This window comes from Mesoplodon densirostris, chromosome 10 (genome assembly GCF_025265405.1).
Source record: "Mesoplodon densirostris isolate mMesDen1 chromosome 10, mMesDen1 primary haplotype, whole genome shotgun sequence".
NCBI lineage: Eukaryota > Metazoa > Chordata > Mammalia > Artiodactyla > Ziphiidae > Mesoplodon > Mesoplodon densirostris.
In genome coordinates this window covers 29,292,393-29,752,741 of record NC_082670.1, presented here as the reverse complement: position 1 = coordinate 29,752,741, position 460,349 = coordinate 29,292,393, and the positions used below count along the sequence as shown (strand labels likewise).

Genomic DNA, 460,349 nt, shown 5'->3' with positions numbered 1-460,349 from the left:
TTTTCTAGACGGGCAGTTGTGCCTGTAGTCAGTGATGCAGAGAGATCATAGTGCGCTATCCCATTTTTTTGTTTGTTTGTTTTCTTACCACAAATGGGTGGCACCATACCCTGGACTTTACTCCGAGGAACACCTGAGCACCCCAGGATGTCGATAGGACGATTCAAAATCTAATTTTAAAGGATTTAATTTAGTGAGCTCTGCAGCCCCGATGTTTATTGTCCAGGTTTTGGCAATGGCAGGTCTTTAAGGGATCTGCAATAGTGTGGCACCTAAGAATGCACATATTACACCAAGCCGGGTTCTGAATCGGGTTAATTTACACAGGGTGAGAGACTGAACAGCATGGGTGCATCCAGGGCCAGACTCTGCTCCTAGCTTTGTTTCCAAATATGCAATAAAGCTATGAACTTCGGGTCTGATGCCTCTTTCAGGAAGTCTTCTTTGGCCTTGTTTCTTCTGCTCCCTTACCATAGTGGATTAATTTTTCAGGTTTTTTTGTAATCAGTGGTATTTTTAGGTCAGAGGGAGTGCAGGCATGTGAACAGTTTACCAGTTTGATCCCAACTATATTTATCATAAATTGTAGCAGTGACTTTGAGTTCCTCTGAATTTGTCCATCTACAGAATTCCCAGGCCTAATTCTGACCACCATGCAATGGGCAATAGTATCTGCTTGGCTGTCACAACTTAAGCTTCAACAACTTAATCCGTTAAAATGGAGAGCAAAGCCAGTAGGTCTGGGTCCCCTCCAGGGCTCACATTCCCTGTCTGGTATATCGGGACTGTAAAATGAATAGACAGTCCTGCTGATATTTAATTAAATGAGGCAAACATTTTGGTCCTTGTTTTTTCTCTTTCTCTCAACTTCTCACAGAGGGACAGTCCCTACCCCAATGGCTTCCTTCCAAATGCATCATACCATCCCCAGGGGTGTCTGGGCACTCTTCCATGGCCTTTTATTTGTAGTGACTTGAGTTTATGGTTTTCCACGTGTGGGATGGGGGTTAAGAGGGAAGCTGGTGTCTGTGTTTACCCAGACCCAGTGACAATGAAGTTGTACAGGTTGTTCCAAGTCCCCAGAGCCCTGTCCTTTGATATTGCCTCAACTTGGAATGGGGTGGCCAGGATTATGTCTTTGTCCCCCTAGAATAGGCCCCCCTATGTTCTCCCCAAACAGTCAGAGAACAGCATATGCTGATTAGAGAGCAGAGTAGTGAAAACAGGCCTGTCTCTTACATGGATCGCTGAGCATTGTTGGACTCTGTTCAGATGACACTGCCTGGCTCTGCAAACTTTTTATGGAAGACACGATTGTATTCACGACCCACCCCTGTGAAACAGGCATGGTGCAGCTGTTAACCACAGTGCACAGCACGGAAAACGATGCATGAGGGGGCCAGCGAGTGCCAGAGACACTGCCCAGATCCCCATATAATGACATCTAGTGTCAGCTGGCAGGCTTGTTATATAACTTATGTCTCTAATGGTAAAAACAATCTGGCTTACATAGTACAGCTACAGGAATGATTGTAAAAACATGGAATTCCTGCCTCCACATCTGTACCAGCCCTTCTGTCCTCCCTGTTACCTTGATTTCTGTCCAAATGCAATCACTACTTAGCCAGTTACGGTCGCCTAAGCCACAACCTGTTGACTGTAGCTATTCCTTTGTTTTATATTATTTAATTAATATATGTAATCATTGAGCTAGTAATATTTTTCTGAATAATGGTGTAACAGAAGAATCAACTTCTTTCATGGGTTTTGGGCTGGAGATGGGGGTCCCTCTGCCTGTCTAATAGGGGTTGGAGAGCTGAATTATTTTCTTCCTCAGGAGCTGGAAGAGGTTTGTGGTAAAACTGGAATAAGATCTTTTTTTTTTTAATGAAATAGCCAAGACTGGCTCTGCCACAGATGTTTTGTTTTCAAAACTAGTCTATACCATGTGGTAGGGAAAATGAGCAAATTATTTCACAGTTTTAAAAATCTTTAAGGTTGTAGTATATTCCACCACAACAACTAAAATAAACAAAGTCTATCTCTTAATCCTTTATAGAACATTCTGCAAAATGGGGTCTCACGTATTGAACATCCATAGATTAAGAACCATCAGGATTCTCGTTCTGGACAGATCTTAATTCTTTTTTTTTTTTTTTTTTGATTGACGTATAGTTGATTAACAATGTTTCAGGTGTACAGCAAAGTGATTCAGTCATATATATATATGTATATATAAATATACCTTTTCAGATTCTTGTCTATTATAGGTCATTACAAGATATTGAATGTAGTTCCTTGTGCTATACAGTAGGTCCTTGTTGTTTACCTATTTTATACATAATAATGTGTATCTGTTAATCCCAAATTCCTAATTTATCCCTTCCCCTCCCCCCAGGACTGACCTTAATTCTTGATAAATAGTAGGTCTCCACTAATTTGGACTCATTAGCAGAAGTTCAACTCAATGAGTGAAAAGTTAAATTACAGATTATTCAAAGATTTAGTCCAAGTAATTTTATGCCTATTAGTAATTTAGGCTGCTAATGATATATTTGTACTAATTAGAACTATATTTTCACACAAACCATTAGTATGTTTTATTCTCAGAAAGCTTTATGTCAGTCAAATAGAACTGTGTAAACTTCTTTGCATTACTGGATTTTGCAAATTGTATTCATAGTATAGTATTTTCCTAGGGCTACTGGGACAAAGCACCACAAACTGGGTGGCTGAGGTCAACAGAAATTTATTCTCTTACAGCTTTGGAGGCTTGAAGTCTGAAATCAAGATGTCGGCAGGGCCACCCTCCCTCCAGAGGCTCTAAGGAAGAATCCTGCCTTGTCTCTTCCAGCTTCTGGTCGTTCTGGCGTTCCTGGGCCTGTTGCAGCTCCAATCACTGCCCCCATTGTCACATGGTGTTCTCCTCTGTGTGTCTCTGTGTCTCCACATGGCCTTGTATGAGGACACCAGCCATTGGAATAAGGCCCTCTTTAATCTAGTAGGACTTCGTCTAAATTTAACTAGTTACAGCTGCAAAGATCCTATTTGCAAATAAGGTCATATTCTGAGGTTCCAGGAGAATGTGAATTTGGAGGGTTGAACGCTATTCAACCCAGTATATGTAGCTAGCAGGATGTTTAATTTTATGGCTCATCCTAGATCCAAAGTCCATGAATTATGATTAAAATGGCTCAAATCAAGGAAACTGACAACATCTATTGCTGATGCAGAGCAACTGCAACTATGATACATTGCTGGTGGGAATGGTACAGCCATTCTGGAAAAGTTTCATATAAAGTTAAATGTGCACTTATATAACCAAGGAATCCCACTCCAAGAGAAATGAAGATATCCACTCAAAAAGTTATAAGCAAAATTTATTAGCTTTATTCATTATTAAAAGCTAGAAACAACCCAAAGGTCCTCAACAGTGCATAGATACACAAAATTCTGGTATATCCATAAATGAAAGACTATTCATCAGTAAGAAGGAGTGAAGTACTGATACATGCAACAACCTGGATGAGTCTCAAAAGCATTTTGCTAAATGAAAGAATCCAGATACAAATGGCTATGTACTGTATGATTCCATTTATATGACCTTCTAGAGAAGGCAAAACAATAGGGACAGAAATTAGATTGGTGTTTTCCAAGGGCCGGTCATGAAGGGAGGGGATTGGCTACAAAGGGCCACAAGGGAACTTTCTGATGTGAGGGACTCTTGACTGTGATGGTGGTTACATGACTGTCTAAGTTTGTCAAAATCCAGAGAACTATATACCTGAAAATATTGAATTTTATTATATGTAAATTATACCTCAATAAACAACAGCAACAAAAAATAAGCCCTGCTTTGTGATCTTCCCCCACAAAGTTCATGAATTAGGCCTAGTGGAGATTGACTTTTTTTTTTTTTTTTTTTTTTTTGCGGTATATGGGCCTCTCACTGTTGTGGCCTCTCCCGTTGCGGAGCACAGGCTCCGGACGCACAGGCCCAATGGCCATGGCTCACGGGCCCAGCCACTCCGCGGCATGTGGGATTTTCCCAGACCGGGGCACGAACCCGTGTCCCCTGCATTGGCAGGCGGACTCTCAACCACTGCGCCACCAGGGAAGCCCCTGGAGATTGACTTTTAGTGGTCACATTTCTGCGTGTAGCAGTGAACTGATCAGCTCAGTCTGCAGCATATAAGAACTTGAACTTGCAAGTCTAGGGACTCCTTGGGGCCTCTGCTCTGCTGCTTTTCACGTTCTTTCACTTTATGAAGCGAAGTCTGGAAACCATACAGCAAAGAAAGGATTATTTTCTAGGCTAGAACTGAATGTCATTTGTTGAATAATCAAATCAGTTTAGGATGTGCTAATGCAGGCAGGAGGGACAGTTGTCTTCTGGTATCTGGTTTGAGGTCTATCTTGAAACAAAAAGTTCTCAGAAGAAGCCAAATACAAAACTGCACCTGTGTTGGTGGTGTATGCGGTGAAAACATTTAGTCAAAACCACATTCTCGACTCTTCGTGGAGAATACAACCCTCAGAAGCCTCTAAGTAGTACTTGGTTTAACCTCACCATTTATTTTGAAAAGCATTGGCTTATCATGGGAATTGTAATTCTGCAAATGTACTCAGTGTGGGAGGACCTAAACATATTGTCCTCCTTCCAGACCAAAAAGACACTCTAGGTATTTATATTTAAAATGTACATAAAAACATTTCAACATGAGTGTGCCCTGGGTTCTTTTGTCAGTATTACAGTTTATGAATAGACAAAGCAGGTAGCAATTGCTTTTATGGCTTCATGCCTTGGTGTGGAAGAGTAGGGAAAACCATGGGAGGGTTTTCCCTGCCCCATTCCCCAATGGCTACAATTTTATAATTGGAAAGTCATCTCTTTGTGTTAAGGCTTTTCTTGCAGGCGTGATGCCGACCCACCTCTGATAGCCATTGGCTTACACATATGTGTGACTAAGTCTGACTCTCTCAGAGGAGCACAGTTTGTAGGAGGGAAAGGCCCTTAGAGGAATGGGTCAGTAGGATGGGCATTTTCTTTGGAAAGCCGAGTAAATAGACTGGTCACCCTTGTGTGCATGAATTAAAATTAGTATCTTTTACTCCTGTTAATTTGTCTTATGTCAATTTTATTATTAGTCTGGCCGCACGACTCAAGAAGCGTAGAGGGGATAAGCTCCCCTCCACATGGCACCACGCCTTTTGTGGGCCCTTTTCTCTCTGTGACGTGACTCTCCTGCGATGCTCTTTATGTTGCCCTGTACTCTTTGAAGAACAATTTTGCCAACTCTCCTGATTAAGGGCGTCTCATGACATTTAATTTCCTCTGTGGGATCTTAGCATTATTGGGTAGAATAGCCAGGGATGTGTTTCGCATCCCACAGCTGGCCAGAGAAATTCCTATTTTTTTCATAAATGATGTTACATGAGCCCTCTGGCCTTCTAGATCATGGCTGCGTGACTATATTGGGAGCACCGTTTATACTCAGATAATGAATTATCTTCCTCGATATAAGAATGGGCAGAAAAAATAAGCAGGACCAACTTTATGTCAGGAGTCTCACATCTTCTATCCATCTGTTTGTAATTTAACTGAGGAATTCGAGGGGCCATACGTTAGACTTATTATCTGATGTTCATTGCATCAGAGTTAGAATGGGAAGGGATCTGTCCCCGGAGAAAGATAGGGATGAAGTCAGGAGGTAAGTAATGCTCACCCATAAAAAGGGCTGAGTTAGCCAGTGCACTCGCTGGCTCAATAAAGTATAGGAAACCCCATGGGTATCATCTGGCAGAAGCGAATCAAGAGACTGGCAAGGATGACTGTGGGTATTTGAATTGAACATGACGTGGGGAAAGTGGACTGCTACTATATCTCCCCTACTATATCTTGGACAGCTGTGAGCACGCATGGTCTAAAAAAAAAGTACAACTGCAGCATAAACTCACCAAGGGGCCCTGGATAACCCCCCAGAGTGACCTGATTGTGCTCCACTCACTGCATTCCATCTCTATTCCTCCACATGGGGAATATTTTAGGATCTGGAAACGCAATTTGCCGTGGAATTTGATAAAATCCTGCTGCAGAAACCTGTTCATTGATTTAGTCATGATAGAAAGTCAGTATCAAACACTTATTTATTTTTTATTTTTTTTTTGGCGGTATGCAGGCCTCTCACTGTTGTGGACTCTCCCCTTGCGGAACACAGGCTCCGGATGCGCAGGCTCAGCGGCCATGGCTCACGGGCCCAGCTGCTCAGCGGCATGTGGGATCTTCCCGGACCGGGGCACAAACCCATGTCCCCTGCATCGGCAGGCGTACTCTCAACCACTGCGCCACCAGGGAAGCCCTCAAACACTTATTTAAGCCGTTTCCCTCTATTTATTTCTTTAGTTCTCACAATGGCCCAGTGAGGTGGGTACTATTATTATTCCTCATTTTATATATGAGGACCCTGGCCCAGAGAGATTAAACAATTTACCTAGTTCACACAGCTAGGTGTTGTCACAGCTGAGAGTTGACCCTAAGAAGTTTGGCTCTAAAGTATACACTCCTAATTCTATACTGTCTCCAATAGATCCTAAGATCCTAATAGCACAAGGATAATTAATTTTTTGCACAAAGATAATTTGCAAAGTAGTTCACTGGCTTGCCTTTTTAAGTCACTACTTTGGCATTTCCTTTCCGTCTATTTATAGATAATTTTTTTTCTTTCTTTCTTGAAATGATCAGTTCTCAACTTAGCAACACCACAGGGATGAATGTAGGAATCTCATAGTCCCACTGGTACATATTTAACTTGGACTTATCACTTATGGCAAAAGATTAAATATACCAAAGATCAAGATACATTTTCTGTTGTCAAGCCATGCAATCTAGTAAAAGGAAAATCAAGAAAAAAAGAACCAACCCCTTCTACAACATTTCCTCTCCATTCTTGGACAAGCATAGTACTTCCAAAAAGCAAGAATATTCACAGCTATAGATGAAACAGCTGAGGTGAGAAATCTAATCTGGACACTTCTCTGTCTACTCTTTGCCTGGCTACCTCCCCTAAATTTTTAAAGACCAAAGTCATAAGTACCTTCCTCCAGGACACCCACCCTTTCTCAGCCCTGCCTGGTTATGTGCCCCCACGTACCCCAGAGGGCCCTGCGTTCCTCAGCCATTGCACCTGTAATTGTTGGTTAATGTTCCAAGTGGCTGAGACGGGGCCTGATGACTTGTGTGTGCCTGATCACTGCAATAAAAGTTTACTGAATGAATGGATGAGTGAATGAGGAGGAAAGGAGTGTTGAGAGATCCAGAGGTAAGTTTGGGTTCTAAACTTTGATGTCTTCTGAGAACAAGGACTGTGCTTCAGCCACAGCACCAGGCCGGGCACATTAGTCTCATTCAATGCTCTGAATTCACTGTCCTTTAATATTTGAGGATGAAATCATGTTAAACAAGACTTGTTTAAGAATAGTTTGCCACTTTTAGCCACCATGTATTCATAACAGCTGTTCTATCAACTCATTTTATTTTTAGTGGAAATATCTGGAGTGTTTTTCTAAGATACGAGATTAGCGTGTTCAACAGAATGAATAGAGCAAAGAACAACTTATGAATAGCCCAGCTGATCCTGTGTAGGGTCCCTGTGGGGAACTAGTGGGAGGGGAGATTAGAAAGACAGTGGTGGGGGCTTTGGTAGAGAGTCCGCCTGCCGATGCTATGCGACACGGGTTCGTGCCCCGGTCCGGGAAGATCCCACATGCCGCGGAGCGGCTGGGCCCGTAAGCCATGGCCACTGAGCCTGCGCATCCAGAGCCTGTGCTCCACAACGGGAGGGGCCACAACAGTGAGAGGCCCGCGTACCGGGGAAAAAAAAAAGTAAGACAATTGTGGGAAGCCCTAAAGCCAGCCAGGCTAAGTAGTTTGCACTCTGTCCTGTAGGGAAAGAGAAACCATAGAAGACTTTTAAGTTATGAAATAACAAAGATGCATATTTACTATCAGAGCGATTTTTAAAAGGAAGCTTAAATGAGTCTAATATTTGTTTGAAATATATCTTTAAGCCACTGGACTTGGGGCTTTATTGGTAATCACAGATTAGTTTACCCCAAGTAGTATCTCAGTGGCTGGAATGTTTTAGTAACTCAGTAAATATGAATGCATGACTGACATCAGAAAATGAGTCACCACAAAAAATAAATCCAAGGAATAATGTTACAAGTGTTTTTAGATGAAAAAGATAGACCAAATAGAAAATGTAAGCTCAGCTGAACAATCTGAAGATGACTAGATTAGTGATCTATCAGGCCAGGAGAAAAAGGACGCAGTGGAGCAGGGCTCAGCAAGCATTTTCTGTAAAAAACCAAAGAGCAAATAGTAAAGCTTTGCAAGCCATGTAAGATGTCTGTTGCATTTTTTCGCTGTTTGGTTTTTTTGGGGGGTTTTTTGCAATGTTTTCAAAATGTAAAGATATTCTAAGACTGTAGAAAAACAGACTGCATGCTGGATTTGATTGCGACCTCTGTTCTAGGGATTTGGGCCACTAATAAAATTATTCCTAACCTCCTTTTTTTTTTTTTTTTTTTTTTGTGGTATGCAAGCCTCTCACTGACCGGGGCACGAACCCGTGTCCCCTGCATCGGCAGGCGGACTCTCAACCACTGCGCCACCAGGGAAGCCCCCTCCCTTTTTTTAAACATAATTATCCATGTTCTTTTATTTTAACGGGTCACAGAAAATTCAAATTTTGATATTAACCACGTGGTTTTACTGAAACCTAACACTAGTAACCTTAAGAAAACCCAATAACCTCTTGGGGACAGAATCTCAAATAGGAAACAAGGAAGCAAGAGAAATGTCAGTCTTTTTAAGGTCTTTGTAAAGAAGGGGAGAAGGAGAAAGAGAAGGCAGGAAAAAGAAAAAGCAGCAGCAGAAACAAAAAACAAATGAGCCCAGGACTACTTACTAAGAGCCCCTGAGTGTTTATTTATAAAAGAAAACAAGGAATTATTCTCTCAGGTTGAATTTTGCCCTGGAAACATATATCCTTGTTCTTCTGATCCTGCCAGAGCAGTCCCATTTTTAGAATCATGGAACATATTTGCACAGGAAGCTGTTTTATGATGAGACATTTTAAACTCTATTTTGTAAAATCAGCTCTGATTGAAGGTGAATCACAGAAGTCTATAAATCTGCCCCAATAACCAATTCCAATTCCACAACTTGTTTCATAAGAATAGTAGATAGAAAAGGCAACCTAGTCCCTGTGAGAGCCTTTTTTATAAGGAACTGGGTTCATCGATGTCAAATTTTTGGAAGATGCTATAGGCGAGAGAGCAAGTATTTTTGCTAATGACCTTGATGGCCCGTCTTGGATTGGCTGTCTAAGGAAAGTAAACAAGCAACTTGATGTGCTGCATTTCAAATGTACTGTGGAGCTGGTCTCTTCTCCTCATCCTATTTTGAGTACCCTAAATACAATTTCTGGATTTGGTTGACCTTTCAGGTGGTGTTGATGCTTTGAAAAATGTTTCTCTGGTCTAAGGACTGAAACAAACAAGAAATGATACAGGGCTTCCCTGGTGGCGCAGTGGTTGAGAGTCCACCTGCCGATGCAGAGGACATGGGTTCATGCACCAGTCCGGGAAGATCCCACATGCCGCGGAGCAGCTGGGCCCATGAGCCATGGCCGCTGAGCCTGTGCGTCTGGAGCCTGTGCTCTGCAACGGGAGAGGCCATGACAGTGAGAGGTCTGGGTACCGCAAAAGAAAAAAAAAAAAAAAAAAAGAAAAGAAATGATACAGTGAAATGATCCGGAAGGAGGCTGAAAACCATCTTTGAGGAAGAGGGGTGACAGTGCCCCTGAGTGAATTCAAATTTCACGGCCATCACTGGATTCTTACCTAGGTTCAGAAAGTTTTTAGAAGACTCAGATGAAATCTCTGAAAGCATACAGCCTGAAGGACAGACTTTGATAGTCACAAGGAATATGGAAGAAAAAAGTGGAGGAGAAATATTCAGAGAAAAAAAGAATCATCCTGTTTCAAATATGCTCCATTCTGAACTCGCTTGCCATAGATGCTGGTGATTCTAATCCTTTTCTTTTATGAATGGCTCACGTGCAGGTGCTTGTATAAATACACCATTGGTCCAGCTGGCCTTTTGCTCTGCTAAGAGAGAAATCATAAAGAAATCCAAGAATCTGACTGCTCTTCTATCCTTCAACTATCCAAGCACAGACTATTATTCTAAAATGCCCTTGAACAGTAAGAAGCTATAAAGCCTTATCATGATAGTTCTTAAGAAAAATCGCAGAGGAATGTTTTAGAGATGTTGGGCATATGAGTCCTGAACAGAAAGGGAAAATGGAGAGTAAACATAAAATAATAAAAGCAGAAGTTGCAAAAGAGATGCTAGTAATTGTCCCCCAGCTCTGCATCCTTCCTGCCCCCTTTGCCCTTTCTCCAGCGGCATCCCAGGATACTCCATGTTTGTATATTTCACATCTTATATGTGAGTTTTAAATCATGCTCGACTAACAGAGCCAAGTAAACCAGGCTGAGACTTGGCTAAAGATATAGAGGCCAAAGGAAAGACTCACTAGAACTCCACGGGACTGAGGGTGATCTGTCTGGAAGCTATATAAGGTATAGAAAGAGGTCGTTACTCCTGATTTTGGGGAAAATATCCGTTAGGATTTGGACATTGGAATTTATGTAAGTATAAATGTCATACTTAGTATGTTCCAGATATTTACCCATAACTCAATAAGTGGACTTCCCTGGTGGCGCAGTGGTTAAGAATCTGCCTGCCAATGCAGGGGACACGGGTTCAATCCCTGGTCCAGGAAGGTCCAACATGCTGTGGAGCAACTAAGCCCATGCTCCACAACTACTGAGCCTGCACTCTAGAGCCCGCGAGCCACAACTACTGAGCCCACGTGCCGCAACTACTGTGTACCTAGAGCCCGTGCTCCGCAATAAGAGAAGCCACTGCAATGAGAAGCCCGCGCACCACAACGAAGAGTAGCCCCTGCTCACCTCAACTAGAGAAAGCCAGCACTCAGCAATGAAGACCCAGCACAGCCAAAAAATCAATCAATTAATTAATTAATTAAAAAAAAACAATAATTTTTCTCAATTTCTCCATTTACAAATGAGTTAAGTGAAGCACAGAAAGGTTCAGTAACTTGCCCTAAGTCACACAGCTAGTAAGTGACAGAGCCAGAATTTAAAGTGTCATGTCCCACCTGGAACCTCAGAGTTGGGATAAAGATTACTTTAAGCTGAAGATATTTGAAATTCAATAGATGCAGAAACAAGTCTTCTCAGAGCTTCCCTTATCTGACCAAAAGCAGAGACTTCTGAGAAATTAGGGCTGCCATGAATCCCCTCTAAGGGGCAACTTCTACTCCCAAAAGTAAACCTACCATAGATCCCTCTTTGGGGTAGATCTGTGGTCCTGAAGAAGACAAAAGACCACTGATACCTGTGCAGACAAACATTATCACAAACTTTATCTCCTATTTTTCTAGAAACCCAGTTGTCTTCCTAAAGATGCCTATTTGTTCTTTCCCTAGAAGCCTTTCTCCCCCTCCCTTTCCTCTGCTAAGTTAGGTGTACATATAAGCCTTTAACTGTAACCATTTAACGCAGCAGCTACTTCTTTTCTAGACCCCTGTGTGCAATATGAATCACCCTTTTCCTCCTGTTGACCTTTTGTCAGCTTAATTGGCAGCCTCCTGTTATTAAAACTAAGAGAGAAGAGAAACAAGACTTCCCTCCCCTACAAAACCCAGGCATTTTGGCTATAGAATCCATGCTCTAAATCAGGGTTTCTCAACCCCAGCACAATTGACATTTGGGCTGGACAGTTCTTTGCTGGGGGCCATCCTGTGCATTGTAGGTTAGCAGCATCCCTGGCCTCTACCCACTGGAGGCCAGTAGCATTCACTGCTCCCCCCACCCCGCCACTGCCCCAGTTGTGACAACCAACGATGTCTCCAGACATTGCTAAATGTGCCCCCAGTTGAGAAGCTCTGCTAATTATTCTGCCTCTCCTTGCTCTGGTGTCGCATTTTCTGGGAAGCCTTTCCTTTTTTTTTGCCATGCTGCATGGCTTGCAGGATCTCAATTCCCCAATAACCGGACCACGGATTGAACCCGGGCCATGACAGTGAAAGCCCGGGATCCTAACATTAGACCATCAGGGAACTGGGAAGCCTTTCCTGATTCTCCCCTGTCAAGGCTGATATTTATTGAGATATTACTATGTGCTAGGTGATGCCTAGCTTTTCACACGTACTTGCTTGTTTCTTCCTCACAAGGAAACTGTGTGGTAGGTCTTATTATTACTTGCTTCTATAAACGAGAAAATGAACTCAGCCCAGTTAAGACCCTGCCCAAAGTCATAGGAGCCCTGAAGCTGGGATCCACCCAGGGTCCGTCGCTTTCCAGCACATGTGCTCTGAACCACCCACTGCCTTACATTGTCAGGCCCTGTTTATAGCTTGGTCCTCCTCCACTTGTCTGATTGCTTGAGAGCAGAGACCAGTGTGTCCCCAACACCCAGGCACCACACAGCGCTCAGCTCAATGTTTCTAAAGTGAGTAAAGAAGAAACAGTAGATTAAAATCTTCCCAGCTCCAAAGGGGGACATTGTGTAAACCACACACAAGTTCCCTACCCAAGAGAGGCTGCCAGGCCAACTGCACAAAACAGGGTATCCAGGAGCTCACTGGACTCAGAACTCAGAACATTCTTCATTAGAAAAACTTCAGAAATGATACAGGTTGTACATCTGAATGTTTCTCTGTTTTAAGGCATCTCTTTAAAATTAAGTCAAATGACCTGAGAGAGAGAACCCAAATAGATGGCACATTCTTTCTCAGAATAAACATGACAGGCCTTTAGGATTAAATCACTTCATCCCCAAATTGTTGAATACATGACTTCATTCCAAATGAAGTTTTATAGGTAAATGTTGTTTCATAAAATGCAACAGAGGGTTAATATAATTTCCCCTCTCCCAGAAGTGAAATATTTTCTCTCATATCAGCATCTCAGCCCTGGATGGAATGCTGAGATTGTAACTAGGACTCGAAGGCAGGCCTATCACCCAGTGCTTTGTTACACACTTTATGTCATTGCTCTTCTCCAAGGCTCTACCTGCCCCTCTGCCCCTGACAAGCCCAAGGAAAGAACATTAACCTTGGTGTTAGAACTGGCTTGAGTCTTGGTTCTGCCACTTACTAGATGAGGAACATTAAGTAAATCTCCACTTCTCTGATTAGTTTCTTTATCCGTATGATGAGAAACGTTCCATGATATTTTTCTCCTAGTGCTGTCCTAAGATTAAGTAATAAAGGAACCTATTAGTTATGTTTTCAAAAATGATTTCCTGGGCTTCCCTGGTGGCGCAGTGATTGAGAGTCTGCCTGCCGACGCAGGGGACACGGGTTCGTGCCCCAGTCCGGGAAGATCCCACATGCCGCGGAGCGGCTGGGCCCGTGAGCCATGGCCGCTGAGCCTGTGCGTCCGGAGCCTGTGCTCCGCAACGGGAGAGGCCACAACAGTGAGAGGCCCGTGTACTGCCAAAAAAAAAAAAAAAAAAAAAGATTTCCCTGCCCCAGGAGAGTTTCACTCTGTTGGGGTTCTTGAAGCGACTACTGAGTAGTTTTTTTCAGGCAGCTGTCTGAGGGCCTTTGTGAGGTTCTATGTCCCTTTTTTGGGCCGTTCTACCTTTGCATTCATCACTCCCCTTCCCAGACACTATCAGCACTGCTGGGGGAGGCACAGAACCACTCTTGGAGGTATTCATCCAGGCAAAGTCACACTGGGTCCTCTCCTGTCCCCAGCACTCAGCAGTCCCCAAGCTAAGGGAAATGTGGTTGGTGGCCTTGAGGGAATAAAGGAAACAACCCTGAAGTGTGTGACAAAGGGTCAGTGGGGAAGCGGGGAGGGGTGGTCCAGTGGCTTTGCCTGGAAGGTTTGGACCACAAGGTGGTTTCTGAACCAACTGTGTGCACATGTGCCTTCAGGGTTTTTTTTTTTTTTTTTTTTTTTTTCTCTTTTCAGCCCATGATGTCTGGGTAACTTCATCATTAACTTGATTTCAGAACTAAATGTTCTTGCTTGGGCAAAGTCATTTTTGCTATACGTAGGAACATTTCTCTTATCCTGTCCCTACTTTCTGGCTTACGTCATTCATCATGGACTCAGAATCTATTTGACTTTTTAAAAATGAGATTCAGGCTTCCCTGGTGTTGCAGTGGTTGAGGGTCCGCCTGCCGATGCGGGGGACACGGGTTCGTGCCCCGGTCCGCGAGGATCCCACATGCCGCAGAGCGGCTGGGCCCGTGAGCCATGGCCGCTGAGCCTGTGCGTCCGCAGCCTGTGCTCTGCGGCGGGAGAGGCCACGACAGTGAGAGGCCCACGTACCACACACAAAAAATAATAATAAATAAATAAATAAATAAATAAATAATGAGATTCAACAACCCCTGTGAATGTCTGACTCTAAATGTGACATTCTATTTGAATGGGAGAAGTTAGAACAGGTTAGGAAATGGGCCAGTGGGGTCTTTGTTTCTGAAGAGATAGGAAAAGAGCTTTGTATACAGCTGGAATTATGAAAATTACTTTTCCTGATTTTACATATATTGCTGTTTGTCTCAGTGGAAGGTGAAGGACATATTTACAATATCGCTCCTCTCTCATGGTTAGGACTTTTCAAATTGTGAAAAAACTTCCTACATTGTGGTTTCTCAGGAAATATGGGAAATAAGGGGAAAGGTCTTTCTTCTCTGGAAGATAATGGTAAAAAGTGTTTGCGTCGACACACAGGCCTATCCCAGGCAAAGCCTGTCACACAGTATCCAGCCATGCTGTGGGATGGACACACTTCTCCCCAAGCAGAGACCCTTTCAATGGATAAAGAAGTTGTGGTACATAGATATAATGGAATAGTACTCAGTCATAGAAAAGAATGAAATAATGCCATTTGCAGCAACATGGATGAACCTAGAGATTATCATACTAAGTGAAGTAAGTCAGACAAAGACAAATATGATATCACTTATATGGGGAGTAAAAAATGCTACAAATAATTTATTTACAAAACAGAAATAGACCCACAGACATAGAAAGCAAATTTATGGTTACCAAAGGGTAAGGGGGGAGGGATAAATTAGGAGTTTGGGATTAACAGATACACACTACTATATATAAAATAAACAGCAAGGACCTACTAGTTAGCACAGGGAACTATATTCAATATCTTGTAATAACCTATAAGGTAAAAGAATCTGAAAAATATATATACATATATGTGTATATATGTGTTATATATATATATATATATATATAAGTTATATAACTGAATCACTTTTCTGTACACCAGAAACGAACACAACGTTGTAAATCAACTATACTTCAATTAAAAAAAAAAAGACTCTTTCTTTCCAGTAGAACATTCACTATTACTGTCCTCAACTGGGAATCCAGAGAACCATTTCTCCTCCAATTACCAGGAGCATTGGAACACATTTTCTTTTTATTTGTACACCCTGGATTCTAGAATCACCATCTATGGGAGAAAGGAAAGAGGGGAACATTGTACAAAACTGTGTCACAAGGATTAAGTGGCCATGTCAGGGAGAGGTTTACTGGCTCTTATTTCTCCCAACCCTATCTGGCAATCGGCAACCCCGATGAAGTCTAGGAATGAAGCTGGGTTTGTTATTGCTTTTCATTCTGTGGATTGTGACTCATTAGCGAGCCCTGAAATCAATTCAGCCTGACTCACTTTGCCCCCATGACTCCTCTGGACTGAATTTTCGGAGTTAAAGCTGAGATCCCCATCACCTAGCCTGGACTAAGAAGCTGGCTGCTGTTTCATTAGATTCTCTGATTTCTAAAGGTGTATCTCTGTGAGCGTTTCCTAACCTGGGGTTTGTGGTCCATTGGTTGTCAAATTCATTTAGGGGTTGGTAACTACATTTTAAAAATAATGAAGGGGACTTCCCTGGTGGTCCAGTGGTTAAGACTCTGCACTTCCACTGCAGGGGGCACGGGTTAGATCCCTGGTCAGGGAACTAAGATCCCGCATGCCAGGCAGCCAAAAAAAAAAAAAAAGAATACAATGAATTGGAATAGAAATATCAGAGTATCAGAGTACACTACATGTAACAAGGGTAGCCATTAGTTTATGAAAATTTTCAGTTTATACACACACACACACACACACGTATTCGTGTACTGAGACTCAATGTAAAAAGTATTTTCAATTGTGGGTCCCAATATAAACAGATTTTAAAAATCAGGTGGAGGGTTTCCCTGGTGGCACAGTGGTTGAGAGTCTGCCTGCCGGTGCAGGGGACATGGGTTCATGCCCCGGTCCGGGAAGATCCCACATGCCGTGGAGCAGCTGGGCCCGTGAGCCATGGCCGCTGAGCCTGCGCGTCCGGAGCCTGTGCTGCTCAACGGGAGAGGCCACAACAGTGAGAGGCCCGCATACCGAAAAAAAAAAAAAATCAGGTGGAACAGGGCAGAAAATGTAATAGCTGTCATTACAAGGTCAGCAACCCTCTACCCAGCGGGGCTCCCCAAGCCTACTCTCAGACATGCAGTCTTCTCTTTTGTAGGCTGGGGGTGGGTGCCAGTGTAGAGGTTACAAGCCTAGTTTTGCTATTTTGTAACTCTGTAAGTAATGTGCCTAGTACCCTGCTTTAGAATGTAGGGCTGCTACATTCTCAAGAGTTATTCTCAGAATTGGGGCTTTAGATGCATTTGGGGAGACAAATGGAAAATAAACACTATGCCAGGCACCGGGAGTACAAAATACACAAGGCTCCCAATTCTCTACCTTCCGAATAACTGCTTTCTGCATAGTGGGAGTGGGAACCCCCAGAGTGGCCTCAAGGGAAACCGAAAGGGAAAATGTCATTAAGAGAAGCCAGTCACAAACCCTCACCTACAGTTGTCCCCTCATGGTCCAGACCAGAATTTGGAACGTAATACTATTTAAGGAAACAAATTTAACTTGCAAACTGGTAGAGGTTTGCCATCAACTCCCCAAACGACCACTGGAAAAATCTACTCACCAGCAAAGCCAAGTTTATTGGACCCACTGCAGCGAAGGGGAACTCCAATTTGGCAGAGTCTTATGTCCCAGAGGAGAGGCCCCCAGAGGTCATTTGCAGGATTTTGTTTCTGGGGGGGCGGGTACCAAGGGGTTTAAGGCAGGTCTTTCAAGGCAGAGGACTGATGGTGAACTGGACAAAATGTATGACATCTTATATTTTGGGTTGCTAGGTGCAACAAGCATGCGTCTTGAAGTGAATTTAGAAAGCGAACTGCTGTGCGATCAGTGAGGGGGTTGCCCAGGTGCGCCCTCTGTGGTCTCGATAGGGGAACTGCTTCTCCATTTCAGCAAACTGGACAGATGTATTTGCAGGAATTTCCTTAATTTTCCAATTATTATTAAAGAGTCTCATTTTCCTGGGAAATAATTTTCTGGAATAAATAGTTAAGTCACACTGACTCATGAATGAAAGGGTTTACTTATCTTGGTTATTGAGAAGCTGCTGAAACAGGATTTCTAGACATAAATAATTTATGAATTTTTAACAGTTAACTTCCATCCTGTCTAGTGTTTTGGGAAGGAATTAGAGCCAATGATATACTATCAGGTACCGCTACTGTGTTTAAAAACCGGGTGGGGGAACATGTGAAAGGAAAAAAAATGCTTGGAATTGGGATTAGGTTGTTGAATTTTTTTTTGAATTTGTAAGTTTTGAAAATTTCCAAGGGAGAATAAGGAAAGTGAACACAGAGGCAGAAATTGGAGTAATGTGGCCACAAACCAAGGAATGCCAACAGCCTCCAAAGCTGAAAGAGGCAAGAAACAGATGGTCCCCTAGCAACTCTGGAGGGAGGTGGCTATGTCAACACCTTGCTTTTGACCCAGTGATGTGAGTTTGAACTTCTAGCCCCCAAAGTTATGAGAGAATAAATTTCTCTTGTTTTAAGCCCCCAAGTTTGTGGTCATTTGTTATCGCAGCCATTGGAAACTAATACAGGAAATGAAAGGGGCATTTCTTCTTTCACAGGGAGAAGAAACCTTCCTCTGAAAACCCACTCTACACTCCCCCTAAGTCCTGTGAAATAAATTCTGGCTTCAAGGATTCTGGAAAAGAAGCTTCTGGCATTGTTGGCCTTTATAAACCTCTGCCAGCGAGGAAAAACTACCGTGTAACAGTTTGCGGAAGAACAAGCAATAGCACCTGCCACATGATGCAGTGACCACGTCATATGCAGCAGGAGGGAGATGCAACTGTACTGGCCAAATCCCAGAGCCCAGCACTGGTGTCTGAATTCAAGAGTTGACTGCACTCTTCAAATGAGTGGCTTCACCAGCATCGGGGTACGACTGTCTTTCTTACCAAGGGAGTCAATGGATCCCCACGTTCTTCCTTGGCAGTGTCTGGCCCCTTTCTCCAGGGTGAGTTCTTACCCCGCCAAGGCTTGGCCGACCTTTCCAAGTAGCTCCCAGCCAGGGAAATCCTTCTTGAGGTAGGTGAGTTTCCTTAGCAACACTCAGCCACAGCATTCCATGTTCTGACTCTTGGTTCTATCTTCCTGGAGGCTGTCCACAGACAAAGGAGTTGTGCTCTTAGCTTTCCGCACCTCTATGGATGGCTTCCCGGCAATTCCAGATTTCTAATTCACATACAGGAGTCATCTACGTGACCTTCCTGGTGGCTGTTCACCAACTGACTTTTCATTGAGGTGGAAGGAATCTTTCTTCTTGCATTCAGGGTTTCGTGTTTGTGTGACTATTTGCCTCTCCTTCACGCTAGCTGAGCTGGCTGAAGACTTGAAGGTCTTGGAATAGCTTGGCTTCTCCTCCAAAGAAAGGGAGAAGCCCTTGCCAGGAGACCTCTATACTTAAGGCATCCACTGGAGTTAAACATCCTTCAAATCTGACTAGTAGCTCCAACCCCAAGTACATATATTTTTCTTTTTGCTACATTAATTTTTAAAATGTGGAAGGTTTTGGGTTTGGCTCACAGAGCATTATAAAACACAAAGTCCTGTCATCCAGAAAATGCCTTTTTTGATACTCTCAAATAGGACTAAATGTAAAAGGAACCCACACAGAGACCACCAGGTAGTGTAATGGCTCTTTGCCCAAAAAACATTTGGAGGCAAATTCTTCTGCTGACCCACAACTTGGGACTTAGTGGGGTTTTAAATCTATTACTTGTGGGATTTTCACTCTCTCACTGGGCTGTTAATCTGATTGTTTATTGAAGCTCTGCTGACTTGTTCATTTAATAGGTTTCTCCAGAACAGCCAAGGTCCTTCAGAGAGTAAGTGCTATGGGACTCCAGGCTTTTAGTGGAAACTGACAATATATCACAGGGGATGGAGACCTGGAAGGCTTCAAACAGAAGATGGATGAGAGTCTCTTAGCAGCTCATTTCAAGGCTAGCTCAGGAGTTCCATGTTTGAGCTAACTGATTAGGTCTCTGTGGTGCAGAAAAACATTTGTCATTTTGGTTCCACTAACCCACCTTGCAACTAGAATTCTATAGTAGTGGCCCCAGGGCATTAAAATCCTTCATCACCCTGGGAGACCTGGAAGGGACTCCAAGAAAAATAGCTTGTGGAGACCAAGTGTCCCTGAGAAGGTGACTGCGGTGGACAAACAGTACAAGAAGCAGAGGCAGATGGAATGGGCCCCAGGTGAGACTGCACCATGGCCTAAACACGATTTTGGAGCCACTGTCTTCCTTAAGGATTTTCCCTTTTCTTCCATCCCCCCAGCCTCTCATGAACCTCCATAAGCATGCTTTTCATTTGTCAGAATCACGCCCACTTTCTGCTTAGACCCATCCTTTTCAAGCTTTCTGTCCTCCACGTGGAAATGTCCACATCCTATCATTAATCTGTTTATACTCATTTCTTTTAGTAAAGAAAACCAGATCTTAGGGAGGTAAATTAATTTACCCAAATCACATGGGAATTTTTTTGTTGCCCTACCTTCATCATCTCCAAATAACTACCCTTATAGACATATAGGTCCCCTTCTACATAACTTACCATAACTTATTGAACTACTTACTAATATTTTATTCAGTGAAGGCAGAGTAAAGAGGGGAAGGAGTCAGGGGTCACTTCTTAGTTTCTGGCTTGAGAACTTGGGATGGGATGGTCCATTTCCCGAGACAGGAAGAGTGGTGTTTGGCAGACATAATGTAAGTTCCATCTTGGATGCATTTAACAGGTGGTAACTGTCAGTCGTTCAAGTGGCTGAGGGTAATAGGTATAAGGAATATGGAGATATTTCATAGACAGAATTGACATGGCTTCTATAAAGTAGATCACAATCAAATCAGTATCACCTTCCTAGATTTCCTTTCCTTAAGAAATAAGAAAGTAAGTAGTTCTTCCAGGGGTGTGGAAGAAACATAGAGATGACCATTGGCTCAGAGTGGCTCCTTTTCTGCTCACCAGCACTGCGGTAGGTAACTTCTAAGAAGGCCACCTCCACATAGCCACATCCTCTTGTAATCAGCTTACACCACCCTTGAGTAGTCTGGACCTGGTGACTTGTTCCTGACCAATAGAACAATGGCAAAGATGATGGGATGTCATTCCAATGATTAGGTTCCAAGAGATTGTCATCTCTGTCTTGCGAGCAGACTCTATTTGCCCACTTGGCTTTCATGGTTGGCTGAAGTAAATGCACATGTTGGAGAGGCCCATTTGGCAAGGAACCAAGGGTGACCTCTGGTCAACCACCATCAGGGCACAGAGGCCCTCAGTCCAGCAGGCATTAAGGAACAGCATTCTGACAGGAACCCGAGTGAGCCTGAACGTTTATCCTTCCCCAGTCAAGCTTTCAGATGAGACAAGCTGATGCAACCATGTGAGAGGCCCTGAAGTAGAAGAGCCAGCTAAGCTTGGATCCCTGGTCCACAGAAATGAAGATAATATATCTGTGTTGCTTCAACAACTAACTCTGTGGTAATTTATTAAACGGCAATAGATAATAAATGCAAACACCCCAAGTTTAGCCATGTGAACAGGGACCAGGCCCATGTAGCAGCTGACTAGGGTATATGTGTACCTAATTCCAAGACGCAAGGGAAGGCAGACTGTCTTGGTGATTCAAAAAGACTGCAGAGAGATTGCTCATCTATGGAAATAAATTACCCAGGTGTCCAATTAAAACCAGAACTGGGAATCAAAGCATTTTGTTCACAGGAGAAATGAGAAGACCCTGAGAGGGATGCAGCTATATTTAGGCCAGACTCTGAGCAACAGCAGCTGGCATATGGACTAGGCTGAGACTTGCCATATGGGAGGAGGCTCTGAGTCTCAGGAGGTAGATAAACAATGAACAGAACCTTGCGGCGAAAGGCTTTCGACAGGGCTGAGAAAGCCAGGTAATCATCAAGAGGAGTCTCAAGAGAAGTAGATATTCCTTTACTGGAATCCCTAAAAGAATAGGAGTGATCTTAACTTGTTAGATAAATAATAAGAATTCGAATTGATGATCAAAATCTCTCAGTATTCCTGTCCTGTGAGCAATTTTCTTTCTTTCCTTTCTCCTCTCCTATCTTTCACAGTAACCACTGATGCTTTGTGCATTAGTCACCCTGGGCTGCCATAATGAATCTCCATAAACTGGGTGGCTTAAACAACAGAAATTTATTTTGTCATAGTTATGGAGGCTGGAAGTCCAAGGTCAAGGTACCAACAGTGTTCAGTTCTGGTGGGGCTTCTCCTTCTGCCTTATAAATGGCCACCTTCTTGCCGTGTCCTCACATGGCTTTTCCCCTGTGTGTGGGGAGAGACAGAGACCTCTGGTGTGTCTTCCTCTTCTTCTTTTTTTAAAAAAATATTTATTTATTTATTTGGTTGTGCCAGGTCTTAGTTGCGGAAGGTGGGCTCCCTAGTTGCTGCTCGCCGGCTCCTTAGTTGTGGTCATGCATGTGGGATCTAGTTCCCTGACCGGGGATTGAACCTCAGGCTCCCTGCATTAGGAGTGCGGAGTCTTATCCACTGCGCCACCAGGGAAGTCCCTCTTCCTCTTCTTATAAGGACACTGGTCCTGTCAGATTAGGGCCCCATTCTCTTGAACTTATCATATACTAATCATCTCTGTAAAGCCCCTGCTGCTAAGTACAACCACATTGGGTGCTAGGGCTTCAACATATGGATTTTGAGTGGGGGGACACAGTTCAGTCTGTAACATTTTCCAACCCCTAAATACCTATAAAAAGTAAGCTCAGTTAGGGAAGGAACTTGGATTGTATTTTTCACCAAGATGTCTCATTTTTCCAAGGCCTATTACAGTGCCTGGAGCATAGTAGGTTCTCAAAAAATGTTTGTTGAGTGAATGAATGATGGAGTCTTTTTTTTCCCATCTGATTAAGATCACAATCGAGGAGTCTGTGAGAATAAGCCAAGTAGCCAGGTATTTATTTTTTTCATTAAAGGTGGACAGTTTTCACATTGTCTTGTATAAAGTCCTTTTCAGTTTTATTATATGATTTGTGTATATCATTAGGATATCGAATCATCAGGTTTATTCATCCATTTCATTCATCTAAGATTTATTGAGCACCTAATAGATGCTCAGCACAGGATCAGAGTGCTGTGGGTCAAGCTAAGGAGGGTAAGACACCTTCCTTACTCTTAAAACATTTGCCACGTGCTTATTGAGGGATGTGGAGAGCTCGGGGAGCAGTTATGTAACCACAGAACTATAATATACACAAAAGAACCATTGAAAGAGCCCACTTTGCTTCCTTGAAGATTAGTAAGAGAATCTAGTCCTGAGTAAAACAGAACGGATACCTGCTAGAAGGTGGAGCTTTCTTGATGGCAGGACTGCGTAAGAACTGGTAGAAGTAGTTCAGGTAAGATTTGGAAGCACTTTAAAACTTATTTGCATAAAACTCCATTACAAGGCACCTGAGAGAATAAGAAATGAGTGTTTTGTGATTGCCTCTCACCTTCTGCCACGCTCCCATACACAAATAGGAGCACGCTCCAGTATTTTTCTTCAAAGGTGCAAGGAGGGGGCTTCCCTGGTGGTGCAGTGGTTGAGAGTCCACCTGCCGATGCAGGGGACACGGGTTCGTGCCCTGGTCCGGGAAGATCCCACATAACGCGGAGCGGCTGGGCCTGTGAGCCATGGCCGCTGAGCCTGCGCATCCGGAGCCTGTGCTCTGCAATGGGAGAGGCCACAACAGTGAGAGGCCCACAAAAAAATGGCTCTGGAAGCAGGCAAGGGGCAGACGGGTCCCTATCTTTTTAAGACCCTCCTGACTGATCTTCCCAGAATGTGCCAACATCTATAAGGAAATTCTTCAAATCTTTGCTGCCTTTCCTGGGAATCCCAGGCAGCCACAGGACCCAGAGTTGTCCCCAGCGGTATTTAAGCTGAAAAAGATAACCACCACGAGGTGGCATCAAATTACAGCCAGACCTGCTGAGTCGGAAGCTGGCCAGCAGCCTGGGCTTTGCCCAGTCACTCCTTAATCCCCAAATAACTCCACCCATGTTTTACGCATTTGCATGTTTGGATCCCACTTATTTTGTTATGATTTTCCCCAGTATTTTCCAGTATTTATGAATTGGTTAGTTCCCTGTGGGGCCTTGCGTAGATCAGCTACGGACCTGTCTGAGTGTAGGAGACTGAACCTGTCTTGCTCATGCTTCTCTCTCCTCAGGGATCTATGAATCCAGGGACTCAGGGCCAACTTCCACTGTCCAATTCCAGAAAGAAAGAACGACAAGAGACCAAAGATCGGAACTGTCACTACCTGAGCGCATCACCCCTGGAAAGGTCTGCCTACCCTTCTGGGACCAGAAACAACGTTAGACACAAACCAAGACTGTGCACTTTGCAGGAAATCACTGAGCTGGTGACAGACCCAGAGTGGGGCTGAGAAAGTCCTAGGACAGGAATGAATAGTAATGCAGAAGGAGTCCTGCCTCCCTGGAGAAGTTCACACTTTGTGTTATTGTCCCTGCCGTCTGTTCGGTGTTGGGTATTTCACCTGTGGCATCAGTAGTGTCCCGTGGGCATTAAATGAGGTCAAATAATATAGCATGTGTGCCAGCACTTTATCAACCCTCAGGCCCAGCGGTGAGGTATGAGTTAGCCCTAGCTGCCGCCACTGTGCCATCATTACTACTACTACCCCAACAGGGGTGGGGTGCAGTGTCCTGTCGTCTCTAGACACAGACTGCCTGAGCTCGAAGCTCAGCACTTTGGGCTATTCATTTAACTTTTGATCATCTAGGCCTCCTCCCTGGAGAGTCGGAACTAGAAAACCTCGGGCATCAGGGGTACCGGGTACCACTGGGGCACGTGGAGGTGGGAGTGAGCCTCTGCACGAAGGCAGCTTGCAGACTGAATGGCTGCCTTTTCTGTGGGCTCCTAGAATGCAGGCAGCCAGACTTCAACCCTCTAGGCAGGAGATCGGCTCTTCGTTGTGAATTTTAGTTAATGATAATGCATTAGTATGGGTTCATTAATTGCAACAAATGCACCTTAACTAATGTAAATGTTTCGTGGTAGGGGAAGCTGAGAACAGTGTTTATAGAAACCATCTGTACTCATTTCACAACTTTTCTGTAAATCTAAACTGTTCTTAAAAATAAAGTCTAGGGCTTCCCTGGTAGCGCAGTGGTTGACAGTCCACCTGCCAGTGCAGGGGACACAGGTTCGTGCCCCGGTCCAGGAGGATCCTGCATGCCGCGGAGCGGCTGTGCCTGTGAGCCATGGACGCTGGGCCTGTGCGTCCGGAGCCTGTGCTCCGCAGCGGGAGAGGCCACAGCGGTGAGAGACCCGTGTACCGCAAAAAAAAAAAAAAAAAAAAAAAAGTCTAATAGGAAAAATAGCTATTAAGTGTTGTATCGAACTCCATAATTGTGTAATTAAATTATTCCTAAACCCCAAAAAAGGGGCAATACACATATACACACTACTGCATTTAAAATAGGTAACCGACAAGGACCTACTGTATAGCACAGGGAATTCTGCTCAATATTCTGTAATAACCTAAAAGGGAAAAGAATTTGAAAAAGGATAGATACATGTATATGTATAACTGAATCACTTTGCTATACACCTGAAACTAACACAACATTGTAAACCAACTATAGTCCCATGTAAAGTAAAAATTTAAAAAAAGTTATATTGTCTATAAAAAGAAGGGAGGGATACAGAGAGTTCAAAGCCCTACAGTGAAACTGACATCCAGATTAACCTGCAGTGAAGTTCATAGTTAATGAGATCCACTTATAACCACACAAGGAATCCAATCACATGTTCATTGTTTCACCCAAAATATGAGCAAAACACCAAGGATCACAAGACCTTGGAGAGAACTTCTAACACAGAGTTTCTCAACCCCAGCACTCTTGATATTTGGGGCCAGATAATTTCTTCTTGTGGGGGCTTACTGTGCATTGTAAAATCCTCAGCAGCATCCCTGGTCTCTACCTATCGGCTATTAGTAGCACAAGTCCCCAGCTGTGACAACAAAAGTGTCCTCTGTGAGCAAAATATTTCTCTGTAGAGAACTTCTGCTCAAGTGTAAGATAGAGAGAGAGAGAGACAGAGACAGAGAGAGAGAGAGAGAGAGAGAATTATCCAAATAAATAAATAAATAGATAAATAAACAGGAAAAAAGGAAATAGGAAGAAAAGAGAATGTGCAGGAAATAGTAAAAATAAGCAAAAAAAAAAGTATCTCTGGAGTGAGAAGATAATGTATTCATAAAACAAGAACAGGAGGCAATAAGAAAGAAAAATTCTGAGAGTGAAAAATAAATAGAATACATGTTAACAGAAAGAAAAAATTAAATAGAAGGTTAAAGAGAAAGTTGAAGAAATTCCCTAGAAAATAGAATTAAAAAGGCAAAGAGACAGAAGATTGTAGAGAGAAAAGAAAAAAATTAGAGGATAATTTCAGATGATATAAGATCCAAGTAATGGCTCTTCCAAAAGAGAGTGCATAAAAGATACAGAGGAGGGAAGTTTCAAGTAATTAGTTCAAGAAAAATGTCCATAATTGAAGAATATGAGTTTCTATATTGAAAGGACCTATGAGGAATCCAGTACCTGAACTTTCTGAACAGTTGGGACAAAGCAGTCCTAAAAGCATCCAGGGAGGAAATACAAGTTACATAAAAGATTCAGAAATTAGAATGACATGAGGCTTCTAGAAGCTAGAAAAGCAATGCAGTGATGTCTTCACCATTCAGAAGAAATTCCAACAAACCAAACTATCATCAAGTGTGAAGGTATAATAATGCCATTTTCAGACCTGTGAGGTCTTGTACAATGTACTTTTCATGCTTCCTTTGTTAGGGAAGCTACAGAAAAATATCCTGTGTCAAAACTAGACACGTTTCTCCTCATCTATGAGGTCACTGGAGGTCAAACGTGGTTTTGAGCCTCTGATGGACCCACCAGGAATCTCTTTCACTTGGTCAGGAAACAAGTCTTGGGGACTTGGCCTTGAGGCCAATCTGCAGCTGTGGCCAGGGCTGGTGGTGCAGAGAGGCTCCACTGGCCTCAGCTGCTCCCAATGCCCTCCTTCCTCTCCCCACCCACTCCTCTCTATTTGCTGGCTCTGAACTCTGGATTTCTCTTAGGCTCAACTGGAAAAAATGGTTCCCACCTCCACGGTCGCCTTCACCTGTCGGTTTTCTATTGTGGCTTCATCAGGTCTGGTTTCTTTGTGGATCCACTTTCTGCATTCCACAAGTGAATCATTTTCTGGACAACTGATGATACCCTTTAATTGAGTTTCAGAGCTATTATGTATATTTTCTTTTGGTAACTTTTGCTGTAATTTCCAAGAAATGTCAGAGGATCAGTTGGGCAGTAAACATACGTGTTCCATCTACCATTTTAAACAAAAAGACTCATAAATAGAAGATTTTGCCCCTCCTCCCACATTGACACATATTGAGTCCCTGCTCAACTAAGGCCCTCAAATGTTTATTATATTTTCCTTCTTAGTGTTGATCTTTTTCTCCCTATACTTGTGTATTTTTTTACACAATTAAATATAGGACTTTACATTTATACCTATTACATTTTCTTTGGTATTTAGCTGGTCAGTTGAAAGTGAAGAAATGTTGCTTATACTGGATTAAATAAAAGGGAAGTTGTTTGTATCTGAAAAGGGTGGAGGATTTTAGCATCAGGTATAGTTCGATCCAGCTGCTCAAATAATGACATTAAAATCTCTTCCCAATCCCCCTCCACACTTTTCTTGCAGTCTTTCGGCTCTCCTTTCCTTTGGATTGTCTTCATTCTCAGGGAAAGACGATCCACGTGGTAGATTTTGGCCCTTCAAGTTTACATTGCCCAGTTTAGTAACCTAAGTAGAAAATATTCACCTTTGCATCAGTACCAGCAAAAATCTTGGTATTGGTTCTGATTTACCTAGCTTGGATCATGTGACCATTCCAGAACTATTCATTATGGCTGGAGTACTGGCCAGACCTGGGAATGTACTGAAACCTGGTGCTATATGATGTCAACTGAACTGCCAGGACTTAGAGTAGGAGGGGTGTGGCTCCCCACAGGAAGTCCAGATGCCACTAACCAGAGGAGGAAATGGGTTCAAAAACAACCTAAGGGGCTTCCCTGGTGGCACAGTGGTTGAGAGTCCGCCTGCTGATGCAGGGGACATGGGTTCGTGCCCCGGTCCGGAAAGATCCCACATGCTGCAGAGCGGCTGGGCCCGTGAGCCATGGCCAATGAGCCTGAGCGTCTGGAGCCTGTGCTCCGCAACGGGAGAGGCCACAACAGTGAGAGGCCCGCATACCGCAAAAAAAAAAAAAAAAAAACCTAAGTAGGGAAGACACAATGTGGGTGCAAATGGTATACCAGGCATGATACGTGTTAACACTTTACATAAACACAACCTTACTCCCAACTTACAGATAAGGAAGCTAAAGTTCAGAAAGTTCGAATAACTTGCCAGGCTCTTGTAACATAGTTTGACAAAGCCAGATTTAAGACCTATATAAAATATAGATACACGAGATTTGCCCAAAAGTGTGTAGGGGTTCAGGATGATCTTGAAAAGAAAGCTCGGCCTTCCTAGCATGGGAGAAACCAGGATGGGAGAGGGTTTGGTTTGCCCAGAAGTAGAAATGCTTTATCCAGAAGCAAAGGAGATTATTCATCACCAAGAAAGTTCAGCATCAAGTTCTAATTTCAGAAAATGTCCAACATCTATGCTTTCTCATACACTGGCAGTGTAGGTGATGTAGTTGTTGGCTCTGACAGGTGGATTGTCCTCCAGGTGGGGTGAGCTGGGGGTGGCCAGGTCCCATGCTTGAACCAGCACAATTGTATGTTGAAGCCAAGACACTCTTCTAACTTCTAAACAGTGGTAAGATTAACATTTATTTGTGTGTTATCCTCATTGGAAGGTTCTCCTCTTCAATTTTGTAAAGTGAATGTGAGATTTAGTTAATCCTAATAATAGGGACCACCCGTCTGCTGAGTTATGGCAACAAGTCATTGAAATGGGGTGAAGCGTATTTAAATAAGATCCATCTGTTGAGGGTAAAGGGAAGAATTGGTTATTATTTGTAGTGCATCATCTGCCCTTTGTTTCAAGCCTTCTGAACCTTCTGGAAGTGGGTTTCTGCTGCCACCACCCAAAGGACAGTCATCAAGGGTTCAATTAGGTTCTGGGTTTTGGAAGCATTATGTTTTCCTGTGTTGGAAAAGGTCATGGAGAGGGCGGGACAGGGACCCAGGCAATCGGAGGCGCCTTACCCCCTCCCCGTCCTTGGATGGAATGTACGTTCTGCCCACGTTTCCCACAGTGGGAGCCATTTTCAAGGATGCAGCCTTGAGAGAGCAAAGTGTTGAGACCGTCTGGACTGTAGAGGTAAGGCCTCTACATAGACTTTTATCATTCTGGCAGGTGGATGTGGAGATAAATCATCTTGCAGCTGCCCAGGAACTAGCCTCCTACATGAGCTCTCTGGCTTATTAAACCTGCCACCTGCCACTCGGGATGCTCTGCTTCTTTCCTCTGTCTCTTCTTGTCCTCTGTGTACAGGGACCAATTTCAGATTTCGTCCTGGGAACTTGAAGGTTGCAAACCAACACCCTACAGCCAGGCTCATCGGCACAGGAACAGTATCCTAACATGGCTTCCCACATTTCTAGCATGATGTCTCAGAATAAGAATGAAGGCAGTGGGGGACTTCCCTGGTGGTGCAGTGGATAAGACTGTGCACTCCCAATGCAGGGGGCCCGGGTTCCATCCCTGGTCAGGAAACTAGATCCCACACACATGCCGCAACTAAGAGTTTGCATGCCGCAATGAAGGAGCCCACATGCTGCAACTAAGGAGCCTGCCTGCCACAACTAAGACCCGGCACAACCAAATAAATAAATAAATATTTAAAAAAACCCAAAAAAACCAATGAAGGCAGTGGTTTTCCTGGTGGTTTGCTTCTGCCCCAAGTGGAGATGTCCTTATTTGTGTGCTTAGCCCAGTGTACTCCGGCAGGCCTGCCTGAGACCTTATTCCCAGGAGTACGGGCTTGGCTGGTTCTCAGAACTGTGCTGTGTTCCTGGGGCGAGTGTCTTTCTGGAAATCACACTGTAGCTTATGCAGGAGCACTTTTACTGGAGATCCTTGGAATGGCCACTGGCAGAGCTTGATTTGAGGGAAGCCTGGCAGCCAGAGCTGGGATTTCAATCAGAACAGCAAAGGCAACAGAACGGAAAGGATGAACTGTGGGTGGGAACAGAGAAGGCACTTGGTCTAACTGATCATTACTGGGGGAAGGGGAATTATGTCCTGTGAGCATGTTCTCTGGTGGGCACTAGATCCCTAGAGGCAGTTAAAAGTATCTGCTCTGCAGTTACAGCTCTGCTAAGGCTATGATTTGGCCCTTGACCTCGAGTGTTTTTTACACTGTAAATGGCATAGGAATCCTGGGCATGAGGATCTTGTTGAAAGGCAGATCTGACTCAGTTGTTCAGGGGAGGGACTGAGACTCTGCATCTCTGCCCAGCTCCTGGAAGGATGCTGATGCTGATGTGGGCAGCGTGTGGAACACCCTTTGCATATCATGGATGTAACACTTCTGGGCTTTGGTTGCCTCACATGTAAAATGGGGACATCAGTACCTTCCTCATAGGATCATTGAGAGAATTCAATGAAAATGTCAAGAACTTAGGAGACCAGCTGCCATACAGTGAGCACTCAACACAAGACGCCTATTATTTATGAGAAAGGAGAGGAATGAAAGCTCCGCCATGAAGATGAAATGAGAGTATAAATGTCAGTCAAGTGCTCCCCGTGGGGCCCGATGCATAGAAAGCACTGGCTGTGGACGTCCTATGTGCCCAGCTCTTGAGTTACTTTCTCTTTGAGTCCCTCCTAACTCCAGGAGATGGGGGCTAAGGTCCTGTCCTCTTGGCAGATGTGCAAGCCAGGACTTAGGTTAAGAAACTGTTCAAAGAGTACAAGTGTGCTAAGCAGCAGAGCAGGGGGTAGGGCTTGTTTAAACCCGGGTCACTTGGTACCAAAATTTGTGAATTCAGTCACTAGTAATAATTGCTACTGTTATTAGTATTATCTTATTAAGTCCTCATGACAAAGTGGGTTTTTATACCCATTTTACAGGAGAGAAAACTGAGTTTCAACAACTCAAGTAACTTGTCTAAAGTCATAGACACGATCTCTATCCCTTTCTCAAATACAAGGGTGGCACACAGGCCAGAATTAGGGTGGGTCCTGCCCTCTTTACCACAGGCCCGTCTGTGTTTTTCATAAGGACCCCTGACAACTGTCAACTACAAACTGGCACTTGCCATCTACTCTACAAGGATTAAATCAGGTGCCGCTGCAGCTGCTGACCTTCAACACCCCCTGAAAGGAATTCAGGGTGGAAATCAGGAATGAGGCACTCGGTGCTCTGAGAAAAACTGGCAGAACAGGTCTTCAGCTAGCTAGTTAGATGCTTTCAGGAGCTGATTTTTTGTTGTTGTTGTTGTATATGGGCCTCTCACTGTTGTGGCCTCTCCCGTTGCGGGACACGTAGGCTCAGCGGCCATGGCTTACAGGCCTAGCTGCTCCGCGGCATGTGGGATCCTCCCGGACCGGGGCACGAACCCGTGTCCCCTGCATCAGCAGGCAGACTCTCAACCACTGCGCCACCAGGGAAGCCCCAGGAGCCGATTTTATGAGCCCAGTTCTTGCATCTCCTCATATCTAGAAACGCACTAAATTCCTTCATGGTGCTGTCTGCTCCTCGTGACTAGCAGAAACCCTTGTGAGAACCTCTGCAAAAATATGTGCTTGATTGTATGTACTCCCCCTTCACCAAGATCACATATATATTGACCTCCGCCCCCCCGGCCCCATCTTTGGAGCAGTTTCTCAGAGCTATCGGAAATGCTGTCTCCCGAGATGCACTCCTCATTTTGCTCCATATAAAACTTAATTTGCAGCTCTCATGTTGTGCATTTTTTTTAAGTCGACACAACAGACAAAAACAGATGTTCATTGTCCTTCTGCCCCCGCAGGGGTGATGGGGAGAAGCTCTCCTTTCTCCACCGTGGGAGTTTGGGCTGAGTTTCCAGCACGTCTACTCCCCCAACCCTGAACTCAGCCGGACGGCACAGAGAAAGCACGGAATGGAGCTTCGCTGGGCTGCTTTTAGAGAAGCTACTAACCCCTGGTATAACTGATCCACACCAGGAATGCAAAGGTAGCGGGACATATGGAGAAGACTTGTACAGTTCCCAGAACTCCAAGGATGGAGAACAGGCGGTCCAGGATGTGTGAGGGTTCATTTCTCTGGGACACAGACTCAGGGGGAGATGAGCCTAGAGGAAGTTTACCAGGGAGCCTTTAAGGTCCACACGATGGGGGAGTGAAGGCAATACAATCAGGCAAAGTAAAGGAGTTGAACTGAGATGCAGAGGCCTTAGCTGACCCCACAGGGAGCTCTGGAACTGCGGTGGCCTTTCAGAGCTGCAGGATGAGGTTTTCCCGCTGCCACATAGCTAGTCACTGCATGCAGGCTGTCCCTGGGGTGCGGGCGTGACCTTGGGCGGAGGAATCTTTCCAGCTGAGTGCAGTGCCTGGCCACTCAGTGGAGGGCCACCAACACCACGGCATCTGGGGACAGCAGTGTTTCCACCCAAAAAGGGGTTGGGGCTTGGGAAACAGGCTATCAGGGACTGAGGTTGGCCACATTAGAGAAACAGCTATAAATCTTGCTTTAAGGATAACATGACCCCATAGGCAAATCCAAAGTCCGTTTGGGGAACAATAATTTCACTAATGATTACAGCTAGTCAAAGATGCCCCACAATTCTGCCCAGCCCTAAAGTTTTCAAACCCAATTATTGGGTGAGAATGGAAAATAAGGCAAGAGAGTCAAGGAGGGATACTTTTTTGTGCAAAGTATTTCAATCATTTCAGCTTATTCTGGGCTTCCTATTTCCAACTTATACCAAACGCACTTGGGTTCACACACACACACACACACACACACACACACAATTAACCTTGGATACAGTTTCATTTGGCATAAAAAGGCATAAAAAGCTCCTGAATCAACTCCAGTAACGCTTCCCCAGACCCTCTTGGAAAGGAGCAGATGAATGAGTTTGACAGAAAACTTTCTGCTTGAGATTTTCGGTTTCTCAGATTGCAGATTTAAGGGGCGAGCGTGTCAAGTGTTCCGTGACACTCTGCATGGTGGCTTCTGGCAGGGACACTCTGTACCAGCCGATAAAGGAAGGTTTCCCTGCATCACCGACTTATTCTTCATCACCTGCTTTGTCTCCCCTTTCCTGCACCAGGGCCTTGTCAACGACTTGTGAAGGAATAAGAACAAAAAGAAACTTTTCTAGAACCATGAAAAGACACTGCGTACTGACATTGGTGCTGAGTTCGGTAGATAAGACTACAGTGATGAATACAGCTCTTCAAAGCTATCTTTTTCAAGGATGAAGTGGGCAGTAGAGGCTCAGGTCCCTCACACTGGAGTATCTGGACACGTAGGCCTGTGGCTTTGTGTTAGGATGTGTCTATTAAAGCGGCATCCGTCAGAAGATGAAGTGGGTCATACATTTCCTCTGCTGAAAACCCTTCTCATTGTGCTTAAAATGAATTCCAAGCCCCCTAGGTGGGCCTCCCAAGCTCTATGGAGCCTAAGCCCTGCCCCCTTTCCCAGACTCATCTGGGACCACACTTGCCCTCATCTCCTGTACCTCTGCCACACTGATGACACTCTCCAGTTCCCTCCAAAGTGAAGAGGCATCTCCACGTCCCCCGCCTTCCCCCTGCTGCCTGGACTCTTCCAGCGCCTCGATTGATGGCTAGTTTCTTCTCTGTTCAGCGTCAATGTTTCCTTTGCAGAGCGGCCTTCCCTGACCCTGAGCCTCTACTTTTATTCTCTGCCCTCATGTAACCGAGCAGGACCCTGTGGGGCCTTCCCGGGACAGGCCTTCCCCCGTATCCTGTGCTTTAGCTCCACTCTGAAGTACCTAGATAACAGTACTGATGCACATTTCCTGAGTTGTTCTACAGATGTAAAAAGCCCCACCACATGGAAGATGTTAACTGCTTGATGACGTGAGCACACAGCCCCGAGCCCTCCTGGAGCCTAAGGACTGATAATGTTGACCCCTGTGACACCACACTGTGACCTCACCATCAGCCAATCAGGGAACTGTGCACGAGCTGATCACATACCCTGGGACACCCCCTCCCTCACCTGGCTTTTTTATTTTTTTGTTTTGCGGTAAGCAGGCCTCTCACTGTTGTGGCCTCTCCCGTTGGGGAGCACAAGCTGCAGACGCGCAGGCTCAGCGGCCGTGGCTCACGGGCCCAGCCGCTCCGCGGCACGTGGGATCTTCCCGGACCGGGGCACGAACCCATGTTCCCTGAATTGGCAGGCGGACTCTCAACCACTGCGCCACCAGGGAAGCCCTCACCTGGCTTTTAAAACTGCTTTGCCGAAATCCTTTGAGGAGCTCGGGCTTTTTAGGGCACGAGCCACCCGTCTCCTTGCAGGGCCCCGCAAGAAACTTTTCCCCGCTCCTAACTCCAGCGCTCAGTTTGTTTGGCCTCCCTGTGCGTCGGGCACACCGACTTCCGCTAACACTACTACTGTGTTCTGGCTTTTCCTCACTGTGCCCACCTACCAGAATTTCTAATTATTGGTTTGCTTACTTCTTTGTTTATTGTCTCTTTTCCACACTAGACTCTACCCCCTGAACCGGCAGGGACAATATCCACCTTTTCCACCACTGGAACCCAGGGTCAGGCACATAGTAGGTCCTTGGTACATATTTGCCACCTGAATGAACAGTGCCTCACCCAGGGCTTAAGTCCTATGCTTTCTAGTTTATAAAATACTTATTTATAGATTGTAAAGGAAGGCTTTGTGCATATGGAAGTATCTCACCAACCTAAGATCCATGAGATGTGCTGTTAGGGTGAGAACATTCCAATCCTTTTTTACAACTAATGGTTCCTTCCCATTTTCATGGTGGTTTTGTTTCAGCTGAGGTGTAATTTACATATATACTGCATGCATTTTGAGTGAATTTTGCATATGCACATGTGCACAGAGGTCTAGATAGAGATGTAGAATGTTTATAGCCCCCAGAAGACTCCTGTGTGCCCCTTCTCAGCCGATATCCTCCAAAAGGTAGACACTATTATAATTTCTATCCATATAAGTCAGTTCTGTTTCTTAACATCATAAATGGAGTCTTACATCATGGACACTTTCATGTAATTTTTTGCTCAAAAGTATGATTTTGAGACCCAACCATGTTGTGGTATATGTCTGTAATTTGTGTTTTTAAATCACTTTGTAATATACCACAGTTTATTTATCCACTCAACAATTGAAGGTCATTTGGGTTGTACCCAGTTAATGGCTATTATAAGCCCTGCTACTGGGAACACTATTGTACAAGTACTTTGGTGGATGTGAGAACTCACATCTGCTGGGTGTCTGTCCTGGAGTGGAATCCCTCCCAGATCAGTCTACATTTAGCCTTGGTAGATATTACCAAACAGTATTCCAACGTGGTAGTACCAGTTTATACTCTGCCTTGACCGATACCATTAACACTTTGTATTTCCCCATACTTAATTTTGGCCATTTTGAATTGTGTATAGTGTGCTTATTTGAGGCTTTGATTTGCCTTTCTCTGATGAGAATTGATGTTGAACACATTTTAACATTTATGGGCCATAGGGATATTTCAAGTGTGCATGTGTAAGTGTTAATTGCCTGTATATTTGAAGTACCTGCTTAAGTATTTTGACCGTTCTTACAAAATGAATTGTCTGTCTTTTTCCTATTAATTTGCAGAAGTTCTTTTTACATTTTGGATGTGAGTTATTTAACAACTCTATGTAATTAAGATATTTATCTTCTCCCACTCTGAGGCTTTCCTTTTCACTCTCCTAATGGTGTAATTTGATGAACAGATACTCTTAATTTTAATGAAGGACAATGTACCCATCTTTTATGATAGTGCTTTCTGTGTTCCATGTAGTAAAATTTTGCCTACTTCAGGTCTATTACAGTGTTTTAAACTAAAGAATAAAGTGGGGGGCTTCCCTGGCGGCGCAGTGGTTGGGAGTCCGCCTGCCGATGCAGGGGACGCGGGTTCGTGCCCCGGTCCGGGAAGATCCCACGTGCTGCGGAGCGGCTGGGCCCGTGAGCCATGGCCGCTGAGCCTGCGCGTCTGGAGCCTGTGCTCTGCAACGGGAGAGGCCACAACAGTGAGAGGCCCGCCTACCGCAAAAAAAAAAAAAAGAAAGAAAAGAAAAGAAAAAAAGAATAAAGTGGGGGTTATATTAAAAGTGTCTGTGTACACTTGGAATGGCTTTTAGGACCAAGCTGGCTGAAGTGTGACAATAAACAGGGGGCTCCCCCAGACCCCTTATCAGAGCCCCTCCCACCCCTCCAAGCCGTGAATTCCTCTTGCTTCATGAGATGCTGCGAACGAGCTCCCCCCCACCCCATTTCAGGAAGAGCTCAGATGAGTTAATTTCATCTCTTGGTAACATCTTAGAAAGACTATAGGCGGAATCGCCCTCCTCCACAATCATCACTCAGAAATATCCAACTCAGGCAGAAAACACAGAAATTACACTACGTGGACAGAGTCATTCACCAGGTATATTTGAAATCTAAGCTCTTTGAGCTATACACGTGCACAAATGATTCAGTTGGTGGCAATCTCCCCCTCCTCCTCCATATTTAAACTTTTCAAACTTAAAATAGTGCTGAAGAGGTTTGCATCCTGTGGCTCACGGAGATGCTGAGGCAACTGTGACTTTCATGGTGCTCGGAGGGGCCACCGAAACCCTTCAAGGAGTCCCCCGTTTCTTCTCCCTCTCCTGGGACACGTGTTTCTCCCCACCTCCCCAAACCCAACCTCAGGAGAGAACTACTTGATCTGAGACAGATTAACATTGACACTTTGCAATAAATGTCACCAAGACTAACCACTTGGGTCATATATTCCACTGAGGGTTTTTTTTGATGACATACAATGGTCATTTCAACTTTTACTAAATTTTGTTGGAAATGTCTGATGGATCTGTTTTAAAACATTGAAAAGTCATTTCCAAATAGTTTCTCTCACCCAGATTTCTCTGGAGCCTGCCTTCTAAAAATTCTGACGCTTAAGAAGAGAATCAGCACAAAATGGACTGTAGTTCTCAACCTCTTCCACTAGAGGGCAGAATTCTCCACTATTAAATCTAATCTTTTCATTTGTCCATGAAAAACCAAAAACCTTCACAGCCAAGGAAAGTCAGAGCATTTGCTTGTTATATACTCCTCAGATTTTATTTTTCAAAGGAGCCTGCATTTTTCTATGGAAACTCAGGATTTTACAAGCAACGCTGTCTGTCCTTAGTTTCACCTGTACTGTATCCAGTACTATATTGCTATATTCACAGTAGAACGGACTTTTGTTTCTGAGTAATCAGTCTAATGTTTTAAGTTTCTGATGAAACTTACACCTTAATCAAAAACCACAACAATCCTTCCATCAGGTGGTTGTGTTATTGTTCTTGTGTGTTTTTCTGAGGCTTGGGTAATGAAAGTATTTCCCCACTCCATCGTAATTGGCATTTGCATCTAAAGTAATTCATGAATGTACAGGAGTAGACGAGGCCTGGCACATAGAGCAGAAGGTAATGGTTCTAGAGGTGTATCTTCTATAATGCACTTTGGGCTAGAGAAATAGAAAAATCACAGGTAACAAAACCAAATACGTTTCTGAGCAATATGGCGTTGCACGAGTAGGAATTGCATACATTGATCTCTCAGTCTTTCCCTTTGAATATGCTCAGTGGCTGCTACATTGATTTAGCTGCATTCCAATTGCCTGCAACCGACACTTGCTTCTTCGCTTTATTTAAAAACAACTGGTCTTGATAGCAAAGGTGTTGGCTAATCATTTATATATTGGCATGAGACGTTTTGTGCCCTTTCAAAATTCAGCATTATCCATAATAGAGTGTAATATTATCAGATTACCTGTATTAGCATATGAATGCATTCATAAGCAATGCACATATGTTTTAAAGCAGCTAATGGCTGAACAATCCCTAAATAAAAAACATCCAGATTTTTAAAAGCACAGCTGAAACATTTGTACAAATATACAAAGAGAAAAAAACAATCATTCAGACACCATGAAACTTTTGTGATAAATAGATTTGTCTGAAATCGGTCTCTATCATCCTGGACAAGCCTCCCCAGTGAGGCAGGGAAACTTCTACAATGGAATCGTGTTCAAAATCTACTGAGGGATGTCTTTGGGGCCAAGCTCAGTTTTTCCTCCAGGAATTTTAACAGATCTATGAAGTCTTTGACTCGAAAGAGTGACTACACCCAGACTTGTTAAGCTGGAGGATGCTGATAATTTTGCTAATCTAGATAGGACATGACTGGATGCTGACAATCTGTGACTTATAGTATATCGTCAAATCATGAAAATAAATGCTGGTGATCATGCATGTCCTGGGAATGTCGGGATGCAGAGGACTGAGGAGACCAGATAGGGATATCTCATGCAGTCAAAGTCAAGTTTACTTATGGTCCTACTTAAGTGGCCAGGAAAAAACAACGCACACACGTCAGGACTGGGACTGGAACGGCTCACAAGCAACACAGGTGCTATTTGTCACTGATGTCTCCGGCTTGGGTCAACATGAGAGCATGAAGGTTAGGCTGTGCTGATTGTTTAATAAGAAAATACTACTTTTTTTTCTACAATCTTCTAAATAATGTATTATACTTGATGGGTATGATATGATCAGGAAACATATCACCTTTTCCTAGCCCTTTTGTCCGAGAGGCTTGATTACAAGGAAGGAATCTCAAACAACCAAACACCCAGGGATTTAAAGGCAATTATTTTTTTTTGACAAACAAACAACAGGGGGGCAAAAAGCATGATAAAGAGGAGACGGGTATTCTCTTCGAGGTGGAGCAGTGAGCTCAGTTGGACACGGAGGGCGGCGGGCCGGGACGCCGGGTCTGGATGATTTTTGGCTTTGGGGACGTCTTTGGATCCTCTTCTTCCTCGATGTCACTGTCACACACGTGCACGACGACACTTGGGGTGGACTCAGTCCCTGCGTGGAGCTCATACTTCTCTCCTGAAAAGCAAAAGAAATGGGGGTAAGAAAGCGGGAGGGATTTCTACACAAATGATTTGGTGCAGTTTGTTTAGGAAGTGAGGGCGCATTTTACGTGTCTCAGGAGATGCTGAGTCTTCTCCAGGGGTGGTGTTGGAAAGTGAAATGAGATTGATCCGTCTCTGTATCTCAGCTCTACTGCCTGTCACCTGTACAGCCCTGAACAGGCCCCTTCACCTCTTTTAGCCTCAGCATCCGCAGTTGTAAACTTCAAAATGGTAATAACTACAGTCCAAAGGATGGGGGTGATGACTCAGTGGGCCTGTCAGTAAGTTACCAGTTTCTTTTCCAATTCCCAGCATTGCTGTTAACGGCTGAGTAATCCTGAGCCCATCACCTCACTCCTTCATCTTTTGGAGAAGTTCTCCAAGTTCTCCTCTTGCTGTACATTTCTTATGGCAAGAGCTGCCCCAGGATGGAATAAGGTCGAATCGCCGCTCGTCTGGGATTTGCAGTGGTTACATGGTAACAGGATTTGATGACGGTCAAGTTCCCTCCAGTTCCAAGAGTCTAGTAGTCTATTCTTTTTTTTTTTCTTTTTTTTTTCTTTTTTGTGGTACGCGGGACTCTCACTGCTGTGGCCTCTCCCGTTGCGGAGCACAGGCTCTGGACGCGCAGGCTCAGCGGCCATGGCTCATGGGCCCAGCCACTCTGCAGCATGTGGGATCTTCCCGGACCAGGGCACAAACCCGCGTCCCCTGCATTGGCAGGCAGACTCAACCACTGCGCCACCAGGGAAGCCCTAGTAGTCTATTCTTGACTGGCTCTTCTTGTAGTCAATTCACTATTAGCCAGCAGGCTTCCCGTCTGTCTCTGTTTCACTTCCGGGTGTATCTACTGAGCATCTCCCATGCTCTGGCCCATTGCTAATCATAAAGGATACAAGGCACATTCAGAAATATGTGTGTCTTCCCCAAGAGCACAGCCCAGTGATGGCACATGGAAACAGAAAGTACCACAAAATACTATGGTAAGCGCTGGGGTGGCAATATGTGTCAAGGACAGTGGTACCAAATTGTAAGGAGCAAGTAACTCTGAAAGGCTTCCCAATGGAGGCGACAGCTGACCTGGGTCTAAAAGACAAGTAGAAGGCGTCCAGGAGGTGGGAGGGTGCAAAGAGCATTCTCAATCTGCATGCTTGTAACTTCTCAGGTTAACTGCTGACATGCTTAATCTTCTTCCGACATCCTATCTTTCCTTTCCCATCCTTCATGAATGGGAAACACCTAAAAGCAATGTCTCCCAGACACCCTCCTGGTCAGTGGCTCTCCAGGTCTCACTAGATCAAGTCCTCATTTCTTAGACTAGGACAAAAGACTCTGCACAGTCTCTCACCAATCGTGACAGCCACATTGGTATACTCACCAAACCAGCTACTTTTATTTGCTATAGTCTCACCTAGTCCCCGAAGTCTTGCCCTCCCTCCAGGATCAAAGCCAGACACCACTCAGTCCTGGCATCTTGCCTGTCATCCTCAGTCTGCAGTGGACAGTGACCTTCTGGAGGGCCAGGGCCAGGACTGTCAGCGCCAGAGCTGGGGTAGCATTTATGTGCTCCTGTGTGCACCTTGGTAAGTGTCCGTGGTGAAAACAGCAAACGCTTGCAAGGCACGGTTTTAAATTTAGTGCTGACATTAGGGGCTGAGAAGCACTGACAATGCAATAAGCATCTAATCTTTTCTAAGTGATGCTGAGGAGGATGTAAATGTACAGAGTCATTTGTTGCTATGGGTTGAATTGTGTTCCCCACCCCCGTCCCTGTCCCCACCAAAGATGGTGAAGTCCTAACCCCCAGTACCTATGACCATGACCTTATCTGGAAATAGGCTCTTCACAGATGACTAAGTTAAAATGAGGCCATCAGGGTGGGCCCTATTTCAAAGTGACTGGTTTCCTTATAAAAAGGGGGAAACTAGGACATGGGCACTCATCCAGGGAGAACTGCATGTGAAGACTGAACTTACGTTGCCACAATCCAAGGAACGACCAGAAGCTACAAGGGAAGCCTGGGTCAGATCCTCCCCCAGCACCTTCAGAAGGAGCATGGCCCTGTATTGATCCAACATCTTGATCTCGGACTTCTAACCTCCAGAAAGTGAAGCAATACACTGCTGTTGTGTAAGCCACTCAGTTTGTGGTCCTCTGTTATGGTAGCCCTAGCAAACGGATACAGCCGTATCTTGCTAAGAGAGTTCTCTCTCTGTTAAGAGTCAGAGAAGTCTTTATTGGACCTCCACCCCGCCCCGAACCAACATCCTGGATGAGGGCACCAGATATTTCACAAAAATGGAGCATTACACCTCCAGCACTTCCCTGGATCTTGGCAGCAACAAAGAGGGCGAGAACTAGCTAGAGCCACAGAAATAACGGCCATAAAGACTCTATAACTTAGAGTCGAGATTGAGTGAAATTGTAGGTAGAGAGAGTTATGTGAATAAGGTTGACTTTTTTGATACAGAGAGCTGACGGGGCCGGTGTGGATTCAGGAGAGGAGAGTGACAAAAACAGGGGACACAGAGCAGAACTCATGCTAGGCTTTGCTTCCCTGCCGGCTAGCTGGGATGGATAGTCTGTCCGAACCTAACTTCCCTGTAATCAACACTGAACTTATTATCCTACATGCCCTTGTAGTTGGGATGTACACATTGACACCACCCACAGCTCACTGAATTGTGTTTGTTCCGTTCTCCTTAAAGCAATTTGTCATTTTTATCAAAAGCCCAAGGGCGAAGAACCACTGCAGACGTTGCTAAGGAGAGGAAGCTGTGTGCAGCTGGCTGCACCTGAGAGTTCCATGAGAGGCTCTGGGCAACAGGTGGGCAGACCTTGGTGGCTTCTTTGAGCAGCGGTTTTCAAACACCTGACAGCTTCCTGGGGGTGCTTGCTGCAAAGAGAGTTTACCAGCACGAGGATGCAAGTCTGCAACTTCAGATGTAGTGGCCTCTAGTTTGGTACCCAGCACCCCTAGGTGCTTCTCCGTGTTTCAGTGTCTGGGTGGACACTGTTACATGGTTTGGTGTGACAGGCCGGGGGCAGTGGTCCTGTGAGGATGCTGGTGTGCAAATAACTTGCCCCCTCCCTTCCTCCAGTCCACATCATAATTTTTCATTGGAAAATGATAATAGTGCGGGGAGAGGGTAGCAGAGGGAGGGATGCTGAAGATGCATATGGGAGAAGAAGCAAGACATCCCAGATCAGCTCTGCAGCCCCTCCCGGCCACCAGCACTCTTCGTCTTTGGCCTTCTCATCTTTGTTTCTGGGAGAACAGCAAATCCTGTGGACAATGATGGAGTTCATCGTACCCAGGGTTTCTAGAATTTTCTCTTTCCTCCCAGAACGCTTTGCAAGTCTGAATGAGAGACACCTTCAGACAAGAAACAGAGAAAGAAATAATTTCTGAGTAATCAGATGGGGTAGTTCTTGTTTTTCTGCACAGGATTCCTTCGACGTCCTCCCGTTTGGAGAAGCAGTGCCTTTTGCAGAGACACTAGTGGCTGCCGTGGTCCCCTCCGTTGCCCTGTTGGGTGTGATGCAGGCATGAGGCGAGCAACAGCCTCTCATCTTCTGATGGGGGGATGACAGAAGAGAATCTGCCATGGAAGATGGAGACCAAGGGACCTGGGGGTGCGGTGGTGACAGCAGGGACGCCAGCCAGGGGACTGACCAGATGTTGCCCTTTCTTCATCTGTTGGAAAGAAGCTAGCTTTAAAAAAAAAAACAGTAGTAAAATATGCATAATGAAGCTAGCTGTTTGATGAAACCCTTTCTCTGCCCTGGCTTGGATAAAGAACATTCTCTTAAAGACACCTCTAGTTGCAGTGGGTTTATCTATTTGAAAGGAGACGCTTTCCTCTTGGACTAGGTGTGCTGGGGGCACGCTTGGGATGCGGGCCACCCTGTGCAGGGCAACTTTCACACTGAGTTAACAAAGTCAGAGTACTTGGTAGTAGAGCTGTTTTACTGCTGTGACCCCATTAATGCTGACATGCCACTGTTCTGATTTTGGAAACTTTCTTACTATGAAAATCCGGCAGGGCTTCCCTGGTGGTGCAATAGTTGGGAGTCCGCCTGCCGATGCAGGGAACGTGGGTTCGTGCCCCAGTCCGGGAGGATCCCACATGCCGCGGAGCGGCTGGGCCCATGAGCCATGGCCGCTGGGCCTGCGCATCCGGAGCCTGTGCTCTGCAACGGGAGAGGCCACAGCAGTGAGAGGTCCGCGTACCGAAAAAAAAAAAAAAAAAAATCCGGCAAAGCCCAACAGCTGCTGAGAGCCCACAGAATCAAAAGACATAGCTTTGGTCTTGCTTGATTGAACTTTTCTGTTTCTGGCCTCACTTTCCCTTTGGGCTTCAGCTAATTCCTCTACCATGAAGGCTGACGTCAGTGCCGTCACCCCCTGGGGACCCACTGGGCTCAGGAGGCAACAAGGAGGGACGGCCAAGCAGACCAGTGTGTCTTTTCAAGGCCAAGCCAAGGCTCACCCTTCACACTCACAACTCTTCGAGTTCGTATTCAAACTGTCCTCTCCCCAGGCCTCAGAAAAGAGGCCAGGACCAGAAGCCCTCAGAAGAGGCATTGGTTAGGGTTTTCTACCTCCTTCCATGAAACAAATGCCCAGCCAAGAAAGTGTAAACTCCTCTGGCACGTGGTCACACGTTAAATTCTCATCCAGGCCTTTGGAACTGTCATGGGCTTGGGCACAGTTCAAAAGACGTGTGTACGTTTTAGCTTTCCCACTAAGCTACAAACCATTGAAGGGCACGTGTTTGTCCTATTTTCTGTGAACTCTCAGTGCCAGGACATAGGAGGTGTCACAGACACTTGCCATCTATCTGAAACACAACAGCAGCTATTTACTGAGCCCTTAGTAAATGCCAGACACAGCTCTAAGTACTTCACATAAATTGGATATTCAAATTACGGCGACAGCTCTGTAATGTGGGTTTCATAATGTCTCGATGATACAGGAGGACATTGAGATCACACAGGTTGTGAATGGCAGAGCCACGATTCAAAGTCAGGTCCACCTGACCTCAAAGAATGCGCTCATAATCCCTCTCCAGCCCTGCCTCTCACGATTCTACTGCCTTCAGATTCTACAAGAGAGTCTGTTGAAAGTCTGCTGAAAGGCCTGGTTTTAACTTTGAATATTCTCTCATGGCAACTCATGTTTTTGTGAACAGTCTGTAGCTAAAGTTGGGCATTTATTCCTTCTGCATCTTGCCCCTTTTGGTTTTGGCCCATTGCACATTATTCTACGTAAGATCTCCTTGACAATGAACCTTTTTAGAAGACAACACTTAGTCAATTATAAAAAATAAAGGGACTATAAATTATGGACTGAGATAATTTGCATCTCTTATGGTAACTTTGGACTCTGGAAATAGGTCCTCCATGATTTCTTGTTGCTTTACCTTTACTACCTCTCATATTCAAGGTGAATTCTCAACAGGAAAGTTACGTGTTGTAGTAGATCGACTGTGCTTTGCAAAGATGGTCATAATATTTCCTGCCCGACATTACTCTTCTAGAACCTTGCCACTCCTGCGCTGAGGACTGCTCCCTCTTTGCTCCTTCCCCTAAAATCTGGGCAGGCCTCTAGGATGCCTTGACTAATACAGTACGGCAGAAGCAACCAGTGCGACTTCTGAGTTAGGTCACAAAAATGCCAGGCACTACCACCTGGCTCTGCCAGGGTGCTCATGCTTGGAACCCCGCCTCCATATTATAAGGAAGCCCAAGCAGGACACAAAGAGGCTCCCACGGAGAGAAACCACAGCCTATCTGGGCTGCCAGCCAACAGCCATGCCAACTTGCCAGCCAAGTGAGTGAACCATCTTGAAAGCTGATTCGCCCATCCCCAGGTGAGTGGCCCCAGCAACGCTGCACGAAGCAGAGATGAACGACCCCCCTGGGCCCTGCTCCAAGAGCAAATTTGTGGGCAAAATAAATGATTGTTTTTGCTCAAGCCCTACATTTTGGTGTAGTTTGTTATGTAGCAATTGATAAGTGGGGCACAGGTCATGTAAGTTCTTTGTTCAAAAGCAAGCTAACCCCCTACAATTGAGTTGAAATTCATTGTCTCTGGTGATTTTTCCTCTTTTCTTCCCTGCTCATGTGCTATGTTAGAATGGATACTTCACCAGTTCCAGTGATTCCTTCAAGGGGAGGGAGTTCCATTAGCCCATCACTGGGACCCCTCTCTCTGGCGCCTCTTTTATTCCTCACCAGTGGAAGAGGAGTGACATCTAACGGGTACCTTTGGGGAAAGGAACTGGCAATGCCAGCTCACCCTGTGCCACCTCTCTCTTGATCCAGCCCTGCCTGCAAAGGGCTTGTGCTCTGCCGTGCTCTCGGCCACGTGCTAAGCCCAGCAGAAAAAGCCCTGCACTGTGGGGCAGTCTGACTGTTTCCGTCTCTGGGACAGGCTGGGTAAAACCGCATGGCTCTGGGTTTCACTATTTTTTTTTTTAAATAGGATTCCTTTGGCTAGTTTTTTTGGTTTTGTTTTGTTTTTTGTATACACCGTGAGGCTTGTGGGATCTTAGCTCCCTGACCAGGGATTGAACCTGGGCCCATAGCAATGAAAGCGCAGAGTCCTAACCACTGGACAGCCAGGGAGTTCCCTGGATTTGGCTATTAGGGAGCCCTGGCTGTCACTCATCTTGGCCACCTTCTCAGCGTTAGCCTTTCATCTGAAACAAAGCTGGCATTATTAATCTTATCTACCTTACTTCTTATCTAACCCTCAGCAAGTTCTGAACCAAACAGGAAAAAAGCAGGTGTCAGTTATTAATCTACACTGAATTTTAAGAATGGATGATGGCTTATCGAGGCAAGTACCAAGAGCCTCTCTAACTCGACCCTTGAACGCAGGGCCATGCTGTGTTTTGTGCTGAGTGCTACACTTCAGTTTGGATTAACAGCCCTTTACATTTGATTAAGAAGAAAACTGAAAATGCCAGTAGTAAAATCATTTCAGGCTTGGTCATGTTGAGTGGACACTGCAAACCCCTACCCCCAATGTTTTTAATTGTAAATGTGATTTTTTTTTTTTTCAAGAGGAAGTAGCGGGCATCAGTCCTGAGTTACGGAATAAGTAAAACGGAATTTCCATGTGGGTTATTTTTACTGAACATGCTGCCTGTTGGGAGATTGAACGCAGAGCCTGAGGGAAGGGTTCAGAATGATTTGAAATGTGTTTGGAAGGGTTCACATTTGGATTGCCTTTTTTTTTCAAGTGTTAGGGTTAGGACTTGGTAGCATTTGTCATGGAGGGGAGGGCCCACAAGCCCTGGATTTACCATTCTCTGGTCAACTGTGTAGACAGAGGCACCTGGTCCTGGTCTGGCTCTTAGATAGGGGAGAATTGGGGAGCCAGGAAGGGGTGAGGGGTGACTTGTACCACCTTTCCTCCACCCCAGGCACCAGCCAGTATTTGAGCTTCCTGTCTTTTAACCGTCTCTCAATCCTGGCAGGGCAGATGCTGGTTTGGTTTGAGGCCCGACGCGTTCCTCAGTCGAAGGACTGAGTTATAGTGAAAAACACCATAAAGTTGCTCAAAGCTGCACCCCTCCCTCCCACAGATATGTCATTTAACGATATTTTTAAGTTATTTACTGGCAATCTTGTCTTCCCCTATTTTTCCAAAGGGAAGGAAAGAAAATGTGTGTCTGTGTCTGGGAAGTGGGCGGGGAGCGTGGCTCTGTACTGTCCCCCCTCTCGCCCCTCTTGTTTCTGCTCCCACACTGGTACCTGACACCTTACTAGGCACTCCTGGCCTCTGTGTCTCTGATGACTCTTTGCCATATTTGAGAAACACCTGATAAATACCACCATAGTGTAATTAGTGTGCTTCTCAATCAGAGGTGCTACATTCCCAATGGTGTCTGGAAATGTGATGTGGATTTTTTTTTTTTTTGGTTGTCATAGGGACTGGGTAGGGTGTGGATACTGGCATTTAGTAGGTGAGGCCCAAAGATGCTAAATGTACTGCATTGTCAGTTCCAAAATGTCAGGTTGAGAAACACTGAGTTAAGAGCTTAACATGGGCACTTACATTTCAGCAGGAGACTAAGGTATGGTTTGAAAATCAGGTGACAATAAGTAGGTAACACACACTAAGCATTTTCTATTATCTCATTTGATGTTTGCAACAATCCGATTTTACGGTTGAGGATGCTGAGACACAGAGAGGTTAAGAAAGTTGCTCAAAGAAAGTTGCTGATAAAAGGTGGAAGCTGGATTCAAACTCACACCCTGAGTTTTAATCATCATCCTAAAGCAAGAGAAATACCTCTTTTCAAGTTGGAGCTTGATTGACAGCTACAAAATAAAAGAGGAGATGACCCAGGGCAGAGGGACTTACTGAAACTTTAAAAATCACAGCTGGGAGTTTCCTGGTGGTCTAGTGGTGAGGATTTGGCGCTTTCACTGCCGTGGTCTGGGTTCATTCCTGGGTCGGGGAACTGAGATCCCGCGACCATGCAGTGTGGCCAAATATATAAATAAATAAATAAGTAGATAAATAAATAAAATCACAGCTATTTGTTAGCCACCTATTCATCAGATCAGTCTGAGAGTGGAGAAAGAACGGATTTTCTAAGCAGAAGTAGAAAGAGGGATTTAGGATTTTTTATTTTAAATCCAGGGAGGAAGAAGTATTTGCAGAGAGGGAAGTCTTCTGCAAATTTTTTCTCTCTGATTCCGTAGTGATTCCACAAGCTCATATTTAATTTTGGGAAACCTCGGAGAAAAATGCAGTAGGTAGACGTGAGGGCAGGATGAGTCACTGAAGAGCAACTCTGTCCCTTTCCTTTGCACTGCAGCTGTTTCTGTCAAAAAACGCCCTCTAAGCTTGGGTGGCAGAAGGTATAAAGCAAAGTCTAGACCAACCCAAATATTTCACCGGCAGTTCCGAGAACACGCCCATGTAAATAATAACCAACACCTCAAAGGACACACACCTTGTTCTTACTGCCTGGTAGACTCTGTAATTCATGTACTGGCAGAGGAAACAAGAAATCTCTCTGAGGATGCCTTGCTAAACAATACTGCTCAGAGCAGAATGATCATAGAACCCACTATGGATTTGATAGTTCTTATGTGCCAGGCACTGGGCTAAGTGCTTTATGTATATTACTCATTGTATCTTCATAATGAGCTTGCAAGTTGTCAAATAATCATCATTAAATAAAAAGAGGTGCAGAGGGGGAAGTAACTTGCTCCAGGTCACCACAAACAAGTGGTGGAGACAGGACTCCAGTGGAGGTCCACCGAGTATGAAAGCATGACCGCCATATTGCCTGTGGTGTTCAGGAGTGAGGTTGGGAGGGCACAGAAAAGACATCAGGGCTACACATGGACCTCCCTGCCTCAGTAGGTCTGGAATATGTGCATGTTAGGAAAAGATTATCCATGTGAGTGATCGGGGGTCTTCTTCCTCATCCACCCCTATCCTCAGTCCCGATCCTCATCAAAGTAGGAAAACAGAAGTAGTCTTTGGTAAGAAGGAGGAGGGATAAGGGGAGGGAGAGGAAGAGGGAGGTGGGGAGAGGCAGAATACTTCCATAGTTTTGTTTTAAGAGGTGCCCTATTTCAATAAAAGAAAGTTTGCCTCACACCTGTCAGAATGGCTATCATCAAAAAGTCTTACAAATAACAAATATTGGTGAGGATGTGGAGAAAAGGGAACCTTTGTAGACTATTGGTGGGAATGTAAATTGGTGCAGCCACTATGGAAAACACTATAGTGAGTGGTTCCTCAAAAAATTAAAAATAGGACTACCATATGCTCCAGCAATTCCACTCTTGGGTATTTATCTGGAAAAAATAAGACCACTAATTTGAAAAGATACATGCACCCCAATGTTCATAGCAGTGTTATTTACAGTAGCCAAGATATGGAAGCAACCCAAGTGCCCATCAACAGATGAATGGATAAAGAAGATGTCACACACACACACACCACACACACACACACACACACACAAGCACAATGGAATATTACTCCGCCATAAAAAAGAATGATTCTGCCACTTGCAGCAGTGTGGATGGACCTAGGGAATATTATGCTTAGTGAAATAAGTCAGGCAGAGAAAGACAAATACTATTTGATATCACTTATATGTGGAATCTAAAAGATAAAATAAATTCATATAGCAAAACAGAAACCAACTCAGATACAGAGAACAAACTAGTGGTTTTCAGTGAGGAGAGGGAAGGCAGAGGGGCAAGAGGGGTCAGAGGATTAAGAGATACAAACTACCATGTATAAAATAGATAAGTAACAAGCATATGTTGAAGAGCACAGGGAGTTATAGCCATTATTTTGTAATAACTTTTAATGGAGTATAATCTATAAAAACATTGAATCATTATGCTGTACTCCTGAAACTAACATAATATTGTAAATCAACTATCCTTCATTAAAAAAAAAAAAAAAAAAGTATGCTTATCTTCTGGGGCGTTTCCTCTAAGACTGGATTAGGTGGCCATTTATCTTCATTCCCTCCTGAGTCATTTAGGACCTGAAGAGACTTCATGAGGACAAAGGATTGAGGCCCCTGCATTAGTGGTTGAGACAAAGGAGTGAAACCCTAGGTGGAGGTAAAGGACCAAGGGAACCAGAGAGGGAGAAGGTGAAAAGATAAAGAGAAACCAGGGAGACAGGGTCCCCGGAGCCTGTGAGGTGGGGCTTGTGTTGCCGGGATGACAGGAAAATGCAGACGTGAGGAAGGGAAGAGCATGTGGACGCACTCTCTCTTTGTATTTGGCCATAGAATCAGGAGGTTCTCCAGTCTGGGAATGATCACCCTGTTCCTCCTTTCCCAAAAGTAGCGACCTGGCTATGGGACTATGGGTATGCACAGGGCGCATGCGCACACACGCCCACACGCCCACGTTTTGGTCCTGTGTCTTTTCCGTTTTCCTACAACGTGCATATTTTACCTGTGAAATAAGAAGAGGAAATAGTTCATCTTGCTACTCAATAGTGATTGAGGATAATTGTGGAATATATGCTAAGAAGAAAAGCCCCTTTAACATCACCCCCACCCCGGGAAAATTCTTTGAAAGTAGGTGTAAAATAAGGAGCTTGTGTCCTGGGCTCACAAATCTGTGTCCCTCGGGTCGGGGGTGACGTGCAGAGACTGTGCTACATGGAACCCTGGGACTGGCTGTTTTATTTGCTTTTTGTGTCTGTGATCAGAGTATAGCAGTTGTCGAACAAGAACTGGGGCTTAGATAGCGGTCATGCTACAGGTACCCCAAATATAGGTGTTCATCTATATTTAAAAAATGGAATTTTCCCTACCTTGGAATCAATGAGACTGGAATAGAAAATGTTTCCTCCTTATAAGTGACACGTATTAATGAAATCTATTTTCCGTTTGGGGAGAAACGATGTATACTGAGAAGCAAACCAGCAAAATTCCTTTACTATGACATGTTTTGATGGAGAATAATTTGGAAAAAAATCTAAATATAGCTGATGTACGCAACTTGAATCTCGAGCACCATTTTAAGCCCTCCTCTGCAGTTAACTAAAATTGATCTCTCTAACAAGAGCTAAAAATAGCAGGAGGAAAAAAAGGACCAGACAGTGACTTTCCATATTTCTCCTTGCAGGCATTTCCAGTGACAATGAACTTGACCTTCCAGAGCCATCCTAGAGAGCAGAATAAGCTGACATTTCACATCCCACCTCTGACTGACCACCCATCTAGTGCCACGGACATCTCTATTTTGCCATTTTGCTAATGAGTACAGATAAGCTGTTTTGCTGGGCTGGGTTTTGTGTTTCCTATTTTGTTTTACATCCAAAAAGAACATAGGATTATACTCTTTCTGGAGTCAGGAATAATAGGCATTATAAAATAAACAAAAGAAAATATCCGATTCATTCTCCACCAGGACAAAGCTCATCTTATTTTGTCCAGGTCATTGTTAAATGATGGGTGTCTGTAAATTCACTAGGGGAATTAATAAAAATGTAGAAAGCTTCTGTTTTTTTTTGTTTTTGTTTTTTTAACTGAAGTATAGTTTATTTACAAAGTTGTGTTAGTTTCTAGCATTATATATATATAATGTTTTTCAGGTTCTTTCCCATTATAGTTTATTACAAGATATTGAATATAGTTCCCTGTGTATAAGTAGGTCCTTGTTGTTTATTTTATATATAGTAGTGTGTACCTGTTAACCCCAAACTCCTAATTTAACCCTCCCCCCACCTTGCCCTTTTGCTAACCATAAGTTTGTTTTCTGTGTCTGTGAGTCTGTTTCTCTCCTATAAATAAGTTCATTTGCATCATTTTTTTTAGATCCCGCATATAAGTGACATCATATGATATTTGTCTTTCTCTGTCTGACTTACTACACTTAGCATGATAATCTCTAGGTCCATCCATGCTGCTGCAAATGGCATTATTTCATTCTTTTTTATGGCTGAGTAATATTCCATTTCATATCTATACCTCATCTTCTTTATCCATTCATCTGTCGATGGACACTTAGGTTGTGTCCATGTCTTGGCTGTTGTAAATAGTGCTGCTATGAACACTGGGGTGCATTTATCTTTTTGAATTAGTTTTTGTCTTTTCCAGATATATGCCCAGGAGTGGGATTGCTGCATCACATGGTAACTCTGTTTTTAGTTTTTGAGGGAACCTCCATACTGTTCTCCATAGTGGCTACACCAATTTACATTCCTACCAACAGTGTAGGAGGGTTCCTTTTTCTCCACACCCTCTTCAGCATTTATTATCTGTAGACTTTTTGATGATGGCCATTCTGACCGGTGTGAGGTGATACCTCATTGTAGTTTTGATTTGCATAGAAAGCTTCTGTTTTATATAGACCTGTCCTTTAAAAAGAGCAGAGGATGGTGAATTCTGATCCACATGTCCTGCTTGACATTAGAGGAAAGCATCAAACTTGCCTTAAAGAACCGATGCTGTGGATACATTTTAGGAGGTGTCAATAAACAGAGAAATGAAATTTGGAGGAACAAATGTATAAGTTCTTTTGTATTTTTAAAATGTGCTTTTGCAACAGTCTGGAATTTCTTTTGGAGAAATTAATTTTACTCTTCAAGAGATCTCCCTGGTTTTGCAAACTTTGCACTCTTCAAGGTAAGGGTGCTGACTTCATTAATCCTTTCTGTTTCTCACCAGGGGCAGAGGGACGTATTTTAAGTTACCAGCTGTGTAGCCTTGGGCAAATTACTTAACCACTCTGTGCCTCACATTCCCCAGCTGTATAAATGAGGAGAATAACACCACCTTCTCGTAGAGTCACAGTGAACATTAAATGAGATAATCTATATAGTAAGGTGTTTAGAACAATGCCTGACACACAGTAAGCCCCATATGTAAGTTTTAACCATTGTTTCTATTTACAGCTTTCCCCTTATTTACCTATTTTACTTACTTTCTGGATGAAAAACAGAACATATAGTCATGGAGACAGTGGTTAAAAATGTTTGAAATTGTGCCTCTCATATATTTTCCAGACTATGAATTTGTTCTCACTATAATAAATAGTACAGAGAGATGCTTCTCCAGTGTTGGGTGGCCCTGGTCTCATGTCGTAACATCCCATTAAGGATTTCAAAGGATCTCAAAGGAAACCCGCAAGCTTGGGTTTGATCATGGTCCCTTTGTAATTGCACTGTTCCCTCCATGCTTGTTTCAAGAGCTTCTTCAGAAGTTCCGGGGAGCACAAGTTGCCCCTCTCTGGAAGAGGGTCACCAGTGTTCCTTGCTTAAAGAACGAGGTGCTGTTTTGCCCCTTCCTGTCTGAGCTAAGGTCTGGGTCCTCACTCTCCCATTTATCCCCCATGAAAGGGTCTAAATAGAGCACATGATTGCCTTCCATGGGCAGCTAGATGTGCCAAAGCTCCCAAAAGTCAGCTGGTTTGCCAACGTGATCCCGGGCCCGAGGACCATCTCAGCCCGGATCCCTGCTCAGAGATGCTCTTTCGTTAGAGTTACTTTTCTTCAGCATCCTTAAATTTCTGCATCACTTCTCAGTCACTCAGTTCAACCAGGTGAGCACTAATAGTCACTCCTCCGAAGGAAGAAGAACACTATTCCTTTGATCATTTGAGTTGCTTTGCTCTCATTCTAATTTATTTCTCTACTCCTGGAGCTGAGGTAGTCATACTTAACATGGAATGACTTATAATTTGTTACTGAAATGATACTGCCTAGGGAATAAAAAATGAATTTTAGGGCTTCCCTGGTGGCGCAGTGGTTGAGAGTCCACCTGCCGATGCAGGGGACACGGCTTCGTGCCCCGGTCCGGGAAGATCCCACATGCCGTGGAGCGGCTGGGCCCGTGAGCCATGGCCGCTGGGCCTGCGCGTCCGGAGCCTGTGTTCTGCAGCAGGAGAGGCCACAACAGTGAGAGCCCCGCGTACAGCAAAAAAAAAAAAAATTTTACTAAATTCTTATTGTAATTTTTTCAAATGGAAATGCTAGAAGTCCTCTTGGTGGAGAAAACATTAATTCAGTGCTCCCTGACTCAGTCTTGCTAAAGCCATAAAACAGCAGCAATTTTCCAATGAAGAATTATCTCTAGGGGGGCTCATTCATTCATTCGATATTTATTGAGCATCTACTACGTGCAAACTGCTATCAGGCCCTGGGAATACCAAAATGAATGAAACCTGCATTCTCCCCTCAAACAGCAGAGAAGACAGAAAGATGAACAATAGAAAGTTACCACAAGGGGAAGTGAGCATTTGTGGAAAGTTCCAGGAGGAGACTGAAGGAGTAATTCCTTGCCTTGGCACCTGGTTGGGGAGGGGTCAGAGGTGTGGGTGGGGGGATGCAGGCTGTGGCCCTGCCCTCTCATCCGTGCAGCTGAAACAGCTGCCAGAGGCCCAGGCCTCTACTAGAACCTCTGTGATATTTTCGACTCAATTGTTGGGTATAAATCATTCATTGGTGCGGGGTGTAGAAGCTTCAAGGACACTGGAACAGGACACGTGGATAACTAAATAAAAAGAAACAGCCTCAAACTGCTGGCAAGGAATGGAGAGAAAGATAAATGGAGAGAAGACACCCAAACTGCAGCTGTTCTATGGGACACTGCTATCAGTCATCTATAAAGAGCAGGAGTGTCTCCACATTCGCTGTTGCCCACATAGCGCACAGATCTTCATCTGCACACTTATGAGACCCTGGATTAGACTTTCTGGAAGTTATGATGGCGTTAGAGGTGACTGTCAAGGGAGGGTTGAGATAAATGTTCTGCGCTGTCAGAGCAGAGGTGGCCTGAACTCCACCCAGGCAGCTAGGATCCTTAATAGAGACCACTGGATCTGGCCCAGGGATGGTCAGAAGAGCCAGGGTTGACATTTGTCTATGCCCCCAAATAGCTGTGTCACCCCAAGCAAGTGTGTTCACCTCTCTACAGCTCGGTGGTCAGATCTGGAAAATGGGAATATTAATAATGCCTACTTCTGCATTGACTGCACCACAGGGCACTTCAAAACTGGTAGATTGGGGCTTCCCTGGTGGCGCAGTGGTCGGGAGTCCACCTGCCGATGCAGGGGACACGGGTTCATGCCCCGGTCTGGGAAGATCCCACATGCCGCGGAGCGGCTGGGCCCGTGAGTCATGGCCGCTGAGCCTGCGCGTCCGGCGCCTGTGCTCCACAACGGGAGAGGCCACAGCGGTGAGAGGCCTGCGTATCGCAAAACAAAAACAAAAACAAAAACAAAAAACTGGTAGATTTACTTGGTAAGGGAAGGTGAGGCTCATAGGTTAGCGGCACAATTAAGGCAAAAGGCATGAATTTTTAACACTGTCGATAAATTATTCACAACTCTAAAAAGAACCCCCTTTTTTCTGCTTCCTTAAGACCATTTCCTTCCTACTTTCTCACTCCTCCGAACCAGGTTCTGTGAGCTCCCCTTCTGAGACCTGGTTCCCATTGCCTCTACTCCTGCCTCTGTCAGTCCCAGGTCACACTGGTGCCTGGCAGTGCCCTCCAGACCTGGGACTCAGTTCAGTGAGCCAGTGCAGGTGTCTGAGACTTGTCCTTATCTTGCCTTTGCATCAAGCTTTGAGAACATTGACTATAAATGAATTTTCTTTTAGGCTCTGGATAAAAAATGATTTTAATTTACTGGATTACAGTGAGTAGACCAGAGGCCACCTGGGATCCGAAAGTCTGATTTAGCCTGGACTTCCTTTATAAAGAGTGAAGCAGGAAGAGTACTGCCTCAGGGCCCTGGCCCTGTCACTGGCAAGTCATTCTGTCCCCCTCTCTGGGCCTCAGTTTCCCCTCCTGTAAAATGCAAGTTGGCCAGTGACTCCTGGGCCCTCTAGCCAAGACCTTAGTGATTCTGTGTAGAGCTCTGTTTGCTGACATTCAAACCAGCTGTACCAGATGTTCAACTGTGTTCTTGTTAATATCTTGTCAATATCTGCTTGGGAGTCAAATGAGCAGCTCCAAGGATGGCAGCTTTCATTGGTCCTGCTTCTGAAGTGTCCTGAATTGCTAGGAGAAATGGGTCATAGCCTTGACTTGAGCAGACTTGATTTATCTTATACACTCTACAACATTTGCACATACGATGCACATGGGAGTGCATATGTCCAGGATTCCTGTATGTGGACTAGGCTTTCAAGGAAATCACATTCCATAAACATCTCCTTTATTATTATATTGCTTTTTTCCTCAGCCCATCTTAGTAGTTAGACACCTACTGCTTCTCAGTAGTTGAAAACAATGGCTATTTTAAAGGCTCCGGGAAGCTGAGTGACTGGTTGGTGATTACAAAGAAACCCCCAAAGAGCCTCCCCTTGAAAGTGCTGTAATCTGACTTTAATGCTACACATGGGACAGCCAGTAATTCTCTTGCAGGGAGTAATTATTAATCAAATCAGACTCATCCCAATCTGAAGACCCAGTAGGATGATCAGCTTTCCCTGAATTGCCTGGGAATTTCTCGGTTTTAGCATCACAAGTTCCCAGGACCCCTGAGTCTGTGTGAACCAGGATAGCGGGTCACCCTCATACCCAGGATTCTTAAATTTCAGTGTATGCAAGAATCAACATGTATGCTCATTAAAACTGCAGATTTCTGGGGTGGGAGATTCTGATGCCAAATATTTTCCTGACCACACTAAGAAATACTGATATGAACTTATTATAAATTTAACAGCCCCAGCATTTGGCTACCAATGGTTCTTGAACTCATCTGCACATCAGAATGACCTGGGGAGATTTTTAAAAATACCAGTGCCTGAGTTGACCCAAGTCAATTAAATTAGAATCTCTCGGGGTGCGGTCAGCCCCCTCTCACAGCGGGAGAACCACTGGAAGAGAAAGAAGACACAATGGCCATTATTTACCTTTGGATCTTTGGTGCCTAAAACCTCAGCTGCCACCTGGTTTCAGACCACCCACCCTCCACCACTTCCTCTTGTGCTATAATATAGGAAAACTACTTTGGTGTACAAGGTGGCACCATCTGCTGAAATCGAGGACAGTATCATGTCTAGGTATAAAACATAAGCTTTTGGATACGTGTGTCAGAGATATGTACAAGAATGTTAACTGCAGCTCTGATCTTAATGGCAAGAAACTGGAAACCATCTAAATGTCTGTCAATGGGAGAGTGGATGAATACAGAATGGTGGTGGAATTGCCCAGTGGAATACTACACTGCAGTGAAAATGAGAGTATCCAAGCTACAGGAACCAACATTGGAACAAAATGACCATAGATTTTTCTAAAGTTAGAGGCTGTTGTGACTGGTTTCTTGGGGACTTAGAGGGTTCACTTTGGCAGGTGGCTTGTCTTGTAGCAGAAGATTCCTGGGCACACCCGTGGCAGCAGGAAAACAAGGCTGCACAGCATAGAAGCCTTGTCGTGCCAGCTGGTGGAGTTCATTTTGCCTGTTGGGCAAACTGAAAATATCTTCATTGCAATCCAGAAGTTGCACAGACTGACATTTTCGTGCCAGTTTCTGAATTGTTTTTGAACAGGTACAAAGTCTGACGCTGCATTTTCATTCATCATTCCTCTCATTGGTCACATACAGCGATAAACCCATTAGAAATGCAGATGTTACCGGGAACCCAGGATTTCAGGATTGTTACCTTGTTTGGCTTTTCTAAGTTGCTGACAAATATTTATTTTCAGGAAGGCCCACAGAGCTTACCTGGTCCTAGTTTGGCCACGGCATAGAGGAGGTCATAGTTAAGGACTGGTGTGGCATCACTGATGGGCTGCCAGCCGACAGGAGGAGAGGCAGGGGGTGAGATGAGAAACTGTTTGGCAGGTTGTGGTGGAGCCAAATGCAGTTTGTCTCCGTCTGTCTCTGGAGTCTGGACCTTTCAAACACAGTAGAAATGAAGACACATGATTCACTGTGGCCTCGGATGTGCCATGTTGTTCCACTAAGATGCAGAGCCTGGCTTTCAGCCTGTGACAAGTGAACCAATGAGCCAGGCTATAATAATAGTGACTACTGACCACTCACCATGTGCTCAGTTAGCTTATTTGATCTGCAAATAAGTGGATCTCAACATTTAGCTGCCTAAGAATGACCTGGGAAGCTTACTGAGTCAGACTGCTGAGCCCCGCTCCTGGAGTTTCTGAGATCGGGAGCAGGGCCTGAGAATCTGCATTGCTGACAAGTTCCCAGGTGATGATGATGGTGTTGGTCCTAGGACCCCTCCTCTCCTTCCTTTCTTTCTCTCCCTTCCGTGCCCCTCTCCTCCCCCTCCCCTCCCCATCCTTTCTTCTTCCTTCCTTCCCTCCTTCCTGCCTTCCTATCTTTCTCCCTTCCTCTCTCTCTCTCTCTCTTTTAATTGAGGTGATAGTCACATAATTTGAGATTAAACCATTTTAAACGGAACAATTTCAGTGGCATTTAGTATATGTCCAATATTGTGCAATCACCACTACTATCGAGATTCAAAGTATTTTTATTACCCCAGAGGAAACCCTGTACCCATTAAACAGTTACTACCATTTCTGCCTCTGGTCAGACTGTGGCAACCATCCATTTGCTTTCTGTTTCTATGGATTTGCCTATCCTGGACATTTGTTATAATCAACTCATAGAACACGTGATATTTTGCACCTAGCTTCTTTCACTTAGCATGTTTTCAAGATGCATCCATGATGTAGCATGTATTAGTACTTCATTCCCTTTTATGGTTGGATAATATTCTACGGAATGGATAGACTACAATGTGTATATCTGTTCACCCATTTCTGAACATTTGGGTTGTTTCTACCTTTTGGCTCAACCAAACCTAATAACCTGATTAAAAAAGTGGGCTAAGGACTTGAACAGACATGTCTATAAAGAAGACATACAAATGGCCAATAGGTAAAAGAAAAAAGGATCAACATCACTAATCATCAGGGAACTGCAAATCAAAACCATAATGAGATATCACCTCACACCTGTCAGAATGGCTATGATCAAAAGAACAAAAGACAACAAGCGTTTGTGTGAATGTGGAGAAATTGGAATGCTTGCACACTGTTGGTGGGAATGCAAATCGAGCAGCTGCCTTGGAAAACAATATGGGGAGATTCCTCAAAAAAAATTAAAATAGAACTACCATATGATCTAGCAATTCTACTCCTGGGTATTTATCCAAAAGAACTGAAATCAGGACATTGAACATTAGCACTCCTGTATTCATTGTAGCACTATTTGAAATCGTCAAGACGTGGAAACAACCTAAATGTTCATGGACAGACGAATGGATAAAGAAACTATGATATATACATACAATGGAATACTATTCTGCTTTAAAAGAAGTAAAGTCTATGTTCATTTCATTGTGTCATCTCCTCAGAGTCCAAAGGTGGAAATGATCCTTACAGACCAATAACAGATGGATTGAGGTAACTAATAATGAAATGAAGACACTAATGAAACATTATGGACATTGATTTTCTACTGCTGTGGACTTCACAAATATTGCCAAGAATTACCCGTGCCTTTTTATAATAGGCAAAATTTATTTTTGGATAAAATAAAACACAAAATTGATTTCCATATGTTTGTAACTTTTTCTCATGGATATGAATCACTGAAAAGGTATACAGTCCATTAAAACTGTCATATAATTTAATTATAACCCTGCTAGCTAAGTTGTGATCAGAGCATTCTTATTACAAGTACTAGCTGGCATTCACTGTGCATTTACTGAATGCTAAGTACTTTAACACACAGTAATTCATTTAATCCTCATAATGACAGTGTAGGGAGTATGTTATCATCCCCATTTTACAGATAGGGAAACTGAGACCTAGTGAGGTTATGTAACCTGCCTAGATTAGAACCAAGACTGTTGGCCCTCAGAACCTGCTTTCTAAACCACTATGCTGTCCCTGCCTGGGAATCATGATATGTTTGTTTCTCAGTGAACGAATTATAGACTACAAGCCAATGTGAAAGTAGAAAGGGCTCCATTTACATTTTGAAAAGGTAAAAAAAAAATAATGCAGGGCAAAAGGACTAACTTTAGTAAAGAATGATCTTACCTGTGCAAAGTAGAGTTTTAATTTTTTCCCTCTGAACTGGGTTTCATGAAGCTCTATCCTGGCTCGGGCTGCAGATTTGGGATTGCTGAAGTTTATTCGGACACGTCTGAAACTCTTAAATAGCTGGAACGTCACACAGTCATCATAAGTCCGGAACAGACCCTCAAATTTTTCCTGATAAAAACAAACACAGAGGAAAGTCCATTGGCCATATATCTTGTACTATGCCAGATCTGACAAAAACAAATAACTAGGTAAATAAATAGGCTCTTCCTAACATAAAATTAAAACAGAACACTGTAATGTATTTTTTTCACCTGTTGGTCTGTTACCAGTTACTAAACATGCCTGTGGATTCTGTCAAAGGACTCATAACCTGTGTCTAGGGATGTGTAGGGGGACCACTGAATGGGGTTAGAAATGCATGAAAAACCTGACAATTATGCAAAGTGTTGAGTGTTTCAACATATATGTGTTTGTTTCTGGGAGAGGGATCGTAATGGTCATAAGATTCTCAAAGGAGTCCATTATCTCCAAAATATTATAGCTATTGGGCCTCCCTGGTGGCGCAAGTGGTTGAGAGTCCTCCTGCCGATGCAGGGGATGCGGGTTCGTGCCCCGGTCTGGGAGGATCCCATATGCCGCGGAGCGGCTGGGCCCGTGAGCCATGGCCGCTGAGCCTGCGCGTCCGGAGCCTGCGCGTCCGGAGTCTGTGCTCCGCAACGGGGGAGGCCACAACAGTGAGAGGCCCGCATACCGCAAAAAAAAAAAAAAAAAAAAAAAAAAATATTATAGCTATTAAGTAAAGCATGTGGTGGACATTGCTAGTGATTATCAAGCTTGGGGGCACTGTTCTTGCCTACATATACGGGAGCCCACACGACCCAAAATCCTTCTAGTCGGGCAGTGCCATGTGATTAGTTCTGGTCAATGAAATGGGTACAGAAAGCAGGAAAAAAGCCCTCGAGAAAATTTTCAGTCTTTTTCCCTGAAGATGCCATGTGCTCCAGATGGTAGCATAGTCAGAAGTAGGATTCTCCTCAGCCTGGGTCTCTGAGTGACTCTGTGGAACAGAAACATCTTTTTCCCAACTCCCACCCCATCCTATAGCTGACTTTGCCTTGGCAAAGGAAAAGAACTCTCTATTGCATTAAACCACTGAGATTTGTGGATTATTTTATTTCTGCAGCACAACCAAGCCTATCACAATACAAAGCAATAATTTAAAAATTTTGATTTGATACAAATTTCAATTCAACTGAAGAAATATCTATTCAATGCTCACTTTGTACAAAGGATGGTCTTTAGGTTTTAGAAGGCTACAGAGATGAGGATCGGTTTGTTCTGATCACTCAATGATCTAAGAATCTAAGGTGAGAGGCAGACACAGGCACAAATAAGAGAACAATTGCAAGAATGGGGAAAGACATAAAGGAAAACTAGAGAATTAAAAAAAATACATATTATATTAACACCACCTATCTAGTTCCTCTTAGCTTAAAAAGTAAAAAAAGATCCTATTATGAGTAACAAAACCAGTGCATGTTAAGTTACTCTGTGTTCTTAAAGGAGAAATTGCCACTAAGGAAATAACATCTATTAAAAAAATAAAACAAAAAAAACACTGATTCTTTTATTTCTGCAATAAAAGGTATTTTGTCATAAGAGTGAGTTCAAGTGGGAATGAAGATGCATGAAAGATTAATACTGCAAGATTCACTGCATTTGGATTTGTAAGAGACATAAGGGATAATTAACTCAGCCTTTCCCTCCTCACCTCCATCATTTTACAAATCAGGGCTCTGAGGTCTGAAGAGATGAGGACCTGCCCACAGCCACATGGGCAGTTATTGGCAGAGCCAGGACCAGAATACAGAGATGTTTTCGATTACATTCATAATTACCCTGCTAGACTGAGAGGGAGAGATCGTTGCATTGATAAGAGCAAGAGATGGAGAGCAATAAGCTTCCCCACGGCTCCTGTGTGACCACATCTAATAGAATCAACACGGTGATGTCAGGTTAGAGAATCACTGCCCTCTGAGGCTGCATGGGAAGAGGAACTCAGATGTCCGGGAAGGTCTTCCTGCCTCTTGGACAACCAAGTGAACTTGTCTCAGACCCTCAGGTCCAAGGCTTGTGATCCTTCCAAAGGCTGCTGCCCATTTCTGAGATTCCCCAGTGCGTGGCCCACCCTAGTTTTTCCCATTTTTGACTCATGTCTACACACACTTGTTGTCTTTTTTTTCTGTATGTTTTTTGTTTGTTTTGTTTTTATTTTTGTTTACATATAAGGATGTTTATTGAAACCTTGGTGGCCATGGCAATTTTTTTTAAAGAATTTGAATGTCATTAATAGGGAACCTCTTTTTTTTTTCTTTATTTTTTTCCACATTTTTTTAATTGAGTGAAAGATTCTTTACATTCTATAGAACTTTTATAATTTTCAAAAGATTCAGACACACGATTTCATAATAATCCCATAATAACCCTTTTCAAAACAGATTTTTGTTTCAGTTTCATGACATTTATGGAGAGATTTGAGGGGTTCTTTCTCCTTTTCAGTCTCTGTTCTTATTCCTCTTTCCCTAGCAAGAACAAAACAGGGGTCTTTCCTTGTTTGTTCCTTGGGTAGTTTTCATTCTCAACTCTCAAACCTTGGGATCAGCCAACTCCCAGGCCTGGGGCTTCAGCCTGGGGCTTCCTAAGAATTTCTTAGGAATTCTTTCCCAACACTACTGTGTTTTCCTGAACAAGAATCCTGGTGAATAAAATGCTTTCTGGTTCCTCACAATGGGAATAGTCTCGGCTGGTAAAATCAAAGCTGGTGGTTTGATTAATCTGAGAATTTTCAGGAATGGGAGGAATTAAGAAATTAAAAGATCTTATTTCTATGTGGAATATCATATCTTTTAGGACAAAATCCGTGGGTTTCTTTGTGGCTCTAGGTTTTTCCATTTCTAGTGCAGGAGTTTCCTTCCTGCCCCCTCCCCAGGACCTCAGCATAGCCTTGGGGGAGGAGGTGTTCTTTTCCTTGAAGTCTAATTCCTTGCTTTTTTTTTATGTCTCTTTATGCTTCCCATCTCAGCTGTTTGGCCTCAAGAGCCTGGATTAGGAGAAAGGAATCCAGGAGGCCAGGCTTTAGGCTTAGGGCAGGGGTTATATGAATGTCAGATGTCAGTGATGACTGCAATTATTTTCTCCGCTACTGTACTCTTCAAAAGAGGGTCCCAGGCAGCTAATACAGGCAGCAAGCTGGAGGTGGCCAGTGACAGAAGCCTCTTTGATATCACTTGTTTTGGGCTTAGACCAAAAGCAAAAAGAGGTCTTCCACCAGAGCGGGGGTTCAGCCCAGGGCTCAGAGACCAGGGTTTTCACTGGCCCATCTGGGACCCATCTTATAATAATAATAATAAACTAATTTTTACTTGGCTTGTCCTCTCTGCACAGGTCTTTTGAGAACTTGTAATGGTGGAGGTGACAGCTGGCCAAGCACTGGGAATTTGCTGGCTATCTCTATTTTTTTTCCACTAGTGACATGACAAACATTTCGTTTGCTGAGGCAGAGGGATACCAGAGCAAACTGGTGAGAGGCAGATCCAGCGCAGTGAACGTGCTGGGTGTACCCTTAGGCAAAGCAGTGACTTGATCAGAGCCAGCCCCAGGGGTCTTCCACCTGCCTTTACAGCAAATTTTCTATGGTTTTGATGCCCAGGCTCCCACCAGGCACACAGTATTTTCCTGACATTTGGTTGACAGTTTCCTCCAGTCTGGTACCCCACAAACACAATAATTTAATTTCCTCAATAGTTAATCTCTTTTTAGCCACTGGTTTGGATAAAGCTGTACAACAGTGATCTCAAACTCTGGTCTCTGGACCTTGCTACCCACAAAAATGATGGAAGATCCTAAAGAACTTTTTTTTAAAATTTATTTTATTGACATATACTTGATTTACAATGTTGTGTTAACTTCTGCTGTGTAGCAAAATGATTCAGTTATAAATATATATACATTCTTTTTCATATTCTTTTCTGTTATGGTTTATCACAGGATATTGAATATAGCTCCTTGTGCTATACAGTAGGACCTTGTTGTTTATCCATTCTAGATATAAGAGTTTGCATCTGCTAACCCCAACTTCCCAATCCATCCCTCCCCTCCCCCCACCCTCCCCTTGGTAACTACAAGTCTGTTCTCTAAGTCTGTGAGTCTGTTTCTGTTTTGGAGATAAGTTCATTTGTGTCATATTTTAGATTCCACATATAAGTGATATCATATATTTGTATTTCTCTGCCTGACTTACTTTGCTTAGTATGAGAATCTCTAAGTCCATGCTAAAGAACTTTGTTAATGTGAATTTTATCTATTCATGTTTATTGTACTAGAAATTAAAACTGAGAAATTGAAAAATATTTATTTATAAATTCATCTCCTAGTAACAATCATAAATCCATCATATGACAAAATAATCTTTTTATGAAAAATAATTGTTTTCCCCAAAAAGAAAACATTTAATGAGAAGACTGGCCTGGTTTTAGATTTTTGCAAATCTCTTTCATTTCTGACTTCATAGAAGAGACCTGGAATCTCATATCTGCTTCTGTTACATTATGCTGTTTTGTCTGAAGGGTTTGAAGAAAAGCTGGCCTCACCCAAATGTGTGGTTGGAAAAGGGAAGAGTATTGCAATAGCCTTTCAAATAATTGTGAATATTCTTCCTTGATACTTCATCAAAACTCAACTAGTGGCAGTTTCTAAAAGTCTACTGCAATGTTGAATCTGAAGCCATAATCAAATGACATTTTTATTTGATTATATTAAAACCTGTTTATCTACTTTGCACCTTTAGTGAATTTTTTACTCATGCAGGATTCTGTCATAGTGTACATTGGTCATTTGGAAAATATTGGTTCCTTGAGTTATACAGCTTTTCCAAATGTTGACACATTTCATTACACAATATCAAAAATCACATTCATTAATATTACCACCTATCTTGTCAAAAAGTCTTTCCATATTGGAAAGCTGTCATATCCTTGTTGGTGGATACAAGTTTTCCAAAATTCTAATTTTTGCTTGAAAGTATGTTCTTTATCATTGGCAACAGACACTGTCAGTTATTTTCCTTCAAGTGACACACTCATTCATTCATTTTTGATATAATGTCCGCCAAATATCTATGTCTGCATAACTATGGTTTGTCTGTTAGTTGTTCTTTCTGTGTTCCAGGAGAAAAATAAGTATCTAGTGCAGCTTAGAACATCTTAGAACATTTCCTCAAGTCACACATTGTATTTTGGTATGCCACAGAATTGCTTTATGTGTACTTCTCATATTGTTATTCAGATGATTAAAAAGGCATGTGCTCAAGAATAAAGAGTTAATAAAGCTAATAACTTTAACTGCTTCATCAAGGACATTCTGAAGTTAAATAGGTATTTTTCTTTATTGCACTTTTTTTTTTTAACTGTGAGTGTGTGGCTGTGAAGAATACAAATACTAGTAAGTACAGCTAGGTTCCACTGCACTGATTCATACCAAAGTGCCAGGAGTTTTAACTACTATTGCTTTTGCACCATGGGTGTAAATGTCAACATGGTTGAAAAAGCAAATAATGTCTTAGTATTATTATGGAAATAGTTTTGACCTCATGGGAACTTCCGGGAGTCTGTAGACTACTCTTTGAGAACTGCTGCATGATAGGACTTCAGAAAAAGTAAGGATTTAGTTGGCATGGGGTGAAGACAAGGGGTCTAGTGAGAATCTTAAGGGTACAGCATGATGGAGGTCAAGGAATGGTCTGCCTCCACTTGAGTGATGCCCAGGGGATAAATGTCATCAAGAGTAATCTAGGATTGGTATGGGGAGGATGTGGAGGAATTATTTTAGAACACAAATTGTACTCTTAGAAAAATTAACAGGGGGCTCTAGAGAAGAAAGTGAGAGAGGCTAGGAGAGGATGTTGGTAGGAGAAGAAGGACCAGGGGTGAAGAGTGGGGCTGGATGAGGATGTAAACACAGGGGAGGATGCTGTGTCAATGGAGGGTATCCTGAGAAACTGACACCCTTAGCAGGGTAGACAAGATAACCAGAAAAGGAGAGTGAGGTAGGTGGTAAGACCATGCAGGTCTGGGGGGCTTGGGGTCCAAAACAGAATTTGATATTTTTACCCTCATCAATTTTTATCAGCTTCACCCTTTATATAGCAAGGATTACAAGGTACACATAAAGACATTTCAGGTAGTATGCCTGAAAATTGTGAAAGTGGCTGCTTACCAGAGAATGCAGATCCAGGCCTAACTCAGGCCACATTTGAAATCAAATAATTCTATGGTTTCAAATAGGAACACTTTGGAATTTAACATTTTCTACCTTTAAATGTATTTGCTTTTCTTGAGTAGTCTGGACAGTGTGGAGGCAGGTATAGACGAATTGCTACCGATGGAAGCATTTATTGCTTTCCCTGGAGAAGTTCACTGCAGTTTTCCTTAAACCTTCTTACTTTATCTCTGTTATAATTAGTCCTTTATTTATTATTTGTGCCCCACATTTAAAAAAAGATTCTAACATGCCTTATAAAGACATATAAGAACAAAATAAAATAAAAACCTCCAAGAAGGAGGACTCTTCAGAAAAGGTGAAAACCTTCTCATAGAGTCTTGACCATTTGCCATGGGTGGGCCAACATTTTGCCTCTAATTTTTCTCAAAGCTGACATGATATGATAATCCTCATCAGTTATGTAATTCTCAGGGCCAATAGGGTAAAGATGAGCCTGGTCTTAAAACCAGGAAGAAGGATCTGCCCAGGGTCATCATGTACTAAAATGTTCATTGAAGCTCTATTTACAATAGCCCGGAGATGGAAACCACCTAAGTGTTCATCATCGGATGAATGGATAAAGAAGATGTGGCACATATATACAATGGAATATTATTCAGCCATAAGAAGAAATGAAATTGAGCTATTTGTAATGAGGTGGATGGATCTAGAGTCTGTCATACAGAGTGAAGTAAGTCAGAAAGAGAAAGACAAATACCATATGCTAACACATATATATGGAATTTAAGGAAAAAAAAAAGTCATGAAGAACCTAGGGGTAAGACAGGAATAAAGACACAGACCTACTAGAGAATGGACTTGAGGATATGGGGAGGGGGAAGGGTAAGCTGGGACAAAGTGAGAGAGTGGCATGGACATATATACACTACCAAATGTAAAATAGATAGCTAGTGGGAAGCAGCCTCATAGCACAGGGAGATCAGCTCGGTGGTTTGTGACGACCTAGAGGGGTGGGATAGGGAGGGTGGGAGGGAGGGAGACGCAAGAGGGAAGAGATATGGGAACATATGTAGATGTATAACTGATTCACTTTGTTATAAAGCAGAAACTAACACACCATTGTAAAGCAATTATACTCCAATAAAGATATAAAAAACAAAAACAAAAAAACTTGCATTTGAGAAAGAAAATAATAGAAAAAAAAAAAGAAGCTCCGGTGATGTGGAGAATGCTGGCCTCAGTGGCTACAGAACACATACCAAGTAGCAGGTGATTCATTATAGTTTCCAATCAAAATGGAAGCAACAATTACTTTTTAAGTCAATAGCCTTTAACAGCATCCTCAGGACTTAGGAAGTACTCAATGGATTCTACTTGATTGGTTGATACAAAAGCCCCAAGGTATATTATAGACTATTAGAACGTTGAAATATTACCTTCAGTTTAATTCTAAACCAGACAGGTTGCAGATAAAAAATATTGTCTAACATATTATCTCATTAAATCTTCACTAAAGCCCTTTGAAGGAGAGTTGGAATTACTATTATCCTTGAGTAACACATGAAAGCCAAAGAAGTGAATGACCTCCGCAAAGTCACCCGACTAACTAGTTAGCAAAACCAGAACTAGTAAGGTCAAGTTGTTTATACTACCAATATACCATGGATGACATGCAAACAAGTGAGAAGTCTGAAAAACCAAAATGAGAAAAACCAGCTTTCCTTGTGCATCCAGAAGAAGAGTCCTGTCCTGGAAAACGTGGCTGCCAGAGAAATCCAAAGGTGCCTTTACTGCATTCCAAACGATGCTTTACGCCTTCATATATTTTTCAATTTTCTCACTTATGATCCCTTTGGGTATAAATTATCTTAATAAGACATTTAGCTCCCCTCAAAATCACAAGGCTCTCATCTGTCAGATAACACCTCCCAGAAACTGCCGATGAATGAAACAATTCATTTAGGTTTATCACTTCTCAGTGGATGAGCCCTGTGCAAATCCCATGTTTAAGGATCATACTGGATTTTATAGGCTGCTCAGGAGGGCCTCCTGTCAAAAGGACTGTTATTGTAAATCTTCCATAATGCAGGCTTCTTACGTGACAGGCATAACCAGCCCTGCATGTAGGGATTTTTTTTCATCTGGATTTTAACCTGTCAGGATTTCTTAGGCCAGGCAGACTTGTGTTAAATCATGCTTTGTTCCCTTTGTGGTCCTGATATTACTTAAATAAAAAAAAAATCATTGTGAAAGGAGGCTCTCAACTCTTCCTTGCTGATAAAAGAAGAGGACAGACCTCATGTCGCATAACGGCTCAAAATAAAGATAATTCACTGGTAAAGGCACAAAAGACTTTATCCCTTCTCAGTGGAGTCCTTGTGAGAGACAAAGATCTAAAACACAGATCCAAACTCCAAAAGGAGCTGCTTTGTCCTAAAACCTCATGAATTCATCACACGCCTTTCTCGGCAGAATGCTTTCCGTGGTCAGTGACCCTAAAGTTCACAGAGGCTGGATAACATTGCCATGCGAGCATCCATTTTTACTTCTCTTTAGTTAAGGAAATCTCTGGTTCTCGACTTCCACTAAGCTGCCATCTATGCATTTAGAACTGGAAAAACAAAACTTCCCAAACTCCTCCAAAACTAAGAAACTGTACAAGGGCTAGGAACTGGAATGACCTTGGAATAGGGGTGAATCTAAGTATTGTGGAGCCTGAAGCTTTTACAACTTGGGAAGCCCTCCTGAAGCAAAATAATACAAAATTAGGCACGAAGTTGGAATTTTTTTTTGAATGAGAACCAAAAAATTCATAAAGAATAACTTTTGCAAAATTTACAGACTATATATGACCATGGGAACAAGTCGCAGGGCCCTACCAGGGCCTTGGTAGAGACCCACACAAATGAGGGGCCCTTAAGCTGCAACTTCATTCACTTCCCAGGAAGTATGACCAAGAGAATCATGAGTCACCTGGGCCATCACCAAGTAGTCAGCAGTCTGGGTTTTCAGAATAGCTAAAACAAGTACAAGGCTTATGTAACTCTCAGCTGATGACGTTCATTTCCCTAAATGTTTGAATCACCAGGATGAGAACCAAGAAAATAAAATCTGCAAAGTTTCAGCCCAGGTCTCATATTATAGATGACTGAGTCCCTGCCACACATGAACCCATTTTGTAAATACCCAAGATGGAGGCCTGAGGAGGAGGAACAAGTAAGGGGGTTGCTTGGACCCTGTCCTGCAGCTGCTCAGTAAGGGGTGGTAAGTGCCAGATGGGGGGACCAAGAGAGGAGCTTACAGGTGGCACTGTCTGTGGGCCTACAACCCTTGTACAGCAACTGCCCACGCTTTGGGTGAGGAAGACCCTCCCAGCACCTGATGCAGGACTGGTTCTGGTGGGTCTCACTGCCCCCACCAGTGAGACCAGGGGACTGTGGAGCCTGGCTATGCCAAGCAAGATATCATCTGTGGATGCCTACATGCTTCCTTCCTGCCCCAGGACACTTGTAAGCCTCCCAAGGGGTCTCTGAACACCTAGGGAGTAGCGTGGAGGAGCACCCCTACCTGTAAGGGGGATGGGCCAGGAAAACTAGACCTCTGAGAAAGTGGTTATGAGCACAGTTGTCTGTTACGTGCCATAAAGTTGGACGTCTCTGCATGGTTATAAATATAAAGGGAGCATCCGACAGTCCTTTTATAGCTGCTACATTTCAGTTTACAGTATCAATGGCTGCCTGGGTTCAAGGCATTTGCTGAGTGCTAATGACTGCTACATCCTTCTCTGGGCCAGCAACTCCTCTTCTCTGATGGTTAATCTGCAAGAATGCCTGTGGCTAACATCAGCCCTGATTAGACACAGGCTCTAATTACGCATGCGTCTTTGATGAACTGCACGGCTCCCTTTACAGCTTACCCAATCATGTAAGAGGACAGGAACTGCATTCTAAATGTATTTAAATATTGATTTACCCATTAGAGATTGATAAAGAGAGGCAATATAAAGCCATGTTACTAGCACAGACTCTAGACCCACACTGCCTAGTTCAAATCCCAGACCCAGGATTTGTGCAACCTTAAGCAATTTACTTTACCCAACACCTCAGTTTTCTTATCTGCAAAATGGAATAATAACAGAATCTACCTCACAGGGCTGTTCTAAGCATTAAGTAAATTAATATATTTAAATCGCCGAGCACAATAAGTTTATTCGAGCTGTTATTATTATGATTCCCACATTTGAAGATAAACAATGTTTTGTTTATATGTTTGTATTTGGTCCGCTGGCTCTAGCTGTACAAATCTCCCTATATCTAAATCCAAGTATATAAATATATCTATGCCTACATCCATCTATATTTATATCTATACTTGTACCTGTATCTAATCCTTAAAATATTAAGAGAAATTATAGGAATGCTCAGAATGATATCTCATATAAAATTAAGTCTAATTATACTAAGGTGATTTTATTGATGTTATCTACTTAAAATATAAAACCCCAATTAACCATCAAGATTTCTTTCTTGGCTGCTAAGCTTTAAAAGTTTCCTTTAAAACAACAATGTGGTAAATTAAATAATTCTAAGGAGGAAATCAACTGGGTAATTGCCTTCAATCTTTGCATTTGGAAATCCTGCACCATCAGCAGGGGCTGAGGCTCAGAGAGACAGTGAGTAAATCGCAAAGACAACAGCCCCTACTGGAAATATCTGAAGCTCAGACGAATAGGAGGTTTGTTAAGCCTTTCCCACCTGTCTCCTTTCACCTGTCCGAATGCACCTCAACTATCTTTTAGACAAACCCATCTCCAGAACTCTAGTCCCCATATTCCACTGTTGCCTGGACATTTCCTTTGGGATATTCAATAGGCGCCTTAAGCTTCATGCCTCTAAAGCCACATTCTTTGTGGGGGAAAACCTATAAATCTGTTTCTCTTCTTTCTCAACAAATGGACCCCATCTACTCAGTTACTCAAGCCAGGAAGCTGAATGACATCCTGGAATGTCACCCTACATCCCAGCAGTCAGCCTGTGTTCTCTCAATCTTCCAACATCTACTCTTCATCCTCACCAACTCCCTGGCTCCCCACAGCTCTCCCGATGGCCGCACTAGGTCCCCCTAGCTTCAGTGTGGCCACCCTCGAATCATCCTTGAAAGTCTACTGCAAGACAGGTCTTTCTGAAAAAGAAAATTCTGATGATATAGTTCTTCCATAAAATCCTTCGGTGGCTTCACATAGCTTCTAAGAACATGGCGTGGCTTAGCATGAAAGGCCCGTTATATAAGGGCCACCACTCACCCACAAATCTCACATTCTACCCTTTGCCTAATCCGTACTCCAGCAAATTTCCACTTACAGGTTCCGAAAGGCAGCCTATTCTGTATCTCCAAGCCGCCTCTCACGTGTTCTCTCTTCTGCCTGTGACACCCTTTTCCTTCAGATAACTTCTTTTCTTTCCCTTTACTTTTTCCAGTTTTATTGAGATATAATTGACATATTGCATACGTTTAAGGTATACAACATAATGATTTGATAAACATATATATTGGAAGTGATCGCCACAATATGTTTAGTTATCATCCATTACCTCACATAGTTACACATTTTTTTCTTGCGAAGAGAACTTTTAAAATCTATTCTCTTAGCAACTTTCAAATACACAGTACAGTGATGATGACTACAGTTATCACGTTGTATATTCCATCCCCATCAGATAACTTCTAATTGTCTCTCAAGTCCCAGCTTGGGTCTCATCTGAGAAATCCTTCCTGAATCCTACTGAGGTTTACACAGCCTCCCACGGTGCTCCCTTAACAGAGGTATCTAGTTAGTGAGGGTAACTGCTCCCTTATTAACTAGACTGTAAGAACTTCAAGGGTAGGAACAGCTCACGTTTTTGTCCTGTGTCCTTTGCTCATGGATTCATTATTGAGTGCCAACTGTGTACCATGCATGATAGCTGCTCTATGGGATGGGCTCATTTGGTAATGAAATGAATAAAACAACGTGGATAGAACTGTCCTCCTCACCTTCCCCTGCTACCTTTTGGTGAATTTTTTCTTCTCTTCAAAGTGACATTCAATAAAATCAGCAAATATGTACCGAACACATGGATCAAGATCCTCCACGTTATAATGTAACAGGGAAGCCTAAATCAAATTCTACACATTTCTTTCCTGAAACCTTTCTTTTCTTTTTTTTTTTTTTGGCGGTACGCGGGCCTCTCAGTGTGGCCTCTCCCGTTGCGGAGCACAGGCTCCGGACGCACAGGCTCAGCGGCCATGGCTCACAGGCCCAGCCGCCCCGCGGCATGTGGGATCTTCCCGGACAGGGGCACGAACCCATGTCCCCTGCATCGGCAGGCAGACTCTCAACCATTGCACCACCAGGGAAGCCCCTGAAACCTTTTTTGACCCCTTCCCCTGACATACCCTTCCTCCATCTAGGTTTAATCTCCACTTCCTTTGGTTATTTAAGACACTCTGAATCTCTTTTCAGAATAATGGATCGATCATCAAAGAGTGTGTGTGTGCACGGAGAAAGGGAAGAGGTCAAGTAACACTTCAGGTAAAAAATGGTAAATGAAAGATGGATAGAATTTTGATGTGTGGAAATGAGGTGGCGGGAGACTTTAGACAAAGCTTTTTGTTCCAGACAAGGACAACATTATCAAAGGATTTATAGATTCCTATTAATCTGAGGCCACCTCTAAGAAAAGGGACTTCGGGGGACTGAGGACAAATGTAATAGTCCTAAGCCACATTTCCATGGGCGTGGCCTTGCTGCCCATTCACAACTGTTATTAATTAGTCGTAGAAAACGTAAAACAAATAAGCTTTTTTTTTTTTCTTGGCACGAACCCGTGTCCCCTGCATCGGCAGGCGGACTCTCAACCACTGCGCCACCAGGGAAGCCCAACAAATAAGCTTTGAGATTTCAGTATTTTAAGGGTCAGCTCTTACATGTTTCTTATGACATTTTCCTAGCAGTCTGCTCCACTGAATACATTTCATTTGAACCCTAAACTACAGGTCGTGGGCCTACTGAGGCAGACAGGGCAAACTGCTCACCAGCTCCCACACCAATTTAGGAAATGACCCCCCTTGAGAACATCATGGAGTGTTGTACCCGAAAGAGGGAGGAAATGTATTTCTAGAAACAAGCAGTGTTCTCTCCTCTCAAGATTGAAATGAAGCCTCTGTTTTAATATTCGGCTGTCAATAATTGATGAGGACATTTTTAGTGTGTTTAATCTTAAATGACAGGGCTAAATCCTAAACATGTTCCATATCACATCCTTCTGAAGACAGGCAATTTCAAATTAAATCCAGTCATTTTGCCATTTGGCATACGATCAAAGCAAACTTTTCAAAGCCAGCGTGGTATCCTTAACTAATTCTTTCCCTGAAATTGAGATGGCATTTGCATTCTTTTGAGATGCAGATACGAGCAAATTCTAATGACTCAATCTTTAAATCTAGAAAGAAAACACAGTTTGTTATGTTCCCAATCGTCTTCCTCTCTCTTCCTTTTCCTCCTCTCAGTTACACCTTTTCTATCTTATTTGGGTTCTATTCTCTCTGCGCCTTAGGTAAAGACGTAAGAAGGATACATGTTATAATAAAAACCTTATATAAAACGAAATCTCTCATGTTCAGATTCCTTGAGATTTCAAACTAAAATGATTGTTTCAACCTGTCACAAATTTGGGACACAAGACACCTAAAAGAAAGCCTTTTGGAACTAAAACATGGCAGTCAACACTGCAGCTAACACTGAGCTTAGTTTTGAATGGCAGTTTTGCACAGTGGCTAAATCTTCCCTTGGACATTTAGGAGACAGCAGATAGGTACTGCAGGTATGGCTAAGGATGGGTAAAGTCTGAATTCTTTTGGTGGGCCAAGCCCTCCCTACGCCCCTTCCGTAGGATAACACATTTCAATCTCACAATAAACTTAGGAGACAGATGAAGAAATGGGCTGAAAGATATTCAACAATTTGCCTAATGTGGCCAGCTGGTCGGTCAGTGACAGAATGCAGATTTCATCCTGGTACCTGGAGCCACAGGCTTAACCTCCAGGCTGCCCCACCTACGGCAGAGAGAAGCTGGGTTGATATGGCTTCATCCCTTTCTCGCATTTCACCCAAGGAGATGGACCCATCTTTTGTCTTCAGTCAGTTTTGCTCCTGTGTATCTCACAGGCCAGCAGCAGTGTGAAGAATTACTGTGTAATCCTAGGTAAAATGGAACCTGAGAAGAAGCTCCTCCCATCAAAAAGATGAGAGCTTCACATGGGCAGTTCAGACTAGAAGCGTCTGTAAATTGTATCATAGTGATAAATGATGAAACTACCATGTCTCTTCCACAACAGACACATTTGTGTATATGTGCTACATACAGAAGTGCAGGATTGTTGAACATAAGCCTGATTTACGGCCAAAGCTGTTGCTAGCCAAGAAGGGTGATTCGACTGAGAATTCCCTTCTCTCCATGTGGTAGAAAGTTTGGGGAGAAATAGGCAAGCTGGATGAAGCCAGTAACGTGTCATCATTGTCCACTATAATTAGGATCGCTATACCACGTGTTTCTGAAGCTGGTACAATTTGAAGGGGGCAGTGTTACAGGTTATGCTGTGACCTGAGGACTGTCTTGGGCACCCTGGATATTTGGTCACCAACTGGATGGTCCCCCGAATCACTGATTCCAAAACTGTGGTCCTCAGCCCACTAGAAGGAAATGACAGTCCTTCTGATGGACGGATCCTGTCCAAATGTGTAAGCGTCCTCTGCAGTTTTTAGCAATAACTCATGCATATTCCATAGACTTTCTTTTCACTACGGGCTACTTATTTGTAATCTCAGAGAGAGTTCCAGAATAAATTTTTAAGGGTTACTAAAATCCATAAATGAGTTTATAAAAGGATTCTAGTTCATACAGTTGGCCCTCAGTATCCATAGTTCTGCATGTACAGATTCAACCAACTACAGATTAGAAATAATCGTAAAAAAAAACCAAATTCCAGAAAGTTCCCAAAAGCAAAACTTGAATTTGCTGTGCTCTGGTAACTATTTATATAGGCATTTACATCATATTTACAACTAGTTACATAGCATTTACATTGTATTAGATATTATAAGTAATCTAGAGATGATTTAAAGTATGCAGGGAGATGTGTGCAGGTTATATGCAAACACTATGCCATTTTACACAAAGGACTTGAGCATCCATGGAATTTGATATCCATGGGGGTCATGGAACCAAATCCCCATGGATACCGAGGGATGACTGTATTGTATTCATCAAAGAACGTGGTGGCTGCACAACTCTTAATACTACTGCACTTGAACACAGGAAGAGTTGGAATTCTCAAACTTCCCAACAGTAATAATAATCACTATCACTTAGTAGGACTCCCTAAGTGCAGACACTATTCTAAGCGCTGTATGTCATTGTGATAGTCTAACACGTGGACCACAGGCCAAGAGCAGCAGCAGCCTTGGGGGCTGATTGTCAGGTGACCTACTGATTCATAATCTGCATTTCAACCAGATCCCCAGATGATCAGTATCCCTTTTAAGTTTGATAAGTACCAGGTTAGAAGATATGGGTTGGACCATTTGAGATTTAAGAGCTTCCTGACTTAGTGCATAAACTGATGTATGTAATTGCACTACTGGGAGTTATCAGCGCTGCCCTCGGGTATTAGTGTTTTTCGATTCTTTGCATTAATGAATACATTTATAGAATTACACTTAGCAATTACTCCTATTGATGGTTTTGTTCTTATAATCACCACATTGTGTTTGCTCTGGTTATTATCTTGTTCTTTGTTTTCACAGGGTTCTTTTCTCTCTACAAAGAGGAGACCCATCGGGTAGATGGGGCACTGTGTTGGAGGGTCCCATGAACAAGGGAATTACAGCAACATTTAGAATCAAGAATCTCCTCTGATATATTTTGACCTTGTGAATGATGCCAGCTTTGAATAACCCAAAGATATTTAGAGGTGTAGTGTTGGAAATGAGATATTCCCTAAGAAAAACAGGTCTGCAATGAAAATTATTTTTTAGAAAGCCTCAAATATAAACCAAGGCCAAAAGAAGTTAAGTGACTTGTTAAAGGTTATGAGCAAGTGATGTTGATAAGAGGCCTCTAATTCACAACTGTTTGCCAAGTTCTATCTCTGATCCGTGTTGTAACTGGAAAGGATTACTGTTATTCTCTTTAGAAAATACCATGGTCATGGTAGACCAGTTGGAAAAAGATACACAAATTTAAGGGACAAAATGACCCCCTGCATCAAAGATAGTCACTGTTAACTTTTTTATTAAATAAAAGCATTATATTTATCAATTTTACTTAAATCTATCAGAATAAAAGATTTAAAGAAAACTTAAAAATGGTTGACTTTCAGAAAAAGGTTTTCTCCAAAACAAGAATTATTAATCTCCTAAAGGAGTCTTCTAAAGTTTTAAAGAAAAAGTCTTAAGAAAAGTAAGTTCATGTTTCCAGGTATAAAATCTAAGTGATCTGTCTTATGAAAATCAGAAGATAATGCTGATATCTAAACAAAAATTTTAAACCTCTAGTGTTTAATTTAAAAAAGAACCCAAGCCTACTTAAGGGAAAAAAATGAGAAAACAGCAAATTTGTAAAATATCATGTAAAAGTAACAAAAGCAAGCCTGGGTGGGGAAAAATATAGCAGCATAGGGAAGTAACTGCAACCAGTATGTACAATAGGCATAAAATAAATTGACTAGAACTATTCATGACACTCTTAATTCTCCTTACTGTTCAATTTCTTGACTGGTGTGGGTTTGGATTTGTTGTTTTAGAAAGCACTATTTCTTTCACTTCATCAATGGCACAGATTTTTTTGCTTGTTTCATTATAGAATCATGTCTGTCTCAGTTTTTTCCTTCCTAGAATTTATAAATGCCTTTCTATTTTTATTGAAAAGAGAGAAGCCTTTATTTCATTAGCAACACCACAAAATTGTACTTCCAGGTTCCTAATTATATAAGTTGTGTTATCATATAAAATGTCTTCTTTAAGTCATTCATCATAGAACCCTCTGAATTGCTGGCCCACTTTCAATTGACTAAGTTTTAGGCCTGTTGTACAATGGTCATAATAGAATTTCTTCTCATTTCAATCTTGGGCTATTTCTGCTGTTTATGGATCTCCCTCTTTCTTGGAGTACTATTTTCTGTTATATGGGAAAACATCTTTGAGTAGACCCCCTTCCTCCACAAAGATGGCAAATGGTAAACATTCTGAGCCATTGCATTGTCAAATATGTGTATATTTTGCCATCATACTAGGCTGATAGTCACAAAAAAGGCTTCAGCAGATCCCACAGCAGCAATGGGGGAGAGGTGGCCCTTCAGAGGTGTCCCCAGTTCAGGACTTTGCATCTTTTGGAGCAGTCATTGCATGAGAGCCATCCCTAGTGAAGGGGCGTGGCCCTGGCGAGGTGACCCCCGTTCCCCTTGGCTGAAGGCTATTCTTACAGGGGGACTCTGCTGAGCTCCTTCAGCTGCCATGACCCCAGCGACTGGGAAAGCATGTCTCAGGCATGCTGGGAGGACCCAGAGGACTCTGAGGGCTCCTGGGTGGGATGTCTTAACCGGCTTCAGGACACAGAAGCTAGGAGGAGTCAAGTGAGTGCAGGACCCTAGGATGGGCCACTGGGGTGACCTCACTCAAGTTCCCTCAGGCTCAGCTCTGCTTTTCCCTGCAGTCCCAATGACCCTCAAGAAGCCACATACGGCTGATTCTACACTTTACTGAAGGATTATTTTCTCACAGGTTTCGCCTGGGAGCAAATGCTGAGGCTGAGCGTGTAAGGAGGGGCCCATCCCAACCCAGGTGGCTGCCCTGTGGAGCCCGCACTGTTTCACCTGGTCAGCTAGTATGATACTCAGAGACCTGGGTGCTCCCTGGGGGTCCAAGACCACACAGCCAACCCTGCACCCACCTTTCCTGCCCATAAGATCCCATCTGCCTGCTGTCTCCCAGAAGGGTTTCTGATCTGCTCCTGACACTTTCCACTATTTCCAGTGCCACGGACTGCTGCTTCTCATTATATTTCTCTCCTGCCATTTCAGATACATTTCGGCAGACAGAGGACTTAAACGTTTTCTCAGTCTGCTATTTTGAGCCAAAAATGCACCTGGGACTTCTTGTTGAGGTTATATTAGGTTGAAGCACATGGAATTGTGTTTTTGGAGGTTAAAAACCATCGAATATTGGTACTTTCTGGTGATTCAATCCAATAGTCCACGAGGCATTGACTAAAGCAGATAAACCAAGGACTATCTCCATCACTCCCTTAAACGAAATAACACGAACCATCAACTTTTTAAAAAGGTATCTTTTTTTTGTTTTATTCATTCCTTCTTCAATGCCAAGGAATTCATAATGTAGTTCCAATGCAATGTCAGATGCTGTGTTAGACATTTTCTCCTTGGTCATTTCATTCTATAACACTGCTGGAATGAAGGCATTCTGACTGGTTAACGGGGGCAAGGCTGGTGTCCGTGAGGGTATCTCAGCACTGGGAATGGCTCAGGCTCACAGGGGCTCTGGGCACACCCCGGGGGAAATGGCTGTGTGTGAGCGTGGGGTCCAAGAGAGAGATACAGGAAGCTGGGAAAGCTGTCTCGCTGTGCTCCCAGGTGTGTGGTGGCGCCCGATTACAGTGAGCAAACACCAGCCTCATTCCCTCCTGCCTCCGGAAGGGCCACTGCCCGCCAGCGAGTGTAACATGTGTTCTCTCCATGCAAAACAATGCCCTCTTACTTTCAACAATAGTGCTGCCAGGAATAGAATTCCAGCGCCAGCCGCCTTTTCCACCCTTCCCTTCCCTTGAGGTGAGACTCACTAGAATGGATCCCATGGACAATTGAGTCTTGGATGCACTGGAGGAGGAGGGGGACTCCAAGAAGAAAGTAAGCTATTCTCATGGTAGGAAGCACAAAGGTCCAGAGTCTTGAATTTGAAGGAATGTGGTTACATTTTGTGCCAAGCGGATGAATCCAAATACACTGATTACATCCCTCTATATCAAGAAGGAACGTGTTTCCAGAAAATACAAGATAGAGTTAAGGTTGACAGGGCAGGTTTCTGCCGTGTTTACCAGGGTGTTTCGGAGGACAGGGACACCGACTCTGAGAGCTGTGAGGATGCTGGCTGGGACTTTGCTGAGGGGCAATGGGCCTCACCATGATCTGGAGGATTCCTTTTGCTCTGGTCACCAAGCGATCCTCGGGTTGCCCATTCCTGCTGAGGAATTCCCCCTGGCTCTCCAAGGGCGGGCTCTGGACTCAAACTGAGCTTTGTCTCATCTGTGATGTGTATTGACCAGCTATGTCTGGAGGGCTGCCTTCTATGGTGGCTCCCATGATCCTCACATCCTGGTGTTCATGCCCTGTGTGATCCCCTCCCCCGAGTCCAGGCTGGATGCAGGCATTTGCTTTAGGAATAGAAATGGCAAAAGTGACGGGACATCACTTCTGAGATTACTTTATGAAAAGCTGTGTTTTCCGTCATATTCTCTCTCTGTCTCTCTCTCTGGCTCTCTTCACTGGCTTGCTCTGATGAAGCAAGCTACCATGTTAGGAGCTGCTCTCTGGAGAGCCCCACATAGCAAGGAGCTGAGGGTGCCCTCCAGCCTCCAGAGAGGACTGAGGCTCTCAGTCCAATAGCTTGTGAAGAACTGGGTCCTGGCAACAACAACTAAGTGGGCTTAGAAGAGCTTCCTTCCCCGGTCAAACCTTCAGAGGAGACTAGCCCCAGCCAACACTGTGACTGCAGCCCCGAGAGAGTCCCTGAAGTGGAGGACTCAGCTAAGCCTTGCCTGAATTCCTGACTCTGACACATGATGAGATAAGTTTTGGGGTAATTTGTTACTATATTTGTCAGAATTCTTCAGAGAAACAGAACCAACTGGATGTGTGTGTATGTGTGCGTGTGTATATGTATGTATGCACAGATTATATATATCAACAGATGTAAATGGGATCATAAATGTCTTGTAAAAATTAAGGTGTTTTCTCCTTATACAGTGCAGAGATGACATTAATCAACACAGACAGCTGAATGGCTGGGTCCATCAAGGACATGAGCATTAGTTCTAAATGGTACTGTGGCTATTGTGCTAATCATGATCATCTCCTCTTTAGAGAGCAGAAAGAAAGTGGCAAAAGAAAAAAATCATGAGTTGTGTGTTTCTTTTGTGACCAAGCCTAACCACTGCATTTGGTTCTTTGGGCAAAGTTGGCCTGTCGTCAGCTCTGTGAAAGGCTGGATGCATAAAATGATGATAAAGATGATGACGACAGTTTTGGCTGAATGGGACACAGCATGGAGGCTTCCTGTGGATCCTGCAGCAAGCAGAATGTGGGCCGTGATGATTTTGTCACTTATTTCCCAGCAGCATTGTAGCTGCCTTCCTGTTCGTGATTCCAAGATTAACACAGAGTTTAGTTCAGACAAGAAGCTGGTCTACCTGCAGACCTTTGATTACACAAACAAAGCTGTTTGGAACGTTAGTTGTATTTACTGAGGGATGGATTAACTGATGGCTTCTTCCTTTGAATCTCGTTACTCTACTCAGGAAGCCAGATGTGGGCCGTCTACTCCCTCAGCTGTGGAAGCAGAAACCAAAGAGGTCAGATTGTCAGCTTTTGAGTTCAAAAGCTAAGGTCCAGATGCTAATGTGAAATATTTAGAAGAATATTTGCAGAGTCAGTTGTTTCTGTCAAAGGAGATAAAAATTCTCCTCTCCTTTGGAGAGGAGAACCATGAGCTACAGGCTGGTGTGGGTCTCCAAGTAGGGGTCCGATATCCTACTCTAATCTGGGTCCAAAGCTCCAACAGGTGGGTAGAATTCTGGGATCCCCAAGTGTGTTTAGAGATCTGGAATAGACAGCATCTGGCCCTCATTTCCTGGGGGGAGGGGTGTCTAGGAGAGCAGCAAGGCCCTAGAATCCCCCCACTCACCCTATTTTGTACAGAAGCAATAGAGTGGCTGTCCAGGCAGAGAGGGCCCAAGACAGCCCCAGTGGATTTCCCATTCCTCTAGAGTCGTGGAAGAGCTTCCAATACTTTCTGGGTTTCTCCAAGAAGAGTGCAGATATAGGCAGGGAGGGCAGGAGACCCAAGGCCCCACTCTGTGGCTGGGACAAGAAGAATAGAGGGTAACCTCATAGACGTTACCAGGGCAGCAGATGGAAATCTGGGTACTTCATTCCAGGACAGATGGATGCAGATGACTGGGGGTCAGCAGCCTGAGGGTACAGCAGTCACTTGGCTAAATTTAAGCGAGGCCACCCTCGCTCCCAACAACCATGTTTCAACACTCTGACAATGTGTAGGCTTTTTAATTCAACACCAGTTTACATGTGATCTAAATTGACTGAGAAAACCTTGCAGTTGACTACAAGAAAAGCCAGAAATGGCTAAGATGATTATTATTATTATTTTTAATCTCTACCTTCCTCAGATGGCTTTTTTGTTAAAGGCCACAATGCACAGCTTGTGGGATCTTGGTTCCCTGACCAGGGATCGAACCCGGACCCTCAACAGTGAAAGCACAGTGTCCTAATGACTGGACCGTCGGGAATTCCCAGATTATATTTTGACAATCAGCACGCTAAGGTTTTACAGTAGATATCATTTTGGCTACCAAAAATAAAGGACATTGTTGCTTGTATCTTTGAGTCTATGGTCCATGAAGTCTAGACCTTCTCTGCCCCTCTGGAGCTCACAATGAGAATGTAATCACAATGAAAAACAGTTGGTGAGTTTGCCAAAACTGGACTTGGCTCCGCCATCTTCCCCCAAACACAGACCTCCTCTAAGCCATCAGATGGCACAGAGAATCGCTGTTGTTTTTTTAACAGCTGGTCACTAAAAGTCATGAGTGTTTTAGCTTAGTGTAAGCATCACCTACTTTGTAATTCTTAAGAAAAGTTATCTGGTTGTCAGAGACCAGGGATGACACAGCCTTATGGAATGACCTCAGGACGAAGACCTTCACTTTGCTACACAGCTATGGAGACACAGGATGTTCCCCCCATTTGCTCTGATAGCCTGGTTCCTTTCTCATGCTCTATCCATGCAAGTGACACATATAAAATGGTAAAATCAGATTAGAGTTTCCTAAAATATAAAAGATGTTCCACAAATGTAACAACAGTGGGGGAACATTCACTATGAGTTCATCACCATTTCTATGAGCTGCTTTCTCTTCCCAGATAAAAAGTTTTCAAGTGAAAAAAATATGGGGTCAAGGTTTGATGTGTAGAATTCTACTGGATATCTTAATATACCATAAAATATTTCCTAAAAGGTCAGACCAGAGCTGGTAATATCTGCCCTCAGTTATGGATGTCCAGCAGTGTCCATTGTAGGACATATTTTGCCACAATACAATCTTTGAGGAGAGATAAGCCAGCTGGAGTGGCCACTGTGTCCACGAGCATATGAGGGGTGGCCACAGCTATGGGCTCTGTGGACCCAGAATTTAAATGTTCCTCCATCAAGAGAGGCATCCATGAGACCTGTCCTTCGACTTCAGCCAAAGGTAGAATGGAGTTAAACTCAAGTCACAATCAAACTGTTCCTCTCTTAGATCTCATGAGCTATACACAGTCTTTCTACCAAATGCTGCTTTGGGGAACACTTGAAACATGAAAGCCCGTTTGTGTTTGAAAGAAGCCATCCCACACACTCATAAATAATTTAAACAGCAGTCACACTTTTTCAAAGATGAAGCATGGGAGCTGAAATTGCACTGAAAACTCTCTGGACTCTCTGCATTAAATCATCCCTTTGCACGTGCATCAGCTACAATTTATTTCACCTTGATGGAGCCTTTGCTTCCCAGATGAATTGACTAGAGCAGCCAGTGGGAACGTCATTGTGTGAGCTGGACAGGAACAGAAGTGGGTCGAAAGCTAAAGATGTGGCGAATGGCAGCCTCCCACAGGTACCTGGGCTGACTTTCCCTGAGACCAGATGTGAGTTTCATGAAGTTCTTCAGCTGATACCATCAGTACTATCAGGCCCTTTTGTGAAAACGGAACATAAATGAAATGTGCTGAGATTGAAAGGCTCTGCCTGGGGGAGGGGCAAGGAGGTAACACAGCTTTGTTCTATCAAAAAATAAAAAAAGAAATTTAGAATGGTGGTTGGAGAAAAAAGAAAGGTCAGCAAAACTCTGGTTCAGCTGACTTTTCTGTTCTCAGGTCTTTTACTGTTTCCTTTGTAGAAAGTATTTTCTATTTGCATGTCCATCTCTGTTCTGTCTCATATGGGCTCAGATTTCCACATGGTAATTTACCCAGATCTGGTGACATTTTCTATGATGAAGTCCAGTGATCCTAGTCAAATACCACTCTCAGTGTAAATTATTCTTGCATAGGAGGGGAAATGATTTTTTCTACAAGTAGATGACTATAGAATTTAATATCTAAACTGGGACATTGTTCAGTAGGATAGGAAGTGCTGATAATTATGCTAAAAGGACTGGGCAAATTGAGATGTGTGGTCACCTACCTAGGGATCACAAAGAACAGTTTAAAAAAATCACTTTCTCCAAAATAGACAATGACCTTGTGCCCAGAAATGCTCACCCACTTCACTTTTTTTCTCTTTCTTTCTAGAAAGTAGCTTTTAATTGTATTTCATATTTTATTGTCTATAAAGAAAGAACAGCCCCCCCCCTCCTTCTTCTCCACCTAACTTTTAATTTATGCCAGAGGAAGGCATAGGCAGGGCAGTGTGATGGACTGGATGTGTCCCTCCAAAACTGACAGGTTGAAATCCTATTCGCCAGTGTGATGGTGTTAGGAGGTGGGGCCTTTGTTGGAAGGTGCTTAGATCATGAGAGTAGACCGCTCTTGAATGAAATTACTGCCCTTATAAAGGAGACCCCAGCGAGCTCTCCCGCCCCTTTTACCGTGTGAGGACACAGCAAAAAGATGGCTATCTATGAACCTGGAAGCTCTCACCAGACACTAAATCTGTTTGTGTCTTGACCTTGGACTTCCCAGCCTCCAAACTGTGAGAAATAAATGTTTTTTAAGTCACTCAGCCTGTGATATTTTTGTTTCAGCAGCCCAAAGGAACTAAGACGGGCGGGGTGTGATGGGTGTGAGGGAGGGAAGTGCCGTGGAGGATTATACTTAATTGACTATTTAATCTATTTCTTTCTTCCTGAGCAGCCCCCCTCCCATCTCCCCACCCCACCTCATGAAGAGGGGTTTAAAAAGAGGAAGATTGCATTCTCTAAGACAAAGTGCTAAAAGCAGTGCAGCACTTGGGTGGCTAGGTCACCACAGCACTGACTTCGATGAAGTTGACTCAACATTAGATGTTCCAAGAAAGAGGCTCTCTGAGAAGATGGCGTTATCAGGAGACCCACTTAGGGGGATCTCCTAGCTTAGAAGTCACAGGGGAATTTCCCTGGTTGTAAAAAAATCACCTCACAACTTTCAGACCACCTCATGTCCATTTCCACTTATTCCCTCTTCTTTGCACAAAAGATGTCACCTAAGACATCATGAAATACAGGCATGTATCTTAATCGCAAAAGATTTCAGAGACAGGAATCCTTCCAACACCTTTTGGAGTATTTTAACTTTGTATTTTGGCATAATTTCTAGATTTACAAAACAGCTGCAAGAATAGAATAGTGCAAAGAATACCCATAAAGCCTTCATCCAGATTCCCCAGATGTTAACATTTTTTCACATTTGCTTTATTCTTATCCCTCCCATCCTACACACACACACACACACACATGCACACATGCACACGTGCACACACACACAGACACACATTCTTTTCTGAATCATTTCATTTACTGTTAAAAGTTTTAGGTATATTACTGAAAACAAGGTCATTCTTTTACATAACCACCATATGGTTATCAAACTCAGGAAATTAACATTGATACAATACTCTGGTCTACAAACCATTTTCAGTTTTCACCCATTGTTCTATTAGTGTCCTCCATAGCAAAAGAAAACCTCACATCATGTTTTGGACTCAGTTATCATTTCTCTTTAGTCTCCTTTAGTCTAGAACAAGCCTCAGTTTTTGACATTGACATTTTTGAAGTGTACATGCCTGATGTTTTATAGCATGTCAGTCTATATGGGTTTGTCTGTTGTGTCCTCCTGATTTGATTCAGGTTATGCATCTCTGGAATGCTGAGTATTCTAAAGTTCCCTTGTACTGGATGCTTATTTTTTAATGATCAATTCATCTCTATAGTTGCTGTTTTATCCAAGTTCTACTCATCAACTGCCCACCTTGATAACAATATAGCCAGTGACTCAAACCCAGGCTGTGCATGGGACCATCTAGGCCACGCCAGACCATATTAATCAGAATTTCTTGGGTTGAGACCTGAGTACTGGTATTTTGAAAAGGTTCCTAGATTATTCTAACATACAGCCAGGGATTTTTTGTTTGTTTTCCCTTTGCATAGGTGCTAAATTTTCTTAGCACCTTAGGACTCACATGGTTGGAAGACTTTTCCATTCAACCCATCTTGCATTACCCTTGATTAATAAAAGCCAGAGTCTTGCCTGCTGGCAAGATCCGTTGATTCTCACTGTATGCCACGTCCTGGTAGTTTGAATTCTACATGACCTAATGGAAAAATGTGGGTACTTTAGCAACCAGGCAACACCCACAGCGTGCCCAGTTGTCTTCTTTGGAGATGACAAAGCAGAACAGTCCTGCTTTAGAGCTAGCAGTTTCCCAACCTATGGACATTTGCATCCAGATAATTCTTTGTTGTGTCGGGCTGTCCTGTGCATTGTAGGATGTTCAGTGCCACCGCTGGCCTCTTCTACTAAATGCAAGTAGCCTTCCCTAATCATGACAATAAAACATGTCTCCAGACATTGCTGACTGTCCCCTGGGGAGGGGGGAATTGCCCCTGGTAGAGGACCACTGCTCCAGATCTTCCTGCCCCTAGATTATTATTATTTTTTTTGCGTTACGCGGGCCTCTCACTGTTGTGGTCTCTCCCATTGCGGAGCACAGGCTCCAGACGTGCAGGCTCAGCGGCCATGGCTCACGGGCCCAGCCACTCCGCGGCATGTGGGATCTTCCCGCACCGGGGCACGAAACCGTGTCCCCTGGATCGGCAGGAGTTCTCTCAACCACTGCACCACCAGGGAAGCCCGCCCCCAGATCTTTGGTCAAACTAATATTCACACCCATCTCCTCTTATCTAAACCCTACGTGTCCTCTAAGACCAGCCAGATCGGGGCAGTATGGTATATATGTGGTTATAAACATTGGCTTGGTCATCAGACTGGACTGGGTTCAAATTTGTGCTCTGCCACTTACTGTAGGAGAGCCTTGCTCAAGGAACATGGCCTTTGTAACTCTGTCTTCTCTTCTGCAAAATGCGAATCATAAGAATAGCTTCTTCACAGAGCTGTTGTGAGAATTCAGTGAGATAGTGTATAAACTGCATCTGATGAATAGTAACTGCTAAAAAAAAAGACTGTTGAGTGAAATAGTTCATGTAAAGTGGTGAGCATAGTGCCTGGCACATGATAAGAACTCAGTAGATACTCATGGTTGCTTTCATCATCCTCACTGATGAAGAAATTCCGGCACCGAGTGATTAAATCTTAGTCAAGGTCACAAAGCTGGTCAGTGGTAGAACTAGAAGCAGAGCCCATGCTTTAGGTTTTCCAGTGAAATGCTCTTTACCCCACACAGAACTTTGAAAGCTCAAGGACAATTCCAGGGAAGATGAAACTCTTGGCTGGACCACTCTGGGCAGTGCTGTAATAAGCAGGACTTGGCAGTATAGGTGAGGTGATTAATTATTCTAAATTGGGTAAGCCAGAACTAAGGCTGTTCAATAGAGCATTTAAAGGCATATAGTCCCTTAAGTACCATCCCCTGAAAATAATTTTTTTTTAAAGGGAACAGAAAATATTAGAAATACTTTTAATCTCTTCAAGCAAAGAACTGCCATACCAGAACATGGAACCTGTATAAGATATCAACCCTCAATTGTTTTTTAAAAATTTTTTAATTGTGGGCTTCCCTGGTGGCGCAGTGGTTGAGAGTCTGCCTGCTGATGCAGGGGACATGGGTTCGTGCCCTGGTCAGGGAAGATCCCACATGCCACAGAGCAGCTGGGCCCATGAGCCATGGCTGCTGAGCCTGCACGTATGGAGCCTGTGCTCCACAATGGGAGAGGCCACAACAGTGAGAGGCCCACATACTGCCAAAAAAAAAAAAATTTTTTTAATTGAAGTATAGTTGATGTACAATATAAGTTACATGTGTACAATATAGTGATTCACAATTTTTAAAGGTTAGACTCCATTTATAGTTATTATAAAATACTGGCTATATTCCCTGTGCTGTTACGATATAGCCTTGTAGCTTACTTTATACATAATAGTTTGCATCTTCTAATCCCCTACCCTTACATTGCCCTTTCCCTCCTCCCCCTCCCCACTGGTAACTACTAATTTGTTCTCTATATCTGTGAGTCTGCTTCCTTTTCGTTATATTCACTGGTTTGCAGCCCTTAATTATTAAAAGGACCCTTGTCTATGAGGACAGAGACAGATGAACATAGTGAAGATGACTGATTACTCCAGGGTAGAAGACTACAAAAACGAGCAGGCATCCCCAGGCACCTACTAAACATGTTATAAAGTAGAGAACAAAGGGGTTTCCTCTCCCTCCAGAGCTGTATTTTAACAGGGATTCTAATTCTGTTGGTTCCAATGGAGCCTTGGAGAATTACTTCTACTGCCAAGAGGCTGTAGCGCCTTATGAAATAATAGCCAGAAAAGTTAATTCATCATAACCAGTGGGTTGGCAGCCTTTGTCACCCTGTTCTTTCACACCTTCAGTAAAGAAGCTGGGTATTTATTACACTGAAGGACTCTTAGTAAAGTGGTGAGCAAGTGATAAATGCCTCTGGGAGGTATGTGGGCACATGAGTGTACATATGTGTGGTGGGTATATGTGTGTATGAGTGTATGTGTGTGTTTCATCCAGAAATAGAGCTGCCATCTTTTCCCTACAATCGGTCATTTTCGAGGGCAATGTTCAAACCATTCATTAATCAGTCCCGTTCTAGAGCAGACATCAGCTAGCTCCCTAGAGCAGAGGCCCATGCTGTGCTAGGCTCTTGAGTTGCTGGTGGGTTGGAAGGCTCCTGGGGGAAGGTCAGACAGCTGGGGCTTGGGCTGGGAGGGGGTGCGGAGGAGCTGAAGGGCACTCAAGGACTCCGGGCAGAAGCTAGTTAGGAATGGCAGTAGGGAATTAGCTTGATATTTTAACGGGTGTGTGCTGGCTAATACCAGCCCTGGATGCACGTCCAGCTTACAGCATCTGCCATTACTTAATAGGCAGAGGTTTGCAAGGCGTGTATCCATAGTTGGTTTATGCATAAGAATCCCTTGGTTTGTTTGCCACGAACAAAGATTCCTGGAATTGCTGTCCGGGAGTGTGTGTTTTCATAAACAAGCTTCCCAAGTGATGCTTGAGCAGCTATCAGTTTTGATCTATTCCTCAGAAAATGTATTCAAAGGATAAGAAGATGCTGGTGGTTCAGAAAAATGTCATGATCCTAGAACAAGTGAAAAGGGAGATCTCAGTTACTTAATCAGACAGAGGCAAGGCCCGGGTGTGATGTAACAGCTTTCAGTTTCAACTGGCACGTGTTCGAAAAGGAGCTTGAGGGAGAGAACTAAGGTAAATCGTTTTTTTTTTTTTTCTCTTGGTTTATTATTTTCCTGTTTATTCTTATCAGTGCTTCTACTTTATTAACAACCAGAAAAAAGAATGAAATAATACCATTTGCAGCAACATGGATGGACCTAGAGATTATCATACTAAGTGAAGTTAAGACAGGCAGAGAAAGATAAATATCATATATCACTTATAGGTAGAATCTAAAAAAAATGATACAAATGAACTTATTTACAAAACAGAAATAGACTCATGGGATAGAGAACAAACTTATGGTTACCAAAGGGGAAAGGGGAGGAGGGATAAATTGGGAATTTGGAATTAATAGATATGCGCTACTCTGTATAAAATAGATAAACAACTAGGACCTACTGTATAGACAGGGAACCACATTCAATATCTTGTAATAACCTATAATGGAAAAGAATCTGAAAAAGAATAGATACATATGTATAACAGAATCACTTTGCTGTAAACGTGAATCATTGTAAATCATTGTAAATCAACTATACTTCAATAAAAAATAACAGAGATATCATGTATTAGTACTCTATGTCAGGCATTATTCCAAAGACATTATAAGGCATTGTATTTTTTTCTTTGATTAACAGACTTGTAAGGTAAATATTCTTGCCCCCACTTTACAGATGAGGAGACTAAGGCTTAGAGAGGTTAAGTAACTAACCTGACCAAGGTTACAGAGTTAATAAGCAGCAGTCTTTCCCCTGAGCCTGCAATATTAACCACTATACTAATCTGCCTCCCATTATCATCTTTAATAACATCTTCCTTTCACTGAGTTACAAATATACTGGAAGCACCCTGAGGCCAGGGGCCATTTCAGTCTTGTTTACTTCCATTTTTCCAGGGTCTGGCAGAATCCTGAGCTGCCCAATCAAAAATTTTTAATTGCATAAAGGAGAAAATTTCAAGATGCATGTATTTTGGAAAAATAATCACATTTCCCTAATGATTTGAAAATGCTTATCAAAAAGAAACCACTCAAATAGCCAACATGAAACTTAGTTTTCTGCTCTATTCTTGTGGTTACGGATAACTCAGATCACATGATGTATTAAGAGAAAATGACTCAGTCTTAATCCTTAGGTTCCTCTGCAGAGAAGTTCTCTGTCTTCATCTATTGAAAATGTTTGTGTTCACTTTCTAAATTACACCACGAAATCAACGTCTGCTTTGTGGGCCACTGAGCTAGAGCCCAGGAGGAGCCATCTATATTCAGATGCATTGATGGCACCATAAGTAATCTTACACTGGGAGCTATTGATGGGTCAAAGCCTACAGTTCCATTTGGCTGCAAACTGCTTTGAGGTTCTTCATAGCCTTCAGTGCAAATAGAGCATCACACCCTTTCCCAAAAGCCAATTTCAGAGGCAAAGGCAGAGTTCTGGCTCCAAGTGAAGCATATCTTTTCCTCTCAATATTAATCATGTAAAATAAAACATCAGGATTTTAGACGGAAGCTTACGGGTTGTTTAATCTAAATCTTCATATCAAAGACAAGAAATATTAAGCCTGGAGCAGGGGTGATGCTCAAAATACTCAGAAACTTTTCTGTATAGGCACTGCTCACACAGGAGGGCCGGAAATAAGCTTTTAGTGACTGGATCACAGGGAAATCCAGGGAGTTCCAGGAAAGTAGTCAAGGAGGCCTTGCAGTGGGCTTGGGCAAAGGCCGCCCACCAACTGATGTAAAAGTATTTAAATAATTTAAACAAGAGATACAGGGAGAGGGTGTGGAGAAAAGGGAACTCTCTTACACTGTTGGTGGGAATATAAATTGGTGTAGCCACTAAGGAGAACAGTATGGAGGTTTCTTTAAAAACTAAAAATAGAGTTACCATATGATCCTGCAATTCCACTCCTGGGCATACACCCAGAAAAGACAAAAACTCTAATTTGAAAGCATACATGCACCTCCATGTTCATAGCAGCACTCTTTATAGTAGCCAAGACATGGAAGTGACCTAAATGTCCATCGAGAGATGAATGGATAAATAGTGGAATATTACTCAGCCATACAAAAGAATGAAATAATGCCATTTGCAGCAACATGGCTGAACCTAGAGATTATCATACCAAGTGAGCTAAGTCAGACAGAGAAAGACAAATATCATATGATACCACTTATATGTGGAATCTAAAAAAGTGATACAAATGAACTTAATTATAAAACAGAAAGAGACTCACAGACATAGAAAACAAATTTATGGTTACCAAAGGGGAAAGCAGGGGAGGGACGAATTAGGAATCTGGGCTTAACAGATACACACCACTATATATAAAATAGGTGAACAACAAGGGCCTACTGTATAGCACAGGGAACTCTACTCAATATGGGAAAAAACCAATAACCTATATGGGAAAAGAATCTGAAAAAGAATGGATATATGTACATGTATAACTGAATCACTTTGCTGTACACCTGAAACTAACACAACACTGTAAATCAACTATACTTCAATTAAAAAAAAAAAGAGGTACAGATATATAAGTGTGTACTGACTAATACCAGCTGCAGCTCACAGGAAATGTGACTTAACCACAGGAAGTCAGAGGCAGGGTCATGAACTCTGGTTTTCTGACTCCCATATGGAGATGCATGTGTGGTCTTAATTAAGACCACTTTGTGTCTTTGTCCTCAGTATTTCCCTACCTCGATGGTGGGTTGCCATCAACATGACACTTGGGCTATAGGCTGAACACTTTGGTTCCTGAGAGATTTTAATCCTTTTTCCAGTTGATTATGATGTTTTAAAAGAATTCTTTACTATTGTAATTCAATATAATTATGACTATTACAAAACCATCACGGAATTTCTAGTGAATAGGAAAAAAGCAGACCTTCTTAATTGCATAAGTAACATAATGATAAGTACGGACCCCAAACCTACTGTGTGCCTGGTTTCTTTCACTCTCTACAAACCTTTCTAGAGACCTAGACACTGAATCCAGGGGATGGCTGGTCACATTGCAGGTGCCAGGTGATTTAGAAAAAAGGGGAAATGAGACTTGTATGTATTTTTAAAATTATTTAATTAAATAACAATATTTAATTATTAATTATTTAATAATCAAATAATAACCTTTGAATTTAATAATTAAATTTAAAGTTCTGGTAAACTTAGTTATAATATCAAACTCCTTCAGAGTATACTTTTTTTTTAAATGATTGAGGAATAGCTTGAACTATATGTAACTTTAAAGGATAAAGGGATAGAATTAATATGAACAGGAGCTGTGAATTTGTCCCTTCTCACTGCAAACATGGTGGTGAAGGGTTAAGAACTCTAAATACCAAAAAGAAGGGAGCACCTCTTAATCTCCTCCTGAGTTTCTGCCAAATAATTGGAAACAAAAAGGAGAATCCAGGAGACTACCATTAAGATATTAGTGTGGGGATGGGGGAGGGGATGGGGGTGGGAGTGAGGAGAGTTTAGCTGAGGTCTATGCAGGAAAGGTCTGGAATCTGAAGTAACCACAGCTGCATTTGGAAGGAGCTGATTATAAGCCTTTTTTTTTTTTTTTTTTTTTGCGGTACGCGGGCCTCTCACTGTTGTGGCCTCTACCGTTGCAGAGCACAGGCTCCAGACGCGTAGGCTCAGCGGCCATGGCTCACGGGCCCAGCCGCTCCGCGGCATGTGGGATCTTCCCAGACCGGGGCACGAACCCATGTCCCCTGCATCGGCAGGCGGACTCTCAACCACTGCGCCACCAGGGAAGCCCTATAAGCCTTTTGATTATAAGTAGCCTCATGCAAAAGTTACCCCCACACCCCAGAGGATTTTTGACTCCAAGTTGGAATTCTCTAGTGAGAGTTAAAACAGGTGTTTGATCAAAGCTTATGGGTAGGAAGAAGGAGGGTTGGATTAACCAGAGTTGCCACTTTATAAACTGTCAAGTGTGAAAGAAATGTGTGTTATTTATTTATAACAAATGTCAGAATATTTAGTTGAAAGGCTTAAGAACCCAAAAGTGGGCATTAGGCCAGGGTAAGGCTATTGAGTCCTGGCAATGTGGGCATCACTACCAAGATGCCAAGGACTAGGGGGAGAGGAGAACAAGGGCCATAGTGGTGAACAATCCAGCCCAGTGAGGACACTCCAGTTGTTCCTCCCAGCCCAGAAGGGACAGAGAATGTCACAACTGTCTAGAAGGGAGTAATTTGCAAACAGGGACTTCAAAATTGGTAAAGGGAAGGAAAAGAACTAATTTTAATAACATTCAATAGACCAGAGTCCATAGGTAAGGCTGCATCAGACACTTGGTAAAGGAGAAGCTGACATTTGAGTTTTGACTATTGCTGAATGACCTGAGGCTCTAGGACATGGAGCAACTGAAATTTTGCTGAGGGAGGAGCCTTGAGTCATGAGTGATGCAAGGCTGGTGCACGGATGAGGCTGAATGAGTCATCCAGGTAGGGAGATGGTGGTCACATGGTATCCACAACCTACATCATTTCAGTGTTGGCCACTCCTGGTTTACTGTATTCTTGGAACTCGGACTTGGAAGAGCTGACAGAAAGATTCTTTACTGCAGTTTATTTGGGAAAAACAGTATGCTGTTGCAATCTTTATGAATTAGGGGATCTGCGAAAGTATTAAATACCTACCCTTTAAGATGCATCTTGAGACACCCAGCCTCCATAAAAACAACATATATTCTTCCAACCCTTATTAATTTTTCAGTTATCTGCTTCTATTAGAATCAGATTCTATACCACACAGTATTTGGTATACACTGTCTTATAGTGTGTATTTGTTGATCAATATGCATTTGCCTTCCTTTCTCAAATATTTATCTGTTCTCTAATGGAGACCAGGTCTTAATTTCTTTACCTTCACCTGCACATACATACACACACACACACAACCTGGACCCTACTGAACCCCTTGTTCCGTGTGTGTGTAATTGTGTTCACCCACCTTCTATGCCTCTGTAACCTTAGATAATTAGAGGTTGATTGGAGGATTCTAACACTGGAAGATCTGGAGTCTAATGCTGAGGATCTGGGAATGTGGTTACTCATCTAGAGACTACATATCCCAGCCTCCTTTGCAGCTAAATATGGTCATGAGACTACGTTTAGGCCAACAGAATGCAAGAGGAAGTGATGCATACAAGGTCTCAGTCTCATTTTTAGAAGGAGAAAGAAAGAAACCTCCTTGTCCTCTGCTTAACATTTTTCCCTCTGCTAGCCTGGAAAATGGAGAAAACTGGAGCTAACAGCCACCTTGGACTTCAAGGAGGATCCAAGTATGGGATATAGCAGGGCTTGTTGCCAGGATCCCTGCATGACCCTGTGGAGCAAAGCTACTGACCCACCATGGACGATCAGCTACCTCCAAGCTGTTATGCTAAAAAATTAGCCTTTTAGCTGTTTAGCTAAAAGGCTAAAAAAATACCCTTCCATCTTATGTAAGGCATGTATCTTTAGTTCCCTTTCTACAGTGCCTTAGCCTGTACCCTAATACAAGATTTTATTCATTCAGTACTCTTGGGATATGCAGGAACAACATAAAAAATTGTGAAGTAATGCAAATTAGGAAAGAAATTCCAACATTGTAAACAGAATTAACCATCATGACATCTTGCGCAGGAAACATGATAAGTCAGTGCTGAGATGGTAAATGATGAGAAAGAGAAAAATACTGAAAGCCTAATTTGGACGAAGCTTCCAGAAGGCCACTTTGTCTATTCTTGGTTGATTGTTCCATTCAGTGACAAACGCAACATTTGAACTATATTTGAACTCTTTCTCCCCATCTCATAATAGTCATGTCACCCTTACATTTTCTATGGCTGATGGTTCCAGAACAATTTTAAATATCAGTAAATCGTTGTGCCTAAAATATTTTTTTAAGGAAAATAATGTCTATCTTGCAAATCCAAGAAAAGCATAGAAAGACATAAATCATTAGAGCAGTATTAATATGGTGCTGTTAATAGGCACTAGTCAAAGAGATAGGACTTAAAACATGAAGATGGAAACCTGAAAGAAAGAATATCTCATCCAGTCCACATAAGTATGAGGAAGTATGGTAGCAAGATCATGACAATAGGATTTAAGTAAAATTACTTTGAGGGAATGATGAAATTTCTGGGTGGAATTTGGAATCCTGATTAAAACTCATAGAGGATAGTAAAAGCATATTCTACTACTTCCTCATAATCTCCGCCCCAAAAACAAAAGTTTCAGCATGACCAGGGCTGGCCCACAAAGCAATGTCCAGTAACTGTGGCCCAATGACACCCTGTACTCAATGGACAAGATGAAATTTCATGAGTTGGAGGAGTCAAAGGTTCAGGGGTATGAAATGCATCTTGCTGGGGTCCAGAAAAGGGGAGAAGAGAACAAAATGGGGCTTTGATGATGTAATAAGGTGAAGAGTTTAATCAGTGTGTCTCTAAGGCGGCTTTTATTTGTATCTTAGAAACTCAACAATAGAATGAAGAGTGCTGAATCCAGCTGAACTCAAAGACACTGAATATAATTAACCAGTTTTTCACTGTTATAATTTTTGCTTTTTAAAGGAAAGTAAGAAGGGTGGGAGGAAGGGAAGGGGGTGAGAGAAAATGAGGAGAAGAAATGAATGTGTCTTCATCATGCTGAGTTACAAACTGATGTGAGGTATGGAGTGACACAGGGCCAAGGATGGAAGGACAGAGCCAGTGGAACCTGGTGCCACTAGCTTCAGGGATCTTCCCCTCCAGGTACCACAGAGCTTTGATTTAAAAGCTCAGAGTTGTGGGTGCTTCAGGAGGGAAACTAAATAATAGCTTGTGTCTTTTTCTTGATCACTAGAAAAAATTCACACAAATATGCACCTTAAATTCTGTTTCCCCCATAGGCAAGGTCACCTCTACTTAGAATGAAACATTCCATTCCACAACCACAAATGTTCTGAGATTCTGCAGCCTTACTTTGCTAGAACTCCTGTCCTCAATGTCTTCCAAGGACACTCCTGTCCCTGGGCTTTGCTGTGCTCTATGCATGCCTAAGAAGGAAGCCGTCTTATAGGGTGGCATATACACTTGTTTTATCCACTAGGAATCACTAGTGAATAGGGAGTGAATTTCAAGTGATGAAGGGTTGTTTTAGGCAGACAGGCCAGTACTTCCAAAAGCTCAGAGGCATGAATGAGCAGAAAAGTATTCAACACAAATAGCTCAGATATTTCCGATGCTTACTGATGCCTAAAATTTCTTACACTCCAAAATTGGAATTAAAAGGCTTAAAATGGAGATACCTCCTGGAACTGCCCCCGTCAGCAACCTTATTACACTAAATTGTGATTAGTCTGTCAGGTAACTGGTATAATGCCGACCTCAGTTCTTTCCTGTTCTGTTGGGAGAAGAAGATAAAAGGGTAGTGCTTGAAAGCTATGAAGAAGTGAGGCTATAGACATTGACAAACTTGGCCGACTCTATACTTGAAAGATTGGTCGGTCTCCAAATCATTAAGCAAACTGATCAAGTAAATTATAGGCATGCAATTATTATTTCAATTTTCTCCAAGACAAATGCATTTAAAAAGTGAATTTTGGCTTCCCAATATAATTAATTGATTTAGGAATGTTCTCATTATGCTATCTTTTTGACAGTTTCTTGGGAAAGACTGTTTTTTTTTTTTTTTTTTTTGGTTTTGTCCTAATTGCACAGCAAAATTTTGTCAGTTTCCCTTTTAGACCTTTAGTTATTATTTTTTATTTTAGCATATAATTAATTGAACCTCAAATAGTCTGAAATGATACAAAAGGATTCATAGATAACAGAAAGCTGTGGTCTGAATATTTGTGCCTCCCCCCACCCACCCCTGCCTCGGCAACTCCCAAATTCATATGTTTAAACCTAATGCCCAATGTGATGGTATTAGGAGATGGAGGCTTTGGGAGGTGATTAGGTCATGAGGGTGGAGCCCTTGTGAATGAGATTAGTGTCCTCATAAAGGAGACAGAGCTCTCTAGTCTATGAAGAAGGAGGCTCTCTCCAGATACCCAATCTGCCAACACCACCATTTTGGACTTTCCAGCCTCTAAAACTGTAAGAAATAAATATTTGTCATTTATAAGCCACGCATTTTATGTTATTTTGTTATATCAGCCTGAATGGACTAAGGAAATAGATACTGTATCTTTATAAATGAACATGTTTTCTACTCAACACGTAAAATATTAGATCTATTTTCCATCCGTCCATTCATCCATCTATCCATCCATCCATCCATCCATCCTCCTGCCATTCTCTATGTTTTTAGCATCTCACTATGTTCTCCTTAGAACTGAGCTGTGACATCAAATGCTATGATAACTGACCTCATGAAGTTATAATTTCTAATTCTTTGTGTTTAATAGCAAATGAATTTTGGAGATAATCAAATCTGTGTCAAATAATTCTTTTCATACAACTTCATGAGAAAGTATAGACACTAGATGTGTGGTAACCATACATACTATATATAGGAACTTTAATAAATTAGCAAAATACTAGAACTCTATCTGCTTGAACAAATGAAGGGCCAGAATATATTATTATATTATTCAAATAAGAAATTCAAGTTGAGTTTGGGATTGACATGCACCTACTGCTATATTTAAAATAGATAAACAACAAGGACCTACTGTATAGCACAAGGAACTCTGCTCAATACTCTGTAATAACCTAAATGGGAAAAGAATTTGAAAAAGAAAAGATACACGTATACATGTAATGGAATCTGTATACCTGAAACGAACATACATTGTTAATCAACTATACTCCAATATAAAATAAAAATTTAAAAAAAAAAAGAAATTTAAAATGAGATAAACTTCCCATGGCAAATATAGCCCTTTTTAAGATGGAGAATAATAGCTTCATTCATTCTCCCCTCTATTTCTTCCATCTTTCTTGTGTATCTACAATCTTCTAGATATTGTTAGGTCCTAGAGAAGCAGAAACAAAAGACTTGTTCTCTTTGAGAATAGGAAAGGTAATGCAGTGTGGTGAGGGCTAAGAAAAAGGCCTTCCCAGATGCTATAAGAGCACAGAAGAGAGACACATAATTCAGACCAAGTGGTCAAGAGCGGTTCCCACCCAAGAGAAAGAACTCCTGAGTGAGTTTGAGGATGAGTGGTAGTTCACTCGGCAAAACAGGGGGCAGGTAGAGACTAGTGATTGGGACAGAAAAAAGAGTATGTTGCACGGACATGAGGCATAAAGAACAAACACATTATTTTGAGAACTGGAAATAGTTCAGAATAGCCTATGGTGTATCTGTGCGCATCTTGGTGCAGAAGGGCAGACAGTCAAGGTTAGGATAATAGGGGCATTGTGTGCCAAGCTTGGGGATTTCAACTTCACCCTGAGAGTTAGAGGGAACAACAAAGGATTTTTACACAGGGCGTGAATTTGAGAATGACTGCTCACTCATACAAAGAATGATATTAATGATGATAATCGAATAACTAAAACCTTAATATAAAAACTGAAAACATGAAGAGGCACTTCACAGAATAACAACTAGCTATAGCTAATAAACATATGAAAACATGTTCAACGTCATCTGGAAAATACCAAGTTTTCATTTTTCAATTACTGAATCAGAAAATATACTACTTAAATGCGAACATTCAATTCTGGCAAGTGGGAGTGAGGCATGCAGTCTGCAGCATTACAGAAGGAATCATTTGTTACCTCTTTTCTGGGAAGCAATTGGGTAAACTACGTCAAAAACTTCAAGAATATTCATATTCTTTAACCCAATAATTGCACTTCTAGCAATTGATCCAAAGGAAATAATGAGAAATAAGAGTTACAGATTAAAACCCAAAGCAGTTTACTTAGTCTTAATTTAAAAACTTTTTTTTTTAAAAAAAGGACACAATCCAAATGCTCCACCATAGAGGAATAGTTAAATTATGGTTCATTTGTTTTAGTTTGTAATGTACAAGTTGGTCATCAAAATAATATTTTAAAATAATTTTTATGTCATGGGGAAAAATAGTGGAGGGCAGTATACTAGATTAATAGAGACTAAATGCATGAACCTCAAATATAACCTGGTTGAAGAACAAAAGAATAAAATCATTAATAAGGAAAAAAAAATAATTTTTAATGATATGGGGTAACATATTGTGCATTGTGTGAAGAAATCAAGCAATAAAGTGATACAGGGAGCACGATCCCAATGATGATTAGAAAAAAAAAAACTGTACATGCATTTTTTTTTAGACTGCAAGGAAATGCATCTATATGTTTAAAATGGTTTTATCTGAGTTTTAAGATAATGAAAAACTTTTACTTTCTTCACTGTGTCTCCAAGGCAATTTCCAAGATTTAACAAAAAAAGGTATGAGCATGTATCACTTTTAGGTTCTAAAGTTATTTTTTTAAGGGAAATATTAATTTATCTGCAACATGGAGGCTGAACTGGAAGGTGAGAGGAAAAGACAAGAGGAAGAGCACATTCAGGGGTGGCTGTAGTGATGCAGAGATAAAGGTGTGGGCCTGGACCAAGTTAGCAGCAGGCAGAGCATAGAGAAGAAAAGAAGGCTTCAAAGGATGTTAAGGAGGAGAGAGTCTCAGCCAAACCCATATTGCTTGGAATAGAGGCACAGGAGGACAGAGGAGTTGGGAGGCTCCCAGGTTCTCAGTAAATCAGGGGGAGCAGCTGATTTGCAGGAATAATGATATGAAGCCCTCCACTTGGGACATGTTTTGTCTTTGATGCTTTTGGAATATCCTCGTGGAGATGTGCAATAGACAGTTCCTCTTGGAGAGCTGGGCCTGAGAAACAGATACAGAAGTTATCAGGATCCATGTAACACCTGGAGTCAGAATTGGGATGAGGAAGACAGAGATGAGCTGATGGCTCAAGGCAGAACCTGGGAAGACTGACATTGAAGGGAAGAAGGAAAGGAGAGAAGATTAGAATGAAGATGAAGAGGAGCTGGAGGAAAGAAGAAAACCAGAGAACAGGAGCCTGACAGGAGCCCATGAAGAAATGCATTTCAAGGAGTGGAGAGGGGTTGCCTGTGTGAAAGGCTGAGGAAGGGGTCAAGGTCAAGGCTGAGAAGTGTCCATTGGAGTTGTCAGGAAGCAAAGGCAGTTTCCATAGTGAAAGGATAAAGGTGGGACTGCAGTGAATTGAAGAGAGGAGAGATAGCAGAGGAAAACAATCTACTTTGTAAAGACCCTTAATAATGCAGAGAAAAAAAAAGGAATGGGAAGCTGCTGTGGTGAGACTGGCATCAAGACTGCATCCATTGTCAGGACAGGAAAAACCTGTTTGCAGGTTGAGAGGAAGAAGTCAGGAGTGAGGGAGGGTTTGAAGATTCAGAGGTAAGAGGATGGTGATGGATCCAGGAAGGCAGCAGGGGATAGGATCCTGTCTTAAGTGTTAGCTTAGGTCAAAGAAGAAATACTTCTTCCAATGGAACAGGAGGGAAGGAAGGAAGGAAGTAGGATAAGGAAAAGAAATGGGGCAAACTTTTATCAACAGCAATAGTCATTGACGATAAGGCAACCTCTTGCACAAGGGTTAAGAAAGATCTGCCTCGGTTGTATTCCAGTTTCTCCATTTGGGGTGGGGTGAGGTATCAGAAGAGGAGGGGGTTGTTTTTGCTAACACTTTTTCTTTTTCGGATATATGTTTTCATTTCTCTTGAGTAAATACCTAGAAGTGGAATTGCTGGGTCACATGGTACATGTGATTTTGTAAGAAATCCCAAGTTATTTTGCACAATGGTTGTACCATTTTACATTCCCACCAGCACTGTATGAGAGTTCTGCTTCCTCCACATCCTTGTCAACACTTGGTATTGTCAGTTTTTAAAAATTGTTTTGCTGGGCTTCCCTGGTGGCGCAGTGGTTGAGAGTCCGCCTGCTGATGCAGGGGACACGGGTTCGTGCCCCTATCCCGGAAGATCCCACATGCCGTGGAGCGGCTGGGCCCGCGAGCCATGGCCGCGGAGCCTGTGTGTCCGGAGCCTGTGCTCTGCAACGGGAGAGGCCACAGCAGTGAGAGGCCCGTGTACAGCAAAAAAAAAAAAAAAAAATTGTTTTGCTAACACTTATTGAGCACTTACTATATGGTAGCGTTCTAAGATGAGAACAATCTCACAAGGTAGGTCCTGTTATTTATTTCCACTTTTACATACTGGCGTAAGTGAAGGACTTGCCAAGATGGCACAGCTAAGAAGCAGGGAGATATTACTAAGTGCTCAAGCTAAACAACTTGGGTGCAAATCATGATTCTATCTCACTGAGCCTCTCTGGATCTGTTTCTTCCTCTGTCAAAAATGAGTATGAGATTGAACTGGCGTCTTATCTTGTCATGAGGACTACAAAGGAGTTAATACTTGTAGAATACTTAAGAACAGTACCTGGAACAGAGTAAATACCCCATAAATGTTGGCCATTATTATTGAAATATGGCTTATAATAGTGAGACACTGAATAGAATCATAAATAGACATTTACTAGAATAGGACTGTTTAAATAAATTATGCAAGGATAATAGCAAAAACCTGCTCAAAAGTTAAAAATGAGGAGAGCTTTCGAGGGTGAAATTGTGGAAAGTCACTATTAGCCAAGCAATTAAGCAGGTAACTGAAAACTGCCCCCAAGCTGGAGCCCTAAGCATAACCTTGAACATATCTGAAGCTGCTGCTTTCAAAATGAGGTTGGACACCATATGCTACAGGAACTGTATGTTAGTGAGAGGCAAGGTTTTGCTAGCCCTCTCAGCACTGGTTAGAGCTGGGTCTCCTGCAGGTTCATCTCAAATACAGAAGTGGATACACAGCAGCTATGGGTTGAATTCTGTCTCCTCCCAAAATATATGTTGGAGTCCTACTCCCCAGTACCTCAGGGTGTGACCTTATTTGGAAGATAGGATTTTTAAAGAGGTAATCAAGTCAAAATGAGGTCCTTAGGGTAGACCCTAATTCAGTATGACTGGTGTCCTTATAAAAAAGGGGAAATTTGAAGACAGACACACACAGACACACTTCACACCATTTGAAGATGAGGGCAGAGATTCAGATGCTGTTTCTTCAAGCACAGGAATGCCAGAGATTGCCAGCAAACCACTAGATGCTAGACGAGAGGTATGGGACAGATTCTCAGAGGCCTGGAAAGAAAGCAACCCTGCCAACACCTTGATCTCAGACTTCTAGCCTCTAGAACTGTGAGCCAATACATTTCTGTTTTATAAGCCACCCAGTTTATGGTATCTTGTTATGGCAGCCCTAGCAAACTGATACAGTAGGTATAATGCTAAGCCATTAAACAGAGAGCCATTGCTGTGGTGTATGATCACCGGGGAATCTTGGGATTATCTTTAGCCTGCCATATTGACCTCCCAGCAAGGAGGGCTGTCAGAGTATCGGGATACCAGTTGCTTTGGTGGTTCTATTTCTTACTGCATGTTAGTGAAATGGCCTTCTGATTTACACATCCATCTCCTATGAGTTTGCTTAATACATATGTGGTCCAAACAGATTGAGCCACTCTTGGTATATTGCCAATACCAACTTTCTGAGTCAAAAAAATTGGAGGGCCATTTGTTGGAATGTAACAAAGACTTCACCAACAAAATGTAACCTGGGGACACCTCTTGTTGCTTTCTCTGATAGCACATTTTGGGATCACACATTCCCTTCTCACCGAAAAATAATTACACTAGGTAGAGGATTTAATTAATCCTTAGTGGATCCCATCTGACTTTGAAGATATCTAATAAACAAATAGATGCTTATGTTTCTTTTTCCTTCCTTAAGATTGCATTTACTCAATACATAATTCTTTGTATCTAATTGAAATTCATATTTTATTATAATTGTAATTATATAAATTATAATGTTATATAAATTATATGATACATATTGTAGTATAAAATAAGATATAATTTATATATAATAGTATATAATTATTATATATCTAATTATATAAATTATAATATTATGGCATAAGAAAAATTACCAACCACCTATGACAAGATTCATTCCAACACTGAACCATCTTCTTATGCAATAAGTTAAAAAAATGCATCTCCTGTAAATCTTCCCCACTACCAGTTTCTGCTTTTATTGGAGTGGCCACATAGGTAACCAGCCACAGAGAAGATGCAAAGCCAGGACCTGAAGAGGTCAAATCCTGTCTATTTCCTTTATACTCTGATGTATTCACCAAAAAATATTGTAAATTTCTTCTTCATCTTCTTTCCCTACAGTGAAAACTCTCCTAAGTTTTTTTTTTTTCCCTTTCTCATTTTTGACTCTTCAAGAGAACTTTGTGATAAAGCCTGGATACTACTTGTACTGTCCCTTTATTATGTTTTAAGGGCCTGATTCTGAACTTGCATGACCCTGCAGAGCTGGCACCCTCTTACTGCAGCAGGCACCCCAGTGGGGCATCCAATTTTGCAAAAAAGGATTTCAGTGCAAAGTTTCTGCAGACACTGATTGGCTCAGCACGGGCTCTGCCAGGCCTTGGAGATGAGAAGATGCAGCCTCCTGTCACTTGAGAGAGAATGAAGAAGAATGAGGCTACTCTCAGAAAGGGAATAATCAGAGTACACCTCCCTCGCCTTGGAATGGTGAAGGGGGGTAGAGAACCAGCCCCTCTCCTTTACCTCCCATAGAACCTAGGCGCACTAACCAACCCAAAGTCTGAATTCTTACTGAACAGTCCAGACAGGAAGAATCAACCAAAACCAAAATCATGTAGAGGACAGATGCTAAGAAGTGCTAGGATTTCCTGCTGACAGAGGCATAGAGCACATACAATGCTCTCACATTCATGAGGCCAGTGCATCTTTGAACCAAAGGGTCCATAGACGTGTATACAAGGAAGAATTCTCAAGGCTCTCTAATATTGATTTCAATCATTTTTATTTTAATGTTATTTAAATATTCATGAATGTAGAACGGAGTATAAACACCTTATTCTTAAAGCTCTTCTAAAACTAAAAAAACCCACAAATGTTCAAATTAGACACAAATTACAAAAGCAGTATAGTTCAAATTAGCAGCAGCTCACAGCCCTAATGGGGGGCTGCAATAAGAGAGAGACTGCAATAACAGTCTCTCTACAGGACTGTGCCAGTGTGGCACATCACTGCCATTCTGTCCTGAGAATACAGCTTTTCCTCCTTTCTTGCATGAAAACTTGAGCAACTAAGAAGCCTTCCTTTCCCTCCCCCCTCTTATGGATTAAATACTATGTTACTCTTTTCTCCTAAAATAAAAGTAGTATTGCCACTTACTGCCTTGTAATCTGGGGCCAGTTATTTGTCTTCTCTCTGCCTCATTTTTCACATCTGTAAAATGGTGATAAAGAGGACCTATCCACATTGGGTAATTATGAGGATCAAATAAGTCATAAATACAAAAGTGCTCACAGTAGTGTCTGGTACACAGTAAATGCTCAATAATTGTTAGTTTTATTATTATAGATATAATTAAGAAAAATGTAAATGGGAACTGACAGCTTCGATATTGAATTGGGTATAAAGTGATCATACTAATGATCAAGAATCTAATGAAATTTTTATCATATACGGGAAGATAAACTAATTAAAAATTTATATTGTACATATAGTATAAGCTCTAGGGCAACCAGTAAAAATTTTAAAAAGAGGTATTAAAAGCAGCCAATAGTTGAGATAAAGTGAAATAATTAAAAATGCTAAACTAATTCAAAAGCAGGCAGGAAAAGAGGAAAATGGGAATAAAAAGAGAAGGAACAAACAGAAAATAATTAGAAATATAGTAGACTTTAATCCAACCATACCTATAATTGCATTAAATGTAAATGATCTAAACAAATAAATTAAAAGACAAAGATTACTAGATTGATTAAAAAAGCAACACCCAAGTACATGCCATTGACAAGAAGTCCACTTTACATACAAAGTCATATATAGGCTTAAAGTCAAAGAATGGAAATAGATATAACATATAAACACTAATCCAAAAAACAAAAAAACAACAAGAAAACTGGAGTGGCTATATTAAAGTTTTATTATCATAGAAATGAATACATAAAAATTTTAAATATATAATAACTATAACCATATCTAGATTTCCTATCTCTCTCTAGTTCTTTATCACCCTATTAAAGAAATCACAGATAAGTTCTGTGAAAAAAGACTAAGAAATAAAGCAGAATTAATCTTACTTAATACTTTGCTTGATATGCTCTATAGATGCTATATCAAATTTATTAATGCCTTTTAATTTTACTCTTTGAAAGCATATGTTATGGCACTTATTTCTTTGGATGGAGCTCAAATAGAATAATTAGTGAATAGGAATGTTAGACTGAAAGTTGTAGATGAATCCTAACTAGCTGGAAAACATTTGGATTCTTGTCACTGATTAGGCACATATTTCACTATTAAATGACCACATTCTAAAGATTTCATTTAGCTAGAAGAAGAAACTAAAATGGGATCCTATTTTCAGAATCTCAGCTATTGCTAGGCCTTAATTAAAACAAGACAAGACAAAATAGATAGCTATGTAAACTAAGATTTTAGCAACTAAACGGACAGCAAGACTATTGTCATTAAAAAGAAATTAGAAGTGCCAATTAAAGAAAAAACAAAACAAAAAACCTGGCATGGGAAAGCTGAAACATCTAGTCCCACAAAGAAAATCTGGGCCATGTTTCTTTCTTGTAGGAGGAAACGAGAATTCCAACACTGGTGTTAAAACAGAGTAGGTGTAGATGAAGGAAAATATTTATCAACATGTAGTTAACACCACTGGTTTTAAAAGACAGAGATATAGAGATGTCTCAGCTAGAACAGATTAAGCACATTCTGCTAACATAGAAAATGACAGGATTCGATAACTGAGAAAGTCTCTTATTCACTATGGGCCTCACTGTCTGCATCTGTAAAATGAGGCCTAAGCCCTGTTAGAATGGCTGTAGGACTGCAAGGATACACAGGGATGGGCTTCCAGGTGGCCATACCTGTGATCTGGGAACTTGGCCAGACATGAGTGGTCCAGCAATAAACACTGTATCCCCCAAGCTGGGACAATTAGATTCTCTCTAGCATTTGACACTTCACAACCCATTTAATGCATTCATTCATTCATTCACTCATTCATTCATTCAACAAGTATCTACTGAGTGCCTACTAAGGGCACTGTCTTAGTCTTTGTTGAGCAAGACTTACAAAGATATTATTGTCTTAGAGCTTAGATTCTATTGGGAGGCACAGAAAACAAACAGACAAATAAGGAAATATCAGATCCTATGCAATGGCAAAAATATAACAATGGTGCAGTGACAAGGAGTGACAGAGTAAAGAAGCAGCTACTGCATGTTGGGTGGTGAGAAAAGCCTCTCTGGGGAGGTGATAAAAAGGAGTCAATTACATAGAAAATCTAGGGAAGATCATTCTTGGCAGAAACAGAAAGGAGGCCAGTGTGACCTGAAGCATGAGTAAGGGGGTGAGCAAGTAGAGATAAGTGTAGCAAACAGATCACATCATGCAGGGCCCTGCAGCCACTGGTAATGCATTTAGAGTTTATTCCAAGTGCAACAGGGAGCCACTGGAAGGGACTGTGCATAGAGTCACATGACCCAGTTTGTGATTTGGAAAGACCACTCAGGCTGAGGGATCTAGAGATGGGCGTAGAGACTGGATTACAGGAGAGCAAGTGTGGAAGCAAGAGACCTGTTAGGAAATGACTCCATTGTCCAGAGGAAGGTGATGGGACTAAGGTTATAGCAGTGGGGGTAGGAAGTGGAGTTGGAAGTACAACCACTAGGATTTGCTGAGATGGAGAGTATGGGAAAGGAAAGAGTCAAGGAAGACTGCTATGCTTGTGGCCAAAGTGACTGGATGGCTGCTAGTACAATTTCCTGAAATGGGAAGATTGTGAGAGGGGCAGGTTTGGGTGGGGGGGGTGTGGGCAAAAGCCTAGAGTCCTGTTCTGGCCCAGTGAAGTATGAATGCTATATCAGACAGTGTATGATGTGTTGGGTCCTGGCATTGGGCGACGTCAGAGCTGAGGAACACTAACGGTGGATGGGGTCCAGAAGAGGCTCTGCAGACCCTGCCGTCCACAGGGTGGTCCCGATCCCTGCCATCCTGCAGTCTTGTTGTTCAGCTTTTCCTGTGATTGCATAAGATGCTCCAGCATCCTTTCAATCAGTTGCCCTTTTGCTTAAGCTATCTTTTCAGCATCTATTGTTTGCTACCCTAAAGGACCTTAGCCAATCCTTGGTGTACAAGATCATTTCTAAGGTTCTTTTATGTTTCACTACTTTATGAAATTAAGAAGCTAGTTTATAATGAAATGTGGTGTCAACTGAAACTCAGGCATTGATTGTGGGCCCGGAGAGCACTGGCTACACTGAGAACAGTGGCTGCACTTTACTGAACACTGGCTATGAGAGAGGCATTGTAGGAGTTTTGACATACTTTATCACATTGAATCCTTATAATGACAACAACAACTCTGAACTGGTAGCGACTACCCTGTTTTACAGATGAGAAAATTGAGTCTTGGGGGCTTATGTGACCTGTCTAAGGTCACAGAGACAGTAAGTGTTAGAGCTGGGTTCAAACTCAGGGGAGGTTGACTGCCAAAGTGTCTCAGTGACCACTGCTCTGCACTGTTGGAAGGAGATTTTTTTTTTTTTTTTTTTTGTGGTACGTGGGCCTCTCACTGTTGTGGCCTCTCCCGTTGCGGAGCACAGACTCCGGACGCGCAGGCTCAGAGGCCATGGCTCACGGGCCCAGCCGCTCCGTGGCATGTGGGATCTTCCCGGACCGGGGCACAAACCTGTGTCCCCTGCATCGGCAGGTGGACTCTCAACCACTGTGCCACCAGGGAAGCCCGGAAGGAGATTTTTACTGCCATGACTGGAGATGATTCAGTGAGGGCCGGAGAGAAAATTCATGATCTTATGATAGTGATACCGGAACTGGAGCAACCTACTTGCTGGGTTCCCTGCAAGGCTGGTCACTACACAATCTGTCTGCCTCTTCAGCTGGAGGACCTGTGGTCCTCAGTGTCATTCAGCAGAGCAGAACCAACACAAGACATATATCTTCATACTGGCCTTGGGTGAGAAGGCAGTCACTGGGATCTTGTAACTTGGGAGGGCACAAGATACCCTCGTAAGTCAGCCATTTTACAGATTGGGAAATTGAGGCCTAAAGAGGTTACTTTTGAGGATTACATGGCTAATTAGTAAAGAGTTAAAATTTGAGGATCAGGTTTCTTGAGTCTATACCTGATAGAATAATTTCTAATTCGTTATGGTGCTATCTCCTCTCCCAGTGGACAATGAGATCTTGGAGCACTTCCTGGTGGGTTGAATCATCAACTTTCCATTCTCAACCTTGCCCCTTCTTAATTTATTTTATTGAGGTGTAATATACATATATAAAATGCACAACCTTACGTGTCCAGTTCAGTGAATTTTTACAACTTAATCACCATCAATATAACTACCATCCAGCTCCAGATATAAAATGTTTCCAACAGCTTAGAAGGCTCCATTCTGCATCTTTCCTGACAATAACAACCTTCCCGACTCCCTGGGGATAACTACTACTCTAACATCTATCACTATAGATTAGTTTTGCCTCTTCCTAAAGTTTATGCAAATGTCATAATAAATGTGTACTTTAAAGATCTGCCTTCTTTTACTCTACAATTGTGAAATTCATCCATAGGTAATAATATGCTGTGTAGCGTTCCATTGCTACATAACAATAAAAAAAAGTAAGTTACTATACGCAACATGGGTGAATCTCACAATTATAAATATGTGCTTTAAAATCTGTCTTTTTACTCTGTATTATAATTGTGATAATCATCCATGTTGCATATAGTGACTTACTCTGTTATGTTGTTTTGTAGCATTCCATTGTGTGACTATATCTAAACTTATTCGGTCATTCTCCTGGATGGACATTTGGGTATTTTCCCCTTTGGGACCTTTATGAATAAGGCTGATAGAAACATTCTTGTGTGCATTTCCTGGTGAACATAGGCACTCATTTCTCTTTAGAATTACTAGATCATCAGGCAGACATATACTTAGTTCTAGAAGACACTGAAGTTTCCCAGAGCACTGTAATAATCTGTCTTCCCATCAGCAACGTATGAGAGTCCCAGGTGATCCACATTCTTGCCAAACCTTGGCATTGACTGTGATTTTGCTTTTAGCCACCCTGTTGGCTGTTTAATGGTATCTCGTGGTTTTAATTTGCACTTCCCTAATGAATCATGGTTTTGGGTATCTTCTTTTTTGTAATGTCTATTCAAATATTTTGCAGATTTTTACTTTTATTTATTTATTTATTTAATTTTCGGCTGTGTTGGGTCTTCACTGCTGCATGTGGGCTTTCTCTAGTTGCAGCAAGCGGGGGCTACTCTTTGTTGCAGTGCATGGGACTCTCATTGCGGTGGCTTCTCTTGTTGTGGAGCACAGGCTCTAGGTGCACGGGCTTCAGTAGTTGTGGCATGTGGGCTCAGCAGTCGTGGCTCCTGGGCTCTAGAGAGCAGGCTCAGTAGTTGTGGTGCACACGGGCTTAGTTGCTCCGCGACATGTGGGATCTTCCCAGACCAGGGCTTAAACCCATGTCCCCTGCGTTGGCAGGCAGATTCTTAACCACTGCGCCATCAGGGAAGCCCTATTTTGCATATTTTTAATTGGGTTTGTTTGTCTTTCTCTTACTGGTGTTTAGGATTTCTTGATATATGTTGGAATTGGGCCCTTTGTCAGATGTATGTATGGCGAATATCTTCTCCCAATCTGTGTCTTGCCTTTTTATTCTCTGAGTGGTGTCTTTTGATGAATACGAGTTCTTAATTTTTAGTAAAGTTCAATGTATCCATCTTTTCATTACTGTTAGTGCTTTTTGTGCCTTGTTTAAGCAATCTATTCCTACTTCAAATCTTGCCTCTTTAAACTCAGGAAGCTCAGAGACATTAAAAGTTGTGTATTTGAGGGCTTCCCTGGTGGCGCAGTGGTTGAGAGTCCGCCTGCTGATGCAAGGGACGCGGGTTCGTGCCCCGGTCCAGGAGGATCCCACATGCCGTGGAGATGGAAGGGAATGTGGTGAGAAGTGTGTCAATAGCAGTGTGATGTCTGAGGGGGCTGTGTGGCTCCAAGATTTGCTTGTTTCCATGTGCAAACAGCCAAACGATGAGAGGTGTCAACAGACGGTTCAACAGAAATCACCTTCTCCCTGGCCCGCTCGGGGCCTCTCTCTTCCAAGAATGCCAGCTCAACAGCGGCAGTGTGTGTTACCGTTAGCATAGCAGCCACACCGATGCTTCTAGACCAACGGTTATCCCCGACACCCTCAAGCATCCTATCACCCCAGAGAACTACACTTTATAACTCTTCTGAATGAATGGACATGTTTCAGAGTTACCGTCCTAGCACCATAAGCAATTTTAAAGGCTGTGAAGCAGTGTAGAAAAGGGCAGGGGAGAGTTAAGGAGAGATGAGGATGATGATGGCCAGGGTGATATTTACACAGCATTCTGAAAGCCAGTTTGGTTTATTCACAGAGCCTGCTGGCATCCCATTTTATTTCTGGATGCTCACGTTTATCACACTCTGATTGATAGGATGGTCTTCTCACCAGGGTCTGAGCTCCATTTTGGAATTCTCAGGCTTCCACACAGTGCCTTGCTCATTGCAGGAATGCAGTTAAGTGTTTCTGGAAGGCTTCTGTGGTCTTCTTTTCAGTAAGAAGACTATTGAACATTGACATTTTCCTGGCCGCCCTATTGAAGATTCCACCTCCTTCCCCCACTCATAATCCCCCTTGTCCTGGCCTGCTGTTTCTTTTCCTCTCTAGCACATATCACTCCTAACATACTCTGCAACTCATTTACTTATCATATTCCTTATCTTCTCTCGCCTCCCACTAGAATGTTCCATGGTGGGCATTTCTGACTGTTTTGTTCCCTGACGTCTCCTCTCTAGACCAGGACCTGGAATATAACGGACACTCAGTAAATACGAATTGAATAAAGAACTTCTATCCCCCAGTGGCAAGTTCTGGTTCTTAACCACACTCAAAGCTAGTTTGTGCCTCTCCTTGTGGCTCCAAAGCTCCATTATGAAAAATAGTATTTTTAATTCACGAATTAACTATTTATTGAGCAACAACTGTATGCCAGGCACTGGGCTGGGTGCTGGGAGACAAACATGAAAAAGAAGACCCCTGCCTTCAAAGAGCTTAGGAGATGTCTGTCTGCAAGTGTAGGCTACAGGAATACAAAGCAGGAAGGACAGTGACAGACAAACACAGGGTGACAAGGAAGCACAGAGGAGGGGCATGTGGGCCTCAGGGAACAGCTAAGGTTCTGGTAGAAATCCAAGCCCAGGTGAGCTGAGGCTTCAAGGCTGAGTGGACATTAGCTAGAGAGTGTGTGTGAGGATAAGGGTGATGGAGGCAAGGGGGTCAAGGTGATTGTCGAGAACAACAAACCTCGAAGGTCAAAGGTCCATGTTCAAAAGGAGGTGGAATGCTTTCTTGCTGTATCGTTCCTTCAGCATATATTTATTGTGCTATTATCCTGTGCCAAGCTGCGGATGCAGCAGTAAACAAAATACAATATTTTTGCCCTCATGGAGCTTACATTCTAGTGAGAGGAGACAGGTACTAAACAAAAATAAATAAGTGAATTATATCATACATTATAAAATAAGTGCTATGGACAAAAACAGAGCACAAAAGGGGAATGAGGAGAGGTGGGGAAATGCATTGCAATGCTTAGGGTTTGAATATATCCACCTGCCTTTGGACCATCCCGTAACTTCCTCTTAGAAATCTTCCTGAAGATGGTGGTGGCCAGGCTATGGCTTTAGAGGCTTTTATTGAAACAAGAAGGAGGAAGGAAAGAAGCCTTCATGCATGACAGTAATGATTACAGTGATTACACTTTCTATTAAATCTTGTGAAAGCCCTAAAGTAATTATGCAACAAATAAACAAATGAAAGGATACTCAGGAATAGCCCTCAGACAAAGATGCTGAGAGGAGGCCCAGGGCAGTGATGAGAAGCACAGGCTCCGAGCCAGGCAGCCTGGGTTTGATCCCAGCACTGCCACTTGAGCGGTTCCTTCATCTGCAAAGCCTCCCTCTCTGCAACTGTGAAAGAGGGACGGTGATAACAGTACTGACTTATGTGGGAGTGTGAAGATTCAATGAGATGATATGGGACGCACGCTTAAGTACAGGGGTAAACATTCAATAATGTTCAACATTATGAGTATGCCAAATACGGCTCCATTAATGACTCTGGAGATGATGAACTATTATCTCAGACAAATGGCCCAAGTTAAAGTGCGGAATGTGAGAAGTTTGAATGAAGGGAGAGGTAAGGCAAATGTGGGGGGCGGGGGTGGGCTAAGGGTGCTTTCTTGGCATAGTCCAGGGTGGGATGAGACCAAGGGTCTAAGTGCAGAATGGCTGGATAAGGAGGGGAGGAAAGTGAAGAGCAGCTGGTGATGGAAAGACGGTGTAAGTTGGGCAGAACTTCAGGATGGGAGTGGGGACTTGCGACCATGTCATATAAAGGATAAGCCGGGGCTTCCCTGCTGGCGCGGTGGTTGAGAGTCTGCCTGCCGATGCAGGGGACACGGGTTCGTGCCCCTGTCCGGGAAGATCCCACATGCCGCGGAGCGGCTGGGCCCGTGAGCCATGGCCGCTGAGCCTGCGCGTCCGGAGCCTGTGCTCCGCAACGGGAGAGGCCACAACAGTGAGAGGCCTGCGTACCTCAAAAAAAAAAAAAAAAGGATAAGCCGGAGAAACTGCAAATTTAATCTGAAGAGGAATATCCAGCAGTGGGGAGCGTGAGCTGATAACTGTCTTCAAAGAACAAGAGCATTTTTCTGGCAAAGAAACAGCAGACTTGCTCCGTTTGCTCACAGAGCACAGGACTACTAGGACAAATGGGTTGAAATTACAGGGTTTCAGTAAAAATAAAAGAATAATCATGAAAACAGTCACAGTAAGGAGTAAGGGCTCCGTTCCTGGAGGGGTTCAAGGAGAGGCTGGGATACTGGAGGGGAGACGGCTACAGCAAGTAGGGGGCCCTTGGTTGTCCCCCGAGTCCTTTCCACCCTGAAACCCTGACTTTAAGCCTCAACTAAGAAGGCAAAAATAAGAAGCAGCTCAGGAGGAATCCAAGCTGGGAAATAATTGGAATAAAGTCAAAGCTGATCAATAGGAAAGAGATGGGGGTAAACCTGCTGATATGGAGAAGTTTGCAGAAATGAAGTCAGGAGGGGGTGGTAATAGAGTCCATGAAGATGGTCCAAAATGCTGTGTTGCTTAATCCCCACCATAATCCTGGGAGGTCAATGTTACCCTCATGGCTCCCTTCATCACGAGCAAAGGGAGGACAAGAAAGCCCAAATCTTGCCCATGCACTGTGCTAGCTAGCAAGGACAGACCTGTAACTGGAGCCCAGTTTTCTGACTTACAGTCCAGCATTCTTTCTAGTTCAGTCTACAGAATTTCCATGTAGGATTAAGAAAGAGGGATAAAAAATGGAGGCATGGGTTTTAAAGAATGATAACAACCTCCTTACTGATTTCCCTGTCCTCTCCCTTCCCTTGTTTTCTCCTTTCTCCTCTCTAGGCTGGATGCCTGAGGCACTGTGATCTTCCTAATTGATGGCTCTTAACACTCTGATGATCCCTATGGTTCATGGAATTAATTGCAATGCTTTGGTTGGTGCTCAAGGGCATCCACAGCAGGACTATTCTCACTCCTCACTTTACAGCATTGTCCTCCACTACTCCCCGCCTAGACGTGGAGTAGGCAAGTATAGGGCAATAGAGAGTGGTGGGGATTGAAGAATGCTTGTTCTGTTGAAAAGGGCAACCTCTTGAGCCACTTGTAGCTGGTGGGAAGGGTGACTCAGTGATGCCAGCTCTATCAATCTTTTAAGAGAAGCAGGGGTATAGATTTTAAATATAAAACCTCCCCAAATTTTAAAGGCCAGCAAAGAATTCAATTTAACAAAACAATGTTGTACAGGCCAAATAAAATCCATCTGTGGATCTGGCTCACAGGTGGTCATTTTGCAACTTCTGATCTAAAAAAGTTACTTTTAGATGAAGCTAGTCCTGAGGTGCCCAGTGTAAAGGGAATCATTCTTCCTGGAAGCCCCATGCTACTAAATTTGCACCTTTCTCCTGGCACTTATACTAGTCAGTCCTGCTAGACTGTAGGACTTTGAGTTTTCTACTCTTTGGAGATTACACGGTGCTCCATTCAGATTAGGTACTTGAAATAGCCTTGAACTTGGATTGAATAGAAAGACTTGAAAAGATTTGCTTCTGCTTATGTAGAAAGTCAATAAAAGGGGCTGATGAGTAAAGATTGTTCCAGATTCCAAGCCCCGGTAATGATGATAATTGCCTGGAATAACTGTGTAGGTGGATCAAGCAGAAGGTTCAAGGGAAAGTTGAGGCATTCAGGGTTGATTATATTGTGCTCATTCAGAATTCAAGAGCTTAAAGTACTTTTTGAGTTTATTTCTCATTCATGCACAAGAAAGAATCTGGAGCCGGAACGTCATCAGGAAGTCATTATAAAATTTTTGTGCTCAGGGCTTCTATTCTATAACACAAATGAGAAGGAGGATTGAATGGGGGCACATACTGTCCTGGTCCAACACACTTTGTTTTCCAATATTTGTAAAAAAGAATAAAGACTGATTCACGGTTCCTCCAAAGAAATCTCTTAGTTGACCTAACACATGATCTCTGCCTGCTTCTCTCTCCTCAGTACTGGCAAATAAATAGCTGTTCTGAACATTTTTTTGATTTTTGCGACAGTGTTGAACCAAAGGAAGCAATCGATATCATTAATATTAGTGACATGGGAGAATTTGACCCGAGTTATTATATATATTTTTTGCAGCCTTGAAAGACTTGATGGATTTTAATTTTATTTTTTTACTACAATGGATGATGCCCTATGCAGGAATGTTACTCAGAAAATTATGTGGATTTCAGAAAAATGACATATAATTCTGTGCATGGAGCTAATAACGTTATCTTCAATATTGCAGAACCACTGTGCTTTTAACAGAGCTAAATCTCACTATTGGACTCGGTTGAATTTAAGGTATTTTCATCATCAATGTTTGGAGATGAAAGAGACAAGAAAAATAATAGCCGCTTATTGAGTGCCTTCATTCTTTACATTCTTACTCTACTCTGTAGAGCAGCATTTTTATACCCACTTTACAGATCAGAAAACCATGACTCAGAGATAAAGAAAATTTCCTACAGCTGCAAAACCAGTAACTGTCAGGGTTAGGGCTCCAGCCCAGACTGGTTTGAATCCAAAACCCATTCCCTCTGCATGGCGCCCACTGCTCATCTAGGCATTTTTCATTCCAATGGTCTATGAGAGAAGTTAAATTTCTTGAGTGGCCTGAAGACCTGCACCTTGGGCTTCTGACTCTTGGTTCAGCCCTCCTTCAGTCTCCCCGAAGCCATGGCTGCATCATGGGCTCTGTTGCATCTATGAAGGGCAGAGGAAGGCTGAAGACGTCTTAGTACCTAGCAGGGTAGAAACTTGCTAGCCTATTCAGCATAATACCAGCCCTAGCCCCTGACTGCAAAGGATCTGAATGATACTCTGGATCTGATTAGAGATGGCCTTGCCATCTGTCAATACAGACCTATCTTTAAACAGACAGAACTACCCAAGAGGACAGCAGCCGTACCTATAGCAGGGAAGTGTGTGGGATGCTCAGTCAGCATGGAAGAATGGCAAGTGCCAAGTCATGGAGACGGGATGGGAGAGGCAGCCTTCTGGGGCTCTAATCTCACCAGCTGACCTGGAAGGGAGTAGCCAGGTTGGAGAGAGAGAGTCTACTAGTACCTGCCATGTCTTTCAAACCCCAGATCAAAGATTACCTGTCTCATGAAATTCGACAAACTTCCTCTAGACTGTGTATTTTGAGGATTCATGAACTCCTTCTGCGTTGTCATTTAACATAGGTGAATTCTGCAACTTGAGTTCTCAAGGCATTTCTTTAAAGGGTCCATGTGTCACTAGCACTAGACATTGTGGGTCCCTCCATAGCCACCTTTCTCCCCTTCTTTTTATAATAGAATCCTGATTTTACCTGGGCACGGGGCCACCAGGAACAAGGTGCTATCCTCAGCCTCTCTTGTATCCAGATGTATCCGTGCACCCAGGTTTGGTCTGGCTGAATCTGAGAGGAAGGGATAGGTGCAGCTTTTGGAGTCTGTCCTGACAGGCAGAGAAGGCTCCCCGTTCCTCTTCCTTCCTCCATCCTGTCGCCTAAAACAAGGCTGGCAAAAAACGCAGACCCCAGTAATGCATCCCTTCATCTAACTTTTATTCAGCATCTATTATATATAGACTACAGTACTGGGACAAGACCACTGGCATGATGGCAACAGTTAACTAACAAGAGATGGCATCAAACTTTTCTTTCCCTCTCTCTCTCTCTTTTTTTTTTTTTTTTTTGGCTGGGCCACGAGGCTTGTGAGACCTTAGTTCCCTAACCAGGGATGGAACCCGGGCCCTCGGCAGTGAAAGCGCTGAGTCCTGACCACCGGACCGCCAGGGAATTCCTAAACTTTTCTTGCTGTTTCATTTGTGTATGCTACACTGGGGGAATCTTAGCCGCTAGGAACATATTTTAGCAAAATATTGCAGGTTTGTTTCTTTTTTCCCCCTGTATGTGTATTTGCTCTCAGGAGGAACCCAGAATATTCTAGGTCTAGCATTCAACATCACTGAATTTCTATTTCCCAGTTATTAGAAATTTGAAGAAGCAATATAGGGTAGACTTATTGGATAAAAGACATTTGCCTGTTATTCTAAGTCAGCCTCCCTTGCCCACAGACCAAGTGATTCCCCAGGGCAGGGACCAGGGTTTGGATTCCTGGACTTTTGACTCCTGGCCCTAGAAAACAATCAGTATACGCCTGCTGGATTGAATGCATCCCTGAATATCCTGGGTGTAGCACTAACGTATATGCCCTTCCCCTTCAAACTCGTTGAATGGCAACCTAATGACTTCCTCAAGCAGTTGCTTTCTTGTTTTGACCTCCTTCCTCTTTAAAAATGCAAGACAGGGAATAACAAAAGAGTATGAGCGTAATTCACGGATGCTCGGACTCTGCAGATTCCCATTCTGCCTGGTGGCAGCTCTTCCCCCCATGCCAGCCTCTTTGCAGCATCAGCCTTGGTGCAGCCACAGTCCTACTACCACCAGAGAGGACCCTGTGTCACACCAGGTGGACAGTCACTCCCCTGTTTAAGATGTTTCCCATGGCCCATCTGATTGGACTTGAGCATAACATCCAAATTCCTTCACAAAGTGGGCCCAGCCTCCGTACAATCCAGCACCCACCCAGGGCTCTACTTCCTAGGAGTCACCACTCTCCTGGCATTTCTGCTGTGGTGCAGGTTCCTCTCTTTCCCAGGGAGCCCGTCTCTGATTTCCATCTTTCGTTCACCTGTCGAACACCCACTTAACCTTTAAAGCAGTAACTCAAGAGTTACTTCCTTGGGGAAACCTTTCCTCTTCATTCCAGACCTCCCTCCCAGAGGTTTCCACAGTGTACTGGGCTTATTCAAACCATGGCCTTTTCTAAACTCTATGTATCTATTTATCACCTTCACTCCTCCATCAGCTATGAGCTCCTCGAGGGCAGGAGGCATGCTTCCATCCCAAGTACTGAAGCAGCGCCTACGACCTACCAAGTGCTCTGCCATGTTTGTTAAATGCAGAATGAATGGATGAGATGCCCCACTCATGCTAAATGCAGGAATCAGCAATGCTTTATGGATCATTGACATCTCAATAGCCCTTAACGTAAATCTGTATCTTTTTTTAACATATGAGGAAAGCCATAAATAAGACATAGCATGAATTCAGGTCTTTCTGCCTCCAAAGAACAAGACACTATACTATTGTCCCAAGTTGTACCAAGTTGTTTCTTGGTTTCGCCTCCAAGAATTATGGAATAAGAATGTGAAGTAACTATATGTGGAATCTAAAATAGGACATGAATGAACATATCTACGAAACAGAAACAGACTCATAGACATACAGAATAGACCTTTGTTTGCCAAGGAGGAGGGGGTTTGGAGGAGGTTACGATTGGGAGTTTGGGATTAGTAGATACAAACTATTATATATATTAAATATAGAATGGATAACAAGGTCCTACTGTATAGCAACTATATTCAGTGTCCTGTGATAAGCCATAATGGAAAAGAATATGAAAAAGAATGTATATATATGTATAACTGAATCACTTTCCTGTACAGCAGAAATTAACACAACATTATAAATCAGCTACACTGCAATAAAATAAATTTTTAAAAAAGAATGTGAAGTAACAAGGAGCAAACTTGAATCTCTCTACTGATTGGGTTTGGAGAACACTTCTAACCTGAATTTCTCATTGAGAAAATAATACTTCCCACCTATAACAGAGGGGTGGCATGAGGACGCACTCACTGAAAGAGGGTTCAAGTCTTCTGAGACCTTCATAAACATCAATTGTGGCTAATCATATGCTAAGTGTTATTTAAATATAGAATATTATTTTGCTGAGCACTATGATGTATGGAACAATTCTCTACAGAGAAAGAATATAAAATAGATCATCTACTATCCCTCTCATTAATAATTCAGGTCTACTGCTTATTCATCCAGGCAATGAATAGTAGGGCTTTAGCTTAGTTTTTATTTTGTTTTGTTTTAAGTATCACAGAATGATTTGCTAGTTATGATACGAGTTAATAAGCAGTCATAGGTAGGTGTGCATGGCAGAAAACAGAGTTTCTAGGGCAAAAGGCCTACTAAGCAAAAGAGAAACTGAGCTTAGCCTGGATAATTAATCTAATTTCCACCTATCACCCCAGTTTTAAAGTAGATATGGGAAGTGAAGATCAATATTGAAAGTATTGCAATTATGGTTTAGCATAACTGTGGTGAAACTAGTCAACAACTCCATTTAAAATTCCTGCTCAGAGAGAGGTGTTTAAATATGTCTTGAGGAAATGGGTTCTGAGTTCAACTTCTCTTTTCCTTAATGGGCATCGTGCCTTAAAGCCCCTGTATTCTGCCATATAACCTGTTCTCTGAATGCTTATTAAAACTGGCCTTGGGGGCTTCCCTGGTGGCGCAGTGGTTGGGAGTCTGCCTGCCGATGCAGGGGACACGGGTTCGTGCCCCGGTCTGGGAAGATCCCACATGCCGCGGAGCGGCTGGGCCCGTGAGCCATGGCCACTGAGCCTACGCGTCTGGAGCCTGTGCTCTGCAGTGGGAGAGGCCACAACAGTGAGAGGCCCACGTACCGCAAAAAAAAAAAAAAAAAAAAAAAAAAACTGGCCTTGGGTCTGGACGTCAAGACCAACTGTCTGGGTCTGTGGTTCCTCACTCACCTGCTGAACCAGTTGCTTCCCTCTCTGGTTCTGTGACCTCAGAGTGTCGCTGAGGTAGGGCACTGCTTCCTCTGTGCAAAGATGAGTTGAAAACCACAGGCAAGTGTCTGATAAAATAGGGGCAGTGCCCCTATTATAGGTGAAGTGCCTTGAGAAGAAAACTCAAAACTCTATATGAGAAGTTTACTAATACTGATGATAATGATGATGATGATGGATGATGATAAAGGTTAACATGACCGGTGTGTGTTCTGCCTGCCAAGCGATCAGGTAAGCACTATTATTTTCTTCCTTTTGTAATTGAGGAAACTGAGGCACAGAGAGGGAAGGCTCCTTGCTCAAGGTCACACAGTAAGTGGCCAAGTGGCCAAATAGAGAATTCTAACCAGGATGTCTGACTTGGAGGCTGGACTTGCTTCCTTCTCACGTGCCCTAAGTCAGCAAAGGAGGCCTCTTTGGAGGTCGAAACGGCATTGCCTTTTTTGGGAAACCTGGAACTGAGTGGAATAAAGGCCACCACTGCATAATGACAGAGCACAGAGTTTTGCGTCCAACAGGACTGTTACCCTCTGTATCTCTGGAACCTAGTGTGAGGCCTTGAGTATGGAAGGCACTCAATATATATTTGATGAATGAATGAATGAATAAAAGCACTTTGTCCAGTGCCTGACAAATAGTAAGTGCTCAATACACTGTTGCTATTATTAAGTTTGCTCATTGCTTACATATCCTGTTCCAGGAAAGGTGGCCTGAGAGGTTTTCTTAGTCAATACCTAAAGGTACAGTGAAGTCACAGAAGATGAAATCAATTCTCTCAGAGGTACTATTGATACAGGCTATAGTAATAAACCAAGACATCTTGTGCAGTGTTGTGAACAAATCCCAGTCCAAGCTTCCCCTGAGGAACTGTGTGGTCTTGTTCAACGTTGGAGATCTCCAGAGAGAAAGCTGAGTTTTGTATAATTTGGAAAGCCCTGTCCAAAAGTAAAATATTATTATTGCAATTAAAACTTTCAACACTGCTGTTCTACAATTCTTCAGAGATCACCCTTCACCCAGTCCTGGAAAATGTTCTCCAACATGCAGAAAGAGGTGGCGGAACTGCCATACCAGTTATTATCCGCCTCTTGGTGAGCTCCTGGGTTTTCCAGCACTTTTTTTTCTCCCCAACTAGATGGCATTATTAGGTGTTGAAACAAATTTTCAGATGAAATCCAAAACAGATGCTATGCCTAGAACTGCCATCATGTTAGATTTACTGAGAAAAGTAAAATGATCTCCACTACTGATTTATGTAAAAGTAGTACTCCCTAATCTGAGAAGTAATATAAGACAAAAACAGTGTTTTGAACACTAGAGGAAATACTACATATGAGTTCAATGTCTTATCCTTTGAGATATATATCTTTTCTTTCCCCCCCAATAATCGATTAATGGCTTGTTAATCCTTAGGGATATTTCGGTAGGGGGAAGAGTGAAGCAGACCACAGTTGGAGTCCCAGTTCTGCCAATTAATAGCTGTGTGATCTTGTGCAAAAATGTAATGTCTCTGATCAGGAACCTGTTTAAAACAGGGCAGAAAAATAGACGCCCCGGGCTATTATGGGGATGACAAGGAGTACCCTGGTGTGTGTCATGTACTCAGAAGTATTTAGTGAAGAAGAAGGGTTGTTACAATTTTTAAAATTGTCCATCTTGATAACATAAAATATTGATCCATGAAAATGACTATCTCTGGGGGGTTACATTTGCCATCATGTGAGATGGTTTAATGCTCAACTTAGTAAATGCGCCCCCCCAATCAAATCTTTGGGGCACAGCATAAACACTGCTTGCATATTCCTTTAGACCCATCAGAGATGCAGGAAATAAATCTTACAACTAAGTAGCAAACAATCTGATTGTTGGGACAAGTAGAATATTAGTGAAGATGTTATTTGGGTGAAGGTGGGCGGGGAATGAAAGCTGGTGTGAAGTCCAGTATAACAAAGAAGGATACATTTGTTAAAGTTATCTTTCTGGAAGCTGAAGGGTCAAGATCATTTTGAAAACCTTTTAAAAAAATTTCATAGTTCAGAACCGGTATATTAAATTCTGGAGAGTAATTGTGCTACTGGACTGTAAGGATGTAAACATTTCCTTGGCATATAACAATAAAAAGAAAAGACCATGAATTTCTTCGTGTCCCCCTGCCACCTCCACCCCAACCTGGAGAAACTGTTTAGCAATTGTTTAGACCTCTCTTCAACTTTTTGCCAGGAGCCTTCTCTGGGCTCTTCATCTCTTGACATGGTTAAGAGCCCACAGTTTCCAATAGCTGGTTAGATAGGGCCGGAGCAGAACAGAAAGAAACCTTCCAGGGTTATGGAAGAAAAAATATATTTATATATAGTATATACATACAATACATTTTCACATGTGTGTGTGTGTCACTGTGTATATTTTTCCCCCTGGATACCTTTATCCCAAAGAGGAATACAAAGGCACATCCAGTGAGTATTTTCTACGGAAGGTCTAAGTTGGTGGATATTTTATTCTCAAACAGTTTTAAGATAAATGATCCATTGTAGATAGAGTGAAGAGTTCACAACTCCTTTTTACCTGCTTGAAGACCTCATTAAATAATCTCTCAATGTTCTTTTGACTAATCTTTTGGAATCAGCTTAGATTTAGAGCTTGGAAGAGATACATTCCCCTTATGTAAAGATACTGTCGCCTTACTTTAAGAAATTCTAGGCCAGGAATGGGCTGGAAGGTTGATGACCTCCCTGGAAAGCCGGGTTCTTCACCACAAAGCTGTGATGCCATTTAAGCTTACAACCTAAATATACCCAGTGATAATAAATGTTTCAGGTATGATTTTCTTTTCTATTTGTCAATTTTAAGCTTCATCAGAAAGTACTAAAACAGGCTATTATAAATTACTGATAGTTGTACTCAGAATCACTAAGGATGCAAATGGTACTCTCTGAGTTTTACATTAAAATCGGTTTCTTTAGGAGAACGATGTTAACGAAGATACTGTTTTGTTGTTACTGTTTTGAATAAATCTGACATTCAGGTAAGAGGTAGCAACTTTCAATGTTTGAATTACTTTCCAACAGTTAAAAGACACTAAACAGAGAAGCAACTTTTCAGTGGGCTTTCCTGCTTTACAATGTCATTAGTTGAATACTGTACCTTGTCTTTCCCTAATGTGACAGGTGGCTGAGAAATCTGCCTGTTAACCTTCTCAGGGAGCATCTGTCACTTGCATAAAATCCCTTCTTCCCAATCTGTGAAAGGTGTTTGCTACTTTCTTCAGAGGCAAGATAATATTCAACAGTGCACTTTAAGAATGTTAAGTTTCTTAAAGTATTTTTTAGGGTTAATGTCTAACATTCAGTTTTGTATTAATTCATTTGTTTCCAAAATGGCCTCAATTCTAGTCCATTTCATTAGCAGAGGAAGAACACGCTTTTGTTGTGCTGGAGGATTAGAATCTGGTATGGGCAGGCCACCCCATTCCCCTCCCCCATCTTCCCCACACACTCCCCCTCCCCCACCCTCCCCACACACTCCCTTTTGGTTTTCAGAAACTAAAAGTGGTCTGGAGACATGTAACAAATATTATTTAAAATTCCAGTCATTGAACAGAGAATAAGAGTTTCTGTTAACTTAACATTTTGGTTCCTAAAAGTTGCCGCGAATAGTTCCAGAGGGTTTCAGTGTTTGAGAATTAAATCATACACAACTCAAATTCTTGTAAGTTACTGAGTGAACACAAGGGTTTCTGAAGATTCTGAAAGACCTTTCAAGTTCTACAGAACCAAAAAGTCACGATTGCAGCCAGATCCTCTGCCCAGCACTGCATTTGCAAAAAGCATAAGAAATAGGCATGAAGCTTGACAAGCTCTCCTAACAAATACCCACAAGTTTCTCTTCCAAATCAATCCCGATACCCAATACCCACATCTTCATTTGTGTCATCTGTCTCTCCCCAAAGCAGAAGGCAAAGCGTGTCACACCAACTCTCCTCCATCCTTCTCCTCCTTCGAATCCAGCCGAACAAAACAAGTCGTGAAATTTCCAGTGGTTCAAATGCCAAAGAGATTTCTTTGTACTAAATGGCCAAGATGTCCTAGGTTTTTTTTTTTTTCAGAACTCACGCAACAGCATGACACAGACTATGAGTCAGTCACATCACACTTTTGTGTGAAAAAGGAAAACAAAATACACAAAGCATTGGCATTTTTCTCAGCATAATCACCACGCGTCCAGAAAGGTTAAGAGACTTGCCCAAGATTGCATGGATTAGGAGGATACTGGGAAATTCTCAAAAGCAGAGGAGAGAAAGTAGGACTTATGAGTCACCTTGAAAAGGCCCTAGACTTTTAGAAGGGAAAGAAAAGTCCTACAGTGATCCTAAGATTTCAAGTGTATGAAAAATTATCATGCTGAGAACAAATTTCTGCTTATATTTCCCTTTCCTCCAAGAGAACCACCAGGCTTAAAACATAACATGAGGGAATTAGATTAAGCACAATTTCTAAAAAGGAGCAGCGTTAAAAAAATAAAAATTATGGCATAAGATCTTGACAGCCTCAGTAGGTCTCTGAATGAACGAATGATGGAAATAGGTTAAATCAGGGGTCCCCAACCCCCAGGCCATGGACCAGTACCGGTCCGTGGCTTGTTAGGAACCAGGCTGTACAGCAAGGGGTGAGCGGTGGGTGAGCAAGCGAAGCCTCATCTGTATTTACAGCCCCTCCCCATCTCTCGTGTTACCGCCTGAGCTCCACCTCCTCTCAGATCAGCAGTGGCATTAGAGTCTCATAGGGGCACAAACCCTACTGTGAAATGCGCATGTGAGGGATCTAGGTTGCGCACTCCTTATGAGAATCTAATGCCTGATGATCTGATGTGGAGCTGAGGCCATGATGCCAGTGCTGGGGAGTGGCTGCAAATACAGATTATCATTAGCAGAGAGGTTTGACTGCACAGAGACCACAATAAATCAATTGCTTGCAGACTCATATCAAAACCCTATCAGTGAGTGGCACGTGAAAACAAGCTCAGGGCTCCCACTGATTCTGCATTATGGTGAGCTGGATAATTATTTCATTATATATGACAATGTAATAATAATAGAAATAAAGTGCACAATAAATGTAATGCGCTTGAATCATCTGAAACCATCCCCCAGCCCCCATCTGTGGAAAAACTGTCTTCCATGAAACCTGCCCCTGGTGCCAAAAAGGTTGGGGACCACTGGGTTAAATGGTGGGGTGGAGAAAGAACACATCAGATAAGATGGCCTCTCTTTGCCTCTACTGTTCCCTCTACTGGAACGCTTTTCCCTCAGATCCATATGCGGTCCTTTCACTCACTTCAGATCCCTGAATGACACTGGAACAGTGACGTTTCAAAAACTGTCACCTCGCCAGAAATGCTTCTACTGGCCATCCATTCCAAAGTGGCCAACGGAATTTCTGGAGAGAGACAAATACAGAGGAACGCCATTTGCCTGATTTCCTCCTCTTTCAGGGACTATTGATCTGGCAGTCTTGGCAACATTTAGGAAACAGGAGCCTAAAGGGCCCCCAATGCAACCTCTCCTCCAGCAATTCACCCCCTCCCTCTGTTTCATCTTTCTTCAAAACCCTTATCGCTGCCTGAAATTACAGTATACGTTTATTTGTTTACTAGTTCATTGTCCGCCTCCTGTGTTAAAACATGCACTCCGTGAGGGCAGGGATGTCTGTCTTCTCTCTCTCCCAGTGCTTAGAGCATCATCTGGTTAGGAGTTAAAAGCACCACACAAATGTTCTTATTTTTGTTTTTTTAATGAAGTATAGCTTATTTACAGTGTTGTGTCAATCTCTGCTGTACAGCAAAGTGACTCAGTTATACATATATATGAATGTAATAGTTTGCATCTAAATCTCCAGCTCCCAGGGTCTTTGACATTTCTGATCTTCTTATAAGACTTGCCATGTTTCCTGCCTGTCCTGAGGAGTAGAAAGAAGCTTTATGAGCTTCCTGTCTCCTGTCTGGATGACCATGGAGACAGGACTGGATCCTTGGGATGTGAATCTGGAGCTCTCCAGCCCAGAGAGGAGGCATCCACCCTTTTTCTGTGTGGGGAGCTCCCACTGCAGAGAAGCGGCAGCCCCAGGCTCAGATGTGCTCGGGAGAAGGGGCGACATTCTGCTATAGGCTGCAGCCAGCAGTGGACGAGGGTGTTTACCACCAGCTCAGAACTAGGTGGAGGGATGGCAGGGGTGGTGAACTGGGCCAAGAGTGTTGGGTGAGCCTCGACATTTCTGATAGCTTAGAGACATTGCTTCTGAAACTGCATCCATCAAGGCTTCATTCAGGGGAATGGATCAAAGTGTTTCAAAAGAGGGTATTCTAGATAATTCTGGACTGACTTCACCTGTACCTACCTGTGTCTAGAAGAGATAAGACGCTGACTTTATATAATCATCTTGCCCAGCTGCACTCAGACCAGCCAAGTTAGAAGTTCTGGACATGCGGCCTGAGCATCGTCAATATTTTAAAAGCTCTCCAGGGGATACCAATGTGTTATCAGGTTTAAGAACAACTGGACTAAAGTAAAATAAAATTTTATTACCCATCTTTGGATCCCTTTCATTTCCTCAAGCATCTGGCTCTTGTTGAGGGGTGGGGGAGACTATTTTCAGAACAGGAGAAGAACACTGGAGAAAATCAACTCTGCCCCTGTTCACATACACACACGCACACGTGCGCACGTACACAAACTCTACAGTTCACCATGTCATTTTCCTTCTATTAAGGGCTTCGAATTTGAAGGGCCCCCAAGGCAACCAGCTGAGATCCCCCATGGAGGATAAGGTTTTCTAAATTGCTATAAGTCACTAGATTTGCATTTTCTCCATCCCCTTCAAATTAACCACTGTATCTGCTAAGAAAGTCTGCTGGTTGCATAACCCTGGTGTGGTTGCTTCCCAGTGGGGCTCCAGGTAGAAAGGGAGAGTCTGTAAAAAGCAAAAAAGAGCCTGAGATCAAGCAAGCTGGATGCAGGCATGTGAAACAGACCCCCAACCGGTGCCTTCCTTTTCTCTGACAGGAAATATTGGACTTGGAAGAAAGGAACTCCTGGCTCCACTATGGATCTGAAATAGGTAATTAATGATGTTTACCTTTGGAGAAACTTTGGTGCCAGAATCTGACATCTGAACGTCCCTTCATGACACTAAGCCATGCTCACTTTTGAACGAGGAACATATAGGTTTTCTCAACAGGCCTCTTCGGCCTGCCTTAATTTTGCTTGTTAATAATGTCACTGATTTATGTTAAATGGTTAAATGTCTGAACGGAAGGGCAGTGTTTTCTAAGTTGCTGGGCTCTGTGTGTGTTGGGGAGTGGGGGGGATGGGAATGGAAACACTTTCTATGTCCTGGACCGTCATTGTAAAGTCAGCTGGAGATAGGACATTCCAGTAAACTGGGGAAAGTAACCTACCACCTTTAGAGAACGTCTAAAAAGATGACCATGACGATAATGGTGACAGCTAACATTTATTGAACACGAAATATGTCAGGCACTGTATTAATTTTTTTACATGTATAATTTTCTTTAATCCTCCTACCAAGCCAACAAGGTAGGAACTACTATTATCCCCATGTTACAGATGAGAAAACTAAGGCACAGAATGATTAAGTAACATGTTTCAAAGAAACAAATCAACTGTAATTCGAAGCTATTTAGCAGGAAGGACATGTAATGCATCTTTCTGGTGGGAGTCTTCCCAGAAAACCCCATACATTTCTGATGAACAGGGTGAGAGGCTTTATAATCTGGCCCTGACTCCCCTCTGTCCCCCACTCCAGTCTCTCACAGAGATCCTACTGCAGTCAAATGCACTGACTCACCTGACTGCAAGATGGAATGCCTTCCTGTCCCCGTGCCCTCCCTCTTCCTGTATCAAAATCTACCCATCTTCAAGTTCAAGTACCACCTGCTCCATGACACCATCCCAACCACTCAAGTACAACCAGCTGTAAGAATTTTGTGTCCCCTGAATTCCACAAAATAGTCTGTCTTTAAGAAATGTTGGGCATGTTTGCAACAACATGGATGGGCCTAAAGATTACCATACTAAGTGAGGTAAGTCAGACAGAGAAAGACAAATACCATATGATATCACATATATGTAGAATCTTAAAAAATGATCCAAATGAACTTATTTACAAAGCAGAAATAGATTCACAGACATAGAAAACAAACTTTTGGTTACCAAAGGGGAAAGGGGGAGGGAGGGATAAGTTAGGGATTTGGGATGAACAGATATGCACTCCTATATATAAAATATAAATAGCAAGGAACTACTGTATAGCACAGTGAATTATATACAGTATCTTGTAATAAACTATAATGAAAAAGAATCTGAAAAAAGAATATATATACACATATAACTGAATCACTTTGACGTACACCTGAAACATTGTAAATCAACTATACTTCAATAAAAAATAAGTAAAAAAAGAGCAATGATTAAAAGAAGAGAAATATTGGGTAAGTGGTTCTTTGTATGTCTATATGACAAATACATACGTCATCTAAGCATATTTTAAACTCTTTCCTGTAAGAGCACAATGCCTGGCAGACTGCAGATCCCTAATCAATATTTTCTCACCATCATTTCTTGGACCAAAAAAGTCTAGATTATTTATTTTATGATGTTCACAGGCCCAGCACGTAATTAAAAGGGAACGGTTCAGAAGAGAAGGGAATCGTAAAGTGTTACTTTATGTACGAATCATTCTGTTCCAGCAGGTGCTGGGAGATGGCTCTCTACTCAGTTACCCACATCGGAATTTAAATTGGTTTTGAACTGGAGGGGCTTTGAGGGCTGCTCCCTTCTGCAGTGTACACAGCGTGTACGGCCAGCGGGGCTGTGAGTCGCTACACGCATGTTTCCATTCGTGGACACGACCACAAGCAGCACCAAACCATTACCTTCTAATTTTCGGAACCTCAGCATGACAGGTGTTCGACACTTCACAGCACTGGCCTAAGACTTGGTAAACGCAGGCCACACATTTAAAATATGCAGAAACAACAAAACAGATTCTTGAATTCATTTCAAAAGGGTGTTCAAAACTGCAATCTTGAATGACAGAGCCGTGTGTTATGCTAGTGGACACATAAATTCCCACCTGGGAAGCCCCAGGGTGTCATCCTCACACCCCAAAATAAAGAATTCTGGGTCTTCCTTTAAGTAAAGACTAAGGGGACGGTGACAAATGATTACGCAGTGCAATTCCCCTTTCCTTCCTCCCATCACACAAGGAGCAACTATCCTTTCTGTCGTGTGTGTGAACTGTTTAAATAAGAAGCTTCTGCTAGTTCTTATTTTCAATATGAGAGAAGAAATCAAAATGCCCATTTCACAAGCATGGCATCTTTTTCAGAACATAAAACCAAAGGGGAAAAGCAAAGAGAATGTATGTCATCAGGAGACAATTACCCATGACAACCAAACAATTGCTGCAGTCAGTGAGGACCAGCGCCCTAGAATACTACGCAAAATTTATTTATGCCTGAACTTTCTTTATGGACAACTGTTCAGGGGAAATGACTTGCTTCTTTTGCCTGACAAAGGAAATTTAGACAGCTGTTCTCCAACTCTGACTTCCAGAGAGCTGGGGATTGAAACTGCCATCTGTAGAATAGCTTTTGTTCAATTTGCAGACCACATCACGGTCTATGTAAGTGACGTCCCATCAAGGGGTTAATGTCCCACGATCAGGGTGTCCTGGGTACGATGTTTATCATATGTGCTTTCTTCATTTAATCATTGATCTAAAACCCCTCTCAGCATTAAGGACTGGCAAATTCTTATTGACACAGAGACTATGAAAACATGTCTACTGTGAAAAGGATGACTGGGGATCCCCTAATAGAAAAGACAAGAACAAACAGACAGTGGTTTTTCAAACCTTACCGCATTGAAAATGAATGTGCCCGTCCCTCGTCTAACTTATTCTAATTAATAGAGTCAGGCACTCACCACATGCATTTCTAGCGCAGATCGTGAGCTGAAAACTATGAACCAAAGTCTTGTTCCCTTAAGCTAACAAGGCTCCAAGCAGCTTCAGCAACAGCAACAATGAAACAGAAGATTGCAGGTGCATACCTTAACCTCCTGATTGGTAAAGACCTCCACATCCACCACGCAGGCAACCAGAGTGGAAACATCACAGTCCATGCTAGGGGCTGGCATTCCCCCTCCGGAATTGACAATAAAGAGCTAGGCAGCCTCTGAGTCGTGCGGGCTGGCAAGAGCCTTCCAGGTGGATGTTTCCGGGCCGGCCGGGCGCTGCCCTGCCCCGGGGATGGCCGAGCTGGGCACCTGAGCCCGCTCCGCTGCACGCACACAGCCCGCCGCGGCTCAGGCAGCAGGGCAGAGTAAGAGCGGCTGGCTCTCTGATGGCAATGACATCACCGCAAAGACTGACACAAGCTGGAGCTATTTTTTCCCCCCAGCCTTTTATCTCTAGGCAGTGCAGTGGAGCAAATTGAACATGATTATGTGCTAAATCTGAACTCAGACTAAATCAATTCAGGCAGCGTTCGCTAGGAACTGAGTCATAGCTGTTGTTTCAGCCGTGTGCTTATGTTTGCAAAAAGCCAGGGTGGGGAGGGGGGAGAAGCTGATACCAGAGGCTCTCTTTGGGGTGGGGGTAGGAATTATTCTGCTGATGAGCCTCCTGAGGTTAAGGTGTGACCCTTTTCTGCCTCAGAAATGAGCAGGAAGTTGAGGCATTTTGCAAATTGCCTGGCTTCTGTTAACTGCCCTGTGCCGCTCAGAGCGGCCACACATGTTCTGGGCATCCTAATGCATCCCGGGCGGGCACGGGCTACATAGAAATCCATTCTTGGAGTGACTCAAGAGCTGGTCGTCAGTCATGTAGGCAGCCGGCTAAGAGGAGATAATTAGAGGTTTGTGAATTTCTGTTTGAAGCACATATGTGCAGACCAGGAACTCTAAAAGCTCCGGATTTCAGGCTGTCTCCAAGGTCATTCAAACCAAAAGCAGGCAGTGGAAAGGAGTTACAGCAAACATCTCATGCGGGGACAGATGGCAGAATCTAGCGGGCAAACGCACTGATGTGGGTCATTATCAGAGCCTTGGGGCTTGATTTCGCCTGAGACTTTGAACATGTCTGATGGCTTTTTCAGTCTCTTTTCCTAAATGTGAACCCCAGAAGGGCAGGGCTGTGGATAATTCATCTTTATATCTTGAGACTTTAGCCGAGTGTCTGGCATGAGAAGGCAATAATTGTTTAATGAATGAACAAACCAAACAGGGGCAGCCTTCTTTTACAGTAGAAGTGAGCAAAGGAAAAAAATCTGAATCGTTTTCATTTTATCATTGGTTACAAAAATACCAGTAGAACTTACATTCTGGCAGGATCTATGCCCAGTAGGAATGCAGGTGCATCTTCAGTGGCTATCAGAGGTCATGATTTGTAACAGATTGGCACCTTTCTAACCCATGATTAGACAAGGTGGTCCAATTTTGAGTGCAGATGAGAAAGGTGACATTTTTGACTGAAGGTAGAAGTTTTGTGGTTGATCCTCATTTGGGGCTACATGTGAGTCTAATGTTCCCCTTCAACAAGGCATTTCCAGGTTAAATGAAATCAGTCCACAAATAGAAATATTTAGACTGATGAAACTGTGTGTGTGTGTGTGTGTGTACAGCACTTACTGTGCTGTCCAGGGCACTGTGGGGAATATGAAATCATGTCTGCAGATAATTCAACTAACACCTACTGCTATGTACAAAGCTCTATACCAGCTGCTCTAAAGGATAAAATGATGAATAAGTAAAATTCACTATCCTCAAGGAGCTTAAAATCCAGGGGGGAGATAAGACATGGAGACAAACACCTATAAAACAAGGCAATGGTGATGGTGGCAAAGGAGGAACAGATGGCCCTTGGTGGGAGCACTGGAGAAAGAGCAATGGATGCTGAAGGGAGCTGGGGCAGATGAGCCTCAAGGAGCAGGACATGACTTCTGCTCTGACCTTGAAACATGGGTAAGACTTTGTCAGACAGAGAAGTGGGTGAAGAGAGCCCCCAAGGCAGGGGCCGCAGACTAGAAATATCCAGAGCAAAGAAAGAATAGGGTTTTTTGGGGGGCGGTGAGGCACATTTAAGGTTAAATTTGTCCAGAACCAGGGATAAACAAGGCAGAAAGAGCCAGGTGACACAAAGCCTCGAGGGGCCCTTTGTGTCTATCTGGTCAACCATGGAATGCCCAGCAAAGGTTTTTGGGAAAGTGAATGGGTCTATCTATATATAAATATAGCTGAAATGTAAAGTATACAAGAAGATGAATACAAATTTAAATATCACTAATGTCGGTTCAAGAGGCAAAACCAAAACAAGGCTATTTTTTCATATGCCATGGTATATCCCCAAATTTATTTTTTTAAGGGTCACAGCAGCAGTGTGCTGGTAAATATTTAATAATCAGCTCTGAAAAGAAAAGCCTGATGTGTAGCATTTGATGATGCCTTTGGTGTAAATATCTTCATCATGGCTGACTTTAAGCAACCAATATAAAGTCCCCGAATGCAAAGTTGGGAGTGACTGACCTGCTCACCCCAGCCATGTGAGCCGCCTCGGGGATAGAACGGTCTCATCCTTGTGAAAAGGCTACCCTGTATTAATGACAGATCCTATGGTTCACAGAGTTTAAGGTTAACCATTGCTCTGTTCACTTAAAGCACTCTGTGAATTACTGCACACTTTCTGTTTAGGAAATAGCTATTAGAGGGTATACATGAGTTATTTCAAGAGAAAGAGCTTTGCTCTGACACATCTTGGCAGGAGGACATTAGTCTATCCAGGAAGTAGAGCCTCACTCCAAACTGTAAAATAGGTAGTTTTTTCCTGGTGCATCTTCAGTTTCTCCTTGTTGATTTGTTTCTTCCCTGGAGATCCCTTCTCATACTCTTGAGTCCACTAATTTTATGCTTTCCTTTTTAAAAATATCTTTTCAAGGACACAGCTTTGAATTCATTTCTATTAGCATGAAATGACTGATAACTTATAGTACTACCTGGCATAGAGGAATCTGTACGATGGGTAATACTATAGGGGCAAATCTTAAATTGAGTAAATAGTGTACTTAGGGTAAAATTATAGGCATCGAGAGCATGTAGTGATTTTGAAATAAAATTATTGGATTTTTAATATGTTGGTTCAACAAACTGGCTCTATTATACTATTCAGTTGCTTATACAAAACACTTTCCTATAGATTAGAGTCCCTAGGGGCCCTCCCTGTTAAAATTGTGCCCTATTTCTCTAGATAGAATGTACTTTTGATAGCTGGGGGATGACTGGCAGCCTGGGAGGTACCTGGGGTCTGTATATAAGCACCCGGGATATGCTTATAAGGTCCTATGAACCCTAGCTCTTGTCTGTTCTCCCTCCCACCTGAGCTCACCATTTCTCCCTTTCCTCTCCACATCCCAGATTCACTGGTCTTCTTGGGATTCCAAAAAAAAAAAAAAAGTGCCAAGCTCCTTCTCATCTCAGGGCCTTCCCACTTGCTACTGCCTTTGTCAAAAAATATCCAGATTTCCACATGGCCGACTCCTTCTTACCATCCAGCTCTCAGCTCACATGTCGTATCCTTGGAGAAGTCTTCCCTGATCACCTAAATAAAATGCGTGTACCCATGTGTGCACATGCACACACACATGGACTCAATCACTATCCGGCATCTTCTCTCCAATTTTATTCATAGCACTATCTGAAACTGTTCACTTATTTCTTGACTTGTTCTTTGTTGTATCCCCAACTAGAATGTAATCTCCACGAAACAGAGGTTTTTGCCTATTCTGTTCCCTGCTGTATTCTCAGGGGCTAGAAAAGTACCTGTCACTTAGGAGGTATTCTAAGGAATATCTGAAGTGTGAATGGATAAATAAATAAATGAATCTAAAAAGGCAAGTAGAAGGACTCAAACCCACAGAGATGCCTCCTGATCTGGAGTTTGAGAAAGGTCCTTGCAGGACACATGGGCATCTGAGTTCAGTAATCACCCCCACCACTGACAGCTGAACCCTGGCACAGCTCTGCTCAGAAGCACCCTTTCCAGGTGAAGTAGCCAGAAAAATCTTAGGATTCATTCAAACCATGGTTCTTCCAATGATTGACCACATTAAGGAAATGGATGCAGCACGATGCAGATCCTGAGACAAAGACCACTTCCCTACCCCTCAGGCCAGGTAGTTCTCCAAGAGGATTGACAGCTGAGCTGAGGCACTAACCCTCAGTGGGCAGGAAGAGATGGGGACCTTCCAATCCCAGAGGCAGCAGCCAAGTCCGGTTTGCTAATGAGTATAGATGTTTCCATTACAACTATGGGTCATCAAAGGCTTTCCTCCCTCTATGTGTCCTTCTGGATCATTTTTATTTTTTTAATGTTTACTGTTGAAAATCTCAGACATATTCAGAAGTCAAAAGAATACTGTAATGAGCTTTCATGTACCCACCACCCAAGTACAACAATAGCTTGGGATCAACCTTCCTTCCTCTCTGCCAGTGGGTCTCAGAGTGTGGTCCCCAGACCAACAGTATCAACACCACCGGAAAGGCAAATTCTTGGGCCACACCCAAGACTGGGTAGGTAGGACCAGTATTTGTATTTTAACAAGCCCCCCCAACAAGTGATTCTGATGCAAGTTCAAGTCTGAGCACCAGTGTTCCATGTCCCCAACCACTCACACTCACTCCCGGTTATTTTGAAGCCGATGTCTGACATCATATCATTTCATCCGTAAATATTTCGGTGTCTATCTTGAAAAGACAACAGCTTGTCTTTTGAAATCATAATACCTATCATCACACACACTCAAAAGCAAGAATAGTTCCTCAGTATCATCAAATGTCCTGCCAGTGTTCACATTCCTCCAGCCGTGCTACCAATGTTCTCTTCCCTCCCCGCCCCCTCTCCATCCCCTCCCTGGTCCCATCCTTCCATCCTTCCTTTATTTAACATTTTGTTTACTTACACTGGGATCTAAACTACTATGTCTCTCATGTCTCTTTTAGTCTATAGAGTCCTCCTCCATGTCTTCTTTTTTCTTCCTTGCAGTTTGTTGTTGGTGATGATAAAACCATGTTATTTGTCCTTTAGAATTCTCCTCAGTCTGGATTTTCTTGATGAATTCCACATAGTGTCATTTAATTGGTTTCTCTCTTACCTGTAGGTCCTGTTCATTAGATCCAGAGGCTTGATAGATTTTGGGTTTGGCAAGACTCCTTCATGAATGGTGTTATATACTTCCATCGGGGGTATGTAATGCCTGGCCATCTCTTTTTGTGGTATTAGCAGCCCTTCATGCTCAATGCGTAGATTTACTCTTTCTTTATAAATTGCAAAATGATGGTATTCCCTCTTTATTTATTCATAGAGTACTTCCATTACAAGGAACTACCTCTCATCTACTATGGAGTTACCCTGAGCTACATTTTTGTAAGACAGGCAAAATACACACTTGATTCTTTTCCTTTATTAATTAGCTTTTTTTTTTTGCAGTACGTGGGCCTCTCACTGTTGTGGTCTCTCTCGTTGCGGAGCACAGGCTCTGGATGCGCAGGCTCAGTGGCCATGGCTCACGGGCCCAGCTGCTGTGCGGCATGTGGGATCCTCCCGGACTGGGGCACGAACCCGTGTCCCCTGCATCAGCAGGCGGACTCTCAACCACTGCGCCACCAGGGAAGCCCGCTTTTCTTTTTTTTTAATGACTTGCTTCACATTATCCTTCAAAGAAGATCACTGAGGTTTTTTACTTTATTAAGCATCTTTATGAACTCGCGGACTAAACATATTTGATGGGTTTAAATCCACTGTTGTTTTATCTTTTTTTTTTTGGAATTTTAGAATTTTGTTTATATTTTTATACAGCAGGTTCTTATTAGTTATCCATTTTATACATATTAGTGTATATATATCGATCCCGATCTCCCAATTCATCACTGTCATTTTATCTTATTGATGCTTAAATTGCTGGTGAGAATCTCATCAGGTTGGCTCCTGTGTCCTTTTGACACAATCTCAGTAGTCTTTGAGGGCTGCCTCACCTTCTGGCAGGACAAAATGTTCCAGACTCATCCTGTCCATTTCCTGCCCCAGATAAGGAATCAGTCATTTCTATCTCAGTTTCATTTAGTATTTCAACATATTTCAAGATAATAATCTATAGACTTAGAGGTGTTCTTTGCACTTGTAAACTTTGCACAGCTATTGTTTACAAGACTTTTTAGTGGACTGAACTAGAAAATATATAAATGTATTTTTTAAACTTTTTTTAAATAATAAGGCCTTACTTTTACATTTTTATTTTTTTACTTTATTTTGTAATTGAAGTATAGTTGAATAAATGTGTTTTAAAGATAACATGCATCATGAGTTCAGACTGATAATTCCAAATCAAATCCAGAATTTTTCAGTCATACATCTGTATCCTCCTTCTTCCACACCAAATATCTTGGTTCTTACCAGTAACATAATTACTCATTTGCCTTATTTAATACTACAATACACAGCAGCTTCAGAATCACAATATTCAGTAGGAACAATTTAAGATTTTATCCCCCAGTTCTTTTTGTCCTAAGGGTATATCCCATAAGGATGGTAGAGATTCCTGTGCTTTAGCCATTTGGAATAGTTCCTCTCCTCCACCAACTGGAAATCAAGTTAGGTTCATTTGTTTCCTTCAAATTTGATTCCTAAGGATTGCTTTCTCAGTAAATTTAATTTTGTTTTATAAGTATAAAGCATATTACATGGTTCAAAACTCAAACTACAAATCTATAAAGAAATCTAGCTTCTCTCCCTGTCTCCTCCAGCAAATTCCCTCCCTCCCTCCCATACAGGTTACTGTTATTTCATCTTTATTGTTTATCTGTTCTCTCATTTAAAAAAATATAAATATATATGTGTATTATTTTCGCTCCCTTTCTTTGACAAATGATAGCATACTTTGCACATTTTTCTCTGTCTTGCTTTTATTACTAGAAAACATGATCCTAGAGATCATTACATAGTCATATGTAAAAGTATTCTCATTCCTTTTTACAGCTGTGTGGTATTCCACGATGTGCACTATGTGGATTTACCACGTTGGTGCAACTAAGCCCCTACTGATGAGTATCTGGGTTGTTTCTAGTCTTTTGCTATTAAATAGTGCAGCAATGGATAGGCTTGGCTTATATCTACTCACATTTTTCTACTGTAACTTTGGGACAAATTCTAGAAGTGAAATTGCTGGGTTAAAAGGCAAATGTATGGCTAATATTGCTAGATTTAGACAAATTCTCCTCCATTGGGGTTGGACCATTTTGCTTCCCCACCAGCAATTTATGAGAAAGGGGGTTTCCCCACAGCATGTGTTGTAGAATGCCTTGGACGTTTGCCTATCTGGTGAGTGAGATGTGGTTATCTCGGTGCATTTCTCCTACTATGGGGACATCTAAGGACCTTTCTATATGTAAACTAGTATAGCATTGTCCCAGTCAATACCTCCCTGGCTTTCCTCCAACTAATTCAGATACTGTTTCTGACCTGAGCAAGCAAAAAGTCTAAATAACCACAGTTTGGGTTTTGGTTTGCATTCTTCTTATTATGAGCCTGGTGGGGCATTTGTTCATCTGGTCAAGAGCTATTTGCATTTCTTCTTCTCTGATACCTCACTTAGGTCTGGTCATCACAAGCCAAACACATTCTCACCTCTAGCCCCCTGGCTTCCCTCGCCTGGAAGTCCATTTCCCCCATCTCAGCAGGGCTCACTCCTCCACAGCATTCAGGCCTCAGCTCAAAGGCCCCCACCTCAGAGAAGCCCACCCTGATTAGCCTATCTAAGTAGGACCCTTCTCACTACCTCCCTGCCTTGTTTTATTTTTCTTCAAAGCACTTACCACTAACTGATATCACATATTTATTTGTGTCGTTTCTGTTGATCTCTCCATTGGAATGCAAGCTCCATGAGGGCAGGGCCCCTCTACCTTGCTCACTGTGTTTTCCCCCAGTGCCTACAATGGGGGCTGCCACACAGTGACAGCTCAGGGAAATGTGTGGGTGACTGGATAATGGAATGAGTGGCATCCTTTAGCTGTGGGAGCCAGCTGAGAAGAGGGGCTGCTGGGGGTCCCTTTAAAGGAACGTGAACCTGGCAAGGGAGAGTGAGGCAAATGAAGGGGCCTTGGGTCACAGGGCGATGGGAATGGTGCAGTGGGAGCCGGAGGGTCCATAAGAAGTGAGAGGGACACTGACAGGGGAGAAGGAGGGACACAAAAGGCCAGCTCCCCATCCTGCACAAGTCCCAGCTACGTGGCAACTGTAATGCCCTCGGTCACACTCGGGGACCGTCCTCATTCCTCCACTGCCTGGTGGGCACCTCCAGAGGCCCCACGAATATCCTATAGCTCATCCCCGAGTATAGCACTCTGAAGAAGCTGTCTCCCTTTTTTTTTTTTTTTTTTTTTTTTTTGCTGTACGCGGGCCTCTCACCACTGTGGCCTCTCCCGTTGCAAAGCACAGGCTCTGGACGCGCAGGCCCAGCGGCCATGGCTCACGGGCCCAGCCGCTCCACGGCATGTGGGATCTTCCCAGACCGGGGCACAAACCCGTGTCCCCTGCATCGGCAGGCGGACTCTCAACCACTGCGCCACCAGGGAAGCCCTCACTTCTTTTTTGCCTTACCCTCTTCCCCAGTTCTCAGGGTTTCATCCCAGCCTCGATCCACCTTTAGCAAGACCTATCCCCCTTCCATCCTCCCCATCTGAATTGGCTTGCGGTGGGGATTACACTGGGCCGTGCTATGTATAAGAAGCCGACACACTTGAAAAGTTACAGGGATGAAAATTAATAGGGTGTTTGCTTAGCACCCCTGTCTCTCTGGGAACTGTTCTTCCTCCCCGCCCTGGGTTCATCTGAAGGAGGCCCTGACCAGTCCAAGCCAGTCAGAGTTCCCGCGAGGATTTCCCAGACCCAAAGTGGGTCAGGAGTGCCAGTCCCCTGTGGTGCCAGATGCCTGGGACTGTGGCTGGCCATGTTTTTTTTCACCATAAAGCCACCTTCAGACAGAAACTGAAATAAAAAGTGGAGGAAGGAAGTCCTAGAAGCATTGGAGTCCTCGTTTCCGGTTGCTCCTGAGGCCTGGGGGCACCTTGTCCTTCCATGGGTCTCCTCAGTCAACTCTTCCCTTGGTGATGTTACATATTCTAGTATTATCCCAACCAAGGCCTCCCTTTTTTCCCCAAGCTAATTCAGATATTGTTTCTGTCACTAACAACCAAAAAAGTCCACACACACAACCCTAGAGTAACGGGACACTAAAGTGGGAGTCATTCATCAGGGACCACAGATTCAGGTCTCCAAACTATCCCATGGAAATGCCTCCTGCCCCCAGTTAGACTTGAGGTGATGGAGTTGCCACCATCTAACCCTCCCACCTGAGGTAACAGCAGGAGTCCCAGGATGGATTTCTGCAAAGAAAACCTGCTCACAGAATCATCTTTCCATTTCCACCTGCTTCTCCCTCCTTCAGGTTTCAGAGCAATCTAACTAGTTTTGGGCCACCTGCTTTGAAAATCTGCATATTGCTCTGACACCTATATGCAGAACAGACCTACTGGTCTGTTCGAAATGTCGTATTTACTATGTTATCACTGTCTCAGTTGAAACTTGGAATTTATCATCCCATCACACTATCATTGACTTAGGGCAAAACTTGTGAAGTCACTCTGCAAAAATTCACAAGCATTGTGTTATTTAAACTTCACAATAGGCCCCATTTTGAAATGAGGAAGTCATTTGCCCAAGGTCAAATAGCTAGAAAGTGGTAGAGCCAGGTTGAATCTTGAAGGGCTTATCTCCAAAGTGTGAACATCTCACTTCAACGTTCTAGAAGTGAGAACATGAACACATCTGCACTTTTGCAAGGAGTCTAGTGCTGATGTGAAGACTGGATTGGAATGTAACAAAGGCAGAAGGGAAGAAAATTGACATCTCAAAGGAAATTTAAGAGAGTAGATACTTGGCTGTATTTGACTGGATTATCTAAGCCAGTGGCAATGAGGGACCAAATTCATCAATGAGACATTGTAGAAATATATGAAAGAACTCGGTGACTAGAAGCGGGGTAGGTGGTGGGAGAGTTAGTTGGGGGGGGGGTCAGGAAAAGCAATGGAGGTGTTGCACAGTTAAGGTTTCAAAGTCTTATCTGTAAGAAGATGGTGCCAGTGACAAGGGTGGGTCTCTTAAAAAGATGAAAGATCCCATCTACCAGCAAAATCAAGAAAGCCTTCAATGAAAGAGGAGGGCATATGATGTGGACACTGAGTAGAACTAATATAGATCAAGGTCTTGTGAGCAAGGTTGGGGTTTGTTTAAAGACCAGCAAATGACTCATTTAGTTTGAATGGCAAGTCCGAGCAGGGCCATGGTGAGTTGTAAGATGGGAAGAGACGTTTGTAGCAACAAAGGTGAGGAATTTGAGTGCCAGGGTGAAGAGTGAGTATATTTCTTTCAGAAAGATATGGGATCTATCAAAAGTTTATGAAAAGATCTAGGTTGAATCAGAGTGAAGAGGGATTGGAAATTTTTGTTTCCAAACTTTAGCCAGAAGGTGATGAGGGGCTGGATCTTGGAGATGTAATAGTAATATAAGGAAAGAAATGGATATGAGGAACACCATGGAGATAAAATGTTCAAGATTTAACAACTAATTGGCTGTCAAGGTAATGGTCTGGGGCTGGAGAGTCAAGTGAGGAGGCATCGAGGTTGGAGGTACGAGAAAAAGGAGAAGAGGAGGCAGGGAGGGAAGGAGATTCTAAAATTCCAAGCCTATGTAGACAGTGGTAACTTTACCTGAAATAACTTCATGATGCAGGTGACAAGAGTAAATTGTGATCAGATTTATACACCCACAACAGTGAGAAACACATCCACATTTGTTCATTTCAATAGTCAGCTAGTAACATTAATCTTTACATTAGCAGAAAAGGGTAAGGGTAAAAACTGAGATTACAACTTACAGTAATAGATACTAGTCTTTATTGGTATTGATTAAGAATGGATATTATTGCAAAACTGTTATGGTTCTGACTAATCAAAACTCTAGAAACAGATTCCCTTTCAGCCTAGCCCCACTCTCCCTCTCATGCTAAGACCATAGCATGGAACCAAATCTATGAGTAGTGGTCTTTCCATGCAACTATATCTACTCTCTTTTAAAAAGGCCTAGACTTTAGTTGAGGTGTAAATACATGAAAGTATTTGATGAATCTTACTCTTTATTTGAAATTAAAGAATTATGAAGAAAAATACACCATAAAACCGTCTAAAAAAGCAAATGTAGCATATTTGGACCTGAACTTCTAATCTTCCCACTAAGCCTGATACTCTTCCTGTGCTCCCTGTTTCAACTGTGACACCACCCTCCATCCAATAACTTATATGATAAGCTCAGTCATCTTTGATCCCTTCCATTGGCTTGACTAGTGCACAGCTTGACTAAGGTTCAGGGCTGGTTGACCCCAAGGCTCAACCCCGAGGTTGTCAAAGGGCCTTGTTTCTCTGACTCTGTCTTCTGAAGCTCAGTGTCATTCTAAAGCTGATTTCCAAAGTGGCTGCCAGTAGCAATCACAGCTTGTATTTCATTCTACAACTAGACCATTTAGGTCACCTGTTCACTTCTGAACACGCTGCGGTTGGGGTAAGGAATGTGCTGATTGGCTTAGGTCAACTTGAACCTACTCCTCCAGCAAGGAATGGTGTTAAAAAGCTAAAGTATGTGGCTTGCCTGAGAAGGCAAGTCTCCTCCACTAAAATAATGCATATTACTTCCACATACATAATGCACATGAATCCTTTATAGCTCTTATCCCACTGTAGGGATAAATGTTTTATTGTGTCCTCAGCACTTAGCATGTTGCCAGGCATAAATCAAGTAATCAAGATAATGTCTGATCAGTGACTGGAAGAATGCATGAGTAAAAGACAAGACAAGCTGAGGTCATCCTCGCTTCTTTTCATGAATGGGCTATTTCTGAGCCTTCTATTCCAGTAGCAGTTCCATCTGCTTTAGTTTTTGGTGCTTAGCATGAATTCTCCTACCCCACTGCCCTATTCCTCAAGCTTTGAGAGTCTTAGAGATGTATACTGAAGAATTAATAAGAAGCGTAGCCATGCAGCCTCAGATATACTAATGTGTATAAGGAGAGATGGCTGAAAGTTTACTGAAGCTTGTGCTCCGTCCATGGTGCAGAGCTGTTTCTGGAAAGTGGTTCCCCAATCAGGGCTACAGTACCCAGTCTGAGTTCTGTCCATTGGAGTGGGGACAGAACAAATGCCACGTTCCCTGGCCCATAAGAACCTCCAGCAGCCCTCATTTCTTTTCTTCAACCTGATCTTTGGAGCTAAGTATTGACGATGACAGAGTCTTTATCAGCCTAGGTCTCTGAATGACTGCATGAACCACACTCTTATTTTCTTCCTCCTCTTCCCCATCACACTGCCAATGGGGTTTTACACGAGTGGGAAACAAACCTCTCTTCCGGTAAGCCCCTGAGATTTTAGGGCATATCAGGTACAGAAGGCAGCATTACCTTAATTAATACAGCATGAGTGTACATGTCTGTGTTGAAGTACGTATGCTGTGAATGCAAAATCCAATTTTATACAGAATCAAAAACCAAATGGGGACAGGACCAGAAGTAAGAGGATTTAATCCTTAAATGTGGAAAATCTTTCATTTTAAACTGAATTTGAATGTCTTAAATTAGCAAATGAGCAGGTAATCATATTGTTATTTGACATATCATGGTTAGTCTGTGTCAAGACAGAGACCAGGGAGTAAATGGAGCTTGAGAAAAGAGCTGAACAGCAAAAAAGATCAAATGAATAAGATCAGAAAAGATTTTCTGGTAAAATTCATAATTTTTAAAAATAGCTGAATTAGTAATACATGCTGGTTATGATTGGTGAGATTTCAAATAAATAAATAAATCATCAGGATTATATGTAAGAAATATAAATTAGAGGGCTTCCCTGGTGGTGCAGTGGTTAAGAATCCACCTGCCAATGCAGGGGACACGGGTTCAAGCCCTGGTCCAGGAAAATCCCACATGCCACAGAGCAACTAAGCCCGTTTGCCACAACTACTAAGCCTGCGCTCTACAGCCTGTGAACCACAACTACTGAGCCCACGTGCCACAGCTACTGAAGCCCGCTTACCCTAGAGCCTGTGCTCCACAACAAGAGGAGACACCGCAATGAGAAGCCCAAGCACTGCAATAAAGAGTAGCCCCCGCTCACCACAATGAGAAGCCCGTGAGCAGCCACGAAGACCCAACACAGCCAAAACTAAAATGAATAAATAAATAAATTTTAAAAAAGAAACATGTTTAAATAAAAAGAGAAACATAAATTAGAAATAATTAGAAGTACATTATGATTATGTCAATGGATCTTGTCAAGCTGCAGACTACTAATGTGCTGTACTTGAAGAAGATTCCATCTGCCTAAAAACGGCAGGTAAGGACACCAAATGACTTGCTCTGTATTCCTAACATTTCTAAGGCCAGCCTGAGAAGGAAGACATCTAAAAAAGTAAATCTTCCTTCATAACCCCTATCTTCTTTTATTTCCTCTCCCTTTTCAAGGAGGGGTTTTGGTAAATCAGAAATCTAGGATGGAGGAAGGTATATAGAGAGGTAAGAAGCCAGGTGGAGGGCTTCCCTGGTGGTGCAGTGGTTGAGGGTCCGCCTGCCGATGCAGGGGACATGGGTTCGTGCCCCGGTCTGGGAAGATCCCACGTGCCATGGAGTGGCTGGGCCCGTGAGCCATGGCGGCCGAGCCTGCCTGTCTGGAGCCTGTGCTCTGCAACGGGAGAGGCCACAACAGTGAGAGGCCTGCGTACCACACAAAAAAAAAAGAAGCCAGGTGGAAATGCACAAAATGGCAGTTTCTGGTATAACATGGCAGGCTGGTTATACGCATTCATACCACCTAGATTGGGGTTTGGGTTGTGTGTGTCTGTTGGGCAAGGCCATACCTTTGGAAATTTCCAAAGCGTTGAGAAATCAAACTCTTTCTTTGATGGAGATATGTTCGTTTGAGTGTTTTCATAGAGCTGGAGAGTCAGGAGTAGAGAAAGTAAGAAGCTGGCTATGGAGGACTGTCTCTAGGCTCAAGGCAAGAGCCTCTGTTGGTGAACGCATAACTTGAAACAATCTTTCTGGAATGAAGGCACCTTTAAAGAAATAAATGGAGCACACAGAAATTTCCAATTCCAGTTAAATGTAAAAGTTGCAGGAAACCATCGTGCTACTCTCTCAAAAAGGATAAGCCACATGAACTACACAATCACAGATTTTTAAAACCCCCTAAGAGAGCTGATGAAAAAGAATCCTAAGGGAACTAAATTCCATACAGCGATAAGCTCTTCTCATGAGACAAGAGATACATGTCTGCTTTCCTCTTTTGTGTAATAGTGAGAGAAAGAAGAATTCACTAGGGACAGGTGTAAAGAGGAACCAGATGAATTCCTAACAAACTTTTATGCTTTTATGTGAGCTGGAATAATGCATTAGAATTCCGAAGAGCCCCAGACAAAGAGCCAGTTTGTAAAGGCACTGCTTTATCCAGACCAAAACTAAAATAAAGAAAAAGAGATCTGTGGGATAATATATTTTAACAGATGCATAATTGGAGTCCCAAGAGTAGAAGAGAGGATGATGCAGAATAAACATGTAAATAGATAATGGCTAAATTTTTCTCCAAATTGATTAAAATATCAATACATAAATTCAACAAGTTCATTAAACCCCAAGATGACCAGAGCTAGACATATCATAGGTAAACTCCTAAAACTCAAAATTAAAGAGAAGGTATTGAAAGCAGGAAGAGGAAAAAGACATATTACAACAATAGGAATTAAGACTCTTCTGTGAAACAGTAGTGCATGATACAATGGAACAACATATTTAAAGTGAAGAAGGAAAAACAATAAATTGTCAACCTAGATTTCTATATCCAGCAAAAATGGCTTTCAAATATGAAGGCAAATCCTTATCAGTTGCTCGTGAGAAAGTAAAATAGTGCAGGCCCTTTGGAAAACAATTTGATAGTTTCTTAGGAGGTTAAACATACAATTAAAATACGACCCAGAAATTCCACTACTTGGTATCTACCCAGGAAAAATGAAGACCTATGTTGACACAAAGACTTGTATAAAAATGTTCATAGTAGCTTTATTATAATAGTCCCCAACTGAAAACAATACAAATGTCCATTAACTGGTGAGTGGATAATTGAAATGTATATTCATACATTAAAACACTATTCATCAATAAAAAGGAATGAACTACTGACATATTGTAAAATGGATAAACCTCATGAGCATTACGCTAAATGAAAAGAAGCAAAAGATCATATAATGTATGATTCCATTTATATGAAACATCCAAAGAAGTAGATTGACGTTTGCCTGCAGGTGTAGGTGAAAAAGAGGGTTGCCTGCAAATGGACATGAAGGACTTTTCTGGAGGATGGAAATATGTTAAACTTGATTGTGGGGATGGTTGTACAACTCTGTTGGTTTACTAATAATCATTGAATTGTATGCTGAAAATGGATAAACTTTATGGTACATAATTTATGCCTCAGTAAGGTTGTTAAACAACACGAAGACAAAATAAAAACCATATTCAACAGAAAAAGTACATGAGAATCCATTTACTGCATATCTGAAACACTAGAAATGCTAAAAAACATTCTTTCTACTGAAGGGAAATAACCCCCAGTGGAAACTCAGAATGGCAGAAATGAACCAAGAACACCAGAAAGGATAAATTCATAGGTAAATATACAAGACATTCTTATTATATTTATTCAAAAATTATTTGAAAGAGTATTAATTATTTAAAGTAAAATAACAATAATGGATTGTAGGGTTTACAGCATAGGTAGAAGTTAAGTAGGTGACAATAAGAGCACAAAGATAGGGTAGATGAGAAAGGAATCAGATTGTCGAGATGTTCTTACTTTGTGAAGTAATAGAGTATTGGTTGAAGGTAGACTGTCATATGTTAAAGATGCATATTGTAGTCTTTAGGCTAAAGCAACCATTAAAAATAACACAAAGAGGACTAGCTAAAAAGTCCACAGAAGGGAATCAAATGGAATACTAAGAAAATAATGGATTTACCCAAGAGAGAGCAGAAAAAGAGTAACTGAGGAACATAATCCAGATGGAACAAATAGAAAACAAATGCCAAGATGGTAGCCTTAAACCCAACCATATTGATAATTACTTCAAATGTAAATGGATTGTAAACTCTTTAATTAAAAGCAGAAATTATCAGACTAGATAAAAAGCAAGAAAGCAATACTCTTTCTCTTTTTTATATATCACATTTTAAATCCGAAGAGGCAGACTTCTTAAAAGTAAAAGATTAGAAAAATATAAACCATGCAAAGAGTAAGCATAAGAAACTCGGTGCATCTATATTAATATCACACAGAGTAGGCTTTAAGACATAGAGAATTACCAGAGATAAGATTATACATATATAATTTTAAAATCAATACAACAGTCTTAGATGTGAATGCATTTAATACCAAAATTCAAAATGCATGAAGCAGAATTTGACAGAACAAAAGAGAAAAATGCAGATCTACAATCACAGCTGGATACTTTTAACATCTCCCACTCAGAAACTGATAAGGAAAATAAAAAAATCAGTAACAATAAAGAACATTGGAACAACTATACAAACCAGTTTGACCTAACTGACATTTATAGAACACTGTACCCAGCAGCTGCAGAATACATTCTTTTCAGATGAACATAGAACATTCACCATGACAAGACCATGTACTAGACTGTAAAACAAATCTCAGTAAATTCAAAAGGATCAAATTCATGTAGATCAGAGGTTCTCAAAACCTCCAGGCCCATGGGGTCCCTGAGACCCTTTTAGGAGGTCCATAAAGTCAAAGTTATTTTCCAAATATTGGGACTTTATTTGCCTTTTTCATTCCCATTCTCTCATGAGTGTACAGTGGAATTTTCCATAGGCTGAATGATTTCTGATATCACAACAGATTGAATGAGGAAGCAAGTGTGAAAATCCAGTTGTTTTCAGACATTAAATAGGTTTGCAAAAGTATAAACCAATCTTGGTCTGTTCACTACTTTTGTTTGCTTTGGAAAATACAGTTGTTTTTCATTAAAAAATGTTGTTTACATTAAAATACTATTTTTAAGAATGTATATATATTTATAACTGAATCACCTTGCCGTACAGCAGAAATTAATACAACAATGTAAATCAATTATACTTCAATAAAATAAAATGTTTAAAATATTATTTTTAAATGATTTAAGAAATTAAAAGAAACTTCTCAGTTTTAATTTCTAATATGGTAAATATAAGTGGATGTAACCCACATAAACACAAGCTCTTTGGGTCTTCAATAAGCTAACAGTGTAAAGGTGGTGAGATCAAAAATTTTGATAACCACTGATAAAGAATGTTCTTTGACTGCAATGAAATTAAATTAGAGATCAATAAAAATAAGACACCTAGAAACTCCCAACTATTTAGAAATAAAACAACACTCTTCCGAATAATCTGAATAATCCTTTGGTCAAACAGTAACGCAAAGGAAAATTTTAAAAATATTTAAGCCAAATAATAATGAAACAATATATCAACATTTGTGGGATATAGATAGAGCAGTGAAGAGAGGGAAATATAAAGGGTTAAATGCCAATGTCAAAAAGATGAGTAAGATTAATAAAATAAGCACCAATTTTAAACAAAATCTTTCAGAAAATAGAGAAGGAAGAAATAATTGCCAAGTCGCTTTATAAGGGCAACATGGTCCTAACGCCAAAATTTGTTAAAGATATTAATAAATATGCATAATTTTTACTGGTAATATATCTAGAAATCTCTTCAAAGAAATCATCAGAGGTATGGATAAATATTTATGTGCAAGAGTTATAATAGTGAAAAACATATGTCCAACCATTAGGGACTAGTTAAATGAATTATGATAAATCTATAGGATGAGATATTATGTAACTATTAAAAGTATGTTCTCAAAGGAATTAATGCCATGGGAAAGACATTAGTAAAAAAAATGTAGTCTGATCTCATTATTACATGTAACATGCATACATGTAAAAAGCCTGAAAAGAAATGCACCGAAATATTAGCAGCGCCTAACTCTGGATTGGAGGGACCGCCAATAATTTTTGTTTTCCTTTTTTCGTTTGTTGTATTTTCCAAATCATCTGCAATGTAAACATGTCACTTTAATAATAGAATAGAATGATAATATGATAAAATAATACTTAATAGAATAATAATTTAATAATAGAAAAAATCTAATCTGTTGTACAAAGAAAAATTTGGATAACACAACACTATAATTCACAGAATGATAATTCTCTGAAGAACCTTTGAAATGAATCAGTCCTATGCCTGCATTTTACAGATGGGGAAATTGAGTTCCCTTCCTGGGTGGATGCATATACTGTACATCAGGTCATGCATCAAGTTAGTGATAGAATCAAATCTAGAATCTTCATCTCCCTCCTCCCAATACCACACCTTTCACTTTGGGTCACAATGTGAGCAAAATGACATTGTTATTAGCTGTACGAAAATTCTTCAGATTTAATCACTGTTCTCCAGACTGTAACCCCAAGAAATGAATCTGATTTACACCTTAAGTTCAAATGTAAAGTATCTAAACTTATGCTTAAAAGCACACTATTAACAATCTCAACAAAAATGTAAGGGCTAAGTAACTTCTGTGTATTTTATAAGGAGATGGGTTTTTCTGGCTATCTAAATTTTAATAATATTTTCCGTATTGTCAAAAATATACAAATTCACTAAAATCTCAAATTAAGACAATCATTAACATTAGAATTATCAACTGCATAAAAAGGCTTAATAGTCTATTAAAAATTCTGGCCCCCCAAAATGAAAACCAGTCAGGTTTCAGTCAGTGGAAGGTTCAGCTTAAAGATCATTCTCACGTCCAAAATTTGGGTTGTCTCATTAAGAAATATCTGTTTAATAGAAACGTTTCCAAAGAACAACAGGCCTATTTCTTTCTTGGCATGTTAATAAGCCTGTGTGAGAATAAATAAGCAAGACACTTTATTGTTCCAAATCTGGAGAAGACAGCTTGGCTACAAGGAAGACCTGAGCAGAATACTACATTGTGATTTAAATCAAAGCATCCATCACTTTCAATCATAATGGCTAGATTTCCAGTGACAGCACATCTAGAAACACAACTGAAATAATGTGTGTCACTTTATGTGTTGAGGAAATTAAACAGCCATTTTGTGGTCGATCTAAGGTGACTGAACCCAGATTCAGCAGGCAATGAGAGAGTGCTTTTTAATTCTGCAAATATTTAATAAAAGGAGCAAGAGAAAATCCATGTTCAATGCCAGGATTAGTATGCCAGATCACATCCTCCATGATTTGATTGGATAAAAGAGGCTAATGGATCCGTCCTTTGTCTTTAAGTAGACAGATGTTGAAACAAGAACCCTGGATGACAGCAAGCTTTTCCTCTGTCAGGACAATGGGCTCTGGGACCCCCTTCTACTCCAAGCCTGTTTTGAGGGGCTTCCCTGCCTCCCCGTCCACTTTGGAGCCCCACACCCTGCCCTGCACACGCCCATAAGCTTCCTCCTGTCCTACTTGACCTTCCCCACATAAACCCTCCTATCATTCTCTCACTATCTGCTGGAAAGCTCATTGGACTGGGAATCAGAGTTCAGGTTCAGGCTCTGGTTTTGTCCCCACCTGCGAGGGTGGACTAAGACAAGTCATTTACTATTGCTGGGCTTTAATTTCCTCAACTGTTAGATGAGCAGACTGGATTAGATCAGGCAGAAACGGCAACTTGAAGGGCTGCATTAAGAAACATTCTGAGGCTTTTGCCAGATATTCCAGGAAAGAACACTTAATTAATTAACACTGTTTGCCAGTAACATAGTGGGGTGTGGTGACAATCAACCCTCCAAGTCTGAAATGCAAATATGAAATGATACCTCAGTAAGACATTCTCCCCAAATTATTTTCACTGTTTTTTCTCCCTTACTACAGAGACCTGAGGACTCTCTATCCCATACTGTTTACCCACTATTAGGTATATTGACACTGCATTTGCATGACAAAGGCAAATATGATGAATCCTACTTCACAATAGGAAAATTCAGTTAGAAAGTGAGCTCTTTCCCCCAAACAATACAGCAAATCCAGAACAAACAGTAAAAATGAGGGCCATGGACTCAACAGTAAACATCTTAGGCATTACAGTTACCCATTTCATAGCTTTTATTGTGCATGTACTATGTGCAAAGTACTAGGAGAGTCACTCCCAAGAGGAGAGAAAGACAGAATAAGGATTCCTGGTCCCAAGGAATTTTAAATCTAGTAGGCAAGAATGATATTCACAGATAACACAAGTAAATAAACAAATGTCCATCTCAGAGGACAGCACTGTTCACTCTGGAGTGAGTCCTCCTCGACCCCCCTCCTTCTCTCTCATTCACATCCAACCCACGTGCAGGTCCTGCTAACTGAGCCTTTGGAGTCTCTCTCAAGTCTGTCCCTTCTTGCCTCTTCCGCTTGTATCACCCTGATTCTAACCGCTATCTTCTCTCATCTGGTTGAAGTCCAGAGCCTCCTGACTCTTCTCCTGGCTTCCCCGCTGGTCCTGAGACGATCTATTCCCACCCAGAAGCCAGAATGATCCACCTTTTGGAAAGCCAATTAGTTCCTGCCATTCCCTGCTCTCAACTCTCAATGACGCTCTATCACACTTGAGAATGAGATCCAAAATCTTCATCATAGGTTATAAGAACCTATCGCATCTGGTCCTGGCTCCACGTGACCTGGTTTTCCATTGCTCTCCTTCATCTTTTTTTTTTTTTTTTTTTTTTTTTTGCTCTCCTCCATCTTTATTGCGTTTGAACCCTTAAGCTGTTCTTGTTGTCACTTTAACCCACCAAACATAATACTGCCCCAGGGCCTTTGCTTGGGATGCTCTTCTCCTAGAACCTCACACGACTTCCTCCCACTTTACTCAGGCCTCTCTTCAAATGTCAGGGTGGCCTTTCCTTACCATCTTATCTAAAATAGTACCTCCCATTCCCTAATACATGCCCCTGCTTTATTTTTCTCAATAGCCCTTATTACCACCGACTACATCATATACTTATTTTTTTACTTTTTTATTGGTTTCTCCATTAGAATGCAAGATCTGTGAGGGCAGGAACACCAATGGTCACATTCACTGCTGTATCCCCAGCATCACAATAGTGTGTGGCAGGCACATAGCAGCTCCTCAATAAATATTTGTTGAGTGAATGATGAAAGCAGGATAAAGTTAGCAACTGGAGAAAAACCTGCTATTGAACAACACTAAGGAATACTGACTATAATGTGTGTCCCCACTTCTAGAGCAATGATTGATGTTAAAAGATTTTTCTTGGTTTGTGAGCAAGTAAGCAGGCTGGACAGAGGTGTTTGGAGAGTAGTTGAGATGCAGGAGTTTGTTTCATGATAAGGGCAGGTCCTCCTGGGTCTGGGGCACACAAACCCAACAGCTCCAGAGTAGGAGGAGAACAAGTGATCCCAGAGATACAGTGTTTGAGGACAGCCATTTGGTATAAATAACATTATTTCTGGGCATTTGGGTCTATCTTCCAAGAATAGGAATGGTAAAACTCATCTAATTCTTCACTTGCTGAGGCTAGCTAAAGGCTGAACAAAACCACCGAAAAAGGATATACCAGAGTCACTACTGCTTTAGGAATTCAGTTGAACAGCTCTCGTTTCTGGAATTAGAAATTACTGAAATCAGCAGACACTGTAGGTGTCAATGACAACAGGAAAGATTTCGCTTCCCTCGGGGTAAAATACTACACAGGAGTTTTCATGTAGCAGGCAATATTCTGGCCCTTTGCGTAGCTGGTTAACAGCAGAGCTGGGAGTCAAACCTAAGAAGTTTGGCCCTGGAGTCCATCCACGTAACCACGGGCCAGGCTGCCTCTCATGAGAGTGCTAACTCACCCTTGGGCAGGTTGTCCTCCCTGTGCCTTGGTGCCCTGTGGACAGCAACAGTATTGTCTCTTAGAGTTGTCATGGGGCTTCAATGAGTTAACATACAAACATCTTACCTAGTATCATTGTATCTGTACCATCGGTTCTTAGTGGTGAAATTACTGGATCAGATACAGATGTTCAAGAACTTTCCCAAAGTCACCTAGCTGGTCAGTGGGGTCAGGATTTTAACCCAGCTATGTTTGGCCCCAAAGTTCTTGTTGGCACACCCTTGCTAGCTATCATCAGCTGTTTCCAGTGCTAGAATCCTTCTGGAACATGACAATTCTCAGTCAAAGCTTTCCCTTTCAGGCATTCTCTTGATGATATCTGAGCTTTAATTCTGCGTGTAGAATCTGCTAATGATCTAGCTTTCTAGTCAAAACGTCTCAAGACTGGAGCATGTCTTGTTATGGCAGAGGGCTGAAACCCATCAGGGAGGCTAGGGTGGCCTTTGATTTTGATTCTAATCTGAGATTCCTGAGCAGGGATTTGAAGGAAGCCATGCTCCTGAAAATCTCTCGTGTACCAATGCTCCACACGCCAAGAGGCTTTATCTCCTAGCTGCAGCTCTCACAAGACACACAGGTGAGAAATTTAATAGCTCCTGTAAGTAAACAGCACACACTGCCAAGCTGGTGAAATAGGCCAGCTCAGGGGCAGGAAAATCAGTGATTCAGCGGGACCCAGGTAATAACTACCTTGGCGATGATGGATGAACAACACAAAACGCATCTGCATGCAGTCTTAGATGGTCCGGGGAACTGATGGTGCAGATTGGTTTTGTTTATTTTGATAATTAGAGCGGGGCAGGTGGGAAGCCAGGAAGTTGAGACAGGTGACACGTTTCTGTGGCAACCAGCCCTCCAGACTCCCCTTCCTGTGTCCTCAGGAACTCAGTGTACTTGGAGTGTTTTTTGTTCTTTATCTCCTCCCCACCCCCCACCCCCATCTAATGCTGCCTTCTAGAAAGGGTCAGATGCTTCCTGTTACACTGTGAATTCATGGTTCTTAGCTTTAAAATAGTGCAACCCATCTCAGATGACAGGGTCCCTCCAAGCATAAGCCATGGATGTCAAGGTGAACATTAGGGTGTACCATTAAGGCATTCCACAGTGGGGGAAGGGAATTCTGGAGTACGCCCCTACTGGGATCTCTGAAACCACAGTAACTGGCCAATCACTCTCTCTGCTCATAGGAAGGGCTTGAAGTGGTGCACATCTAAAATCCTGATGTCTTGATTCAGCTGACCTACGATAATCAGTATGTTCCAAACAATTCACCTGGTTGCTACAAGTTCACAGCTTTAAGTAAAAACTGATGGATCAATAGATAGAATAAAGAGGAGGGAAGGATTATGTGTATCAAAAGCTTTGACAGTGGCCCCTTTCCCTCCATCCGTCCCATCCTGCTTTTCCTCCCAGGACTGAGCTCGGGGACCTGGGCCCAGGGCAGGAGAGTTACAGAATCCAGATCTAAAGCCCCCATCAGGCTCTCCCCTTGGCTGAAGCATACAAGGCTTCATCACGGTTTTTCCAAGGTCTTCTGCAGGCTTCCCCGAGCTCCTGTAAATGCCACTCCAAACTAAACCTCTCTCCCGAAATATTAGGTAGAGAGAATATTCTCAGAACTCTGACTCAAATATTCATGGTGCTCTAACTTCATGGAACTCATCCAAGTAAAATTCCTCTAGGACAGCCAGGCTCAGGGCCAGGAACAGGAAGTCGTTAGGGTAACCTGGGGACACAGAGGGATCAGGGGGAGAGAGGGGCCCTGAAAGAGGAAGACATGCAGAAAGTTCGTCTAGGGAGGCTTCTGAAGACAAGAGTCAGCCATTCCACATCTGGAACATTTGGCCATATTCTGCTTCTCGGAGGGGGACATTCTGAAAAACCCCAAGACACCAGAAAATACAGACAGTGCAGCTGGAGGTGGGAGCAGGTAGAATCTGACCGGTCATGCACAGACAAGCCTCAGCAAATATATCCCAGACCCCATGGCAAGGTTCTTCCTTACCCTGATGAAGTTGCATCCCAAATAAAGGGAAACCTCCTTTTTGTATAACATGAGCGTGAGTTTTATCCTCTGACCCAGGTTTGGCTTAGAGCTTGTTATGGTTATAAACGTCCCTATTTAACCTTACAGTTCATACCTGAGAGAAGACACTAGGGTGTGATGTGAGGTTTATTCATTCCTCCCACTGCTTAACTGATGAAGACCTATTTCAACTCTTGTTAAAGAGAAAAAGGATGGAAACTTGCCCAGGACAGTATTTAAGTTCCCAGGCGGCAGAGGAAGAAATGCTCATTTATTTACAGAGAATAACAGTTTTTTCCATGCATTGACAACATGATAAATGGGAATTTTTATACATAATTATGTACATCAGAAGTCTCTTACCATGTTACCAGACTTTAAAACTTAAATTGTGTCTATAAATAACATTTTCCAAACCCATGGGATTTTCTTCTCATTCCTCATGTGGACTTTAATTCTGAGAGTCATAAACCCTAGTTTACTTTCTCAGGTATGGTAGACATCTTCTGTTTGACATAGGATCTAAACCAGGATATATTTTGTACGATTGTGAAGTGCAGTTTTCCTGCAGTTAAGTTTGCTTCTAAATGTCAGTCCCTTTTACCCTGCAATTTGTTATTAAAAGTTTTAAATATTTAGAATATGTATGGTGAGTGTGGTCTACACTTACACACATGCAAATACGTATATTATGTGTGTGTGTGTGAATCACAGACTTATGGTTGGAATTGATCTTAAAAGGCACTCAGGGCAGAGGTGTGCAGCACTAGCTATTTAGGAGAATCACCTGGGAAGCTTTTAAAAATCCTGATCTTCAAACTGGTGAAATCTAAATAAGGCTCCTGGTCTTCTGTTAACGTTATGACTCCAATGTCAATTTCTCGGCATTGATGTTGGACCACTGTTATGTGAGATGTTGCCACTGGGGAAATCTGGGTGAAAGGTGCAAGGGACCTCTCTACATTACCTTTGCAACTTCCTGTGAGCCTATAATTATTTCAAAATAATAAGTTAAAAAATGCTGATGCACAGGCCATACGCTAGCACAATTAATCCAGAAGCTCTGGGGGTGGGATCCTGGAATCAGTCTTTTTTAAAGCTCCCCAGGTGATGGCAAAGTAAGGTCCATGTAGATAGTCACTGATCTTTTCCAACAGTTTACTCGATGTTTAAATGTTTTAGACTCTCCTAATACATTGCTTATTATTTTAACAGTAATAAAGCACATTTCAATTACTGAACAAAATATTTATTATGAGCTTTCTAATATTCTAGGAAACCCACAGAGATTTCTCAGGGGAAAGATTAAATATATGTTGCAGGTAGAATGTTAGCTTTGTAAATAATTCCTAAAGTGTTTTGAATGAACATTGGCTAACCCTATGAATTTCCTAGCAATTGTTCATAGTGACAGGAATACAACATGTTACTATGGCATAAAGACTTAATTACCTTTGTAAATGAAAATACAAAAACTTCTTCCACAATTAAATAAATAAAAGAGTATCCTTTTGTTGTTTAACGCTTATGCTTGAACTTCAAAATTTTTGCAATGCATAACCAGAGTTGTCTTCCCAGACACCCTCATAATAAAGGCAAAAGACCTTACTTAGATATCAGCCTGAAATGAAGACAAATTGTAATAAATTTATTTCTTAATATAAAATTCAATGGCTCTGGTCTTGAATGCTGTGTATCAGCCCTATGTGATGTTAGTTATTAAAATATTAAAAATAGAAAATCCCCTCCATACATCCATATGTGTGCAGACTGAAAAGAAATATTGACAGAAAGAGAAAAATCTTAAAATGTACACATGAGAATATACAACTTTATAGGAAGTAAGACTGCTCCAGAGGAATAAAGTGAAAATGGAAAAAGGAAAAAGAAACAGAAATTCTTTTTCCACAATAATAACTGCCACCTGTGTGTCCACATATATGATTTGATAGGTACACAATGTAAAAGAAAGAAAACTTGGTATCTACTAACTTATACTTTACCATAACCTACAGCCTACATTGACATTGGTCATCAAACAAGCCTGAGGACAGTGACTGGCCATTAGACCACCATGGGAGCAGCCCTGCTATTTTTTTCTAATTTATTTTATTGAAGTATAGTTGATTTGCAATGTTATGTTAGTTTCTGCTGTACAGCAAAGTGATTCAGACATTATATATATATATATATATATATATATATATATATATATATATATATATATATATATGTGTGTGTGTGTGTGTTCTTTTTCATATTCTTTTCCATTATGGTTTATCACAAGATATTGAATATAGTTCCCTGTGCTATACAGTAAGACCTTGTTGTTTATCCATCCTGTATATAATAGTTTGAATCTCTAATCCCCAACTCACAATCCATCCCTCCCCCATGCCCTCCCCCTTGGCAACCACAGGTCTATTCTCTATGTTTGTGAATCTATTTCTGTCTTGTGGATAAGTTCACTTATGGCCTATTTTAGATTCCACATATAAGTGATATCATATGGTATTTGTCTTTCTCTGTCTCACTTACATCACTTAGTAAGATATCTCTAGGTCCATCATGTTGCTGCAAACGGCATTATTTCTTTTTTTTATTTTTTGGCCAAGTAGTATTCCATTGTATATATGTACCACATCTTCTTTATCCATTCATCTGTCGATGGACTTTTAGGTTGCTTCCATGTCTTGGCTATTGTGACTAGTGCTGCTATGAATATAGGGGTACATGTATCTTTTCGAATTATAGCTCTGTCCAGATATATGCCCAGGAGTGGGATGGCTGAATCACGTGGAAACTCTATTTTTCATTTTTTGAGGAACCTCCATACTGTTCTCCATAGTGGCTTCACCAATTTCCATTCCCACCAACAGTGTAGGAGGGTTCCCTCTTCTCCACACTCTTTCTGGCAGTTGTTATTTGTAGACTTCTGTTTTTTTTGTTTTGTTTTGTTTTTTGTTTTTTGCGGTATGCGGGCTTCTTACTGTTGTGGCCTCCTCCGTTGCGGGGCACAGGCTCTGGATGCGCAGGCTCAGTGGCCATGGCTCACGGACCTAGCCACTCCGTGGCATGTGGAATCTTCCCGGACCGGGCCACGAACCCCCGTCCCCTGCATCGGCAGGTGGACTTTCAACCACTGTGCCACCAGGGAAGCCCCTGTAGGCTTCTTAATGATTGGTCCCTATTTTTTAACTCGGGTCTTCCACCATATATACAGATGTGCTTCTCAGGTTTCATTGTGCCAAGATTCACCTGAGATTCTGATTCAGGAGCTCTGGAGTAGACCTGAAATTCCACATTTCTAATAAACTCCCAGGAGACGCCACTGCTGCTGCTCCAGGACCACACACTGTGGCACCCCTGACCCACAAATCTGGCCAACCACTTGGCTGAGTGGTGCCATTATGCTACTAGAGTGACCAGGCAAAAGCTGCAGTTGCTCTAAAGATCTCATCACAAGCACCCTCACACGGAGTGTGTCTTGTAACACTGGCATCAGTAGAGTTCTATCACCAGAAACAGGCAGCATGGTGGAAGGGAAAATGATAAAGCTATACCCCAGTGTCTTTTTGTCTTTAAATAACTTTAAATATGTTTTGTTTCCTCTTATGAACAAATGAATGGTCTCCTTTTAAAAAGTAAAAAATCTGAAATAACGGGTTTTAAAAATCTTCTTAACATTTTCATTGAATTCTGTGCTTTGCTTTCTTAGGTGTTCTAGTACTTTGGGATGAGATAGCCCACTCCTGGCCCCCAAATAAAAATAAGGGATGTTTTATGACTTGTAGAATTGGCCTATAATGTAATTCTTATCTCTTTAATATGCCACAAATATGTCTACTAACTGCTATGAATGAAATTTTAAACTTCTTATATTGCAAAGGGCTAGACCACTGGTTATTTATGTTTTGGAACAAAGACTGCTTTGAGAATATGATGAAAGCTAGGGAGTCTCTCCTCCCATAGGAAGATGCAGAAACAAGTGGTTCACTGATCCTCAGTAAGTTCCACAAGCCTTGGAGTAGAGGCTGCAGGATTCTGGACTCTGGGAATGAGGCTCTGGCTCCCGAGTCAACCAAGCCTGAAACCCAAGCTGATGGCTTCCCTACACCAGCCCTTGACTTCCTCTTCTATAAGTTAAGATGTAACAATGTCCATGGCCCTTTTCCCTCTAGGAAGTCACGACTAAATCCAAGCTCATTCAGTTCAGATGCTTCAGCTTAAAATGCTTTAAAAAACCAATGATGCTCCCCAACTAGTTAATACATGATGCAAAGCTCAGTGTCACAGAGCAGCCAGGCATTAACTCAGCTTTGGGAAACACTTGATATTACCATTTCCATTGTTCACTGGGTAACCTGAGAGAGTAATCAGGTACTTTCAAGAGGGCCAAGGAGGCAGAGAAATAAAAAGATGCTGAGCAGAGACTCACAGCTCAGTAAAGTTTGGCGTGATCTCCAGAGGCAGATCCAAGGAATCTAAGAAAGCCCTCTGTTAAATTGCTCCAAAATCAAAGTGAGGAAGTAACACTCATATTTCCAGGCTTGGCCTGAGTCACCAAGAGGCCAGGGTGCTGCTCCATTTGGGCTGGTAGAGCACTTCCTTACTGACTCAGCTGGCCCAATCACCACATCCTGCCACCTCCAAAGAGCTTCCTTCGAAAGGGGAGGGTGCAGAGTAGTTTTAGAACATCTGTCATAATGACACAGAAATGAGCTATCCTGAGGGCCAGGAAAGCCTCAGGTGGTGACCCTACTTCACGACGCATCCTGGGAAGCTGACGCAGTGAGTCAGAGACTAAGTGAAGAAGTGGGATGCATGGCAAGAAGGATCAGAATTATCCTCCTATTCACATACCTGCCCAGCTCAGTAAACTGAATTGACAGATAGAAAAGGCCAGGTTTGGTTCATATTTCTTCTCTGATCTCCTTGTGGGACCCATGAAATAGCTGTCCTCTCTTGTTCCTGCTCTTTGGGTCCTCCCTCTAGCCCAGTAGAAACTTAAAGTGATCCCAGGGCTACGCGCCCCCATCCCCCGAGATTTTGATTTCACTAGGCTGGCGTACAAAGCCTGGATGGTGGTGTTTTTGTTTGTTTCCTCAAATGATTCTGATGTGCGTCCATGTTAGGACCCTCTTTTCCAGCCCCCCCAGAAATCTCCTCTCGGATACAGATGTACTCCACATGGTCAGGGAAGACGCACAGTGGATGTGAGCCCCTGTGCAGGTCTGGGCCTCCACTGGCTGGCAAGGCTTTGCAAGGGAGATGCTGGGATTCCCAACATCATTCATGAGAAAAGCGAGGCTCCGAGAGGGAAGGGACCTTGCCAAGGGTCAACGAAAGAGCAAATGGGAGAAATGGGATTCTAACCCAGGGCTTGGTTTTAATACCTACCACCTGCCCCCCTGCAGTGAACACTTACCCAGGAATAGATCCCCCACTTCCCCACACACTGTGCAGACCAGTCTTTTCAACTGCCCTGCAAGACACACATTATATTACAGCCCTTTTACCAAATAAGAAAACTGAAACTCAGAGGGGTTAATAGACCTATCCAAGCTCAACAGCTAGATAAATAGAACATCCTAGTCTCCTCAGGATCTACTTTCCGAGGCCATTCTTTACCCATTCAGTTCTTCTTGTAATTCTGCTGTGATGAACTTGATCTTTTCTCACTATACAGGCTGGTTTTGCCAGAGATTTGGGTACCTCACAGTAAGGAATGAGCAGAGAGGGCTATCACACCCAGCCGATACTGCCAGGCCATGCATGCCCAGTTGGCCATAGCCTGAAGAGAGTGAAAACTCATCCTGGTGCACTTGGGTCTGTCTTAGTATTAACACTGAAAGCCCCTCATTCTGAAACCCCCTCTGTCTTGGGGAAAACCTAGATGATTGGTCATCCTAGCTAAAGACAAACTGCTGGCAACTAAACAGAGTTCAGAAGGCTACATCTGAGGCTTCCCAGCAGAAGACACATTAATCAGACTCTCTCTGGTTATGCCTTTAAAATTCATGTGGAAATTTGGAGATGGTTCATAAAAGAGTCACCAAGATACAATTTACAGAATGGAAGAAACTAGGCCTTAGTTAAGGAGTTACTTACTGGTGAGTGATATTTCTGTTAGTGATTGTAAATATATAATGGGACTAAAACATAAAACACTCATGAATATTGCTTATTGCGTGCCAGGCACTGAATGCTTTAAAACCCATATTAACTATTTAATCCTCTCAGGAACCCTATGATGGCAGTGCTCATGTTCTCCCTGGTGTAGAGATATGGTTGCAGAAGCCCAGAGAGGTTGACACGTTCAAGGTCACACAGCTAAGTACGTGTTGAGGCTAAGATGTTTTTAATTGTTCACAAGGACTTCTTAACTAGGGTACCAAACTTCAGGCAGGTGTTAGCAACAGGAATTGCAGATCGCTCGGGAAACACAGGCAACCTAAAGAAGAGGCTAGGACAGGACAAGTGTTTAAAGTAGTTTAGTCTTCACCTTGTTGAGGGCAGGAAGAGACTCAGGGGAGGTCTTGGAGTCACTTCCGACTCCCGGCCAAGATATTATCTTTCCTTTCCCTCACCAGAGAAGGCATCAGCTTAATATGAACTGGAAAAATCTATCCTGTCACCCCAGAACTAATTTTTGGATAAAATCTTTAGTTTATTTTTACAACATGCAAATCAGAGGGACAGACGGAAAATTCAATAACGTTGTAATCCTGGTGATGCCCTAGGACTAGGATGACATTTATCTAGGCAAAAGCACTCTTGTGGTCCTAGGAATGATGGTTGTGGCATTTGAAAGCCATATTAGACCCTGCTGCAGAAATCCCTTCCCCTACTTTTGTAAATCCTATGGGGTAAAACAGAATTTATCAAGTCAAAGAAAAATAGGCTTCCATAATGATCATACTGTGTGTTTTGGGTTGCAGCCTACTCACTGCCATGAGCAAACTTCAGAAGGGCTCTCTGTGGCAGCTTGTTTGAAGCAAGGCTAATGGGGGAGGAAAGGAAGACACCCCCCATTAGATGGGGGGAAGCCCCAGGCCCCCAGGATCTCTAAGGGCAGATCAAAAGACCTGGGATTGTCCCATCACTGGCCTTCCTCTCTAGCCTCAACCGAGAGCCCCTCAGCTAGAATGGGAGTACCCAGAGCAGCGGCACATTAGAAGACACTGACCCCTGAGCATGGAATTTGGGGGAGGAGTTTTTCACATTTCCTCATCTATAAATCAATGCATTAAACTTGATGAGTGATTCTCAACCTCCTCTGTGTATCAGGGAAGAGGCTGTTTTACAACCAGCAAATGTACAGGCCCCACGACATTTGGTTTCAATTGCTCTAGGGTAGGGCCCAGGTATAATAGGTGTGTTAGACACACACCCCCCCAACCCCAGGTGATTTGAACCCACTGTCAGCAGCGGTCTCCACCAATGGTTCCCAGCCCAGGCTGTACAGGAGAATCACCTAGGAGATTAAACAGAATCCCAGCATCCCGGCTACACTCCAGGCCAATTAAATCAGAATCATCGGGGTGAATCCAAGCAGTTAGTATTGTTTAAAGCTGCTAGATGATTCCAACACGCAGCCAGAGTGGAGAATCACTCAGCTAGGTGCTGACTAGGGGACCATTATAGCTGGGAAATCCTGCTCTGTTTACAGTTCTACAGTTCCTTCCCCTTCTAGAATTCTATAGCTCTTTCTAATGCAGCTGGTTCCCCAAACTGAGCACGTTAGAATCACATGGAGAACCTGGAAAAACACAGATTTCTGGGTTCCACCCCCAGAGGTTCTGATTCATTAGTTCTAGGATAGGACGCAAGAATTTGCATTTCTAACAAGTTCTCAAGTGATGCTACTGCTGGTCCAGGGGTCACATTTTGGAAACCACTCCTCTAAAATAGAATGGACACCCAGCTTCAACAGCACAGAGAACAGAACCCAGGACAAGTAACTTTTGTTGGAGAAAAAATTGCACAGGGCTGCGAGGATCAGCCGTACAGGCAGCTTCTGAATGGTTAAGGTTGATGTGATACAGAGACACTAATTGGGCACTAAAATGCAAAGAAGATGATAGGCTGAGAAGTGAGAAGATAGTGAAGACATACTTCATCTTCACCAACATTTGTCCCAGAGCCTAGAGATGTTTGTCAGTCTAATCACAGGAAGGTAGAATGTAGGAGCATGTGCTGATTTAATCAATAATTTCATTCTGTCAGAATTCTTCAGTGTATTTGCTTACAATCTTCCAACTATTCATATTTGATGAATTGGGTTATTTATGATCTTATATTCTGGATACATATATTGAGATATATTCAAGCTGGGCCCAACACATAAAAAGTGCATAATCATTGCTCTGAATAATTGGAGATGCTCAAAAGATAAAACTATCAAGAATGGGGAAAAGGCACATGACAGGGGATGGAAGATGAGACCAACATATATTCAGCATCAGCTGAGGGTGAGTGTATCCTGTTTGCGTGAATGCATCTTATTTCATTCTTATCAAAAAATAGTTTGATAATAGAAGTTACAAAATACAGATGCTAGAGCCAAGGCTCAGAGATCACAAATCATTTGTCTGAGTTCCCAGATCTCCCAGGAACAAGAGCCAAGATTTTTAAAAAATTTTTTATTGGAGTCTCATTGATTTATAGTGTTGTGTTAGATTCAGATGTACAGCAAAGTGAATCAGTTATACGTATACCTATATCCACTCTTTTTTTTTTTTTAAGATTCTTTTCCCATATAGGTCATTACAGAGTATTGAGTAGAGTTCCCTGTGCCACTTGGAACAGGGATGGTCCAACATGGATGGACCTAGAGGTTGTCATACTGAGTGAACTAAGTCAGACACAAAAAGACAAATCTCATATGATATCACTTATATGCAGAATCTAAAAAAGGAGGGTACAAATGAACAAGAGCCGAGATTTGAATCTGGGCATGTCTGACTCAAAAGCCCAAGCCCTTTCCGCTGTATCTCTTGGCCTCCACTCCACATATATCCTATCTCTTTGTTTCACCCACCAGAGGCTCTGGAAAATTGCTGGCCAGTCCTCATCTAGTGCTTCTCAAACCTCAATGTGATAAGAATCCTGGGGGTGGGGTGTGGAATCTTGGTAAAAATGCAGATTCTAGGGTGGGGTCTATGATTCTGTATTTTCAAACCAGCCTCCAGGTGATGCAGTGCTGCTGGTCCATGAACCACGCTTTTCATATCAAGGTCTTAGGAGACGTGGGTTTAAAGAGAGCTTTACATAAACAAAAGAGGGGGACAAAAATCTTCCCAAAGAACTACTTTGAGGAAGACATCATTGGTCTAAGAAATGGAGGATAAACAAAAGCAGAGGCTGGGCTTCCAAGATACAAAACCGATTGGTTAATATTTTGCTTTTAAATCATCAATCAACTGTCTGTTTGGTACCAAATAGGCAGATGCATGAAAATCTGTATTGGTTCAACCTAAAGAACTCTCACTTTGCTACACTGGGGAAGGATCCAGAAAAGTGGCTTACCCATTGATAATAGAGGGAGAAGCACATTCTTATATATGGTTCTGATGTATGTTTTAAATTTGTCATTAATTTTGTACAAGGGTGTTTGAAGAGTGAAGACATAATAACAGGCCTTGCCCCTGCCCCCATGTATGTGTAAAACTTGACTTGGATTTTCAGAAAAATGATCGATCTATATACAGCAGTAGGGTTTGATGTCAAAGCCTCTGGATGTTCCTTAAATCACAAAGTGGTTTTAGGCTCGATCTTGCTCCAAACCAATGCCGGTATTTTCCAGAATTTCCATATGGACTGCAGCCCTGACAGGGTAAAGTGGAAATCTATTTGGTGCACAGCAGGTCCAGCATATAAGAAATGACACAGAGAGCTATCCTGGGGGAAGGGCAAGAGAAAATAGAGCTGCTTGTAATGAGACTGGAAATCAAAGCGAAATAAGCTGAAATCTCTGTGGGCAAGAAGCCAAGGGTGTATAGCCAGACATGGGCAGAGTCTGTAGGAATATAAAAGAATAGGGAGCTATTTGACAAGCTGGATTTTTAATTAAGAAATAGAGGGCTATCCAGCTTTCATCTAGGCTACCCTGACTTGAAATTCACATTTGAGTTTCTATTATGTCACAAGTCCAGAAGAAAGGTAAAAAAAATCGAATCAAACTTTTTTTTTAAGTAAAAACTAGTTTAAGTACTGTTTGAGTTTGAGTATTGTTATGATCTGAAATAACGATTGGACAAGCCATTTAGAAGTTACATTGATGTTGCCTTGGGCTTTTGAATTTACCAAGGAGCCTGAACATAAGTCTAGATTATAGTTAAACAAAATCACATGTCTGCCTAAAGAAAGAGGAGGATCTTTTTTTAAGTTTGGTAAATTAAGACTTTTTATAGCATGCTTTCTTCAAGAACAAGGTGCTGATTTTCCCTGAGGTGAACTGACACCTAGATTTGTTGACATTTGGATTAGTTTGAATTTTCTTGGCAGACATGATGTCAGGAGATTGTTTGTCATTATGGACTCCCTGCTGCTAAAGGTTTTATTTCAGAGATTAGAAAGACTGGTGATATTGTTGGTGCCCAAAGAGGGGTTATGGTAATCCCATGGTCATTTTTCTTCAGCTGGATTAGATAGTGAGAACTTACATATTTTTATCTGAACTTTTCCAACATCTATCATTATGGTTTGGGGATTTCAGCAGAGATAAAGTTTTAAGAGACAGAGAAAAGTATCAATTAAAAAAGGGATGTGAAATTTACATATTTATTCAAGTCTTAGAATTTGAAAAATGTTTGATCTCACAAACCGACTCTGATGAATTCATATGGACTGGTGTGTTGAGAAAGATTCTGAGGTCTGATATCAAACAGCACCATGATTGAGAAGTGATGTTTACCATAAATCTAACTTAGGGTAATGACAATAGAGAGGCCATGAATGCATCACACCATTTTAGGAACCTAAGTGATGAAAGGTTTTATACTTAAATGGGAAAAAGTTATTAATAATTTTTTTTCCTGCTCAAAAGGAGTGACTCCCAGCAACGCAGATTTATTTTAGAGAAAATGTATCAACTAACAGTTTCTGCAGATCATAAAGGCTGTAGGAGCTCCCCTTCCTTATAAGGTAAATTGAACATTCACCATAAAGAAATGTTAATCAATGGGATGATGAACCACATAAATCCTTAAAGATGCGGTAACCTTACATCACCACAAACTCATCTGCAGGAGGCTGTTTCCTTTATTAGAGCCTGCACTACACTAGCAATTTGATTATGTCACAATTCTGTATTTTCATTTTGTATTTGTTCCCTATCTAACTGTAACTTGGATTCCAGAGGGAAAGTCCAAATAACCTAAGGAAAGGCATGATGATGAGACACATAGACCCAGTTGATATTTTCTTACTGATCACAGAGAGAAGACGAGTTACTTTGCAGGAATTCTTTCCTTTGTACGCATTTTCATTGTTAATGAAAAAAATACAGTTCTTTATGCCAAAATGTACCCACAGCATCCTGCTCTCATGCAGACCCATGGATAAACCAGTGGGGCCTGCTTTAGCCTATTGTTCCTCCGTCAGGGCAGGAGGCCCTGATGAGATGCAGATTTTGAACAATCATTTATTATATCTGGTTTTTGTATTGTGTGATGCAGAAATTATTAAGCTAATTTTAAAAATAGACACTTTAAGGAGTTGGCCTCCTATTCAATGGGGTGCAATGATAATTATGCCTTTTGAAAGAACATAATAATTGATTCTCTAAGAAAAAGAAATCCAGTAGCATAAAATGGGAATTAGTAGGAAACTCAAATTACTATGAAGACCATCACCTCTTCCTAAGCAGAAGTGGAGAATTCATCATTTACTTTTATGATGAAGAATACTACCAGTGTCTGAATGTACTGTTTCATTTGGTTTTCTTTTCCTGTGTGTATCATAAGTGTATTTCAAGGTTCTGCCACGTGTGCATCATATAACTTAGCTGAGCACAGGCTGCAGTATCACGTATGGTACTTTAGGACTTTGAAGAGAAACACATCATTTCTAACCTTACAATTTTCCAATTAAATGAATTTCAGTTTAGAAACACATTTTTCTTTAAAACCAAAGAAAGCTAAATTATACTCAATAAGAAACTAAGATAGTAAGTAAAAAACAGTGAGAAGTAAAAAGAAAATTCTAAAGACATAAACAGGAAAGAAGAAACTAAGCTGAAATTCATAGACAAAAAAAAAGAAAGGAGGAGAGGAGAACAAGGGTGTGACCTGAAAAAGCAGATCACATTTCCACAATGTAAATTTCCTCTTGGATTTTATTGTGCAGTTAGATACAAACCCACAACTGGCCTGGCCCTTCAACATCACTTCCAAGAGTGCACAGGTAAAGAAAGAGGAAAAGCCTGGAAATGTGCACTGATCTTTAAGTGAATATGGAGGGTTAGCAGTGAATTGCAGAATCCGATATAACTCCAGGTTCTCCAACACTCACTAGCCTTTCGGTAACAGGTAAGTAACCAGGTAACCGAGTAACAGAAATGCCACCAACTCTTGTTTCCATGGCTTACCTGGGACTTGAGCTGCCTGCTTGGCCTCACCTGAAACTGAGCAGGACCCCGTGGGGCCCTCCCGAGTACAAAAGCCCCTGCATTTCCCTGTTTCCTTGTTTGCAGGAAAAAGGCTTTAGTCTCCTAGGCCTTCCCTGAGTTCCAAAGAGCAGATACAAGTAGTTCCTAATTAGGGAAGTGACAGAATGCAGAAACAAAGGAAAAGCAGTTAAGCAAGAAAAGTACAGTAATGACAATAGTTCAGAGATAAAACAGAGGCCTACCTCCTCCTCAAGGGATACACATAACAATCTGACACGTATCTTTGAGTTGTTCTGCAGAAACTAAGACCCGCCCCCGACTCCTACCCAGCCAGATGGATAATGGCGACTACATGATGAGCACAAGCACATACACCCCAAACTGGTTGGAATCAGAAGGTTGATGATTAAGATTTCTAGAAAATCACCTTGTTAGCTCACCACCAACCAATCAGAAGAAAGTCATATACTCTGCAGCCTGCACCCCAAAGGTTGCCTTTAAAAACTCTTCCCTGAAAGCCATTGGAGAAGAGAATTCAGGTCTTTTGAGCACAAGCTGCCCATTCTCCTTGCTTGGGGCCCTGCAAATACACACTGTACTTTCCTTCACCACAACCTGGCGTCAGTAGATTGGCTTTGCTGCACAGGGTGCAGGCAAGCAGACCCCAAGTTTGGTTCCATAACACACCCAATCTGGCTTGAGACCTTAAGGGTTGTCTCCCCAAACTGCCCCTTTGGCTCTGCACCATGCTGCATGCTTTCTCTTTTCCTCGGGCTCAGCTGGAGGGCACCTGCTGTCTGATATGTGCTTTGAGACCTTCTCACTGCAGCCCCTGTGGCTGATACACAGCTTGGGGTTCTGATGCTCCTGCCAGGGGTGCTATCACCAACAGCCCCCCAAACGACTAATCTTCAGGGGCCAGGGAGGCCCGATGTCCTCTGGAGTCCTTGGTGGTCCTAGGTTCTAGGAAGAAATGGCCTCATCTCATATCATTCTTCATCTTGCTTACTCTGCTACAGGCACACCAGCCTCTTTCTGTTCTTTGAACCTGGCAGGCACATGCGAGCTTGTTCCCTCTGCATGGACCACTCTTTCTCCAGGTACTCACATGCACTGTTCCCTCATCTCCTTCAGGTTTTGCTCAAGTGTCACCTTCTCAGTGAAGCTTTCCCTGGCCATCCTTCCTAAAATTGCAACCCTTATCCCAAATTGTCACTTCCTATCACTCCGTCCTGCTTTTTTTTTTTCCATTTATCAGTCTAACACAGTACATATTTTAATTATCTTATTTCTTGTCTGATGAGCAGAATATACCACCCCAAAATATGTCTCTCTGGTGTAAGGATTACTTTTGAGCTGACTGTGTTTTGAGAAATAGCAGACATGGGAGAATCTCTGCAAACAGAGTAGAGGTTATCCTTTTGTAAAGGAAATTTACATTAATAAAGGAAATCTCCATTTATAAGTGTCTCCCTCTCTGGACCAGGATGACTCTAAATGACAAGAAAATCTAATCAATGGAGAAGGCACTGACTTAAATCTGCATCACAACCTCAGCCTTTTTTACTGTGCTTTTCCTGGTAACCTCCATAATCAGTCAGCCCAGTCCTACCTCTGTCTTTAGCCTAAGATGCTGTTTAAGGTGGTGGCTTGGGTGGTCTCAGAGAGTTTATCATTTCTCCTGTATACATGAGGTATACATGTTAAGGAACTTCTGTTTGTCTTTCTCAATTTAAAAGTGATTTTCTCTTGTTAATCTGTCTTTTATTACAGGGGTCTCAGCCAAGAACTCAGAAAAGTAGAGGAATATTTTTTTCCTCCCCTACACTGACTTCCTCCATTAGCAAATAATCTACTTGAAGGCAGGAGTTTTTGTTTTGTTCTGGGCTACTACATGCCCAGCTAAGCACATAATAGATGCCCAGTTAGTACTGGTTGAATGTTGAATAAAATGAGAAGATCCCTCTCCTTAAGCACTGCCTCTGTGTGTGTGTGTGTGTGTTTAGTGGAACACTCTTCATAAAAACAGCTTCTTCAGTGTCTGTAGTTGAGTGGCCAGTGCTGAGCTGGTGACAGTCACCATAGCAGGGAGGCCACCCTTCCTATCTTTTCCCAGAAGGCACCTTCCTCCCATCCAGATGGACTCATGCAAATGTTTGCTTACAGGTTGCCTGCCCTACCAGCAAATCCACCAGACCAGTCTTAATGGTTTATCTCAATATGAATAAGAATCTTGGGCATTTCTTTCATTTTTACTATAAGGCATATGAAAAAATACTGGGACCCTCAATAGGAAACTGTCAATTTCATCTAATGGTCTCCCTTCTACTTCCTTCTCTAAGAACTTAAGATATTTTACAGGTTTAAATTCTCTACTTTCAGCTCCATATATTTCTTTGTTCTTCCTTTCCCTTCCGTAATCATGAATCATCAGATAAAGCTCACTTAGCCAGTTGCTGGATGAGAAAATAACCAGTTGACAACAGTTAAAGGAATTCGAGAGTGTAGGTTATTATAGGCATGTTTTAAATAATACCAGCTCCCACCATTGGTGACTTTCTCAGAGTCAGGCATTACGTTAGGTGTTCTTCTTGCATTCTTACTTAACTTTCAGAACAACTCTCTTAGGTGGGTACTTTATTGTCCCCAGTTTAAGGATGAGGAAATGAGGTACAGAAAAGCTTAGGGAATTTACTCAAGATTATACAGCTGGAATGATCAGGCTAGGAGTTGGACATGGGTCCTTAGACTCTACAGCCTACGACTGTAATGACTATTTCCCAGGGCCACAGAATCAACAGTGTGGTTCCTGCTCAGCTGCTTTGGTTGCTGCCTCAAGAAGCCTGGTTTCCTTTCCTGCTACCTTGACTTTCATTCTGCTTGAAATAAGTCTCACTTTCACATCTTCTGAACTCTGAGAAGGTCAAAACCTTTCCAAATGGTTGCCCAGGCAAAAATCCTAAAACCCAGGATCCTAAAGTATCCAGATCTCTTCCTGACAGGCTGGGAAGAGGTCATTTCTTTCAGGTCCCTCCAGGCGGAAATCCCAAAGACAATTGGCCAGCCTCTACCTCCCCCATTTCTATTCAATTCCTTCTTTGTAGCCCACCTCCTCACCTCCTACAAGAGTTTCTCTTTTATTTTTAATTACCTTGGACATATCTATCCTGGCTGATTGTCCAGCCTTTATAGAATTACTTGCAAATTTAAATGCAACATGCAAGGGGACTTGTGTTTATAACACAAGGGAGGCTCAGCTGGAAAGAAGTCACCATCTCAACATGTAAATTATTACTGATACAGTTTAAGGAATGGCTTAAGAATGGAAAAGTCTTACTGATATACTATCCTGTGTGCATTTTATTTGGTTATTTTTCTTCACAAGGCATTGATACTCTAGACTTGTCAAAGCACACCATTGGATGGAATTATTGTGGTTATTTTTTTAAAGGAGAAAGTTCAAAAGAACACCTGCTCTTCCCAACAAATATCCTAAATATCTAGTGACAGCCTGAAGATTACATGAGATGCTGACCTATTTAGAAAGCTCTTGAAAGCCCCAGTGTTAAAATGCTGTCACTGTGGAACTTCAAAGGCTTGGCGGGTTATGATGAATTTGAAATGTCAGTTCAAGATCAGGTTAAATCATTTCATTATTCTGACCCATTATTTTCAGTCAAGATAGAGAGTCATTCTTTCATTTTTTTTTTCATACTGATGAATCTCTTATCAACAGTAACAGATGATCTAGTTGACATATCTTTTAAACTAAGTATGGGGATTTCTCTTGCTGATTTAATTTTTCTTACTCTTGAAATACACATAATCTCAGATTATAAGATGATAAAAATAAACTACATGTAGGCTGATAATGTTTTTCTTCTACTATTTTCTGTGTATGTTCTAATTTCTAATGTTTGCTTGCATAGCTGTCAATTAATCCTAGCATTTTGAAATGAACGTATGAGGCAAATGATAATTAAAAATAAATGTATCTTGGCTTTTGTATTCTCCTCAATTTCTCTTCAGACTCAACTAGCTCCAGGAAACTTTCCTCTATTCTCTGCTCTGAACTGCATATAGTATCCAGATTGATAATTTGAGTTGTTTATCTTCAGTCTAGAGCAGAGGTGGGTAAATTTTTTTCTGTAAAGGGCCTCTTGGGGGTTTGTTCTTCTACACTCAGATGACCTTCCTCCTGGACATGGTCCTCAGCACAATCCTAGTCTACATACAGTGACCAAGGCCCGGTCAGTGCCTCCCCAGCACCCATGTGCATTACTCAGACTCCTAACCTTGCCGGTCTCTTTAGTTTTGGCTGTTGCTCTACCTTGGTTATTCTCTCTTTGCCTCCTGTATTCCTTCTCTACTCTTCTTGGCCTTGCTTTGTGCCCAGGAAGCTGCCCCCATGGAATGCATCCCCCCAGCTCCCTTATCTCCTGGCTTCCAGTTGAGGTTGGCCAATGGGAGAGGCCCCAGCAGGAGATCAGGGGTCAGCGAGAGAAAGAGTTGGGGGCCATGTTTGCATTCTTGTGTGACACCACTTCCCCCTGGCAAACTATTTGAGCTCTTGCTAGGCCTAGTAATAATATTTCTTCTCCTTGTTCCTATGACCCTGAAGGTGGCAACACCTCCCCACCATTGCCAGCCTCTGAGTACCTCAACCCCCCAGTTAGTTATCCTAATACTCTTCAATGGGGAAACTTTTCATTAAAGTCTCTTTGTTTAAACCTTCTAGGTGTTTCTGTCACTCAGTCAGTATCCAGCTCCAACACATAGTTCACTCTCTACATTGGATGTGCTTTCCCAGGTACCACTACAAGTCACCTGCAGTGTCACACTCATTTTTTTTCCCCAGGCTTCTTTCTTTTTCAATTTAAACCCACTGCTCAGTGAGCTATCTTCTGAGGACTTAACTCAGGAGTCTTAACCTGAGATGCATGGACACACAAGGGTCCCAGGGTAGATTTGGGGGGGATACATGCATACCCCGACATTGTATAAAAATTGTATTTGTGCCTTTTTCTGGGGAGAGGGTCTGTAACTTTAAGCATCAGCTTCTCAAATGGCTAAGAACTCATTTTAACTAAAGGTGAAAAAGGAAATAAGCAAGCTGGATCCAGCTCTACCATTTTAATTAATGAGGCATGATTCTTCCAGTGTTTTTACCCTAGGCAGTGATTTCTGACCAGTCTCTATTCATCATGAGAATCAACTCTGTTGCGTGTCCAAAAAAAAATAACCTTGGTTCTAAACAATTTGGGGAACAAAATAAGCAAGTAAAGATGGTGGCCAAAATACCACTCTTATTAATCACCGAGGCTGGCTGAGTGTAAGCTAAGTAACTTAGTAAGAGTAACATGGGGCTGGCCAGACTTCCTCATCAATCACAAGCAAAGCTGTGCCAGGGCAGACTTTTCCACAATGAGTGTGTGTGTCCAGGTAAGGCTCACAACACGGAGGATAGAAGAGAATTCCTGCTTCCTCTGGGCATGCCCAATCCCAAGAGAGAGAAGAAAAGACGAGCTAAGCTAAGCATTTCCCATTTTTCCCCCCAGATCTACCAATCAGGTATGTCATCCTACCTCCTCAGGGGTAATTAAGGAGAAAGGTATGGAGGAGCAGAAGAATTCCCTATCAACAAATTATACAATTTTTTTCTACTCCTTATCTTAAATTATATAAGATTGTATGTTATATCAGTTAATAACTATCATGTGACACTTCTGAAATATAAGCACCAGTCTCTTGGCCTTGCCTGTGACTTTGTAATGGGCTTTAGTCAGTCTATCCCATGCCATCTCTAGGCCAGTTCTACAGGTCAGCAAATCACCACTCAGCATTGAGGGCAACTTGCAAAAGGAATAAAAAAGCTAAGTCAGGGAATTTCCTGGCAATCCAGTGGTTAGGACTCCATGCTTTCACTGCAGGGGGCACGGGTTCGATCCCTGGTCGGGGAGCTAAGATCCTGCATGCCACGCAGCACAGCCAAAAAAATAAATAAAATAACAATAAAAAAGCTAAGTCAGAGACTCTAATATCTCCAAACAGAATTGATTCATACTAAGTGGATGGGTCAGAATACTTTTGACTCCAAACCACAGAAAACCCAACTCAAATTGGTTTAAACAACATGTAGATTGTTTTGTTGACATATCTTGAGCCCTGGATGTCTGTTAGTGAACCAATCACTGCCAATCGGGATGGGCTTGCTCTTAAACTCATCAGACTTTGGATGGAGGTCAAGATGGAGTCAGCTTCTCCTTAGCCACCTAGGTTGACTGTGGGAACAGTGGCTATGCCTGAGAAAATGCGGTTTTCTTAGGAGGAAAAGGAGAGTGGGTGGTGGATAACTAACACCCAACAGAGTTGTCACGTGCAAAGCTCCGCATTTTAGGACTGCATGTCCCTGTGTAAGTAACATTTTCATCTATCATCGAGATCTAGTTTTGATCGGTTGAATTTCATAAATAGAGAACAGAGCATAGAGGTTCAATGAACATGTGTTGAATAGAAACCAAATGTACTGAACCATCATATGCGTGGCCCGGAACCAGGTGGACTAGGTAACCACAGAGACCTCTTCCAACTCTAGCTGAAAATTAACTTACAGGAACTATATGGAATATAACCAAAGGCAGAATTCTCTCCCAGACAGCATGCCCAAGGGTGTTTCTTATTATTCATGCAAAAGATAGTGCTGAAGAGTAGTGCATGATTACAGTAATCATATTTCTTAGCAGTCAACTGGGACCGAAGATGCAAAACAGATGGGATGGAACCAAGGGGTCATCACCACAACAGCAGCAACTAGTATTTATTGAGCACATCATTTGTACCAGGCTCTGTGCTGTACATTCAAATACATTTCATTATATAATTTCAACATTACAACAATTCTGAGCGAGGTAGTATTTCACCAATTTGCAGACTAGGACATTGAAGCCTGGAGATGAAGCACATTGCCCAATGTTAAACAAGCATGTCACTCTGCAGCTCTCATACTAAAGTGGATATAAACCAAGACCACATCAGACTCTTCTTATTTTCCTGCCAATTGTCCTGTAAAGTCAGAAATCCTAAAGGATTCCTTTTCCTAGGCAGGCTTTCTAGGCGTCATCATTCTATACGTTGCAAAGTGCTCGGAATCATTTGAGATACGATCAATTCAGAAAGCGCCCTTGTCAATTGTTCTTGGATATTGGCATTTGGAAAATGAGGAAAAGGATTTGGTCTGGTCACACTTACAGGTGGAGCCCTTCCAGTTTGGGAGCAAAGCCTACCCAAGACTTTCCTTGGTCGTTGGCCAACCATGAAGACAACTCCTCAAAAGCCAGGCCAACCACCAGCTGTCAGAGGAAGAGCTACTTGTAGCTTTAATATCCTACTGGGTCCTGTAACTATTGGAAGTCTAGGTGTTCCATTTGTAAAATAAGGAAAATAACATTTGCCCCAAGGGTACTGCAAGATAAGTGTCCTGAGCTTACAAGAAAAATAAAAACAAAGTGGTATTTCAGATCTGGAAGACACGTTAGAGTCACTGAGGTCATTAAAAAAATGAGTCCCAGAGAGAGGGCTCATTGTCTCCCATCACGTGCCTGGAGAATCGAGGAGCTGGCGTCAGCATCCAGGTCTCCCACTGTTAGGCCATTGTTCACTCTGGACGTCATCAGTCACGGACACAACCCTAGTGGTGAGCTGCAGGGAGGTCAGCAGACAATTCAGTGTTATTTCATGAAAACTGCTTTCTTTGAGTTCCTAAGAAATCACTGCGAATTTAGTTCTGTCGTGTGACAGGCAGTTGGGTTGTTGGCAGGTAACTAAACTGAAGCTATAGGGTCAAGGGACATAACACCTGAAAATCTCCTGATTTTGTTAGGTTGGTATTTTGTTTTTCATACAGTGAGAACTAGTCCTTAAGCAAGGGAAAATGTATCACTGCATTTGTCCCCATATTTTTCCTTATCTTAATGACTAATCAAAGATGGTAATACTGTACTTCACATTTCTAGTAAAACACAAACAATGGAGACAGGGGTACCTAAAAACAGCAGCAAACATAACAGAGTCTCAAGGTAGAAGCTGTTGACCTAGACTTGATGTATGAGAAGATAGAAGACGAGTCAGTCTCTGTCTGTTTCCCTCCCTCCCCACCCCACCCCAACCCAACCCCTCCTCTTCCCCTGTCTCCTCTCTTTCCTCCCCTTAGAACCAACCCCACACCTGTCTTGGATACTTCAGGTGAAGTCTATCCCCTGATGTTCCAGCCAACAGATGCTGTCACAGCAACATCCCTAAAACTCTATTTCCACCACGCCAACCCAGCCCATTGACGCTGCCTGCATCACAGAACTCAAGATATGTTGTAGTCATTTCATTGTTTGTCCCCCCAGGAGACTGTGAGCTCCTTGAAGGCAGGGGTGATGTCTTATGCATCCTGATTTCTCCATGGTGTAACAAAGTGCTTAGTACATAGAACACATTTACTAAATTACTGGCTATGTGACCACCCTAAAACCTGCCAAAGCTCCTCCAGTGCCTGTTACATCAAAACCCCTTTTATTTTTCATCTGCTCTGCCCTCTCCCACAGCATTTTCCCCTGGCTTTTCATGCTAAACATCGTCCTGGAATCTATCTCAGCCCTCCCCAGTTGCCCCCTCCTTTTAATTCCTATGGTGCCTGATCATATTTTATCTTATACAATTATTTTAACATTTTGTAGGTATCACTCAACTCTTAAATAGAATTTTTTTAAAATATTTTTTAGTATTCCAAAGAGCCTACTATAAATAAACAAACAAATATATATAGTGATGCTTGATACTTGTACAAATGAATGGGTAAAATACGAGGCTGATAGACTATAACACTCACCACCATCTTCAGTCCTATGAATCTAGAATTAGATACTTTTAAGTGATTTCTAGATTCCACAGGTTTAACGCTTTTAAGAAAGCCTACATTTTGACAATGAAACTAAATAAAACAGTGAGAAAATGTCACTCTTCCTATTTTAAACCTAAATGCATCAATTCATCATGTCTCCGTTTGCCTGACACAGTCCAGCACTTTTCCTTACCAAACCATATTTGTAAGAGTGCAATTTGGAAGCCATAGAAATGCAATGCATGTTTTTCAAGTGGCTCAGTCACAGAAAGATGAAAGAAAACCCCTTTGCTAGCAAGGAAAAAATAATTCTACTTCTGTTACGCACAGTTTAAAGTTCAACTCATGAGATTCCATGAATATCACCACGTGGTTATTTGGAAAATACAAATGGCCCTAATACTCTTCCCACACGTATCACTTAAACTTGACCACCTCCTTCAATCCTGCCCGCTCTCGGCCTGTAGGGGTTTCTTCCCAAACTCAGATATTATATCGTTCCCCAGGTTCGTATCTTTCCCCAATTTGGAATCCTTCAATAGAGACCCATGACTTATGAACTAAAGTTCTGAAGACACACCTTTCAAAACCTTCACCTTGGCCTCTGTTTACCTTTCTGGCATAGTCTCTGCCCCAGGCACCAACTTCATTAGCCAATTTGCCATTCTAAGAAAACAACACCCGCTATTTACACTCCTTCATCAGGGATCACAAACTTTTTCCATCAAAGACCAGAGTAAATATTTTAGGCTTTGCAGGCCATTCAGTCACTGTCAAAACCACTCACCCCTGCGGCCGTACTAGTGCAAAAGTCAGCAGACAATATGTAAAATAATGGGTGTGCCTGTGCTGCTAAAACTTCATTGATGGAAATGGAAATTTAAGTTTCATACAATTTTCACGTTATGAAAATACACTTCTTCTTTTTATTTTTTCAATCGCTTAAAAATGTAAATTAGCACCAGGACCCTACATAAACAGGTCGTAGGGCAGATTTGTCTGATGGGCTGCGGTTTGCCAACCTCTGTTCTAGGACCTCCTACATGTTCCGTCTGCCATGTCTTTCTTTCTTCTCATCTATAAATTCCTTTTCATTCTCAGTGTGTCCAGCTCAAATACCATGCTCCCCGGAATATGTGTCAATTCCACTTAGAGGTGATTTCATGCTTCTTCCTTCCTGCTCCCTGGAACCTTCTGGTTACATCCCCAAAGAAGAACTTGATGCAGTTGGCGTTGGCTGCCATTATTTTTGAGCTCATGAGATAATGATTCTCTGTGATCCTTTGTCAAATTCAACCCCCCTTGAAGATCACACCCTCATCCCCCTAATACACAATGCTTCGTGCAGAGCTGACACTCAGCAAATATTTAATTATAAAAATCTATTCCTCTCCTCTTTCTAAAACCTACGTAGAGTATTGATAATGAAATCAAACTAGAGCACTGAGACCATAAAAGTTGAAGGGAGCAGATCATGAGGATCGATGCCATCCCTGAGAATGGGCTCTGTGCCTCTGTGCTAAAAGGCAAAGATGATAGTTACAAGGTCCTATCAGAAAGGAGGAAGCAGACCACATCTTCAACAGAAGCAAAGTTTTGTTTCTTTGTTTCTTCTCCTTGGCATTAAGTTACGAAAGTAGCTGCTTGTGTGGAAATTTGTGCAGGGCATTTGGTGGCAAGCTGGATACTGTCTTCCACGGCAATTAATACTGTGAAACAAAGACGTGGTTTTCATATGGCTGCGTCTCAGAACAACTTGGGAAATGCAAAGGCAATTCCATGAGGAGAAATGGTCCCAGAATATTGCTTTCTGGAACTCTAACTTGAAACAAAGACCGAACTTAGAATATAACCAAGGCGGGGGTTGGGGGGGGGCCCACACCCTCCAGCCTATCTTCCCTAATGCTTTTTCTTCAAGGTCATAGCGCCATGTTTCATAGGCTGGAGGCCCCAGACTAAGTGTCTGGCAAGGGCTGGCATCTAAATGAGAAGAAGGTAGAACCACATTCTCTCCGCTGGATGCTCAGGGGAATGTGCCGACGAAGTCACCAGCCTGCTCAAATGCAAGACTGGCTACTCCCCAAGCACTGGTTCAAGGGCTTAATTAAGACCCTGGAGATCTCTTCCAAAGAACCTAGTGGAAATGACTTTAGCTTGGAAAACATTCAGATGTGAGCAGTGCCCTATCCTGGCAGTAGGAAAACTCTCATAATGCTTTCTTACATGACCAAACAGAGGAGCATAATTCCCAGTGGAACCAGCAGGGTGAGTCAGCTGTGAAGTGTAGCCCCAAGTCAAAGAACGAGGGGCTCAGTGTACAGAGTTATTTATTGTTAACTGACTGAAGAAGACCATTAAAGCCCAGGGCCCAGCTGTCTTCTTCTGGCAGAAGTTAGCTAATGGGGCAGAGAGCCTCTTGAGGTCATCCCCAATTTGCGCCATCAATACTATGTAGCTGGCCTAAATAAGGATCTTACTTCCTGCTTGTTATAAAGCATTTGCAGTCACTTTATCTAAAATCATATTAGTCTGTTATGGTATGAGTTATAAAGATGGGGCTATATCCTGACCAGCCTGGGAGGTCAGGGAGGGGAAAACAGTAGAGGATACTGGTTCAGACCACAAAATTTGGAGTCAGAAAGCCTTGGGTTCAAACCCCCATGGGGCCACTTATTAATTATATGACCTTGGGTTACACTATCTGCTCTATGCCTCACTTTCCTCGTCTACAAAATAGAGATATTAAGAGTGACCTCACAGGGCTTCCCTGGTGGCTCAGTGGTTGAGAGTCCGCCTGCCGATGCAGGGGACATGGGTTCGTGCCCCAGTCCGGGAAGATCCCACATGCTGCGGAGCGGCTAGGCCTGAGCCTAGCGGCATGGCCCCTGAGCCTGCATGTCCAGAGCCTGTGCTCCGCAATGGGAGAGGCCACAACAGTAAGAGGCCCACGTACCGCAAAAAAAAAAAAAGAGTGACCTCATAAACTTATAAGATTAAAAGGACACCCGCACGGGTAATGCATGAGAACTCAGAAAACGTCAGCTGCCCCTCTGATTATCTGCATCCCCACAGCATCAATCACAGCATCCGTCACACAGTAGGCACTAACTAAACACATGCTGATTGATTTCTTGCAATTAAGCTGACCGCCATTCATTTGTTAATATCCACAGTGCCAGTTCAGAGAGGCTGAGGTGTGCCCCCCAGATGCCCTGGGTTTCCTGACTTGTTTATAAGCAGTCAAGACTGGTCATTTATAAATGGCTTCTTTGGAGTGAGTAAACACAGAGAGGGAATGGAATGGGATGAAAGACAACTTAACAAACATCACTCAGCTTTGACAGCTGCAGCAAAGCTGATGAATATCTGGCCCAGGGCCTAAGCCGTGCAAAACAACAACGGCAGGTGTTCTGATTATCATGGTCTACCGCCGGAGCCTGAAATCTGGTCTTCTGCTAGTGATCCTGTCCAGACAGAAATGCAGGCTTTACAGGAGTATTCAAAACCTGGGATTTAGGTAAATCCCATACATCTTGGGACGTATGGACCCAATGATGCTCCAGTGAGTCCTGTCTCCTTGGAATTTTTATTCGTAAGGTGTGAAACACTAAAAAGAACTGCCACGTTTGGTTGTGCAGGTTGTACACTGCACAAGCCTCAGGGCACCAGTCACTCACATGGTCCAGGATACCCTGGGGTTCTGGAGTGTACAAATCAAGGCTGCAGCAGCCCTGCTAAACAGTGCTCAACTCAGGTATCTGAAACCTTGTTCCTGAACCCAGAATACAAGTTTCTTAAGAACAAAACTGGTATATATATTTTGGGAGAAATTCAGCCAACTAATTGCTTTGTAGTGTTGATAGAGTGGAGAGTTATTCTTTTTGGAAAATTGGAGAGATTACACTTTGGGTCTATCTAGAAGGTTCTGCAACTAAAGTGCTCATAGAATCAAATCGTTTGAATAGGTGGCCTAACGTACAAAATAGACCTCCTAGAGTACAGTTGCCAAATGGGGACAAATAAGCTTTATAAGTTTGATAGGTTTAATCAATCAAATTAGTTCTGGCCCTAGTAGAGGAGTGTACATGGATCTAGAAAATAGAAGGCAGGTGAATGAGAATTATAACCCCGGGAGAAATAAGTGTCCAAGATGGCAGAGGAAGTTTGCTTATCATATGGGGACCTGAACCCTGCTGGGCCAGAAACATAGGCAGCAAAGAGCCTCTTTGCCCCTGGGAGGCAGAGGCTGACTGCTTCCAAGCACAGTGCTCTCTGGAAGATTTCTGATTGACAATATCAATCGCTGAAAATGATGAACTCTTCTGAGTCTGTCCAGCACCGTCCAGGAGAGAGGGACACTTCTGGAAAGCACAGCTAGGGGACCACACCTACCTCAGTTCAGTGGCAGCAAACCTCAACAATTCTGGGAACAGAACACAAAATTCCAAGCTCCAGGTAAACGAATTGTGAGGGTTTAAAATATTTTTTGCTCTGTAACTCATTTTAGTTCGGGCAATTTCATGTAATCCAGTTACAATCCGTGTTAGCGTTTCCTGATGAATATGCTTTTTATGATTTTATAAGAGCTCTAAGAAGCATTCTCATTTAAATGAAATGAGGTTTCGGGGATTTGAATAATTGTCTCATGACCTCAGCCTGACTCATTATTAAATAAAATGACTGAGCTCTCTTCTTCTTCCTCCTCACCCAAATCTGCAGCCTTAACGGCATCTCATTCCCAGGCAGAAAATAAAAGCTTCAGAGGGAGTCTGATCCAAAGCATGAATGTTCTTATTGATGGCGTATTTAAATGTAATTAAGCTTTAGGAAATATCCATTTCAGATCACCGTGACCTTGGGATTTGCCCAGGTAACTGGGGGAAGGACTACCCAACCCTTTTTCTTACAGATCAGCAGGCTGCAGTTTTCTGCAGCTGAAGGACAGAAGCTTTTGAAACATCTTTCCAAAAAGATGTCTCAAAGGGTACATATTGAGTTCAAGTGTGAGGGCTTTTGGGGCTATCTAAAAATGGCATTTTTGCAACATCAAAAGCAAAGAGTACAATCCATTTTGTCAGGTGAATACAAATGTACAGTCGCTTATCTGAAGTCTTAGGCACTACATGTGTTTTGGATTTCAGGGTATTTCAGATTCTAAAAGGAATTACCATGTGTCTGCCGTGGAACACCCCCGAGAAAGGTCTGGGGCACCCCCTGTAATCCAACATATTAATGTTTCTGCAGCAAACTGTATGAACTGTCCCGCCAGGGGATAAAGAGAGACTATAAATAGCCTCACTTCAGTTCAGGTAGAGCTTTGCTGCCCAGTGAGACTGCACCAACCTTCAGGGAAAAACGTTTAGTGTTTGGAGCCTTTTGGCTGTCAGTGTTGCAGAGGAGGGACTGATTATCTGCCAAATGCTCAAAGATGTTCTGACAAAGCTCTGGAGCTGCGGTTCTCAACGTGTGGTCCCCAGACCAGCAGCATCAGCATGCCCGGGGACCTGTCAGCAATGAGGATTCTTGGACCCCACCCCAGACTTACTGAATCACCATCTCTGAAGGTGGAACCCAGCCACTGGTGCTTAACAAGCCTTCCAGAGGATTCTGAAACTCACTGCAGGAGAGAACCAGAGCTGGAGAGGCTGAGCCTAAACACTGGTCTAGGAGTAAAGTGAACCAGTCTTGTTAATCAGCTGTGACACATAATCCTTTTGTAATTTGATTTTCAATTTGCAAAATGGAGATTGAGTCTTCCTGTCCATTTTTTTTTTTTTTTTTTTTTGGCGGTACGCGGGCCTCTCACTGTTGTGGCCTCTCCCGTTGCAGAGAACAGGCTCCGGACGTGCAGGCTCAGCGGCCATGGCTCACGGGCCCAGCCGCTCCGTGGCACGTGGGATCTTCCCGGACCCGGGCACGAACCCGCGTCCCCTGCATCGGCAGGCGCACTCTCAACCACTGCGCCACCGGGGAAGCCCTTCCTGTCCTTTGTGTTTAGTAGGATTGTTATGAAGATGTAAAGAGATAATGCATGGAGAAAGGCTTTGTAAACTATCAGGTACTAAAATATCAGTTGCTTTTGGGCTTCCCTGGTGGCGCAGTGGTTGAGAGTCCGCCTGCCGATGCAGGGGACACGGGTTCGTGCCCCGGTCTGGGAAGATCCCACATGCCACGGAGCGGCTGGGCCAGTGAGCCATGGCCGCTGAGCCTGCGCGTCCGGAGCCTGTGCTCCGCAACGGGAGAGGCCACAACAGTGAGAGGCCCGCATAACGCAAAAAAAAAAAAAAAAAAAAAAAAAAAAAAAAAAATCAGTTGCTTTAAATAAGAATAAAATAGCATTATTATTAAGTGGAACACAAGTTAATTAGCAGATCAATGATATATAATAAGAGAAAGTAAATAAATTAAACATGTAAAAGGTACTTCCATGCCTGGAAAAGTGACATAAGAAAAATATACTCACAATGATATCTACCCTCAGATTTCCTGTCTCTGGGAGACCTGGAGTCATGATCTCAACTAGTTCACATTAAAACATGGCAATATTTGGGACTTCCCTGGTAGCACAGTGGTTGAGAATCTGCCAGCCAATGCAGGGGACATGGGTTCGAGCACTGGTCTGGGAAGATCCGACATGCCGCTTGAGCCACAACTACTGAGCCTGCGCGTCTGGAGCCTGTGCTCTGCAACAAGAGAGGCTGCGATAGTGAGAGGCCCACGCACTGCGATGAGGAATGGCCCCCGCTTGCCACAACTAGAGAAAGCCCTCGCACAGAAACGAAGACCCTACACAGCCATAAATAAAGTAAATAAGTAAAAAAAAAAACATGGCAATATTTAAAAGATTGAAATATTCAATGAAGTGTGTGTGAATGAATGCATTTTCTTATGTCCTGCTCCATCCCATTCCAGAATGGATTTCAGAAAATGTTGAAAGACAGATGACGTGTTCTGCCGTTGGGATTTCTGTGCTATGAACAGCAAAGAGAACAATCCAGAAAGGTAAATAATACGAGATAATACAGTTCTCTTGAATAGAGAATCAGGAAACCTGAATTCTCACCCCAGCTCTGCCATTAATGGACTGCATGACCTTGAGCAAGTCCCTTAGCCTCTCTGGGCATCCATTTCCAGCTCTTAGGACTGCTCTTTTAGTTCAGTTCTCTTTTCTGCTGCTTTTTTTTTTTCCAGTCCCTGGAATTAGATTCTATAAACTGAGGGTAAGGTTTATTACACATGAATCCAGTGAGAATGAATATGAAATGAACTTGTCTCCCCATCTACGAACACAGGTGGGGAATAAAAATACAAGCCGAATTGGGTTGCAGCATATCAAGGCTTTATGTAGTAACCCTATGGGATATTCCAGTTCTGCCTTACAGGCAAAGAGTTTTATTTGCAGTGGGTTTCCTATATTGGCTATTATGACCATTAAACAAAAAGTCTCACTGAAGTCCATACAGAAATTCCCTTCTTTGCTGTGGCCACATTCCAGTGATTAAACTCAACCAAGGTCACGGCACCCTGTTCCTTCCTGCTCACCTTGGATCAGAGGTGACAGCATACTGCTGTCCTATCCAAGCTCTTTTTGGCACCTTTTATCTTATCTGTCAAGGCCATTCTTCGAGGGCTACTTGGCTGGAGTAACTACCCAGAGAGGTAAACAGTCCTCCAGAGGCATCGGCTTATATTTTCCAACACATGGTTTCCAATTTGCATGCACTCATGTAAGAGGCAGTGGAGTGAGGTGATTAAGGACAGGGACTGCTGGGCATCAGATCACCTTCCAATAGCTATCCACATCTTGGATAATTCATTTAACTTCTCCATGCTCTGATTGACACGCCTGTAAACTGGGAATACTAATCACTCCTTTCTCAAAAGGTGACTGGGTGTATTAAATGTTATCCTTTTTTTATTAGAAGTAGAGTTGATTTACAATGTTGTGTTAGTTTCAGGTGTACAGCAAAGTGATCCAATTATATATATATGCATATATGTATATGGAATATATATATGGAATATACATAGATTCTTATACATATATATATATTCTTGTATATATTCTTTGTTTATAAGAATATATATTCCTATATATATATATTCTTTTACAGATTCTCTTCCACTATATGTTATTACAAACTATTGAGTATAGTTTCCTGTGCTATACAGTAGGACCTTGTTGGTTATCTGTTTTATATTTAGTAGTGTGCATCTGTTAATCCCCAAATGATATTTGTTAAACACCTAGACCACTACCTAGAATAGTACCTCCCAAGTAGCAAGAGATTCCAATCAAAATAGCATCCCCATTCTCCAGCTCCTCTCTAGTGTAAGTAATGGAAACCACAGTCTCCTAAGCCCTGGAACACTCAGGAAGCCGTGGTGGGACAGAAATATTCTCCCTTCAGCAGAAGAACACAATTCCCAAAAGAACAAAGACAATTCAATTTGTGCTCCACTGAGCTCAACCAAATGCAACAGCACGTGTGCAAACAGTGCCAACCCAGCAAAACAAACTCCAGGTGAGTTTAGAAAAATCGCATTGCCTATCTACAGTGGTTCTATTAATAAAAGTGCTTTGGGGCATGATTTAGTTTAAAATACTGCTATAGTCACCCTGTGTTTTTATAAGATTCCTGGGTTTTTTAAGTAAAGTGAGACCACATAGAAAGTAGTCTAGAATATTATACCGAAATAAATTGTAGTTGTACATGAACAGAATACTCTGTATGTGGAAATGGAAATGGAAAGCAGATATTGCATTACAATTGCCTCCTGGAAAAATGTCACAAAAAACAGCACGACCAAAAAAAACCCCTTTCTCCTTGAGGCCCAGCATGAAGTTACTTGCTATGGCCACTAGATGGCGGACTTGGGTTTATAGGGTAATTTGCTCACCCATCCCTCACTACAGGGGCAGAAACTGACCAGTCCCTGACCAGCACAGTGTTCAAACAGTACAAAGAATCTACTACAGTTGACCCTTGAACAACATGGGTTTGAACTATGAGGATCCATTTGTAAGTGGATTTTTTCAATAAATACACACCACAATGTATGTAATTTTACTTTGCAAGTAGAGCACTGAAAAAATCATCTCGTAGAGCATGAAGAGGGGGCGGAGTCATGGATGGACTAAGGATGGCAGGATACTGATGACTGCTGAAGCTGGGTGAAGGCTACAAGAGGTTCATCATACCTATTCTGTTTACTTTGTACATGTATGAAATTTTCCATGGTAAAACATTTTAAAAAATCATAAACAAAATCCCTCTAGTGTTTTCTACCACTTGGCTTGGAAACTTTTTAATGTATATTCAAACACAGGAGGACAATTCCAACCCAAGGAAAATACAAAAGAGAGGCCCAAATCCCCAAAAGGAGAACTGGGCAGTCAATCTGAGAAAAAGCAGCATCCTACAAGATGCCAAGGAACTGCATCTGATAAAAGAGGCACCATCACCCTCCTCCTGATTTGCATCTTTTCTGTCACTATAAAAAATATCCAGGCAGGACAGGGCAGAGCTCAGTTGGGACAGGGAAGTAGAACTGCAAAGCCTATGAAGACATGCAAATGAATCAGATTTCTAGAGGCAGGAAATTCTTTGATCAACTTTGGAGGAAGTGGGGGGAAAAGAAGAGCCAGAAGACGGTCAGGCAGATATTGTCCTAATTATTTAAAAGAAAAAAGAGTCTGAAAAGCTCCCTGTGACTACAAGGTAGAGTCTGGATTCCACGGGAGGAAGGCAAGCAATGTTCTCTCTGAACTGCCCCAGCTTCACCTCCCTCTCACCTGGCTCCTCCTCTGCACTCAGATGATAGGGAAGTTTTGTAGCTACCTGCGCTCAACAGGATGTTTCAGGCCTCTGCAGTTTTCTTCATGCTGTTCCCTTGCACTAGACTGTCCTTCTCCTCCTACTTATTCTTTCAGACTTAACTCAGGAATTACCTCCTTCAGGAAGGAACCCCAGAACCTCGGGCCCCTCCTTGACACTCTCACAGCACCTGGCCCATTTGCCTCCCATGGTACACTGATGCTGCTGAAATTATCTGCTTAGGTACCAGCCTCCCTGCTGGTCTGCCATCAGCTCCTTCAGGGCTGGATCACACGCTCTTCATCTCTGTATTTCAGTACCTAGCCCAGGACTCTGCAGGTGCACAGTCAGTGTTGGTTGCCCTGCTATAAAGCTGTTCCGGAGCTAGGGATTCTATGTGGCTTGTGAATACACGGAAAATAAAGTGGTGGTGTTTTTCCAGTCTTCCTGAGCCTGTTCAGGAGTCCCCCACCCAGTGTCTCCACTGAGACCAAGGCTCATGCCTTCTTGTGCCTTTGAGAGAATGATCTCCTCGAAGTGGAAAAATCCAGATGTGAACCCAGGGTGGAGAGTAAAGGTAAACTCTGTGCCACAGATTCTGTAACGTTGTGAAATTGTTCTAAGTCTCACTTGACAAATTTATTCAAAATTGTCAACAGTCAGTAAATCATTGACAAATGGAGCATGAGACACAGTGAATAAGGATAACGTTCCCACTGCACTCGTGGTCCTTTAAGGATACAGGTTCAAAACCCAGGGCTGAACTATTTACAGTAACCAAGACATGGAAACAACCTAAATGTCCATTGACAGATGAATGGATAATGAAGATGTGGTATACCTACACAATAGAATATAACTCAGCCATAAAAAGAATGAAATAATGCCATTTGTGGCAACATGGATGGATCTAGAAATGATCATACTAAGTGAAGTAAGTCAGAAAGAGAAAGACAAATACCATGTGATACCACTCATATATGGAATCCAAAATAGGATGCAAATGAACATATCTATGAAACAGAAACAGACTCACAGACATAGGGAACAGATCTGTGGTTGCCAAGGGGGGTGGGTGTGGGTGAGGGATGGATTGGGAGTTTGGGATTAGCAGATGCAAACTATTACATATAGGATGGATAAACAACAAGGTCCTACTGTACAGCACAGGGAACTATAGTCAATATACTGTGATAAGCCATAATGGAAAAGAATCTGAAAAAGAATATATATATGTATAACTGAATGACTTTGCTGTACAGCAGAAGTTAACACAACATTGTAAATCAACTATACTTCAATAAAATAAAATAAAGTAAAAACCTAGGGCTGAGCCTCCTCAAGTAGAAAACCAAGTCTTTTTACTTTGCTTTGTCTAAAACACAACTATAGGTCGGCTCTCTGTGGGATGTGACATTTGGAACTTTCCTATCTTCTTTGTATTTTTTTTTCATAATCCATTTCCATCAGTTACTGACCTGCTATAATTAAAAGTCAAACATGGCTTCCCTGGTGGCTCAGTGGTTAAGAATCTGCCTGCCAATGCAGGGGACACAGGTTCGAGCCCTGGTCCGGGAAGATCCCACATGCCATGGAGCAGCTAAGCCCGTGTGCCACAACTACCGAACCTGCGCTCTAGAGCCTGTGAGCCACAACTACTGAGCCCATGTGCCACAACTACTGAAGCCTGTACACCTAGAGCCTGTGCTCCGCAAGAGAAGCCACCACAATGAGAAGCCCACACACCGCAATGAAGAGTAGCCCCCGCTCACCGCAACTAGAGAAAGCCCGTACACAGCAACGAAGACCCAACGCAGCCAAAAATAAATAAATAAAATATCATTAAAAAAAAAAAGTCAAACCAACCCACCAGTATGATACCACAAACTTCCACTGCTTTACAAAAGTCCAGCTGAGTCACGTTCACTTCATTTCTATTAGGATTACTAGAACAGGGAATGCCATAAACAGAGTGTTGGGAGTTATTTGTAATAGAGAACTAAGGCATAGAAAGATGAAAAGAGTAAAATCGGTTCCTGGAGCCATGAGAGTGAAGGCATACTGATCTTGGGAAAATGACTTAACCTCTCCATTTCCTGATACGTAAAACAGTGATAACAAGAGCTCCCTTGTAGGAGGTTGAGTGGGGAAATGTATGTAAAGGAGCCAGTAGAGCATTTGGATGTCCTGGCAGCCAAAAGCATGGCGGGAGGGATAAGAGTGTTTCAGGGCAGCCCTGGGTGAAGGAAGTTGAGGCAAAGGCCAGCCAGGACTTGACCCCACAGCTCCCGTGTCAGACGGGAAGGTATGTTCTGTGGAGTCCAGCAGCCTGGTGTATATCCAGCTCCATCTCTCCCACGATCGTCTTTGGGCGAGTGACACAGCTACTCCAAGCCTCTGCTTCTTCATTTGTGAAATGGTGGTAATAACAGTACCTATACTTCATGGAGCTGTTGTGAGGATGGATTGAGGTCCTGAACGTGCCTGGCACAGAACAAGTTCTCAAAAAGTACGGCAGCTTCACTGCAGCCGAGAGGCAGGAAAGACAGGGCTAGGCCTAAGGCAAGACCAGTGATGCCCTCAGCACAGAGTGTCTGGGAAGGGTGACAGTGCCTGACTCTGCTTTTTTTTTTTTTCAATTTTTTAAATTGAAGTCTAGTTGATTTACAATGTTGTGTTAGCTTCAGGTGTACAGCAAATTGATTCAGTTATACATGTACATATATCCATCCTTTTTCAGATTCTATTCCCATATAGCTTATTACAGAGTACCCAGTAGAGTTCCCTGTGCTATACAGTAGGTCCTTCTTCATTATCTATTATTTATATGGTAACATGTATATGTGAATCCCAACCTGCTAATTTATCCCTCCCTCCCCTCCACCTTTCCCCTTTGATAACCATTAGTTTATTTTCTAAGTCTGTGAGTCTGTTTCTGTTTCGTAAATAAGTTCATTTGTATCATTTTTTAGATTCCACATAAAAGTGATTATCATGATATTTGCCTTTCTCTGTCTGACTTACTGCATTTAGTATGATAATCTCTAGGTCCATCCATGTTGCTGCAAATGGCATGATTTCATTCCTTTTTTATGGCTAACATTCCATTATATTTATATTTATATATATATAAATATAGATATATTCTTTTTCAGATTCTTTTCCCATATAAGTTAATACAAATATTGAGCAGAGTTCCCTGTGCTATACAGTAGGTCGTTGTCTACCTATTTTATATATAGTAATGTGTATATGTCAATCCCGAACTCCTAATTTATCCCTCCCCTCTCTCCCCCTTTGGGAAGCATAAGTTTGTTTTCTGTCCCTGACTCTGCTTTAAGCATGTATGTATAAGGCGAGCTTCTTTGCTTAGGAGGCTGACATGGGAAGTAGAGTATGTTGTCATCTGCCTCCTCTTTTTGTGGACAATTTGTTCTGTTCCCAAGGCCACAGATCAAATCTTCAGAGCAAAAGCTAACAAAACCATCTCTTATTCTATCCTAAGGTCCAGGGAGGGCCATATGACAGTGGAAGTTGGGGGATTTATAGCTGATTGAACTACCAATCACAAGAGTATGGATTATTAGAAGACGTCAGCTCAGAGGATTGTGGCAGGTCAGGGTGATGACAAATCAGAAAGTGTGTTTATTGCGATCACTGGCCACACAAAGGCAGAGAGGAGTCAGGCTTTGAAGATGGGGCCTGACATGTAATAGATTCTTAGTAATTATTGGTTGCATGAATGAATGAAAGAAAAATCAAGATGTAAAGCTCTCAATAGGCTAAATGGTAGGTCAAAACTCAAGATGAATTGTATAGGGCATAAATGTTACCTTTTACCAAATGGTGAAGATTTTGCCTAACAAGAATAGATGCGACAAAGACTTAGGGAAACGGAGAGAGAAAGTCACTTTCCCAAGATGTAGTGGGTGCCATCAATTACAAGCTTAATAGATAACCATACGATGTGACTTTAAAAATGTAGACTTAAGCCACATTATGAGATTCAGAGAGGAAACAGACCCCCTGGAGCCAGCCTCAGCCAAGTCCCATGGTGTCTTGTCTTCAGTTTTAGGGCAATGCTTTAGGAACTTCATTTATGCTCTGGAGTGGGTGCACAGATAGATCACCAGCAAGAGTCTGAAAACCCTATCACAGGGAAAGCAACTCAAGGGACTGATAATTCTTAATGTGGGAAAAGGAAGAAGATTTATTGGGAACATGAGAGCTGACTTCAAACATTCAAATATTTGAAGTAATATCAAGTAAAAGATGAATTGGCCTTTCTAAGCTGAGCATATATTTATTGAATGTCTGTATTGACAAAGTACTCACTTTACAAATATTCATTGGCCACTTATTCTGTGCCAGGCACTGTCCTAGATGCTGGGGAAAGGTCTCTGCCCTCACAAAGCTGACACTTAATAAAGGGTGAGGAAGACAAGCAAACAGAATAATTTTTTTTTTTTTTTTTGGCTGCACTGTGTGCATCTTAGTTCCTTGAGCAGGGATGGAACACTCGCCTCCTGCAGTGGTAGCACGGTGTCCTAACCACTGGACCCCCAGGGAAGTTCCCAGAATAATTTTCTGACAGAGGAAGGATGGAACTGTATGTGGTGTCTGCCCTCACACATGGCCTTCAGATCTAGTGGAATATTCTTATTCTTTATTGTTGCATTAATTAGATAAAGATAGACTGTAATTCAATAAAAGGAAAAACTTTCTTCCAACAGAGCAAGGACTCCGTAAAAAAGTAGTGGACCATCACTGGAAATCTTTTTTTTTTTTTAAAGGAATCATTTTTTTAAAATAAATTTATTTTTTAGTTTACTTTTTGGCTGCGTTGGGTCTTCATTGCTGCATGCAGGCTTTCTCTAGTTGTGGTGAGCAGGGACTACTCTTCGTGGCAGTGCACGGGCTTCTCATTGCAGTGGCTCGTCTTGTTGCAGAGCACGGGCTTTAGGTGCACGGGCTTCAGTAGTTGTGGCACGTGGACTCAGTAGCTGTGGCTCGTGGGCTCTAGAGCACAGGCTCAGTAGTTGTGGCGCACGGGCTTAGTTGCTCCGTGGCATGCGGGATCTTCCCGGACCAGGGATCTAACCCGTGTCCCCTGCATTGGCAGGTGGATTCTTAACCACTGCACCACCAGGGAGTCCATCATTGGAAATCTTAAAAACAAAACCTATTTGGCTATCTTTTAGGGCTGTTATGGAGAACTGCTGAGTAGGGGGAAAAGCTGGATCACCGGTCCCATGAACTTTGGATTTCTCAGACCAATATAATTGAACAAACATAGTAGGTGGCAACATAGGGTTGCCCAGTTTTTATGTTTCTAAGTACATTAACAAAAACCCTACTATTATTAAAATTTTTTCATTAAAGACAGGTCAATGTTTAGGGACCTACAAGGAAAGAATGATAGAACATCAGAATAAAAAGGTTCTCTAAGTTAAGCAAATTTGGTTCTATTAAAATTTCATAACATTGGCCTTTCTTTTCCAATTTTGCAACAGACCATCAAAAATTTCCTTGTCAGCCTGAAATAATCCAGAGACCAGAATCTGAAAACAGAACTAGATGACCTTTACGTTCTTCCCAATCTGTTCACATGTTGTCAAAATTTAGTATATTGTTTGAGTGTGGGGTTTGGGGGTTGACGTTTATGAATATAAAGTCAAGACTCAAACTAGCAACAGGAAAGGTAACTTCCCTGAACCTCAGTTTTCACTCCTGTGATTTGGGGATAATATTCCCCACTCCTGGCGCTGAAAGAATTCACTGAGGTAATGCAAATGAAGTGCTCAGTGCAGACAGTGGCATGTGGTATGTGTTCAATAAAAATGATAGCTTGGTCCCACTTTTTGACAGCTCTCCTGCCCCCAAAGAAATGGTGAGGTGAGGGGCCTTTCTTAAGGATGATGGTGTCAGCACACACTATTTTCTAAACACTCTAATTTCCCACAAAGGAATCAATTTCCTTATTTAGCATAAATCCTTGAACCCTGGCCCCTACTACCAGGGGAATAAACAAGTGTCACAGCTCATTACGCAAAGGATGTTTTTTCTCTTCCCCTCCTGTAGTTTTAATTTTCCTAAGCTCCGACTTCTGACTTCCACTGCCCACCTTCTCTGGCACTTACGGGCTTCTCCACGGGATGCCAGACCACTTACTACTTCTCCTCCTGCCTCTTGGAGCCTCTTCCATTTTCTCTCCCATCTGCTTGCTTTCTGTGTCTACCGATGGTACCTCCTCTCGACCCTGCCTGTCACCTCCAGTGGGGTCGACACTCCCATCAAACTTTTAGAGTAAATGAGAACCTTTGACATCAATACCAAGAAATGTTGCTCCATTTCTTTAGCAGGCAATAGGATGTGTCCAGATGCTATGGAAACGTATGTCCTTAGGCCTGTGACTTCAAGTCTGAAGGCTCAAGTGACATGAAAGATGACTGATGTTTGAAAGCTGAACTGCCCATCAATCTTCCAGGGCTCATGCTTTGTGACAATGCCCAGCAGTGTCTGTTCAAAAGAACATGTTGTTCTAACAATAGCTAATGCTTCTCTTGCTTGGTAAGGAAGCAATATTGGGATGTCATGAACAGCGATCAGATTTAAGTCCTTGGCAGATGCTGAGCACCCTAGAATTCAAGAACTCTATTCTTCAGCAGCAGTAAATCTAGACAAAAAGATGCTGAAATAAGGTCTTTATAAACAGGTCTTAACAGAGGGATGTCAGTGGAGCTCCTATGATTTTGCATTTGCATAAATTCAAATGTGCTGAGTAAGTCCTGAGTTACTTTTCATTACCGCCTATGCCAGTTCCATGTCTGTGACTTATTTATTTAAAATGTGGCCAGGCACGCTAGAGGAATAAAAGCACAGGGTGGTATAATTATGGAACAGAATCCAGAGGATAAAATTCTGGTCCAGAAGTCAGGACATTCGGACTCACGTTGGAGATTTCTAATTATAGACATGGGTTACGTCTAAGCGATTCTTCAGGGTCTGAATAGATAAATGGAAGTTCTTCCCTGATTGAGATATTGTTATACTTTTATTCATGCCCTCCATTTTTCTTTTTTTTTTTTTAATTTTCTCGATCAAAAGGTCACCTGAGGCCTTGCAGGCTACTGTAAGGCTTTTGCTTTTATCCTTAGTGAGTTGGGAGCCATTGGAGGGTTCTCATGGCTGTGTGGGGATCGGGACAAAGAAGGAAGACCAGTTACTGGGCAATTGCAGTGATCCATCCAGGTGAGAGGTGATGGTGGCTTGGTCTGACCAGGGTGGAGGACAGTGGAGATGGTGAGAGTGATAGGAATTATTTACTTGGAAGCAGCACTAAATGAATTTATTGAGAGATTGGATGTGCCGTGCAAGAAAAAGGGAAGAATCCTGGATAAAGACAAGACTTATGGCGTGAGCCACTAGAAGGAAGAGTTGCTAGTTCCTGAGATGGGGAAGCCTTCAGAGAAATAAGTCGCCAGGGTGGTGATGGGGTGGTGGTGGCGATAAATCATGAGTTTGGCTTTAGATAGCTAAAGTTTGAGAGGCTTTCATGTCAGGTAGGGATGTCCAGGTGAGGATGAAGATTCGAGTTGAGAGTTCAGGGCAGAGATCCAGGCCAGATACGTGCATTCTGGAGCCATCAGTGCATTGATGGTGTTTAAAACCATGGGGTCAGGGAGAGAGGCAAGATAGGTCCAAGGCTGAGTCCTGGGCACTTCAACTTGAGCTTGGGGAAAGAAAGAGGAATCAGCAAAGGAGCAAGAAGAGGCCATAAGTGAGGTAGAATCCCAAGAATTAGGTGAAGAAAATGTTTTGACAAAGTAGGAATGATCTATAATTATTTCAAAAAAATTTTAAAGAAAAAAGCATGTATTAATTCATTTAACATAATAATAGACCCTTTACATGTAAATAAACTAATGTCCAGTAATGTTAAAAACTTTTCCTTTTAAGTCAAAATAAATGACTCTCCCTATCCCAAAGTAGCCAATAATGAACAAGCAGGGTTTGATGATTACTTAAGCTGTGCATCCTCATCCAGCTATGAGTTATCTTTATCTATTTTAACATGTTTGATTCAGAAAATTAGCATATGCAAAAATCTTTTAAATTTTGCATCCTCTTTGAGACAGAAGTTCTAATACTAGGAAAATATCCTACGAGTATATAGGTTCATTTATGTGCACCAAAATTCAGGAATAAGTACGTTTATCACAGCATAGTTTATGATGGCAGAAAACTGGAAAGAATCTAAATATTAAGAACAGGTAACTTTTTAAGTACATTTCGGCAGACACCCAGAATTGACAAATTGAAGACAATCAAAATGTTATTGTTGAAGAGTTCTTAGTAATTTGGAAAGCTGCCCTCAATGTTTTGCTAAGTGGAAAAAACATTTTAATGGGGCATACAACAATATATATATGTATGTATTTGCATAGGGAAAGAACAGATAATTAAATGTGGTTTTCTCTGTATGATGGCATAACAAATAATGTTTATATTCTTCTTTTAAATTGTCTCAGTTTTCTAAAATATCTACAGGAAATATTTATTACATTTGCAATAAATGTAAAATGAAAAAACAATGCATATATTAAACCCAGTTCTTTAGAGACCAGTGTTTCCAAACTGTGGTGAATGAATGAAGTTTCAAAGATTTATTCATAGTAGTCCATGACTACTGCTATGAGAATGTTTAATGTGGTATCTTCATCAAGATGAGAACCTTAACATAATGCTATGGACATATCCTGGGTTAACTGGATGATCACGGTGTATCAGAGATGGCAATGCCCATACCTGCATTACTTTTTATGTCTGCAAGGTTGACAAGCCCTACTACTCTAAATCTTCCAGACTAATGAGAAAAGAAACAGAGTCCAATGTAACAGATGATATATCTATAGCTAGTAAAAACCACAGCCCACTGCACAAATTGCAGTTTGCAGCATTTCTAATAGAGAAAGTTGTGGAGAACACCAGGCATTTCAAACTCAGAAGAACTTGCCCTCAGCAGTCAGCACCCCATCTACCCTGTGACCAGTGACTAAACTCTAGCAAAGACTTAGTATTTTCAACAATAAGCTACTTAAATGAGTACAACACAAAAATGAAATAGGCACAAACTCCCTGCACTTATGCTTTCATCTAAGACCAGAACAGATCTACAAATTAAATACCATAAAATGAAAATACGCACTTTAAAAAAAAACACTGATTAATTTAGTGTGAGTGTTGATACTCTTTGCTAAAGTTTAGTCATTTACCCTCCAGCCAGGTCAAGAGTACCTTACTAGCTTTATACACAATTCTTAAATATGGGTTAAACCAAAAATCATTCTAGAAATATAATAGAACCCACAAAATAAATGAACCTTCAATACACTTTAGACATGTAGTTCTTTGGTATGAGCAAATATACTGATTTTGTATCTGCCAATTCCTTTCTAAATGTCACACACACACAGTGTTGGATGTTAAATGTTGCTAAAGTAGACAAAGCCTAACCTGGTAGATAAATGGGGGGCGGGGTCCAAGAAATCTGAATTATATGACACTAAGCAGATTGCTCACCACACTGCTCTATCAGCTTCCCCATGGAAATCTGTCGAAAAAAGCTAATAACCCATATAATACTGTACCACAGTTCTTACTTCCTTTTCTGCATACCAAGATTAAAGCACTTTCCCAAATTTTTTTTTTTTTTTTTTTTTTGCGGTATGCGGGCCTCTCACTGTTGTGGCCTCTCCTGTTGTGGAGCACAGGCTCCGGATGAGCAGGTTCAGCGGCCATGGCTCATGGGCCCAGCTGCTCTGCGGCATGTGGAATCTTCCCAGACCGGGGCACGAACCCGTGTCCCCTGCATCGGCAGGCGGATTTTCAACCACTGCGCCACCAGGGAAGCCCAACACTTTCCCAGATTTTGAGCAATTCTTTCTTCTGAAGAATTATGTTCTTACGAGTATATTGCAAAGATTAAACAATAGCTGAATGCACACCTTTTTGCAATAAAAGATGGCATATCAATAAATCATCATTTGCAAAGATTCATGCTACCATCTTCTAACTGGCTTGGGGAATTTGGATGAAAGGGTCTCCATGCAGACTCAGTGTGAAAAATAGATATACTATCTAATTTTCTCAAATAAAGCCATTCCTCCAAATCTCATTATATTCTGCAGATATTTCTTGGTCTGTTTTCATTTCTTTTTTAGGTTTCAGATGTATTTATCAAAGCAATATACCTTTCGTTCAGTCCTGACTTACCACTCAGCCTTCTCAGCATTCATGATTTTGATGGGAGACCAAGGACAGCCGTTTGAGTTTTAGGGCAATTTAAAGCAAATGTTCCTGTCAGCTCTTTCTTTTAACTCTTATAAATGAATGATTCACAGAGAGAAACAGGTTTCAGCTCCCAGCTTTAGGTAAACCGTTTGCTTTAACATAATGTGGACAGAGAGCACTTTGAAAGCCACATTTTCTACTTATAAAGGCCCTGAATGGTTTGGCTACAAATGATTGGGGAACTTTCAGTGTCAATAACAGCACTTTAATCCCTGATGCTTTAGGCTTCATTCCCATAACTCTGTATTTCAAAAAACTACACAATTAGCTGACGGTTTCTCTAAAATAACAATTACAGTATTGTGGTTGCAAACTAGGTATACACTTAGGTGCCCGGGGGATTCAGCAACGAATACCCCTAAACTGTGTCCCCAAACCTTCACTGCCAGTAAAGGTGAGAGAGTCCTCCAAAAGTGACTCTAAAATCCCAAAGTCTGAGCTCCTAGAGCCTGGAACTAGAACTCAATTTTATCCCAGTGTCAGAAGGCACTCAGCAGCTCTTTACCTCGACAGCTGATGCTGTCTGGTAAGGTAGCCATAGACGGGCCTGGGGGTCTGTGCGGGGAGAGGCACCGAAGGAGATATAGACACGCCCAGAAATGCAACACAGCCAGAGCTCCCTTTCAACACCCTCAGGATAACGAAATTGACACAAAACTAGGTCCAAGGCTAATGCCGTCAAGAGTCAATAGAAGTGTACACTGCTATTTTTAAAAACTACATAGAGAATGGACATGTGGACACGGAGGGTGGGGGGAAGGGGAGGGTGGGATGAATTGGGAGATTAGGAATGACATATACACACTACCATGTGTAAAACAGATAGCTAGTGGGGACCTGCTGTATAGCACAGGGAGCTCAGCTCTGTGCTATGTGACGACCTAGATGCGGGGGAAGGGGGGAGGGAGGTCCAAGAGGGAGGGGATATATGTATACATTTGGCTGATTCACTTCATCGTACAATAGAAACTAACACAACATTGTAAAGCAACTATATTCCGATTAAAAATTAAAAAAACGAACATATCTGTGGGACTTCCCCGGTGGTCCAGTGGTTAAGACACCGCACTTCCACTGCAGGGGGCGCGGGTTCTATCCCTGTTCGGGGAATTAAGATCCCACATGGCGTGGCCAAGAAATAAAAAGATAAAAAAAATTTTTAATTAAAAAATAAAAACTACTTCTTTCCCATACAGGCAGCAACCACCCAAATATAAAGATCTTAGTGGAAATAAAATCTTAATTTCTCATGAGAAAGCAAGAAAGTAAAGATTTAAACATTTTAAAATGTTTTCTCTAAGTCCCCAAAAAGAATCTGAAGAAGACTCAGGCAAAGCCCCCATCTTGAAAAAGTTCACATTCAAATAATAGTAAGACAGGGAAACTACAATACTCTGAATGTTCAGAAACATGAAAGAGCTCCTTTGGCTGTGGGCAACTGCTTCATGGAGGGAGGGCTAGAAGGATGAGGATTTTAAAAAATAGAGGTGGAAAAACAAACAAACAAAAAAAAACCAGAGGGCTTCCCTGGTGGCTCAGTGGTTGAGAGTCCGCCTGCCGATGCAGGGGACACGGGTTCGGGCCCCGGTCCGGGAAGATCCCACATGCCACGGAGCGGCTGGGCCCGTGAGCCATGGCCGCTGAGCCTCCGCATCTGGAGCCTGTGCTCCGCAACGGGAGAGGCCACAGCAGTGAGAGGCCCGCGTACCGCAAAAAAACAAACAAACAAATATATATATATATATATATATATATATATGTGGGGTTAGGGGAAGGGAATCCATTTCAAGACTGATAATTTCTTGTTTTTATTTTGTATATGTCAATATCCTATTTTGTGACAATATCAAGAAACTTGTATTTGTTGCGAGTTATTTAGGTGATTTTATGTTCAACGAAGTTTGGAAGCCCATACCTTGACCTACAGCTCTGGTTCTCAAAGTGTGGTCCATGGACCTGCAGCATCAGAATCAGCATCACTTGGGAACCTGTTAGGCAAATGATCGGGCCCCTTGGCAAACCTATTAAAGCAGAATCCCTGGGGGAGGGGCCCAGCAATCTGTGTTTTAATAAGCTGCCAGGTGAGTGGGATGCAGCCGAGGCTTAAAATCACTGGCCTGTAGAGATACCAAGGTTCCCCAGACTCCTCTTTAGCTGATTCCTGAGAATTTTTGATGAATGGGTAACTTACCAGTACTAGATACAAATAAAGGTGAGATTACAAAATTTTACAGAGGGGCAGACCTTTAGAAGCATGCCTCCTAAGAGAGAGGAAAAAAGAGAAAAAGATTGATGGAGGACTACATAAAAACCGAAACCTTGCCCAAAAGAGTATAAACAGAATAAGAAATAGGAGGTTGAAATGGACTCATACAAGCCAACCCTGAAATTGCCCATCTGGAAAGAAGCAGCTCTGATTTTTGAAAGTCATCAGTATGTTGAGATTGATATTTTCAAAAATCCATGATTATTCTCTCAGGAGGGGAGCAACGTCTGAGGATTTTCTGGTCAGAGTCCTTCTGGAACCATGAATATTTTCTGTTTCCTCCGTGGCCTCTGTCAGCTCCCACGAAGAGGTAGCTTTCCAAAGTTGTTTGGCAATGTTCCTATTACTTCCCTGCGGGCAGCTCTCACCTCTCTGCTCTACGTTATTATTTTGCCCAGGTACCTGTTCTCACGTTTAGAGCCATCCAATATGGGGCTGAACAGCTGTGATGCATGCAGGCTCTTCTGGCAACCTGCTGCAGATGGGACCAGCTGGCTCAGCCTGCAACCCGGGTTCTCATTGTCCTGCCCGGAAGATGGTGACTAATTAGCTAAGCAGTTTAGCTGGCCTCCCTCTACTGTTAAAAAAAAAGAGAAGGAGCTGGATGTGCTGTCCTTCATGTATAGAAGATTCCACTGGGAGGGAAGTGGGTATAATTTGAAGATTTCCTATTTCCAGTAATGGTGACAGATTGATGCTGAATGCTACTACTAGGTCTCCTAGGGCAGCAACCAAGATTAGGATACAGGTCCTGCCAGCCCAACAGAGCAGAGCTGCCAGCCCATGCAGAGAAGGAACTCAGCTCCTTGGTTCCTCTATCTTGGTACTCTACCCGTCTGAGTGATTCAGCCACTTTGAATAACCAGACAATAAGAAATATGAAAAAGATTGGTTAGGGGCTTGGCAAGGAAATGACATTTCTAACTTGCCTTATTATTGTTTTTTTTTTCCAACTGGAGATAGTGTGACCAAGAGAAATGCCATCCTCTTAAGAATGCCTGTATCATGTTTGCTCCTACTTATATGCAGGAAGTCAAGAGGACAAGAAAGGGCCAACCATCACATAAAATCCTGGGTTCTGGGAGACATTCCAGGTTCCATGAATTTCATCGGGATATACCAAACCGTGAAATGCAAACAAAGATCATTTGCCACTCAGATGTCTTTTTAATTATGCTACCAAATAGATTCCTTATATGCCAATTCATTTGAACGAAAAAGTTGTCTTGGAGTTTTTAGGAGCATTGGGCATAAATATTAGAAATTCTGTGTAAAGAAAAGGAATAGTCTAAAATGATTTCTCAAGGTTCTAATCAACCCCAGAGTCCTACAGATTAACTCTCCTTTGTATACAATTCTACGAGCAAATATGAATGCAATAACTTAAAAAAATCACATTTTGTAGGTACAGAAGGGTTATAGGAGGAAATAAGAAATTTAAACTGAGTTTGTTCTTACACCTTTTAAAGGTTTATTAATTAACCATGCCAACATTTTACTCTCTCGTACCTTCTTTAAATTTTTTTTCTCCATGTACAAGTTCATATTTTTTGACCAAAGTTTAGAGCTACCAGTTGATGTGAAATATATCAATACTAGACCCCATTCTCAATGGCATATTTGAAGTGGATGAGGACACGCTGAAAAAGCTGAAGAGGATTTGGTGAGATTTTTCCCGAGTAGGAAACAGCACATGGTATGTCGCCACCTGCTGGCCACCAGGCAAAAAGGCACACCCAAGAAATATCAATAGAACAGACCAGCTCTTACAATGGGCATCTCTTGCCTGTCACTACAGTATCCAAATATTTCCTGAATGCCCAGCAGAGGTGAGGTTCCAGATAAGAAGCAGATTCATAAGAGCAGCCTGTAGGAATTATGATTTTCTTGTTTTGTGAAAAATCCTACTTATAGAGCAAATCTTTGAACAATTCAAAAGCACAGTAATTAATATTATTTGGAAAATGTGAAATGTTAACAAGGGTGATATGATCTTAAGATATTTGTCAATTTGGGGTTTCAAAGTTCTCTTATAACCAAGATGTTGGGCATCCTTACAATAATTGAAAGGTGGCTGGTGCATGCAGGAAGCCGACAGCAGGAGGGAACTCACAGGGCTAAGTTTGCTCATCAGCAACTCCATTTCTTAGCGTGTAACCTTGAAAAAATACCTCAACCTTCTGAAGACACATACTTCAAGTATCAAGCAGTGAGAACAGTCTATGGTTCTTCGGAAGAACACACAGAATATTTTCCATCAAGGATGGATGAAGCGATAAACAAAATGTGGTACATACATACAGTGGAATGTTATTCAGCCTTAAAAAGAAGGAAATTCTGGGGCTTCCCTGGTGGCGCAGTGGTTGAGAGTCCTCCTGCCGATGCAGGGGACACGGGTTCGTGCCCCGGTCCGGGAAGATCCCACGTGCCGCGGAGCGGCTGGGCCCGTGAGCCATGGCCGCTGAGCCTGCGCGTCCGGAGCCTGTGCTCCGCAACGGGAGAGGCCACAACGGTGAGAGGCCCGCGTACTGCCAAAATAAGTAAATAAATAAATATTTAAAAAATTTAAAAAAGAAGGAAATTCTGACATACACTACAACATGGATGGACCTTGAGAATGTTATGCAAAGTGAAATAAGCAAGACAGAAAGGGACAAATACTGTAGGATTCCATATATATATGAGGTACCTAAAGGAGTCAAATTCATAGAGACCGAAAGTACAATAGAGATTGCTAGAGGCTGGGGGGTGGGGGGAAGGGGGAAGGGGGAGTTACTTTCATTGGGTATATTAACTTTCAGTTTGGAAGATGAAAAATTTCTGGAGATAGAGAGTGGTGATGGTTGAACAATATGAATGTACTTAATACATTTTAAAATGGTTGAAATGGTAAATTTTATGTTATGCATATTTTACCACAATAACAAAAAGTTCATAAACACCTTGTCCACGGTAAGTGTCAGGTGATCGGGAGCTCCTAGAATCTGTCACAGCTCTCATTCTCTGCTATGTCCCCGCCATTGATCATTCAACAAATGATGAGACTAAGGGAGGGATTTCAAATGATGAGCCTAAGGCTACCCCCTATGGCAAAGCTGCCTCCAGGACCTTTCCACTGGGCTAACTGAGGTGTGTATTTCTACGAGAGATTTTAACATTTAGGAACAATCTAATAGCTTGCACCCTGGTATCAGATGTGATGTCCAAGGAAACACAGGTCATGCCAACTAAAGGCAAGTTTTAAACTTCCCAGTCAATTTGAAAGGAATATGGCTTCCATTGCTTGTTATAGCTGTGCTTTAGGTAAGATAGACTTTAATGTAATAGACCACCTCCAGGACCAAGGCCCTGACCCATATAATGAAACACGATATAGTTCTATTATCTACTGGCTGACATCTCTCTCCGCCATATGTAAACTCAAGTTTTCCGGAAAAGTCATCGGCTGAGTGTAAGATATGGCTCACCCCATATTATACTAGAGTCCTACAATTTTCACTTAATCATAGAATTAGGATTAAAAGATTTCAAAATAGTAATAAACTGGACAAGGTTTTATGAAGAACCCAAGTCCCTGAGTAAATCTTGAGTAGCCTGGTGGGTTGTCAGGAAAGTCACGGATCTGTGTTGCTCTCTGCAAAGGCTGGGGATGGAGGGGCTGGAAGGTGGTAGAAAATGGAGTGGAGTGGATCTGCAGCATTTACTCAAGGTGGCCAAAATATCCTTTCAGTAAAGCATCAATAGGGGTTGAATAGGATATTCAGTAAAGTCCTCACTCACATGAAGATGCCCAAAAATTTCACCGTAGGATTCTAAGATTCTATATAGAATAAGTGAAAACCTCAGAAGGCCTAAACTAGAGGCATCATTGCTGCCGCCCTCCCCCAAGCCAACCCAATGAACAACAAGAAACACAGAGTAGACTTTGCTATAATTCTGTTCATAAGGTCTGTTTAAAGAATTCTTAGTGACCTTTCAATACTTAAATAAGAGTATCAAAGAACCGTTATTCCTTCTTCTAATTTTAGCTACTATTTACTGAACACGTATCCTGTGTACTCTTCCTACATTCTAACGCTCTTGACATTTGACATGCAAAGGACCCAGGGTCAGAGATATTAAGGAATTTTGTAAGGCTAGACAATTACGAAGTGGCAGAGCTGGGTTTTCAAGCCAAGTCTGCCCCCAAAGCCTGTGCTTATCTACTATTATCTACTGGGTCTGCCCTTGTTTTTTAGTGTAAGAGTCAAAGCATGCTTAGGTGCTCAAAAGATCTGCAGTTAGAAGCCACGAGGAATCATGGCGGTCCTCACTGGAGTTAATTTCAGAAAGCAAAGGCAGAGTCCTCTTCCCTCTGCATGTGTGCATCCAGCTCAGGGCCTGCCGTGAAGGAAATGTTGGCATCAATCGATCTGTCAATGGGCTCCACACAGCTAAATGAAAAGGTTGCTGCAAGAAAATATTGATCAATATGGGCCATGAACTGCCACCTCCATAAACCAATCAATGGCTAGAGTTATGGTCTCTGCTTCGACATATTGTTATGTTGGAAAGATGTTATGCACTGAAGCCCTTGCTCAGGGACAAAGTGGTCTGAAAAGTGGCACTGGTTGGGGGGACCCGAAGGAGATGAAGCAACCGGGTAGGAAGGGAGGCAGTGCAGTAGGCCCAGGCCTGGTACAGTGCCTGGCACATGCTGAGGGTTCAATGAACATGTCAATGAGTCGATCAACCTGGGAACAATGGCAGGTCTGCCCTTAGAGAGATAATAAGGGCACAGGAGGCAGAAGAGCATCATAAGGGTCCCCATTCCTCCTATAGGACAGGAGCATCCTCCTTGACATACTGGGAAATGGCACAGTTTAGCTAAGAAGCCCAGCTCAGGTACCTGCATCTGCCCAATCCACTCAGCGGATGCTCCAGGTGCAACAGACAGCAAAGTTAGAGGTGAAGGTTTTAGAAATTATCATAAATCCTCAATTATGTAAGGACTGATCATTTCATTTGTGGTCTACTTGAGTCAGTGTTGCTTTTTTCTGCTTGGGCCATTTCATTTTTCTCTTTCGCCCTCCCACCACGATAGGGAAACCAACTTAAATTACATCTAAATTGCCAGAACACAGCAGCTATTTCAAGGTGGTTCTCATCATATCAAGCCCCTCCCCAACCTTACTCAGTAATTCAGAATGGCTTATTGTTTTGTTATTTTATGCATTTCAAGCTCTTCAAACTAACATGTAAGGCACTGGCTTAGTTTCGTTGTTTCTGGTACCAAACCATTCTTTTTGCTGTACTTTGCTATCCCTGAAACAAGACTTGTGAGTACAATCTCATCTGGTTCACTAGCCTATTCATTCATTCATCCACAAAAGGGATACAGGGATCGAGAATAGAGCCAGAAAACAGCTCAGACAAGGCTCTTCTCTCATGGAGCTTGTTGGGAGAGAGAGAAATGAACTAACCAATCAACCAGCAAATCAACAAAATAAGCTATTTTTAAAGTCAGATTATTTTCAAGTAGAGAATGAAAAAAAGAGGGATGTGAGAGTAAGTCCTACCTCTAAGGATAAGACATTGAAGTTGAGATCTGAATGAAAAGTGGTACCCAGTCCTATAATAATTTAAAAGAAGAGCATCCCAGGAAGAAAGAACAGCTGGTTCAGGATCAAAACAAAAAAAGAGAGAGACAGTTTGGCAGAAACTTGATGCGTGAAAAGGTGAATGGGTATAAGGTAAGATTTGAAATGTTGGCAGGGCATAATCAGGGTCAGGAGTTTGAATTGTATTCTAAGTATGATGGGAAGTGATTGGAGGGCTTTAAATAAAGAAGTGACATGATCATCATATTTGTGCTTTGTAACGATCTCTCCGGCTGCTGTGAGGAGCGTGGGTTGTAGACAGCCCGTCAGTAGAGGCAGGAATATCCACTGGGAGATCACCGTAGGCAAAAGAAAATGGCGGCTTGATCTAAACTGATAGTTGCAGAGACAGAGTGAAGAAGTCTGATCTAGTATTTTTCAGATATAGATCTTATAGGACTTGATAGGGATTATAAGCTAAGGAGAGTGCTAGGAAGAAGGATGCCTCCTAGATGTTTGACTTGAGTAACTGAGTGGGTGGTGACGGTGTTTACTGACATGTGGTGGGGTAGCCCAAAGCTTTCTGGTGGGGTGACCAAAAGTTCTGCTTTGCCAATGTTAAGTCTGCAAAGGAGAAGTTCCAACTTCCATGGGAATGTCCAGTAGACAATTAAATCTCTGAGTCTGGAGTTCGGGGTATGATCAAGGCTAGAAGTAGAGTTTGAAGGAGTTGTTGGCATTGAGATGGCATTAAAAGCTATGGGGCTGGATGAGATCACCTATGGAGAATGTATAAATAGAAAATAGAAAGTGGCCAATAACGTACCTATGGGGTTCATCAAGTTTAGCAGAGGAAAAAGAGGAGAACAGGACGTGGAAAAGAAGTAGGCAACAAGGAAAGAGAAATAGAGATTACCGTGTCATGAGCGTCAAAAGAGTTTCAAGAAGGAAGGAATGGTCAACTTTGACCTATGCCCTTGAGAGGTCAAGAACACTATGGAAAAAGATGACTCTTGGGTTTGGCAACATGAAGGTCACCATCACTTTAATGAGAACTGTCTCATATAGTGGAGTGACAGGGAGAGATGCCTAACTGGGAGCATGCTGAGGAATCAACCTGAGGTGGGGAGACAATGATTATAGAAAACTATTCCAAAAAGGTTTTCTGTGACGTGGGTAAGAGAAATCATTGGAAGAAGAGGTAGGGCAGAGATGGGACTTTTCTGTTTGAAGGACAGGAGATATCTTCACATGCTGATAAGGATAACCTAGTAGAGAGAAAGAGATTCATCCTTTAGGAAAGAAGGCTCATTGTAGGTACCAAAGGTTTTGGAGGCAAGAAGGGTTGGGACCCTGGGCACAGTGGAGGGTTGGGTCATTGCTAGGATCAGAGATGCTTCAGCCTTTGCAAAAGGAGGGAAGGCAGAGAGCACAGGCTAACAGGAAATCAGGTGGGTAGACTTGGCCGTGGAAAGATGAGGTGGGGAGACTCTGCTTGTTTCTGGAATCTCAATGATGTGTGAGGCAATATTATCATTTGAGATGGGCATTGGAAAAAAGATGAAAAAGTGCAAAAAAACCCTTTCAGTGAGTGGAAAAGGGAACACCTACAGGAGAAATGCCAGTCGTACTGAATGTCCAGTTGTAGTCTGCTGGATTGTGTGTAAAGTGAGAACAGTCAGCCAGTTGTGTACTTTTCTCCAGCAACTGCTCAGGGGCGGACTCATGAACTGTGTTAAGCTAGGGTGAAGCCTCTTGCACGGGAATATAATAAAGAGAGCAACACGACTAAGGGCATTCTGAAGGACGCTGTTATAATGGTGGGCCATAACACTTAAGCTGGTAAGGAGGGTAGTAGGGTCGTGAAAGGGATGGATTGGAGGTCTACCCTAAAGGGTTTAATGGAGTCACTCAAAAGTTGCTAGAGTGGAACTATGGGAGTACATAAAGGAAAATAAAAAGCAGGATGCTTGGAATCAAACTTTTAAACTCAGGACATGCTGTCAACAAGGAATGACTTGTTTATCACCACTTCCTAGTGTAGCCCCAGTTCTAAACCCTATGAGATTGAACTTGGCTTCTCTGCTTATTTTCTATATGCCTTTGAGGAAGTCATATGACATCTCTTGAGTTCTTATCTATAAAATAGTCATCACTTCCTATTCTTTTGAAGGTCAGGGATAACATATGGAAGTCACTTTCATACATGGGGGGTGCTCATTCGTGGTTGCTACTTATAATCGTGTCCACTGTAATACGCAGACTGGTGGCTGTCCTTACCTTATGGGACCACAGATTACTATTCTCCTATAATTCATGTTCTTGATTATTTTCAGCCTTTTCATCTTTTCTTGTCAGACTTGTAGCTGCCGCTTCTATGGTTGCTGCATATAGAATAACACCAAGGACCTGGAAACCAGAACTTCAGCACCCACAAGTGCAAGCAGTAGGAGACGGGACCCTTAGGGGAGCCATGCTTTTTCACACTGACTTTGGGATGCTTCTTCCCCTCTTCAGAAGTCTATTTTAATGACTTCCTGGTCCTCCTGTGTTGTGCCAGATACTTGAGTTTTGGACTTGGGAAGAGTTACTTTTGTTGTTTCTCACTATCCTGCCACCTGAAGCAGGATCTTATACAGCTTTGTGGCAAAAAAAAAAGTAGCAAGTGCCTATACCTTGTTGAGTCTATTTGATTTCATGTATATTAAAATAAACAGAAAGGAACACTGTAATGCAAGGATGAATGAAATGGACGTATTCCATGCTGGCCAAGAAAGTCTCTCATTTAGGCTCTCTGTTGAGTGTCCCCATGGTTATTCTTATATTATCAATGACATTTTAAGAGCTCATAGAACGGGAAAGAAACTAGTCTTCTTCCAGTCCACTATCGACCCTTCTCCATTCCTAGCTGATAATATAATTCATCCCCTTGATTTAAATTTAGCCTACACAGTTATCCAAAGGATCGATAAAGTTATACAATCTTAATTCTGCACATTTCTTTTCAAATTTAGAATTAACTTTGCCAACTAAGCCAAGAATAAGTTATTAAGCTCTCTCTTAATTTTATGTTCTTATGCTTACTCTTAATCCTTTTTTTCATAAGAGAGACGATTCTTTCTCTTTAACCAAAATGGTGGCTCTACTGAGATGCAATGAATAAATTGAGTGGCATTAAAGATTTAACTTCTACTAAAGAAAAGCACTTTCACTGATACTGGCAGAATAGAGAAGTAGAAAAAAGAGAAACAAAAACTTTATTATATTAAAAAAAAATTCTCCCCAAGAGGAGAGAGGGAGCATTGAATCAAAGATTCTCAGAGACAAACTGAATGAAAAGAAGAGCAGAAGTGTGTGTGTCTTTTTAAGAATAGATTACATCCTGAAAACATGATAATAATTAGTCAGTACTTAAATATATTAATTAGGCTAATTAAACCAGGAAATGTGAGCAGTTCTCTTGAAAGATAGATTTCCTGCTAAGATTTTTAGATGGGAAATTCCCTCCAGTTTTGTAGGGCAGTTGAAAGTCCTCTTGTGACTTGTGGATTAGCTAAATTGGAAGATATCATTGAAGGAAATTGTTGGAATGCATCAACAGTATGAGTGCAATTTCAAATATATGAGGGTTTTTTTTAACTTGGGGGTTATAAAATTTTTTTTAAAGCATATGATCTTAAAAATATAAGATTTACTATGGGTTGATGGATCTTTTGGGTCAGAGTTGACTCCAGTGGTGAGCACCAAATGCCTCCTCTCTTTTTCTTTGCCACCTGCTGAGGGTGCTACCACATGAAGATCCTAGGAGATGAAGTCTCTTTATGGTTACAGAGCAAAGCCCACAGCTCTGAACTACATCTGCTCACCGAACTGGGCAGATCAACCCCTGGCAGAGTGAAAGTGATGCTTTGTTTAATGACAGAAGTGCTACCAGATTCACTGGTAGATTGGAATCAGGAATGGACTGAGGCAAAGCATGGTGACAAGTCCTAGAGTTTTTCTTCTCCATCAGTTTGATTCTGATCATAAGACCATGAGGCTGGCCACTCAGTCCTCAGTAATTAAGTAATTATGTACTTGCTTAGATTTAAAAACATTCAGAGATATTAAAGGCTGGCAGGAAGGTGGGGGTAATCTGCCTATTGGTGGAGGCCTTGAACATTGTGTATTAGAAACCAAATTAGAGATTAAAATACCAGGTTGTTGAATTCCCTTTCAATCTAAATATATTTATTAAGTGCCCATTTTGCATAGAGTCCTATGCTAGAATCATGAATTACACAAAGATAAAGGAGGCCCAGTGGCTGCTATTAGTATAAGTGGGAGATAAATATAAATGGGCAAATTGCAACAGCCTTATAGAGCATGGTAAGTGCTCGAAGTTTCCAGACAAATGGCGATGGGAGTGGAAATGTGGGAAAGGTTAAAGAAATGACAGAGGACTTCCTAGAAGCTGGATCATTGGAACTGGTCTTGGGAAGTGGCCCATGTATTAATTAGCAGAAATGGAGGAAAAAGGGAATGATGGAAGTAAGTGCACCATGATGGGTTCAGTGAAGGGGGTGTGTCCAGGGGTCATGAATTCTCAAATCTGGCTGGACTGTAGGAGAGTCACAGGGCTCAACAGTAGTATGTAGGCCTGGAAGAGTAATTCGGGGCCAGGTCATGGATGTCTTTGATTACTGAGCCAAGCAGCTTGAGCTTTATCCTGTAGAAAGGTTTTGGAACACAAGAGGGACTTAACCAGGACTATCATTAGGAAGGTGATCCTGGTGACAGCGTGGAAGATAGAGACGGGATCCCCAAAGGCGACTGCACTGTCCACTTGAGAGGTGCCGAGCCAATGAGGGTGAAACCAGGGCACTGGTTACAGAAATGGCTTGAATGGTACAGAATCAAGATCCTTAAAATAGACAAGGCGGTCATAAAAGAAAATAGTCAGAATCAAATGTGTCTCTAGGTCTTCTATCATGATTGACTTGCAGGACCGGGACACCATTAATCAGGATAGAAATACAGAAGCAGGTGCAGGAAGGGAGCTGTGTGGCAAGGGACACAGAGAGATGAATTCAGCTGTGGACCCATGAGCTTTCGGGCATTAATGGTACACGTGGGTGAAGAGATTCAGGAGATACACTGGGCTGAGGTGAACTGACCGGCTAGTGGGGACAATGCTGAGAGAGAGAACAGAGCTTTATGGATGTTGATTTTTGAGAGCTGGGCAGAGGAAGAGGACCTAGCAAAGGGGACTAAAAAGGAATGACAGAGTAAAGTTAGGGGAACTAGCACCTAGCACATAGATGGCGCCCAATGACCCCCAATATGAATGAATAAATCAGGGTAGTGTCCAGACACAGCAATTTAAGAAGGGTGTTTCAAGAACAAAGAAGTGATTGTGCATTTTTAAATGGTGAATTTTACTATGTGTAGATTACATCTAAATAAAGCTAGTATTAAAAAATGAATAAAGGGTAAATCAATTGTGTAAGCTATGCTGAGAAATTAAGTAAACTCAGGGCTGAGAAGATGCCTGTGGAGCTGACAATTTCAGGCACCAAAACCTCTAAATGAACAATTCCAGTAGAGAAGGGATGGCAGAAATCTGACTGTTGAAAGCACAGAAAGTGTGGAAAAGTGGAAGGATCTAGCATTGCACCCTTTTCTCAATAAGTTCAACACCTTTTAATGTTTTGTTTTTCATATAAAATAATATATTGTTATTGTAAAGTACCTGGAAAATGTAGAGAGGCTTTAAAAAGAAAAAGGACAAAATGAAAATCAACTGACTTTCTACTGTACTGAAATAACAACGGTTAATGTTGTGATAGATTTATTTCCGTAAAATTTTCTGTGCTTATTATTTATAGAACTGGCATCAGGCAAAACCTTCAGTTTTATATCTTGTAATTTTAAAAATTCAATCTTATAGCATTTACCACTGTATGGACATGCCATCATTTTAAAACCATTCTCCTACTGCTGAACTTTACTTTATCTCACCTTTATTTATTTTTATTTTCACCATAATGAATATATTTATTCCTAAATCTTTGTGCAACACTGTTTTACTATTTCTTTAGAATACATGCCTGGGGGGAAAGGCTATGTCAAAAAACATGGGCTTCTTTTATGACTCCCGATGTATTATCAAATGGGTTTTCAGAAAGATTGTACCAATTTACAGTCTTCAAGCAAGGATTCACTGTACATTCCCCCCTGTTGAGTATCATCATTTTCTTTTCACTCACTTGAGAGATAAAAGCCATATCTCAGTGTTGGTTTAATTTGCATATCTTCGCTCAAGGAGCCCTCAAATGAGATTTCTCCTTTAAGATCTGTGATTTGTTTCGAAGCCTCCTGATTAAAAAGGCAATAGAGAGAAACAAATTGATGAAGAAAGATTATGAAAATGAACTCAGATTACAATTCAGTTCTATAAAACCATCGAAGGGACATATCAATTTGGACAGAGAGAAAGAAGTTGTTCATTTATAAGTACTTCAGGGAAGTATTTCCATCCAGTGGCCATTAATCTTTCTGGCCATTTTTCTGGAGTCTCATTTGCTCCCCAGACAATCATGGGAGCTGATGTAAATTACGGGTGCATCCATTTTCTCTGATTCCTTATATATATCTCATTGTCATAATCCAACATATTCTATTTTACTTGGGATGGCGTATTTCAGAGAAACAAGCTATAACACCTTCCTAAGTATTTGTATTGAAGGAATAAAAATAAAGCTGCCATGTCCTAAGAACCAGGCACCAGGCCCGGTGATTTACATACATGATTAACCCTTACAACACTACATGGAGGAAACTATCAGGCCCTTTTCACTGATGAGAAAACTGAGGTTCAGAGAGGTTTTGCTATACCCCAAGTCATGCAGCTGTTAAGTGAATGATCTGAAACTCATATCCAGCTGTCTGGATGCTAAGCTTAGTCTGAGGCTAAGGCCAGTGCTCTCTCCCCAAACCCCATTCTTTTGGATGTCATTTGACATTAATAATCTGCGAGACAATTTATTATCATTATCTTTATTATCCTTGTTTCGACTTCAAGAAAGTTATGACAATATGCAATTTAACAGTATCAACAACATATCTTAAATACTGTAGCTGACACAAGTCTATTATTATGGCTAGATCAGAAAAAAAAAAATAGCCTGAGTTTTTAAAGCAAACACTTCAAGCATCCCTCTCTCTGGCCTTTCCAACAATTCTTCCATTTCATTCAACCCTCCAGTCACTAAGGCTCTGACTTTTCCACTATCCAGAATCAAAGCAACCCCACGTCCTCAATTCCTTGCAAACCCTGGATTCTATATCCCACGCCTGTCATCAGTGCCTTGCCAATACCCACAATAATGGCAGAGATCTTTCTCCATCGTTTTAATCTGACCAGCCTTAGGCTTCCCAACCAACCACTCCTCTGCACCAGCACCCTGGCAACTCAGTGTTACTAGAGGAAATGACGTAACCATGCCAACCGCTCTCACTTTGCATCCATAACCAAAAGAATATCAAACAGCCAGCTAACATCGCCAGCAATTCGCAATATGTTTCCTTAGAATATTTATTTTTCTCCCACTGCAAGATGACTATTTCACAAATAGGTGTCTCAAATATACAGTGCCCTTCCCCATCTCACAGGCTGATGAACCTGCCTCATTCCACATGGAGAATCTAGCTTCAGTCATGCGGGGACAGCCTCACCTTCACACTCCCGTAATCACCGCCTGCATCTGGATCCCACCGTGACCTTTCCAGCTGCCACACTGGAGGAGGTAACCCTGCTCCTACCAAGGCAAGTCCTACCTGGTGCTCTTGATCCCAGTTTTTCCAAGTCTGGAGTTTTCTAACGGTTCAGGGTTCAGCTCCAATTTTAGCCTTTCACAGAACCTCCCTCACTCATCTAGATTAAACGAAGCACCCAGTCACTTTGCAGTGCTGTATTCTAACCCAGCGGTTCTTAGTGTGGGCCATGGAATAGCTGTATCAGCATCACTTGGGGATGTCAGAGATGCAAATTCTCAGACCCCACTCCATACCAATGAAATCCTCACAGCCACTCTGGGGGTGGGGTCAGCTGTGTGCTGGAGCCAGTTCCTACCCACACTGGAGAATAGATTGTTAAATTTCCAAGAATTTCATAAGCTGTTTGTTCAACACAACCATGACTAAACCTTAAATTACATAAACTTTCAAGTAAATAAATTATATTTAAAATGGAAATAATACGTTTGAAATTCAATGCTTCTTAATAAAATAACTACATTTTACTGTCATCTATGCTCTTGAGGTTATTTGTAGGTGCAGGTGAACAAGTGTAGGTGGGCAGTGGAAATGCTACATAAGAAATGCTACAGGGCATCCTTCCTGCCCCGCGTTTAGTGATACCATGTTGGTGGCTTGAAATCAGCCATGGTGGGAGCATTCACCATGGAAATCAGCAACTGCTACAAAGCAGGGTCTTTTTTCTCATGAACCAGTTCTTAAGCATTTCCCAGTACACCTCTGGAGGAGGCCCCAGTAATCTTCATTTGAACAAGCCTTCCAGGGGATTCTGGAAGGCTTCCAACACCTGCTTCCCTCCCCCACCAGTAACCAGTCTAACCTCCCCCTCACCCATACACAGAGTGCCTGATTTTGGAGTCTGCTTCACTTCACATCTATCCCAGCTTCATACAACCTGATTTCACTGATGGAAGTCTGTTTTTCACAGGGAAGATAAGGGCTTTTCCTGGGACCCAGGGTAAATCCCCATTTTATTTTATATTTATGTACAAGATTCTATACAAAGGCATTTTTTCTAAGTAGTTGTAACCTAATCTCATTTTAGTATTCACTTCTATTCTTTAAAACATGATGAAATTACAAAATGATTTTTTGTAATTGAAAATAACATCTGAAATAACACCTGAAAATAACACCTGAAAAAAACATCTTTTTTTCGCTGTTTTTTTTTTTTTGTGCATAGCTTCTTTTTTATTGAAGTATAGTTGATTTACAATATCATGTTAGTTTCAGGTGTACAGCATAGCATTCAGTTATACCTATACATATATATTGAATATGAATATACATATATACATGAATATACATATATATTGAATAAAAATAAACATATTCTTCAAATTCTCTTCCCTTATAGGTTATTACTGAACCCTGTCATCAATTCTCCATTTAGCAGTTTGCTGCTGAATCATAAAAACCAGCAGATGGCAGCAGGGGCTCTTGGAAAGGGCGCCTAATGTGTTCAAAGCATTTTGGCTGAGAAAGAACATAAACAGTTATTGCAAAGTCAAGCACATTTCTAAACAGTTTTTTGACTCATCATATTCTTCATGTCAGCAAACTGCCTTTTAAAAGGCAAGATCGACTATGTTCTATGGTTTCATGAGAACATTAACAACCCCAAAAAAGTCTTTGACTCTTTTTACGCTAATTAGTCCATGTCAGACCAGAGGGAGAGTATTTGGCTACTCTATGTTGCCAGGTTGAAACATTTCAAATTCTTACAGATCCAGATTTAAATTATTTTCCTTCATTAATATTTTTAAATGTTTTTTATATTATGGCTTCTACAACCAGTTTTCTTGTAAATTCAGAAGACAAGATATGCAAATAAAGAGTACAGATTATAAGCCACAGACACCTACCCCCCATTTTTAAAGAAACATGAGAGACCAGAGTGTTTAAATAGACTCTCTAGGTCTGTAATAACATAGAGCATCACTGAAAGCCATGCAAGGCAATTAAATTGAGCCTGGTATTAACAATGATTTAAACAAACTATTGTGTACATGGTGTTTTTGGTGGCATAATTAAGGAAAGCGGTTTACATGGAGTGGTTCTGCATCTACATAGCACTGAATGTTAAAAATCCATTAGGGAGCTTGAAGTTCAAGAATTCTGCAACAGTGGCCATCACAGCATCAGGAGGTCGTTCTCTGATGGCTGAGCAGTGTATGGAGACACAGCACCAGCCCTGTAGTAAGGGGGAAACTGTCTTTTTTATGCCCCAATTTCAATGTCTTCTGATCGAATATTTTTTTTATCGAATAATTTTTACTGGTAACATAAAGATGTGTAGACACAAGGGAGGAACAGATACATAATACAATATTTAGTGGACCTCATTTATGAACCAGCAGTGTAAGAGGTACTAAGGGTGCTGAGATGAAAAGAACGTCATCTCTGCTTTCCAGGAGCTCACTGAGTACTGGATTATACATTTCAGAGAGATTCAGAAAATTATAGCATTTATTTCACCAGATTGTTTTGAGAATAAGATAACTTAAAGTAAACACTTCATAAAGTAAGCCCTGAACAAACGTCAGTTTGCCATTATTTTTGAATAGGTGAGTGACAAAATCAAAATGATGGTCGTAAAAAATTGATATGGCAATGATTTAAAAGACAGATGCAATGGGGAAAATAACCTCAGGCAGATTGACCTGACAGTAGGGCAATAGAGAGAAAAGAGACAGAAGTCCCTAAAATATATTCCCTGGATGATTATGGGAATAATGAAATAGGAAAGTCAAGTGTGTGACATAATTTAGGGAGTAAGGCAGAGAATTTGACTTTTGACATGTGAAGTTTGAGGTGATGGCAGAACATCAGAGCAAACCAACAGAGGGAAGTTTAGAGAGGTCACCACTCACAAACTCCTACTCAAACTTCAAGACCCATCTCCCATGTCCTCTTGTCCATGAAGCCTTTCTTTGATAGCCCTCAGAGGTTTAGTTAACTCACTTCTCTATGTTCTAAAAGCATTTTTTTTTAATATTCTATCTTAGCACTTGTCATATTGGGTCGGTTTTATCAGACTGTGTGTCTGTCACTTCAGGTAGACTCCATGAGAATGCTGGAAGTAGAGAAAGTCATCCATCTTTACATCTGTAGCAACAGCACAGGATACCATTCAAGGTGTTCAGTAAATGTCGTGAATGATAGAAGTAAGTATCTGTCTTACTTAAAAAGCTGAAAAAGCTGTCTAAATATCAAAACATAAGATTTGGAAGTCATCTGCTTAAAGGGGATATGAAGTTGTTAGTGGATACAATTTCCGAGGAAGACTATTCAGAAAGAAGAGGTGAGCACTCAGGATAGGACATGTATAGGGAGTCAAGAAGAAAGAAAAGTGAATGAAAGGAAAAGAAAATGAGTCAAAGCCTCCTGGTAAAAGGATGCTGTCACTAACAAGAGAGGACATATCGCAGGCAAAGGCGTAAAATGCTATTGCCTTCTCAGTGAATGAAGCTAAAGAATGAACCACGGAATTGCAAAGTCAAACTTATTGCCAAAAATTCAGGTTTATTTCACCAAGAACAAAAATAAGAGCAATGAGTAAATGCACTTCATTTAGTGAAGAAGCCAGGGATATGGGAGTCATCTATTTTTGTTACTTATATGCTGTAAAAAGGTTGCTTGACACTAAGTGCCGGCTGGGTGCATACCTCAAGACAGAGACACTGAAAACATTAAAGGGATTAAGAAGCTAATTTTAAAACATGACGAACAACAGGAACACTAGCACAGTACGACTGCAGAGGCCCTGACGAGGAGGCGAAGAGGATGCACGAAGCTCTCCAGGGCATTTTTCACAGGGAATGACGACGGTGTCCAGATAAACAACTTCTGGTTAAGCGTGCGTTGCTCACGCACACTCACCTCAGGCGGTCCTCCCATGGCTGCCAAGACAGAGGGTCAGGGGGACCTTTGCTCCTGGGGCTCCCCAGATGTTTCATTTGGGATATCTAGTGCCTGGCTGAAGGGGTGGCCCTTAACATTTGTGCTAGACCATCTGGATTCCTAATTTCATTCCAGAAAGTCCCTAGATTTCTGGGTAGCTTAATTGAATTACAAGGATCAGCCTAGGAAAGGTCTTTTAAAATAATTTAATTTGGCCTTCTTGTTTCCAAAGGAGGGTAATGAGGTCCCAAGAGATCGAGTGTCTTCTCTGGGGTCCCACTGTTGGATGATGGTAGATCAAGACACAAAACCCAGGTCTTCAGACTACCAGTCCTATGGATTTTATGTTTTATGCTTTTCAATAGGGTGGGGGATGGAGGAAGAAAAAAAGCAACGAAGAAAGGAAAAGAGACACAATGGGACCTTCCTACCAACTGAAGGCCTGACCTCCTCACCACACTCGGGCCCAGCCCTGTCCTCTTCCTGGGACATACTGGGACCATCAGCTAACAGAGAAGACTGGCCCTTTATCTCAGGAATCTGCACACAGAGTTTTGCCTTCTGTATACATTTTCTATCCATTTGTGTGCAAATTATGGGAGCCCTACTTTCTCATTGTTTTTACTATGCTGAAAGACCCTATTGTCTTTTGTTTGACAAACTCCTATTGTCAAAGAGCTATGATTTTTGCCACTTCTTCAAATGATTTTTGAAACTAGACAGAATTTCTGTTCTCCAGTCACTGAAGGCATAGTTTGCTTTTACAGTATGACCTCAGTCAAATACTTATGATGGTCCAAGTCCTCATATAAGCAGCGAATGTTCATTAGCCCACTATTATCCATAATTGATAGCATTGAGCATTATTATCTTCTCCATTTTACAGAGGAAGAAGCTAAAGCACAAAAAGGTTAACTAATAATCCAGGCTTATACAGCCAATAAGTAGCAAAAGTTTGGTTCCAGAGCTTGCGTGCTCACCACTCAGCACCATCACCCCAACAGCTCTGCCTCTCATTCTTTTGGAACCTGGATTCATCACTGTTGTTCTTAATCAACATTTATGAGTCCCAGATAATCACAAATAAAAAAAATTGCTCACCCTTACATAGATGTATATAGAATGTACTAAGGACTGGGGACTGTCTGAAGGACTTATTTTATAAATTCATTTAATTTCAAACAATCCTATGAGGTAGGTGGGAATATTATTTTCATATTCACTCTATATAGCAAACTAAGGTACAAGAAGCTTAAGCAACTTGCCAAAGATTATGCAGCCCCAGGGGAAGAACCAGGACTCAACTCTGAGCAGCCCAGCTCGAGTCCTCCCTTCTTAACTACTCTGGTGTCCTGCCTCACAAGCAAAGAGCATAAAAGAAGTCAGGAAGCCTCCTGCCTTTCTCATGGACTCAGTTTATCAATCCACCTCTGTCTAGTGCCTTTTTCTGACCTGACATTGAAACTAGATTCTGCCTGCCACCTACACCTAGAACTCCTTGTTGTCTTCTTCCTGATGAGTTGGCCTGTCTACACTGAATTCTTTAGATGAGTGATATGTGCCACACCCTCTACATACTCAGCTGGCCAGAGCAAGGAGCAACATAGCAGAGTTGTTCAGGCAGAGAGCAAGAAATGAGGTTAGCACACCTGTGGTCAGTCCTTTCACTGCCACTGACTAGCTATGTGACTTGGGCCAAGGAACTTTACTTCCAAAGCATGAAGGCAGAATGGAGATAACAATAGCACCTCCTGCACAGCACTGCTGAGAATATTATAGATAATATAATAAGATATTATTTGAGGGCAGACAGCAGAAGCAAGAAGAGCTAGAGTCTTCAGCCTGTGGAACAAAAAACACATTCATAGAAAAATAGACAAAATGAAAAGACAGAGGACTATGTACCAGATGAAGGAACAAGATAAAACCCCAGAAAAACAACTAAATGAAGTGGAGATAGGCAACCTTACAGAAATAGAATTCAGAATAATGACAGTGAAAATGATCCAGGACCTCAGAAAAAGAATGCAGGCAAAGATCGAGAAGATGCAAGAAATGTTTAACAAAGACCTAGAAGAATTAAAGAACAAACAGCTAGAAGAATTAAAAAACAAACAAACAGAGATGAACAATGCAATAGCTGAACTCAAAACTACACTGGAAGGAATCAAAAGCAGAATAACCTAGGCAGAAGAACGGATAAGTGACCTGGAACACAGAATAGTGGAATTCACTGCAGTGGAACAGAATAAAGTGAAAAGAATTAAAAGAAGTGAAGACAGCCTAAGAGACCTCTGGGACAACATTAAATGCACCAATATTGGCATGATAGAGGTCACAGAAGGAGAAGAGAGAGAGAAAGGACCCGAGAAAATATTTGAAGATATTACAGTCAAAAACTTCCCTAACATGGGAAAGGAAAAAGCCACCCGAGTCCAGGAAGTGCAGAGTCCCAAGCAGGATAAACCTAAGGAGGCACACGCCGAGACACATAGTAATCAAACTGACAAAAATTAAGGACAAAGAAAAATTATTAAAAGCAACAAGGGAGGGCTTCCCTGCTGGCGCAGTGGTTGAGAGTCTGCCTGCCGATGCAGGGGACACGGGTTCGTGCCCCGGTCCGGGAAGATCCCACATGCCGTGGAGCGGCTGGGCCCGTGAGCCATGGCTGCTGAGCCTGCGCATCTGGAGCCTGTGCTCCACGACGGGAGAGGCCACAACAGTGAGAGGCCCGCGTACCACAAAAAAAAAAAAAAAAAAAAAAAAGCAACAAGGGAAAAATGACAAATAACATACAAAGGAACTCCCATAAGATAAACAGCTGATTTCTCAGCAGAAACTCTAAAAGCCAGAAGAGAGTGGCACGATATATTTAAAGTGATGAAAGGGAAGAACTTACAACCAAGATTACTCTACCCACCAAGGATCTCATTCAGATTTGATGGAGAAATCAAAAGCTTTACAGAAAAGCAAAAGCTAAGAGAATTCAGCACCACCAAACCAGCTATACAACAAATGCTAAAGGAACTTCTCTAGGCAGGAAACACAAGAGAAGAAAAGGGCTTACAAAAACAAACCCAAAACAATTAAGAAAATGGTAATAGGAACATACATATCAATAATTACCTTAAATGTGAATGGATTAAATGCTCCAACCAAAAGACACAGGCTCACTGAATGGATACAAAAACAAGACTCACATATATACTGTCTACAAGAGACCCATTTCAGACCTAGGGACACATACAGACTGAAAGTGAGGGGATGGAAAAAGATATTCCATGCAAATGGAAATCAGAAGAAAGCTGGGGTAGCAATACTCATATCAGATAAAACAGACGTTAAAATAAAGAGTGGGGCTTCCCTGGTGGCTCAGTGGGTGAGAGTCCACCTGCCGATGCAGGGGACACGGGTTCATGCCCCGGTCCAGGAAGATCCCACATGCCACGGAGCGGCTGGGCCCGTGAGCCATGGCCGCTGAGCCTGCGCGTCCGGAGCCTGTGCTCTGCAATGGGAGAGGCCACAACAGTGAGAGGCCGGTGTACCGCAAAAAATAAAAATAAAAAAAATAAAAAAATAAAGAATGTTACAAGAGACAAGGAAGGACACTACATAAAGATCAAGGGATCAATCCAAGAAGAAGATATAACAATTACAAGTATATATGCACCCAACATAGGAGCACCTCAATACATAAGGCAACTGCTAGCAGCTATAAAAAAGGAAATCGACAGTAACACAATAGTGGGGGACTTTAACACCTAACTTACACCAATGGACAGATCATCCAGACAGAAAATTAATAAGGAAACACAAGCTTTAAATGACACAATAGGTCAGATAGATTTAATTGATATTTATAGGACACTCGATCCAAAACCAGCAGATTACACTTTCTTCTCAAATGCACATGGGACATTCTCCAGGATGGATCACATTTTGGGTCACAAGACAAGCCTCAGTAAATTTAAGAAAACTGAAATCGTATCAAGCATCTTTTCCCACCACAGTGCTATGAGATTAGCAATCAATTACAGGGAAAAAAATGTGAAAAACCAAACACGTGGAGGCTAAACAATACATTACTAAATAACCAAGAGATCACTGAAGAAATCAAAGAGGAAATCAAAAATTACCTAGAGACAAATGACAATGAAAACATGATGATCCAAAACCTATGGGGTACAGCAAAAGCAGTTCTAATAGGGAAGTTTATAACAATACAATCCTACCCCAAGAAACAAGAAAAATCTCAATTAAACAATTTAACCTTTCACCTAAAGGAACTAGAGAAAGAAGAGAAAACAAAACCCAAAGTTAGTAGAAGGAAAGAAATCATGAAGATCAGAGCAGAAACAAATGAAATAGAAACAAAGAAAACAATAGCAAAGATCAATGAAACTAAAGGCTGGTTCTTTGAGAAGATAAACAAAATTGATAAAACTTTAGCCAGACTCATCAAGAAAAAGAGGGAGAGGACTCAAATCAATAAAATTAGAAATGAAAGAGGAGAAGTGACAACAGACACTGCAGAAATACAAAGCATCCTAAGAGACTATTACAAGGAACTCTATGCCAATAAAATGGACAACCTGGAAGAAATGGACAAATTCTTAGAAAGGTATAACCTTCCAAGACTGAACCAGGAAGAAATAGAAAATATGAACAGACCAATCACAAGTAATGAAATTGAAACTGTGATTAAAAACCTTCCAACAAACAAAAGTCCAGGACCAGAGGGCTTCACAGGTAAATTCTATCAAACATTTAGAGAAGAGCTTCTCAAACTCTTCCAAAAAATTGCAGAGGAAGGAACACTCCCAAACTCATTCTATGAGGCCACCATCACCCTGATACCAAAATCAGACAAAGATAATACAAAAAAAGAAAATTACAGACCAATATCACTGATGAAGATAGACGCAAAAATTCTCAATAAAATACTAGCAAAGAGAATCCAACAACACATTAAAAGGATCATACACCATGATAAAATGGGATTTATCCCAGGGATGCAAGGATTCCTCAGTATATGCAAATCAATCAATGTGATACACTATATTAAAAAACTGAAGAATAAAAAACACATAATCACCTCAATAGATGCAGAAAAAGCTTTTGACAAAGTTCAACACCCATTTATGATAAAAACTCTCCAGAAACTGAGCATAGAGGGAATCTACCTCAACATAATAAAGATCATAAATGACAAACCCACAGCAAACATCATTCTCAATGGTGAATAACTGAAAGCATTTCCTCTAATATCAGGAACAAGGCAAGGATGTCCACTCTCGCCACTATTATTCAACATAGTTTTGGAAGTCCTAGCCACAGCAATCAAAGAAGAAAAAGAAATAAACAGAATACAAATTGGAAAAGAAGTAAAACTGTCACTGTTTGCAGATGACATGATACTATACATAGAGAATCCTAAAGATGCCACCAGAAAACTACTATAGCTAATCAATGAATCTGGTAAAGTTGCAGGATACAAAATTAATGCACAGAAATCTCTTGCATTCTTACACACTAACAACGAAAGATCAGAGAGAGAAATTAAGGAAACAATCCCATTCACCACTGCAACAAAAAGAATAAAATACCTAGGAATAAACCTACCTAAGGAGGTAAAACACCTGTACTCAGAAAACTATAAGACACTGATGAAAGAAATCAAAGATGACACAGACAGATGGAGAGATATACCATGTTCTTGGATTGGAAGAATCAATACTGTGAAAATGACTATACTACCCAAAGCAGTCTATACATTCAATGCAATCCCTACCAAATTACCAATGGTATTTTTTACAGAACTAGAACGAAAAATCTTAAAATTTGTATGGAGACACAAAAGACCCCAAATAGCCAAAGCAATCTTGAGGGAAAAGAACAGAGCTGGAGGAATCAGGCTCTCCATCTTCAGACTATAGTACAAAGCTACAGTAATCAAGACAATATGCTACTGGAACAAAAAACAGAAATATAGATCAATGGAACAGGATAGAAAGCCCAGAGATAAACTCACACACCTATGGTCAACTAATCTATGACAAAGGAGGCAAGGATATACAGGAGAAAAGACAGTCTCTTCAATAAGTGATGCTGGGAAAACTGGACAGCTACATGCAGAAGAATGAAATTAGAACACTCCCTAACACCATACACAAAAATAAACTCAAAATGGATTAAAGACCTAAATGTAAGGCCAGACACTATAAAACTATAAAACTCTTAGAGGAATACATAGGCAGAACACTCTATGACACAAATCACAGCAAGGTATTTTTTGACCCACCTCCTACAGTAATGGAAATAAAAACAAAAATAAACAAATGGCACCTAATGAAACTTAAAATCTTTTGCACAGCAAAGGAAAACATAAACAAGACGAAAAGACAACCTTCAGAATGGGAGAAAATATTTGCAAATGAATGAACGGACAAAGGATTAATCTCCAAAATATATAAACAGCTCATGCAGCTCAATATTGAAAAAATAAACAACGCAATAGAAAAATGGGCAGAAGACCTAAACAGACATTTCTCCAAAGAAGACATACAGATGGGCAAGAGGCACATGAAAAGCTGTTCAACATCACTAATTATTAGAGAAATGCAAATCAAAACTACAATGAGGTATCACCTCACACTGCTTAGAATGGGCATCATCAGAAAATATACAAACAACAAATGCTGGAGAGGGTGTGGAGAAAAGGTAACCCTCTTGCACTGTTGGTGGGAATGTAAATTGATACAGCCACTATAGAGAACAGTATGAAGATTCCTTAAAAAACTAAAAATAGAATTACTATATGACACATCAATCCCACTACTGAGCATATGCCCAGAGAAAACCATAATTCAAAAAGACACATGCACCCCAGTGTTCATTGCAGCACTATTTACAATAGCCAGGTCATGGAAGCAACCTAAATGCTCATCAACAGACAAATGGATAAAGAAGATGTGGCACATATTTACAATGGAATATTACTCAGCCATAAAAAGGAATGAAATTGGGTTATTTGTAGAGACGTGGATGGACCTAGAGGTTGTCATACAGAGTGATGTAAGTCAGAAAGAGAAAAACAAATATATTAACTCATATATGTGGAATCTAGAAAAATGGTACAGATGAACCTGTTTGCAAAGCAGAAATAGAGACACAGATGTAGAGAACAAACGTATGGACACCAAGCGGGGGAAAGTGGTAGTGTGATGAATTGGGAGATTGGGATTGACATGTATACACGAATATGTATAAAATAGATAACTAATAAGAACCTGCTGTATAAAAATAATAATACAATTAAATTAAAACAAAACAAAACAAAAAGATGTTATATCTGAATAATAATAGGAGTAGCACATAGTAAAGAGTTTATAAATATTTCAATGTCTTGGTTTTATTTTTTCTGCTTATCATATTTTTTTATTTTTTATCGAAATATAGTTGATTTACAGTGATTCGGGTGTATAGCAAAGTGTTTCAGATATATATATATAACCATGAAAGAATCTTGACAACCACCAGGGTTTTCAGACTATACTTTGAGAGTTGCTGTTCTAATGAAAATATATCTAGACTGGTACCAGCTTAAAATATTATACATATATACTTTTCCCTCTCTGCTGATATCTTCTTGCTTATACTTCTCCAATCAGAAGCTGAAGAAAACTAGATTACAATTTGAATAACATCAAGTATGAATACCTGTGATTAGTTTCTTGAGTTGTATTTTTAAGGGCCTACTTACCTTAAAAACAAAAACAAAAACAAGTAACTTTCAAAACCTTAATTCTTGATCTTCAGAAACACAGCCATCCTTACGACATAAAATTTACTTCTTTAATAAGGATTATATATTAAACATTTCTCAGCAGTTCACCTAGCAATACCGTTAACTCTCCAAGTTGGTTCAGAGAGAATAAAGGTGTGACATATTCCTTCCCAAGGAAATTTTATTGTTATTTTATAGTTATTTTTTTAATTGGGGTCGAGTTACTTAAAGTGTTGTATTAGTTTCTGCTGTTATTTTTAAATGAATAAGATTCTTCAAAGTGTTTCTAAACATAGTTAAAATGATTTCATAGTTGCATTTCACTATTCTTAAAGGATCTTCTCTAAGTTTCATCTGCAATATTCCTATAAAATAATGGTTTCTAAAGACAACAGGGCTTTTTGGCAACTGTAATCTTTTCATCATCAAGCAGTTTTTAAAAAGCCATCTTATTTCACTATTTTTAGTACTAACCACTTTAATCAATCTGTATGGGTAAACAGCAGTCAGCTGACCCTCTGTGGTTCATAGACTGTCTTGAATCAAAAGAGCAGCTGGCTATGCAAATATGTAAAGGTATTTGGGGCTCTAGAGCTTTAGGACTCTAGAATGAAAAACTAAAATCCCTTCTCAAAACAAATCGTCCCAATTAGCATACTGGGAAGGAAAAGAAAAACAGATATACCAGTGGGCATTTTTTATTGAGCACCTACTATGTAACATGTCGTGTTCTCTGTACTTTATGCAAATTATCTCATTTAATCCTCATCCTTAGTTAATCTTATTCTCATTTTATAAATGACAAACCTGAGGCACAGACATATTAGATAACTTGCTCAAGGTCACTCAGTTAATAGGTGATAGGGACAGGGTTTGAACTACAGCAGACTTCTGACAAGCACAGCATAGGGTCTGAGTCAGCAAACTTTTTGATACCATTTATCAGCTATGTGACCTTGCAAAAGTTACTTCACTGCTCTAAATAGAATGGAGATAACAATGCCCCTTCCATGTAGGATCATAGGGAGTATTACAGAAGAAAAAAAATCACCCTACTGAGGGGGATGAAGGGGGACAAGGGGGGACTCTATCACCAGGATGGCTTCCTGAGAGCTTGAAATAATTAGAACTGCTCTGAATAACTTGAATTTAGAAATCCAAAAATAAGAAGCCTTGATTATCATTTAAACATTATTTAAAGACTGACTAAATGAACCATGTAAACCAAAATCTGAGGGAAATTAAATGGATAACCACAAAAAATTAGACAGTTAATTCCTTTTTAAAAATCACATTATCATCTATGGCTATGTCCATTTGCATTCCATGGAATTGCTACTTATCCTCTCAGTAGGCCAGCTTAATGGTTGTGTGCATGGGCATTAGAGCCAGATTCTCTAGGTCCACATCCATACTTGACCTTGGACTAGTTACTGAACCCATGCCTCAATTTCTTATTGGTAAGTGAGCATTGATAGAAGTACCTTCTGCATTGCATTGTTATTAAAGTTGTGAGTTCACGTATGTAAAATAATTTAAATAGTGCCAGGCACATAATAAGAGCTCAATAAATATTAACAATTATTTTTCATTAAGTTGTTTCCCAAGGGCTTGGCGCATATCAGGACTAGATAAATATATCTATCGAATAAATAAATGATGACATACCCATCAGATGAATATAACAAAGAGCATTCTGAATGCTTACTAACATTCTATTTCCTTAACACAGCTTCCAGAGTCACATGGTCTTGAAAGCAATATATCTGTACTGATAATATGATCAACAGTAGGCTCTGGATTTTCAAGGGAAATAGGAGAAACCAACAAAAGGACAACTGAAAATTGCAGGCAATCCAGACACAAGTTTGTGGCAGACATTATCAGTTGATTCCACAGAAGACATTCCTTTTTTCTCCCTTGACAAAAGAACCCCAATTTACTCAGGTCCCAATTCAGCTGCAGATGAATCCTGCTAGGGCTAAGCCAGGCTCAGTCATCCCATTCCTCTCTGAGAGATGCTTTCCCAGCCTCCTTTGAATCTAAGAGTGCTGGCCAATGAGACAAAAGTCAAAGTCCACTGGAGGGAAGGGGAAATCGTTCTAGGAAAGATTTTACTCCCTCATCAAAATGAAAATGGTGCAAGGTGATCTATGTCACCTCGTGGCATTTATTCCCACTTGAAAATCAGATTTTTCTTTTTACCTTTTATTGATTTTATTACTGTTTTATTTTGCTGTCTTGGTTGTTATTTATTTATTTATGTGTTACTTGTCTCTCTCTTTCCACTAGGAGATAAGCTTTGTGAGTGATGGTATAGTTTATCAGTCTTGTTCACAGTGTCTTGAACAATGACTAGAACATAGTTGGAGCTCAGTAATTATTGACTGAATAATTAAATAAATGATCTGCCTGCAATTTTCTCTGGGGCAGTGGCTTAGAATTTCTAGAGAATTTTCAGTCTCTGGCCTAGAAAGTAATCACCAAGCTGTGGATGTTCAGGACCCAGGACAGGGGAGAATGGTTAAACCTTCACTCTGCTCCCCTTTTCAGCCATGCAGCCCACACATTCCCTTTCCTGTGTCTGGTGTTCCAGAGCCCAGAACACTCAGAAGTTCTGTGGGCTTGTGTTTTTAATAGCTTCTCTCCGCTGCTGGCACCTTAGCTGACTGCTTTCTCCATTCTACTAAATCAGGTACAATTCTTCCATCTGCTTTCTTCTCAAAATGTGTTGAAATCTCTTGACAGGTGATATTTTCTTTCCATTCTTTTCCATCATGTAAAGCCTACCCTATTATATCTTTACTGTCAAGAGTAAGAGGAGATAAATCCATGTGGTCAAGGGGTCACCTTTAAATGGAAATAACATAAATATTTCGATGCTAAAGGCAGATGACCCCAGCCTCAGAGATGATATCAGGCAATCAATTAATCAAAATCTTATACTACAATATAAATTAGATTTATAATTGTTTTAAAAAGCAAACCACAGTGTGAGTAGTAGGGAAAAAATATGATGATCTAAGATTATGGAAACCAGGGTCCATTATGGGACTGTACCTACAGCATCGCATTCAATATAGGGAAACACGATATGCAAACTACAAATGAATAGAATTGCAAAAACACTTCTATGGGGGTACATCCTGAACTTGCCGCTTAAGAAGCAACTTAGCACCACAGAGGCATTTGGACTTGGAGCTAAAAGACATGGTTCAAGCTCTGATTATGCTAGATCTGTGTGCATATTGGCAAATCACTGCAGCACTCCACATGGTGTAATTCACACCTTTGCTGTTGGGGTCAAATGAAATAACTCAGGGAAAGTTCTTTGTAGATGACAACAAACTCTTCAAGAGTTTCCTTAGTTATTCCACTGGAAAAGGAAAATGTCTTGAGAGTAATCAAAGTTTTAATTTCTGAAGGAAATAGATCAGTTCCATGTGAAATGTCTCTCTATTAGTATAGCGGGATCTAGAGGGACTCTAGAGGGACTGTAACCATATATATATAAACTTTATACAAAGGGTATCACACATTCATTTCTTCAACAGATGTATGATCAGGCACTTTGCTAAGTGCTGGAGAATGGCAAGCAAGGCAGACAGGTTCCTGCTGTCATGGACCCTAGATTTTAGTTAATAATCACGGAAATAATATATCATTTATGGTGAGATAAGCACTCTGAAAAAAAGAAACAACATACTAAGAAGGTGTATAACAGAGGAAGTCATGAGGTCTGGGACTGGCATGGGGGAGTAAGGATGGGGGTGTCTATGAGAGATGCTAGCAGAGGCCACAGCACATGTAAAGGCCCTGGGGACCTGACAATATTCACAGATTGAAAGAAGAGCCCGGTTAATACGTCTGGAAGCAAAGAGCCCAGGGGGCTACAGTGTAAGGGAAAAGCTTTGAGATGGGTGGGCCTTGAGGGCCTGGTTAAGAAGACTAGGAATGAAAGGATAATCTCTTTACCCTCAAAGGAATGGGGAGTCTTTACACATACCAGATTTGACCTTTGAAACCAAAAGCACAAGGATTCCACCTATAAAGTGAAATGGATTGAGGAGCAGCCAGAGGGAACCAGTGGGAGACAGAAGCACCTGCAATAGGTCCAGATGAGAGGTGCCTGAAGCCTGGACCAGGGATGAAAGAAAATAATCAAATAGGAGAGATGCCTATGAGGTAAGAGCATCAGGATTACTTAATGATGGTGAGGGTGAAGGAGAGGAGAATTTCTGATTTGAAGAACAGGGTGCAGGACGGTTTGGTTCAGGAACACAGGGAACAGTGGAAGGGAACCTGGCTAGCAGGAAAGAGGAAGAGTTGAGTTTTGAATACGCTGAGTTTTCACATCCTGAGTCATCAAGAGGAGAGGGCAGATCCCTAGCTCAGAGAGGTGATTTAGATCAGGGTCACCATTTTGGCAGTGATGAATTAGGGTGTAGATGGCAATTAAAGACTTGGATAAAATTGCTTGGGGGGAGAAGAAAGAAGGAGATAAGAGGACTATAAGAGTGAAAATGCACTCACATTTTTAGTTTAATTCAATCTTCCCAGTCCCCTTAATTTAGTTTAAAATTTGCCTTCTCGTGGGGAGTATTTATTTGCAACCCCCATCACCTACTAGGGGTGGTTTCACTTTTATTTCTACTGACTGAGAAATAAAAGGTTGCTGTCTTCAAAGAGATAGGCAATAGCAAATTCCCAGCACATTTGTTCCAAGAATATGAAATAGGAAACAACAGACAGCGGAATTAAGGGAGGCTATTAGCTGTAGAGTCTAAGGGTTATTAAAAATTGAGGGAGGGGGAAGGAAAAAGAAAAGATCATCTTCACTGACACAGCCTTTTTCTTTTCTTCGTGTGTGTGTGTGTGTGTGTGTGTGCATGTGTGTGTGGAGGGCCCCAGAGGCCATCCATCAGGAAAATGATCTCTGGCACAGAAGAATATGGCTGGTGTAAATAATTAATGAATGAAGGCAGAAACAGAATATGGAAGTGGGAGGGACTCCAGGAGGAATTTTCTGCTGGAAAGTTCAAAGCAACAGCTAAACGATTTTCTTCTCTTTGATTGTCTTCCCAGCTTGTATGTGTGTGTGTGTGTGCATATATATATATATATATATATATATATATATATATATATATGCACACACATATATAAATTAAAAATATATATTTATTTATATATGTGTGCTTAAAATATATTTTATATAATATATATAAAATATAATTAAAACATCTATGTATATAAAATATATATATAAAGCATATATATATATAATGTTTTTATTTTCCTGGTTGAATTTTAGATATTACGGAAGATCCTTATTTTTAAAAAAACTGTTTGCTTTTAATGCTAATGAAAATCTCTAGAGGAAAATGATAGCTTTATGCCAAAAGTATTATTTAGTACATAACTGTCCTCAGTAAATTAACTCAGGGAAAAACAGTCTAAGAAAGTGAACTCCTCTTCCTGGTTAGCACTCAGCCACGAACGCCAGCAGTGATTCATGTGCCTTCGTGGTGCTCTCAGGTGTTAGGACAACTCAGAAATATTGGTTTCTAGGGATGATCAAAGTTACTCTTGTGACATTATTAAAACTGTTCCCTAAATCCATAAGAAGTACACATACTGAAGTCCTCATGTAAGTAAAAACAACAAACTATTTATTAACTGGTCCTTTTATTTTCACTATTTTCAAAAGTTAGTGTTAGAAAGGAAAAAAGCCCACACCCTAGAGTTTCCATTGGTTCCCCCAGCCCGGCGTTCAATCTGACAATGAAAAGCGTGATTAGTATTAAAAGGAATTTCTACTTTTATGGTATCAGAATAATTTTGTAGGAATAATTTTGTAAATAATTTTAATTTTGTAAATAATTTTATAATAATTTTGTAATAATTTTATAAATCATTTAAATTTTCTTTCCAATTAAAATAGGAAAGAAAATCCCTGATATTTATTGACTATGTATTAAGATACACCTGTACATTTATAGATCAAAATTATGGCAATTTTATTCAAAATTAGATATAGAGAAGATCAAACACAGAGACAAAGATGTGACTGAGACAGAAGGTTTACAGTAAATGCTCTCAGTTACCCTGATACCCCGCTTTCCAACTAGACTTTGTATCAGCTTATGGAAGCTAATTCACCATAATAACTAATTTGTGTGTTAGTTGTATCACCTGATGCTATTTATTTTGTGTGCTTCCTCAAAAGCCATGAATTTCTTTAGAAACAATATCTGTACATGAAACATGAAAATGACCAATTACTGGCAAACCTGGCCAATGTGTTCATTGATTCAACTAGCACCATAATTAGGCAACTGATATATAATGAGATATTAGCAACACAAAAATCCTTATTTGTAATAATGAACAATTTAGTTGAGGGCTCATCTGATTTTGTCATATTACCACTTAATCAAGAGGAAGTGGGATATATATATGTCATTCTGCTCTATCACCTAGTCAAAATGTTCATTTAGTATAAATGTGAAAACTCAGGAATGATTTGTGTGACATTTTGGACAAAATTATCCTTGAATCTAAGTATACTTGTTATTTTACTTTTGGGGGGAAAACTCATCTTGGCTCACCAATTACAAAAGTCCTAAATTATAAGCATTCGCTAGATGAACTGGAGTAAATAACTAACTTCTTTAACTCTATGTGTCTCAAAAATTAGGTTAACAATTATAATAATAATCAGGAATACAATATCAAATCTGAGTGTTCCTTTTTACAGTGCTGAAATTGTGGGATGGGAGGAAAATGTGGATGAGGAATGTTAGTCTATGTATGATACTCAGATTGGTCTCTACTCTCAAGTCCTATGAAACTCCAGTACACAATATAGAAAAACTCCCAAATCCAAAGAAACTCTCTGATAGTCGTTGGTAAGGGATTTTCAGGGTGTGGTAGACAGAATAATGCACACACACACACGCCCCCGCCGACCACCCCCACCCCTCAGCAACCAGAGATGTTCATGTCCTCATTCCTGAAACCTGTGGATATGTTACTGTACATGGCAAAAGGGACTTTACAGATGTGATTAAATTAAGGGCCTAACTATGGGGAGAGTGTCCTGGATTATCCAGGCGGGTCCAGTATAATCACAAGAGTACTTATAAGAGGAAGGCAGGGGGGTCAGAATCAGAGAAGGAGGTTTGATGATGGATGAGGGAGAGAGGGAGGGGGAGAGGGAGAGAGAGTCAGTTAGTTGTAGTTTGTTACAGCAGCAATAGGAAACTAATACTATAGGAAAACAAACAAACCTGATTTAGAAAGCTTGCTTGTGTCCGTGATGCAAATACTCCCACGGCCAATTTGAAGCCATATTATTAAATGGGGCTCACAGTCAGCTGAGCCAGTAACAGCCCACTTCAACCTACCACCAGGCATAACTATAAAACAGCACTAATAACACAGGCTACCTGTGAACACCGGACCCAAGACTTTCACGTGATTCCCGTAAGGTCATTAATTTATCTTCAGTACTTTCGAATTTCCTCTAATTGACTGATGCGCTGCTTTAGCCACTATCCTAGTGTCACCTTTCTCCAAGCCCCATTCACACTACACACCTGACAAAGACAGTTGTTCTTCCTGGGATACTAAGTATACACTAAAATTATGAAAGTGTTGAGCCTAATCTCATGTATCCTTGGTCCAATGATAACTCAGTGAACAAATGTTCTCAGACAGAAGTCTTCACTGGTCTGAACGCCACGATGTCTGGCATTCTGAGTGGGGGCAGTAACCGTGGCCGCTGGGACAGGGGGTGGGTCCGTGAAGCCATCGCAAGCACAGGCCTCCTGTGGTCCAGGGAGAAACGGCAAATCTTACGAAACAGTTTTTGGGGAATGAGAAAGGACTACTCAGGGGGCTGCCTTATGGGAGCCTCCATGTGATCACGCCAGAAATTGTCCAAAGGAGGTTTATAAGGAGAAGACTTGAAGAATTTCAGTCTCCTCGTTGAATGGAAGGAAAGAAATGAATCAGAATAAGATGTAAGGAAGTAGATTACGACTTGTGTTTTAACCGCTGCTCCCAGGGACTCATACAAGAGATTCCTATCCAGTAAGATGAGGTTCTAGAATTGATATTAAGAAATGCCGAGGGGCTTCCCTGATGGTGCAGTGGTTGAGAGTCCGCCTGCCGATGCAGGGGACACGGGTTCGTGCCCCGATCCAGGAAGATCCCACATGCCGTGGAGCAGCTGGGCCTGTAAGCCATGGCCGCTGAGCCTGCGCGTCCGGAGCCTGTGCTCCGCAACGGGAGAGGCCACAGCAGTGATAGGCCTGCATACCGCAAAAAAAAAAAAAAAAAAGAAATGCCGAGGCAGTTCCTCTAATCTGTGGTTAGGAACAACCAACCAAGGTGATTGTGTCCTCTGGGGGACATTTGGCAATGTCTAGGGACATTTTTGGTTGTCACAACTAGCGGGGGTGCTACTGGCATCTACTGAGTAGAGTCCGAGGATGCTACTAAACATCCTATAAGGTACAGGGCAGCCCCCATAACAAAGAATGATCAGTCTAAAATATCAATAGTGCCAAAGTAGAGAAATCTTGAACTACATCAGGTCTTGAGAGGTTCTCCGCCCCCCATATTATTTCTCTTCCTGGCAACAAAATCTCTGACAATTAAGTATGTTGTTGCAATGCATTATTTATTAATGATGACATTTCTATATAGATCAGAATATAAATCCTCATACTTTGTCTGTGACAAGCAATAATTAGTATTACATGAATGATAACTTGTGTCGAAGGAAATTTTAAAAGGTTACCGTAAATGGCATTAACTATCATTCTGATGGACTTGAGGACATAGGGAGGGGGAAGGGTAAGCTGGGACGAAGTGAGAGAGTGGCATGGACACATATACACTACCAAATGTAAAATAGATAGCTAGTGGGAAGCAGCCGCACAGCACAGAGAGATCAGCTCTGTGCTTTGCGACCACCTAGAGGGGTGGGATAGGGAAAGTGGGTGGGAGACACGACCACATAGAGGGGTGGGAGGGAGGGATATACATATCCTCAAGTCCATTCTCTATGTCTCCGTCTTTATTCCTGTCCTGCCCCTAGGTTCTTCAGAACCATTTTTTTTAATTCCATATATATGTGTTAGTATATGGTATTAGTTTTTCTCTTTCTGACTTACTTCACTCTGTATGACAGACTCTAGGTCCATTCACCTCACTACAAATAACTCATTTCATTTCTTTCTATGGCTGAGTAATATTCCATTGTAACTATGTGCCACATCTTCTTTATCCATTCATCTGTTGATGGACACTTAGGTTGCTTCCATGTCCTGGCTATTATAAATAGTGCTGCAATGAACATTGTGGTACATGACTCTTCTTTGATTATGGTTTTCTCAGGGTATATGCACAGTAGTGGGATTGCTGGGTCATATGGTAGTTCTATTTTTAGTTTTTTAAGGAACCTCCATACTGTTCTCCATAGTGGCTGTATCAATTTACATTCTCACCAACAGTGCAAGAGGGTTCCCTTTTCTCCACACCCTCTCCAGCATTTGTTGTTTGCAGATTTTCTGATGATGCCCACTCTAACTGGTGTGAGGTAATACCTCATTGTAGTTTTGATTTGCATTTCTCTGATAATTAGTAATGTTGAGCAGCTTTTCATGTGCTTCTTGGCCATCTGTATGCCTCCTTTGGAGAAATGTCTATTTAGGTCTTCTGCCAATTTTTGATTGGGTTGTTTATTTTTTTGATATTGAGCTGCATGAGCTGCTTGTATATTTTGGAGATTAATCCTTGGTTAGTTGCTTCGTTTGCAAATATTTTCTCCCATTCTGAAGGTTGTCTTTTCGTCTTGTTTATGGTTTCCTTTGCTGTGCAAAACTTTTAAGTTTCATTAGGTCCCATTTGTTTATTTTGTTTTTATTTCCATTTCTCTAGGAGGTGGGTCAAAAAGGATCTTGCTGTGATTTATGTCATAGAGTGTTCTGCCTATGTTTTCCTCTAAGAGTTTTATAGTGTCTGGCCGTACATTTAGGTCTTTAATCAATTTTGAGTTTATTTTTGTGTATGGTGTTAGGGAGTGTTCTAACTTCACTCTTTTACATGTAGCTGTCCAGTTTTCCCAGCACCACTTATTGAAGAGACTGTCTTTTCTCCATTGTATATTCTTGCCTCCTTTATCAAAGATAAGGTGACCATATGTGCATGGGTTTATCTCTGGGTTTTCTATCTTGTTCCATTGATCTAAATTTCTGTTTTTGTGCCAGTACCATATTGTCTTAATTACTGTAGCTTTGTAGGATAGTCTGAAGTCAGGGAGCCTGATTCCTCCAGCTCCATGTTTCTTTCTCAAGACTGCTTTGGCCATTTGGGGTCTTTTGTGTTTCCATACAAATTGTGAAATTTTTTGTTCTAGTTCTGTGAAAAATGCCATTGGTAGTTTGATAGGGATTGCATTGAATCTGTACATTGCTTTGGGTAGTACAGTCATTTTCACAATGCTGATTCTTCCAATCCAAGAACATGGTATCTCTCTCCATCTGTTTGTATCGTCTTTAATTTCTTTCATCAGTGTCTTATAGTTCTCTGCATACAGGTCTTTTGTCTCCTTAGGTAGATTTATTCCTAGGTATTTTATTCTTTTTGTTGCAATGGTAAATGGGAGTGGTTCTTGTGAATAAACTATTTGTTCAGATTTCAAGAGGCTGGTCCCCCCTTCCCATCTTGATTTAGAAGTTCTTCTGAGGGTGGCAAGAATAGACAATGGGGCTGACCAGTACACTGCTCTTTGGTGAGTTAGGCAACAACCACGGGCAAGGAAATCCAAAGAGTCCTATGAGGTTTTAATGATGCAAGATGCAGAAGATCAGACTGGTGAGCAGAAATTATTATTCCTAGCCAACATGCACAGTTACTGTGATCAAGGCATCCTGGATTACACCACTTATATCCTCACAGCCACCCTTGAGGTAGATGCTATGACTTGATGGTATTTTGTAGGTGAAGTCACTGCTGTTTGGAAAGATGAAATAAACTGCCCATGGTCACACAGGAATAAGCAGCGGATTTGGGGATCTGGACTGAAATCACGATGATGCTATATACCATTTCCCTGATTAGAGACAGGATGACCCAGGTGGGGAGGAGGTTTGAGCTCTGAGACAATAGAAGCAGACCCAACCCTGTCAGACCACCTATAGCTCCAAACGCAGGTCCGCCTTCCCAGCTTGCACCCAGCAGCCAGCCCATCACATGCACTGGTCCTTTCAGCCACACTTAGACCCAGGTCATGTGACTGCCCTTCTGTCCCCTCCAGACACCAAAGGTACACTATAATATTAAACGACTGCCTCATTTTATTCCAAGCAGCTGCTTCCCTTGATGCTACAGTTAGAACAGCATTTGGCTTGGCTCACAAGCCATTAGTGCTCTTACAGGCTTTGAAGTGCCACATAAAATAAATTGATCATATCTGGGCATATGCTCTGAATAGGCAATGGGAAAACCAGTCTCTATACTGACCCACAAAATTCCATTTCTGGGCTTGCTCGGACTGCTTTATTGCCCTGTCATCAAGTTCCAATATGGTTTACAATTTATATGCTTATTTAGTTTAACAAGCTACAGTAACATTTATTTTGGCCTCTTTTAGTTGATCCCGCAGAAATGCCAACAGTAGCACCCTTAGCTCAGGTCCTCATGTGAGGGATCTCAAGTCACTTAATTCATAAAACACAAGGCATAGACATAGGTCTTCAAATGTTGAGAAATTGGGTGAAGTCACTGATGAAGGTATTCACAAACCAAGTGGGGCATTGAGTGAAGATGAGGAAGAGCCTTTAGGAAGGAAGCCTTTTCATTCTGTTGTTTTCCTGCTATTGTTTACAACAATAAGTATGTTTGACACAGGTTTGAACAAATTCAAGTGAGAGCTCCTCACAAAGTTATCACATTGACTATGGAAAACCTAAAAGGGCAGAATGTTTGGGAGGTAAAATTCTAAGACGTGTGCCCTGGATCTGGAAATTAAGAAAGCAGTCCATTCCCACTGTGGAGCAGTGACAGGATCTTTATTGAAGTGACTTTCTGTAGCGTCCAGACACCAGGGCTATTCTTAGAACAACCAAAAAAAGCATGGAGCTGCCTAAAAATAATGATGACTCAACACCTAGAGGCGTCAATGATGTAACGTTGTCAAAGAACACCCTCTCTCCTCACAGGTTGCGGTTTTTAAAATAAGCAAGCTCACAGCTCCTCTTCGGAGGAAGGCAAACATTTCACACTCTGAAGGAGAAAATGAGGACAGGTGGGTCACAGAATGTTCCATCCATGCAGCCATCCAGCCATGCCTGTCTCCATGGCTGGATTTACTTGGCGAAGAGCAAGCTACTGCCAAAGTCAAAGTCAGTTCTTCCCCTCTGCTACCCTCACTCATCAGCGGTCCTGTCCAAACAGGCCCTCGTGAGACAAGACAACAATGCTGATTACACAATAGGCAGGTCTGAAGAATCCTGTCTACAAGTCACTACAGCCAGCACATTCTATGGCAAAGGATGAGTCCATTTAGAGATGCTTGTCTAGGTGCAAGGCAGAGCTCAAAACAAAACAGAAAAATACATCCCTGAGATTCCAGAGCCTTCTCTTCCCCTCTGAGGTGGCCCTTTCTCTGGCTCCTATAATATACTGTATCTACCTTAATCTCTTACTTCAGCCAACTTGTACTCTAATTATCAGATCCCAGTCAACATTAAGCTTCCAGAGGTCTTGCATCTCATTCGATCTTTGTACTCCCAAGGCCAAGACCAATACTTGGGACACAACAGATTTTCAATATTTGTTAAATAATCAATGGATGGATTGAGTGGATTGCTTAACGTGGTACTCTTTCCCCTAGCTAGCATATTCATGAGTCACTGCCCTGCCCTGGGTATGTCGATTAGGTATCTTAGGATATCTTAGCATATATCTTAAGGATATCATATCTCCTGAGGGTATGTTCATTAAAAAGGGAATTCTTGATCAGAAAATAGCCTTCAAGTTCCAAAAGACTCTAGGTCACTGTAGGAGATATGTGGGGACAGGATGATCCTCATGCCATCGAGCCTCTGTTCAACAAAGCAGGAGACGGGTTTGAGAGTCAGGGCTGGGGGCATTATAAATAGGCATAATGAAAACAGCTCTGCATCTTATTTAATACACTTAGGTCTTACATGTGCAGTGAGTGTTTCTTTTTCAAAAAGGTGACCTTGTTGCAGCCATGCCTTCATCGTGCATTTCTGGAATTCTCAAGAGTCCCAAGCTCGAGAAAAAAAGGAGCCCTTTGAAAGGGACCCTACTTGCTCAGACATGTGAACTCAGAGGTGCTTGTTTAGGGGAAAGATAACCCCACTGGAGCCAGGAGTCCAGCTGTCGACAGGAAGCAGGGCAAAGGCCAGGTGAGGAAACCCAGTGTAGACTCCCTTTCACCTCCTCTTTCTAAATCACCATGTCCCCATCCTCCTGACTCCCACGTGTAGAGCAGGACTATCTGTAGGAAGCAGATGTAATGAAAGCCCATTATCAGCACCAAATTTCTGACAATGAAGACTCTCCTTTCTCTGAAATTTTCAGGAGAGGCTATTTGAAGAGCTAAACTCCTTCCTCTTCTATGCTCCTTGCAGAGTCTTGAACTTCACTGACACAGTGATTCATTGCAAGTGGACTTCTGTTCCAAGTTTTTTCACTGGAGAGAACACAAGACCAACCAGTCTGTTTGAAGGGAAGAAGAAAAATCTCAGGTGTCTGGCCTTGAAACTGCAGTACCTTCCCAAGAAATAATTTGGCTCTAGGCCTTTAGGGTTCAAAAGCAGTGATTTAGTATAAGAACAAACTTAAATACACATATTCTCAAATGGCTTATACATGTTCATTTTCTTACAAATTAATAGTAGCATAAGGATCAGCTTTAAGAATCAAACTTAAGAATCAGTTATGTGACCAGGTGCTTTTCTAAAAACACGCAGACCCCACGTGCTGTGGAAGATGCTGTTGTTAACTGTGATGGCCAAGCTTCATTTTTCCCTTGAAGATGTTTGAAAACTATTCTTCCAAATAACGAGTTATAGCAAAAGAATTGTGCATGTGTGTGTGTTATTCTAAAAATATATAATTTACTAATTTAGGTGTTTTTTTTTGATTCACAGTGGAATTTCAAACATCTGCAAAATACACCTTAGTAACTCCTGGCCAACCTCCTTACATGTTGAAAGATGACTCTTTCATAAAACAATATGAACAAATAAAAATATGAACAACATTTGATCAGATAATTCAGAGGAAATTTTTGCACTGCACATACACACAATTAGGTTAATGCAAGAGAAACAGAATATCAAGAACAATAAGAATAAAAAGAGTGGCTATGGCTGAGTATTAATTTTTATTTTGAGCTCCCTGGGAAGATGTAAGTTACATAATTCTCCTAATGAGAAAAATATCAATTCCCCAGGGTCAACAGAGTTTTCTTGGCACTATCTTCTAAAAGAAACGTATCACCTGAACTTTATATGGGGAACAGTGAACCACATGTGTCCTACAACAAATGCAGAAACAGCTTTCATGTGGCAAAAACTGAGATTAACTTTCCTGAAACTGAAGGCTATGGTATAAAAGGGCAACTTCATTAGGACTCTACAAAGAGTTGGCTAAATGAAGCCTTTCTTTCACCTAGGTTTACATGGTTTTAGAAAAGCTCTTCCTTCCTGGAACCAGAGACAGTCACAGGTTTATCTGGTGGGGAGAAGAACGAAGGAGGAAGAGACCAACGTTTACCAAGAATATCTAGTCTTATGCCACCTCCTTGATCCACGTCACCTCGTTTAATCCCACAACAAACCTATAAAGAAGGTATGGTGAACTCATCTCATCAAAGAGGGAACTGAGATTCAAAGCTGTTAAGCTGGTCAAGATCATGTAATTAGGATGTAGATGAGGCAGAAATTGGACCCAAGTGCATCTGAACCCAAACCCTCTCTCTGCTCTCCTGCTTCTCTGTCAGTGCCCCTGTTAGGTCCAGAGCTGGACAGTGCAGGACACAGAAGGACGAGGAGCTTGCTCTGCTGCCCTCAAGATACTTACAATCATCCAGTTGGACTAGGCAATCCATAAGGTGGTGTACTCTATGTATAAATAATATACTAAATAGTATGGAGTTCATAATAGCTACAAATCTGGTGGGAAACTGTAGGTTCTGAACAAAGCATAAGAAGTGATATTTCAATACGTTTGATGAAAAATCTTAACTATGTCATCTGATCAATGGGTCTCCCCCTCAAAACATTGATAGAGATGCTGGCTTTTTTGTTTAAAACGACGGTTATGCTGTAAAATAGAACATTCCCAGTAAAATAGAACATTACCAAAATATTCCCAGAAACTGATCAAACTTAAAAAGACAAACCACATGTTATATTTCTATATATTCTATATAGGGGAGTATGGTTGAGTAGACAATAATGAAATACATGTATAAGCAGCACACTAATAACCCCACTCTCACAGAGTAAATGTCACGTGACACTAATGGAATCGGCAATTGGCTCATCTATATCACACTGATCTCATCCATTGAGCTAAATGTCAGGCCTGCAATGAAAGATACCTTGGCAGAGTTTTAAAGTTCATGTCCAAACTCCCTGACTTTCTCTGGTTATCTCTAAGTTGGCAAAGAATTTCGTGACCACGAAACTGGGACCAGAGTCAAAAAAGCTGAAAAAGGCCAGGTGAAGCCCAGGCCAACTTTAGCTGGTGAGCGCAAGGAAAGATAATAAGAAGTCTTAATCTTCCCCCGCCCTTCCCCTGGGCTCCATCTCCAAAACCACATCTTAAAAAAAGTAATGTTCTAAGGCAAGAGAATGCAATAATTATCCTTGAATTTATAAATCCTTTTAAATTGGAAATAATTGACAATGATCATAATAGACCTGGAACGCTGTGATGGGTGTGACTTTTGTGCATTTCTCAAGAGTTCCTGGTCCGGGAAGAGAATGGAGGGTGAAATCCAGCCTGCCCTCCACCTGTCAAGCCAACCACAACTGCTCAGGCCTTCAGCTACCCCATCAGCTGAGAGGAAAGGGCGCCATTTTTACAAATTCACCTGCCTTGTCTCAGGCAGTGTGCCCTAAGACAACTTCTGCCCGTGGAAGTCCCTTCTAACAAGTCACAGAGTCACTGAACAGGCTACGAGTAGCTCTGATGGAAACCATATGAACTGGGTTCCAAGCACCTTCATTTTTCCAAAAAGGGAAGAAAGCTCCAAGTCCCTCTTTAATAGCATCCCAGACTCCTCAGAACATGGCAGCTGTTTTTCCCCAGGTTCCAACAGGAATGCACGCTCACCCACTAGTTTGGCACAGAAAGCTCTCTGTGCTTCGGGCTTAATTCTTCCCACTGCCTCAATTATTTCCAGGTTGTTAAGTGGGGCATTTTGAGTGGCTTGTCAGGTGCCTGAGCCCCAGGGGGTTACTCAGTGCTGTGGAGAAGCAAGCCACTAAATATGCCTCTGGAATATTTTAGTCACTTCAAGAAAGGTTAAGGTTCCAGGGAATGTCCTACAGCAGCTTTCAAATCTGCCCCACGCTGGGCTGTCATCTGGCAGGTGTCTCCAAGTGATTAGCGGTGACTAATTATGGTTCCCAGTCATTGTCCAGAGAAAAGAGAAAACAGGACCAACTTACTGAGTACAATGATAGGCACTGTCTTTTTACAATTTAAACATTCTTGAAAACAACAAAGAAAGCTGTAAATGTCACCTCCACCTGTAATGGATGGCACAAGAGAAACGGTGACACTCTTTAGTATATTCTTTGAATATGTGGTATCTAATTTAACATTTTCCTGCTTTAATATTTAAAATTAATGCTTGTGGACATATATACACTACCAAATGTAAAATAGATAGCTATGGGAAGCAGCCGCATAGCACAGGGAGATCAGCTCAGTGCTTCATGACCACCTAGAGGGGTGGGATAGGGAGGGTGGGAGGGAGGGAGATGCAAGAGGGAGGAGATATGGGAACATATGTATATGTATAACTGATTCACTTTGTTATAAAGCAGAAACTAACACACCATTGTAAAGCAATTAAACTCCAATAAAGATGTTAAAAAATAATAATTAAAAAATAAATAAATAAATAAAATTAATGCTTGGTTGTCCTTTCCCCACCCTTAGGTCACAATAGTTCACTTCATTTTTATTTTTTGCAACCTATATTCAGCGACACAAACTACAGATAAAAATTTAACCTGCTTGTTCGTCCTTTGGTACGTAACCTCAGCATGAATTTTTCAACCATCTTTAAACTATCCCCATAACAAGATTCCCAAGGTCTTCTAAAGCACTGGATTTCATCTTTCCTTGCTGCCTTTTCTTTTTTCTTTTCTTATCTCTCCCTTTTCTTCTCTAGGAGTGATTATGGAAACAAATGTGTTTAAGACACTTAATTTTTACTCTCTTGGCTTAGTAAATAGGTCAGTCACCTCTAAAAACTTAAAATACCATGTAAATATAAATTGACATGTAAAACAGGTTTATTCATATGAGTGTTACTTAGTTGCAAGAGTGATATGGACTCAATGCATTGACGTTTAATTTGAATCTTGCTGTTGAATCACCTGAGTTCTCTCTGTCTTATATTCAATATGTTTGGACTTGAATGTTATGCTGATGGACAGCCACCTTTATTTCTAGAACCCATTTTCCATGGTAGAATTTAGAGATGGAGATGTATGGTGGGTAATGAACTAGACTTAAATGTCCAGAAGCCTCACTCGGCTCTTGACTGTTTGTCTAATTAATCAGCCGATCCTGGCAAATTCCTCCCTCTGTATCTTCATGTAGTCACCACTGAAGTGGAGGTCCGATTCAACATTGATTACCTACAATCTGTGAGATCCAGCAAGGTGCTGGAAATACAATGAAGGAGAATACAAATTTTGACTGCCTTCCAGAATTTCAGGGTATAGAGAGGCAAAACATGTGGGGGTGACATAAATGTTTTACAACGGAAACTCCTCTGAGTTAAGACAACCACTTGCATGGAACAGTAACTCTCTCCCTGATGGGCTAGGAGTCTTTCCTCTGGACCCAGACCAGACCATTAGTCAGGAACCAGGTGAAGGGATGAGGGCAGGATGAGCAGTGACCGCAGGTCAAGGTCAGAGGCTTTCAACTGTAGCCACTCAAAGAAGGAGACTCAGAGACTGTCAGAGTTTGACTCGGGAAGGTCACTCAGGCAGTATCCACACCAAAGGGTTTTCATGGCGATTAAAGGGCTTAATGTCTAGAAAGCATTCCGAAGAGTATGTGGCACCTTGCTACATGCTATGTAAGGTTTGCTGCTGCCATAATTAATACTATTGTTAATACTATTATTAAACTAACTGAATGGGCCCATCTTGTGTTCAATGTGTCCTTTATTTCTAATAAACACAAGATCTCATTATGGGAAACATATATTTAATCACTCTTCTTGATGGCATTCCAGATTTCAGTGATGCATTCATCCTTCTTTTTGAACATGTGGTGTGAGTGCATTTTTATATATTCTACAGGTCCACAACCCACCGTCTGAAGTTCTTAGGGCCTGATATGATTGCAATTCAGAATTTGCGGATTTAGCATGTAATACGGTACGCATACCTCATGCTGTGTAATGCTCCATCAAGGTCTGGGGCAGTCCCCGGTGGTTAAAGACAGGAATATTTTTGCAAAGAGATGGATGAATATTCACACAACAAGAAGCTTCTCACCAGTCCTGGTTAGATTCTGAATGAATTGGGTCAAGTGAAGTTTTGTCTTAAAATGGGTTATAAAGAAAGTTTCCAGAGCTTTTCAGATTTCGGTACTGCAGATAAGAGATTGTGGACCTGCAGTTGTAAAGTACAAAGGGAACATTCACATCCCCCTACAGACTGGAGTAAAGGCAAATCCTATGTGGGGAATCAAGTAAAAATTGCAAATAACCAGATTAACCTTCTAAAATCCTTGAGAGTGACTACATAATGCTGCCAGTGTTAGACTAGGTCACTGCGTCCTCAGCTGAGCTCTAGAAGGAGCTGGTTTATTATATTAGTGGTGATGTTGAACGAAGATATACATCTTTGAACCTAGAATCACTCCAGCCACTCACAAGGCATTGAGATGATCTATTTATGAGAAGCACAAAGCCTAAGAAACCCAAAGCGCTAGGCCTCTGATCTTATGCCCTTTCTGGAAGAATACAGCCATTAATGGTTGGCAGAAATGCCCGCTTATTTAAAAAGCAAAACAAAACATAACAAAAACAAGAAAATCTTTTGTGCATATGTACGTGTGTGTATATAAGGCATCGAGTATAGCTGAAACTATACATTAAATGCCCTTTTGATTTTAGCATCACTGGATTTATTATGTTTGTTTTATTTGAATTGTTTTCTTTGGTAGACTTTAAATTCAATGCGTTTATGCTGTCTTGTTCACCACTGCATCCCCAGAGCCAAGCATCATACCTGTTTTCAATAAATATTTTGTATATCAAGAGGCAGTATCACATAATGTTTTTTTGTTTTTTGTTTTTTTTTGCGGTACGCGGGCCTCTCACTGTTGTAGCCTCTCCCGTTGCGGAGCACAGGCTCCAGACGCGCAGGCTCAGTGGCCATGGCTCACGGGCCCAGCCGCTCCGCGGCATGTGGGATCCTCCCAGACTGGGGCATGAACCCGTGTCCCCTGCATCGGCAGGCGGACTCTCAACCACGGCGCCACCAGGGAAGCCCTCGCATAATGTTTAAGAGCACAGACTCCGTAGGTTTGAATCCCTGCTCTGCCACTCCAGCTGTGAAACCATGGGCAACTCCTCTGTGTAATCATACTTACTGTATCAACCTAGGTGGACTAAGTTATATTCCAACAACAAACTCCCAAATTCCAGGGCCTTAAAGCAGCAAAGGCTTTTCTTGTTGCTGTAGTCACATTGCATGTTTATCACAGGTCACCCAGGACCCTGCTCTGTGTCATCCTTGCCCTCAGTCCGTGAGCCAAACTGTCTGAACGGCACACCTGGCACATTGCCAGTTGCCCGAGCAGAGTAAAAAGAACATTCTTCAGTGTCAAATATTGGCAATTAAATGCTTGGCCTGGAAGTGACACAGGTCACTTCTGCTTACATCAATACATTGGGCGGAACTAGACAGAAGGGTCCAGGGAATACAACCCTTCCACGTGCCCGGGAGGTAGAGAGGCAGAAAGACACCACCCTCATAGGGTTGTCATGGTGATTAAAGGGCTTAATGTCTAGAAGGCATTCGGAAGAGTATGAGGCAACTTGCTACAGGCTATGTAAGGTTTGCTACTGCTGTTATATTATTATTATTACCACTGAACTAAATGAATACAATTTTTTTGGAGGCCCATAACAACTCACCTTTCAAGCTTCTCTTTTTTGAACTGAATTTGGCTAAAGGTTTCACGGTGGTTTGATACACTGTTCCCCTTTAGCTACCAGTGACTGCCAGTGTCCCATCGAGCAAAGCCTTACTTATCTTCAGCACAGACACAGGGCAGCCCTCAGGGTGCCCCTCCAGCCTCACCTGTCTTAAGATGAATTTTGCAGCCCAGCTGGATGTAGAAAGGCAATCTGGGGAAAATGCCAAAGGTTAACTGACCCCCTAATAACTTTTAGGTGTTGCCTGCTGTGAAGCTCCCGGTTCTAAATGTGTTTCATACAAAAATATTTATGCTGCAAGCTGTAGCATGCAAACAGCAATCTGCATTATTGGTTTCAGATGCCAATTTTCTCCAGCTCTGGTTCTCCTTTGTGTTATATAAACAAATCCCAACCATCTGGACCACAACAAGCCACACTGAAGTATATACTCGCTCCTTGCAAAAGCGTCAAATCAAAATACAATCTCACAGAATTCTGCCTAACGAAAAATTGGAGTGAACATCACGGTCTCATGAAGCTGTTTGAAAAAATTGTTCTGTAGGTGTCAGAACTTAGAATTTAAATAGGATAGCAGAAATGAGCATCTCAGAATATTTATCAAACTGATAAGCAGAAACAGACATAACCAGAAGATCATCTCCTATGGTGTTACCTATATTAAGAGCAGTCCAAGTCAGTACTTTCCAAGTTACTTCAAAAAGGAAAAGGGCTTAGGAAAAGTGTCTCAGACAGATGGGAAAATTGAGAAGAGATTACTGCAAGACTTAATCATGATAGTCAGAAAACAAGAGCTTTATAAATTCCCACTCAGCTAAGGAAGTTAAAATGTATGCTTTATAATAATTGAACAAACAAGCTAAACTCTAGGCCATCAATATCAAGAAACAATGAATCAAAAGTCTGTTTGCCAGAAAAGAAAACTTCACCCAAGAAAGTTACATATCTTACCACCTAACAACCTGGACCTCTGAAATGAAAACCAAGCATCATTTCTGATGTCTTATCTCTCAGATAATTCCAGGCTGCTGAAGGCATCTTCCCAAAGCCAAATACTTTAGACAATCCCCATGGCCAGCCTTGCCCACAGGCAAATACAAGTGCTGGAAAGCATTCTTGATTCTTTTCCCTCTACCTAAAAATATCTGCCACCAACTTTGCACAGTGCCCCCAATGTCCATCCGTTGGGAAAGATAAACATCATCAGAATTCCTGGCTCAGATTCATGAACTTTGAACACTGTGGGAAGGATATCCTGAGAGAATGACGTACAAGGCAAGTGAGCTTTATTAAGATAGTGGGGGTGGGGTGGGGTGGTGGGAATGGAGGTAAAGAGAGGAATAGAAAGGTCTGGAATATAAAGAGAAATATGTGGCAGTAAAAATGGGAGGCATGAGCCTCCCCAAACACTTTTTTTTCCTAGAGTCCCAGTGATCGTGCCTCTATTATCAATTCTTTTGGTATCTGATCATCTTGCTTTATCACCCTAAACCCTGTATATATAATTAAATCAAAACTGAATCTGGATCAGATTATTTGATATCCCAGAGACTGTCCACAGAATGGGGGCTATAAAATCACACCAAGCCAGAAGACATTCTGTCTCATTTAATAACTTTCATTAGGTAGGCATGGGCCAATTATAAAATTCACATCCTTGGCTATAAAGATGTAATCTAAATCATTTGAAACTGGTTCCACTGAAATACATCTTATTGATTTCATCTCAATATTTTATCAAGGTCACTTTAAAACCCAACACTATTTGTTAAGCTGAGATTTACCAACTTCGTATACAAATTAAATGAGAATATTTGGTAATCCATTATTCAGTCACAGATCAGAATAGCAAAATAGATGTGGGCAGATTCCCGTGAACTCCCCCCAGGCCCCTGTCCTTCTACGTAACCAATTCTGGTTCAGCTGATAAACCATTCTTGAGCAGCCTTCCTGACTGAGATTAGCTCCTTCCTAAATCTCCTTGTTTCAATCGACTGAGAATGATTTAATCAGGAAAGAATCAAAACACCCATTAAACCTCTAAGGGGGAGACCTTCAAGATGGCGGAGGAGTAAGACGTGGAGATCACCTTCCTCCCCACAAATACATCAGAAATACATCTCCATGTGGAACAACTCCTACAGAACACCCACTGAACGCTGGCAGAAGACCTCAGACCTCCCAAAAGGCAAGAAACTCCCCACGTACCTGGGTAGGGCAAAAGAAAAAAGAATAAACAGAGACAAAAGAATAGGGATGGGACCTGCACCAGTGGGAGGGAGCTGTGAAGGAGGAAAGGTTTCCACACACTAGAAGCCCCTTCACTGGCGGAGACTGCAGGTGGCAGGGGGGAAGCTTCGGAGGCACAGAGGAGAGCACAGCAACAGGGGTGCAGAGGGCAAAGCGGAGAGATTCCCACACACAGGATCGGTGCCGACCAGCACTCACCAGCCCAAGAGGCTTGTGTGCTCACCCGCCGGGACGGGCGGGGCTGGGAGCTGAGGCTCGGGCTTCGGTTGGATCCCAGGGAGAGGACTGGGGTTGGCTGCGTGAACACAGCCTGAAGGGGCTAGCGCACCACAGCTAGCCCGGAGGGAGTCCAGGAAAAAGTCTGGACCTGCCTAAGAGGCAAGAGACCATTGTTTCCAGGTGCGGGAGGAGAGGGGATTCAGAGTGCCACCTAAACGAGCTCCAGAGATGGGCACGAGCCGCGGCTATCAGCGCAGACAGCAGGGACGGGCATGAGACGCTAAGGCTGCTGCTGCCGCCACCAAGAGGCCTGTGTATGAGCACAGGTCACTGTTCACAACTCCCCTCCTGGGAGCCTGTGCAGCCCGCCACTGCCAGGGTCCCGTGATCCAGGGACAACGTCCCCAGGAGAACGCACGGTGCACCCCAGGCTGGTGCAACATCATGTCGGCCTCTGCTGCCGCAGGCTCACCCCGCATCCGTACCCCTTCCTCCCCATGGTCTAAGTTAGCCAGAGCCCCCCAAATCAGCTGCTCCTTTAACCCCGTCCTGTCTGGGCAGGAACAGATGCCCTCCGGTGACCTACACGCAGAGGCGGGGCCAAATCCAAAGATGAGCCCCGGGAGCTGTGCAAACAAAGAAGAGAAAGGGAAATCTCTCCCAGCAGCCTCAGGAGCAGTGGATTAAATCTCCACAACCAACTTGATGTACCCCACAACAGTGGAATACCTGAATAGACAACGAATCATCCCAAATTGAGGCGGTGGACTTCGGAGCAACTGTAGACTTGGGTTTTGCTTTCTGCATCTAATTTCTTTCTGGTTTTCTGTTTATCTTAGTTTAGTATTTAAAGTTTATTATCATTGGTAGATTTGTTCATTGATTCAGTTGCTCTCTTCCTTTTTTTTATACATATACATATATTTTTTTCCTTTTTCTCTTTTTCTGAGTGTGTATGTGTATGCTTCTTTGTGTGATTTTGTCTCTATAGCTTTGCTTTTACATTTCTCCTAGAGTTCTGTCCATCCGTTTTTGTTTTTTATTTTTTAGTATAGTTTTTAGGACTTGTTAAAATTGGTGGATTTGTTTTTTGGTTTGGTTGCTCTTGTCTTTCTTTTTTTTATTATTTTTTAATTTTTTTATTTTTAATAACATTTTTTATTTTAATAACTTTTATTTTATTTTACTTTATTTTATTTTATTCTTTATTCTTTCTTTTTTTCTCCCTTTTCTTCTGAGCCATATGGCTGAAAGGGTCTTGATGCTCTGGATGGGTGTCAGGCCTGTGCCTCTGAGGTGGGAGAGCCAAGTTCAGGACATTGGTCCACCAGAGACCTCCTGGCTCCACATAATATCAAATGGCAAAAGCTCTCCCAGAGATCTCCATCTCAATGCTAAGATCCAGCTCCACTCAATGACCAGCAAGCTACACTGCGGGACACCCTATGCCAAACAACTAGCAAGACAGAAACACAACCCCACCCATTAGTAGAGAGGCTGCCTAAAATCATAATAAGGTCACAGACACCCCATAACACACACCGGATGTGGCCCCGCCCACCAGAAAGACAAGATCCAGCCTCACCCACCAAAACAGAGGCACCAGTCCCCTCCACCAGGAAGCCTACACAACCCACTGAACCAACCTTAGCCACTGGGGGCAGACACCAAAAACAACGGGAACTACAAATCTGCAGCCTGTGAAAAGGAGAGCACAAACACAGTAAGTTAAGCAAAATGAGAAGACAGAGAAACACACAGCAGATGAAGGAGCAAGGTAAAAACTCACCAGACCTAACAAATGAAGAGGAAATAGGCAGTCTACCTGAAAAAGAATTCAGAGTAATGATAGTAAGGATGATACAAAATCTTGGAAATAAAATGGAGAAAATAAAAGAAATGTTTAACAAGGCCCTAGAAGAACTAAACAGCAAACAAACAATGATGAACAACACAATAAATGAAATTAAAAATTCTCTAGAAGGAATCAATAGCAGAATAACTGAGGCAGAAGAACAGATAAGGGACCTGGAAGATAAAATAGTGGAAATAACTACTGCAGAGCAGAATAAAGAAAAAAGAATAAAAAGAATTGAGGACAGTCTCAGAGACCTCTAGGGCAACATTAAATGCACCAACATTCAAATTATAGGGGTCCCAGAAGAAGAGAAAAAGAAAAGTATTGAGAAAATATTTGAAGAGATTATAGTTGAAAACTTCCTTAATATGGGAAAGGAAATAGTCAATCAAGTCCAGGAAACACAGAGAGTCCCATACAGGATAAATCCAAGGAGAAACAAGCCAAGACACATATTAATCAAACTATAAATATTAACTACAAAGAAAAAATAATAAAAGCAGCAAGGAAAAAAACAACAAATAACATACAAGGGAATCCCCATATGGTTAACAGCTGATCTTTCAGCAGAAACTCTGTAAGCTAGAAGAGAGTGACAGGACATATTTAAAGTGATGAAAGGGAAGAGCTTACAACCAAGATTACTCTACCCAGCAAGGATCTCATTCAGATTCATGGAAAAATTAAAACCTTTACAGACAAGCAAATGCTAAGAGAATTCAGCACTAGCAAACCAGCTTTACAACAAATGCTAAAGGAACTACTCTAGGCAGGAAACACAAGAGAAGGAAAAGACCTAAAATAACAAACCCAAAACAATTAAGAAAATGGTAATAAGAACATACATTTCGATAATTACCTTACATGTAAATGGATTAATTGCTCCAACCAAGAGACACAGACTGGCTGAATGGATACAAAATAAGATCTGTATATACGCTGTCTACAAGAGACCCACTTCAGACCTAGGGACACATACAGACTGAAAGTGAGGGGATGGAAAAAGATATTCCATGCAAATGGAAATCAAAAGAAACATGGAGTAGCAATTCTCATATCAGACAAAATAGACTTTAAAATACAGACTATTACAAGAGACAAAGAAGGACACTACATAATGATCAAGGCATCAATCCAAGAAGAAGATATAACAATTGTAAATATTTATGCACCCAACATAGGAGTACGTCAATATATAAGGCAAATGCTAACAGCCAAGAAAGAGGAAATTGACAGTAACACAATCATAGTAGGGGACTTTAACAACCCACTTTCACCAATGGACAGATCATCCAAAATGAAAATAAGTAAAGAAACACAAGCTTTAAATGATACATTAAACAAGATGGACTTAATTGATATTTAGAGGACATTCCATGCAAAAACAACAGAATACACTTTCTTCTCAAGTGCTCATGGAACATTCTCCAGGATAGATCATATCTTGGGTCACAAATCAAGCCTTGGTAAATTTAAGAAAATTGAAATCATATCAAGTATCTTTTCCAACCACAACGCTATGAGACTAGATACCAATTACAGGAAAAAATCAGTAAAAAATACAAACACATGGAGGCTAAACAATACACTACTTAATAACCAAGAGATCACTGAAGAAATCAAAGAGGATATCAGAAAATACCCAGAAACAAATGACAATGAAAGTACGACAACCCAAACCTATGGGATGCAGCAAAAGCTGTTCTAAGAGGGAAGTTTATAGCAATACAATCCTACCGCAGGAAACAAGAAACATCTCAAATAAACAACCTAACCTTACACCTAAAGGAATCAGAGAAAGAAGAAGAACAACAACAAAAAATGGCAAAGTTAGCAGAAGGAAAGAAATCATAAAGATCAGATCAGAAATAAATGAAAAAGAAATGAAGGAAATGATAGCAAAGTTCACTAAAACTAAAACGTGGTTATCTGGGAAGATAAACAAAATTGATAAACCATTAGCCAGACTCATCAAGAAAAAAAGGGAGAGACTCAAATCAACAGAATTAGAAATGAAAAAGAACTAACAACTGACAGTGCAGAAATACAAAGGATCATGAGAGATTACTACAAGAAACTATATGCCAGTAATATGGACAACCTGGAAGAAATGGACAAATTGTTCGAAAAGCACAACCTTCCAAGACTGAACCAGGAAGAAACAGAAAATATAAACAGACCAATCACAAGCACTGAAATTAAAACTGTGATTAAAAATCTTCCAACAAATAAAAACCCAGAACCAGATGGCTTCACAGGAGAATTCTATCAAACGTTTAGAGAAGAGCTAACACCTATCCTTCCCAAACTCTTACAGAATACAGCAGAGGGAGGAACACTCCCAAAATCATTCTAAGAGGCGACCATCACCCAGGTACCAAAACCAGACAAAGATGTCACAAAGAAAGAAAAGCAGAGGCCAGTATCACTGATGAACATAGATGCAAAAATCCTCAACAAAATACTGGCAAACAGAATCCAACAGCACATTAAAAGGATTGTACACCATGATCAAGTGGGGTTTATCCCAGGAATGCAAGGATTTTTCAATATATGCAAGTCAATCAATGTGATACACCATATTAACAAATTGAAGGAGAAAAACCATATGATCATCTCAATAGATGCAGAAAAAGCGTTCGACAAAATTCAACACCCATTTATGATAAAAACCCTCCAGAAAAGTAGGCATAGAGAGAACCTACCTCAACATAATAAAGGCCATATATGACAAACCCACAGTCAACATCATTCTCAATGGTGAAAAACTGAAACCATTTCCTCTAAGATCAGGAACAAGACAAAGTTCTCCACTCTCACCACTATTATTCAACATAGTTTTGGAAGTTCTAGCCACAGCAATCAGAGAAGAAAAAGAAATAAAAGGAATCCAAATTGGAAAAGAAGAAGTAAAGCCGCCACTGTTTGCAGATGACATGCTACTATACATAGAGACTCATAAAGATGCTACCAGAAAACTACTAGAGCTAATCAATGAATTTGGTATAGTAGCAGATACAAAATTAATGTACAGAAATCTCTTGCATTCCTATACACTAATGATGAAAAATCTGAAAGAGAAATTAAGGAAACACTCCCAGTTACCACTGCAACAAAAAGAATAAAATGCCTAGGAATAAGCCTACCTATGGAGACAAAAGACCTGCATGCAGAATACTATAAGACACTGATGAAAGAAATTAAAGATGATACAAACAGATGGAGAGATATACCATATTCTTGGATTGGAAGAATCAACATTGTGAAAATGACTATACTACCCAAAGCAATGTACAGATTCAATGCAATCCCTATCAAACTACCACCGGCATTTTTCACAGAACTAGAACAAAAAATTTCACAATTTGTATGGAAACACAAAAGACCCCAAATGGCCAAAGCAATCTTGAGAAAGAAACATGGAGCTGGAGGAATCAGGCTCCCGGATTTCAGACTATACTACAAAGCTACAATAATCAAGACAGTATGTAACTGGCACAAAAACAGAAATATAGATCAATGGAACAGGATAGAAAGCACAGAGATAAACCCATGTACGTATGATCACCTTATCTTTGATAAAGGAGGCAAGAATATACAGTGGAGAAAAGACAGTCTCTTCAATAAGTGGTGCTGGGAAAAGTGGACAGCTACATGTAAAAGAATGAAATTAGAACACTCCCTAACACCATACACAAAAATAAACTCAAAATGGATTAAAGACCTAAATGTAAGGCCGGACACTATAAAAACCTTAGAGGAAAACATAGGCAGAACACTCTATGACATAAATCACAGCAAGATCCTTCTTGACCCACCTCCTAGAGAAATGGAAATAAAAACAAAAATAAACAAATGGGACCTAATGAAACTTCAAAGCTTTAGCACTGCAAAGGAAACCATAAACAAGATGAAAAGACAACCCTCAGAATGGGAGAAAATATTTGCCAATGAAGCAACTGACAAAGGATTAATCTCCAAAATTTACAAGCAGCTCATGCAGCTCAATATCAAAAAAACAAACAACCCAATCCAAAAATGGGCAGAAGACCTAAATAGACATTTCTCCAAAAAAGACTACAGATAGCTAACAAACACATGAAAGGATGCTCAACATCACTAATCAGTAGAGAAATGCAAATCAAAACTACAATGAGGTATTACCTCACACCAGTTAGAATGGGCATCATCAGAAAATCTGCAAACAACAAATGCTGGAGAGGGTGTGGAGAAAAGGGAACCCTCTTGCACTGTTGGTGGGAATGTAAACTGATCCAGCCACTATGGAGAACAGTATGGAGGTTCCTTAAAAAACTAAAAATAGAACTACCATATGACCCAACAATCCCACTACTGGGCATATAGCCCGAGAAAACCATAATTCAAAAAGAGTCATGTACCACAATATTCATTGCAGCTCTATTTACAATAGCCAGGACATGGAAGCAACCTAAGCATCTATCAAAGGATGAATGGATAAAGAAGATGTAGCACATATATACAATGGAATATTACTCAGCCATAAAAAGAAACAAAATTGAGTTATTTGTAATGAGGTGGATGGACCTAGAGTCTGTCATACAGAGTGAAGTAAGTCAGAAAGAGAAAAACAAATACTGTATGCTAACACATAGATATGGACTCTAAAAAAAAAAAGGTACTGAAGAACCTAGGGCAGGACAGGATTAAAGACACAGACGTAGAGAACGGACTTGAGGGCATGGTGGGGACAAGGGTAAGCTGGGACAAAGTGAAAGAGTGGCATGGACTTTTATATACTACTTAATGTAAAATAGATAGCTAGTGGGAAGCTGCCGCATAGCACAGGGAGATCAGCTTGGTGCTTTGTGACCCCCTGGAGGGGTGGGATAGGGAGGGTGGGAGGGAGATGCAAGATGGAGGAGATATGGGGATATATGGATATGTATAGCTGACTCACTTTGTTATAAAGCAGAAACTAACACACAATTGTAAAACAATTAGACTCCAATAAAGATGTTAACATAAAAAAAAACTCTAAGGAAAATCCTTCCAATTGTTGATATTTAAATAGATGAGAGAACAAGAAAACACAGAACTTTGTTTCATAGTTAACATCAGGTAGATTTCAGGGGAAATGACTTGCTGTGAATAAATTATAATCTGTGTTATAACCTGGTTATAATCCAAGAGCAAAATTCCCAGTTTCTTTCAAAAAGGCTATGTGTCATTTTTTTACTTCAAATAGTCTGCTGATGATAACTCTGGATGTTCTAATCACATATAATTCCTTGGACTTCAAGTTACTTTTAGCCCATCATTTCAACTGTTCAACTCCAAAATAATATTATTATAAAACTACCTTTATATGGCTTGAAATAATTCCTAATCCTCTGGGCTATCAAGATTGCTTACAAAACCAATAAAATTTAGAACAAAGACTTCCAGTAATTGTGCTCAGGCAACAGAGTTTGGACTTCAGCAGTTGGCAAAAACAGTCCAAGTTTGTGAAACAGCGATCATAAATCCTTCTCTTAATCTCACACAGAGCCATACTTTAATGTAGAAAAAGAAAGGCTCTTTCCCCCAAAAAATGTTGGCTATGTTTTACAACGTAGCCTAGTAATGGATTTTACAATTAGAAATCCATAAGGGAAGGTTTGATCCATTTAGACTCTGCTGTTAAAACGTCAGAGAAATCCGAAGTAAACTTTCGCAAGACCTCCAAAAGGAATATTTACTCTGGTGGCCAAGAATGCTTCCACTAAATCAAGCTGACTCTTAAAATGGAAGCTTCATATTCTGGAAAATGCTTGTACATAGACAACCTCATTCCCTAATTATTTCAAATCAAGGAGTTAAGCATTTTCACGCAAATTCTTACAACACACCCAAAACAATTCTATCCACTTGAGCAAAGCAAGTCTCATATGGCCAACCAATTTACCTTTCTAATAAGTGCTGCAGGACTTGGGGCCCAATTTAAGAAACTATTGTTAGAACAGCCATCAAACTGCAGGAAGAGTAAGGGGGAAAGAGAGCTTGTGCTGCGTAGGGAAAGGCAAATTAAGTTTTGGGCAGAATAGGGGGAAATAAAACTTTTTTTTTTTTAACAACATCTGCTTTCTAGCCCAAGGGGTATCCCCTGCAATCACTATTCCCAACACCATTGTTAGACAGACCTCTGAGTGGCAGACATCAAGATCTGATTCAACACAGTCTCCCATACAACCTTGTTGTGTGTACCTCCAATGTCAACTGATAATAGAACAGGCTTTTCTGCTCTTGCTATGCATGCCAAGAAGAGTGCCAAGTAAACATTTTCAAAAACTTCCAAACATTAACCACAAAGAAGCAATGGAAATATTGGGGGGATAATGCCACATCTCCCCCTGTTTCAGGAGCAGAAAGGCTTCTTACCTTGCTCTCATCCCCTTCAAACACCGACTGGTGGACGTTGCATGCAAACAGTGAGTTCGGGAGGTCCGTGAAGTCCGTGATTGCTTGAAAGGCCTCCTCCGTGAAACACTGAGTCACAGCCCAGTCTCTGTCTATGCAGCAGAGCAGGAAGAGTCCTCCATCTTCTGGGATGTGCCCCTGCTGCCCCAGGCTCCTCATCCCAATGAAATAAGAGTCTCCCCTCATTCCTGAGGATACAGAGACGGATGCATGTTAGAGTAGGATTCGATTCCTTAAAGCTTGGTTTGAAGGTCGCAGTTCTGGAGTGTCTGGGGCAGAGAGGGGAGTGTAGTTAGGAAGAGAAGCAGGGGCTATTAGAAGGGGGAAGACCCAGCAAGTTCACATCTTCCCCTTGATCTCTGAGTTACAACTTCCCACACAGCTCTGCTTCTGGGCAAGAATCCAGTCCCAGCTATGGGCAAAGAAAAAACCCACTTGAGCAGGACTGGAGTTGGAGGCCAGGGGCTCCAGCCTAGCTGTTCAGTGTTTACTAGATTGGGAACCTTGGAAAGTTACCTAAGTTCTCTGAGCCTTGCTTCCTTAAGAGAATCAAATGGATTCAGACAAAAATGCACATAGGAAAGTGCTTTGATAAGTTACATCATGAATTATATAATACCACAACCATTACTGCTAATGCTTATCACTTCTTGAATTCCAGGAATGATTCTAAATGATTTCCGTGCCTTAACTGACCTATCAAATCTCCATCTATGTGGTTGGTACCAATATTATCCCCATTTTACGGAGGGGAAAAACTAAGGAACAAAGCAATTAAGTAACTTTGACAGGGTCCATGACAAAATGGCATGACTAGGATTCAAACTCAGAGAGTTTGGCACGAAAGTCTGCTCTCCTATACCACGGAAATGAAGCAGATCAAAATTACTGCAAGTCTATATTTAAGGAAGTATAACCTATTTCATCACCCCCTGAATCCTGATTAGGGTAACTCTAATAGTTAATCATCTATCCAAATGAGGACACACAGACACACACACAGACACACAAAGACACACACAGACGCACACAGACACACACAGACACACACACACCCTCTTCTGCCTGGGGTAATTACTCTAATTTGTGAACTCTGGATCTTAAAAAATCAGTACTATCTTTGCTGATCCAAGGTATACAGATTCCCCACCCTCAGAGTCCCCAATGTGAAGCTTTCCAGTATTAATCTCATCTACCTGTGTTCCATGATTCTATTATTTCATTACCCCTTACATTCAAAATTCTACCCAACTGCAGCCAGTTGGAGACTTTTTCCAATTTTTGATACTGGTGCATAATTCAATAGATTTCATCAGCTATCCTGCATACTTCAACAACAGTCAATGTCTGTATTTTTCCTTTGTATCTATTTTCATGTCTATCATACTATTCTGTTCAAAGATCAGTGATTAAAGTCCCAGAAGGTGAAATAACTTGCCCACGGGTACCCAGATAAGACTGCCTGGCAATTACAATGTGGCTGCTAGATCATCCTCTGTTTCCCCTAATCCCAGCAATACAGAACCTCAGGGTAAAAGACAGAAAGGCAGTACCACAAAGTGTCACTCTGGCCTCGTCAAGTTTAGGTAAGACATAAATTCTAGATCCCCACACAAGTATGGGTTTCTACCTATATCTCTCTTGAACTCTGAATGCAGTATTGTGATGAGGTTGTTTTTTTCATTTTTCCTAGAAACAAAGCCTAAATGGCATCCTGATAAACAGAACTTGATGGCAATATAAATGATGCATTACATGTAAAATCTTAGGCCTGGTTGGGAACAGGAGCCAAAAATTAAAGAATTTGAAATAATAACTCAAAAATTAGATCACTACAATTATGGAAAATAAAAATGTAATTCTATATAAAATATAATAGAACCATTCCTGTATTCTAAAGTTCTCAAAACTCCAATTAATGCAACATTTTCTGTATTTAAATCAATAAAATACGTATTTTAAATAAAAATATGGTACATGGTTTAAGCTTTATTTTTTTCCATAATAAATTCAAAATACATGCACATTTTTAGTTTTTATTTTTTTTTAATTTTTTTTATTATTATTTTTTGGCCACACTTCCACAGCTTGTGAGATCTTAGTTTCCTGACCAGGGACTGAACCCAGGCCCTTGGCAGTGAAAGTGGAGTCCTAACCACTGGATGAATTCCCTATGACTATTTTTAATTAGAAGAAAAAATGTCAATGAAGTACTTAAAAGTATTTACTTCCCTTCATATTCATTTACACTGTTGCTTCAGATATTTTAGCATAATATGCATAATGCCTATCACATTATTATTAGAGTACTAATTATTTTAATAGTAAAAATAATTACAAAGAACATTAAGACACTTTTACAGGTGACCCTTGAACAACGTGGGGGTCGGGGCACCAAGAGACCACACAGTTGAAAATTCAAGTATAACTTTAGAGTCGGCCCTCCTTATATAGGGTTCCACATCTGCGGATTCAACCAACCTCCGATCCTGTAGAACGTACTCAGTGAAAAAATTCTGTGTATACGTGGACCTGCACAGTTCAAACCCATCTTGTTCCAGGGTCCAGTGTATTTTCATCAATGGATTATAGGAAAACCTTTTGATAATAAAGTTACAATCATCCAGTATCATGAAATATAGATATTGTCAATTTTGATTTCATTTTTAATCCTGTCCTTCTTAGTTAACATTTTTAAAATTAATCAGAATGGATCCCATAATGTTCTTAAACGGGTCTGAGACTGTTTCAATTATTCTTTTTTTCAAAGAGAATTAAAATCCATTGCTGAACAAATTAATTAAATAGACCAAATATTAAGCCTCACTCAGGACTCATTTTAATCTACCCAAATAGCCTTAACTTCTGTTCTAAGCTGTAACAATACGATTACCTTTGTAAGACTTTATTTTAAGCTCATTACTTTCAGTAAAGATTTAAAAGGTGAATGCATTTTTGGCAAACAACTTATTCTACTTACATGGAGAAATACTTTAGAAGTCAGAGCGTTGAACAAAGAAACCCTGGTTTCTCTTCCCGGTTCCACTGCTGACTCACCTCATAATTTGGAGAAATCTATTGATCATTCTATGACTCCATTTATGTTTGTAAAACAGGAACAAAAAACCCTATCTGCCTCCCTCTGCTAAGTAGGAAGAGGCGGAGGAATGAAATAGGGATGAAAAAAAAAGTGATCAAAATCAGTGTTAATCACTCGTAAAAGGATATGTACTCGGAAACACTATAAAAGCACATCATTAGGATCATCTCAGAGCAAGACTATTATGCTTTGGTATAACCACTAACCTCTAGTAAACCCACATAAACAGACAGAAAGGAAATGCTGAAGATTAAAAGAATTCCAGCAACAACTGCCTACATAGCTTAAGAAGATTTACTTATGTTGTCATTATTTCTAAATCTGAGGTTGGTCATCCAAAAGAGAACAGCTGCTTTCATCTCAAAAGGCAACTCTTCCAGGAGGGTTCCCCGACCTCCCCCAGGACCCATGAATTTAGCATCCTTTCTTTGCAGTCCCTGAGTACCAGCCTAGCCCTCACACAGTTCATTCTACACTGCGACTACTGTATCTCCAACCAGAATGGTATTTCTTGAGAGCAGAGACTGAGCTGCCTTCATCCAAGATATCTTCAGTGTGGTACATCTAGAAAGCCCTCAAAATATTTGACTGAGTTAATGAATTATGTAAAAAGGGGTCACTGTCAGGAAAAAACAGACCAGCAAGTGAGTTACAATGATCGACTTAAAATATATACTCTAAAAATATGTTATTTATTTCAAATGTATACACTAATAATATAAATTAACCCACTCATTTCAGATTTAATTTTTATTTTTATTTATTTATTTTTTTTTTGCGGTACGCAGGCCTCTCACTGTTGTGGCCTCTCCTGCTGCGGAGCACAGGCTCCGGATGCTCAGGCTCAGCGGCCATGGCTCACGGGCCTAGCCGCTCCGCGGCATGTGGGATCTTCCCAGACCGGGGCATGAACCCGTGTCCCCTGCATTGGCAGGCAGACTCTCAACCACTGCGCCACCAGGGAAGCCCCCAGATGTAATTTTTAAAATGAAAGATAACAAGAACCACTCAAAGGATTCCTTTAGCTAAAAGTAAAAATTTGTGGAGTATAACTAAGATAACATGTATGTTTTGTTGATTATATGAGTTCACTGAAGAAAAAACTGGAAAAATCAGAAAGGTATAAAAAAAGAAAAGAAAACCATAATCCTGCTATCCAGAAAACTCCGTTAATATTTTGGTATATTTAGTTCCAGTGGGGTTTTTTTTTCATGCATAATTCTGAAACAGAATTGGGAGCTTGCTGTTTAGTATCCCACACTGATACAGCCAAGAGCAGTTCCCTGTATCATTACATATTCTTTGAAACATTAATTTTAATAGCCACATAGAATCCCAGTGTATAGATCTGTCATAATTTATTTAACTATTCTTCTGTTGTTTGACATTTAGAAAGTATATATTTCCATCGTTACACTCATCTGGAAAAGAAAAACCACCATCCACTTTTAAAATATAAAGTCTCCCCTGGGAGAACCTCAACATTTCTTGAGATGCAGAGAAGAGACAACTATATGAAATATTGGAAAGAGTCCCAGGGGCCTACTTGGGTTCTGGTCCTTCTGTAAGTTGCATGTTTTCTGAGCTGTGGTTTCCATGTTAGCAAAATGGAGAAAGACTGCAGTCTTGTCTACTGCGAATATCAAGCAAAAGGAAGCAAGTGAATGTCTTTTGAAGGCTCCAAAATAATACGTGAATTAAAGCGACTTATTACTACCGACAGGCTTGTCAAGATCAGAGGAACCTGGCACTACAGAGGTGGTTGCCATCTACCACTAATAAGGCTGTAAACAAGTTTCAGACTTCAGTGAATGTCCATGATCTAAGCCTATGTCTCTAAAATGAGACACAAGTAGGGATGCCCCTGAATATTTGGTATGGGTCTGGTTGGAGAGCCAATAGAAAGGAAAGTTATTTATAAGGCAAAAGAGAGTCATTAAAAATAAAAAAACCAAAAATCATTGCCCCTGCCCCAACACCACCAAGAGCAAAAATAACTGTTTATTTAAATATTACAAAGTAGGTGGCAATGAGAATATAAATGATTGAATTGGACTCCTTTTAATGGAAGAGGAAGCCTGGAGAGAGGAAGCTTCTCAACTGTTTCATTACTTTGCTATAATGTGAAAATGATTTCATCCAAGATCCTCAGAAAACCCGACAGAACTTATTAAATAAACATTAAAAGACCTAAAATGAAGACAGTATGGTTCCTACCACGAAGACTAGCCACTTGACACTTAAAGATGCCTGATCAGCATCAAAGAAGCAGCAACTGAATAAATATTTGTGGCGTAAGTGAATATATTCTCTCCCCCTCAATAAAATAAGATGATCTAGACATTACTGGGTTTCTACACAAGGAATTAATCTTTCCAAAACTCCCACTTTTCACTCCTAACAAACATTTTTTTTGATATGGTACAAATCCAGGGAAAGGGAGCTCAAAGAGACATCTGATTCTGTCGGGTACCATTACTGTCACAGTGTTAACAATATGCATGAGATTTAGATTTCTGAATTGCAGGATCCTAAAAAATATGACCTTTCTAGGAATGGGGTGTAGCTCATAAGAATGGGGAGCCATGCCTTTTGCCCACGGGAGTTCCGATCTAGACGATCTTAAACTAGATATAGAAGGAGAGGGAGATCACAAATAAGTCCATGAGAGCAGCAGAGAGCCATGGCAGGAAAAATAAAATTGTAAGTATCCATGGAGATGTTCATACTAGCTTCACTGTCAAGTAAAATCACCCCATTAATAGTGTGATGTGTGATCTATGAAAAAAGGCAAATGGCACCTTGGAAGGGGTGGCGTGATGATAATCTTGAGTCCCCTGAACATGCAGAAACTAACACGGCTGATTCTGAGTACCACCTAGGACAGAAGAACTGGAATTTTTTCCTAAGGAAACTATCCTGTCTTATTGAGGGGTCAAACGTCATGTCATCTAAGAAACAGGGGTATGGGTAGACAAAGCATAGGGAAGCACAGGCAAGAATTCTTGAGTGAAATCACAGTTGCCTTCAAACTCTGAAAGAGGAAATATTTTTCGTGTGTGGCACTAAGAAAGCAGAAGTCAACCAGGGAAAAAGAAATCAGTTTAAGAAAAGGAGCCATGGATCTCTTAACAATGCGGGTTAAAACAGAAATGTCTTGCCTCATGTCTAAGTAAGCAACTTGTCCCAGTGACAGCCAATGAATAAGCTCCACAGAGCAGGTGATATCGATCTTGTGGGATGTCACCTAGGGAATCCAAGGACCAGGGAGATGGCTGGCTGACATTTATTTTTAAGGTCCCTTCTCACCTTGATATTTTTATCTTTCCATGACTGGAAGAAAATACACAAGAAAAGAGACATCTGTTTATCTCTGGGCTTAAAGGTGCTCAAGAAAGAGGAACTTATATATAACCTTTAACAAAAGCTTTCTCCAGGGTTGTAACTTTTATCTGTTGTTCATAACAAACCTGCCTATATTTTTTGTCTTCCAGGTTATTCAAACTAGAAAGCAAGAATGTTTAAACATGGGAAATAATGATCTACAAAGGAAGAAAACTGAGTAGAACATACTCCAAAAGCAACTTAAGTTTGAGTTTATTTTTCCTTAGACAAAAGAATATTAAAGATTCGACTCATCTGCTTTTTAAATTAAGAACAAGAATGTAAAACTTTTTGCAACAAGGGCAACAAATAGGAAAAAGTGTGCCTTGATTCCATGTTATAGCCAGCTGAGGAGGATAAATAAGGAAATAGGATAAATGGAAGTGATTAAGGAATAATTCCTTCTGACTTTAAATTCAGTTTTCATTGAAAAACAAGTAAATGGATTAGGGGAGATGTGTTAGTTTGGAAGAAGTTAAAGGTGACCATGTCAGCTTGAATATTAATGATCAAAACTAAGAATGCAATGTTGCATTAATAAGTAGTAGAAAGAAATACCTATAGCTATTTTTAAATTGAATATAAGGGTAAATAAATCCAATGCAATTTTTTTTTAAAGAATAGAAACCTCAACTTATAAGTTTTACAGTGTTTAAAACCCATTTAGCTCTAAAATTAAATGATTCTTCAATGACACCTGGGGCAAAATAAGCTGATTAGAAAAAAATTTATGTGAATAATGATAATCATTTTACAATTAAATCGTATCAGCTTCCAGTTTGGGTCTGGCCTTATGGATGAGGTCCTTTTGTCGCCTAGCTAGACCCTCTTCGGGATAAGCCAGGCCTTTTCCTCATTTTGTCCAACTTATAGGGAGACTGAAGTATAATATTAGCAACATCAAACTATCCCAGCCATCCTGGGATACAAAGGAGAGACATGATATTCTTAGGCTGTGCTCCAGAGAAACCCATTAGAGCTCTTTTTGAAATATAATGGAGCCTATTTAATTCAGCCACAGAATTTTCACACCCGCCGAGCTGTGCAAACCTCCTGCTATTCTTGATACCATTTGGGATCAGTCTTGAAAGGACCAAGAGGACGCAGTGTTCAACTTGTGGTTTTTCAAAAGAAATTATCCACATTCCTCGCTCATGGCTCCCTTCAGGACACTTTCTGGGACCACTGTTCCACTGGAAGCTCCCACAGAACAATAATTCAATTAATTCAATTCCCCAAGGAAGCAGCTTCTTATACATTTTTATGAAGTTAAAAAAAAAAACCCCAAAACCAAGCTGTTGCCACCATCTCCTTTTGTACTGGATTCTACAGCAGAATCCAGGACTATAAACTCACCCATCATAACATCTTTACACCTGTAGGGTTTTAATGCCCATGGTCTCCCTGGAAGATTTGCAAATCTTGTATATTCTTCCAACTGACAAAATAAAAAGGGAAGGAAGACCCTCACATCTACGCAGGGTCAGATGGGACAGGTAGGTAGGGCCTTGGTAGTCCATTTCCACAGCCCTAACTGACAACATCCAGAAAATGGGTTCCAAACAGGCTTCCTGCAAGGGTAGAGAGTCAGAGAGAGGAAACATCACCTTTTATGAAGGGTATGAAGGTGAGAAGGTTGCTCTTAAAGATCGGAAAATCTGTTTCTACAAAGAATAACCTACCATAAACCAGAGCTTTATTCAACAAAACAAACAAGAACTATTGGAGCCCTCACCCAAAAGAGAAGAGCTTCAGTCATCGTATTAGTCAAGGTCCCAGCAGGAAACAGATGGCATGCTCAAGTCGGAGAATTTGAAAAGAGTTTAATAATGGAACTGTTGACAAAGGTGTGGGCAGGCTCTAGGGAAACCACAAAAGAGAATGCAAAAGGCTGGGCTAGCGCCATCCCTAGACCAGAAGAGTTGAGAAGAGGGGAGAGGTTTCCAGAACCGGGACACCGAGGGCTGAGTGGAAAAGGCCCCCACTCAGGTTGAAGGATACAGCCCATCCTCAGTGTCACCACAGAGAGGGTGCCAGGGGAGTTAATATCCCCACCTTGCTCTCTTTCTCTGATCTACTGGCACCTTGCATTGGCCAAACCCAACTGGGACCCAGAGGGCAAGGGAGCTGGGATGTGGAATATATGGGTCAGCCCCTGGGGCACAGAATGAAGAGGGATGGACAGAGGCTCTCTGGGACCAAGTGAAGAAATCAAGCACGGTCTTCATAACTGGGTGGTAGCCTAGAAATGTGATAGGTTAATTTCAGTGGAACTCAATCTAAAAATGTATAACGTCACAGATTCACCATTTCTGACTGCCTTTTTCTTTTTCTTAAGAACAAAAAGACGGAAAGGGGAATGAGCAACTCTGTTTCAGGACCGATGCCTGCACCACTGTGGAAGGGGTATTTCTGAGCCCAGGAAGTAGGCAGGAGTCCACCCTCTCATCATGGCTGTAAGAAGAAGCTTAAAAGAAAGCCCCAAGTCTCCAGAGAAGCCAAGTAATTATATGCAAAATAACTTCACCGGAGAGGATGGCACTTCTAAAGGGAGCAGCAAGGCAGGTGAGGGTTGCTATGGTAGCCAAAGTAAGATGTCATCTTTCCCCTTCTGCTGTCAGAGGGGACTTAGGGGGCTGGGGCGAAGGGGCAGAGAGTACGAGAGGCTGCACCTTTGAGGGGAATCCAGCCAAGAAGGGTCTGGGTTATTCAGCTATTCTATTAAGAAAGGAAAGCCAGACTGGAAAGCTGCCAGAGGACAGGTGGGTTGCGGAGGGCTGCTCAGAGGGAGATCAGCTTGGTGCTTTGTGACCGCCTGGAGGGGTGGGATGGGGAGGGTGGGAGGGAGGGAGATGCATGAGGGAAGGGATGTGGGAACAGATGTATATGTATGACTGATTCACTTTGTTATAAAGCAGAAACTAAAAAAAAAAAAAAAAAAAAAAGAACTCATTAGGAGGCCAAGAAGGCTGGTGACACTCTCTGTAATAAGATGAGCAGATAATGATCAGCTCCACTGTAAGGTCTTTTTAATGCAAATATAAAGGAACTAGGAAGAGAAAGATAAATATCCCTATCTCAGTCCCCAGCATAGCCTATGCGACTTTTTTTCTCAAATACAGCTAAATGTTCAGGTTACTTCCACATTAAAAATCTTCCATAACTCCCTCAGATCTAGTAAGTTCAATAAAAAGAGTTCTTCCACCCAGCGAACCTGGACACCCACAGGAAGATGACAGTCTTCCTGTCCAGATGTATCTCACTCTCTTGTCGGTGTGAGAAAAGAGTCCTAAGTCTCAGCATCAGCCTCCACATCTGTCAATAAGGACAATAATAATAATAACAACAACAACAGCAATTATGAAGGGTTTCCTTTGTTCTGAGGGCTTTATCTATATCAAACGTATGGACAGCTGTGTGGTCCTGTGTGGTCCACTGACTCAAGCTTTCCTCGCTTCTAAGCTTTTGTGTTGGTCCCCAGCCCCTCCTATCGACATCTGGCTCATCCTGAAAGCCACACCTGGGGCCACCGCCTTCACACCCCACTCTGAGCCCCACCTGCACAAGAAGAGATCACCCCTCACTAACCCCAATCATCCTGTGTCTGACCTCTCACAACACTTACTTTGCTGTGTCTCTTGTGAAATAGAATTCATATTTCATGGCAATACAAGAGCTAACACAATAGGGCATTTAGGACAATGGGACACACAGGCACTGCTCAATAAATGTAACTATTATTAGTATTGGCCATCTTAGTTCTTTCACGTGACATAGGATCTCGTCCCCTCTTTCCTCGAGTCATCAGTCTTTTCACACCTAGAGAGGCAGCGAGCAAAGTGTAGACTTTGGAGTTGGTCTGTTGGGTCTGGCACCAGCAATTCCTAGCTGTGTGACCTTGGACATGCTACTGAACATCTGTGGGCAGTGTACACAACACGGGAGCCATCCTGGTACTGACTTCATAGGGTTGTTATATGGATTGAAGGAACTCTAAAGACAGACAAACCCAGATTCTAATGCCAGCAATCCAGTCCCAGTGCTGGGTGACCATGGTGGGGAAGACTGGGCTGGCAGCTGAGGCCTGGAGCCTAGGGCTGAATCCTCCTTCCACCACCATTTTCCATTTTCCTTGGTGATTTTAGGCAAATTAGTTTCACTCACAGAGCTTCAGTTTCCAAAGCTACAAGTCAGGATGATGGAGAGGCTCAAATGAGATTATCATGGGCCCCAATTGGTCCAGAGTCCTGCAGCTCAGGAGATGTTAGCATTTGCTGATGCTGATGCTGACTGGCACTTGTTAATCTCACGGTCATCCCACCTTTATCTCTTTGTCTATTCTCAGATAACTGTTTACATTCCAAGAAAGGCATATTTTGTGGTAGGCACGGGGTTTGACATAACTTCGGGACCAAGACTAAGAACTTTCCTTTAGTCTCTCAGCCCATGAACTTGGCTTCCTAACCCATGTTCCCTGCTTGAGACTTAAGTTTACTTGCTATTCTCTTTCCTTTGAGTGCCATCTTCCAACTTGGATAAAAATGCCATCAAGTGCTTAACCAGAGGCTCCGGGGTCCTTCCCAGGAAGGCCCCTGCCCCCACTGACCCCACCACCACCACCAGTAAAGCACCCTCCACCCAGGGAGGGTCACTTAGCGTCTCCTTTCTGCTTCTGGTCTACACATGTGCTGTTACTGACAACATTTGGCAAAGCGAACCCATTTACTGATGTTTTTACATTTCCTCCCATATGGTGAGCATCCTTGTTTCTGCCTGTAATAGCCTGCACCCAGCACAGCTCCTGGTCCATGGCACTGGCAAGACGAAAACAATGTAACATCACTACCTCTACCCAGAGCCACGGCTATTCTGCCTCATTCTCATTCTCTCTCTCTCTCTCCCTGCCTCTGTCTCTCTCTCTCTCTCTCTCTCTCTCTCCCCGTCTCTCTCTCTCTCTTCCCGTCTCTCTCTCTCTCTCTTCCCATCTCTCTGTCTCTCTCTCTCTGTCTCTCTCTCTCTCTCTCTTCCCGTCTCTCTGTCCCTCTCTCTCTCTCTCTCTTTCCATCTCTCTGTCTCTCTGTCTGTCTGTCTCTCTCTCTCTTCCCGTCTCTCTGTCCCTCTCTCTCTCTCTCTCTCTCTCTCTCTTCCTGTCTCTCTGTCCCTCTCTCTCTCTGTCTCTCTCTCCCTCTCTCTCTCTCTTCCCATCTCTCTCTCTCTTCCCATCTCTCTCTCTTTCTGTCTCTCTCTCTCTTCCCATCTCTCTGTCTCTCTCTTTCTCTCCTAATAGATGTTGCAGAGCCCTGTTCATCCTTCATGACCACTTTCTCAACTGAGTAACTTCCTGAGTCTCAGACTTTCATTGGTCTCCTGCTGTGTTAAATCCAGAAGGATGAGGGTTCTCACCCTCCCTTTTCAGTGCTGGTGCAATTCACCAGTTCACTCTTGATCTGAAAGTAAGTCACTGCCCTGATGGCTTCAAGTCACTTTTTAAATCCTTCCCTTCTTTTTATATGCTTTGGTTGAAGATGTTTTCTTTCTCTCCCTCCCTTCCTTCCTTTCTCCCTGCATCCCTCTCTCTCCTTCCCTCCTTCCTTCAAGCTTACAATCACAATATCTGTTAGGTCCCTAAAGGAGCAAATGAGGATTGGACGTGTGCCTTGGAAACTGGAGCACACCTCCTCCTCTCTCGATGGAGCTGCCTGCCCGCAGCCTGCTCAACCAAGGCGCCTGACTGAGAAGCTGACCCAGGCTGAGCAGTTTTGCTCCACACTGTCAGAAAGCCACAATTCCGGATGATCCATAATTAGTTCCTCACTTCTGGTGCCATGTGTTGTTTACCAGAAAGAGCTGACCCAGATTCTAGCTTCAAAAAAAACAAGCTGAAACCTTTATTAAAGTCCTTCCTGGCTGGCTGCAATTGGGATCAGTTGCTTGGAAGGGCCAACTCACCTCATCTCTCCGTTTTCCAACAACTGATCAGGGGCCAGGCCCACGAGGATAGAACCTGGTCGGTAGGAAGATTTCTGGGGAAGACCTCCAGAGGGTTGAGGGAGAAAGAATTGGGGAAGACCTCCAGAGGGCTGAGGGAGAAAGAATTGGGGAACACCTCCAGAGGGCTGAGGGAGACAGACTTGGGGAACACCTCCAGAGGGCTGAGGGAGACAGACTTGGGGAACACCTCCAGAGGGCTGAGGGAGAGAGACTTGGGGAACACCTCCAGAGGGCTGAGGGAGAAAGAATTGGGGAACACCTCCAGAGGACTGAAGGAGAGAAACCAAGCCAGTGGAGGAGTCAAGTAGTAGCAGCCAAGTGAGCTTAATCACTAACTGACCTTTTAAGAATTGGTGACAACCTTTCCTGGTCTCGATACTGTCTTACTCCAAAGACCATGCTTGAAATGAAGTGGGAGGAAGATGTATGTATATCATTCCTCTCCTTGACCAAAAGAGCAGATGGAAACGCTTGTAACTTTAATGAACTGAACCATCATGGCGGATACCATGATAATCAAGATGGCAGCTTCACTACTGCAGGCGGCAGGCTCCTGACAAGCACAACCGGAATAGTGTGAGAGGACTGCCCATTGTCCATCCAACATGACACTGGAAGCTCTTTAAGTCAGAGGAGAAAACTAGGGCCCCTTCCCCTTCCTGCTTGTCTAACCAATCCCAGCACCACTCCATATGTTTAACTGGAAAAAACAGCCAACAAAATAGAAGCTTCTAATTAAGATGTCAAAGACCAGTGTTTACAACTGGATTCCTAAACCTTGATTCAGTACCAGGAATGGGGCAGTGTGAAAGATGAAAAACAGTATTGTAGGTTAGCCTGTCTTTTTGAGAGACTGCTGCTATTTGTCTCTTTAAATAGCTACCTCGTTCTACCTTTCAGATGACAGTGTGTGTCACATAGCAGATGCTCAAAAATATTTGTTACATAAATCTAGACAATTCTCTTCTTTCCTTCTCTCCACCAGTCCACTTCCTTTTTCATCTTTTCTATTTTCTACATTTCTTAAAAGTTTTTTCCTTCTTCCAAACAGAATCTCAATGGCTTTTTCACTTAGAATGTAAAATTACTTCAAATACCAAATATGAAACATTAAAAACTGTAATAGGTGTATGGGTATGAAAAAAGGACCTGGGAAGTACATAATATGAGGGGCAAAGAAAGCAAGTCTAATTGACCACATCGACATGGTCTGCCCTTGGCTTGGATGTGAGGAGGGTGAAGTCTGGTGCAACACACACGGCTCAGTCTTTGTGCCCTGCCTGTTGGAGTTGTCATCCCTGTGCCCCTGTCGGCACAGCCATCCTGCAGAGTATCTGCCAGTCTATTAAAATCTGTGTAGTGGGACTGCAGGACAGGGCATTTGTTATTCTGTATATTTGAGATAGGAATGTCAGAAATATGTCTGTGATGAAAAAAAAAAACAAAAAAAAGGAGGGGGTGAGTCATGTAGCTACCGGGGGAAGGACTTACCAGGTAAAGAGACTGGCAGGAAAAAAAGCCTGACAGCGGCTGAAGTATGATGGGAAGGGAGGGTGGGAAGAAATGAGCTCCGAGGGAAAGCAGGTGGCCAGGACGTAGAGTGCCTTACAGGGTACGGAGAAGACTCCACTTTTTACTCTGAGACGGTAAGCCGCTGGAGGATTTTTTGTGTGTGTGTGTGGTACGCGGGCCTCTCACTGTTGTGGCCTCTCCCGTTGTGGAGCACAGGCTCCGGACGCGCAGGCTCAGCGGCCATGGCTCACGGGCCCAGCCGCTCCGCGGCATGTGGGATCTTCCCGGACCGGGGCACGAACCCATATCCCCTGCATCAGCAGGCGGATTCTCAACCACTGCACCACCAGGGAAGCCCCGCTGGAGGATTTTGAATAGAGGAGTTTCATAAACTGACTTTTCTCTGGCTGCTATTTGGGGAATACACCAAAAGTGCAAGGAGAGAAGGAGGGGACCAATTAGGAAACTATTGGCAGCAATTCAGGCAGGAGGTGATAGTGATGGAGACCAGAGGGGTGGCAGGTGGAATAGTGAAAAGCAATAGGATTCTGGATATTTTTAATGTACTAGCAGCATCTTGCTGAAGGACTGGATATGGAGTAGGGGAGGATTCAAGGATAACACTGAGGTTTTGGTCTGAGTACCTAGAAGCGGGAAGTTGCCATTGACAAAGATGGAGAATGCTACGGGAAGGGCAGGTTTGAAGAGAGAAAATCAAAAGTGCAGTTTAGGGCTTCCCTGGTGGTGCAGTGGTTGGGAGTCCACCTGCCAATGCAGGGGACATGGGTTCGAGCCCTGATCCGGGAAGATCCCACATGCCGCAGAGCAGCTCAGCCCATGCGCCACAACTACTGAGCACACACGGCTAGAGCCCGTGCTCCGCAACAAGAGAAGCCACCGCAATGAGAAGCCCATGCACCGCAACGGGGAGTGGCCCCCCTCACCCCAACTAGAGAAGACCTGTGCGCAGCAACAAAGACCCAACGCAGCCAAAACTAATAAAATAAATAAATTTTTTTAAAAAGTGCAGTTTAGGACAGGTCAAGTTGAAGATTCCTACTATTCATCTAAGCGATGAGCAGTTGGTGCTGAGTCCACAGTTCAGGGAGGAGGGCTATATCTTAAGTGATGCTTGAAATCATGGGACTGGATGGGGGGCTTAGTGAGAGAAGAGGTCCAAGGTCTGAGCCCTGGCCCACACCAGCATTTCAGAGCAAAGGTAGCATCTCATGGGTGTGTTGTAAGGATTCAATGAAACGATACATGTAAAGCACTTAAAATGTACTGTGAATCTTCATCAAACATCAACAACCTTACACACACCCCTCTGACCCCCTGCTAGCCCCTACCTCCACTGGAGCCCCCATCCCACATCCCAGGGACCTGGACCTGGGGGAATTCTTCATTGTTCAGGAAGGAGGCAGATAGGGAAAAGAAAATCTTGTTCTCCCCATCAAGGCTACAGAGGGAAAGCTTTCCTGCTTAGTTTCCAACTTGGAATACTGAACATTTTCCCACAGTAACATAAACAGTTTCTAAGATCTCCCAAAGCAGAAACCCAGTACTTTATCTCAAGTACATCATGCGTATAATAACCTTTTGGGTTAGACTGGGGACCTGGTCATAATTTATGAAGTTTCTCTGAGAAAATACCTTCCAAATTCCAAACGACTCAACAGAAACCTAGATTTAAAAGGTGGCAGATTGCCCCCTTACATAAAAGCACACATATAAATGCTAAAGATGGATATATCAGGACTTCCTTTAAAAGCAGGGTTCTGTAACATACAGCTAGCTATATTTTAGGTGCCCAACCAAGACCAAGCAAGTCCAGCGATAGTCCCTTTGTAGCTCCTGTGTCAGTTTAATCCTTGTCATACCTCTCTGCGACCCTTCCCCACATCACTTTCTAGTGCTCAGCCAGGCAACAAATCGGTTATTGAAAATTTTTAACTCTAAGATAAATTCCCCATCAAGCTGTATTTCTCCATCATAGTCCTTAACTTACTATACTGTACTTGTTTAATTGCCTTCTTCCCAATTAACTCTGCAAATGCTGGGCTGTATCTATCTTGTTCACACTGTACCTCTAGAGCCCAGCATACTATCTAATACCTAGCGGAGACTCACTAGAACTTCCTGAAGGAAAGAGGAAATCAAAAATCAGCCTTGGTCCTAGCCTACTCCATGACACATAAGTCTCCTTGAAAGAAGAAGGAATACAGAGCGTTGTTCCAAATGAGATAAACCAATCAATCTGAGAAGAGAGTTCAGGAGCACTGGGCTTCTTCTGAAGTAATAAGATAGGAGGATTTACCCCCCAGAATAGAGCTACTCAGCGTGACTTGTGGAAACCCATAGAGAGGGAAAGTCTCCATAGGACTAGCCTTAGGGCTGCCTAAGAGAGCCCAGCTGAACATTCAAGTCTCCCATTTTCTGAATGGTCATTTTTTTTGCTTAAATGATAATGTAGTTTCCCAGGCTCCACAGCCCTGAATTCTTAGGAGTCATGTTTGAGGACAGTCTGATTCGTTATTTGCATGAACACTTATCTGTTTCTATAAATCATCTTTAGAATGTACATATATATTTGTGTTCTGTTAATTTGCAAACTCTTTTTTTTTTTTTTTTTGCTGTACTTGGCCTCTCTCTGTTGTGGTGTCTCCCGTTGCGGAGCACAGGCTCTGGACGCGCAGGCTCCAGATTCTCAGGCTCAGCCGCCATGGCTCACAGGCCCAGCCACTCCGCGGCATGTGGGATCTTCCAGGACCGGGGCACGAACCCGTGTCCCCTGCATCGGCAGGCAGACTCTCAACCACTGCTCCACCAGGGAAGCCCAATTTGAAAACTCTTGAAGCATACTCATGCTTTCCTCTCTTTTCGTTTGCTCTATACAATGTCTTACGGTACACTGTTTGTCCATGATGATCGATTATGACCCTCCTCTATAGCTTCCCAATAGCAAGGATTTTGTTTAGATTTTTTTTAATTGAAGCATAGTTGATTTATAACATTGTGTTAGTTTCAGGTATAGAGCGACATGATTCAGTTATATATACATATTCTTTTTCAGATCCTTTTCTATTATAGGGTATTATAAGATATTGAATATAGTTCCTTGTGTTATACAGTAGGTCCTTGTTGTTTATCTATTTTATATAAAGTAGTGTGTATCTGTTAATCCCAAACTCCTAATTCATCTCCCCTCCTTTCCCCTTTGGTAACCATAAGTTTGGTTTCTATTTCTGTGAGAGTAACAAAGATTATATCACACATACCCCCCCCCACCCCCCCCACACACCTCTATCTCAATACCCAGCCCAGAACAGGTACCCAATAAATGTCTAGGGAACTGAATTGTTTGGCTGCCTGGGCTATTTTCGTCCTTCTCTTTATTCTTTTTAATAATAAACGGTAATTTATAAATCATCAATCGAACCTCAGGATTCTAATGGGCTGAACTCTGCCACATCCCCACGAAGAGCCAAACGTTAATAACAACAGAATATAAAGCCCGGCGACGGCAGTGGGGCACAGTGGAAGCCCAGCCAATCTATGGCCTCAGAAGTACCTTTACAGAGGAAACCACATGCTGTTATCCAAAACTAACTTGGAATTTTTTTTTAACTTGATCATTGTCAGATCAATCACTGAAATATTTTTATAGTGGATAATGAAACACTGCTGGTTATCATTTCAGGTGTGAATAATTTATTTAAAAGATCTATGAGGGGGCTTCCCTGGTGGCTCAGTGGTTGAGAGTCCGCCTGCCGATGCAGGGGACACAGGTTCGTGCCCCGGTCCAGGAGGATCCCACATGCCACGGAGCGGCTGGGCCCGTGAGCCATGGCCACTGAGCCTGTGCATCCGGAGCCTGTGCTCCGCAACGGGAGAGGCCACAACAGAGAGAGGCCCGCGTACCGCAAAAAAAAAAAAAAATCTATGAGGATTAGACCATTTTCTTCTGTAATTTCATCCTTTAAGGGCACTCTTGACATAACTCACCATGAAGAGATTGAGGATGAATTTATAAGACAGAAATAATATTTTAATTTTTGAGCATTACATAGAAGTTTGTAGATTTCTCCTTTAAATTTATGTATTGAGAATCTGCTCTGTGCAAACTACCCTGATGCCGCTTAGATGACTGATTCTGAGTTGGACAGAAAGACCCGCTTCTGAGCAGGTGGCAGAGAGGGGCACCAGGATTATGATGACACAGGGACACACAGGTCCCGGATGGAGGGAGAGGGAAGTGGGTGGCAGAAAAGGTGAACAGGCAGTGTTGGGGACTCAGAGGAGAAAGGACTCCAGCTGGAGCGAGGAGTCAGGCAGGGATTCCAGAGTAGGCAGTACTGGAGGATAGATGGTGAGGAAGCAGCCTGCGTTTAGAGGAGGGGCAGTGGGGGGCAGGGTGGTGCATTCCAGGCTGAGGGAAAATCTTGAGCAAAGGCATGGAGGAAGGGGAGCTCGGGGAATAGTGTTTAGAAAACTACAGGAGCCGAGAGTGACACGTGGGGTGGGGGAGAGGCCATATTGTCATGTACCTTTCCAAGATGTCAATCTGCTGCCAGTGAGGAGGAAAAGCCAGGGATGAGGCATGCTGCTGAAGCAGCAGAGTGTGATCAACAGATATGCACTTTAACAAAATTTCCAAGCAGCTCAGCTAAGAGTGAGAGGGTTATACAGCTGGAAGACCACATAAGTAGCCACCAACAGAGTTCTGCAAGAAGTGAGTGCTATGGACTGAACTGGGTCTCCCCACCACCACCACCTCCACCAATTCATATATTGAAGCCTCAAGACCTACTTTGTACTTGGACATGGAGCCTTTAGGGCAGGGGTCCCCAACCTCCGGGCCGCGGACCAGTACCGGTCTGCGGCCTGTTAGGAATCGGGCCTCACAGCAGGAGGTGAGAGGTGGCGAGCCAATAAAGATTCATCTGCCGCTCCCATTACTGCCTGAACCTTTCTCCCCAACCCCATCCGTGGAAAAACTGTCTTCCGCAAAACCCGTCTGTGGTACCAAAAAGGTTGGGAACCACTGCTTTAGGGAGTAATTAAGGGTAACTGAGGTTATAAGGGTGGGCCCTAGTCCTGTAGGATTGTTGGTCTTAGGAGAAAAGGAAAAGATCTCAATATCTCTGTCTGTCTGTCTCCCTCCCTCTCTCTCCCCACACAGGGACAAAGAGGTCATGCAACAACACAGCAAGAAGACAGTTGTCTACAGGTAAGAGGAGAGTCCTCACCAGGAGATGAATCAACTGGCACCTTGACCTTGGACTTCTCAGCCTCCAGCACTTTGAGAAATAAACTTTTGTTGTTTAAGCCACTGGCTCTGGTACTTGGTTACCTGAGCTGACTGAGTTGACTCATACAGTAAGCGATGGCAGGCTTGAAAAGTGAGAAAGGGGTGGGAGATAAGGAGAAGAATCAGGAGAAAAACCTCCTCACAGAGGCAAGTGGTGGTGGGGGGTTCAGGCAAGGAAGAGTGGTCGCTGGCATCCGTGCCACGTAAAAGTTTGGGGAAGCTGAAGATGAAGCAATCATTTTGGTTTCCAGATTGGGGGTTCTGTGACCTTCAAAAGAGCAGTTACAAAAAGAAGGAGCAAAGAGAAGTTGAACAGGATTAAGGAGTGAGTCGCTGGGAAAGAACACATACAGCAGAAGGTGTAGGTCTTCTTTTAAGAAGGGATATGCAAAGCCTAGCCTCATCCTTAGGAGAAAGGCAAGGCTTATATTTCTCTAGGTGACCATATCTGTCTTATCATTTTAATACATTTCTTTGTAAATCAGGAAATCCTTTTAGGCACTGTTAGGGATTTCCAAGGTTGTGTTGAGGTGTTCTGCAACATTGTTCCATTTCTGACAAATACTAGATTAAAATGACATTACGGTTTTTCCACCTAAGAATCTCCCAGAAGCTTTGGAAGTGTTTCCCCTTAGTCCAGGTAAATATCTGAAAACCTTTTACTTTATTGAGGTTGATGTTACAGCAATTTTCAGAAAATCCTCAGAAAGTCCTGCCAAGTATCCGTCTCATTCGGAGATGAGTAACCTCAAAAGCTGCCTGGGGACACAGTGCTGCTCTTGACCTTAGCCCCTGGCCCCTCACACTGAGCATCATTAACTTCCAAGCAGGTTCCAAGCAGGTTCATTCTAAATATTTCATTTACCTCTGCTTCAGTCCCTCTTTCAACAGTGAGTGGTCCCATCTGACCACAGAGGGAACGCGGTTCGGGTCCACATTTCATCCCTAGCGCCTGGCACACATCTTAGAGGGGACTCAGGAACCACCTGTTCATACCTGGTCACCCAGAAACCAGGCCAGAGGAGAGGGCATTCTGCACATGACCGAGGATGCTTTCTCAGGACTCTATTCATTAAGTAGGGGAGAAACCCTGTAACCACTGCATGTTACCTCCCACAGCTTGTATGGCAGAAGTCAAGGGTAAGCGTGGACAGAACACGGGCGTCTCTGTGCTCGTTTCCAAAAATACTCATTTGAGCATGCTTCTGTCCTTGAAAAGCCGTGTTCTGCCCAGGCTGATTAATCTCTTAACAATAAAGATGAGTGGCTTATTTTTAACTTGAGGCAGGCAGTGAATGGTTGAGTCCACTGGGGTGGGGTCAGGTGGGGTGTGAGTGCTTTTTTTTTGAAAGGAGATGAGAGCAGGTCGCTGATTAGCTGGTCCTCCCCTCACTTCCCTAGTGTCATCCACCAGATGACATTTCTTCAAACACGCAGAACAACTGTAATTCAGACACACTTTAGTTATTGCAACTTCAAATTTATTTTGCCTTAATCACTTCCTTGCCTCCATTCTGGCTGGCTTCAGTAATGACATAAAAAGAGAGTAGTTGAAATGCTAGACCTTCCAGCATCTGACTGTTGCTTCTGCTCCTGCGCACAGCAGAATAGCTACTTGATTCCATGAGCTAATACTGGACATCAGGAGTTATGCTTATTCATTCAGCAAAGAAAGATAGAGGGTCTACCATGTGCTGAACAAAACAAAGCAAAATGAACAACCACAGTGTCTGCTGTCATGGCTTTCAGAGTCAAATGGGGATGTCATGAGTCACCAAAAAGAGTCTTCTTTCTCTTTTCTCTTTTCAGTGTTTGTCTAACAGATGTTCTCATGAACTCCATTTCAAAGTTTGAAAAAGAAGCAACATGAGGATGGGTTAAGTGAACAGAGAGTATATAATGGGAAAACGCTGGTGGGTGAAGCTGAGAAGAAGAATGCTTTTCATCTATTGTCACCAAAGCTATTATGCCATTTGACCCTCCACACAACCTTATGAGATCACAGGGCAGTTATTCAAATTCCCATTTTGCAGAGTAGAAAACTGAGGCTCAGAGAGGTTCAATACCTTGCCCAAGGTCTCATAGTTAGAATAGCATAATCAGAACCAAGATGAAGATCCACTTAAACTGGATCTATTATTCCCTCCATCTCACCAGGGCAAAATAATGAGAAGAAAACCAACCAAACAATATTTTTTGTACATTGGCATGCATAAAGTAAAACAAATGATCCATAAAGCTAATGAAACATTGTTTTGATAAATAGAAAACAACCCAATGAATATGAGTAATAACATAATCAGAATGCTATCAACAGTCACCTAATCAATCCCCAAATTCCAATAATACTTCTTGAGGGCTTGTCACACGTGAGGTGCTCAGGCATGGTGGACACAACAGTGGATCACAAAGCATGGTGCCGCCCCCACAGACTATATGACTCCTGAGGGTAGAAGGTTCTCTGGTTCATGCTCCTTACTGTGCCCAAATTACGCACTCAGCAATTATTTATTGATTAAGTGGTCACTGCCGGCCTTTGTGTGCCACTGAAGGCAAGAAAGCAAGAAGGCAAAAGAAGGGGCCTCCCTGGTAGCGCAGTGGTTGAGAGTCCGCCTGCCGATGCAGGGGATACGGGTTCGTGCCCTGGTCTGGGAGGATCCCATATGCCGCGGAGCGGCTGGGCCCGTGAGCCATGGCCGCTGGGCCTGCGCGTCCGGAGCCTGTGCTCCCCAACGGGAGAGGCCACAACAGTGAGAGGCCCGCATACCGCAAAAAGAAAAAAAAAAAAAAAAAAAGAAGGCAAAAGAAGGCGTTGGCTGCAGGAAGTGCCCAGAAGCATCCCCATGCTCATAGAATCCTCCCCTTCCCCTCCCCAACCCTGGAACTTAATGATACGAGGACTCTATGGGCTCTTAATAGTCTATTTACTAGACATAAAAGTCAAAAATGGGAAAGCAGGGGCAAAAACTCTGAGCATTAGTTGATCCTCTTTAGGATAAAATTATTGGTGAGCGCTTTAAGGCTCAACTCATAAAAATGATACGATGGAGTCCATAACATTTGTGTGTAATACATACAAAAGCTAGTATCAAATAGTGTTAAAACCACTAGAGCATTACTGCCTGGCTTCGAATCCCAGCTGTGCCTTTTATCAGTTGTGTGACCTTGGAAAAGTCATTTAACCACTTTGTGCCTCCGTTTTCCCATCTGTCAACTGTGAATGAAGGTACCGTGACCATCAAATGGTATGCTACATGTAAAAGTCTTAAAAGGACACCTTGTAAATAATAAGAGCTTATGAATACAATATTATCTATTGAAAAGAGATTTGCCAGATAATGCACCCAGAGCCATGACAAAATATAAAAATAAGGTAAAGTTAATGATTCCTACAAAACCAGTGCTCTCCTTTTCTCCCCACAGTCAGGTGGAGACTTGGCTGGGATTCAGGATCCACCTGTCTGGCTATCCTGAAGATGGAAGGACCCTTGCAGAAAGTAGTACAGTTAAAAATAACCTTGGAGAAAGGAATGGCCACAGCTCCTACCATAAAACCCTAGACATATGGAAATGTTTGATGAGCTTTTGGTTCAAGCTCTTCCTAGTGATGTCCCAAAGCTACTGAATACCTCTATCATTAGAGATGCCAAAAGAAAGAATGTCCATAGACCCTGCCTAAGAACAGCTCTGCATTTAAAGATGAACATTACAAAATAATAAAAATAACCAGTGGTCATTCTCATTAATGAAACACATTAATGAGGCTCTAGGGATGCTATGGATGCTATGATGGATGCTATCAGGATCTGTAGCAAAGACTAGAATAGACAAAGGATGAAAGAGCTGGCAGGAACCTTGGGGACCATTCTGTCCAACCCCTTAATGATTTAAACTAGGAAGCTGAGGTCAAAGGGGCTCAGGGAAGGTCTTGTCTCTCATGGGGAAATGACAGCCAACCCAGGACGCAAGCTCAGCTCCTCTGATTCCAATCTTCACACAGCACTGTTCTTTCTGCACCATTAGGGATGTCAGAGAACGCCAATAATGATAGTGTTAGATTGGGATTGACATATATACACTAGTATGTATAAAATAGATAACTAATAAGAACCTGCTGTATAAAAAATAAATAAAATAAAATTCAAAAAAAATAACAAACACTAATTGGGCACTTCGATGTGTTACACACTTTTCTACACATTTTATTAAAATAGGGAAACTTTATTAACATTTTAAATAAGAGGAGAATGGTGACTTGTACACAGAAAAAACACTCCTTCTTTTAAAGGCTACCCAAGGCTACACAAAGTTGGCACTGCTCAAATGCAGCCTTGATCTCCAGGCTTCCTAGACCTTAGTCCATAAGCTGCACTGCATGCCCACATGCTAAAAAATTATCCTCTCCTCTCTTTGCATCAAAACTCACTGTCCTCTTTTCCAGTGCTCCAAAATCTTACTAGGAATTCGTCAGAAACAATACTAAAGCACTAAGGATAAATATACTGGCATATATTACCTTCTCTCTGAGTGTCTGCATTTAACAGGGCTTTCCTTTTCTTCACCCAAAACAGTAACTGATGTAGTCATTTTGGACAGACTGAGATATCTTTCAAACCAGAAGCCTTTTAAATCCCATTACATTGTCATTATCTTCTCTACCTATGTCGGGCTGGTACCACTTCCTAGCCCGATTCACAAATCTTTATGGTGGTGATGAGAAAATGCTTACAAACCATGGGTGATGTGCGTACACAACTGTCAGTCATCAGAGTCAGGACCAAGAATGACAAAGAGTCCAAAGGCACCTTGATCGACAGGGCCAGTCCCAGGAGAACCACAGCAATGGAGAGTTTCTCCCAAGGTCAGCCCTTAACCTTCCCAGACTCTATTTTCAGGTTGAAAGGAAATGTCAATGCCTTATCACAAAAGAAAGACTCAGGCAGGCTAGACCCCCAGTGAGTGGAAGAGCATATTTTTGTGGGGAAAGTTTTCATCATGCGGTGCAGAGGCATTTAGTTTGCTCAGATTTGAAAAATGTACGACCATTTTTTTTAGGAAAAAAAATCACCCTGACTTCCCTCCCAATTTTGACTTCAATGGTTTTCTCTATAATGATACTTAAATATGTACAGACATAAAGCTGAGTCTTACAGTTTCAACTCCTCTAAAACCATCAAACTGCAACTAAATGCTCTAACAAAATACAAATGAAATTTTAAAACCAATCCAATTCAAACTAACAACACTGACTTACTATTCAGAGGATGATGTTTTGCTAAATGTAATCCTCCATCTTCATTATGATTCTGGTACCAAAAACTGTAAGGCAGGTGTTCAGAGTTCAGAATGCACCCACTACCCACTTTGCAGTAGGACCCTCCTCCCCCATTTCTTCATTCACAGCAAAATTAAACATTACTGGACCGCCACGTGGCCTTCGCTGAAGGCAAGTTACGTCGTAAGTCCACCAGTTCATTTCCATAAGCCCACGGCAACTGAAGTAGTATTGGCACCAACTGGATTTTAAATAAAAAGCACAAATTCAGGCACCCAAATCACGTGGCAGTATTATTCATTATAAGCTGGTCATCTGGATGATCCAGAATGTGCTAATACTATTTCAGATTACCACTGGAAAAAACCCATAAAAATTAAATGTTACCATTCAGAAGTCCTATGCCCCTCACCCATGAATGTCCCTACGAATCCCACCCTGATGAGCAGTGGTGGGCAAGAGAAGCAAAGAGACCATTGGTGAGTCCCAGCTCTGTCACTTCTTGCCTGTAAGACCTTAGACAAGTTACCCAACTTCCCTGAGCCTCAGTCACCTTGCCTAGATAAAATGGGATAAAAATGGAACCTACCTCACTGGGATGTTGAGAAGACTGTGTGATAACATGTGGAAGGTGCTTGGCCCAATGTCTGGTGCTTCATAGGTGCTCAATCAACAGCCACAGTCATTCCTGCTCAGTTACTTGACATCCAAGCTCCACAAAAAGAGGGAAGGATGCACTAGCATACCAAAACAGAAGCATTTCTAAAGAATTTGAGTCAGAGGTGGAAGCCTTTCCTATGACTGCCCGGGGGGAGTTCAGACAAGGCTACCAATCACACTTGTGCTTTGATATGTAATACGGATGTGGCACTAGAGCAGATTCTGAGAACAAGGGGCCCTTGGACAAAGTGAAAGGCATCAAACTTACTGGGTTGGTCAAAAAGTTCATTCGGGTTTTTTACTCGTACAAAAACCCGAACAAACTTTTTGGCCAGCCCCAATTCTTGTGGAATTACTTATTTTTACAGTTAAACAACTGGGGGAGGAGAAGAAAGCCTTTAAAAAAACATTTGAAAGTGTTCAACCGTCAATCTTGTGCTTCTGAATTCTTTAGAATGGATCCAGTGATCAGTTCATCTTACCACTGACCGGGTGCCCGCCATATGCAAGCCCTTGTGATGAGTACGGAGGGGATCACAAAATGGTCTTCACCCCCAGGGCACTCACCATCCAGAGGAGAGGTAGGTAAACAAGAAGAAAGCTGAAAGCTTAGACTCTAAGCTTCACTGCAGACAGGGACTATGTTCTACTGGTTTCTATACCTCAGAAGCTAGAACCACACCTGGTACATAGTAGAGGTGAACACGTGAACGCATGAATGAATGAATACATGAGTGAATGAGCTATAAAGGTTAGACTGTGTATGTGCCGTAAATACAGACACACACAAAAAAAGACTGATGGCTCTGCTGAGGGCTCAGGGATTGAGGAAACCTGGAAAAGATAGAACCTGAAGCGCAGGGCAACAAAACGTGCCACTCCGTGACTCTTTGGCATGGAGATTATTCCAGCTGGAAACAATCAAGGCCCGAAAGACTCAGGAAGAAACTTTGACCTTCTCCCTAACTGCCTGAAGAATTTAGATAGAGGGCCTATTACAGGAATAGACTGTCACCAGAAATATCTGCAAAGAATACAGGCTAAGTGTAGGGGCAGAAACTCTTAAAGATCAGAGTCCATTCTGTGTCCCACTGAGTCCGCATGACCCAGCAAACATTTGCTTTTCCATCTTCATGTGAATGGCCGTCCTCCCTGTTGAGGTCCCAAACCATTACCCGCAACGTCCTCTTTTGTCTTTAGCTGAAGGTGAGGGTTTCGGCCATTTTGGCAAGTTATTCAGTTTTCCTGGGTCTCTCACAGGTACACATGTTATTAAACTTTTGTTTCATTTTCTCCTGTTAGTCTGTCTCATGTCCACCTAATTCTTAGACCTGCCAGAAGAAACTAGAAAGGTAGAGGAAAAGGTCTTCCTCCCTGGCAGAAAAAGGACTAGAACTTCAAGGAGCAGAGATAGGAGATGGCCCAATTATAATTTTGTACAGTTGCCGTGTGCTGTAAATTGGTTCTCATTAGTAAAAATGTCCTCATTCTGATGATTATTATGTCTAGAATTTCTAGAGCATCCTATATCTGTAAAGTGTATGCAACTGCTTCTTAGTTTGTTATTTATTACAGGGACGTTTGATTTATTTACAAACAACCTGACAGTTCATTATTTATTTGAAAAGGAAGCTGAAGAAATAGTATTTGGTCTCTAGCAGTCATGGCTTAATTATTACTATTGGTCTCCTGGGGTTCTCTAATAAGTAGCTATAAAAAAGTCAATTTGCAATTAGGAAGAGAAATGTATATATTTGGCAGCCTTTACATTGACATGATTGACAACAGGACTGACAGAAACTCTACAATGAAAGAAGAAGAAGTTCTTCATGCTATTAGCATATTGTCCTAAAAATAAACCACTGTCAATCCTAGGATGAGAAAAGAGTATAAGAATGGTCTGTTTCAGCAATGACTAGGATACCATAAAGCCTGCGTACAAATATCTCAAGAGTAGAAGCCCAAAAGCAACAAGAGACATCATTTCACTGATAGTTTGGAAAATCACTAAAAGGGCTGGCCTGATCAAAAAAGGAATAATTAAAACTGAATAAAAATCATCTGGCAAAGAAAACCATTATCTCAGAGATGATCTCTCACCAAACCAGATAATGAACCATTTCTACTAGATGTTCTTACATCTATCTGGATGACCTCAAATAACTACTAGGTTCTTTTTTATTCATATTAAAAATATTATCCTTTAGCTAAGTGTTTATGTTCTCCTGTCTGAACATCGCTCCTCTTTTTTCGCAGGAGGAAGAATATCTCTATCTTTATCTGTTTTCCATTCTTTTGGAAGGAAGAAGTATTATTTTAGTTTTTCAAAGCCTTCAGGTCAATGAAATGAGGGTGTCTGAGAGGAATTTAGGGACAGATTCTAAAGGGAAAGTTCCCAAACTGAGTCAGAGCGAGGATTCTGCCACAATCTAGAGTCAGTCCTCTGGAAATGGAGTAATTCAAAGAGAGCTCCTGGTGGATGGGGGGCAAAGCAGGAAGGCTGCTGTCATGATCACTTGGGAAATCCACCACGTCAGGCCTCCAGATACACTGAAAACAGCCCCAAACACCAGTTAGGTAAACATCTCTAACCTTTGTCATTCTTGTATTTTCTTTCCTATAAAGATATGCCCTCGAAATTTATACTGCCACAAAAAGCCCTAGGACTGGATTTCCACTAAGGTACTTCTGATTTCGTTCGGATAAAATAACTTTCACAGGGTATCGCACGTTGGCTTGAATTGTAAGACAATAGCCAGGTATGGTCGTGAGGACCTCGTGATGGTTGATCTGGGAGGAAGAGGTTAAATTAAAGGTGAGAAGAAGTTCTGAAAACATGGTATATGTTTAGTCCTTCTCACTCCAGACAAATTCCTTGTGATAAGTATCGTCAAATATGAGATTTTAAAAGCAATTTTTAAAGAATAAAACTAGAAGACTCACGAGGAACCACTCCACGTGGAGATTCCCACAGGTGGAGAGTGTGAAGGCCATTTCATGAATAATACAGGGTCATTTCCTCCAGGGCTTGTCCCTGTGGCCTCCAGGGGGCTGTTTAGGTTAATAAAAATGAGTTTTCAGGCAAAACCATACAGCTGGGTTCTCCCACAGGGCCACTGTGGCCTCTCCCCCTTGTAAGCTGTTAATGACGTTGCTAGCACGTAACTGAGCCCACCTAGAGCCATCCTAAATGTCTTAATGTCCTCAGTTTCCAGCTTCATGGCAAGCCTCAAAAAGTGGTTGTGGGCTGGAATCAAAGTAATTTGGATCTAGGGGCTGTTTGGGTTTAACATTTATCTCACCTCCACCCAGCACAACCTTTCCAAATCAGTCTGCACATCTTTGGGGCTTGCAAAATCCTTCCGGACCTTCCAGAATGATACCGGATCTCTCAGTGTGATTGGGAACCAGAACGAGAAGGAGATCCCCTCTCACCATCCGTGATATCACAAGAGGCAGAACCAAACCAAGGTCCAGCTTGTAAGCCAAGAATATCCACGGATACACACTATTATATATAAAATAGATAAACAACAAGGACCTACTGCATAGTACAGGGAACTATATTCAATACCTTGTAATAACCTATAATGAAAAAGAATCTGAAAAAGAATACATATATATGTGTACATATAACTGAATCACTTTGCTGTACACCTGAAACTAACACAGCATTGTAAATCAACTATACTTCAATCAAAAAAAAGAATCCCCGCGTGAGCTGTGGCACTTGGACACAAGGTCAGAAGGTATGCGTTGAAAATCTGACCAAGCAAATATTTCAATTTAGAGCCTCACCTAAATGTCACCTTGTCAAATTCTGAAGTTTAATACTAAACAACAGCTGTGTGTGGAACAGAAATCACCAAGAGACAGAAAAATAAGAAAATAAAAGATACCGAATAAACACATTTATGATATGTCAGTTGCTGAATATCCTCCCTGACCAAAATTTAACCTTTTTATAAATGGTTGTCTGTATATCAGAAAAGATCAAATGAATATCATTAATGCCCACAGCAGGAAAAAATTAACATATTCATGAATTAGTTCTTTGCTTTCACTTGCCTTGTCAAGGCTGAGACTTTGCTTTTAAACAAATAAAATTTTGTTTGAACTACCATTAATTTATCTGTATTTACCATCCTCCATTTCAAAATTCATATGATGATACCTGTAACCAAATAAATAATTTATTTCTGTACAAAGGATTAAACCTCGAAAGAGAAGTATAAATTGTACTTTGTTTATACAAAACACTTGGCCAGACCTCATCACTTGGCTTTTATCTTTAATTAGCTACAGAAGTCAAAATAAAAATAAATTATATTAATTGAGCCTGTATTTCAGATAATTTTATGGGGGAAAATAATTCACATTGGCTGTTTACCTCAATAAATTGGTCAATATAATCAACATAGTTGATGTTAGCCTAAGAATGAATGCAGAGGCTTTCTGGGGAAAGAGGAATTTGATTAGTCATTAAATTAAAATCCTAGAATAATGACTATTTAAGTGACTTTTAAGAAGATTCCAATTGATTATTCTAGTTATTTCTTCAAAATGATTTACTCTGCTTCATATCTCATTTCATGGAAGGTGAAAAAAGAGACATACCTGTCTGGAGCTTGCCCCAGAGGCTCTGCCATCAGTGGAAGGGGAACCAGTCAAAACCAAGGAAAGCAGCAACAGAACTAATGCAAATAAGCATGCATATTTGCTGTTAATTTTTCAGGATTTGAAAGGCACGCTGAACTATTTCTCACTTAAGCAGAGGTTGTTTCATTCTATTTAGTTTAAGTCAGCTTGACTAGCTCGAGTTACACACATCCATATGCCAGGTCTCTGATAACAGAGCCACCAGGAAAGAAGCTAATCCACCCAAGTCAGCTCTCCTACAAACACTCAAGCATGTGAGATCTACCAGACGCTGACCCACCCATCCTCAACTGCCACAAAGAAAGCCCAACTTCCTTGAAGTGCTGGGTAAGCAGTGGGGGTCATCTTCGAAAAGCATGAATACCAGCCACCCCTTACATAAAGAGTGCTTACAAACCGGGCAGAGGTGAGAACTAAATTCTCATACATTGCTTGTGGGACCGTTAATTAGTACAACCTCCTGGAAAGACAATTAAAAGCAATGTCAAAATATAGAGAAAGCCTTAAGAAGGTCCATCTATTTGAGCCAATAATTCCACTTCTAGCCACCTAGCCTGAGCAAATGATCCAAAATATAGAGAAAATGACAATCAAAGATGTTCATCAAAGTATTATTTTTAATATTCTGGATAATTGGTAACCATCTAAATGTTACAGGGGAGAAGGTAAATGAATTTGGCAATATCATCCGTGGGAATTCTGTGTGGCTACTGAAAATGATGCTCATAAAGACTGTTGACATGAAAAGTTATTTAAAATGTTTGATGAAATGCACAGGATGCAAAACTCTATGCTCAGTATGATCCTGATTTCACAAAAATATGCATATCAAAAAGACTGAAAGGAAATACACCAAAATATGTGTAGTAATTATCATTTGCTCATAGTAATATGTGTGATTTTAATTTTCTCTTGTTATACTATTTTATGTCTTCCAAAAATTTTATAGAAAGCACATACGTCTAAGAAAAAGAAAATATTTTTTAAAATCAGGGCAGAGGGTCCCTGGTTTTCCTGCTGAGTGGACAGACCGCAGCAGACACTAGGAAATACCTCTAGCCTTCTTGAGCAGATGCCATGGCTCACCTGTCACTCACGCTTGATGTAAAACCTGGTGATGGGATAGAAAGCCCAGAGATAAACCCACGCACATATGGTCACCTTATCTTTGATAAAGGAGGCAGGAATGTACAGTGGAGAAAGGACAGCCTCTTCAATAAGTGGTGCTGGGAAAACTGGACAGGTACATGTAAAAGTATGAGATTAGATCACTCCCTAACACCATACACAAAAATAAGCTCAAAATGGATTAAAGACCTAAATGTAAGGCCAGACACTATCAAACTCTTAGAGGAAAACATAGGCAAAACACTCTATGACCTAAATCACAGCAAGATCCTTTTTGACCCACCTCCTAGAGAAACGGAAATAAAAACAAAAATTAACAAATGGGACCTAATGAAACTTCAAAGCTTTTGCACAGCAAAGGAAACCATAAGCAAGACCAAAAGACAACCCTCAGAATGGGAGAAAATATTTGCAAATGAAGCAACTGACAAAGGATGAATCTCCAAAATTTACAAGCAGCTCATGCAGCTCAACAGCAAAAAAACAAACAAACCAATCCAAAAATGGGCAGAAGACCTAAATAGACATTTCTCCAAAGAAGATATACAGACTGCCAACAAACACATGAAAGAATGCTCAACATCATTAATCATTAGAGAAATGCAAATCAAAACTAAAATGAGATATCATCTCACACCAGTCAGAATGGCCATCATCAAAAAGTCTAGAAACAATAAATGCTGGAGAGGGTGTGGAGAAAAGGGAACACTCTTGCACTGTTGGTGGGAATGTGAATTGGTTCAGCCACTATGGAGAACAGTATGGAGGTTCCTTAAAAAACTACAAATAGAACTACCATATGACCCAGCAATCCCACTACTGGGCATATACCCTGAAAAAACCATAATTCAAAAAGAGTCATGTACCAAAATGTTCATTCCAGCTCTATTTACAATAGCCCAGAGATGGAAACAACCTAAGTGTCCATCAACAGATGAATGGATAAAGAAGATGTGGCACATATATACAATGGAATATTACACAGCCATAAAAAGAAACGAAATTGAATTATTTGTAATGAGGTGGATAGACCTAGAGTCTGTCATACAGAGTGAAGTAAGTCAGAAAGAGAAAAACAAATACCGTATGCTAACACATATATATGGAATTTAAGAAAAAAATGTCACGAAGAACCTAGGGGTAAAACAGGAATAAATACACAGACCTACTTGAAAATGGACTTGAGGATATGGGGAGGGCGAAGGGTAAGCTGTGACAAAGCGAGAGAGAGGCATGGACATATATATACTGCCAAACGTAAGGTAGATAGCTAGTGGGAAGCAGCCGCATAGCACAGGGAGATCAGCTCAGTGCTTTGTGACCGACTGGAGGGGTGGGATAGGGAGGGTGGGAGGGAGGGAGACGCAAGAGGGAAGGGATATGGGAACATATGTATATATATAACTGATTCACTTTGTTATAAAGCAGAAACTAACACACCATTGTGAAGCAATTATACTCCAATAAAGTTGTATAAAACAGAACAAAACAAAACAAAAAACAAAAAAAAAACCTGGTGATGATTTCCTGCCCTCCACATCATGCCTATGCCTCCCTTGACCTTGTCTTTGACTTTCTGACTTCCTTGTTTATACTGAAATAACCCTCTGGCAGCTACCTCTTCTCTGTAAACCATGCTCTCTAACCCCCCTTCACCAGCAGGACCCAGTTCCATGGCCCGGTCAGCTTCCTCCTGGAACAGCCTGGTTTAGTCTTGGCACTGACAACAAGCAAGTTACCCTTGAAAGAAACAGGGATCATAACACAAACTACCAAAGAACAGGGCAAGGAAATACAGTTTTCTTAATGCATTCTAAGACAAATATCATATGATATCACTTATATGTGGAATCTAAAAAAAAGATACAAATGAACTTATGTACAAAACAGAAATACACTTACAGACATCGAAAACAAACTTAACGGTTTCCAAAGGGGAAAGGGGTGAGAGATAAATAAGAAGTTTGGGAGTAACATATACACACTCCTATATATAAAATAGATACACAAGAAGGACCTACTGCATAGCACAGGGAACTATACTCAATATTTTGTAATAATCTATGTGGGAAAATAATCTGATAAAGAATATATATGGATAGACACATATATATGTATAACCGAATCACTTTAGTACACCTGAAACTAACACCACATTGTAAATCAACTATACTTCAATTCAGAAATAAATATAATTAAAAAATAAGAAAAAATGCATTCTATAAAAGCATTTAATAAATTGTGGACTTCTTTCCCCTCACAGACCTGGTGCTATACCAGACCCAAATGTATCTGATCTCTTGGGAGGTCCCTTCTATGACAATCATCCTTAACACATTCCGTGTTTCAGCGCATCTTCAAAGACCCATAGCATTTCACCCTCACGACTCTGTAAGGCGGGGAGGTCAAGGATTATTTTCCTGATTGTACCCATAAGAAAATGGCAACTCAAGAGTCTGGGCTCTGAGTGGCTCAGACCCCCATCCTCGAGGCGTGCTCCTCTGTAAATAGTGATGATAATACCCATGTGGGGGAGTTGTTGTAAGGATTAAATGAGATACCGTATGCAGCCTGCTCAGCATCGTGTTTGGAACAGGGGCAGCATTCAACAAATGCCAGCTCCTGTGACTGTTAGGTCAATGGGAAGCTCAAGGTTACATAGCTGGGAAGTGACAGTGCCAGGCTGTGAAGCCAGGCTGTGAAGCCAGGCTGTGAAGCCAGGCTGTGAAGCCAGGTTGTTTCACACCAAGTCCACACTTTTTATACTTTATTCCCAACACTGTAAGAGGAACATTAAGGCATGGCTCAAGCCCTTACAGAACTTATAATACTTTGTAGCAGGCATATCTCAATTGCATGAGACAATAAAGCAGTGATTCCCACAAAGAACTAAGGCAACGGTAATAAAGACTAGGATATAGCTCTCAAACTACACAGTTCTTTTGTCCAACAGCTACCATTCCAGCATCTTCTTATGCATACATTCCAAAGCTCTGGAACCCCATGTTTCATCCCTGTTTCAAAGTGAGTGGTTATGGGGAAAACAGATATGAAAATAAGTCCCTTCCCATCCTGACTATAGAAAACATTTTCTGCAGGCATTCTGAACTGCAGGAAGTTTGAGCTATTTTTGGAAGTTTGTCTTTAACTTCTAGAAAGTACCATTCACAATCACACATATGTTTTAAGGGACTTCAAAACAGCTTCAACTGAGTTTAAGTCTGCTTCCACCTTTTGAAAAAATCCTCAACTCGATTAATTAATTTTACCTACAGCATGACACCTGGCAGTTGGTAATATAAAAGAAAAGATACAGGACAGTGAACATTTTATAGGCAAAGGCAGAAAGTTCTTCAAGTTAGAAGCACAGCATGTGCAGACACACTCAGATTAGGAAGTAACTTGGTCTCCTTTACATTTGGTGCCATAATCGGGGAATCCAGGACCACCAACCCTAAGCAATACTATTTCTTTACAGCAATCTTGGCCTTTTTTTTTTTTTTTCTTGCGGTACATGGGCCTCTCACTGGTGTGGCTTCTCCCGTTGTGGAGCACAGGCTGCGGATGCGCAGGCCCAGCGACCATGGCTCACGGGCCCAGCTGCTCCGCGGCATGTGGGATCTTCCCAAACCGGGGCACGAACCCATGTCCCCTGCATCGGCAGGCGGACTCTCAGCCACTGCGCCACCAGGGAAGCCTTCTTGGGCTATTTATCTGACAAAAGAAGAGTGTAAAACTTTGTGTTGTGGCATGTTGACAATTTTTCATATCTAAGAGGGTAATTTATCAATGAATACTTGAGATGCATATTTTTTTTTTTTTTTTTTTTTTTGGCGGTACGCAGGCCTCTCACTATTGTGGCCTTTCCCGTTGTGGAGCACAGGCTCCGGACGCGCAGGCTCAGCGGCCATGGCTCACAGGCCCAGCCGCTCCACGGCATGTGGGATCTTCCCGGACCGGGGCACGAACCCGTGTCCCCTGCATTGGCAGGCGGACTCTCAACCACTGCGCCACCAGGGAAGCCCGAGATGCATATTTTGAAAGGTATTTAATGGGCTGTGTGTTTTCATATTCCCAATATATACTACTTTCTAAGAGAGAGAGAGAGAGAAATGATGATCACTAAAGGGTGGTCCTTAGCATAACTATGAAGTAGGAGCAGTTTATCTTTGGAAATACTCTACCTCCCTTTTCTGCATGTCTGTTATCCTGGGTGGTGAGGGGTGAGGACCCCCCCCCACAACTCACTGAGCATCTTCAATGGGGCAGACTCGTGTGCAGTGCCTGCTCTATGTAATCTGTTTTGATCCGTACAACAAACAACCTTACAACACATGTATTCATCACCCCCATTATTCAGAGATAAGGAAACTAAGTCTCATAGAAGTTAAGTGACACATCTAAAATACAGAAACTGGACAGTGACTACGGATATTCCTCCACTGCGGTGCTCATCTGGGTGTCCCCTGCCTGAACTTGGCTCCCCCAACCTTAGGCACCCCCATCAGCTCTGGCACTATGGACCAGTTACCATCAAGCTGTTAAGGACAGGCCACCACTTGAGTTCATCCTCTTAGAATAGGAACAGGTCCCATTCCTATTCTGAAAGGGACCAGGCAGGCATGATTTTAACCCAAATCTATGGCTCGAGTAGTAAAATTTGAGACAGGATGGCAGGACTTCAGAATGCCCAGACTCTTTAGAGACCATCTAGTCAACCTCTTCCCCCATGAATATGCAGATTTAATATAACTAAAGCCTGAGAGGGGATGGGACTTTGCAGAGGTCACCCAACAAATGAAGTGCAGGGCTGGGATGAGAGCCAGAACTTCTCACTCACTCCCATCCACTTTTATGGCATCAGCTACAAACATTCAAACACAGGGTAAAAATACACATTCTAGGCTAAATAGGAATGATTTCAAGGTTATTAATTCACACTGGCTATTCAGAGTGCTGGCCAGACTGCCTGAGCTTGAACCCTGGGTGCCCTTCTATTTTTTTTTTTTTTTTTTTGCGGTACGCGGGCCTCTCACTGTTGTGGCCTCTCCCGTTGCGGAGCACAGGCTCCGGACGCGCAGGCTCAGCAGCCATGGCTCACGGGCCCAGCCGCTCCGCAGCATGTGGGATCCTCCCGGACGGGGGCACGAACCCGTGTCCCCTGCATCGGCAGGCGGACTCTCAACCACTGCGCCACCAGGGAAGCCCCCTGGGTGCCCTTCTTACTAACTGTGTGACCTAGATAAGGTACCCTCTCTTTGCCTTGGGTTCCTTATCCATCATATGAGAATAATAGTATCCGCCTCATAAGGTTATCATGAGGATCAAACATGATAATCTGTGTAGAGCTCCACCTTCTTTATGCTTGGCATAAAGTAAGCACTGAATAAATGTTACATATTTTTGTTATCGTTTGAATTATTACCATTATTACTACTACTAGTTCAGATAATTGACAGTTAATACTTTCAATCTGGGAGAAGAAGGCAGCAACAACTTCCTGCTATCAAATCATTTCCTTCTTCTCCAAAGGCAGCACTAGACAGTCTCAGGAATGAAGGTGAGTCAGATGAATGGAAGTTAGCACCAGGAATGAAGAAATTACCTTTGAGAATAAAAGTGCCTACAGAGTATTTTTATTTGGATGTTCAAAGTCAAAATTCCCCACCTTTCTCAAAACAACTCTTTCTCATTTTATAGTTGACACTTGTACAACTCGGGGGTTAAGGGCACTACACATACCCCCTTCCAAGAGGAAAATTTGAGTCTTGCTATCTCTGCCTCGAAAACAAAGGAATTGGTAAATGACTCACCCAAGGGCAGGAAGCTGAAACAGTTTGGAGAGAATCAAGACTCAAACCCCAGGTCTTTTGATTCCATACATTGTGATCTCTAATCACAGTTCAAACCCGTGTTGTTCAAGGATCAACCATACTTCCTTCCCCACCCCCACCGTTTTACTGAGATATAATTAACATAAAACACTGTATTAGGTTTGTTTTTTTTTTTCTTTTTTTTTTTTCCATACACGGGCCTCTCACTGTTGTGGCCTCTCCTGTTGTGGAGCACAGGCTCCGGACGCGCAGGCTCAGCAGCCATGGCTCACAGGCCCAGCCGCTCTGCAGCATGTGGGATCTTCCCAGACTGGGGCACGAACCCGTGTCCCCTGCATCGGCAGGCGGACTCTCAACCACTGTGTCACCAGGGAAGCCCAACACTGTATTAGTTTTAGGTGTATGTATATATTGTGAAATGATCATCATAATAAGTTTAGTTGACATCTACCATCTTACATAGTTACAATTTTTTTTCCTTATAATGAGAACTTTTAAGATCTACTCTCTTAGCAACTTTCAAATATACAATACAGTATTGTTAACTATAGTCACCATGCTGTACATTATACCCCCAGAACATCTGTATCTTATAACTGAAGTTTGTACCTTTTGACCACCTTCACCCATTTTGCCCATCCTCCACCCCTTGCCTCTGGCAACAACAATCTATCCTCTGTATTTATGAGTTTGATTTTTTTAGACTCTACATATAAGTGAGATCACACAGTACTTCTCTTTCTCTGACTTATTCACTTAGCACAATGTCATCAAGGTCCACCCATGTTGTTGCAAATGGCAGGGTCTCCTTTTTATGGCTGAATAATATTCCATTGTATATACATATATACCAGATTTTCCTTATCCACTCATCCACCAATGGCCATTTAAGCTGTTTCCATATTGTGGCTTGTATAAAAAATGCTGTAATGAACATGGAGGTGCAGATATCTTTTCAAGTTAGTATTTTCATTTTCTTTGGATGAATACCCAAAAGTGGGATTGCTGGATCATGTGGTAGTTCTATTTTTAGTTTTTTGAGGAACCTCCATACCATTTTCCATAGTGGCTGCACCAGTTTACATTCCCACCAACAGTGTGGGAGGGTTCCCTTTTCTCCACATTCTCACCAACACGTATTTGTGTCTTCTTCAGTTTCTTTCATTATTGTCATAGTTTTCAGGGAACAAGTCTTTCACCCCCTTGATTAAATTTATTCCTAGGTATTTTATTCTTTAGGATGCAGTTACAAATGGGATTGCTTTCTTAATTTCTCTTTCTGATAGTTTGCTATTTTAGTGTATAGAAATGCAACTGATGTTTGTGAATTGATTTTATATCCTTCAATTTTACTGAATTTGTTTACTGGTTCTAACGGTCTTTTAGTAGAGTCTTTAGGGATTTCTATGTATAATATCATATCATTTGCAAATAGAGATAGTTTTACTTCTTCCTTTCTGACTTGAATGCCTTTTTTTTTCTTGCCTAAATGCTACGGCTAGGACTTCCAGTACTATACTAAAGAAAAGGGGCAAGAGTGGGCGTCCTTGTCTTGTTCCTGATCTTAGAGGAAAAGTTTCAGTTAAAAGTCCCCATCTTTCTTCAACCTAATCATTCTCTGTGACTTCCTATCTCAGTACAAAGCCTGACCATCCATCTAAACATCTTAAGCTTCTCCTTCCACACTACCAGCAACTTGGTGACCTAGAGCCACTGATTCTCTCTCTGAAATGGTTTTCTGTAGATCTCTCTTCTCTTTCCCAATTCTACCTGGTTCAGGCACAATTAATTTTACTTATTTTTTTTTTTTGGTCTGGACCGCTTTAGTGGTCTAAAATCTGAGCTCGTTCCTCTTTGCAAGCCCACCTACTCACCGCCTCCAAAGTAACTTTTGCAAGATGAATTAGATCAAATCATTTCTCCCATACAGGCTGCATGGCTTCTCCTCCTCTGCAAGGTATATTCATAGCCCAGGCTCACTGAAACACCTCCTCCCAAACTCTCCTGCCACCTCCTCACTGCAGAACACCTACAAGTTCTTTGAACGTGACCTTTCCTTCAACGTGGAACACCTAGCTCCTTCTCTATAGAGATGCGGTCTGAACGTGAACTTCTCTGCAAGCTCTTCCAGATTCACTGAACCCTTCCTTCCCCGGGCTCCCACTGAGCTTGTTCCTATCTCCACTAAACACTCACCATGCTGATCTTTATGACTTAATTTTCTGATCCTTTTCTGCTAGATTGATTTCTGAACAACATGAGCCTCATTCTTGTAGCCTCTGACACAGGGACTACTTAGCACACAGTAGGTACTTAACAAATTAACTGCTGAGTAAACTGAGTGGATGGTACAGAAAATAAAAGGAATGGGAAAATAAGACCTCAGCGACAAAGTTGATCTCAATAAAGCTAATTTCTATAACATACATGACTAACTGCAAACGATTATGCAAGTAGGTTTTAAAAGAGTGTGATGCGTACTTGCAAATGACAAAGCTCTCAAGTTCCCACTTATGCCTGTTAACTGTTCATCACTGGAGAGAGAGAGCCACATCCTCCCTAATTTCGTTGGGTTCTGCAGGAGCTGCAAACAAGGCATTTGGAAAGCTCCTGGAATCCTGTAGCTTTAGTTGAGGACACATTCCCTCATAAAATTCTACGGACTGGACTCAAGTAGTAGGTGCTCAGTAAATGCTGATTCGATTTGCAGTGGATTTGAAAGCAAAGAGCAACTCACATTTTAGACTAACTCAAGGCAGTGACTGATTGTACTTAAGAAAATAGCTCTAAGGCTAAAGAAAATCAATGGGAGACTGAAAAGCAGCCAAATGTTCACTCCCCTGCCTTGTTCCACAGTCGATGCTTATCTGCTTCTTGATCCTTTCTAGCTTTTAGGCTTTTCTTTTCTTTTTTTTTTAACATCTTTATTGGAGTATAATTGCTTTACAATGGTGTGTTAGTTTCTGCTTTATAACAAAGTGAATCAGTTATACATATACATATGTTCCCATATCTCTTCCCTCTTGTGTCTCCCTCCCTCCCACCCTCCCTATCCCACCCCTCTAGGTGGTCACAAAGCACTGAGCTGATCTCCCTGTGCTATGCGGCTGTTTCCCACTAGCTGTCTATTTTGTGTTTGGTAGTGTATATATGTCCATGCCATTCTCTCACTTTGTCACAGCTTACCCTTCCCCCTCCCCGTAACCTCAAGTCCATTCTCTAGTAGGTCTGTGTCTTTATTCCCATCTTACCCCTAGGTTCTTCATGACCATTTTTTTTTCTTAGATTCCATACATATGTGTTAGCATACGGTATTTGTTTTTCTCCTTCTGACTTACTTCACTCTGTATGACAGACTCTAGGTCCATCCACCTCACTACAAATAACTCAATTTTGTTTCTTTATATGGCTGAGTAATATTCCATTGTATATATGTGCCACATCTTCTTTATCCATTCATCTGTTGATGGACACTTAGGTTGCTTCCACATCCTGGCTATTGTAAATAGAGCTGGAATGAACATTTTGGTACATGACTCTTTTTGAGTTATGGTTTTCTCAGGGTATATGCCCAGTAGTGGGATTGCTGGGTCATATGGTAGTTCTATTTTTTACTTCATTGTGTTCCTGGAATGGAGGGGGTCAGTTAGCAGGTGTTGCCCTGTGCCTGTGATACATTTGCCTGTGTTTTGTGTTGATGTAATATGTGTGAAAGTTGAGCTGCGTTATTTAAAATGTCCTACTTTTCCTAAAGCCTCCCCTCCGTATGACAAGTGGGATTCTGGCTTAGGAAAGAGAGAAGGGTGGACTGGAATGCTCTAGCATCTTTCATCTCCAGTTGTGGGATATATGTTAAAGGGAGCTCAGAAAATTTTGTTTTTACTGAAAGGATACTTCAAAAAAAAAAAAAGCGTAGGCAGCAGACGCATTAGATGTCCACTGAACACTTCTATCCTAATGTACTAAATAGGAAAGATTCAAAGCATGCACTCTGCTAAAATTCATTTTGGGATAAGACAAAGACAGCAGTGCCTGGGAGAATAAATCATTAACTAAAGTCAAACGGAGACACCCTGGAAACCAGTGAAACCAGGAGGCAGCCGAGGGATCAGGCAGCTGGGATTTGCCTGTTCCCTCTAGTGACTTCTAGAGAGAAGCATCCCACAGGCAGGAGGAACTCGGCACACTGCGCTCCCTTCTATTTCACTTTTCAAACTTGAAGTTATTTTTAGATGACCCAAGCCCGCTAATCCCAGGCAGGACAATTCCCAGCCCGCTGCGTCTCAAAGCACCTTCCCCTCCCCAGCACTTTCCTTAAAGCACTGGGAAAAGAGGCTCCGATTTCCCGTTTGCTCTCTGCGTTCGGACCACCTCCCCTAATCCCCTCTCCAAATCTCAGTCCCGGGACCACAGGCGTCATTCCCGCTCCTCCACTTATGCACCTGCTGCTGCTACTAGAAAGACGAACCCGTGGGCCACTAGGACTGGGGAAGGGGCTCCTTGAGACCCGCGCCCTCTAGAGGGGGTCAAGGGACCTCGGCCCCCACGGCCGCCGCGGGAACTGAGAACTGGATCTGGAGACCACCCGCCGCCACGGCCACCGCCCCCGGCCCAGCCCCTTACCCCGCCGGCTCTCGGCCGCCCCCCGCCGCGGTCCCCCGGCCCGGCCCGGGCGCCGCGCGCAGCCCCGGCAGGACAGGACAGGACAGGACAGGGTGCCGGGGCGAGCGGGCCGGCGCCGTTATATAACCGACCTGCTGGTCGTCCGCGATGCGTCTGTGGAGGCGGAGGCGTCTGCTGGGCGGTCGGCCGGTCGGCGGAGCCGGCGACTGCTGGCGTGGCGCGGCTGCTCACCTGGCGGCCGGGCCGAGAGCGCGCGGGGACGGGCGCGGTGCCCGCGGGCCTGGGCGTGGGGCCGTGCGCGGCGCGCCCCGCCTCCCGGGCTCCGGCTCCGGCTCCGTGGGTCCGCGGGTCTCTGCCTCCCGTCAGCTCCTCGCCGCAACCTCAGCGGCCGTCACCCGGGACAAAGCGGCTCCGGGGAGGGGCCGAGCCGGCGGCTCTGTCAGGAGCCAGCGGAGATGGGCGCGCCCCCAGCTCCGACTCATCGCGCCAACCTCCAATCAGACCCCGGGAAACCGAGAGCCCCTGTCTGGCCTCCTCTCCTCCCCTCCCACCTGACCCCGCGCCCTTCCCGGTCCCTCACGCACTCCCCTTCCCGGGCACTCCCCCTGCCCTCCGCCCCGATGCCCAGGAGGGGGTGAAGACCCTCTGGGGACCGAGTTCAGGAGACGGTCCGTAGAAGTTCCGGGGGGAGGGGCTCCTCGGGGTCACGGCCGGGGTGGTGGCTTCCTTGGGAGTCGGAGTGGGCAGGGGGCTGATGCTGAAGCTAAGGGTGGCTGGGCAGCGACAGCCGGGAAGAAGCTGATAGAGAAGCAAACTGTGGGTGGGGAATACTGAGCTGATGGAGCCCCCCTACTCCGGCTAACTGAGGAAAGGTCGAGAAGCCCCTCGAGGGAGGGTTCTGGGACCCTGCGCCGGGTGGGCGCAGGCACTGGGTGGCTGGATCCCCGGCCCCGCCTCGCCCTCGCGGGGGAAGGTGCCCTGCGCGGGCCGTGGCTTTGCCAGGTTTCCCAGCCACCAGACCTTTGGACTGAGGGCTTCAAGGACTCCTACTGTGTGAGAGCCTGTGACACAGGAGTGGGTGGCATCCTACGGTATCTGTACAGTAAAAGGTTGAATGTGAAACAGAATCTTGGGTAGATCTGTTGCTCAACAAACTTAACCCCGGTAGAGGTCTCTGCTTTACAAAATAAAGAAGTTCAGAGCCTTGGCTTATGGGTGCCACCCGTACGGATAGAGTTGAGTCTCATGGCAAGAGAATGCCAATAATGTAAAAAAAATTATAATAAGGGAAGCGGGAAAAACTGAAGGACAAGGGCGGCGGGGTGAGGGTGGGGGAGGGGCGGGGGTGTGTGCACCAACCTGAGGGAGGGAATGAATAAGATATAAATCAGCTTTGCGTTCTGTCATCTTTCTAAATGCTATATAAATAGGCCTTTTTCCCTGTGCTTTTTATGCCCTTTTGTTTCCTGATAACAATGTTAAAATTGCATCGAAGCAACTTGTAAGTTTCACAATTATTCTTTGCTCACCCAGGCACCACATTGTTTTTTCCAAGGCTGACACAGAATTGCATCCTCTTTGAAAAACAAAACAAAACAGAAAAGGTAGACCTTGGCTCTTCTCTCTGATTAATCTGCATTAAATATAAATAAAGACAGAATTTCAGAGTTGAAAATGACCTCGGACTCCTACTCTTCCAAACTTCTAGATGCACAAATCCATATATATTCACTGATTAGATGAATTACTTTTTTGGATAGAATTGTTTGGAAGAGCATCCTATGTTAAGCCCAAAATTACTCTCCTAGGATTTTCACTCTAGTTCACTTTTTGAAGCGATAAAGACAGTGTCCAATTCCTTTTCCAACTGACTGTCTTTCAAATATGTGAAGATAGCCATCATCACCCACTCTAAGCCCCCATTTCCAAGTAAAACATCCTCAATCCTTTGAACAAAGTTTCACAGTAAGTAGGTCCTAGAATCTTCACCAACCTGAAGACCTTCACCTTAATAGGATCTATTATGTACATAAATGTTTACAAATAAACTTTTCTGGGTACAGAAATAATATATTTACTGTAGAAATTTTGCAAAGTTGGAAAAACACAAGATTTAATGTGAGAATTCAATGAAGTAATACATGTAAAGCACTTAGCCCAATGCCTGGCACACAGTAGCACTCAATATATGTTAGCTGTCACAAAAATGGACGTGGTCATTTTCTTACCACTCAGATACAGGTGTTCTTATTTTCTTAATAGACTTTTTTTTTTAAGTTTAAGGTTCAGTAACATTGAGTGGAAGGTACAGAGATTTCTCATATCCCCCCTGCCCCACACATGCACAGCCTCCCCCAACATCAACATCCCCCACCAGAGTGGTGCATTTGTTACAAAAGATGAACTGACAATGACACATAATTATCAACCAAAGTCCAGAGTTTACACGAGGGGTCACTTTTAGGTGTTGTACATTCTTTGAGTTTTGACAAACATATAATGACATATCCACCATTATAGTCTCTTACATGACAGTTTCACTGCCTTAAATATCCTCCCTGCCCCTCCTATTCATCCTTACCTCCCCGCTAACCCTTGGCAACCACTGACATTTTTAACTGTCTCCATAGTTTTGCCTTTTTCAGAATGTCATATAGTACGAATCATACAGCATACTGTATAGAATTTTCAGATTGGCTTCTTTCCTTTAGCAATATGCAGCTAAGTTTCCTCCATGTGTTCTGCGTGAACATAAGTTTCAACTCACTTGGGTAAATACTGAGGAGCGTGATTTCTGGATCATATTATAAGAATATGTTTTGTAAGAAACCACCAAATACTGTCTTCCAAAGTGGCTATACCAGTTTGCATCCCTGCCAGTAATGAATGAGATTTCTTGTTGCTTCACATCCTCACCAGCATTTGGTATTGTAAGTATTTTGGAATTTTGCCATTCTAATAGGCATGTAGTGGTATCTCATTTTTGCTTTTATTTACAGTTTCCTAATGACATAAGATGTGGAACATTTTTTCATATGCTTATTTGCCATCCATAGATCTTCTTTGGTGAGGTGTCTGTTCAGATTTTCCACCCGTTTCCTAACTGGGCTGTTTGTTTTCTTATTGTTCTTATTGTTCCTTTCTGTTTTAAGAGTTCTTTTATAATTTGAACAACAGTCCTATATCAGATATGTATTTTGTTAATAATTTCTCCAACTCTGTGCCTTGTCTTCTCATCCCCTTGACAGTGTCTTTTGCTCAGCAAAAGTTTTTAATTTTAATGAAGTCCAGCTTATGGATTTATTTCATGGATCGTGCCTTTGGTGTTTTATCTAAAGAGCCTTCATCATACCAAAAGTCATCTAGGTTTTCTTCTATATTATCTCCTAGGAATTTTATAGTTTTGCATTTTATGTTTAGGTCTATGATCTATTTTGAGTTAATTTTCGTAACATGTATAAGTTCAGTATCTAGATTATTCTATTTATTTTTTATTTTTTGCGTGTGGATATCCAGTTGTTCCAGCACCATTCATTGAAAAGACAATCTTTTCTCCATTGTTTAGCCTTTGCTCCCTTGTCAAAGATCAGTTGACTATACATATTTATCTGGGTCTATTTCTGGACTACCTATTCTATTCCATTGATCTATTTATCTATTCGTTCACCAATATCACACTGCCTTGATTACTGTAGCTTTACAGTAAGTCTTGAAATCAGGTAGTGTCAATGCTCTGATTTTGTTCTTCTCCTTTAAAATTGTGTTGGCTATTCTGGTCTTTGTGCCGCTTCATATAAACTTTAGAATCAGTTTGTCAATATCCACAAAACTTGCTGGGATTTTGATTGGGATTGCATTGAATCTAAAGATCAAGTTGAGAAGAACTGACATCTTTCCATACTTAGTCTTATTATCAACAGACATGGCATATCTTTCCATTTATCTAGTTTTTCTGATTTCTTTCACCAGAGCTTTATAGTTTTCCTCACATAGATTATGTACATATTTTATTAAATTTATGCCAGAGTATTTCTCTTTTTTTTTTTACCTTTGCCCATGTTTTAATTGGGTTGTTTTTCTTTGTGTGTGTGTGTGTGTGTCTGTGTGTGTGGAGTGTAAGAGCCCTTTATATATTCTGGATATGAATCCGTTGTCAGACACATGATTTGCGAATATCTTCTCCCATTCTGTGAGTTGTCTTTTTCTTGATAGTGTCCTCACTATGAAGTATAAAAGTTTTGAATTTTGACGAAGTCCAATTTATCTATTTTTGTTATGGTTGTTGCTTATGCTTTTAGTGTCAACAACATTATTTTTTATAGCTACATAGTATTCCTGATAGCTGTATTTTTTTTCTTTTGTTTTGAAACAATTTCAAACTTACAGAAAATTTGCAAGGACAATACAAAGAACTCTTATACACCCTTTGTCAGACCCATTTTATAAAAGGATCCAAGAGAGGATACTGCTTTTCACCCAGTTGTCATGTTTCTTTAATCTCCTTCAATCTGAAACAATGACCTTGACAGCTTTGAGTTTATTTGCTAGTCATTGTATAGAATGTACCTCTATTTGGGTTTGATGTTTCCTTACACTGAGGTTATAAGATGTACTCCGGAACATCACCAAAGTGGTGCTGTGTTCTTATTGCAGCCTATGTATGGCATGTGATATTGACTTGTCACATTCATGTTTTTCTACTTCTATCATTTCTTTTGCGTTAGTTAGCATTCTACTGAAAGGAAAAGTTTTTCTTCTCCTCATTTAACTATTTAGTAATATAAATGTGCACTCACAGACTCCTAGTTTATTTAATGGGTCATAATCTGTTACTATCATTACTTATTTTGATGCTCATCCCCCCAGATTTGGCCAGTGGGAGCCCCTTCAAGCTGACTTCTGTGTCCATTGGCACATCACCATAACTGAGTGTTTTCTAACTCTCTGGTACAAGATAGTCCAGACTCAACTAATTCTTTATCACTTGTGACCCAGGAAGGATTTCAGGTTTTCCAAAGATACATGCTTATATTTTTTTCAAAGACAGGACTTCAGACTCTTTGCTTCTGCACTAGGAGAGATTATAGGGGTTTGGATTTATGAGGAAATTTGAAGATTACATATCACTACTAATAACAAAAACAATAACATTAAATATGTTTTTAAGTGGTTACTGAGTACCAATCACTCTGCAGTTCGTATTTATACATTAATGTAATCTTGATAATACCCTATGAGTTAAGTACAACTATTATTTCCATTTTATAGGTGAGGAGACCAAAGCACAGATAGTTTGCCTAACCCTGGTAAGTTGAGCTAGAGTGAAACTCAAGTAGCCTGGTTCAAGACCTTGGGGTCTTTTGTGTCTAGGAAAATGCTGCCACTTTCAGTGACCATGGAGGGTGAGTCAGGCCTTCCTCCTCAGGGCTTCTGGAGTTCTTTTTCACATGTCCCTTTATTATGCCTGTCACATTACACTGTTTGCAAATGACCTAATGGATGTCCCAAGTAACTTATCCTACCACCTGGCATGGAGTATGCTTTCAATCAATGTTTAACCGTTGATAAGGGATTTAGGCTAACAGAATATGGCTTTCCTGAGGTCAAAGTGATGGTTTGTGTAACACTCCAACTAAAATTCCAGTCTTCTCAGTCTCAATCAACTAACTGTTCTTTCTCCTGCATCAAGCTCGCTCATCTGGTGCCACATTTATTACTAGAAAAGTACTTTGTAGCCCATCTCAATGTCAGGCTATTCCTTATAGATTTAGATTAGTTGTAATGCAATGTAAGCAAGATGCATGCTCCTCTATATAGTAGTCCATGCTTTACAGTAGCAAAAATAAAGATGGGCTGGATTTTAAATTAAACTGGAGCAGGACAGATCTGGTCTGAAAGTGGAAGCTATCATATATATCATTCTGGGTTTACAGTTTCTCATGTCATGGAAATGGAAGTGGAAAAAGAAGGGAAGAAACACTTTTCCAAGCATTCTAAGTTAATCTGTTTTAGTCTTTTCTTGGCAGCCTTTAGAGTAGAGTGGAGAGGTGGAAAGGGCTCATCAAAGCAGGGAACAGAGAAAGTGATCCTATAGCAAAGTATTTGGTTGCTCTCAATGACTTGAGAGATATTCTTGGGTGGGGGAGAACACACACACTCCCTGGAAAAAATAAAGTCAAGATGACTGAGTGTGTCTCTTATAGCTCAAGGAATCTCTGGTGTCAGCATCCTCCAGCCAAAGACCATTAAGAACACACCTGTAATTAAACAAGTTGGGTTTATTGCTCTTTGCAGTGAGGAAGGGTACACACCATGGAGATGGTGGGACATGGCAATAAGACATTAGGAAGGACTTACAGGGTTTGGACTTGTCTTAAGTGATCTGGGGAAGGGTTTAAGGAAGCCGTACTTTGCTCTAGATTGGATGCTATTAAAAAGCAGGGGTAGGGCTTCCCTGGTGGTGCAGTGGTTGAGAGTCCGCCCGCCGATGCAGGGGACACGGGTTCGTGCCCCGGTCCGGGAAGACCCCACATGCTGAAGAGCGGCTGGGCCCGTGAGCCATGGCCGCTGAGCCTGCGGGTCCAGAGCCTGTGCTCCACAACGGGAGAGGCCACAACCGTGAGAGGCCCGCGTACCGAAAAAAAAAAAAAAAGCAGGGGTACTGTTTTCCTTGGGTATATTAGTAAACCTTATCTATAAGGTGGGAAGAATGAAGTAAGGCTATCACTGGTGTCATTGGTCAAGAAGCAGCCATCACTCATATTAGTCAGAATAGGGGAATGTGATCATTTTTGGAGTTTGGACAATGTTGACATTTTTGTCTCTGTTTAGCTGTGAGTGCAGAAGATCTTGCTTTTATCTTGATCCCTCGTGGTCCTAGGATATTTTGTGAAACTGTGTATATTCAACAGGAGAACATCAAGGCCAAACTGATCACACCTGGCAGATCCTAGCTGTCAGGGCTGCTTCTTCCTTCCTCTCTAGTGAGATAAGGTACCTGTGATAGATGATTCCTCCCTCATCTTGGCAACCTCACACAATAACCAGCCCATCAACAATCCCCAATAATCATCAATAATACCCAGTACCTAAGAATGTCTACCACATTTTCCACAAGTGGAAAATCAGCAAAAGTAATATGAGTTCTTTCAAAGGGCTTTTGAAAGAAAAATGAAATAAGTGTTAAGCTCCCTAGACAACTAGAGAAAACTAAAAGATGGGGCTAGATGATGGGCATTGAAAGAAAGGAATTTTGTACTGGAGTACAAAGTACTGGAGTGGTGTGGGAAGATATAGAGATGGGGAGACTTGGGCTGGGCTTCAAAAATGAATTGAATTTGGAGAGGAAAATAAGAAGGTGGTGGACCTTTTAAGTGGGGAGAACCACACTACCTCTGGAGAGGTCAGCTTTGGCCCTGTTAACACAAGGCAGACAGAGGGGCAAAGGTTGACCAAGCATGGAGATGGGAGAATAAATGAGGGCAGAGGAGGAAAGAGATCGGCTCTAACACTGGGCAAGTCCAGTCCAAAAGTCCCTTGTGGTCTCAAAATAACACCACAGCAGAAAAATAACTGTCCAAGCACGTTGTTGTCATCAAGAAATCTCACATAAAGAACCTGGCTTATCTTAAACAAAAAAAAGCTTGAAGAAATGGAACCCAGGACAAGACAGAGACCCCATCATCAGGATCCTAAGGTGGGGACTGGTCCGTGGAAACCAAGAGGCTCGGGAGATTGTAAGGACAGCTTGATAGTGGGTTGTATCAACGAGGCTGAAGTTCTTTACAACATCCTTCTCACTTAAAGTGTTGATCAGTTCTAGAGACCAGGATGGGGCTGAATTTCAGGCAAGAGACAAGTGCCCCAGATATGAGAAGTGAAGGGCTGGGAACCCTGGGGCTTATCACAGGTCTCAAGTTTGATCTCACCTCCTCTTTTTACTAGCTGGATATCCTTGAATAAATCAATCACTTTACTCCTCTCAATGTCAGTTTTCTCATCTGTCAAGTCGAGATAAAGGTAATCATACCCTACATTGTTGTGAAAATTAAATACCGTAAGGCTTATAAAGCATTTGACCCAGTGTCTGGCCTCAATCCATTTTAGCCATCATCATCGTTATCATCATCATCATCTGTTTCATCATCGTCATCATCAAAAGAAAAGAATGCTCTAAGGTAGAGGTCATGAGATTATGGCCCCCAGGCCAAATCCAGCCCCCATCTGGTTTTGCCAATCAAGTTTTACTGGAACACAATCACACTCCTTTATTTATGTATTTTCTATGACTGCTTTTGCAGTTGTAGTTGCAATAGAGACCTCAAGACCCATAAAGCTGAAAATACTTGCTATCTGGCTCCTTCCAGAAGAAGTTTGCTGAGTTCTGCTCTAAGGCAAGAGAAGTCCAATGACCATGCCTATGTTGGAAACTATGAGGACTTCATGTGAACAAAGCACAGGGGTAACACAGGAAGTAGGAAGAAAAGTTTCTCCAGGTAAGTTGAGGCACACTTTTGCAGAAGAATAGTCTTTTGCAATTAAGAAATGAAAAAACAATTATGCCCTTTTTCAACCATCTTAACTCAGTAGCGCTAACTTTCTCTCTGGAACCCGCTACATAATTTGGGGGACCCAGGGTCCGTGGATCAAAAAATATTAAGAATTTCAGGAAAATGACGGCAGAGCATTAAATCAAGTACAGGGCCCTTCTGCACAGGTTGTATGGCCCTGTCTCTTTTTCTGTCTCATACACACACACACACACACACACACACACACACACTCTACACCTACAAGAGTATTCTACAGTTGAAGAGCAATCGAAAGGCCATCAGTTGCAAACTGAGCCTTGGGTTTTCTGTCTCTTTCCCTACCAGAGCATTTTCTCCTATAAATGATTCTTCTACATGCAAAACCTCCTCCTCTTTTCATTTTCTTGCAGCAGTTAAAGCAGTTTCCCTCCATCTAACTCTCTCTCTTCGTTTTAGCATGACACATCCATGTTATTGTTCAGATGGCAGAGGAAAACTGCTGGTCTCTGATTTCTCTTTTTCCATTCGTTACAGCGTGCCATGCCCAAAATAGTCGAGTCTGCTTTCACCGTGGCCCCATGTTCACCACGCCAGGATGAAAGCCACCATTGCCCTTGTTGGCTCTTACTGGGCTTTGGAGTGTCTGGAGTGTGTAACGTTGTACAGATAAAAGTGTTAGGTAGAATGACATGCACGGGAAGAGCCACAGGGCAGCTAAGCTGATCTGTGTTTCCTTCATAGAAACAAGAATGTGCAAGGGACTGCAGTATGGGAATGGGCTGTGAAACTAAAACTCATGAAGAACTTGGTTTGCCCAAGAGGGAAAAAAAAAATCACAGACACAAAAAGATGGATGGGTTGTGCTTTGTTTTTAGCTCTCTGGACAGTCCATGGAGTGGAAAATGTGTCTATAAATGAGTTTTTTTGTTGTTCATTGTGTGGAAAATATTCACAGATAGATAGACAGATAAATATGACATTATAAGCCTTCCAAGGTTATTGTATTTTTTTTAAGTCTGCAAGTAAAAGCAAGATGGTTTGGGATATCAGAAGTATGAGTGTACAGATGCCAGTAGGTTGATACTAGGTATGATCACAGATCCACAAGTCCCCTGGTGAGGCAGGTTCCCCCACAGGGACCTGGACAAGTGAGTGCCCTCAAAGATGCCTGAGACTCACTGGTGTGTGTTGATTTTCCAAAGGAGGACGAATCTTTCAGGGTCATCCTAATTTGCCAGGCATGAGTCAGATTCCTCCAGGGCTTGACAAAATGACAGACTACTCCGATAAATTAATTTGTGCTAAGGTGCTAATGGCTGATAATAGACTCTCTGGTCACTCTCGGATAATATCTATACTTACATGGGGTCAGGTTCTTCAGAGTCTGGAGGCCACAGTGCCGTGCATCTCTCCGCCAGCCTGTTTCTCTCTGCTCCTGGCGCATGCCCTCTGCTTTTAACCTTCCGGGCTATGCACTGGCAGTTCCCTCTGCCTGCGTGCCTTTACGTGACACTCTCAAATTCTTCCACTAAAGATCAACTGAAAATAATAGTAACAAGTGCTGCTTACTATAATTCGAAGTATTCTCAGAGAGTTGTCCCGGGACCAACATTGGCATCACCCTGGGGAAATTGTTAGAAATGCACATTCTTGGGCCTGCCCCCAGTCTATCGACTTGGAAACTTGGAGTGGGACCCAGAAACTCGTGTTTTAGCAAAACTTCCAGGGGGTTCTGATGCTTGCTAAAGCTTGAGACCACTGTGCAAAGCACTTTACCTACATCAGCTCATTGAATTTTCACCACTCTCTGAGGTAAGTCCTAAGATTCTCTCCATTTGGAAGATGAGAAAATTGAGGCACAGAAAGTTTAAGTAACTTGACAGAGATCTAAGTTGGTGAATGGTAGAGCTGGTCTTTGAGTCCAGGCAGTCTGGCTCTAGAATGTGGATGACCTACCACTCAGCTTTGTTACCTTTTCAATCACTGCTTCTGCAAAGCCTTTTGTAATTGCAATCTCCCAAATACCACCAGACAACATCAGCAGCTCCCATATCACTTTCTTATCACCACTGAGATGTACATGGTAAGTATTTTTACCCCCAGAACAGGCAGTCCTTACTGCATACACACACACACACACACACACACACACACACACACACACACACACATATATACGGGTCATCTTCCAAAAATGTATTTGTAAGTTGAGTTGTTTGGAACTCAGAAAACACTTTCCCACAGAAGTAATATTAGAAAAGAGGGTTCCATTCCTCTGCCAAAACACAAGACCTGATTTGGAACATTCTGTCTCTGAAATAGCAGTTCAGATGCTCTGCACGGACGTCCGTGGGAAATGGAACTAGGACCCACCCAGCCTGGAACTGGAGACTATGGGAGCATAGTGACTGCTGGGGGGGCATCAGAGACAAGCCTTGGTTCTCCTCCATCCCTACACACACACACACACACACACACACACACACATAGACACATGGGACACACACATAAATGCACACACACACACACACAAACACACACACATACAATCTGGTGGCTACTGGTCACATGGTAGAAAGACACAGTTATCACTGAAGGAAAACTACTCGCAATCCAATGAAATCTTTACTCCCTTCACCAGGGCAGTCAAGAGCTGCCCCAGACCTTAGCTCAGAGTTTCCTGGATCAGGTACAGACAATCAGCAGTGCTTGTACCCTTCCCTCTGATATCATTTTACCTGGATTTTGGGAATACTATTACACAACCTCTCCTTTGAACTTTAAGGCAACTGCAACTACCTTCCCTAATATACCTACAATAATAGTTTGAGGATGAATATGAAATGAGGGCCATAAAAAAATGCTGCTAAAAGGTAGAAAAGAGAAATTTTTTTGTTTCTCCTTGGCTATTAATTAATTAGCCATGTGACATAAGGCTAGGTTCTCTGAGCCTCAGTTTCCTCATGTGTAAAATGTTGGGGAAGGGGAGTTGCTCATAAAATCTTTCACTTTTTTCTAGATCTAATATTCTAGATTTCAATAAAAATAGTTCCCTCTACTTCCCCGTGAAAAGATTTTCCAGGTTGCCAACTGTTCTACCTTTTCCATACTTGGAAGTAAAATACTGAAAACTCATCTCATCCCTGGCCCAAAGATGCACCAAGAAGAACCAAGGCTGATAAATTACAGTTTCATTTCATTCTTATTAAATTAAATGTATTTCATTTAATTTTTACTTGCTCACCATCAAACTTCATTTGGGAAATAGCTCATTGAGTTAAGTTGATAAATGTCAATGAGATATTTATCAGCACATAGCATATTAAGGATCAAAGTGGTAAAATAATAATAATAGTAACATTATTAATAACTTTATTATTAATCAGAATTTTGACATGGAAAGCAAAGAGAGGAAAAGAATAAGATAATTTAATAGGATTTGAAGTTATTTCAAGAAAAAACCTTTAAAAGGAATCTTTTTTTATTTTTTTATTTTTTATTTTTTTGCGGTACGCGGGCCTCTCACTGTTGTGGCCTCTCCCGTTGCGGAGCACAGGCTCTGGACGTGCAGGCTCAGTGACCATGGCTCACGGGCCCAGCCGCTTCACGGCATGTGGGATCTTCCCAGACCGGGGCACGAACCCGTGTCCCCTGCACCGGCAGGTGGACTCTCAACCACTGCGCCACCAGGGAAGCCCCCACAATCTTTTTTTAAACTGAAGTATAGTTGATTTACAATATTGTGCTAGTTTCAGGTGTACAGTATAATGATTCAGTTATTTTTTCAGATTATATTCCATTATAGGTTATTACAAGATATTGACTATAACTCCCTGTGCTATACAGTAAATCCTTGTTGCTTATCTATTTTACGTATCGTAGTGTGTATCTGTTAATCCCATACTCCTAATTTGTCTCTCCCCCCGCCACTTCCCTTTGGTAGCCATAAGTTTGTTTTCTGTGTCTGTGTGTCTGTTTTGGTTTTGTATGTAGATTCATTTGTCAGTACACTTAATCTTAACAAGCACAATCATAGGCTTGAATTTAACTCAGAGCAAAATCTATTGTTTATTTGATAGAACCCCTTTCTCCCCAAGGTAATACTACGTAGAAGAAAAGAAGTAAGGAAATGTGGTTACTAACAGCTAGCTTTGGTTTGGGATTGGTGATACCTGATAGAATTTGATACAGGTCCTCCATTCTATCTGTTAGGATAGTGTGTCCCTGTGATGTGCTGGGGGTGCATCTGGACTTGGCTTTAAGAACCGTGAGAAGATCTAACCACTGCCATATAACTTTAATGGGATTCAGTTCTCTGACCAGGATACGAATAGAAACTTTTGCTTCCACTGCCTCAGAAAAAAGAAAGTCAAACCGAAAAAAAGAAAACAAAAGCAAAAATTATTCCAGATAATACACAACAAAAATTCCCCAGCCCCAGCATCTTCCTAGACATCTGTATAAGAATACTGGGGAATTGTTTTGGGTAGGGAGAAAAAGGAAGTCTCGTTCTAGAACCTCTGGTTTTTGGGGTCTCGGAAACAACCATTTAAAAAATAATAGTTTTCTAGACCTCCTGCTGTGTCAGACAGTATGCTGAATGTTTTACATGTGTTATTTAATTCAACCCTCAAAAAAAAACCACATAGTGAAGTATATATGTTATTTCCACTTTGTTTAGTAAACCCTTATATTCCCATTCATAGAAGAAAAAAATCAAGAGAATATGGGAAAATAACTCAGTAAAGAGACAGGACTGCAAGTATATTCCATCCCAGTTGTTCAGACAGCACAGCGGACAGGTAACAGCCTGAGATTTGAATCCTTGCTTTACCACATCCTGTGACTTTAAGGAAGTTACTCAGTTTTCTTACATATAACATGGAACTAATAACATTGTTTACCTTTCAGACTTGTTATAGGTTTCCAACTAGAGCCTACACATAACAGACTTAGAACAGCTCCTGCCAGATGGTAGGTAATATTCAATGACTTAGTATTTTTATCTGGTCCAGCAACTCCCTGTGCCCTTACCCCCTGGAAGCCGGCCTATGTCTGGGCAGGCTCCTATACAGTCCGAAGACAAAAGCAGAACACTGACAACAACTCATTCTTACTCTCTAAGAGTAGATCTTGATTCTCCAAGTGCTGTCCCTGGACCAGCTGCATCAGCATCACCTGGAAACTGGCTAAAAATGCAAAGTGTCAAGACCCACCCCAGACCTCCTGAGTCAGATTGTGTATTTTAACACGATCCCCAGGTGATTTGTGTGCACACTGAATTTGAGAAGCTTTGCTCTAAGCCACATGCAGTAGCAGTTCTCACTGGTCCTCTGACAGTACATGCCTGGAGGTTCCTAGCCCTCAAATTTCAGTAGAAAGGCAGAACCTCGTAGTGTATGCAATATGCCAGGCTGCCGGGCCTTTCTCTGCCTTTTCCATTCTGCTCTGGTTAGTTCAGAGTATCTTTCATCTTACAATCCACCTGGTGAACCATTATTTAAGACTTAACTCAGGCATCATGGAGACTCTTCCTATCCGCCCTCCTCCTATTCCAAAAGGGAATTCATCACTTCCACCTTGGTTTCCCCATTGAAAACCAGACCATCTTCCATCTCGTCCATCTTCTTTGACTGTAATCCCTGGTAAGAAACATTGGAACATACACACACACACCTGTATGTTGCTGAAATGAAAGTCTCACGAAAGAATATTTTACTTACTCTATGCAGTGGACTCAGATATTTTCAGCATTATTCTATTTCATGCTATATGGGTCATAACTGACAATTTGTAAAACCCCGTATATAACTATTTCTTTCAGAGAAACTACAACACTAGATTGATGACTTAGTTTCATGTCTATCACCTCTTCTAGACAGAGAGGATGTGGCCCCATATCTGACATATATAAGGATTCAGTATTCTTTGTTGAATGAATAATGAATGGGTGGGTGGATCTTGTTATGACCTGTTTTCACAGCCTGTCACTACTCCATCCCTTACCTCCTTGGTTCCACTGCCATCATTAAAAGAATACGAGGACCTACTTATGCAATAACTCATCAACCACTAACCATCACTGTAATTCTATGCAATGAATTATGCTCTATGCTCCCAACAGGAATTTTCAAATGAAAAGCAGTACTACAGATTATTGTGTTGAATAATAAGAGGAAAGAAAAAAATTTTTGAGTTTAAAGAAGAGTAGTTTTGTTTTGCATACTTTTGGATTTGGGGGGCTGTTCATGGCTGATATTTTATTAGTCTCTCTATTGTAAATTACATGGAGCTCGTGTTGCTGTAGCTAAGACATATTTAGAACATCCCGTGTCAGGAGGTGCCAGCCTGCCATTTGAGCTTCTCCATGAACTCTGCCAGTTCACCTCCATTCTCTCTTTCAACACCTCAGTTCTTCCAGGGTGAGAGCCCTTGGACAGAGGTTTATGATGGGAAAAGATGATGATGAACCACATTCATTTATCATTTGTATCCCCGGCTTGGACCTGACACTATAGTTCATTCGACAGGAAGGGAATTTGAGGTGAGGTGTCAGAACCTTCAGTTCTGTTTTCTTGAGTCATACGGCCCTGCCTGGCAGGACGCCCTTCTTTCATTCATAAGAGGAGGATGGAAAAATTGAAGACCCAGAAACTAAGTCTGGAAGGAATGGCCACTTTTTCAGTCTTACCTTTCACTACAACACAATAATAAAACAAGCTACCTAATAATCGTTTCACCTCTTTACAGCTTATTCTCAAATATTATATTTGTGTATGGCGTTTGAGAGTCCGACTGTCTGGTTTTTTTTTTTTTTTTTTTTTTTTTGCAGTACGCGGGCCTCTCACTGTTGTGGCCTCTCCCGTTGCGGAGCACAGGCTCCGGATGCGCAGGCTCAGCGGCCATGGCTCACGGGCCCAGCCACTCCGCGGCATGTGGGATCTTCCCAGACCGGGGCATGAACCCGTGTCCCCTGCATCGGCAGGCGGACTCTCAACCACTGCGCCACCAGGGAATCCCTGACTGTCTGGGTTTTAATCATGGCTCTTAGTAGCTAACTGACATGCATGACCCCTGCCTTGGTTTCCCACCCATAAAATGGAGATAAAGACCTACCTCATAGAGTCTTGGTGAGGAAAAAAAATGACACTCCCTATAAACCACTTAGAATTGTGCCTGTCACAGAGTAAGAACTTAAATTCCAGCTATTTTTAAGATTATTAGCACACATAGAAACTGTATATACAGATATGATTCCTTTCCCACATTTAGACATTTAAAGTAAGGAAAGTTCTTCAAAATAAAATGCTACCTGTACTAAGTGCCATGTGATATCCTGAGCTGGATCCTGGAACGGAAAGGGGCATTAGTGGAAACACTAGTGACCTCTGAATAAAGTCTGAAGTTTAGTTAATTTAGTACTAAAGTTAATGTCTTACTTTTGACAAATGTACAAAAATTATGCAAAATGTTAACACGAAGAAAACTCAGTGAAAAGTGTGAAGAACGCTCTGCACCATCTTTGCAACTTTTCAGTGACTCTAAAATTATTCCAAAATGAAAAGGTTTTTTTTAAAAAAGGCCACACATAGTTCTCAAGTACGCGGTAACTACAAAGTTGAGCTAAGCACCATGGAAAATCGGGAGATCAGGAAAGGAAGACTTCGGCTTCAAAGAGCTTACAGTTTCGTTCTGAGAACAGGACAGCAAGGAACTTACTATAAACTGGCCAGAAGGTAATACATGTCTTAATAGAAGTGGAAACAAACTCTTATCAGCCTAATATGAAGGGTCAGCCTCACAAAGACCTTGTTCTCTGTGGTCCAACGTGCTGGTTAGTTAATTAACACAGCTCCATCCTTCCTGCCCCCTCCCGTGGGCACTCTGCCTGGCTGGTATTTCAGTGCGGGAACTCCCTCCAGGTTGGAGGTGCTATCTGATGCCTGACTAATGCAAATGTAAACTTCTGATTTATTAAATTTTTAAGTAGGCTGTGGAATGCAGGAGAAAGAGCATGGATCATGTCATCGAGCAAAACTGAGATCAAACCTAGTTTCTCCCCAACTAGTTAATTGAGCCTCATGTTCGTCTAAACTGGGGGAAAGAATACTGAAGTTGCTGACAGTTCCCTCAATCAAATGATCAAGTGAGATGATATCACAAGGATCTCTGGCATACAATAGGCTGGGTTTATTATCACTGTTACCATCAGTAATTATGCTCTAGGGTTGTGCCCCAGCAACCACACTCAAGTAATTATCCTTTTGTCAGGCACCCAGTTCACTTGCTCAAAGCCCTTACTTTGGAGAGTCCAGGACTCTTTGCCAAATGGAGAGGGTAGCAGACCCCGGTGAGGGAAGCTGGCATAGATGAGGGGTTAATTGCATAGGCTTTAGAGCCAGTCGGCCTGGATTTAAATCCTGGCTTGTCTACTTATCAGCCTGCTACCTGCGGGCCATTGGAAAAGCAACTTAACCTCTCAGGGCTTCTGTTTCCCTATGTGTGAACTGTGAGTAATAGTACCTACCCCATAGACGTATGTTATGAGGGATTCATGCACGTAAAGTCTCCAGAACAGTGCTTGGCACACAGCTAGCCCTCAGTAAATAGTGGCTATACCTGTTAGCTCTTACTTTCCAACAACAAGCTCCACTTTTCCCTAGATGTCCAACACCCCATTTTGTTCAGATGTGGGGGTGCAAGGTGCTCAGGGAAGGGGCGGTTCTTCCCTCCAGCCCCAGGGGAGGAACTATGATTGGTACAAGTGATCTCTTCTCTTATTCCAGTTTAGGTATGGGTAAGTGGCTGAAGTCTGGCCATTGGCACCTAAAGGGAAATCTGCTGGTAGCTTCTAGGGAATTCTGTTTGCCTCCTGTATAGAATGCTGCACGAGAAGATGTGCAGCCATCGTATGGCCGTGAAAGGAGCCAGGAGAACCACAGAGAGGCTACCTCAGAGCCCATATATCACTGAGCTGCAGAACCATCTACCTTTTTTGTTGTTTTTTTTAGCATTTTTTTCTTTTCATTAAATATTTTTTATGGAAGTATAGTTGATGTACAATAATATTACAGACAATTCACAATTTTTAAAGGTTATACTCCATTTATAGTTATTATAAAATATTGGCTATGTTCCTCGTGTTGTACAATATATCCTTGTAGCTTATTTTATACCTAATAGTTTGTACCTGCTAATCCCCTACCCCCATATTGCCCCTCCCCCTTCCTTCTCCCCACTGGTAACCACTAGTTTTGAACCATCTACCTTTGGACGTCTTGTTATGTGAGATAATACATGTCCTGACTCCTTAAGTCACTTTCAGTCAGTGTTTCTTTTACTCGCAGCCAAAAGCAACTTGGCAAATAGTGGAGGTCACAGAGTTGGAGCAGTGTCATTATTTCCAGTGTTATGGGTAAGGAACTAAGTTTCAGAGAGATTAAAATCACTTTCCACAGGGTTATACAGCTAGTGAAGAGCAGAGAATGAGAAGGGAGTAAATAAAATATATTTTCATCTTGGCCATTGAACTTGTTCTTGGTCTATTAATTTATTTCAAAAATATTCATGGAGTCCAGAAGACACCTTTATAGACCCTGTGGAATTTTCTGTCTTGAGGGCTTGGGTGGAGCTTCCAGTGGACAGAGAAGAGTGAGCACGAGTCCTGAACTGTAACGTATGTATTTCTAGTCCTTGATGACTTGTTCAGGGAAAGGTATGCCACTGCATAACTGAGGGAACAGTCTCTAGTAGGATAAAATATTTCCAAGAGGTCTGAGTTGAGAATTTTGTTTCCCACATATTTGAAAAATCAGAGTCCACAAGCTATTTAGTAGTTAATTATTAAAGCTAATAGTAGTCTGACAAGATACTTGATTTGATGCCAGTATTTCTTTGGCACATAAAAAGGCAGGATCAGAGAGAAAGGAACGAGAGTTACCCAGTGTAAGCCCTTATCTTCCTTCCCCTTTCCGGTATCTCTATCTTTAAAAATAATTTGGATTGGGGCTTCCCTGGTGGCGCAGTGGTTAAGAATCCGCCTGCCAGTGCAGGAGACACGGGTTCAAGCCCTGGTCCAGGAAGATCCCACATGCCGTGGAGCAGCTAAGCCCGTGCACCACAACTACGGAGCCTGCGTGCCACAACTACTGAAGCCTGCACGTCTTAGAGCCTGAGCTCCACAACAAGAGAAGCCACGGCAATGAGAATCCAGCACACTGCAATGAAGGGTAGCCCCTGCTTGCCGCAACTGGAGAAAAGCCTGCACGCAGCAACAAAGACCCAACCCAAAAATAAAATAAATTAAAAATAATAACAATAATAATAATAATTTGGATCCACCAGCAGGCTTATAGCTTTTCGTCTTATTCATTTACTCATGCTTTTACTTATTCATTTATTCAAGGAATATTCTAAAGCAGCCACTCTTTCCTCATCAAGTTGGGGAAAATAGTTAATATAAGCAAACCAAGAATAATCATATCACAACAGCTATGCTTTCCTCAGGTGCCTTACAGACGTTATGATTAACCCTCCAAACTATTTTTTCAGGGGACACATCATTTTTTCCCCAATTATGAGGAAACCAAGTTTTAGAGAGGTCAAAGCCATTTTCCACAGAGTCATACAGCTAGACAGGTGCGGACTGGGGTTTGAATCTGGGTCACTTACACTCCAAAGGCAGAACTTGTCCACAGCATGAAAGTGGCATGAATACGGCAAAGAGAAGGGTTTGGGGGACCAAATCTTGTTGGCAATGCTGGGACCAGAGTGAGAGCTATAAAATGGGAAAGATGCATGGAGGACAGGAGAAAAATGAGTATGAGAGGAGAAAGGGTATGTGACAGGCAATTCACCAGGAGAGCTTTGCTAAGGCAAAGATATCTAGAGTTAACTTGGGCCATCCCCTGTCATAGTTGGTTGTTATATAGAGAGGATAAGCCCCCCTTTTCTTTTTCTAAGACATCAAGAGAATAAAGAAGGCAGGGTGGCAGGATATACACCAGAGAGGCCAACCTACTAGCAGCTCCAAGACCCAAGAGGGTCCAAAGACGTGAAGTCTTTGCCCAATATAATTTTTTTTTTGAATTTTATTTTATTTATTTTTTTACACAGCAGGTTCTTATTAGTTATCTATTTTATACATATTACTATATATATATCAATACCAATCTCCCAATTGCCCAATATAAATTAATTACCAGTACTTAATAAGATTTCTTTTTTAAAAAAATGTTTATTTATTTATTTATTAGTTAGTTAGTTTGTTTGTTTATTTTCCCTCTCCACCGCACCCCCGACTGTGGCGGGTCTTAGTTGCGGCACGCGGGATGTTTCATTTCGGTGCATGGTCACTTCGTTGTGGCTCTAGGGTTTCTCTCTAGTTGCGGTGCTTGGGCTTCTCTCTAGTTGTGACGCACAGGCTCCAGGGCACGTGGGCTCTGTAGTTGTGGCCTGTGGGTTTCAGAGCACGTGGGCTCTGTAGTTTGCAGCATGCGGGCTCTCTAGTTGAGGCACTCGGGCTCAAAGTTGTGGCTCGCAGGCTTAGTTGCCCTGCGGCATGCAGGATCTTAGCTCCCTGACCAGGGATCGGACCCACGTCCCCCGCATTGGAAGTCGGATTCTTTACCACTGGACCACCAGGGAAGTCACAATAAGAAAATTTCTCATAAATTCTGCATATACAGTATCTCTTGAAAAAAAATCAGAATATCTGGTTCTGGTTTTCTGGAGCTCTCACTTTCAGAGAAAAATAGGTCGCCCTAGCTGAGTAATATCTGCCATCTTTCAATGGCAAGAGGCCCACCCACACCCTACTGTTTCACTCTCAGGCTGTTTTGCAAATTTACAACCCCTGCATGGGTCCTGTTGGCATTGTAGTTTGCTACCCTTAAAAATCATAAAAGTATTAGTTGCAGGTATCTCTGGATAGTGAGGTCGTTGCGGATATTTTTTTTTAATCAGCAAATTACCTGACTGCGTCTTTAAATTTTCCCCCAATTATTGTGTGTGGCTTTTATAATAAAAGAAAATGTGAATGTTATTTTTATAGCTATCAATTCCACAAATATTGAGGAGGAGGAGCTGTGGCTTGGCAGGCGTCCCTGTGAAAAGATCCAGGGATTTTATTGAAGTCAGGCCCCATGTGAGCCAAGATCATGACACAGCAGCTAGAAAACAAAACAAGACAAAATCCTAACCCATCATTGGACACCATGGCCTCATGGTGCTTGGCATGGGTCAGGCCTCATGGAGCATAAGCCACATTTTGTTGGAGAAAATAATAAACCAGAGAGTGTTTGCTGCTGGGAAATCAAGTTAGAAGGAGTCTAGAAGTCAAGTCACGTGAGAAACTGTTATGAGAAAATGGACATTCTTAGATTGGGCTTCTTTAGAAAAACCAAAGAGACATATGATAGCTATGGTCAGGATTTGGAAAAATGACATGTGGTCAAGACAGTGCCTATATTTATCCAACATTGATGCGATAGACAGGGAAGGCACTAGTGAGAGATGGAAAAGGGATTCCACTTTGACCAAAAAAGAGGGATTTTAAAATATGCATTTATGCAACAATGCACCACCTTGTGAATTGGAAATCTCTGCCTCATGAGAAATCTTCAGGCAGAGATCATATGGCAGCCGGTTTTAGGTCGAAGTTTGGACCAGGCGACCTCAATGTGCCCTCCAGATCCAGGGGTCTTTGCTTCCTCTCAGTTCAGGACTGTTTACAAACATCCAAGTGCAGACCACTGGGATGATGACAAGAAAAGCTGATATCAGTCAACATTCAGGAAGACAGGAAGCAAGACTGCTAATGGCTAATCTGCCTGAGTTTCTCCAAAACAATCTTCCTTTGTGAAGCAGAACACAAAGCATCAAAATAAGCACAAGGCTCACCCACCATATCTGTGTCAAAACATGAAAATACCCTCAATATATCTATGCGGGGAAAGCTCAGAGAGCTCACACTTTGTTAAATTAGAGGTTATAGTGTCCATACTGCCAGGAAAACAATGGTGCCCAGGTTTAGACAGCACTGGGCATTTGCTTCAATGGTCAGAATTCTGATTTCATTTCCTTAAACCCTAGAGCCTTGTATTTTTAAGATACAGCCAAGTAGTCTGTCCTTGCTGGAGCACATATCTCAAAGATTCCCCAAAGGATAATCAATGCATCTCCTTCAGATGGAAGGAAGTGGACCATATCTGAGAGGTCCCTGCTAACACTTCTTCCAGTCTAAGCAATTTTTTTGGTGAAGCACTGAATGAATAAAATCAGTGCTAAGTGATGAGACCGGTGGGTACTGTGGGGAGGTTTTGCCACAGGGACAAACAGTGGAAGCTACAGATTCAAGGTATCTGGGAGCCAGCTGCAAAGGGAGAGTTGTCCGTCAAGTTTGTAGGGTAGCAGCATCTTATCTAGAATTTCTTACCTGGAGATCTCTGACCTCACAGACTCCTCGTAAATATGAAAGGCGGGTAGAGGAGTTGATATAACCTTTCGGATCATGTACAGCTGGGTTCAGAACCTGACAGAGCTGTGGAGCTTAATCATTCTCCCTTTTTCCTTCTCCATCCATTCCTGCCCTTCTCTTTCTGGCTCTGTGCCCTGGCTGCATCCCGTCCTGGCTGGTGGCTGGTTCCCAGTGGGAGGTACTGGAAGAAGATCAGAGTGGAGCAGAGATAAGTCAAGGGATCTCATTTCCATTCCAAGCTCCCTCTGCACTTTGCACTTTTGGCAGAGGTGGTGTCCCTCCATCACCACTGCTATGGTCAGTTGGCCTCTCTGCTTGGGATCCAGCTCTTCCCCCTCAGACCTCAAAGTGGTCCTGCTGTGCCTGGGTTCCCAGCACCTCAACAGCTTTTGCTAGTTCCCTTAATACTGTCTGCACATCTACAAATAGTCTCATCATTAGTCTCTAACTACCTGAGCTGAATTCTGTTTCCTGCCACATTCTGGCTGATACAACTGCTTCCCGGCTGTGTGATCTTAATTATTTTGAGTCTCAGCTATCTTTTTTTTTTTTTTTTTTTTTTTTTTTTTTTTTTGTGGTACACGGGCCTCTCACTGTTGTGGCCTCTCCCACTGCGGAGCACAGGCTCCGGACGCGCAGGCTCAGCGGCCATGGCTCACGGGCCCAGCTGCTCCGCGGCATGTGGGATCTTGCCGGACCGGGGCATGAACCCGTGTCCTCTGCGTCGGCAGGCGGACTCTCAACCACTACGTCACCAGGGAAGCCCAAGTCTCAGCTATCTTATTAGTGAAACTGAGATCAAACTTGTTAGGATTGTTTGATGTCTAAGTCTCTGTCCTGTCTCTTATTATAAAAGTACCCTCAATTTGTGGGGGAGAATCGCTCTTTCCAGAATGAACTTCAAGCATGTAACTGAGAGTGTATCCATGATATGGCCAACAAGAGCATCAAATCCCCCTGGCAGCAATGATTGGATCTGGGATGACCACATGACCCATTCAGGGCCAATGAGATACTGTCTAAGATTTAGGCAGAGGGTTTCTTTCCCCCGCTAGACTGGGAGCTGTAAAGATGTAAGAATGGAGCTGCTGGAGGTCACAATGTAGAGAGAGCCTTCCTGAGAGTAGCTAACGAAGAAAGAAAGCAGGACCAAGAAATTAAGAAACACAGGATGCCAAAGAGCTTGTTTGGACCCCTGGATACAGCCATGCCTGCACTCCACAAACTCTGGGCTTTTCACTGAGTAAACCAATGAATTACCTCTTTATTCTTAAAGCAGTTGGAATTGAATATTGTGGCAATTGCCACAAAAGGTCCTAACTGATATAACCATACATATTTTGTAGATTTGTAGTGAGGATTAGAAAGAGGATATATAAAATATCCACTTCAATACTTACAAAGTTCATTATCATTCTTTCGAATGCACAGAGACCTTATCTTCTATAAGAAACAACTGTATGTTAGACATTTTGAGTAAAAAAATAGATCTTAGAAATTATCTGGATTTGTACGGCAAGGGTTGAATAGTGTTCCCTAAGGTAGCAAGAAAAATCATTATCTCCTGGGTGGGCTCGATTTGGAGGCTCAGATCTGAAATTGTGACCTGTCACCAGACCAAGATTAATATACTCATTGGAGGAATAGGCCCAAGGACTCTTCAGTTTCTAAACTGTCTGGGCAAGAGTGCTAAGGAGAGCACAGTATCTGCAGCAGCACATCAGTGGTGTCATTGACAGTCGTGGACAACTTGAGAAAGGTGCCGCCAATGCTTCAAAACTTGTTTAAATCTCTCCTCTTTTCCAATTCACCAGATCATCATTCCATCCAACTTCTTCTCTCTCCTGCTCTCCTAGTTCACTTCCGAGGAGCTTCGATTACAGTATTGTTGCAGCCTGTTTTTTTTTTTTTTTTAACATCTTTATTGGAGTATAATTGCTTTACAATGGTGTGTTAGTTTCTGCTTTATAACAAAGTGAATCAGTTATACATATACATATATCCCCATATCTCTTCCCTCTTGCGACTCCCTCCCTCCCACTCTCCCTACCCCGCTCCTCTAGGTGGTCACAAACCATCGAGCTGATCTCCCTGTGCTATGCGGCTGCTTCCCACTAGCTATCTATTTTACATTTGGTAGTGTATATATGTCCATGCCATTCTCTCACTTCGTCCCAGCTTACCCTTCCCCCTCCCCGTGTCCTCAAGTCCATTCTCTAATAGGTCTGTCTTATGTTCCCAATAGGAATGGGAGCCTGAGGAGGGCAGGGCAGCACAGTGTTCTTCTTCATATCATTTTTTTTTGTTCATTCACTCCTTCATTCAACCATTCATTCAAAACACATTTATTTAGAACCCATCACCTCCCAAGCACTACAATAGACAATGGAGCTACAAAGGGAAAAAGAATCAGAGGTCCTGAATCCATTACCCAGTGGGGACAGCCAAGGTAAGGGAGTAAACTAAGAGTTTCGGTTGCATGACAGGGGCTTTGCCTCCAGAAACCATTTTGAGAATGGGATCAATTTGAATTGGAGCTCAGGTTCTGTTTCTAAAAGACTAAACTTCTGGTTTTATCCAGATACTCCTGTGGTGGTGTTCCCAAGGCAGCCAGACACTTGAGACCAGAGGAAAGACTCTCATTATCAAAGCGGATTCTGGAGCCACATGTGGAGGCAGGACATTTGGAAGCCAAGAGTCAGAAGGGGATTGATCTCTGAGGTCAAGTGTTCAGAAGAGAAGGGAAAGAAAACAATCATCCAGGGTCAAGGGCACGGATTGTGGCATCATTAAAATATGGGAGAGGGGGACTTATGTCTTGGAAATTGTCTTCACCCAAAATATGCAGTTTTCTGGGCATCCCTGGTGGTGCAGTGGTTAAGAATCCACCTGGCAATGCAGGGGGCACGGGTTCGAGCCCTGGTCCGGGAAGATCCTACATGCTGCAGAGCAACTAAGCCCGTGCGCCACAACTACTGAGCCTGCGCTCTAGAGCCCGCACGCCACAACTACTGAAGCCCACGTGCCACAACTACTGAAGCCCGCTCGCCTAGAGCCTGTGCCCCGCAAGAGACGCCACCTCAACGAGAAGCCCGCACACCGCAACGAAGAGTAGATCCCGCTCGCGGCAACTAGAGAAAGCCGGCAGTGCAGCAACGAAGACCCAAGGCAGCCAAAAATAAATAAATAAATATGCAGTTTTTACATGGCCAAAATATAAATTCATTCAATTTACAGATCAGAATTTAAGTAGCTGATTTCATCAACTTCTGACATTTCTATCATATTTTTGATTTATTTTTCAGTTGGAAATGAGAGTGTTGGATCTCTTGCCCTTTACCTGCTCCCAGCCTCCCACCTCAGCTGAAAATTCCCCTTCGTCTGTACCCCGGGGTACAGAAAATTAGGGGAATTTCCACAGCTTCAGATTTCTGGGCAGTGGCTCGTGGGGACACTGCTGAGAAAAGTCTCAAGCATTTGGCACGAATATTAACCTGGGCTTCCCCTGCGTAGCTGAGCAGTCTACCCACAGTCCTTCATGTGTTCCAGCAAAGTGTGTCAGGCCCAGTAAGTTTATGCACTGACAATCGCTGACATCTGTCCTCTTCTTTGGCCATTTAGAGTGTTCTTTATTCTATTTTCCATGTGATTTCACTAAGTTTTTGGGCAGAGGGCATGGGGGGGGAAGCATGCAACGGGCCTGTGCAAGCTCTTTTCCTCACGTCTCTCTCTGACATGCAGGGCTAGTCCAGGACCTCCCTACCTGCTGACTTCTCCTTCCATACGGGGATGTCCACAGCAAGCATGGAGGTCTGAGCCTTGGAAGATCATAAAAACAATAATAATAATTGATATTGATGATCATGGCGCTAACCCTTATTGAACACGTAGTCTGTGTTATGCCAGACCTTGTTCTGAGCACTTTCCATGTGGTCTTCTCTAGAGCTCTATGAGGGGGGGTACAATCAGGGGGAAACTGAGGCACCCAGAGGTCCATGACTTGTCTGGAGAATTGGTGAGGTGGCAGGATCAGACCCCATCCACTCTGTTAGCTCCCCAGCTGCCGCCCCCTCCTCCCCACCTGTCGTACATCATCTGCACCTTGGTCTCCTCCCACAGCAAACACCCCTTCAGAGCACTGCCTCCATGGGTGGGTGGCCATCCTCTCTCCCACCCAGAAAGGACATGCTTACACTGGGGCTGGCCTTAGACTCCCAAAGAGCTGGAAGAATGCACTTGCTTTTGTCAGATCATGGCTAAATTTGTAAAAGTGTTTGAAGCCCTAGTTCAAAACCTCCTTGTTCTTGGAATAAAGTCTAACTATTTCTTTTTCTATAAATAGCCATGAAACCAAAAATGAGGGAAAATAATTTAATACTTTATTTTATAAAGTTAAGTAATCAAATTCCTCCTAAGAGGAGACCATGGCTAGATTTCTAAATGTCCTCAATGTTATTTTTAGCACTTTAAAAGCTCTGTGCACAATCTCTTGTCATTTCCTAATTTTACTGTCTGAATATTTACAGTAGAAAATTACATTCTCTGGTTTTCATTCTCCTTATTGACTCATATGAAAGACATTTGATACTTGGAACTGCCAAATCTGCCCTGATTGGTTTACTTGTTTTTCAAATAAGACTAGAACACCTTAAAATGTTCATCTACATACTTAATTGCATAAAACAATGTTCACCATACTGTAAGTACAAAAAGCAAGTTTATAAAGTTCTCTTTAGTATGATACCCTTTTTTTGTAAAAAGAGTTAAAATATGTATAAATACGTACATACAAAGATACAGAGAGAAGCAAATCTTTTAAAAATGTATTCAGAATATTAACAGTGATTACATTTGAGAGCTTTATATCTGAGCATTGAGAATGTGGAAGGTTTTTAATTCCTTATGTTTCCTTATAGCTACTTTGTAAAGTTTCTGTATTAACTTTTACAATGAGAAAAAATACCCATACTATTCCTTTTAATAAGAACTAACATTTGAGTTCCAGGCACTATTCTAGGTGCTTTACACGTATTAACTATTCTAGGTGCTTTACATGTATTAATTTTTAAGTCTCACATCAACTTTTTGAAGTGAACCTTACTTGTGAGGAAACTGAGGCAGAGAGTGGCTCCATAGGGCCAAGCAGCTGGTTTTCGGACCTGTGCTCTGAACCACTTCAGTGTCTGGACTTACTGAAGCACTAAGTCTTCTACTGAACAGGGACTACTTTCTTGGCCCTACCTTAGGAATATGGCAACCCCTGTGCTCTCTGTTTCAGTTTTTCATTTAAAGTCCTTTGACCTGGAGCCAGTCTTGACCCAGTGTTGGTCAGGCAGTCCACTCTGATCTCTTGAATACTTAGCTTGCGATACCTCTGAGAAGCTGAACACCCAGATTCAAAAAGACAACTAATATCACAGAGCAGCAGATGTCAAGTTTCAAATGTGAGTGTTTCAGGGGTCAGAGGAGGGGGAGAGAGTTCAAAGAAAATAAAGGTCACCACAGCCTTACCTTTCAAAGATATCCACTGCCAATAGTTTTAGTATGTTTATTTTCAATTCTCTCTCTTAACCAGCCTTAACTTAATGTTGATCAGGTAGTCCACTCATATATTTCAAATATTTAGCTTACAATTTCCTTGAAAAGGCAGACTTCATTAATCTCTCTCTAACACTCTCTCTCTTCTATCTATCTATCTATCTATCTATCTATCTTTCTTTCTTTCTTTCCATCTGTGCATTATCTGTTTCATATCTATCTACCTACCAAACACATTTCTTTTTAATTTTGTTTGGAAATAATTTCAAACTTACAGAAAAGTCATAAGAACATGACACTCTTATAATGAGATCCTATATGTTAGGTTTTGTAATCTACTTATTTCATTTAATAATCTACAGACCTTTTTTCATATTCATGATTCTTGCTTTTTTTATGACTTAATCTGAATAATGGCATGACGGCTTTTTATTATTTGGCTCTTAGGCTAATTTATTTTTCCAACCCCTTTCTCTTGGATATTTAGTTGCTTCTGATTTTTTTCTTTTTTTTGCTACTACAAACAATATTATAAAGAACTCTTTTGAGGATATTTCTTTTTATACTTCCATGATTTTGTTAAAATAATTCCCGGAAATGAAATTCTAGGATCTTGGATCATGAAGTAGAAACCATGAGCTGATAATGGTGGAGCATCGGTGGGGGGGATCCTCACCCTGGCACCCCAGAGTCACTGTGACTGCATATTCCTGGACTACTCTTATGGGAGAGACAAATGTATTTGTATACTACTTAAGAATTGTTTTGTAAAGTTAAAAATGATGCGTGGCCAAATCTCATTGTAACTAATATAGACATCTACCTGACCACCCCCCTCCAAATTCCCTTCTCTCTTAAAATTAGTCTGAGTGTGTTAATGTCACTTGCAACAAAAAAGTCCTCACTGAGTTAGATATATGCTGCATAATGTAGTATATAATTATGCACACTTATCTGTATGTGCACATGTAACATGTATCCATTCATTCACACTGTTCAGAATATAAGAGTATTTACACATATATGCAAATATGTGTGTGTGTGCATGTAAAATTTGACTTGGGGAAAGAAGTAAGAATATTCAAAGGAAGATATTTATTTCCAGTCTTGGGAGCAGGCTATGGGGTATTATAACCAAAGATATGTATAACAAAGTATATACTTTTGAGAATGCTGGAAAGATTTTGTAAGGGTTAGAATTTATAATCATTTTAGAATCTGGGTCACAGTTTAGTTTTGGCCTTTAATGAAGGTCAAAGGAGCAGGTCCACTAGTCCATTCTGATGGTGTTTGTCATTTGTTGGGGCAATTTGTACCCATGTTCTTCACATTAAATCTCTTTCTCTTTAAAACAACCTTACAGGGTTGGTGTTTTCACTACATTCTCAGGAGTGGAAACTGGAGCTCAGAGAGGTTAAAGAACTTTTCTAAGGTCTAACAACTAAGAAGAACAGACAAGAATAGGATTTCACTCTCTTCCTTAAGCACTCATTAATCAACAAACATTTCCTGAGTTCACATCTTCTTTGACTTACGATGGGGTTACATCCTGAGAAACCCATCCTTAGTTGAAAACATCATAAGTAGAAAATGCATTTAATACACCTAACCTACACAACATCATAGCTTAGACTAGACCACCTTAAACATGCCCAGAACAGTACAGTTGGGCAAAATCATCTAACACAAAACGTATTTTATAATAAAGTTGAATATCTCAGGTAATTTATGGAATACTGTACTGAAAATGAAAAACAGAATGGTTGTCTGGGCACAGAATGGTTGTAAGTGTATCAGTTGTTTACCCTCGTGATCGCTTGGCTCTGACGGGCAGCTGCCACTACCCAGCATCGCAAGAGAGGATTGTACCACATATCGCTAGCCTGGGGAAAGATCACAATTCAGAATCTGAAGTAAAGGGCTTCCCTGGTGGTGCAGTGGTTGAGAGTCCACCTGCCAATGCAGGGGACATGGGTTTAATCCCTGGTCTGGGAGGATCCCACATGCCGCGGAGCAACTAGGCCCGTGCACCACAACTATGGAGCCTGAGCTCTAGAGCCCGTGAGCCACAACTACTGAGCCCACATGCCACAACTACTGAAGCCCACAGGCCTAGAGCCCGTGCTCCACAAGAAGAGAAGCCACCACAGTGAGAAGCCTGTGCACCGCAACGAAGAGTAGCCCCTGCTCACTGCAGGTATAGAAAGCCCACGTGCAGCAACGAAGACCCAACGCAGCCAAAAATAAATAAATTAAAATAAATTAATTAAAAAATAAAAACAATTTGAAGTACAATTTCTATTGAATGCATATTGCTTTGGCACCATAATAAATTTGGAAAGTCATAAGCCAAACCATCGTAAGTCAGTCTGTACTTAATCTGTAATATGTGCACGTTGTTGTGAAAAATACAAATGAAAGCTAAAACACAGCCTCTATCAACAAGGAGGCAGTAGGCTTAATGGAGATACAAAGTAAAGAACAGAAAAGGTGGCCATGCTATACCCACCAGGCTTACTTTCAGAGCCAGTGAGTTCCTGGTGGAGGCGAGAGGTGCAGGATGAATCACCAGGAGGGCTTCCCTGAGGAAGGTGGTCCTGGGAGGAAGAATAGGGTTGGAACAAGAGGGGATGGATATTCCAGGGGAAACCTTATTGGTATAAAGATATGGAGGTGGGAACAAGATCAGTATGGGTGTGGGACAGTGAAGAAACACACGACAGAATCAAACGAGCAGGTCCACCAATACAAGGAAGTCAGGTAGGGCTGCAGGGTAAGGCCAGGTTTGCAGGGCTCTGAGAATCCAGCAGAGCCACATGGGTTTGAGGCAAAGAGCATAAGGTATCCAAAGATGTCTCCTTCATGTATGGTCAGGCAACCAAGGCATTATCACTTCATACTCTAAATAAAATGGACATTCCATGTTGACTCAGGTTGATGATAAATAAAAAAAGAAATTGACTGGCTTAGAGGTTTTAAAACATTCCAGAACTTGTTTATACGGGGAAGGATTTTTCAAAGGTCAGACTTCCACTGCTGTAATCACCTTTATATATCTATGTTCAGTATTACTCTAGTTCCATAAACAAGCTTAAAATAGAAGTTGCTAATACCATCTGATTTTAAAAGGGGAAGAGCTTCACATTTCTGCATATCTACGGCCAAATACATTTTTTTCAAGCAAGGTCAGTAGTTTTGAAGAAACTTTGCATTTTATGGAATGGGTTTAAGCAATTCACCAGGAATAGCTTCAATTTCTTTTTTTGTGTAGCATCAAGAATGAGGCTTAAGAGTACATGTAGTTGCATGAAAACTTGCTTACAAACATTAATGAAATAATAGCATACCATTAAAAGAGCAAATTCCCACTTTTAGATTAAAACTATGTACATAATGCATAGGAAGTATACATAGAATATATAGCTATGGTTTTGTCTAGGGACAGAATTGCAGATGGTTTTAATTTTCCTTTTTATTATCTGTAGTTTTTCATTTTCCACAATAAGTATTCCTTGTAAATTTTTCTTCAAGTTACTGTCCAAGGACATAAAAACTTGGGTACACATGAGATGTTAACAAATGGTTATATTTGGGACAGGATCATAAAGGGACTTTATAGTTTTGGGAGAGGGATGGGAAAACTAATATCAACATTTTTCATTTAAAAAAGAACATTATAGTAAAATTATAGCCTAACTGCTCTTATATATAAATGGTTGTGATGACCTGGGGTAAGTCACCTAAACTTCTGAGCCTTATTCTCCTGTATGTGAAATGAAGAGCTGGATCATCTTAAGTGTCCTTGAAAAAAATTACCATGACTGGCACCTTCTTCAACAACCTTGGGACATGATGAACTCACTCCTGCCATCTTTCCATTCTAATGCTAAAAGAATGTTCTGATCCTGACCTACATGCCCAGAAAAAAAAGCCACATTATCTAAGAGAGTTAACCTTAGTGAAGGAAGGGCAGCCAATAGAATCTCTTGTAATCTGGATATTCCTTAGGCCCTAGGATAAACTTTACTATTGAAATTGCTAGTGAAAGATCAAGTTAATTACTGGATTTTCTAATTTCAGAGAGCATTGTACATTCTTGTGTGAATTCCCTTTCCCTTTTGTTTCAGGAAAGTTCTTCATCCTTGGATGTTTGCCAGTGGGCTGTGCTTTGTCCTTGGAGCCACAGTTTGGCAAGGTTAAGTTCATAAGATGAGAAGATAATGGGAAAACAGTGCCCCTACCCATCACCTTCCCATATATTTTTTCTTCATGACTTTCCTCAATTGTTGTTGTATCAGCCATTTCCATCCTAATTCTTCCCATTTCCCAAGGTTCTGCATTCATTTTTCCCATGAAGCATTGACCAAGTTATTTTGCCCACAAAACCCACTCCCATGTAGGAGCTTCTATGTGCCTATTTCCAATACCACAAAAAGTAACACATGCTATATTTTTGTCTGAGTTTTCATCCACTTCTTTACACAAGCCTTTTCACTCTACCTTGATTAGAAAGACCTCAGTAATAGAGACAAAGTCCTTAAGGGTTCTTACTACTCCAGTAATTCCTGACATATTCTTCAGGTTACAGAAGGTGGTAAGACATACTTTTTTTTTTTTTTTTCTCCGTGTTACGTGGGCCTCTCACTGCCGTGGCCTCTCCCATTGCAGAGCACAGGCTCCGGACGCGCAGGCTCAGCGGCCATGGCTCACGGGCCCAGCCGCCCCGCGGCATGTGGGATCCTCCCGGACCGGGGCATGAACCCGTGTCCCCTGCATCGGCAGGCAGACTCTCAACCACTGCGCCACCAGGGAAGCCCAAGACATACTTTTTGATTGATGAAAACGTCACCAATAAACGATTTATTTTTGAAGATTATTTGGAATCTAATATGGTACCTTCAACAGGTATAGAAAAAGACCAACACTTAGAACTACAGGTTCAACCTCATGATTTTTGTGATTCAGGAAAGGGGGTTCTATTCCACCATCACAATCAGTACCTAACTTCTCTCCTGATAATCCAGTAGGAGCCCTGTTGAGCCTGGGACAACTTGGGCTTCTAGGTAAAGATTTAATAGAAAGCAAACTGGTAAAGAAGTAGCATAACAGTAAGATACCTGAATGCCTTGAAAAATCAGGAAAGAGAGAAAAGGTTATGAATTTGGGGCCATGATGGAATCAGAAAACTGGAAGACATATTAGAAATAATCTATGAAATTATCATTTTACAGAAGAGGAAAGTAAAACTCAGAGAGTAAATTGCCTAAGGTAGTAAAGTAGTAGAATCAATACTGGACCCCAAGTCTCTGGCCTCTTATATTCAGGATTCTTTCTACTCTGATCATGATTTATTTTTCCTATAGTACTCTGATGTAACAGGATGCACTCAATAATTGTACCCATTTTCTATCAGGAGGCAATGCATCCTAGAAGAAGGAAGGATATACAATGGAATGTTTCTACTCCCCTACTTCCCATGATACGCTGCTCCCTTTCTTCATGCCAGTAGTATGATTCCACTTTTTATATTACACAGCTCTGAAATCAACATTAAGATTAAAACTAAACAATCAAACCAAAAGAGCATACCACTAGTCCAACTTTGGGTTAATATTAGGTATGACACAAGAAGAAATTCCTGAGAACTGAAAACATTGATATAAGGTGTGCTCTGTATTAGTGGGCTTTAAAAAAGTCCTTCATGGATGTTCCTTAAGCCCGAAAAATATGTTTCGTTAAGCCGTCTTCTAAAATGGTGTTCGTAATCAGTTATTATCAAAGTTAAATTGTTGTTGCATTTGGTTGTGTGTGGCCCACTGGAAATAGTGCAGTCATGTAAGACTGAGGGTAGCTGACTCTTCTCCAGGATGCTGTGGGGGGAAAAGCAGTTGGAGACTATAGTCCATGGTTATTATTATACAGCTGACATAGTGAATTCAACAATGGCTTGTTGAGATTTTCTCCAGCTTTAGAACATTTTAGGGAGCTAAGGAGAGAGTATTTCATTAGCCAGGGACTCCTGTTAGCTTGGTTTGGGTGTGTTGACCAAAAAGATGCACAAACTAAAAGTTGAGAATTATGTTTTATTCAATGGACAAACTGAGGACTTAAGCCTGGGATACAGCCTCTCAGATAGCTCTGGGGGACTGCTCTGAAGAGGCAAGAGAGGAACCAGGATATATAGGAGTTTTTGCAACAAAGACCAAGTAGTCAGAACATCAAAAGATTGCTGTTGACTAAAGAAAACCAGACATCTCAAGTCAAGGAATTGACTTTTCTATATATGGGAAGATGCAAGAGTCTGGGCTCACTGAAATCATTCCTTTGATATGCACCTCAGCTATCTGGGGCCAGTATCCTGTGTTTTCTCACCCTGAGTCTCTGGATGCACCACGGGGGAGGCTGCAGTTGCTGACTGCTTGATGGCAGGTATCCCGTTTCTATCCTGCGCTCCCTCAGGGCTCATCATCAGGGAGGCTGTAATGTGATGGCTCGATGGCTGCAACATCCTTTGTTTACTGATATGGGAGGCAACATTTTTTCATTGATAAGGGTAATACGATAGAAAGTGTCTAGGTAAGTTCTGGCTCAGAATGTGGCCTGTCATACACGATACTTGCTGAATAGCTCATTTCACACCCATAAAATAGAACACTAATTTTACTTCTTCACTAACTGAGTCAATAAATCAGCACTCTGTGAGTCATCATTGTGGAAACCAGCACAAACATTCTGTTTTCCCCATTGAATCTCCAGGGGGAATTGAAAAGACTTTTAGGGGGAGAATACATCATTCTCAAGCAAATATTTCAGAAAGAAGCTAGCATGACACGGTCCTCCAGGCCCTTTACATCAGCTTGGTTCCTCCTCCAAACAGCAGGATATAGCGATTACTATCCCTATTTTCAGATGAGAAAAGTGAAGCGTTGAGAGTTTGAGTAAGTTGCCTAAAATCATCTCTAGTAAGTGATGGAGTGATGAAAATGGGTGCGGTGTCCACATGTAAAACTTCATGAAGTTTTTGGCATATTCTACTGCTTGCCTTATAACTGAACCAGACCAAACCAAAGGCAGATCTGCTGGAATGTGGTTAACTCTAGTGAAACAAAAAAAGAGGGAACCCCAACAGATCCCCCTTTCACATCAGAACTTAAAAAAAAACCTCCAGTAGCCGAAAAACTAAACATAAGTAACTCCCTAATCAGTTCAATAGGTTTCGTCAAAGTGGGTAATGTATGTAAGTATGATATCTAGAGTTTATTAAGTTTCTGTTAAGTCTGTGTAAATATCTCATTTTAGAATTACAAGACTTATGGGCAAAGGATTATCTTCCTCTTTTTCCCTTTGTGCCAAAGCTTCATCTTTATAACAGTATTTCCCAAACTGTACTTTAATGTTAATAAGTGTACAGAAAGAGGGAAAAAATAAATTTAAACTAAAATTTAAATACATGTTGAGAAAAAAAAACATCAGGATACATTTAACACATGTTAGTTACTCTGCTTTCTGATGTCTCTGAGACTTTAATATACCACCATTCATGAGCTGGTTCACAAACATATTTGACCACAGGACCTCTTTCTTGGAAGGTGCATCAATGACTGTCTTATGTCTGCTAGGACCTACTTTAGAAAACATTGCTCAATACAACAGTTTCAAAGTTAGTTCCCTGGAGAGCCCAAAGCCTGAGGATCTCCAGGTTTTGCAAGATCTAGGAAGCTGCATCTGTGACTATAAACCTTGTTGACTAATAACTGAAGAAAATGCTTCCAGAATGAAATAAATAGAGCTCTATGAATTTAAGTCAAATAAATGTAAAACAGTGCTTGTTGAAGAAATCTTCAACAACAAATCTAGATTGTCCCATCACTGGTTCTTCCTTATCACTCAGGACTTTTCCGATCATCTGATTGAAAGTTCTTTTTGCTTCCTTCACATTTACTGAGTCAGTTTCTATCACACAATTCTGTTTAATTTTTCTCATAGTACTTAATCATTATCTGAAATCATCTTGTTGGTTGGTCCAAACTTATAATCTGAGATTCGTGAAAGTTGGGTCTTGTTTATACATCCAGCAACCACTTCAGTGCCAAATATATATAGAATAAATGAAAGTTGTTTCATTCTTTCATGTATTTATTCATTCAACAAATATTTACTGCATACATATCACGTGCCCCAAACTATTCTGGTTCTGGATGTAAAAGTATGTAAAACAGACATCAGTTCACTCCTTGAATTATTTGGACATTAAATTTTTCTGAAAATTGAATAAGACATTGTATTTCCTTTGGGAATAGAATATTTTAAACCATTGTAATTATTGGGTTGGCCAAAACATTTAGGTTTTTTCCATAACATCTTACAAAGGGCCGAATGAACTTTTTGGCCACGTCAATATTATTAAAAATGCAAATTATCAGTAATTAACTTACCTACTTCAGTAAACATGAATTTCCATGACTGTTTTTGTTCCAGTTTGTTGTTCCTCGTTTAAGGTAGAAGGGCCAAAACATTTATGTTTGTTACCTCATTTAATTCTGACAACCACCTTCTGGAATGGAGACTGTTACCTTTATTTAACACATGAGGAAACTGAGGTTATAGAAATAGTTTACCCAAGACACTTAATTGATAAATAAATAGTATCTGAATATAAGCTCAGAAATCTGAAATCAAAGCCCACATCCTTTTCTACCACACCCACTGCCTTCTTGTTATATCAATATAGCCCAACTGTTATTAATAGAGAAAAAAGCCAAAAGCGCCAAAATTGACTAAGTTGATGGGACCCTTGTGTCCCATTTTATAATCACATAAATTCTCTCTGATTCCTTTGTACCTGTGTTCCCTTTCTGACCTCTGGGTGTTGCATCTTTTTTCCTCCCAAAGATCCTGTCCGGCCCATCATTAGGTGCCTCACCACCTCAGAGTCAGTGTCTTCTGTATTTCTGACACTTACTGTCTTCCTGATGAATAAGACCAAGTTGTGTATTTCATCACATGGATACTGCAAAGGGAAGATAAAACCAGCTAAAGGAAATCAGAGAAAAGAAGAAGATAAGGAGAAAAAAAAAAGGCAAGTTCACAGTGAACCAAATTTAGAAATGATTTGGAGTTGCACTGCTCAAGTTAAAAATTTGTCTTGTTTTCCAGCTGTCCAAGTTCTGCCAGTAATTTGATGTGTGACCTTATCGGGTCTCTTTGCCCTTCTACGTGTCAGGTTGATGATGCTATGGAGTGTCAAGCCAGTCCTGGACTGCTAGCCTCAGGCATCCTTAATGGGAGATCAAGAGCCTTTGTGTGTTTACATCACTGTTCTGGAATTTTTCCATTATATGCAGCCAAACTGAAACCTAATTGAGACAATTGGTGTACAGTTTTAGTATTAAAAAAGTACATTTTGAAAGAACCTCTTGAGAATTGATTGAACACTCAAAGAATTGGAAAAGGTGTGATGTAAACAGTGATGAGGACAAGAATAATAAGAAAGAGGAAGAGGAAGAAAGAAGAGGAGGCAAAGAGAAGAGTGACGATGAGGAAAGAAAAGGAGGAGAAGTAGAAAAGAAGAAGAAAAGGAAGAAGAAGGAAGAAGAAGAAGGAGAAGGAGGAGGAGAAGGAGGAGGAGAAGGAGGAGGAGAAGGAGGAGAAGGACAGGAGAAGGAGAAGAAGAAGAAGAAAGAAGAAGGAGGAGAAGAAGAAGGAGAAGGAGAAGGAGGGCGGGAGGAGGGGGTTAGAAGAAGGAGGAGGAGGAGGGGTAGAAAGGAAGAAAGAAAGAAAGAAAGGAGGGATGGAGGAAGGAAGGAAGAAACAACAACAGGAGCAGCAACAGCAAAACCACAAAAAACAAAACAAAAGGAAGAAGATTCAAATACAGATGGAAACTCTTCCACTGACATTCAGATAATATTTGCCAAACTCTGAGTAACTTTGGGGGGTCCCCTTATTCACTAACTACAACTTTCCCCAACAATTTTGTTATTAGATTCTCCTGTCATTCCCACCAAACCCCATAAAACCAAGGTTCAAAGTTCCTATTGTGTATTACAGACCAGTGACGCTTTATCTTTTAAGTTAACTTGATCAAACACAAAACTCATTCATTAACTACATTTTATCAATTACGCCTTACTAATCTTAGTATTCTGCCAAGGTTTATACTTTCCTCACTGAAGCCAAAATCTTCCTGAGATTTGTGTCTGGCTTCAATATTTCTCTCAAGCTTCAAACCAAAATCCCCTCCCTCTGGCTCTTTGACACTCCAGTGTGGAGTTGGTCCTCTCAATAGTCTACAGGTCCAATCCTGGCTACAGCAGATTAGTTAGAAGGAGCTCGTGGAAGGATAATGGCCGTTCCCTAAGAGGGGACTGCAGTGCTCACCACACTTATACTCAGCTGGGGTCTGTGATTTGCTCTGATCAATAAAATGGGAGAAAAATAAAACTTGAGAAATAGAAAGGCTCTGTTCACACCAACCCCCAGTTAGAAAAAGATTCTCTGGCAGTGGGAAGAAAAGAGGAAGGGGAAATAAAAGAGAGGTCAGAGGGGAAAGGGGAAATGGTGGCAGGATGATCTCAAGGGGGCTGAAAGAGGAGAGAAATCAGCATTTGAAGAAGCCCAGCCTCTACTCCATCAACACCTTGCATTAGCCTCAGCCAGGGACCAAAGAGGAGCCAGCCTGGTGCCCTGGCTATACATTTCCTATACTCAGGGGCCGCACTAGCTATCCTTATGGCTGGCATAGGATGAAGACGTCCCTTAGCAGCACTCAGCATGATCACTGTTTATCAGTAAGCAGGTGAGATCTCATTTGAGCTCTGAGTCTTTTTTTCAGCCAAGTTTGACTTGCCTTGTGTGGAGAATCCCCTGCCCTGTTCTCTACCACCAGCATGTCTATGCTCACAGCACTCTTGAGCCCCAGGGGGCTCATCAAGCTCGCAGGATGGAGCTAACTGGTAAGGGAAAGTTTCAGACTTGGGACTTGGGTGGGCTCAACACACCCAGCCTGAGATTTTCCCTAAACTGGTGCCATGATCATACATACCTTTGTTAACCTTGAACTTACTTCATTGCTCAGTCTTTTGGTTTGGCAGCTGTCTTTGGGCTCGTGTGCCTACAAGTGTCTCTCCTGCAGTAACTGATCCTTGGCTTTGTTTGCAGGTTCCACTGACTGGAATGAGTATATGCAGTCATTTCTTTTCCTTCCATGCCCGTGGTCAGCCCAGTCCTGACTCTATCAGCCTTCTTCGCCTGCCAGGTGTTTCCCTTCTGCAAATGAGCTCTTTTTTTTTTTCTAGAATAAGAATTGGAGAGGAGTTAATGAACCTCTGACCACTTAACAATCTCAACTTTGCACTTGTACTCTCTTCTTTACTAGACAAGAATCTCCTAGTAAAGAAGAAAAAAAATAGAAAAAAAATTATTCTGGGGGTTCACAGGCAAAGCCTTTGGTTTTTCCAAATCAGAGGGAAATAATTCTAGTGCCCCCACTCCAACCCATCCTGTTTTCAGCTTTTGAAGCTAGTGCTTGTGTTATTATTAATTTGGACTAAGTGGATGCTTAGCAACAATCAAAAATACTGAATTAAATATAAAACTACTTTCTGAAGTAGGAGCTCGGAATTACAAAAATAAGCTCATTGGGACCCATATAAACAAGTTCTGGAAGACCCATATAAAAAGAACCTAAACATTTGAAAAGTATATAGAGATATCTTGCCATCCCATTTGTTGATGGATGAAATACAGAAAATCAAATCAAATTAAATTTTAATCTGCTTTAAATTAATTTTGTTTCATTTCATTTTATGGTATTTGCACTCCAAAATAAGAAAACTTTGTTTAGTTTTCTTCATCGCATGGTAACAGAAATAATTTTCAAGTGATGTTGAAGCTTATTTAGATCTGATTCAAAGGACACCACAGCATTTAAATTATATTACACAATTCTTATGTAAACATAAAGTGTTGGTTATCTGGCAGAACTAACAATTCCAACATTTTAGTGGTTTAATGTTGTAAAACTTTATTATGTACAGTCTTTTTTTAAAACATTTTTATTGGAGTATAATTGCCTTACAATGGTGTGTTAGTTTCTGCTTTATAACAAAGTGAATCAGTTATAGATATACATATGTCCCCATATCTCTTCCCTCTTGCATCTCCCTCCCTCCCACCCTCCTTATCCCACCCCTCTAGGTGGTCACAAAGCACTGAGCTGATCTCCCTGTGCTATGCGGCTGTTTCCCACTAGCTATTTATTTTACGTTTGGTAGTGTATATATGTCCATGCTACTCTCTCACTCTGTCACAGCTTACCCTTCCCCCTCCCCACATCCTCAAGTCCATGCTCTAGTAGGTCTGTGTCTTTATTCCCATCTTACCCCTAGGTTCTTCATGACCTTTTTCTTTTTTTTTTCTTTTCTTAGATTCCATATATATGTGTTAGCATACGGTATTTGCTTTTCTCTTTCTGACTTACTTCACTCTGTATGACAGACTCTAGGTCCATCCACCTCACTACAAATAACTCAATTTCATTTCTTTTTATGGTTGAGTAATATTATGTACTGTCTTTACATTTCAATGCACATTGGGCTGGGAGGAGGTCACCCTTCTCCGCACAGTCATTCAGCGACCCAGACATCTTCCATCCATGGCTCCCCCATCCCTGAGGGACTCAGAGCCATTCACTGACACCCAGATGGAGGAAGAGAACAAAGTGGTGCATAGATGGTTTTTGATAGGCCTAGAAGTGATGTATAAATTTTGTCCACATTTCATTGGCCAGGACTTAGTCACATGGCCACACCCAGACGCAAGGAAGGCTGGGAAATGCAATGCTGCTCTGTTCCCAGGAGGAAAGGAACACAGTTTGGGGAAAAGTTTCTGAAGGTGTCAGTGGAGATTGGAAATGGCTCAGCAAAGGAAAACCAGAGATAACAGAAAGAGGCACTTGTATGAAGGGAAAAGACACAAAACAAGGGCTCTGCAGTTTGTACTTTTGCCTTTCCAGCATGAAAGAAGATGTGGATCACAACATTTAAAAAGGCTGAGGGCAGCTTCAGATGATAGAACTTCCTTTGCATTCTAGAAGACGTGGATCTGATGCCCATCACTGAGGGGTGACACGACTCTTTGGCCACTCTTGGATTTTGATAGCAGCAGTTATTTCAGCATCCACTGAGGTCAGTGATGGTCTATTATTTTCTATCATTTTCTGCTTTTAAATGTATTCATTTAATCTCATAATAAGGATGCATGCCCTATATTTCAGAAAGTCCCAGTAAGATGTGTTGTATCTGTGTGTGTATGTGTGTGTATGTGTTGGTGGAGGTAATGGATGACTGTTTTTTTTTAATTTTAAAAATATATTTTATTTAACCCAATGTACCCCAAATATTATCATTTCAGCATGTAATCAGTATAAAAATTATCAATGAGATATTTTACATTCTTTTCTTAATTTAAAATAATTTATTTAGGGCTTCCCTGGTGGCGCAGTGGTTGAGAGCCCGCCTGCCGATGCAGGGGACACGGGTTTGTGCCCCAGTCCAGGAGGATCCCGCGTGCCGTGGAGCGGCTGGGCCCGTGAGCCATGGCCGTTGAGCCTGCGCGTCTGGAGCCTGTGCTCCACAACGGGAGAGGCCACAACAGTGCGAGGCCCACATACCGCAAAAAAATAAAAATAAAAATAAAAATAAAAAAAATAATAATAATTTATTTAAATCAATAATGGTAGCAATAGTATTGAATGCCTTTTCAATATCCATTGAGATGGTTCATTTTTCCTCCTATTTGATCTATCAAAGTGATGTTTTATTTCATTAGCTTGCCTAATATTAATCCATTCTTTTCTTCCTAGATAAAAATCTTCTCAATTATGGCAATGGATGACTGTTGAAAAGGGAAGCAGACAGTGAGCTGAAATATACTGGTAGGAAAAATATTTAATAGAAACTAGTTGCCTGGGAGAATAAGGTTGAATGTGTTTCCCCCCCGCCCCCCAGCTACACTCTCAAGCCTTATACATGCTAGTCATTGCTGACTGGTAGCTGTTTTGTTGGAAATGTATCCAGATTTTGCAGCATTTACGGCACTTGCCATCTATCACACATTGAGTCGGGAGATTGATCCTGTGGGTCCATGGAATGTTGATGGAGTTCGGTAGATATTTTCAGCATGAAATCACAGAAGCATCTTGATAACAGGGCTAACAAGCTAGACAATGTGAATGCTTTTTATTACTGTTTAATTCTCCTTCCTCTGATTATGTTATTCCTCCCAATGATGGCAGTGATAGAAAGTGTGAAAAGATTTAGGGAAAACAGAGTTTTCAAGTAAGAACTAAAAAGGCATGAAATCATCCTCTTGGTACACAACACGGCTTCATGAGATTTAAAAGGTCTCAGATATGTTTGGGCTTATAAAGAACTGGAAGAGATGACTGTCTACTTGATATTTAGATAGAGGTGGGGGGATTTGAAAGCCTTCAACATAATATCTGAAAACTCTGCGTGACTCACTTCTTTGAGGAAAAGCACTGACAGTTGACTATGGAAGAGGAAGCTGAGACAGTTAATAGCACAGGTCCTGGAGCCAAAAATCCTGGGCTGAATCCTGGCTCCCCACCTCCTCCCTGTGTGACTTAGGAAATTACTCTACCCTTCTATGCCTCAGTTTCCTCTTTTGAAAAATGAAGATACTGTTAGTACGTACGTCGTAGGATTATAATAGATACATCATATTAGAAGGGCTCTTGGGAGGGAGACAGTCTAACTCCTAATAAGGACATTCTTGAGGGCAGGGTGTGACTATCCCTCTTTTTTTTTTTGCCCAGTGCCTGGCACTCTCTTGGTTCATTTTTGGTGATGAATAAATGAGTGAACTGATGAATGAATGAATGGATGCATATCCTCAAAAGTAGTTTCTGGCTTTCCATGAAGTCATCTTGAATGACATATTAGGATATAGGAAAAGCTCAGCAAAATCTCAACATGTAGAGTCTTTCAAATTGGGTTGTGGTTTGGGGGCTCATCTAGAAACATTTTTATGAAGTTTAGTCCATTTATGTTTCAGACCCTGACCTATGGAGGATAATGTCTTACTTTTTTCTTTTGGACTTGTTTCTCCTTTTGGACAGATGACAAATGAACACTACATGGGAAAAGAATGCTGGAAATGCAACTCAGAGGCTAGACCAGCTTTTTTTGTCTTGTATGTTGGGTTTTGGTCTTTACCTCCCCACAAAGAGCATTTTCGTGGAAAAGAAGGTTCCAGGATCTGCTGTGGCCTCTTCCACAAGAGAAAGAAGGGGAGATAGAAACCTTGAAAACTTAAGTTAGAAAAGAACTGAAGTTTTTCACAGCAAGCTGGCTGAGGAGAGTATGAAGTATGTGGGGCTCAGATATGAGCCTTGTTTGCCTGAAACTGTAAGGAAGGGTCAAGACAACCATGATAGGAAAAGCAGAGGGCGGTGCTTACAGCTACTGGAGAAAAGCACAATTGAGTTTCCCCAGGATGACAGCTAGACATTTCCTAGGTCTAACAGTGCTGAGAGCTACAGTGAAAATTGAAGCATAGGGGCGGGGAAGTTGATCCAGACATGTCTTTATCATGGTTGAATCTCGTAACTGTATGATACTTGATAGGCAACAGAGTTCACAAAGTGAATCGTCCTAAACACTAGGGTAAGGCAGCTATTATCATTATCCCTGTTTTATAGGCTAGGAAACTGTGGCCAAGAGAGGTCAAGTAGTAAGAGAGCTCATAAACGCATGAGCCAGAAGTGGGATGGAGAGGTTTGAGCCTAGAGTCAGGATTCTTCCCACTGCTCCAAGCTACTTTGTGCTTCATCCATTTTATGACAAAAGATTCAGAAAGGCCTATAGCTGGGGCTTATTTACTCCACAGAGTCTGCCCTTAATAGGCACCTACTAATGCAATGTTTATTGCACAACCGTGTGTGCAGAGCAATCAGAGGACGTGAGGTATGTGGAGGGTCTTGTGGCTTCTCTAGTCTAGGCCAGCCTTCTCGTGCTGCAGAGGAGAACAAAAAGCCTGGAAGGCATGACTCAGCTGTACAACTTGGACTCCGTTTAGAGCTTTTTCTTCTAAGCCCCACTATCCAGTCCAGGAAGGCCCTCCCTTCTTTATCCTGGGGTCTCTCAATGAGACAGTGGATGATCTCTGTCGAGTGTTGCAAAGAAAAACATTGCCTTGCAAGCTCTTTTTCTTAAGTGAAGACTCTGCTTCCATTTCTTTTGATGGGTAAGTGAACTGAAAAAGAAAATGCTCTTGCTTATTTTCACCAGTGTAAGCAACTATACAGCAAGCATCCCTGGTGCCTTAGCCAACATCCTCAATAAAGTATTGTAAACAATTTCAGGATGCTTATTTTATGAATTAGTTTGCCACATTTCTTGGAACTGAGGACCAAAATCAATATTTCCTTACTGAGTGTCGTTCTTATTTGTTCTCCTTGACAGAAGAAAGGTAAAGCATGGAAAGTGCTTACACCATGCCAAATGCAAAGACTCAATTAATGTATGTTTATTTTTTATTATTATTAGCATTAACTTATTATTATCTGTAACTCATGGTATCATTATATCAAGGTATATATAAACCTCCAGAATGCTCTAATATAGCAGTTTAACTATTCTGTTTGTTCTTTTCTTTTCTGTACCAGAAAAATGGAATGTAACTCTTTCTCATCACTTCCTGGAAATTTTTTAAGTTTAAGCCATTTCTGTCCTTAAAATTTAGCTAGGTTGTGAGTTTTATGAGCCATCAAGGCCAATTCTTTAAGAACAAGTAGAATTGAGTTTCGGGGACACCACAGTGAAGCTTGGTCTCTAGGCTGGCGAGGGGTGAGACGGCTGAGCCCTGGAGACTGGAGTCTGATGGAGATCTGAGACCCAGGGAGTCCAGGCAGAAGGAAACACAGGCTCCAAAGTCCTAGCCATGCTGAGCGAGGCACAGAAAACAGGAAGTTACGGAATTTCAGTGAACAACAACGTTGCTGACGAGGGGCACTTGCCCATTTTTCTAAACACCAGATATCATCCCTAATTCTACTCTGAAGCTTGGGAGGATAGAGGGCCTCAGAATTAATTATTCGTAGAGAATTTACAGCTGGCCCAAAAGAACAGGGCCTCAGAATCAAGAATTGTGATGCTTTACAGAGTATTTAAAAAGTTGCATGTTTGGCCTTGAGTTCTAAGAGTTTAACTTATCATACTGATTATTTTTCACAACAGCCTTTTTCCTTTTTTTTGGCTGCACCACACATCTTGCGGAATCTTAGTTCCCTGACCAGGGATTGAACCCAGGCACTCAGCAGTGAAAGCGTGGAGTCCTAACCACTGGACCACCAAGGAATTCCCCGTAGTAGCCTTCCATTGCATGTGAAAATCCAGCTTTCCCACACATAGTCTTCTGAATTAAGAGTATAGTATGATGTTTAACTTGTAAAGAAACTGAAGCTCAAAGATCTGAACTGATTTGCTCATTATTAAATGAAACTGAAGGACAAAGCTAGAATTTGAACTTGTATCTTCCCACAGTACAACCATTATTCTTTCTATTATACAATAGTTTCCTACCTATCTCTTACTTCAGAGAGCTTCGGACATCAACTGGATTTTTTCCAGTTTTGAATTGCTATTTTCTTTACTTTTAAAAGTGGAAGAAAATAATCTCTGTTAAACTAGTTAGTTCTGCTATGGTTAGACTCATGTGTTAATGAACAGATAAGGAATATTACATTAGATGTGATGGAAAATATTTAATGCAACCCATGAATCAAATTAATTAAATACACAATGGCTGGTTAACAGATTGAAGGGGAAAGAATAAATTCCTGGTTGCTTTTAGACAAACATTTCATATTGAGGTGATTAAATGAAGGGAGAGAGCAATTTAAAATAATATTCCTGATTACCATTCAATCGAGCAACATATTCTAATAGAACTAAATATTTTTCCTGTGCTTATACTTTTGCATAAGAAATTATTAGTGATCTAATAAGACTTTTTTTATAAAACAGAAAGAAAATTTCTATCTTGATGATAGAGTTGGTTAAAGTCACCCAATCAATAATATTATGTGACTTGGTTTGTACTTACCATGGCTCGACTTTGTATTGGAGTACTCATTCAAGCCATAGCAACCTTAAAGAGTGGGCCTTATTTGCTCCATTGTACTCCTGAGGCTTAAGGAGAGGAGAAACTTGCAAAAAGCCTCACAATCAGAAAATAGTGGAGTTGGATTTTGAATTTGGGGTTCTTTTTTTTTTTTTTTTTGCGGTACGCGGGCCTCTCACTGTTGTGGCCTCTCCCGTTGCGGAGCACAGGCTCCGGACGCGCAGGCTCAGCGGCCGTGGCTCACAGGCCCAGCCGCTCTGCGGCATGTGGGATCTTCCTGGACCGGGGCACGAACCCATGTCCCCTGCATCGGCAGGCGGACTCTCAACCACTGCACCACCAGGGAAGCCCTGGAGTTGGATTTTGAATGCAAGTTATTGGATATCAAATTTTCTATACTGAACCTCTACGCTCTATTCCCTATAATTACCTCAAACACAGTAGGTGCTCAACATAAACTGGTTGTTATTAACGTCTCTTACATGAGTTAATAACCTATGTGACTCACTTAGAAATTATTTTGTGTGGGAACCCTTTTCTATTTAATAAGCCAATTGATTGCTCAGAAAATAAAGGACAGCAGCCAAAATATAATTTTGACTGCAATGTTACGACCATAAAAAAATGTTACTGGACTTCCGGGTAAGATGGCGGAAGAGTAAGACGCGGAGATCACCTTCCTCCCCACGGATACACCAGAAATACAGCTACACGTGGAACAACTCCTACAGAACACCTACTGAACACTGGCAGAAGACCCCAGACCTCCCAAAAGGCAAGAAACTCCCCACATACCTGGGTAGGGCAAAGCGGAGAGATTCCCGCACAGAGGATCGGTGCCGAGCGGCACTCACCAGCCCGAGAGGCTTGTCTGCTCGCCCGCCGGGGCAGGCGGCGCTGGAAGCTGAGGCTCGGGCTTCGGTCAGAGCGCAGGGAGAGGACTGGGGCTGGCGGCGAGAACTCAGCCTGAAGGGGGCTAATGTGCCACAGCTAGCCGGGAGGGAGTCCGGGAAAACTCTGGAGCTGCCGAAGAGGCAAGAGACTTTTTCTTCCCTCTTGGTTTCCTGGTGCACGAGGAGAGGGGATTAAGAGCGCTGCTTAAAGGGGCTCCACAGACGGGCGTGGGTCGCGACTGAAAGCGCGGAGCCCAGTGACGGGCGTGGGACGCTGGGGCTGCTGCTGCCGCCGCCAAGAAGCCTGTGTGCGAGCGCAGATCACTGTCCACACCGCCCTTCCGGGAGCCTGTGCAGCCCGCCACTGCCGGGGTCCCGGGATCGAGGGGCGGCTTCCCTGGGAGAACGCACGGCGCGCCTCGGGCTGGTGCAACGTCACGCCGGCCTCTGCCGCTGCAGGCTCGCCCCGCACTCCGTGCCCCTCCCTCCTGCCCGGCCTGAGTGAGCCAGAGTCCCCGAAGAGGCTGCTCCTTTAACCCTGTGATGTCTGAGCGAAAAACAGACGCCCTCCGGCGACCTACATGCAGAGGCGGGGCCAAATCCAAAGCTGAGACCCAGGAGCTGTGAGAACAAAGAAGAGAAAGGGAAACCTCTCCCAGCAGCCTCAGAAGCAGCGGATTAAAGCTCCACAATCAACTTGATGTACCCTGCATCTGTGGAATACATGAATAGACAACAAATCATCCCAAATTGAGGAGCCAGGAGTCAGTGCTGTGCCTCTGAGGTGGGAGAGCCAACTTCAGGACACTGGGCCACAAGAGACCTCCCAGCTCCACATAATATCAAGCGGCGAAAATCTTCCAGAGATCTCCATCTCAACACCAGCACCCAGCTTCACTCAACGACCAGCAAGCTACAGTGCTGGACACCCTATGCCAAACAACTAGCAAGACAGGAACACAATGCCACCCATTAGCAGAGAGGCGGCCTAAAATCATAAAAAGTCCTCAGACACCACGAAACACACCACCAGATGTGGACCTGCCCACCAGAAAGACAAGATCCAGCCTTATCCACCAGAACACAGGCACTAGTCCCCTCCACTAGGAAGCCTACACTACCCACTAAAGCAACCTTAGCCACTGGGGACAGACACCAAAAACAACGGGAACTATGAACCTGCAGCCTGCAAAAAGGAGACCCCAAACACAGTAACATAAGCAAAATGAGAAGACAGAAAAACACACAGCAGGAGAAGGAGCAAGAAAAAAACCCACCAGACCTAACAAATGAAGAGGTAATAGGCAGTCTACCTGAAAAAGAATTCAAAATAATGATGGTAAAGATGATCCAAGATTCTATTTCCAAGATCCAAAATCTTGGAAATAGAATAGAAAGAAACAGTTAACAAGGACCTAGAAGAACTAAAGATGAATCAAGCATCGATTAAAAACACAATAAATGAAATAAAAAATACTCTAGATGGGATCAATAGCAGAATAACTGAGGCAGAAGAATGGATAAGTGAGGTGGAAGATAAAAGAGTGGAAATAACTGCTGCAGAGCAAAATAAAGAAAAAAGAATGAAAAGAACAGAGGACAGTCTCAGAGACCTCTGGGACAACATTAAATGCACCAACATTCGAATTATAGGGGTTCCAGAAGAAGAAGAGAAAAAGAAAGGGACTGAGAAAATATTTGAAGAGATTATAGTTGAAAACTTCCCTAATATGGGAAAGGAAATAGTTAATCAAGTCCAGGAGGCACAGAGAGTCCCAAACAGAATAAATCCAAGGAGAAATATGCCAAGACACATATAAATCAAACTGTCAAAAATTAAACACAAAGAAATCATATTAAAAGCAGCAAGGCAAAAACAACAAATAACACACAAGGGAATCCCCATCAGGATAACAGCTGATCTCTCAGCAGAAACTCTACAAGCCAGAAGGGAGTGGCAGGACATAATTAAAGTGATGAAGGAGAAAAACCTGCAACCAAGATTACTCAAGATTACTCTACCCAGAAAGGATCTCATTCAGATTTGATGGAGAAATTAAAACATTTACAGACAAGCAAAAGCTGAGAGAGTTCAGCACCACCAAACCAGTTTTACAACAAATGCTAAAGGAACTTCTCTAGGCAAGAAACACAACAGAAGGAAAAGACCTACAATAACGAACCCAAAACAATTAAGAAAATGGGAATAGGAACATACATATCAATAATTACCTTAAATGTAAATGGACTAAATGCTCCCACCAAAAGACACAGAGTGGCTGAATGGATACAAAAACAAGACCCATATATATGCTGTCTATAAGAGACCCACTTCAGACCTAGAGACACATACAGACTGAAAGTAAGGGGATGGAAAAAGATATTCCATGCAAATGGAAACCAAAAGAAAGCTGGAGTAGCAATTCTCATATCAGACAAAATAGACTTTAAAATAAAGACTACTAGAAGAGACAAAGAAGGACACTACATAATGATCAAGGGATCGATCCAAGAAGAAGATATAACAATTGTAAATATTTATGCACCCAACATAGGAGCACCTCGATACATAAGGCAAATACTAACAGCCATAAAAGGAGAAATCGACAGTAACACAATCATAGTAGGGGACTTTAACACCCCACTTTCACCAATGGACAGATCATCCAGAATGAAAATAAATAAGGAAACCCAAGCTTTAAATGATACATTAAACAAGATGGACTTAATTGATATTTATAGGACATTCCATCCAAAAACAACAGAATACACATTTTTCTCAAGTGTTCATGGAACATTCTCCAGGATAGATCATATCTTGGGTCACAAATAAAGCCTTGGTAAATTTAAGAAAATTGAAATTGTATCAAGTATCTTTTCCGACCACAATGCTATGAGACTAGATATCAATTACAGGAAAAGAGCTGTAAAACATACAAACACATGGAGGCTAAACAATACACTACTTAATAACGAAGTGATCACTGAAGAAATCAAAGAGGAAATTAAAAAATACCTAGAAACAAATGACAATGGAGACACGACGACCCAAAACCTATGGGATGCAGCAAAAGCAGTTCTAAGAGGGAAGTTTATGGCAATACAATCCCACCTTAAGAAACAGGAAACATCTCGAATAAACAACCTAACCTTGCACCTAAAGCAATTAGAGAAAGAAGAACAAAAACATCCCAAAGTTAGCAGAAGGAAAGAAATCATAAAAATTAGATCAGAAATAAATGAAAAAGAAATGAAGGAAACAATAGCAAAGATCAATAAAACTAAAAGCTGGTTCTTTGAGAAGATAAACAAAATTGATAAACCATTAGCCAGACTCATCAAGAAAAAAAGGGAGAAGACTCAAATCAATAGAATTAGAAATGAAAAAGGAGAAGTAACAACTGACACTGCAGAAATACAAAAGATCATGAGAGATTACTATAAGCAATTCTATGCCAATAAAATGGACAACCTGGAAGAAATGGACAAATTCTTAGAAATGCACAACCTGCCAAGACTGAATCAGGAAGAAATAGAAAATATGAACAGACCAAAAACAAGCACTGAAATTGAAACTGTGATAAAAAATCTTGCAACAAACAAAAGCCCAGGACCAGATGGCTTCACAGGCAAATTCTATCAAGCATTTAGAGAAGAGCTAACACCTATCTTTTTCAAACTCTTCCAAAATATAGCAGAGGGAGGAACACTCCCAAACTCATACTATGAGGCCACCATCACCTTGATACCAAAACCAGACAAGGATGTCACAAAGAAAGAAAACTACATGCCAATATCACTGATGAACATTGATGCAAAAATCCTCAACAAAATACTAGCAAACAGAATCCAACAGCACATTAAAAGGATCATACACCATGATCAAGTGGGGTTTATTCCAGGAATGCAAGGATTCTTCAATATATGCAAATCAATCAACGTGATACACCATATCAACAAATTGAAGGAGAAAAACCATATGATCATCTCAATAGATGCAGAGAAAGCTTTCGACAAAATTCAACACCCATTTATGATAAAAACCCTGCAGAAAGTAGGCATAGAGGGAACTTTCCTCAACATAATAAAAGCCATATATGACAAACCCACAGCCAGCATCGTCCTCAATGGTGTAAAACTGAAACCATTTCCACTAAGATCAGGAATAAGACAAGGTTGCCCACTCTCACCACTCTTATTCAACATAGTTTGGAAGTTTTAGCCACAGCAATCAGAGAAGAAAAGGAAATAAAAGGAATCCAAATTGGAAAAGAAGAAGTAAAGCTGTCACTGTTTGCAGATGACATGATACTATACATAGAGAATCCTAAAGATGCTACCAGAAAACTACTAGAGCTAATCAATGAATTTGGTAAAGTTGCAGGATACAAAATTAATGCACAGAAATCTCTGGCATTCCTATATACTAATGATGAAAAATCTGAAAGTGAAATCAAGGAAGCACTCCCATTTACCATTGCAACAAAAAGAATAAAATATCTAGGAATAAACCTACCTAAGGAGACAAAAGACCTGTATGCAGAAAATTATAAGACACTGATGAAAGAAATTAAAGATGATACAAATAGATGGAGAGAGGTACCATGTTCTTGGATTGGAAGAATCAACATTGTGAAAATGACTCTACTACCCAAAGCAATCTACAGATTCAATGCAATCCTTATCAAACTACCACTGGCATTTTTCACAGAACTAGAACAAAAAATTTCAGAATTTGTATGGAAACACAAAAGACCCCGAATAGCCAAAGCAATCTTGAGAACGAAAAATGGAACTGGAGGAATCAGGCTCCCTGACTTCAGACTATACTACAAAGCTACAGTAATCAAGACAGTATGGTACTGGCACAAAAACAGAAAGATAGATCAATGGAACAGGATAGAAAGCCCAGAGATAAACCCACGCACATATGGTCACCTTATCTTTGATAAAGGAGGCAGGAATGTACAGTGGAGAAAGGACAGTCTCTTCAATAAGTGGTGCTGGGAAAACTGGACAGGGACAAGTAAAAGTATGAGATTAGATCACTCCCTAACACCATACACAAAAATAAGCTCAAAATGGATTAAAGACCTACATGTAAGGCCAGACACTATCAAACTCTTAGAGGAAAACATAGGCAGAACACTCTATGACATAAATCACAGCAAGATCCTTTTTGACCCACCTCCTAGAGAAATGGAAATAAAGACAAAAATAAACACATGGGACCTAATGAAACTCAAAAGCTTTTGCACAGCAAAGGAAACCATAAACAAGACCAAAAGACAACCCTCAGAATGGGAGAAAATATTTGCAAATGAAGCAACTGACAAAGGATGAATCTCCAAAATTTATAAGCAGCTCATGCAGCTCAATAACAAAAAAACAAACAACCCAATCCAAAAATGGGTAGAAGACCTAAATAGACATTTCTCCACAGAATATATACAGACTGCCAACAAACACATGAAAGGATGCTCAACATCTTTACTCATTAGAGAAATGCAAATCAAAACTACAATGAGATATCATCTCACACCAGTCAGAATGGCCATCATCAAAAAATCTAGAAACAATAAATGCTGGAGAGGGTGTGGAAAAAAGGGAACACTCTTGCACTGCCGGTGGGAATGTGAATTGGTACAGCCACTATGGAGAAAGGTATGGAGGTTCCTTAAAAAACTACAAATAGAACTACCATATGACCCAGCAATCTCACTCCTGGGCATATACCCTGAGAAAACCATAATTCAAAAAGAGACATGTACCAAAATGTTCATAGCAGCACTATTTACAATAGCCTGGAGATGGAAACAACCTAAGTGTCCATCATCGGATGAATGGGTAAAGAAGATGTGGCACATATATACAATGGAATATTACTCATCCATAAAAAGAAATGAAATTGAGCTATTTGTAATGAGGTGGATGGACCTAGAGTCTGTCATACAGAGTGAAGTAAGTCAGAAAGAGAAAGACAAATACTGTATGCTGACACATATATATGGAATTTAAGAAAAAAATGTCATGAAGAACATAGGGGTAAGACAGGAATAAAGACACAGACCTACTAGAGAATGGACTTGAGGATATGGGGAGGGGGAAGGGTAAGCTGTGACAAAGTGAAAGAGCGGCATGGACATATATACACTGCCAAACGTAAGGTAGATAGCTAGTGGGAAGCAGCCGCATAGCACAGGGAGATCAGCTCCTTGCTTTGTGACTGCCTGGAGGGGTGGGATAGGGAGGGTGGGAGGGAGATGCAAAAGGGAGGGGATATGGGAACATATGTATATGTATAACTGATTAAATTTGTTATAAAGCAAAAAAAAATGAAATAGAAAGTAAAAAGCAGCATTCCTGAAATAAGGAATTATTGTATCCTAAATCAGAGCTCTCACTGTCATGCAAGCCACATATCTTTATCTTAGCTTCCAGTGTGGACCAAAACAATCCTGGTTACTCCTTTGGAAGGGCAGCCCATTCCACGCTGATCTTAATTCTTCCACAGACTTAGCACTTGCTGTTCCCCCTTTTGGAATGCTCTGATTTCAGCAGAGGTCTGCATGGCAGGCTCCTTCTCATCATTCACGTCTTCTCCCAAGGTATTACTCTCAACACCACCCCATCACTCTCGTTTCCTTATCCTGGTTTTTTTCTTCAGGTATTGATTATTGATTAACTAATCAACAACAATAAGTGATTAGTGAGCTCAAAGAAACCCACAGCCATTCCAAGCCCTGCTGAAACATGAAGGCATCCTGACTATTCATCAGTAGAGGACTGTTTGGGGAGAGAAATCCTAAAGGGATAAAAAGTAATAAATGATTTTAGAAATAAAAAAAAAAAAGTTACTGCATAGCATATCCGTGAAGTCAGTTTAGTATAATCCACTGCCACTCTTGAGCTGGAATGCAGCACGCTGGAACTGTGTATTCCTCTGAAATATGAGATTGAAGAAGACTAAAGGCAAAAAAAAAAGAACAGGAACTAGAGAATTCCATTTCTGAGATTGTTCGGATAGGCTAATTTATGCTGTGGTAGCGGCTCTTGCTCACGCTGTACAGCCGTGCAGACAATGGGAAGGGCTCTTTCCTCCTCTCTGACACTCAGGGTCCTAGGCTGATGGAGGCTCTGCCTTCTTGTTGCTGCATGTCTCCTCCATCACAACATCAGGGAAGAGGGAAGTAAAGACAATATATATCCTGATGTCCTTCTTCAGCTTGGAATCGCCACTCATCATTCTACTTATATCCCATTGGCCCAAATTGGTCACATGATCCTGTGAAACTGTCAAGGCACTGCGAAATTTGGGGAAGCACCTAACACTGAAGGTTTATCTAGTTCAGTGTTTTTCTAAATGTGCTTCTTTGACCCCTAGGGCTCTGAGGAGGTGTGTAATGCATCCTGCAAACAATGAAGTATACTCAACTAAATGCTGAGTTGGATTTATCAGCTTTAATCTGCTTTTGTCCTGGAGATCTATAAACTCATGTGTTGTAGGAAGAAAAGTTTTGCTGCCAAAAGAAGTTGGAAATTTACTCATTTGTTCCATTTTTTCTGTCTTCAAAGAATCATTCATTTAAACCATCTCACCCAGAGGGTTGTCTTCGCTAGTCATGGAACATCGAACAAGTGCACATACCATGATGTTTCTCCCACTTGGATTTCAGCTTCTTAAGCAGCAAAGCCAGGATGTTAGGCTGATCTCCCTCCTTCTGTATTATGATTCTAACATGTTCCCCTCCAGCAACAACAGCAATAAAAATCAAAGGGGAGTTTACAGGCATCTGAAGTAAACATCACTCCCCTTCCCTTAAGTGCTTTTCAAAATAATTGTTTAACATCTCTTACATGAGTTAATAACCTTCCCCAAAGGTTATTTCTTCTGCAATTTCCAAGTCACCTGAAGACAAAGCTTGAGCTAAGACTGTTCAGATTTCATCTAGTTCCTGTCTCTGCCAGAAGAGAAAAATCCATATATATTCCTTACTCTATGGCCTACTGGGTCTCTAATGACCAGGGCTATTTTTGTGAAGGAACAAGGTAAAACACTGCTCAAAAAAAAAAGCTAATTGCTGTGAATAGACAGTGCATGCTAGAATATAGCATTAGAATTTATAACATTTGTTCAACATTTACATTTATATGCCCTCACTAAAAAGATACATTTTTATCAGATATTTTTCTTCAAAGAGTGAATGGCCCCCTGTCACATCTGCTAGGTCTCACCCTAGGCTGGTCTATTGCATAATTCTCACAAGGAGGGGTGGTATTTGGGGGCTTCCAGAGAAGGAAGCTGAGGAGGAAGGAAACTGGCGTATAACAGGAGTCCTTTTCCTCTTCCATTTGTAATGTAGGTTATACAACAAATTAGCCACTTTTCCCCTAAGACTTAAGAGAGAACCCAGAGTGTAGACTATGATGACAACAAAGTCAATGGTGCTGTCTCTTGTGGGTAGCAATTTTCTCTTTAAGAAGGATGTAGCACTATTTAGTGTTATGAGGACGTGCTTTGGGGCCAGGCTCCCTGGGTTCAAATCCTGCCTCTGCCACTTCCTAGCTGGGTGACCTGAAGTATGTCACCCAGTCTCTCCAAGCTCGATCTCTGTCATTTGTAAAACAGGGATGATAATAATAGAAACCACCGTGACACTGGATTATTGTGAGAATAAAAGTGGGTGAGTGAAATGGGCTTAGCAAAGTGCCTGACTCACAGTAATTGCTCAAGTGATAAAAGCTCACATTATTGGTTTCTGGAATGTAATAGGCATCTTATCAGGAAAATAAATAGCTTATAGAAGTTGTACCCTTGTCAGTAACCACCCATAGCCATTAATTAAAATACCAAAAATAAGATTTTAAAACTAACAACAAAACTCTAATAAGTTCATTTTAATTACCCAAACCCAACATGAATGGAGAAATATGGAGACATTTATTCTAAAAACTTTTTGAAAACAAAAGTGCTGATGAAAGTCACATGTCATGGTCCACTCCTGTGTGGATGCTCACAGAGACAATCCCAGGCTCCTGGCTGCTTCATCAAGAGATGGGGGGGCCCCAAGAGCTGGATTCATCTGCATTTCCAAGTGCTGTTCAGGGTCCTCCTTTAGAGCAAAATATATAGCTAGACCTCTACTAGTCTACTTAGAAAGTTAAGCAACCGTGGAGGATTACTTCCTGCTATGGTCTGATTGTTTGTGCCTTCCCCAAGTTCACGTGTTGAATCCTCCCAAAGTTGATGGTTTAGGAGGCGGGGCCTTTTGGAGTCGATTAGGTCATGAGGGTGGAGCCCTCATGAATGGGATGGTTATTCTTATGAGACCCCTCACCCCTTCCACCGCGTGAGGACATAGAGAAATTACTGACTATACCAGGAAGAGGGTCTTAGTAGAACTCAACCATACTGGCACCTTGGTCTTGAGCTTCCCCACCTTCAGAACTGTGAGATATAAATTTCTGTGGTTTATAAGCCACCCAGTCTATGGTATTTTGTTACAGTAGCCTGAATAGATTGACACTTACTTTTTTTTCCAAATTAAAATCTTGAAAGGACGTGCCTTTTAATGAGTACGAAACTCTAACTAAATGCTTACACTTAAGTTTCAGCAGTGACTTCCTAATTTAAGTTTTAATGGCCCCTCCTTCCCCATTTCCTGCTTTAATTACAAGTTTCCAAGGGCACCACCATTTAGTTCTGCAATTCTGTCAGTAAATACGTGAGCTCTTCCTTGTTTCAGGCTGCCAAGTAAAAATGAAGTTATAATTTGTGCCCCTGCCTGTTGGGGGACAAGAGAAAAAAGAGGGTTACTATTAATAATTACACATGCCGTGATGGCTGCCTGCACAAGGATGTTCTGCATATAGGTGATCTCACATTTGTATGAAAACATGATAAAAACTACACTGAGAATTCCACGCTCGTCACCTAACCAGCACTCCAGCCACCCCTCACGTGCCCACACTTGAACGTGGTCCCCCCACCCCTCATTGCTTGTCCTCTGAAATAGGGGCTAGGACATCTACCTTGATAACATAACTCAATTATGGTGTATTCTTTCCGATCCCTTATTTCTGCTGCCTGGGAGCACGTCTCAGGTAAACTATCTGCACTGCACACAAGTCTGTCTCAGACTCTGCTTTCTGGAAAACTCAAGTTAAAACATATAAATGTATACCAATGTATGTATTTTTACATATATATATATGAATATACATTATATTCATATACATAATATAGAATCCCAGGCTAAGGAAATAAAAATAGGGACCTCCAAGTATATTCATCTCACCATGTATCATTTCAAAGGTCAGTAGACCTCCTGCATCTGCACTGTGTTTTTTTTTTTTTTTTTTTTTTTTTTTCTTTTTCTTTTTGCGGTATGCGGGCCTCTCACTGTTGTGGCCTCTCCCGTTGCGGAGCACAGGCTCCGGATGCGCAGGCCCAGCGGCCATGGCTCACGGGCCCAGCCGCTCCGCGGCATATGGGATCCTCCCAGACCGGGGCACGAACCCGTATCCCCTGCATCGGCAGGCGGACTCTTAACCACTGCGCCACCAGGGAGGCCCTGCACTGTGTTTTTAAAGTGCATGAACTTGTCAGCTAAGGTTCATCCTTACCAAGCAATAATAAGGAAATAAACACTGCCCTGAGGGTCTGCAAATTCAGCTCAAGTGTCTATTACTTGCAAATACAGTGTATGGCTGTGGGCCTCAGCTGCTTGGGGGAGGACAAGCCTTCCCTGGGAACATACCTACCATATTTAGAAGAACCCGCCAGGTAGTTGTCTGCCGTTCTCAGATCTCCTGTGGATTCTAAACTGCTTTCTTTAGCCCCTTCAGTCTCCAGACCTCCGAGCCTGCTAAGCTACGCTGTAAACTGCTAGCTAAGCTTCAAAATCACTGTATTAGTCCCGGAGAGTTAATGCATTTCAAAGTACTTAATTTTCTCCTAGGGAGTCATCTGCTCGTTGGTAGGAAATAGATGACTAAGCAATCGTTATCAACCCCACCAGATAATTCTCACACAGGGGAGCAAATAATCCAGAGGACAACATGCACTCCAAAACTTACTTATTGTGAAATCAAGGAGGTAGGCGGCATTTCATTGACTGTTAGAGGACAAATCATGACATCACCGATCATGCTGTTATTAGTATCATATATTTTCCCTGAACATGATAGGATTTCTTTTCCGGATTTCATAGTAAGCATTTCAGGCAAAAGTCTTAATAGATTGAAATGTTGTTATTTGCCTTGACACATCACTTCATTTGAGTTTCTATAAATTAGGAAAAATATTATCTCAAACTACAATTACAAACACCTTGAGTCAAAGGAGTGCTTTTATCTTAACTAAAATACAAATCAGTACACCAATCGACATACATGTATTGAATATGTCCTATAGAGAAGGTGCTGTCCTAGGCATAGTTGAGCGTAGAAATGAGTGTCAGACATGATCCCTGACTTCATAGGTGTTAGAAAGCTATCATATTATTCATACTTTTAGTGTTAGACATGTTTAATAAAGAATTATATTAATAGTGGTTTAAGAATTTCAATTGCTAGAGCTAAGAATCATATTAAGAAAAATAGCAATTTTCCAGAAATCATTATTTAATACTTTTTAGAGTCTAAGACTTTTAGCCTTTTGCAAAATAGAAGTTTAAGTATGTTGTCTTCACAGTAAATTTAATATCGTAAAATTTTCATTCAAGTGACATTATTTCTATTTAAAGTTTTGATACAGTAATGCATGAAACCAAATTCCAACTTCTTAAGAAATGCCTCTTTTTGGATCATGGAAACATTTTCTATAAACCCTGTATTGGGGTCTCTATATCAATAGATATAGAGTGATGTCAGATTCTTGGTCTACTCTTGAGACACCAAACACACATCCCATCTGGACATTGTCTTGAACTGAATCCTTAAACAAAATTAAGTGATACGTTTTAGTCAAACTCAGGTCTAGGTGCTGCCAGGCTAGAGGATGGGGGGCAGTCACTCCTCCAGAAGGCCCTGGCCCTCCTTAGGCCCAGCAGATGTCATTTTCTTTGTTTAAATTGAATTCGGCATTGTCCTTCCGGCTGCTGGACACCCACCAAATGGAGAGAACTCTAAAAGCAGAAATGCAGAATATATAGAAGTTAAGGGACATAAGCCAACAGTTTGGACCTAACGTTTATTCAGTGTGATTGTTCCTGAAACGTACAGAGCTTAGGTTTGAAAGACTGGAAGGTTTTGCTTGATGAGTTCTCCATGGTAAGCATCAATTTTAGCCCTCCGTTCAAGGGACAGCAAAGGAGGCAATTCCCTTATTCTAACAGCAACCTCTTCACAGTTTCACATACCCCAGTGCTATGGGCCTGCCACCCACCTTTCACTTTATATCTGGATAAAGAGAGTACCCTTTAATAAAAGCTCTTTCTACATTCCTGGCCCCCAATCTGTGACACTTCATGTATAATCGCTGGGTGAGACCTCTATGCCACATGTTATAGATGTTCATAAGACAACATGGTGGGCTTCCCTGGTGGCGCAGTGGTTGAGAGTCCGCCTGCCGATGGAGGGGACATGGGTTCATGCCCCGGTCCGGGAAGATCCCACATGCCGTGGAGCAGCCTATGCTCCGCAACGGGAGAGGCCACGGCAGTGAGAGGCCCGCGTACCGAAAACAAAACAAAACAAAAAAAACATGGTGTTGGTGGTGCGAACCACTATTACAGGGAACCTAAGATCACAATTTTCCATAAGGATCTTTTGTGGTTCCAGATGTTCTGATACGTTATGTTATGTCTTAGTTATGAACAAGGGGTGAACGTGTCGGGGGGTGAGGGGAGGTCGGTTCCTTGCAAAGAATATAGGGTTGACCAAAAAGTTTACTCGGTTTTTTCCTACGGAAAAACCCGAACAATCTATTTGGCCAATCCAATACAAAGAGGTTGTTGAAGCTTAGGAGCTTGAATAAGAAAAGGAACCTGTTCTGTCAGCCCTGAGGGTTGGGGGAAGAGTGACGAAGGAGGAGGGCAATCCAATTTAGATCATCTGTTTATTTGTCATCAGTTTGAAAGAAAGGGCTCCTCCCCAAGGGGATTCTTAGGACAGTTGACAGAATGAGTTGCAGAACTTCCATGGACTCTCTGAAATTGCAGTCACAATTTTGTGTGTATGAAGAGGTGTGTACTTTTCTAGAAAGGGGATCCATAGGTTTTGTGAGATTTTCTAAGAATCCATGCCCTTACCCCCAAAGGTAAAGCAGAGCAAAACCAATCAACCAAATAAAACCCCACTGTGTTGGCAAAAAATGTGCTTGCTTTTGGGAGAGAAGTGAAGTGGGTCTTCTTATGAATGCTCAGAATGGAATAGTAGTCCCCATTGCCAGCAACTGGACATGGCTGACCAATCACGGATCCTGGAAAGTTTTGTAATGTTTCCTCATTGTTTGGTTCTTATTGGGAGAGAGCTAAGATTAAATTGCTTTCTTCACACCGTTTGAGGTAAAATAAAACACCGTTACAAAAGTAAAATCACGGGGATGCTAGCCTTTGAGTTTTGCTCTTGTGGCAAGTATATTCCTTTGGGGGAGCTGGTTTCCAGTCCTGTGATTTCCCTGCACTTGACAACACAGTGTCTGGAACATGCCCTGGCAACCCATCCCCCTCCTACAAGAGCTTGGTAATTGGAAGGTCATTTCCTGTATTTTTTTTTTTTTTTTTTTTTTTGTGGTATGTGGGCCTCTCACTGTTGTGGCCTCTCCCGTTGCGGAGCACAAGCTCCGGACGCGCATGCCCAGCGGCCATGGCTCACGGGCCCAGCCGCTCCGCGGCATATGGGATCCTCCCAGACCGGGGCACGAACCCGTATCCCCTGCATCGGCAGGCGGACCCTTAACCACTGCGCCACCAGGGAGGCCCCCTGTATTTTTTGATCACCTGCTTTCACAACTTGGTAACATAAGTCCAATAATTAAATAATTTTAATTGACCTTTCTAAAATAGAAACTGTGAAATGAAATGCCCTTTGAGATGAGAATTCTCTCAGACTTGTATTTTTTACAAACTGAGGTAACATTTCTTTGAAAAATGTTCTTAGTGGGGTCAAAACAGTAATAGGATGTATGCTTTTTAAAAAAAAGTATAGGGGCTTCCCTGGTGGTGCAGTGGTTCAGAATCTGCCTGCCAATGCAGGGGACACGGGTTCGAGCCCTGGTCCGGGAAGATCCCACATGCCGTGGAGGAACTAGGCCCGTGAGCCACAACTACTGAGCCTGCGCATCTGGAGCCTGTGCTCCGCAACAAGAGAGGCAGCGATAGTGAGAGGCCCGCACACCGCGATGAAGAGTGGCCCCCACTTGCCACAACTAGAGAAAGCCCTCGCACAGAAACCAAGACCCAACACAGCCACAAATAAATATAAAAATAAATAAATAAATAAATAAAGCCCTAAAGAAGAAATACATGGTGAATATCTTCAAAAATTTTTTTAAAAATTAAAAAAATTAAAATTAAAATTAAAAAAAGTATAATAAATACAACTAATAGAATTCCTAGCTAGGAAGAAAGTGCTGGGAAAAATCCTGCCTAAGGATTTGGTCAAAATGACTGATCTCCAGAGTTAGGTGTCACATGGTTTTGACAAATGACATCCTTCTAATGTGAAAAGGCATTCCTGTGTCTTCTTGCTGGTGGGAAAATGGTTAGATGCTGAGTCAGTCGTGGGCAAAATTGTGACATCTATCTCAGAGGATCAGAAACTAGTATTTGGTGCCTGTAAATCCTGGCTTCAGTCTTCATTTTGCCAACAAAACTGTACTCAGCGGAAAACCTTTGTGAAGGGTGTTTTGATTTCCCCTTCATCGTCAGATTTTGAGAGCTCTTTATCACTGTTGCTTGTACTCAAAATAGAAGTGCAAAAGAAATCAAGGCAAAGTGCTGAAATGTGCATATTTGTGAGTAATATAATATTTTCTGTGTCATTTATACACTTACAGAATTTCTACTGAAATGTCACCCAAGAGTTTTATGTATCCCTCCATATATTAGCCCTTAATAATCAAGAGTAAATCATAGCACAAAGTGCTATGTGAATAGCCCTGAGATTTCAATGCTTAATTTCTCAGCTTCACCCTCAGTTTAAATAACACCTTTTTATCCAGAGTTTTCAAAGGGACTTCCAAACATTTGGAATTAAACGGAACTTTCCCTTGTTTCCTAGCACAGTGGTCCTCAAAGTGAGGCATCAACAGCACCCAGAACTTGTCAGAAATAGAAATTCTCAAGCCCCTCCCCAGATATACTCATCAAGAACTCTAGGGCTAGGGCCCAGGATTCCATGTTCTAACAAGCCCCCCGTCCCAGGTAATTCTGATGCTCACACCAGTTTGAGGGCCATTGGTCTAAGAGAACAGAACTATAGCAACACAGAGGAGTTAAATGATTGAGATATCCAATGGTCAGAGGTCAGAAAAGGTCACGGCCTTTTCATTTATGTTCACTGTTTCTACTGTGGGTTCATTTCCTTTGTGCCATTGCTTTCCAAATGGACTAATGGTTCTGACTTGCCTCCAAAACTCATGGTTCACTTTTGGACCCAGAGACATGCCTTTCTAGGGAAACAAGCCCAACATCAAGGCCATGTCTATTTTTTCCCTGGGAAAAGGGTTAAAATTGGTAAATTCATTGAGGAGCTCCTAACACTAAGTGGTGGAAATGCTACTATTAGGTCCTGGCCTTGTGATAATGGGGCACATAGAATTGACCTGGAATTAAGGGAGTATCTTCTCAGTCTGCAGAGATCATCTGTTAAGATGAGTCTAAGTGAGGAAATCAGTCAGCTCATCCCCAGTAATGAAAACCAAAGAGTTAGAGTTTATATCAAATTTGAAAGTCATGCTATTCAAAATTCTGAAAACACTTACCTGTCTTGGCAATGGGTCTAGAAGACTACAGTCATAATAATACAATATTAAAATAATAAATATTTGAATCTCCAACAGAGCCAGCCACCTGAAAGAAAAAGAAAATAAAATTGGTGCTTGGTTGTAAAAGATGCATAAATATCTACCAATAAAGAATATCTATAAATTACACATATTTCACAGCAAATGTGCTCTTCTTTGCAATATAAACTTGTATTATTAAAAGGATAGAGTAAAGAAGGGTAGTTGGGATGATCACATTGCTTTAAAATGTATGTAAAATGCTTAGCCAGTGGAAGCACTTAATGAATGAGATCCCAGGTCTCTCTCCTAAGTTTTATATCTGTCCTAATATGGTAACCGGTAGCTACATGTGGCTGTTACTTAAATAAATTTAAATTTATCAAAATAAAAAATTTCAGTTCCTCAGTTTCACTAACCACATTTTAAGCACTCAATGGCCATAAGTGGTTACCGGCCACCATACTGAACAGTACATATTTAGAACTTTTCTATGATCACAGAAAGCTCCATTGGACAGTCCTGTCTGATCTAGACCCTTATTGCCCACTGGAAGTTACTGCCTAAATGTCTGTAGGCACCTAAAATTCCCCATAGCTACCAAATTTTTTCCTTTTGTAATCCTGCACTCAGTCTCCAAGTTTTTGTGTTTTTTTTTGTTTGTTTTTTTTTTTTTTTTTTTTTTTTTTTGCTGTACGCGGGCCTCTCACTGCTGTGGCCTCTCCCGTTGCGGAGCACAGGCTCCCGACACACAGGCTCCGCGGCCATGGCTCGCGGGCCCAGCCACTCCGCGGCATGTGGGATCTTCCGGGATCGGGGCACGAACCCGTGTCCCCTGCATCGGCAGGCGGACTCCCAACCACTGCGCCACCAGGGAAGCCCAGTCTCCAAGTTTTTTGATCATATACCTCTCATAATAAAATGTTTGAGCATACTCTACAATATATTGATAATCATTTATTTACAGATTGTATAGCATACAACCATATTAGTTTATTGTCGACTTTGTAGACACATATACATAGAAATTTAAAAACCGAGAAAAGTGTAAATGGAATTCTGCTACATCTCCTGGCATCCCAGTGGGTTGTTTTGAGCTCTCCTTAGGGAAGGAAAACCATTTTAGGGGGAGTGGCCCCTAATAAGTATGATTAGTCCAACATCAGAAAACTGTTCATCATCACAGACCCAATCCTCTCCATTCCCCTTCCTGTCCACTTAGGCACCGAGGTGTTTTATCTTCCAAATGTTTCCCCAGTCCCTCTCCTTATCCCCTATCTCCAGTCCCTCCACTGCTCCCCAGTGTAGGTCTTCATCATCTGTTTATGTCCTGGATTCCTGAATCACCTGGGCTTCCAGATTGGTTGCTTTATTTCCGGTGTCACTTCTCTCCACTCTATCCTTCACTCTCCCACTAGAGTAAACTCTCTAAAACAGAAATCTATCACTGTTTCCTCATTTTACACACATGCATACATACACACACATACCACCTGTCAATGCTTCTTATTTCCTTCCAAATGCCACAGGGAACACCGCCAGCCCTTGAAGATCTGCTCTCTCCCTATTTCTCCAGACTCCTCTCCCCCATAGCTCCTCCTTGAAACCCGTGCTCTTGCCACACTGCATACTTGAGTTCCCTGAATGCCGATGTTCTCTGTTGCAAGCCCTTCCCCTGCCTGAGGCTCAGTTTCCACTGGAGGCATTCCCTGGTCTCTTGCTTCTGGGCTGAGGTGTCCTTCCTCTCCATTCCACGGTTCCCAGTGCACATTTCAGCCTTTGTATCTATTGCACTGAACTGTGATGGCTTATTGGCCATCCCTCTCCTGGGGTTATATTGTTGGGCCTTAACACAGTGCAGAGGGCTCTGCTGGTGCCTACTAATGTTGGCTGAATAGATGAATAGATGATGGAAGGTGATGCCTCCATAAAGCAGATTCAATTTCCTTAACCTTTCCATCCTTTTCTATGTTTCTGTGGCACTTTTAACATCCCTCAACTAACACACTTATCCTACAAGCCCACTCTATTACAGTTAATTGTTTTCATGTCTTTCTCCCCTTATAGACTACCATCTTCACAAAAGCAGGAACCATGTCTTATTTATCATTGAATCCTCAGTGTTTGTTGATTGCATGAATGAATGAATGAATATGAATGATCTGCTATTCATATCAGATAATTAGATTTGTTTCCCGCTGGTATTCTTGAAACATCTTGCCTATATTTTATTTCAAATGAAATCTGGACCACTCCAGGTGTTGTTAGGACCTACTTGGATACCAGATCAATTCTTCATGAATATTTGTGATGTAAATTTAATCCTACCTACTTAGAAATGTTAAAGATAATTCATTCCAGCTGAGTGTCAATGTCTATGAAATACAACATCCCAATCTTTATTGATTCAGATCAAAGTTAGCAGCGATTCTAATAAAAAGCAATTTTGCTAATTTGCAGGTTCAGAATCTCTCACAACTAAGTTTCTGTCAAACTTCTAACAAATTAGGATGTCCACTTCTGGCCATGATGGTTGTCCTTGGGACTTGATCTTTTCAAAGCAGCCCGTGATGGGCACACCATGTCCAATTTCCTTAAGATATATCCAAATGTTTATTCTTCAGATTCTATACAGAATGACTGACTATCACCTTAACCTTATGGGCACATTAAAGACTTCATTTTGTTCTGTGAGACAAGCCATTAGACAATTTTAAACAAATCTGACTTAAGTTTTAAAAGGATCATTTGGCTGCTACATTGAGAATAAACTATAATGTGCTGCTAGAAGACTGATTAGGAAGCCATTATAATCTTCCAGGCAATGGAAAGTGGTGACTTGGACCAGGATGATGGAAGAGTCATGGTTAGCATCTGTATATAGTTTGTAGGATGGCTGATGGTTTGCATGACAAATGTGGAGAACATAAAGAGTCAAGGACGACTCCAAGTTTTTGGCCTGAGGAAACACAAGGATATAGCAGTGGGGAAGGCCGAAGGAAGAGCACTTGTGGAGCTCACTTTTGGACCTGTTCAGTGCAGCCTGCTATAGACCAGTGCCTTGGAGACATCCAGTGGAGATGTTGAGTGGAGGTTGGGGATGAGCCTGGTGTTTGGGTGGGGATTCAGTCAGGGCTGGAGGTACAAGAGATATAAATACAGAGTCATCACTATTCAGACAATTATTAAAGCCAAGGGATAGGATGAAGTCACCTAGGGAACAAGTTTAATAGAAAAAAATAAGAAATCTGAGGAGAGAGCCCTGGGGCAGTCCAAAATTTGGAGGTTAGAAATGTGAGGAAGGGGCTTCCCTGGTGGTGCAGTGGTTGAGAATCTGCCTGCCAATGCAGGGGACTCGGGTTCGAGCCCTGGTCTGGGAAGATCCCACATGCCACAGAGCAACTAGGCCCATGAGTCACAACTACTGAGCCTGCGCATCTGGAGCCTGTGCTCCGCAACGAGAGGCCGCAATAGTGAGAGGCCCGCGCACTGCGATGAAGAGTGGCCCCCGCTTGCCGCAGCTAGAGAAAGCCCTCGCACAGAAACGAAGACCCAACACAGCCAAAAATAAATAAAATAAATATAAAAAAAAAAAGAATGTCTGATAGGAATTCCCTCAAATTCAAAAAAAAAAAGAAAAGAAATGTGAGGAAGATGAGCAAGGGAGCCTGAGAAGAAGTAGCCAAAGGGGTAGGATAATGAAAAGAGAGTGATTATCTCCAAAGCCCTGTGAAGAAAACGTTTCATGGAGGCCGTGAATTCCGTATCTAACGGGAAAGGTGGCAACGAGTACCCACGTGTAGAATGAAACATTAACATTCCCTCTTGCATAAAACAGCCAACCCTTCTCAGGCCTTAGCACCCTTCCTAGAAGTAAATTAGATGAGCTCACTAAACTGATATTTTGTGTTTGGTAGAATAAGCAGTGACTTCCCGACATTCAGCGGTTACCTGGCAGCACTAGAGAAGTGCTTGCTAATTTTGCATGTGGAAATTATAAAACAGTTTTTGGATAAAGGTTCTCCTTTATCCAAACAAATCCTGTTTTCTTAGAACTCTGTTTTCAGCCCTTCTCTAACTTTAGCTTGCCATGACGGGAGCGCTTCTCTGAACTCAGCCCCCTGGGGAAAGGGTGCCTGGCATCCTTCCTCTTCAGTCCCTGGAGGAGAGGCACTGTGGCAATAAGTACAAGGGTCCATTTGGCAGGGTAGGTGGGGCCGTTCCAGGGAAGAAGTCCCTCCAGTCAGAGGGTAACCAAGGCACAGGCTTGGAAGGGGCCCTGGAATGCCTAGGGGCCTGCAAGTGGTCTACCCCCTGTAGAAGGTGAGGCGATGAGAAATGGAGTGGACCGAGCAGGAAGAAACGAGGAACTGGCTCACCCAGGGGCTTGAATGTGTCATGTGACAGTGTTGAGACTTTGACCCTGAAAATACAACAGACCTTGTGAATAAATTGTACTGAAAAATTATACTTATATGTGAAAATGAAGGTTCTTTAAACATTATTATACATAAGAGGCCCTCAATGAATATTTCCTCTATCACGCAAATAAGTCATGTAAACAAGAAATAGTTCCTAAGCTATTTAAGAGCACAAGTTGAACTATTTTAGAAACATTATGCATGTTTTGATTAGAAATAGAGCTAATGTTTATCAGTTCACTAAAATAGTTTTCCACTAGAACCTGTAAGCATTTCCTTAACTAACTTTAGTCCCTGTGATGTTCTTAAAAATCATAAAACTGAATTTCCTTTAAGGTAAAACTATAGTTCAGGCTTTTGACCAACTAATACTGTGTGCATTGTGAGGCTTTAGTATTTTTCTTCTTTTTTTTTTGAGGGTTAAGTTAGTTCAGTTAGTAAATTAGTATTAGTTATTGAAATTGTATAAAAATTAATATTACATTTACTATCATTTCTAAACATTTTGATATTCTGGTTAAAAAAAAAGTAAGATGAGTTAATAATACAGATCATAAAGTAATATGTGCTAAAACTCTTATTTTCTCCAAATCCAAATATTTGGATATTCTAGCAGAATTACCTAAATTATCCACTAAATAAAGTTAATTTTTTTGCAATGGCAAAAAATAAATTGTGCTTTCAAGTCTTCACCATGTTACTGAATTTTGTTCGATGTCTAAAACATCAGGGACTAACACATACATACCTGTGACATTAAAAGCTCCGTTACTCCAAAGAAAATGAGCCTCATAAATCCGTATTTTTACAAAAGCTCCTCAGAAGCAAGCTGAGCTACGTTCATGCTAGGAATGTTTTCTTAGTACTTCTAATGTCAAAACAGTGAAAATAATGAGGCATATTATTTATAATATGTATTTTTTACACTTACAAGAACATTACACATCTACAAATAAGGCTCATTAAAATATAAACATGTTGGGCTTCCCTGGTGGCGCAGTGGTTGAGAGTCCGCCTGCCGATGCAGAGGACACGGGTTCGTGCCCCGATCCCGGAAGATCCCACATGCTGCAGAGCGGCTGGGCCCGTGAGCCATGGCCGCGGAGCCTGTGTGTCCGGAGCCTGTGCTCCGCAACGGGAGAGGCCACAGCAGTGAGAGGCCCGTGTACAGCAAAAAAAAAAAAAAAATATATATATATATATATATATATATAAACATGTTGAAAATTCCTTAAATACTGAGTACTTGTGTGTTTTCCCCCTTTGTAAATAAATGTTCAAGCTACACAGAACACAAAGTCCTACAAAACCTGGACTCTACCCTCACATTGCTAGTAATGCACATGGAGAGATGGGAAAGGTAACAATGTAAGATAAATGTAGAAACAGAAGGGCTATGGAGATTTGGGGTCTGGAGCAAGCACTGTAATCCAGAGTTGACCAACTCTATGTGGAGGTGACACCTGAGCTAGACCTGGATGGAAGGACAGGCTTCAATAAGTAGACAAGTTGAGTGGGGGCATTCCAGACCCAGTACAGAGTGAGTGTGAGGGGAGGAATGGGCATGGTAGTCAGGGGACAACTGGTAGACCCTCTGGGGTGGGCGTTCCCGGATGTTCAGAAAGATATATTTGTGTCAGGTTTTTGGAGAGTCTGGAGTTCTAGGCTGAGGAGTGTGGCTGGCAGGTAGTGGTGCCAGAGTCTTCACAAGAAAGTGACAATTCGAGCTAATTATTTAAGGAAAATTCATGGGTATGTAGTGAGTAAGATGGATTGAAAGAAGAGATAATACAGCTGGGGGAAGGGTAAGAAAATGATGATGACATCACCTGGGGCAGGACGACCTGGTTTAGGAGGTGGGAGTAGACATGGCAGGCCGAGAAGAGGGAGGAGCAAAGGGGGCTCCAGAAGCCCAGGCCTAGGAGATCAGTGAGACATGGAAGAGAAACCGAGAGTACAGGAGGAATGCTAGGGTTAGCGGTAAGGAAGGATTTTCATTTTAGATGTCTGGATTTTGAGACTGAATCCCTCTTCCCCTTTTTAAAAGAAAATCTCTCTCTTTCTTTCCTACTAGACGTCATCGAGGGCAGTGCCAGCATGGGCTGGAAAACTGCCACTGTTACCAGGAGCAGGGGCTCTGAAGTATATTCCTAGTTGCTACCAGCTGCAGCTTATGAAAATAGAATGGTCTTGCCCTGGAATTCAGAGAAGGCAGCATACAGACATACTTTCACAGGCATCCTTCATTGAAGCATGGCTATTCAAGTTAAAGGGGAAGTACTTTTCCCACAACCTCACCCCCTTTAAGAAATCTTATAGGAAAATAAAAACCTATAAGACAGGAGGCAAAATAATCTCGACCAGTGTTTCTCACGCTTTAGCATGCATCAGAATCACATGGAAAAGCTTGTTCAAACGCAAGTTGCTTGGCCGACCCCCAGAGTTTCTGACTTAGTAGTTCTGGGGAAGGTCAGCCCCATTTGCATTTTTTACAAGTTTCCATGTAATGTTATCACTGGTGGTCTGGGGATCATACTTGAGAATCACTGATCTAGAGGCACTTGACAAGCAGAAAGGGAAAAAATATGTTAAAAGATGTAGTTTATCAAACTTTTAGTTTTGGCACACAAAATTAAAATTAGCGAGAATACCTCAGCTACACAGGAAACATTATGGCCGGGGCACCAAACGTTTGATTGGGAATGATGGTGTGGGCAAAATCTGGAAGAGTGAGCAGAGAGATGACGGTCCTAAATATGGGGAAGCAAATCCAGAATAAAATGAGAACAGGATTAGGGTAAACTGGAAGAGCAGGAAAAGAAGAAAAGATGTGAGAAAGAGAAGAGAAGGGAATGGGACATATTTAGAAGGAGGAAAAGTTGGAGAGAAAGCAGTTGAGGAAGCAAAGAGAAAAGGTCTGGAGGACCTCAGGGCTTCTTGACTTGAGATGCAGTTTTCTGTTTCACTGGGGAGATGAGAATCATGTCCTAGTGGGAATACTGTCTCTGAGGTCACTGCTTTTCAGGGTGGCAGGCAGGATTATTTTAACGGTGATCCTACTAGAAGAAAAACTCCCCTATGTATGAACTATGAGCTAGACACTGGATACCTCTTTCTAAAGCTTCTTATTCAAGAAAAGGGCAAAGGAACATTACTGCCTTCATTAAGATGAATTACCCACTAAATAGAATTGATCTTGTGCTATATCTTAAATTCCAGACCCTCCAGGAGGAAAAATTTAAGAAGTGACATTTGTTTTTGTTTACTTTGGTGATATACCCAGAGTAAATGAAACTCCCCCCCACCCTTACAAAGCCCAAGCTATTTAGAAAGCTATTAACTGATGTGGTTAGTATATGTTAATACAATATTTCATGGAGTTCAACAGATCTTGAAAGAAAGCTTTTGCATTTAAGGAAATTATATATTACTTAGGATGCTTTTGGTTGCAAGTGACAGAAAACCCCATTAGACTGGTTTCGGTATTGAAGGGACTGTATCGATTTATGTACCTGAAAAACCTAGAGCTGGTGCTGGCCTCAGGCAGAGATCACTCCAATGGCTCAACGATGTTACCATGAAGCCAGTTCGCCTCTGCTGCTCTGCTCTATGGTACCAACTTCATCCTGCTTTTATAGTCTCAAAATAGCTGCCGACAGTTTCTGGGGCCAAGTGCTTCATTATTCACATCCTACAGGGAATGATTATTTCTGACCCAGAAGTCTCAACAGAAACTTTCACTTGGTAGTTAATTGTACTGCTTAAAACACAAGGCAAGACTAAAATCAATCACTATGGGAAGGGAGGGAGGGCACAGGGATGGGATGTGAGAATTGACTTAGGGAACAGTGCCTCATTCCTATTCCTGGGGGCGGAATAGGACCTCAGCATCCCACGAATCTCCAAATGAAAATTAGGGCAATTAGCAAGGAAGAAGAAGACAGTAACGATGGAGAGATAATAACCCATGGGCAATTGTGATATAGCACAGTTTTAATGCCAGTCCTCTTTTTCTAGGAGCTGAAACTTCTTTCTGAAAAACAAAGAGACCAAACTTATCAAAGAGCAGTAACTCAGTCTGATGAGAGGAGAAAGCCCATGAAAAACAAACAAAAAAAAAGTGGTGGGGAGATACCTAGCCCAAAGTGCCCTTTTTTTTCTCTCCAACGGCTACAAATCCTGTGCAGGTGTCCTGTGCACGACTGAGAGGCTAGTGATCTATTTGGTAAATAAAGGAAAAGAGGGTCCTTTCTGGCATTTTTGGAGCAGAAATGAACATGTTTTATTTTACAAGCACTTTGGCCTAAGTATCAAAAATCACTCTAGTTTGCAAGGCAGATGTAGAGAACAAACGTTATGGACACCAAAGGGGGAAAGTAGGGGTGGGGGGGTGATGGTGGTCGGATGAATTGGGAGACTGGGATTGACATATATACACGAATATGTATAAAACAGATAACTAACAAGAACCTGCTGTATAAAAAATAAATTTAAAAAAAATCACTCTGGAATTTGCTGCTTCTGTTCTTGACAGACTTAAATCTTAGCCTCATCATGAAGTGTCAGAATGAGATGGCTGGGAAAGTAATGACTGCGGTTTCACCAATGGTTTCTGGGCTCCTTTGAGTGAGTCACTGCCCCTCAGTAAAGCAGAAAGGAGAGAGAAGCATGGCTAGAAGTTAATAAAAGGATCTGGCAGCCTCGCCCAGTCTTGGAGTGAACTACATCCGCTCTTCCCACTCTCGACCCTTTTCACATCCCCTCCAGGACATGTGCATGGCCATAGTGAAAATGTTAGGGCAATATTATATTAGTAAATCCAGTTCATTCTGTTCCATTTACCAACTGGAGTTGAGGGGATGCATTTGTTTATGTAACAAATTCCTCAGAATGAACTGAATTTGCAACTTCTCATGAAATCCAGAGGGACTGGTGTTGCTCACTGCTCAAGAGCAATCAGCTACCTCTAAGTATAGTGCTTCTCAAATACAAGATTGTGCAAAGACATTGTACTGAATAAGGCACAATTATTAAAATTACATTATCATTAATATAATAAACATATAGAAACTACTGTACTCAGAGCTTCACAAACCCTAAATATAGAGTTGCCTTGCTACCACTAACATATAGTAGGTACATTACATTCCTGTGAGCACTTAATTTTTTTTCTACCCTCAACGTTTGATACCACTGCCTTTCAGGAAGGTATGCTTTCTTTTGTGTTGTTTACTAATTATTTTCATCTAGTCCATAAAGCCTTTTCCAGTGCCCTTTCCTCTGAGTTCCTATGGCAATTATGATATAGATGAGTCCTCTGGCATTTCTCAAGTGCCATCTCATGCTATTAAGTAGAGCTTGTCTTTCATGTTGCTATGTCTCATCTCTCCAACTGCATTATAAGCAATTCAGGAATGTTATGTGTCTTTGAATCTCCCTAGTGTTTAATAAGGTGTTTTGAGTTAAATTATAAGCTCCTTGAGGGAAGGGGCTTCATCCATTATTTTGTTTTCCAAGGTAACTCCTAGAGCTCTACCCTGACATATAGCATATAATTGATAAATATTTATTGAATGAAGGAAATCATATTAATACTAGGTGCTCAAGAGATATTTGGTGGGTTGAATAATAGTCCTACTAACCTACTATCAGCTGGACCTATGTTTGAATTAATTTTCCAACAGCAATGTGATTTTCATTAGTAATTCAAGATAAGTCCATGACTTTATGACCTTGTACTGCCCTAGGATACATGAAGAACCCAAACACACAAAAAAGTAGAAATCACAGTTTTCATCCCGGAGGAATCCATGCTTCATTTCCATGTCTCAAGTACTGCAGCTTTCCTCTTATCACACCCTTTTCTTATCCAAGCATGCCTTTGTAAGGGCGTTATCTTGCCGAAGATTAGGGCTATTGTTTTACACTGGAATTTAACCCATATCAGTTAGCACAATGATACAGCCAACTGGGATCCTCTTGCAGGGATGGGAACCAAGGAAAATCAGGGCTATTGGCTTTGGTGTGCATTCCAGGGGGTGGGGATGGCAAGCACATCCCTTTCTGCTAAGATCATCAACTCTCAGAGACACCCACTGGAAATCCCCTGTCCTATTCCTCCATCTACATTCACAGTTAAGAGGAAAATTTCCACTCTTCATTTCGCATACTACCATGGCTGGTAAAGTCTAGTAGTTCATGTGCTTTCTCCTGTTTGTTTTTCTGCAAAATCACTAGACTTCTCCAGCAGTAGATTTACTGGGAAGGGGTCCCTTCCACTACAGGGAAGTGCCTAGCAAGGGATTCACCCTCCATATATATTTTCTGAACTCCTATCATTCTGAGGAGGAACACTAGTTCTTCCATTCTGCTTTTTGGTTGGGAGCTGATGGCAGCACTGAGTTCTTATTTAGTGTTCACTTGGGAGAGGGGCTCTCAGACTGCCTCAGTGGCCTGAACACCAAGGGGCGACAGCTGCAAGGCCACAAGACTGTTTTCTTGACAAACTTTGATTGTCATCTACTTCCCGGGCAACTTTCTCTGACTCACTGAGTATTTGGTACATGAGAAAATAAATTGGCTCGAGGTACACAAACTAAGAATGGGTGCAATTTTCTAGGGATTATACTAAGGGTTTGTGGGATTAACTTTCTAGTGCAAAGATCTATCTTGGCATATGTTGTCCAAATGAAGTCATTTACCTTCTTGAACAATTTTCTGTTTTGTCTGTTTTTTTTTTTTTTTTTAAATGTTTCATGAGTTGGCTGTTTAAAATAAGTAACAGGAAAATTATGGACTATTAAAAATAGAAGCTTAATAGAAAACTAGATTAAGTAGGTTTTTAAAAATTAAGTCATATTTATTCAACATTCATATTTAACCTGTAGATTTTGGTTATATGATATATGTTTTGCTGTACTTCACACTCAAAAGTTTTCAAAGGAAAACTTAATCACTTCACACTCAAAAGTTTTCAAAGGAAAACTTAATATCTTGTCCCCAAAATTGCTCCTGTTCCTAATTTCTCTATTTCTACCATCTCTTCCAGCCACCTAGATTCAAAGCTACAGCATTCCTCAAATCCTCCCTCTCGCCTGGTCACTGTTTCTAATCATCTTCCAAATCTGGTAGATTGCACCACTTCATGTCTCTCACATGGAATGTCAGCATGCCCCACTCTAGTCTGCTCTACCCAAAACTTTTTTATACTTCATTAGTGCTTTGTGAGCTGTGTACCTAGGTATTAAAGGGCCTTCCCGGTTGGGCCAATGTCCCTTTTCAGTCTGTCTTCTTGCTACTACTTGTAGTCTGGTCTCAATAACAGTAAAACCATAACCCCTAACATACATATCCCTGTACTAAATGACCCCTCGATCACTGTTCCCTCAGTCTGGAAGTTCATCCAACCCTTCAAAAGCCACTCTCCCAAGAAAATCATCTAAGATCACCCTGACCAGATACAGCCTCTCTCTTGAATCCCCACAGTGTGATGCTTGGCCAGCTCTCACCCTGCGTTCCTTGCAGTTATTTATGAACTCGATATGGTATCTTCCTCGCCTTCTCCCAGACATCATCTCCTGAGGGCTGAGAACATGTCTTACTCTTGCCCAAAGCTTCTGCAGTACCCAGGACACTGCCTTACATATAGTATAAGCTTGGTACATTGAAAAATGTATAGTTTCTGTATAAATAATATACTATTGATTGAGGTGAAATATCATGGTCCCCTCTTTTGTACCCATTACTGTCAAACTCAAGCAAATGTCTGTCAGCCTCAAAAGATATCACAGTAATGTCATAATAGCCCCTCTTAGAAACCATAGTCATCAGTTAATCCTTGACCATTGGCCCATACTACATGCTTCATTGCAAAGCATTTCAGTTCTTGGTCTAAAATACTTCTAGCTCAGTTTCAAAGATGCTTATAGTAAACTCTATAGTTACAACTGGGAATATATATAAAGGGACCTGAAAAAAAGTAATATCTAACATTTTTAGAAGACCTACTCTTACAACATTGATATTGGTGACAAAAATAATAAATGTATTATTGGTTTAAGAACTGCTTTTCTGGGCTTCCCTGGTGGCGCAGTGGTTAGGAATCTGCCTGCCAATGAGGGACACGTGTTCCATCCCTGCCCGGGAAGATGCCACATGTTGCGGAGCGACGAAGCCCATGTGCCACAACTACTGAGCCTGCACTCTGGAGCCTGGGAGCCACAACTACTGAAGCCCGTGAGCCTAGAGCCTGTGTTCCGCAACAAGAGAAGCCACCGCAATGAGAGGCCCACACACCGCAAGGAGGAGTGGCCTCCGCTCGCCGCAGCTAAAGAAAGCCTGCGGGCAGCAACGAAGACCCAATGCAGCCAAAAACAAAAACAAATAAATTAATTAATTTTAAGAAAAAGAACTGCTTTTCTAAAGTAAAAATAATATGAGAAAGGGTGAGCATGATGGGTTTTTGTAGTTATTGTTTGGTTTTGTTGGTTATACTATTCCCTTAAAGTATCTGACACTCAATTATAATGTTAACTTTGGAGGTTTTTGGTGGGTATGTCAGCATGCTTTCAGATCTCACCAATGAAACCTCCAACTCAAGAGTAAATTGGGAGATTGGGATTAACATATACACACTATTATATGTAAAACAGATAACTAATAAGGACCTACTGTATAGCACAAGGAATTCTACTCAGTACTCTGTGATGGCCTGTATGGAAAAGAATCTGAAAGAGTGGATATACATATATGTATAACTGATTCACTTTGCTGTACACCTGAAACTAACACAACATTGTAAATCAACTATAGTCCAATAAAAATTTTTAAAAAAAGACTAGAACTTCTGCTACTAAAATATGCATCTTGGCGTTTAAAACCCTTGAGATTCAAGAGCATTAAAGTATGAAAGCTTATGTGAACTCCTAGACTCTATTAATCATTTTATTTTTCCCTCAAATATGCTCATTTTGGCATTTAAAAAATAACTGATACGTATTCTAAATCAACTATACTTCAATAAAAAAAAAGAAACCTCCAACTCAAGCTGCCTTAAAAATAAGTGAACATTTATTACATATATATGTAATATATATTATTAATAAAAAGCATTTATTATCTAACATAACAGGAAGTAGAGTAGCTCCTCAAAACTGATGATTCATGACATCTCATGGACCAAGCTCTTCACATATCTCTACTTTGTGTCCACAGACTCCAAACCATCCTAAAGCTTATTCCTCTTGAACTTGCTCTTAGCAACAACTGGAGCTAGCTACCTGCTTGCTTGTGCACTTCCAGTGGGAGAGGACAGTATATACTTTCCTAAACGTGAAAGAAGAAAGTCTCTCCTTTCAGTCTGATTGGCCAGTTTAAGTCAAGGACCTACCCCAGGACAAATAGTTGTCTCCAGGGAAACACCAGGCACAAATCTGCTTACCCCTCAGCTTCTAGAATAACTTCTAAGAAGGAAGATAGAATTTCCATGGTTGGCTAAGGCTAATTGAAACCATTTTGGGGGAGGTGTCAATTATGAAAAGCAAGTTGGTATTATAAAACGTAAAACAAAGGAGGAGTTGAACGGATGCTATTGAGTAAGTCACAATTGCAAATATGGATTGGTAATTATGTTCAAACAACAAAGACAATTGCCTTAAGAAACTACAATATTGCGAATATAGAATTTTTAAAGGATTTGTATGTTCACTGAGTGAGATTTTGTCACAAATAGGTACCAACATTTCTCCAACAGAACCATCACAACAAGGAAATGGGATTTATTTAATGTAGGCTGTAAGTTTTATGAGGTCAGGGACCATGTCCTTCTTCCTCAGTGCTCTATCCCTAAGGCCTAGCAGAGGGCCTGGCACAGGTGAGGTGTTCAGAAAGGTTTCTTTTTGAATAAATAAACAGTAAATAATCTGCACTAGAACAGGGCATCCCATTGAAGAGGAGGCCTGGGTGCCACATTAATTTAACTCAAAAAGATATCAAAGGCAACTTTTTATAGAACCAAACTAATTCAATAAAGAAAAACCACCCAGTAAGCTGCTGTCATGCTCAAAGTTAAAGATGTTCTGTAACCTCAGCAAATGTCTGTGCTAATGTTGTTGTTCAAGAAATATTCTTCTTCTATCTATATCTTTAAAAAAGGTAGAACTCAAACCACTTCAAATTATCCTTATAGGAAAGCTGAGCATTTGAAACACAAACCCAGCTTTCATCTGGCAGCTGCAACGATAATATTTTATTCTCACAAGGTCTCCTATCAGAAGCCACTGCAGACATTCCCACAAAGACATCGCACAATATGAGGGCCAATCAAACAGAATGTGGTCTCCTAGATTTCCCTGTAGTTTTGATAATAGAGAAAAGAGGGATTAAACTGAAGCTCTCCCCCTCCAAGCCCTCGTCTTTCTGCTGACTTTCTGGATAAATGTGCCCCAGCTGTCGCACTGACCTTCCAGGACACTGGTACTTCCCACTCCCAAATGCCATGAAGCAGTCCAAGAAAGCATGCTTCTCTAAATTTGCCTTTTTCCAACGTTCCTGTGGGAAGAAAGCATTTTTTTTTTCTAAATCAGTCTTATATAAATAAGCTTAACTTTATTTCTCTAGGCTAAAAATGATCTTGTACAGCTAATCCTTGCATATAAAGTTGCAGGGTTGTTGGTAATTTTTTCCAACCTGTTATTAATATCAGCCACAATTATGTTTTTGGAATGGGAACTAATAAATAAAAAAGTTTAAGAAGAACTTTGTTAAGTGGTAAATGTAAATGATAATGTAAATCAACCACAGAATTGACCTCAGAAGAGAAAGAATATTTGTAATAAGGCCTCAGGCTCCATCATAAAATTGCCCTTGGTAATAAATTTAGTAATGGGACACTGACAGCCCTCCCTGTTGGAGAAAGCTTGGTCTGCAGAATTAATTCATCTGGATGCCATTTTTGCCAGTTTTACCTAAAGGCAGAGAATGGACTAAATGACCTCTTAAGATTTTGTTTAGCCCTGTAACTCCCCAGTTCTAAGAAATAGCAGAACACAGTTTTAATTTGCTTCATTTTTATTTTTGTACTCCTTGGAAACCAATAACAGAAGCAATTGCCTGAAGAACATGAAATATGGCTTCTATCAGAACCAAGCATATTTACTTTTAACATGTCCTGCTGGTTTCAGACAAAAAGTTATTTTAAAGTTGGTGAAGCTTATTCCAAAAACTTTTCTAGCTGATTTGTAAATGTTATGACATCTATATTACAAATCTAGTCTGTGATTTGTAGCCTTAGTTACCAGAGAAATATGGCTGCTTAATGATATAGCCCTAGCTAATTTATGAATTCATACTCCTGGCAGAAATCCAAGGACAATGTATACTGAAGGAGACAACTTACAGGCTTGAACAGGTCAGGTTCAGGAAAATACTTTGGATTTCTATGTAGCCAAAATGGAGACAACATCAACAAGTCACCAGAAGGAACGGTATAATTCTATAACAGAAAAATGGTTCCAAGTCATGTTTTGAGATCTGCCTTAATGAGAGCTTGGGTCATTAAAAATAATCCTACAACCATATTACCATATTAGAAAGAAGACATATACATCGTATAATCAATGGTGAGAAAATCTCTTTCCTAGATGGATCATTTCTATTTTCCAATGTAGGCAATTACTGATTTCTAATTCTGATGATCAGTTATACATACATATATCTTTGGTTACATGGAGGAAGATAGAGATACATGTGAAAATTTTAGAAACTGGTCTAAGTCCACTGTAATGCAGCTTTTGATTTTTTTTTACATCTTTATTGGAGTATAATTGCTTTAAAATGGTGTGTTAGTTTCTGCTTTATAACAAAGTGAATCAGTTATACGTATACATATGTTCCCATATCTCTTCCCTCTTGCATCTCCCTCCCTAACCCACCCCTCTAGGTGGTCACAGAGCACCGAGCTGATCTCCCTGTGCTATGAGGCTGCTTCCCACTAGCTATCTAAGCTTCTGATATTTGATATTGGAGTTTGCTGCAAGTGGTCTTGATGACGGAAACCACAGTGGATTCCCAGGTTCTAGAACAGAAAAAACTAACTCTGAGACAGGACACTGGCCATACTGGCACTGATAACAGGGGTAGTGGATGTTCTGTCCTTGGGGATGCTGACGACAGTGTCAGGGCAGGAGCAGTGGATTCTGTTTGTTTGTTTCACTCTAGCAGCAGCTGTTAGGGCAGAAAGAAGTTGAAGACAACTGCTTAGGAAGACATCGGACAAAGCAAGTGTTGTGGGCTTATTGGGTTGGTTTCACATTTGAGGTCTCAGAGGTTGTGAAACTGATGATAAACAGTATGTTTCCTCAAGCAGCAGAGTCTGCATGATCCTTCTCCGTTCACATTATAATAATTTTCATGATATATAAACTATAACAGGAACTAAAAACTATTTCACAAAATCATCTTTACATCACCTTGTTCAGGTACCAGAGGACAAAGAGCACCCCCAAGGTGTGAGATCGCTAGAGAGCTACCGTCTCTACTGAGCTGAAGACGTTTTATTAGTAACTCCCTTTGCCAAGCATCAGAAGCCACATCTGTTTAATCCTGTGTAATTTTGAAGTGTCCTCAAGATATCTGCAAAACACTTACTTTAAGTTTACGTATCTAGAACAGTAGCATGGCACAATTGAAAACATTTCTTTTCATGTGAGCAGGGAGTGGAGTATGGGGAGGGGCCATCATTTTTTAACCCAAGAGAATCCCTGTTGACTCCAATGGTTGCTGAGTATTACTTGAGTTTGGTCATTTCAGTGCCAGGATTGCTGGAGAGCGTCAGGTCAAGCTAGGAGGAGAGGGAGACTTTTGCTCATGCCCTCTTACCATTTTTAACGTGGAAAAGACCTGTGAGATCCCAGTCTTGTGTGTTTGTTCTACCTCTGCTGGAACTGAGGCTAGAGGGGTCATGATTGGCTCTGAAATCAGCTGGGGAGGGCCCTGATATGGTTGGGGGCAGCCCTGGGCCAGGCATCCAGTCGGGGGAGCCGCTGCCCTTCCCCTCCCCCCACCCTCCCCCCAGCCCTCTTCAGTGGCTGCTGACCTAGGATCGTGATGTGGAGATGCTGACTGCTGCAGCCTACAGAGCAGGGTAGTAGAGGAAGACTTCAAAGGCGGCCTCAGGAACAGCATTCACGCTAGCAACAGGGAGGAGACCAGACAGAAGTTCCTGTTGCAGCAGCAAATGCCAGGCGGATGAGTGGCAGCAAAGGGTGTGAGAGCTGGTTGTATCAAAGGAATCCTCTGAGCAAACGGACATCGTTATGCCTGGGCCAAACAGTCCTGTCCTTGTTAACATGGCACATGAAGAGAAAGATCAAGAGGGAGGCAAAACAGTCAGAGGACCAGGGCATAGATCACTAGGAAGTGGAAGTCACAGCTTCTCTGTGTTGGCAATAATGACACCTGTCAGGTAGACAGAAGTGAACTTGGCTAGCCCACCCCACAGGGATGCTGTGAGGCCAGATGAACTTCATCTGCTAGTCCGGAGACTGGCTTTTCTTGAAGAGGGAAGAGCAGAAGGATTCTCTGTTGTAACTCAAGAAGGATGCTAAGACCAAAGTGGGTGCAAGGAATGCAGACACTTACTTCAAGAAAAGAGGAGTCCTGTAAAGGCAAAGCATCCATCAGAGGAGTCCCAAAGCACATTCTTTCTCTCTAGCTCTTGGTCAGGAGCTTGGTTGGTGTTAGTTGTTTAAAAAAAAAAAAAAAATATATATATATATATATATATATATATATATATAACTTTAAAAATTAAAAGTATATTCTTTTGTGTAATAAAAACTGCTTTCTAGACATTTTGGAAAATTCAGAAAAATAGAAAAAACTAGAAAAGAAAACAACGAGAGAGCTGGCAACAAAAGACAGTTATCAATTGGCTAGACTTCCCTCCAGTACTTTTACCTAATAACAGTAGTTTAGCTTTGTGGTTTTTTTATTGTTGTTTTTAAATATAGTTTGTTGTTTATATATACTGATAAATATTGTTTACATACATAAATACCTAGTATATAAATATTGTTTTTACCCTACTGAATAAATAATTTTTGACTCTTATATTGTTCACTTGATATTATAGCATAAGTATTATTTTATATTGTATACTCATTTAAAATAATTTTCTCTCTAGTGGCTTCTTAATCAATCGTTCTCTACTGTTTTTGCTATAATAAGTAATGCCATCACAAACATCTTCTTCCACAAAGCATTGTTCTTATAAAATCTTTTAATATATATGTTCAGAAAACATAGGGATATACATGTCCTATGTCTTCGGAACATCTAAGGTTATTAATACATGTTGCTCAATTGTTTCCTCAAATTTTGTAGCAAGACATGTTTCTAACTAAATATATGAGAGTATCAATTTCATTGCCCTCTCATCTGCTAATCTGACATTTAAAATAGGTTTTTTTTGATTGCTGTTTAAAAGTTTATGTCTTTGCTGAGTATTTTCCATGTTGTTATTTTCTTCTATAAAACTTCTGTGCTCATGTCCTATCCTCATTTATCTATATATATATTAGTCCTTTACTTATTGATCTGTGAATTCATTAAATATTAAAATTATTAACCCTTGAATTGTACTTATACTGACATTTATTCTTAATTTTTGGCTGACATTTAATTTAGGTTATACTTTAAAAAACAGGACATGTTAAATTTTGATATGGTACAGTCTGTTCATCTGCTTTGTGGTTCCATTGATTAATCCTAAACATAAGAAGCCCTCTTCTCTCCACAACAGTGGCTTTCAAAGGTGGCTTAGGGTCTTCTGAGCATCCCAAGACATTTTCAGAGAATCTGCCAGATCAAAAACCATTCCTGGGTAAAAGACTCATTCAAAGTATAGGATAGACCAATGGATTTTAATGTAACTGAGTACAAAAAATTCATTAATATATTTTCAGATTGCAACAAACTTTTAAGAAAGTACCTCTGTTGAGTTTTAGTGTAGTATCAAAGAATAGCCACAGAAATACCTGAAAAGGCTAATAAAATACTCCTTCCTTTTTTGGTCACATGTCTGTATGAGGCTGAATCTTCTTCATTTCCATTAATAGGAAACAATATATCACAACAACTGACTGCAGACACATATATGGGAATTCAGATTTCTTCTATTAGCAGAAGGCATCAGAGAGATTTGCAAACACTTAAAATGATGCTGTTCTTCTATATTTTTTGTGTTTTGAAAAATATAGTTATGCTACATAAAACCACACTATCTGGGGACTTCCCTGGTGGTCCAGTGGTTAAGATTTTGCCTTCCGGGCCTCCCTGGTGGCGCAGTGGTTGAGAGTCCGCCTGCCGATGCAGGGGACACGGGTTCGTGCCCCGATCCCGGAGGATCCCACATGCCGCGGAGCGGCTGGGCCCGCGAGCCATGGCCGCGGGGCCTGTGTGTCCGGAGCCTGTGCTCCGCAACGGGAGAGGCCACAGCAGTGAGAGGCCCGCGTACAGCAAAAAAAAAAAAAAAAAAAAAAAAAAAAAAGATTTTGCCTTCCAATGCAGGGCATGTGGGTTCAATCCCTGCTCAGGGAGCTAAGATCCCACATGCTTTACTCCAAAAAACCGAAACATAAAACAGAAGCAATATTGTAACAAATTCAATAAAGACTTTAAAAATGGTGCACATCAAAAAAAAATCTTAAAAACCCCCCCACACAATTATTTTAATATGTATTAGTTTTCTTATTATTTTTAAAATGAATTATTAAATAAATATTTTAACAATTTCTCAGCTTTAGTTTCTAATACAGTAAATACTGATAGTAAATACTGATAATACTGATAATAAAGAGAAGGAAGGAATACAGTAAACCAAAGAAACCAGAGTTTGTCCATTCTCACTTATTCCAAAAAAATATAGAAAGGAATGACTACAGGAGCAAAAATAAATATTCTGTTCAGACTGTAATAAATATCCTGTTCAGATTCCCTTAGGAAAGAGCAGTGGAGAATACTTCTAGCATTCATAGCAAGGAATCTTGACCTGTTGTCCAACTGGTCAAAACATAGATGATCCCATCTGAAATGATTTTTATGATCCAAATTCCTGGGAACATATTAATATGTTCAGCAAAGACATTCCACCTGTTTTAGAAAATACTTGAAGCTTAAAAGAACCAAGTCATATGAATTTATACTAAGGAAATAATCAGTAATGTGCACAAATATTTAGCTATAGGAATGTTAATCTTTGCACTATTTATAATAGTGAAAGAATGGAAGTCACATACATATTCAAGAACATTGAACTGATTTTAAAATTTATTTGATGTCCATATATTAGATTACACTATAATTCAAAATGATGTGGATGTCTTTTATTGATACAGAAAACTATTTGGGATTTATTATTAAATAAAATAAAAGCAGGTTGTGAGAAAATTAGCTTTGTGTGACCCCAATTTATTTTTTTAATGCACATACTACAGGAAAAAATTCTGAAATTATAATAATACCAAATGTTCATAGTGGTTATCTCTAACTTGCAAGATTCTAAGCAATTTTTAATTTCTTCCTTTAGCTTCTTTTTATGGTCTTTTTTCCCCTTAATTACCATACTTTGCTTGTGTAACAAGAAAAAAACTGTTCCATTTATTATTTTTAAAGTCTCAACTCTGTAGGGTGAACATCACAGTGATTAGTTTGGGCCTCCTAAGAGGAAAGGAAGTGTTTATTTTGTGTACAGAAGAAATAGCAGGTACAGGAAACACTGCATCTTTTACAAATATTAAAAAGAGATGTGAAAAATAATGAAAGGAAATGCTGGAACATTCTGGGATGATAGCAGCCTGAGTACGTGTTTGTGGTGTTGCTCTACCACTAAGAGAGGCATAACTGCAGCTACGAGGGCTTGGAAGGTGCCTTGGATGCTTCTGAGCCTCATGTCCTCTAGGAAGAACATGTGGGTGTGAGGAAATAGAAGTAAGAGACTATGAATTTTTAAAATAATTTATCAAATTGTTTTGGATATCTATCATTTTTAATTAAAATTTTTTTGGGGGAATCCATAGGTGTTGGACCTATAAAATACTCCAGTTTTGTGAAAGGATTTTAGGCAGTGAATCATAAATGTGTTCATACCCTTGGACCAGTAATCCACTACGAAAACATAATTCAATGATAATCCTTAAAAAAGAAAATGTACTAGGCACAAAGGTACAAATAATTACTATATTAAAAACAAAGAAAACTACCTAAACTCTCAAGAGTCAGGAAATAATTAAATATTTAAGCTATCAACTCAATGTACTATTAATGTGGCCTTGAAATAAATATGAAAACTCCGTAGATGCATGAAATGTGAAGAATAATGTATAAAAAAATTTTAATGACAGATTTATACTGTAATGAAACTTAGGTTTCTATATTGATGTCACAACATTGCAGATACAAGGTCAACACACAAAAATCAACTATATTCCTACAGACAAGTATTGTACAATGAAGAATCAAAGTTTTAAAAAATGCCACTTACAGGGCTTTCCTGGTGGGGCAGTGGTTGGGAATCCGCCTGCCAATGCAGGGGACACGGGTTCAAACCCTGGTCCGGGAGGATCCCACATGCCGCAGAGCAACCAAGCCTGTGTGCCACAACTACTGAGCCTGCACTCTAGAGCCCACGAGCCACAACTATGGAGCCCGCGTGCCGCAACTACTGAAGCCCATGAGCCTAGAGCCCGTGCTCTGCAAAAAGGGAAGCCACTGCAATGAGAAGCCTGCGCACCGCAACGGAGAGTAGCCCCCGCTCGCCACAGCTAGAGAAAGCCCACACACAGCAACAAAGACCCAAATGCAGCCAAATAGAAAATAAATAAATAAAAAGAAAAGAAAAGCCCACTTTATTAAAATAAATAAATAAAAGAATAAAAATACCATTTCCAAAAGCCCAGAATAACGGAAATACTTAGGTATTAATCTAACAAAACTTGTATAGGATCTATATGCTTAAAATAACAATCAAAATACCCACTTATTTGTCAAATAACTATTCTGCATTTCAGCTAATTTACTACTACCCAGAATATAAATAAGGCTTACTAAAAGTTCAATAACAATTATAGTAATATTCAAAGTAATAAACACATTGCTCTACTTAATTGCACCAAGTTGTTTGACTATTTCCTCTCAATACAGAATATATATATTCTTTTACTACATATATAAATTTATATATATTTAAATTTATAAATATTTAAATATATATATTCTCTTATAGTCATAGTTTTAACGTAATTGATAATTTGATTATTTAAAAGCAAAAACTGTTAAAATCCCTCTGAAACTGAATGCTACAATCTACATAAGATCAGTTAAATAAACTATGTTTGTTTTTGGATTTAGCAAGTTGCAACTTGTATCAAATTTGGATTTTTTTGTCTCTTTTGAATCCTATTACTACAAAATTTTCTTGATTTTAATCCAAGCCCTCTTAAGCCGTGGGAAAAAAAGCTAACAAGAGCGGAGGGCTGACTAATTATAATCTATCTGGATAATTTAGGTCCCAAATCATTCCTTTAAAAAATGTTTTTTTTTTGTTCTGCCTGAATGATTCACCAGATATTGAACTGAACGTTTGCCACATGCACATACCTTTCATGGTGCACTTGAGAATATTCTCCTACTTTGCCCTTAGAGAGGACCTCACTCAGTCACTAATTCCTAATATCAGTTTCTATTATCCATGGCATTCCTGCTATCTGTTCCTGTATCTGTGATCTGTGGTCTGAACTGTCTTCCAGTTATCCTAAAGGACTTCCCTCACACACTCAATTCCTCAACCTATTCCATCTCAGTAATACTCATTGGTCGGTTCAGCAGAGGAAACACTATCCGACCCTCCTGCCTGATTGAAATAGGATTATACTAATTCTGATATAGAATCACATAGCCAAAATGATTATGAAAGGCTTATGTTTTAGCTAAAATAGTTGCCAATAGATAGATACCTATATTAACAAACTGGTGCTGCACAACTCTTATTAGTAACCTATTTAGGGTCACATAGTACTTCATGGAACTTAAGAAATTATCTAATAATAAATGGGCAAAATATCGACTTTTTTTCCACAGAAGGTTCATTATTTTAAAACAAAACCAATGCTCACCAAAATTTTAACTGGCTTCAGCACTTTTCTAGTAATGACTCCAGGGGCTCTTAAACGAATGGTTTCCAAAATACACCATTTAATTAGAGGGAGTTTCTTCAAGTCATCCTCAGACACTTTAATCTTATCTTTACCTGGAAAGAGAATCAAAAAAAAAAAAAAAGATGGACTTAAAGAGGCCAGAAAATGATTTTATGTAAGCTATATAAGTTAAATACTGTCTCTGATATCAGGTGTTAATATTATTATTACTTTTGCATACCAAGTTTAGTAAGTTATTGACTCTTTCTATCATTTTCTTCTTACCAAGTTAAAATGTATGGCATATAAAACTAAACCAATGTTGATTACTGTAATGTACTGGATTGGTATTCAACCTTGGTTCTCACAGTCCTATGGCTATCAGATGACTAAGATAGTCCCTGTCAGAAAGATGTTCAATTTTTACTCATTTCATTGTTTCTTGTCCAAATTCTCATTCCACTTAAGGAAAGAGCAATAAAAGATCGGCATCAAAAGTACGAAGTAAGAGATCTGAGAAGCCACCTGACTTACTACTTCTATCTCTTCCCTGCTGATTTGTTTTTGTTTTTGCTTTTGCTTTTTAATCATACATTTCAGAAAGCCCCAAAAGAATATTAGGAAAGGGGTGATGGGACACATGTATTTCATCTGGAATGATGAGCTCTCTAAACACAGGTACATCAAACATTCCTACTGTAAGTTGCATACCTTAGCTAATATTTAGATTGTAGTCACGTGGAAAAGGATTGCGGTTGCTCTTTCTATGGACCAACATATGGTCAGGGATTTCAGTCAAATGAGACAGTTTAATTAACGATATTTCAAGTAAAATGTTTACATTTTGAAAATTAAACAACTCAGCTTTCAATTTTGACAGTACTTGCTTAATAAAAGTGAACAACATGGTCAGTTTAAGTCAACTTTCACATTTTCCTCCCAACTGTACTGGGCATGAGTGGATGAGAGTGGAATGTGGGTCTCCAGCCACATTTCTCTTTCACTCTGGATGAGGCTTGTCCTAAAGCCAGCCCATCCTGCAGAAGAGGGTTGGGTGGGTGCTGCCTGGGAAACCTTCTCGGTCAGTACAGGTGGAATTCCTGAGGAGTCAGAAGCAAATGTTTCTGGTTAGTGGAGTCTGGGAACTAGGGTTTTTGAGCTCTGGTTCTATTAATTCCCATAGGGGCGTCTATACACTCCATTAAACTTGACAGATTTTTGAGCACTGGGCAAGAGCCAGGAGTTGAGTCAGCCTCCACCAGGGTTACAACAATGAAGGCATTCTTGCAATACACTCAGTCTAGGAGGTAAGAAATGAACACACAGTTAACAGGTACACCATGCAGGCAAGGAAACCGTTCTATGAGATATAAAATATTTGAAGATAGTTAAAAGCAGGGAAGGTATTGAAATGCAGGATAATAAATTTTAGAAGACAACTTAAAAATGTATGAGGGGATCTGAGTTTCTTTTAGAGTGTACTTGAGTGAAAAAAAAAAAGAAAAAGAAGACCATTGTCTACATGGCAGGTGACCGACAACCTATTAGAAAACTAAGGAAAACTCTCCAAGGGAGAAATGGCAGATGGGACTTTTAAGAAGAGAAAATTCAACTTTATGTCATATACTCAATTTTTAAGTTGTTTCTGGCTACTGTGTAATTTTCCCTTTCCTTGTCCTATATTTTTAATATTTTAATAAATTCAGCTAACACATACCTTAAGTTAACACTTGGGGAAATAAAGATCTGGGTATGTCCAGGAAGCAATGCAATATGGAAAAGAGGCAGAACTGCAGAAGGGAGAAGAGCGGAAGTGGAGAAATCAAGAAATGCGAGACTGGAAGTCAAGAGAAACTCCGAGAGGCACAGGCCTCCACTGCTGGCCGCCTCCATCACTTCTCCCTCCAAAGATCCCTAGAACTCTGGGAGGGAGTTCAGACCAATTTCACCTTTATCTTGGAAACCAAGGTGACCCCAGCAAATGAGGGCCCTTGCCGAATGGACACTACAAAGAAATTAGCAGTAACCTACACTTCAGATTCTAAATCTTACTTTAAAAAAGGTTTTTCTCTTTAAAAATCTATTTAGAGCATCTACATTAGACAAATTCACCAAACAATCCCTCTACTTATTTTTTGTATTTTACTTTACTGAAGCTACAAGATACAGAAAATAAATATTTCTCTAATTGATCAAGGATAAATGACTACCACGGGTCAGATTAAGTGTTTGAAATCAGATCTGTGTGACTCCATAGTGACCAACCTATTACGAGACAGGCATAATTCTGGCCTTGAAAAAGTTTGTACTCTGGTAATAGTGAAGTTTCTGACCTTATTTTGGAGAAAAGGTTTTTTATGAATTATTCTTAGGAGACTAATTGAATTATAAAGTGCAAAAAAATGTTTTGTATTATACAATAAAGAAACAAAAGCTTGTTCTGAGTTGAAAACAAAATCTATTATGACCTACAAATGTAGAAGAGATGTAGACTACACTTGGAAAATAAATGTTTCGAAAAAATATTTTTAGTTTCTCAAGTCCCAGTGTGATGTAGGAAAATTAAGGTAGTATTCTCAGACTAGACAAAGAAAAAGAAAAAGATGCTGTTTTCAAAGAACATCTTTAGGTTAAAGACCTTTCTTATTATAACTCTTAGAAATGGCTCTGTACCCATACTGTACATATTTCAATGCACATCTGTGGTTTGTTCTTCCAGTGTTTTGACTCTAAAATTAGAAGGCTCCACTTGGAAGAATGCCAAGGTAATCATCAAAAGGGCTAGGGCCTAATGGAGATGGGGACCAGTACAAAAGGCAGCCAGGGAAGAAACTATGGGGTAAAATTCAGAAGCCATCTGTTTAATTCTTGGCACAAATGCAATAAAAGTCAAACCAGGGGCTTCCCTGGTGGCACAGTGGTTGAGAGTCCGCCTGCCGATGCAGGGGACATGGGTTCGTGCCCCGGTCTGGGAAGATCCCACATGCCGTGGAGCGGCTAGTCCCGTGAGCCATGGCTGCTGAGGCTGAGCGTCCGGAGCCTGTGCTCCGCAACGGGAGAGGCCACAACAGTGAGAGGCCCACGTATCAAAAAAAAAAAAAAAAAGTCAAACCAAATCATAGGATATTTGAAACCAAATAAAAGAAAGGATGAGTCTTGAGTTCAGAGAGAGTGAAGAATGTTTCTAAAATGTTCCGTATAGTTTTGGGTTTCCGCAGGCATGATGACAAGCATGTTAGAACACAGTAACTGTAACTTATATTTGTTAAGGATATGTAATAGATTAAAATTCTACTACTTCAACCATTTATTCACTCAATATATATTTGCTTCATATCTGTTACATGTTAGCCCAAGCATAGGTGCTATAAGAGATAGGAAGAGAATAACACTTATTTATTGACCATCTAATGTCACCAATATGTTGGACCACTTCATTTATTCCTCATCACAATCTGCCAACTATCAAGTTATCATGTGTCCAAGGAGAAGCTTGAAAGTGTCGGAGCAGCCTTCAAACCTATGTCTGTCTACACTAAAAGCCCTTACCCTTGCTGCCTGGGTCCCAGCACCTCCCCTGAGAGGAGAAACGAATAAGAAAGACACAGTCACTATTTTAAAGGAGCTTGGCCATAAGGACACAAAATAATATCTGGATACAAATAACTATAATATAAGTTTCATAAGAGAGGATTTGAGTCTCAGTGGCATTCATCCCCTCTTGCCTAGGGCTGGCGTTTCAGCTAAGCCTGGAAGGATGAGTAGCATTCCCTCAGGCAGAGAGAAAAGTAACTTAAATTCCAAAATTAATTATAAAAATATGATTTATTGGACCTAAGAAAAAAGGAACATGAATCAAACAGGATCACTAAAGCAGGTCCTTTGTTGAGAGATGACTCCTCTGTCTTCTTCATATTTCAAGCTCCCTCCCCTTCACACACACACACACACACACACACACACACATTGATTCAATAAATAAATACATAAAGTACAAAAATTCTGTTCCTACAGTCCTGAAGTAACATTATATCAAGATTTAACTAATCATTTTGGGAAAATAATCCATGTTTTGTGAAAAAAAGGAGAATGACAGGCATTTGCCGAGTCATTCATACCTCTGGAGACATAATTCTGAGGAGATTGAATCAGAAGGTGGGGATGAATACTGAGGAGGCCCTGTGCTTCCCCACAAATGGAAGACAGGTGTATGTCTACCAAGGGACACACAGAGAAGTGAAGCAAAGAATATACTCCACTGAAATCTAAAGAGTGCATCCCTACACATTCTACCACCTCTTTATTTACTTTTGAAAGCAGGGATTCTCAGTTCTGTTTGCTGTTCTATACTGTGAGGTTGTCTTCCTTCACAGACGTTGTCTTTCATATTCACAGAACAGCTTATTTAAAATGTTTAAAATTAAGGTGTGTGCAAAAGGCATAGTACACATGAAGGACAGTGAATTGGGATAAAAAATGCATGAGATAAAGGCTGAAAAATAAAGAATCTGATGTAATAACCTTAAGCAATGATTCCTACCAAAATTTGGTCATGAAATTTGCTTCCCAAATTTTATAATTTTGCTAAAAAGCAATATCAAATAACAGAAGTTGGTGTTTATACTGTTATTTGGGGAAATGATGTAACAGCTTTGAAAAAATCCAGCATTTCTATGATTTCTCTTAAAAAGCAAGGAAGCAGAGACATCAATTGCTGACAGAGAATAATAGGAAACGAGTTTTCTGGCATATTTTCTCAAGCAGAGACCTCAAGATAAGCTCCTGAAAAAAAAAGTCAGTTTTTAAAGAACAGAGACAAAGCTAAAGAGAAATAGTAAATAAAATTTACAGTATTCCAGAGGAATATAAAATAAGTATCTTACATCCTTTCCTTCATTTCAGGAATTAAAAAAATTTTTGAATATGATAAGTAATGTTCAAATATTCAATTAAAATATTATATCTCTATTCCAGGGATATTTACAAAACTGCTGTTTTCTTCTAAGAAGAAAGCTACATTCACACCTCAGAAAGAGTAAGAAAGGATAAAATGTCCTGAAGTAGATATCATTTACAATACATTTTATATGTCCAATGATCCTATAACAGTTATTTACAGGCAATGAGAATGTACTGGTTACAAATTTCTGGAAATTTTTAGTGAGATGAAAATTAGTTTGGTGACTTGTCTCCCAAAAGGAGACAGCAATAAACCCCTTTCTGCAATATTCTTTCAAATGTGAAAAGAAATATTGTGAAACTTTTAAGATTCTCTCTTTGTCTTTAACTTTTGACATTTTAATTATAATGTGTCTTGGTGTGGGTGTCTTTGGTTCATCTTGTTTGGAACTCCCTCTGCTTCCTGGACTTGTCTGTCTGTTCCCTTCACCAGGTTAGGGAAGTTTTCAGCCATTATTTCTTCAAATAGGTTATCTGTCCCTTTCTCTCTCTTTTCTCCTCTGTGACCCCTATAATGTAAATGTTAGTATGCTTGTAGTTGTCCCAGAGATCTCTTAAACTATCCTCATTGTTTTTTGTTTTTTGTTTTTTTTAGGATGTTGCTGTGTTGGGTCTTTGTTTCTGTGCAAGGGCTTTCTCTAGTTGTGGCAAGCGGGGACCACTCTTCATCGCGGTGAGCGGGCCTCTCACTATCGCGGGCTCTCTTGTTGCGGAGCATAGCCTCCAGAAGCGCAGGCTCAGTAAATGTGGCTCACGGGCCTAGTTGCTCCACAGTGTGTGGGATCCTCCCAAAGCAGGGCTCGAACCTGTGTCCCCTGCATTAGCAGGCAGATTCTCAACCACTGCGCCACCAGGGAAGCCCTCCTCGTTGGTTTTTATTCTTTTTTTCTTTTTGCTGTTCTGATTGGGTGATTTCCACTACCCTGTTTTCCAGATTGCTGATCCATTCTTCTGCATTGTCTAATCTGCTGCTGATTCCCTCTAGTGTATGTTCTATTTCAGTTATTGTATTCTTCAGTTCTGATTGGGTCTTTTTTTTTTTTTTTTTTTTTTTTTGGTGGTACGTGGGCCTCTCACTGTTGTGGCCTCTCCCGTTGCGGAGCACAGGCTCCGGACGTGCAGGCTCAGCGGCCATGGCTCAGGGGCCTAGCCGCTCCACGGCATGTGGGATCTTCCCGGACTGGGGCACGAACCCATGTTCCCTGCATTGGCAGGCGGACTCTCAACCGCTGCGCCACCAGGGAAGCCCTCTGATTGGGTCTTTTTTCATATCTTCTATTTGCCTTTTCAAGTTTTCACTGAGTTCATCCATTCTTCTCCCAACTTCGGTGAACATTTTTATGCCTATAATTTTGAACTCTTTATCTGGTAAATTGCTCTTGGTTTCATTTAGCTCTTTTTCTGAGGTTTTTATCTTTTTCTTTTGTTTGGAAGATATTCCTTTATCTTTTCATTTGCCCAACCCTCTGTGCCTATTTCTATGCATTAAGTAGATCAGCTGTATCTCCTGTTCTTGAAACAGCAGGCTTATGTATAAGGTGTCCTATGGGGCACAGGGGTGCAATCCCTCTTGACCACTAGAGCCAGATGCTCCTGGGATGTCCCACATGTGTGCTGTGTGCATCCTCCTGTGTGGTTGGATTGCAACTGTGCCCTGGCTGGCTGTGTGGCTCTGCTGTGGCTGCTGTGGGTTCATGGCATGCAGGGTGCCCCCCCGCCCCTCAGAGGTGGAGCCACTTTGTACAGTTGCTGGGGCCAGCTGAGGCCACCTGCCAGGTGGGGCAGGGGCTGCTTTGAAGGGGCTGGCTGGGGAGGGTGGGATGGGAAGGGTGGGTCCTCAGGAGAACGTTGGCGTGGGGCACATGGTGTTAGCTAGTTGATGGAGAGGGACAGAAATGTTGCCTGCCAGTACTGGGCCAGATGGTGGAAGGAGAGGTAAAAAAAAAAAAAAAAAAATGGCATTGGCCAGTGCCTTCAACCCTGGAGAAAATTCCACCATATCTCTACCCCTCCAGCACTCACCCCCAAATTGTTCAGGGAACCTCCTGCAGCATATGACCCAGGTACCCCTCACATTCTCCTGCCTCTGTGCTGGTACTCAGAGTAAGTGAGTTTGTGTGTGCACCCTTTAAGAGCAGAGTCTTGGTTTCCCATAGCCCTCCAGCTCTCCCAAATGTAAACCCCACTGGTGTTCAAAGCCAGATGTTATGGGAGCTCATCTTCCCTGTGCAGGTCCCCGAGCTGAGGATCCCCATATGGCCTTGGACCCCCTCACTGTGAAGTGGGCACCTCCACAGTTGTGCTATCCCTCCCACATGTGGGTCACCACGCTGGGGGTATGGGTTCTGTCTAGACTGCATCTTTGACCCTCCTACCCATCTTGACATGGCATTCTGTTTACATTCTTAGTTGTAGAAAATCTGTTCTGCTAGTCTTCAGGTCATTCTCAGAGATAATCATTCTACTTGTAGTTGTGGTTTTGGTGTGTCCATGGGAGGAGGGGAGCTCAGGATCTTCCTACTCTGCCATGTTAATCTGGCACTCCTAAATGTTTCTTTGATAGAGAAAAAAGGTGTACACTTTGCATTTTATTCCTTATAAAATACTAACTTCCTTTATTATTATGCATGTCCATTACTGTACACATCCACTACTGAACATGTTCTGTGAGACAAAATTCTGTAAGAAAGATATTAAGTTAAATTTATTTTTAAAAAGTCAAGAGAGGGCTTCCCTGGTGGCGCAGTGGTTGAGAGTCTGCCTGTCGATGCAGGGGACACGGGTTCGTGCCCCGGTCCGGGAGGATCCCACATGCCGCAGAGCGGCTGGGCCCGTGAGCCATGGCTGCTGAGCCTGCGCGTCCAGAGCCTGTGCTCCGCAACGGGAGAGGCCACAACAGTGAGAGGCCCGCATACTGCAAAAAAATAATAATAATAATAAATTTTTTTAAAAGTCAAGAGAAAGAAGATGAGAGTAGATGAAAGATTATGAAGTATATGCTAGGCTATGGAGTTACATGCTTTTTAGTTCACTGCTGTTCCCTATAAACTGACTATAAATGTAGTCTCCCAAGTGACTGCAGGATTCTAGGATATTAACTCATTGCAAATGTTGACAGTTTAGAAACTTTTGCCTCAAGAATATGAAACAAAATAGAAAAGTGACTTTTTCCTGTAATTTTTTTTTTACCTTTGAAAGAAAAGATTCTGAATTTGCTTTTTTTGGCAAAAGGGAAGCAAATAAGGGCCATGATGATCAATTATGTCCTGTGCCAGTCGTGTACTCTTTTGTTATAGCAACTTATATAATAAGTTTTACTATCTGGTAGGGCAAATATGGCCTTACCAATTTACACTTCGATTAATCTTGATTTGTAGTCACACTTATTCTTCAAAAAATATTTAAGTCATTTTGTTAATTCCCTCCCCACCAAAACCATTGGAATTCTCCTTATAATTAATTAAATATATATTAATTTGAAAGTGGTTGGCATTTTCATGATATTAAGCCTTCCTGTATAGGAACATGATATGGGTTTTTCTTTATTTAGATTGTTTTTTTAAATATTGGTTTTTTAAAATATGTTTGTTTGTTTGTTTTTTTCCTGTGGTACATGGGCCTCTCACTGCTGTGGCCTCTCCCGTTGCGGAGCACAGGCTCCGGACACATAGGCTCAGCGGCCATGGCTCACAGGCCCAGCTGCTCCGCTGCATGTGGGATCCTCCCAGACCGGGGCACGAACCTGTGTCCCCTGCATCGGCAGGCGGACTCTCAACCACTGTGCCACCAGGGAAGCCTTAAAATACGTATATTTTTAAATGCTATAGTTTCCTCCCTCTAGGTCCTGTCCTCAACCTGTCCTCAATGTCTTTATGTAAGAGAAATACCAGTTAAATAAACAGGAAGGACAGATGGAAAGTGGAAAGGAAGACTTACAAACAGCTTAAGGTATTTGTGGTGGATACAGGCTGGGAAAAGCAGAGAATAAGCCTAGAGACTGTCCATGGACAGTGAATATGGGCATTAGGGGTTTAGGGACTGTAGCTGGAGCCTGGCAGGTCGCAGCTCCCTCAATTCTCCCTCTCTAGTCACTAGCTGCTTCCAAACACCTCAGTCATTTCTGAACTTCCAGCTCTGGTTCTTCAGACTTTTCCAGGGGTGGATAAAACTTTTTGGCATCTGAAGGATGTAGGATGAATTTTGATTATCAGACATATATTCCTATTGCTGGGAAAAGCGGGTCTCATGCTCAGTCTTTCAGCCCAAACTCAGCTGTGGAAGGGTGGGCCTTGGGCCTGGAACACTTCCTCACCAGGAGACAAAGGGCCCACACACCCTCTACACTGCCTGTGCCAGGTGCATCACCTTGTGTGGGAATATCTTTCCTTGTTTCAGGGTCAGAGAGTACTCTTCTGTCTCTGCTTAAAGTATGTGCAGAATACGGCACCTGTCCAACCCCACTGTTACATCTGCCCTCCTAGGAAAAGGGACAGGGTTCCTTCCACTGCGGTGTGAGAGGGATATGCAGTGGCCAATTTCCCTGCGTCTCCCACAGGGAGAGAGACATCCTGGTGATGGGGGACTGACACCCATTCCTGAAGCTGATCTTGCTCTCTTTCTTCTCTACGTGAGTTTAGCATTGTTTTTTATTTTTTTTGCGGTACACGGGCCTCTCACTGTTGTGGCCTCTCCCGCTGCGGAGCACAGGCTCCGGACACACAGGCTCAGCAGCCATGGCTCACGGGCTCAGCCGCTCTGCGGCATGTGGGATCTTCCTGGACCGGGACACGAACCCGTGTCCCCTGCATTGGCAGGCAGACTCTCAACCACTGCACCACCAGGGAAGCCCGAGTTTAGCATTGTTGCATCCAGTGCCTGACAGCATTGTGTTTTCCTTGGCAACTTTGATACCAAGATGCAGTGAGCAGAAGTGTTTAGAGTCCTCCCCTGGGATTGATAACCAGTGTCTGGCACTCTGCTTGACACCTATGGAAAATTATAAGCAATAACCTTTCGGGGGTAGACTCTGATCAGCAGCTTCAGTGTGATGTTCATAACTACAGACCAAGAATGAAAGAGGCAGCTATAACAGTGAATTGAGAAAGATACCAAGGGCTACAATAGTGCTCAGAACAGGTTATTAAAATGGATGGAAGACAGAGTCAAGAATCAAAAGACTGACCCTCCCCACCCTTTCTTCCATCTGTCAACGCACATATAAAAATATACCAAATCTCATTCAATCATTTCGAGAAAAGATTAATGCCACTATACCAACACAACCAAATAAGATTCTCCTCTAAAAAAACAGTACCCTATGTTATTTGCAGAAATATTTCTTTCATATATTAAAAAGAGATTATCAGTTCCTCTTCTACTAGAATATAAAATGAAGCCTGCTTCATAATTATGATAGTTTCTTCAAGGAATAAAGAACATAGTCCAATTTATAATATATAAAAGGTAGAGATATTGATGAAAAAAAGACAACAATGGGTAAACAGTAACAGGTAAAATCAATTTAGATCTAGAAATACCCTTTCTTTATAAACTCTGCATAATAATTCTAAATTTTTGGATTGTGTTCTCTGGAGAGATGTCAACCTGGCTTGAATACCTTTATCTCATTATTTTCTAAAGAGGGAAAAAGATTATCTAAATGCCTGAATAATTCTCCAACAGAACACTCAGGGAAAAGAACTGTGTCTGAATGAAAAATGTAGAGAATAAACAAAGCAGATTAACTGTGCTACACTGGGGTGAGATAGTGAAAGACTTAATAAAATGAGAACTGCCAGAGTAGGACCGATCTCTAAGCTTGTAAATAATCTACAGCTATCAGAGGTATCTCTTTCCACCTGCTGAAGCTAGGCAATAAATGAAGACAGAATGACTTCACACAAAATCTCCCGGGTTACAGTGTCACAAGACACATTTCAGGTATTATATAGGCAGAAAATAATGGAAGGAATGTAGCCTCCTGGGAAACCTCTCAGGGGCCAGATATCAACCACACAAGTTTCACCCTTGTCTTTGTGCCTGGATTAGTGGATTGGAAAGTAACCAGTTGTGAGCTCCAAAATGACACCATCTTGGTCATTAAGGCCAAAGGGAAAAGAGGACAAGAAAATTATATATTTGGAGTGGGTTTCCAATGAAATCTCCTGCATTTATAAACACTTTCTTAGGTAATCTACATATATTCTGCAAGGTCAATGGATGAGAAGTAGTTTGTGAAAAGCTCTGGCATAATTTAATGTTTTCTGAGTTTATTCCAGGATTTTTAAAATCTGGTCTAGCAGAGGAAAATGAGGCTATGTAAGGAATTTCCTGTATCATATGCCAGAGCCTCCAAAATCTCCAAATTAGGTTCATATTGTCCAGCTAGGAATGGGAATGGAGAGAATTTTTTTAAATAAAATAACTTTTCTCCATTCATAACTCCATTGTAGTGGCCTTGGCTCTGCTACTGATCTCTTTCTTCAATATTTTGGTCGATATGTGGTATAAGGGCCAAGACTCTATCATAGACACAACTTTGGCTATCAGCCATTGAGCCCTGGCAGGCTGCAGAGGGGTAACAAGAGTGAGTTTCTTCAGTTAGCTGGAGGGACTCAGGTCTTTAATATGCCATGATGGAATCCTCCAAGGATGTTGCTATGGGTTATCTAGATGGTACTGGGACACATCCAAGTGGATAAAAGTTGAATACGTTATAACATGGGTAAGAGGTGACTACAGAGACGATTTCAAGAATAAATGAAAATGTTTAAATGCAACGAAGTAAAACTGATGAACTAATTAAAATAATGCAAACAACATGGAATTTGCCTAGAACATCATCATAGGATCTGAGCCTCATTTATCACTCTGCTGGTTTTTATGCTTGTTTATAATTATGAGCAGAGGTGAAATCTTTTCTCACCAGTGCATGGTGAGTGTAACCATTAAGTTAGTGTCACCAGGTAATAGCATCTGGTCACTTGACAGTGTTGGTCTGTCCCCAGGCAGGATTGCTGCTAAATCAGAAAACAGTGGTGTCAAGAAACGTTATTGGTTGGCTCTGAGTAAATTTTCTCTTTTATCCAAAATCACACAATTAGTGAGTGACAGGATTGAAAGCTATGAATCAAATTTCTGACTTTTATCCCATGAAAATTTTGTAGTGTGTTTTTATGATCCACAAATTGTGATTTTATGTAAGACAGGAACTGTTTCTATGCAGGTGCATTTCTGTTAACTAACCTGATTCCTTGTAAATTAACAGAAAAAAATTTACTAATTTTTCCCTTAAATAAATGTGCAATAAAACTGAATGGCCGGGCTTCTCTGGTGGCGCAGTGGTTGAGAGTCCACCTGCTGATGCAGGGGACACGGGTTCGTGCCCCGGTCCGGGAAGATCCCACATGCCGCGGAGCAGATGGGCCCGTGAGACATGGCCGCTGAGCCTGCGCGCCTGGAGCCTGTGCTCTGCAACGGGAGAGGCCACAACAGTGAGAGGCCCGCGTACCGCAAAAAAAAAAACCAAAAAACAAAACTGAATGGCCACTAAAAAACAAAAACAATACACACATGCAAAAAAAAACAACACAAAAACAAACAAGAGTGCTGTATATGCTACCATAAATTAACACAAGAAGGTGAAAAGGGCCAAATGCAACCAGTTTAAAATTTTAAATGCATTTTTATTTGTTTTTGTTTGTTTTTAAGTTTGAACGACCTTCTGCTGGTGGGCAGATACTCACAGTGGGAATCCTAAATTAGAAAAGAAAATTGCTTGAAAACACAGTCTAAATAGGACCCAAATGTTAATGCCTGTGAGAATTCTGTGAGAACACAGTGAGGCCACACCTGCAGTCTCTAACTCAAACCAGCTCTAGATACGTGTTTTCTAACGCCTAACCATCTTCAAGTCCTTGCTCAGTATCACCTTTCCAGGAAGGCCAACTCTGATCCAACTATTTAAAGCTACCACTTTCCCCCTATTTCTGGCACCCTTGATCCTCCCTAATCTGCTCTGTTTTCTTTTTCACATAGCATTTATCAACATCAAATATTTTGGGAATTTACGTATGTAAACCAACAAACAAGCAAGAATAACAAGCAGCAATAATAAGAAACCCTGAGCAGAGAGGAGAATCTCATTTCCAGAATTACCACATTATATTATTTTAAATGTCCAGCTTTAAATTGGACAAAATTTAAAAATTGTAAGACACATGACAAAAAATATGAAATATGACATGCAACAAGAACATATAGACCACACAGGGAAAAAGCACTCAATAGAAACTAGCCCTGAAGAAACTCAGGTATTGGATTTACTAAAGAAACACTTATAAATCAGATATTTTAAATATATTCAAATAATTAATCATGTCTAAAGAACGAAATAGAGAATATTGATAAGGAGATAGAAATTATAAATAATAAAGATTGGAACAGAAATAAATGAAATAGAGAACAGAAAATCAATAGAAAAAATAAGATCAAACAAATCAATAAAATCAAGTTAGTTCTTTGAAAACAAAATTGATAACCTGTTAGCTACACTGACCAAGAGAAAAAGAAAGAGGACATAAATTACTAAAATTAAGAATGAGGGAGAGGTTTTCCTAGTGAGCTTACAGAAATAAAGAAGATTATGGGGAAAACTAGGAACAGTTGTATGCCAACAAGTTAAATAACCTACATGAAATGGATAAACTCCTAAAAAGACACAAACTCCAAAACTGACTCAAGAAGAAATATATAGTTCTCACTTCAGCAGCGCACATGCTAAAATTTGCAAAGATACAGGGAAGATTAACATGGCCCCTGTGCAAGGATGACACTAAAATATGTGAAGCATTCCATATTTTTCTGGTGATGTAATGTACAGCATCGTGACTATAGTTAATAATACTGTATGATATATTTGAAAGTTGGTGAGATAGTAGATCTTAAAAGTTCTCATCACAAGAAAAAAATTGTAACTATGTGTGGTGATGGATGTTAACTAAATTTATTGTGGTAACCATTTCACAATATATACATATATCAAATCATTATGTTGTACATTCAAAACTAATAGGATATTGTATGTCAATTATATCTCAATTTTAAAAAAGAAATAGATAATCTGGGCAGACCTGTAACAAGTGGAGAGATTGAATTAATCAAAAACTTCTCAAAAAAGAAAATTTCTGGACCAGATCACTTCACTGGTGATTTCTACCATATGGTTACAGAAGAATTAACATCAATCCTTCACAAACTCTTCCAAAAAATAAAAGAGGAGGGAAATACTTCTGAAGTCATTCTATAAAGTCAAAATTATTCTGATACCAAAACCAGACAAAGATATCACAAGAAAGAAAACTATAAATCAATGTCTTATTAATATAGATGCAAAATTCCTCAACAAAGTACTAACAAACTGAACCCAGCAACATATATAAAGTCATATGTTTTATATGAATTATACACCATAACTAATAATTTATCTCAGGAACACAAGGGGGTTTAACATCTGAAAATCAACTAACTTAAAACATCAACATACAAAATATAATATTAGACTAAGTGAAAGAAGCCAGATACAAAAGACCAAGTATTCAACAGCAGCTTTTACCCTCACACTTATTTTATAAGGAAGTTGGGCAAAGTGTCCGAGATGGGCTCTAGCGGTGAGTATTGAGGCTAGAGAGATGCTGAGTTAGAAGTTCACTAAAAACATCTTCAAAGAAGGAAAAGGTAATCTTGTAATAGAAAAGAGCATAAGAGGGACTTCCCTGGTGGTCCAGTTGTTAAAACTCCGCGCTCCCAACGCAGAGGGCCCAGGTTCAATCCCTGGTCAGGGAACTAGATCCTGCCTGCTGGAACTAAGACCTGGTGCAGCCAAATAAATTAACTTTTTTTTAAAAAAAAAGAAAAGAGCAAAAGAATGGGAGAAATGCCATACTCAGTCTGATTCTTATTTCATGCACTTTAATGTCCTTCCTTTGACAGGATCCTTTGTATGGGCATATGGATATCTCCCTTGATAGCAACCTCCAAAGATCTGTGGCATTCACTCACAATATCTAAATTCTTGAGCTGCTACATCTTATGCTTGAATTGATCTGAACTGCTTCTGTATAAGCATGGCAAAAACGTTTGATCTTTTATAAACTGAAAGCACTGATATAGTATAGCTAGTACACCAGTACTACTACTTGAAGGAGAATTTTTCTGTCAGAGGAGAACAATAGGTTCTAAAAATAAACAAGAATATAGAAAAAGGGGGAAAGTTTTGTCTTTCTCCACTAGAACTGTGTTCAAGAGTTCAACATTCAAGCACAGTAGAAATTTCAATTAATGTAAGGCTTCTGTTGTGGCCTTTGGGTCAGATAGGCTCCCCATATTATCCCAACCATCCCCATCACTACCTTTTTATTTCTTAAAGACCAGGAATTTGGAGAACCCTATGTCAGGAGCAGACTCTGGTAAGATAGAGCATGTGATGATCAAGAACATATTCCTTTTGTCATTTGTAGACACGCAGGCAGGCACATTTCCATTAGCTTTGTAGATGTAAGCTCTATAAAGGCAAGTCATCTTCTCTTACATCCACCAGTGTATCTCCAGAATCTAACTTGTTAGCACTGTTGGTACTCAATGATTCTAATGCTCACCACTTCTGTGAAATACAACCTAGTGTCTGGTGATTCACACTCAAGGCTCAGAGACGGTATGGCTTCAATATCCATGTTGACCAAGCCAATTTGATTTTTGGTTTAACTCAATAAGAAGCAGTCAAAATAAATTTAAAAATCCAATAAAATATGTTCAGCAATCATGAAGGAGAGGAGGGATAATTGTTAGTTGGCATCACAGTCTTTTGTCTTACTATTATATTGTGTTCTTCCAAGAAAACCAAGTCATTTATTATTTTTTTACATCAGAATATATAATTTGACATATTAAAGGGTTTTTAAAAAAAAAATCTACTCCCAAACAGGTCAATTTATGCTGAATAAACTAGTGGAAACTACTCCATTCAAGCTTATTTCTGCTTTTTAAAACTGACGATAATTGATGAGTGCAAATCTGGACCAAAAAGGGCAAGGTAGCAATCTCTACCTGCAGTTCTAACCCACTAAACCTCTAAAAACTGTGACTTTGAAAATATTCCTTTGGTGGTGTAGCCTTACCTGACATCCATATCCCATTAATACTGTTAAGAAATACATGGAATATGCACCATATTACTTTCATAAAATCTGGAAAACCCTGAATTCCAAAACTATGACTTGTAGTTCAATTGAGGCAAGGGGCTAAGAGATTAGAAGAAAAACCCTGTGCATTATACACTTATGTTTAAATAGGGAATTTAAGCAAGTCACGACCTCTGTTTCATCATTTGGAAAATAAGGGAGTTGGTCCAGGTGACTTCTAAAATCCTTGACAGTAATTAAATTCTAGGATCCTACCTGATCAATTTATATCCTGAAGCATATAACAAATTATGTTCAATTTGGACTGCTTTGAAATTCTATTAAATTATGGGCATTTAACTTTGCCCATAATGTGTGACAAGCACACATTATTAGATATCTCTTCAATTATGCAATTTAATTCAGTTTTAGTACCTGCTGTGCCAAACACAGATGATATGCCTTCCATAATGGTCCTGTGGATATTGGGATGAGAGAGGACAAATGCAAATGTCCAAAATGCAACCTTAAAAAGAAAAACATATGTCAAAACATACAACCTTCTTTGAACATGAACAAAAGCATACATAGTATTAGCCACAAACATTTAAAAGAAACAAGGAGATATTTAAACTAAATTTAAAAGCATGTTAGTAAAGAGTATCTTTGAAAACAACTAGATTTTATGAACAAAAGAGATGTTACATATCTCTAAGGGGTCAAATTTATGATTTTATTCTGCCACTATAGTTTCACAATATTGTTTATATAGAGTAAACTATTTTCACTAAAAAAAAATGGGAAAAGCAGGGTGTTTTATTGTACTAATATACAACATAAAATATTATATAGGCACATATTAGAAATTTAGGAGCAACAAATTATGACACTTAAGAATGTTAGTCCAAAACAAAGGCATTTTTCAAGATTTAATTCCTTGAAATACAAATAAATTAGCAAATCATATATTCTGCAAATGAAACATGGTAATTTTAAATAAGCCCCAGGAACTGTACCTAAAATCTTATCAACTAAATTATGAGAGTACTTATATCAAAACTAGGGTCCTTTTATACCTTATTGAAAAAGGGTGCTTCCAAGTTCATAGGGTATTACTTAACATAGTATGTTTGCAAGTTCTCACTCTAGACCAAACAAAATTATTTCACATCTTTCCTCATTGTGGTATTATAAGATAAAATTACACTGCTAAACATCAAAGACATACAGATGGCTAACAGGCACATGAAGAGATGCTCAATATCTCTAATTACTTGAGAAATGCAAATCCAAACCACAATGAAGTATCACCTCACACCTGTCAGAATGGCTATCATCAAAAAGTCTACAGATTACAAATGTTGGTGAGGATGTGGAGAAAACAGAACTCTTGTACACTGTTGCTGGGAATGTAAATTGGTGCAGCCACTATGGAAAACATTATGGAGGTTCCTTAAAAAACTAAAAATAGAACTACCATATGGTCCAGCAATTTTATTCCTGGGTATATATCCAGAAAAAATGAAAATACTAATTCAAAAAAAATACATGTACCCCAGTGTTCACAGCAGCACTACTTATAGTAGCCAAGACATGGAAGCAACCCAAGTGTCCATCAACAGATGATTGGCTTAAGAAGATGTGGTACATATATACAATGGAATATTACTCATCCATAAAAAAGAATGAAATACTGCCATTTGCAGCAATGTGGATGGACTCAGAGAATAGTACGCTTAGTGAAATAAGTCAGACAGAAAAAGGCAAATATTGTATACCACTTACATGTGGAATCTAAAGAATAATACAAATGAATGTACAAGCAAAAAAGACTCACAGATATAGAAAACAAAATTGTGGTTAACAAAGGGAGAGAGAAGGGGGGAAGGATAAATTAGGAGTATGGGATTAACAGATACAAACTACTATGTACAAGATAGATAAGCAACAAGGATGTACTGTACAGCACAGGAAATTATACTCATTATCTTGTAATAACCTATAATGAAGTGTAAGCTTAAAAAACACTGAATCACTATGCTGTACACCTGAAACTAACACAATAGAGTAAATAAACTATACTTCAATTTAAAAAAATTAATTTTCCATTAATTCAGGTAGATATTTTTGCTTCTATTTTTAGGTTACACATTAAAGGAAACTTGTATCAAATCATTAAAAGAAGATCGGGTTCCCTTTCATCTGCTTTCTGTAAACACATATTGTGAAAGAAATTTCATCTTAAGAAAACCAATCCTGAAAAGACTCAGACAACACTTTGTGTTACTCAAGTCTTTCTGTCTCTTGTGAGGGACTGTTAAACACCTTTAAATGATCCCAATACTCCCCCCTGTGGTCAAAAGAGGAAGAGCAACGTTCTGAAAGGAAGTGCTTGGACTAAGCCAAATTCAATACTACTCATTGTTTTCCCCTTTGTGACAGTAAACTGATACTGTGGGCATAAACATGGTGCTGTTTACATAAACAAAGTGAATGGGAGAACTGAGGCCTCTATCCCAAGATCCACTTTCTGTGGCATTTTCCAGATTAGGAAAGTCTTACCCTAGAGATCAACTAGTTCAATTTTACAGAGGAAACATGCTCAGAAAGCTCTCTTCAACATGTCCCCCCACGTGGGTCCCTTCTATACTCTCTATAGATGGAAGTGCTGAATTATTGGATTTAATTAATAACCACTCCATACTCAATCCATCATTTTTTAAACTTACTTTATTGAAGCTTAGTTGATTTATAACATGTTAATTTCTGCTCTACAGCAAAGTGATTTAGTTTTATATATATATATATATATATATATATATATATATATATATATATTCTTTTTTTTTTTTTTTTTTTTTTCTGTATGCGGGCCTCTCACTGTTGTGGCCTCTCCCGTTGCAGAGCACAGGCTCCAAACGTGCAGGCTCAGTGGCCATGGCTCACGGGCCCAACCGCTCCGCGACATGTGGGATCTTCCCGGACCGGGGCATTAACCAGTGTCCCCTGCATCGGCAGGCGGACTCTCAACCACTGCGCCACCAGGGAAGCCCCTATATATTCTTTAACATATTCTTTTCCATTATGGTTTATTACAGGATATTGAATATAGTTCCCTGTGGTATACAGTAGGACCTTGTTATTTAAAGACTCAAGAGTTCACGTTGGGGAAAAATATATCTTAGTGATAGTGCATAGATTTTTCAGTTACACAAAAGAGGGGTTTAGAGTTTTACGTGGTTAATTAGAGTTTTAGAGATTCACTAAAATTCGGTAATACCTTATTTTAAAGCAAACTCAAGGAATTCAGTTAAACTATAAATGGCTGTGCAACGGTGTTAGTTACTATGTTTGATGCCTCTTAACAGATTTCTCTTCTAAAATTGTATATTATATTCTAGTTAAAATTTTTTAATTAAAAAATTACTCTTTTAAAAAGAAAAGAAAGGCATATAAAAGAGTAACCAATAAATGCTGTGGAAATTGAGAGTGAGGTGGGGAAGTCACTACTGAAAGTGTTTAGAAAGAGCTTCAGAGAAGCAGATTAAAAAGGTAAAAAGTCAGGGGCTTCCCTGGTGGCGCAGTGGTTGAGAGTCCGCCTGCCGATGCAGGGGACGCGGGTTCCTGCCCCGGTCCGGGAAGATCCCACATGCCGCGGAGCTGCTGGGCCCGTGAGCCATGGCTGCTGGGCCTGCGCATCCGGAGCCTGTGCTCTGCAATGGGAGGGGCCACAACAGTGAGAGGCCCGCATACCACAAAAAAAAAAAAAAAAAAAGGACATTTGGCAGCCAGGAATTTCTTGGGACTTGGAAATGGTTTTCCCATAGAATGGTTAATATCTGGGGCCAGTCCACCAAAGTTCACCCAGACTTTGGTCTCATAACAGAGCCTCCTGGTGTCCTGTACCAAGCCTGTCTGAAGCCTGAGGTCTGAGTTCCGTGGTCCTAGAGACAGAGCACAGAGTAGAAGAGAAGAGAATGATCTAGGCACCAGGAAAGCACAGGCCCCTGGCAGGGCTTCTGGCAGCTCTCCTGGCTGCCTTGGGAGATCACAGAAGCCAGGACAGCAGTGGCCACTCCCACCCTTGGGCATTTGAGAGGTCAAGTTTTGGAAGCCAAGGCAGTTCATTATTAGTGGGCCATTGAAAGAAATGACTGATTGAAACCATGGTGTTACTTTTTATAAGAAAAGAAAGCTAACATTTATTGAGCCAGGGACTGTTAGCCACTTTCCACTTCTTAAAAATATAATGCTCATAGTATCCTATGAGGTAGATAACATTCATGCTATTTTCTAGATAAGGACACTGAGGCTCCCAGTTAAACACTTGGCCCATTGTCACCCAGCCGTGGGATCTGCCTTTGGACCTGACTCTAAAGCCAGTCCAGGGTCTCTTCCCACACACCAGCTGCCTCTTAGAAGTGCCAACAAGAGCCAGCAAGATGGAACTTCTGATGATCATCAGACACTTGCTTTCTGCAATTGATTTAAATTCTTTCACACCAGTGCCAGGAACAAATTCCAAAAAACTGACTCCCCCTGAGTCAGATCAATGGGGCTTTGTGTCCCTTTCTTCTTGGGGGGGAGCTTTCTAATGAGATGTTGAAAATTAATCCTGTGACAGAAGTGGCTGTTTTTTTGCTGCTTTGGGAGTTGTTTTGATATTTGCCTTTTAATTTTGCTCTAGCTTAATCAGTTTCCAAGAAAATTGTATAAGGAAAAATCAGAGAATAATATTAGAGATACCTAAAGAAGAGGAATGGGTTAGACTACTTTTATTTGCCCATGCCAGATGAAATACATATTTTAGTGGCTGACACACATTTGAGCAGAGAAGCCAGAATTTCCATTTCTGCTCTGTACCCAGTTCGTTTATAATGGGTTAAAGACAACTAGAATATCAGTACTTAGAAAGCCCTCCACAACCTTTATAAGAGGAAGGAGAAACAAATAATACTTAACACATCTTATTTCTATTTGTTAGAAGAAAAAAGAAAAAATGAATACCTTTATCTTTATAGATAGGTTGAAAGTTCTTATTTAGTAGAAAACAAATACATAAAAAGTTTACCCTTTAATCTCTCAAATAATTTAAGTGCAGCTTAAGCTGATATGAAACCCTCCTGATGCAGGAAACTGCTGTGCATCGAACATGAAGTGCCAGACAAATCTCATGGCTGTATTCTAGTTCATAACAGCTTAAAAAAAAAAAAAACAGTTCAAAAATCTCTGCTCTCTTTAGAAGTATCGTGAGTTCCAGTGTCACCAGCTCCATTCATGGGGAAGCTTACAGGACCACGATGCCAAGCAATGCAAACAGGAATGGTGCATAGAAGGAGAATGGGTTCAGGGGTCGACAAAGAACTCATGATCACTGGGTGGCAGCTGGGCTTATCTCGCTGAATCCTCACAACAATCTTGCAGAGAAATGAGTGCTACCGTTTATTAAGTACCCAAGTCTAGGACCAAACTAAGAGTTTTATTATCCCTTTTTTACCAATAAGGAAATGGAGGCTCAGAGTGTTCGTCACCTCCATGAGATTCTATGGCTATGGCTGGGATATCTGGATTCAAGTCCAATTCTAACTGCACTATCCGTTTACCTACTCTCTCCTCAGTAAATGTCTGGGGTCAAGACTTACTCATCTTTGCAGCACCAATACTAAGCATGTTGCCTGACATGGAAAGTACAGAAAGTGCTGCATACACAGGTGTTGTCACAACTGACCTCAAAGTGCAAATGTTTCCCTTCACCTGTTACATGCTGCCTTTCAAAGGGCAGAATTCACTTCAGATCTCTGCTTTGCCTCCTTTGTGATCTTGTCAGATTTCCTTAGGCATTCAGTTTTGTTTTTCTATCTCACGATCAAATCCATTACAGTCTTTTTCTTCCCCATGATAAGAAGTGAAAAGAATTTTTTAAAAAAAGAAAGAAAAATGAAGGGAAAAACTGAAAGTACAGTAGACAGAAATGCAACCCTTCCTTTACGAATATACTTACAGGGACAGCATTGGACAGAGAAGCCCAAAGTAGTAAGAGCCCATAATTGGGACTCTTTTCTTCATTTGTTTCCATCTCTAGGAGATCCAGCAGAGCCTGCATTACTGTCTGCTTAAAAGAAATAAATATTGTCAAACCAGAGCTATGTGACAAAGACTGATGTTAATAAACAAAGATCATGCATTTTTCTTTAATCTGAAAGATACTATTTTTGCCATTCTTAGGTTTGTGATTTCAGGCATGCTAAGGGATTTACATACTTACTGGTAGTATAGTAATTGGGAGTAGGGACTCCGGGGTTCAACGCTCTTACTGCATTGGTTCAAATCCTGGCTTAATTTTTTTTTTTTTTTTTTTTTTGCGGTACGTGGGCCTCTCACTGTTGTGGCCTCTCCTGTTGCAGAGCACAGGCTCTGAACGCGCAGGCTCAGTGGCCATGGCTCACGGGCCCAGCCGCTCCGCGGCATGTGGGATCTTCCCGGACTGGGGCATGAACCCGTGTCCCCTTCATCGGCAGGCGGACTCTCAACCACTGCACCACCAGGGAAGCCCTGGCTTAATTTTTTAAAGACTTTATTTTTTAGAGCAGTTTTAGGTTTACAAGAAAATTGAGAGGAAAGTACAGAGATTTCCCATATAACCCTTAGCCCCACCCAAGCATAGCCTTCCTCATTATCAACATCACTCTCCAGAATGGGACATTTTTGACCAAGGAAGAAATGACTTTGATACATCATAGTCATCTAAAGTGCGTAGTTTACCTTAGGATTTACTCTTGGTGTATGGGTTTGGACAAATGCATAATGATATCTATTATCATTATAATATCATACAGAGTATTTTTGTAGCCCTAAAAAATCCTCTATGCTCTGCCTATTCATCTCTCCCCACCCCCTAACAACCACTGATCTTTTTACTTTCTTCATAGTTTTGCCTTTTCCAAAATTTCACATAGCTGGAGTCATACAGTATGTAGCCTTCTCATATTGGCTTCTTTCACTTAGTAATAGGCATTTATGGTTCCTCCATGTCTTTTCATGGCTTGATAGCTCATTTCTTTTTAGTGCTAATACTCTATTCTTTGGATGTACCATAGCTTATTTACCCATTTACCTACTGAAGGGCATCTTGGTTGCATCCAACTTTTGGCAATTATGAATAAAGCTGTTATAAACATCCATATGTAGGTTTTCGTGTGGGTGTAAATTTTCAAACCATTTGGGCAAATACAAGGAGCACAATTGCTGGACTGTATGGTAAGAGTATGTTTCATTTTGTAAGAAACTTCCAAAAAGTCTATACCATTTTTCATTCCCACCAGCAATGAATGAGAGTTCCTGTTGTTCTACAAACTTGTCAGCATTTGGTATTGTCTGTGTTCCAGATTCTGGCCATTCTAATAGGTGAGTAGTGGTATCTCATTGTTTTAATTTGCATTTCCCTGATGACATGTGATGTGGAGCATCTTCTCATATGCTTATTTGCCATCTATATATCTTCTTGGGTGAGGTGTCTCTTAAGGTCTATTTTTGGTCTGTTTTTCCATTGGGTTGTTTGTTTTCCTATGTTGAGATTTAAGTGTTCTTTGTATATTTTGGATAATAGTCCTTTATTTTGCCAATACTCTCTCTCAGTTTGTGACTTGTCTTCTAATTCTCCTGATATTGTCTTTTCACAGAGCAGTTTAATTTTAATGAAATCCAGCTTAATAGTTTCTTTTATGAATTGTGTCTTTAGTGTTGTATCTAAGTAGGCATCGCCACACCCAAGATCAACTAAGATTTTGCATGTGAATGTCCAGTTGTTTCTGCACTATTTGTTGAAAAGTCTATCTTTGTTTCATTATATTGCCTGTGCTCCTTTGTCAAAGATCAGTTGACTATATTTAATGGGGTCTCTTTCTGGGCTCTCTATTCTGTTCCATTAATTTATTTGTCTATTCTTTTGCCAGCACCACATTATCTTGATTACAGAAGCTTTACAGTAAATCTTGAAGTTGGATAGCATCACTTCTCTGAAGAACTTTGTTCTTTTCCTTCAACATTGTGTTGGTGATTCTGGGTCTTCTGCCTCTCCATATAAATTTTAGAATCCATAAAATGTTATAACTTGCTGGGTTTTTTTTTTTACTGGGGATTGCATTGAATCTATACATCAGGTTGGGAAGAACTGACATCTTGACAATATTGTCTTCCTATCCATGAACATGGAATATATCCCCATTTATTTAGTTCTTTGACTTTGTTCCTCAGAGTTTTGTAGTTGTGCAGTTTTCCTCCTATAGATCTTGTTTTGTTTTATATATATGTTAAGTATTTCATTTTGGGGAATGCTAATGTAAAGGGTATTGTGTTTTTAATTTCACATTCCACTTATTCATTGTTGGCATGTAGGAAAGCAATTAACTTTTGTGTATTAACTTGGTATCCTACAACCTTGCTAACATCACTCATTAGTTCCAGTAGTTTTTTGGTTGATTCTTTTGGATTTTCTCTACATATGTTCACATCATTTGCAAGCAAAGACAGTTTTATGTCTTCCCTTTCAATCTGTATAATTTTTATTTCCTTTTCTTGCCTTACTGCATTAGCAAGGACTTCCAGTACTATGTTAAAAAAGAGTGGTGGGAGGGGACATCCTTGCTAAAGGGGTTCTGGTACCAATTTCCAGTGTGTGTGAGGGGGGTTCTACACACCACAATGCTTGGTTCATCATCTGGGTGTCTTATAATTCAGCTCAATTATAACACTATATACCCAAAGATAGCATCATGTTCCACAGGCTAAGGGTTTAGTCCCACAAGACTGTGCCCTGCTCTTCAGATGTCAGTTGCAAGCCCAGGTTATTGCCTGTGCTTCTGACTAACTGGCTAATGATTAGAAGTTACACAGACCCCCTCCTCAGATTTCAGGTGCCAGTTGCAAGTCCAAGTTGTTACCTGTACTTTTAACTGACTGGCTATATAAATCAGAGGTTCCCATGAAGCCCCTCCTCAGATTTGATTAATTTGCTAGAGCTGCTCACAGAACTGAAACATTTTACTTATTAGATTACTGGTTTATTATAAAAGTATGCGATAAAGCCTACAGATGAACATGCAGCTGGAAGAGGTGTGTAAGGCAAGGTAGGGGTAAAGGCCAAGGAACTTTTGTGCTTGCTTGAAGCATGCAACTCTCCCCAAATCTCCAAGTGTTCATCAACATAGAAGCTCTCTGAACCCCGTCCTTTTGGGTTTTTATGAAAGCTTCATACATAGCCATGATTGATTAAATCATTGGCCACTGCTGATTGCTTCAACCTCCAGCTATAAATTTCCTTCTAAGCATTGCTTTCACTACCTCCCACAATTTTGATAGGTTGTTTTTTCATTTTAGTTTGTTTCAAAATATTTTAATTTCTCATGAGAGTTCTTCTTTGATCCATGTGTTATTTAGAAATGTGTTGTTTAATCTCCATATATTTTGGGATTTTCCAGTTATCTTTCTGTTATTGATTTCTAGTTTAATTCCACTGTGGTCTGAGAAGAGACATTATATGATTTTTTAAAAAATGAAGTTACGCAGTTCATGAGTATTCAAACTGAATTCTATCCTGGTCATAAACATTGAATTAGCGTCAGCAGAGGTCAAAATTTGTCTTTATTCAAAGCGGGAGTTCAAGTACCTATGATTAAAGTGCCTCATTTCTTCAGAGTAAGAAAAATAAATGCTATTCTAGAAGTATTGTCAGTGGGAAGTTTTAACTGGGGCATTAAAACCCCTGTTTTCTAGGCTCATAGATTACAGATCTATTTGGATACAGCTTTTATACACACATGGCTTTACCTCTAAATCCTGGAAAATAATGCAAACAAAAATGTGTTTGTCTGGATCCATTTATAAAATAGATTAGTTAGCTGAAACATAGTTTGTCAGTGAAGGGCATTCCAGTCTAGCTTTCTATTCCCTTTATTCCGGAGGGAGATCCCCAAACATTTGCACATTCCTTTTTTTCTAAGGTAATCTTCCTCTCCAGTGTTAAGCAGAGTTGTTTGTGATAACACTTGCTATCAAAACTAAACGCAAACAAACAAAAATGTTTGATATCATCTTTCAATGCTAAAAGATATGAAATAATTTCTTCCATGATAACAATGATAAACTCTTACATGGTCTTTACTATGTTTCAAGTGCTTTACAAATATTAACTCACTGAATGACAAAACTGAGGCCAAGAGGTTAGGTACCATGCCCAAGGTCACACAATGGTGACTGGATTTGAGCCCAGGCAGTCCAGGCCAAAAGGAATCTCCAGAGGGTGAGTCTGGAGAGTCAGGTAGTTTTCAAAAGTTTTCAGAGATTCTAATGAGCGGCCACGGCTGAGAACCATTCATTAGCAAGCATCAGAACCATCTGGAAGGTGTATAAAACCCCAGATGGCTGGGCTCCCAGCGTTTCGCCGAGTGGTTTCCCAGGCGACGTTGGTACCATTGGTCTAGGGACCACGTGTAGAGAACCACAGATCTAGGACACTTAGGACAGTGACTCCCAGTGTGTTGCTTTTTAAATTATATCACCCTACCTGGTTGCATTTGAAGAAAGAAACAATTAGTCGTGGTGGCCTCAAGAAAAAAGTCAACTTTGTCGAGCTTTCTTATCTTTGCCTAATTTGCCATAACTCCCACCTGTGACTGTTGACACAACCAGCTGTATAATCGATAAATCATTTAAAAAAAAAAACCCTCAGACTGTTGTGTTATTTTGTTGTCTGTAGCCTCAATTTTTTCTTATGTAAAATAGGGCACAAAAATGGTATCTATGTAACACATCTCATGATTTTTAGCAAAAATATTTTTTTAACAATCGTAGTTTATGACTGTTTTCATCTCAGGTATTTTAGCAAAAAAAGCTAAGGAATACTTACCGGGGAATTATCTTTTGCAGATTTGCATGTTTTTATATCTGGAATGTTTTTCTCAAAAAGTGCTAGAAGCCACTTTTTGGATTTTGACCAGTTTCTAGGTGAGAAAAAATATGTGGATAAATTAATTTGAAAGCACTCTAGGAGTAACAGGTCACAGCAGAAAAGGGACTATGTCTATGGAATTTTAATTATTTCTCCAAATGTCTTCTTCATTTTCAGCTGGAACTTCATGAGAAGTCTACCTTCAGACTTATTAGTCCACAGGGAAAATTGAGGGGGCAAGGCAGCCACATTTTAGTATCTTTTGCAAATAAACATTTGCATTCCTAAAGGGCCAGCATTGAATAAGAAAACACGGCTCGGGGACTTCCCTGGTGGCACAGCAGTTAAGGATCCACCTGTCAATGCAGGGGACATGGGTTCGAGCCCTGGTCCGGGAAGATCCCACATGCCTCAGAGCAACTAAGCCCGTGTGCCACAACTACTGAGCCCACGTGCCACAACTACTGAAGCCCAGGTGCCTACAGCCCATGCTCCACAACAAGAGAATCCACTGCAATGAGAAGCCCACGCACCCCAACAAAGAGTAGCCCCTGCTCACCGCAACCAGAGAAAGCCCATGCACAGCAACGACGACCCAACACAGCCAAAGATAAATAAATAAATTTATTTTTTTAAAAAAAAGAGAGAGAGAAAACAGGGCTCATGATTTGCTTGGTCTAAGTTTGCTCTGGCTGTTGTCAGTCACAGCAGGATCAAAGTCTAGGACAGGGACACGTTGCTAGGTTAAGTGAGGTAAAGCAAACTGACTAAAAGCTTTTTAATCTTTTCTGACCAATCATCATTTCAGACCAACTGCCAAGAAACTAAAAAATCATGTGTTACTTTGAAATCAAACCATTTTATAAACTTTTATCTGAGCCAACTGTGAGAAATACATTTGACCACACCTACTTCTGCCTCAGGGAGAATAAGGACGTTGGATTCTGACACGGGTCACACTTGATGATGTAGCAATGACTGTGATAATAATAAGTTGTAAATGGCATAAAAGGCCTCAAAATAGATTCTTCATTTCATTCTCATATTCTCCCCTCTCCTTTTGTTTTTATTCCTCAAAATGAGAATAAAAGGAAATAATCCATCTCTCTTCTTCAGTTCCTCCCTCAATTCACACACACACACACACACACACACACACACACACACACACACCTCCAAACTGGTCATAAGAAATAGCTTCTGTCTCTTCCACTTAAACTGCTGTTATAGCTACTTAGAACAAAGGAGAGAAATATATGAATAGCTGAGAAGAGCTTGATCGGGGAATTAACATAGGAAACAGCTCTCTACCTGAGGAGACATTCTGGCAACTGGGACCCATATTCGAAACCTTCATCATAAGCTTGAAAGTGCTGATGGAACTCCCTGATTTTCCTCTCATTTGTGGGAAACAGACCTTTTTTAAAGAGCACGTTCACTGTGACCGGGTAAAGGAGATGCCTACAAAGATAGAAACACATAAAACGTCAGAGCCAATGACCACAGAAGGCATAGGTTACAAAAGAAGGCATTATTGAATAGCTATATATTAGGGGTAGACAATCATATGTGATATATTTTTGGGGGGGGAAGTCATTCTTAAGAGATTTTAATATTTGCTTCCTGTGCTCAAGATAACTTGGGGTAACTGAAATTGTGGTCTTATTTATCTGAAGATTTTCAAATGCTTTCTAAGCAAGTATTGTTAGATCCTGACAAATGTGAGATGACAGACAGAAAGAGATCGATTCAATATGATTTCAACAAGCATTTACTTAGCAAATAATAACAATAACTGAGATACAGTTTGTACCTTTAGACAGCAGCCAGAAATAACCAAAGAACCAAGGGCAATATTAGTCACCAAATTCCTAGTATCTCCCAGGATCCTATAACTTTGAACTATACCGAAAGACTGAAATATAGTATCTATCATCAGCAAGTTTTCCCTCAGGTGAATAAAATGATTTCTGCGGGGTCCTTAAATAAAGGAATATCAGAGATTGTTAATATGCCCCGGGTTAGTAACACTAAGTACTGTTTATTCCATTTTTATTCACCATCCTTTCCTCACAGAAATTTCTCAGGATCTCCTTTCCCTCAAAGTTTCAAAGTCGTTCAAGAATGTGCTTTCTTTTGTTGTAGATGTTGGGCATGTTAAAAGTTTGGGTGATTGGTTGTTTGTTTTTGTTTTTACTTTTCCTCTCTCTCTTTCTGGAACCCTAACAAACTATTTGATGTTGCTGTGTTTTTGAGTCTGGATGGTTGGTCATGCCTCCAGCATCCCACTGAGATGGAGAAGTGCCTCATGGGTAACTTCGATTTACCAAATCGCCCTGCGCGTGCGGGGAATTCTTCTCACAGCTCCCTGCTAAGCCCTCACGTTTGCCAGAAAGGTCCAGAACATGGCTGAGTGCTACGTGGTTCCCCCCACTGCCCTCTCCTGTCTCGCTTGCCTCTCAGTACCTCCCCTCTCAGAGGACCTGGGCTCAGTCCCGAGGCTCAGGGTGGCTTTTCCTCAGCCACCTTGTCAAGTCTCACAGACACCTCCTGGACCCTTGTCATCTACTTTCTGATTCTATCCTCTTCCCTCTCCTCTCAATGTCTTCTTCTTCTAATGATCACAAATTGCACTGAATGTTTTATCAAAATTCTGATGGATGCATGACAATTATATGAGGAAAATCCATGTAGCGCATACAAAATTGTAAGCAATGACTAGGGAGAAATTATTGTAAACGTGTTAAAATGATTCTATTGGCCTATTTACTTACCTTCAAATTGAAGTGCTAACTGAAAACTGCCCATTAATCAGAATTTAAAAGACTAATAGCATCTTTTAATCACCTAGCTAGCTAGACTTCATTAATCCACCAGAAAATTTGTGAAGTCCAATGTATAGGCTTCAAATTTTTTTTATTCCAAAAAAATAAAAAACAAAATTAAATAATAAGGCATCTATTTACCTCACTAAGTTGTTCAGGTCCATGGTCCCATGAGGGCCTAAATTCTCCAGCTGTTCGTGTAATTCTTCAGTCAGTTGTCCAGTGAATCGATATAGGTTGAAAGTCCCCATTTTCCCTTTCACCATGACATAAAGTTTCTCATGCAGTTTTAAAAAGATATTCTTTGGGATTGATGCTATAAACAGAGAAAACGCTTTTCAAAAGAAGCAACCACTTCTTTTTTTTTTAACATGTTTATTGGAGTATAATTGCTTTACAATGTTGTGTTAGTTTCTGCTGTATAATAAAGTGAATCAGCTATATGTATACATATATCTCCATACCCCATCCCTCTTGCGTCTCCCTCCCATGCACCCTACCTCACCCCTCTAGGGGGTCACAAAGCACCGAGCTGATCTCCCTGCATTATGCAGCTGCTTCCCACTAGCTATCTATTTTACATTTGGTAGCGTATATATGTCCATGCCACTCTCTCACTTCATCCCAGCTTACCCTTCCCTCTCCCTGCATCCTCAAGTCCATTCTCTACATCTGTGTCTTTATTCCTATCCTGCCCCTAGGTTCTTCAGAACAATTTTTTTATAGATTCCATATATATGTGTTAGCATACGGTATTTGTTTTTCTCTTTCTGACTTACTTCACTCTGTATGACAGACTGTAGGTCCATCTACCTCACTACAAATAACTCAATTTCATTTCTTTTTATGGTTGAGTAATATTCCATTGTATATATGTACCACATCTTCTTTATCCATTCATCTGTCGATGGACACTTAGGTTGCTTCCATGTCCTGGCTATTGTAAATAGAGCTGCAATGAACATTGTGGTACATGAGTCTTTGAATTATGCAACCACTTCTGGAAGCAAACAGTCAATAGACCTCCCTCTCTATTCCTTGATCAGCAGAGACTAGAGCCAAAATTCACCTAGTACATAGAATCACCTCCTGAAAATAAAAGTAGGTGAAGATCCAATATAGACTGAGATAGTGAAAGTCCGTAGGGTAATTCACTTTAAGGGATGATTTGTATGGGGGTGATTAAGGAAGCCTCTGGGAAACACAAATCTAGTGATTTTATTTCCATGTTTAAAACTTTTCATTGGCTTCCTATCCTTAACAAAGTTTACAAGGCGTTTTACCCTCTTTCCAGCTCTATAATGACATTGCTAGCCCTTTCTCCCTCCAAACATATATCCCAGGTATACTGAAAACACACACTCTTTTATACATCTCAGCATTTTCATGAGCTCTTCTATCTGCTCAGAATGTTCTCTACTTGACCGATCTCACCCTCCCACCCCTATCCCCCCCCCCCCACTACAAGCCATACATTTCTTCTGCTAACTTCTCTCCTTCAAGTGTCTTCTTGAATATCACCTCCACCAGCAGGGCTTTCCTAGCCCCAGTAGCTTTAGCCCCACTGTTTCCTTTATCTTAGTGTTAATGCTCCTTTCATGATACTCACACCTGGTCTGGTTGGGTGCTAAGAATATGAATTTTTAAACCCATTACACTATTCCTTTATATTTTTCTTTAATCCTCTTTTATTGTCTTCAAAGTAAGTTTTCCAAAAAATAATTTTTAATTTTATATTTCATCATCCTATTATATGTAGGATACATTTTGTATAAGTTAATGAAAAATAATTTGTGGATTTCCTGAGCATGCATTGTCTCCGTGGTAGGGGAATAATTGAAAGGAATGGGAAGCTGGCTCAAGAGTAAATATTAAGATATTTCATCTGTTAAATAGAAATATTTAAGCATGCAAGTCCCCAGGGGAGGCAGAGGTGAAAAAATGTGATCACTTCAATACACCTATGATAGGTGAGTAAGTTGGTATATGTTTCTCAAGGAATATGTGAATTTACAGATCAAGAGTCTTCAAAATATTTGTATTTCTTTGATCTGGAATTCCATAGTCTAAATATCAAGAAGCATTAAAGAGTCAAAAAAAATTAACCAGCATGTTATGATTTTTCATGCAAGCAACAAGAAACAATAATCATGCTATTGATCAACTGACAGCCTTGAAAACAACCTTTTTTGTCTTAATGGCAAGAAATGCATAAGAAGAAGCTATATGAAAATGAACCTAAGAAAGATGCAAAAAGGGAAGCAAGGAGGAAAAAGATGGTAGAAGCAAGCACAGACACTGTGAAAGCAGAGAAAAGAACCAGGCACAACATGAACCAGCTCTGCATTCTTGGGAGGACAAGTGGCCTCAGCATGCATGTCTGCAGCCTGGGAAGAAATAAAGGCAGACATGGGCTTCCCTGGTGGCGCAGTGGTTGAGTTTGCTTGCCAATGCAGGGGACACAGGTTCAAGCCCTGGTCCAGGAAGATCCCACATGCCACAGAGCAGCTAAGCCCATGCGCCACAACTACTGGGCCTGAGCTCTAGAGCCCGTGAGCCACAACTACTGAGCCCGTGTGTCTAGAGCCCGTGCTCTGCAACAAGAGAAGCCACCACAATGAGAAGCCCGCGCACTGCAACGAAGAGTGGCCCCTGCTCGCCGCGGCTAGAGAAAACCCCATACACAGCAACGAAGACCCAACGCAGCCAAAAATAAAACAAATAAAATAAATAAATTTATTTTTAAAAAAAAGAAAAGAAAGAAAGAAAGGCAGACAGTCACACTGGAAGCGTGCTGACAAATTCAGTCCAGCAGTCTCTGAGGATGGAGAAAGAAACGGCACCAATTATATGAAGTTAAGCCCCACTTACCTCAATAGCCCTGTGGACTATGTCAGGAAATGCCATAGTAAAGGGCTTACTAAGCAGTGCAGTTCTACTTTCAAGGAGCAGAGTAGCAACATGAGATCAAGCCAAGAGCTATAGCCTGTAGAACATTGTATACACAGCGGCAGAGCAGAGTTAGTGACAGTTTGGGAGCTGCAACAGGCTGCAGATGCCAATATTTTCCCAAGTAAACATCAGTGAGGTGACCTCATCTCTTACACATATCTAATGGAGATCCAAATGTTTTAGGTTGCCAATAATTTGTTTTACAAGGGCCAAATTCATCACATACTCTTTTCTATCCCTAAAGAACAAAATAATGGGCCTGCCTCATTCTTTTTTTTTTTTTTTTTTTTGTGGTACACGGGCCTCTCACTGCCGTGGCCTGTCCCATCGCGGAGCACAGGCTCCGGATGCGCAGGCCCAGTAGCCATGGCCCACGGGCCCAGCCGCTCCGCGGCAAGCAGGATATCCCCGGACCGGGGCATGAACCCGCGTCCCCCGCATCGGCAGGCGGACTCCCAACCACTGCGCCACCAGGGAAGCCCCTGCCTCATTCTTGATAGAGGAGTGAAGATGTGATTGTTACCTAAAACTGCTCTTGGATTCCATGTTGTATTTCAAATGAACTATCTGAAAATACTGTTTACCTGTACGATAGACGGGATTTTGCACTGCTAGTTCAAAATTTACTTCTTTGGATTTTAGAAACACATTAATTCCCTCTTCTTCAGTAACAAAGGTCATTCGGGTGCCCACGGCAATGATTGTAAATATCGGTCCATACTGAAAGAAAACACATAAATACAGATCATATTAGTAAACATTTCTGATAAACAAGTTACTGGACCATGGGTTATGCTTAAGACAGTGTTCCTCAAGAACCCCAATGCTGAATTCACAGTCAAGATAAAAACTATTATGATTATATATAATAATTATAAATTTTGACTGAGCAAAATCTAAATTATAAAAATCTTAATTTATTCTGTTGTAATATTTAACCTTCCTTCTGATAGTGCTATTATTTGCTTATACATTCCTTTCTGGTAGTAGAAGTAATAATTAGAAATAATGATTGGAGGGCTTCCCTGGTGGCGCAGTGGTTGAGAGTCCGCCTGCCGATGCAGGGGACACGGGTTCGTGCCCTGGTCCGGGAGGATCCCACATGCCGCGGAGCGGCTGGGCCCATGAGCCACGCTGCTGAGCCTGCGCGTCCGGAGCCTGTGCTCCGCAGGGGGAGAGGCCACAACAGTGACAGGCCCGCATACCGCAAAAAAAAAAAAAAAAAAAAAAAAGAAATAATGATTGGAAATTATATCAAACACCATGCTATTTGAGCACTGTTTTCAAGATATCAGGAGGGTTATAAACAACCTATGGTTGAACTTTGTTCAAGAAAAAGATAAACTGCTGACTGATGTCACCCTCAGTCTGTAGTCACTCAACAATGTCCTGCAATCCCCAAATTTCTGTAATGTGCTCACTTTCTCACTTTCCAAAATGACTCACCTGTTCACCTAGCCCAACCCTCTCCACTCTGAGAGGGTGTTCCTGCTTTGCAACTCACTGGGAAAATGAGCACTCTCAGCTTCTCACCAACAGAGCTTGCAGACAATTGTACCCATTTGTACCCATTCTCCACGCCTCCCCTTGAGTTAACACAGATGGAGGGTCCTGCCCCTGGGAAATGCCCAACCTCCTTCACTTGTGTTATGGGTTCCACACTCTCTTCTCTTTGTTCTATGTGTACGCCTTCTCTCTTGTACACCATCAGCTTTGCCTTTTCTATCAGATCGCTCCTAGGAACCTACAGTCATCCTCCAGTGCAGAGATTGGTTTGGTTTTAGGGAGTCCATGACTTTATTTGGGAAAAATATATCATTATTTTCACTGGCCTCTGATTATAATGTAACATTTTCTTCAATTGTGAATGGAGGCAATATACCACAATCTTCCCCACGACTCTATCCTCAAAAGAACCTACTGTTCCAATTGTACTTTCTTAGATTTGGCATCTATTTGGCATCTATCTATCATAGGGCCAGTTATATTAGCTATATTTTCTTATTCTTGATGCTCAGCTTTGGTGGCCTCACTACTGGGTAGAGACAGCTCTCCCAGGGCTAGCCAGTTTTTAGAGACAGCAAAGGACTCAGCCAACCAGGACCATGCCTTTCATATGGAAACCAACCCATCTTGAGTCTGTGTCCCCAACCACCTCCTGATCTAACTCTCACACACCAAGCCAATATTATCCTTGCCCTAAATCATCCCAGGGAGAGGCACTAGGTACCCGGAGACCAACCTTATAGCCCAAAGTCCTCAGAAATTATTCAAACTAGTCAATCCTAAATTGTTTACCCTGCCTTGCCTTGCCTTTCCTGAGCAAACCCCAATAAAGGCTCTGGGTAGGGCTTTCTCTTGCTCTCATCTTCTGCCTCCTGACAGGGTGCTTTCCCCTGTGGCCCTGCATGGCATGCAGTGACCTCCGCCTTGGACCTGTGAGTATAATAACCTTCCTCCTTCCAGGTCTCATTCTCATTTCCTCCTATGGCTGTACTGACTTTCCCAGACCATATCCAACATGTACATTTTTGGAAAAACCACCCGTACTTTTATATCCCATTACAGTTATAAATATCTCGAAATATCATTTAGGCTCATCAGTACTTCAATATTACAGTCATTTCCAGATCTGCATAAAATGGCACGTGATAGTTCCTGTGACACAGTATTGGATGCCATCAGGCAACTGTGGGCCCAATAATCATTGATCCCCCAAATAGTGAAGTCTCATTTTCTTCCATTAGTGATCCAGACATCTACACTGCTTCCCAATATTCCCTACCTAGTATTGTTTATTAATCAATACTTAGAAGAAGATGAGTCATTTTCATTGTTGAAGGCTTGTTCAAATGAGAATTCTTAACTTTCCATTAGGAAAGTGGCTTTTGGTAATACATATAGGCACTCGGGCCACATTGTAGGCAATCTTGATCATCTCACTTGATAGTGAGTCCATGTTCTAGTTTCTCAAGTCTAACTTCTTGGAGCCACCTTTGCCCCTTTTCATTCTTTCACACACCACATTCCATCCACCAGTAAATCCTGCTGCTTCCACCTTCAAAAGAGATCCAGCCACTTCTCAAACTTCCACTGCTATCACCATGGTACAAGCCACCAAGGTGTCAAGATTGAATTCTTGCCAAAACCTTCGAATTATCTTTTTTCTTTTAGTTTTATGTTCCTGTTTTTAACAGAGTGCCCAAAATGACCCTTTAAAATTTAAATCACATCACATCACTCCTCTGCTCAAAACACTCACAAAGTTTCCCATTTCCCTCTAAGTTACAAATGTATTCTCAATAATCTATAATAACCTACATGGGAAAAGAATCTGAAAAAGAATGGATATATGCATATGTATAACTGAATCACTTTGCTGTACACCTGAAACTAATACAACATTGTAAATTAACTATACTCTAATATAAAATAAAAATTAAATTAAAAAATACATTTACACTTTGAATCTGATCATTTACTCCACAGATATACTTGCACACATAGAAATGACATTTGTTGCTACATTATTTACAATAGTAAAATATGGAAAACAAACCATGTCAATCATTAAGTGACTGTTTAAGTGAAATATGATTCAGGGAATATTTTGCAGCTTTTAAAACATGCAGATGCTTCTGTTTCTGTGTAGGATGAGAGAAAAGAGGGACAGATTACAAAGATCATATTTTTAAAGGCATCAGAGAGTTGGGGAAACGATAAGAACTAAATGGACTAAAACTCCACAGAGAAGTGTGTAGAAGTGAACAGACAATAGGTCATGATTTATTTCCCTGGTGGCACCTGTGAATTCTGAGTATCGATCAAGGTCAGGAATGAAATAGGAACCTGTGAAAAAATCTACAGATAATAAGAAATTTAATGGTGAAACATTGAACACTTTTCCCCAAATATTAGGAAAAAGACAAGCTTGTCTATGCACACCACTTTATTCAACAATATATTAGAAGTCCCTCTTTATTTATGCAAGAAAAAAGAAATAAAAGGCATAAAGATCAGAAAACAGGAGATAAATTTATCTGTTTGTAGGACATACTGTGTATGTATAAAAATCCTAAGAAATCTACAAAGTAACTACTGTAACTAATAAGTGAACTTGGCAAGGTCACAGGATACAAAGTTAATATACAAAAACAATTGTGTCTTTTATGTGCCACAGGGATACCACTGGAAAACAAAAGTGAAAACAATTGTATCTACAATAGCCTCAAGAATATAAAATATTTCAGAAAATAATTAACAATCACAGGCAAGACCCCATCACTGAAAACTACAGAATATTTCTAAAAGAAATTATATAGCTAAATAAATGGGAGAGGTATACAGCATTTGTAGATTAGAAGGCATAATATCATTAAAAAGTCAACTCTCCCTCAATTTTTCCATAGACTTAAGAAACTTCCAAACATTCTTCCAACAGTCTTTATTACAGATATTGGCAAGCCAACTCTAAAATTTATATTAAAATGCAAATAATCTTGAATGCCACATCAATGACAAAAAAAAACATGAACTTTCACTACCTGATTTAAAGATTTACTACAAAGCTATAGTATTTAAGACTGTGCAGTATTAACAAAGAAGTGGACATACAAATCAATGGAATAGGATAGAAAGGCTAGACGTAGATCTACACATATATGGTCAGTTAATCTTTGAAAAGCTGCAAAGGCAACTCAATAAGGAAAGGAAAGTCCTTCAAGAAATTATACTAGAACAATTGGACATCCAGAGGTCCAATTGAAACTCAACCCTTATGTAGACCTTACAAAAAAACTAACTCTAAGTGGATCATAGACCTAAATGTAAAATGCAAAACTATAAACGTTTTAGAAGAAAACAGAATAATCTTTGTGACCTTGCTTGACCTTCTGAAACAAGCTTTTAGAAACATTCCTTAAGACTTATCAAAATCATATACCCAAGGAAGGCTATGGGAGACAAAGAAGTATTTCTTTAAAAGATAATATTTTCCCCTAAGATCTTCAAAAATACAATCTTGAGTATAAATTGTGTGAGTATTGAAAAATAAAGAATGGTTAGAGCTTCTAAAAAAAAAGATATTATTTTTCATCTATCAGACTAGCAAGAATTATGGTACTTAGTGTGGTCCAGGATATGAAGAGCGAGGCAATCCCCTACACTCAAAGGAAAAGAAAAAGGAAAGTAAAAGGAAAAAGGATTCGTACATCCTTTTGCAAGAGTAACACAATAATATAAACAATTTAATGTCCTTTGGGCAATTTCACTTTTAGGAAGTTATTGTGATGAAACAATCAGGTAAGTGCAAAAAGTACAAACACACACAGGAGCATACACACAAGAATGTCCATTGAAATAAAGAAAAAAATAGCAGTAACCTATGTACTATTTTTGAAAGATATATTTTAAAGCTATTTAAAGACAAAAATACATACTGCAACAACAATTACTAATATCCTTAGTGGGCAGTGAAAATGTTATCACCAAATAACACCACCAGCTGAAAATATAGTGCCCACTATATTTGTAAAGACCGAATTTGCAAGCAGTTTTTACAATAGCCTGGTGTTAACTCTTGATTTGGATACGAATTTATTAAGCAAATTGAAATTACTTGTTTTACGCTTCTGTCTTCCCAATTATTGCAAGCATTTAGTTAATATGTATACACTTAGGATTTTTTAGCTACGATGAAGTAACTAGCACTTTTAATCTCTACTTCCAAAAAGGCAGTTACAAGTTGCCGTGTACTTCATAACTGATGAAAATCTATTTCTTTCGAAAAACCTTGCATAAGACACAGTTGTTGATTGCTGAGGAATTTATAAGTGGCTAGATGGTTTAATTGTGGTCAGCAGGTAGGTTCCCCATGTTCTAACATTGCACTTGAAATACAATGAAAGAAAATAAAAAAGAAAACATTACCTCTTCCGGAAACCCCACCTGCTAAGGTCACATACCTTGATTCTTGCTTTCTCTATAAATTCTAGAGGGGTTTTTCCAAACTCAAATCCAGCTCCAATCCAAGGAATCCAGCCCCCTATGCACGGGGGTCCACGCAAGTTCTTCCACTGAAGAAATAATAAAAGAGCAACACAACCTAAGATTATAACCACTGTTGGGGAAATGAATTCCATGTTTTTGTCTAGCACCTTCCTGAATCAGAGAAGGGAAAAGTCTTGCTGCTGTGGTACTTGCTCCTTCCCCCGGAACAGGGCACCCTCCCGACCTCCCAACTTTCCGCTATTCCTTTTGCAGCTTGTTCGCCTTCCTAACTGTTGCCGCCTTTCCCCGCCCCAATTTTTGGGTAACTTTTGCATCATCACTCCCTCCTACGTCCACTTTTCTTTCAAGTTCTGGCCACGCGGGACGGAAGGAAGGGGCTGGATCCTGCTGGTGTGGGTGCAGGGGGTGGAGGAGAAGAAGTGGTGCTGTTGCCATGGAGACCGGGGCTGGTGGCGCGGCGGGCGGCTCGTCCGCGACCAGTCAGAGAGCTCGGTCCAGGAGGGCGGAGCCTCGCGGACTACATTTCCCAGAAGCCTCGCGGGCGTCGCGTTGTTTTCCGATTTCACCCCACTGGGCTGCTCAAGCTCTAGGCTGCTAGGGAGAGGGTGCAGGTTCGGTGGGCCCATCTGGCGGAGCCGAGCAAGGGAAATGGTCCTCGCCCCGCCGCTCGCCGGTTGAGGAGGAGCCGCCCTGGCCAGGTGTCAGGCCAGCCGCGGCGCGGGGCGCGGGCCAGAAGGGGCGTATCGTCCTCCCGTGCTGCTGCTGAATGTCGACTCCGGAGGATGAGGAGAGGCTCTCGCCGCTCGCCCAGAGATGGCCCCGCGCGAGCAAGTTCCTCCTGTCGGGCTGCGCGGCCACCGTGGCCGAGCTAGGTACCCGGCCGTCCAGCCTGGGCCTCCCCCGCGAGTCGTCGAGGGGTCGCGCGGGGGTGGGGGGCCGGGCGGGTGGCTTCGTTTCTGGGTGGATGCAGCCCTCTTGGTCCACACCTGTCCTGCAGGTGTGGCAGGGTCGGGGCAAGGCCAACCTTGTAAGGAGGAGGGATTGGAGGTCACGAAGGTCTCTTCCTTCCAATTTCGTCTCCCTCGGGTGTGCTATTGCGCCTGAATGTGTCCTTTTAGAAGCTTCCTCAGCTGTCATTCCTCTATAGGGATCATTTTCTCTTTCGTGAGGATGCCCTTTTTAAAACCCAGTCCACTTTTCATCTTTATTGAGGTCATCTCTGTTATTTATATTCTTACGCAGCCTCACTATATCGTTGTGTTTTGGGTCCAAGTTGTGAACCCAACCTGTGGGACTTAAGTTCGTTACCCATCACTTACTGAGCATTCACTCCGCATCTTCCAGTTGACCTCTTTGAGTGGAACTCATCTATACTGTGTTTACCTTGCAGGACTCTGAGAAGTTAATAATATATAAACAAACCCAAGGCAAGGCACCCGCTAATTGCAACGTTATTATGACAATGCTGGAGACTGTACAGATATAGTTCAAAAGACCCAGCCCTGACCTTCTTACAGGCTGGTGGGGAGACATGCAGAGACAGACAATTACATTATTGCTACTTATTATAATGAAGATGTTATTAAGTATCATAAGAGCAGAGAGGATGAACAGATACATCTGCATAAGCAAGTCAGAGAAAACTTAAGGGGCTACCTAGAGCAGAACTATGATGCCCTTGCAAGAACAGGTGGTGTTTCTTCCAAGAATTCTGTGACTACATTGCCTGTGTTTTCCCTGCCTTCACTGTGCATTTTAAGATTACCCTTTCATTTTCTTGCCCATTAAAAAAAAAAGGAATAGCTTGGATGTGTAAATATTAGTTTATCCTGTTCTAAAATGAGTTTACTTTTGTTTACTTTGTATTTCCAGCAGAGCCAGAACATGATCTGTTGTTTGCCCTTAGCGCTCCTCCACTCTTGCCCTTTGGACCCTCTGTTTGTTTTCTTTCTCTTCTCCCAAAGCTGATGGCGAATTTTTATTATTCATTGTTTTTACTAAAATACAATTCATTAACTTAAAAAAAATTTTAAAGCGGATTGCTAAATGATTAGGTATGTTTCCAGTTTTGTTTTGTTTTGTTTTGTTTTAACCTGATGTTCCCCCTGTGACCAATGGCTTTTGTAAAGGAACATTCCTCCTGTTAAAATTTCATGGAGAATTGTATGGGGGAAGGGGAATCAAAATATGAGATGGTTTTGAGTACAAAATGATTTAGGATCAGAACCTGAAGCATTATTTAAGTAACCAGCAAGAAAACCAAAATTATTTTAAGAGAAATAACCTATGCTAATATAGAGGTGCCTATATCTTAAGACTTTTCAGGTTTCATATGTCAACAGAGGATTGCTTAAATTCTCTATATGCACACAACTTGTGTTTTAGAAAAACTAACAGCAAGATAATTAACTTTTCCAAAGACCAGTGGTTCAGACCGAATATTCTCTTCTCCCGTCTCTGTGTTCTCTTGGAAAAGGCATAGCTATGGTTTTGCATCAGGTGGTGGTCACTGAAAAGACTTATGTAATGTCACTAATGTTAATGAACTTATCTGAATCATTGTGTGTATAAAGTTATGAGCTTGATCTTCCTTATGTGAGCCAGTTAGCTTCACTCTGTTTCCAGGTGAGAGGTCTATCTCTAATTCAAGATGTAATCGTTAGGAAAAAAATTTTCAAGTACAGGTCGTATTTGTAAGAATGCATAAAACTCATCAGTGCTGGAAAACCAACTCAACATATTCCTTAATTGAAAGAATATTGAGCCTGCCACCCTTTGATATAAAAGACATGATAAACCCTATGTTGCATCTTCTCTTTCTCAGACATCAGGTCAGTGATTCATCTGTGTGCAAACATCACCCACAAAATGACAGAATTCAGCTTCATCTGGCATTTATTAAGAACCTGTCATAAGTAGTACAGTATTCTAAAAGTCACATTGGCTCTTAATCATGGTTGCAGTCCAGGACACATCACAGGCAATGGATACTGGAAATTATTCACATTGGAAGGCAAACATTAAAGTAGGATTTGGACTAAAATTTCTGACTGAAAAAGAACCCAAGGGCTTGTCACTTTTTGTTTTCTTTCTGGTGCTCTGGGGCTGCTCTGGGACAGTGATTCTCAAATTTGGGAGTGTATAAGAATCAACTGATGTCTAAACCCCATCAACCTACTGAGACTCCATAGGCATGGGGCTAGGAAATGTGTAATTTTTAACAACCTCCCTGGCTGATTCTGATGTATTCTGAAATTTGAGAATCACTCATCTTGTGCTGACTAAAGTATGGGTCCTGTGATTTTTTTAAAAATTTTGTTTGTTTCTCTGAATGTTATGGGTTTCCCCCTCGTTTTGTTTTTGTTGTTGTTGTTAGCAACCTTTCCCCTCGATCTCACAAAAACTCGACTCCAAATACAAGGAGAAGCTGCCCTTGCTCGGTTGGGAGACGGTGCAAGAGAGTCTGCTCCCTACAGGGGCATGGTGCGCACGGCCCTGGGGATTGTCCAAGAGGAAGGCTTTCTAAAGCTGTGGCAAGGAGTGACACCTGCCATTTACAGACACATAGGTATTTATCTTGATTCTAGCTGGTGAGTTTGTCACGAGTTCTGTGTTTGTCTCCTCTGCTTTCCTGTTGAGCTGTGCTCAAAAGCCAGCTAGTTTTCTTCTGCTAATATGATAAATGAATATAAGGTTAGTAAGGAATTATAGCCTTAGGGTTTTAGAAATGCATACAGAAGTATTTAGGGATGAACTGTCATGATATCATGATGTCTCTAATATAATTTAAAATAATTAAGCAAAAAAAAAAGAAGCAAATATGGTGAAAATGTTAGCAATTGATAAATCTCCATGATAGATATATAGGGAATTGTATTATTTTTCTCTACTCTTCTGTATGCTTGAAAATTTTCCTAATAAAAAGGTTTTTTATTTAAGTTTAAGAAAGAAAAAGATGAATAGTTGATTTTTTTTCCACTTGAGGAACTTTAAACACAAAATTTAAAATTTTTTTTTACATTCTTTGAAAATTAAACTATATTTGAGTGCAGTGCCTCACCAGTCTCTGTCCCATGTGTCAGAGGCCAGGTTAATCTGAAAGAGAACAGGGATGACTGTCTAATCCAACCTTGGCAATAGAGTAAATGCAACACAGGTGATTTTTTCCTCAGTTCCCAGGCTACCTATGTGGGTCCTTAGTCACTCTGAAAGGAAAGTAGTTGAAATTACACTGCTGCCAATGAGAACACTTTTCTGCTCTGCTTCCAATGGGGCACTCACATGGATAGGAGTTGCTGAGTTTGCAGCTTATGGACAGGAGAATAAACTTGCCTTCAAAAGGAGATAGGACGGGTATGGCGTTTTTCTTCTCTAATCATAATCATCCCTCAAATATGTAGGCCCTTGATCAGAAAAGTGCCCAGTATTAATGTTTACCAGCTTTGTGTTTTTAAAGCTTTAGTTCTCCAGATGAGCAGGTTAGAGTGTATTCACCAAGAACTGTCCAGAAGTGTGATTAGACTGTTACTGTTTTGGTGCTTTGTATGTTTTTGAATATCTTAAAATACTTCATTAAACTTCTTCAAATATCAAGAAAAGCTCTCTCTATGAGTACCATGTACTGATTTTCACAATTTTTCTTTTTTATTCTTTTTTAATAGTTTCTCTGCTTCCCATTATCGTCTTGAGTTTTGCTTCTTTTCATTTGTATTTTGTTGACCACCATCTGTGGTTTTACAGTTAAGATTCATTTCATACGTTTGACACTTGACTGAAAAATTACCTTAACATAATAAATTATCCAATGAAGTTGTGCATGTTTATTGAGTGAAAATGCCTGCTGTGTACCAAGCTCTGTACTAGGGCATATAGTGTAATGAAAAGACACAAAACCCGCCTTGAAAGGCTCATGGTCTGATGGAAAGATGAACAAGAAAATCAAGTTAATTTCTAATCAAGATGATAAATGCCGTATTAGACACATGCCTGGATAGTTCTGGGGGATCAGAGAAGCATGGCAGGTGCAATGACAGCCTAGAACACTGGAGGCCAGGTCAGAGGGCACTTTTTGGAAAACATGTTCTTTGAGTTGAGTATTGAAAGAATAGGAGGAGTTAGCAAGTCAGGAAAGGGAGAATCCATTCAAGAAAGATCAGATAACACAGGAGAAGGCCTGAGGTTTTAAAAGGCATGCCCATTTGGAGAACCATCAAGACCAGGTGTCCGAAGCCTAGGGTGTGTGAGAGAAAGACACAGCTAGAGAGGTTGACTAGGCCATGTCAAAGCACTCTCTTATTTTATTAAACACAGGGCCATATTCACCCTTTCAATGCTCTGTCTTGCACAGTGTACTCTGGAGGTCGAATGGTCACTTACGAACATCTCCGTGAAGTTGTGTTTGGCAAAAGTGAAGATAAGCATTATCCCCTTTGGTAAGTTTTGTTTTGAAAATAATATACTGTATTGTACAACAGAGGGAATATAGCCAATATTTTATAATAACTATAAATGGAGCCTAACCTTTAAAAATTATGAATCACTATATTGTACACCTGTAAATTATTTAATGTTGTACATCAACTATACTTCAATTAAAAAAGAAAAAGAAAATATACTAGTGCCCGGAAGGTTTTACTGTTTATCCATTAGATTTGTATAAAATTGTGCATTTGTTCCAAAATTGCCTCAAGTTACAGGCTTAAAATAATAAATAATTACAATATAAATCCAAATAACTGAATATTTACTGCATATTGTATACAAAATACATGTATATACCTATATAAAAATTATGTATATATTGGGCTTCCCTGGTGGCGCAGTGGTTGAGAGTCCGCCTGCCGATGCAGGGGACACGGGTTCGTGCCCCAGTCTGGGGGGATCCCACGTGCCGCGGAGCGGCTGGGCCTGTGAGCCATGGCCGCTGAGTCTGCGCATCCGGAGCCTGTGCTCCACAAGGGGAGAGACCACAGCAGTGAGAGGCCTGCGTACCGCAAAAAAAAAAAAAAATTATGTATATATTATTTAATATTTTAATATTAAAAGAATTCTTACGGAGCACCTTCTTTATTCCTCTTTCTACTGAGAAACCCTGAGCTTTAGAGTCAAACAGACATGGGCTCATAGTCCTGCTCTATTTCCATGTAGCCTGGGCAAACTACTTCACCTTTTTTATCTTCAGTTTTCTCTGCTGTGGAAGTTAATACCTATGACCAGAATTTTGTTTTTGTAAGATTAGATGAGATGATGAATGTAAGTGCATATCACTTATAACATTTATAATAGAAACAGAGAAAAATAGGTTAATACAAGTAAAATACACAGAACTCCAGTAGATCAATAAAAAATACATAAAGAACATAAAAGGAAAAATCAAAAAAGGATATCAACAGGCAACTCACAGAAGAAGGAATGTAAGTGTTCATTAAACATGTAAAAATGTTCAACCTCACCAGTAATCAGGGAAATTAATTATAAGCACTTTTAGCCATTAAACTGTTCATGGGAATGTAAGTTACTATAACCTTTTTGGAGCATAAAGTTTACCTGTTAAAATTTTTAAACGTGTAATCCTTTGACCTAGCAACTCCTTCTTTATGATTAGAATCATTCAGAAATATTTGTACCTATGCATAGAGTCTCTCACACACACACATGCACACAAAGATATGGACTGTGGGGCTTCCCTGGTGGTGCAGTGGTTGAGAGTCCGCCTGCCGATGCAGGGGACACGGGTTCGTGCCCCAGTCCGGGAAGATCCCACATGCCGCAGAGCGGCTGGGCCTGTGAGCCATGGCCACTGAGCCTGCGCGTCCGGAGCCTGTGCTCTGCAACGGGAGAGGCCACAACAGTGAGAGGCCCGTGTACCGCAGAAAAAAAAAAAAAAAAAAAAAAAAGATATGGACTGTAGCAGTGTTGATAGTAGCAAAACTTTTTAATTTAAATAACTAGCAATTTGGAAGTAATCAAATAAGTTATGAGACATTTATACAGGGAGACATAACAGCTATTTGAAGAATGGGTTTTATATGAAGAATATATAAAGATGCCTACAACATCGTTTTTGGGCTGAAAAAAAAAATCCAAATCACAACTATAAGAAAAGGGCAATAAGTAGAATTTCATCTTCCAGGCAAAATCTCTTGGTGCTGTTTTTGAAGAATTGTAATGTTCTAAGCTATACTAGTTGCTTTCCCAGAGTTGGAGAAGGAGTAGATTAATAGTTCTTGCATTCTGTAATTTCTTCCAGATGTGAAAGGGTTAGGTAAGGAGTTCAAAGGAAACATGTCACTGAAGCCAGCTGTCAGGGTGGATTGCCTCCGTGTCCTCTGACCCAGTCAGAGCAATTCACTCAGTCACTGGGTCTTTACTGAGTGATTATGCTGTGTCAGTCCTATACTTAGTACCGAGGATATAGTGATGAAAAAGGCATGGTCCCCCAACATAGTCCCTGACTAGACTCACGGTAATAGACACAGATGCCTAAACAAGTAGAATCATGTAACAATCACACAGGAGGTGTGGTTATGGGATTCGAAAAGAGAAAAACCAGTGGTAAGATACTGCACTCATCGCTGTGAGGAGAAACAGTCATGCTCATAGGTTATTGGTGGGAGTGTGAATTGATACAAGTACTGTGAAAAGGAACTTGGCAGGATCTATCAAATGTCATATAAATGTTCAAATTTCTTAGTGAAGAGTTAGCTGCTTATGTAAATTATGGAGTGGTCATAAAATGGAATGCTATGAAACTTTTTTAAATGAGGCAGCTCTATATGAATTGACAGATAACCTTTAAGAGCAGAACAGTATACAACCTGGCATTCTGCATTTGTACTTTTGTGTGTGTGTGTGTGTATGTGTGTGTTACGCGGGCCTCTCACTGCTGTGGCCTCTTCCATTGCGGAGCACAGGGTCCAGACGCACAGGCCCAGAGGCCATGGCTCACGGGCCCAGCCGCTCCGCGGCATGTGGGATCTTCCTGGACCGGGGCACGAACCCGCGTCCCCTGCATCGGCAGATGGACTCTCAACCACTGCGCCACCAGGGAAGCCCCATTTGTACTTTTAAAAAAGATACTTTATACATTCGCACACGTGTGCACAAACCGTCAGTTGTAACTTAGTGGTTAAGACTGTGGACTCTGCACTCAGACTGCCTGGGGTTACATCTTGGCTCTACTACTCACTGTGTGAGCTGTCATTTAACTGCGTTGTGCCTCAGTCTCCTCATCCGTAAAGAGGAAATAACAGTGGTACTAATGTCATAGAGTCTATATGAGAATTAAATGATATTTTAAAAAGTGCTTAAAACATAGCCTGATGTAATGCATTCAGTAAATGCATTGTTATTATCTCTAGAAAAGTATAAGAGAAACTAGTCATTGTGATCACTTCACAAGAGGGGAACTGGGGATAGGGACCCTTTTCTACTCTGTACTCATTTGTACCTCTTCAAATATTGTTTTAGAGTACAAAGAAAGAAACTACCCCTCTCCCCCGAAGAGGCCACTGCCATAATCTCAGTAGAAGATGACTGGGGCTTGTCCCGAGACAGGAGCAGCTGGAGTGGGGAGAAGAGGAAGAATTCAGGGCATGTTTAAGTACAATAGCCTAGACTTGTTCCCTGTTGGCTCCAGGAGGTGAGGACGAGGAAGAGTCCAGGGAAAGAGTTTCTTCAAAGAGAGGAACATTGTCAAAACCCCTTCCCCTTGGAAAACTACTAAAATAGTAATCCATGAAATTTGACTTACCCGGGCTTCCCTGGTGGTGCAGTGGTTGACAGTCCGCCTGCCGATGCAGGGGGACACGGGTTCGTGCCCCGGTCCGGGAAGATACCACATGCCGCGGCGCGGCTGGGCCCGTGAGCCATGGCCACTGAGCCTGCGCGTCCGGAGCCTGTGCTCTGCAACGGGAGAGGCCACAACAGTGAGAGGCCTGCGTACTGCAAACAAACAAAAATTTGACTTACCAGCCTTTGTCTGTTAAACTGATTACATCAATGCTGTTTTTATTCTCCTGTGGTCAGAATTAAACTATGTCTTCGAAGCAACTGCCCTTCCTTTGAATTTCAGGCCATGAAAGGCCCCTGGCCCTTCAGATTTGAATTTCGACACCTCGGGGTCCTTGAACCCTCCCATCAGTAAACAGACAAACCTCTGTGGTTTGTCTGGGTCTATTCTTTGCTTCACTGTGTCTTAAATCTCTTACACGCAGGGGCTGTACCAGCATGTTATTGTTCCCTACAGAATCTGTGAAATTGATAGCAGCCTTTAAAAAAATGTATCCCCTTTTATAATTAGGAAATCAGTGATTGGAGGGATGATGGCTGGTGTTGTTGGCCAATTTTTAGCCAACCCAACTGACCTAGTGAAGGTTCAGATGCAAATGGAAGGAAAAAGGAAACTTGAAGGAAAACCATTGCGGTAAGTTCTCCAACCAATGGGTAACTTTCCTTTCCCCCTTGAACATTCCCTAATGACTTATGCCTTTTTGTAAACCAACATTCAGTAAAGACCTGAATTCTGACTCTTAATTTGGAAGTGGTATTCACTAAGGGGAGAGGTGAGACGGACCTTTTCTTTGCCTGATAAGGTGTACATGTTCTCTACCAGACAAATTGTATATATGCATCGCTCTTTGCTGCTTTCCCAGACAAGGCAGCTAGATTTGTCCCCTACTGCAGCTTGATATAAAGAGTCTGATCATTAACAGTTGCCCTGGTGTGAATTCTGATTCTGCCACTGTGGCTTGGCATTGTGGAAGTCACTTAACATTTATAGTCTGTTTCTTCATCTTTAAAAGGGATTGTCTCAGATGGTTTCCATGACAGAGTGCCTGGCTCATCAGGTGCCAGAAAGCTTGCTTTCTTTCCCTTTCTCTCTGAAGGAAGGGAAATAGCAAGGTGAACCTTGCAAATTGTTCCTACTTCCCTAATTTCGCTCCTCCTCTTTTCCCAAGTTAAAGGAAGTTTTTATTATTATTATTATGCTGTTGTGATATAAAATCCTCCTATTGCACTACCCTATATTGTCCAAGTCTGCCTTTCTTCAAAGGGCCTCTTGTTCAACAATTTATTAAAATACCACTTAGGCAGTTTTCCCCTGGGAAAGGGGCAAATCTTGCAGATAGATAGACAGACCTCTCCCAGGAAAGAGGAAAAGTGCAGGATGCCCTGAGCTGAGTATGAAGGGGTCTGATCCTCTGAACACTGTGGGTGTGCCACTGAGCCAGAGGTCAGGGGGGGTTGGGGGCCTCCTTTGGAGGTTCACAATGATCACTGACCTCCGCTCTGCTGCTCCTCCAGCTGACTCAGTGGAAAGTGGGGTTGGGCTGTGTGTGGCAGTCCAGGCCCCCTTCCCAACAGGGAGATAAGTAACATGTACAGTAGAGGAGAAAAGGGTACCACACTGACTTAACCAACTAGTTTACAGAATCCCAGGACCCGTTTTGTCATCCTGTAACAACTTCTGATTACTGCGTAGCAGGGTGAAGTAATGTTGCCTTGGTTTGATAGTTGGGGTCTAGCAATGTCTGAGTTTTAACTGATCACCTCAATATTTTTCCTTCTCTGTCTCTAATGTTGGACATTTTGGGTTTGATATAGTAGGAAAAAATATTTAATGTTGTAAAGAGCATGAACCTTGGGATCAGACAATCTGGGATTCAAATCCAGCCTTTGCCACGTTTTAGCACTGTTACCCTAGTCAGGTTCCTTAACCTCCCTAAGCCTCAGTTTCTTCAGATGAAAATTTGCATAATAATACATACTTTATAGCGTTTTCAGGAATAAATTGTATCTTATGTATATTAAAAAGTCTGGTGCTTAGTAAGTGCACAATAAATGTGCCCTTGTTAATGTGACCTCATTCATGAGCATATTTCTTATATAGCATAATAGCAATTATGCATGTCCTTCTTTTTGGTAAGACTCGGAGAGTTTAATGCCTGAGTAAAAGCCACACAGCTAGTAAGTAGTAAGATGGCATTTGACACCAGGTATACCTGACCATATAAAACCCAGGCTTTTATTTTATATCATAGGTTTCCACATTCGGTTCATGGTTCAGCACCATTTTTCATCTGTGTATAGAAAAATGTGCAAAATAAAGGCAAGATAATAAATTTTCATAAAGCCCAAAGTATTCAGTTTTAAGAACTCTTATGAAATTGTCCTTCCTACTTTTTGGTCTAAAACTATCACTTCTTTTATGAGATGATATGAGAATTGATTTTTTTTATGTTATTTGGTAAAATTACAAAATTTGAAGGTCTCCCACAATACTAGTAAAATGAACTCAGAGCTCTGATAACCACTATTCCTGCCTATAGTTAATATGGGCACAGATGATGTAAAATATCAAGGACGGAGTTTTAATCTGTTTAATAATCTGAGAAGAGGATGTCACAGTTTATAAAGATCTCCATAAAAAAGTGTTTAAATCAAAAGTTGGCCGTTTTTTTCTAAAGAACTAATAAGTTTATCTGGAAATTAGACTTACGTGGATTGCTTTAATTTCTAACAATTCTAGATAGTTAAGATGTTACTCTACTCTAAATCATAACAGCTATAGGCAAAGCTTATACAATTGCATTCCAAACACAGGGACGCATAGAGTTTTCACATTTATTATTATTTTCCTTTAGATTTCGTGGTGTGCATCATGCATTTGCAAAAATCTTAGCTGAAGGAGGAATACGTGGGCTTTGGGCAGGCTGGGTACCCAATATACAAAGAGCAGCGCTGGTGAATATGGGAGGTAATGGAAACTTCACTGAATTCTGCGAAGTCCTAATCGCCTTCATCATTTTAATTATAAGCACTCCATCGGGGAAAATGAGAATATGTATTTTATTATTTTTAATAATATGTACTGGCAACAGTCTTCCCTTATGTTATAATGTCATAATTGAATATTTTCCCTAGAACATTTTCACTTTATTCTATGATGATGTATGAAAAGGATTTCCTAAAACTAGCAAATTGTGACGATAAGGAGATAATACCAAACCATTTCTAAGGGCTCCGCTCCACATCATACCTTCCTCTCAGATTCAAATTGGTATATGTACTGTATGTGATGGTCCTTAAATGCAGACTACAAATCTTTCCCCCCAGTAATCCTGCTCCTCTTGCTGTATAATCCATTCTGTACAGCTGGGCACCTCAGGCTGGAAATCTGAATGTTTCCTTAACTCATCCCCATCTCTCACTTCCCATATGCAGTCATTAATTTCTCCTACCTTCTAAGTATTTCTTAAATGCCCCCCCCCAGTATTATGCTAAGTGAAATAAGTCAGACAGAGAAAGACAAATACCATGTGATCTCAGTGTGGAATCTAAAAAACAAAACAAAATGAAAACAGACTCATAGATGCAGAGAACAGGAGGTTGCCAGAGGAGAGGAGGGTAGGAGGCCAAAATAGGTGAAGGGGATTAAGAGGTACAAACCTCCAGTTATAAAATAAATACACCACAGGGATGAAATATACAGTATAAGGAACTATTACAATAATATTGTAATAACTTTGTATGGAGACCAATGGTTACTAGACTTATTGTGGTGACCTTTTTATAATGTATGCACATGTCAGATCACTATGTAGTACACCTGGAATAACCATAATATTATACATTAACTATATTTCAATTAAAAGAAAGTTTCCCCCCTCAATGTCTACTACCTTAGTATCCCTAAAATGACTTTTTTTACAGTAGTAACCATCAAAACACAACTAGACCACTGCCACAGCCATCTAACTGGTCTCTTCCTCTGCCCTCAAATTTGTACCCAGTATCCATCGAGCTTTATCTAAAATACAGATCTGAACATGTTATTGGTATCCTTAAAACCCTTCCCTGGCTTCTTATCACTCAGAGAATAAAGTGGAAATTTCATAACACAGCAGGCCTGGATAATCCAACCTGTGTCTTCTGGGGTTGGGCAATTCATTGACTCTGGAGCAGAGAGGGAAGCAGAGTCAAGAGCTAAAATGTTCCACTGCCCGCACACACCAGACTCTTCCTCACCTCTGTACTCTCTGTCCTCATCCCTCTTCTTCTGTTTAGTTTTCTTCTGCAGATCATTTCATACGTAGCTGAGGTGTCTTCTCCACCCGTGTACTTTACCCAGACCTCCTGCAGCCGCCCCTCCCAGGTCATGGTGTGTCAGATGCCCCTTTATGTGTTTCCATAGTTCCCCGTGCTTATCTCTGTTACTGGTTTTACCTCATTCATTGCTTTCTACTATATGTCTATCTCCTCCTCTAGATTTTGAGCCCCCTGAAGGCAAGGACTATGTTTCATTTTTCTTTATTTCCCCAGTCCCTTGTACATAATCAACAAACATTTAATGAATGAATCAATAGATGAAAGACTCCTAAGACCAAAATTATATGATTCTAAGAAATGGATAAACAGCATTTTTGAGAGGTATAGTAACATATCACTCAAACATCAAAGGGAGTAAATCTATTTTATATACTGCTATTTCAGTCTGTTGATGTCTGCTGCATCATATTGGTGGATATTTTGGTTTTCAGAAAACCTTTCAGATTGTCGTTCTCAATTCATTGCTTCAAAATCTACTGCAGCCCAGATTTCTCTTCCAAGTTCCAGCTTATCTTAAATATATCACTTTGAATGTATCCAAACCAAGCTCATTTACTAAATCACTTCCTTCTCTGTTCTTCCCAATCTCAAAATATGATATCATCATCTTTTTAGTTGAACAACCCAGAAACCTGGGCCTGATTTTGATCTCTTTGCTTTCACTTGCTCCTTACAGCCAACCAGTCACCAAATCCAGCCAGTCTGTCTTGCATACATATCTCAAGTTCATCCATTTCCCTTCATCCCTGGAGCCACTGCTTTGTCCAAGTAGTATTGATCTCCTCCTACTGGACCACTACAAATGTCTCCTAACTAGTCTCCCCACATACACCCCACAGCCATTTTGTCCCACTATGCATCTGAAATTTTTCTAATCAGGATCACTGGTGCCTATCATCTTACTTTAAAACATTTTAATTAGTCCATTCTCATTTTTCCATCTGCATAAATGGCAGCTGTGTCCTTCAAATTGTTCAAGCTCAAAACCTTGCCGTCATTTTTGCTTCCTTTCCTTCCCTCCATATTCAATCTTCTGGCCGATCCCTGTTGATCCTGTTGATTCTGTCTTCAAAACACCCGAACTCTGACCAGCACTCCACAATGCTTTTATCCAAGGCGCCATCATTTCTTATCCAAGGCGCCATCATTTCTTATCCAAGGCGCCATCATTTCTTATCCAAGGCACCGTCATTTCTTATCCAAGGCGCCGTCATTTCTTATCCAAGGCACCGTCATTTCTTATCCAAGGCACCGTCATTTCTTATCCAAGCCGCCGTCATTTCTTATCCAAGGCACCATCATTTCTTATCCAAGGCACCGTCATTTCTTATCCAAGCTGCCATCATTTCTTATCCAAGGCGCCATCATTTCTTATCCAAGGCGCCATCATTTCTTATCCAAGCCACCATCATTTCTTACCAGAAGAACCGCAACAGCCTCATATCTAATCTGCCTTGTCTCCCGATAGTCTACTCTTAACAGAACAGCCAGAATGATCTTGTAAATAGTGGCCCCGGTCAGTCACTCCTTTGCTCAAATCATCCCCTTCTCCAACTCTTGCTGCCTCTGCTCCTGTTAAACTAGTGTTCTTGCTGTTCTTCTAACATACAAAGCTGACTTTGCCTCAGGGCTATAACACATACTGTGGCTCTGCCCGGGACGCTTTGTCATAGATATCTACAAAGTGTACTTTCTCAAGCTTCCTTAAGGTATCTGCTCAAATATTATGGTGAGGTCTTCCCTGATCGCCCTATTTAAATTCACATACACCAACCTTCCCCACCCTCACACGCTCGCTGTCCCCTCTCCTTGCCTTGTCTTCAGAGCAGTCACTACCATCCGAAATGCCATGTGTTTACTTACTTGTTTATTGTCTCAGCCTCCAACAAAGAATGGGGATTTTGTTCATTTTATCCACGGCTCTTTCCCCAGAGCCTAGAATAACGCCTACCACATAGCAGGTGCTCAGATACCTGGTGAATGATCAAATGCATCTACCCATTCTTACCTCTTTCCAATTCCCTTCTCTGTACTTTGGTGTATGTAATCTTTACAGAACGCCAGTATTGTGATCTATCCCTCCCCCGTTTAAAACCCTTCAACAGCTCTTCATTGTCATTAGGAAAAAAGTATAAAAAACTTAATGTAGAATAATGACCAGGACCTTTTGTTTAAAGTGACAGAATCTCAACTCAACCTAACTTAGGCTAAAAAAAGGAATTCATCAGCTCCAACACTGAAGAGTGCAGGGGTTGAACTGACTTTAAGCAGAGCTGGATTCAAATGTTCAGATGATATAAGTGGGTGTCTGTCTCTCTTCCTCTTTTCCTCCCCCTCCATCTGCTTTCCTCTGCTTGAGAACAAGAATGGGATCTTTCATCCTCCTAAACATTCCTGCCCCATTCTTAGCACATTCTTGACACAAAAGACATTCATTGTTGAATGAATGATTTTTAAGCTTTCTTTTTCTATGTATTGCCAGATTTAACCACTTACGATACAGTGAAACACTACTTGGTTTTGAATACACCACTGGAAGACAATATCATGACTCATGGCTTATCAAGGTGAGACTGTTTTAGTTTGTCTCTTTCTATTTTTTCCTTTCTCACCCTTTCTTCCATATTTGGCATAAATTCTAACTTTTGTCTCTTTTGATTGAGAACCTACTGATAGCACCCTTAAAGAAAGGCAACAGTACATTTATAAAGAGCAATTTTCTTAAAAGTTTGTTGCAGTTAAAATGGGGAAGGGAGGGGCAGAGTTGCAGGATGTTTCAGGTTAAACCTCCCCAAATATTTGCACCTTGATGGGGCCATCCCAGAGTCAGATTCTGATAACTGATTCTCCAACTCAATTCAACGGGTATATCTGAGCATCTTTTAGGTTAAAGGCACTGTGCAAGGCCCTGCAGTGGATACAAAAGGTAAACCACACTCCTTCCCAGGGAGTGTACCAAGGGGAAAAACAAGGCTAGTGTAAAAAGACTGTACAGTAAGTGCTAAAAGAAAGGAACTAGTTACTGTAGAGTTGGGGTGGGAGGTGCAGAGAGAAAAAATAACCGCTCAGAAGGGCCTACAAAGGAGACAGAATTAGATAAGTGTTTTGAAGGGCTGTGGCTTGTGACAGACAGAGACACGATAAAGAAGAGCATCCTAGGCAAGAGAAACAGCTTAAATTCTTTGCAACACAAGTTCAAATTATCCATTAGAGTGAGTTAACTTTATAGATGTTGAGTGTCCTTATGATTCTATTTAGCTTCTGATCTTGTTTCCAAATTCTAGACCCCTTTATGCTGACAACCCCAAAAGTATGTGAGTAGTTCCAAATTAATGATATTTGGAGATATACAAATAGACATAGATATAAACGATTCCAAATTTCAGGTTCACCTTAATATTCCTAGAGTAGTTTTTCTTCATTCTTCCTCTTTTAAAAGAAGTGTTATCTTTAGTGCTGCTAGGGCAATCTTTCTGTCTTTGCTCAGCTTTCTTTCACATTCCGAACTTTCCTCCGGGTGTGTTCACAAGCAACACCATATTTTCTGTAACCAATAGTCCAGCCACCTCTTTCACAGAGAAGACTGAGGATTTTAGGCCTCTGTCCTATAAACATCTGTATGATATCTTACATTCTTCCCTTCACTATCTTCGTCCATGCTGTTCGCTCTGCTTGTGAGACTCTTCCTAGTTTCTACCCAGTCAATCATTCTATCCATATCATCTTGAGAGATATTCTTGTCTTTCAAGAGGCTTGTCTGTTCAGTGTTATGATCTATTCTCGGAGCAGGATATTCAGTTCTAATAGTCCCACAGTGATGTTACCTCTTGTTTCTTTTTCATTGTCTTTCTACCCAAATGGTCTTCAAAATGCCACACTTCTAACTTAAGATTCAAGAATTTCCCAGCAGGTGTAAATCTGCCTAACAGACCCGACTCCACCTAATGGATCTGTCTTTTTTGGAAAGACATAGGATTTCCCATCACTTATGTTCCAGCCCTAATCTGAAATAACTTCATCTTACTGTTCTCTAAGTCAGGTTTTAAGAAAATGGGGTGACTGGTACTTGGTTCATTCTTGAGCTCCACGCACTGGATCAGGTTTTTAACTGGGTTGGTAGGAGTCTGTGAGTACGTGAGGCAGCTTGAAAGTCGCTAACCACAAACTCACAGCTAAGTAGGTAGACAGTGCTGTGCGATCTGGAAGTTCTGCAGGCTGTGTCACAGGGTAAAATGAGCGATCATGGAGGTTTGAAGGGGATTGCAGCTGTGCAATCGAGAGATTTATACAAGCCATTGGTATCTGAGGGAGAGGAATCTGGTATGAAGAAGAAGAGTAAAAATGGCGCAAGCACTGAACCGTGTGCTTAGAAATGGCTAAAATGGTAAATTGTATGTTATGTATATTTTACCACAATTAAAAACAATAGTGTAAGTAAAATGAAGCTCTTGGGCAAGGGAGGAGCAGCAGAAGACTGTGGCTAGGATTTTAGGGAAGTGGGGAGGCAGGTGGCAAAGTACGTTACTACGGGATGCAGCAGAAAGGTGGGGGTGTTGAATTAATTCAGGAAATTATACAGAACAGAAAAACCAGAAAAATTCCCTCTTCCCTCTTTTTAAATCACGAGGCTATTGAGAGGTAAAACTGTGTAGAAGGTTAGCTTATACTGTGTGAAGATCACAGATGAGCATGATTATTTAGTTGATCCTGAAGAGGACTGCTGATTCTGACAGTGCTGATGGACTGTTACAAACTAGCCTTGCAGATGGCCATCTGGTCTCCTACAGAGAACAGAAGACTTACCCAATCACTCTCGGTCCGTTATCACTTTAGCCATGTCCTGGGCCTCACTTTGGGGTGTTACTAGCAAGGAGTGATAAAGGTCAATAGCAAAAAGCAGCAATGTTCATGCCAAGTAGCTTGATGAAACTGACGTTCCTTCTACTCCTCTCTCTTCTCACTTTGACCATCTTACCTGAGGCCTCCTTAATATACTGTTGGCTCTCTTTTAATATTTATTTTTTAAAGGAGCCTAGCCAGATCACACTACCTCCTCAAAACAATCTGATAAGAAGAGGATGAGGCAGGCCACTGGCAGCTGCCCCTAAGGTCTCTGTGTGCCAAATGGGGCGACAGTTGCCAAAGGGCGTTCTTGATGTGGTTATTATACAGGTAAAAATAAATCCTTTAATAGTAAATTAATTAGTTAATGACTACTAATTAATGAGGGCTACCTACATTGTAAAAATAGAACTTATTAATAATATTAACACTCTGGTAGAAGTCATTTCTACTCTTGGCACTTATGTATGAAGCAGAGCTGGCACCCAGCCTCTCTGAAGCAAATGGACAAGTAAAAATGTAGTGTTTCCCTCCAATCTTTTGAGCCAAGAGGGGGAAATTGTGTACCTCCTTCTATCCTATTTTTTTCTTCTTCCTTACCTCTTGATTGGTCTTGTATGCTGTTTCTAGTAGACCTAAGTCTTAGAACTTAGGTGAATTTTGTGTTAGTTGAGACATTTGTAAAAACATGAAGGTATATTAAAATAAATGATATTAAACTTGGACTTGCAAAGTATCTGAACAGATAGGAAAGAATGTTAAAAGAGCAGCAGTCTACACCTCCTGGGATATATATGGTGAAACAGTAAGTTCTTTCCACCTAGGCAATGCCTGTCACGTGGACAAAGACCCAAGAAAAGTTACATGCACAATCGGGTTATGTGCTGGAAAATGTAACTAGGTCATATGGGCACCTTGTCTTGAATTCAAGAATTCCTAAAGTGAGTTTCTACTTTGAACAATCAATCCTGACCTGAAAGAGTCATAAAGAGCTTGGGGACTTCCTGCTGCAGCAGTTTAGAGTAATAGAGTGTGAAGATTCCTAAGGCAACTTCAGCCTCCCTACCACAGAGCCTTCAGAAACGTCAAAGGCCTTGCTTGGCATGGAGCTCAGGGATCCGTATCTCTGGGAGGTACTTGATGTTCCAGAAGGACATAAAAGTTTTCCACAGTTTTTCTTTCTCGCTTTCCATTAGCCCAGTCTGACCTCCCTGATCCCAGTCTGTGGACTTAGCTGCTACCTCCTGGGTCCTGGGCCTTCCATTTCCTGTGATTCAGGGTAGCCACCCCTCTTCTCATCGTCTGTGTTTCTCCTGGAAAAGTTTACAGCAGTGAATGGGTTCTTGGGTTATGGAATGTCGATAATGTTCCTGTATTGCCTTGCTCATGCCCACATTCATAATGAACTGATGGTGGTCTCTGAACTGTTTAGTCACTCATTTACAGAATCTTGATTTACTCTGTAGTGGGTTGGCCACATCCATTTTGTCTGTCTTGAGTAACTGACCAGAAGCCTTTCTCAAGAGGGGGTAATTATGAACCAAATTATGTGATTCCCCCACTTACGAACCTTTCAATGACTTCCCTTCGCATCGAGAATAAATCAAACTCCTTAAATTAGCCTTCTCTGCCTGCTTCTTTAGTCTCTCATCTAGCTGGTGAGAAGGAAGCATCTATGTCGAGACCTGCCATCACCCACGAGCCTTTCCATGACTGCCTGTCACCCAGTTACTTCCTATCACATGATCTCATTTTATTTTCTTCATAGCACTAACCACATCTGAAATTATTCATTTCTCCTCTGCCTCTCCCAAGTAAGTGCCTTGAGGACAGGATCTTATCTGTCCTGTTTACTGCCCACAGGAGTGCCTGCCTACAGCAGATGTTCAATGTATATTTGTTGACTGGAGATTCTTTTTTTTTCTACCTCTTTATTGAATTAATTTATCATTGATTTTAAGCTAAAACAGCATTATTATGAAGAATATTATAGTACTAGATTTAGTATTCCATTCTTTCTAAATATCAAATCCCCTTTCCTTAAAATTTAGAAACTGCTACATATTATCTTTCTATTTCATTTATTTGTATCTATAGTTTATGTTCTGGACTGGTAGCTTCTATTCTGGGAACACCCGCTGATGTCATCAAAAGCCGAATAATGAATCAACCGCGAGATAAACAAGGAAGGTAGACAGAAAGTCTTCAGTATCCATGGATCTGAATGTCTGTAATAATATTGTCCTTTAAAGACCCTTCCCTGTATTTATTCTTGATGGAAATGTATTTTTGTGTTTACATGTGTTCAACCAGGAAATTGTTTTTATGCAGTTACCTGCTTTGTGTCTGATGGAAAAGTACTGTGCCTTTGGGGAAATAAGCTAATTTACCCATCGTATTATTTAGACACAAGGTGTTTATTATGACTTTGTTGTTTTCAAAGAGTTTTTGAAAATATACTCTGTTGGGCTTCCCTGGTGGCGCAGTGGTTGAGAGTCTGCCTGCCGATGCAGGGGACATGGGTTCGTGCCCCAGTCCGGGAAGATCCCGCATGCTACAGAGCGGCTGGGCCCGTAAGCCATGGCCGCTGGGCCTGCGCGTCCAGAGACTGTGCTCCACAACGGGAGAGGCCACAACAGTGAGAGGCCCATGTACTGCAAAAAAAAAAAAAAAAAAAAAAAAATATATATATATATATATATATATATATATATATATATATATATATATATATACACTCTGTTGAGAATTTCCAGAGCACTTCCTTCAGATGCTTATGGACTTAGAGGTAACATGGGTAATTTGACCTGATATAAAACAGTATGTTCTCTCTGGAAGAGATCAGGTGGAGTGAATTCTAAGTTATCAGACCAAGGATGGGGTGAATCAGGAAACTGAACCTTGAAAATATCTTTAAACTCAAAAGAGGTGCTCTCTATATAAAGAACCACAAATATTATTTTTTCTAAGCTAGCAGAAAATAGTTAAGTAAGTTTTCTTAGACCATTTAAACATTCTATTTATACATCTATTTACACATAAGAAATTTAACAAAATTGTCTTCTTTCCTTTTTAGGGGACTTCTGTATAAATCATCAACTGACTGCTTGATTCAGGCTGTTCAAGGAGAAGGATTCATGAGTCTCTATAAAGGCTTTTTACCCTCTTGGCTGCGAATGGTAAAGTTAGGTTTTTCTTGCCTTTGTTTTTGTTTTCTTTATATTGATTCTTAAATCACTTTTCCTCTCTAAATATTTTCCTTTTCTCTTCTGGCTTTTGGCATGGTTCTGCCCCCAAACATGGTTCTTTCTTTCTTTTCTACATCTCTTTTCATTTTCTTTTACCTCCAAGTCCCTTGGTAGATTAAGGTAAAATAATTCAGTTACATCAGAAATGAATAGGTTGATATTATGTTGTTAGAAAGCCAGTGGATAGATTGTTCTGAAATGTAAAGCCTTTTGCTTTTTAGCCAAAATATTATACTTTGCGACAGGTATACAGATTTCATACTAGAGACCATTCCTATCAAAATGTTACTGTTTCAAACAAAATTAGTTACTTTGATGATAAATGTTGCATTACCCATTAATACTTAGCACCACAAAGCTCTGTTTAGGAAGAAAACATTATATAATTTTTATTTGTTCTGGATGCTATTTTTTACTGAAGTGAACTAAGATGTAGAATTAGATAGGCTTATGGAAGTAACATAACAAATATAATAAAAACAAGGTACTCAAGTATTTGGTAAGTTTGAACATATTTGAAAGAATGAATGAGTTATGGGTTTAGAAATTCAAACCATCAATACTTTACACAATATGATATAATAATATTAACTGAGCACCTACTCCATGCAAAGCCCTGTACTCAATGCCTGGCTTTGGGATGAACCTAAGAGTCTCAGCCCCTGCTCCAGTGCTGGAGCTTCCAGTCTAGGTCAGGAGCTTCCAGTCTAGGTCAGGACAAACACTGAGTAAGAAACCAGCAGCAATGAGTGGAAGAGTCGGGGGCATGGGGTGGGGACCCCTGGTGCTATCAGAATCTATATAGCAAGTAAGGACAGCCTAGCCTGGGAGATTAAGAAAACCTCCTTGGAGAATGGACTTCTGAATTGAGATTTGAAGAATGAGTAGGAGTTTGCCAGGTCAAAAGGGCAGAAAAGAACATTCTAGGTGGAGGAACTAGATGGAATAGACAAAGAATATGATGCGTTCAAAGAACTGAAGAAAACCCAGCTGTCCAAGGCACGGAGATGTGGAGGAGAGCAGCACAGGATGAGGCCAGAGAGAGGCAGGAACCGGATCAGGAAGGACCACAGGACCCATGAGAGTGAGGGGCATTGGCTTGATGACGTGTGCACTTTTAGCAAGACCATTCTGGCTGCCGTGTGGGTTGAGGAAAGACCAGGAGTAGTGATAGATGACAGATAATGATAACTTGGACTGGAATAGAGCAGTGGGGAGAGAAGAAGATAGAATTTTTAAATATTTAGGAGATAGAAAGGAGATAAAAAAGAACATGACTGGATGGGGATATGGTTGGAGAAGGCAAGGAAAAGTCGGGCTTCATTCCCAGATTCCTGCCCTGAGCAAACAATGATATAATTTCCTAAAATGGGGACCATTTTCAGGGGAGAAGATTTTGTGGTAGAATAACAAGTTTAGTTTGGATATGGTAAGTTTTGGATACTCATAGGTCATCTAAGAAGAGATGTCTAGATGACTAGCTTAATATATTGGCCTGGATCTTAGAATCATGAGGATGGAGATTGAGATTTGAGCACTGTCTACACACAGATAATAACTGAAGCTTTGGGAATAAATGACATCACCAAGGGTAGTAGGTATCTATCTATTAACATGAAATTAATAGCCAAAGCCCTTGGCAATATCTGATACAAAAGCATACCTAAGTTGTAAAATACAATTTTGATTGTCTTGATTGTACCTTGAAGTTATCTCAAATCTGTGGATATTTAATGGAAAGGAAGATATTGACTTGGCCTGCATGAACCAGGCACTATTATAAGTGCTGGTAACACCAAGAAATAAGTTTTTTTTTTTTTTTTTTGCGCTAGAGGAGCGTACAATGTGATGGGAGAAGATAGACACGTAAGTAGTTAAAATTACAGAAATTATGAAGCTTATATTACTAAATCACTTGGTATATGGCCAGTGCTATGCTAATCATGCTCTCAGATTAACTCATTGAATTCTCCCAACTATCTATTTAGTAGGTTACTATCATCTCTGTCTTCTATAGAGGAGGAAACAATAGCGTAAAGTGTCTGAATAACTTGACTGGTCTGGGTGGTTAGTAACTGTGGAGCCAGGGACTCAAACCCAGGCAGTCTGACTCCAGAGGATGTAGTCTTACTAAAGAGGCTACCAGTGCTGTGAACAAAACAGGAGTACACAGATAGTGGAGTAAAATGGCTTGAACTCCTTGGGAAGTCCCAAAAGCCTTCCCCAAGGTGATATTTGATCTGAGCTTTGAAGGATCAGTAGGTGTTTTCTTGATCAGTAGGTCAAGAAAAGCATGAGGGAGCAACATGAGCAGGGGCACCAAGTCATGTATGGCCCCAATATGTCTGGTGAGCTGCAGAAAATTCCGTGTGGCTGGACAGTAGGTCCTCAGCGGGCAGGTGGTGGGAGAGAACACTAGAGAAGCACTTAGGGACCAGGCTGAGAAAGATCTTGGGGGGCAAGTTCAATAGTTTAGGTGAAACTCTGCAGGTAGCAAGCACCTGTTTGAACATGGAAGCCATGTGCTAAGATTTGCTTGGGGACAAGACTACTGTGGCAGCAATGTCAAAGCTACACTGAAAGCTAGAACAAGAAAGAGCGTTTCGGCAGTGGTCTAGCCAGGAGATGACTGTAGAAATGGAGAGAAGATGGATTCCAGGAACATCTGTGCTTGACTCCACAAGACTTAGTAAACGATCAGATGGAGAAAGGGAAGGAGGGAGAGAAGGAAATGGGACTTTGATGTTTCTAGTGTGAGAGACTACAAGGACGGGTGAGACCACTGATGAAAAACAAAATCGGTCAGGAGAAGTGAGGGGCAGGGAGAATATCACGTACAAAGGAGCGCTGAGACCGCTTGATCTGACCCATTTTCTTTATACGTGAGACTCAGGAAGTATAAATGACCCCAAAAATGAGTGCTTAATATATGACAAGCTCTGTGCTAAGCTCTTTACACACATTAATTATTTTTTTAAGTCTTACAAGAACCTAGTAGAATAGGTGGGGTTATCCTCCTTTTTCAGATTAGAAAAACATGGCTCAGAGTATATAAGAAACTCGCTCAAGTTCATGTAGTTAGTATATGGCTGAGCTGGGAATTAACTGCAAGTTTGTTCAACTCTAACTAAACCCATGCTCCTAACTAAGACAGTATCCTGAATTTCTCAAGATCCTACAGCTCATTATAGAAGTTTTAAAAGAAAAGAGACAGGTCGTGGTGATGGAAAAATGTTACCAGAGACAGGCTGGATTACCACCAAAGATGACCAGGGTGGCACTGCCTCGTTGATCTATCACAGTGCAGAACCCTGAGCTTAGACGCCTAACTCCTGAGCACTTCCGAGTAAACTGGCCTTACACATGCAGATACCCTTCAGCCAAACTCATTGAAACCAATGACTGGACCACAACATTGGCTCAGCCACACTGAGAAATACACTTGGCCAGTGATCCAGATGCTGAAGTCCTCTGGACAGCTAACTTCAAGCTATATGGGAGCCAAGTTATAATCAGAAGGTTGCTTGCTGAACACAGAACCATAATAGGAAGAGCTTATTTGTGAACTTAATATTGAAAAAGATAAACCCAAGAGCACTTATGTGTTGAGCCCTACAGTAATAGGAATGGAGAAAAACTTTTTTCTTCCAGCAGTTATGACAGCATGGGTTCACATACACTTGGATTATTTTCAGTGGTACAACTATGCCAGTGAGGAAAAAACAAGTAAAAGCATGTACCGGCCACGTGCGCGTCTACGAAGAGTCTCAGTATATCCTGTTTATATACTATGCATGCTATTTGGCTATGTGATCTTCCTCTTTAACTCCTCTTCAAAACCCAGCTAAACCCAATCCTAGTTCCTTCCACTAGTTAGAGAAAATATGACCTTGCTTTGCTCAATCCCTGATTAATATTTATTTCATTTGCATATAGTTTGGGTGCTATGAAGAAGAAGTCTGATTACCAGAGCAATTAGGAATGATTGCCTAGTCCATTCTTAACTAAGACCTCCGCTTCTAGATCCAGTTGCAGTCATATCCTTGGCTCATTTCATTTTTATTGTCACAAGACTGTGGTTTCGTCACAATTTTTTTATTTTGCCTATGTCTTCGTACATTTCACTAAGATGTCTTCTCCTAAATCCACTATTATATTCTCAGTCTACCAGTATAACTTGCGCAATATTTCCAAACACGGGGCTTCCCTGGTGGCGCAGTGGTTGAGAGTCCACCTGCCGATGCAGGGGACACGGGTTTGTGTCCCGGTCCAGGAAGATCCCACATGCCGCGGAGCGGCTGGGCCCGTGAGCCATGGCTGCTGAGCCTGCGCATCCGGAGCCTGTGCTCCACAACAGGAGAGGCCACAACAGTGAGAGGCCTGCGTACCGCAAAAAATATAATAATAATATATATATATTTCCAAACACGAATGACATAAATATTGCTTTACAAACTTTCTAACCAAATACATTTTACATTCTAATTGCTTAAGCTTATTTCTCCACTCTAATGTGATCAGAGTTCCTCTCTGATCAGTATTACCCATAACCTATCAACCAAACCAGATAAGAACTGGATCCCAGACACACTTTCTCTGATGGCTACTTCAGTTTTCCCTCTGTGATTTCCCTCTGTGTCTTTAGCGTTTTTATCTTCTGTTATTGGATAATCCTCATTCCCTTATAATTCCTTTTGGCACAGTTACACCTTCATAGTCAGTTCTTTCTGAGTTAAAAGCCCTTTTCTCCATTTAATGTGAATTTTTATATTCATTAGGTGATACACCAGGTGTTGGTTTTATGACCTAACTCTCAAAGGATAATCTTTCATCTTCACTTTCAAGTTCTTAAGTGCCTCCTTGTCATGCTCCATATGTAAACAACATGTAGAGGCAAGGAGCCCAGCCTAGAATTCAGGCATGCTGAGCCCTAGCCTTTTATCCAGTAACAGTCAGTAAAAGGAACCCTGGAAAGCCAGAAGCCCATGGTCTAGCTCTACAACATGCTAACAGGCATCTCATTGCTAAGTCTTAGTGTCCTCTTCTGTAAAATAGGGATATCAGTACCTTTCCTTTCCATTGTAAATTGTTCAGAGAAATCTGTGAGAAATAAGACATGAAAATGCTTTGTAAATTATAAGGTGCTCTACAAAGGTGAAATACCAAAATACTTGTTTTCAGCCTAAGTGGATTCAAAATGAGTTCATCATTCAAAGATGTGTATGCATATATGTAGAAGATTTATAATTGCTTTGAAATATGCACTAACTTCTTTGGTTAATCTTTCAGACCCCTTGGTCACTGGTGTTCTGGCTTACTTATGAAAAAATCAGAGAGATGAGTGGAGTCAGTCCATTTTAAGCCCTTAAAGATGCAGCCCTTAAAGATACAGTGTTCATTATCATTGAAATGCGGGCATCTGCAACATACACCCCCTATTATTTCTACCTCTTTAGGAAGACACCTTACTCCACAGAGACTGTGATTTATAGGGGGCAGCACTTTATTTTTATCTGGAAACCCAAGGTCTCTTTGACTCCTCTTTTTGTTCAAAAGCAATCTGATTGGATCACACAAGGCCTTCCAGTGAGACCCAGCCCAGTGTTTTCTAAGGAAGAGTCAAATCCTGAGCACTTACCTTGAGCAAGAAGATTCGACCTTCGAGCTGCTATTCTATGTTGAAGAGCTTGCTTAGAGGAGGAAATGCCAGAGGGAGACAGCACCTTAGACCTGAAGCAGACAATAGGAATGTGGAAAAATACATACGTACATAATGACCACGGAACATATTTAACCTGTCGTGTCAGTATTTACGACTGAAATTTGATAATTCACTTTTCTGTTGCCGTTAAAGTGTGCATACTTTACATTAAAGGGAGGTGAATGAATAAACATTTTGAGATTTCCCTAGTGTTGAAGGAAGTTGATGTACCTTTTCTTGCCAGGAGGATGAAAAAAAATCAAGTTGAGATGATGTTTGGATCTCAAGGGAAGAAGCCGTTTTCCGTCAGTGCCCTGTCGTTAGTTGATCTGTGTTCACTGGTTAGCTCTCCAGCACACAGGCTAAGGACTTCCTGACAGCCACCGACTGCATCTTGATGAAAACAGAAAAGAGTGCTTTGTGACATATCCCATTCCAGCTTGAATTTGTCACTAGCTCTCAAGAATCTCAATATATGAAAAACGCAGTTTATTTGATTAAAGCTCGGGTGGACAGGTCCTTTTAATAAAGAAACATCTGTTATCATCAGCCTCTCAGTAGCACGTTAAAAGCAAAGCTAAGATGAAGTCAGCCGACATAAATCTTTTCTTAATCTCCCCTTCCCTAACGCTTAGGGTCCTAGAGAGAGAGAACTCAGAAATCACACTAAAGCTGTCTCTAGCCTGAACCTTATTCAATTTGACAAAGCCTCCTGCCTAAAAAGTGATAAGTATAAACTGTCTATGGTATTCAGTTATGTCTCCAATCACTAAATCACACCCCTTTTCTTAGAAAGGTGAGAGATTTCTTCAGATTCACCTCTATACCACCTGTTCCCTCCAACCTCAGACAGTGGGCATTTCTGGATGGATGGCTACAGTTATGGGTAGAGGCTGTAACTGTCAAAATAGGAAAACCCCAAAAGCTCAGACCCAAGAAACACCGTGGAGCTGACCAAACAGGATTTATCATGGGCATGAATGATGTGGAACAGAAAAAAGTTTACAAGTACCCTGTGGTTGCACTAATGTATAATCACTGCCATTTAAGAGGGGAAGTATGCTTTAAAATACATTTTAATGTGATATACTAATATGCAGTGGTTTATTGTTTTTGTAGAATTTACAGAATGTGAAGTTTAATCTCGTAAAATCTTTCAGTGGTCTACTTCTCCATTGCATTTGTCAATCTGTATGAATTGAGTTGTTAAGTATATTTAAAATAATATTATGTACTTAGGTTCTCAAGTGTTCTGTATTAGAACCACTTTAGGAAACTGTTTTTTGTGTGTATTTTATCATTTTTAAATCAAGTAAATATTGGATCAAAATAATTATATGCAAACTGGACCATGAAAAAATTTATTTAGCTTTATTCTTTGAGGGGCTTGAGGTAGAAACGTTGCTTACATAGTGAGACTATTCCTTGGTGTCTGGATTCAACACGAATAATTGGATTTTTTTAAACTGGAAATGACTCCTTAGGATGGTCTGGTTTAATTCTTTCATTGTCTAAGTTAGGAAACTGAGGCCTAGAGAAGTAGAGTTGTTCATGCTCATAACTTACTTAGTAGCAGAGCCAGGATAAAGATACAGATCTCTTAATTATCATTACAACTGACAGTTATTGTACACTGATTAGGTACCAAGTAAATGCCTTATGTTATCTTCATAACATCCCAGTCCAGTGCTATTGAATCTTCCAAAAACAGATTTTTTCTTTATGGCATTTCTTGTCTTGGACATTTTAAATGAATTTGAATTGCCTTTAGCATACATTTTAGAATGCAGTCACCATACTTTAGCTAAAACATAAAGACCCTCCAGGACCAAATCCTGTAGATCTAACACATATATCCTACCACAGTTGTACTTTTCCAGTGAAATCATTTTCATTAATGTATCTTGGAACTTTGCTTTATTTTACCAACGTGAAATCATCTTGTTCCTCTCCAAAATAACCCACAGTAAATAAAAAGAAATAAAATTTCAGTAATTTTGTGTCCATACTGGAAGACAGCCATTTCAGTCTCGCTTTCTTATAATACAACTGTTGGTGGTATTTATCTTCAGCTCAGTATTGATAATACTTAACCTCTGAGATTCCTTTGCTTAGCTTCCCCATTTTTTCTCTTCGCAAATGATTTTTTTTCTCACTGAAAAATATACACGTTCTTATTTTTAATTATATACAGTCCTTTGTTTTTCATATGTATAAAGTGAATTAGCATATCTATCTAAATAGATAACATTTCTTAAATTCACTTTTAGTGAGGAATAATGTGTCTTTATCAAGTGCTCCAAATCCTATTTAATTATAAGCCACTAGTGGTAGGACTATGTCTTGTTTTTATATAAATCTCTACTCTCATTAGTAGCATTTCTTTGCTATTAGGTACTCAACCAAAGTTACATATGATGTGAATCAATTAATTTTGGAGTCATTATTTTAAGATCTGTACCTATCATAAGACTAGTCTGAAATTTCTTTCACTTTGCCAAGAAAAAAAGGAAGGAAACAAATTCAGGGAGGTTTTAAGTGTAAAAAAAAATTACTTTTCTGTCGTCTTCAAATTTTTAAGTATAACCATTTATGTACAATTGAAATAGTTATACATGTCCTTTTCTGTGAATGAAAACAGATTCCCTCAGGACCTCCATTGGAAAAATGTTTAATTTTAATACTTGGTGGTTAAAAACACTGAAGGTGAAAATATTTGATTCTCTTCTCCCCAATTAAATCAGACCTCTTTAAAAATGATTACCAAACAAATATTATTGAATGCCAGGTAATGTGGAGGAAAGGCTGAACATGGATTCTCAAGACCTTTATCCTATTTTGGGTTCTCCTCCTGACAAAGTAGTATAACTATGATCAAGTCCCTTCACTTCTCTTCTCTTGATGTCCATTTCTTTATAAGATGAAGTGACTGAACTCTAGAATCATAACTTGCATGTACTTGAAGAGAGCCATTATATGAATGTCATGTGAAAAAAATATAGGATTGAAAAAAATTATTGGGATTTGTTTTTTCCTGGATTTAATGAATTTCTCGTGTTTTAGGATGAGGAAAGTTTTATTCAGGCCTTACAGCAGAACACAAACTTTTTATGTGGCTGGAAATCCTTCTTTCACCTAGTAGCAGAGTTCTCTTCCTTCAGGCAACCCTGGACATGTCACCCTGCCTTTCACCTTCAATTACTCCTTCACACACACAAGAAAAATTAAAATCTTTGACACTGTATACAAGACCCTTTCAACCTGGCTTCAACCCATTTTTCTAAGCTTTGCATATTACTCAGTACCCACACCTCACCACCTTGCAAATTCATTGCCCCACTTATTTCTCTGGAGATGCTCTTTACGTGGATGCTTCCCAGGCAGTGTTCATTCTGTGCTCTCCGCTGAGCTTTCCTCTCGTCACTACCATCCATTCATCTTCACCTTCACTGGGGAAGTCCTACTTTAACATCTAGAATGATCTCTGAAGACTTGAACATCTCCAACACCTCCATGCTCCCATTGCTTCTTCTCCTGTGGATGTCTGTCTGTCTGCATGGATGTGTGTCTGCCTCCCTATACAAATGAACTCTCGCAAGCAAGGGTCATGCAATACATCTCTGCTTCTCTTTGAAACTTCACACAGAAGTCAATTAGAAGGTATTTGTTTAATTCAGAGATTTTTAGGGGTGGAAAGAAAAAGAAACATTTATGTACCCGTGATTAAGCCATATGTTGTTTTCCTCTTAACTTCAGAACAATTATGTCGGGTCAGTAACACTCAATTTCAAGAGATTCTTTACCATGTTCAGTGCCTAACTGCATTTTCAAAAGACCTGTGTCTTTAAACATATGTAATTATTATAATTTTAAAGAAGTATTCATCAGTTTAATAGCTATTCTACAAAAATCTAGAATTTGATAGTTGTAAATAATACAAAATATTTGGTTAATTAACAGTTAATAAATATGTGATGAGTTTATATTATTCATTTTAGAGTGTGTATGAAAATTATATCACTATTTGTATGTACATTTTACCCACTCGAGTGTTTTTATTATTTATGAATCCTGAGGAATACGTGATTATTTTTCTCTCCCCATACTTTACCCCCAACAGGCTGCTGTGATTGTCAACAGCAGCAGGATCCACTTTGAAGGTTTGATAAAAGCAGATGAAGATGCTTAAAGATGTCTGTTTGCTGAAAATAACTGGTAACAAACAGGAATATATGTGAGTAAATATAGTGCATCATTCTGATTTTTAAAATAAATGTTTTAAAATGCCTAATGAGTTGTCAAGGGTTTTGTTTGGTCCTAGTGTGGTTTTGTCCTGGTGTGTTCTTGAGTTAAAATGATAGAGTTAAAATGATAATAACAAATTTAGAGATGATTTGTAAATCTTAATCTTTACTTTTCAGAATTGAAATAGAAAGTACCTTAATTTAGAATGTCAGACTTGAAATACTTACATTAGCAAAAAGAACACCTATACCTTGTCACTATAAATTTTATTTTATGGGTACTCCCTATTAATCCAGTTCTTATTAATCCAGTTTTGCTCTGACTAAAAGGGATGGGTAACTAATAGTTACAGTGATGGACATGCTCACTGGCTACAGGTAAAAGACGAAAATAAAATTGAAATTAGTTAAACGTTGGAAAATTAGTCCCTTCTTTTCTGACATCATATTCTACTTTGATTACCATGATACCACTCCCTCCTGTCACTTATATTTTTGTTTCTCCTTATCCGTCTCTATTGGCTGTTTCTTTGGTGCCAAGTCCTTAAATTTTGGTTCTTCAAGGTTCTGTTCTTGGCCCTCTTCTCAAAGTTCATTCTTTCTCTGGGAGGAGCCACATTTCTGTGACTTTAGCTACTACACTTGGGCTGGTAATTCCCAAACACATAATAGGCAGTCAGTAGATGGTAGATGTTACCATTATCTGTGTTTCTGGTCCTTACTCACTTATCCAGCTTTACTCATGTTTTCTCAATTGCCAACTTCATCTCTCCACCAGGATGGCCCACAGTCCTTGTGAGCTCAAAATTCACAATATTAAATCAGTAGTTTTTGTTCCAATCCTTTCTCACCACCCTTTACAACGTATTCTTCTTCCAGGAGTCTCTCTTGTGCTGCACGCCTCGTACTGCAGCCAGGAAATCTCAGGACATCCTTGACTTCTCATTTGTTTACTTACAGTCCAAAATACTTAAACCCATTTATAAAAAAGAAAACTACAGACCAATACCTCTTAGGAATATAGATGCAAAAAAAAATCAATGAGCACCACTTTATACCTATTAGGATGGCTATTATTAAAAACACAAAAAACACCAAGTGTTGGTGAAGATGTGGGGAAACTAGAACACTTGTGCATTGCTGGTGAAAAAATAAAATGACACAACGGCTATACAAGATGGTATGTGGTTTCCTCAAAAAATTAAACATAGAATTATCATATGATCCAACAGTTCCATGTCTAGATATAACCAAAAAAATTGAGAGCAGGGACCTGAACAGATATTTGTACACCAATGTTCATAGCAGCATTTTCACATAAACAAAAGGTGGAAACAATCTAAATGTCCACTGACAGATGAATGTATGAATGGATAAACAAAAGGTGGTATATACATACAATGGGATATTATTCATCCTTAAAATAGGAAGGAAATTCTGAGACACGCTATGACATGGATAAATCTTGAAAACGTTATGCTGAGTGAAATAAGCCAGACACAAATTAGCATGTATTATATGATTCTACTTATATGAGATACCTAGAATAATCAAATTCATAGAAACAGAGAGCAGAATAGTGGCTACCAGGGCTGGAATAAGGGAGAATGAGAAGTACAGTGTTTCAGTCTGGGATGACAAAAAGCTCTGGAGATGGATAGTGGTGACCATTGCACAACAATGTGAATGTAATTAATGTCACTGAACTGTACACTTAAAAATGGTTAAAATGGTAAGTTTTATGTTATGTGTATTTTACCATGATAGAAAAAAATCTGAAAAAAGTAAAAAACCCATGAATACAGATGTGAAAAAATATTAGCAAATTGAATTCAGCATTATAAAAAGGAGAATACATCATAACTAAGTGGGGTTTTTCCCAGGAATACAAGGTTGGTTCAACATTCAAAAATCAATCAATATAATTCAACTTATTAACAAACAAAATTTATCTCATAGAATGGGAAATGGTATATGATAAAACTCAATATCCATTCATGATAAGAGCTCTCAACAAACTAGGAGCAGAATGGAACTTCCTCAACCTGATGAAAGGGATCTAAGTGAAACCTACAGCTAACATAATGCTAGTGAAAAACAGAAGGCTTTCTCCCTAAATCAGGAAGAAGAATATCAATTCTCACCATTTCTAGTCAAAACTGTACTGGAGTTATAATGAGGCAAGAATAATAATATAATGAGGCAAGAAAGAGAAATAACGGGTATTTATATTGGAAAGGAAGACACAAAACTGCCCTTATTCATAGATGATATAACTGTGTAGAATTGTGCAGATTCCCAAGGAGCCTATAAAAAAACCTATTAGAATTAAGTGAGTCTTAGAAAATCACAAGATACAAGGTTGATATACAAAAATATAAATATACTGCTATACACTAGCAGTGAAAATTGGAAACTAAAATTTTTAAAAATCAGTATCATTTACAGTAACATCAAAAAACATGCAAGGGCTTCCCTGGTGGCGCAGTGGTTGAGAGTCCGCCTGCCGATGCAGGGGACACGGGTTCGTGCCCTGGTCTGGGAGGATCCCACATGCTGCGGAGCAGCTAGGCCTGTGAGCCATGGTCGCTGAGCCTGTGTGTCCGGAGCCTGTGCTCCGCAAAGGGAGAGGCCACAACAGTGAGAGCCCCGCATACCGCAAAAAAAAAAAAAAAAAAAAAAAAACATGCAAAACTTAGGGATTAATCTAACAAACTATATGCAAGACTTGTTCACTGAAAACTATAAAGCAGTGCTGAGAGAAACTAAAGAAGACTTCAATTAACGGAGAGATAAACCATGTCAATGGATTGGAAAACTCAATATTGCTCAGCAGTCAATTCTCAAATTGATCTCTATCTACAATGCAATCCTAATAAAAATCCCAACAGGATTTTTTTTCAGAAACTGACACGTGTATTCTTTTTTGGGGGGCTGTGATGGGTCTTTGTTGCTGCGCGGGCTTTCTCTAGTTCTGGCAAGTGGTGGCTACTCTGTTGCGGTGTGTGGGCTTCTCATTGCAGTGGCTTCTCTTGTTGTGGAGCATGGGCTCTAGGCATGCAGGCTTCAGGAGTTGCAGCATGTGGGCTCAGTAGTTGCAGTGCGTGGGCTCTAGAGCATGCGGGCTTCAGTAGTTGCAGCACATGGGCTCAAAGTTGTGGCTCGCAGGCTCTAGAGCACAGGCTCAGTAGTTGTGGTGCATGGGCTTAGTTGGTCCACAGCATGTGAGACCTTCCCGGACCAGGGATCGAACCCGTTTCCCCTGCACTGACAGGCCGATCCTTAACCACTGCACCACCAGAGAAGTCCCCTGACAAGTGTATTCTAAAATAAGTATGGAAAAGCAAAGACCTTGAATAGCCAAAACAATTTTGAGGAAAAAGAATAAAGTTGAAGGATTAGCACTACCTAATTTCCAATTTGACTTTTAAGCAGTTTGGATAATAATCAAGGCAGTGTGATACTGACATAAAAGACAGATGCAGAATAGAGAGTCAAGGAATAGACCCACTCACATATGGTCAATATTTGGCAAAAGTGCCAAGGTAATTTAACCAGGAAAGTATACTTTGCTACAAATGGCGCTAGAAAAATTAGATATCCATATGCAAAAGTAAAACAAAACCCTTAATCCTTCTCTCACAGCATAGTCAAAATTAAATCAACATAGATCATAAACCTAAAAACAAAAGCTAAAATTTTAAAACTCCTAGAAGAAAGCTTGTAGGTGTGTTTTTGTTTTTGTTTTCTTAACCTTTGTTTGGGCAAAGATTTCTTGGGACTCAAAAACTACCACCTAGAAAAGAGTATGGAAATAACTTGACTTCATCAAAATTACAAACTTTTTTTCTTCAAAAGACACTATTAAGAAAATTACAAGCCAGAGGGGATTGGTTCAAGGTGGCGGAGTAGAAGGATGTGCTCTCACTCCCTCTTGCGAGAGCACCACAATCACAACTAAAGAAAAAAGACACATGCACCCCAATGTTCATTGCAGCACTATTTACAATAGCCAGGTCATGGAAGCAACCTAAATGCCCATTGACAGATGAATGGATAAAGAAGATGTGGTACATATATACAATGGAATATTACTCAGCCATAAAAAGGAATGAAATTGGGTCATTTGTAGAGATCTGGATGAATCTAGAGACTGTCGTACAGAGTGAAGTATGTCCGAAAGAGAAAAACAAATATCTTATATTAACGCATATATGTGGAACCTAGAAAAATGGTACAGATGAACCGGTTTGCAGGGCAGAAATTGAGACACAGATGTAGAGAGCAAATGTATGGACACCAAGGGGGGAAAGTGGTGGGGGGGGGAGTGTGACGAACTGGGAGATTGGGATTAACATGTATACACTGATATGTATAAGATGGATAACTAATAAAAATAAAAAAGAAAATTACAAGCCATACACTGAGAGAAAATATACACAGAACACATATCTGATAACAAAACGTGTATCCGGAATATATAAGAACTGTTACAACTCAAAAATAAGGTGACAATACCTTTAAAAATGGGCAAAGGAGTTGATCAGATACTTTACCAAGGAAGACAGATGATGGCAGAGACACACATGAAGAATATTCAACATCATTAAAAATTACAAATTAAAACCACAATAAGATACCACTACAGACAACAAGAATGGCTAAAATGAAAAAGCCTGACAAGATCCAGTGCTGATGAGGATGCAGAACACTTTATATGTAGTTGGTGGGAATGCAGAATTATGGTATTTTGGAAAATAATTTGACAGTTTCTTTTTTTTTTTTTTTTTGCGGTACGTGGGCCTCTCACTGTTGTTGCCTCTCCCGTTGCGGAGCACAGGCTCCGGACGCGCAGGCTCAGCGGCCATGGCTCACGGGCCCAGCCGCTCCGCGGCATGTGGGATCTTCCCGGACCGGGGCATGAACCCATTTTCCCTGCATCGGCAGGCGGACTCTCAACCACTGTGCCACCAGGGAAGCCTGACAGTTTCTTATAAGGTTAACATACATTTACTGTATGACCCAGCAATCCTACTCCTAGTATTTACCCAAGAGAAATGAAAACTTACGTCAACACAAAAACATGTACATGAATGTTCACACAGTTATATGGATAATCACCCCAAATTGGAAATAACCTGAAAGTCCATTATCTAGCGAATAAATGTATGTCTATACAGTGAAAAACTATTCAATCATAAAAATAAACTATTGACACAGACAACATGGATGAATTTAAAGGCATTATGCTAAATGATGGAGGTAGACACAAGAGGCTACAAACTGTATGGTTCCATTTATATGAATTTGGGAAAAGGCAAAATGATAGGGACAGTCGTTACCAGGGACAGAGGTTGCCAGGGACTGTGGTTGCTAGGAACTGAGCCCATGATGGAGGGAGGGGATAATCTGCGAAGAAGCATTAGGAAACTATTTGGATAATACAAATGTTTTATATTTTATCTGTGGTGGTATACCTTTACAACTGTATATATTTGTACATTTGTGGTGATGTGCATTTATATTGTATACAAATGCACACTGTATACTGTATACAAATATGTAATTGTGTACATTTGTCAAAATATCAAACTATACAATTTAAAAAATGAGTTTTACTGTATGTAAATTATGCCTCAGTAAACCTAATTTTTAAAAAATCTAATTTAAGATTTTTTAACCTTTAACTTAGTAGAACTAAGAAAGTATTTAAATTTTTATTTTATTTAATTACTAATAACTCTAGTTTGTTATATGCCTGCTGTGGTGGGACCTTTATCTATATTGTGTCATTTAATCTTCATAATAAAGTTAGGTATAATTCCATTTTTATAGATGAGAAAACTAACTTAGAAAAAAAACTACATTGTCCATGTCATCCTGCGATGAGAACCAGGGACTTTTTATGGGGTTTTTTTGCATCTCAAGTATTTATTCAATGCACACATGTTAACTGTACTTAAATCATGCTTCAGAACTTTCGTATAAGGTCTGTGTCTTAAATCCATTTTCAGATGTGGAAACAAGAGGACAGATAAATAACTTTCCTTGGTTTGCTCCTTCTACTCTAATTGACCCCGTATAATGGCACAGTCTTGAATTATTTGTGTGTGTCTGTGTATTCTAATAAAACTTTAGCTATGGACACTGAAATCTGAATTTCATAGAATTTTTTTAAAATTTCATTTTGAAATCATTTTAGATTCACATAAAGTTGCAAAAACTGTCCCGGGAAGTCCCATGCACCTTTCACCCAGTCCTCCCAAATCTTCAAATCTTGAGTAACTGTAGTATACAATCAAAACCAGCAAAATGACATTGGTATAACCCACAGATTCAGATTTTACCAGTTTTACAAGTGTGTGTGGGTGTCTGGTTCTATGCAATTTTATTACCTTCTTAAATTCATATAAACCACCACCATATTCAAGACACAGAACAGTGCCCTCTTGCTACCCCTTTATAGCCACTCATCCCCTCTCCCCTCATCCCTAACTCCTGGCAACCACTAATTTGTCCTCTATCTCTGTACTTTTGTTAATTCAAGAATAGTATATAAATTGATTCATGCAGTATGTGATCTTTGGGGATTTTTTTTTTCTCACTCATCATAATTCCCTTGAGAACCTTCCAAGTTGATCCATGTGTCAAGAGTTCATTACTCTTCCTTGTTATTGTTGAGTCATATCTCATGGCATGGATGTACTATAGTTTGTTTAACCATTTACCCAGTGCACAACGGGGTTGTTTCCAGTTTGGTGCTATTAGGAATATAGCTGCTATAAACATTTATGTAGAGGTTTTTGCATGGACATAGTTTTCATTTTTCTGGGATAAATGCCCAAGAGTGCAACTGCTAGGTCATATGGCAAGTACATATTTAGTTTTTAAAAAGTGGCCTACCGGGCTTCCCTGGTGGCGCCGTGGTTGAGAGGCCGCCTGGCAATGCAGGGGACATGGGTTCGTGCCCCGGTCCGGGAAGATCCCACATGCCGCGGAGCAGCTGGGCCCGTGAGCCATGGCCACTGAGCCTGCGCGTCCGGAGCCTGTGCTCCGCAACGGGAGAGGCCAAAGCAGGGAGAGGCCCGCGTACTGCAAAAAAAAAAAAAAGTGGCCTACCAATTTACATTCCCACCAGCAATCAGAATGATCCAGTTTCTCCACATTCTGGTCGGTGTTGGTATTTATCACTGTTGCTTTAGTTTAGTCATTATCCTAGGTTGTCATGATATATGCTTGTGGTTTTAATGTTTTTCCCTAATGGCTAATGATGTTGAACATCTGTTCATATTGCTCTTGCCGTCTATATATCCTCTTCAGTGAAATGTCTCTTCATATCTTTTGCCCATTTTCAATTTTGTTTTACTGTTAAGTTTTGAGAGTACTTTATATACTGCAGATACAAGTCCTTTGTCAAACATGTGGTTTGCAAGTATTTTTTCCCTGTCTTTCCTTTTAGCTTGTCCTTTCATTCTCTTAACAGGGTATTTCTCACTTGAATAATTTTTTTTAAATATTTATTAAACAGTAATTTTCTAAGTAAGCATCTTTAAACAGGGCTAATTAGTGGTTAGAAACTACAGAGTCTAAAGTTTACATGTTTCTGCTTAGAGTTCTCCATATACAGATATGATAGCACAGAATAAATGATTCATATGTTTTGCCCAATTTCTCTGCATTTTTTTCCATAAAAAATGCTGAAATAACTCACAATATAGTGTCCAAATATCTCTCAGAAACATCCTATCCCTCACCTTATCCTTTTCTCTTTTAACCCTTAAATATTTGTAAAAGGATCAGATTACTCCCTCTCACTTTTTCTGAGGCCAAGGCCCTCTAAGCCTAAGAGGAGGGAAGTTTTGTGCTTTCATGTTAGGAAATCATCATTAATTTATTAAGCTTCACTGAGGTTGTAAATAAAAGTCATATACAACAGTTGATACCACTTCTTCAGACTACTGGTGTCTTATTAAGGAATTTTTTTTTTAATTAAAAAAAATTTTTTCGCCGCACCACATGGCTTGTGGGATGTTAGTTCCCCAGCCAGGGATCAAACCTGTGCCCTCGGCAGTGAAAGTGCGGAGTCCTAACCACTGGACCGCCAGGGAATTCCCTAATTAAAAAAAAAAAAAGAAGACGGAAGTTTTTTTATTTTTTATGGAACTCAAGATATTTTGCTTAATAAAGTATGGGAAATATAGAGCAGGAGTTTAATCTTCACAGTGCCATGGTCTGATTTTTTAAAGATCCCTGTCCAGCAGCAGAGCAAGACAGAGCAAAGTAAATCTACCTATCCCAGTTGCAGCAGAGGCAGGACACTGGAAATACCTGGGAGCATATGAGGAACGGCTCCGATCAGCCCATCAGCTACACGATACACCTTGACATTGAGGATTAGAGGCTCTGAGTTACAGAAAAAGGGTGGGGGGCAAGTTAAACACGAAACAGAAGTCATTTGCTTAGATTGTTGTCTACAACGCTGCAGTCTCTGTAAGAGCTGGGTTATACAGCTTGAACTGAAATAGAAGATTAGTTGAAATCATGATTCCATGTTGGATCAAACAATCCCAAATGACAGTAAGACCATTTTATAATGAACTCCTTCCTTCCATCATCAGGGATATAGTGCCAGATTATCTACTTTTTTGTTGTTGTTAAACATTTATTGTGTGCTAACCAAAAGTCCGGCACTGGGCGGGGCATTGAGAATACAAAAATAAATGAGAAAAGTTCCTGCTTTCAAGAAGTTCACACTCTGGTAGAACAGAGCAAAAGGAAACAATTGCAAGATGTGATAGATAATATAATAGAGGCATGTAAAAGGGGGTAATAATCAATTCTGCCTGGGAATAGTAAAGTCATGAGGAAGAGACATTTGAGCTAGAACTTGCTAGAGGCGTTTAAACCAAATGTTTAGGGCTTCCCTGGTGGCGCAGTGGTTGAGAGTCTGCCTGCGGATGCAGGGGACACGGGTTCGTGCCGCGGAGCGGCTGGGCCCGTGAGCCATGGCCGCTGAGCCTGCGCGTCCGGAGCCTGTGCTCCGCAACGGGAGAGGCCACAGCAGTGAGAGGCCCGTGTACCGCAAAAAAAAAAAACACAACCAAATGTTTATTTTTCTTCCATTATTAATGTAAAACATTAGAGAAAATTTAGAAAATTGAACTGAGTTTTCTAGGATGAGTTTATCAGGTAAAAGTCTAACATTTTAGAGAAATCAAAATCATTCTTTCATATATTCATTCAGCGAGTATTTATTGCCTCAGCCCCCTGCTCGATTCCAGGAATGCAACAAACAGTTCTTGCCACAAGGCGCTTTCAAGCTGGTGGGATGACAGTGATCAAAGACAACTGCCACACAATGTGAAACTGCATAGCAAGCACGGGAGGCTTTGGAAGCACCTGGCAACCTCTAATCTGGA

General features: G+C 41.3%; 3 protein-coding genes and 1 non-coding gene across 10 annotated transcripts; 2 read left to right on the top strand and 2 right to left on the bottom strand.

Annotated features, from left to right (window-relative positions):
* Positions 1-36,225: 36,225 nt before the first annotated feature.
* Positions 36,226-295,199, bottom strand: RCAN2 (regulator of calcineurin 2). Of its 3 annotated transcripts, XM_060109751.1 has the most exons (5): positions 294,904-295,199; positions 253,257-253,483; positions 59,307-59,480; positions 56,959-57,130; positions 36,226-38,743 (listed from the first exon to the last, which is right to left on the bottom strand). In XM_060109751.1, the coding sequence occupies exons 2-5, from the start codon at positions 253,479-253,481 to the stop codon at positions 38,583-38,585; spliced, it is 732 nt and encodes a 243-aa protein (XP_059965734.1). In that variant the 5' UTR covers positions 253,482-253,483; positions 294,904-295,199; the 3' UTR covers positions 36,226-38,582. The 3 variants fall into 3 exon arrangements, with proteins under 3 accessions (XP_059965734.1, XP_059965735.1, XP_059965736.1); XM_060109752.1 differs by lacking the exons at positions 253,257-253,483; positions 294,904-295,199 and adding an exon at positions 128,978-129,251; XM_060109753.1 differs by lacking the exons at positions 253,257-253,483; positions 294,904-295,199 and adding an exon at positions 122,765-122,865.
* Positions 295,200-353,072: 57,873 nt separating this feature from the next.
* Positions 353,073-420,116, bottom strand: LOC132497208 (24-hydroxycholesterol 7-alpha-hydroxylase). Of its 2 annotated transcripts, XM_060110265.1 has the most exons (12): positions 419,740-420,116; positions 414,361-414,496; positions 410,966-411,140; positions 409,311-409,460; positions 407,958-408,051; positions 403,056-403,163; positions 397,490-397,580; positions 380,898-381,031; positions 373,124-373,219; positions 372,188-372,276; positions 357,287-357,374; positions 353,073-353,486 (listed from the first exon to the last, which is right to left on the bottom strand). In XM_060110265.1, exons 1-12 carry the CDS (start codon positions 419,914-419,916, stop codon positions 353,415-353,417), a joined length of 1,410 nt encoding a protein of 469 aa, XP_059966248.1. In that variant the 5' UTR covers positions 419,917-420,116; the 3' UTR covers positions 353,073-353,414. The 2 variants fall into 2 exon arrangements, with proteins under 2 accessions (XP_059966248.1, XP_059966249.1); XM_060110266.1 differs by lacking the exons at positions 353,073-353,486; positions 357,287-357,374 and adding an exon at positions 360,402-360,442.
* On the top strand, positions 394,632-394,739 carry LOC132498115 (U6 spliceosomal RNA). The gene has a single exon (XR_009533727.1). It is a non-coding gene; the product is annotated as a U6 spliceosomal RNA (small nuclear RNA).
* Positions 420,117-420,355: 239 nt separating the features above from the next.
* On the top strand, positions 420,356-447,838 carry SLC25A27 (solute carrier family 25 member 27). 4 transcript variants are annotated; one of them, XM_060109810.1, is made up of 10 exons: positions 420,356-420,657; positions 423,162-423,353; positions 425,133-425,217; positions 429,087-429,209; positions 431,431-431,543; positions 435,378-435,462; positions 439,835-439,927; positions 440,814-440,916; positions 442,818-442,851; positions 446,542-446,629. In XM_060109810.1, exons 1-9 carry the CDS (start codon positions 420,552-420,554, stop codon positions 442,845-442,847), a joined length of 930 nt encoding a protein of 309 aa, XP_059965793.1. In that variant the 5' UTR covers positions 420,356-420,551; the 3' UTR covers positions 442,848-442,851; positions 446,542-446,629. The 4 variants fall into 4 exon arrangements, with proteins under 4 accessions (XP_059965793.1, XP_059965792.1, XP_059965790.1 ...); XM_060109809.1 differs by lacking the exon at positions 446,542-446,629 and adding an exon at positions 446,275-446,363; XM_060109807.1 differs by lacking the exon at positions 442,818-442,851 and having other exon boundaries at positions 446,542-447,838.
* The last annotated feature ends 12,511 nt before the right edge of the window (positions 447,839-460,349 follow it).

What these genes read in the sequence shown, in the direction of transcription:
- LOC132497208 (XM_060110265.1), bottom strand. Translation starts at nt 419,916, where the DNA reads ATGGAATTCATTTCCCCAACAGTGGTTATAATCTTAGGTTGTGTTGCT. An exon ending in TAGAGAAAGCAAGAATCAAG is followed by an intron (nt 414,497 to 419,739) that starts GTATGTGACCTT and finishes GTTTTCTTTCAG; the next exon opens with TATGGACCGATATTTACAAT. An exon ending in ATCTGTGTTTGGCACAGCAG is followed by an intron (nt 381,032 to 397,489) that starts GTACTAAAACTG and finishes TTCTCTTTCCAG; the next exon opens with GTAAAGATAAGATTAAAGTG.
- SLC25A27 (XM_060109807.1), top strand. Translation starts at nt 420,552, where the DNA reads ATGTCGACTCCGGAGGATGAGGAGAGGCTCTCGCCGCTCGCCCAGAGA. An exon ending in GGCCACCGTGGCCGAGCTAG is followed by an intron (nt 420,658 to 423,161) that starts GTACCCGGCCGT and finishes TGTTGTTGTTAG; the next exon opens with CAACCTTTCCCCTCGATCTC. An exon ending in CTTGAAGGAAAACCATTGCG is followed by an intron (nt 429,210 to 431,430) that starts GTAAGTTCTCCA and finishes ATTTTCCTTTAG; the next exon opens with ATTTCGTGGTGTGCATCATG.
- RCAN2 (XM_060109751.1), bottom strand. Translation starts at nt 253,481, where the DNA reads ATGAGGGGAGACTCTTATTTCATTGGGATGAGGAGCCTGGGGCAGCAG. An exon ending in TAAAACTCTACTTTGCACAG is followed by an intron (nt 57,131 to 59,306) that starts GTAAGATCATTC and finishes TGTGTTTGAAAG; the next exon opens with GTCCAGACTCCAGAGACAGA. An exon ending in CGTGGCCAAACTAGGACCAG is followed by an intron (nt 38,744 to 56,958) that starts GTAAGCTCTGTG and finishes TTTGCTTTTCAG; the next exon opens with GAGAGAAGTATGAGCTCCAC.